At 42.1% G+C, this 576,716-nt stretch overlaps 4 protein-coding genes and 2 pseudogenes across 5 annotated transcripts; 3 read left to right on the top strand and 3 right to left on the bottom strand.

Annotated features, from left to right (window-relative positions):
* Positions 1-69,761: 69,761 nt before the first annotated feature.
* Psat1 (phosphoserine aminotransferase 1) lies at positions 69,762-90,884 on the bottom strand. The gene is made up of 9 exons (XM_052188799.1): positions 90,735-90,884; positions 86,833-86,893; positions 85,351-85,420; positions 84,290-84,495; positions 83,183-83,355; positions 80,948-81,117; positions 75,123-75,251; positions 71,584-71,721; positions 69,762-70,781 (listed from the first exon to the last, which is right to left on the bottom strand). The coding sequence occupies exons 1-9, from the start codon at positions 90,792-90,794 to the stop codon at positions 70,676-70,678; spliced, it is 1,113 nt and encodes a 370-aa protein (XP_052044759.1). The 5' UTR covers positions 90,795-90,884; the 3' UTR covers positions 69,762-70,675.
* Positions 90,885-94,662: 3,778 nt separating this feature from the next.
* Positions 94,663-98,968, top strand: LOC127688592 (stathmin-like; annotated as a pseudogene).
* A 12,024-nt stretch (positions 98,969-110,992) lies between these two features.
* LOC127687701 (60S ribosomal protein L15-like) lies at positions 110,993-111,665 on the top strand (annotated as a pseudogene).
* A 12,072-nt stretch (positions 111,666-123,737) lies between these two features.
* On the bottom strand, positions 123,738-151,316 carry Cep78 (centrosomal protein 78). Of its 2 annotated transcripts, XM_052188779.1 has the most exons (15): positions 150,929-151,316; positions 148,424-148,596; positions 148,264-148,336; positions 147,226-147,329; positions 145,072-145,246; positions 142,687-142,800; positions 141,374-141,438; positions 140,999-141,110; positions 135,752-135,887; positions 135,488-135,533; positions 134,346-134,474; positions 128,294-128,371; positions 126,852-127,018; positions 125,564-125,732; positions 123,738-124,368 (listed from the first exon to the last, which is right to left on the bottom strand). In XM_052188779.1, the coding sequence occupies exons 1-15, from the start codon at positions 151,194-151,196 to the stop codon at positions 123,805-123,807; spliced, it is 2,373 nt and encodes a 790-aa protein (XP_052044739.1). In that variant the 5' UTR covers positions 151,197-151,316; the 3' UTR covers positions 123,738-123,804. The 2 variants fall into 2 exon arrangements, with proteins under 2 accessions (XP_052044739.1, XP_052044748.1); XM_052188788.1 differs by lacking the exon at positions 128,294-128,371.
* An 80,450-nt stretch (positions 151,317-231,766) lies between these two features.
* LOC127677826 (60S ribosomal protein L31-like) lies at positions 231,767-232,356 on the bottom strand. The gene is made up of 2 exons (XM_052172817.1): positions 232,001-232,356; positions 231,767-231,800 (listed from the first exon to the last, which is right to left on the bottom strand). The coding sequence occupies exons 1-2, from the start codon at positions 232,345-232,347 to the stop codon at positions 231,767-231,769; spliced, it is 381 nt and encodes a 126-aa protein (XP_052028777.1). The 5' UTR covers positions 232,348-232,356.
* Positions 232,357-319,360: 87,004 nt separating this feature from the next.
* On the top strand, positions 319,361-573,563 carry LOC127689275 (guanine nucleotide-binding protein G(q) subunit alpha). The gene is made up of 7 exons (XM_052188768.1): positions 319,361-320,113; positions 406,016-406,200; positions 502,878-503,032; positions 521,462-521,590; positions 524,254-524,383; positions 563,872-564,025; positions 569,386-573,563. Exons 1-7 carry the CDS (start codon positions 319,978-319,980, stop codon positions 569,574-569,576), a joined length of 1,080 nt encoding a protein of 359 aa, XP_052044728.1. The 5' UTR covers positions 319,361-319,977; the 3' UTR covers positions 569,577-573,563.
* The last annotated feature ends 3,153 nt before the right edge of the window (positions 573,564-576,716 follow it).

Here is a 576,716-nt window from a genome sequence, read left to right as displayed (position 1 = left end):
TGCTATTACTGCCTGGCATAAGATTGAAATCTTATGTGGAGGCAAATCAATTGCTAAAGTGATGGCCACGGGATGCAAACAGGAGGACCTGAGTTTGATCCCCAGCACCCATGTAAAAGCCTGTTGTAACCGCAGTGCTGAGGATTCATAGACAGGAGGATCACAGTCACTATGACTTACTGACCTGCTACCCTAGCCTAATCCACAAAGCATATCATTGAGAAACTGTCTCAAAAAGCAAGGTGGATGGATCTTGGGAAATGATACCCAAGGATGATCTCTAGCCCCACACACATGCACACATGAACACATGGACACACAAAGACAGAAAGCAGTATACTTCTTGGGTCTCTGAGTTTTGTGGTTTTAATTTGCATTTTATACCTTACTGAAATGGGGGCTAGAGAAGTAGGTCAGTGATTAAGGCCTTTTGTTGCATAATCATGAGGACCAGAGACCCAGCTCTGAGAAGGTGGGACAGGAAGATGGCTGGGGCTTGCTGGCTTTCAACCTAGCCAAAAAAATATGAGGCCCAGGTTCAGGGAGGTACCCTACCTCAAAGAAATAGTCAGAGTGACAGAAGAGGGCACCTGATACCGGCTTCCTTGCTTTGTGCACAAGTCTGTGAACACATCTATGTAACAAATGCTATGCCTGCACCATACAAAGAAAAACACAGACACACAGAGAGATGCACAAATATATATATATATATATATATATATATATACAAATCCTTTTTTTTTTTAATTCTTTTTTTTTTTATTCGATATAATTTATTTACATTTCAAATGATTTCCCCTTTTCTAGCCCCCCCACTCCCCGAAAGTCCCGCAAGCCCCCTTCTCTTCCCCTGTCCTCCCACCCACCCCTTCCCACTTCCCCGTTCTGGTTTTGCTGAATACTGTTTCACTGAGTCTTTCCAGAACCAGGGGCCACTCCTCCTTTCTTCTTGTACCTCATTTGATGTGTGGATTATGTTTTGGGTATTCCAGTTTTCTAGGTTAATATCCACTTATTAGTGAGTGCATACCATGATTCACCTTTTGAGTCTGGGTTACCTCACTTAGTATGATATTCTCTAGCTCCATCCATTTGCCTAAGAATTTCATGAATTCATTGTTTCTAATGGCTGAATAGTACTCCATTGTGTAGATATACCACATTTTTTGCATCCACTCTTCTGTTGAGGGATACCTGGGTTCTTTCCAGCATCTGGCAATTACAAATAGGGCTGCTATGAACATAGTAGAACATGTATCCTTATTACATGGTGGGGAGTCTTCTGGGTATATGCCCAGGAGTGGTATAGCAGGATCTTCTGGAAGTAAGGTGCCCAGTTTTCGGAGGAACCGCCAGACTGATTTCCAGAGTGGTTGTACCAATTTGCAACCCCACCAGCAGTGGAGGAGTGTTCCTCTTTCTCCACACCCTCTCCAACACCTGCTGTCTCCTGAATTTTTAATCTTAGCCATTCTGACTGGTGTAAGATGAAATCTTAGGGTTGTTTTGATTTGCATTTCCCTAATGACTAATGAAGTTGAGCATTTTTTAAGATGCTTCTCCGCCATCCGAAGTTCTTCAGGTGAGAATTCTTTGTTTAACTCTGTACCCCATTTTTTAATAGGGTTGTTTGGTTTTCTGGAGTCTAACTTCTTGAGTTCTTTATATATATTGGATATTAGCCCTCTATCTGATGTAGGATTGGTGAAGATCTTTTCCCAATTTGTTGGTTGCCGATTTGTCCTCTTGATGGTGTCCTTTGCCTTACAGAAACTTTGTAATTTTATGAGGTCCCATTTGTCAATTCTTGCTCTTAGAGCATACGCTATTGGTGTTCTGTTCAGAAACTTTCTCCCTGTACCGATGTCCTCAAGGGTCTTCCCCAGTTTTTTTTCTATTAGCTTCAGAGTGTCTGGCTTTATGTGGAGGTCCTTGATCCATTTGGATTTGAGCTTAGTACAAGGAGACAAGGATGGATCAATTCGCATTCTTCTGCATGCTGACCTCCAGTTGAACCAGCACCATTTGTTGAAAAGGCTATCTTTTTTCCATTGGATGTTTTCAGCCTCTTTGTCGAGGATCAAGTGGCCATAGGTGTGTGGGTTCATTTCTGGATCTTCAATCCTGTTCCATTGATCCTCCTGTCTGTCACTGTACCAATACCATGCAGTTTTTAACACTATTGCTCTGTAGTATTGCTTGAGGTCAGGGATACTGATTCCCCCAGATTTCCTTTTGTTGCTGAGAATAGTTTTAGCTATCCTGGGTTTTTTGTTGTTCCAGATGAATTTGATAATTGCTCTTTCTAGCTCTGTGAAGAATTGAGTTGGGATTTTGATGGGTATTGCATTGAATCTGTATAGTGCTTTAGGCAAAATGGCCATTTTAACTATATTGATTCTGCCGATCCATGAGCATGGGAGGTTTTCCCATTTTTTGAGGTCTTCTTCCATTTCCTTCTTCAGAGTCTTGAAGTTCTTGTCATACAGATCTTTCACATGTTTGGTAAGAGTCACCCCAAGATACTTTATACTGTTTGTGGCTATTGTGAAGGGGGTCATTTCCCTAATTTCTTTCTCAGCCTGTTTATCCTTTGAGTATAGGAAGGCCACTGATTTGCTTGAGTTGACTTTATAACCTGCCACTTTGCTGAAGTTGTTTATCAGCTGTAGGAGCTCTCTAGTGGAGTTCTTTGGGTCACTTAGGTAGACGATCATGTCGTCTGCAAATAATGATAGTTTGACTTCTTCCTTTCCAATTTGTATCCCTTTGACCTCCTTATGTTGTCGAATTGCCCGAGCTAGTACCTCAAGTACAATATTGAAAAGATAAGGAGAAAGGGGGCAGCCTTGTCTGGTCCCTGATTTCAGTGGGATTGCTTCAAGTTTCTCTCCATTTAGTTTGATGCTGGCTACCGGTTTGCTGTATATTGCTTTTACTATGTTTAGGTATGGGCCTTGAATTCCTGTTCTCTCCAAGACTTTAAGCATGAAGGGATGCTGAATTTTGTCAAATGCTTTTTCAGCATCCAATGAAATGACCATGTGGTTTTGTTCTTTGAGTTTGTTTATGTAGTGGATTGTATTGATGGATTTCCGTATATTGAACCAACCCTGCATTCCTGGGATAAAGCCTACTTGATCATGGTGGATGATCGTTTTGATGTGCTCTTGGATTCGGTTGGCAAGAATTTTATTGAGTATTTTTGCATCGATGTTCATAAGGGAAATTGGTCTGAAGTTCTCTTTCTTTGTTGGATCTTTGTGTGGCTTTGGTATCAGCGTAATTGTGGCTTCGTAGAAGGAATTGGGTAGTGTTCCTTCTGTTTCTATTTTGTGGAATAGTTTGAAGAGTATTGGTGTTAACTCTTCTTTGAAGGTCTGGTAGAATTCTGCACTGAAGCCATCTGGTCCTGTGCTTTTTTTGGTTGGAAGACTTTCTATGACTCCTTCTATTTCTTTAGGCATTATGGGACTGTTTAGATGGTCTAGTTGGTCCTGATTTAATTTTGGTATTTGGTATCTGTCAAGGAAATTGTCCATTTCCTCCAGATTCTCCAGTTGTGTTGAGTATAGGCTCTTGTAGTAGGATCTGATGATTTTTTGGATTTCCTCAGTTTCCGTTGTTATATCTCCCTTTTCATTTCTAAGTTTGTTAATTTGGATACTTTCTCTGTGCCCTTTGGTCATTCTGGCTAAGGGTTTATCTATCTTGTTGATTTTCTCAAAGAACCAGCTCCTGGTATTGTTGATTTTTTGTATGGTTCTCTTTGTTTCTACTTGATTGATTTCGGCCCTGAGTTTGATGATTTCCTGCCTTCTACTCCTCCTGGGCGAAATAGCTTCTTTTTGTTCCAGGGCTTTCAGGTGTGTCATTAAGCTGGTAATGTATGCTCTCTCCATTTTCTTTTTGGAGGCACTCAGGGCTATGAGTTTTCCTCTTAGCACTGCTTTCATTGTGTCCCATAGATTTGGGTATGTTGTGTTTTCATTTTCATTGTGTTCTAAAAAGTCTTTAATTTCTTTCTTTATTTCTTCCTTGACCAAGGTATCATTGAGTAGAGTATTGTTCAGTTTCCACGTGTATGTGGGCTTTCTGTTGTTTCTGTTGCTATTGAAGACCACTTTTACTCCATAGTGATCAGATAGGAGGCATGGGATTAGTTCGATCTTCTTATATTTGTTGAGGTCTGTCTTGTGACCAATTATATGGTCGATTTTGGAGAAGGTACCATGAGGTGCTGAGAAAAAGGTATATTCTTTTGTTTTAGGATAGAATGTTCTATATATATCTGTTAAATCTAATTGGTCCAAAGCTTCAATTAGTTTCATTGTGTCCCTGTTTAGTTTCTGTTTTCCTGATCGGTCCATTGAGGAAAGTGCAGTGTTGAAGTCACCCACAATTATTGTGTTAGGTGCAATGTGTGCTTTTAGTTTTAATAAAGTTTCTTTTACAAAAGAGGGTGCCCTTACATTTGGGGCATAGATGTTCAGGATTGTCAGTTCTTCTTTTTGTATTTTTCCTTTGACCAGCAAGAAGTGTCCCTCAGGGTCTCTTTTGATGACTTTGGGTTGAAAGTCAATTTTATCTGATATTAAAATGGCTACTCCAGCTTGTTTCCTGAGACCATTTGCTTGTAAAATTGTCTTCCAGCCTTTTACTCTAAGGTAGTGTTTGTCTTTGACCCTGAGGTGTGTTTCCTGTAAGCAGCAAAATGTAGGGTCCTGTTTACGTATCCATTCAGTTAGTCTGTGTCTTTTTATTGGGGCATTAAGTCCATTGATGTTAAGAGATATTAAGGAATAGTGATTGTTACTTCCTATCATTTTTGACGTTATTTTTTAAATTTGAATGCTTAACTTCTTTTGGGTTTGATGAAAGGTTACTATCTTGCTTTTTCCAGGGTGAAGTTTCCCTCCTTGTATTGGTGTTGTCCTCCTATTATCCTTTTTAGGGCCGGGTTTGTGGATAGATATTGGGTAAACTTGGTTTTGTCATGAAATATCTTAGTTTCTCCATCTATGGTGATTGAGAGTTTTGCTGGATATAGTAGTTTTGGTTGGCATTTGTGTTCTCTTAGAGTCTGCATGAGATCTGCCCAGGACCTTCTAGCCTTCATAGTCTCAGGTGAAAAGTCTGCTGTGATTCTGATAGGTCTTCCTTTATATGTTACTTGGCCTTTTTCTCTTACTGCCTTTAGTATTCTTTCTTTGTTTAGAACATTTGGTGTTTTGATTATTATGTGACGGGAAGTATTTCTGTTCTGGTCCAGTCTGTTTGGAGTTCTGTAGGCTTCTTGTATATTCATGGGCATCTCTCTCTTTAGGTTAGGGAAGTTTTCTTCCATAATTTTATTGAAGATATTTGCTGGCCCTTTAAGTTGTAAATCTTCACTCTCCTCTATGCCTATAATCCTTAGGTTTGGTCTTCTCATTGTGTCCTGGATTTCCTGGATATTTTGGGTTACAAGCTTTTTGCATTTTGCATTTTCTTTAACTGTTGAGTCCATGGTTTCTATGGAATCTTCAGCATCTGAGATTCTTTCTTCTATCTCTTGTATTCTGTTGTTGATATTTGTATCTCTGTCCCCTGATTTCTTCCCAAGGCTTTCTATCTCCAAAGTTGTCTCCCTTTGAGTTTTCTTAGTTGTTTCTACTTCTGATTTTAGATCCTGGATGGTTTTGCTTAGCTCCTTCACTTGCATGTTTGTGTTTTCCTGTAATTCTTTAAGAGATTTTTGTGTTTTCTCTTTCATGAGCTCAGCCTGTTGACCAAAGTTCTCCTGTATTTCTTTAAGAGATTTTTGTGTTTCGTCTTTCATGACCTCAGCCTGTTGAGCAAAGTTCTCCTGTATTTCTTTAAGTGTTTTTTGCATTTCCTCCTTGTTGGCTTTTGTATTCTCCTGGATTTCTTTCAATGATTTTTGTGTTTCCCTTGCAAGGGCTTCTAACTTTTGATCCATTGTCTCCTGAATTTCTTTATGTATGACCTTCATGTGTTCCTGTACCAGCATCATGACCAGTGATTTTAAATCCAAATCTTGTTTTACTGGTGTGATGGGGTATCCAGGACATGTTGGTAGAGGAGAATTGGGTTCAGATGTTGCCATATTGCCTTGATTTCTGTTAGTGACGTTCCTGCGTTTGCCTTTTGCCATCTAGATCTCACTGGTGTTAGTTTATCTTGTCAGTGCTGGACTCACCAGTGCAAGCTGCCCCTTCCCAGTTGGCCTCTGGTGCACAGCTTACCTCCTGCACTGCTTGTAGGCAGTGTGCTGCTGCCCAGGCTGTTCAGATCCCAAAGCAGGGACCCGAAGGCTCCCGCTGGGGCCCGCTGGATTCACTGGAGCACACTGACTTCTCCCAGCTGGCCGCCCGGAAGCCCAGCTAGCCACTTGCAGGACTTGGAGGTGTAATGCTGCCGCCCAGACTGATCTGGATCCGGAAGCGGAGAGAGTAGAGCTAAGGGCTTCTGCCTGAGGCCTTGCCCCAGATTGTGTCTGTGGAGCAGATGGAGCCCGTGTGCACTCCCAGGGAGTGCTGACGGTGTATGCTACTGTGACCTCCCCTGAGTTCCGCTCACTCCGCTGGGCAGCCGATCTGCCAACCGGGCTATCGCACACAAGGTTAGCCTGGCCGCCCAGTCCCTGAGTCCAGGCAAAAGCCTGGGAGGCCAAGGTCCGAGCAAAGTTCCCCTACGGCTTTGACTGTTAATTGGGTTTGCCAGGTGACTAGGATGGCGGGCGTGTGCGCCCGCGCTCCCTGAAAGCGCCGGGAGAGTCTGCTTTGCTAACAATCACCTGGGCGGGTTGACTCACAGATGGCCCACCAAGCCGCCCAGTTCTTGGGGTCAGTCCTGTGCCTTTTGGGGCCTGGACCCCCGCTTTGTTAGCCTTAGGCTATGCCTGTTACAGGTCTGCCCGCCTGAGCTCTCTGTCGTCCTGCAGGCAAAATGGCAGCGGCGCGCTCGCAGGCCTGGGCAAAAAACCTCCTGGTTGGGTTGGCACCCCGATGGCCCCCCGACCCGCCCAGGGCCTGGGTGCAGGCCAACGCCCGTCGGGCTCAGACCACCGCGGTGTTGGCCTCGGATTATGTTTGTGTACCTCAGTCTGTCCGATTCCTGGAGTACGGAACCAAGATGGATCCTCCTCTCCTGACTGGTGGGAGGCCGAGTTCTGAAGTGGCCTCCGTGCAGGAAAGGCGCCGCACAACTGCAGCTGCTTGCTGTCCGGCTGGTCAGCGAAGGTCAGTGGTCGTGGGCGCAGGGCCTAACTGGTCCCTGTGACGCCTTGGTTCCACTGCTGATGGCCCTTCAGCTGGAGCAGCCACTGCTGCCGCTGCTGCCGCCGCCGCCGCCGATACAAATCCTTTTTAAAAGAAAATTGTTTCTAAGAATATTCATAGACCTTCTAGGGGCTTTGGGGGGGTTGAATGTTTTGGGGGATGGTTTGTTTATTTGTTTGTTTTGTTTTGTTGTTTATAGTTGTTGATAGTAGTGGTGGTTTTTCAAGACAGGGTTTCTCTATGTAGCCCTGTCTTCCCAGGAACTCACTCTGCCTGTATGCTGCCCTCTGAACTGTAAACCTGCCCCCAATTAAGTACTTTCCTTTATAAGCATTCTCATTGTCGTGGAGTTTCTTCACGGCAATAGAACACTGATGAAGACACACTTCTGCCTAGTGTGTGGAGCCTTCAAGCTCCCCTTTAGAGTTCTTCACAAATACACAACAGGTCATATTTGAGCTTGCACCACCCACTGGGTTGTGGACATTAAAACATGTTCCTTTTGCTTAAGAAAGCAACCGGTGTGACAGAGGTTGGGAGTATAGCTTTAGACCTCAATTTAAGGCCAGTACCAACTTGGACAATGACATTTCTATATGACCTTATAGTAGTTTCCAACACTCTAAATTTGTTTTCTTGGTAGAAAATGCACCATGTTGGGAGAAATATTGTGGCTCCCTGAGTACGTTTATCATAGCACCACTACAGAGCAGACAAATGCTAATCACTTTCTGAACTGACCCAAAAGCACTATGAACCCAGTGAGTTAAGTCACTCACCAAGGACCTGCCAGGATCTTATTATGTTTCCAGAAATATCTTAAGTTGAGGAGATAAAGCATGATGAAAAGAGAATCTATACTATAAACATATCAAGAGTTCTCAGATATACTAATCTATATCAGAGTTCACCTGAGCAATGAAGACAGTCAACTGGTAACTACTGGTCCATCCCCAACCAATATATGAACTATTGCACGTCACAGAGAACAGGAGAGAGTGACTTGGGAAAGGAAGTAACTCAGAGAATCATTGCTGAAATCATTTCAGAAGTGTGATGCTAAGTCCTCAAAACTCTGAACAAATCAAGGACGGAAAATAGGAAAACCTAAATTTAGACACACCCTTGCTACCTGTCATAAGGAAAGCAGCCAGGGCAATGCAGTAAAAGCATGTAGTAAAGTGGATTGTTGGGCAGGAAGTAGCCAACAAGAGAGCCCAGTAAGCTACAACAAACAGTTTCCATTTACTCTGCTATGTCCCTGAGGCCCTCAGAGCTCCCACTGATGCTGCTATTAGAATAATAGTAATGTTTAGTCTAAAACAGTGGTTCTCAGCCTCCCAAATGCTGTGACCCTTTAATACAGTTCCTCAGGTTGTGGTGACACCCAACCATAAAATTATTTCATTGTTACTTCATAAATATAATTTTGCTACTGTTATGAATAATAATATAAATATCTGATTTATAGGCCCCTGTGAAAGATTGTTTGATCCCCAAAAGGGTTGCAATCTACAGATCTAGATCCTAGAGATGCCTAAGTAATCATAATTGCTCCCAGAGCTGAGACCCATGGGAGCTTTGTTCTGAGCAACAGGAGTTTAGACTTGCGTTCTACCCTACTTCTGCATCTCCGGGGACATGGGAGTATTTCCTTCTGTCTTTCTATCTCATAAAGTCTTGCCAGTTCCTCCCATTTGCAGCACATATGTAGAGGCCATCTGACAAGAGAATTTTAAAGTGTTGTTTGTAGTCTTCTATACACCCCCTTCCCAAGGATATACAGAAGAGCATGGAAAGGACATGGATGAAGCCAAGAGTCAGCTACAACAACACTTTTCTCCTCAAATTTCTACTGTTATAAATCTTAGAAAACCAAGATAAAGAAAAGTTCCTTAGATGTGTTCTCAAAACTGTTTGGGACTGAAGGGGTGGATCAGGATTAAAACATCCCAGGAATGACAAGGAACAAACTCAGGAGACAGTCAACATGAGCACCTCCTTTGTGGCCCATCTCTCTTCAATACCGAGCACAAGAAAGCACCCACCCCCATTCACTCTCGATTGTAAATGACTGATAATAGTTGCATGAACAGCCAGTCTAACATGCAAGAGAAATTAAGGAGAACTATCAACTAAAGTTTTCAAGTAAATGATTTCAATATGCTGTATAGTCAGAGAAGAAAAGCCTGTTCCTCAATTTATACAATCGAAACAGATGAATACAGTCAAAATAAATGCCATACAGAAGATAGTAAAATAACTAAGCCAAAAAAACGTAGTGTACAGGCTAACGGACAGTGGAGTTTCTGAAGCTCATTATTTGGACACTCTTGCCTCGTAAGGAAGATGATGTCCTGTGCATTGTAGGACAGTCCATGGTTAACAACGTCCCCAACCAGTAGCTCTCCATCCTGCAAAACAATCAAAACCCTCCTCCAGGCATTGGCAACTCTCTCCCAGGAAGCTATCTTTAACTTGAGCTGAGTTGACATGAATAGAGGAGCTGCCTAATGGAAGCAGAGAGAGAGATTAATCTCAGCAGATAAATCATGTGCAAAGACATGAAGGCACAGGCCATCAGAGAACGTGACGGAGAAAATGGAAGGGTGTGAATCCAGGCAGCAGAAAGTATTTCACGTGCCGGACTAAAGGTTTGCGCCTAACTGGGAGGTGCCAGGCCACTGCAGGATATCGACTAGGAAGGGGGCTTATCTCTATTTGCGTTTTGGAAGCATTTCTCTGGTGACTGAGTGGATAACGGCATAAAAGGAGAGGAGATTAAAAGCAGGGAAAACAGGTTCCTGCCAAGTTGTCATGCTCTCTGCTCAGATAACAAAAAGCAAAAAGGTGAAATGAGACATTCGGAAGGAGTGGGACTCAACAGGGTGTTGAAGGTACCTGTAGGATGCAGGCTTGAAGCTAGAGATGTATAAAGAAGGTAAGAACCGGGTCCTTCTCAGACATCCAAAGGGTGAGTTGTACAAAGCTCGGTGATGCCAAGATACCTAGTGTGTGACCTTAAGTGTTTGTGCTGTGCTGTGCTGTGTGTGTGTGTGTGTGTGTGTGTGTGTGTGTGTGTGTGTGTGCATTCTATGTGCACAGGTATACTTACTAGTCAAGAACCATTTGTGCTGGATGTTTCCACAGCAGGCCACAACCATGATGGAAGGAGAATAGGGAAGACCTCCTGACAGACTTAGAAGATACTTAATTTGGGGGAAGAGAAGATCAATGAAGAAGAAAAGTCTTAACATGATTCCGGGAAGAGGCACAGGACATAAGCTGCCAGGATCTGAATGCTGTGTTCCCCGCAAAGTCACAAGCCGAGAGGCCCTTCTGCAAGGCCTCTCAAGAGCTTGTTTGCCCTTCCTGCTACACCTGGACAACCTGAGAGGTGCAATCTGTAAACCAGGAAACAGGTCCCACCACAGCTTGATTCTGGACTTCCCAGACTGCAGACTGTGAGAAATCTGCTATTAGCTGTCCTGTTTAGGGTACTTTTTATGTTACCTAAATGGTCTAAGACACATGTCACAGATAACAGCATCAGAATAAAGAAAGCAAGAGAAGACTGAACGGTGGCCGTATACGTGTGGGGATCAGGAACCCTGGCAATATCAACAGGTCCAAGAATCTGACAGCGACGGCTGGGAAGCAGATAGACAGGGGGACCACAAGTTCCTAAAATGCAGACAATGTTTGCAAATCCAAAGCAAAGTTGGGCATGATGGTACATGTATGTTTAATTCAAGGACTCGGGAGGCAGAGGCAGGTGGATTTCTGCGAGACTAGGGTCATCCTGATCTACATAGTGAGTTCTGGGGCCAGCAAGGGTTGCATAGTAAGGCCCTGTCTTGAAAAAAAAAATCTTATTTGAAAAAAATAATAATAATCTACTGCACTATTGTGTTTGTGTTGGGAACAAGCATGTGTATAGGTTGAGTGAATGGACCAGAGAGGGAACAATTGATAATGACTGCTACTTCTTGAGGGAAAGACAGGACATGAACAGTCCAGTTGAAAGGTGTGAAGGCGGGAAAAACCTCACTACAGACATGGTGGTTTGAGTAAGCGTGTACAGGTGATAAGGAGCATGCCAGCCCTGGAGAAGGAAAGCTACCTGCACAAAGATCAAATGAGATGCTCTGGAGGGAAGAGCTAGGTGGGTGGGGGAAGGGAGGTCTAGGTAGAGGGGAAAGGCTGGGCTGAGCATCTCAAGAGATGGAGTAGAGTAGTGCAAAATTTGAAGAAAAAAAAAAAACCAGAAGCAGAGCTTTGAGGACGCGCTCCAGAGCTAAACAGCCTTTTTCTGTTGGAGCCACTATTCAGAGACACACACTTTTGCTGGGCCACACCCAGCAGCAGCTCAGATAGATATGAGAACGGAGGCAGGGGTTGCTCTAGTTTGTGGATTTGTGTAATTCTAGTGCAAGATCCAGAAAGGTGAGAGCCAGACCACTGGTGAGATAACTACCAGCTTGGTTAGGAAGGAGGGCCACGGGAAATCTAAAGGACTGTGACAGAGGCAAGATCTGCTGGGCCTTGACAGATTCAAGAGAACCATAGACTGATGTCTTCCACCAAGAAATTTTTTTTTTTAGTTGCATGTCTGTGTGTGCATGAACTCCAGTCCTCTACAAGAGCAGTGCTCATCTCTGCTGAGCCACACTCCCATATGCACATCTCCAGCCACAGATATGCAGTCCCCCTACCCATCACCTCTTGAGTCTTTGTGACCAACAGCACTGTCTCAAAATGTAATAAAAAAATAAAATTTCCTGCATGTTTCCAAGGCCACAGGCAGTTGCCACTTCTGGTCTTCAGAATTCTTGGAACCCCTAAGTAAGTTCATCTATATCACTATCAAGGAGAGAGAGAGAGAGAGAGAGAGAGAGAGAGAGAGAGAGAGAGAGAGAGAGAGAGAGAGAGAGAGAGTCTAGGCAGCCTATCAAAGTAAAGTGCTGGTCATTTGAGCAGAATTGCTTTGAACCTTTGAGACCAGCCATCCTCCAAAAGCTGCTTAGTAAACATCACACCAGGCCACTGAGTTGACCAAAATCCAGACCCACAAGATTTGAAGGGGATTGATCTGAGATTCTCTCACACCAGCTGAGAATATAGAAACAAGGTTGACTCGGGTTTGAGGTGGGCCAGGTCAGTCCCCTGGGAAGGGGCTGCCAAGGAGGAGCCAGGGTGAGCTGCGAGCCTTGCTGTGCTAAGAATGTGTGGGAGAAAAATGCCTACCAAGGGCTGGGGTAGCCGACTACACAGGGTGAAATGATCGCTAATCACTTGCTGTTTTTACTCTGGAAAAAAAGAAGTGGGGGAGCTCTACACATTATTCACTAGTGAGTCACCTCAGCTGCCACCATGATGCCTGGTGACACATAATTAGAAAACAAATGACAGATTAGTTTAATAATATTCATTAGCAACTAATGAAACTGACAGTGTTTCCTATTGAAAGCAACTTGGGCTGTTAGTTGATTTTAAGCAAATTATGCTCCTCCCTGTCCATGCTCCCTTTCAGCCTCCCTCCTCCCCCAACACCTCCCTCCTTCTTCCTCGCTCTTCCCTTTTCCCTCAGCCCTCCTCCCTTTCCCCTCCTCCTTCCTCCCTCCTCCCCATATGCCTTTGAGCTAAATGAGAGGTGGAGGTAAAGGAGCAGGAGAGGAGGGAGAGGATCGTAAGTGGGTCATAAAATAGGGCATAAAGGGTGAGACTGTTGAGGGGAACAAAAGCAGGCATGATCAGAAGGCGAGGGAAGAGCCTAGGGGAGGGGGCATCCAGAGAGGAGGGGAAGAGGAGCTGACCGTGCTCCCCCTGTGGTCTTCAAACAAGCAACTGCTGTCAAAAAACAAGCTTCCACTTGTCACAGCAAGGAAATGGTTATAACAGGAAAAAAAAAAAGTCAATGCTTCCTTTCAGGCATTGTTGTTCTTTTTCCCTTAAAAAAAAAAATCTCCCCAGCAAGAATTTTTAACGATATGCAGAAATCATAGCTGTCTTGCTGAATTGGTGTAGGACTGACCCCCCTTGACAGTTCTTAAATTATTCAGCTATCAAGGGCCTGCTAAACATTAAATTAAGCATCCTCTCTCCCCTGTCCTAAACCATTAAGTTATGCAAATGCACAGATAATGGGGCATATGACAGCTGGAGGCATTAATCACGCAGCTCTGTCTCTGGGCTGTTGTTATGTGGAAACTGCATCTGCCAACAGACGGAACAGCCACAATTAGATCTCTTAATGGAACGGGGAGCTGCTACCTGGTCCTCCTCGCGGCTCAGGTTGTAGACCTGGGAGTGAATGAGGCCCTTGAGAGAGCTTGTGTGCACATCTTGTCTCTGCCCCTCCCCCCTCCTTAATACCTGCTCCTCCAATTGAAATGAAAAATTACCTGTAATTGTTATCATTTGCAAACAAAACCTGTCAGGAGATGAACCTGCTGTTTACAGCGGATGTTTTTGTTGCTCCCTGGGAAGGTTCTTTGGGGAATTTCCTTCATTTGTTTTTTGTTTTTGTTTTTGTTTTTTTTTTTTAAACTAAGTCTCTGTCTTTGAAGATGTAAAGATGTGGGCACTGCAGAGTGGGGAGTAACCACTCTCCCCTGAGAGCCTCCAAAGTGACCCCATCAAAGAGGGGACAGACTACCCTGAAAGACTGCCAGAAACATTCCCCTGCTTATCTGCAGATGCTTGTCAAAGAAAGCCCAACTGCTCTCCCCAGCTCCCCCACAGGAAGTCATGAATGAGAAGATAATGGAGACAACTCATTATCTGCCAAGGAACTTTCACCTCCTTTGAGATTTATGACTTAACACACTCAATTTACAGCTGGTGGGGGTGTTAAGTCCAAGTTGTTAAGCATGGCTGAGACAGCCAATTGTTTCCGTCTTCTCTTTTGCATATTACTCTATTATAAGAACCGGAGTTTGAGAGTTCCTGATCAGCTGACAGTTGTCCTGCACACAGGACTTCAGTTGGCCCAACGTCGCTTTCCTAATGGCTTCCTGGCAACAGGACCGTTTCTGCACAGTACTTACCCTGGAGGCTGAAGTTGGAGGCCATGCAGGACTACTACCTTCTCCACACCTCAAGCAGTATTGCAACAGTTTCACATCCTGACATTTTTTGATGTGGAAAGTTACATCTTTTTGAAACCATTTTGGTAACTATTGTTCTCAAATGAAGTCTTGGACTATTCCCACTGGGTCCCTAGCAACATTGCACATCTGCCCATCTTAAAATCAGGAGCAACTGGAGAGCTAACAATGAACAGGACCGTGGTGCTTGCTCCTTGCCTTGAAAGGGCTCCAGCGCTTTCAGAAAGTCTCCATATATTTATGAGGAAAAAACCAGGGCTGCCAAGGGGGTTGTGACAGTGGCCAGCAGCAGAAACCAGTCAGTGCTTAAGGTAGTCACTCTTTCAGACCCATTATCTCTAAGCAGGGCCAACACCCCTCCAGCACAGGTCTCATCCCTCACCTTGAAAATACCCGGCTTGTGCAAAGAAGAATGCAGGCCAGCTCTTGAGACTCCCTGATTACTACTGAGGGGGAAACTCACCCAAAGACGCAACTTGGAAAGACTCAGGATTGTCACCTCCAGCATCTATAACAGTGTTTGTCTGTTAAGCCTTCTGGCCCTGGCATGCTTCCTTTTCCCAAATTTCCAAGCAATTCTTCTTCCTAAGAACCTTCTAGAAATTGGAAAAATAATCCACAAGCTGGCCTGCATGTCAGATACTTCAGATCCCATGTGGAGTGTGGTCCAAATGGCTACAGGACTAACTCCAAGGTTCTGTGTTATTGTTTTTCTAAACCATCTCCCCCACAAAACAGAATGACCCAAATGTAAGCCTATCTGGCATTTCTGCATTTGACAGTTGTAGGGAGACATTGAGACCCACAGGTAAGTATTGCAAATGGACCTGAAAGGATAGAAAATAATACAGCCTAACTCTAATGACCCCAAGAAGTCAGAAGTTTAAAATGCTATCTCGCTCCAAAGAAGCTCTAACTCCAGCCTTCTAAGGAGCCCCAAACACCTCACATTCCAGAGTCTGCTCTTTGTGCTCTTTGTTAGAAGCTAGGTAAAAGGTCACAGTCCAGAGCCTGCCCTGTAAGAGCTAGGCAAAAAGGTGATCCTGGTCCCATAAGGTAACTGGAAATGAGCTAATTATTTGCTTATCTTGCTTCTATAAACTGCTTATGCCATTACCCACATCCAGGAGTTCACGCAGCTATAGACCTCCAAGAAAATAGGAAACTAATTGGTCCACGGAGCGCGGGCTCTGATAATTTAAACTGATTGGCCTAAAAACTATAGAGTGGTACAAATTGATTGGTTCGCACTACGCAGGCTCTCGATGCTAAGAAATGATTGGCTTATGATTCACGGGCTTTGTTTGTAAACTTACAAAAGCTGTCGCAATTCTGCACTTGGGGTCCACAGTCCTCTACCCATGTGCGGTGTACGACTGTGGAACCCAGAATTCTGGAATAAAACAAATCCTCTTGCTATTGCATCGAGACCATTTCTTGTGAATGATTTGGGTGTCGTCTTCTGAGGCGTGGGGTGTTGGGGCGCCCTCGGTTTTGGGGGGTCTTACAGACCCTACCATCGAAAGTTGAACCTGACAAGAACACACAGACAGAATGGGTAGTTCATAAAGAGGGAATTTTCGCCTGGAGGTGGTGGTGCGTGCCTTCAATCCCAGCACTAGGGAGACAGATGCAGATGATCTCTAAGTTCTAGGCCAGTCTGATCTATAGAGTAAGTTCCAGGACAGCCAAGGCCACACAGGTCTTTTCATGGAAGAGGTCAAAGGAGATACCTTTGCTCTTTCAAATCCTGCCTGCAAAAGCACAGAGAGAGAAGCATTCTCCCTGCAAAGATTCACAATTGCTTTTTGCTCCACAATCTTCCCATTTAAGAGAAGCATAGTCTAATGTCCTATATCTCACCCAATCATTTTGCCTTAACTCCCAGGGATCTTGGGTTGGTTTTGTTTGTTTATTATGACATACTAATGTAGATTGGGCTAGCCTCTATCCCAAACTCCTCACCCTCCTACTTCCTCTTCCTCAGTGTTAGGATTGAAGACATAGGCCCCCAAGCCTAGTTTTATGTAGTACTTGACATTCAGCCCAAGGCTTCATGTATGCTAGGCCAGGGCTCTGCCAGCTGGACTATAACCCCAGGTCTGAGAGGCCTTGTTTTTAAAGTATGATGCTTCAACCCTTGTAAAGTAGGGCTTGGGAGTCTATACTCCTAAGACTAGGTTGCCAGAGCTGGTTGCCAATAACCACACTTCAGGAGTCAGTCCCTGAACAACTCTGTGACTGTTGTTTTGAAGTTTGGAAGTAGGGTCTTGCTATCTAGCCCAGGCTGGCTCCCAACCTTCAATCTTCTTACCTCCACCTCCCAAGTGTTGGGATCACACTGTGGGAAAACTCTGCTAGTTAAAGTTGAAGTCCACAGTGACCTGATAGTTTCTGGGCTCAGAGCAAGATGGGACCCTTTGTTAACAGGGTTTCTCCTTCTCTGACCTCATCTGGGGAAATCTAAGCCCCCATACATACCCAAGGAATGTCATGTAGCCTCGATTATAGGACCAATTTCCTTTCTCCTGACAAAACCTGAGGTTCCTGAAATGCTTCCCCATGCTAACGAGGCATTCCAGGTACCCTCCCCCCAACCAAAGATCTTTGTCCATCCTGGATGTCCCTACCCTCAATTCTCCAAAATGTTATATGCCTTCAATCACCCTAAGTGAACTTGATCTGCCTCCTGATAGCAGTCCTGGTATGGTTGTCTACCATAAATACTCCCAGAGCTTCTGAATCCCCCACACATCTCCATGTGCAGTCTCTGCTCTCTTTGCCCTTGTGGATTGAACCAGCAATGATCCACAGAAGCAGGAAGACCCACCCTGCTGCTTCTGAACATGCTCAATACTTAGTCCCTGCAGAGGATTTGAATGATGGTTTTTCCTGTTGCCACCCTACTATTGACTGCCTGGCTGCTAAATCTGTTACAACTCCTATGTCCAAGAACCCAACAATGGGCCCTCTTGTCATGAAAAACATGAGGTACTCTCATGGAAAGGCTTTAGCCACCTTTGAGTTCTTCCTGCATCCAGTGTATTCTGCACACATTCCCCACCTGAAGTGTTCCATTCACACCTGACATTCCTCACCTGCATATCACACTCACTGTTTGTTCCTCTATCCACTGGAAACTGAAGTCCATGAGTGTGCTTCTGACTCAGAGTCCATTACCGCTTCACTGTGTAAGGATCCACGATTCACCAAAGAATAATACCCTGGACTCAAATAGTTTGCAAAAGCAAAGAGTGTTTTATTCTGCAGAAGTCCAGCATGCTGGGGGTCTATCATCTACAAAGATGGAGAGACCCCAAAGTTAGCTTGAAGGCTCAATTTAAAGCACATTAGGGGAATTCTGGGGGAGGGGAAGGTGACCTCTATCTTAATCTTGGCTCTATCTCTAGGGACATTCCAGAACCATTGCTGGGGTCTGGAAGACTGGAAACTGTTGCTGGGGAAGTCTGGAAACTGTTGTTAAGGAAGTCTAGAAATTGCAGCTGACCCTTTTTCCTTGCCTCAGGCCTGGTGGCAGGGCAGCTTCTGAGCCTGAACTTGCCCAGTTCTTGGAAACAGAGATTTAGGCCTAATCTCCTGAACTGCCAATTTGAAGCCTGTCATGGAGTCAGCCTAGCCTGTCTCAAGTACAGAATCAGAGCCTTGCACAGGGGTCAACAGGCCCTGGTGGCTTCCAATGGTCTTACCTTATGCAGAGTCCATCTGACCACTCTTACTCCTTTTCTGTCATAGTATTGAATGACTCAAAGAACCAAAATGATGGGAAATAGAAAGTTTCTGCACCAAAGCAGTCAAGATTGGTCAGGCAAACATGTCTGCCGATTTTAACCTCAGTGGCTCCTAAAATACTAGAGTCTTCTGGAAATACTGATTTAAGTGAAATTAAATACACTTTTGCAATCTTATTTATTTATTTATTTATTTATTTAGAATCTTAGTTCCTGTCAGACTGGTAGCATATGTTTGAGGCTAATATAAGCTTCCTACTTTTGTCTCCAGAGAGAATAGAAGTATATTATACTTCTATTATATGAAACTATTATACTCTATTATACTATATTATATGAAAATATTTTAAAATACAAGGAAAAAATAATTATGACTTGTGTAAAACTGTGTGCATTTTCTATGCTTTAGTATACTTCAAAGAGTATTCTCAGATTTTCTGATACATACCAAATCGTGATGGGAAACCTGTAACAGAAAAAAAATAGTACCCCACATGAAAGCTGGTACAGCTCTGTACTGAGGCAGGGGAACTTTAGAACAACACTTGCTGGTTCAGCCCATGTGATTTGTATTTCCTGGTGGGAAAGGCTAAGGCTAGATTAACAGATCAAAGGCGATCACACTATTTTCCTTAAAACATATGACATTATGCAAATATCACAGTAATTAAGCAAAGATAACTGAGAAATGGGAGCGGGTAGGAAGCTGGGACAACTAGGGGCCTGCTGGCCCTCCACTCTACATCCCAAGCTCCTTTTTGTTCAGAAATAACTTAGGAGTAACCAGCCATGTCCTTCAATGGAAGTGACAGGACCTGATTCATTCATAACTGATAGTTTAAAAACTGTCACCTCAGCCATAGGGTTGTTAGAAGTTATGCTCAGGGGCCACAAAGAAAAAGACCATTGCTCCAAGGAAGGCGTCTCAACAAGGTAGAACTTCACTCTTGATCAAGAGGGCCTGTTCCAAAGGACAGGCATTCAGAGGCAAGAAGTATACTTCATTTTTATTCTAACACAGGTGCTGTCTTTCCCTCACTAGGTCGGACCTTGCTACCTTTTGAGATTGTTTAGTATACAGGGCTGGAGATATGACTCAGCCATTAAAGGAAAAGCTCACAACGAAACTATGAGAGATTGGTTAGTATTAAAAGAATCAGCACAAAGGAAATGAAGGAGGAAGTTGGGGGAGGGGCTGGTCACTGCTTTGGGCCATCAGTGAAGCCTTTGTGCAAACTAAGGTTTTAGAAGGATGGGGTCATGCACCTTAAAACATTTGCATAAAGTATCACAAGGTGGGATATAAGAAGATTTTAGTTCCTTGTCATAAACACAAGTTTTAAAGTGTCTGATTGAGAAGATTCAGATTTAAAGCTTCTTACAGGGAACTCTGGATTCTCCATAGAGGCCAGACACTTCGAAATCTATAATTCTCAAATGTCCCACTGTAGACATTGTTATGCTCATACTGACAAATGTGACCTGATTCACATTCATGTTCCCTCCACTGTTACACATGTTTCCCTGCACTCTATATGAACTAGACACTCGGCAATTATTCCAGAGCATGATATGCTCCTCAGAAGTAACGCATATCTCACTTTTAAGGCACTGCAGGAACTTAAATCTATACAGAGCAGCATTTCTCAACCTGCACATCTAGATCCCTTTGGAGTCAAACAACCCGTTCTTAAGACCATCAGAAAACACATATTTAGGACATGACAAATACAGAGGGGGACACTCTCAGCCAGCCATTGAAATGAGCACAGGGTCCCCAATGAAGGAGCTAGAGAAAGGACCCAGGGAGCTGAAGGGGTTTGCAGTGCCATAGGATGAACAACAATATGAGCCACCCAGTACTCCCAGAGCTCCCAGGGACAAAACCATCAACCAGAGAGTACACATGGTATTACCCATGGCTTTGACGCGTGGGCAGCAGAGGATGGCCTTGTTGGACATCAAAGGGAAAAGAGGTCCTTGGTCCTGGAAAGGCTCTATGCTGCAGTGTAGGGGAATGCCAGGACAGGGAAATGGGAGAGGGCTGATTGGGGAACAGGAAGAGGGGAGATGGCTTATGTGATTTTTGGGGTGAGGGGGACCAGGAAAGGGGAAATCATTTGAAATGCAAATAAAGAATATATCTAATTTTTAAAAAGACAAAAAACACATATTTACATTATAATTCATAACAGTAGCATGAGGAACGTTGAGAACCATTGACTTAGAGTCTAGAAACAGGGAGAGATAGTGGGTCTTGAGAATTCACACTGTGCTGAAGGCCACCTCCCTCGGGGAAGCTAATAGCTTTGGAGTGGAAAAAAGAAAAAAAGGAAAAGAGGACATGACTGTTCCTAAGGAGTTGAGGTATTTATTCTAGATATAAGGGAGGACACAGGAAGAGGCATCTGGGAGGCCAGACAGAACTTGACTGGCAGACTAGACTGGACCATGTGAGGAGAGATGGGAAAAGAGAGGAGAGAACTAGGAGCCAGGAAGCCAAGGTGGCTGTGTCATATCGGGAGAAAAGCCAGTCTAGTCCCTGTGCTGGAGAGTTCAGGTTAGTGAGTAGGATATGCCAGGGACTGATGCTGAGAGACTGGCAGACAGTGTCTGCTTTGATATGTTAATAGGCGCCTCAGTTACCCATTTGTTTGAGACCTAACAGCTTTTCCAGGTAATAAAGTTGATCTCCCAAGGCAATTCCAAGGTGAGGAGTGGCTGCTTGGAAGAACACTGTCCAAGCTTCATCAATCTCTCCCTAGAACCCATCCCAATGGGATCCTATCACCTCCCAAACAGTAAGCATACTTTAACAGATACTGGGCTTCAAGTCTAGCATTTCTACATGTGTTGTTGGTCCATCACTCACAGGATGAGATCCTGTGTTGGACTTTCAGCAGCCTCAAGTGCTAAAGCTTTAGATAGATGCTCCATCAAAGTACACACGCTCTCAGAAAACTTGTATGTCACTGAGCTGGGGATTTGATTCTTGGGCATGTTATTTCCTTACAGCACTGTGTCTAGAATTGTAGGACTCACTGGCCAATGTGACCATATTCTTTCATTTTAAAAAGCTCAAAAACATCATGACAAAATTTCCTAGTAGCTTTCTGAGTAACAAGTTGTTTTAAGAATAGCCAGCACATTTTCTGCATGAATGTCTACACAACCCATGTCATAGACCACCAGTGTTCCAGCTGACTGGAAGTAACACTAAAGGTCAAGGGGTTTGACAAGATTGGAGTGTCTAGGGTGGAACTTCAAAGATCTCTGCTGGAGATTGTTTCTAATGATTTGATTCAATCTGGAATATGTGTATCCAAATGCTAAAGATCCTTGTCCCCAGCTGGGTTTTGGTCAATCAATAAAGATGCCAATGGCCAATGGCTAGGCACAAGGCAGGGGAAAGAGAGAGAAATCGCCAAGACTAGGGGGAAAAGGGTGGGATGCAGAAGCTGCAGAAGAGAAAGCCAACCAGCCATGTGAGAATTCAGGTAGGTGGTCACTTGCTACTTCCCTGTTTGAACATCGGGTAGCAGGAAAAGGTTTAGGAGTGTCCAGGAGTGTCCAGGAGCCTTTGAAGTAGCCAAGGCATTTAAAAGTTAACTGGTGTGTGTGTGTGTGTGTGTGTGTGTGTGTGTGTGTGTGTGTGTGTATTTGTGTGTGTGTCTGTGTGTGTGTACTTCCATTCTCAAATCCAGATAGCTCCTGGGAAAGTGTTTGCGTGCAACCCACAGGGAAGCCAATGTGGTGTGGATAAAACCTCTTGAGACAGGTCTCTTTGTTCCTTTGTGCCATGTCTATTATCTGGCAGGTTCTCTTGAAAGCAGACACTCCAGCACCCTAGCCAGGAAGTAGGATTTCCTCTAATAACACCAAATATTTTGGTCATATGTCTGAACTAGAACCAATTTTCTAAAGGGATGTACCAGACCCACCTACTCTACCTGAGAACCAAGTTTTACACACATGCATGCACACACACACACACAAGCATCCACTCATCCATGCATCCATGAACACACACACACACACATGAACACATACATACAGTCTCCATGCATCTAAGAGAGAAAAGGGCATGCACAGACAACAGTTGTTTGTATATCTTCCCCAAACCCTAAATGTGATGTGATATATCATACAATGGACCATTACTAAACCATGAAAAGTGAAGTAGTGATAAATAGTACACCACCAATAAACTGTCAATTCATTACATTAAATGGAGAATCAAAAGTAGACAAATCTAGAAAGAAACAAAAGGTATACTAATGGTTGCCAGCATGGCTTGGCAGTGGTGGTGCACGCCTTTAATCCCAGCACTTGGGAGGCAGAGGCAGGCAGATTTCTGAGTTTGAGGCCAGCCTGGTCTACAGAGTGAATTCCAGGACAGCCAGGACTAAACAGAAAAACCCTGTCTCGAAAAACAAAACAAAACAAAAATGCTCTAGAATAAATGTGAATGTACTAGTAGTCACTAGCATGTATTTAAAACAGTGAGATTATAGTCAGTGAACTAAAATTTATAGTAATTTTTTTCAAAGTAGCAAACATGATCTTCCATGGAAGCAGGCATCCAAGGAGTTGTCTGCCAACTGAGCCCATGGCCATTCTAGCTCCATAGGAAATGAATGTCTGTTAAATTGCAGATCACCCCCAATTCCTGAAGTTTTGCTCTTTAGCCAGTATTCCATTGCTCACCAGTCCTCAAGGAATTTGGAAACTTATGGCAGGATTAAGGGGAAAGCAGAAAACCTTTCTTCTGCAAAATTTAGAGTCTCATGCCAGAGTTGTGAGTCCCTAAGAGAAAATAGAATACGAATCTCGTGCATAATTCTACTACAGTTAATCAGTGTATCTAAGGGTTCAACCAATTGCCAATGGAAATCACTATCTGTACTAGATATATGCAGGTATTTTCCTGCAATTATTCCCTAAATAATATGACAACTATTTAAATGATATTTGCATTATATCAGGTATCATAAATATTCTGAAGCTGATTCAAAATATGCAGGAGGATTTTTTAGGTCATATAAAAATCCTATAAGACATTTGAGCAGTTTGAATATGGGAAGGATTCTAGAATGAATCCTATAAATATTGAAAGAACTTTGTATCCAACCTCACATCCCTTTAAGGAATGTCTTCTAGAACATGGAAAGTAGTTGAAAACTCATTAGCTTTTCATTTCTGTGGATTCTGAAGTCCATCACAATGAACAAATCTTGCTAAACTTGACTTTTGTCTTGGATGGACTCGGAGTTTGGTGGCTAACTCTGCCTTCTGCAGGCTGTGGAATCATTAGCAAGTTCCTCAAATCATTTGAAGTTCACTCTGTGTCCATCAAACAGAGGTAACAACAGCTTTCTCTAAAGAATCAGAAGACTCAAAGAAAAGCCTGTGTGAAATACAGAGCACGGTGCCTACAACATGGGCAGCACTTCACAGCAACACATACCTTCTCTCACAAATACATCATAAAACAATCACAAAGAGGTGGGATTCAACCTTCTGACTTTGCAGTGTTGGCATGGTACTACAGCAATCACAGACTCTCCATGTTTGAAAACTACATGACTAAGTCAATGTCCCTCTTAACTCACATCTCAGCAGCACACATCTATGGGGGGCAGTCCATGAAACACAGTGAGCAGACATGACCCCTAGTACAAGACTTTCCATAAAACCCCCATGAATTAAACATCAGTGTGGCTATAATATGACTTACTTCTCTTCTTCCTTTTCATTTTAAGACAGGCTCCCTCACACAGCCTGGGCTGACTCACTATGTATCCAAGGATAAACTTGAATTTATGACCCTCCTTCTTGTACCTCCAATATTTTGGGACTAGGGAATAAGCTAACCACATGCAGTTTATTTGGTCCAAGAGAACAAACTCAGGGCTTGGTGGATACGAGACAAGTATTCCACCAACCGAGCGCCATCCCAGCCTATGCCTTGCTTTTTAAAGAACTACATGTTCCAAATCTTTGCTTTGGGACACTGATGGCAAGATGTTTTTTTAATGCAGGCAGATGGATGATCATAACACAGAAAGCATTAAAGCAGAGAGAACAATCAGGCTAGAGGCCAGAAAATAGCCTGGAGTACAGAAAGACAATTCTTATGAGACATACTGGTTAGGAGCTGGGAGTGTGGGAGCAGATGCCCTGGATTTGATTCACACTCAGCCAAGTGTGATCTTAAGCAGATACTTAACCTCCTCGGGCCTCATGTTCCAGCCTGAGAACATATTCACAATGTGGTGAGGATTAGACTTAATAAATGAGAAATGTTCCAAGCAGTGCTTAGATCCCAAGTTCTAATAAATACTGACTGCCATTATATTTATAGTAATTATCATTAGTATTAATTCTTAAGATTTTTCACCCCTGCTTAATTAACCCTTCTCGTATTTAATAGTCCCCTAACCTGTCATGTGAAATAGGAGCCGAGGGGGAAAAGTATCAAAGAAACTCAAGCAATACAGGGAAGAATTACTGAAGATGCTTAATTCATAGAACAAGTATGAAACTCTCTTTTTTGTTGGTATAAAAGGGGAATTTGAAAGCTCTGAGGCCAGCTCCTTATTCCTCAAAGGAATCAGTTCCTGTAATGATGTACTCAGAGCCAGGTGGCTAGTTAGCAGTTTGCCTCACCACTGGAGCCATGAAATCTATTATGTTCCCTTCGGAGGGCAGTTTAAGAAGAAATTGATACATTTGTACAGAACACATTGGCCATGCTGGAGAGATTTTTTTTCCCACATCTACACAATGATGGCAAAATTGGACGTGCCTGAAAGGTTTGGGCAGCCCAGTTCTCAGCAAGAGAACCTAGCAACAGGTGTCAAGACACCCTTAAAGTGCCTGATGTGTGACCTGAATACATCAGGAAAAATAATTTCTGGGTCATACTATGTTTTAAAAACAAAAACAAACAAAGATGTTGATCCATCTACCTACAGTGGGCCCAACATGTTTCAAAGAAACCTGCCTACTCCATGAAGCCTCCCTCCACCCACAAGCTCAGGTATTAAGACATAAATCAGGAAAATCAGGATACTACAATGGAATATCCATGAGATTATTGCCTGTAAGACTGGTTTCTCTCTACAGTAGTGATTCTTAACCTTCCTAATGCTTCAACCCTTTAATACAGTTCCCCACATTGTGATGACTACCCAACCAACCATAAAATTATTTATGTCACTACTACACAACTATAATTTTGCTACTGTTATGTATCAGTGTAAATATCTGTGTTTTCCGATGGTCTTAGGTGACCCCTGTGAAAGGATTGTACGAACAATCCTTTGATTGAACCTTACGGGTTGAGAAACACTGATCTACAGGTACATTTTATAATTATTCCCACATACTATGCTCTAAGCTACACTAAACTAAGTATGTCAATATTTTATTGGCTGGTCAGTAAATGGGGGTCTCTTGTGGAGTATCAGCTAAACTCCGGGCACATTGATGGAACTGCATTCTCTCTCAACATTCCAGTTGTTGCTTAAGTAAGCTGCCAACCTCACATGGCCTTCCTCCTCATAATTTCCTGGGAGAAAGGAGGACTGTTCTATGGCCTCTAAATGGTAAGGCAACACCCCAAGTAACGATTCCCATGCTGTAACAGCTTGCATTGCCAAATATCCTTTGGTGAACAAAGCAATCAGTTGACAAGCATGTTCTATACTGGCCCCTTCCCATAAAGGGTGGAGAAATCTAAGCTACACATCTAACCAGAGGACTCCTAAGCTGAAGCACTCTACTCATTCATTCAGTCAGTCATGATAAGCATTTATAAGGAAGCATCTTCTGTGTGTGAGAACTTCCACAGGCTTCCCAGGGTTCCCATAATACAAGGCCTTGGTGACCAGACTCATGTCAGCACCTTGACCATGTGTGTCCTTTTACTCTCTATCTCATGTCAGGTTATTCATACCATTGGGACGCGGCCTTGCTCCTCTCTTTCTTCAATTCTGCTGACTTAAGAATGCTCCCTCTCGGTTGCAAATTGGTACAACCACTCTGGAAAGCAGTCTGGCGGTTCCTCCGAAAACTGGGCACCTCACTTCCAGAAGATCCTGCTATACCACTCCTGGGCATATACCCAGAGGATTCCCCACCATGTAATAAGGATACATGCTCTACTATGTTCATAGCAGCCCTATTTATAATTGCCAGATGCTGGAAAGAACCCAGGTATCCCTCAACAGAAGAGTGGATACAAAAAATGTGGTATATCTACACAATGGAGTACTATTCATCCATTAGAAACAATGAATTCATGAAATTCTTAGGCAAATGGATGGAGCTAGAGAACATCATACTAAGTGAGGTAACCCAGACTCAAAAGGTGAATCATGGTATGCACTCACTAATAAGTGGTTATTAACCTAGAAAACTGGAATACCCAAAACATAATCCACACATCAAATGAGATACAAGAAGAAAGCAGGAGTGGTCCCTGGTTCTGGAAAGACTCAGTGAAACAGTATTTGGCAAAGCCAGAACGGGGAACTGGGAAGGGGTGGGAGGGAGGACAGGGGAAGAGAAGGGGGCTTACGGGACTTTCGGGGAGTGGGGGGGGGGCTAGAAAAGGGGAAATCATTTGAAATGTAAATAAATTATATCAAATAAAAAAAAAAAAATAAAATAAAAAATAAAAAAAAAAAAAAAGAATGCTCCCTCTCTCTCTTCATCTCCATCTCCTCTCTCTGTTATCCGTGTGTCTGTCTGCCTGTAGGTCTGTGCACTATGTATGTATGTGTGAATGTTCATGTGTGTGTGCACACTAAGAACCTTTTATGAACTACCTTACCAAGCTCCATTCACATGCTAAGTTTTGACAACCAGTGTGTAGCTTTCTGTTGCTGTGTTGCTTTGAACTCATGACAGCACAGAACATCAAGTCAGAGGGCATATGTTTGCTTCCAAGTTAGGAATGCTCCAGTAACCTAACGCCTTCCCAATAAGCCATCCCAAAGAACCTCTCACTCTCAGACACATCGCAGGCTGGAAACCAAGTCCTTGCTACATTGGCCTTCTGGGAACACTCCAGATTAAAAACTACAGCACAATTAATAAGCGTGAACGACTTGCCTTGTCAAGTCAGCAGCCACAGTGTGTGAATAGACACCCTGCTACAATTATAGATTTACTCATCTGCTTCTCCCAAAAGATTCAAATACCTTCTGTGCCCATCATGTCTGTTAAATAATAAATTTAGTAGGCTAATATTTTCCTATACTTACTTGAATTCAAAATGCTGAGGGCTATAATGATAGCATTAAAAGCCACTAGGGAGATAATAGCAGAATCATAAGCCACAAAAAAATTGAACAGAGAAAACACTAAAATGTATATATTATACTTAGTAAAGACAGAAAAATGACAGTAGGTTGGATTGGAGAAATGAGTAATCAAATAATTTCAGCTCTTCTGGTTTTAGGATTGCTGGAAAAATATAAGCACGGTTGAAGCTCACTTGGAGCCATCTCTTCAACTTAGCACCAGCCAAAAGCTACATATTAGGCTAAGTCTCTCCTGGCTTCTCTAAATTTGTGTCCAGACAAATTGCAAACATCACACTATCCAGTGGTCACTGTGAGTCTGCTTTGAACAGGCTGATTGATTTTTATAATGTTTCAGGCAATTTCAAGTTGTCAGTAAGAACTAATTTTGTCTCGTTAGTGCCCTCACTCTTGGCAGCTCAGTGACCACTTATTGTTTTTTTTTTTCTTCATGTTCATTTTCTTTTGCTAATTCTAAAGCTTTTCCCCAATCTCAAGCCACATTCAAAGGTCTGAAGCTATAATCAGAGGTGCCCCACCTCCGACACAATTACAGGTAAAAATATCAGCTCTTTTCATGAGCTCCAAAGTTGAGCCCTTAAGTCCCATGCCCCGTCAAACCTTCCTCCCAACCAAACCCCATTAGGTCCTGTAATGCTGTATCACTTAATCAATCCAGCGACTCCACATCTGAAGTCTTCACTGGAGCTGATATTAAACCAACTTGTCAATCTGTAATTGCTGAGTGTCACACTCCACTCCTCATCTTGTGGAACTGCAAAGCTAAAGCTGGCACTGACTCGACCTTGCTAGATGTGTCTCCACACCATCCAAAGTAGAAAGAGCACGAACCTTCCCTCAGAAGCCATGGGGCAGGTGAGCCTTAGTTATGTGAGATGCCAACTTGTACCCTCTATTGTGGTGTGTGTCCATAGTAGGACTTACATGCTCAGAATTAAATTGTTGTCATTAAGCAGACATAGCTAATTACCCCATTTGTATATCACACATACTTCTCAGACAGGAGACATGACTGTGAAATGTATACTAAATATAAAGACTAATGCGTACCTTGCCAAGCTGTATAAATAAATGTTCTTTTTTTTCCACCCTCACTGTTTTGGGATCAGCTGAGTTACTCAGGTTGTATATGGGACCCATGCCCCATGTGAACACTGGAAGACTAGACAAGCTTTATTCTTCAGCTGGAAGGACCGCCAAGATGAGTAAGATATGTTTCTGCCCATGAGGAACTGAGAGATCAGCTGAGGTCTGTTGAACCCTGCTAATTTAAGGTCAAAGTCTACCATTGTCCAGATAACCTTCTGAGCTCAGCACAAAATGGGGGACTCTCTTTACCAGCAAGGCTTCTCTTTCTCTGACCTTGACTGTGGAGCCCTAAACTCCTATTCACTCTACCAACAGAATGTCATGTAGCCTTGGTGAAATTACAGGTCCAACTCCCACCCTACCCCCAAAGAAACTTGTTCAGCAAGCACCTGAGATTCCTGAAACACCTCCCCATGCTAATGAGGCATCTCAGTACCTCAGCTTTCAGCCAATGAAATATCCTACCCTGGATATTCCTAAAACTATATAGCCCTTGGTTCACCCCAATAAAGTATATGCATATAAGCCCACCCCGAATGAAGGGCTGTGCACAAGCTAAGATTGTCTCAGAGAGCTACTTGAAGATTGTCTGAAGGTCTTCGCCTAAAGAGCTGTAAGACCAAGACCCTTGGAGAAGGCCTTCTCTCTCCACCCTCTATCCTTTCCCAGGCAGACTGGGATCCTGCAGAACTCCGCCCATTCAGAATTCTGCTTTATCCTTCCAGTCCAACGCTTAGCGGTGCCTGGACACCCTGAGAGGAAAGAAGCAGAAGATCAAAAACCACAGCTGGACTACAGAGGTCCTAAAATCTGACATAGTGACATAAAAAAATAAAATAAAAACCTTGTCTCAAAGAGTTCACAGCATAGACATCTACTGATACTCCTGCAGGTTGTTCTTAGGGTAAGTCTCACAGAGGAGACAGGATGTACCCAGAGAAGAAAGGTGTGCCCAGTGGAAAAGGAGCCTGCAGAGAAAACTGGAAGAAGGGAACCTGGGAATGCAGGCCTGCAGCACCCTGGAAAGCAACATCACACAGCCAAAGGTGGGCCTCGGGGTGCAGGGGAGGAAGGCTGAGAAAGGAGTCTAGTTGTCATGTAGGCATCTGTGCTGGCTTTCTTATCTCAGGCAGGAAACAACTTAAAGGACTCATTTAGGCTCACAGTATGATAGGATACAGTCCATCAGGGCAGAAAATACACGGTTCCTGGCAACTCCACAGTGGGCGAGTATATGCAGCTTGCTTATGTCCAATCAGGCAGAGAAGCAAGACAGATCCAAGACTGGGCACATCCCCGATCCCCAATAAATTCACTTTCTGAAACCAGACACTACTTCCTAAATGTCCTACAAACCATACCACCAGCAGGGACCAAAGGTTCAAATACATGCGGATATGAAGTCAAGGTATAGCACCGCTGTATATCTTTAACAATGTAATCAAAATGGCCAGAGTATTCTACCCAGCTTGACTTGGCTCTGAACAAGTTCCTTCTTGCCCTACTTTCCTGATCTTGCCTCATACTTAAAAAATTTTCTCAATAAAACTTTTTTCCCTGTCCCATTAGTATGCCTATTACAGAGGCACTTGCTCAAACAAGTTCATTTCTGCCCTATTCATAATAGCCAGAAATTGGAAACAACCTAGATATCTGTCAGTGGGTGGATTGATAAAGAATATGTGTTGTGTTTATACAATGGAATATTACTCAGCCATTTGAAAAATGAAATCATGAGATTCACAGGTAAATAGACAGAACTAGAAAAAAATCCTGAGTGAAGTAAATCATACCCAGAAAGACAAACATGATGCATATCCACTTATATGTGGGTGTTTGCTAAGTCACTGATAAATAAGCTACAGTCCATATAACCACAGAGGCTAGGAAGAGAGTAAGGAACTAAGGGGTGGGGGTAAGGGCTGGAACAGGAAGGAGAGGATGAGGTGGTGTGAGGAAGAGAATATAGTAGGGACAGTTTAAATTAAGGGCCATTTGAAGGGTCATATGGAAACCTAATACAGTATAAGCTTCCTAACATATATACCTATATGAAGGCCATCTACATGAACTCACCAAATAACAGAGGAGACAGTCCCAACTGGACATCTCCCACCACTAAATGAAGCTTCCCATGCCAGGAATGGGTTACATCTAATTGAGTTCTTTAACAAAGAGGTCCCCTAAAAACCCCCAAAACAGCCCAGGATATTGCCAAGGCTATCGGTTCCTCTCCACAAACAACAGCAAGGCCCTATTGCTGAAGACAACACCTACACAAGGCATTAAAAATGAAGGCGTCAAGCTGATGCCTTCCTAGAACCTTCACCCCTAAGCAACAGAGTACATGGAACTGGAAAGTACTCCACATGACACCAATGGAGAAAGGCAAACACCAACCCAGCTACAAACCCTCCATTCTACAATGGTGACCTGCCCACAAAATATACCGGTACAATAGTGGCACAAAGTCGTGGGAGTAACCAACCAATATCTGACTTAAGGCCCACTCACTAAATGGAACCCATTTCTAATACCGCTTTTGGATCTAAGAGCCTGAGACAAGACAGGCCAGGGATCTAGGGGGAAAACAAATACTAAAGTGACTCCTAAGTGCTATACTCAAATATCAGTGCCTTGCTCAGGCATCATCAGAGAAGCTCCTCCCACAGCCGATGGAGACAGAGATCCACAGCAAGACACTGTGAGAGTCTGGAACACTCAACCCAAAAGGGATGTCTCTATCAAATCTCTCTCCTCATGGTTCTGCTGAAGAGGAGGCAGGAAGAAGATAAAAGCCCAAGGGGGTAGAGAACACCATCAAGAGATCAAGGCCTTCTAGACACAACAGGGCTGGCACACGTATGAACTCACAGAAACTAGGGCCTGCACAGGTCTGCACAAGATAAGAGTCCTAGAGAGGTGAACATATACACCCACCCCTAACCCAGAACCAATCTCCAACTGATTGCCACTTGCAAATTAATTTTCTCCAATGGAGTCTCACTGGGGGGAAAAAAACCAACTCCTAAGGGTAAGCCCCATGCCCAACAGTAGGTGGCCAACTTAATGGCATCTGTAAGACTCTTGATCTCATATCTTAAGTTAGGAGTTTTTTAACTTTACATATCCTTTGTGTAAGATATATACACACACACACACACACACACACACACACACACACACACATATATATATATATATATATATACACACATGCACATACACACACATATATAGTGTCTCTATATGTGTCTCTGCGTATATGTATTTATTAACCTTTTTCTTTGACTCCTTTTCTTGTTTGCTTTGTCCTAGTCTATTGTTTTTGTTTTATTTTCTCATGTTTTATTTTCATTTCTTACTTGATTTTTTGTTGATTTTCTAACAAAAGACAGAAAGGGTGTGAATCTGGGAGTGGAGGTGGGAGGAGGGGAATCATAATCAGAATATATTATATGAAAAAAATGCATTTTCAATTTAAAAAAAAAAAAGATGTGCCTAAATCTTTTTCAAAACCCATTGTCGGTTCCCCCAACTCAGGTGTATGTCTCGGGACCAGGGAACGCTCTCTTGAGATGAGATGAATAGAAACAACACCCTCATCTCCCAATTTATGTGAGAAGCCAGAAGCTTAACTTCAGGGCTACTTTGCTTCAAGTCATAAAGTTACTTGCCACCATGTTAAGAAGCATGGATGGGTAGCCTGGAGCCGCTCTCATTTCATCCTTTAAAAGCCCCCCCCCCTCCCCAGATGGACAGAATCATAGCCGACTTCATTCTCCCCTCTCCTCTATATAGCAACTGCCTGAGTAAAATCATCATTGCCTGTTTAACTTGGTTAGATTAGCTACTTTCTCTTCAGCGTGACAAAAGACCTTCGTGGGTTTGGGGTGGGGCACCAATTAAGAAAGGGATTGTTTTGGTTCATAGTTCAAGGTTTCATTCCTCAAGGTAGGGAAGTCATGGTACAGAAGTATGAGGCCTTTCGTCACACTGTATCAGGAATTCGTCACTGTATTCGTCACTGGTCAGGAAGCAGGGAGATGAACACTGGTATCCTGTGCCACTCCTTATTTTTCTGTCTGGTCCCCCTCCCGTGGAATGGTGCCACACACATTTAGAATGGGTCTTCCCTCCTCAGTTAAACCAACACAGAAGCTCTCACAAACTTGCCCCAAAGTCTGTCTCCTAGGTCATTCTAGACCCTGTCGAGTTGAAGTCGATAACCATCACACTGAACAACTTCTTGATTTGACAGAAATATTCCTCCTGGTTAGGCTCTGCATCCAGCTATCTCATTACTATCTCCCCTCCCAGCAAAAACTGCCTCCAAGTCTCACAAAGGATCCCCCAATGGCAAATTCAAAGGCTCTGTTTTGCTAGGCCTTCAGTCCTTAGCACAACTGATTTCATGCTTTTTGCATCGTTCTAACCTTACAACCCAGCACGGAGGCACCAACACCTACCAAAACATAGTTCCGGAAAAGTTCCTAAATGGTTAACTGTTACAGGCCTAACCTTATTTTTTGGCTTCTGTGGTTCTGTTTCATGCTCACTGAAGTATGGCAACCAGGATTTGGGGTTTGTGCATAAAAGACAAAGAACAGGCAAGATGGAGCATGCCGGAGATGACCCCTGCCTGCTGCCACCCAGCACAGGCAGTGGCAGCGGCCACTAAGATATGCAAGTGGGTGGTGGGGAGACAGGAGAGAAAGAGAACCAGAATGGTGTGTGCATAGTGAAGAGAGGCAGAACTGGAGACTGGGGGGTGGGGGAGGGAGGGAGGGGGAGGAACAGCCTAAGGTGAGCAGCCTGCACTGCCATCTGAGGCCACAGGGGAGGTTCTAGCCAATGCTGCCACCATTCGCCATGTCTGGGTCTGGGTTCATAGCTCTGCAGCAGTGGGGGTCCACGGCTCATGTGACCCCCCAAAGGCCAAGAAGATGTCCCTGGTCTGGTCTGCTGCCTGGGGCCATGTTGATGTCCAAGAGCTGGGCTAGCAGGCCTTGAGGGCCATATGAAATTATCATGCCATATTGAGCTGCAGGAGAGGCTTTCAAAAGCAGCAACAGGGTTGCTGCTACTAGGCAACTTCACTGAGGCCAGAGCCCATGAGTCTCTGCGATCAGGTGCTTTCTATACCTATCTGAATGAAGTAAGGGTCTCACTGCCAAAGAGGTGGGAATAATGGTAGGCCACATTAGCAACCATCCATTTGGCTACAGCTTCCCAGTGCCTTTAAAGGCCAGCAAAGTTCAAGATGGCATCAGAGGTACAGTTGATCTCACGCTATTGTATCTACAAGTGCCATGCCGGGGAATGTTGTCTATGAATAAAGAGCTTGTTGGATCCAATTAAAGAAATGTTATGCAAAACAGCAATGGCTACAGCACCCGTGGCACAAGAGCAGACAGTACCCGTGCCATCGCTCAGATTCTTTTCCTACTTTCAGAGTCACTGTGATGATTAATCTTGTTCATTTGGACTAGAATCACCGAGGTAGAGGGCTAGCAAAGTACAGCTCACAGCTATGAAGGCATTTTCTGCAAAGATAAACTGCAGGGATGGGGGAAGCCATTCTGATTGCAGTGGTACCATCCAGTAGGCTAGGGTCCCTGGGGAACAGAATCAGGAGGAAGAATCTAGGAGGGATGACCTTTTTCTCTGTCCTTCCTAGATGCCATGCAGGGAAATCTATGCCTGCTACACCCTCTATACCCTGATTATCAGAAACTAAAAACTAGCATCCATCCTTCTCCCTCCGCCCCTTGTTTTGCTCAGATCGATTGTCAAAACAATGAAAACCTAACCCCAACCTGTAACAGATGAGCATCAGTGTATCTGGACTTAATGTAGTGAGTCCCAACTTCTTCCCTAACAAAACGCATCTCCACTCCATTATAGCCACTTTCTTTGCATCCGGACGTTACCTGCTCACAGTGAACAGGAAAGGAAAGTCCAAGGTAAGTGGCAGCAGGTGAAATCCTACCTTTCTCTAGACGTCTGACTGAAGAATGGATAAACAAGTTTTGTGTCATCCTCAGCAAGTTCTAAACACATGTGCTAGACGCCAGGTCCTTGAATAGGAACTTGAGGTAATTTTTCAGATACCAAGTTTCAAGATATATTTATCGCTACTTGAGAGCACCGATCTTTCCACGCCATTTTTAGCAACTGTCTTTACAAGCCATTTGTCAAAGGTACTGCCAGCGGTAAGTCTAGAGTGTTCCATTCCCAAGCCTGAGCACTTTTAGGAAAACTTTGTATCATCCAGTGCTGTACCAAGTCTAATAAAAACGTTTCGTTCTTACGAGATTCGTGTGCAACGGTGCGGGTGGGGCCTGCCACAACCCAGGCTCCCTGACACCAGGTTCTCTGACTTGGCTCTCGGTCACCTTCTCCAGCACCCTCTCACAGAAACGGCTAGTCCCTGATGAATTAGCACCACAGGCGCTAATTCTTGTGAATGCATGCCCTGCATTCATTTCCCCTTAAGCATCAACATCTCCAGATCAGTGGAATGTCCCAGGTGAGGAAGAGCAGGAAGAAGAGAGCGAGGCACTTGAGTGAGATATTCTCAAGAATCCCACAGCAGGGCATTGGCTGCAAGGAAGACAGGAGAAATTTTCCTTCAGGGAGCTGCCTCCTGTGGGGAACTCAGCAGTAATGGTAGCAGGGGTTACGTAAGCAGCAATCCTGTCCAAGCTATGTTCAAGTCTACCCCACTTAGTCCTTCCTTACATGGTTGTAATACAGAAGATCTTAGTGCCAGGTCCTGCTCATGAATAAGGAAACTGAGGCACTGAATTAAGCCAGTATCCTGCACAGCCATCTTACTTTAGTGTGCGTGAGACATCTCTGCCGCATTTCTCCGCTTCCCAGCACCTCAGTCTCCTCCCTGTCACAGCAGCGATGGGGAGAGAAGGTGATAGATGAGAGGTTTTCCAAGTCATCTTGGTGGTAAGCCCCCAAAATAAACCTTTCTGAGTAGTCAAATCCAGAGAAACAGGAATTACAGCGGTGGCTGGGGGCTCACAGAAGGTTGAGAAGAAGTCATTGTGCGTAATGCTTAGATTGGTTCTGTGGGAAGAAAAGTCCTAGGAGCTGTTTCCCACATGGCGTGAAAGTGCTTCACTGAACTACACAATTAAAATGACTACGAAGGTAACGTTTACATCGTATGGATTCTACCAGAAAGAGGAAATCGTAGCTCTGTAAGTAACTCAAGCTGAAGCCACCTGGTTCAGCAGTAGGCAGCGAGATTCCAGACCCTCCCCTGCCTACTCTGTCCCCAGCAGCTGCCACCGGCTTTCATTAAGTACCTAACTTCTAGATGCTAGGATGACTCCAAAAGCTTCAGGCTGAGCCACACCCAAAATTTGCTCAGAAGTCTCTGTGGCCTGTTTACTGTCAAGTCAGATGCCTGGCCGTGGTCCACAAGAGCTCTCCTGGCATGGGCCCAGTTTAGGTGTTCCCCTGTGCCCTTACACTTCAATCACAACTAGGTGGGGTCACAGGCCAGACCCCGGCCCACAGCACCTTCTGATATCCCCAGCTGCTCTCTGGATTCTCCTCTTCCTGCTGCTGAGCCTCTCCATGTCCTTGTGTGAGAGATGCGGGTGGCAAGGGTTCCCTCCCTGAGAATAGATGAAGGTCTATCCTCATCCTTTTCTCCTCTAAGCTGCCCAGCTCCTGTAGCCTGTCTGTTCCGAGGGTGTCACAAGTGTCAGGGCCCTCCTAGAGAAGACTTGGTGGCACAGTTGGAAGAGCCTGTGGTGCTGAGGAACAGTGACGTCCCCTGCCATATTCCATCCTGAGGAGGAGGGAGAGAACAGACTCTGGTGGATACAGCCTTACACACACAGCAGCTTGAGTCTGTACACCAGACAGAAAGTGCAGAAAGTCACTGGTGCCATTCGCACCTTTACCCACCAATCCTCCACCAGGGCAGAGCAGTGAGTGTCTCTGTCTTCCTTGAGCCCTCGGGTGGCCCACTCCAGCACACAGATGTTTTGCTTACACTCTTCCTGTCCATCACTTACTTTGGTCCGCCCACCCCAGTTCACATGGGATTGATAGAAAGGAGGTAGAATAGGAAATAAGGCATCTGAAAGGGAAAGCCCTGCTTCCTAGCTTAGATCTGCATCAACTCCTCCACCGACAACAGGAAATTATTTGGCTACCCAAACAGAGAAGCCCGTTTCTCTTTGTTGGGAGCACGGTGATTATACACACGAGAGGGAGTAAATAAGATAAAAGACATAATGCTCGCTGGATTTTTCACTGGGTGAGCAGAATGAAAATCATTTGAACGTATCCCTGTGGAAAAAATAATCAATTTTTCATAGACTTGTTATAGGTTTCATAAAATATATTGCGCACATATTTTTAAAGTAAGAAAATGGCTTTTTAATGATACTTAAAATATATGGCATGGCAAAAATTATCTAAAATGTGTTTCTGAGGCCTGAAGTTTGGCACTGCTTGCTGAAATATAGATGATTTGGGTAAGCCTGTCTTCTTGGGATAAATGTGGAACCCAGTGCATCTTATTATAAAGCTAATATGAAGAACTTGGTACTCAGGCAGTTAAGTAATTGGCATAAATCCTCCCAAGATATTAAATCCCCTAAACTTCTACTATTTACCAGTTGCCCAGTGGCCTGTGTACATTAAATAACTGCTTTTAACCCAAAGGCCAGAAAAAGAAAAAAAAAAGTTTACATAGGAGAAGCCAACCCAACAAGAGAACAAATACAGGCATCATCAAGAGAAGTAAGGTAACCACTTAGCTAGCAGACATTCCAGACCAAGGCCCAGAGCCAAGAACACAGGGCTAAACCATCAGCAAGACCTGGGCTTCTACCACTGCTGCACACATACTAGGTCGCTTGTCTGAGCAACTGGCTTGATTTCCATATTGGTCAGGAAGTCTCTCCCAGGAATGCTGTGCATTACTTGTGAAATACTGCCCCCAATCCTCACCTGCCTCCTGCAAACACTGAGTGGTGGTGCACAGCGCACATGCAGGAACAGAGAGGGCAAACTCTGCAGACAAGAGCAAAGAGGACAAACAGAATCCAGAATCTTCAAAGCCATTGACTGCAAGCATGAGGGTCCTGTCTCCAGAGAAGGAGATAGAAAACTAAAGTTTTTCTCCACTTTGCCAAATAGCAGTGTGCCTGGCACATAGCCAGTACATCACACACAGCCATCCTTTGTACCCAAAGGATTGATTCTAGGACCCACAAGAGAGAGCAAAATCTGAGGGTGTTAACATCCTTTATTTAAACTTTGTAATGTCTGCATATAACCCACCGCCCCAACTCACACACACACACACACACATTCCCATCTACGAAAACCTTCTAGGTGATTTGCAATACCCAGTCCCACACAAATGTTATGCAAATAGACCCTGCCCTGCCTCATTTAAGAATAAAGACAAGATATATATGTATGTGTTTAATATAGCTATTTTTCAGAACATTTTAATTCATAGTTTGTGGATGAAAGTGGAAACCAAGCATATAGGGATAGTTTAGTTGATAGATAAGAGACTCTTTGAAATCATTTGTAGGATATCCAGTATGTGAAATTTTCTACCTTCCCTGCCCATGCATATCTAATTAAGCCCCTCCCCCTTTTTTTCATTTAATGCAGCCGGTTAAGTTCTGTGGTGTTGCAGTTTGTCTAGCACCTTGCTCTAAGGAGCTCTGAACATGACCAAGGTCAGAAAAGACCATACCAACCCCAGAACAAGGGATGAAATAGCCTCTCAGGAGGCAGAATATCAAAAGTCTACAGAACGAAAGGTCACCTCAGGGGCCCCAGCTGTCTACAAGGACTCTGGGAGCTTGAAGACGGGCATTGAGATAGGGGCAGAGGTTGAATTTCAGAGAGAGACAGAAAAGCAGACCAAGATTTAGAGGCAGAAATAAGCAGTGTTTGCTGATAGCGAAGAGAGTGCCGGTAGGAAACAGGGCTCATTACAGGGTGGGGCTTCCTGGGGGGAGAGGGTAATAAGTGACCTGAGCAGCCAATCTGTTACATAGAGGACTCATTCTGGCCCATGAGTAAGAATGGCAGAAGTGTCTTCGGTGTGGCGGGAATTCACCCCAGGATTCTTTTAAAGAGCATGTTCCCCCTGACATTGAGTTAATGACTTCATTTGCACTCAGCTTTCCAATATCCCATCTCAGTGGTTCCCAACTTATGGACCACAGAGTTATGGCAGAGGTCCCCAAAGTCATATAAGCACTGTCTAGAGAACAGCGAATGACTTGCTCCGGGTATATTGCCACTACTTTGTCCTAATATGTGGAGGTACTGTAAGACATAAAATGCAAATTCATTCAAAAGTAACAGTAACCCGAGCTGCCCCAGGCATCAGCCTGTGGCAACACACAGAGTCACTTTAACAATAACCGAAATGTCACTGGCTTGCATCTCCCCTGCTGTTCACACAGGACTTCTGCCTACAGTAAACTGCCCACTCCAGGATGCCTAGAGATTTCACATATGGTCCTAGAAACAAATCCATCCTCCCCAGAGAGCCACTGGGTGGCGCTACATCTGCCTTGTCCTGGCATTGCCACAGCTTGGTTGCTCAGGAAGGCCCAGGATTGTTACACGGCACAGCAGGGGGCAGACACCTCATTATTCCCAGCTAGTATTCCCCAAACAGTAATGCTTGTACCATTATGTTTTACTGAGGACTGTTTTCTAAATAGCTTTTCCAGTTTTTACTTAACAGCCCTTAAACTTTAAGTGGAAAAAGTAGTATTCAATAGCAGGGACATATTCCCTCCTGTCCAGTCCCCAAGACCCCTTCTCACGATCTTCTTTGGCCAGCATTTAAGCTTGTAAGTATGTGAGGAGATAATGCAAAGTGTAGAAAGATTAGCTCTGTAGATCATTTTCAAGAGTAAAAGAAGAAATACAGACGTTGACCAGTAAAGATCTCTGTAGACTCCAGGCAGGCATTAAAAGCAGTGAAGTTAGCATCCAAGTTCTGTTACTGGAGATCCCTGGGTTACACTGATAAGTCAAATTAGCCATTTAACATACATCGGCTATGTTGGGCTCCCACCTTAGAAGTAGGAGATGAGGAAGATGCCCACATGTATATGTGTGTGTATGCAAAGTGAAGCCCCCTGAGGTGTGGACACCCTCTCTCATTGCTAATGAGGACTGCTTTCTTAGCACTCAGATCCTTTTATGGAACTAACTAGAGATAAGCGCTTATGTTGGGAGTTTCCCCACCCCCATCCAGTGCCGGGGATGGAACCCAGAGTGTTATGCATACTGGACAAGCACCCTGGACTGGGAGATTGTAAAAGAGATTGTCCAAACTGCCTTACTAAATGAGACAAGAAATTATAAATAAAGATTGACAGGCAGACGAGAAACAGGGAATAAAACAAAACTCTGGTTTTAAAAAGAGACAGATCCTGGAACAAACACCTCCAGGCTTAGACCATGGAAGAGAAAGTTGGCAAGGCAGGGTCAGGGTGTGCTTGTCACATGACATTTTGTCTGCAGTTGAGCAAAAGAAGCATTCCAAATCCATGATGAAGAGCTAGCCCCCCCAGTGTGTTTGGGGAGTCAGATCTCTTTCTTTTACAAGTTCCTGTTAAATGGGAGCAAGAGGACTAGTTTAAGGTTGCAGACAAATGAAAAAGTACAAAGAAGTAAGCCCAAGAAATAGTCTCTGGGTGCTTGCCTCTGCAAAGGTAAGCTGGCTAAAGACGAACCTCTCTACAGTCAATACGACTGCATTCGGAATTTTAACAGGCATGAGTTTTACACATGCTTGGGGCCAATATTGCTATAGCTGAGACAAGCAGAGTGTCTAGAGCACAAAAGTTAAGGTAGCGTGAGTTTGCAGGGTCTCACTCACTCAGAGATGACATCAAAACATCCTGCAAGGGAATACTCCTCCTTGAATTTTGAGTCTCAGCCACCCTGCCTGCTTCACTCTAGTTCTGGCCTGCCTTGACTCTTCCTGGCCCAGTCAAATTTCATTTCACTTCAAACTCAGACACAATTTGCCACATACATGATTTAGAATTCTTGGTCATTTCAAAGATACATTTCACTGGGTTTTCATAGCAGCCTCCGTGGAACATCAGATTACACTCCCTATTCTACAGAGAACAGGGAAGGTCAGGAGTCTTGCCCAAGGTAGAATTTTGGGTCCATGGCAGGCAAGCTCCACCCACATCAGTCACCCAAAGACCGCTACCAAAAGCACTTGGCATTGTGTTCAATTGCCTTAGGAATCCATTTCTGGAGTGAAACTAACCCAAATTTTCATATGGCCTATCCAAAGGTTCTGTGTCTTTGTTTGTCCCTTTCAGATCCAGAGTCTAGACAGGTAGAGTCTAGTCAAGGCTGCTGGCTACTTAGAATAAATGCCTATGAAATCTCCACCACCTGCAGCCTGCCACAAAGGCCACAGGCTCCCAGCTGCAACCACGTGTGGATGGGCAGCCAGGAAAGACACTCGCCTACGAGACCTTCCTTAAAATCAGTCACAGCTGGGATCTGTGCTGCCAGAGCTTTCCGCAGCTCTGGCTTTTCCCTTACTGATGAGATAGATAGATAGATAGATAGATAGATAGATAGATAGATAGATAGATAGATAGATAGATAGATAGATAGATATAAGCTGGGAGGTGGTGGTGGTGCACGCCTTTAATCCCAGCACTTGGGAGACAGAGGCAGGCGGATTTCTGAGTTCGAGGCCAGCCTGGTCTACAGAGTGAGTTCCAGGACAGCCAGAGCTACACAAAGAAACCCTGTCTCGAAAAACAAAACAAAACAAACAAAACAGAAAAACAAAAAACAAAAAATATATAGATATAAATTATATATTATATATTATGTATGTATGCATAATATGTATACCATCAGTTGTGGGCTCACTGGCTGGAGCTCAGCCATGGGGTCTGATTAGAGTGCTAATTCACCTCGCCCATGAAGCACTCTGTGTATTATCCAGACATATTTCAGGGTACCACTACATTTCATCAAAGTGAAAACCCTTCCCCAAATCCTCTACGGATTTCTTGTTCTTGGTTCTCAAGTGACACATTTAAGAACTGAAAATAAAATTAACTCATTTTCAAGTTGTGCTTTTGTATTCCTGTGTGTGTGTGTGTGTGTGTGTGTGTGTGCAAATCTATAACAGCCTTGTCAGAATTCATTGTTATTTGAGTCGCTTCCTGAAGCTTGGGTCTTAGGCGCATTACATAAAGCTTTGCCTCCCTCTGCTGTTGAGAAGAAGAATCACGTGTGGCAAACCTAATCTCCGAATTGGAGTGAACATTCCAAGGAAACTGTGCCTAGGGCTGTTTGTATACGCTGTGGCTGTGGCTGTGGCTGTGAAGAGGGTCTAGTATCACAGCATTATCCATGTAATATTAAATTTACAGCTTCTCAGAAAAAGTCAACTTCAAACCAAACAAGATCAGATTGGGACAGACTGCATGTTCATCTACAATAGCAGAGCAGAGTCAATCAACTGATTCTTTGGTCACTGGACTAAAAGATTCAAGATTGATTTTTCCCCCTTTTAGTAAAATATGAAACTCCCTGGAAACTTTAAATATTACTGGAGTTCTGTATCTTATGAGGATTCAGGCCGCAAGAGCGTAGCAATTTGTCTAAAATCTTTCCTTCGACCACTGTATAGATGGCTGAATTTGCATGAGCTCATCAGGCAATGATTTTTAAAAGCATTAACCTCAGAAATAAGAGAGAGTAGAGGTTTCCTGGTAAGTGCCAGAGTTCTCAATCATAAAATTAAATATTCCCTCACAAACTTGGTTGAATGGTAATCAGCTATGACCTCTTGCAATAAGTCGGTGATCTGCGGGGAATTCTAAAGAGCTTGATTTTGTCCTCGAAGTGCCACGTAATGGAAAGCTGCTTCCCAGGAAGTCTCCCCTCCTGCGGAAGATGCCTGTGCACTGCAGATATCAGCAAAGCCCTGCCAGACCTGTCTCATTAGAGGCTGAGTCCCTTGCGTACAAGATGGCACTGCTTTAATGAGGGTTTCTACTCTAGAATATACAGTCAGCCTAGGCAAGCTCTTTGGGTATAAAGCCTCAGCCAAGGTCAAAGAAACAAACAGAGGTCCAGAGGTGTTTTAGGAGCAAGGCCCACACCTGACTGTCACAGCTGGCCCACACCTGACTGTCACAGCTGGCCCACACCTGACTGTCACAGCTGGCCCACACCTGACTGTCACAGCTGGCCCACACCTGACTATCACAGCTGGCCCACACCTGACTGTCACAGCTGGCCCACACCTGACTGTCACAGCTGGCTTAAAGCTCTTCCCTAGGTCTGTGGGAAGGCCCACCTGAGAGCAATGCTTCTGTGGAGCTAAGAATTGCCTATAAAGCTTCTCCACACAACTCTAACACCCTTCCCAGAATTTAGACCTATGCCAAGCCATAAGCAGTGTTCCTTTTAAATTTTCATTTTGTGTATTTGAATAAAGGGGCAGAGCCGTGAGTGTGCCACAGTACACACATGTGGGAGTCAGGAGACAGAAACGGGCCTTCTCCTTCCAGCCTGTGAGTGAAATGGATAGAAGTCAGATTATCAAGTTTAGCTGTAGACAGCTTCACCTGCTGAGCCATCTTGCTACCCCCAGCAGTGGTCTTTTCAACAAATGATCTTTTTCAGTACATAGGGCCACAAGCACATGAGGCAAGCTAATTTTGCCACTCAGCTACAACCCCAGCCCTCCAAGAAATGTTTCTCCCCTAAGAGGAAGAGCAATGCATTAGTAGCAAAGAGGCAACAGTGGTGGCACATGCCTTTAATCCTAGTGCTTGGGAGGCAGAGGCAGGCAGATTTCTGAGTTCAAGGCCAGCCTGGTCTACAGAGTGAGTTCCAGGACAGCCAGGGTTGAACAAGGGAGTTTGACTGTACTTATCCCACTCCACTGCTGCTGCAGGGGTGGATGTTGAGCTATAGGGAAGTGCTGAGACATTGCTCCAGGGGTAGGAAATCAGAGTCTGAGTCTGGAAAAACCAGAGCTGGTTCTGGGTCCCTAGGCCTGCAACAAGGCCAGGTCTGTGGGGTTCTCAGACTCTTGAACATCCAGGCTCCAAACGGGAGTTGGGGGCCCTCGGGCTGGGAACAGTGTCTAGCCTTGGGTGCAGGGGCTCCGGCTTGTCCCAGCGGGGGAGATTGTCCTTAGCTTGGCAGATGCAGGTTTGGTTGTGGCTAGGAGTGCAGAGAAGCCTGCTGTGGGAGATGAGGCTGCAGCTCGGTAGGCGAAGGCCTTCTTCGTGGCTCCCCACAGCAGATCTTGATGAAAAGACATGGTTCCAAACAGTTCGTTGTCATGATGGAAAATGGATGCATAAAACCATACCCACTTCTCAGGGTGTGCCTGAGATTAAATACCTTTTGCAAGAAGGGATGTCTGGGAAGGGAAACTTATTGGCTAAGCCCTCCAAGTTCTAGGTACCTCATTAGCATTGAGAACAGTTTTGAGCCTACATGACCTTAGAAAAGGTAGGACAGGTCTCTTTTATGTGAGAAGCATGGCACTTGATCCAACTCAGGAATCTGGCAGGGAACTGGGAGTCACCTAAGCCTCAGGTGTGTGCCCCGAGTCTCTGGGTCTAAACCTGCTCTACCTCACCAAATTTCCTGGCATGGATTTCTGTCCAACACTACACAGATCTTCACCCCAGGTACCAGAGATGGATGACTAAGAAGAGATGAGAAGATAAACAAGGAATTCACATCATGAGAGGCCAACTTTTGAAAATCTATTATGCAGCATGAACTGTAAGAAGACTGCACCAAGGTCTTCAGGAGCAAAGCAAGGATTCTGAGAAAGAAAAGATGAACTTGATATGAAGAACACAGTATAATCCAGGAAACGGGAGTGCAGTGTTTATAACTAGAAAGAGATTCCAAGTGGCAAGCAAGTGCTGCTACAGAGTGTGCAGGGCTTTGAACTGTGCTCTCTGTCCTACCACACCCCTAGGAGCCCTGCACATACTGTCACGGCTTTCTGTCTCCTGGGAACTAGCTCAGACCACCAAGCTCTCTGTTGGGAAAGCTGTGCTCATTCTCTGCACCCTACTTCCCACTTCTCATCAGTGTGCTGCTCAAGTTGTCTGCTGTCCCCAGCAGCACCGACGCCAACCGCATGCAGGCACCAGCCTCAAATACCCTTCAGTCACAGACTGGACAGCCACCACCATCCACCTCTTGGCACTTTATCCAGAGTCCCTTCAAGCCTTCCTCAGAGTGAGGTTTGAGCAAGAGGCGGGAGAGGGAGCACCAGCACATGGGTTGAACATACTGGAATTCCAGTTGGCCCCGCTCCCAAGCAGCCTTTTAACAGAGATGTCTAATTGATCTTTATTGAGCAGAACCTTCCCTTCTGCTTATAAACGAAATGATCGCTCTTCCCTCTGGTTCTATCTGGAGAAGTTAATAGCCTCGGTTTTCTCTTACAGCAGAGCAACTTAATGACCGGGAGACTATCATAAATAGAGTTTATTGTCCAAAATACAAGGCACAGTCGCATCAGCCTGCCCCATTGAGGATGCCTTGTTTGCAGATGTTGATTTTTTCACGGCTCTCCCAGCCAACACGTGTGTTGTTCTCACAGATGAATGTCTGCTGACTGATTAACAAACAAATGCTCCTGGCAAGGCAATCTATAGGGGGTTTTGTTGTTGTTGTTCTCCCAGAGTTGCCCCCACCGCAAAGGATGCTGTACCAAGCACTGGTGTGATCCTCTCTAGCAATAGCTTCCAATGAGGTCAGAGAACATCTAAGACCATTCACTCTGTGGGTCACACACCTATGGTACGTGTGCACATTGGATCGTTTCATGCTTCCAAGACCCAGGCTCACCAGGTTCTATCAGCAAGCCACTGCCTCACAATTAGTTTGAGCCTCTTGCCCATACCTCAGTCTGAGGAAGGTTTTGAGGGACTCTGGATAAAGTGCTGACCCAAAGAGAGGCTGAGCGGAAGAAGAGTCCCAAGCTCCAGGAGCACACTTGTGGAGGATTTTATTGATCTCAGCATTACTTCCTGCAATAGACTTCAAACACGACCAAGAGGAACAAATGTTTCATAGCACTGCTAGGAAAGGTGAGGTCAGGTGCTTCTGCTGACATCCTTTAGGGGGTGGGCTTTCCTGTCATCTAGAGGATGGTACTTGATGCTACAGAAAGTTCTGCCTCAGGATGTGTCCTAGTCAAGGATGAGCCTCTGTTTATTTACTTCCTCCAGTTTGCCATATTAAGAAATATAGATACCATAGCTATAATTAGTATAACCCAATACTGTTTTACATATAAAAAAGTCTAAGCATTCTTAGACAACAAGACAACATTTTTGAGAGTAGGGTTGTCCAGGACAAACAAAACAAAACTAACAACCTAGGATGCACACCATAAACGCATGTCTCTAACAAGTCCCCAAGTGACTAGCAGAAGACTGTGAGAGGGTCATACCCATTGCTGGCTGCAAAGTACAATTAAGCCAGGTGTAAGGTGTGGGCCTGAGGCCAGAGGATTTGCCTAAGGATATGGCTTTCCTTCTATTTCTTTCCACAGTTAAATCCTTAGGACTATGTTGTTAGCAGGTCCTTGCCGGGTATATGGACTGGACTGGATCCCCAAAACAATGTTTGTGGTAGCCATATCCACGAGGGCCTCCCTCCGAATGGAGCTGAATTTGGAAATGAGGCTTTTAAAGAAGTGGTGGGGAGGGAGGCAGGTGGAGCGCGTTAGGATGGGTTCTCCTCAGCCACTCTGACTAGTATCCTTAGAAGAGATGTCAGGGATTCCTGGCCAGAGTGAACAGACCATATGCAAATCTCCAAAGAGGGTGTCATCTGCCAGCATCAGAGGCCCTAGGTGAAGTCCCCAGCCACCTGAATCCTGACTTCCAGCTTCCAGAAGCCCAGAAAGTGTTCAGCAGTGGGTCTACTAGGAGGGGGTAAGAAGTGTCCCTTGTACAATGACAACGGGGCACTTCACAAGGGTATGCAATGCCATCCCCAAGTAGAACTCTCCATGGCCTTGAATACATTTTTGGCCTTTTCCACAGAGGTGTTGGAGGTTTTATACTCCAAAGCATCAGGTCTATCAGCCCAAATGCAAACTTTTAGCCTTTTACCTACTGGCCTCTTTTTAACTGTTATACCAGTTCATGGGAACCATATTGCATCTGACCTTTGACCTTTAGCACCTGGATCTGTTTGCCAAAGGATTTACCAAAAGAACACATATACACACATATATACATATAAATACACACACACACACACACACACACATACACACACTATTTTCCTGAGTATATGAAAAGGAAGGATTCGAGTTTGCAAGTCTGCTGGCAGGTAGCCTGAGTTGCTCTGGGCAGGCCAGCTCCGTGGGCGCCTGCAGTACAACTAGCAGACTCAAAAATCACTGTCAAGCATTGGTTTCTCGAGGACAAGCAGAGAAGATGGCAATGAGAAGACGTCCTTCCTCCTCTCGGAGGGCTTTCCAGCCTCTGCAGCAGCACCAGTCTGAGCTGGATTCTTCACAGGGCTGGCTGCCAGGTATACACTAGGTACAAAATGTCTCCAGACTTTGCCATATACTACTAGAATCAAGAGCTGCTTCTGTGAAAGGGACTTCTCTACCCTTCCCATGTGTAAAATAGTCATAACACTGGAAATTCTTCCACACCTTTGATAAGCAGCATCAGGGCAAAGCAAGCCCTTAAATGTGTTGCCCTGTAGAGGAGAGACATTGTTGGGGCAAGGCAAACAGTGACAGGACTTCCTGTGCTCTAAGTGGAACAGAGATGTCAGTCTCTATCTGTGTCTTGCGCAATAGGCAGAAAAGGGTGGGGAAAGTCACGCCACACTTGGGATCTCCAGCCAGCGATTTAAGGTGGATTGAAGGTGACTCAATATTGTCTCTCGGGCCTTTACTCTGTGTCCCATCCTCTGTGGGTAGATTCTTCCACAGGTTTTCTTTTTTAACCTGAGAAACACGAATCCAGTGTCAAAACCTCAGCCCTAGTGTCATACTCTTTTCAACCATGAAAAAGAAACCAGATTTCATGGGGGCACAAGCCCTGCCTTATACTCAGTGACTGAATCTTCACCAGAACCTGCAAATACAGCAGTCAGCATGGCCAAGCACCGAGTTCCCACAGCACAGCACCACAAGCTTCCATTCCAACTCCAGAGAATCCCTCAGGAAGGCCGTGAGCGCACAGCACTGCATCCTAGACTGTAGGCCCAGCGTGTGGAGCAGTCTCCAAATAGCTCATACTCTCAAGGACACACACAGGAGCCTTGATGACAAAAAGCCACCTCAGTGGAAAGCTTTCACTGTGGAAAGATGAAGAGCAAGGTTGGGACACCTGCTCTCCACAGTACCCAAAGCCCAGATCCGCTGGGCTTGACAAAGGCCTTAGAGGAGCCACACTGGAGAGGAAGAAGTAAAATAATCTCAGCCCCCAGGTGATAGGATCTCAGGAAAACCGCAAACTTCCTCCAAATAAATGTTGTTAGGACTAATACAAATTCAGTCACATTGCAGGATATAAAGTCAGCACCCACAAAGAATAGCAGCTGGGGGCTGTGGCACACCTGTAACCCAGCACTGGGCAGGCAGAGGAAGGGAAGGCGCTAGATCATGCAGGTGTGAGCTATATACAGAAACCTGTGTCAGAAAACAAAATGAGTCATATATACACACACTAACAACTAACATTCTGAATGGGGATATCAAGGAAAAATAAAATAACACAAAACACTTAGATAGAGACACAGAGACATACTGTTTTGTTGTGTTTTGCTTTGTTTTGTTTTGAGACAAGAGCCTACTAGATTGGGTTTGAAATTGCAGTCCTACTGCCTAGTCTCCCAAGTGCCAGAGATAGATATTCATAACCACCGCCACCTCCAAATACTAGAATTAATTGGACAAAGACTCAAATGACTTGCATGTTGCATTTATGCCATGTCATGAACTTAAGATTGTTAAGCCGGCTATACAAAGCAATTTGGGTTTTCTGAGTCAGAGTCTTCCATTTAGCCTCTGCTGGTCTGGAGCAGTCTCTGTTGTCCAGGTTGGCCTCAAACTCACAATTCCCCTCACTGCACTACGATTACAGGTGTACATACAATGCCTAGCCCTTGAGGAAAACAAACTGGAGCCTCATACTCTCTGACTTCAAAACATATGACAGAGCTAAATAGTCACCAGAGCTTAGACAGAACTTGAACAATACAAAGCTACAAATGTTAAAAACAGTTCAGAACTGGTCTGAAAACAGCTAGGCCAATTGGGGCAGAACCGAGATCCCAGACTGAAACTGACACATGCCACCACCAAATGGTCTCAGGCAAAGAGCAGAACCTCACGAAGGGGAAGGGCACCAGTAAACCCTGCTGTAGATGTTGGCAGAGGAAGGAGATCCAACCATTTCTAGCCCAAATACAAAGATTAAATCAATTACAGCCAGGTCTGCTGGCACACCTGTAGCAGTCCCAGGACTCATGTGTATCATGAGTTTGAGGCCAGTCTAGGCTATGCAATGAGACACTACCTCAAAAAAGAAGAGGCAAGAAGCTTCTAGATAGTTCTATTTACTGTGACAATAAAAATACAACAAAAGCAAAAAGCCAGCAAGTGAGATTACCACAACTCAGCTTTACCTGTTGAAGGAAACAATTGGCAGATAATGCCAACAATTAAAAGAATAAGCAAACCAATCTAGAGCTACGTCTGCTGGCACACCTGTAATCCCAGCACCCAGGACCCTAAGGAGGATGACTGTGCTGGAGGCTAGCCTGGGCTACACAGGGAGATCCTGTTTCCCCACCTCTAACTCCTGCAAACAACCAAATGTTCTGGATAGGACCAGTACTACAGTCTCAGCTCCCTAGAAAGCTGAGCAGGAAGGATTCCCCTGACCCCAAGAGTTCAACACTTAGCCCCAGCCTATGCAACATAATAAGAGCCCATCTGAGAAACATTGGCAAACAGCTCCAACAAACATTCCAGAGAAGACTTACTGATAACCAAAACAAAAAGAAAGAAGGAAAAAGAAAAAGAAAGCCCAGTGCAATCTGTAACTGGGGAAATTCAAGTCAATACCATGATTTAGAGAGAATAGGGAGAAATAGAACACTCATGAACAACCAGTGAAATATAAAACGTCACTGTGGTCACTGGAAAACAGCATGGTGAGCTCAAGAGAGCAAAACTGACTTGCCATCAAATCCTCTGTTCTAGTTCGCTTTGTGGTGCTCCAATATACACAAGCAAAAGCAACTCAGAGAGGAAAGGGTTTCTCTGACTGACACCTCCACATCACACTTCATCACGGAAGAAAGCCAATCAGAGAACCTGAGCACAGACCATAGAAAAACACCGCCTATTTTTTTTATTAGATATATTCTTAATTTACATGTCAAATGTTGTCCCCTTTCCTGGTTGCCACCCCTCCCCCGAAAATCCCATATATCGTCTCCCCTCCCCCTGTTCCCCACTCAACTCCCTCCCGCTTCCCTGTCCTGATATTCCTCTACACTGAGGCATCAAGCCTTTCCAGGACCAAGGGCCTCTCCTCCCTTTGAGGTCTTACAAGGCCATCCTCTGCTGTCTATGTGTCTGGAGCCATGGTTAACTAAAACACCACCTATTAATTTACTTCCAGAGAGAATTCTTATATACCCCAGGTCCACCTGCCTGGGCATGGTAACCGCCCACAGTGGGCTGGGCCTTCATGCACAAATTACCAATCAAGACAATGACCCACAGACATTCCCCATAGGCTGAACCAATGAATGCAATTCTTCAATTGAGACTCCCTCCCTCTTCCCAACTAAGTCAAGATGACCAACATGTGATTATCCACGATATCCAAATCTCACATCTGGCTCTATTAGAAGAATTGAAAGCAGAGTCTCAAAGAGACATGCTGATAGTGGCTCTGTTCCCAGGAATCAAGAGGTACTTTTGACCAGACATCTATGCATCCATAGATGAAAACAATAGAGAAAGAATAACAAAAAAAGTGGGGTACACCTACAGTGTAGTATTACTCACCCTTTAAAAGGAAGAGAATATGTCACGTGCTACAACACAGATGCATCTTAGGGACACCTTGGTAAATACTGAGCCGGTCACACACTAATCAAACCTGTATGACTCCCCTCATTCGAAACAGCTAAACTCAGAAACTCTACTGCAGAGTAGGCAGGGGTGTGGCAGTCGGGGAGACAGAAAGAGACTCAGAGGCTGGTAGTTGCCACATAGGTGCAGGCTGTCCGTTTAGCAACATGGGTAAGTACTAAGATCTCTACACAGTTGGGTGCACCCAGCCGGTCCTCTATCCTATATGGCTTAAAACAGCTAAATGATTAAAAAACAAAACCGCGAAAGAAGAACACCCGGCTAATGTAAGAAGTTAACTCATGTCACAAAGTCTCTGATTTTAGAGATTTAAAGGAAGAATTCTGTTTCTTCTGGGCTGGTTCAAATGCAGCACTCCCAGGAGAAGGGGGAGTGAAGAGAGGGCGTCTCAAGGTCCCTTCCGGACTCAGGATTTAATGCCTGTTTATTGAGAACCTCTCGGTGCGTGTTCTCTGTACTACATCGGAATGGAGTTTCCTGTGTGCCCTAAAAGCTTATGAGCTAAGGAGGCCAGAGAACAGGCAAGACATAAAAACCTGTCAGAACACCACAGCAGCCTTAATCAGACTGCCTTTGCTTTTCTCTGCTTATAAGTCACTGGCTTTAAATTTAATATAGTGTCATGTCTTTATTTTTCTTAAAGTTTTCTTAAAAGATCATATAAAGATTTTCTTCCATGGTAAGACTTTTATATTATATTTTTCTTAAAACGTAGTATGGTACATTTACCCTCCATCAGACAAGTGCTGATAACTCACCTTGCTTTATTAGCAACACTGCTCGAGGCTTCTATGCCCCTAGCAATAAAAATGTGTTTTCAGACCCATCAAACCAATGAAATCCAAGTCTTCAGAGCACAAGATAATGAAAATCTCTAGGCCGGTGTCTTTTACTACTTTTAATCTGTTAACAGACCCCGAGTGTCTCCGATGAAAGGCGTTCTGGCGTGAATCGCTATCGTTAATAGCATTCCATCCAGGTAAGTCTTGATTATTCCAATTTCTCACAAATTTGGACACTTTTACTGCCTGTAACATCTCTAGGGGAGAGAAAGGGAAGAGACCCATGCAATTGATTTCTCCAAACATACACCGTGAGTGTGCAGGCCAGCAAGCAGACCTTATGAATGCTAGGCTCAGAGCCAGGAATTTCCAGTCACAGCATTCTGCACCTAGAGAACAAGTCGTTATGGAAACCCCTCTGCAAATGGACTTAAGGTGGGCTATAGAGACATGTTTCAAAGAAGTAGTTGCAGGAAGAACATTCGAGGGCTGGAGGAGCTACAGCTGAGTCAGACCACTCACCCCACCACCCCACTCCCCCACCCCCAATCTTGAAGGCCTGGTCCATCCCTCACACAGAAAAGCACCAGACATAAAGAAACTAAAAAAACTCAATCTCCCCTCTGTTTCTTCAAAGTAGAAGGCTGAAATTCCTGTGTGGAAGACATCTGACCTGCAGCTGGGTAAAGAGACAGTCTCCCATAGCTGGGAGAATTCTACATAAACAGATCCTGGATCCCTGTCTTCCTTTACCCTCCCAAATAATTCATTAGTCTTCCTGCATCTCTCTGTTCAGCCTAACATGAACGCCTTTGGGCTTTGCCATTCCTTTGTTCTTCACACCCTTGTGAGCTGTCCTTATGTCACACACTGATTGTGGTGCTTTCCTCTTGCTAACCTGGCTCATGTCCGTTGAATTTTCAGGACCAGTCACAGCACATTTTGCCTCCCCTACATGAGTGACATCTTTCTTTTTTTATATATACTTATCTAATTTTATTTCATGTGCATTGGTGTTTTGCCTGTGTGCATGTCGACCTCAAATAAATTTTTAAAAAGTGGGGCAGGGAGCCGGGCAGTGGTGGTGCATGCCTTTAATCCCAGCACTTGGGAGGCAGAGACAGGCAGATTTCTGAGTTCAAGGCCAACCTGGGCTACAGAGTGAGTTCCAGGATAGCCAGGGCTACACAGAGAAACCCTATCTTGAAAAAAAAATTATTTAAGTAACATCTTTCTTAAGAACACACCAATCTTTGCTGCTTCTCAAGGAAACAGCAAGCCCTTTCATTGTTGGAGGAAACCTAGTCCTCTTTTGTCATGATATGCATGTGAGCTTTCTCCCACAGTTGAACCTAGGTCCCTAGGTGTTTGGGGAAGCTGTGGGAACTTTGAGACCTAGCTACGGTAAGTGGGCCACTGGGAATATCATAGTTTGTGTTGTCCACAATCTGATGAGATCATGGTGGTGGGGAGATCACACAGTAAGAGCATGAAGCAGCTGGTCACACATCGAATCCTCAATCAGGAAGCTCAGTTTCCCCTTCTTATTTGGTTCAGGACCCAAGCCCATGACTAGTGTTGCCCGAATTCGAGGTGAAGTCTTCCTTAGTTAGCTAATTAAAAACAACAACAACAACAACATACTCATAGACACCCAAGGTGTATTTCCACAGTGATTCTAAATGCAGACGAGTTACCATGAAGATTAATCATTACAGTAATGTCCTTAAAGAGTCTACCTGGGCCTCATCCCTGTCTCCTTTTTCTTCTTCCTTTCTTCCAGGAAGAGAACAAATTCCTCTATTCTGTGTCCCTGCCCTTGTTCAAACACCCAGGGAAGACCACACAACCATGAGCTAAAACATTTCATTCCTCCATTAGGGTCTTCTCTTGGGTTTGATGACAGTGATGGGAAAGCCACCTAACACACTGGCTTTTTGGGAAGCAGTATGTAGTTGTCCAAAAGGGTACTGGATGAGGGAATTGTTTGAGAAAACCAGTCATCATGAATGGGTTTTCCTGACCTGACCTTCACAATGTGTGGTTCGGGTTCATAAGAGGTCTGAGGGGGAAAAAGGCAAATGAGTCATGGAATCTTGTTCCACAGAGTCAGAGGGCAACCTCCAGGAGATCAGAGTGTACAGTCAGGGATATGAATTGAATAGCTGGAGGGGTTCTAGGGGACATAGGAGCCCAGGATGCCATGTCCCCTGCCTTCTCTTACAGGGGCTGCCTCTGTAAACCCCACCTCTAGGAGCTCATTACAAGCTTGGGATCAGCCAATCAGAAGCATTATCACAAGACTTGAGGTTGCAAGGAAAGAAGAAGCTAGAGTATTACTCCCTCAACTATCTGGGGAGCAGGTAAGTTACTCTGCTTCTAGAAACTCTCCTAACCAGGCAGGCACCTGCTGCGCTGGATCTGTTGTCTCCTCCAGCCAGTGGGTGGCAGTTGTAACTTTCTGGCTGCCTCACTATCCTGTGGCCTTCTAGCTTTTTCAACACCATATGAAACTGGCCTAGGAGTGCAGGTTGGGGGCATTTCCCATTCAAGCCATAACAGGTTGTTTCCCCATGGGGAGAAACTTTCATTATGTAAATGTGGTGGAAGACGCTGGTACAGAAGGGAATGGGGCAAAGGGAGAGACAGGGAGGGACACATGGGGTGGGAAACTGTGGTGAAAACCAATCAGCCAATCTCCTGCATTAGCCCCACAAAAGAGGAATTCTTCCATCTCCAAACAGAAGTTTGGTGTCTGCCAGCCAGAGTTGGATACAGCCTTGGGTCCCCAATCTGGGGAGTCTGTCTCTTTGCCCCTTGTTGGATGCACTTCTACTTTCACGAAAAGTTGGCTGAGTACCTAAATAATGCATTTCCTGCCTTATTAGTCTTTAAATCAACACAGAAGAAGGATCCATTCTTCAAAGGCTAGATGGCCTCACCATGTCAGCATCAATACCTCATGTGCTAATTAAAATTAAGAATAAAAAGAGAATATGCCTGGTCTGCCGAATATTGTTCATGTTTTGTGAGCATATAATTGTAACTCTGCAGCATTTTATATGAAGGTATTATTGTAAAACACAGTGACTGTTTCTAGGCAATGAATACGAATGTAAGCCAGGATGGACATTAGATATAATTTACGATATAATGAGGCTCTACAGACCCATGGTGAGAAGCGAGAGCATCAACCCATGGATTGGGCCTACACGTTTAATTTTTTATGTTGCTATTATTACATTTGCATATTTTTTATGTTGCTATTATTACATATGCAAGCAAGAGCACATGCTTTAGTGTGCATGTGGAAGTCAGAGAACAACTTATGGGTGGTGCCCTCCTTCCATCGATAAGGTCCTGGGTCATGACCATACACCATGCTTGACTGTAAGCACCCTGTACCTTTTACCCTCTAGGCCATCTCTCTGGTCCTCAACATATGTTTGACTTTAAGCCTTAAAATACTCTTGCTGTAGTATGTAGTCTTTAGTTTCTGTTGCTGTGATAAACACCATGGCCAAAAGCAACTTGAGGACGAAAGTTCAGTATATGGGTTACAAGGCATCATCCAGAGAAACCACGGCAGAAGCTTGAAGCAGAAACCATGAAGCATTGCTCTTTACTCAACTGCTTACAGGTTCTTGTTCAACTACCTTTCTTATACAGCCTGGGTCTACCTATCTAGGGATAGCACCACCCACAATAGGCTGGGCCATCCTACATCAATCAGCAGACAGACATATACGCTGGCCAATCTGCTGGAGGCAATTCCTCCATTGTTCTTTACTCTTCCCAGGTATGTCATGCTGACAACAAGAAGAGACATTACAAGTCTGTGGAGTGTGCTGACCTCTTTCACACAGAGGACTCTGGACGCTGAACTTCCAGCAGAGAAAAGATCTCCCCTGGAGCAGGATACTAGCACATGTGTCAGGGCGTGCTAGGCAGGCACTCAACCACCTTTGAGTCCCAATTATAGTCCCAGCCTTTGCCCCATTTTTTGTTGATTTTCATTTTTAGTACAGGATATCAGATTGCTCAGGCTATCCTGGAACTGCTACACAATTAAGAATGACCTTCAATTTCTGATATTTCTGTCTGAATATCCCAAGCACTAGGACTTACTACCAGTTTATTCAGTACTGGGGACATAACCCCAGGATCCTTGTGTTGTAGGCAGGCACTAACCAACAGCTGAATCCCCAGATGCCTTTGCTTCCTTTTTAAAGTAGAATCTGAATCCTTTGGTGTGAGTCTCTCAAAGTCTTCTAAGGTATACCTGTTTAGCCTTGGCAAAACATGCTGGAACTTGGTCTTGGCAACCACGTGCTGAAAGATACTTAAAGATTTCCCTCCAAAAGTAGCCAATTTCAAGAAGGTAGAAGACCTTTTTTAAAAGGTCTTCTGTCTTAGTCAGGGTTTCTATTCCTGCACAAACAGCATGACCAAGAAGCAAGTTGGGAAGGAAAGGGTTTATTCAGCTTACACTTCTGCATTGCTGTTCATCACAAAAAGAAGTCAGGACTGTAACTTAAGCAGATTAGGAAGCAGGAGCTGATGCAGAGGCCATGGAGGGATGTTCCTTACTGGCTTGCTTCCCCTGGCTTGCTCAGCCTGCTCTCTTATAGAACCCAAGAATCCCAGCCCAGACATGGAACCACCCACAAGCCCCCCCCCCCCCCCCGTCACTAATTAAGAAAATGCCCCACAGCTGGATCTCATGGAGGCACTTCCCCCAACTGAAGCTCCTTTCTCTGTGATAACTCTAGCCTGTGTCAAGTTGACATACAAAACCAGCCAGTACAGTCTTCTTTCTTGTACTACTGTCTCTGAAAAAGAAAGTTGTATTAAAAATTGTTTTTAGTTTAAAGGGATGCAATGGCCAAGTGTTTATGGTATTGATTGCACTTAAAATTGCTTTAGCTTAAATACAGAATAGCCTACCATGATCCCAAACTGGAAAAGCAGAAAATGGCAGACAGAGTTACCAGTTTCAGAACAAAGTAACAAGTGTTCTTAAAGTTAAATTGGGATAAACTGATGGAGAGTGTGGTTGTCCTTAAGCTAGCAGATAGGTGAACCAAATTACACTGCTGTACTGAACTGTTTCTATGGAAACACACCAATACCCACCCTTCTAGTCAATGCCACAGAATATTACTACTAAGTAACAGCTTTGAGAAATATATTTCTGGTAACTTAAATAGATTATATTCTGATGATATAGTTGTTACAAATGTATCTAGTTTCCCCATTGCAATAAGGTCTCCCTTGTTATTTTTCTCAAGTCATATCCCGTTTCAAATTCTTTGCATACTATAAAATTGTACATAAAATTATTAGTGGCAGGCATGAGAGCACACACCTTTGATCCCAGAACTTGAGATGCAGAAGCAGGTGAATCTCTGTAAGTCCCAGGCCAACCTGTTCTACACAGTGAGTTCCAAAATGACTAGGGAGACCCTACCCCCAAAAAATGAGCAACATGAAAGCATATATTTATGTCCTGTATTGCACTTGAGAGATGTGAGTGTGCAGGAGACACAGGGTGCATGGGGAGAGTGCATTGCTACTGTGCAGTTAACATCTGGGGTCTGGCTGGCTTCCCTTTTATCAATAGTCTCATCTGTTCAGTGATTACTGGTGCTGTCTCCACAACAGAAACAGAGTGGAGTGGCAAAACTTCAGGACTATTTAAAAAAAACAAAAAACAAAAAACAAATGAACAAAAACCCTGCCCCTAGACCTTTTACAAACCAGCTAAAGTTTTGTAAAGCATCTCTGATTCTTTCACAGTTTTTGTTTTAAGGAGCAGTGTAAACTGCTACAGTACCAATTCTTTTCCATTTAAGTTACACTGAATTTTTGTTTTCATTTAATGGTAACTGAAAGACCATTTTTTAAAGATTTATTTATTTATTTTATGTATTTTATTTATTTTATGCTGTTGCTCTCTTCAGACCCACCAGAAGAGGGCGTCAGATCTCATCGAAGATGGTTGTGAGGCACCATGTGGTTGCTGGGAACTGAACTCCCTGACCTCTGGAAGAGCAGTCAGTGTTCTTAACCGCTGAGCCATCTCTCCAGCCCCGAAAGGCCATTTTTAATTGGAGAATTGACATATGTGATAAACATTATTTTCAAGAGATGTTGCCCTAGTATCTTACCACAAATTGGGATTTAAAAAAAAAGGATGAGCATCATTTTAAAACTAACATATTTGAAATGAAGCACAGAGTTGGGAGCCGTTTGCCACTTCTCTGAAGCAGAGAAATGTCTGCCTGCCAGACAGAGTCAAGGCAGGTCAGGGTCTGTAGGCAGATTTCCCAGCCTGCTGAGGCATGGAACAGTAAAAGGAGGTGAGCCTGGGCCTCAAGGGAAGGGGCTGAAGATTCTATTGACCTAGGTAGAAGGAATGGGGAGGTTTTGGCATGGGAACAGATGTCTTACATGCATAATTCAGCAAACTGTTTCCGTTAGCTTGTAGCCTTGTGGTATTGTAATATAAGAAGGCTATGTGAAATACACTCAAGGCTGTTGTGGTAATGACCTGCAGCCCTCCCATATCTGTCTCTTGCATCTTTTTTCTATCTTTCCTATAATGCGCCTCACTCCCCTGTCAGAGGACTGTTTGACTTCGTTCTGGCTGGCCAGTACACAGAGGAATACATACATGAGGAACACATGTATATAAATATATCAGACTTTGTTTTGAATGGAATCTTTTCCCCCAGTCATGTCCGTTTCTTTCTTTTCTGTGAGACAGGGTCTCACAAGGTAGCACTAGCTGACCTTAGGTAAACCAGGCTGCCTCTGCCTCTTGAGTGTTAGGATTAAAGGTTAGCACTACTATCTACAGCCCCAATCCTTATAGTAAAAATTTGGGGCTATACACCTACCTCTCTGTTCCAGTTCCAGCAGACCCAACATCCTCACACAGACATCTTCACACACCCTCATGCAGGCACAATAGTAATGCACATAAAATAATTTTGTTTATTGCAAAAAAAACTCCACAATGCTATAGAATTAAAGCATTTGATTTGTTTTAGTGTTCTGTAACTCTTAAAGCAATACAAATAGAATGCTATATCCTTGCCCACAATTTTGGCAGGAACCCCTGCAATACCAAAGACCATGCTGGGTACCCAGAGCTCCAGGTAAGCCTCCCATCCTCCAGACTGCCCAAACTCCCTCAGAGCCTGCCCAGAACACCCTCAACAGACCTTCACCTCTTGCCACCACATCCTGGCCCACAACTCAGGTAGAAGCCCTTGACTTGACCAGAGGACACACAGGCGCCCAGAATTCCAGAGGTCACACAGGCTACCAGAACTCCAGTGGAGGTACCCTGCTAGACCAGAGGACACACCAGATACCAGAAACACAGTCCTCTCAGGGCAGAAGACCAGAAATGAAACAGAAACTAAGAGGAAAAAAAAAAAAAACAACTATAATCAGGCCCCACACAGATGCCTAAAAACCAGCTTAAGAACACAATCAACCATCCACCTACGGACAACCCCATTCCCACCGTTGGGAGTCCCACTGGAACAGCAAGCTACACAACCATAAGGTATATGCAGAGGACCTAGCTTAGACCCATGCAGGGCCATGTTTCCCTTCATTCTCTGCGAGTCCCTGTGAACCCTGCACTCGGGACTTTTTTCCTCCTACTGGGTTGCCTCGTTCTACCTTGATATGACAGTTTGTGCCCAGTCTCACTGTATCCTGTTAGGACATGTTCAGTGGATATCCCTGGAGGCTTGCTCTTTTTTTTTTTTTAAAGGAAATGGAGGCTGAGTGGATCTGCTAGAGAGAGAAAGCAGTGGGGGGTGGGGGACTGGGAGGAGCGGAGGAAGGGAGGAAACTGAGGTCAGAATGTAATATATGAGGTGAATGAAAGTAAAAAAAAAAAAAAATGGAGCTGGAGAGATGACTCAGCAGTTAATAGCACTGACTACTCTTTCAGGGGTCCTAAGTTCAATTCCCAGCAACCACATAGTGGCTCAAAGCCATCTGTAATGAGATCTGATGTCCTCTTCTGGTGTGTCTGAAGATAGCTACAGTATGCTCATATACATAAGATAAATAAATCTTCTTTAAAAAAAATAAAACATTAGTAAGAATGCTAAACTGTGAACTTAAAAAGGTAGGTGTGTAGGATGCTGGAGAGATGGTTGTGAGGTTAAAAGCACTGGCTGCTCTTCCAGGGGACCATGTTTTGATTCCCAGCACCCACATGGCAGCTCACAACTGTCTGGAACTCTGGTCCCAGGAGATCTGATGATCAATTCTGACCTCTTCGCATACCAGGCATGTACATGGTAAACAGATATTATGTTCAGACAACATTCATACACATAAAATGAATCTTTTAAAAAATAGGTATGTAAGTATTTTTAAATCAGTATATTTTATAAAATATAGTATCTACATTTTTATAAGTCAGAATTTGATGTTGTTGCTTAAGACAGGATCTCATGTAGTCCAGGATGGCATTAAACTTGAGATCCTCCTGCCTCAGCCTCTGGTGAATGCTAAGATTAATGGTATGCACCACCACATCTGACTCAAAAGAAGGATATTTTGACATATTTGACTGCCAAATTTCCATAAGGCTTAGATGGGATTGGCCTTGCTGCTCAGTTCCAACAGAAGTGAGACATGATTTAGCCAATTCAACTATTCCTTCCTCCAGCTAGCTCAGGGTCTCACCCCTGAGCTAAAACAGCCCAGTCACGAGGTGCCTCAGGAAAGGCCTAGGCGACATGTTATCACCTGAGCAGCCTCCGAGCAACAGCAATGCCTGAACTGCTGCTGCCACCTGGGAATCATAAAGCAAGCTGTGAACACAACCAGTCTCAGAGTCAGGGAGACGGGCTCTCAGGGAAGGCTGGCTGGCCATGCCTGAAGGCTTTGCCGTTTTATTAACTAATACACTTATTATTTGTTATTTATTGACAGTTTAATGTTTTATCCAGTCTATGTCAAATCTTCTATTGTAACCAAATGTAATCCTAAATGATCCAAAACCCTAGCCTTGAGCTCGTAACTAGGTTTAGCCACAGGAAACATGTTCATAGAAGACAGTGAATGACTTGAATGGATGCTACACAATGGGCCACTGGGGAAAGGAGAGGGAGCAGTGTTGGATGGGTAAGAGCCGGGGCTTTAATTTGAGTCTATTTTCGTAAAATTTGATTTGTTCTCAATTGAAATGCACCCCCAAATGTAAAGTATCTCCCCAGCACATTTGAGGGCTTGTTTGTTACCAACTTTCCTTAGGACACATGTCACTTCCCAATAACTCCTGGAGATTTTCTGTTTCAATCAAGAACTTTCACCCTCAGGAAGGTATGGCTTTCATTCAGAGAAGAAGCAGAAGGAAACAATTCCTCCTCTGGCTGCCTTTATACCCTGGACAACATAATTAGTCTTGATAACCTATAACTATTTTTTTAAGCGTGTGTCTTCATGTAGCACAGGCTGGATCAGAGGCACTCTATAGCTGAGGATGACCCAGAACTTTGGATTCTCCTGACTGTCTGACACAGGTTTATGTGGTGCTGAGGATTGAATCCTGAACTCCATGCACAGCACTGTACCCAGTGAGTTACACCTCAGCCTTACCTTTACATTTCTCTCTTTCTTTCTTTCCTTCCTTCTTTCTTTCTCTTCCTTTCTTTCTCTTCTTCTTTTTCTACAGTCCAGACTTATCCTTTTCCTGGTCTCCCTCCTACTATTACACATTCTAAACCTCCCCCCATGTTCCCCCTCCCCACCCCCACCTCCCAGCCCCACCAGACCCCACCCCCCATTCCCTGGGACCTCCAGTCTCTTGAGGGTTAGGTGCCTAGGTGCATCTTCTCTGACTGAACCCAAATCCGGCAGTCCTCTGCTGTGTATGTGTTGGGGGCCTCATATCAGCTAGTTATGATATAGGCTGCCTGGTTGGTGGCCCAGTGTTTGAGAGATCTCGGGGGTTCAGGTTGGTTGAGACTGCTGGTCCTCCTACAGGATCACCTTCCTCCTCAGCTTCTTCCATCTTTTCTCTAATTCAACCACAGGGGTCAGCAGCTTCTGTTCATTGGTTGGGTGTAAATATCTGCATCTAACTCTTTCAGCTGCTTGTTGGGCTTCTTAGAGGGCAGTCACAATTGGCCCCTTTTTGTGAGCACCCTATAGTCTCAATAATAGTGTCAGGCCTTGGGGGCCTCCCCTTGAGCTGTATCCCACTTTGGGCCTGTCGCTGGACCTCCTACCTTTCTATTTCTTACACTTCAACTAAGTCTCACTTCTCAGACATTTAAGATATCTTCAACTCTACCTGGCTCCACAGAGGCCAAGATTTTATCCTCCTCTGGGGGACAATTCTGCCAAGCAACAGTTATTGGCACTGACTTTAACTTTTGGTTATGACATCTTTCAAAGCACAACGAGGCTGTGAGACTCATGATCTGGCTATTAGATTAAAGCCTCATATTGCTAGAGGGCTGAACTCCTAAAAAGAGTTGAGATCCAATAAGCTCCACTAGACAGAGGGCAAGCAGAATCCTCAATCTTGAACAGAGAATTCTTTTCCTGGTTCAACAAACGACACTTGCCCCCCAGTAATTCATCACTGTGACAGCTTCTTAGAGGAAGGTCTTCTGGCTTCTGTCTTTTGGTTGCTGGGGCCCTCGGTTTCAGAGTCTGTGGTCTGTGCTCACTTGACTCCATTCTCCATTGTTCCTATGCCTGTGGTAAAGCAGATGCATCATGGAGAACAAACCTACTCATGTCACGTGGAAGCAGTGTGAGAGGCAGAGCAGGAAAGGGCCTGGAGACAGTGGCCAATGTGGTCAGTGCATACATGGGCCATCCATCCATTGATGGGATCACAGTCTTATGACAGTCAGCCCCTGAAGTCCCATCTCCCCACCACTGCACTGGGAGTGGGGGCACATTCCCAATCTAAGCCAGAACACACAGGCTTTCTTGCCTTTTCCAGTTTATTTTCAGGGCTTCTGCAATGTAAATCTAACTGCTGGCACAGGGCTCCCAAAAGGTACTTTTATATACCCCAACTTATATTCTTGAGTGTTGCAATGGGAGGGAGGTAAACTAATGGTGTATCGCTTCACCTTGTTAAAGTTTATTTTCTTTTTGTGGAAGGTATCACTTATTCAATAAAGAAAAGAAAATTTAGTCTTAAAATTTTCCTCTATAACTTACTTAGGCCCTTACAAAGGGCCAAGTGGTAAGCAAGCATCAGGGAAGCCCGAGACACCAGCATCCTGAGTCTCCTGTCAGGATGCATGGAGGACACATTATTGCCTCTGTGACACAATTATTATTTTAGATCTATTTGGTGTGGTGTGTGTGTGTGTGTGTGTGTGTGTGTGTGTGTAGAGTAGGACAAGCTCTTCTGGGCATGAAGAAGCTACAAGAAGGGACTAGAGATGGCAGCCCAGTGGTTAGCATTCCACTTCCTGTTCATATAGCATTCCCAGCACCCTCACAGTGGATCACAACTTAAGTCCAGTTCCAAGTGATCCAGCGCTCTCTTCTGGCTTCTGCATGCACCAGGCATGTTAGTGTAGTACACATACATCGATGTGGGCAAACACTTGTACACATATGACTAAATATATCTTAAAGAAGCCACAAGGAAACACGAATAAACCATATTCTACTCTACAGCCAGCCTTCAAAAGTTTCCCAGCCTCTCCATAACATAAACAAGAGGTTGAAGAACTAGTTCATATTTAGATGACAATTAAGTGGGACAGGGGCATATAAATACTGGATTTAAAAAATAGCCATAGGAATATTGTGGGATGAATGGTAAAACTTGAGTATGAACTATAGATCTCTTATATGTTAATGTCTGACTGATTCTACTGTGCTGCAGTATCCAAAGTAGACACCAACGCCCTCAGGTTGTCCCAATCTACACACACACACACACACCACACACCACACACCACACACACACAATATATACTCATACCAAATAGACATAAAAATAATAATTGTGCTATTAAGATAATGTTCTGTCTTACAAATAGACACAATATCACATAGTGTTCACATAATGTTCTCCAACTCACTGGTTCTGGCTAGGTTTGTTTTTGTTTGTTTGTTTGTTTGTGCATATATATATATATGCACAAGCTTGGGCCATCTAGGACGAAAAAGCATCAGATTGGACTATAGACAAGCTAGGGCCATCTAGGAAGAAGTATCAGCCTGGACTATAGACAAGCTTGTGAGGCATTTTCTTGATTAACAACTAATATGGGCTGTCATGGGGTACCACCCCTGGCCAGGTGGTCCTGGATGATTTGAGAAAGTCATGGAGAGCAAGCCAGTAAGAAGCACCCTCCCAGCTCCTGCCACCAGGCTCCTGCCTTGAGCTCCTGCCTTAACTTTCCTTCCTGATAGACTGTGGTCAGAATATGTAAGCTGAAGTAATACCCAGGTTGCTTATGGTCAAATGTTTTATCATAACAATAGAAAACAAACTAGCAAATCAGCCTTAAAGGTTCAGAAACACACATACATGGATATGCAAAAGCAGACTCCTAACTGCCTAAAGCTGCCAGCGATGTGTTTCTGAGAGAAGCCTATTCCAGTTCTTCACACACCCAAAGTAAAGATGTCTATATAACTATATATAGTGCAATTTCAGCATATAATTTACAATAGATACTACCTGTGATAATTTAAAAACTTAACCACATATATTTCAAAATAAATGTATATACCACTGTATCAATCTAAACCCGCCTATTCCTCAGCTGTCCATAGGCAAGTTAGAAATAAAAGCTAGGAGAGCAGTGGGGCCAGTGGATTCCCTAGACTGTAGCCTGGCAACTTATTTTCTCATTTAAATAAAATGTTTTACATTTCCTTAAAATGTGGGTGCAGAGTACTTTCTTAAAACCATAATCCTTAAATTCCAAACCATTTTTTATATTGACTGATTTGTTTGGGGAAAGGGACTGATATGTGGATGACTTTCAGACTCAGTCTCTTCCCCACACCAGTGTCCCCCCACAGTGTCAAACACAGGCTGTCAGCATGGTGACCAGCACCTTTACTCCCTGATCCACTTTGCCAGCCCAAGTCAGGCCCAAGACTAGTTAATGAATAGGGCTAATTTCTGTTAGCCTAGAGAACTTGATGTGTTAAGTTTTCTAATATGCTTAGCTCCCATTTTCTTAGGAAATCCAATTTGTATCTCCAGCATCTTAAAATACATAACCTCTTATTTCTGTCACATCAAATGAATTTGTCCTTTAGCTTTAAAATGTTTTCCACAAATCTTTGCCCACTGCCAGCCCTCCTCTCTTTTCAATATCTCTTTGATCAAGATTTTTCTATCCGCCAAGCTGTGGTGGTGCATGCCTTTAATCCCAGTACTTGGGAGGCAGAGGAAGGCAGATTTCTGAGTTCAAGGCCAGCCTGGTCTACAACGTGAGTTCCAGGACAGCCAGGGCTACACAGAGAAACCCTGTCTCACAAAAACAAACAAACAAACAAAGATTTTTCTATCCGCTAGTAATTAAGAATTTGCCTGTTCTACCCAAAAGGTGACAATTTACCACAAACTGTCAGGGATCCCAATTTTAAATTACCAAGAGTCCAATAAGAGAGATTAGGAATCTTCTTTCCAGTTAAAGTGATTTATTTCTTAACAACTGGGTAGTACAGCACTTTTAATTTTGTTCACTGCAATCAAAAGTGAGAAGCTGGGGCTGGAGAAATGGCTCAGCAGTTAAGAGCACTGACTGCTCTCCCGAAAGTCCTGAGTTCAAATCCCAGCAACCACATGGTGGCTCACAGCCATCCAGAATGAGATCTGATGCCCTCTTCTGGTGTCTGAAGACAGCTACAGTGTACTCAGTTAATAAATAAATAAATAAATAAATAAATAAATAAATAAATAAATAAATAAATAAAGTAAGAAGCTTCACTTTATTTTCCTTCCCAGGAACAAGGTACAACAAACATTAATCCTAGCGGTAGGAAGCCAGACCCTGCAACGCCTGTGGCGGAAGTGGCCGAGTCATCTGTCAATAGTAGTTGTCTTTTTTTTTTTTTTTTAAGTAAAAACAATTTTATTTCACATATTTTGATTACATCAGATACCTATATCTATATTCCAACCCTAACCCTCTTACCTAATTTTTTTTCTTTTAGTGGATATTTTCCTTATTTACATTTCAAGTGTTATCCCCTTTCCAGGTCTTCCCTCAGGAAACCCCCTATCCCATCCCCCCACCCCCTGCCTTTATGAGGGTGTTCCCCCACCCACCCACTCCAGTCCTCCTGGCCTGGCATTCCCCTACACTGGGGCATCAAACACCCTCAGGTCCAAGGACCTCTCCTCCCACTGATGTCCAACAAGGCTGTCCTCTGACACATGTGTGGCCTTTGGACATGTGGTCCAGTCCCCGAGAGCTCCAGGGAGTCTGGCCTGTTGACACTGTTGCACCCCCCATGGGGCTGCAAACCCCCTCAGCTCTTTCAGTCTCTTCTCCAACTCCTCCATCAGAGACCCCCCCTCCCCCAGCTCAGTCCAATGGTTGGCTGCGAGCTTCTGCCTCTGTGTTTGTCAGGCTCTGGCAGAGTCTCTCAGGAGACAGCCATGTCAGGCTTCCATCAACAAGCACTTCCCAGCATCCACAATAACATCCAAGTTTGGTGGCTGTGTATGGATGGATCCCCAGGTGGGGCAGTCTCTGGATGGCCTTACCTTCAGTCTCTGCTCCACACTTTGTCTCCAAATTTCCTCCCTTGGCATTTTGTTCACCCTTCTAAGAAGCTCTGAAACATCCACATTTTGGTCTTCCTTCTTCTTAGGCTTCATATATATGGTCTGTGAATTGAATCTTGGGTATTCCAAACTTTTGGGCTAATATTCACTTATTAGTGACTACAAACTGTCTTTGTGACTAAGTCATCTCACTCAGGATGATATTCTCAAGTCCTATCCATTTGCCTGTGAATTTCATTAAGTCATTGTTTCTAATAGCTGAGTAGTACTCCATTGTGTAAATGTACCACATTTTCTGTATCCATTCCTCTATTGAGGGTCATCTGGGTTGTTTCCAGCTTCTGGAAACATAAATATGGCTGCTAGGAACATAGTGGAGCATGTCCTTATTATATGTTGGAGCATCTTCTGGGTATATGCCCAGGAGTGGTATACCTGAGTCCTCAAGTAGTACTATGTCCAATTTTCTAAGAAACAACCAGACTGATTTCCAGAATGGATGTACCACTTTGCAATCCTACCAGCAATGGAGGAGTATTCCTCTTTCTCCACATCCTCTCCAGCATCTGCTGTCACCTGAGTTTTTAAATTTAGCCATTCTGACTGGTATGAGGTAGAATCTCAGGGTCATTTTAACTTACATTTCCCTGATGACTAAGGATGTTGAACATTTCTTTAGGTACTTCTCAGCCATTTGAGCTTCCTTGGTTGAGAATTCTCTGTTTAGCTCTGTTCCCTTTTTGGAGGGGGAAGGGGGGTTGAGACAGGGTTTCTCTGTATAGCCCTGGCTGTCCTGGAACTCACTCTGTAGACCAGGCTGGCATCCAAATCAGAAATCTGCCTGCCTCTGCCTCCCAAAGGCATGTGCCACCACTGCCTGGCTGTTTCCCATTTTTTAACAGGATTATTTGGTTCTCTGGAGTCTACCTTCTTGAGTTCTTTGTATATATTGGATATTAGCCCTCTATCAGATATAGGATTGTTATAGATTGTTTCCCAATCTGTTGGTTGCTATTTTGTCCTATTTAGGTATGGAAAGCTGTAACAGTAGTATTCCATTGTGTAAATGTACCACATTTTCTGTATCCATCCCTCTGTTGAAGGTCATCTGGGTTGTTTCCAGCTTCTGGCTATTATAAATATGGCTGCTATGAACATAGTGGAGCACGTGTTCCAGGCATCACTTGTCTGTCTTATTGGCTGTTTTAGCACTAAAGAGAAGAGGGGGGAAAATCACTCCCTCAGCTTACCCAAGTGCATGTCAAGCCTTCCAGCACCAGGACCACAGGGTGATGACAAGGCGCTGGGTATGTCTCCCAATAACAGGAATCTAATGGGGAAAGGAAGAGCTGAGGATGGATCTCAATCCCTTTTTGTGCAAGTACTTTTAAGCACAGTATTGGAATCAAAGCGGTGTGAAAAGTGAGTACACAGGTGTTAGAATGTTTGGGATCACAAAAAAAGAGACCAAGGAACCTGGCCAAGGAACGGACCAGGCATAACTTGCCACCTTCTGGGCGGATGTGCTCAGAAGGGTAAGCAATCAGAGGCAGTGCACTTGGTTTTTATTTTAACTTAGGTACTGACTGTCTCTTCCCTATTGGCTGAGGTTGAACCTTATTCACCCTTATTCAGTTGACCAGTCTGAAAAGAACTGGTGTGCAGGAAACAAAGGAGAGGAGGGACCAGTCACTATAAGCTGAGAATGCAGCAGGACTTTTGTATAAACCAAGGTTTTACCGGGTTGAGGTGGGGGATTTGCATAAAAATCTTATGAAGTGGGGCACATGAAAAGATTTAATTCTTTGTCATCATCGCAGGCCTTATAGTATCTGATAGAAAAGACTCATATTTAATGTAGCTTAAACAGAACACACACGAAGCTTTTTCCCCACTGAGATGATATCAGGACACATATGTGGGTAAAGAACTTTGAAAGAGAAAATTAAAACTTCAGTATCGTTTAGAAGATCCCACAGAACAAGAGGCAATCTTTCATGGCAATCCCCAGAGGCTCCTCTGATGCCCTGCTTCTACACCTTCAGGGACAGGCCTGCAGGGTCTCATCCCAAAGCCTACTCAGCTGCTGCAACCCTAGCACACACACACACACACCACCACCACCACCACCACCCCACCACCCCCGTGCCCAACAGACGCCTCAGCTGATCTCTTACAGCAAACAAAGGTCACATTTTATGCTCTGGTTGTTTTCTAAGATGTGTGCTCCAGAGTCTACCATGCGAGACAGACAACTGGCTACCTCCAAAAGCTTTCAAATGGTAAAGATGATTCTAGCAATCTCCCCTCTCGATCTGAGTATCAGTCAATCCTTCAGCCGACGAATTGCACTGTGCACTAAGCTTTCGATATTTGATCAAATCCATGTGCTGAGACTGCCTTTACTGCCCCAAGCTGTTCGCAATACTAAGAAACCATGCACTAAGCTTTATATCATTATATTTATGCATGATATTTATATCACTAGGCAGTCTGAACATCTAACTGCAAGACAGAAAACCAGCCACCCCAGCATCCCAAAGAAAAGGTCCTATGGATAAATTAAAAACAAAAACAAAAACAAACCTCTGTGAAACAATGAAAATAGCAAGAAAAAACAGAAAGCAGAGAGACTAGCAGATGTGCTGGTCTTACTGAGTTGGGCAGGACCCCTAGGCTTAGTGTGGCAAGGGCAAACAAGTGACAGAAACCCTCTAAGACCCATTAGCACAAGAGACCGGAAGCCAGGCAGATGTTGGGAAGCACCGACAGCCACCCTAAGAAACCTGGATCCCTCAGGCATCCACACACTCAGCAGAGAGGAAGTCAGTCCAAGCGGCTGTGGTGGGAGCAGTGGCCGGGGCAGAGATGAGGTGCTGAAATAATCCCAGGGTTTCCACGGCCAGGCTGGTTGTGACATGAAGGGTTGAAGTGGGGAAAATGGGGGTTCACAAGCACTCTGAGCACCAGTGCTGTTTGTGACCCTGAATGATCAAACTGGCTCTTGGCATTTAGAGACGAAGAGAGAGCCTGTTTTAAATACAAATGTCCTACAGTGCTGGGTGTTATTTCAATTCTTCACAAATGAGCTGGTGGAACCTGACCAGGGGAACCAACTAATCAGTGTTTTCTCCTTGTGCAATCAAATGAAACAAGATGAGCTCTAAACTGTTCTGCTGCCTTTTCCCCACCTGGGCTAACAGGGACAGAGGTCACAAAGTTGTCCCCTGGGAGTTGTACTGGAAGGGACTCTGCTGGCTGTGTTTGTTCCAAAGTAAAAGGCAAGCAACCACGCCGAGTTGCACAAGAACTAAGCCTGACACCTTTGTCTGGACTGCGTTACCCTAGCACAGGCTATTTTTAGACCCTGGGCTTCCCATCAGAATGTTTAAATGCAGCATCTGACTCAAAAAACAAGCAGAATAACTCACAGGCAATGGTTTAGATGACTTAGGACTTTAATATTCTTCAGTCAATTGAAAACACTAACACATGAACAACCAGAGAAGACCTCAGCAAAGATCTGGAATGAAAAGTGTCGCCCAGGTTAAACTATAAAAACGGCCATGTGATCAGCTTGGGGGCTGGGGGTGTAACTGAGTTTTGTTTAACGGCCTAACTGAAAAGCAAAGAATCAACCATTTCTTCTACTTGTGGCAAAGAGAGAAAAGTGAACCACGGAATGTCTAGATCCTTCTCATGAAGCAGCTTGAAAAGGCAGTAGGTGGAAGGTGTCCACAACGGACAACAGTCACGCACAAAGTCACGAGCTGAACAAACTCTAAATGCCTCTACAGAACTGTTTTGTTAGAAATATAAAGGCATAGATATAAACCATATGGTGTTTAAAAAAAAATACCCACTACATAAACACAGCACATCACGCCTATCTCTTTATGGGAATGGCAGTATGCAGATCCAAAATGCTCTTGAGTAGAGGTTGACTTTAACCAACAGCTGCAGAACCCAGCAAACTCACTGCTGTCGATTCAGCACAGAGGGCCTCTCGGGCTCCTTGTGATATACTCCTAATAATAACCAGTTGGAACCAGCAGGGAAAAGTCCCGGCAAGTCCTTCAGTCCACCAGAGAAGGGAGCGGCGGAGATGACCGACAGGCTGAGTTCGTTAGAAAAGTGACAGGAACGCTTTCGAAAGGCTTCCCGGTCTCGTAAGAATGGAGGTGGCCATTGGCTGGCAATTTCCTCGGCTCTGTAGTGCCCCATGATGTTTAGTTGTTATTCTTTAACAAAGGAATCTGTAATAAGCATGTATTTGGAAAAACCCACGTCTGTTAGGTTTCTGTAGCCAGTCCCAGGTTACTCGAAACGCTGCAGGCCGCTCACGGGCAGACGCTCACAGCTGATGCATCTCCAGAAAATTCTTCATGAAGGCGGCCAACTTCTCAACATCTTCAGTTGTGACAGCATTGTACAGAGAGGCGCGGATGCCTCCCACTGACCTAAAACAACCGAGACCCATCCAGTTAGACCAAGGAAATTGGGGTGAAAGCCCTTGACTACCACACATAAGGTTCCAGGTTTAAACCGCAACAACACAGAACACCGTGAACTGTAAAAGGCATCTGCTGGGCACAACTTTCACTAACCTGCCCTCCCGAGACGGGCAGCTCCAAGCCCGAACCAGGATCCTCAAGCTTGTACTCTAACGCATTCTGAGCAGGTAGTGACACCTCCAAGTCATTAGGAAATCCCTTGTGCGGTGAAGTCACCCATCTTGCTCCCACTTAACTACCTCAAACTAGTCACGTTTTTAGAGTGGTTATTGACTTGTTATTTGTACAAATTAATGGGTTCCACTGTGGCATTTTCCAGAGATGCATACACTGGACTTTGACCACACCCAACTATTTGACCAAACTATTCACCTTTGATAAAGAAGAAACTAAATGTGGGGGAGGGGGATCCAGATGAGGAGGGTGACTGGGTTTGGGGCCATGCCACTCACTAGGCCATGCAACAGTTCCAACCAGTCAGACAGACAGCACTCGGCTGCTGCAGGTCTCCTGTTCAGGGTATCTGATGTTCAGCTGAGCCCAGTGACAGTCTGTGGACACCAGAGTGGAGCAGGCAGCCCTACCAAAGGCACCTTCAGTGCTGAAGGAACCCCACTCAAGACGTACTGTGACCCAACCAGAAGCAGGCTTATTCCCCAGCACATCTGTAACCACTACCCCAGGCTGTATAAGGTTCTGAATTTGCTTCTTTCTGCCTCTGACAAGCCTGGGAACAAGACGTGCTTACCTGTGCCCCTTCAAGGAGATCATATTGAGTTCCTCTGCCTTATCGAGAAATCGCTTTTCCAAAGCTTCATCTCCCTTGGCATTGCCGATGCGAAATGGAACGTTCATCCTGCTTCTATTTTGGCGCTCCACGGGACATCTGAAAAGCATGTTTATTATCCCAGCTACGTCTCTAGGGGGTAGAGTGTCATAAACAAGCGTATAGGTTCTTAAACAGTACTGAGGGCAGGGGCTGGCATTCAGCTGACAGAGTGCTTAACATGTACAAGGTTCTGGTGGTAGAAGCCTGTAAACCCAGCATGGAGGCATGAGGACCAGTATTCAGGGTCATCCATAGCCACGTAGTGATTTCAAGGCCAGCCAGGGCCAAGCGGGACCCTGACTCAAAAATAAACAAATGGATGAATAAAAAGAAGGAAAAGAAATGAAAGCAAGGGCTGGAGAGATGGCTCAATGGCTAAGAGCACTGACTGCTCTGCCAGAGGTCCTGAGTTCAATTCCCAGCAACCACATGATGGCTTACAACCATCTGTAATGGGATCCGATGCACTCTTCTAGTGTGTGACTGAAGACAGCTGCAGTGTACTCATATAAATAAAAACTAAATAAAATCTTAAAACGAGATAGAAAGAAAGAAAAAAAGAAAAAAGAAAGAAAGGAAGGAAGGAAGGAAAAGAAAGAAAGAAAGAAAGAAAGAAAGAAAGAAAGAAAGAAAGAAAGAAAGAAAGAAAGAAAGAAAGAAAGAAAGATAGATAGATAGATGAAAGCAAACAGATTCTTCCCCAGAATGTTACAATTTACCCATGGGTAAAAGCCTCATTCACACAACAGTAGGCTAGCATTCACTTGTATAACTTGTATCTAATTTCTGTCAGACTCTGTCCCTTCACTTGAATATTAGAAGCAGCATAGTGTTTCACACTATCTGTGACAATTGAGTGGGTAATTTACATAGCTACGAGCACATGTCAGCCACACAGCACAAGTATAAAGCTCTTTCTGCAAGGCTGCAGACAAACAGGGCCTCTACGCGGCTGAAGACTTAGAATCAAAGATCTGGACTTGCGACTCATGCCCGTTAATGACCCACCCTGCCACGAAAGGGGAAAATAATAGGAAACAAACAATCACGTCATAAAAGCTCAGAACTGAAGACTGAATCACGAGCACATTACATGTCACCCACAGCCTCATGTCTCTCATGCAAGACTAAGAAGGGAATCAGTCGTTCTCCTCCCAGTGAAAGATGGAATTAGACTTCGAGGTGAGGAGGGTGGTTAGCTGGAGAAGACTACAGAATCCCAAAATGGCAACCCTGCTGAGCAGTGCTGACGAGGGGACCATGTGGAAGTAGGGAAGGGAGAGCAGAGGAGGCAGAGGGAATGGGAGGACTTGCGGAGGAGGAAGAGGCTGCCAAGCTCTGGCTCAGGTGGCATGTTGGGCTCCTGGCAGGGATGTCTGGAGGCATGTGGCCCTGGACCATGGAGAGCCTACAGGCACTCTTCTGGCATTTGACTGGATCCCTGAATGATGAGGGATAGTGAGCTTATACAGTAGTAGATCTGTGTTTTAGAAAAATAGCTATGGGGACTGGGGAGATGGCTCCGTCAGCCAACTGCTTGCTCTGCGAGCATGAAGACTTGAATTCAGGAACCAGGAACCTACGGGAAGCCAGCATGGTGGCACACCTCTGCAATCCCAGCCAGTGGCTAGAGAGCACTGTAAGCCAAGAGTTCCCACAGACAGACACGAGCATGTTAGTGGGAAGGTGATGGTGGCATGATTTATAGGCCTAGTTATCCAAGAATGCCCCCATACCCTTCACCTGCACAAACTCAGCGAGTCTTGGCTAAAATCTAGGACTGAAGCATCAGTCTTTTCTATTCCAGTGGCCCATGAAAATACTCAAAGCAAGTAAGTGCAAGTTACATCTATTACAACAGACTAAACCTCTCAAAGAATCATGACTATTAAAAAGAGAAGTCCTGGTTTGCTCATTGAATATAAATGCTTATGTATATATATGGAATTGGATATATAAACACAACATATCCACAACATACCATGTGATATATGGCCAACACACATCTGCACCCACCTGAGGGCTAGGGAAGATGGCATGCCATTACTATCCATGACGCTTCTAACGGCCAGGCGCTACCCTAGGTGCATCCTGTCTGCCATTACGGTGAGAAGCTTGGTGTGGCATGATGGATCGAGGACACATGTCCATCTCTCACCATCCAGAACTCATGAATCTGACCGCCTTCGAAAACTTGTCACTTGTGTTTTGCAGATCAAATAAATGATGGCAATGATCTTCAGGAGGCTACCATAGAAGGTGGGAGTGTTAGCCCACATCTATAATCTCAGCCCTTGGTAAAGGAAGGCAGAAGGACAAATCTAAAACCAGTCTGAGGGACATAGAAAGTTCAAGGCCAGCCTGGGATACATAGTGAAAACACGTCTCAGCAAAATCATCCTGAAGCTCTGGAGGACACATAAGTAAAACAGAAAACAAGAAAGGAAAAGGCCACAAAAGACAGAGACCAAGATGGCACAGCTTAAGTCAGGAACAAGCTCCGAGAGAAGAAAGACATTTTTCCCAAGAGTCTCTAGAGGGAACCAAACCAAGAATATCTTGAACTCTGGGCTTCTAAAACTGAGAAATTCTGTTGTTTTAGGCAGAACAAGTTCATGGATGCTTTATTACAGCAGCCCCAGGAAATGCCTACAATATCTATGTATTGTCTAGACCTCACAAATGCAGCCAGTGATCAATACACGATCACCCATCCCTGGCAGCAAAGTATTTAACCAGATAAAAGACAACCCTGCCGATCTCATTCAGACTGCGGCGATGGGGACATCTGTCGTAGGAGAAAGGAGGCTGTGAACTTTGATAGACGGGGAAGGTTCAGTGGGCAGCAGATTGTTTAGATGGGAGGAGAACCCTGGAAGCTCACAGGACAGTTAGCCTGGCAAATGTCTCTATAAAAAACAAAGAGACCCTGCTTCAAACAAGGTGAAAAGTGATGACTGGCAAGGAGTTGCCCTCTGACCTATACAAGCAGTACCCATGTGTGCCTGTGCACAAGCCCACACGGGGAGGTGGGTATCAGGAGCAGGGATTTACAATGAGGGACCAATAGGGAACCTTAGGCAAAACCAATCGCTTCCTGCAACAGTTTTCCACTGTCACAGGGAGGAAGAAGTGGGAGAGGAGTCCTATCCCAGATAGTGATGCACACTTCCGCAGGTCAGAGCATTTGGGGACATGACCCAAAAGATTGGGGTTTCCCAGCTGAGGTACAAGAGCAAAGAACTTCCCTACTTCCATCCCCCAGCAGCCTCAGGAAATGCCTACAATATCTATGTATTGTCTAGACCTCACAAATGCAGCCCGTGATCAATACATGATCATCCATCCCTGGCAGGGTTACCTGGGACCATCACTCACCAGGCATAAGTGTCCAGGGGAAAGGGAAGTTTCCAGAAAGAGAGTTTCCAATTCATAAGAGCTATAACGCATTGACTTACACATAAAATCCTTGAGAATTATCGATGATCTCATAAATCATTTGGGATTTGATGGAGCTGAGCTTCTCCATGGCTGCTGCTCCGCCATTGTTCTTGATCCATTCCAGGACCATGCCCATGACGTAGATGCTAAAGCAGGGATAAAACATAACACCAGTAAGTTCGCCTCTGCGAAAGCCAAGAGGACACGTAAGCAAACTGGCATTGGGAGTCACACCGACACTTTCAGCATCATAACAAATGGATAAAAGCAGACCACTCGAAGAGCAAGCCACAGTTAACCAAGCCAATGCAGCAGAAGCTCACGTGGTATTCTAAAGAGGCAACACAAAGAGCACCAGACCCTCAAGGAACCCTGCAAATGGGGACCACACATCCCCATCTCTTGAGACTTGTGAGTCACAACCCTGACTGAATGACTCTTTCACAGGGGTTGCCTAAGACTGTCAGAAAACACAGATATTTACATTACGATTCATAACAATAGCAAAATTACAGTTGTGAAGTAGCAATGAAAATAACTTCATGGCTGGGGATCTGCACAACATGAGGAACTGAATTAAAGGGTGGCATTGTCAGGGAGGTTGAGAACCGCTTCTCTAGATTGTCCCCCCCCAACCCACCCTAAGCCAGCTCTCCACCCCTCCTGAGTCCCCGGAGTCCTTTGCTCCTATGTCCCACACAGGGTTATATGGCCTGTCTTGCTTTTGTTTTACCACTCTGTTCCTTTATTTTAAAGGTCTGTGGCCTTGTTTAGACTCTAATGCTAGAAGGCTGGAAGCCCACACTGTGCTTTTGTTGTTGTTGTTGTTGTTGTTGTTATTTTTGGGTTTTTTTGGTTTGTTTGTTTTTTGGATTTATTTTTTTTTCGAGACAGGGTTTCTCTGTATAGCTCTGTATAGTTCCTGGAACTCACTCGGTAGACCAGGCTGGCCTCGAACTCAGAAATCTTCTGCCTCCCAGAGTGCTGGGATTACAGGCGTGTGCCACCCCCGCCCAGTCACACACTGTGCTTTTCTCTCCCAGAGTCCCAAGTCAGTGCCACCCACCTGGCAGAGGCGGGCAGTGATGGACACCGCAGGTTCACACACACAGGACTAGTCCAGACATACCACACAGGATGAGTCACCATGGAAGCATAAGCCTTGTCGTTACCTCTGAGGACACAGAGTCATCACTACCTGTGGTGGACGCCTGTTCTCCTGTTCTTCTCTGCTCTACCCCCACATCCAACATGCAGATTCAGCTGCAAGATTTGCTTCCCTGGTCCTAAGAGGTGGGCCTGAGACTTAACTACACCAATCAGCAACTTCCCTGGGATCTTCTAAGCGGGGAGTGGGGAGAGGCGGAAGTGGACTAGCACATCCCAGGTAGAAGATCTCATTTCTAGCTAAACAGAGAAGCCAACATTCTGGCTAGTGAAGCAAAGATCAGAAATGGGGAGCAACCTACTTGTTACCTTGGCAACTGGTAGACTGAAGCCGGATGGTTCAGCCTGAACTACATAGAGTTTTCTAGGCCAACCTGAACTACATAACAAGACTATTCAGACAACTATTCTCAAAATACACCAAAAAAAAAAAAAAGAAAGAAAGAAAGAAAGAAAAAAGAAAAGAAAAGAAAAGAAAAAAAAAAGAAGAAGAAAAAAAGAAAAAGAACTGGAAAACTGGAGAATAGGTGGTGTAAGATTTGTGTCACTGGTTCTGAGGCCCAGTCGCAACAGTTGTTTTTCTCTTTCTGAGCCAAGTGTTAAGACTTATCTCCCACAAAACCCATGCTTGGCCCAGGGCCTACCCAGAATAGCCTACACAATAGGTAGCTGTCAGGGACCCACAGTAAGCTGAAATTAAATGGAATTTGAGACTGCCAGGCAGGTAGTTTGCCAAAAATCTTCTGAGTGCCTTTAAAAAGATCCCACATGCCCCTCAGTGGAAGCCCAAGGAGAAGCAGGTCTCCCGTTCTCCTCGAGCGTGGACTCTGGAGGCATCAGCTCCCAGTTCCTTTCTCTCTAGCATGTAGCTGTGTCCAGGTGTGGGATAAAGGTGGTCTATGGAAGCTGCCGAGGTCTGATGGGAAGGAAGACTTAGCAAAAGTGGTGACAGGGATGCCCCACCCAGCTGCTTCCTGCTCACGGTACAGGTACAAGGTTTGCGTTCCTGGTCCTAAGAGGCCCAGCCACAACAAAGGACTATCAATTTTTGAGCCAAGTGTTCAGACTTCTTATCTCCCACAAACCTATGCTTAGTGCAGGGCCTGGGGAGAACAGCCAAAGCGCTGCAGAGCTGACAGCCAAAGGGCTATCCCTCAGAAACCTCTGACACAGACTGATTGATCATTCACTGTCTCAAGCAGGTAGGCCAAGAACCCTGGAGTTTCTTCCCAGAAGGCAACAGAAAGCAACACCAGACACACAGAACTTTACATAACCACAAACTGCAGCTACAGCTACACACCTATGAACCACGGAAACATCCCAGACTAACAGAGCCAAGTGCAATCATGACTTTTAGGAAACCACGATCACTTTTACCTGGTGTTTTGTTATTCCTATGTTTCAAAACTGTAGATTCTCTAAGAAAATCCAAAGCAGCAAGGGCCTCTGTCTCAGCCAGGCCTCAGGACCAACAACACTGGAGCCCCCGTGTTCAGGCTTGCTGCCCATACACTGTGGCTGCCTTCTTAGGATCTGAGCAGGCCAGAGCAGCAGAAAGCCAACACACTTCTGCAGACTGCCTGCAGCCAGGCCCCTTAGTCTGGGTCTCCAAGGCCTCAGCAAGCAGCAGCTGGATCTGAAGGAAGCAGGCTGCTCAGAAAGCAGAAAGGAGAGCCCCAGGGAGAGAAAGTTCCTGCCTGGGTTCCCACCCAGCTCCTGGCTAAGCACCGCAGCAAGGCCCCCGTGAATGCTTATCACAAGGTCTTTTGGGCTTCCATTTTATCAGTAACTCAGACCTCTCTCCTCTAAAGCCAAAACTCTTGAAACCATCAGAGCCTTACAATGCTGTGTGGATTCACAAGTTGGGCCCAATTTTTTCTACTACTGGTGCACACTTTCACCTGACTGATGCCTCTACTTCTAAACTGGCCACACCTACAAACACACCAAATAGGCGTACCACCTGAAATGACCTCTGCAATAGCATGCAGCTATGGAAAGAAGAGTAGAAAGGGCAGGCATTTAACCTAACACAGCAGAGTGCCCTCGGTACACTGCTGGGTTGAAAAAGGTAGTCACATGAGTCTAAAAGCAACATGGTTCACAGTTCACTGACACAATAAAATATATGACAGTATGCAGCTGACCTCCTCAAACTCCCGAATTTGGCAACCATGGGTTCAGCCAACCTTGTACAGAAAAAACAAAATTTCAAAATCGGCATCTCAAATGAATGCAAACAAATCTTTTCCTTGTCTTTACTGCTTTCCCAATATAGTATATAAATTATTTAGAGCATTTATATTATATTAGGTATTATAAATAATCTAGAGATGACTTAAAGCATGAAAAAGGATTGCATAGCTATCTACTAGGCCATTTAAAAAAAAAAAAAAGAGATTTGATCACCTAAGAATTTTAGACTCCTTGGGGGTCCTGGAAAGAGTCTTTGATAGATAATGAGGGGTAATTGGGTAGGCAGGCAGTGTTTCCCTGGTAACTTGGAAACTTTTGCTAAGAGTGGGTGTTATTAATATATATATATTTAAAAACAATATAAATTATACCCTGTGTGTCAGAGTTTAGAAAAGGTTACCAGAAGTCCCCAAGTCACGGACGAGCTTGGGATGGGATCTAGGTCTCATAACTCTTTCAGAAACTTGTGAAAGCCTTCACGCAGCTGCTCCCCTCCTCTCAAGAGCCTCTGCATAGGCCATACTCTGCCCCTGCACTTGCTAAATAGCTAAACATGACCTTACACTCCTGTTTCTTCTGTCTCCTAAGCCCTGGGAATACAGGCATGCCACCATATCTATATTTTTACCATCTGAAATAAGATAACTGGATAAAAGACATTTTTCCCCTCACATTGGAGTTAAAAACAATCTTTGCTTAACATCTCAATATGCATATGTAAGAGGTACTTTATGAAGTTTAAAGGGTTAATATCTTCTCCACCTTCTAGAAGGGCCAAGTGTGTTCTACCAACAGATTAAAAAGAAAGCCATCCCTTTATTCCAGCCCAGTTCCTGCATAACGCTACTGATCAACAATTCATGGCCCAGCTTATCCAGAAGAACCAAACAGTTCCCAAAGCCTACAATCTTTGGACTCTGACCAAACAAAGAGGATCATCCGGACATCCTTGCATCCTTATCTGCCTACGTGTGGAGTGGGGAGGGCTGAGGGTACCTCCCCCACATCCCACCCCACCCCCATCCCCATCCCCCACCCTCCCACCCCCACCCCCCACCCCCCTGCTCTGAACGCGCTGTCATCTTATCTCCATGGGAAGATGGTGAGCCATTTTCTATCCTTGAATCCTTAAAGCATTGTAGTGAACTTTGAGTACTTAAGTCACATAGAAATCATGTTGTCTTATCAACAAAGATAAATGATCAGGCAGGGGCTGAGGGGACAACCACCAAGTCCTACCTTTCACCTGTTCTGTATCTGCTCAGTTTCAGTCTACATACTCGACACCCTGATGTGCTGTGAGACACCCCTGCGATCTGAGGAAGAAGGTATGTGGACTGGCATATGGCCGTTCTAGGTGTCCAGCCTTTTCTACTTCCCACCAGACATCTAGCCTCTTCTCTCACTATTCACAAGTAAGTGTGGCATCAACAAACCACTTGTAAACATACCTATCACGTCTCTTTAAACCTCTCAGAAAAGGTGCCCAAGGGTGTACACGGCACACCTAGCTCTTCAGTTGGCCTCTGGACACATTTCCAGGGCAGTCTTCCTTCACTCTGGTCCTGCCTCCTCACATTATTTTGTTTTGGAGACAGCGTCTCCCTGTGTAGCCCAGTCTCAGTCTTCCTGACTCCACCCCTAGTCCTGGGATTGTAGGTGAGCACCATCACAAGGATCTCACCATTCTCTTCAGAAGGCTGGAAGACTATAAGGCAGGAATGTGGCCCCACCTTCTAACATCCTGCCCACACAGCCCGGTACCTCAACTGCTCTTCTAGGACTCCAACTGGTGGTCCCCAATGGAACCACCTTTGTCTTCAGCTGTCCCCTCCTGACTAATGTCTACTGGTATTTCCCCATTGCCTAGAATCCCAAAGGTAAGCTGGGGAGTACGAGATAGAAGCAAACTCCACCCACCCTTCGGACAACATTCATCTTAGAAACATCTTCGATCAAGGTCCAAGAGTAAGGAATGACCAGGAGAGTTAACCCCAGAACACTCAACTCAAAGGAAAGGGGGGTTGGCGGGGGGGGGGGGGGGGGGGGGGGGGGGGAAGGGACAGAAACAAGAGGGTAACGTCCAATTGGATTTTAACTCCAAACTCTTCCCTTTCTTGTGTATGGGGGAGTCATTTTCTACAGCAGGGACGGAAAGAACTCTGGCACGCTTGCCCTAGCCTGACCCTGTTCCTTCTGGAAAGTCACCTTGTTTGTCTGAGACACCGGCCATGGCACTTTATCTAGGGAGCTTGTGGGTTAATGGTCAACAGTTGGCGCCTAGATTATCGAGATCAAGCAAAGAGCAAGATTGTCATCTTTACCAAAAAGGGCAGCAAGAAAACCTGACCAGACAGTGCCTAGAGGAGAGCTGTGCAAAGGTCACTGAGTGTCTGGGGCTCTCAGGTCACCAGCTAAAGAAGCACGCTCCATTTTGCTTCTGCCTGGAGAGAAGACTACAGAGTCCCAGAGTTACCTGAAACACGGAGGTGTGTTATACAAAGAGTTGTTTCCAGCCTGCACTTTGTAGTCGAGAACTGATGGGCACTCTCTGAGGGCGAACCCCAGCAGGTCATCGCGGACAATCACCACCGTCACCCCAGCAGAGCCAACATTCTTCTGAGCACCAGCAAAAATCACACCAAACTTTAAAAAAAAAAAGAAAGAAACATTGGCTATTTCAGAAGCATCAGTAGTCATCCCTAAGCCATGCATGCCAAGATCTGGCTCTCCTCCCAACAGTTGTTTTAATGAAGGGACCAACTTCTGCCTAGGAGCATGTCGTACTATAGAGTCTCTACCCAAAACAGCGAGTCAGCACTTCTGAGACCCAAGGCCCGGCCTTTGCCCAGAGGAGGCCTCCCACACCCAGGACTGTCAAGTCCTGCGACATACTCATGTTCTCGCAATCCTTGTTCTGTTTCCAAACAGGCCCTCTCGGAGCTGGAGAGATGGCTCAGCAGTTAAGAGCACATGTTGCTCTTACAGAGGATCCAGGTTTGTTTCCCAGAACCCAGACAGTTACTCACAAACATCTGTAACTCTAGTTCCAGGGGTCCTAACATCCTCTCCTGACCTTTGAGGACTCAAAGAGCATACATGGCACCTGTATGTGTGTGTGTGTGTATGTATGTATGTATGTATGTATATATGTATTATGTATGTATTATGTATGAATGTATGTATATATAGCTAATATACATATAAGAAGTAAGTATGCTCTTTCTTTTCTTCCTTGATTTCTCCCCCCATTCAATAAAAAAAAAAATCTCATGGGAAAAAAAGAAGTAAATCTAAAAAAAAAATTTTTTTAACAAAGTAATATAGGCCTTCTGGTCTGGCTTAGTGATACACAACTGTAGTTCCAGCTCTTCGAAAATGCAAGCAGAAGACTCTGGAGTTCAAGGTCACCCTTGCCTTCATAGTGAGTTCAAAGCTAGCCTGGTATATAAGATTCTCTGTATTGAGGGATAATTCAGTAATAAAACATGCTTATGACTCATAAAGCCTGAGCTTCATACACAACATTGAAAACTAATATAATAAATAAATAAATAAGCCTCCAAATCTTTGGTAACCAAAATAAAACACTATCATTTAATCTAAAAAATTATTTTGTACAACTATTAATGTTTTCATAATTTGAAATGAAAAATATTTTAGTTATATATTTTCATTAAATACTGAAATGGTTAAAATATTATTTTTTTAAAATTTAAATCAGTGAGCTGCAGAACGGTCCAGTGGTTTAGAGAACTTATTGCTTCTCAGAGGACCTGGGTTCAGCTCCCAGGACTCGCACTGCCCTCCTCTCCTGACCACCGCCAGCATCAAACACACATCTGTACACACACAGGCAGGCAGGCCAAACATCCATATATAAAATAAATCAGTTTAAAAAACATTTAGGTCAAAATTAATTAATATGCTCTTCCACTTAGAGAGCCTCAGAAGTTGTTTTGAAGGGACTGCCGCAAACAACGTGAGTGGCGAGCCACTCACTGAAGGGGAATTTTCACATACCAAGGTCTAACCGTTCCTGAGAACATTTTGTTGTACAAAGATATAGTCCTGTTTCTTTATCCCCAATGAAATCCTCAGGAAACCAAGTAAGAGTGTATGGTTTACATGTGACACAGTTTGGTTTAGCCAAACATGTGTAATCCTGGCATAAAAGAAGACAGGGAGCTTCAAGTTCAAGGCCAGGCTGGGCTGAGCTATGTAGTGAGATCTTTTTTTAAAAACAGAATATGGCTATAAACCAAATGTTATAAACTTAAATAATGGAATATTAGTCTAAAACTGAAGTTTAACTATATCCCACATTGTAAACCGTGAAGGCACTAGTGAATTTAAGCCAAGCACTAAAGGACAAATATCACGATCCCATTTATGGGAGGTCCCTTGAGAACAAATTCATAATTGCTGGATGGTGGTTGGCAAAGGCTGGGGTGTGAAATCCTAATGGGACAAAGTTACAGAACAATCTGAAAGTTCTTGGGGTTGGACAGAGGTGAAGGCAGAGCAATGGTGATGTGCTTGACCTCACTGAGCTGGACGCCTAAAAGTAGTCAAAACGGGGCCAGTAAGATGGTCCGCAGGGCAAAGAACATGCCAACGCATGCACGCCCAGTCTTCCCCACAAGTCCATATATCAAAATAGCTCAAAGGAACATTCACTGGTTCCCCAAACCAGCCTTTCATACTCTACCTTGGAAACGTCCACTGGCCTGGATAGGAAGTTAGAGGACATGTCACAGACGAGCACTGCTCCCTTGACGTCCGGTATGAAGTCAAACTCCACCCCATGCACAGTCTCGTTTGCACAGAAGTACACATAGGAGGCGTCCGGGTTGAGGTTCCAGGTGCTTGGATCTGGAATTTCTGTCACAAAGGGCAAATTTGAGATTCTGCTTTTTCCATATGTAGATGATGTCACCCAGGAGACTGGTTAACTTCCTGAGGGGAAAACTAAGTCCGAAGCACTTGACAAGAAGAACCTGGGCCTACCCACTCACTCTTGCCATCACCACTAACAGCTGGGGATGACCCACATCATCCTTTTATTGGGCACAAATAACATTCCAATGTTATTTGCAGAGAGGGGCCAAGTGTACTGGTGCAAACATGTAACCCAGCACTTGAAAGGTTAAGGGGAAAAAGACTACTCTGAGTAGTCAAGGCCAGCCTGTGCTACATCAAAACTACCAGGTCAGACAGAGGTAGTAGCAAGACCCTGTCTCAAAAGACCAAACGAACCAACAAAAGGAGGAGGTTCTATGCAAGTTTTCTTGTCATCAAGCACCCATCCACTCTACACTCCCATTGGTGTCTACTAGTTTCTTCTTAGAACCTCAGAGTTACCCACTCTGGAGATATGTGGTTCCAACAGGGCCAATCAAATCTATACCCCTAGGGGTGAAAGGTAACTGAGTCAGTAACTGCTTCACAGCAGGGCACGTGATACTATTATTGGGATGTTCTAACAAGGGCACTAAAAGTTAAAATATAAGAAGCTGAAGAGCAACTTCAGCCATCTTCCTAGATAAGGGGCTAGGCTACAGTCTTCTAGAGAAGATAAGGAGCGACTAAGACATGGGCAGCACCCCTGGGACCCTTGCTCGCCCCATAAAACCACCAAACTGTTCCTGGGCTTTTAGGTAAGCAAGACTCTCATCCTTCTAAAGGAGTAGTCAGTGGACCACCATCACAGCACATCTAACGGAGATCACTACTGACAGGAGGAGAGTAACAATAGAGAAGAAAAGGCGATGGCCAGCCACCACCTCCCCATGCAGCTTCAGGTCCCAGAACTTACTCGTGTAACTTGCAAGTTTAGGGTGGACAATGTTCACTGTCCCAAACTTCTTGGCTTCTTCTGCGGCCTTAGCTGACCAAGCTCCTGTCACCACATAGTCGGCGCGCCTTCCAGTTTTCAGGCCAATCAGATTTAAGGGGACAGCACTGAACTGGCCACACCCACCTCCTTGTACAAAGATCACCTTGTAGTTGTTGGGAACGGCTCTGGACATAAAAACAAGTGTCCATAAATACATAAACTAACACGTCAAATATGGAGAATGGGGGCTGGCCCACTAAATGCATATTTTCAATCTTCCTCTACAGAGGCTGGGGAGGTGGTTCAGTGGTTAAATACACAGTCTGCTCTTGCTGAAAACTTGGGTTCGGTTCCCAGCACCCACATTCAAGCAGCTGACAAACGTCTATAACTCCAGCCCCAGAGTATCCAATGTCTGTTTCTGGCCTCTGTGAGTACACACACATATACAAACACACACATCCAAAATAAACATTAAAAGAAAAAGAAATGTGGTAAAGTCTCACTATCACTTTGCCCTAGCCAATTTTGTTATTTATTTACTGGGTTCTTTGCCATGGGTGATGGTAGAAATGGCGTGCTTTCTTTAGGGAATCCCACTTCTGCTGTGCAACCTTCAGAATTCAGTGATGGCCAACACCAACTCAGGGGATGATGGTGAAGAAAGCTAGCCAGTGGGATCTGGCCAAGACCTGTGCTCAGATCATGATGACTGTGTCCTCCTGTGGACATTCTAAACGAAGTGTGTAGTATAGAACATAATGTAGTAGACACCCAGGTTTATGACCTAGAGAACAATACTAACAAGTTGTTCTTTTAAGAAACATCACAACCGGATGCGAGCATTCACTGCTCATGCAGAGACCCCAGCTTCAGTTCCCCGCACCCCCATGGTAGCTCCCAACAGTCTGTGATTCCAGTTCTAGGGGTTCTGACCCTTTCTCTGCCCTCTGCATGCTCCCATGGGGCACACATACTTATACTCAGGCATGCGCACACATAAGATAAAATAATGTTTTAAATACTTGTTAAAAACTTACAGCAATTCCCTCACAAGATTCTCTGTGTTGCCAATAATCTTGGCGAAATCTGATGACCTGTGACTCATTTCTGTGGAAGCAAAAAAGAAAAACAAAAACAAAAAAGAAAGTCAAGTATAATACCAAATAAAAAATGGCTGTGAAGTTTATGGAGAAATGGTATGAGGAAAGCCCTGGGTTCAGATGGTAGACACGGACTCTCTCACTGTGTTGGACAACTGCTGAGCTCACGCTGATGTTGAAACTGTAACATTTCAGTCCTGTAGTCACCGCACAGTGATTTTAGTCAAGTGCCACATTAACTGGTCCTAAGGTTCTCTCTTATCAGACCCTGCTCTATCTCTTTTCCCAAACTGTAGACACAGAGATCTAAGCAGGAGTGACCATACACCCACGTCATTCCCTAATCCCAGCATTCAGGAGGCTGAGGATTTAAATTCAAGGCTAACCTGAGCTAATAGCATGATTTTTGTCTAAAAATAAAAGACTCAATCATGGTGGCTTACTCCTATAACCTTAGTATTCAGAGACTGAGGCAGGTGGATTGTCACTGTCAAGAGTCCAAGGCCAACCTAGACTACTGTATGAAATCCTATCTTAGAAACAAAAAAAGTCAGGCATGATGGTGCATGCCTTTAATCCCAGCACTTGGGAGGCACGGACAGAAGGTTCTCTGTGAGTCGAGGCCAACCTGGTCTACATAGTTAGAGGACAGTCAGGCCTACATAAAGAGACCCTGTATCAAAAAATAAAGAAAAAAAAGCAAAATGGAACAAACAAGCAACAAGAAAGACACTCAAGCAGAGCCCTACACCACACACATAGGAAGGAACATTAACACAGGAAGACAGCTAACCCTAAAGTCCCTTCCCACGGTGCAGCCTGTGGGACCTGCAAGAAAGTGACAGATATGATAGATGATCGACAGATAGATGATAGACAGATACACAGATGATAGATAGGTATAAATTCTAGAGCTTGGAGGTTCTCTTCCTAAACAAGAGCAAAAGTTTAACAAATAAATTATTAATGAGCAAGATCGCCACAGAGGCTTATGAACTTTTTAACTTACAAACTTTTATTTAAAGTTTAAAGCCACATTGAATGTGAAGCAATATGACTTGCACTTGGTGGCCCCCCCCTTATGCAAATCTGCTCACTTCACATCTTGTGCTCAGTAAAAACCAGTTATGAACCAATGGGCCACATCTAAAGTTCTCACGTGCACTTAGGTTTCGTTAGTTTTGACTCCAGTGAACACGAGATCCGAGACATTAAAGGCAACGGGACCTTTAACTGCGATTAAAGGCCTGTGCCAACGCGCCTGCCTTATTTTTCTTCTTCTAAGACAGGATCTCATACTATAGTCTATACTGCACCTATTACCTATTACTCTGTCTGGAAGACAGAGCAAAGCCTGGGCTTGAGAGATTTGTTCTTTTTTAAACTGGGATAGAAATAGAATCCAAAAGTGAACCTTACCAAGCACGCTGATGCCAAGTCCTTTGTAGTCTAGTAGCTGCTTCTGTATCTCTAACAATACCTGGGAGAAGAAAAGAGAGATGATTGCAACATGCTGTGCACAACTCTCCTCTTCACACACACCTGGGAGGTGGAGACAGCTGAGCAGAGGCCTGGAAGGAGCCAGGTGTCTGCTCCCAGCCACGCCCCTTCCCTCCCTCCCCAGAGCCTCACAGGTACAACTTACACAAGCTGAGACTGAAATTAGGCAACATGATTGAGCCAGGATACTGTTTCAAAGACATAAATTTACCAGTTTCCTAGAAAATGTGTCCCCTAGAAAACTCATTCACTCTCTCTTAAAAGCCTACTTATTAAATATATAAAGTTCTCAGTTTGGAGACCAAGAGGAACAAAATCTATGCTATGTCCAAATCATACAGGCAGGTCAGTTGGGGGGAGGGGGCATTAAAGATTCTGATAGGTAGCAATGGCAAAAACCTGCTGTGCATTAAAATAAACTCTAGGAGCCAATGAGAATCAATAGTAGTATTGATAAATATAGCTAGAGAGAGAGCAGTTGCTTAGCACATAGAAAGCCCCAAGTTTCATTTGCAGCAAAGTTGGGGGGAGGGGGAGGAAAGAGAAAATGTATTCAACCCAGACTGAAAGAAAGGTTTTCATTCAGTTGTGGGCTACATCTTGACTTTACATATAAGTATTCCATTCTGATAAGGCAGCCTTTGAAAGGCCATGGGGATTTATGGATGTGACATTAACTGGGAAACCAATCATTCACATAAATTTCTCTAAATCAAATAAAATAAGCAATATCAATTCCCCTATAATGCAATGGAAAACAGAAGCTAGGACTGTAGCTCACTGGTATAAAATGTGTTGGGCGCACTGGGGGCCCTTGGTTCAATGCCCAACACCAAAAGAAAGGAAATCAGAAGGAAGGAAACAAAGAAAGTAATCAGAAAAAGGAAGGGTGAAGAGAGAAATAGAAAATAGGATATATGTTCTTCTTATCTAAACCAGGAAATTGGGGGGGGAAAGGCAGTATTAAAACAGAGAGAGAGAGAGAGAGCTCAGTTTGCCTAAATAAGAATGTCAATATGCTAAATATTGCTGAGACAAGAAATGGATCCTGTTGGTAGGTAAACAAAAGATATCCATAATAAAGAAAGGCTCAGGCAGGCTGGGTGTGGTGGCACAGCACATGTCTTTAGGCCCACCACTCAGAGGACAGAAGCAGATGGTTCTCTGTGAGTTCAAGGCCAGCCTGTTCTACAAGTGTTCCAGGACAGCCAGGGTGCTGTAAAGAGACTGTCTCAAAAAAGGGCAGAAAAATAAATAAATACTCTAAAATTAAACACCAAGGGCAAAAGACTCCGTGAGAAAGAATCCAAATGGTAGATGGCATCAAGACACTAGTTAAGGCCCAGTGTGGTGGCACACGCCTTTAACCCCAGCACTTGGGAAGCAGAAGCAGGCAGATATCCGAGTTTGAAGGCAGCCTGGCCTAAATAATTAGTAACAAGTCAGCCAGGGCTATATGAGACCTTATCTCAGACAAACAAAAAGAGACACCATCTAAGAACTCGTGTAGATAGCAGTTCTGTAACCTTAACTAGTGGAAGACTGACAAGGGTCCAAATCCTGGCCCAAAGAACTAGCTTAAAAAAAAGAAAATGAGGTATCACTAAATTATATGTTGAAACTGCACTGGCCATCTATGTGTAATATATGTTTATATCAACTTGTATATATTGTGTATACATGAATAAAAAATTTGAGTAAATCTTAGTTTATACATTCATATACTAAAAGAAGCAACTGCAACACAAAAACAGAATCTTGGTTTTTATATATATGTATGTGTATGATACACACACATAAATCAAAAACATACAAGTAAATATTAGTGAAAGCATTTATATTAAAAGAAGCACCTGGAACAGATGCTTGGGTTTTGTGTGCTAAATACGATTAACCAGGACCTGCCTTTGCAAATAACAAGGAAGAGCTACTCTACCAGATCCCTTCACCAACCACCTGAAACCATCTTTGAACTTATTAAGTCATTTTTTAAAAATTTACGTTATTTATTATTCATTTATTTGTACGTATACCTTCAGAAGCCTGAAGACATCCAATACCTTGGAGATTTACAAGCAGTTGTGAACCAACCAAAGTGGGTCCTCCACTCGGTCATCACAGTCTCTAGCACTGTGTTTTTCTAAGTGCCTTCCTTTCAGTGATGGCCAGAGGGCTCATGGGAGAGATGGCTCAGCCGTGGAGTTTGAGCCCCAGAACCCACATCAGCTAGCTCACAACCACCTCTAACTCACTTCCTCAGGCACCTGAACTCATGTGCACACGCCCACACACAAACACACATGCATACACGTAATTTTTAACAAATGAAAAATTTTATTTTATAACCAAAACTACTATTAAAAAAAAAAAGACTTCTAGTCAAATGCTAGAGCCCCAAACCATCTCTCCAGTCTCACGTACAACATTTCATAAATATCATTTTTATGAACAGTCAAAAATTTTTGAAAACTTCTCTAATCTTTATAATTCAACTAAATCGAGAAGACTCCTCCTACATTGAAGTTAATCGCACATGCCTGTAAATCCTACATGCTGACTAGTTTCATGTTAACTTGACATTGTGGGTGGTGGCACCCCTGGGCTGGTGGTCCTGAGTGCTATAAAGACTGAAAAAGACGTGGAGTGCAAGCCAATAAGCAGGACCTCTCCACAGCCTCTGCATCAGTTCCTGCCTCCAAGTCCCCGTTCTCACTGCTTTTGGTAATGAACTGTTAGAGGAACTGTGAGTGAAATAAACCCTTTCTTCCATAAGATGCTTTTGGTCACAGTGTTTCATCACAGCAATAGCAACCCTAAGACACCCTCTCTTGGGAGGTGGAGGCAGGATTTGCTTTCGGTACAAAGTAAATTCTGGGCTAGCCTGTACTGTGATATTGCCTTACCCCACTGGCAAATTTTTAAAAAAAAATAAATAAAAGATAGATAAGATAGATAGATAGATAGATAGATAGATAGATAGATAGATAGATAGATCAGCTTTCCAAAAACAGGGAGGGATCGGGGTTGGGGGAGGCCTCCAGAAGTTCCCACAATTCTACCGAAGACCGTCGCGGAGGATGAACTGCAATGACTGCAGAATAAGCCCTGTTCTCGACTTGTGCGTCTTTCCCTCTCTCACATTATCCAGTTTCTACCCAACAGAGACCGTAGTGTCCCGGGGAGATCGCCAGGGTTCAACAAAAGATAATTGTACAATTCTTGGCCGTGCCTGCGCGCTGTGGCAACCGATCATCAGATAGCAGCTTGGGCAGCTGGTCCATGGGCTCCAGGCCATGAGAGGCATCTCATTCCGCACAGCTGGGGTGCGGGAGGAACCCGTGCAGGACGGGACGGGATGGCACACGGATCAAGTGAATGGATCTTGGCCAAACAGACCAATGCCTTTCAGAGTCTGAGGAGACAAGCAGATTTCCGGGAGAAAGGCTGGAGACGTGGATGGGTTCGGGGGAGGCGAAGAGGGAGAAGCCAGCAGCTTTCAACTTCCGAGTTCTGAGGACTGTGCTCCCAGCGCCCTGAGCTTAGCCTGAACTTCCCGGAAGGAGACGTGCTCGCCCAGACCACCCATTCATTCACACTCCCGCGCTCGCCGGTGTACGCTGAAGCCACCAAGACCACACCGCCGGGAAGCCAGGTGTGAGACTGCAAGTAAGCGCCGGCGTCTGTGCACAGGAGCGCATTTCAGCCTCAGCAACTATCTCTCCACGGTGGCACCCCGGCTCACCGATGTCTGTATCTCAACAGATGCATCCCTACACCCACATCCTGATGCCCGCACTCTGACCGAACCCCAGCCATCTTACCGAGTGTGGCAGCTTGGCAGGCCCGGGCCCAAAGTTAACCACTTGCTTGGCGGCGTCCATGGTGTTAAGGCGATAGCGGGGAAAGTGGCAGAAGCAGAGACCACGCGAACTGCCCGCGTCTCCGGATGCAAAGGCAAGGCAGCCTTCAGCTTGCAGAGTCGGCGCTCCATTGGTTCGCTGGCTCAGGCCGCTCACTGATTGGCTCGCATTCAGAAGCTCCCCTCCCATTGGCCACGCTCACTCTCGGAGCCTGAGATCAATTGCTCCTCCTGGAGTTTAGAATTTCAATCCGCCTTAGCGGTCAACGCAAGAGAGCAGGGGGATTGCACCAGCCACCCGCGTGGCGAGGAGCCTACTGCCTCCGTGCACCTCTGGGCGCAGAGTCCCCTGTCCTGACCTCTGAACAACTTCCGAGGTGGCGCGCAAACCCATTGCTCCTGGCCCACCCCCAGCTGGGCTGGGCTCTGCGACATTTGTTCCAGAGCCAGTCCCCATTAATTCACCAGACTTTCCTAAGACCCTCACAGACACTCTGATGTAGAGACAGGACACCCAAAGAAGGCTGTGCAGAGTAAAGAAAGGGCTGAAGAGTGAAGTCATAGGATTGTGACCCGATGCATCTGATAATCACAACACTCAGGAGGGTGAGGTAGGAGGATAGCTGCTTGGAGGCCAGCCAAGGCCCACACAGAGGGACCCTGTCTCAAAAATCACGAAAGAAGCCTTCGTATTTGCACTTGGGCTTTAACTCGCTGCGCCACAGGTGGCTAAGAACATTAGCGGCAGCCCCACCCCGCCCCACCCCACCCCTACAGCTACCACCACCCTCATCTGGGACAGCCTCTTTCAAGTCGCTGTTCTCTCACTATCTCTGTCGTGAATTGAGGAGCAGGAGCCCGAATTTTGGCTCTTCTGCAGGAGCTCCTCAAGCTGTGAGGAGGTATTAACGCGAGCATAATGAGCAAGCCGAATACAGTCAGGACCAGAGGAATGTGGCCCTGAGCCCAGCTGGGCCCAGGGCCAAATCTGTTCAAACTTTTCCACACAAGCTCCCTTTTCAAAAGAATTGTGCCGGAGGCTCACTTGAGATTCTGGAACAAGAAGGCCCCTTCTATGCTAGGGTAGTTCTTTTGAAGTCCAGAACATTTTAAAAGCATTTTCCCCCTGCTTTGCAGTTTAAGCCAGATTCCTTTACTTTGAAAACATTTTCCCAAGTTCTTTTGTGCAATGGATGGCAGGAACATAGGCACGGTGCCTACTGAGCGTTAATGCTGACCTCAGCATCTGTGGCCTCGGTTTGACAGGCTTGCAATCCACCCGGTTCGAATTTGGGCTCTTGGTTGTTTTCTATAGCTTGCAGAAGGGATGTGGCTGTGAACAGAAACACAGCTTTGAGTCTGGGAGTAGTAGAGCAAAATCTAATCTAGACCTATAATATTTTCAGTCTCTGAGATTCCAATAAGCTCACATTTACCAGCTTTCCGGATTCTTGTTGGCTGGTTCAATTCTACTGTTCTGGTTCAAAACTCCTCTCCAAGCTGACTGATTCTAGCTGGCTTCTCTCTCAACCTCTCCTGAATGTCTCTGCTTGGCCTCATACTAATTTGACAATCTATTCTGATCTGCTGACTCCTCATTCTCTGGCTTGTTCTGTCTTCACCTGTGTCTAGCTTGTTCTCTCTTCAACCTGTCTCTGTACAACTGTCCCAGTAAAACTGCCTCTTTTCTTTCTCCCATCCTTCCTTCCACTCTCTCTTTCCCGCCCTCTGTCAAATCTTTCTCTGATTCGTCACTTTGTCTGCCACTCAACAAAACAGCACTTTCAAACATGGCTGCTTCCTGGTTTTTAGTTTTTAGTTTACTTTACTTTTAGGTTTACCAACGTTTAGTTTTTATTTTACTACCTTCCCTGTTTGGGATTAAAAGTGTATGCTAAGGATGAGCCACACCACACTGGAAATAAGCTATTTCAGTAAATAACACAAACTCGGGGGGGGGGGGGGGGGCTCACAGTGTGGCAAAATATCCTGCAACAACTTGATCTTTAAAAACAAAGAAAAGATTTCTTTTTGAAAAAAGGAAAAGAAAATTGCATAAATAGTTTCATTCCTAGCCCTTAAAAAACCAGATAAATAGGATTCAACAATACCCACTGTTTTATGTAATAAAGTGGTTTTAACCAATAACACACACACACACACAGTTAATCTGCTAGAACAGTGTTTGCCTTCAGTCTTCTTTGAGCTTTAAACCCAAGTCCTGTCCCAGAGAGTAAATGGGGATGAGGCAGGATAGAAGGACAGGAAAAAAAAAATATCAAAAGCTTCCCACACTGTGGTTTGTTGAATGAAGATCAAGAAACTCAATATCAAGCTGGAGAGCTGAGTCAGTGGTTAGAGAACTGGAGAATTGTCTGCTCTTCCAAAGACCTGAATTTAATTCCCAGGACCCACTACATGGTAGCTCAGAACCACCTCTAATTCTAGCCCCAGGAGACTTGACACCCACCTCTAACTTCAGGGCAAACAAAACACCCATGTGCATAAAATAAAAATAATAAAAGTTGTAAAAAGAAAATTCATCACAGCTGACAAGGCCAACATTGCCAACAGAGATGATGTGTGTTTTCACAAACACTTCCCAAATAAGGATATTAGAAACAACCAAGTAGAGTTTAAAATATAGCTCAGTGATAGGGCTCTTGCTTAGCATTTATGAAGCCCTGGGTCCAGTTCTCAGCACCAGCTTCCTTAGAGGCAGCTGGCTTGTCTATAGGGCCAGCAAGATAACTCAGTGGGCAAAGGTGCTTGCCACCAGGCCTGATGACCTGATCCATATGCACATCCCTGCAAAATAAGTAAATAAATGTATAAAAGCAGCATGTCTGTGATAAGCATGTTAGCTTATCCCTAAATCTCAATGATAAACCTCATTGAGTTCCATTATCAAAGGAAATTCCTTTAAAAGAAGTAACTAAACTAGCCCATACATTTATTTAATTTTTACTAAAAGTTCTAAGCTTTGCTGAAAACTATTGGAATTTACAGCCTGTGAACAATGAAATTTAAAGCCATAGAATCCTATATTCAGCTATTGCAAAGACAGCTGTGTGACTATCTATTTGGAAGCCCACACTTCTGTTTTCAGTGAACATTATCATTCTCAAATGGTCTCTCTGTCTAGATATTTAATAAACTCACTAACTGCTTCACTCTGACTTGTCCTGAAATTGTTTTCTGTTGCACAGTCAGTGATCTGGCTTTATCTGAGCAGAGGTTACTAAGGGAGAAGGGATTCTTCAGGCTGCTGGCACAGTGCTCGTTCTTCTCCCTGTCCCCTGCAGGAGAAAAATGACTACACATTCATTTTGCCCTCTGTCCCAGGAACCTGACTGTTATCTCTACTGTCCAGTTTTATATGCCTATTCTCAGTTTCCTACTAGTCTTGGGTCCTGTGGTGGCCATTCCTGGTTGTCAACTTGACTATATCTGGAAAGAACTACAATACAGAATTGAAGGACTCACCTGTGATCCAGATCTTGAGGCTGAAAGACACAACTTTATGACCTGAATCTTGGCATGGAGATCTTGAGGTATAGTGGCCAGGAAAAGTTTAGGCCTGGGCAAGGTAGTACACGCTTTTAATCCCAAGAGATTGAAGCAAGGAGATCTCTAACTTCAAGGTCAGCCTGGGACAAAGCAAGTCCCAGATCTAGACATGCTGGTACACGCCGTAATCTGGGCCACACCTTCTGCTGGAAGCCTACATAGGGGCATTGGAAGAAGGAAGATTCACTCTTCTTCACCTGCTTGCACTTACTTGCCAGCACATCTACTGGAACCTGCTTCTACAGACGACCAGCCGAAACAGCTAGCCCCGTGGAACTGAGCAACTACTAGATTCTTGGACTTTCCATCCAAAGCTGCCCATGGTTGGATTAGTTGGACTCCAGAGTGTAAGTCATCACAATACATTCCCTTAATATATAGAGATACTCCATAAGTTCTGTAACTCTAGAGAACCCTGACTAAGACGGTTCCCATAAGGGTCACAGATAGTTAAGATTCTACATGCTAATACATAGCCATTCCTCCCTGAGGGCCTGCAGTTTCTAGAAACATATTTTATGGAATCCGATCACACAGTAATAAGAAAATCTCACTCAGTCCCTCAACAGGTATGCGTTTTAAAATTCAAACATTTTCCTGGTACATGTTTTAAAATTTAAACATTTTCCTGTACCATAGGAATTCTTTTTGTTGGAAATAAAATCTGCCTCCTTCTACGCTTCTTTAAGAGCTCTCCACCACCCTTAGGACAGAGGCACAGAGCCACAAATGCATGCCTCTAGGAACCACACAGGAATAAGAACGAGAGAGGAACTGTGATAAATAGTGCCCATCTGTGGCAGTGTTCATAATGACCAGCACGCATCTGTACTTTCCATGCATAGAAGAGAGACATCGTCAGCAAGGGGCTGTCCACAACTGTATGGAATGTTGCAACTCTCTCTGTATCCAGGTACCCATGTGGTGGGGAATCCATCCGTAAGTGTGAGAAGGATACGTTGGCATTTTAGAGGGATGCAATTAGGAAATAGCTTTCACATCCCATTACAGAACAGCAGACTAACAGGAGGCCCCACAGGAAGTTGGAAGGGAGCTCCTTGGCTACCAATGCTCTATCAGCCAAAGAATGGAACATAAGGGCTCAAATAGAATTGAAAAGCATCGAGAGCAAAGGGACAGTGTAGACCATGTAGAGACATGTCGTCAGGACTAACAGTGGGCCATAGGAGTTAGAGCACTCCGGGACGCTATTATTTGGGACTTCCTTAATAGGGTTCAAGAGAAGAGGGTCTGGTTATCAAGGGGAATAGTTTGTGTGGTGCTCTGCTTTGAGGATAGATTCGCTCTTATATTTGTTTTTCCTAATATTCTTATATTTGTCCTTTCCCATAATGGACCACCAAACACACGTGAGTGCCAGCTCCTTTCTAATGATGACTTTGATGATTAAAGTGGCACCAGCTATCCCAATTAACAGACTGTTAACTACCTGAGAGCTAGAGTTGTGATTCAGCCGGGTGTTACCAGGTGGGCAAAGGAGATTGTTCAAGCTACCTTCCAGAATAAAAGAAAAGCCAGAACCCCAGATTTTTATGTGAAGTCTCCTAATTTGCATTTTATTTTATTTTATTTTATTTTATTTTATTTTATTTTATTTTATTTTATTTTATTTTATTTTATTTTATTTTATTTTATTTTATTTTGAACAAATCTTTTCTATGTATCCCAGGGTGACCTCAAATTCATGTTCTGGGAGTACAAGTGGGCATGATTACATCCAAGTTCCCAATTTTTTAAACAATTAAAACATTAAGCTTCTGTTAAACTTTCCATTTTGTGAGGTGTAAAATCTATGTTACAATCAGCGCTGGGCCTACTGGTCATAACCTGTACACAGTTCTGCCTGCAGTTTTCCTTATAAACAAAGATTACGCCCAAGAGACTGGTTAAATCTGGGGCTGAGGAAAGAGGAAAATATGGAGAGAAATATTAATTTAATTTCCAACATTGTTATAATGCCTGTTTTGCAAAGCAGATCCCGAGAGGGTGCCCAGGGAGCACCTGCATTCTGTAGGACCCTCCCTTCCTTGTGGACAACCAGACAAAAGCTTCTTTATGAGGGGAGTGCTTTGTATGATGGTGGAGCTTTGGCTACACGCATATGGGGTATTATTCCTGAGCTGCTAGCACAGACAAAACATGCTAGGATCCACTGGCCAATATCCTTCCCACCTTGATGCAGATAGTAAAGGAGAAAGGGAGGGGGGGGCAGGCAGGCAGACAGACAGAGACAGAGAGAGGATAGGGTAAGTCTTTGGAAACCTTCAAGCTTGCCCCCCAGTGGCACAGCTCTTCCAACAAGACTCTCCCTCCTAATCCTTCCCAAGGCATTCCTCCATTTGGGGACTGAGTATTCAAATACATGAGTCTACGAGGACTGTCCTCATTCCGCCGCCACGGGGCGTAGCCACAGTGTACGTAGCAAAGAGAAATAAACCGTCAAATCTGTTATCTTCTCTTACCTTCTGAATCCCAGACCCCACAGGAAGTTGTTTGTCTGTCCCACCTACCCACTTCACATTCCTGGTTTCCCTACCCTGCTCTCTTCACTTTTCATCGCCATATAGTATTTACATTCTGACCGTTTGCAAGTGCAATCCAGTGGAGTACATTGGCATTATCATGGGAACAGCAGCACTGCCTTCTTCAGAACTCACATGCCACTCACTCATGCTGTCTCCTAGGAAGAAGCTCTGTGCAGGTCTGAGTTTCTTCTAGTCGGCGTATCAGGCACAGTGAGCAGCCCAGGGCAGGCCTGCAAATGGAAAGAAGGAAGGGATGGGCCTTGGATCTGTTGGAGAACCATCCTGCTGCAGAGAGCTCCATTCTGAAAACTTTCAGAGATTTTGTTTGGTTTTTTTTTGAGACAGTCTTATGTAGCCCAAACTGACCTTAAATTCACTAGGTAGCTGAAGATGACCTTAACCTCCAGTCTTCCTGGTTTCACCTCCAAAGTGTTAAAATTACAGACCAACAACATCAAGCCTGGCTCTCGGGGACGTATGCATCCTCGGTCTCACGGCCATTCCTCTCTGTGTCAGTTTCCTCCACTCCACTCTTCCCACTAAGCCTGCCCAGTCTGTGCTCCATCGTCTCTCCCAGATTTCTGGGCTTGGTCTTCTTACATTGATTTTGCCTTTAAATATCCAAACCAGCAACCATAGCCAACTTCCCCAGATTACAAGGGCCAGAGCCTCTAACTCTCTCTTTGTTTTTAATATTTATTTATTTATTTATTTATTTATTTATTTATTTATTTTATAAATATGACTACACTGTCATTGTCTTCAGACACACCAGAAGGGGGCATCGGATTCTATTACAAATGGTTGTGAGCTACCATGTGGTTGCTGGGAATTGAACTCAGGACCTCTGGAAGAGCAGTCAGTGCTCTTAACCACTGAACACTCTGGCCCAAGCTTCTAATTCTTAAAGTCACTCCAGTGGCTCCAAAGACTTGGAAGAGCAACCAAACTCTTCATGGTACTTGACCTGCACCCTTTAGCTTAACTGTTAACTACTTCTCTCAGAACTTCCTTGCTACTACCTTATCATTGGCATGCAAGTTGCTGAAAGGCCAACTATACCAAGCTTCTTCACAGCTGGCTTCACAGCAGTATACATCCTGGGAGCCTGTGGGTTCTCTGTGTCACCCTAGCTGTCCATCCTGAACTCATTCTATACAACAGGCTGGCCTCAAACTCATACATTCACCTGCCTCTGAAGGCATGGACCATCCCCACCTGTAGCCAGGCATTCTTGAGTGGGTGAAAGAAGGGCAGGAAGAAGAATATTTATTTATTTATTTATTTATTTATTGTGGTTCTGAGAATTAAACCCGGGTTTCATAAATACTAAATAAGCACTCACCACTAAATTACACCCCAATCCTTAATTTTTCTATAGAAATAAGTGAGAAAAATAATAGTCTTCATAACAATGAGAAGTTGTGGGTGTTGATTATTTCTTTTGAATTTGGAGAACATTCAAAACTTAATAATCTTTTCAGAACTTGGTTATTTAAAAGTTTGAGGTAACAACTGGTGTAAGACTAGCCAAGAAAGAGAGTGTGGCCAGGCGGCTCGGACGGAGCAGGCTTTCCTGGATTGTGTAGAGTGTACAGGCAGTCTCTTGTCTTCTGTAGGACTCTGCATCTTCTGATACTCAGGTGAAAGAGCTGGAGAAGCGCGCTTCAGGCCAGGCTTTGGAGCTGATTCTCAGCCCTCAGTCAGAAGAATCTGTCCCCGATCCTGCCCCCTCCCCCAAAGAAAAGGATCTTTCCCTGGAGGAAATCCAGAAGAAATTAGAAGCTGCAGAAGAAAGACTCATGGGCAGTCAAAGACAAGTCTCATGGGCAGAAGTCTTGAAGCAGCTTGCTGAGAAGCAGACTCATGAGAAAGAGGTGCTCCAGAAAGCCTTCGAGGACAACAACTTCAGCAAAATGGCTGAGGAGAAACTGACCCACAAAATGGAGGCTAACAAGGAGAACCAGGAGGCGCAGATGGCTGCTAAGCTGGAGCTCTTGTGATAGAAGGACCAGCAGGTTGAAGAGGTGTGGAAGAACAAAGAACTGGAGACCCTGCGGATGAGACTAAGGCTGACTAAGTTGTTCCGAGAACTGACTTTCTCCACGACCCCTTCCTAAATATCCAAAGACTGTACTGGCCAGTGTCATTTACTTTATCCTGCCTGACAGATATTCTAGAAACTGATGTAGGACAGTATAGGTAGATCCAGATTGTGAGATGTTTTAGGGGCTCAAGGGGAGAAACTGAAAGTGTTTTACTCCTTTTTAAAGTGTTGGTCTTTCTAACGTAGCTATTTTTCTCGTTGCACCTTTTCCACTTGGGCACACTCGGTGTGCTGGGTTAATGGCTAGTGCTGTATTGATTGTGGGAAGATGTTTGTGAAGAGTATGTAGTGGCTTCTTCCAACCCATTAGATGCTGAATATCTGTTCACTTTGTGATCCCAATTCTGTCCCAATCTCACCAGATGCTACTGTACTTGAATGGTAAATAAACTGCACAATGCTGTTTAAAAAAAATGACTAGCCAAGAAAACCCAAAGAGCTCAGGGTAGCCCTTTGCAGCCCCTGGCTGCCCAGGCACTTCCTCATTTCTGCTGAAGCTGAGCACTGCGTCCAGTCCTAGTATATTGCAAGGGTGGACCTCTAGGTTGATAAATTCACTGATGGCAACACTACATGCAGGACACTGCCAAAGAATTCACTTCAGTCAGCGTGCACGTGGTCCAGTCATGATCTCTGACTTTGCAGGAGCACTCAACGTTTACAGCAGACCTCTCTAAATGGTGCAGGTTAAAGAAGAGATGTGTGTTATGAGGAAAGAACAGGTAAACTATTGGTCTGCATTTACACCTCACCACTGGGGTGCTGGCCGCTGACCTGCTCAGCTCAGGAAAGGCTGGACGCAGTCTAAGTTATGGGGTCCCAGAAACAGAGAGATGTGGGATGGATGCTGTGGTTCTCAAACTCCTGTTACCCCCAGACACCGCTTGGGACCTCAAGGAATTGAGAGTGGGGATCTTCTGGCCTGAGCAGTGGAATCTGGCTTAGCTCCGAGTGAGTGACTAAAGAATGCAGGGGCCAGAAGAGAGGCCTTCTAGGAGAGACCTAGGTGCAGCTCTTTCTGACAAAGACCTCCCCCCATAACGATCCTTGATGGAGACAGGCCTTGCCTGCCCAAACTGTTTTATTCATGGTGGATGAAAATGCATGTGTCTTACTCAGGGTGAACCAGAGATTAAATACCTTTTGCAGGAAGGGATGCCCAGGAGGGAGGCTCACTGGCTAAACACTTGCAGCCTATCTAGATAGCTTGGAGAACTCTAGGTTTTGATGCTATGTGACTGGTTGTCATGGTTCTCTTAGTGGGGTGTCATGGTCTCATGTTCCAGGACAGGTAGTCTGGCCAGGAGTTGATTCTAACACCTAACGTTCTCAATTATGAGACTTATTTATCTTATGTATGTGAGTACATTGTAGTTATCTTCAGACACACCAGAAAAGGGCATCCAATCCTATTACAGATGGTTGTGAGCCACCAGGTGGTTGCTGGGAATTGAATTCAGAACCTCTGGAAGAGCAGTAGGTGCTCTTAATCACTGAGCCGTCTCTCCAGCCCCTCAATTATGTGATTTACCAGAGTTTTTGAAACTGCTTCGACCTTACCCGTTCTTCTGTCTAGCACGGTTCCACTCGCCCCACAGTGAGCTCTCTTGGATCTTGGAATGCCATTTAGAGACATCTGCCCGCGTGGTCTGACAGCTACCTTGAAGCAACGCCCTGAAGCATTGAGAAGGAGTGGGTCATTTTCTCCTGGGAATCTAAGCCATTCCCTGAAGACTGGCTGAGGATTTGGGAATTGGCTTCCAGATGTTAGAAATGGAAAAGGCAATTCTTAAAAAATAAATTAAACGCCAGCTCTCAATGGTCTAGCATCCTTTAGCTGTGTGACAACAGGGGACACTTAGGTGACAGGGAATGGTCCCTGCAGTTGCTGTTATGTGCTCCAATCTTCAAACAAACCTTCTTGTAAAATTGGATGAATAATGAATCTTAGCCTGATCTACCGACTCTAATTCAGGAGCATGTGTGGTCGCATGAATCCTATATCTTTCCTTTTCCTTCTCTCTCTCTCTCTCTCTCTCTCTCTCTCTCTCTCTCTCTCTCTCTCTCTCTCTCTCTCTCTCTTTATCCTGGGTATATTCAGAACTTCTGAAGAAGATGCTTATGAAAAATCAAGTCAAAAGCCCCAAGCAATACAGGACTATTTTCAGATGCCAACCAACCAATCTTTTCGTTTTAGTACATTTTATTCACTGTTCTTAAGGTAACAGGTGTGTGTCACCACACCTGTCTTGAGGACTGAGGACAGCTCTCCCTCCATCTTTATGTGGGATCTGGGGATTGAACTCAGATTGCCGGCGTGGTACAGTAAGTGCTTTATCCTCTGAGCCATCTAGCCAGCCTTGAAATATTTTCATTGCATGCTGTATATAAGTGTGAATGTACAGCATTTGATGTTGAACTATCTAATTCAAGACACAAATCTTAGGGGTTTAGGGCAACTCCTTCACTTTATAAAGTGTCCCAAGGGGATAACTTAGTGCTGCAGGGTACACAGGCCTTCCTTGTGACCTCTCTGGTGTATCTCTTACACATTAGTTGTAACTATTTTTTCATTTTGTAAAGAGAAAAGGTGAATTCAAATGAAGTGTATTTCGTTCTGTTTTGGTTCCTTCCCAGTGTTGAAGATTAAATGGGAACCCGTGCTTGTTTGAAAGCTCTGTCTCACTGAGCCACACCCCTAACTTGCCAGCCGAGGACACGCCCAGGGTCCACAAGCCTCTTGTCGCTGAAGCAAGGAGAGGCCATCAAAACACAGCATCTCTGTTACAGCAGCTATAGCTCTTCGTGATGCACACATGCCTTGTTTTCAAAAGTGATTTAAAGCTGTCAGAAAAGCCATTTCAATTCTCCGAGGAAGGAAACCGGTTCAGCGGCACATAAGCTAAACCTGCATGATCAGATAAGATCTAGAAACTGAAGGGCAGGAGCAGAGGACGCTGCTGAACCAGCGTGGGATGGTAGTACCCTGCCTCGCTCTGCTACCTGACCATGGCAAGTCCCTCGGTGCCTCCTTCCCAACAGGATCCAGGCTGCAGAAGAGAGTTCCTGAGGCCTTGCTCGGTCCCCAAGAAAGTCCTGCTCTGTCTACAGCCACAGATTTAATCTGCCGAGCCCTTCACAACCTTTGCTAAGGCTTCCTGTTTCTCTATAGGGCTGTGATATCTTTTTTATTCTAAACTGGTTTTCCCTTCTGTTCAGCTGGTTATCACTAACTTTAATGAAGTCACTGCCCTGGTCTCCAATCTTTCTGCAATTGCTGACAATGGCTAACTTCCCTCAGGGCATGACAGGTAAACTATTTTCTTGGGAAACCTGTTTTCAGAGTGCCTTCCTGCTGCAGGGAGCTGTGACTCTACTTCTCAATAAAATTCTGGTCCTTCAAAAGATGGGTGAGGAGGATGCTTTCTGGCACCTCTTTGCTTTCTTTATGTTATTATTATTATTTTCTATTTTGTTATTCATTGTGTATGCTAGCTAGCCTGTACCCAGTCCCTTGAGCTGCACTCCCAGACCCTTAATGGAAAGTAATAGAAATACAACTCCAACCAGTTTCGGCTAAAGTAAAGCAATATTCACAGAACCAAACCTCATTGTAGGTGGACTAAGGCACAGCTGCAGGTCAGTGACCAGACAAACAAAAACCCCAGGTGCAGTCCTTCAGCGTCTGGCTTCCCATCCTCTCCTTCAGTCCATCTGGAAGTTGCCCCAAGGGCCAACCAGTGCCAGTGATTGCACCATAATCATCACTGAGAAGAGACTCTTCTTCCTTGTTTCTAGATTGGAAAATCATCTTGGCAGGACTCCAGTGTCTTCAGGCCACACACCCAGCAGAGCATAGTGACTGGGTAGGCAGCACTCCCTACAACACCAGAGTCGTCAGAGAGGGGTGGGAGTGATTCAGCCTCCCCCAAAGGGGGTGCTGTCAGCAGGAGTGCCTGGGGGGCTGGAAGGTGTGTGCCTTGCTTTTCTTCTTTTACACAGATCTGCCCAGAACCTCATCTCCAAATCCCGAGGACTTTTCATGATTTTCCCCATCTCCTAGACACTTAAATTCATTACCCATGTGAAGAGGCTACCTAAACATGAGTTACGTGTCCCGACAGAAAACCAGCACTTAACATGTTTTACTGAACCAAGGTGTGAGGCGACGTTACAAATGCAAAAAGGCTTCACTTTAAATATTGATGGCTCTAAATTGCATATAACTCTACACAGCTGAATTCAGAGTACATTACTGGAAAACATAAATCACGAAGAACATTCTTATCTGTTCTATTGCTTTAAGAAATGCATCTTAGCCGAGAGGGCTGGTGCACACCTGCAATCCCAGCACTTAAGAGATGGAGGAAGGAAGATCAGAAATTCAAGGCCAGCCCTGTTAATACTACAGGAAGCCCTGTCTCAGATATAAATAAACAATAATCACTGCAGTGGTGAGGTAGCTCAACAGGTAAGGCATTTGCCTCATAGCCTGGCGGCCTAGGTGCCATCTCCAGACCTCACACATGGAAGGAGAGCACCATCTCTTGAAAGCTGCTCTCCAGCCTCTGCAAGAGCCCCGCAGCCTCCAGCTGTCCCATCTACACACACTAAGCTCATAAATGTTTAAAAAAATGATTTCTCAAAAGCATCTCTGCACTTTCCATCCCGTCACCTCAGATTGAACAACTGAGATTTATTGATTTTTATTTTTCTGGATTGAAAAAACTCAAAAAGCATAAACAGCTCACCTCCCCCTTTACAAGAAAACTACAGAAATGGTCTAGTTTGCCAGCACTCGAATGGCTAATGAGCCATCGGTAACTCCAGTGTCAAAGGATCCAATGCTGTCTTCTGGTCTCCACAGGCACTGCACGCATGTGGTGCACAGACACGTGTACATATAACACCCATATTCATAAAATAAAAATAAATAAATCTGTGAAAATACATATATTTCCAAAATACAGAAGCACGGAGTAACTTTGCTCTAAAGGGAAGCATCAGAGCAAAGCAGGAAAGGCAGCACCAAAAGGACTCAGCAGAACAAACACCAGACTACAGAATTCCAAGTCCAACACCTGAGTCTTTTGGTGGCATCATCCAGCCTTCACCAGATCTGGCGTCCCTACCCGTCCAGTTCTGTTGTGTGCAGCCCACAAAGTTCTCTCACTGGCCAGGGCCATTCAGTGCCTGCATCTTTTCTTGGAAGAGGCTCCCATGTTCCACATTGCTAGAGTCTCTGCTGCAACTCAAGACTTCGCCTTCACAGTTTCCTGCAATAATGACATCTCAGGGGCTCCTCTGGAGGAATGCATATCTGTGTTACATTTTCAGCCCTGCGTGGCTTTATGGAGGCTTGGTACATGCCTCTGGTAACTGCTACCCCTTGAATCCCTAAAACACTAGCACCTGGAGGATGATGTCATCAGTCTTTAGCTAGAGATGACTTGGAACCTCTGACCCTTTTGCTTCTGCCTCCCTAGTACTCAGATTACAGGCACACCTGTGCCACTGACCTAGTGACCTTGACAGCTTACGATGTAGAAAGGCACCCTCTGCTCAGCTACAGTGGCCTGGTCAGCTACCTGGTTTAAAGTCTATCCTGGTAAAGAAGGTCATGGCGGCAGGGGGAGAGGCAGCTTACTTCCACCTCCACAGGTCAGGACACAGAGAAAAGGGGGTATCAACACTCCAAGGCCTTGCTTTCAGTTCTTTGGGATATCCAGGAGTGGAGGATAGAGCATATGATAGTTTTGTTTTTAGCTTATTGAAGCAAGTGCCCTACTGCTGAAATACATGCCCAGCCCTCTGTTTACATTCTGTATTTTGAGACAAGGTCTCACTCAGTTACCAGGGTGGGATTTGAACTCATTCCGTAGCCAAGTTGTAAACCTGCCATCCTCGTACTCAACCTCCCGAGCAGCTGGGCTTGCTGGCCTGCACCACCAGACCCAGCTTGATTTGCTGTTTTTAATAGTAGCTCTCTTAACAGCTGTGAGGTTGTTTCCTATGGAAATCCACCTCTCTATGACAGAGCAACAGTGCGTGCGTAGGTGGAACCCTGGAGCTCACTGCTCTGCTCCTCGATTTGTGAAGGAAGACACGCTGGTTGAATTTTTACAATACCAATTAAGCCTACTCAGCTCCTGCCAAAGTTTTGAGCCAGAATAAAACTTATTATCAGAAATACTATAAGCTCCTATAGAAGTTGAATACTAAGTACTCTATGCTTGTTTTATCTTTATCTATTTTTTTTAATTTGAATTAATTTTAAATGGATTATGCAGTTATCTGGAATCACCATATATGTCAACAGGACTTCTGGATCCTGTTTGGTCTAATGATGCTTGTATTATGTTAATTTGGGTCCCCAAAATTGCACAAGAATCCACAGGTTTGCATGTAAGACACTGAGGGAACCCTGCCCCCAGTTGGTTTTGATTGGTAAACAAAGTTGCCAGTGACCAATGGCTGGGCAGAGAGACAGAGATGGGACCTTTAGGATTCCCTGGCAAGGGACAGAGGGAGGAAGGGGATCCACCACTCTGGGGAAGCAGACACTCAGCTCCCAGTTCATGGATTCGTGCTGACATCTGAAGAACAGGCTCTGCACAGCACGGTGCAACCATCCTGCCCAGAAACTCACTGGGAGAGAGAGTCCCCTAAGAGGCTGCTCCCGAGCCAATCCTGCAGGCTCCCTCCTGAGACCTGTGACTGGATTCTGAGGTCTCTGACCTGGGTCTGAAGAGAGCATGAGTTGAACTTACTGAAGGCTGTCCATGCTCTTTCCCCAAATCAGTGTTGCACCTTACATTTTCCTGAGTCGGACAGTCTATCAAGCTCCCCAGACACTATACCACCCACTCAGAAGGAAGATTTCATTTTTCCAGTTAATAAATGCCAGCAACATCACATTGCCGATTTGAGCAAATATATGTTACACACATTGTACATTCTCAGGGAATTATTAAAATCATTAAAATCCCCTTCAGCTTGGACATTTAGTTAAAGAAAGCAAAGTCTAGGAGCTGGAGAGATGGCTCAGCAGTTAAAAATACTGGCTGCTTTCGCAGAGGACTCAGGTTTGATTACTGGCACCCAACTGTCTATAACTCCACTTCCAGGGAAGCCAATGTTTTCTTTAGGATTCTAAAGCTAGGGCACACCCACACACGTGGTGCACAGACTTACATGAAAGCAAAATACCTATGCAAATAAAATAATAATAATAATACAGGAAATTAAAGTCTAAAGCAATTTCCTGGCCAGGCTTTTGGAGCACAGGATCTGTCAATGGGCCTCGTGCTGCAGTGCTGGGAGATTGTGACTGTCTGTCTGGAGTCCATGCCTAGGGAAGTATCTAGAAGCAACCCAGTGCTCTGAAGCAGTTAACAGTCTGTTGTCTCTTTCTGGTTGCAGCTTGTCTCACTGTTGGTTGACTGTCTTCTAAGCTGCTGGCCTCTCAAAACCATTCAAAGCAAACCTCTGTAGAGGTGTCTCTTTTCCTATTTCGAGGTAAGACTGTAACCTCGAGGTAAGACTGTAATCAGCTCTGGTAAGCACCCTTGTTCCTTCCTCATGAGATTCTGGAGTCCCTGAAGAAACCCACCAATTACTCAGTTGACAGAATGTCTCTCAAGAAGAGGCCTACGCTTGTCGAATTACTGCATAATTCAGAAGGCAAAGCACCAGCAAGGCTGATCCTCGCCAGCCTAGGCCAAAGGCACGGGATTCCCTTCTTAGAGAGACTGAGGAGATGGAATGGAGAGCTGGAGAAGAACCTTTTAGTTAGTTGATTACATTTATTTATTTATTCATTCATTTATTTATTGTATGTGTGAAATGTATGGTGTATGTGTATGATATGTACATATGGATATGAAAGGTAGATGTCCATGGTCTACTATGCATGACAAGGAGTTTCTTCTTCTTCTTGCGTTTCAGGATCTCTCTCTCTGAAACACAAGCTAGGTTGGCTGAGCAGAGAGCTCTCAGGAGTCACTGTTTCTGTCCCCCGGTGCTAGGGTTGCAAGCACACACTGCCACCCCCAACTTAAAATTGTGTTTTGTTTTCTGTTTGTCTGTTTGAGACAAGGGCTTAATATACAGCCCTGTCTATCCTGGAGCTCACTGTGTAGAGCAGGCAGGCCTCAAACTCTCAAGTCTTGGGACTGAAGAATTGTACCACCATGCCTAGCCGTGCCCAGATTTTATGTGACCCTGGGAACTAGAACTCAGGTCTTCCTGCTTGCACCACAAGCAGTCTTACCCACTGAGCCATTTCCCCAAGGTGAAAAGGAAGGTCTCTCTGGCATTGAATTACTGGGTCCTCCTGTTTCAGCTTCTCACAGAGCTGAGATTTTAGGTGGATGCTGCCACACAGAGCTTAGAGAAGAATGTTGTTACTGAACAGAAAAAAAAAATCATCGAAGTAAGAAGTCTGTAAATGATCATGATCTTTGCAATGTAGATGATTTATCTCAGGTTTATGGAAAGAACTCACTGGGTCCTTTAAAAAAAGAAGGTGGAAGAGGAGGAGGGGGAGGAAGAGGAGGAGGAGAAGGAAAAGAAGAACAAGAACAAGAACAAGAAGAACAAGAACAAGAAGAACAACAAGAAGAAGAACAAGAAGAACAAGAAGAAGAAGGAGGAAGAAGAGGAGGAAGAGGAGGAGGAGGAGGAGGAGAAGAAGAAGGGGAAGAAGAAGAAGAAGAAGAAGAAGAAGAAGAAGAAGAAGAAGAAGAAGAAGAAGAAGAAGAAGAAGAAGAAGAAGGAGAAGGAGAAGGAGAAGGAGAAGGAGAAGGAGAAGGAGAAGGAGAAGGAGAAGGAGAAGGAGAAGGAGAAGGAGAAGGAGAAGGAGAAGGAGAAGGAGAAGGAGAAGGAGAAGGAGAAGGAGAAGAAGAAGAAGAAGAAGAAGAAGAAGAAGAAGAAGAAGAAGAAGAAGAAGAAGAAGAAGAGGAAGAAGAAGAAGAAGAAGAAGCACTTGGGAGGCATAGAAAAATCAAGAGTAGATGAAGGTCTTAGACCTGAGGTTCTAGTTGAAGATAAAATAAAAGGTCTCTTAAAGGATTCTACTACTGTAGAGAGAAAGAGAGCCCAAGCATCCATCCACTGAACAGATGGCCCATTGCCCATCTCTCACAGCCTTGGCCTCTGATCACAGCCCCGCGGCGCATCACTGTTGGATAAGCAAGAGCACTAAGGGCCACACTGGGAAGACAGCAGGTTGGAAGCGGGTCCAGCTCCTGCCCTTGCTTCTCTGCAGCCTCCCAACGGCACTGCTATCCTTCCAAAGAAAGAGAACACTTGTGTCTTATAAGTTAGTGAGGCAGGACATAAAGAGAAGGTGCCTTCCGATCAACGACAAAGTCCACCTATGGGAGAGTGAGGTCCGAAAAGCGTTAGCAACGAAGTCAGAGCTGATTGGTAGGCAAATGAATTTTAATATTCTAGCGGCCCTACTCAAATTTTACCATTCAAAATCTTCAGCTAGGCCAGGCGGTGGTGGCCCACGCCTTTAATCCCAGCGCTCTGGGAGGCAGATTGGCAGGTGGATTTCTGAGTTCGAGGCCAACCTGGTGGTCTACAGAGCGAGTTCCAGGACAGCCAGGGCTGCAGAGAGAACCCCTGTCTCAAAAAAGAACAACAACAAAAAAGATCTTCTGCTAGGATGCCCTTTTGCTAAGATGTTCTGGGAGAAAGAGACAAACACCTCCCCGTCGATGTCAGCGGTCCTAGGGGTTATCTTTCTAAAGCATTGAATAAACAACCCACCTCCGAAGGTCCCCCTGAACAAGGTTAATGATTTATGTCAGTCAGGGGGAGGATGTTCTTATCTAGTTCTAAAGTACCTCTGTTTCTTTCTTTGTAAATTCACCTTGGTTTAAAATTTACATTCTGTACTGAGAAGAGAGCCCTTGTCGGACTGGTCCCTTAAAGGTGCATCCTGCATCTGTGGGGCCCTGTGGGTGTATCCAGTGAGTGCCTTTCATCTCTGCTTTCCCTCATTTTACCCAAACAGGATTTAAAAGCTCTCAAGTAGATAGATGCATCTGTCTCTTTGAAAATTCAAGCTTTTAGTCTATAAAAGAGTTTTTAAAGAGAATTTAATGAAAGCGACCTGCTGAGCACTGCCCAGCTCAAGAGAGCTAGGCTGGGGGCCGGGGGGAGCGGGTTAAGGCAGCAGTGCTCCGATGCCTTTCGCCCATAGAGTGGAATGGACTTGCGCCCGAGAAACAGCTTTGTCAGGGTCCATAGAGTAGTTGCGGGGAACGCTTTTCAAACAGCAGGACGTGACCTGTAGTGGATTGTGAAACAGTAAGCTGTGAAGGGATTTTCTCTAAAAACACGAACTAGAACAGTCCCTATCTGTGTGAGTCACTGGATGCACGGCCTTGCTTGATGGAATTTTCCATTTGTGCGCGCCCAGGCAGGTGGGGCAGGATCAAAGGCAGGGTTTATGCACAGGCAAGCAGCCCTAGCCCTCACTACCTTTCACTCTGCAGAAACCATTACTTTTTACTGCAAGCTACAGTTTTAAAAATAAATAAATAAATAAATAAATAAGTAAATAAATAAATAAATAAATCAACAAACACTATAGACCCAAAGTTCTTAAAGCTTTTTTGTTCTGTTTTTTTGTTTTCTTGGGTTTTTATTTTGTTTTGTTTTGTTTTGTTTTGTCTGAGACAGTTTTTCTGGTAGTCCTGGCTGTCCTGGGACTCGATTTGTAGACCAGGCTAGCCTGAAACTCAGAGCCGTGCCTGCCTCACTTCCAGTCACATAGATAAGGAACTAGGAGAAGCATAAAGATAGGATGGACCAGAGAGATGAAGAATAGCAGATTATACATTTTCATTTTGCAATTTTTCTGAGGGGAAATTACAAATTTACTTGTCAGGCATAAAATCATGCTTATTTAAAAACCAATCAAAAAACCTTAAGTAAGTAGAGTGAAATGTGACATCACTTCCCCCCCCCCCCCCTCGCAACACAGCTGCCTCTGGCCAGAGAAACCACTGGTACGTTTTATTGCTATTTTGCAGGCACACAGACTAAAGTATTCATTAGCTAGATGTGAGCCAGCTTGGGCCATATGAACACAACCAAAGGATATGACTGATTCTGGCACCGTCCGTTCAGAATGTTCAGGGGCATTTTTATGCTCACGCTGTATCTGCTGCAGAAGATTACTCGGCAGAGGTTGGTACTCTCCAGTTCGTCACTTCCTGCCGTCATGTGCAACTGTGTTTTCTAATTTTTAGAAAAATGCTTCTGTATACATTCTCACAGCTGGCTCTTTGGACAAATGCATGAGACCTTTCTATGCTGCATGACTACGGTTAAAACAAGGCGGACACGGTTTAAATATCACAGTAACTGTGGCTGCTGGAATTCTCTAATTACACCCCCCAAACTGCTCATTGGAGTGTCCACAAGTAAGACACTGAGAGACCCTGCCCCCAGTTGGTTCTGATTGGTAAATAAAGATGCTGACAGCCAATGATTGAGTAGGGCAGACAGAGGCGGGACTTTTAGGATTTCCCTAGGGACTGAGAGGAAGGAGGAGAAGGGGGAGATCAGCCACGCTGAGAGGTGGAGGAGAAGAACACCACACCCGAGGAGGTGCGGGACAGAGAGCAAAGCCATGGAGGAGCTTGGGGAGAGCTGCCCGATTGGGTCTAGGACAGACAAGATGGAATATAGCATTTAACAAGTAATAACTCGAGAATATCGGAGGGAGGAAGTAGAAGTTAGGTTAGGCCCAGCCATTGAGCTGTCTTAGGCATATTTTATAAAGGTTGTGTGTGTGTGTGTCTTTCATTCAGAAACCCAGAACATTGCGGTGGGTAGCGAGGAATTATTAAATTAATTACTACTTCATGTAACTGCCAAATGATCCACATTAAAAAAAAAAAAAAGATCGAGGAGCATCAAAGGGGGTTGTGGGAGGCTTCTTCCTTTCCTCTGGTAGCAACCATCAGGTGAGGCAAGATGTGTGCATACAAATACATCCAGGAGCTATGGAGGAAGAAGCAGTCCGACATGACGCCTTTCTTCTGAGGGTCCGCTCTGGGCAATACCGTCTGCTCTGCACTGCACAGGGCTTCTCGCCTCACCCGGTCTGATAAAGCTCGAAGGCTGGGATACAAGGCTAAGCAAGGTTATGCCATTTACAGGATGCATGTCCGCCATAGTGTTTGCAGATGCCGGGTTCCTAAGGGTATAACCTACAGCAAGCCTGCCCACCAAGGTGTTAACTAGCTAAAACTTGCCCGAAGCCTTCAGTCTGTTGCATAGGGTCGAGCTGGGCACTGTGGTGGGGCTTTGAGAGTCCTCAGTTCCTACTGGGTTGGTGAAGATTCCTTATGTACATGTTTTGAGGTTGTCCTCATTGATCCATTCCATAAAGCTATCAGAAGAAATCCTGACACCCAATGAATCACCAAATCAGTCCACAAACACAGAGAGAGATGCATGGGCTGATGTCTGCTGGTCACAAGAGCTGTGGCCTTGGAAAAGACCACAAGTTCCATCACACTATTGGTGGTTCTTGCCGCACAACCTGCAGAAGGTATAATATTTTCCAGCTCCACCATTACCACTAATATACGTAATATTTGTAAAATTCATATCCAATAAACAATTTAGGAATGTCAAAAAATAGACAACTTAAACCCCAACAATGATAGCAAGTGCTTACTTTCTTGAATTATCTCCAGAACTATCACTAATTCTTTAACATCTGTCATTTAAACATTTTAATAAACCTTCCTTATTACACAGTAGCCTTTTCTCTAGATATTTCTTGCAGCTTTTACAAATGAGGATCTATTATCTCCACATATTCTAATTGGTTACTGCAACTACCCCATGTTGGTGCACGGGCATGTGCGACTTCCTGGCTGAACTTTCTGAGTGGCTGAATATAACGCCAGCAGATCAGCTCGGGGTTCTGTCAATTCCTCCCCCCCCCCCCAAAGTCTTTATTTTTCACAAACTGAGTCTTGTCCCTACTTCCTTTCAAACTGATGGCCACTTTTACTTTGATTCCTGTTTCATGTGTGTGTGTCTCTCTCTGTGTGTATATACACATCTGCATATAAATGCATAAGTATGCAAACAACCCATTGAGTCCATTCAGTATGACTTGGGTCTGTATGATTTCAAGGCTGACCATGTTATATTGAATAACCAACTGGGGATGGTCATGGATCATTAATTACATGAGCATTACAGAAAATCCAGGAGCTGGAGAGATGGCTCAGCAGTGTACGAGCACTGACTGCTCTTCCAGAGGTCCTGAGTTCAAATCCCAGCAACAACATGGTGGCTCACAACCATCTCTAATAGGATTGGATGCCCTCTTCTGGTGTGTCTGAAGACAGCTACAGTGTACCTACATATAATAAATAAATAAATCTTTAAAAAGAAAAAAAGAAAAAGAAAACCCAGGAGAAGCTAATTCTTCCTCTCAGCCATCATTAGTTGCCTGCATTTCTCTGTCTAGGGAATTCTATGAATGGGACCCAGTGAGATCTCCTCATTCCCTGTTCAGTTCTGGTTTGGGCAACCACATAGTTGAAGTATCACAGGTCTAACTTTCCTGTCATTTCTAGGAGTTACAATATCATAACAGACTTCCTTGGTCTTCTAGCTCTTACAATCTTTTCAACTCTTCAGAGATGGTCCCTGAGCCTTAGGTACAGACACTGTGTTATAAACACACAATGGTATATGTGTGGTCTTTGGAGCTGGACTTCTTCCCATGACCCATGGATATCTGCATTATGACTAGTTGTGATTTTCTGTAATTGTTTCTATCTGATGCAAGGAGATGCTTCTTTGAGGAGTAGTGAGAGTTACACTTATCTGTGGCTATAAGAATAAGTTTTAGAATGTAGGGAACTCTGTTGGTCTAGTGAAGTTGATGTGGTAGGTTCTCTTCTAAGATCCATGACCTCACTAACCAGCCCCAGGTAATCGGCTAGATTTCTAGTACCAGGCTCAATATCCCTCCTGTTGAGTATGCTTTGAGTCCAATTAAACAGCCGTTGGTTACCCCCAAGTACCACCATTGCAACTTTAGGGTATCCTGCTATGCTGGTCATTGTTGTGATTCAGAAACTTCACAGCGGGATAGGACTATGGACTACTTCCATCCCTTGGCAGGTTACACAGTACTTTCTAGCACCGTGAAAGTTAGAATGTAGGAAGGAGGTTCTCAGGAGAGACCCAGATCAATCCTCTGAGTCCCATGTTTGAGGTGTGTGGTGTCTTCAGCAATAGTGATTACCTTCAGCCCTTCAGAAGCAACAATGAGCTACAGCATAAGCTCTACTGTTTTGTAGTCACATGGACTACCCTGACCAACAGCTTGAATGGAGATTTCTCATGTCTGTCGCTGGGTGTTTATGGTTCGTGGTAATACACTTAGCAAAACTATCTGCTGTAGTGGAAGGAGAAATAAACATTTCCCATGACACAAAAGGCCCCCAAATTTCATGTTCAGCAAAACAATCCTAAAGAGAATATTGGATACAATACTTTGAATTAAAGAGAACAAGAGACTCTACAAAGAAACCAAACAAAGCTGTAATTAAGAAAATATAAAGCACAAACAACATAAACAACAAAAAAATTAAAAAATAGACACAATCAACACAGCTTCAGTAATAACTTTAAATGTCAATGGCCTCATCTCTCTGAAAAAGCCATACGCTGGTTGAATGAATAAAGGGTCAAAACCCATTTTTCTTTTGTCTAAAAGAAACTCAGCATTAAAGAGAGGCAGCACCTTAAAGAAAAGGGTAGGAAGAAGTATTCTGAGAAAATGAAATCAGGAAGCAAGCAGGTGTTGCTATCCTAATGTTCAGCAAAAAAGACTTTAAACCAAAAGCAATCAGAAGAGAAGGAAGGGCACTTTGTTCCAATCAATGGGACATTTAATCAAGGAAACATTACTATCCTAAACTTGTATGCATGAATCTCTGGTGCACCCAATTTCATAAAAAGCATACTTCTGGAATTAAAGGCATAGATTAACACCAACCCACTAATAGTCGGTGATTTAAATACCCCACTTCATCAATGAGCAAGTCATCCACACACACAAACTGAGAAACATCAAAATTAGTTTATATCAGACATCAAATGAATGAAAAAGTTATCTACAGAATATTCCACCCCAACACTAAAGAATATGCACCCTATTCAGCAGCCCCTGGCAGCTTCTCTAAAATAGACTACATTCTGGGACACAAAAACTAACCATAACAAAAATTAAAAAAAGAAAGAAAGAATTCCATGAATTCTACTTGAGTATTATGTGATAAAACTCAAAACCAACACAAACTAGTCTCATAAACTCTTCACTGAATGATGACTAGATCAAAGAAGAAAACAAGAGAGAAGTTAAAATATACCTGGAACTAATGAAAATCAAACCATAACACAACAAAAACTCCAGGACAGAGGTTAGAGTGAATGATCAGGGATTAAAAATACTGTGTACTCTTCTAGAGGATCCAGGTTCAGTTCCCATCACACCAGGCAGTTTACAACCATCTGTTATCTCCAGTTGGAGGGCATCTGGTGCCCTCTTCTGGCCTCTGTGGGCATTGCATGCATGCTGTGCACAGACATATGTATGAAACTCTTATACACATAAAATAAAAATAAACAAAATCTAAAAATTGAAATTAAAACATACTAAAAGAGGCTCTAAGAAATCCATATCATTAAGTGCCTACATCAAACAATCAGAGCACAATGGGGATGGAGAGATGGCTCAGTGGTTAAGAGCACTGACTGCTCTTCCAGAGGTCCTGAGTTCAATTCTCAGCAACCACAATGGCTCACAACCATTTGTAATGGGATCCAATGCCCTTCTCTGGGGTGGCTAAAGACAGGGACAGTGTACTCACATATATAAAACAAATAAATCTTTTAAAAAAAAAGCAGAGCACAAATAAATAACTTAATGACATAACTCAAGAATTTAGAAAAAGAACCAACCAACCCCAAAGCAAATAATAATAATAATCAAAGCAGAATTAATGAAATAGAATCAAAGAAAACAGTACAAAGAATCAATGAGTCTAAGAACTGGTTCTTTGAGAAGATAAAAAACTGAGAAACCCTTGGATCAAGAAACCACAAGAAACAAAGGAGAAATCGAGTTAATAAACTCAGAAAACATCACAACTTTGCTAAAGAAATTCAGGCCATGGTGGCGCATGCCTTTAATCCCAGCACTTGGGAGGTAGGAGGCAGAGGCAGGCAGATTTCTGAGTTCGAGGCCAGCCTGGTCTACAGAGTGAGCTCCAGGACAGCCAGGGCTGCACAGAGAAACCCTGTCTTGGAAAACAAAACAAAAAGAAAAAGAAAAAGAAAAAGAAATTCAGAATAAGGGATTTAAAAAAGCTTCTCCTTGATTCTTTGTGAATTTCACATCATGAACTCCAAATCCCACTCATCTTCCCATCCCTTCATATCCACCCTCCACCCTTGCAACCTCCTCCTCAAAAGAAAATAAAAAGTAAAAGTAAAAATTAAAAAAACATCATCAACAAAACCCATCTTGTCGAGGAAGCTGCCCTGTGTCACAGTGTGTCCCACCATATAACCTTTTGTCCACACTTCTTTATTTGCAAACGTTCTTTGCAATGAGTCGTTGGTTTAGTTTGAACCAACCAGAGGCTTCTGCTACCCTGTCAGCACTGGATCCTCACCGGGACTCCTCTCGGACATCCTGTTGTTGCCCAGTGTCATGGAGAACCTGTACCTTGGATCTGCAGGACTGGCCCTTCGTGTGCTCTAGCAGTTCATAGATAGGGTAGATAGGGTAGATAGGGTAGATGTTGGACCCACTCTGCTGAGTGCTACAGCCAGCAAGGATGGGCCAGCTCTACACAGTCCTTAGACATCAGCACGGTCCCAGGCTGCAGTCCAGATCAGGGATGTCTGCATGGTCGCACTATCAGTCACGACATTGACCCAGACCCCTGCTGCTGCACGGACATGACTATGACAGACATCCAGACATGGCTGTCAGCAGCAGCATGGTCCAGGACTTGACTATGGCCTCTGTTGGCAAGGCAGGCTACTCACATCAGGCTGTTCCTCTCCACCTTCCAGTCTCCAGTTCTGCTTCTCTTCATAAGGCTCAAGGCACTCTGCTTCTCTTCCTCTCCTGCCTCTCCACCACATCCTTGCACATTGCAGCAGCTCTTGCTGTGGGCCACCCAACAAGAGGACCTCTGGGTATCTTCTCAAGGGCATATAGTCTTCCCAAAGACTATATTCCATTACGTTGGAATACTTGGATGGATTTCTAGAGTCATCCAAATCATGAAAGTTAAACCAAGAAGAGATAAACAACCTAAACAAACCCACAATATCTGAGGAGATTGAAACAGTTAAAAAATAAAAGTCTTCTGACTAAATAAACCCAGACCCAGAGAGATTCACAGCAAAACCCTTCAGGCTTTCAAAGCTCTAAAGCCAATCCTTCTTAAATTATTCAAAAATAAACAAGACAGAAGCACCTCCCAACTCATTCTATGAAGCCAGTTTTATTCCAATAAAAATCCAACAACAACAACCCAGCCTCAATAAAATACTAACAAACCAAATACAAGCACATGTTAAGATTATCACCATGATCGCATTAGGTTTATCCCAGAAATGCAGAGATGATTCAACACATTAAGTCAGTAAACTAACTAAATCATATAAATGGGCTTAAAGGGGAAAAAATCATACTATCATCTCAACAGACTCAGAAAACAAACCAACCAAATAAACTTTGACAAAATCCAATGTTCTTCATGATGAAAGCCCTAGAGAGAGAAAGACTGGAGGGAGAGAGAAGACCCTGACATAACAAAGGCTGTGTATGACAAACCCACAGCCAGAGTCTTGTTAAACTGGGAAAACCTCAATGCAATCCCATTAAAATCGGGGCTGAGACGAGGCTGGGCAGCGTGCCCGCTCTTCCTCAGTGTAATGCCGGAGGCACAACTGGAACAATAAGGAAAGAGAAGGAAACTAACGGGAAACAGAGATCGAAGTCAAAATATTCAAAAGTGCACATGTGATTCCTTTTAAATAAGTTTATATTACATAAACGTTTCCAGGTGGTTAGGCCTTTTGTTGGCTGATTTTATTAAATGGCACAGAAAGGTTATCTATAGGACTTTTGGATTCATCTTAATTTATTTTATATTAGTTTAAAAAGGATTAGATTTTTATTATGGGTTTTTTCTCCCAAACAATATTTGCTTTTTTTTTTAGGATCTTTGTATTTTACAAATATTTTTCTTTTCCTTCCACGAATCACTTTTACAAGGTTTCACAAGTTTTCCATAAGATTAAGCTTTGTGTTGTGATAGATATAAAATATCTAGGGTATATTTCGACACCTTGCCTTCTTGAATTTTCTAAGTGGTTTTTGCCCCTTCCTCCTCAGCTCCCAGCACTGGGGCTGCAGGCATCCGAGGCCCGCCCCAACACCTGTCTTCCTTATCTTAATCAAGTGACTGTATGTTTTGACATTGTTATAATAGTAAAACTAGTTTTGTGGTTTACAGTTCTGTCCATTTTAACAAACGCAGGTGGATTCATGCTGCCAGCAACCTCAGCTCACGGCCAGCCTCCCTCCCCAACCCAACCCAGGCTCTCCTTGGAGAGTCCTACACCCATGTTCTTAGGCGCCTTCCCTCCTTCCTGAATGACTTTCCCATAGTCCTGGTGCTTAAAGATCAGACATGTACCCATGCACACACAACAATATATAAATAAATGTAACAAAAGCATTTTCTTTTAAAGTAAGGGAGCAAGGTGGCTAAGAGAGTTAAGGCGCTTGCGACCAAGCTTGGTGACCTGAGTTCAATCCCTAGAACTCCCAAGGTGGCTCATTGTGCAGTTCAGTCTAGCCTCAAACTCTCCATCCTCCTGCCTCAGGCTCCCTGGTTTAGAGGTATGTATTGGATGAACATTTTGAGGCCCTGAAATACCTGGGTCCTAACAGCTTTCTGACACGTGCCTAGGATTTGACACAGCTTCCAGCAACAAAGCCAATGTACTGGATGGTTTTATTGAGGAGATGCCTCTGTAAGATCCAGCTGTAAGGCATTTTCTTAATTAGTGATTGATAGGAGAGGGCCCAGCCCATTATGGGTGGTGCCATCCCTGGGCTGGAGGTCCTGGGTTCTATACAAAAGCAGGGTGAACAAGCCATGAGGAGCAAGACAGTAAGTAGCACCCCTCCTCAGCCTCTGAACTCAGGTCTCCAGGTTCCTGCCCTGCCTTCCTGTCCTGACCTGTCCTGACTTCCTTTGGTGATGAACATCAATGCGGAAGTATAAGCTGAATAAACACTTTCTTCCCTACTTGCAGCAATAGAAACACTAAGACACAAAGGGTGGGCACTTTTAGGCAGGCAGCTTAAGTTTCATAAGTTGGGACTACTTGGTTTGGGTTGCGCACACAGCAGTCTATTAATAATGCATGTGGTACCCGGGAGCCTCACCTGAATGCACTATCCATCCACACCAAACCTGAGTAAGGAGCCTGGAAATCTGAGTAAGGAGTCTGCAAGGTAGTGTTGCTTTTGCAGTGAGCTACACACCCACCGGCTCCAAACAATGGAGAAAGCTTCTCCCTCCTTAATGGCCAACAAACCTGGAACATTTTTAAGTGTTATTTTACTTAAGATTGAGCGTTTTGCCTGCCAGTATCTATGTGCACCACATACATGGCATTGTCCCAAAGGCTGGAAGGTGTCAGAATCCTGGAACCGGGGTTATAGAAGGTTGTGAGCTGTTACGTGGGTGCTGGGAACTTAACCCAGGTCCTACAAGAGCAGCAAGTGGTCTGGGCCATCTGTTCAACCCCTAAAGTTAGCTAGTGAACCTGCTAGAGCACTGTGATCAGAGGACAATGTGCAGGTTTGTTTTTCTCCTATTGTGTGGGTTCTAGTGCTTGAATCAGGTCACCAGGCTTGGTGACAAGGGCCTCTATTCACTGAGCCATCTTACCAGCCCAGTCTTGGAGAATTGCAATTCAAACTTACTCCTAATACATCCTGGTCCAGGGTATGAAGGCCGACTCAGCTAGAATTGGGTATATGCAAAACTATGTCTCCAAGTGAACTTTCAGTGAATAAATCCCCTATTTGTCATCTTATGTCTGTGAATAGTTGAGGGGGGGTCTATATGGTTAAAAGGAGATGAATTATGGGAAGGGACATGTGAGTGAACAAAGGCTATCAAAGTAAGAGAATCATCCAAACTGCATTCCTTTTTGTTGTTGTTTTGTTTTTTGTTTTTTTGGATTTGGTTTTTTTGAGACAGGGTTTCTCTGTATAGCCCTGGCTGTCCTGGAACTCACTCTGTAGACCAGGCTGGTCTCGAACTCAGAAATCATCCTGCCTCTGCCTCCCAGAGTGCTGGGATTACAGGTGTGCGCCACCATTCCTAATAACCAAACTTGTCCCTTGTTTGGCCCAAACTGCATTCCTAATAACCAAACTTGTCCCTTGTTAAGCGCCATGAAAGAAATCTCCAAGCAGTAACTGGAGCCTGTGGCTATCTTCCCTTCTGTGAATGAATGTCCTGGGAGCACCTTCACTCCTGTGAGTGAGTGTCCTGGGAGCACCTTCACTCCTGTGAGGATCCTGGGAGTGCCTTCACTCCTGTGGCTTTCTTGTAATGTATTTGGATCTATTTGCAGACTGTATATGTTTTCATCCATTTTATTTCTTTTACTTTTGAAAAAGAGGCCAAGAACCTGCAAACACCTAGCCCAGGTTCTGACCACTGGTAACGAACACATCCGGCAGAGCTAGCCAGGAGGTAAGAAAATAACACTTTCCTGTCTTAAGGCCAGAAAACTTTCCCTCTCTACCTCATCCTTTCACTATGAGGTCTGTGGCTCACAGCAGGCTGAACTAGCAAGTTCGGTTGGAGACTGTTTAACCTGAGCTCCTTGTTCACAGAAAACAGCTGTTTTAAAGATAGGAGCAACCAAGTGTGTGGGTTGGCCGGGGGGGGGGGGGGGGGGGGAGAGGGGGGAAGGGAGGGGAGATAGTGGAGCAGGGTCCTCCTTCAGGGAGGGAGCTTATTTCCTGGAAATTTCCAAGAAAATGGCCCACATACTCAGGGGCTCACCGAATGGTGGCCTAAGTCCTCTCCACGTTCCGGCTGTATGGCTCGGGGTTCTTGTGGGACTCCTAACAGTAGAAACCAGAGCTGCTTCTTTTGCCTGCTTTTTGGACCCCTTTCCTCCTAATGGGTGGTCTTGATATGAGGACTTGTGCTTAGTCTTATTGTAACTTGATATGCCTTGTTTGGTTGATATCCTGGGAGTCGCATCCTTTCCTGAAAGGAGTGGATCTTGGGTAGATGGAGTGAAGAGGGAATGCAAGGAAACAGGAAAGAGGAACTGCAGTTGGAATGTAATATATGAAGAAAGAATAAAGAAAAGAAGAAAAGTCTGGCTTTCTTGAGACTCCCCCTCACCCCTCTTTAAATCACCTGCATCCCTCTCCACCACAGGCTTGGGAACCATTGCGGCAGCCTCTCACCCCGGGGCCTGTGCACAGCAGGGACCACACAGGGCAGCTGATAGAAGGGAGAACAGCCCGTGGCAGCTGCTTCACCCAAGGCAGGGCTGGAGGGAGGGGAAGATGAGCTGGTGCCTCCCATATGAGCTCCTCCAGGATCCCCAGTTTCTGCTCTTTAAAATGGAACCTAACTTGGGAGGTGGAAACTGGGGGACAGCCATGAGTTCTATTTCAGCCTGTACAAAGCAAGTTCAAGGTCATCCTGGGCCAACCCTCCTCCCCATTTAATAAAAATAGATTGAGCAGATGATAGAGACCAGAACCCTAAAGATTTTGAGGTCATTGTCAGAAATTCTTACATTACTATTAAGTCTGGGAAACAGATAACTTCAGAAAGGGACAGCTCTAAAAACATGTAAAAACAATTGTATGGCATTAGAGTGGGCAGACAGGATCAAAGTGGAGAGACCTGAGAATCTGTTCTCTATGATAACCATCTAAAAAAAAAAAAAAACAGTGGGCCGATGTTTGGCCTGCATGTATTTCTGTGCACCATATGGGTGTCTCACGACCTCAAAAGCCAGAAAGGGACATCAGTTACCCTGGAACTGGAGCTAGACAGCTATGAACGGCCACAAGGGTACTAAGTGCTCTTAACCACTGAGTCATCTCTTCAGCTCCTGACAATTTTTGTTTTAAAGCATTCATATATACACACAAGGTTTTACAATTATTTCAGAGCAGATGAGATGGGTCACCAGGCAAAAGCATTTACTGTGCAATTGTGACTTAGGCTCAATTCCTGGAACCCATGGAAAGATGGACATGAACAGACTCCAGAGTTGTTCTGACTGCCACACACATGCCATGGCCACACACACACACACACACACACACACGCACACGCACGCACGCACGCACTCACTCACTCACGCACGCACGCGCACACCCATGCATGCACATAACACCACCATCACACACAAAGTAAATTTTTTTTTTTTTTTTTTTTGGTTTTTTGGATTTGGTTTTTAAGACAGGGTTTCTCTGTATAGCACTGGCTGTCCTGGAACTCACTCTGTAGACCAGGCTGGCCTCGAACTCAGAAATCCACCTGCCTCTGCCTCCCAGAGTGCTGGGATTACAGGCGTGCGCCACCACTGCCTGGCCAAAGTAAATATTTTAAATTATTATGTTTTATCATTTGATACTACTCCATTAAAAACTGTTAATATTGGAAGCAAAAAACAAGGCTTGGCATCGTAGCTTGTGCCCAATTACCTAGCTCTCAAAAGGCAGGAGGAAATGTCCCAAAGTCAGGGACAGCCAGGGATATACATGGAGACAGTTTCAAAACACAACAAAGGAAGCTGAAGAGGTATCACAGAAGTTAGGGACACTTGCTCTTGCAGAGGACCTGGGTTCAGTTTCCGGCTCACACACGGTGGCTCACAGCTATCACAGCTCCTGCTCCAGTGGGGTCACTGGCTTCTTCTGACCTCTGTGGGCATCAGGCATGCACGGAGGCAAAACATTCAAACATATAATAAAAAATAAATACGTCTAAAGTTCCTTTTTTCAGCAAACAAAACTAAAAACAAAAACAAATTAAAGGTGTACTGGAAAATACTTATAATCCCAGCAGGGTGAGGGGTAGGAGAGGAACAGGTTCGGTAAGATACAGCTCAGTGATCTACTATGCATGGTTCCGGCTCCATTACATAGCACTCTTGTACACACACACACACACACACCCCAAACAAAAACCCCAAAATCAAAATTAAAAAGAAAAAACAATAAAACAACAGAAACTCAATAAAAATAAATCAAGACAAATCAGGATTGAAGAAAAGTAGGGAAAACTCACCACTGCTTCCACAAGGCTAAGGATCTGAAAGGTGAACCTTGGCACGCGAGGCCCCAATTCAATCCTGAGCTCCCAAGTGCCAAAAAGTTAAAAATGAAACCTCCACATGGAAATTCGGCTTTCCGCTCACTGTTTCTATCCCAACCCAGCACAGACTGTAAGGGCTTCCATGGTCTCCCTCCCTGGCCACGGCCTGCAGAGTCTAGCAGGCGAACACTGTGTCTGAAGTTTCCCAAACACAGCACTCAGGTTCTGCACGCCACTCCGTCTCAGGTCCGCCTTCTCTTCAGGTCCTTAGCCAGCAGAATCTAACCAGTTTAACTTTACTGAGGGTGTGAGGTAACTGCTTTTTAGATAGATACAACCTTTATTCTCTTTAGATGGCCTTCTTCCTTTAGGATTAAATTCTCAGCATCACCACTATAGAATACGGTAAAGACACTTGCTTGTATGTCTTCTCTTGTGTTACAGAGCGGAGACGAGGCTACGTCCTGTGCAGTCTTTCCCAGAATAATCTATGATTAATGAACTCATAGCCTCCTTTACCATCAGGCAGGGCTGTCTACAAGAGATCCTAACGCCGCCAGCCTTCCTCACACCTCAGCTCCATGCCAATCTGGTTGTGGTCCAGGGTGTATCTGTGTTTTGCCAGGCAGGGATAGTTAGTCTAGGGTTAGTACTCTGCCCAGCTGAGGTAAGGGACAGAAGTGACAGCCCTGCTCATGAACTGCCCATGTCCAATGGCTTTTCCTTGAGCTGTCCTGTTCCTAACAGGGAACGGGATATCTAAATGACTCAGCACACTGGATCTAGTCAGAACTTCAACAGTACCATCTATTTCTAAGAAGTTACAATTCTGGGCCATTCACATACTGTTTCCTCAGACTCATTTATAAATGAATGGCCTACTATAGCTTGACCAACATTGTTGCAAATTTAATGGAAGTTAAGGACCTAGAAGGACATCTGCTGCTCTGGGTAGTTACTAGGATATGCAGAGGGCTTTCTGGAGTGTGACTCCTCCTTCCACACTTGACCAATGGTGCAGCCTTTCAGGTGTTCAGCCCTGCCCCTGTTCCCACCCTCTGCTTTACTGTGTTGTTTCTTCCACACAGCAGCAGTTTCACGAGGGTAAAAGCTTTGCTTTCTTACATGCTGGAAGCCACCACACCACAAGTGTTTATAAATTAGACTTTCCACAAATATGTGCCCAATAAATTATGTGAGTGAAAAGATTTTAAAATAAGTATAGAAAATTTGTCCTATAATATTTCTAGCCCTGTATTTTAACATATCACTCAATATAATAAAAACATAAGAAAATTTATTAAAATTTGAAGGCAAAAATCATAATTTCAAAAAGTTAGTCCTACGTCAGGTCAGGTGTGCTGATGAATGAATGCGTTCCTGACATTCAAAATCAGACCCAAGAGTATCACTTTCAGAATGTTCTAGGGGATTGGGTTTACTTTTGATAGTCTTGGATGAGACAGTCACTGTTCTATTTTCTTTCTTGATAGAAATGCATTTTTTCAAAGATTCACTTTTAATTGGCTCAGTAAGCAAAGACCTTTTATCCCCAGGTCCTCTGCTTTTTGAGTTCACAGGAGAGTCAGAGTCGGAGAGCAGGTCCTTCCTGCAGTGTCTCTCAGCAGACGGCCTTCTGGAGGGCTCACTTGTCGCGCTCCCTTTCTCTGAAGAGGACCTGCTGTGCTTAGACAACACCACCTCTTCTCTTTGACTCCTGCCACCAGAAATGCCATCTGCTACAGGCAGGCCTGTTTGAGCAATGAATCCTGCTGCAGACCCCTCCTGCAGTTCCAGGCCTACAATTCCCAGGATGTCTCTAGAAGCTCCTGCTGCCTCTTGGGTGGAAGGCAGAACCTGGACGGTGTCGAGAGGTAACGGCACGGTGCCATCGCTTGTAATCTTCTGAAACTGCGGGGAAAGAACAAAGCTTGAGAACAAATTGAGCACTACAGAGGAGGAAACTCTGTACAACTCACTGTACAACTGTGGCTTAGGGAGGGGTGTGTGTGTGTGTGTGTGTGTGTGTGTGTGTGTGTGTGTGTGTGTGCATGACTGCAGTGGCTACAAGAGGCACAGGATCCCAGGGAGCCACGGTTACAGGTGGCTGTGAGGCATGAACATGGGAGCTCGGGACTGTACTCAAGTCCTCTAGAAGAGCCAGAGCGCTCTCTCTCAACAGTCGGGCCGTCTCTCCAGCCCTGTAACTGTGATCTTACTAAGCAGTCGGCTCACCACTCAGAAGATTCTATAGTCATTTGTTTAATTATACGATGCCATGTGATTGGCAACTCAAAAATATATATATATATATATATCCAGAGTTAGCTGTATATTTCTAGCAATTTTGTTCTCTATAATTAGCTTCAATTTTCCACATTAAAAGCAAAACAAAACAAACTACTTCTAAGAAACCTACTTCCTAGCCTCTCTGTGTATGTGAAGTATCCAAGGTGCAACCTGACTGAGCTCTCAGGCCAGCAGCTCCTCAGACACATCTTAGACCGGCTGCTGGGTCTTGGAGGGGGGGTTCCTGCGATGGCCACCCTCCTCCGCCTACTAACTGGGGCCGTAGGCACGCTGCTCTGTCTAGATCACTGGTCTGGACCTTCTCTGCATAGCACTTGGGCCCTCCTCAGTGTCCCTTCATTGTGAGCTGACTGCACACAGATAGAAACCTAGACGAGACATGAATACAATAGCCATTTACACAACTAAATTCTGACTATCTCTTGACTATCTCTTTACTCTTTCTTTCTTCACCAAAGGGTGCTTATTCCAAGTATAAATTATCAAAAAAACTTCCAGTTTTGTCTTTTTTTCTTTTTTTTTTGAGATAAGGTCTCACTATGTAGTCTTGACTGGTCTGGAATTCATTATGCAGACCAGGCCAGCTTCAACCTCACAGAGACCTGCCTGTCCCCGCCTACCAAGCACTGGGATCAAAGGTGTGCATCATGATGCCTAGCACCGTTTTCTTATTGATAATGGTGCAGCTTCTGGAAATAGGTACAAACTTAACTGCCAGAGAGAGACCGCCATTACTTTCTCTGACCTGGGAACTCCTTGCTAGTGGCTTGACTCACGGTCTGACAGGTCCACTTACTCGGATATCCTGCATTTGTCCTATGGCACTCTGTTTTGGGTCCAGATTGTCATCTTCAAGTGCTTTCTGTTCTTCTACAGGTGTATTAGCTGTAGAACTCATCTGGGGACGACCCAACAGGTGAAAATCTGACTGATCTATACCAGCCATAGTGGCCAGCTGCCCGAGCCTGCAGACAGGAAGGAGGAGGAAAAGACACTTGGGAACAACTTAAATTCACCCACAGCTACAAGCATGAAACAGGTATAAATGAACACCAAGATCCAAAAATGTTAGCAGCCGATGACGCCTACTTCAGACAACAGCCCCTTCCTAACTCCACCTTCCTACCCTGCTCTGTGACCTCTGGACCGCATCACCCCCTCCTCTTAGCACCCCAATTCCCTCAGGAATACATTGCATATCACCCATAGCAGCCATCACCGCTTCATTTTAAATACTATTCCAACAGCTTCAACCTCAACTATCTCCATCCACCTGACCCCTCTCCTCAGCTTCCCGTCTAGGATCCACCTGACCCCTCTCCTCAGCTTCCCGTCTAGGATCCACCTGACCCCTCTCCTCAGCTTCCCGTCTAGGCATTGCACGTTCCCCTCACACTGCTCCATCAGCCTCCTTCAGCTCTCTTTTTTAGCATCTTTTTTCTTTTTTGAGATTCATGCAGCCCAAGCTAGACTCAACATTTCTATGTAGTTAAGGGTGACTTTGAACTCCTGCTCTTCTTCTCCCACTCAGGCGCTGGACTACAGGTGTGTGCCACCATGCCTGACTGGCATCGTCTTCTGGCACTACAGTTCTTAGGTGAGAACCCTGACCTACTCCTGTGTCCACAGCACCTGTGGAGATCAACGACATCCTGAAGCCAGGAGAATTTAACTCAGAACTTATTTAATAGGCAAGATGGATAAAGGTAAGAAATCTTCTGTATATTCATAAATATTTTCAATAAAATGATCTTTAACTTAGTCTTTTTAAAAACATGTTAAGGCTACATTTATAGCAGACAAAACTGTATATAAGTCACATGCCCAATGGCATTAGCTTACCTTTACCAAGACCACTAGTCTTGGTACTAAGTACTCTTTATGCTACTTTTTAATGATGGGCTTTCTAACAAGGCAGGTTTACTATTCTGCATTTCTTTTAAAAGGAATTTTCCACTAAAAAGCAAATCAAGCAAACTATTGATAATGACATTAAATGCCCTGTAGAAGCTAAAAAATGTGGAGTTCCTCAGCAAGCTACAATTAAAGCCACTGAAGAACGAATGCCCACCCTCCAGGTATACCCAGCGTCTTTAAGGAGATCCAAGAAAGCGTGAAACTTCTGAAAAGAATTCTCGATGCTTCCCAAGATGCCTTCATCGTCCAGGATCATGCTTGTCAACGACTGTGCGTGAAGCGCTTCAGACAGGGAGACATTTATATTTCTTAGCTGGGCATTTTCATGTTCCAGCTACAAAAGAAGGTTGAGAATGTATGATATCATCTAAAGAAAAGTTTTTAATACGTAAACTAAAACATTAAAAAATGTAATTAATTTATTACATTTTTAAACCATTTAATTAACTAATCTAATTCTCAATCAATGAAGACATTAATCTTCATTGGAGATACTTGGTGAAATATAACAAGTAGATGAAAATACAGTTACTGTTTTACTGATGACTGTCCAAGAGTACATCTCTAACTGCTTAAATTCACACTGGACCATTATGCAGCCGATACTCAACCACCTAAGGTTCATTTGGTATTAGAAAACACAACAGTCCGATCTAAGCAAAATTATAATCCTGCTATACTTAATCTGGTAAGTACTGATTTCAATATGCTGACTTTTTCTTAACACACATGTATGTACATGCGTGGGCATGGGCCATAACACACATGTGGAAGCCAATTCTCCTTCCATGTAGGGCCTAGGGATCTGACCCAGGTGGGCGGGCTTGCCAGCAAGTGCCCATCTGCAGGCCCTGAGGCCTACTGTGCTCATGTTAAGGCCTTGCCACTCAGCCCCCGTCAACGCTGAGCGGTTCTCTGTAGCTTCTTGCTCTCTTCTCAGGCAACACAGGAACCCAACCCTGGCATTTCTCAGAAAGGCAAGGCTTACGTAACATACTTCGGGCTTGTGCCTTCCAGGGCTCGGCACTTGTTACAACACACACACTGTGAAGACTCTTCTTTACATGTAGTGTGCGGTTTCCCTACTGGAAAACTTGCCAGTGGTATGCAAAGTAGTCCAATAGTCTAGCTCATGCTCACAGTATAGACGTCGGTCTCCCATGGCATTCTTAGGAGCTTGTCCTTACCTTAGACTTCTAATTTTTAAAAAAACTGAGTCTGGCCAGGCATACCCCTGCACTGGCATGACAGCCATGCACCACAAGGCCCATCCTCTTAGGTTTCATAGAGTATTTGCTTTCCTAATTCACTGTGAGAAAATAGCCCCACCACCATTTATGTTACATACACAGAATAAGCCCAATAAATACATTTCATACATGGCAGTCAAAAGCCAGGGGGAGGGGCAAGCTATTTCTTACACTTTTTACAATACACTTTTTAGAACATGTCTAATGACACTAAATGAATGAATGCAAGGTTAAAATGCTCAACTCAGTGCACAATACACTATGCCTTATCATTTTCAAGTATTTTAAAGTTTGTAAGTACAGAACGTGAAACTTAAAACCAACAAATAACTCAAAATATGGGAGCACACCTTCCTTACCTCACTGACTCGCTTGTCAGCCTTGAGGCGGACCACCCTCTCCTCCTTTAGCTGCCTGAGGCACTCCTCCAGCTTCTCCTAGGGAGAAGGAACGGAGGAAAGGTAATCGCTGCACTGTGGTCCCTCCACTCTCCCAGCTACACAGACCAAGAACTGAGGGGCAGGCAGAGCCAGAAGTAAGCTCGGGAGTGGGATGCCATGTCACCCCTGCACACACACCGCCGAGTGCAGTAATTACCAAAATGTATCAAATCAGCGCATTCCGGACTCACTTAAGTCCCACTCTACTGAAGAGTTGCAGTGCTTACCATAAAAAATAGATACAACTATCAGTGAATCACCGATCAAAAAATTAAAAGTCATTGAAAGGAAATTTTCATTTTTACTTCTGGGTTCTTCATAATAGAAAACTCTGTACTACTCTTAACACACCAAAATCATGCAACTGCAACAAAAATGCATACTTAAAAATGTAACACTTTTAAAGCACTCTACTATGCGAAGCACTGTTCTTAGTTCTCTGGGCACTCACTAATGTAGCCATCAACCCCCTTTCCTCCCTAGGAGAAGGGCAGGCCTCCTGGCTCAGGCGGAGGAGCAGAGCAGCACCTCTGCTGGCTACGCAGCTGGCGCTGAGTTGGGAGCAGTCTTGGTCGCACAATCATTGACCCTGCTCTTTACCAACCTCAGGAAATAACTAACGGACCTGTGAGCAAACCTGCTCATCGTTTCCAGGAACCGAGTGAGATTTTATGGTCCTTGATGGTGGAGGTGTGACGATTATTTGTCATAGATAAAGCCCTGAAGTAGTCCCTAAGACTTCCCAGGGCTCATGCAGGGACCGCTGTGAGGGGATAATTAAGACCTTCACAGCACGTGACCTTAGGATGGCGTGGGTATGACACAACTAGGGAACCTATTCAAAGGTACCAGGCTCTTCATGAAAAAGATTTTTATTACAAAGGAGTTAAGACAACACAGAAGTTCTTCACTGCCAACTCTGAAGAGGAGGTGGCCCACAGAAGATGAGAGGGTCCCTGACTGACAAGTAGCAAGCCAATAGGCCCTAAGAGCCGATTTATGCCGCCAACGCCAGCATGCCTGGAAGGATTCCTTCCCAGCACTGGCATCAGCCTGGCCTACACCATGATCTCCGTTTTTGTGACACTCTGAGTCTGTCTGGACTTTTATGTTAAAACTGTAAACTCATAAAAAGGGACTGTATTAAGCCGTCAAACCTATAGCAACAAATTCAACTTTCAGGCTTAGGAAAAAAACAAGTATCTGCTAGTGTTATAAACCACCATTTTTTGAGTAGTTGACTATATAATAGTAAACAAAACATGTATTCACTAAAACCTCACAATGTATTTGTACTCATGCATCTTCCTACCCTGGCCTCACTGGGATGATAAGTATGTAACCAAAGCTTGGCTTTGCACTTGTGTGGTGTGAATGTGCACATGTGGTGGCCGGAGGTTGATGTCGGGGACTGTCCTTCACTGTTCTACCTTTCCTGTGGCAGGTCTCTTCCTCAAATGTAGAGGTCACAAACCCAGGTGGTCCTGCTAGTCTGAGGCGTCTGTCTCTGCATTCAGAGGCTGGCAGTACGGTGAGCCGTCACACATCCCTTGCATCTATGCCAGTTCTGATGCAAACTACAGACCTTGAGCTTTAATGACAAGCAGTTAAACACAGAGCCAATGCCCTAGCCCCTGGGTCTATATTTTAAAGGCTTCTGAACATTTACTTAAACACAGAATTTTAATTTAAAAGTTTAGTTTGGGACCACTGAGACAGCTCAGTAGCTAAATTTCCAGCACTCACATACATAGCAGCTCACACCTGTTTCCGGGGGACCACGTCCCTTTTCTGGTCTTGTTGGGTATTAGACACACATGTGGCACAAACATACATGACCTCAAAACATTCATACACATAAAATAAAGATCTTTTAAGAAGTAATGTTATATATTTAAGGAAAACAGCGATATAAAATATCTAAGTGAGTGGCAGCAAAGTTGTTTCCCTTTCAACAAACTGTTTTAAAATATTTCCCCAATGGAAAGTTGAGTACTTTTACACTCAAACTGTATGTCCGAATATTGTTAAATGCTTTGATGATATCAAATTACTTTTCTCCTTAAAGACTGATCTTTTAAAAAACGTCGACAGTGTAGATATGGGGATGGAGTTCTGTATGTGTATGCAGAGCTGGCCCTAGAGCCACAGGGAGTTGGGAACCACGTGCCAAGAGCAGTAGGAATGAACAAAGTCCTCTGTAAAAGCATCACATGCTCTTAGCTTCTGAGCCCCCTTTCCAGAGCCACGACTAATAGTTCCTAAAACTAAATGGTCAGTACATTTTATGTCATGCTGTCTGTGTGTGTGAGGCATACGTGTGCTGCAGTGCATATATGGAGATCAGATGACAGCTTCTCTTCCGCCATGGGGAGACGGGGATCCTGGCAATGGAACTCAGGTTACGGGGCTTGGCAGTAGGCACTCTCAACTGAGCCCTCACATAGAATTCATTATGGTAAGTCAGTGCGAACTCCTGTTTATGATTCACATGATGATTTAACGCAGCACAGCTTGAGAAAGGAGCCCACAGTGTGCAAGCCAAGGAGCTTCCTGGACTCACTTATATGGCACAAATGAGGGGTTGAAGGGGCATGGGTGACGCTGAAACAGTGTCATCTCTGCAAAGTCCCACCCAATCATGGACAATCTCATGATGCTCCATTTCAGACCAGCTCTCCACAGCACAGCCAAGTGCAATGACACGGAAAGGCTTCTCCCCCTAGTGGAGGGAGTCAGACATTGTCAGATTTGGACCAAGTTTCCCTCCTCTCAGCACTCTTCTTGAGATAGAGGCTTACTATGTAGCTCAGTCTGGACTAAACTCTCCATCCTCAGGCTCCTGGTTTAGAGGTATGTGTCGGATGAACATTTTGAGGCCCTGAAATACCTGTGTCCTAACAGCTTTCTGACATATGCCCAGGATTTGACACAGCTTCCAGCAACAAAGCCGATGTACTGGATGGTTTTATTGAGGAGATGCCTCTGTAAGATCCAGCAATAAGGCATTTTCTCAATTAATGATAAATGTGGGAGGGCCCAGCCCATTATGTGTGGTGCCATCCCTGGGCTGGTGGTCCTGGCTTCTATAAGAAGGCAGGCTGAGCAAGCCATGGGGCGTGAGCCAGTAGGCAGCACTCCTCCATGGCCTCTGCATCAGCTGCTGCCTCCAGGTTCCTGCCATGATTAAGTTCCTGTCCTGACTTCCTTTGGCGATGAACAGCAATATGGAAATGTAAACTGAATAAACCCTTTCCTCCCAACTTGCAATTTGGTCATGGTGTTTTGTGGCATCAACAGAAACCCAAACTAAGCCAGCCTGTCACTCTGATACGTCACATCTACTATGATTCACTTTCCTCATGGAAACTGTGAGATGTGTAAAGAAAAGAAGCAACTTTTATTAAACATTTATTCTCTCACCTCCTATGCCTAGAACAAAGAAAGCAGGCAATAAAGAATGAAGGAAGAAGTCCTGGCCATATAAGAATTAGCACATATACAAACTCAGAAGAGTGCATGAATTCACAACTGGTCAGTGCAAAATGAGTGAACACGTGAATCCAATTACTACAGACAGGCTTATGATCAGTCTGTTCCCACAGGCACGTCCAGCACTCTAGGGCAGTCACTGCCTGAAGCAAGCTTTTCGCCACAGAAACTGATTTGCCAAGATTTGTACAAACGAAGTCCTCAGCAAATGCTCACACCATAACCACCTAAGACCACAAATGCCCAGCACCACCCTCAGACCCGCAGGAAGCAACTCCTGGAGTGTCCCATTTCCAGTTGCACAGTGGAGCCCGGGTTAGGTTCCCTCAAAGCTGCAGGCTGCCCCAGCACTAACTCTAAATGGCGGTTTCCCATGTTGTACAGATCAGTTAGTTACACTTCTTTCCACTTGTCTTCACCTTTAGTTAGTGAGAATTCCTTCTACTGCCTACTGTGGGCTAGCACGTTTCAGTGATTCTCACAGGGAACGCACACTAAGAGGGTCCTCAATGCACCTTGAGTAAGAAACTCTCTCGTTGCGGTTCCTAGCCTTCATCTTCCTCAGCAACTACAGACACTTTTGATGTAGTGTTTCCTGGGCTCCATCACAGACCAGTAATAGAAAGCTTGCCCATCATGGACAAAGTGTGGTCTCTAGCATTTAAACAATCAGGAGGACGACAAACCAGAACAATCCCAGAAAACTGACCAAGCTCTGTCAGAGCCCAGGAGAAGGAGACCACCAAGCACCTGAAAACATGCTCAGCACTCCATGCTCCTCTGCAGCTTAGCAACAAAACACTCAGGTTCTGTACAGACAAGACGAAAAGTGTTCCCACACAGTCCACACACGGTCTCTCCTAAGAGTCTATCACTTTGTAAGTGATTACTTCGAGAATTCTCTATATAAGTATTATGAATTTTAATTAAAAGAAGCAGCTGTGGCATTTATCTTCCGGGATGTGTAATGTGTGGGACTGAACCTAAGGTCTTATATGCTGGCCAGGAAATTGGTTTGCCATTAAAGCTGTATCCGTAGCTGGCTTAAAATAAAATAAATAAAATAGGTAACTGCCCTTCGACTATTAATGACATTTTGAGAAGGCTGCTTCTGGGGACTAGCAAGCTGGGCCCTAACCACACACAAACCAGGGACGTCACTGTGGACTTGATTGTGTGCTCTCAGAACTGAGAAAATGGAATCTCTGCCGTCTTAAGCCAATAAACCAATAAACAAACAAAAATAAACAGGTGAATATCAATTTCTGGATTTGTAAGTTTCATACCAAGACTGACCTGGTTTTAAGCGGTCACTGTGGAGCTGGTGGTGTGGCTCAGTGATAGCATGCATGTTGAAAAGTATGAGGTTTTGAGTTCAAACCCAGGTCCTAGCACTTCCACTAACTCCATGTGAGTCATGTAACCCACAAGAAAAGGCAAGACTTTCTTAAAAGATAAGGTCTCCCAGAACTTATTACAAATCAGCTCTGATTTAAAGTCTAAATAAACCTTATGTTTAAGGTACAAAAACCTGCTAAATTAGCTAATTTTCTTTTTTGCTTACTTAAATAGAAAAATGGAATAACATTAGATGCCCAGTTTTAAAATAAAGTATAGTTTCTTAATTTTTTAATATTATGAAAGGGGAGTATCAGTAGCAAAAGATTTTTCAAAGCCAGTGGTGGTGGCTTATATGGGAGGCTAGGAGAAGACCAGGACCCCAAGGCCAGTTTGAGATACAATGACTTCAAGGACAACTTGAGCTACGTAAGACTCTATCTTAAACAAAAGAATCTTTTTCCAATTTTACTTTTACTAAAAACAAAGTTACATTTCAATCATGATATGAGAGTTCAGCTAGTATTATCATCAGTTTCCTGGCCTTTCAAATAACAGCGCTGGGCTGAGTAGCCCAGTCAAAGCCAGGCCACACATGCATAAGGACCTAACGTGATCCTCAGAGCATGAGAAGAGGCAGGGTGTGGTGGTAGACACTCACAATCTCAGCACCCCAGAAACAAGTGGGCAGAGCACTGGCCAGGCAGACAACCCTAACTGGCAAACTCTGAACCAATGAAAGACTTTATCTTAAAACCAAACAACTGCCTCAAATGACAAACCCAGTGTGGATGACAACGGAGGACTGAGAGACAGCAAAGGCTGTCCTCAGGCCTCCACATGTACACATAAGGAATATATGCACACACACACACAAACGCACACACAGCAGTGAATCAGCTGACTGTGTCAGTATGGTCATTAAAGTTCTCATTACAGCTAACGTTCTGATTCTAAGAAGAGGAAAAATTGATGTCCCATTTTATCTTGTAGAGTATGTATTCTCTCATCTCGCCTGTTCTGTACCATGGCGGAGAGTAAGAGTTAGAACAGAGGGGCAAACAAGTTTCACCAAGAAGCAATTATACTTTGACATGGTCTTGGCAATGGTCTCTGTACCTGGAAAGGAGGAGCTGTGTACCTGTAATGTTTCTTGTCTTATGCTGGTTTTCTGAGGCACTTCATGGACACTTTCTGAAGAATCCTCAGTCTCATCAGTTTCTGAGGATGAAGGACTTTCTACTGTCACAGTCACAGGGAAATTTGATTGCTTAAATAAAGAGAACATGACTTATTAATACTGTGAGCCAAATACTAAACACCAGAGGACACCTAATCAAATCGGTCTAAAATATCAAGTAATTTTCTGTAAATGTATCGCACTGTTCCTTAGCCTAAAGCAATGAGTAACAGAAATAGGCCATGAACTTATTCCTGCTGTTACTACAAAACCATGTAGTGCATGTGGCTGACTACTGTTTGGCACTGCACACATTTACTAAGCTCCTCCCAGACAATTCAAGTGGGAAGCCAAACTAAACACTTTTCAGGTCAACTTTTATACCACAGATAATAAATGTATTGTCTACGGTAAGACATGAAGAGTGCAGAAGTGTAAGTCTTAGGAGGAAAAGAATAAACGTCAGTAAGTCTAATTAATACTAGAATGGTTTTAAAAATTAAATCACATCCATATACACAACTGAAAGTAGCTCCTCTCCTCTTCACCCTGCGGCCTGAACTAGTGTAGGAACAGTCTGATTCTCCTGTCAAGCTTCAAGGTTTTCCCTCTAGTTAAAAACTGATGTGGTCATACATAACCCTACTGAAAACGTGCAGACTGAACCAGTGCAGGGACAACTCTGCAGGATAAGCAAGCCAGTGGGATAGGGACTGTTTGTGACCCTGACTTTAACGTGTAGAGTGTGTGTGTGTGTGTATAACATATACAGGTACCCAAAGCAACATTCCTTAAAAACTGGGACATGTTTTAGTGATGAGCTCTGGAATAGTAAAAAACAATGGTCAAACCTACTGTGAGCATAAGCTTATAAATTGCCTGGAGAAATGGGGTATCTATGGATAAAGCCACAGTGTGTCATATGCATAGAAGGTACAATGCCCTGCACCATGGCACTGGGACAGGAATCAGGAGACTTTAAATTTATTTATTGCAGGAGGGACAATCCATTTCACAAAGCTCCTATCAGTTAACTCTACTCTTTTCCTACTCTGGTCCCTTATAATATGTTAGAAATATGACAAATACCTTCAAATACATACCTTCAGGTGATTAGATAGATCACAAGTTTTGATTAATGGAGAACTCCTAAAAACATATCAACAAATTAAGTTATATTTTGATGTATGCACACTACAGGATCAAAGTTATTTCTACTATGTACACTGTTCATGTAGAAACACTATCTGGGCGGAGGCCGTGCGTGAGCCAGCCCCTTCCACTTCCAGAATCAATAGAACTATGTACGTAACAGAGGTTCCCAGATAACAGCGGTCAGGACTAAGGCACGGGAAAGAACACCTTACCTGTTTCTTTTTGCACGTTCCGCTGTTCGCCAGGGCAGGAAACCAGATGCACCCGGAGGCCGAGGATCCGGAGCATAGCAGTCTTTACTGAGCCCGTGTTTTCTCCCATTACTCACAGGTTTCTTTGTAGCTAAACCTATGTTCAAGGAAGGGATTAAAGAAAACCAGGATATACCAAAGGTCTGCAGAGTACCATTCACACGCTCCTAACAGCACAAAGGAACAACGGACTATGATACCAAAACCATTGCAGTACGAAAAATTTATAAACTGTTTTTGGAATAGGTTTTCCCTGGGTAGTTCAGGCTACACTTGAACTCACAACCCTCCAGCCTCTCCCTTATAAGTGTGTGGATTACAGAAATACCTCAAATAGGGGAAAGGTTGCTGAGTGGATGCTGTCCTCAATTTGATGGCTTTCAGTTCTCGCATGAGTTAACACACACACACACTCACACAGATCAAAGACAAAATTTATAAAAAAAAAAAAAAAAGGATAAATGAGGGTCTTAAACATGAAATGCATGTGGCAGCTAAATCCATATATTAACACATAATTAGAACAAATCAAGTCCACATTTACGTTTTTGTCTCTGCTATCATTGGAAACAAATCACAAAGGTTTACTACAACAGTTCTATTTCATCTCAGCCCACGAGTTTTGTCAGTCTTACAGTGAGATCCTATTTTTAAAAAACCCAAAATGTAATTAAAACAAAATGGCCATTGTGTTCGTCTTCTTTCTGGCCTCTTTTACATGTTATAACTTCTTCAGCAGTGGTGGACTGCTGTCTAAGATGCTGCATATGCAGTAATATAGGTAAATATAGTAAATATTTTTGTTTTATTTGCATTGGTGTTGTGCCTGCATGAATGTCTATGTGAGGGTGGTAGATCTCAGAATTACAGATAATTTTGAACTGCCACATAGGTGCTGGGAATTGAACTCAGGGGCTCTGGAAGTATAGTCAGTGAGTGCTCTTAACCACTAAGTCATCTCTCCAGTCCCCTAAAGTTAATTTTTATAAAATTACACTAATTTGTGTATGTGTGCTGTGGCACACAGTGGTGATAGGAAGACACTTGCAGGAGTCAGTAATTTCCTTCCACTACATGGGTCCTGAGAACTGATCTCAGGGCATTAGGCTTGGTGCTAACTGCCTTCATCACTGGCCATCTCAGTGACCCAAGACAGAGGTGCCACAGTGTAGCTCACTAACAACCACCACTCAGTCCTGTGCCATTTTCTGTATATATTAATGTAAATGTTACATTACAGGACTCGTTCATCCTCTTCTATTGCATTTTTCACTTTATTACTATCAGTTTTTAAGCCAGAGTCTCATGTAGCCCAGGCTAGCCTCAAACTTGCTATATAGCTAAAGATCTCCTCGTGCCTCTATCTTTCAGTTACTTCCCTTTTTAAGTTAATTATCTTCATAAAACAAACATTTCAGTCTATGGTAGTAGACCACATATGACTTCTTATAAGCATATATCATTTCTTTGATTTTCAGAAAATGTTAGGTTTTTTTGTTTTTGTGGGTTGTCTGTCTCTCTCTCTCTCTCTCTCTCTCTCTCTCTCTCTCTCTCTCTCTCTCTCTCTCTCTCTCTTTTGGTTTGTTCTGAGACAGGGTTTCTCTGTGTAGCCCTGGCTGTCCTGGAACTTACTCTGTAGACCAGGCTGACCTCGAACTCAGAAATCCACCTGCCTCTGCCTCCCAAGTGCTGGGATTAAAGGCATGCACCACCACCGCCCGGCGGGTTGTTTTTCAAGATAGAGTTTCTCTGTATATCTCTGGCTGTCCTAGAACTTAATCAATATATCATGCTGGCCTTAAACTCAGAAATCCACTGCCTCCCCAGTGCTGGGATTAAAGTGATGCACTACCACCACCTGGCTATGTTAAAATATTTTTAATTAAGACAGAAATAATTGGTATGTATCATGTCAAAAAATGTAATAAAGTTCTTATCATCTTCTTGAACACATACTCCCAACAAAACTTATACAATAACGTAAGTTCTGTCCTCACTAAACTCTACACAGCAACTGGTCAGCTGACCTGCATGTTTCCAAATAACTGAGACAAACAGTAAAAAAGCCAAGAAACAAAATTCCTCTTACTCAGTGCGCTGTGAACTGCAGCCACAGGTCCACTCCCTCACTAAGAAGCAAACACTTGTTCTAATTGTGTAATGCCTGGTCACTACTAAAGCCACACAAAGGTATACTGCACCGCCTTTTCTTCATTTTACAATATTGTATCAAGCATCAATTGAAATGCTTTGAATAATACTTACTTACAATATAAACTTTAGGTAACAGCACGAGACCCAAATCCCCAGTTACATACTCTATTTGCTGCTAAAATACTGTTCTGAACTTGAAGCTGGCGGACAGCTTCCTCTTGACACAGCAAGCAATCAGCTGCTCCTCAGGACACTCATTATTTACTACAAATAAACTGCTTCATGAAAATGTACCTCTTTTTTGAAAGAAGTTTATATGGCATAAAAAGTTACCACAAACATCTTTCCAGAAGTGAGTGATAATAAACATTCTGTTTCTTCTATTACAGTCTTTATGGTTTTTAATATATATTATATTTATATATGTGTATTTATATGTGTACACATACATGTATACATGTACATATATACATATACACACACACACCCCTTTCTTACTAGACATGGATTTGTTCCATTCTGTTATTCTTTCCTATTACAAAAAAGTTATGTGTGCTAAAAGTAATGTGTTGTAAGGCTGGCCTGTAGCTCAGCTGTTAAGAGTGCTTGCCTAAGCATTTATAAGAGCCTAAGTTACATCCTTGCTCATCGTCCTGTAATCCTGGACACTGTGGTACTTGTCCGTCACCTCAGCATTCAGGAACTAAAAGCAGGATGATCTGAAGTTTAAGGCTACCTGTGGCTACACAGTGGATTCAAAACTATCCTGGGCCAAGACTAAGACAGAGTGATTTAGAAAATAAGTTACTATAAGGTTTGTGCCTATAATCCCCGCACTTAGCAGGCAGAGGCAGGAAAGTCATAGCAAATTCAAAGCCAGCCAGAGGAAGACCCTATCTCAAAAAAAAAAAAAAAAGAAAGAAAGAAAAAAGAAAAAAAAGTTAAAAAAAAATTTAGAAACATAAAAATATCAGAGACAAATTATAAAAAAATTATACATTTAGAAGAATCTAAAATTTATGTTTATATAATAAACATTAATTTTCATCATGCTTTCTTTTATAGTATGAGCATTTGTACTGTGTGTGTGTGTTTATGTGTGTGCGCGCGCAGGTCCAGAACAACTTAGAGGTTCTAGCCTTCTACCATGGGTTCTGAGGGTGGAGCTCAGGTTGCCCTGCCTGGAGGCAGGTGCCTTTCCCTACTTGCTAGCTGTTATAAAAAGAACCTTTCCATTTGTACCTAGTCACAAAACTAATAGCCTAAATTTTAGGTTAACTAATACTTAGAAGTGTATTTATATACTGTAGCACACAATGGAGGATTGTGTTAGCTAGTTTTATTTCAGTTTAACACAGCCAGAGTCATTTGGGAAGAGGCAACTTCAACTGAGAAAATGTCCCCACGAGAATGGCCTGTGGGTCATTTTCTTAAATGATGACTGATGGACTGTGGGTGGTACCACCCTTGGACAAGTGGTCCTGGGGCATCTGGGAAAACAGGATGTATAAGGGGTTGGTCTGGTACTGCTTTGTATTAAAATGCTAAACACTGGCCCCCAAGATCTAGTGGCCCCTATGAGCAGATCTTCACGGACACCAAATAATGCTATGTAAACCTCGCTCCCCAAGTTATCCGATTGGTTAATAAAGATGCCTACAGTCTCGGCTGGGCAGAAGAAAGCGAACAGAGAAAAGGTTCCCTGGGCCTGGGGTCTCACGTAGGGTCCAGGAGGAGAGTGACAAAAGAAGGAAGAGGTTGCCGTGGGGTTGCATGGATCATGACCACATGCCCACGAGGCCTGGCCCGATGGAGCAGGAGCAGTGCAAACAGAACATTCAAGTGCTATCTCACGGATTCTGACAGGGTCACAGACAAGGCAGCATCAAGGGTTGGTACCTGGCCAGCTCCAGTGCTCTAAAGCTTATCAGAAATCTAAAGGTCGGGGCTGGACAGATGGCTCAATGGTTAAGAGCACTGACTGCTCTTCCAGAGGTCCTGAGTTCAATTGCCAGCAACCACATGGTGGCTCAAACCATCTGTAATGAAATCAGATGCCCTCTTCTGGGGTGTCTTAAGACAACGACAGTGTATTTATAGAAAATAAATAAATAGATCTTAAAAAAAAAAAAAAAAAGGAAAGGAAAGAAATCTAAAGGTCTCTGCATTCTTTATTTGGGAACTAAATGATCTGAAGTGGAGTAGAAACCCCTAAAAGATATTTAAAGGCAACAAGGAGCACAGCTAACCTCCAGGGCAACAGTGACCACTGCAGGGTGGAGCCAGCCAGTGCGCAGCCCTCCCCAGGGCCCCACAGTGGCTCCGCTTCCATGCTCCTGTCTGAATTCCTGCCCCTACTTCCCTAAAAGATGGACTGTGATGTGGATGCCCAAACTGAAATAAACCTCCTCCTCAAGCTGCGTTTGGTAGTGGTGTTTTGTCACACAACAGAAACCTTAACTAAGACAAAACTGTTTTTCCAACTGGGCATGGTGCTGTTTCTCAAACTACTCAGGAGTTTGAGATAAAACAATCACAAGTCTCAGGTCAATCTGGGCAACACAGCAAGAACAAATCTCAAAAAAAGCAAGGAACACTTTCCTAAAGTGCCCAGCTCTAGATCAAAATGTTTGTCTTCAGCACTGCTTTTTACATTAAGTGGGAGAGTAGTTGTCTCCCACGCGAGGGATCCTGGGTTCAACCCCAGCACTGTTTGCTAAGTAAGCCTGCATCAGAGAGCATTACACATATCAACTGTAAATTATGAAGAATAATCATTGTTCAGGAAACAGTCAACATGATGAATATTTTATACATAAAGAACAAACAACTGTTAATTTAAAAAACAGTAAAGCTTATAATCCTTCCAAATGATTCATTTACTATTTCTACCTGCCATGAATTTTCATAACCTAAATTAGAATAATTATAGTCTAGAACCAGAATATACTGTAATCAGCATTGGTTATTACCCAAGATATGAGACCTTAATATTAACATGCTAACACATGGTAGGTGCAAGTGTTGATAAAAAGCAAAGACAGAGTCAGTTACCAATTCTAATGGTAGCTTTTCCTTTCCGACTGCTTCCTAGTACAATTGTTTTTTTTTTCTGCTTAGTGGTTTTGGATGGTTCCTTCAATGACGGGGATGTTACCCACTGGTACTGGAAGAGAGAGACAGGTGACATCAGTTACAGGTAACAGGACTCAACTGTAGCTGGACATGACAAAGATATTCTACACTTAATAAAGCTTTGCAATTTTCAGTTCTCAGATCCCAAATTGAATGATACACAATATTTTAAAAAACAGAAAAGCCACCTGATTTTACTTCAGGTAGCAGAAAAAATATCAACAATTTTACTAAAAGCAGAAGAAAACAGTAACTAAATGAAAATTCTCCCCACAAGACTGACAGGAATCCTACCTCTGAGTTTGCACTCCTTCCATTCTGGAGAACCTTCTGGATAACTGCTTTCATCATAGAATGATCTGAAGTAGAAGAGAAGTGAGACTGCTCAAGGTCCACCCAGGGGCTGGCTGCCTGCTTACAACATAAGCCCGCTAACCGCCGCTTTCCCACACAACTGAGCAGCATACTCATTTCTGCTTCTGAATGTTCTTCCTCGGAAGCTCAGTTTACTGCAACACTTTGCCCATCAGCCACCAGCACTTTAGGTCTAAAGTGGCTCTGGAGCCTCCGCATAGAAAATCAAAGGTTGTGCCATCCCAATATCACCCCACACGCAACCTAAGTCAGGACAGAGCTTCAAGCATGCTCCGCCCCCAGCCCCCGTCTCAGTACTGCTACCACTTGGTCCTCTGTGCTATTCTCCTCATGAAATCATATGACTGAAAGACTGCTCAGATTATGCCTTTATCTCAGCTCACTTAGCTTTGTCCTTACCTGGCAATGACAAGTCCCTAGCTCCTGTTTGACCACACAGCACAAGATTATTTATTATTCATTAATTTATTTGCTCGTGTGTCTATTAGCTTGTCTGTCTGGGCAGGATGTGTATGCAGGTGCTTGTGGAGGTCAGAAGATGGCACTGGATCCCTTGTAACTGGAGTTACAGGTGGTTGTAAGTAGTTTGACGTGGCAGCTGGGAACCAAATCTGAGTCACTGCGGCTATTATGTGCAGCTCTAACCACTGAGTCGTCTCTCCAGCCCCTGCCTTGTTTTCCCCTCAAATCCTCTATCCCTCCTGCCATCTTGTATCTATACTTCCATACATGCCCTGCTCTCCAATCAGCTGTCCACTCAAGTGTCAGTTCTCCAGCGAGTGCCCCACCTGTCTTATTAAATTCTTTTGCACTCCCTACTATTTAAAATTCATTATCAACTTACACATTTGCATTTGAATTGCATCATTGATGAATAGCAAGACTCTGTCTAATATACTGTTAGATGCTTAGTATCTGAACCAGTGGTTAGGCTCATTCAAAATCTAAAATTCTTTTACAAATTAGCAAACAAATGAAATGTTCCTGCAGAGAGTCAGAGACCCGGATGGACCTGAGCGAGCGCTCTGAGGGAGCCAGTTTTTCTGTCTAGGTTCAGTGGCGGCAGCAGCCACCTGAACAATTACTAGGTTGATTCCTTGAAAACAATACAGTAGCTGCTAAAACCACAAAGTCAGAAAACAAGAAAATAAATACATTAAGTTTTTATAGATTCTAATACACAGATTCATTTTTATGCCATTTGTCAGTTAATTTTTAAACAGACGACATACCAATAAGTGGGTTTTTCCTTATATCCAGGACGACCAGGGTTCTGTTGGTTTCCAGGGCCTCCAGTAAAGCCTTGGCCCCTTCATTGGTGAGGCCGCACTGCTGCAGGTCAAGCGCTTTTGATGAAAGACAACAAGTCACTTCCTGACTCCACACAGTTTAACACAGACAATTCTCATTCATGCTTAGGACATTCCTGAACAAGACTAGTCAAGGCACTTTTAAATCTTGGGTATTAAAAAAAAAAGCCAGGAAAGCATATGCAAAGATAATAGTAATCATCATCATCATCCTCTTCTACAATGTACTACAGTGACCTCACCCCACCCCCATGCAGAAGAAGTAACTCCCCACAATATGAAAGAAAATAAAACACAACAAGTATCAGTTCATGATTCTGATGGCAATATAAACACTGCACTTAGTTCTTGGACTCACAATCCTGAACTCCAAAGGAAATCTCAGAAAACTTTTCTTTAAAAATGAGAGCGCTGGAGAGACGGTCTTCCAGAGGACCCGAGCTCCATTCCCAACACCTACGTAGCAGCTCACAACAGTAACTCAGGCCCAGGAGACTCAATGTTCTTTTCTGGCCTCTGTGGGCAGTAGGTATGACTGTGGTACACGGATATATGTACAGAGGAAACATCATATACATATACATAGAAGAGTGCCTACCCTGACTTCCCTTTATGAAGAACTGTAAGCTATATAAACAAACAAACAAAAACAACAACAACAAAAAACAACAAAAACCCCTGTCTTCTCCAAGTTGTATTGGTAAGTGTGGTGGTTTGAGTAAGAATGTCCCCACAGGCTCATATATTTGAATGCTTAGTTACCAGGGAGAGGTGTGGCCTTGAATAGGTATGGCCTTGTGTGTGTGTGTGTGTGTGTGTGTGTGTGTGTGTTTGTGTGTAGGGTGGAGGGCAGAGGGGGAGTGCATCGCTGGTGGTGGGCTTCAAGGTTTCAGAAGCCCATGCCAGGCCCAGCCTCTCTCCCCCTGCTGCCTGCAGATCAGGATGCAGAACTGCTCTAGCACCAAGTCTGCCTGCCTGCATCCGTGCTCCCCGCCATGCTGACAACGGACTAGACCTCTGAACCTGTAAGTAAGCTCCTAACTAAATGCCTTCTTTTGCCAGCGTGCCCTTAGTCTCTGTGTCTCTTCAGTGACTAGGACAGTATGTTTTCTATCACAGCAGCAGAGAGCAGACTAGGCTAAGAAAAGGGAACAAGGGCACCCTTGCTCAAGCAGGCAGAGAGCTGACTCTACACCTGAGCTGCCAGTGCCCAACCCTGGACTACCCAGGCCCCAGAAGCAGGAGAAATAAACGTCTGCTGTTTAAGCCACCAGGCTATTGCATTCTGTAACAGCTAAGACGCCTCTCGACACAAAAGACAGAACCAACTGACTGAGCTAGTCATAGCCATCACTTTCACTACAACATTGAATGACACCAACTATGGCAATGGAACCCAGGGCAGCAGGACGGCTCAGCAAGTAAAGGTTCTTGCTGCCAAGCGAGACTGCTCAAGCCTCACCCTCGGAACCTATGCAGTTGAAGGGGGTGGGGGGGGGGACCAATTTTAGTAAGCTGTCCTCTGCCCTCCACAGGTGTACTATGGCACACAAACTCGGAACCACATCCACACCCAAAGTAAACAAACAAATGCTTGTTGTTAAAATCTTAAAATTAAAGCAGCCATCAGGTACGCTAAGAGTATGCCTTTTATCCCAGCACTCAGAAGGCAGAGGCAAGCTCTGGGAGTACAAGGCTAGCCTGGTCTACACAGCGAGTTCCAAACTAACCAAGGTACCCAGTCAGACTCTGTCTAGAAAACAACAACAACATACAATTAACATATATATGTAACATATATATAATTATATATATTTTATAGCATATATTAAAATAGTAATAAATATGGTTGTTGATTTATTTAAGTCAAGATCATATATGAAAATGCTTTAAAATGTACATATAATAAAAAAAAAAATTGTGGTACTAAGAGTAGCACTCCAAAGTACCAGTACTCTAGATAAGGCCTATACTGCTGAGAGCTCAGGAAAACTAAGTACTAGATTTCTCTCTCTCTTTCTCTCTCTCTCTCTCTCTCTCTCTCTCTCTCTCTCTCACACACACACACACACACACACACACACACACACACCCCTACCTGTAAATAAAATCAGTGACTATAAGTTCTAAGTATACAGACAAATCTATTTTTTTTAAGGCTGAAACTATGCCAAAATGAACAGTAGAAACTTCTAGGTGTTTTGACTACAGGTAATTTGTTTTCTATGAAGAATATATGTGACTTCAGGATAAAGTACAATAAAAGCTACTAGAGGGTTTCCGGTTTCCAGAGCTCATTTAACTTACCTCGAAGCCATAAATCCTCACTAAGCGAGTCTGCAAAAGCACTCGCACCTTGATCACCAATGAGTGTGTTGCAATTCAGTGTGATGCGCCTTAAGCCAGCCATGCAGTCAAGATCGGGCCTCCTGTAGCGAAGACTCTCAGCCCAGGTTTCTTCATGCCTTCTCATGGTTTGATACTTCAAAAATAACAGCATGAAATCAGACACTGGAGAAGGAAACTAGGCCTAGCTGATTATATACCACACCCCCCAAGTACAAATAAGACAGTAATCTGCCCTCAGAACATCTCAACAAGAGCTTGAGGTGGGAGGACAGTCACAGGTGACAGCTGCTCAACAGTCAAAAGACAATTCACTGAAGTTTAAGAAAAATTATTTTCCTTTTCTGCCACATTAAAGAACTGGTTTAACATTACTACAGTTCTAAACTCTATCCTGTCCTCTAGTGGTCTTCTTATAATTTAAATATTTAGCATGTTACATGGTTATTAGTAAGCTATATAAAGCTGGATAAATATTTTATGTATGTTTTATGTATGCTGAAATAACAGAATCCCTGTATACATATGTGTGTGTGTGTGTGTGTGTGTGTGTGGTGTGTGTGTGTGTGTGTGTGTGTGTGTGTGGTGTGTGTGTGTGTGTGTGTGCTTACATAATACTGAGATTGGTCCTCAATATCCAGAGCCATGGGCATGCTAAGCAAAGCGCTCTACTCCTGAATAGTCAGGCCAACAAGTGCAACTTTTAGATGATAAAAAGATACATTCATTCAGAGGCTGTAACATCATCTTTTAACCCAATGGCTCACATATACTTCTTAGTCTTATATACCTGCCATGTTTAGCATCCTAGAATAAGCAAAGAGAATCTGACGTGCCTTAGGTAGAAATTATTTGTCTTGTAATCACAGTTGTACCTTTAAGACTGTAACCAATTCTCTGTATTCACCAGGTAAACTCTGCCCACCCGGGACACTGACACTACAAGGAACAAAGCCTTCCCGCTTGACCATGAAAAGAGCCAAGCAGCTGTGGAACGGCACCAGGAGTCATGTTGATGCCACTTTTCTAAGAGTGACCACATCAAAGCAACAAGCAACAGACACTGCACTAGGCTCAGGGAAGGTAGCGCACGAGATCCTCAGCTCAAACAGGGATTTTATAGAGGCGAGGTAACTTGCCTATGGCCACAAGACAGTGAATGGGTGAGGGCTAAATTAAAAGCCACATCCATACTCTTAGCCAGGCTAGTGGTAAGGCCTAGAATCCCAGCTACTCGGTAGTCTGAGGCAGGGGCATCTCAGGTCCAGTTTCTGTCAGGGCTTCAGAGTAAGTTCATGGCCAGCCTAGCAGTCTCAAAATAAAGAGCCAAGGTTTACTCTGTAAGGTCCAAAAGCTCCATGGGTCAGTTTCCTTTGCCAACTACTCAAGTCTCCTAATATGAAGCAAAAGTAGCCAGTTACCAAGCACACAGCTAGGCGGGCTGTGGTCTTCAGTCCCCTTAACTTGCAAAAAACACATAATGGGCTATATTTGGTCCACAGTCCTTAGCTCTATCTTTGATCTGTGCCATCAACTACAAAAATCAAGGCCGTTGAGGTGACACATACTTGTAATCTAGCACTTGGGAGGCTGGAGGAAAAGGACCAGAGCATGTCCCAGGCCAGCACAGGTGACACAATGAGTCTGAGCACAGACTGGACCACAAAGCCATATCCTGTCTCAACCCCACTAACCCCAAACAAACAACAAACAACAAAACCTACAAAAGCCTCATGTCAAATTGCTAAGTAACTTTACTCCTAATGTAGTAGTTATTACAACTATAAAGACTGTATGAACTGTTTTTGTTAGTTTATAAATTATGGTAGTTAAGAATGATGTCAATAATTGGAGAATGTAATAGTATAAAGTTTCTTCTGGTGCTGCAATGTTTTCAATAACTAAAATAACAAGTATTATTCATGAAGCATTATACTTTAAAATCTTAGTTTTAAGATTAAATGTGTATCTTTAAGGGTCAGAATCCCAAGCTAGACAATGGCTATAACATGCAAAAAAACAATTGCAGTCTCCATACTGGTTAAGACAAAAATTACTGCAACCTCACACCAAAGTATTAATGTGCTTCAATCACATCAGTCATCCAAAGGTTACCTTTAAGATCTTGGCCATATGACAGGCTCCTTGCCATGTCAGATTACATCCTGTGAAGTTGACAGTCTTGAGAGTGACAGAGTTCTTTATACCTTGACAAATAACTAAAAGAAAGTAAAAGATACACAGTAAGACCAAATGCTGCCAATGTGGTCAGTCTCAGTTTACCAGATGTCATCAGGCTATGCCAGTTTAGAAGTGTATTCCTAACGTCACTTTCTACCCCGTCCAGCCACTAACAGATTGGCTGCAGTAACAAAGTATTGGTTTAGATTACAGCAAAGGCTTAGTTCCACTAACTTGCCAAAACTGAATACTTTTCATATTGCCTATTGATATATGGGCATTGTAATTTCATTTTAAAGCTGGGCATAGTGGCACATGCCCTTAATCCCGGAATTTGGGAAACAGAACTCTGTGAGTTCAAGGCCAGCCTGATCTACATAGTGAGTTCTAGGAAAGCCAGAACTACACAGTAAAAACTTACCTCAAATAAATAAACAAACAACTGCAACACAGCTGTTTCACTTGGAGATGGAGATGACTTGTTCTCTTTACATCCTTACTATTGCCCTTTTCACAAAGACTTTTTTCTTTTGTTTTTGTTTTTCTGTTTGTTTGTTTTTTGAAACAAGGTTTCTCTATGTAGTCCTAGCTGTCCTGGGAACTTGTTCTATAGACCAGAATTGGCCTCAAACTCAAGAGACCCTCCTACCTCTGCCTCCTGGGTGCTGGGATTAAAGGCGTGTGCCACCATACCTGGCTCCCACCAATATTTCTTAAAGGGAAACCATAAACTATAAGCAAACACAAATAACAAAATACCAAATACTACAAACTGTTTTATGGCATATTACAAGCTTAAATAGAGTTCAGACAGTATTAACCATGCTAAGCTTTTCTAGTACGAAGTGACAGCATCCGAGCAGGCACAGGAAGGGGGCAGCTCAGGTGGAAGCAGCAGCCCAAAAAGACAGAGTTATCAGCACACAGATAAACATGAGATCATTCTCACAGGACAAGAGTTAAATGACTCACTTTCTAAACCTCCGTCTCCAATTGGACAATTTGCAAGAGACAGGTGCACCAAAGAGGCTGATTTACTCAATCCCTTAATAGAAAAAAGTAAAATATATATTGAGTATTTCCCCACCAAAGCCAGTTTCCAAATGTTACAGGTCACATGGCCAAGGCTTACCTTAGTTAGACAGGTCAAATCTCTCTCTCTCAGAAGCAGCCCATTGAGCTCCAGATTTCTTAGCACACCTGATATACTTAAGCAGCCTCTAAGAGCCTTACACAACTGGAAGCTCAAGTCTTTGGATCTCACTGCAGGAACTCGATTCCTACAAACTCTGTGTGTATCAGCACCTAAAACAAACTCAGTAAGTCAGTGATCAGTAAAATCAATAATGTCAATCATACAATTTTAGGATTAAAGCTCCTCAGTGCCAAGGCACGGAAATGAACCATATCCTTCAAGAAAAACCGCACAGCCACAGGAGACACAGAAACACAAACCTCACAGCCACAGGAGACACAGAAACAAAAACCGCACAGCCATGAGACACAGACACAGACACAGAAACACAGACCATGCATGGGATTCTTCTGGAAGCAAAGAAGGTGCACCTAAGGCATGGTTTCAAGAAAGCCCTTAATTTGCACAAAGGAAAGAGAGAGAGAGAGAGAGAGAGAGAGAGAGAGAGAGAGAGAGAGAGAGAGAGAGAAGACTATGTGCAAAGGGAGCCCAGCCTGACACCCGGTGGACAGTATAAATGCTGCAGGTATGAAAAGAAATTCAGAGTCTGAACCAAGTCCCACAAAAGTTGGCTTTTATAACACATGTGATGAGGACCAAAGCTACCATTGATACAATAAGGATGGTTAGAAAAACTTGCCTCAATGTTGGACCAATCAGACAAAGGGATGAACAGAGAGAGGCACCTCAATCACACAGGTTAGGAAAAGCACTCCTTCCAGGAGGCCTGGCCAGAGGGCAGCTCATTTTCCAGTGCCTTTGTAAAGGAGGCACAAACCGCAGCTAGTAAGTGCTGGTTCTGTGCTAAGTGAGACCATCTACACAGAGGGAAACTGAGTTCAGGAGCAGCAGAGCCAGCCAGGAGCTTCTTCAATAGAATAGTCAAAAGAGCTGAGAGAGAAATAAGTCGTGTCTAAGGGGCTAACACTCACAGCCTATACCCACTGGATATGAGACATGGAAATGCTGTCAAGAATGCCTGAAAGGGAATGGTCTCCTTGTACTTGAAGGAAGGAAGAAATAGAAAAAGAAATTAGGAACTGAGACAAACTGATAAAGGTGCTTGCAGGGAAAAATGTTGAGGACCCAAATCTGGATTGCCAGCAAAAGCCTGTATGCCACTTCTGTGAAGGATCAAGGGATGATCCCTGGGGTAAACTAGCTAGCCAGACAAAGGAATCAGCAAGTCCCCTGAGTTCAGGGGTGGGGTCGGGGTAGGGGGAGAACCTGCCTGAGTAAACAAATTGGAAAGCAATAGATGAAGACATTCAGGGCCAACCTCTAGACTCTATGCACACAACATGTGCATACATGCAAACATGCACATGTGTACACACACACACACACTACATACATATACACACAACTATTTGCAAATCTAAAAACAAAAAAGTGTGAAAAATCAGCTGGAAAGATGGCTCAGTAGCTAAGGGCATTTGCTGCACAATCTTGGGGTCTGAATTCCAGATCCCAGAACCCACATAACCTAAGCCTCAGGAGCAGAACTCCAGCATGGAAAGGGGTGGAGTCAAAAAGGCAGTTGGGGCTTTCTGCTTCCAGCCAAGCTGAGAAAACATATCCTGTCTCAAAAAAGTAGGTGGAGAGCCATCAAAGGACACCCAACACCCCTTTCTGGTTTCTGAGTGTGCACGAATGCCAATACTAAGATACACAAACGCACAAATACACAAATCAGTAAGGAACATACATATTGGATTATAATTTTTGTTTTTTTGGCTGCTGGGCAGGTGTTCATGAATGATCATAGAAGCACCACAAACACTTGGCTTAGGAGTTACAAACAATTTAAATGAAAAGAACTTGCAAACACATTATCTGCAAAGCAGAGCCAACTGCTTACAACATTTGTCAAAAATAATAGTCCCTTGGGCTGGAGATAGCTCGGCGGTTGGGCACACTTGCTGTTCTTGCAAAGAGTGAGAGTTCGGTTCCCAGCATCCATATGGTGGTTCACATATGGATTCCAGGGATTCCAACCTCTTAGACCCTTTTCTGGACTCCAGGCACTGCACACACATATTACACATACACTCACACGAAGGCAAAACACTCACACATATATTTCTAAAACTCATAAAAGACGTCCCTGAAGATTTTTGTTATACTTTTTTTTTCTAATTTTAACCTCCTCCTTTTCTGTATTAGACTTGCAATTATGAATGAGGGGAGATTGTACATTTAAACCCCTAAAGAGAGGACAGGGACCATTTGCCAAATTATCCTGCATATTCCCCTCGGGGCGTACAGTTGGTCATCCTCGCTGTAATAAGGGGCACTCTCGAGTTTTACTCCCTAGCTTGACCACTCCAGACAACCGCCCGAGGCGGCAACCTGCAAGGGAGGCGGCGGCAAGAACTCCTTTGTGGCTAGGAGGAGGCCGCAACGCAGCCTTACGCTGCACCGGGCTCCCTCCCCTCGCACCTCCGGACCGCAGAACTGTCTCCCCGAGCCACGGCTGGAAGGAGCTCTTGATGGCCACCAGCGGCAGGTCGCGGTTCACCCTGAGCGTGCTGAGCAGCGGCGCCCAGTCCACCGCGCGCAGCCGGTCGGCATTGAAGTCCAGCACGCCGTCCCGCAGGCAGGCGCGCACGGCGGGCAGCGGCACCGAGTCCTGCAGAGCGCACAGGTACTCATAGTGCGAGAAGAAGTCGGCCGCGGAGTCGCGCCGGAGCTTCACAGAGTCGATCATGACCGGCAACCCCGGGGACCTCCACCAGCCGCCCCGCGCCGCCTCCCGCCGCGCCTCGGGCGGTTGGCGCCTGCTCTGCGAGCCGCAGCCGTTCTAGCCACCGGCGAGCTCCCGCGGGCGGCGTGCGCATGCGTCGGCGCTCCCGCTGTGCGTCAGAGCGCAGGCCACGCCCACCAGGGCGCGCAGGGTCCAGCGCGCGGTCAGCTGGAGACGTGCAGTTGCTGTGCAGTGAGCGCACCTCTGGTGGGTACCGAAAGTGAGGTGCAATGGAGTGACAACCTGAGAACGGGGCTTGGCCTGAGAACTGAGAAAGGGGGCCTGGCATCGAGAAGATTTTAGAAGCACTCAACTGCTTATGCTTCCTCACCGAGAGAATTCACAAGAAGGATTTCTCAACTCGTTTGCAAACCAGGAAGCTTCCTTTCATTGTTTCCTCTCTACTTTGGGTTAGGCAAAGCTAGAATTTAGCTTAGCATTCTCCATTGATGATGGATCTCTCTCTCTCTCTCTCTCTCTCTCTCTCTCTCTCATTGTTTTGTTTGAGACAGGGTTTCTCTGTGTAACAGTCCTGGCTGTCCTGGAACTCACTTTGTAGACCAGGTTCACTTTTAATTCATACTAATTTTCAATGTTAGTTCTGTAAATATACTCGAGGACGACTCCTGTATCACAGAGAGACCATGATTTTATTACGGTTTTATTATTAATAGTTTTAGTAGAGTTAGTAACATAATAGCTATTGAAAGTGAACTCGGGAGTCACTCAGCCGTGGTTAGGTTCAGAGCTATATGCCCTATGTCAAATGTTATTTAGTTAGATATTAAAATGAATTACTTTGAACAGAAACAAAGTGAATTCTGGGCAATAAATACATCAGTCTGTTTCAGTCCATTTAAAGATGTATTTATGGGTACGTGCTTGTGTGCTATGTGTGTGCAAGTGGCCAGAGTGGCCAGAAGGCATCAGATCCTCTGGGACTGGTGTTAGAGCCGTAGTGAGCCAGCCAGTGTCGGTGCTGGGAACCAACTCGGAGCCTCTGAAAGAAAAGCTGTCTCTCCAGCCCCAGTTTCAGTTACATTTTTAAAAGATTTGCTTTTATTTTTATTCATGTTGTACATGGTGTGTGGGTGTGTGCGTGCGGGTACACAGTGCTTGGGGAGGCCAAAAGAGGGTGTCAGATGCCTCGGAGCTGGAGTAAGAGGCTATTGGGACCCACTCAACACAGGTGCTGGTGGAGCTGGAGTAACAGGCTATTGGGACCCACTCAACACAGGTGCTGGGAATGGAACCGTCCTCTCTCTGGAAGGGCAGTAACTGCTCTCAAGTGCTAAGCCATTTCTCTGAAATAGTTTTAAGCAAATTTATAAATTCCTGAGGTATGAGTTTGATTTGTTATTTATAGGGCACATTATATTCCAGAGACGTTACGAACAGCAGGCCAAATGTCCACAGCTATCTGTTAAGTCTTTAGTGTCCTCGACCACTTCTTTTAAAACATAAGTCTGTGGTTTTTAGTCTGCCATTGGCAGTTGCGAAGTATTCTGTACATGGAGGACTCTATTCTGGCTTTTGTTTCTTTTGGGTGTATGATGAGAATTGTGGCTAACACTGGTAACTTGTGCTTTTTTATTTCTGTAGCATTGTTTATTTTAATACAGTATCTTGTTATATAGCCTAGCCTAGTCTGGACTTCGTCATTTCCTTTTAGCTTCCTGAGTGCCAGGATTATGGGAAGGAACCACTACATTCAGCCAATCAGTTTAAATAGAGTTCCACCTTGCCCCATAAGGAATATACTGTTACATATCTGCTTTACAGATGTGCAAAGTGATAAATTGTGCACTTAGCATAAATCCTGAGAACTGGCCTGGTGTCCTGAATTTCTATCCAGTCTCTAGAACAATGACAGTCTCCACTCAAGCCTTAGACACTGTATTCATAACATTCCTCTCCCACTAACTGCGTTCTACAGCCTTTTACCAACACCACAAACACCACCCAGGTCCCCACTCCACTAAGATTTCCTAGCTATGGACAGTGACGTTTTTGTACAATATTTAAATTAAAATAGCAAGTTGGTTTACCCACCAACTAGCTTGAGAGGAAACGTCACTGTTTCTGTGGGGAGCCCCGTGGAGCCATTCTCTCCATCATGACTACAGTCTTCTTTCACACTGAGACAACTGTGTCTCCAAACTTGCTGCGTCTCTCTGCAGTGGGTGGCCTAATATTTCTGCCATTTGTACATGGCCCTTTAGCAACTTCTTCCTCGTTACTGTTCTTTTTGCTAGGTTCATTCACATTGACACATGGTACTCTACCTCATGTCCTGTACTATGAAGAATTTTGTGTAATTCATTTATTTTCTTGTTTTTGTTTGTTTTTGTTTTTGTTTTTTCAAGACAGGGTTTCTCTGTGTATCCCTCACTGTCCTGGAACTCACTCTGTAGACCAGACTGGCCTCGAACTCAGAAATCCACCTGCCTCTGCCTCCTAAGTGGTAGGATTACAGGCGTGCACCACTACTGCCCGGCCATTTATTTTCTTAATGTAGCTGTCCATCATTCTCTTAGGGTTTCCTCTCCCTGTTCTTCTTGAAGTTATTTTTTTGTGCTCTACCAGCCCCTTTTCAGTTCTCTCTTATCTTCTTGCTTGTCCATCCTAAGTAGAAAGCCAGAGATTTCTCAGCTCTGTGTCCTTTAGCTTAGCAGTTAGATGCTTTCATCATTGGAATACCTCTTGTCTTGTTTCTTGCTGCATTTCTCCCTGTCTTCTCTGTATGAAACGCATTCCTGAAAGTTTCCAATAGTCTTTCCTGCAACTTTAATTTTTTCAAATCCTATTTTTAATAATGGTTCTTAAATGATTTAACCTTCCTTGTAAACCACCACCCACCAGATACGGGGGGTGGAAAAGAAAGGATATGGGGGAAGTGGACCTGTTTAGAAAGGTTCTTGAAGCAATCCCTGTCTGTTTTGTCTGGAAACCAGCAGTTCGGTTCACAGGTTAGCAGACAGTGACAGCTTGATCCACTCACAAACACTTCACAGATACACCAGCAATCCAATTCAATAGAGTTGGGTTAGCAATAGTGGCGACTCAACCTAGCAGAGACAGCCAGGCCTCAGCTTTGGCTCAAGTCAGCAGGAATATGTCCTGTACCTGATGACAGATGATGCAAAGAGTAGCCAGTTCCTTCCCAGTTCTCCAATAAGCCAGAGACTTCTTCTTTGTGAGGGGACTGAGCTCTACATTGATGTAACTGAAGCTCCCCAGAGGAGCTTGAGGAACCTGGACACATTGAATCCTGCAGTCAGGAAATTCTCAGGCCTTCACAACAACTGTGTATCCCCTCAGATTGATAGAATGATGTCAACATTTCTAGAATTTTGAAAGTCCTATTGCCCGAAATGTTTTCTTTTGTTACAGTAGATATGATAGGGTGCAGGGGTATGTTATATGGGAGAAACCTGCTAATACTCTTAAAGTTGACATGTAAGACTTTCCAGGACTGAGTTTGATGTATTGTTGTTTTAATCCCATGACCTTAATGTCTACATCTTTGTTCTCTCCCAAATCTGTCTATCATGATACACATTGTTCTAATCACCATCTATACGCCTTTTTTTCTGGGAAAATTTTTCTGCAAATCCAGTAAAATATGTCTCCTCATCACTCACCTACCCAATAGGGCACACAAGAAATTTCCATGAGGTATCAATGAGTGCCTCTTTAGAGTCTGAACTGTCCAAGGCTGGTGCCTCTGTTCTGTGCAGTCCTCAGTATATTATGCACAGTCAACTTGATCAGTATCTGGTACACAATAAGTAACTGCCCATAAGAAAGTGTTCTCTGTCTCTTTTTTTCCATTTTCACGTTTCCTTAGTTAAACATATCTTTAAACAGTGTGGTGCTTCATAGCAACACAAGATCTAAACTCATAGAGAGTTGCAAATAGCCATGAAAGCATCCTTCTACCCATTAGATTAGCCTGTTCTCCGTCTTGATGGAGAGAACATGATACAGAATCCATTAAAGATCTCTGTTCCTTTGACTTTTCCAAGCATTGGGTGCATAGAGGCTGTCCACTTGGGGAAATGTCCGTCCATACTACAACTTCCCTGGGGAATCTCTGCCATTCACAACAGTGTGCCATTGTAGTTCCATCCTTTCAGAGTCACAAAAGTGTGTATTTTAAACACACACAAGGACAAAATGAATGGAGGTAACCTTTAATCACATTGCAAGTTTTAGAAGATATTTTGTGGTGTACAAAATATTTAGAGATGTTTCACCCTTGTGAAATATTTTGTGGGGAATGCCAAAAGTTTCAGAAGTCTCAAATTTCTTAAGTTGCTTTAAAACAGACCCAGTGGCAGCCACCTGTGTGGCAGTGACTTGAAGGATGTGGATTTGTTGCCTTTGTTGCAACAATGCTATGATCCAGGCCACCTACATATTCCAGTAACATAAAAAACAAAGGTGTGTTTTCCCAGGTCTCTAGGCTAGCTGTAGTGAATATTGGAGCTCTGGCTCCAATATTACTCCATGCTTTGGGTCATTTGGAGGTCTTTTCACATATCTGACTCTAGGGCCAAGTACAGGGCAAGCATTAGCTCCCATAATTGTGTGTTAGTGAAACTGTGTTCATGAAACACTGGTGAGTCCTGGGGTTGTGGTTATGGAAGCATGAGAAGTGGACAGCCATGCAAGCCTGAAAAGCCTCTGCTGCCACTATGTCTGCTTACACGCCAACGGCCCATCTACAGCACAGATTGTATTAGTTCCTTTCCTCATAGCTATAACAAAGAGACTTAAGGAAGAAAGGCTTTATTTTGGTTCTCAGTTCACTGATACAGTCATTCCTAGCAGGGAAGTCATGATGGTAGGAAACTGAAACTGCTGATAACACTGGGATCCAGTCAGGAGCAGAGAGTAACACACGTTACTTCTCAGATAGTTGTGTACTTTTTATTCTGTCCAGGGCCCCAGCCCATGGAACGGTGCAGCCCACAGTTAAGATGGTTCTTCCTACCCCAGTTAACGTAATCTACATAATCCCTCCCAGGCATGCCCAGAAGCTAACCTAATATAGATAACACCTCAAGCAGGCATATACAGAAACTTGTCTTCTTGTGATTCTAATGCCTGTCAAGTTGTCAGTCAATAATAAGCCTCACACAGATCTAAGCTGTATTTATACTATGGGCAGATCATGTTGGGTGAACTCAGAGAAGACTCTTGCATATTGAGTGTTTCCATGGTTTCAAAGACATTTGGAAATGTGATAAACCTCATAAAGGCTTCTTCACCCTTTGAGAACTTTGTGAACTTCTGAAATAGTTTCTTCAAGAAGAAAGCATTCTAGAAGTACTTTGTTACATCATTGGAAGGAGACTTGGTGATGACAACATCAGAAAATCACTATTATTTGGAAGATCCTTGAAAATCCATAATGGTAGGTTTATATAATTTCTATCATAAAACATGATTTTTCCAAAACCAGATAAGGAAAACTTTCCAAACTCAATCATCATATTTTCTTGTTACCTATCCTTTGGCAGCTTATCCATTACTGTTGTGTTAGAGCAGAGAGTGGTAAATAGAAACTGAATAGAGAAGTAAATAGGACCTCTGGAAGAGTAGTCAATGCTCTTAACCACTGAGCCATCTCTCCAGCCCCCATAGACACTTTCATAATCACTTCTAAAAATCAGATTGCATTTAGGACTTTGTGTCTGTCTCATTGAGTAAACACAGAAGACATGAGTTCCTGTAAGACTAGGATCAGTAGAGATGCCAGGTCTGGCATTTCAAAGCCATAACCCCAGTACCCAGGAGGCAGAGACAGGAGAGTCACAAGTTTGAGGTCATCTTAGTATACACTATGAATTCCAAGCCACCCAAGGTTACACAATAATACTGTCTCAATGCACCAAAAACCAAAGTAATGACAAGACTCACAGATATGCATTGACACCAAAGCCAAGGTGTCAGCAATGCTGGCTCCTTCTAGCAGTTCTGAATAGCCTTCTGCACAGTTCTTTCCTAGATTGGGCTGTGGCTGGCTATCTCTGGGATTCTTTGGCCTGTAGGACCAATCCACCTTTATTGTCCTATGACATTCTTCCCCACAGTGTCCCAAATTTCCTCATTGTATTAGGGCACTAAGTATTAGATTGAGGCCTGCCCTAATCACACCTGTCTGCTGTGATATTGCTGTGTCCTCCATCTCTAAACATGACCATCCTAATCTTTAGAATACTTGGCTCTGGAGTCATGGCAGTGGATTAAGAAGCCAACATCCCATTAGTTAGGTCTATGGTAATGAAAGTTGAACTGCTAATTTCCCTCCTAGGAGATGGTGGTCACCAGACCCCCACTGGAGATTCTACCTTTCCTTCAGTTGCCTGAGGTCTTAGGAGGACTTAGGTAGCTTGTGCTGTCATGTGGGGGAAGTGGTCGGAGACTTGAGTGTAGAACTCGAGTGAGGCCACTCTGACGAGATCATCACCTATGCTGGGGTGCAACTCTCCAGCAGTGTGGCTGTTTGGAAGTCATTCATGCTCCCAGGGGCCCAAATAAACGCACTGGTTCACCAAACTGACCTCGAAAATTGCTTCTTTGCTCTGTCTTTGGCCTATGTGGGGTGATTAGAAAAAAAAAAAACTTTCTGGGAAATATATTACAATGCATCTTACCTTGATGTCTTCAAAGACCTGATTTCTAAAGATTAGTTCACGAGTGCCAGCTGTTGGACTTGAACATATTTCTTTTTTAGATACTGTGCATCCCACAGCAGAAAAGTTGAATGATTTCCAAGGGTTGGGTCAGAAAAGTAATCCAGTTTCTGTCTACACCTCTTTCTTGGGGGATGCCCACCTCTAGAAACCACCATTTTTCAGGAAGCCCAGGGTACCCAAAGGGATCACATAAGTTTCAGCTGGGGTTGGGGTGTGACTCAGTGTTAGAGTATATGCCTAGCCCACCTACAGCAGCACAATACAACAACATCAACAACAACAACAACGAAACTAACAGGGAACAGCTGGTAGCTCCGGCCCAGGTGTCTGCCCCTAAGCAGCCATGCCAGTTTACAGCTTGTAGTCGATGCCAGGAGGGATGGGAGAACTTGAGGCAGGGTGAAAAAGGAAGAATTACAACACAAGGAGATGGGCTGAGCTCTGTCCTTGGAGCCTGAGCTGCTTTTACTGCTAAGAAAGGCAGGAGACTTCAGTCTCCACTGGTAAGTACCCAGGGGCCACAGAGACTGTTTTCTACAAGATATTTTGCCAAAGACGGTTGTCTCACCTACAGCCAAGTGAAAGTTTCCCAACGACACCTCAATTGTGATGTCAAAGGCAGTTATGAGACTATGCTTAGAATCAAATAATGTCTGATTGTTGGAGTGCACTAGGTCAGAAACATAGGTGAATATGCTTGTATCTTTCAATAATAGCAGAATTTATTGAATAGCTAAATGTACAAGGTATACATTGCAGCAATTTTCTAGAACCCCACTTTTTTTTGTAATCTAGTTGAGGTAAACACAGGTTCTTTTAATCTTTATCTCATATTACACATCACACTGTAAATCTGTGTGTGTGTGTGTGTGTGTGTGTGTGTGTATGTTGCAGAATGTACAACGGGTTAAGGAGGCTGTAGCACAGTATCAAGAAGTTTCGAAGTAAATAGGTAAAGATGTAAGCAGAGCCCAGATTGACAGAATGAGGAATCAAGCCAGCTACCCGGAAGAAGCTGCCGCTCTCCGGTCTCTGTGGACCACAAGTGTGAGAGCTAAGCTGACAAGTGGAGTCCAGCTGCAGAGGCAAAAAGGCAGGGCCAGGAGGGTGAACACAAGGACAGATGGACACAAGGATAGACCACAGTGAGATCAAGTTGAGCCAAAGCCCCGAGGACAGCTGGTAGTTAGTTGGTCATTTATACACACACTGATGTCATATGTCAGGCCATGGAGGGCATCGAAGTGTTAGATGTCTGTCTCTTTCTGGGGTCCAGGTGAGGAAGCTGCAGTTTCCCCAGCCTAGTGTGTCTAGTAAGTCCTTCGGTCTAGTTTCCCTGACATGATCTAAGTATGTCCGTGCTGGTTAGTTACCGTGCAAGGTAATGCGTTACCTTGACATAAACTGGAGTCACTTGGGAAGAGGGAACCCCTCCTGAGAAAAATGTCTCATCAGATTAGCCTGTAGGCAAGCCTGTGGGGTATTGATTAAGGATTGATGTGGGCAGCCCATGGTGGGCGGTGCCATGTCCGGGCAGGAAGCTCTGGTCTGTATTAAAACAATAACAACAAAACAACAATAACAAAAACCTGAGCAAGCCATGAAAATCAAGGCATAGCCAGTGCTCCTCCACAGTCTCTGCTTCAGTTCTTGCCCTGCCTGAGTTCCCATTCCAACTACCCTCGGTAAAGGGCTGTGTTTGCGACCTGTAAGTGCTTCTCCCCAAGTTGCTTTTATCATGGTCTTTATCACAGCAATAGCAAACTAGAACAATTCCCATGTATATTTATAGTCTTAATTTACCTAAGCAAAATTTTAGGGTGGCATCCTTTGTATGTCCAGGAATACATAATGTATCAGTTTTCTGCATGGGTGTTATGTCCTCAAAACGGTATCAAAAGCTGCTTGTAAAATGGAGTTTCTCAAGGCAAGGCACAGCCTGAAAATCCACTGCTTTGCCCATTACGGATTAACATAGAGCAGGAAAGGGCTGATGTCAGCATCACTATGCCCATTTTAGAGATAGAAAGGTTTGGAGAGTTTGAAGACTTTAACTCTGACCACACAGCTAATATTACCACTAAGTACACTTCTGGATCACTGGCTGCACTTGCAGAGGGTAGAAGAGGGCCAAAGGAAGGAAAGCAAAGGAAGTCACTAAGACTGTTTAGCACTTGGCTCCATCTTTACTCAAGCTGGGGTGAAGCAGATATCACACAGTCATCTAGCTGATCTGCTTCCTATGCTGTCCAGAGAGAAGATAGGGCAAGGCAGAGAAAACACTGAAAGATCCGGGGCTCTTATTATTGTGAAATAGAAGGCTACCACAAAAGGTTTCAGATGTCTCCAGTAAGGCCCTGGGGACTGAGTGGTGTTCCAGTAATACAATGCTGTAATATAACCCCCAGAAAGCTTGGGGGATTATGGAAAGTAATTACATTATTTTGCTCTCAAGTCTGTATCTGGGTAGAGAACAGCAGGGGCAGTCGTCACCAGCAACCAGGATACAGCTCCACACCTCAGCCTGAGGAGATCTATTCAGAAACCTCCACCAGGGCAGAACCGGGGTTCATGGCTTCAACAAAGAGATGAATTTCAGAGCTAACCAAATGTTAAGCAAAGCGAGGATTTAGAGGGGGGTGTGTGTGTGAACAAGCACCATTAGGAAAAGTGTGGTCTTCCCTATCTAAGAGTGTCTTCTGTCTTTCCATTGGGTGTATATATTGTGGCTTTCTGCCTTGAGGTCTCTAAAGGTTGCCAAGAAACCAGTTTCCCTCTTTCTGACGCTGCCCAAAGCATTTAATTCAAAACCAGGTTAAAGGCTCAGCAGACAGAGTTGTAGTAGATTTATGAGACTCAATCCTTGGGTTTAGGGGAGAGGAGAACGCCAGAGACCAGGCTGTATTCACTCTGCATTGTTGAAAGCGGTGATTTTTCAGACCATTCCTCACCTCAAGAGACTCCATTGTACAAGCAGCTTTGACTCCATTTTGAGGACAGAGGACGGCTGTGTGCCAGGGTAGAAACACAAACAATGCCATCTGTCAGGCCTCCTCCCAGGCAGCACAGGCTGACACACAGCTTATTTCTGGCTGTAGACACAGTGAGGGTAAGACCCATCAGCTTAACTGGGTAAACCAAGACTACAGGGATACATGAAGGTATTAAAATCGCTTCAGGGACACTAGACTGTTTATGTGTGTGAAGCCAAGTGTCTGGCCATTGTTAGAGTTCAGAAAGTATTAGGTGACTCCTTGATAGACAGAAAGTTCAAACCTATTTTCCCCCCCTAAAGAGAATAATCTCACTGGCAGAAGTGTAATTTGCAAAACATAGTCCTGCTTAGTAACCAACTGTACAACCACGTTGCTCTGGAATCTCCATTCCTTTGCATCTAGTAGGAGACAGCAAATATTTATAAAGGTAACAGAATCCTTGTTGCCACAGCCCACAAAAACATATGTAGTAAAACAAGTGGCACGTAGCCAAGAGTAACTCTCAAGTTGACAAGTTGTAATGAATATTTTTTAGTAAGCCACAACCCTCCCCCTAAGAAAACAAATCAAAACAAAGGGGAAAAATCAGTACCAAATGTTTAAATCTGTAATTAAATAGCTAAATAAGCATAGGCTTCTAGGGCAAGTGCCTTTACCTGTGGAGCCTGTCTCTCATCTCTGCTGCTGCCACACACCCACACCCACCTCAATGCCTATTGCTTTTATTTTAATTATTATTTAGGATATTTTTAATTGAAAAAGGAAGTAAAACATTTTATGATAAAATTGAAGATTTACATGGAAAATATTTCTGACAAAATTGAAAAAATATAAAGAAAAATATGTTAAAATTGACAATTTTCATGTAAAATTAAAGGCTAAGATGGTAGACATAAAGAATATTGCTAAATTAATTGAAAAAGTAGAAACATTTTATGATAGAATTGAAGATTTACATGGAAAATATTTCTGATAAAATTGTAGAAAAATATAGAATAACATGTTAAAATTGAAGATTATCATGGAAGTTACACAGATAAAATGGCAGGCATAAAATATTTCTAAGTTGAATTATAAACATTTTCTGATAAAATTGAAGATCTGCATGGAAAATATTTCTAATAAAATTCAAGAAATATATAGAAAAATACATTAAAATTGACTATTTCATGGAAAATTATACAGATAAAATGGTAGGCATAACAATATTTCTAAGTTGATTGAAAGTGGAATTATAAACATTTCCTGATAAAATTGAAGATTTACATGGAAAATAGTTCTGATAAAACTGAAAAAATATATAGAAAGTTGTTAAAATTGAAGATTATCACGGACGATAATACAGATAAAATGGTAGACATAAAAACACTACTAAATTATTTGGAAGAGGAATTACAAACTTTTTTTTATAAAATTGAAGATTTACATGAAAAATACTTTTGTTAGTCTATGCCTTTTTATTGGGGAATTGAGTCCATAGATGTTAAGAGATATTAAGGAATAGTGATTATTGTTTCCTGTTATTTTTATGTTTGTGTGGTTACTTTCTTTTGGGTGTTGGAAGAAGATTACTTTCTTGCTTTTTCTAGGGTGTAGTTTCCCCCCTTGTGTTGGCGTTTTCCATCTATTATCCTGGATTTGTAGAAAGATATTGTGTATATTTGGTTTTATCATGGAATATCTTGGTTTCTCCATCTATGGTGATTGAGAGTTTGATGGATGGCATTTGTGTTCTCTTAGGGTTTGTATGAGATCTGCCCAGGATCTTCTAGCTTTCATTGTCTCTGGTGAGAAGTCTGTTGTAATTCTGATAGGTCTGCCTTTATAAGTTACTTGCCCTTTTTCCCTTATTGCTTTTAATATTCTTTCTTTGTTTAGTACATTTGATGTTTTGATTATTATGTGACAGGACTTTCTGCTCTGGTCCAGTCTGTTTGGAGTTCTGAAGGCATCTTGTATGTTCATGGGCATCTCTTTCTTTAGGTTAGGGAAGTTTTCTTCTATAATTTTGTTGAAGATATTTACTGGCCCTTTAAGTTGTAAATCTTTACTCTCTTCTATATCTATAATCCTTAGGTTTGGTCTTCTCATTGTGTTCTGGATTTCCTGGATGTTTTGGGTTACAAGTCTTATGCATTTTGCATTTTCTTTGATGGTAGAGTCAATGTTTTCTATTATATCTTCAGCACCTGAGATTCTTTCTTCTATCTCTTGTATTCTATTGTTGATGTTTGCATCTATGACTCCTGATTTCTTTCCAAGGTTTTCTATCTCCAGAGTTGTCTCCCTTTCTGATTTCTTCTTTGTTTTTACTTCCATTTTCAGATCCTGGATGGTTTTGTTCCATTCTTTCAATTGTTTGTATTTTCCTGAAATTCTTTAAGGGATTTTTGTGTTTCCTCTTTAAGGGCTTCTACCTGTTGACCCATGTTCTCCTGTATTTCTTTAAGGGAGTTATTTTATGTCCTTCTTGAAGTCTTCTATCAGCATCATGAGATACAATTTTAAATCCAACTCTTGCTTTTCTGGTGTGTTGGGGTATCCGGGACATGCTGTGGTGGGAGAACTGGGTTCTGATGTTGCCAAGAACACTTGGTTTCTGTTAGTAGGGTTCTTGTGCTTGCCTTTCGCCATCTGGTTATCTCTGGTGTTAGTTGGTCTTGCTGTCTCTGGCTGGAGCTTGTCCTTCCTGTGGGCCTGTCAACCTGTGTCTGTACTCCTGAGAGACCAACTCTTCTGGCAGGGTCTGTGCACAGAAAGCTTTGGAGCTGCCTGGCTCCCTGGTGCAAATGGTGATCAGAAGACTCCTGACCCAGCAACTCCACTGATCTTAGGCCCTGTGTGCTCCTAGCTGTTCCCCTCTAGAGAGAAGGTGGAGATCTCACCTCTGCGCTGAGAAGTGAAAGCACTGCTGAGAGATCATTCTCTCCTGGCAGGTTGTGCACTGAAGGCTGTGGAGCTGCCTGGCTCCCTGGCACAAATGGTGGCCGGAAGACTCCTGTCCCAGCTGCTCCACGGATCATATGCCCTGTGCCCTCCATCCCTTTGCATCTAGTAGGAGACAGCAAATATTTATAAAGGTAACAGAATCCTTGTTGCCACAGCTCGCAAAAACATATGTAGTAAAACAGGTAGCACGTAGCTAAGAGTAACTCTGAAGTTGACAAGTTGAATATGTTTTAGCAAGCCACAGACCCCTTCCCCTTAGAAAACAAATCAAAACAAAAGGAAAAAAATCAGCACCAATGTTTGATTTTTTTTTTTTCCAAGACAGGGTTTCTCTGTATAGCCCTGGAACTCCCTCTGTAGACAAGGCTGGCCTCGAACTCAGAAATCCTCTAGTCTCTGCCTCCCAAGTGCTGGGATTAAAGACATGTGCCACCACTGCCCGGCTCCAAATGTTTAAATCTGTAATTAAATAACTAAATAAGCGCAGGCTTCTGTGGCGTCTGTGCCTTTACCTATGGCTCATCTCTCTGCTGCTGCCACACCCCACCCCCACCCCACCCCCACCCCACCCCCACCCCCACCCCAATGCCTATTGCTTTTTTTTTAAAAAAGAACTGTTAAGGCTGCTCCGGTTAGACAGCTTCTGGGACTTTCGGGAAGTGGGGGGGAAATCATTTGAAATGTAAATAAAAATATATCAAATAAAAAAAAAGGTTGTTCCTGTAAACAACTGTTCCTCGATTTATCTTGCTAGTTAACAGACTGAATGCTAAGTGGAAGCAACCAAAATCCATGCTTGCAGAGCTTCACACTTGATTTATCTGGATTTCCTCCTTTGCCTCTAAGCGTGGTGATGGGGAGTACTTGATTCTGCCGCTAGGTGGCAGTGTTTATAGACCCCAAAAAAGCTAACCTGATGTGCTAGTTCATGCCTGTCTTAAGCAAAACAAACCAAACCCTCCAAAGGTTATTGTAAAATGTGGTTTGAGATCCAGGAACCAGCCACCAGCTTATTCTCCATGTCCTTTCTGTATTCTTAATTGGCTGAACCATGAAGCATGGATTTTAGAACCCACTGGAAACCATTTGTTTTTGTTTTTGTTTTTAAGATTTATTGATTTATTGATTTATTTATTTATTTATTTATTTATTTATATGAAAGTACACTGTAGCTATCTTCAGACACCCCAGAAGAGAGCATCAGATCTCATTATGGATGGTTGTGAGCCACCAAGTGGTTGCTGGGATTTGAACTCAGGACCTCTGAAAGAGCAGTCAGTGCTCTTACATTGCTGAGACATCTCTCCAGCCCAACCATTTGTTGACAAGAGAGAGAATCTACATACTAGTTTGTACTGGAAGGATGTCTACAAACAGTACTCATGATGGATAGTCATTGATGGAGATAAATTGGAACATTATCCCCAGGAGAAGAGTGTCACCTTTCCCCTAGTTCACAACTCTCCTAAGGATGCTTTCTGTGTGGTAAGATTTAACCCCCTTGAGACCAGTGCAGGCACCAACACTAACTGTCACAGGTCACAAATGTAAAAAAAAAAAAATCTAATTCAGAAGCAACTTACAGGTGACATTGAACTTTGAGCAAGAAGTTAGGCAAGTTTTGATTTATTTCATGAGAAATCTCAAGGCACTTCTTATGAAGGGTTAATCCACAAAGAACTCTATAATCTCAGTCCCCATCAGATGTGTGGTCATTCTGGAAGGACAAAATAGTATCGTAGGGTCACTATTGCTGTGATAAAACACCATGACCAAAAGACATTCCAGCTTACACTTCCAGGTAACAGTCCTCCAGTGCAGGAACTCAAGGATGGAACACCGAGGCAGGAACTGAGGCAGGAACCATGGAGATGTGCTTTCTATTGGCTTGTTCCCTCATGGTGCTCAGACTGCTTTCTTGGAGTATGGGTGTAGAGAAGGCTTATGGGACATATGGGGAAGGGGGGACTGGGAAAGGGGAAAGTGTTTTGGAATGTAAACAAAGAATTTAGAAAATAAAAAAAATAAATAAAAAAAAAAGGAACTTTGAAACCAGACTTCCTGGTTTCTGCTCCCTAAGAGACAACCCTTTAGCAAGGCTAGAGAGGGTGTTCAGAACAAAAATTTCCTTTTCCTGGCCACTGTACATTGCAAAACTGGTAGATTTGTAGTGTAAAGTGGGGTTGCTCAAGAAACTGAAAACAAAACCAAAAACAAACTATCCCTTGCAAAGAAGTGACATGTTTGTACAGTGATTGGCAGTGGCCTAGCATTAATTTCACCCACAACAAAATGTCCCTAGCACTGTAGTTACCAAGCATCTATGCATAATGTGCCAAAGACTATCGATTAAAAAATTAAAGTGGAGTGTCTTTTTGGAACCCCAAGTTCCAAATAGAATGGACAAATATTGTAGATAAAAATACTGAGCACTCAGTTACATTTGGATTCAGATACACAATGATTAAATCATCTTAGTTCAATTATGACCTAAGCAATTCTTAGCCTTGTCCATGAACCTTGTACTGTAGAGTCAAACAACTGTAGATGAAAAGCATTCAAGGAAAGAATTATATCTGTACTGAGCCAATTCTTTCTGGGTGTTCTTTCAAAAGTGCCTCACGAGGATTGTGTGCACACTGTCTACATGGTACTAGGTATTAATGATTTAAAGTATGTGAAGGGATATGCCCAGGTATGTGCAAATCCTCTACCATTTACACGAGCTACCATTTTATCAAAGGTAATTTTATATAATTAGCAAAGATTTGGGTTAGTGGTGGATGGAATAGGTGAGGGGCAGTCTTGGAATCAAGACCATGCATATATGGATATAATGGGGACTGTACTGAAATCAGTTTATTCATCCAGTGTTTCTGTAGCATGGTTCTGGTCCCTGAATTTTAGTTTAGTTTTCTCACTATAGAGCTCACACTGACATCAAACTTAGCGATTCTTCTGCTTCAGCTGCCCAAGGGCTAGGATTGTATCTTTATCTGGTTTGGATGTGAGGGTAATACTGGCTTCATGAAAAATAATTTGGAACAGTCATTCTTTTTATATTTTATGGAATCACTTGAGTGGGATATGTGTAGCTGGCAGCTTCCAACTGTCTATACCTCTAGTTCCAGGATGATTCCGTACACTCTGCCAGCCTCTATCTGTGTGTGTGTGTACACGCTCTTGAGTGTGCATGCAAACACACACACACACACACACACACACACACACACACACTTGTGCTGTTGTGTGGTAAACTTTTCCTGGGGATATGTCACATACACCTCTATTCATTCAGATAAGGAGCTGACAACAGACAAATTGTACAGTCCAGATTGGTGAATTTTATTGACCAATGAGTTTTATTAAGTTCCTTACAGGAATATGGGTGACAGGAGCAGAAATAACTCAGACACTTGTGTCGCCAACCCCACCCCCAACCCCTAGCATGGGTGACACCTTGAAACTTGGTGTACACTGCACAGTCTATAGGCAGCTTAACAGGTTGGAACATGTCCTTTACAAGTGACTCTGGTCTACACCTTTTCCAGACAGCTGGTCTGGTCTCAGAGTCTTCTTTGCAACTTGGCTGAGAGTGACTCTCAGCTTTTATAGCTGGCAGGAAGAAATCTAGTGAGCCTGGTTAGTTTTAGGAACTTCCTGAAGCTATTTTGAGTTGTTTGCCTTCTTGTTTAAAGAGCTTCTAGGCAGGATGGAACACTTCGATATATTGGGAAACTGTTAGACCACACACACACACACACACACACACACTGCATACATGTGCATATGTAGCTACAAATAAATGCAAATAATAATAATGATAATAATAATTCATTTCCATTGTTGTGCATTTTTGCTGGAGGAGCAAGACCTGGAACTGGATTTGAGGTGTGGTGCACCTGGCCTCCTTCCAGATGAAGCTTCCTTTCCCCTGCCTGCCCTGAAGTCAGTAGCAGGATGCTATGCTGCTGATTCTCCTCATCCCAATGCCCTTTTCCTATTCTATATTTTTCCGACTAATCTTTTAACCTAATTGTTCCAGCTCTCTTTTTATGACTTTTTGAAGCTCCTTCATTCTCAATTTGGAACTGGATATTTTTTAATCCTGACTCCTCCCTCACTTCATTCACTGAAGCATCCTCTAATCTGCCTTCTTACTCAGAAGTCCCTGAGTTCCAGAGGGCTTCATCTTAAATTTCTGTCTAGCCATAAAAGGCTAGAGAAAAGATGCACATACACACATATAAAACAGGAGAAATATTATAGATAAGTATATGTATGTAAAACAAAAGAGTCAAACATTTAATGGTGGTTATTATGCTGGTCAGTTTTTTGTTTTTGTTTTGTCAATTTGATACAAGCTAAGGTCATCTGGGAGCAGATATAGACCCACAGCCAAACATTAGATGGACTCAGGGAGTCTTGTGAAAGATAGGGAGGAAGGATTGTAGGAGCCAAAGGGGTCAAGGACATCACAAGAAAACCCACAAGCCGGGTGGTGGTGATGCAACCCTGTAATCCCAACACTTGGGAGGCAGAGGCAAGTGGATTTCTGAGTTCAAGGCCAGCCTGGTCTACATAGTGAGTTCCAGGACAGCTAGGCCCACACAGAGAAACCCTGTCTCGAAAAAAACAAAAAAAAAAACAAAAAAAAGAAAGAAAGAAAGAAAGAAAAAAGAAAGAAAGAAAGAAAGAAAGAAAGAAAGAAAGAAAGAAAGAAAGAAAGAAAGAAAGAAAGAAAGAAAGAAAGAAAGAAAGAAAAGAAAGCCCACAGCGCCAACTAGCCATGGCCCATAGGGCTCACATAGACTGAGCTGACCACCAGGGAGCCTGCGTGGGTCTGAGCCAGGCCCTCTGCCTATACTTTATGACTGTGTAGCTTGGTCTCCAAAAACTAGACAGGAGCTGATCTGATGTAACTCATAGCAGGGTCTTTATTTTATTTGAGCTAGCTCAGCCCCCCCCCCCACGTCAATGCACCTCTGTCACACAGGATGGTTTTGGTGGAGAGAGGAGCCTGAATGTCTATAGGGGCAAGGCTTTATAGTAAGAAGCAAGCAGGGAATATGTGTGTAAGCATCTAATTGGAAAGCTACTGTGGCCTTTAACATAATTAGAGTCATATCATAAACTTAATTTCTGTTCTCCTCTGCATTGGTAGTTGTAGGCAGGGGGTGGGCTTGTGTAGGTTTGTTGGGGGAATAACCTGGAGCATTGGTATTGCTGGGGGTGTAACCTGGTCTTCTTGGGACTGTAACCTGGAGACATTGGTCTTGTTGGGGGTGTAACCTGATCTTCTTGGGACTGTAACCTGGAGACTTTGGTCTTGTTGGGAGTGTAACCTGGTCTTGTTGGGACTGTAACCTGGAGACATTGGTCTTGTTAGGGGTGTAACCTGGAGACATTGGTCTTGTTGGGGGAATAGCCTAGAGACATTGGCCTTGTTGGGGGACTAACCTGGAGACATTGGTTTGGTTGGAGGTGTAACCTGGAGATGATGGTCTTGTTGGGGGACTAACCTGGAGAAATTGGTTTTATTGGGGGTGTAACCGGGAGATGTTGGTCTGTTGGGGGTGTAACCTGGATACATTGGTCTTGTTGGGGGTGTACCCAGAGATGTTGGTCTTGTTGGGGGGCAACTTGGAAACTAGTGGTAGGTGTCAGTCTGTTAGTTTATCTGAGTTCAAATTTAGGTCAGGTTCTCTAAAATGAAGTCTGAACTTAAAAGATTCGACATCTCATCCCCTTCTCCCTTTCTCTTGTGACTAGAAGTCCCAATCATGGGACTTCCTGAATCTCATAGGCTTCATTATAGAGGGTCTGATAGTGCCTTTTTATTACTATAAGTTGAAGAGCCCCAAGTCTTTTTTCCCCCCTGTAAACTGGACTAGTTTGTTTAAAATGTAGGGGCCAAAGGTAAAGAGCAGAGGTAAAATGAGCAGAGGACCAACAAGGTGGATATTAGAGTGGTCAGCCAGGGGGAGCCCTTAATCCATGATTTGAACCAGCCTTGTGTCTATTTTCTTTTTCTTTTTTTCTTGGACAGGCCTTGGCCATTGATTCTTTTACCACTCTGGAGTGGCCAGCATAAAAACAAGATTTTTTCTTTGAGGGCTGTGCATAACCCTCCCTATTGTATGAACAGGGGATCCAGCCCTCTCTTACCTTAGAGTAACACCTCTGTCAGACAACCCAGAGAATCTTGGAGGAGAGAGTCTCTTTTGTCTACTCTATCTATATCAATGACTACGGCCTTTTTTTGTTTTTTTAGACTATCATGATATTGGTTTTGTAACACTAATAGGTAGTTTCCATTGTCTGAATTTATCTTGTAGGTGTGGTTACAAAGATGGCTATAGGCCCCAGGGACTGTCTTTATATAGGTGTCCTGACCTTCTATGGCCTGTAAAGTCAACCTAGCCTCACCTTGTTGTCATCTATATGGGTTCTCAGTTTTAGTAAAGTTTCTAATCAGGGCTATGCCTTCAAAGTATGATGATCTTATCTCATAGCACAACCAGCATGACACAGTCAACTCAGGTCTGGAGGCATTGGTGACCTGCAAAGACTGGATCATCATATTCTAGAGGGGGGCAGTACTGTTACTATTCAGTCTCTGTGGTGTTCCCAGGATTTGGGTTGGAGCCCCATTAGGGGAAGATGAGTGTGGACCTTGGGGTAGAATCTGGGCCTGTAGTGGTAGAGTAGGTAGGGAGGCCAGCAAGATGTTAGGCCTAAAGCCTGCCCCGAGGGTGCCTGAACATAACGTTGAACGGTAAACAGGACTCCAGGATCATTTCCAGTGACATAAAATCTTAGTCCCCGTGTCTTACTGGAAGCCCATTTAGCCTTCTTGTCATCATCTGTGGATCTAATAATAAGAGGATTGTATTTCTCCTCACAATTCCAGGTATTGAGCCTGGTCATGAAAATGAGGTCCTTATTAGGGGTTTTCAGGGCATCTATCTTGAAGATATATCTGGTCTGGTCCCCTGAATATGGGCCAGGATTTTTAAGCAGTCATGCAGTGGCCCTTTGAGATCTGGATATGGTAGTAGGGAAGCTGGGTTCTGGGTAGTTGGGGCCTGAAAGATTATCTTAGGAGGGTTTAAGAGGAGAGACTGATGAGTCATTCTGGTGGTGGTGAGCCATCTATCAGGGGGCTGTTTCAGTACCCCTTCAATAGCATGAGGCATGGTGATAGATCTAGGGGAGAGGGGAGGCATGGGGGATTCTAGGAGGAGAGGAAGGAAGGGAAACTGTGGTCAGGGAGTAATATATGAGAGAAGAATTAATAATAAGGAGGAAGGAGGAGGAAGAGGAGGAAGAAGAGGAAGAGGTGATTTGTCTCCATCAGATTGGTCATCAGATACGTTGGTGGGGGCTCTTTGATTAGTGATTGATGTGGGCGGGCCCAGCATACTGTGAGTGGTGCCACACCTGAGCACCCCTGGGTCATACAAGAAAGCAGGTTGAGCAAACCAGGAGAGCGAGGCAGTGAGCAGCACTCCTTCATAGTCGCACTCTAGTTTGGCCTCAGGTTCCTCCCTTCAATTACTGCCCTGACTTCCTCTCATGGACTGTGAGCTGTAAATGGGATAAGTCTTTGCTTCCCCAACTTTCTCTGATGCTCATCACAGAAAAAGCAAGCTCCCTAGGATAGTCATTACGTCAGAGCGACTCTGCTTACATCTATGATTCTTAACCGGGGATAGTTTTGCCATAGACATTGGTTGTCTGGAGACATTTTTATTTTGAAGTACTGTGGATTGAATCTAGGGCCTTACACACAGAAGGCAAGCACATCCTCAGCCCATGGAGACAAAACCTCACTGTGTACAGTGAGTGGTCATCTCTCCACAGTGAACCCAGACAGCCAAACCACCCCGAAGGCCAGCAGTGCCAGTGCCGAGTGACTTTGTCCGGGCAGTCAAAGCATGGAAGGAGCATCATGGCTCAGTCCTCTCAGTGTGCATGGGGAGCAAGTGCCCCAGATTTCTTCATGTAAATCCCCAGAGCCCACAACAACCAATGAGCAACAGCCATCTCCAGTTATCCAGGCCTTTTCTCAGGAATCCAGCCACATGAAAATATATCCGGAGAGGCCCAAGACTGGCTGAGTCTCTAAAACAAAAATGCCAATGTTGAAGTCAAGTGTTTCTCCATGACAGGCTGGGCCTCAGAAACAAAGGCAGTTGTTACACAGATAAGGTATCACTGAAGTGCTGGGGTAGAGCTTCCCATAACTCTCCCGTGTTTACAAGGGAGGGTGATTCCACTTGACTCTGCTCTTCTGGGTGGAAATAGGTCTATACTGGGACACTAGCATGTGGTGACAAGCACTTTGGATTTAGAGCCATAACTACTTTACAGCATGTGACACAGTTACTTGATGACTCATCAGCTGTCCTATTTCTGGAACCCAAGATACCTCAATGGACCTCTTTAATTCACAAGGGTAGGGTGGCAGGAGAGAACACAGAACTATTTTTTCCTCTGCAGATAAAAATTCTGGTCATAGGCCAGGCACACACCATTAACTCCAGCACTTGGGAAGCAGAGGCAGGTGAATCTCTGAGTCCATGTAGTGAGTTCTAGGACAACCAGGGCTATGTAGAGAGATCCTGTCTCAAAAACAAAACAAAATAAAAACTAAGACAAAACAAACCCACAAACAAACAAAAAGAATTTTAGTCATAGGACAATGGAGGCTTCCTTTTTCCTCAGATCCGCCTGAGAACGCCTAAGAGTGACAGAGCCAGAGTGAACCTGAGAAAGATTGAAAACTAAAACCAGCATTAGTTTCTCTATGGTGAAATAACCAGAGATGCCATCTTCTCTGCAGTGAAATGACTGAGTCCAGGGAGTAAAACTCTATTTTGTGTAGCCTATATGCTTAGTAAACATAAGACATGATCTAACTGAAAACTTTGTTTCCTGCTGTCTTAGGGTTTTACTTCCATGAATAGACACCATGACCAAGGCAACTTTTATAAGGACAACATTTAATTGGAATTGGCTTACAGGTTCAGAGGTTCAGTCCATTATCATCAAGGTGGGAACATGGTAGCAGGCATGGTGCAGGAGTTGCTGAGAGTTCTCTATCTTCATAGGAAGGCTGCTAGTGGAAGACTGGCTTCCAGGCTGCTAGGAGGAGGGTCTTAAAGCCCACACCCACAGTGATACACTTACTCCAACAAGGCCACACTGACTTGAACAGGGCCATACCTTCTAAAAGTGCCACTCCCTAGTCCTCCCAATCTCTCCCTTAATGTCCTTTAATCTGCTCTCCTCCCCCTAACCTGTCCTCATTGAAGGCTCCTTTAATCCCCTGAATCGTCTCAAGACATTGTCAGCTTCTCTCTCAAGCCACACAACACAAGTCTTCCTTCTTTATCTCACTCAAGATAATCTTCGTATGTGTCTTAGTCAGGGTTACTATTCCTGCGCAAACATCATGACCAAGAAGCAAGTTGGGGAGGAAAGGGTTTATTCAGCTTACATCTCCACATTGCTGTTCATCACTAAAGGAAGTCAGGACTGGAACTCAAGCAGGTCAGGAAGCAGGAGCTGATGCAGAGGCCATGGAAGGATGTTCCTTACTGGCTTGCTTCCCCTGGCTTGTTCAGCTTGCTCTCTTGTAGAACCCAAGACTACCAGCTCTGGGATGGCACCATCTACAAGGGGCCCTCCCCCTTGATCACTAATTGAGAAAATGCCTTATAGCTGGATCTCATGGAGGCATTTCCTCACCAGAAGCTCCTTTATCTGTGGTAAGTCCCAGCCTGTGTCAAGTTGATAAAGAAAACCAGCCAGTACAATGTGTTTCCCACTGAAACCCAAGAGACTGGGAAAGAAATGGAGAGAACATGAGAGGTCTTATTTGATTTTATCATCAATGAACGGTTTCCCTGGGTTACCCTTTTCTCAATGGATTCTCGTGAGAATTCCCACTGCCTGTGTATTCCTCTTTTCACTTTTCCACCCAGGCAAACCGATGATGTCTTTTTTAGCTGGCCGTTCACAGCTCCCTCTGCAATGCCTAAGCACCTCGCAATCCATCACTAGCTTCCTTCTGCCCACACTCCATTCCTCTTCCAGATGGCTCTCGGGAAGAGTCCTGATGCTTCCAGGCTAGCTGTCTCTCCTGGGTGATACAAATCTGGTCCTCAGGAAAGACACTTCGTTTGCCCACAGCCTTCTCATCAGTCAGCTTCTAAACATATCTGTCTCTCTGCATTTGAATCTTCTCGTACGAATCAGATACTAATTTAGTCCCTGAAGTTGAGGATGACGCATCTTAGACTCTCCACATGAATTCCCTCAGATCATCCCTTCTCTCTAGAGTCACTGTCTTCTCCCTCCCTGAGGCATGCAGCACTCCGATGGCTGTCTCCAGAATCGTTTCTCCTTCAAACTTAATGTACTTCATCTCCGTTATGTTTTCTGTTTGATGGATGAATGCTGCCATCCTTTTTTTTTTTAATTTCCTTTGAAATTGTGTGGTTTGTTTTGCACCTTCATTTCTCAGTCAAAGCTCTCTCAAGGAACTTCCCATCACATAAGTGGCATTTGTACCAGTCACATAGCCACGGCTGTACAGTAGGCTTAAGACTCAAGGACGTGAGTGTGACACCATTGCCATTCACTAGCTACCCAAATACTCATGCACTCTGTATGGTATTCATTGTGCTCCCTCAGAAACTACACTGCGCTGTGCTTGTCATTAGCACGTCCAAGGGGAGGGCCAGCTCTCCCTTTTCCCAGGGTTCCTGGGCTCAGCCATAGTGAGAAAAATACTGAGCACACTTGTCAATTTAGTCATTACTTTTGCTTATATTCTCAAAAACTAAGGCATATTTCTTTATCATGGGACGGTGCTTTGATGACTTTATAAACTGTAAAAGCCATACATAATTATAGCAAACATGAATGTTGCAAAGACATGCAGAAGCCAAAAAAAATAACACTTCCATAACCAGAGAGATGGGGTACCTTTATTTTTTCGTAGTGGTGATACAAATGAAATAATTCTTGGTTACCACTATAAATAGTTTGAGGGGTTTTTTTTTTTTGGTATGAACTGTGTTCTAAATTTGTCATGTTTAAAAATCTCTCTGGGGAGCTAGAAAAATGATTCAGTGGTTAAGAGCACTGACCACTCTTCAGAGAACCTGGATTTGATTCTCAGCACCTACATGGTGGTTCACAACTGTCTGAAACTCTCTTATAGAGTCTAGTGCCCTCTTCTGGACTCCAAGGATACAAGACAGGCTTGTGGTTCACATGCATGCACACACGCACAGACATGCATATAGATGAAACACCCATACACAGTTTCTTTAAAAAAAAAAAAAGCTAACCTGATGTGCTAGTTCATGCCTGTCTTAAGCAAAACAAACCAAACCCTCCAAAGGTTATTGTAAAATGTGTTTTGAGATCCAGGAACCAGCCACCAGCTTATTCTCCATGTCTTTCTGTATTCTTAATTGGCTGAACCATGAAGCATGGATTTAGAACCCATTGGAAACCGTTTGATTTTGTTTTTGTTTTTTTTTTTAAGATTTATTTATTTATTTATTTATTTATTTATTTATTTATTTATTATATGAAAGTACACTGTAGCTATCTGCAGACACCCCAGAAGAGAGCATCAGATCTCATTATGGATGGTTGTGAGCCACCATGTGGTTGCTGGGATTTGAACTCAGGATCTCTGGAAGAGCAGTCAGTGCTCTTATACTGCTGAGACATCTCTCCAGCCCAATCATTTGTTGACAAGAGAGAGAATCTACATACTAGTTTGTATTGCAAGGATGTCTACAAACAGTACTCATGATGGATAGTCATTGATGGAGATAAATTGGAACCTTATCCTCAGGAGAAGAGTGTCACCTTTCCCCTAGTTCACAACTCTCCTAAGGATGCTTTCTGTGTGGTAAGATTTAACCCCCTTGAGACCAGTGCAGGCACCAACACTAACTGTCACTGGTCACAAATGTAAAAAAAAAAATCTAATTCAGAAGCAACTTAGCAACTTATAGGTGACATTGAACTTTGAGCAAGAAGTTAGGCAAGTTTTGATTTATTTCATGAGAAATCTCAAGGCACTTCTTATGAAGGGTTAATCCACAAAGAACTCTATAATCACAGTCCCCATCAGATGTGTGGTCATTCTGGAAGGACAAAATAGTCAGTATCATAGGGTCACTATTGCTGTGATAAAACACCATGACCAAAAGACATTTCAGCTTACACTTCCAGGTAACAGTCCTCCAGTGCAGGAACTCAAGGATGGAACACCGAGGCAGGAACTGAGGCAGGAACCATGGAGATGTGCTTTCTATTGGCTTGTTCCCTCATGGTGCTCAGACTGCTTTCTTATACACCCCAGGACCAGCCTGCCCACGGACAGCACCACCCACAGTGAGTTGGGCATTCCCCAGAGAACACCCATCAAGAAAACGCCACAGTCGTGCCCCCAGTCCAATCCAGAGGGGCTTTTTTTTTTCTTCAGTAGAGGTTCCCTCTCCTCAGATGACTCTAGCTTGTGTCAGGTTGACAAAATGCTAGCTAGCACAGTCAGGAAATTTCTTAATGACTGCCTTTCTCAGGGATCCTACACCATAGCACACATGCTAAACGTCATAGTAGTGGTGGGAGAATTGTGTTAGAGATTGAGGTTGGAAAGTCACAAAGTCACATCATAGTCAGTGCTTAGATATCTTGAATATAATTTACTATGAAGTTGTGGCTAAGTAGAACAGCTGCAGCTCTTTCTTAATAAACCAGAATATACTATAAATATACTATTCTGGTAATTTTACAATGGAATTTCAAGATTATTGGTATTTTTATCATACTGGTTTTATTTACTTACAGAGGAGAACAGGGGTTCCTTCCCTATTATTTTGATTTGTGATGCTTGTCACTTCCACTTTGAGTTGAGAAGTGGCTGTTGGTATGGAAGTAGATAACTAAGGAACAGTGGGAAATTTTATATTACTATAGCTTGGTTGTTTATTCTCTATCTTATTTCTTATTTCTGCTGTTCTCGGAGTGGTTTTTAATCTAAAATTGTGGCTAACATATGCTAAAGCGCTTTCTATAGGAGCCACATTTGATTTCCCTTTCCAGGGAGTAATTATTTGCTTCCAGAGAGGGGCACAGAATGATTCATTCCTGCTGCTTCTATTTCAGAGCCAATGACAAGGTCTGTTAATGAATCTCAGAACTGTTCCCACAAGACTGCTCCTTCGTGTGCTCTGTCACACTGATATGGCCTCGCCTTTACATCAGGTCAGAGACAGTGATACAGGCACCACGCTCCTGCCTTATGCTCTGTGCTCCCAGCCCATACTGTTGACAGTGTTGGAGTTTGAACCTTACACACACTAAACAAGCATGGTGCCACTGGGATACATCCTCAGGTCTCAGAATGTGATTCTTAAAAGCATCTCCTGCTCAAAGCTCCAAATCAATAGGGAGAACAGCCCCAAGATGGCTGCTGGATTACCACCTCCAGATTGATATCCTAGGAACATATGTCAGCAGTAAAAATGGAAGTCATCTTTTCCTAATGGTAAACATTCTCATGCGATTTTACTGGAGAAAGTGCTGAGGCACTGCTCCTGGACCCTTTTCTCAGAAGAACACAAGCTAGAAAAGGCATCACTGAGCCCTCTACTAGACACAGCAGGAAAGAAAACACCTGTCAGCACTAGAGAGAATTAATATTCAAAACCAGTAGGAGGGAAAGTTTTCTCATGTAGTTCAACAAATCAGATGTTATCCCCACTTTTCATGGTCTGCTACGGAATCAGCTCATTTCATAGTCATATTGTCAATAAAATACCAAGAGGCAACAGAAAGGGTGTGAGAGCAGATTGTATGCACTTCTATGTAGCCAAATAGTTCTTTATATTAGCATCACCCTCTCCTTTATAGATATTGTATGTTATTTTGTATTGTAATCTTGTTTTAGGTTTATTTAAATTTAAATAACTCCTTTTTTTTTTTTCCCCCCGTCCTGGAACTCACTCTGTAGACCAGGCTGGCTTCAAACTCAGAAATCCGCCTGCCTCTGCCTCCCAGAGTGCTGGGATTACAGGCATGCGCCACCACTGCCCAGCAACTCCAATTTTTAAAAATTGTGTTTGGGTGGTGTCTGTGCATGGTGGATGCATGTGTACAAATGTGTCTTATTCACTCATCTGCAGGTACATGTGCACACATGTACAGGTGCCTATGGGGGCCAGAGGCTGACTTTGGGTCATCATCTTTCACTCCTCACGTGTTATTTTGAGTCAGGCTCTGTCATTGAACCCTGAGCTCTCCGGCTGGCTAGAGTCAAACTCTGGGATCTGCCTCCCTCCCTTCCCATCTCTATCCCCAGTGCTAGGGTTACAGGTGAGCAACATCACAGCTGGCTTCTGTGGGTGCTAAGTTCAGGTCCCTGTGCTTTCACGGCAGGCGCGCTAACCAATAAGCCATCTCCCCAACCTCAGCAATTCCAATTTTACCCAAGTATCATGGCAAAGGAGTGTTTCCATAAGTGGTTTTTGTTCTATGACAAAAAAAATTACATTGTTTTTCATTTTCAATACTGATTAAAATAGTTCTTTGCAGAGCTGGAGAGATGGCTCAGTGGTTAAGAGAACTTGCTTTTGTAGGAGACTTGGGTTTGATTCTTAGCATGCATAGGGTGGCTTGCAACCATTTGTAATTCCATTTCCAGCGGATCCAATGTCCTCTGAGCTCTGTGGGCATCAGGCATGCATGTGGTGCACAATATGTATGCAGGCAAAACACTCATATACATAAAATACATAAAAATTTAAAACGTAATTTTTTGAATCGGAGTCATTTGAACAAATTAGTTCCCTTTAGATATTTTTATATTAAAATGTGAGGAAACACAAACATGATTGCATATGTGAGTGTATATCTCTACATAAATCAACATGCTAAAAGAACCAGACTGTTGAAGGAGACTCAGCCTTCACAACCCTCACCACCTTTAACTCCTATGACAGGGAGGAGATACATTCTATGATGGTCTTTCTTTCTTTCTTTCTTTCTTTCTTTCTTTCTTTCTTTCTTTCTTTCTTTCTTTTCTTTTCTTTTCTTTCTTTCTTTTCTTTCTTTCTTTTTTTCTTCTTTCCTTCTTTCTTTCTTTCTTTCTTTCTTTCCTTCTTTCCTTCTTTCTTTCTTTCTTTCTTTCTTTCTTTCTTTCTTTCTTTCTTTCTTTCTTTCTTTCTCTCTTTCTTTCTTTCTGAGATAGGGTTTCTCTGTATAGCCCTGGCTGTCCTGGAACTAGTCTGTAGACCAGGCTGACCTCAAACTCAGAAATCCACCTGCCTCTGCCTCCCAAGTGCTGAGATTAAAGGCGTGTGCCACCATCTAGCCTATGATGGTTATTCTTAATTATAAGCTTGAGTAGCTTTGGAGTCACCATGGGAACACAGCTGTGGGTGTGTCAGTTAAGAGTGCTTCTCACAAAGGAAGACATGCACTAAATGTCCATAGCATCCTCCAATGGGTTGGGATAGTGGACTGAGTAAAATGGAGGAAATGATGTGAAGAATTGCATTTATTTCTTTCTGATGTCAGATTGTGGATATAATGTGCCAGATATTTTATGTTCCTGCATCCATGCTTCACTGTGGGGAAGGTCAAGACCCTCAAGCTCTGAGCCAAAGCCTTCCTTCTGAAGTTGCTGTGGTCACATATTTTATCAGAGCAACAAGAAAAAAAGTAATATCATAAAAAACTGACCCTGAGAATGGTACCATTGCTGTAATAAACATAGCCCTGTGGTCTGTAAGCCTTTGGGACTGGTGTGAAGGAAAAATGTGGAAGATTTTTCAAACAGAGGCTACAGCAACTATAGAATACTATAAGCAGAATTTAATAGAATGTTCTTGTTGCAATTGGGAGAATAGAATACTTAGAGAAATGCAGACAGTGGGGATCCACTATTCTATGACGAACTGGATTATAGTCAACATTACATTCTGTCAAACAATCTACATCCATTCTGCTTATGCCTTGAGAACTTGAATGGGGCTAAATTAAAAAGTAATGGACTAATTTGTTTGGCAAATGAATTTAAAGATAGCTTATCATTCAGTCCTAGCTACTGCTTGCTGCTTTTATTCAGGTTTACAGACATACAGAGAGAGAGACAGAGACAGAGAGAGACAGAGAGACAGACAGAGATATGAAAGCTGTGAAGTTTCACAAGAGAAGGAATATGGATATGTGTAAGCTTAAAGTTGTGGGGCCAGGAGCGTGCAGATAAAGAGTCTGTAATTGGTAAAGCTCTTGATGTCATTAAAGCGCTGTCACTGGAGCAATGAGAGAGGTGCTCACGTGGCAAGACCCGACTCACTGAAACTCCAGCCAGGATAAGATAGCGCTGTCTGTCCATCCATCCATCCGTCTGTCCATAATACTACTATGGCTGCCGGCCCCTGCCCACCTTCTGAGCTGCTCTTCAGCATGGTCAAAGTTCTATGTCTGGGAGCTGGCCAATGACAGTTGGGCTGTCCTTGGGCACCTCGGTTTTCATGTGGATTTGTCTCATTCGACAACACAATGAAGATGTTTTGGAGTATAAAAGAAAAAAATGGATTGGGATAAACTATGGAAATAATACAGTCTGCCTCATGTGATGATCTTAGTCCTCTGGGTTCTCTCAGAGTTGCAGATATGAGAAAAAAGTTACATGTGAATATGTATCAGTCAAGTCAACACATACATTTTGCCTTGCTTTATTTGCAAGAAATAAAAATACTTGTGATCTTCATATGTAAAGATAGGGTGGGGGAAGGAAAAAGAAAAAGAAAGCTCCAGCCTATAAGAATGGATATTTATTTGAAGGAAAAGAGCCTGACCTGAGAATAATGCTGAAAGGGTTTCCTGCTCAAAAAACAATGTTTCCACTAAGACAACACACAGTGGTCCCTGTAATTTTGGTCCAAAGGCAGGCATCTAAACATCTCATGCTGTTTAGAAAACATGGCAAGGTCATCCAGATGGTACGGGTTCTGTAGAAATGAAGGATGAAAAGCACAGAGGTCAGAGGTCAGAGAGGCTATGTCAAGTTTCCAGAAAGCCACCAAGACAGCAGAAGGGCCAAAAGCCATTGTCTGAAGCTAGGACAGTGAAACCTAGGGTATAATGGAGACCTCAGGATGATGGACAATGGGAGATGTTAGGACCTTTGTACATCCACTGAGGAAAGCTTTAGGCACAGAGTTGAACAAGCCCAAGGCAGAGAACAAATAGGCTGTCAGCAGGAGGGAAGAACTACGCAGAGCCTTGCAAGCACAGAGTATTCCACCATGACCTCAGATGCTAGGCATGGAGCTAAGCAGTTACGCAGCAGCCCTGGCTCCCTGCTGTCCTTCGCTCTTCTCAGAAGAACAAGAGCTTCCGCATACAAGCAGCTTAAGCCTGGGAACTGGAGTAATATTTCAAAAGTTCTCAGTGATCTTGTTTCTCCCTTTATTTTGTGACTCAGCCATAATTTTGGATAAATATTTTAAGAAGGAAAAGTCACTTTATTTCTGAAGACTAGAGCATACTCATTTGTGCAACATCCAGAATTTAAATTCTTAGTACGTGAGTCAGGCATTCTGGAATATTCTTTTAACCTCAGCACTTGGGAGGCAGAGGCAGGCAGATCTTTTTGAGTTTCAGGCTAGCCTGGTCTATGTATTGATTTTCAGAAAAGCCAAATGTACGAAGCGAGACCCTGTCTCAAAAACAAATACATAAGATAAATTCTTAGCGTATGGTGGCTCCAAATGTCATTTCTTCTTGTAATTTTGGAGTGAATGTAAGAAGATAAGACACTCAACCTTGGATCCATGTAACTTGTCCCTAGGTCTTCTAATTTATTGACACCCACCACCATGGAGCCTCGTGATTCTGGAAGAACTTGAGTCACAGATGTGAGCCTAGCTCATAACCTCATCTAGAGGGTCTAGGGTTAAAGATTTGGCATGGAGAGTGATCAGATTTCAAACAATGACCATGTAAATAGGCATGGAAACTCTTGGTAATTAGATTGCTGTAAAGAAAAATAAAATAACTCAAGGCCAAGAGCTGAAAGGAAGCTCAGAAGGCTATGCCACGCTTGTCTACAGGACTTGGATTTACTTAAAACCCTTAAAGAAGTTTTGAGCATCGCACAGAAAAGGTGATTTTCTTATCATCAGTATACCTAGAATGGGAAACAGGTTGTCTTGGTTGGTTTTTATCAATTTGATACAAAATAGAGTCACCCAGGAAGAAGGAACCTCCGTTACAGAAACTACCTTTGGCCGGGTGGCAGTGGAACACGCCTTTAATCCCAGCGCTTGGGAGGCAGAGGCAGTGGATTTCTGAGTTCGAGGCCAGCCTGGTCTACAGAGTGAGTTCGAGGACAACCAGGGCTACACAGTTTTTGTCTCAAAAAAAACAAAAACAAAAACAAAACAACAAAAAAAGAAACTACCTTCTTCAAATTGGCCTTTAGGCAAGTCTGTGGGTCATTTTCCTGATGGATGATTAATGTGGGAGGGCTCAGCCTACTGTGGACGATGTCATCCCTGGGCAAGTGGTCCTGGGCTGTATAAGAAAGCAAGGCGAGCAAACTGGTAAGCAGAATTCCTCTGTGGACTCTGCTTCAGTTCCTGCTTCCAAGTCCTTGCCTTGAGTTTCTGGCCTGAGATCCTGCCATGGCTTGCCTCAGGGATGGATTGAGACAAGGGAGTGGAAGATGAATAAACCCTCTCCTCCCAGAGTTGCTTTGGTTATGCGTTTTACCACAGCAATGGAAGCAAACTAAAACGTAAAGCACATCTTTGCCCCGGTTGCCTCGGCTACCTTCTGTTACCAAGAAGACTTTATGTTTCTCTTAGGCTCTTGCTTGGCAACAGCAAGGCAGTTTGGATTGTACCATCTGCAGAGATCCAGAGAAACAACTGCTCAGAAGCACCCTGATGTTGCCACAAAGCATTCACTCTGAAATGTTTGTGTCAATTTATGGGCCAATCCGTCAAAGTCCTGCCATGCTTTGCTGACCATTCGAAACTTCAGAGTGGTCAGATGAGTGGGTTTGGATGAGTCCAGTTTTAGAGGTGTTGGCACCCACTCTACCCATCCTAGCGGAAGATGTTCCAGACCACAGCTGCAGAAAACAGGAACTGAGAGTCCATGTGAGGGAAGCCAAGCTATCTGAAAGAGAGCAGAGGACGGCAGGGAGGACGGCACACTGGATAGGAATATTAATTTCTACTCGGTGAATTAGAGAAAAATTCATATTCATCAAGTTCAGGGAATCTTTTTTCTCCTCCTTTGACTTATGGTACAAACTCTGGAGAGACAGTCTGAATATTTATTGGGGGGGGTATCTACATAATGAAACCTTATCTTGTGCTCCATACATTTGTAAAATTTACATGTCAATAAAAGTAAAAGGATAGAAAGGAAAACAGAAGATGTATTTCCTGCTTGACAGAACCCATGACCCTTGAACTAATTTAATGTCTGCTGTGACTCACTTCAGAGACTTCTGGGAACAATCACTAAATGAAACAGATTCTAGGAGGTTCTGAAGGATACGTGATTAATACTGGGGGAATTTCTTCAAGTCCCGGAGGGAGGGGGAGCCCGACTGCATTAGAATATTGTTGGTCTCTGAAGGTACCGTCAGCTTGTCCTGACTCGCCTAGGACAGCCTTCATTTTGCTGTCCCAAGAGTCCAGTGAGAGTGGGAAAGAAGTCAACTGACTGCCAGGCATCCACAGTCTTCCTCTCAACCCTCGAGCAAGCAAAAATGGAAATGGCGGGAAGGACTGTGGTCTCTCTACTCATCCGAGAGGATAAGGTTGACAATCATGATGAGTGTCATCATGTGTGCTGGCAGGTGGGAGTTCCCGCCCTGCCCTGCGGGGTTTTGTTTGGTTTTACATGCGGGCAGGATGCTGCCTTTGAGAGTCTGCTTCTATGTAATGATGAGTCTCTGGCCTTTCTGCCTCAGAACAAAGTAGAGCCAAGGAGCCAAGGAGCCACTCCGTCTCCTCCCAGAGACAGTCCGGCTGTTCTGTTTCTAGTTGTCCTTACCCAAGGGTATTTTGCCCCCCAGGACAGAAACTTTTCTTGTCCCAGACAGGAGAGGTTGGTTCCCTAGTGCCGTCAAGCAGGTAGAGGCCAAGGACGGACGCCAATGAATATCTCATGCAGCACAGTTCAACAACTTACCCACCTTTCACAGGAACGGATTCTTACTCTGACGACAGTGAAAGACCATGTCTCATTTTCTTCTCTTCCATGTAGTTGTGTATGGAAGTTGACCAAGGTATAAGCCATTCTATTTTTTACATGTGTCCTGAGTATGTTGCTTACATGGAGAGGGGCAGGTAGATCTAGTTAGGTCTCCGGGGCTTAGCCATGTATTTACACATAGATTTTTCTGGGACTATCTAGCATTCCCCTATGCTGGGGTGCTGGGCCTTCACAGGACTAAGGGCCTCTTCCTCTCATTGATGCCTGACATCAATGATGCCATCATTGATGCCATCTACATATGCAGCTGGAGCCATGGGTCCCTCCATCTGTACTCTTTGGTTGGTAGTTTAGTCCCTGGAAGCTCTGGGGGATCTGGTTGGTTGATACTGTTGTTTTTCCTGTGGTGTTGCAAACCCCTTCAGTTCCTTCAGTCCTTCCTCTAACTCCTCCATTGGGGATCCCATGTTTAGTCTGATGGTTGAATCCCCAGGTGGGGCAGTTTCTGGATGGCCTTTCATTCAGTCTCTGTTCCACTCTGTCCTGCAGTTCCTTTAGACAGGAAAAATTCTGGGTTAATATTTTTTGAGATGGGTGGGTGACCCCACTTCTCAACAGGGTGCGGTGTCTTGCAAAAAGCTGGGAATACCCATGATACAACTCACAGACAATATGAAGCTCAAGAAGAAGGAAGGTCAAAGTGTGGATACTTCAGTCCTACTTAGAAGGGGAAAAATAATACCAGGAGGTAGAGGGAGAGAGGTGCCTTGGAGGGAGAGATGAGGAGGGAGAGATCCTTCCCCAAAGGGGGAAAGGATCAGGTGTGGGAGGGAACAGGGGAGATTACTGAGGGTCAGGAATTTGAAGTGGGTGTGCAGCAGTACAGGATGGGGAATGGGGGCAGCATCCTGGAAGTCCCAGATGCCAAGAAAGCAAGAGGCCCCCAGGACCCAACGGGGATGACATTAGCTGAAAAACTCGAGAGGGGAGAGACACGTTGAGACCATATCCAGAGCTCATTCTTTTCTAAGTGGGTTTTTTTCTTGTTGCCTGGATTTCATTTCTCTCTTCTACTTCGACCTCCGAGCCTTGCAGCAGCCCTGCTGAGGGCTGGAAGGGGTTTACTTCCAGATTGCTATTTCCTAAGATCAAAGACGCTCTTGTGAGGTGAGGCCACCAAGCACATCTGAAGTCCCTAAGGTAGAGTATGCAGCTACGCAGTTCCCGCCTACCACTTAGTTTCCTGAAAATATTTATCAAATCCCTCCTGTGTTGGCAGTCGGGGGAGACTCCAGGAGGATCTGCCTTCCTCCTCTGCTTTCTAGTAGAAATGAACACGAACAAGCCGCCCACCACAATGCTTGTGAACACAGAAAAGCACTCAACCACACCGAAGGATTTGCATCTGTATGTGGCAGCAGTATTTTTGTCAGTGGGTAAACATGACAGAAAGGCCAACCCTATATAGTCTTGATGAGCTATACTCTGTACTGCTTATCCGTCTGAAACGGAAGACACTGGGGCATCCGTTGATGTCTGTGCTACGGGTAAGTGAGGGACACTCAGAGCTCGCACCACAGCGATGTTTTCTATAAGAAACCATGTTCCTGCACCGCTTTCTATGGAAGCTTCTGGAACAGCTGTGGGAACTTGGCTGAACCTAACACACTGGTTTTATGGTAGTTGCTTTGTTCTGTCCAGCCTCTCTCAACTTAACCCTTCCCCTCACTCTGGGCTCTCCTCATGTTCCACAGATGAGCGGGTTTTGGTTTTGTTGTTGTTTTTTGTTGTTGTTTTTGTTTGTTTTTGGTTTTGAGCCTTCGCACTCTCTCTTCTGGCCCCAGAATTAGAGGAAGACTTCTCCGTCATCTGCTTTGGTGTGAGCACAGCTTTCAGGATGCTCTGATGACTGTAAAGGGCAAGAATTTTGCAGACTACTACTTGGACCCCATCTCCTTCAGGGATGTCTGCGCAGTAACACTAGCCCAAACCGGAGCAGCAGCTCTCTTGAAATACAAGTGGAGCCACTAGAGACTTTGTCATTTATCGTGGACAGACTCCCATCTATGACAATGCCTCCTGTCCCACCTTTATCTGAGCTCACTGACTTCTTAGGGCAGATGATAAGATCTAAGGAGGCTGCGACAGTCTTCCTCTCAGGAAGAGCAAATGCTTGCAATAAAGGGCACCACTTATTTATATTGCATTCGTGTGCGCACACACAGATGTGTATTTCCATGTTTCAAGTATGTATTGAGGGTGTGCTTGTGTGTTGGAAAAGGAGCTCAGTGTCTGGTGTGTTCCTGGATAGGCTCCAACTTACACACTGAGGCAGTCTCTGACGTGAATGCACCAGTCCCCTAGTCTAGGTAGAGGATCTGTCTTACCCTGAGTGCTGGCATCTCAGGTGTGATTTCATGGAGATGCGTGTGTTTGTGAGTGCTGGGCATCCAAGCTCTGGTCTTCACACGTGTGCAAGTAGAGCAAGTGCTGTCCTCACAGAGCCACTTTGCCAGCCCTAACCTACCTTTGGAAAAACATTATAGTATCTTATCTAAAACAAATAGTAGGCTTGGCTGTTGCAAAGTTGGTATTGTGCTTGTCTAGCATGCATGGGGCCCTGGGATCAATCACTATCACCACATAAACCAGACACAGTGCTGAGTGGATGCCTGCAGTCCCAGCACTGGAGAGGCAGAGGCAGCGGGATCAGGAGTGTAAGGTTATCCTCAGCTATGTGTTGAGTTTGAGGCCAGCCTCATGAGATCATGGTCTCTCCACACCCCGCAAAACAATAATAAATAAAAGTATCCAGGTATGTGATACACTCTTGTTGTCATGCTAACACTAAGACAGGCCGATTGTTAGTTAAGGGTCAGCCTGGACCATCCTGTCTCAAAATGGATAACTAAAATTAGTAATTATGCATTTACTTAAAGGATACTTGATTTGATGTGTGAATTAATTGTTGAAAGAGTAAGCAAAACTAATTAGCATACTTGTCACCTCACCTATACATTTTTGCATATGTGATAAGAAACATGTAAAATCTGCACAGCAGGTGGGAATGTTGCTCAGTTGGCAAGCGCTTGCCTACCATACATGTGGTCGTGGGATCAGTGCCCCAGCATCACAAAATAAAATAAGATCTATCCTTTTGACAAAGAAAAATATGTAATAGGTTTTTTCATGTATATAAACGTGTGCACATGCCGGGCAATGGTGGCTCATGCCTTTAATCCCAGCACTTGGGAGGCAGAGGCAGGCGGATTTCTGAGTTTGAGGCCAGCCTGGTCTACAGAGTGAGTTCCAGGACAGCCATGGGCTACACAGAGAAACCCTGTCTCAAAAAACTAAAATAGATAGATAGATAGATAGATAGATAGATAGATAGATAGATAGATATAAATAAATGTGTGTACATGTGTGTAGATTCATGTGGAAGCCAGAAACTGACTTTCTCTGTCTTCCTTGACTGGGGCAGACTCTTGTTGATCCTGGAGCTCACCAGTTCCAGCCAGTCTCACTAGACAGCTCGCCATGGGGAATTCCTTTTCTCTGCCTCCCGAGTGCTGGGAGAGCAGGTTACTGCTCCAGCCTGGCCTTTAGGTGGGTTCTGAGCATCAGAACTTGGATCCTCACACTTGGGGGACAAGCACTTTGTCTAATGAGTTCATCTCTCGACCCTCTCTTTTTGTTTCCTCATTTTTTGACACAGGGTCCACTATGTAACCAGGCTGCGCAGGTACTCACTACGTGGATTAGACCTGACCTCAGGGTTAGCAGCAATGCTCCTGCTTCTGCCTCCTGAGTGCTGACTGCTTCCTTGTGCACCACTACGCCCAACTATAATACATTCTTGTTAGCTGTAGCTGCCATACTTATTCATGGTCACCCAAACATATCTTCTATTAGTCTATTCTCTGGTTTGATGAGGCCACCAGTTTACAGTGCTATGGAAGGGGCCATGACTCACTTGCTGCCAAGCCTAATAACCTGAGTTCAATCCACAGAATCTGTTGCAGTAAATATTATTTGGGGGTTTCTACCCCCACCTTAGATCATTTAGTTCCCAAATAAAAGATATGAAACTTTTATGTTGTCTTATATTTTTTAAAATCTAGCTTAACGAAGGTACTTAAATGCTTTACACCCCCCTTCTAGCCCCCCACCCTCCAGAGGTAGTTCTTAGGGCAAAATGTAGACCTGTTTAGAAATGGTTGTTTAGAAATGGTTCTTTGAGGCAAATCCAATCTGCAACTGTCAGGACAGCAACAGTTCAGCTCACAAGAATCAGCAGCAGCAGTTCAATCCGCTTGGCAAACACCAATCACCAATTGGCAATCTAGTCCAATCTAGAAGAAACTGGGAGGCAGAAGGGGCAAGAAGAAGCTGCCGGAACAGCACCAGAAGTTCTTTGGTGCGTTTCTCTCTATGAAGTCATGACAAACAATGCTTAGTGAAGAAGGCATGACAAACCAATGCCACTGCATTAGCCAAGCCCAACGAAGAGCAGTACCACACAGCATTGTCCACTGCCTGTTAGGTTCTATTTTATAATCCTTCCCAAACATCACATGCACTCTCAAGCATCACCTCTAGCAAAAGATCACAGGCCAGGCAGCTTCCAAGAACCACCACGTGTCTGTTCTCAGAAAAACATCCTCCCATGTGTCTGCTTCAGCAAAAACATCCTCTCTCATTAGACAGTTTTCAGAAAAACATCACATGACACACTGAGGCTCCAAAGAAAACCAGAAATTTCCACTTCACTTTTATATTTACAATAAACCTTATAGCACTAGAGCTGGGCAGACATCAACCCTCTGTGCTAGCTTGTCTACTTCCTTGTCGGCAACCCCAAGATATCACTTGCCATGTTCTACTTGGGCCACTCCTACTCCAAAAGCCAGCACTCATGGCCAGCATTCACAACCACAATACGTCGTGGCAACTTCTTTTCCCTCTCTCCTAATGGTGCCTGTTGTGATTACAAAAAGATACAGAGGTATAAGAATATGTTCTATTGCCGGGCGGTGGTGGTGCATGCCTGTAGTCCCAGCACTCTGGGAGGCAGAGGCAGGCGGATTTCTGAGTTGGAGTCCAGTCTGGTCTACAGAGTGAGTTCCAGGACAGCCAGGGCTATACAGAGAAACCCTGTCTCGAAAAAACCAAATCCAAGAATATGTTCTATGGAGATGTGGTGAGGTATGGGGAAAAGGGTGCCTCAACAGGCCCATACCAAGGCATCCCTTCCCCCAGAGGGACCAGCCACACAACAGAATAGGAGAGAATAGAGTTTATTCAGGGCATGGGGAGGGGAGTTAAGAGGGCAGTAGAGGCAGAGAGAAGGAGAGAGTAGAGAAGTAGAGGCTGGCCATGACCATGTGGAGTATGGGGAGGGAATAGGGAGATGGGGGAGCAAGAGGCAAGAGAGAGAGGCAAGAGTAAGAGAGAAAGAGAGAGGGAGGAGGGAGCAAGCAGCCCCCTTTTTAGTGGGCCAGGTCTACCTGGCCACTGCTGTGGGGGTGGAGTCGAGACAGAATACCAAGAGTCCCTGCCTGAGACTCCAAGCCCCCAGGAACCTTTGCTCTGCCCCCCTCTTCTGCCCAGCCAGTGGATTCCTGGATGCCATCAAGATGGTGAGAAAAATACCAACACCTGAGAATTGCTCTCTGCCCCTCCCACACACATACTTTCACAGTGTGAACTGCACACTGTTACAGAATGAACAGATCATTGATGAAATCAAAGAAAGTTTAAAATTCCCAGAACTGAATAAAAATAGCAATACTATGTACTTAAAACCTATAGGATACAATAAAAACAGTATTAGGAAGAATGTTCATAGCTTCCGGTACCTTCCTTAAAAGAAGTGGATGAAGTTATAAATGCAAATGAGTTATTAAAATTAAACCATGAGTTAAATAAGGTAAAACTGTCTAGAAGAATCAACATGATTGTAGGCATAATTTTTTTGTGCTGTGTAAACTTTCCCCTGGGGTTATTCAAATGCTGGTTTCTCTGCCCTCATATCTTGCTTCAATCTGGACATGGTAGCATAATGCTTATAGCAAGAGTCTTCTGTCTCAAGTTTATGTAAACAATTCTTACTATTTAGTCTCTAGCTTGTCAATAAATGCTGATCACCAATGGCTGGGGCAGAAGAGAGACTATGGAGGGGCATCCACTAGCAAGAAGAAGGAGGAGGGAGAGTCAGATGCACAGGGAGGATGATGGAGAAATTGGAGCAATGAAGAAGGGTCTAAAGAGCTTGATTACTAATAATATGCAAGTAAGTATCATGGGATGGGACTGGGAGGTATCCAGATTAGCACAGAAGTTTAAAATACATCATTTAACTGCTCAGCTATTGAGCTGCAGTCTTAAATAAATCTTGGTTTCTTTGTGAATTTATTGGGGATTAGCATAAGGTAAATAAATACATCAGCAGGATTTATTCACTGTTTACAATTATATTAAGAATAATTAATTTTCATATAATCGAATAATAATAATTCTAAAATATTCCAGTTAAAAAGATGGCATGGTGTGCATCTTCACCCCCCAGGACTCAGGAGGCAGAGGATCTCTGTGAGTTAGAGGTCAATCTAGTCTACATGGCGAGTTCCAGGACAGCCAAGGCTACACGGATAGACTTTGCCTCAAATTAATTAATTAAGCTAATTAATTAATTAAAACATAAAAATATGTCCAGGCCCTGATGGATTCATTGCTGAATTTTACCAACCTTTAAAGAGCTAACATCAGTGCTTCCCAGACGTTTTGCATAAATAGAAAGGAAGGAACATTATCCAAACCAGATGAAGATACAACAGAAAGAGAAAATTATAGCCCTGTCTTCCTGGTGAACATAGATGTAAATATTTATAAACAGGATTAAAGAACACATCAAACAGACCACTCATTCCAGAGATGTTAAGATGTTCCAACATATGAAACTTAACTGTAATACAGCATATAAATGGACTCAAAAACAGAAATCACATGATCATCTCCACATGTGTATAAAGACCAGTATCCCTCATAATAAAAAAACCCCGAAGACACTAAAAAAAAGAAGAACATATCATAATAAAAGCTATATATGACAAAGCTATAGCCATCTTCATACTTAATGGTGAAAATCTCAAAACAGACAAAAGTATCTACTTTCCATTCCTATTCAATGTAAAGCTTGAAGTCTTATCCAGAACAAGACAAAAGAAGATAAAAGGGATATGAATAGGCAAGTAGGAAGTTGAAACATTTTTATTTGCAGACAGGTTCTATATATAATGTCTCCAAAAGAAAATTTATATCTGAGAAGCAACTTTAAGACAGTTGAGGATTATAAAATTAATTTAACCAAAGCAGTAACCTTCCTATACCTCTATAACAAACTTGTTGAAAAAGAAATCAAGGAAACAATTCCATTTTTGTTTGCTTCAAAAATTACCCCAGAATAAACCTAACCACAGAAGTGATAAGTCTTTACAATGAACTTTAAAGCAGTGAAGAAAAATATTACCAAAGACAAAAGAAGGCAGAAAGACCTTGAATGCTCTTAGATTGGAATTGAAACTCTGTAAATGATCTCCAACTAAAAATCAATCTACAGATTACTCGCAATGTTCATCACGATTCCAATGTCATTATTCAATGAAAAATATTCTTAAAATTCATATGGAAGCCCAAAAGATCTCAAGAAGTCTAAGCAATGTGATGCAAAAAGAATGATGGCAGAGAGTGTCTTCAACAAATGGTGATGGGAAAGTTGGGTACCTGCATGTAGAAGGAGGACCCCCAAATCCATATCGCTCACAAAACCAATGACCTTGTCATAAGACCCCTCACTCTGAAACTGCTAGAGGAAAAAACTAGGAAAACATTTCATGATTCAGGCACAGGCAAGTGTCCTCCTGGGTAGGACTCCAGTTGCTTCATGAGTATGGCTGACAATTGACAGATAGAAATCCATGGACTTAACAGTTTCTACAAAACAAGGAAAGAAGAGTAGAGAGACAACCTGTGAAATGGGAGACAGTCTTTGCCATGCATACATCTGATGGACAATTAACATCTCGAATATACAAGAAGAAATCAAACAACCCACCCAAGAAATGAACTTCAGAGATAGATAGTACTCAAAAGATGATGTACAGTTGGCTAATTAACAAGAAAAAAAAAAAAACAGCTCAACCTCATGGCTCACTAGAGAAAGACGGTTGATTAGAAAACAAATAACAGCAAATGATGGCAAGTATGGACTCAAATGGGAACACACAGGCATTGTTGGTGGGAATGACAGTAGTGCAGAATCTATAGAACTCACTATGGAAGTTTCTGAAAACTAGCTCTAGCTCCACAATATGTCCCAGTGTTGCATTGGATATTTTCTGTCCAATCACATTGGGGCAGCAAAAGGACTGAACAGAAAAGGAGAGGCAGAGCTAGGAGTTGGGAGACAGACAGAGGTCACAGGAGGAAGAAAGGAAGAATGGAGATGGCTTCAGACGTGGACGTGTATGGGATTTACTAGCCACAAATAGCCAAGTTTTTATAAGGTTAGAAATATTGGGATAAAGCTTTATCACTTTTAACTGGCTCTGGAATTCCTGTATTGGCATCTTGTAATTGTGTTTATAATATGCATAAATCTAATTGGCTAACTAATTAAGCCTCAAGAGTCGTGTTTCTACCAGGTAATTGAACCAGAGCTGGCAGACCATGTGGTGTGTGGGGCATTGCATGGTAGTGAGAGGAACTCAGGGTTCCCCACCAAGAGATGGGTAACAGCGGGAAGGCCAAGTGAGATGGCCCAGCGGAGGCCCTATGGCCCTGCAAGGTCAGAGAGTTTGTGGGCCTAGAAACCAGCAGCTCCAGAGAGTTGGTGGCAGCAGGAGCACGGGAGCGTGGTCAAAACCCGGGGAGAGTTGGAGGGTTGGTCTTTTTTGATATTTCCCACAGGCCAGCTCCACCACTCTGGTATTTACTATAGGGCTCCAAGTCAATACATCACAGATGTTTGCCCATCAATATTCACGCAGCTCTAGTCACAGTTGTGACATCATAGACCCCACCTAGGTCACAACACCGAAGGGTGGAAATATGGTACTGTCTATACACAAGTGAGTTGTTTTCAGCCCTGAAGAAGGATAAAATTGTGTGTTAAATTAAGCCAGTTTCCAGGGAACCAAATAACCCTATTAAAAATGGGGTACATATCTAAACAAAGAATTTTCACCTGAAGAAATTTGGATGGCCGAGAAGCACCTTAAGAAATGCTCAACATCATTAGTCATTAGGGAAATGCAAATCAAAAAAACCCTGAGATTTCACCTCACACCAGTCAGAATGGCTAAGGTTAAAAACTCAGGAGATAGCAGGTGTTGACGAGAATGTGGAGAAAGAGGAACACTCCTTCACTGCTGGTGGGATTGTAAGATGGTACAACCACTATGGAAATCAGTCTGGCGGTTCCTAAGAAAACTGGACATGACACTTCCGGAGGACTCTGCTATACTTCTCCTGGGCATATACCCAGAGAATTCCGCAGCATGCAATAAGGACACATGCTCCACTATGTTCATAGCAGCCTTATTTATAATAGCCAGAAGCTGGAAAGAAACCTAGATATCCCTCAGTGGAGGAATGGATACAGAAAATGTGGTATATATACACAATGAAGTACTATTAAGCAAATAAAAACAATGAAATTCATGAATATTTTAGGCAAATGGTTGGAACTGGAAAATATCATCCTAAGTGAGGTAACACAATCACAAAAGAATACATATGGAATGCAATCATTAAAAAGTGGATATTAATTAGCCCTGAAGCTCTGAATACTGAAGATACAATTAGCATATCAAATAATTCCCATGAAGAAGGAAGAAGAGGGCCGTGATCCTGGAAAGGCTTGATCCAGCATTGTAGGGGAGTACCAGGACAGAGAAAAGGGAGGGGGAAAGATAAGAGAATGGATGGAGAGAAGAGGACTTATGGGACATATGGGGAGGGGGGAACTGGGAAAGGGGAAAGCTTTTGGATTGTAAACAAAGAACATAGAAAATAAAAATATATATATAAAAAATTAAGCCAGTTTCGTAAGACAAATGTCATATGTGTTCTCTCATTGTAGATCCTAAATACTACATTTTATATAGACGATTCTATATAATGAAGTGTGTGTGTGTGTGTGTGTAAAATGAAAAAAGCCAAATTTACAGGAGGGAAGTGGATTTAGAGGATATGTTAGAAACAAGAGGGAAACTGTAGTGTAAAGTGCTCAACATGCAATGCATACTTATATAAAATATTATTGTGTATAAAACAGTACCAGCTACAAAGACTGCAAATTGACATCTTTAAAAATAAGTGAAAGGAAAAAAGCCAAGTCACTGATTAAAAAAAAACAAAACTAAAAATTCATTTATAAAAGATTGAAAATTTTGGCAGTTTCAAACTTTGAATTGACTATTTGATGAAAAAACTAAAAAAAAAAAAAAAAACATTTAAAAGGTAAGTACACAGTCTCAAACACAGGAATGATGCCCGCTCATCGGTAGGAGTCGCTGCCACAGTGGAAGTGTGCAAAGGTGCCAGCACAATCAATGTCTTCCCTACGCCCACCCTGCTAGCATGTCACCTTTGTTCAGCTCATGTTTAGGCAGCCCTGTTGGGGAAACTTTCTGGGTGTGGCTTCTGACATTCCTAGGAGACACATCTCAAAGCACTTAAGAATAAGAAGCACAGTAGGCTTCCATTAAAAAAAAAAAAACAAAAAAAAACTATCAAGCAGTTCTGTCCCTTTGTGTGGAAGCGAATGCATCCTTATTGGTGATGGTAAGGAGGATACCTTGTTTCCTTCTAAGTGCCCACTTACAAGGCGTGCCTCCATTGCAATGCAGCCTTTAGAGGTGTGCCCCACAGCCCTGCGCTCCTATCTATTTGTTTATCATAAAACCTAATGTACAGTACATTTTCAACTTTCACATTAGTGCCATTCAAAGGCCTTAACAGACAGATAAACAGGCTTGGATATTGCAATATTCCTACATAATCTCTATATAAGTTTCTGAGATCCCAACACTTAGGAGATAGGTGCAGGAAGACCAGTTAAAGGCCAGCTTGGGCTATTTCAGACCCTGCTACAAAACAAAGAAACAAGGTAGAGTGAACTGAGGTCTTTGCTGCATCTTTTCTTCCCCCTTTAGTTGCTGTTATAATTGCTGCTGTCCTGTTTTGATACAGGATCTCCCATAGCCCAGGCTGGCTTTGAACAATGTAGCTGAGAATGACCTTGAGTTCTTGACCTTCTGTTTCCCCCTCCCAAGGGCTGGGGTCACAGATGTCCATGTCCATGCCAAGTTTTCTCAGTCTTTTCTGAAGTTAAGACTGCTGTCTCCCTGCTTCTTGTTTTCTTTGCTATTTAGACTTACTAATTTTGTTTTATGTCTATGTGTATTTTACCTGCATGTATGTCTATGCACCGCTTGGGTACATTGTGCACTCAGAGGTCAGGAGAGTATGTCAGGACCCCTGGAGATGGAGTTATAGATGGTTGTGAGCTATGCATGGGTGCTGGAAACTGAACCTAGGTCCTCTGCAAGAGCAACACATGCTCTTACCAGATGAACCGTCTCACCAGCCCCATTCTTACTTTCTAGCTTTCCATAAAAGCTGTGTCTTTCCCCTGGTCATCTCCCAGGTGCCCAATAAGATGGAACTTTAACTCTTTACAATCAAGCATCACTTGTTTTCATGGTCGTAGAAGGGTATGATATGGTTGAATGGCACATCACAGTACCATTACATCTTACTTCTCTATTGCTTTGAAGAAATGTCATGACCAAGACCAAGACAATTTATAAAAGAAATAATTTAATTAGGGGCTTGATTACACTTTCAGAGGGTTAGTCCATGACCTTCATGGCAAGGAACGTAGCAGCAGGCAGGAAGGCATGGTGCTGGAGCAGTAGCTGAAAGTTTATGTAATATCCACATGCTGGAAGCAAAGGGAGAAAGAGACAGGAAGGGGATGAGGAAGAGGAGGAGGAGGAGGAAGAGAAGGAGGAGGAGGAGGAAAAGGAGGAGGAGGAAGAGGAGAGAGAGAGAGAGAGAGTCTGGCATAGGATTTTGAAAATTCAAAGCCCATCCCAATGACCCACCTCCTCCAACAAGGCCACACCTCCTAATCCTTCCCAAACAGTTCCACTAATTGGGACCCAAGCACTCAAATACATGAGGTTATGGGGGTCATTTTCATTCACACCACCATACATTATATACCTATAAAACTCTCTCCTACTTAGGGCAGTCATACTTAAGAGTCTGCTTATTCTAAAAAGTAGAACATAGCTTCAAAATCCTTTGCTTTTTAGGAGGGTTCTCAGCTTAACAGAGAATTCAAAAATATGTTTATATACTTTGAAAATAGACCTAGTTAAAATAAAAAGTAGAAATCTTTGAGGGAAAGGATTGGATATTTGAGGGTGTTGGGGACTTGGAGAAAAGAGACCAACAAAGTACCCAGTATGTACCATGGCTGGAGACATTTTATCAGCAGACACAAGCAGAGAAAGTTTCGAATGTTTGCCACGCTGTGCCAAGCTCTCAGTAAAAGTCCACAGTGTGGATGTAATTACATTAATATAATTGTACTGTGCGGAAATCAAGATGCACACAGGCTCCAAGTGCAAGCTGATTAGCACAAGGGACCATGGGAGGAGAGATGGGAAACAAGCAGCCTGGGGAGGGATTCTGGCCAGAGGCAAGGGATTGGGACTTTCAGACTTTTTATTTACGCCTTAAAGGGCATGTGCCCTTGAACAAATGGAAGTCTTAGATAACAGTAGATGCTAGATACAGTTGTGTCTTATCTTTATGAACTGTCCCTGAGAGGGTTAAATTAACGCTGCCCCTTGTACTTTTTAAGTTCCCTGAGTCTGACAAGGCACCTGTCTTAATTTTCCGACATGAAAAGCAATTGCATTGCGGGCCAGCACTGTGTGCAAGGGCGGAGCCAGAAAACATTGCTCGGATGCCCACCACACCCTTCCTGGCCACCAGTTCCCACTACATTCTCTTCAGAAAGCACTCAATTTCCGGTCCCTCCGTGTTCTCCCATGACCTCCTTGTCTAGCTTTCCTGAGTCCCTTTTCCATTTTATCCTCACTTCCATTTCTGCTGCTTAGGACCTCTAGATTTTTTTCCCTGAGCAACAACAACAACAACAACAAAAACACACACACAACAGAATGCCAACTACAGTTTTTTCAAAGAACACAAACCTATGGATTTCCATGTTTTACATTTTTTTCTAGATTTATTATCTTTTAAAAAATCTTTTAACAATATTTATTTTTCTTTTTCTTTTGTGGATGTATTTATGTGCATGTCAGGGGTGTGTGTGCACATGACCACAGGTAACAACGGAGATCAGAAGATGGTGCCAGGATCCCTGGAGTTGGAATTACAAGCAGTTGTGAATTGGCTGACGTGAGTTCTGGGAACTGAACTCAGTTCCTCTGCAAGAACACTACATGCTCGTAACCACGGAACCATTTGTATCAGACAAGTCAATCTGATTTGGAAAGCAGTCATCACAACCTAACTCTCTGCGGAGAAGCGGTAATATGCTGACTTAACTTACCCCAAAAGAAATGTTCTCTTATTAGCCAGAGAATAAAAACTAAACTAAAAAGCAAGTGCTATTTGACTGTTTACACTAGCATTGGTCATTAGGATGATGTGCTGTTCATTATGAGGCTACATGATACCGCCTTGACATGGATGTACTGGGGAAATGCGTACAGCTACATGGGACAGAGCAGGACTAAAAAGAGACCTTATGGACACTCCGGACTCTGCGTTGGTTTCGCTTTCTTTGGTAGTCTGTGGTTTCCACCATGACCACTAGGTGGCAGTTGTGGTTCCGAGCGGGGGAAAAAAAAAAGTCCAGAGTCAAAAGCTGGGAAGGAAGGTTTCTAACTTACTGTGACTTAGGAAGAAGCCCTTCCCGATCTTTCGGTTATGGCTTGGAAATGAAGTGTTCTTTCTAAACGGCTGTGGTTCCAAGCTTAAAAAATGTCCAGAGACAAAAGCTGGAACGGAAGGTTTCTACCGTACTGTGACTTAGGAAGAAGCCCTTCCCGATCTTTCAGTTATGGCTTGGATATGAAGTGTTCTTTCTAAACGGCTGTGTTGAAATCTTGGCTCCAGTCTGATTGTCTCACTGAGAGGTAACTGAATCACGAAGATACTAACTCCATCAATGGATGAGTCTGTTGATGAGTTCACCACGGAAAGGGCTTCCCAACTTGGCCACATTCCATAGTTAAATAAACCCGTGTCTCCACATCTTTGTGTCTGTGTCTCACATGTTTCAATAGAGCCCCAAACCTTCCCTGTCACGTGCCAGATTGCTCAAATAAGTCAAGAGAACTCCAGATTTAAGGAGAACTCTGCTGTAATTTTGGTATCTATGAAAATAATGGCTTTACTACCTTGGTACCCTGTAGGGAGAGTTGTAGGGTGGGTAGGGCCTTACATAGCAGTGGAGCAAGGCCCAGTGCTCTCTTCCTAGAGCTCAAAATACCCAAGTCGGGAACTTCTGGATACTTAATTTTTTTTTAAAGAAAAAATTGTTTTGGTTTGTTTTCTGAGGCAGAATTTCACTGTGTAGCCCTGGCTGTACTGGAACTTGATCTGTATGCAGTCCAGGTTGACCTCAAACTTAGAGATCTGCCTTTCTATGTATCCTAAGTGCTGAAATTAAAGGTGTGCACCACCCCCACCTCTCCTGTGCACTAAAAATTATGATTGGCATGCCTTTTTAAAAAATGTGTACGGCTGTTCTGGACTATTAAGAGCAATTGGTTCTGTCCTTGTAGTTTGAGCTAAATGCAAGGATTTAGATATAATTTGAGTTTGAGGCTGAAGGGACCTGGCTTTCTTGGACTTCATCTCAGACAGGCTTATAGGAGGTTGTCAGAGTACTGTGCCTTGGTGGAGTGTTTCATTATAAATACCTATTGTATTCTATTTAAACCATACCCCCATGTTAGCCAAGAAGACAGACTTGGGAGACTCACAGGATCTATCTGTCCATTTCCCCAGCATGGCCACATTGAGATTTACGTTAAGTAAATCTCCCCCTTCTACATCTCACTATTAATTTGGTTTCTTTAATTGGCTTCTTGAGGATGGGTGTTTGAACTTTGTTTGGGGCACAGGCTGTGACCCCCCTGGGTCTACATTTTTAAAGGAATACAACAATAGAGATTTCACAAAATTCAGCATCATATCAAAATTAATAGCTGTATAGAGATGTCCAGATGTGATGTCGTATACACCTAGGAGAATTTACAAATGAAGATGAAACCAACAGGTCAGAACTGTAAAGCACCCATTGCAAATAAAAACACCCAATTCAGGATAAAAAGGAGACACCCAGCATTTTTGGGAAGAAATGAAAATATAAGGGGGGGGGGGAATATTCCAGCTAAAGTAAACAACTAGAGACAAAATTAAAATGCTTGGGTGAAAAATTCACTAAATGGTATTAGCGACAGACTAGACATCATTAAAAACCACACAAAATATTTTTGAAGTACAAGGAAAACTACAAGGTGGTGATGGGGCGTCTCAGACAAAAGAACTGAGCACCAGTGACCTCAGAAAAGTGTCAAGAAGACAGATGTGCATATAATTAGATTATAAATGAGGAAAAGAGAGAAGACAGAAAAATAGTTCAAGACCGTTTAGACCAAACTTTCTTAACCTCTTATAAACCAAAAGGTACAATTCACAAGTCAATGACCAACACAACTAATAAATATAAAGAAAAGTAAAGGCATATCTGGATCAAACTTCCAGAGTCAAGGAAAAGTCTGTGGCCAGGGAGATGACTCGGGCACTAAGATTCTTGCTTGCCTTGCAAACATCACACCCAGAACACATGTATGTAAAAACCAAGCGTCGTTTCGCATGCTGTAAGCCTAGGGTTGGGGGTCAGGGTTCGGGGGTCAGAGACAGGCAGTTCCTCAGGGCTCTCTGGCTGCCCAGCATGCCTGCTGGGTGAGCTCCAGCCCAGGGGCAGGGAAGATGGCTGGTGCCAGAGGAATACCACCTGAGGCTGAACTCTAGCCTCCACATAACCCCTGTACACACATGCATGTCTACCCTCACACATGTGAGCTTACACATATATAAACACTCCACACACAGGAAGAAAAAGTAAACAACAACAACAACAACTCTAGAAGGTGACAAAGAATGGAATTGGGAATTGGTTTTGGTGTCATAGCTTATGTCTTGAATGCCCCCTGAAGACTTGTGTTGAAGGCATGGCTAGTTGCCTGTGGTGCTATTGGTAGACCTCTCTGGAGACAGGGTCTGCTGGAGGAGGATTTGGTCACTGAGTCTACTCTCTTGAAAGAAACCCCTTTTTCTTTTTGCTGCTGTTGGGGCTGCTGTGAAGTAAGCAGGGTTTTTTTTTTTTGTTTGTTTGTTTTTGTTTGTTTGTTTGTTTTGGTTTGGTTTGGTTTGGGGTCTTTTTGTTTTTTTCTTTGTCCACACGCTGTCACCATAGCATCCTCTACAGGCCAAGAGACTACTGACAGAAGTCCTTTCTCCTCAGGCTCAGGGATGGGATCCTAGTATACCAAACACTGAATGTCAGAAAGCGTAAAGCAACTAAAGAAAAATGCTGCCAACTGAAGCTAATGACAAAACGTTGTCAACATGAAGGCAGAAAAGGTTTTGGAGAGTGAAACAAAACAAAATAAAACAAAATGAATCACCACTATTAGAAACTCTTACTATATGTATATGTGAAGTACATACATATAATTTGGAGGTAGAGTGTGATAAACTAAATATCGTATACCCTAGACTGTCCACTAAAAGCTAAGGATAAGATAATAAGTGCAATAGATAAATAGAAGTAAAATTGGTCGATAAAATGCAAAACTAATGTATAGCAAAGGCAAAAAATGAAAGAAGGAAAAAATAAAATACAGGTGGGACAAGCAAAACACAAATAACAAAATGGTAGATTAAGCCACAGCATCTATAAGAAAATTGTTTAGCATAGAAAGATATAAATAAGTTAAAGCAAAAACAAGCAACAACCACAACCACAAACACACACAAACACACCAAAACAAAACACCCATAAAACAAAAATCACAAGAAATCTAGAATAACTACATTAATATCCAAGTACACCTCAGGGCAATAAATAACTCTAGAGATATGAAGGAACAATTCATCATGAAAATGGGGTCCAATCATTATAGACTCAATGTCTATAATGTCAATAGACTGTGTCATCTAAAATGGGATCCTTAAGATACATGAACCAGCTACCAGGAGAACCAGATGAGAATTAAATCTACACGCTATTGAACCCTTTAGTAGTTGGTGAATAAAATAAGTACACAAAGGATCAAAAAGGCTATGGAACTCTCTTTAGTTCCTAACTGGCATTTCTGGAACACTTCATCCAACTACAGACCATACATTGTTCAAATGTACACATAACAGCTACCAAGAGGTGACCCTACCAAGGCCACAACTCGGGCTTCAGGTTTGAAGTTTTGTTGTTGTTTGTTTTCTTCTGGTTTTTTTCCTTAGAATTGAAAACACAGTTCTTAAAGTAGAAGACAGTAACAGAATGAAGAAAGATGACAAATGATCTAGAAATTAGGACAACACCCTCTGAGTAATCCACAAGGCTGAAAAGAAATCAGAAAGAAAGTAGAAATAATTTTTAGTGGAATAAAACTAAAAACAACATATGAAAACACATCTAACACAATTAAAGCATTGTTGAAATTATTTCTACCATATGCAGGAGCCACCTCAGCCTTTTCTCTCTCCCTAGACCCAAACTCAGAAGTTTTGAGATCATAGGTCCCCAGCAGGAGGAGTCCAAGTCAATTCCTTGTTTTTAAAGCCAGCAAGGCCAGGCAGTGGTGGCGCACTCCTTTAATCCCAGCACTTGGGAGGCAGAGGCAGGCGATTTCTGAGTTCAAGGCCAGCCTGGTCTACAGAGTGAATTCCAGGATAGCCAGGGCTATACAGAGAAACCCTGTCTTCAAAAACCAAAAACCAAAAACCAAAAACAAAAAGCCCGCAAGATTTTAGGATTATTTAGTAACAATGTATACCTTTACTTTTCTAAAAGGATAACAAATTTTCAGAGAACAGGAGTCTCCTTCCGTCTCCATTTCTGTGGTTAAAACACCCCAACAGAAGCAACATAAGAAATCAGAGTTTATTGGGAGTATAGTTCAACGGGACAGTCCGTCATGGAGGGTAAGTCAGGACAGCAAGAACCTACAGCAGCTGATTTCAGTTAGGAGGGACAGAAGGCTGGGTACTCCTGCCCAGCTGGCTTCCTCCCCTTTATGCACATCAAGGTCCAAGCCCATGGAATAGCCTGATGCAGAGCCTGATGACCTGAGTTCCATCCCCAGAACTTACAAGGCAGAGAAGGTGGAGGAAGTGGTTTCCATATGCATGTTCTCTCTCTCTCTCTCTCTCTCTCTCTCTCTCTCTCTCTCTCTCTCACACACACACACACACACACACACACACACACACACACACATTTAATTAATTAATTAATTAATCAATCAAACAAACAACAAACGCAATTTAAAGGATAGAAAAAGCACAGCGGTTTGGGTCTGCCAGCAGTGGGCATCCCCAGGATGGGGCCCAGACAGAAGTCTGTAAGAGGACCTCTCGCTCTAGGTTCTGCTCCTGATACACTCATAAACAAACAAACAAGCAAACAAACAACTGGAAAGTCCTTTGGTGAGGTCAGATGCTTTTACATGAATAAGTGTGCCAGATGAGTCAGGGATACTTGCATAATTACTATAAATATGACTGCCTTGAGGTGGCAGAGACAAATAGAAAAGAGTTACAGAATTTGATAACTGTGTCAGGTAGCCAAAACCCAGGTTATTTTTTCCTTTTTTTCTTTTTAAGTACAAAAAAATAAATAAAAAGGTCAGACACCTGAGATTAATGGAATTTTCTGTCAATCTACTCTGAAATGACTAGCCAGGATGAAAAGCCACTCAATCAAAGAATGGGTGAGAGAGAGGCTTCACGGACAGAACATAGAGCTCAGGGCAGGCGGCTGAGCTGCTCCTACTCCACTCTACACGATCTCCTGCTTTCAAGGCTGATTTAAGTCTATTCTTGCGTCAATCAGGTCTGTGACAGAATGAGAACGAAAACTCTAGAAAGCCAACTTTGATGGCGCACCACAACTTAGTCCTAGCCAGTGACTCTGAAGCTAGTTAACAGCACACACATCTTGGTGGAGAAACAGATATGTGTCAGCAGGTGCATGTGCCCTGGCACATAGCTCTGTACGCCCTGATGCCCACCACACAGGTAAACAACCTAGAAAGGGTGGCGATTCCCTCTGCCACTGGTGCCAGTCCAGTCCAGAAGATTTCCCTTGACAGGTGAAATTTGAGCAGAAATGGCCTGCCATATTCCCACTCACTTTTAGACCCAGTTTGCAGTTTGATATCTCTCCTTTTTCTCAAGAGTAAGATAGTACTATACAGGTAGAAAAGTCGATCCCTCGGCCTGAGTCCCGGAATGGAAGGCACCCAAGCAGAGCTCTGATGACTTGGAGTGAGGACGAAGTATAATGAAAAGTGGGTCTTTGTGTTTAGCCTTTGTGATTTGGAAAGTTATAGCATAGATGTGTCATAATAACCCAGCCTAGCGATAACTCACCCCTTCCCGAGATGACAGCATTAACCTGCTTAGGAAGGTTATGGGTGTTTTTCCTACATGTATGTCTGTGTACCATATGCATGCCTGGAGCCTTCAGAGGCCAGAAGAGAACACAGGATCCCCTACAACTGGAGCTACAGATGGTTGTGAGCCACCACATGGATGCTGGGAATCAAACCCAGGTCTTCCTTTAAGAGAAGCCAGTGTTCTTAATGGCTAACCTACCTCTCTAGCTCAACGTTCTTACTCTCAACACTGTTGCTTTGAGGGATGTGTTTCCTACAGGAAAATTTGGGAGGCACCTTCAAGCTGTAGCAAGAGGGTTTTGTGTAGTGACTGACACTTAAAAAATCCCGGCACAGGGTTCCTTCCTGGCTTTGACCATTTATGTTCCTGGATAAAAGACACACACACAAACACACATACACACAGCAATTATATATATATATATATATATATATATATATATATATATATATATATATATATATAGGCAATTATATTTTTATCATGCATTTAGCAGCACAATAGCTGGGCAACTTCTTGTTAGAATCCACTTTCCTACCGATAAATCTAAGTTACTACTTACTAGTTTCTGTGTTCCATCTTGGCTGCTCTTGACCCAGTTGAGCAGCCTTCAGGGCCACGCTCTCCCTCTCCCTCCAAGGGCTCCAGATCTTGGGGGCCAGCACTTAGCTTTACGATAAACAGTCAACGGTTTTGTTAAGTGGGTTACAAATACATAAAACTAGGAGAAAACTGAATGGGTAAACCCTATCCAGTTACTTAACATTAATTTATATAAGAGATGAAGCGTGTGTGGAAATGAACTCTTTCATATTATGCTGATTCAGAATCTTTTGTTGTTTGGGGGGTGTTGTTTGTTCTGTTTTTCAGTGTGTGTGTGGTGGCTTGATTGGGTAACCACTTCCTTTAAAGCAGTGTTGGTTCAGTTTTTCTTTGTTCTGTTCTGTTAAGCCCTAGGGTCAGTGCTCAGTCAAAAATGATGGGCCTCTCATAATTTTTGTTTACCAGAGGCAGGGGCCCCACTACACCAGCTGCAAATGTTCCTCTGTCTGTCTGCCTCTTAGGTTCTGAAGACCCCATGTCAGGCTCTCGTCCAAGTTTATTACCCTCTTGCAAATATTTCAGAATCTTCTGTATTCATCCACCCGCTACCCTTTGCCTATAATAAAACAGAAACTGTTGAGACTCTAGGCCAACCTGAGACTCCTCTGTGCTGATCTTCTCTGAGAATAATCCCTATACCCAGGTCTTCTTCTCTGCTATAAACCAGGACTGAACTGTCTATGATGCAGTGCAAAGAAGACTCAGTTATCAAATGGTGTCAATTAGTTACCATGAGCACTACTATTATCAGAGAAACTACTAGAAGCTTTGTGGGCATGCTCAGAAATGGACGGGTATGAGTCAAGATGGCAAGATCTAGTTTTTTAGGTATTCCAGGCCTTTAAAATGTTTCTGCCTGTCTGTGTTTGGAGGAGGTTGTGGGTTCTGGCTTGTTAGCTGGGGGTTGTCAGAGTGGGACAATCTAAACCTTGACTTGAAAAGCAGGCGTGGCGGGCATTCCTGCAACCTCAGCGCTCTGGAAGCTGCAGCAGACGTGTGGCAAGTGTGAGGCCATCTTGAGCTGCAAAGGGGAGGCTCTGACTCGAGAAAAAGAAGAGGAACCCTTCATACAATGCTGGAGGAGCTCTTGTAGGTCAAGGGAAACTTCTAGGTGTGAAAACCAAATACAATATTCAGTGTCTTGGTTTTTAATACTAAATTAAAAAAAAACAAAAGCTACATACTTTTAATTCCAGAACTCTTGAGGCAAAGGCATGTTGTCTCTGTGAGTCTGAGGCCACCCTGGTGTGCATATTGAGTTCCAGAACAGCCAGGGTTAGAAAAAAGGACTCTATCTTTTTTTAAAAAATGGCAAAAGAAAGTCATTATTTGAATAATAAGAAAATTTTATATGATTTGCTGTCTTTTATGAAATGCATTAGCAACTTTTAACAGGAAAAGAACTATATGTTTTTGCTTGGTGGAAATAAATCTAGAGACAGGCTAGCAGGCAGGCACTCAGTAGACTAGTTCTTGAGCTTTCGGTAGGCTTGAGAACATTAAAGAGAGTAGTGGGGGGGGGGGGGGCGGTGGCGCACACCTGTAATCCCAGCACTTGGGAGGCAGAGGCAGGCAGATTACTGGGTTCAAGGCCAGCCTGGTCTACAGAGTGAGTTCCGGGACAACCAAACCTATACAGAGAAACCCTTTCTCAGGAAAAAAAAAAAGAAAGAAAAGAAAACTAGAGAGGAAGGGAGGGAGGGAGGGAGGAAGGGAGGGAGAGAGGGAGGGAGAGAGAGAGAGAGAGAGAGAGAGAGAGAGAGAGAGAGAGAGAGAGAGAGAGAGAGAGAGACAAAGAGAGAGTTTTATCTTGAGAAGCCACTTGAAGGAAAGGTGGTTTTAGCTTAAAGAATTGAGAGAAGGCAAGGTTGCTGCGCTCAATTACAGGAGAAACTATCTGAGAGTTCAGCAGAAAGAGGCTGTCCGCGGACTGCAGAGGTAGAAGCCAGGCTGGGGGAGTCTAGGAAGTAGCTTTTGCCTTCAAAGAAAGATAATGGTGTCATAAAATCTGCTCAGCCACAGCCAGCTCCAGTAGCCCAGGAAGATATCATTTTAAAGACTGAATGTGTTTTCCACTAAATATGGCCTTCGAGTTTTTATATTCTAACAATGGCCAGAAAAATCACAGAAGCTGATCGAGTTTAACCCTGGGAATGGTAAAAGACTTTTCCTAGTGGATAGAAGTTAAACTGAAAATTTGGAAGATGGTTTATTCCTCCCTCCTTCCCTCCCTCCCTCCCTCCTTCTCTCCTTCCCTCCCTCTTTTTTTTCCTTCCCTCCTTCCTTCCCTCCCTCCCTCCTTCCTTTTCAGGGTTAAAGATCAAAGGAGGGCCTTGCGTGTACTAGGCAAGCACACCGCCACCTAGAACACCCCCAGCCCTAAGAGATGTATTCTTGAAGTTGAGCGTGAGGCACAGGACTATAATCTCAGTACTCCAGACATGGAGGCAGAAGGCTTGACAGTTCAAGGCCAGCCTTGGCCACATAGCAAGATCCTATCTGAAGAAGACTGGGAGGGAAGGGGCTCTACTGAGTAGAGCTTGTCTAGCATACTGAAACAACCTACATAGCGTGCCCTGACTAGGTAGCACAACTAGTGATCTTAGGATAAGTTTGCACTCAGTGGCAAATCTATCGTGAAAAGCAAGCGCCTTTCAACTCTGCTTAGCTGGTGGGGTGTAAGGTGAATCTGTTTTCCATTTCACCTGCCCTGGAACCTTTGAATATTTATATTTAGAATTCTTACTACATTCATACTGCATTTAGTGTCTCTGTCTTCGTGTGCGCACTAGCACGCAGCACTTGACTAAAATATTCAGAAGACAACTTTCAGGAGTTGGTTCTTTTCTACTTTGAGAGTCTAGCTACTGAAGACTTCGGGTTTGCAGCCTTGGCAGAGAGCCCCTGTACCTGCTGAGCCATCTCACCGGCCAGATTGTTTACCTCTAGTTCAATGGTGTCCTTCTTTAGAGAAACTTTCCTGAAGTTCCATTTGCAGTGGTTATATTTATTTTTCTGTTTGAAATAAATACATGGAAGTTTGGGAACTGAATCAACTAAAAATGGCGTACTGATGCACGGATGTACAGAGGATATTTCCGTGCTTGTAGCTCGGGTAACCGGGAAATGTTTTCTTTGTGCCCCGTGCGACTGAAGAGCTGGAAGTCCTTCAGTTCCGTGTAAGACTCATCTCTCAGAACTGCCTCCTTCAAACTTCCGGCATGCTCCAGGGCTGCTGTGGAGAGGCAGCATTGGTTTCGCAGTTCTTCCAGTTTCCACACGTTTGACTCCGCTGCAACTTCCATTCATCTCAGTTCCTTGAGCGCTGTTCTTCAACCCCTGCTTGGCAAGTTGGGCCTGACAGCTTGTCCCTCTTGGGCTGGGAACAGAGAAGGCTTGGGACCTCTGCAGACTGAAGCCCTCAGTGTAAACTCCCCCAAGCCTCAGGCCACGGTTGCAACATCACAGATTACAGCAGGTGTACAGCAGCCCCAGTGGCCTTTGGGATATTTTCCTCAGTGATAAAATCATTTGCATTATTGAACTATAGTGTGTGACAGGGTTATGGTCTGCCTTGTCGTGACCTTTCCTGTCCCATACTTCAAGCGAGGCATCTTCCATTTTTATGACTTCGGGGAACACAGTTTTCCTCTGATGTAAACACCAGCAGTAGCAGCATTAATAAGAATTACAGCAGGCCTAGGAATGCTCTGGACCATTGTACTTGAGAATAAAGAACTTGGTCACAATACAGTCAAACGGTTTGGTCTGTACCAGAAAACCTTCCCACCCCACCCGGTCCCCACCCACCACATGGTCTCCACCACCTCATTCACCAACAGTACATGCAAGTCACCGATTGTTGGCTTCTTACGACGTCACAAAATAGCATAGCTTTGGGCTTTTTCCTTCTCTTTTTGCAAGTGTGTACAGTGTTACACTTCTGTATTTTCATACATAGGCCATGTGCACAGAGAGGCCAGAGGAGGACGTAGAATATTCCATCCTATCCTTTTCTCCTTATTGCCTTCAGAGAGCATCTCTGACTGAACCCGGAGCTAGGCTGACAGCAGAAGGTTGAGGGAACCTTCCTTCTCCCACCCTCTGTTCTCAGTGCTGGGGCAACAGGCAGATTGCAGCACCCCCAGCTATTTATGTGGGTTCTGGGATTTGAACTGAGGTTCTCACAAGCTGCCCCAGTGTGTGGGGTGCATGCGTGAGTAGAAGCACGCTTGTGGAAGTCAGTCCTTCCTTCCATCGTGGGACCCGGGGATCAGATTCAAGCCCTTGGCTTTGAGGCAAGCAAGTCTGCCCACAAGCAAGCAATCCAGCTGGCCTTCTTTAGAATAAGAGATGTTTGTAAGTGAAAAGAAATGTTAATGTCTGATTTTCTTAACTTGAACATTGTAAATTGAATATCTGTGCCTGCAAATGCAACAATATTCTCTAACATTTCGAAAGCTCGTCCAGCAAGTCACCAGATGTTAGTGTAATGATTGCTGAAGGGGGATGGTGACCTAACTCCTCTCCAGCACAGTGCCACCTGAGGTTACCATAGCATAAAAATGGCATTTCCCCTCAGTGCCAAACAGCCCAGGCAAAGGAAAAATAAAAATACTAATTTTGCTAAAATTTGGGTTGTTACAACATATAAACAACTATTGAAAACATTTTTCTGATAAAAATCAATTCCATTCATCCCCTCTAATGCTTCTGTGTGAAATGACACCCATGGTGTCTTATGAAAATCCATACTGGGGCTGAGAGAGGGGTCAGTGGGTAAGGCACCTGCCTCCAAGCAGAACACCCTGTGCTTCCAAGCTAACATCCTGAGCTTGATCTCTGGAGCACACATGACAGAGATCCACCTCCCACAAGTGACCAACTGATCTCACAGAGATCCTGTGACACTTGTGTGAGAACACATACACACACACCAAAGAAAGGTTAAAAAAACACATTTTAGGATCTGATGTGACAAATACCTATGACCTGTAAAGTCACAGTCCAGAGAGCTCCAATGATCCATCATTTGACAGTACGTCTCACTATTCTGTATTACATGTTTGCAGTGAAGTTGTCTGGAGAACATTGCTACCCACATGTGTCAATAAACCAGGAGGGTAAGGACAAAAGTCTTCTTACACTTTAAATTGTCTGCCACTACTTTCAAACCCAGCCTCTCAGGCCTGGGGTTTGGGGGCATCCCTGGTTATTCCCTCAGGGCTGTTCCCTTCCCTTGTCAGCTGGCCTGGCACTGCTGTGCACTCATTGTCCTGACAGACACTTTCCCGTACACCTCACCACACCTCAGAGGGAGGAAATGTGAGGTTCGCTGAATACAGTCCCTCTTGTTTTAAAATTGAGAACTGCAGCCTAGCAAATCCGCTGGAGACTGGCCCAGAGAGAGAAAGTTGGCCTCAGCATCCAGTAGGCTCCGTTGTCTACACAATGTTCACATTCTACTCCATGTATGAATCCCCCAAAGGTACCTCCTTCAATACACTAGCTGCCAACTTTTGGAATTCATTCTTCCTAGTGGGCGTAGGGCTCCCACTCTTCCTGACTTTAATTTGCATTCCCCTAATTTTCATTTCCTAATGAAATAGTTACTATCTCCTTAAGTTCTCATGTGCAAGTTGGATATCTTTGGTACAGTGTCTTTTCAAATATGTTGCCCATGACTAAACATGGCCGAGTCGAGAAGGTTTTACATGTGTGCTGGATTCAGGCCTCTTATCAGGTAACTGTCTTGCATGTAGTCTCCCAGTCTACGGCTTGTCAGTTCATCTTTGTAATGTTGTCCTTTGAAGACCAAAGAAAATCTCAGTTTGAAGGATGTCATCTGTCAACTTCTTATTTACACAGTGTGCTTTTGGTATCACATCTAAGAAATGTTTGCCTAGCCCAAGGTCACAGAGATTTTCATCTCTTTTTACTTCTGAAAAGTTTATAGCCTCGACCCTTGTATTGAGGTCTATAATTTGTCTTGAGTAGATTTTTGCTATGTTATGAGGAAGGGGGGTGCTGTGCTTCCTTTTCCACAGCGATGTGCAGTTTTCCCAGCTCCATTTACTAAAAAGGAAATTCTTATCTCACCATTTACCTTGGAACCTATTTTTGAAACACACTGACCTTAAATACACAGGATTGCTGCAGATTCTCTCCTCAGACTCACTGATCTCTTCCTGCCCTGTGCCAACACCGCAGCCTCCATTGCTGAAGCTTTATAGTGAGTCATAAGTCAAGCCATGGATGTCTGCAGACCGCGCCTTCCCACAGTGGTTTTGGCTCCTTGGGGTCCTTTGTGTTGTCTACAAATTTTAGGATCTGCTTGACATATATACAACATAGATACACACACACACACACACACATACACACACAAGCTTGTATGAAACATAGATACACACATAGATACACACACACATGCTATAAAAATTTATAAATTTTTATAAAGATTTGCTAAATTAGTAGGGGAACATGGAGGGAATTGGCAACTTGCTATTAAGCCTTCACAATACATAAACACAAGCATTTGTATTTATATATTCAAGCCTTGTCTAATTTCTCTCAATGGTCCTTCATGGCTTTCATTGTACCGTCAGTATACAGTTATTTGGTAAATAAAATTCCAAGTGTTTTGAACCTTTTGTTAGTATTTGGAAAGGAATTATTTCCTTAATTTTTCTTTTGATGCTCTAGTTTATAAAACTAAATGTGCGCCAGGCGGTGGTGGTGCATGCCTTTAATCCCAGCACTTGGGAGGCAGAGGCAGGCAGATTTCTGAGTTCGAGGCCAGCCTGGTCTACAGAGTGAGTTCCAGGACAATCAGGACTACAGAGAAACCCTGTCTTGAAAAACAAACAAAAACAAAAAAAGCCAAACAATCTAAATGTGCCACAGCATGATTTCACTTCATTCCAGTAGTAATATTCTCATGCTTGTGAGGGCTGGTGGGATGCTGAGAGAAGGGAGCCCTTGTTCATTGTCAGTGAGGATGTCCATTTGCATAGTCATTAGGAAAACCAGTCCAGAGGTTCCTCAACAACGAGTCAAAGAAGGACCGCCCTGGATTCCGCCCATGAGATCAGCGTGCCATGCCTCACTGCGGCTCTGTGCACGTTAGCGAAGAGTCAAAAGCCTATCCTAACCCTATCCGTGGTGAAAGAATAAAGAAAACGTGGCAGTTTTAACATAATGGAATAAAAGAATTAAACTCTTCCATTTGTGACAAGGTGTATAGAATCAGAGATTGTGGTGTTAAATGAAATAACCCAAGAAGAGAAAAACAAGTTCTGTGTAGTCTCCCTCAGATGTGGAATATTAAATGCTGGATTTATTGAAGTTGAAAGGAGAACGGTGCTTTCTGGAGGATAAGAGGAGTGGGGGGTGGGGATAGAGATGGGCTGGCCAGTGGATGCTGAGCTACAGTGAAGAACAGATCCCCCTGCTGTGCTGGTGTCCAGTAGGTAGGAGGGTGACAGTAGAAGATACCTGTGTGTGTGTGTGTGTGTGTGTGTGTGTGTGTGAGAGAGAGAGAGAGAGAGAGAGAGAGAGAGAGAGAGAGAAGAAAGAGAGAGACAGAGAGACAGAGACAGAGAGACAGAGAGAGACAGAGAGAGTGCTTAGGAGCTGGTGACAGTATTGTGCATGGCTCTCTTGAGGTCTGAAGCCCAACAAGAGATGATATAGAGATACTTCCTACTTCAAGAACATGACAATCTTGTTAGGAAAGTCAGGAATAGTAAAAGAAAACTAACGTGCTTTTACATGTATAATCCGTATGTTGATAAACTCTATAAAAACAACCAAGGCTACACAGAGAAATCCTGTCTTGAAAACAACAATGATGACAACAACAACAAGAGATATAAATGACTATGCAGTGTCAAACAGAGATAGAGCCAGGTTGAGCAGTGCAGGGAAACCTATTTAACGGACACGAGAAAACTCTCCAAAGTACGTCATTTCAGTCCCTAACTACAAAAAGGAGATGGACTATAGAGAAGGTGTGTCTTCCAGACAGCTAACAACAGGCGCAAAGGCCCAAGCCTAGAAGAAACTTCCCTGAACTGCAGAATGTACAAGAGATATGTTTAAAGCACTAAGTGGCCCTAGGAGGGAGAGAGGAAGGGAAGAGCCGTTGAGGAAGTGCTCCTTCAGGGCTGTTTCCCAGAACACTTCACCCTGAGTGCTGTGAGAGGCTACGGTGGCTCCGAACCACAGGGCAGACTGGATCGTGTTCATATCTTAAAGATGATGTTAAGAAGTCCGGGGGTGGCAATTCATTCCGTGTCACTCAATCAGTGGCGTGGCAGCAAAGATAATTCAAATCTTAATACAACACTCTTCGGACTTGAGGTTTGGATTGCTTGCCTCTGCGATGACCTCTACCAGACATTGAAAACTCAGTCTCAATCTGTTTGCTATAGTTGTTGCTTGGGATGCATTTTCCTGAAAGCCACACAGAAAGAGAACAGAGAGTGACATCTTGTTTTAGTGAGCACCATTATCTCTACCTTCATCTGTCTATTCTGCGCCAACCATAGAGAAGAACATAGAGTCTAACTCTACAATTTAGCTTTTCCTTTAGTGGCAAAATCAGTTTGGGGATGGTTATCTAATAGTTTCTCCAAACGGCAGACCAGTCTCAACACATGAAGGAAGAGTCTTGAGCAGCCTAGACATTGGCTAATGACTTTACAGGTTTGTTATGCTGTCGGGAGAGTGAGGTGAATGAGGGTGAGACTTTGGAAGCTGAGTAATTGTTTAGAAGGAAACATTAAAAAGCACAGCCAGAACACAAAGAGAGAGAGAATGGGGTTTTACAGCAAGGATATCTAGACTGCCAAGTCCACAGTGGTGGAGAGGTAAGCGCTGCTCAGGACTTTCTTGGGAACATGGCAACTCACTTTGAAGGAATGAAGCTTCTAGATCAAAGGTCAGAAAACTTGGGGTCAGAGGAGCCCTTCCACCAACCAGCTGTGTGAACTCGGGTAGGTCTGCTTTCTCATTTATAAAGCAGAGTCTCCCAAAGTTGCTCTCTCGGGTCCCTTCTGGGCCCAACACATTGACTATAGAACACCATGTTCCGGTTTGGGTACTCGGATCAGGATCACTCAGCCGGGTCTAATTCAACAAGCAAGAAAGGGATTCAAGCTATTTAGCTAGTGATTTGGGGTATGACTTGATAATTGAAGTAAATGGTAGCCTTATAATTTATCGATTGCATCAGATTGCTGCTAAGTGCCCCAGGTTCTGGCTTTATGTAGCTAAATATTGTTGGCTTGAAATGGGACCTCACACTTTTAATACAATGTTCTCCTCTTGCAGAGTCATTCTGGTTTCTGTAACTCGCTTTGCGTATAGAGCAGGAGGCCACCTTTTTAAAGGGTTTGGGGAACAAAAAGGTAGAAACGGCACCTCGGCTTCCTTTGCTTCCTCATTATATAAAATTTACACACACAAACACAAACACACGAACACCCATCACGGAGATCTCTGCATATTTAGTAAGACAGCCTAGACAGGGTCACCGCTGAGAGTTATTAAAGTTATTTAGTCTCTAGAGCCAAAACCATGAGTAGCTAAATGGCTTTGGGTGGGAAGTGGGGTTTCTCTGAAAGATAAAATGTTTACTGCATATTCTAAAGTATAATGTATTTAACAATAAAGATGGAAAGCACTCAAAGGGTTGCTTGTATGTGAACACGTATTTTGGAGATAGAGTCTCACTACATTGCGCAGGCTAACCTCAGACTCACCCTCTTCCTTTCTCACTTCCTGAGTGTTGATGTTTTTTGGGTTTTTTTTTTCCTTTTTTAACCCATATTATTACCTATGTGTTTTCCCTTTTTTAATAAAAAATTAGTTATATTCTTTATTTACATTTTAAATGTTGTCCCCTTTCCTGGTTTACCTCCCAAGAATCCCCTAACCCATTCTGCCTCCCCCTACTCACCAACCCACTCACTCCCACTTTCCTGTCCTGGCATTTCCCTATACTGGGATATTGAGCCTTCTCAGGACCAAGGGCCTCTCCTCCCTTTGATGTCCAACAAGACCATCTCTGCTACATATGCAGTTGGAGCCATGGGTTCCAACCCATGGCCAGGGTGGTTTAGTCCCTGGGAGCTCTGGGGATACTGGGTGGTTCATATAGTTGTTTCTCCTAAGGGATTGCACACCCCTTCAGCTCCTTGGGTCCTTTCTCTATCTCCTCCATTGGGGTCCCTGTGCTCAGTTCAATGGTTGGCTGAGAGCCACCCCCTCTGAATTTGCATGCACTGGCAGAACCTCTCAGGAGACAGCTATATTAGGCTAAATAGAGACAAACTTGAAGCAATCCCACAAAAATCAGGGACTAGACAAGGCTGTCCACTCTCTCTCTAACTGTTCAATATAGTACTCGAAGTTCTAGCCAGAGCAATTACACAACAAAAAGAGGTCAAAGGGATACAAATTGGAAAGGAAGAAGTCAAATATCACTATTTGCAGATAATATGATAAGATACTTAAGCGACCCCAAAAATTCCACTAGAGAACTCCTAAACCTGATAAACAACTTCAGCAAAGTGACTGGATATAAAATTAACTCAAACAAATCAGTGGCTTTCCTCTACTCAAAGGATAAAAAAGGCTGAGAAGAAAATCAGAGAAACAACTCCCTATTATTTGTAGTCACAAATAATATAAAATACCTTGGTGTGATTCTAACTAAACAAGTGAAAGATCTGTATGACAAGAACTGCAAGTCTCTGAAGAAATCAATCAAAGAAGATCTCAGAAGATGGAAAGATTTCCCATGCTCATGGACTGGCAGGATTAATATAGTAAAAATGGCCATCTTGCCTAAAGCAATCTACAGATTCAATGCAATCCCCATCAAAATTCCAACTCAATTCTTCATAGAGTTAGAAAGAGCAATTCTCAAATTCATTTGGAATAATAAAAAACCCAGAATAGTGAAAACTATTCTCAACAATAAAAGAACTTCTGGGGGAATCAGCATCTCAGACCTCATGCAACACTACAGAGCAATAATGATAAAAAAAAAAATGCATGGTGTTGGTACAGTGACGGGCAGGTAGATTAATGGAATGAACTGAAGACCCAGAAATGAATCCACAAACCTATGGTCACTTGATCTTTGACAAAGGAGCTAAAACCATCCAATAGAAAAAAAGATAGCCTTTCAACAAATGGTGCTGGTTCAATTGGAGATTAGCATGCAGAAGAATGCAAAGTGATCCATTGTTTTGTTTTTGTTTTCTTTTGTTTTTTCGATACAGGGTTTTTCTGTGTAGCCCTGGCTGTCCTGGAACTCACTCTATAGTCCAGCCTGGCCTCGAACTCAGAAATCCGCTTGCCTTTGCCTCCCAAGTACTGGAATTAAAGGTGTGTGCCACCACCGCCACCTGGCAAATGGATCCATTCTTATCCCTTTATACAAAGCTCAAGACCAAGTGGATCAAGAACTTCCACATAAAACCAGACACACTGAAACTAATAGAAAAGAAAGTGGGGAAGAGCCTCAAGCACATGGGCACAGGGGAAAAGTTCCTGAACAGAACACCAATAGCTTATGGTCTAAGATTAAGAACTGACAAATGGGACCTTATAAAATTACAAAGCTTCTGTACGGCAAAGGACACTGTCAGTAGGACAAAACAGAAACCAACAAATTGGGAAAAGATCTTTACCCACCCTACATCCGATAGAGTGTTGATGTTATTATAAGCATGTGCCACCACAGTGAGCAGGAATTTCTAAGTGTGACTTCTTAGAGGTTGAACGGGATGGTACCTTGCTTGACCTGATGATATGACAAAACTTCAGCTCAACCTGATCAACAGCTGACACACATAATCCCAAATGAGAGAAGGCTGCCCACTGCCATTACATACCCACCTACCTGTCAACATCCAAAGAACAAAGCTCCTCAAGGCAGAGTTCGAAGGCACGCATCTAGGTAAAGGCAGTAAAATGAGGCAACGGGAAATGCCTAAGTTGGAAACACACTGAGTGCTCTGGGAAATGCACATCCAATTTAAAAGCTAATTGCTTTTTAAAATTCTTTGAGTATCATATTCATGGATTTAAAAAATTACTGATTTACTTGATGAAGAGCTTAGCAAATGAAGAAATTGAAACTTAATTTCCAGATGCTTTGATTGCTCCTAAATGCTTTTAGGGTTTTTTTTTTAATTTTATTTATGTGTTTTAGTGTAATACATCAAAAGCTTTAGAATCATTCACTCTGGAAATATAAAACCACTATCTAATCGCACAATAAGTGGACCCCTGGCATCCAAGCTGGCCAGGGGCCTGACCTGGAAGTATCTTTCCGGGACTCTGTCTAGAGGGTCATCAGTCTTTTGCTGCACAAATCACTCTCCATCTTCATGGAAAATTCCAGAATGTTCTCTCAGCTATGAATCTCTAGCATGGTGTGTCATGTGTTAGCTTACTAGACTGCACGGTCCAGGGAGCAGAAGCTTTGGATTTGGTTCATTTCCTACGACTGAAGGCCTCCTGGGGCTAGCTGACCTCCTCTTCTCCATTACTCCAGCCCAAAACAATAATCGTACAGTGCAAACGTGCCCTGAAGATGACTCGAGACCAAAGGTTATGGTCGGTTCCTGGATTAAAAGTGCAATGTGAAGAATTAGATCCAGATTTTGATCCAGACTCCCCACTTGGGTTTGTGTGTTGTCTCTGTCTGAGCCTCAGTTCTTCCATCTATATAATGGAGAGAATCATCTCTGCTGCCAACAGTCATTATAAGACTCAAACAAGATACACACACACACACACACACACACACACACACACACATGCTCAAAGTTCTTGGTATACAGTAAGAACTCCTAGCACACTAACTAGTCATGATAACGTTCTCACTGCTATTTCTAATTTCTGTCTCTGAATTGTCCCCATTCCAGAAACTCAGCAGAAGTCTCTGACTCTTACCAGAGGAAGGGAAATGGAAATTCTTGTCAGCCGATTTACTTAATTTTGAGATGAAGAAATTCATGTCTTTGTGGATTAAGAGGCCAGTGCCCACCTGCAGAGCTGAGGTTAGGGGTCACTCTGTTGCAGGCTCAAGTCTGATCATTCTTCAGTGTGTGTGTGTAGAATTCTTTCTTTCGAACACATGACCTCTGGAAGAGCAGCCAATGCTGCTAAGTGCTGAGTGATCCAACCACATGGTGGCTTACAACTATCTGAAACTGGATCCAATGCCCTCTTCTGATGTGTCAGCAACAGCATGTTAATATACATAAATTAAATAAATCTTTTTTTTAATTCTTTCTTTTGCTTTACTTGTTTGTTTGTTCATTCTTTTTTCTTAAATCACTCTCACTTTTAATTTTAACTAGTTATGCTGTGAGCCTTAAGTAAATCAAAATGGCCATGATGGGGGTGGGGATCTGAAAATACTACAAAATAATTAGAAGGCAGAAACCAAACTAGAAGAGGAGTCTTGGGAAGTACAAAGAGGTCCAAAATAAGTTGACTTGAAATACGATAGAATAATGTTGTTACAAGTGCTGAGAGTGTCTTTAATTTTCTAAAGGTTTGGGATTTTTCTCCCCTCTCAAAAAAATGCTGTCAAGTGCAAAGTATAACATCTATGTGCACATGTGCTTGTTAAATGTCCTCACATACACTGGTTAAACATCTTCTATGCAACAGAAATGCTCGGGGTCAGGAGTGCTTCAGATTTCCAAAGTTTTCAGTTTGGAAACTTTGCATATGCATAACGATCTGTCTTCTGGATGAGACCCAAGTCCAAATACAAAATTCATTCGCATTTCATGTGCACATTATACACATAGGTTGAAGGGGATTGTCTAACAATACTATGTAGATGAAAGCAAGTTTCATTATGCAGAATTTACCACTTAAAGTGTCCTGTCTGTGCTCAAAACATTTAAGATTTGGAGCGTTTGGATTAGAGATTTTAAAATTAGGGTTTCCAGATCTATTTTACAAATATCTCCTGAGAAGTCCCCACATGCCCTTCTCCATGCAATGTTTCAGCTAACAAGAATTAAGGCTTTGGAGAAGGAGAGGAAGAAGGAACGACATATGCTCTCACTCCTGTGATAGACAGGGGTTTACAAAAAAATAGAAAAGGGATCCTTTGTAGATGGGTAACACCCTTCCTGCTTCAGGAAGCTGGTCCACTGAAGCCCAAGAGGAAATGTTGGACAGTCTTGCTTAAGCTGAACCAAGCATCCCACAAATAGCTGGGACGTGGAGCAAGAGCAGAAAGAAGCTATTGCTCCACCAGCTCCTCTCTGCTTCAGGTTCCCTTGGGCCTCCGCCCTCTACTCAGCGCCTGTGGCCTAGTCCCTTTTAGCCTCTGGATCCTGGGGACACTTACTGGACACACCATAACCATAAAAATACTGCCACGGTTACTTGAACCAATGTAAATTAGGATTCTTTTATTTGTGGTTTCATAATCAAAATATGCCTAGATAAATACCCCAAGCAATAGGACAGGTGTATGAAGAATAAAAGTTATCCTGGGCTGTTTGGAGAAGCACCTGCCAGACTGCTTTGCTTTTTCATTGAAGCAGTTTCTCATCTTCCCCGAGATAGTTTTATATTATGAGGCAGGATATCAAACTGTAGCCAGGCTATCCTGGAACTCATATCATTCAGGCTGACTTCAAATTCATGACAATCCTCCTGCCTCAGCCTCCTGAGAGATGACAGGAGACGACAGATGACAGGAATGGGCCACTACCATATACAAATATATATGTACATTTTTTGTAAAGTCTCTCCTGTAGTTTTGGTTTGGTTTGGGTTGGTTTGGGTTGTTGGGTTGGTTTGGGTTGGTTTGAGTTGGTTTGGGTTTTTTGAGACAGTTCCTCTGAGTAGCTTTGGCTGTCCTGGAATTCACTCTGTAGACCAGGCTGGCCCCAAACTCAGAGATCCCCTGTTTCCCCTTCCCAAGTGCTGAGATTAAAGATGTGCACCACCAAGGCCTGGCTCCTCTCCTATGATGATTTAGGAGCTGTCTCTATGTTTGCATAGCATATTTGGTTTTGTATATATTATGATTTTTATTACCACCTGTTGATTTGTTTATCAATTTCCTTTTGCTATAAAGCAGTGGCCACAGTGTGCTACTTATAAAGAAAAGAGGCTTATTTGTTTATTTTACATCCATGTATCTGTTTGCATGTGTATCTGTGTGCACACACATGCCACGGTGTGAGGCTGATGATCAGGGAACAGCCTTCAGTTGTTCCTCTTCCACCACGTGGGTCCTGAGGCCTGAACTCGGGTCATCAGGCTTGGAGGCAAGTACCTTGATCTGCTGACGTTACCACCCCATCAGACTGAAAAGCGGCTCATCCAGCTCATAGCTTTGGAGAATGAAAGTCCAGGATGCAAACCTCATTGGTTTGGCCTCTGATGAGGGCCTACCAGTAGGTAGCTTTGTGGTGGGAACATGGATGAGACAGAAGTTCTCCTGCCAGAAAGGAAGCCAGAGAGACTGGAGTTCCACAGTCCCTCTCAGGGGGAGGGGTCCATAAATGACCTTAAGATTTCCCAGTTTCTCTACTTCTAAAAGGCTCACCACCTCCCAGCATCCATGCACATGAATCCTTTGAGAGAAACCCCAACCATATTGGTAGCAAGGTCGTTTACGGTTTTTGAAGCAGGCACTGTTGGTCTTTTGTCAATGGCTCCCAGAATAAGTGACTTTCTTGGGCCACCTGTCATTAGCCCTCCGATTACAGTAAAACCCAAGGTGCCATCTTTCTTTTGCTCCAGTTTCTTTCTGAGTTGTTTTAAAATTTGGTGCTTAGAGTTTAACCCAACTGGATGTTGTGCTTATGATACACATGATCTATAAACCTTGAGTTTTCTGGAATTACAACCTTTCCAAATCATTTGGACAGTTTTTTGTTTCATTAAGATGTTGCTTTTCTAACCGTCCTGTCATTTAAGTCCTCACCTGAATTATCCTTTTAGGTTCCTTTGATTTTCCCTTTCCTTATCTATACAATATGGGTTATTTAAGGTTAACTTAGTCTATTTAGAGAATTGAAGTAAGGTCCTTTTCTTCATTGTGTGTGTGTTTTTTCTTGTTCTAGTATGGACTCTGAAACCAGTTTTTCAAGTACTGTGATCTCCTGTTACATTGTTAGAATTGCTTACTTGTAGGTTAATTTAGAAAGTTGACGTCTTTAGAATTCCGTCTTTCATTTAGAGACAAGAACAGCTTTCTATCTGTTCAAGGTCTTTGAAAAAAAATCTCATTCTTCTCAAGGACCTCACATTGTTCTTGGTTTATTCCTAGTTTGGGGGACTTTAAAAACAAAATCAGTGTTGCCATTGGGAATGGAAATCTGTTGATTTATTTTTCTACAGAGAAAATCAAAGATAAGTCTTAAATAAGAGGAAAAAATAGAGGGGGGAAGGGAGAGGAGGAAGGTGGGTAGCAAATAGTGGGGAGGGGAGCAAGCACTCCCAGTGTGCTTTTCCAGCCGGGCAGGCACTGGTGGCTGACTTCCGATGTGATGCACAAGGGATGATGAAATGGGGAGCAGGTTTGGGCTGAACCTAGTAGTCATGCACATTTCTTCTCACCAGCAGTGTGATCTTGCTCCAGTTACCCAATTACAGTTCTCCCTTGTAAAATGTGGAAAATAACTGTGCTGGTGACCCTAGTATCAACTAAAATAACCTAAGGTGGCTGCCTGATGGGCTGTCGCCACAAAAGCAAGTTCCCACTCTGGGTGTCTCCTCTGTCCCTGATGCTGTGGAAATCCCAAAGTCTCCCAGGACAAAACGGAACCTTTATCTTAACGAGTTATAAAAAGGCATCTTCCAAGACTTCAGAATATACAGGCAAGGCATACCAAAGGCTCTTTTAAAAAGACACTTAGTAGGAGTTTACAAGGAATCCGGACAAGACTTGTAGTCTTGGGGGGAAAAAATCACTCAGTACACAAGGCAGCATTGTTGAAATCGTCAGATTCTTATTTAGGACTAAATCCCCAGTGAGAAGCACCCTCTATTTCTAACTAACAAGGGCGCCTTGTTCAGGAGACAATGCTGGCCACATAGCCCTGGAAAGCATTGCATCCCCATGGCGATGGCAAGGACCCCTCCCCCTCCCTATGCCCCTCCCCCAGCAAGGCTGCAGCATCTGGTGCTGTGATACCCCAGAGCCCAAACCCTCCTGGAACATCAGATCTATGGGATATGGGAAAGAAAGCAAGAAAGAGAAAGTAAGAACTGACTGGAGTGTCCCAAAAGAACGCTCTCCTGGAGGCATGCACATTCGTCCCGTCTGTGTGTCTCTTGCACATGAAGAACACTTGCAAAACAGCCCGGGTTTAACATTTCCCCTCTCCTGCACTGGGAGTGAGCTTCATTTTCATCTTCGAAAAAAACGGAATTAATAGCTGGGACCTCGGAGAATTGCCACTAGAATTAAATCACTCAGATACAAAAACGTGCTCCATTAAAATCTGATTTTTTATTTTTTTTTTATTTTTTTGGGGGGGGGGTCACACTCGGAACTGCACTTGGACCTCTAGAAGTCTTTGGTGGTTTAGGATTCTACTTTTCAAAGGGAAATTTGATTTCTGCAATAGCTGAATGGAACATCATATGACTCTCAGTGAGTGAATAATATGTCTTATAAGGTGATTTTTGTTTTTTTAATTTTTTTTTTTTTTGAGGCAGGGAGTCTTAAGACAAGTCGATCCCCGCACACCAGTGAATGGCCCCAGAGCCTTGCTGTATGGGCAGCACAAATTGGACTCAGGGAGTAATAACTTTTTTAAAAGTGAAGATCCAAAGTTGGGATGAAGAATTTTGGGAGGGGGTGGATCTGGGAGGAGTTAAGAATTAAAAGAATAGGACATTAATATAATCAAATTTCATCATATACATCTATACAGTTCTCAAAGAACTAATACAAATATATTAACCCCTGAGCCGTCTTTCTATGTAACTTAAACACTGACATTCACCCACTGAGTCTATATGTAAGCTGCACCCAGAGTCCAGTCACATCCACCACATGTTCTGGTACCAGGTGGTCAAAGGCCTAAATTTAATCCCTGTAACCCATGTGCTGGATATGGTGACTCAGATCTGTAATCCTCTACTGGAAGCAGGAGGCTCAGAGATTTAAGACATCCTGGGCTACATAGTGAGTTCATAGCTAGCATGGGCTAGATGAAATCCTGTTTTAAGTAATAAACAAAAATTGCCGATAGTCTCTCTCTCTCTCTCTCTCTCTCTCTCTCTCTCTCTCTCTCTCTCTCTCTCTCACACACACACACACACACACACACACACCATTTTTTCAAGACAAGGTTTTCTTTATAGCCCTGACTCTTAAGCCATGAACTTAAGGTATCTGCCTGTCTCTTCTGGGATTAAAAGCATGCACCTCCACATCTGACCCCTTTTCAAGAGCTAAATCAAGCAAGAGTATTAGAAACAATCGCAAATGAACTGCATTTTCTTAGGGAAGCAAATTTGTACTACTTGAGTTTAACAATATCAACACTTCTCATCTCTAAATTGAACAATGTACCTTATTAAACTGCTTTACAAAAGTAGTTTACTTTACTTTCTTAAGGAAAAGGAAGTGTGTGTGTGTGTGTGTGTGTGTGTGTGTGTGTGTGTGTGAACATTTATTGTGAAGGGGTGTTGGATTTTCTCAAAAGCCTTCTCTGTATCAATGGAGATCATATTGTTTTCTGTCCTTTCTGTGTGCTGAACCTTCATCCTGTATTTCTGGAATTATGCCAACTTGAGCACAGTGAATGATATTTTTAAGTTATTGATTAATTGATTTATATTTAGTTTTATATATTGTGTATAGGAGGAATGTGCACGTGAGGAAGGGTGCCCACAGAAACCAGAGGTGTTGGATTCCCTGGACCTGGAGAAGCTGGTGGTTGTCAGCTGACAAACATGGGTACCAGGAATTGAACTTGGAGTCTCTGTCAAAGCAGACTCTGCTTGAATCATCTATTTGACCCCTAAGCTTTATTTATATTGTGAATAATCTCTTTGCTGTGTTTTTGAATCTGTTGATAATTTCCTGAAAATATTTACATCTATGTCCATCATGAAAATTGGTTTGAAGCACATCTGGTCCTGGACATTTTTAGTTGAGAATAAATGTTTTATTAATTATATATAGTAATAGTCTACATTATCATGTTTTTTATACCTGTATAGAATGTAATTTGATTGAATTCATCCTTTATTACCGTATCTTGGTCCCCTCCCACTCCCATTAATCCTATTCCTCTTCCCAAGTAGTCTCTCTCCTACATTCACACACACACACACACACACACACACACACGCACACACATACATGCTCACATACACACACATGTACTTGTAGACATGCTCACACACATGTATGCATACTCACAAATACACACACATATATATACATGTACACACATACATACACACATGCACACACATATACACACTCATATACAAACACATGTACACACTGGCATGCATATACATATACACATGTATATACACTCACATACATACACATATACACATACATACACATATACACATATACATATGCACACACATACATAAACACAGACACATATATATACTCACATATGTACACACTCACACATACACTCGTGTACATACATATACACATGTGTACACAATGACACACACTCATTGACATATACACATACAGACAGGCACACACACACATACACACACTCACATATACACACATATAAACATGCACACACACACACATACTTGTTCATAGGAGCATGGACACATTAGTTACACTACTGAGGAAAAATCTCTTCTCTCCCCTAATCACTATTTGCCTAGAAATCCTCAAATAGAGGTAGGATTCCATGAACTCCCCCTCCTCCTCCGGCAGGGTATTGATGGGCCAGATTGTGTGTAGAGCTTGTTCAGGTGGTCATGGTTGTGAGTTCAAGACTGTCACTGTCTTGTCTGCCCAGAGGTCAGCACTTTATACTGCTCCGCTCACTTTCCTTCAGCTCTCACCGTCTTCCCAAGTGAGGAGGGCTTCATTTTTGTTACTGCTCCAATGTTGTTGCTTGCCACACATCGGCTCACACTATTTATCTCACTTTGGTTTATTCTGATAGGTCATAAGCATCTGGAAATCATCCATTTCTTTTAGATTTTCCAATTTTGTAAATTATGTGTCTTTAAAGTGTACTATTACTTACTTTCATCATTTAATAATTTTATTTTTGTTATACATATTTGCTTCAGTCAATGAATTACTAAGCCAGGTTCAGATAACTGAAGGTCCTTTATGCTTGGTTTATATTGTCTAGACACAAAGTATGCTGCAAACCCAGTCTGAAGTAAAACAGAAATCCACCTGCCTCTGCCTCCCAAGTGCTGGGATTAAAGGTGTGCACCACCACTACCTGGCAAAAAGCATCTTTCTAAAGACAGGCTAAGAAGCTCTGATCCATTGATTTAGGATGCGTCCTTTCTGTGGCAGAGGCTTGATTCATATGAGCAGGTGTGTGTAGCCAACCAAAAGAGCAGGGAGCAGGCCACCAGAACAAAGCCGGCTACCTGTTACGAGTTCCTTAATTCCAGTGGTGTCCTGTGTAATGGTTTCCTTGTAATTTCTAACTTCATTCATTTGAGACTCCAATCCCTCCTCCCCTGCCCCCATCTCTGGCAGATTTGTTGATCTTCCTTATCTTTTCAAAGAGACAACTCTGTTTCCTGAAATCTTTGCATGTATTTTAAATTTTCCATTCCATTAATTCTGTCACTATCTTAATTATTTCTTTTCATTTATTAATTTTGAATTTGACTCAGTTTTTTTTCAAGAAACTAAGATGCATCATTATTGGAGATTATTTAACCTTTTAACATAGTTATTTATAGCTATAACATAGGTACTTATAGTTATTTTTTCTATTTTTTTTAATTTATTGATATATTTATTTACATTTCAAATGATTCCCCCTTTTCTGGACCCCTACTCCCCGAAAGTCCCATCAGTCCCCTTCCCTCCCCCTGTTTTCCCACCCAACCCTTCCCACTTCCCTGTTCTGATTTTGCTCTATACTGCTTCACTGAGTCTTTTCAGAACAAGGGGCCACTCCTCCGTTCTTCTTGTACCTCATTTGATGTGTGGATTATGTTTTGGGTATTCCAGTTTTCTAGGTTAATATCCACTTATTAGTGAGTGCATACCATGATTCATCTTTTGAGTCTGGGTTACCTCACTTAGTATGATATTCTCCAGCTCCATCCATTTGCCTAAGAATTTCATGAATTCATTGTTTCTAATGGCTGAATAGTACTCCATTGTGTAGATATACCACATTTTTTGCATCCACTCTTCTGTTGAGGGATACCTGGGTTCTTTCCAACTTCTGGCAATTATAAATAGGGCTGCTATGAACATAGTGGAACATGTATCCTTATTACATGCTGGGGAATCTTTTGAGTATATGCCCAGGAGTGGTATAGCAGGATCTTCTGGAAGTGAGGTGCCCAGTTTTCGGAGGAACCGCCAGACTGATTTCCAGAGTGGTTGTACCAATTTGCAACATAGGTACTTTTAGTTTATAACTAAACTAGGATTAGGATTATTTTCAGTGTATCCTCCTAGGATTATTTTCAATGCATCTTATAGTTTTTGGTATGCCGTGTTTTTCTTTTTTCATTTTATTTAGAGAATTTAATTTTTTTTCTTTCTTGGTCTCTTCAGTGACTCATTCAATGATGTTTTGTCCAACCTTCATGAGTTTTTAAACATTCTGCAGTTTATCTTTCTAACGATTTTGGTTATAGTCCATTGTGGTCAGATACCACACAAGGATTAGTTTTAGTCTTCCTGTGTTTGGTAAGATTGGCTTTGTGAACTGGGCATGCATGTGAAAAGCACACGCATGCCTTTAATCCCAGCATTGGGGAAGCAGAGGCAGGTGGATCTCAGAACTGGAGGACAGCCTGATCTACAAAGGGTGTTCAGGTCAGCTAGGGTTCTGTTACACAGAGAAACCCCATCTCCAACAAACAAACAAACAAACAGATTTGTTTTGTGTCCTATCACATGATATATTTTTCAGAAATTTCCATAAGCTACTGAGCAAAATGGGTATTCCGTTCTGTTCAGATGGAATGGTTTTTAGATGTCTGCTAGGGGTTTGACCTGTGATACCATTTAACCGATGTTTCTATTTTTTTGTTTTTTGTTTTGTTTTGTTTTGTTTTGGTCCAGGGGACATTTCTATTTGTGACTGTAGAGTATTGAAGTCACCCAATATTGTTGTGTTGGGACTAATTTGTGTTTCTACATCCAGTAGCACTTGTTATAAGAAACTGTGATCACCATGTGCACCAAGTTTGGTGGTCACATGTCTAAAATTGTAATGTATTTTTTATTTCCCCCCTTAAGCAGTATGAAATGGCCTTCTTTATCTCTTCCAATTAATTCTGCTTTGAAATTTTTTTTTGTCAGCAATTCAGACTTGCTTATTCCCTAGTTCCATTTCTTTTTCTGTTCTCTTACCCTAAGGTGGTGTCTATTGATTATAGTAACATTCATTTCTTAGAGCAACAGACTTGACTCCAAATTGATAGTCTGTGCCTTTATTTGAGCATCTTAGTTCATTAATATTCAGGGTTATTATTTGAAAATATGTATTAGTTTCTATTATTTATTTGGTTTGATAGTGGTTAGTGTTTTTCATTATTCATTTTCTTAAGTACTGTTCTAACATAGTCCACCAAGTTCATTCCTTCCTGTTGTCTCATGGATGAGTTTATCTCTGTCTTCCGTCCAAAGGATTCTTTGCAGATCTTCTGTAGAGCTAACTTTGTGACTGTGAATTCCTTTAGTATGTTTTTATTGTGGAAGTATTTTCTTTCTCCTTCAATTATGGTAGGTAGTTCTGTGTGTTTAATATTTGGGCTGACAGTTCTCTTTCAGAGCTTAAAATATATTGCTTCATTTATTTATCATCCGTGTCTGTGTGTGTGTGTGTGTGTGTGTGTGTGTGTGTGTCTGTGTGTCTGTGTGTGTGTGTGTGTGTACATACACATGCATGTGCAACCGTGTGAACATGACTGTCAGAGGATAACTTACAGAACTTGGTTCTCTCCTACCAGGGTGGCTTTCAGAGATCTAACTCAAGGCATACGGTGGGAAGCACCCTTCCTTGCTGAACCACCTTACCAGTCCAGAAAACATCTTCCTAAACATCCCCGCCTTTCAAAGTTAATGTTGAGAAATCTAAAGCTCCTTGATGTGCTTTTGTAAGTGACTTAGTGTTTCTCTCCTGAAACTTTCAATCTACTTTCTTTGCTCTGTAAACTGTTTCAACTCTAACATGACATGAGATATTCTTTTCTGGTCTTGTTTGGTGTTACAAAGGCCTCTTGCATCTAGATGGGCATTTCTTTCCTTAGATTTGAGGAGTTTTCATCTATGGTTTTATTGAAAATACTTTCCTATGGCTTTAATATTTTTATCTTTCATCTATACCCATAGTTCGTAGACTTAGTCTTTTCTGTGCCACACAGATCTTGGATGGCCTTTCATGCTTTCCTGATGGTGTATGCTCTGATTCTTCCAACTTGTCTTCTAATTTGGTAATCTGCCAGCCCCATGATCTGAAGCTTTCCACACAGCCTTTTCCTTTGGTTTATTTAGGCTTTTTTTTTTTCCTGCCAAATGTTTCAAGCTCTTAAATTTTTCTCTTTATTGAATTCTCCTTTCCTATTCTCTATTGGCTTCCTGATTTCATTCAGTTCTTTATCTTTTGAGACTTAGTCTTCTTTGGTTTCTTTGAACAGACTTATCATTTGTCAAAGGTATCATTGAATTTACTCTCATTGGAGAACTTATAAAATTAGTAATTTTTAAAAATCAATTTATGTATATGAGTGCTCTATCTGCATGTGCACTTGTGCACCAGAAGAGGGCATCAGACCCCATTACAGATGGTTGTGAACCAATCATGTGGTTGCTGGAAATTGAACTCAGAATCTCTGCAGGAGCAGTCCGTGCTCTTAACCACTGAGCCATCTCTTTAGCCCCCTAAAATTAGCAACCTTAGAGGAATTGTACTGCCTGGTTGTTTGGTTGTTTGTTTTTCATGCTTCCTATGGTTTTGTATTGGGACTTCCACATCAGTGGTCAGGCCTCAGGGATTTATTATTATTATTATTATTATTATTATTATTTTGCTTTGTTTTGATCACTCTTATTCTCTCAGTGGAAGTGGTTTCAGTGTTCACGAGGGACCAAGTGGCACTGAGTTCACTGTATTGTGTCCCTTCTTTGCTAGGCTGGTGACTGGGACTTCAGGTTCAGTTGTAGTATTCCACTGAAGATAGATTTCTGCCTAGAAAATCAATCACGTTCCAAGTGTGGACCCAGTATGAGCAAGCCCAACAATGCGATAACAAACTATAAACCTCTGAAGTCTCGCTGTTTGGGGGAAGTAAAGGGACACAGATAGCATGGTGTCCGCTAAGATATGAACTACTATAGGTATGAGTGGCATGGGGGAGAAAAGAGGAAAATGGTAGTTGGTTTCAGGCTGATGAGGAAAAGTAGAACAAGGGGAACAGTAGGGACAAGGAAGGGGTGAGGTGGTTTTGGCTAAAGTTCTCAGGGTGAAAAGAAAGAGGTAAAGGCAAGGAGATGCAGGTCTTGGGAAGCTGAGCCCCAGAGACTGTAAAGCATGTTAGCTTATGTACGTTTGGCAAGACCATTGAAGGAAACGGAGATCATGTAGTGAGAACCTAGGACAGAGTAGGACATAGCTGCCTGCAACAGTGGCCCTGGGTATAAATAAAGGAAGAATGTGGAGAGAGCACTGGGTGGGGCTAGAACATGAACATCACATTGCCTGATTGATGGCTATGGCCTTGTTCCTTCTCTCTGTGTTTCTTCAGAGGCCCCCTGATGCATGTCACACCCTTGGGTGGTCCATCCCAGATCAAGTTACAGATGTTAGCCCCAGCTCTGGACCGCCTTCTGGATGGGGTAAGTTCTTTGGAGTTCATGTTGAAAGTATCATTCTTGACTCTGAGCGGTCCTTTTTGAGGTTTAGGTCAGGTCAGTCACAGGCTGGCCCCATAGTGGTGGTCCTTCATAGGTCAGGCCGAGATGCTGGTCTGGGTGGTCCATCAGAAGTTCCACTGCAAATGCTGGTCCCTCTCCTGAACATTTCTTACCAACATCAGGCATGCTGCTTGGAACCCGTGTCTAAGTTCTCCTTGTAGCTAACTACAAAGCTCTAGTGCAAACATTCTTCCCTGCAGTATAAGGGAATTCTGTTGGCCTGGGACATTTGTTCTGGAGCTCCTGAGAGTGCAGTTCACTGGGTGTTTTGGGCTGTCAAACTGTGACTCAGCGGGAGACTTGTTAAAGGGCATCTTCCTATTGCTCAGGTTGGGCACTATGACTTCTGTCTTTTCCTTTGGAGTACAACACCTCAAATTTATGGCTCCCTCTTCCTCCTTGGATATTGGAAACACTTCCTCTGAGAGATTAAGAGTGATAACGACAAAACAAAATAATTTTTATTATTTTCCCTGTTTAAATGCCACTGGTAAGAGTTCGATGCTTATTGTCTGTGGTCTTTGTCTTGAGTGTGGCTCCAGTGGCTGTCTCCTGGGAGGAGGCTGTGTCCCAGAATGAACCAATCTCTCTGGGACAGATTTTGGTTTTATTCTTGTTTTGATTTTTAAAGTTTCCTATTTTACTTCATTATTAGACTTGAGATTTTTGGCTATCCCCACATCTTCTGGTAGCTATTATCCAGCTTTACCCAGTTTATATCCTGGAGACTCCAGCAGACCAGACCGTCAGTCTGTTTTCTTAGATCTCTCTCCTTTGCTCTTTTTTTTTTTTTTAACATACTTGCTTTATTTACAGTTCAAATGTTATCCCCTTTTCTTGTTTCCCCTCAGAAAACCCCCTATCCCATCCCCTCTCTCCCTGCTCACCAACCCGCCCACTCCCACTTTCCTGTCCTGGCATTCCCCTACAATGGGGCATTGAGCCTTCACAGGACCAATGGCCTCTCCTCTCATTGATGTCTGAAAAGGTCATCCTCTGCTCCATATGTAGCTGGAGCCATGGAGCCCAGGTGTACTCTTTGGTTAGTGGTTTAGTCCCTGGGAGCTCTGGGGGTACTGGTTGGCTCATATTGTTGTTCCTCCTATGGGGCTGCAAAACTCTTCAGCTCCTTGGGTCCTTTCTCTAGCTCCCCCATTGTGGATCCTGTGCTCAGTATCCACAGGATTGGTTTGCTGTGAGCATCAACTACTGTATTTGTCAGGCACTGGCAGAGTCTCTCAGGAGACAATTATATCAGGCTGCTGTCAGCAAGCACTTGTTGGCATCCACAATAGTGTCTGTGTTTGGTAACTGTATATGGGATGGATCCCCAGATCGGGCAGTCTCTAAATGGCCTTTCCTTCAGTCTCTGCCCACACTTTATCTCTGAATCTCCTCCCCTAGGTATTTTGTTCCCCCCTCTAAGAAGGACTGACGCATCCACACTTTGGTCTTCCTTCTTCTGGAGCTTCTTGTAGTCTGTGAATTGTATCTTTGGTATTCTGAACTTTTGGGCTAATATCCACTTATCAGTGAGTACATACCATGTGTGTTCTTTTGTAATTGAGGTTTTTTTTAACTGACTGTCATACCTACTTTTCTATTACTGTAATAAAACACCATAACCAAGTCACCTTTATAAGAAACATTTAATTTGAGGTTCATGGTTCTAGAGGGTTAGAACCTATTATCATTATGGTGAGAAGCGTAGCAGCAGGCAGGCAGGCAGGCAGGCAGGCAGTCAGGCATGGTGTTGGAGCAGCAGCTGAGAACTCATGTCTTGAACCACATGCAGGAGTCAGTGAGCTGAGTATGATATAGGCTTTTGAAACCTCAAAGTTAGCCCCCAGAGACACAACTCCTCCAACAAGGTCCTCTTAGTCCTTCTCAAACAGTTCTAGCAACAGGGACCAAGCACTCACATATATGAGCCTTTGGGGGATGCTCTCACTCAAACCACCACCCTAGCTAAACTTTTTTCTTTTTTTCTTTTCTTTTTTTTTTTTTTTTTTTATTTTGAGGCAAGTTCTGCAGCTTTATGTGACATTCTGCAGGTTAGTCCTCATCCACATTGAACATCTGTAGATTTCTTTTAATGAATTATTTATTTATTGCATATACATTTGTACACTGCAGCTGTCTTCAGACACACCAGAAGAGGGCATCAGATACCACTGCAGATGATTGTGGGCCACCACGTGGTTACTGGGAATTGAACTCAGGACTTCCGGAAGAACAGTCAGTGCTCTTAGCGGCTGAGCCATCTCTCCAGCCCCCATCTATAGATTTTTGAGTGTGGTAGCAGGCACATAAGTTACCAATGTGTAGAGCTTGTTTGGTGAATCCTCATCTTTATATTTTCTAGACAATCGTACTCGGATGTTGTATGGAACATCTCTTCGTCCCTTGGCCCAGATGGCTTTATTGAGCCTGGTGTCAATGCTCACATCTGGAATCCCCATCTCCTTCATGGCAAATTTCTGGATTTCTTTGAGTGCCCAAGGGGCACGCTTCTTGAGGTTCATTCCATGGATGATGCACTTGTGAATGTTGATGGCGTATTCTCGGGTCACCACCTCATTGATGGCAGAATGGCCCTTCTTCTTCTTCTTGCCACCCCTCTTTGTGGGAGCCATTCTGCCGAGCCCGAGTTGGCAAGGATGGGCATCAGGGGCCATCATAGGAGAAGCTAATAACTGGCAGGTGACCATCCTGAGACGAGCCTGCCTTGGATTAAAATTCACAATGGATTTGCTCTGATAGGCAAGGCCCAGGAGAAATTCATTGTAGGAAAGATTCCTGCTATTAATATGCTTTTCCTGTTATTATTAAATATATAACTATCACTAGATATATTAGCCCACCCTTTTGAGGAGATCTCTGCAAAACAACAAAAATGTACTTACTATCTTGTAGGATACTATATAGACAAACAGATAATAAATCTATGGAATTCCTGATTTGATTCAAATAATTTTAGGAAGAAGGTCTTTAGAGACGGTCTTAGTTGCTAGAAAGATGTAATAAAGTTAGAATCAAGAATAGAATGTGCCCACTCCTCAGAAGAGTAGATAAAGGCTGCATAATAAGAAACACAATGGGCTTTCATAATCACACTAAAAAAGAGTAATAGACTTGGGACAAATTTGTGTTCAAGGAAAAACATTTTGGTCCAATGATAAAGTTAGAGGTGTGCATTATGATGAGCCATGGCCATGAAAAAAATGTCACTTTGAACTTTTACTGAGTGTATAATAATGAAACACTGCTTTGAATTTGATATCAACATCCCATTCTGTAACTCCCATTCTATGTGACATTTTATCTCCGAGGTAATTTGCTAAAGAACTTTTTTGTTTAAGAAAGTATAAAAGACCAGAGAAAAGAAATAAAGTGGTTGGTTGAATGGTTGGGCTGGGGGAGATTTGCCCCACCCACCCATCCATCCACCCAAATGTATATGTCTGCTTGTCTATATGTTTGTGTGTAGGTATGTGTGTATGTATGTAAGCATGCATGAATACATTATGACAGATGGAGGACTGTTTACAGACAATAGTTTTGACTAGACCAGGTGGCGGCTAGAAATTTGAGAAGTGATCGGATTCTGGACAGGATTTGAAAAAACTATGATGGGGATTTTCAGAATAATACACCATTAGGCATTATGGGAGACAGAAGTGAGTACAGGATTATAGACAACGCAACAAGACCGAAGGACTTGATGGTAGTGAGGTGAGAATGACTTTCAGGTAAAGGGGAGAATTCAGAGGTTTGGTGCAGAACATTTTGAATTGCGATACCTTTAAAGACACAGAAATACAAGTGAGTCTGTTTTAGAGCAGCCTGGATCACGAGGGTGAGCTCAGATCTAAAGGGAAAGCGTGGTTCATTAGTGTATGAAGTGTCTGAGATTATCCCTGGCAAGAGTGGAGACCAAACGATGCTCCAGGTAGCGGTCCCTAGCTGTAAGTCAGGAGCCTGTGGTGAGACTGAGAAGTGGTGGCCAGGAAGGTGAGAACACAGCCTGGCAAGTGTGGAGTTCTGGGGATCCGGGGTAGAAAGGGGTTCCTCAGTTCCGTTTCACCTTGTGTTAGCAATTACAAAGCACCCTGCAGAGCAGGCGTTAAGCTAACACCATGGCATATAGCAAATTCGGAAGTGACTCCCATAGATAACTAATTCCGCCTTGGGTACACTGGCAACTGTGATGGGTATCTTATGCTGCTGCCCTGTTTTTATTTTTACGATTGAAACTCACGCTCTGCACAAGTTAATCACGGACACAGGCAGAGAAGTCTTCCTTGCACCCTCAGACAATCTGTCTAGTTAACTGTTTTTCTCAAAGCATGTAGTCCCATTTTTGCAAGATTAAGCTATAAATCTGAGGAGCTGTGTGTGTGGTCGGACTGCTGGGAACTTGTGTGGGCGTGCTTGATAGATTTTTCAGAGGGCAGGGCTTTTCCTGTCCTGTCCTTTCATTTTCTGGCAGTGCTTCTTGGGAGTCTCATGTTTTTAGAAGCAAAAACAAATTATGGGAAAGAAATGCTTCATTCATTAGGTTCTGAGCAATCCCTTGGGTTTGTTTTTATTTGCAGAGCCGGATGGCGGCAGCCGTGGTCACAGCACCGGAGGACCTGGGTCAGGCTGGCATTGGCCAGGATAGATTGTGGGATTAGTGAAGCAAGGACACAGCGATTGGGTTCTCTCCAAGGAAGCTCCAGGAAGCAATGCACTTTCGGGCTAAGAGACAAAATCTGCATTAGCAACTCGGGTTCATTCGGCCAAGAATGCTTAAGAAACACAAGGTCCCCCAGATGCCAGCCCGTGCAGACACGGCGGGCTTTATTCTCCAAACTCAGCCTCCAAGGTTCGCAGAGCAATTAGCAGGCAAACGTTTCCCTATTATAGATACAGCTGCTCAGGACACTGGCACTGTGGCTGCTTGCTGCCTCTCTTATGAAGATATATCTGCAGATGAGACAGTGTTGCACAGGAGAACCTTACAGAAAATCCACCGCATGCAACTTTACATAGCTTTGTGTGTGTGTGTGTGTGTGTGTGTATGTGTGTGTGTGTGTGTGTGTGAGAGAGAGAGAGAGAGAGAGAGAATTACAATTTCTTGGGACTCATATTTAAATAGGAAGCATACATGAAAATGCCACATATGACTCTTGGCTTGGAGGGAAAATTCTGTAAGTCACTCAGCATTATTGTTCTAGGTAAATCAGGTAAGGAGGACAGCCATGTGCTGAATTGCTGAATTCCATAATTCCATAATGAGGAATTATGGAATTATGAATTATGGAAGACCCAAGTGCTGAGGCCTCAGCTTCGCTCCAGGAACATAACCATTACACAGTATGTCAGAAAGCCATTCACATATTACAGACAGGGCACCGTGTGGGAAGGGGTTTGGGAGGCCGGGGCAAGTTGCAAATTTAAACAGAAATGCAGAGTAGACTCTGTGGACCCGGTGATGCTGGAATAGGCGTTTGCAGGAGCTGGGGGATGATGAGTGGATGGGAGGGGCGCTCCTACCTGGCTTGTACTAGGAAGAGCACCCGTGTGGCTGCAGAAGGTGGATGAAGAAGAATGGGAAGGAGCCAGAGTCGGAGAAGCATCGGGGTCCTTGCCTGGGCAGGGTCTTGCTGGCCATACCTAGGACATTTATCAGAGTGAAATCAGAGGCTTTAGGTATAGGTAGAGAAATTATAATAAGAGCTGAGGAGCATTCTAGGAAAGCCATTCTGGTTTCTGAGAATTGTCTCTTGGAAAGAAAGTTTAATAAAAAGACCAAGTAGGAGGCGTAGCAAGACTCCAGGCCAGGAAAGGGCTATGGGATGGAGCAGGTTTGTGAATGAGCTGGGTCAGTGCCACCATCGTGCAGTTGTTACTCAACTGCAGTGAGAGAGAATTTCCATCATCTGAGATGAGAGGAGTCTCAAGTGGAAGAGGTTTAAGAAAGAAAGGGAAGACTGTGTCTTTAGACACAGCCGTGGCGTCTCTGAGGCGTCTCAGCAGACATGTCCAGAAGGCAGCTGCCTGTGTGTCTCAAGAGGCACGCTGGTCACAAGACAGAAATGTGGGGTTTGTTGACATATGGATAAAAGAATTCATTAAGAAGCTGAGCACACAAGGAAAAGAAAGCCAAGGACTGATCCCTGGGGGAAGGATGAGCAGAGCTGGGAGATGGGCACTGAGACAAAGACGGAAGAGGAAGAGACAGAGGGACCCAAGGCAAATGAAAAAGGGTGTGGGTGCCCTGGATGGCAAGGAAAAGCATGTTGAAAGGAGGTGATCAAATTCCAGGGTTGCAGAATAGTAACACATGCGTGATAGTCTGAATGACATACTTTGTGTGAATTCCTAATCACAATGTTTGGTGCTAGTAAGGGCTCGAAATCACACTTGGTATTTTTACACCTAACTTGTCTCAAAGAAAACAAAACCTCACTATAAAGCTGCCCAGTTCCTATGATGACCTCCAGAGGGCGCGCGAGGACTTTCTTCCCTGACAGTTTTAGATGTAAGGTAAAATGGATTCCCAGCGCAAACAGTCCATCATCAGAAAGGCTCTAAGGTCTAACACAGTGGGTGTCAAACGTCTGTATGGACAAGAATTTCTTGATCCTGTAAAAATGTTGATCCGGGCCAGGGAGTTGGCTCAGTAGGTGGAAGCACTGGTTTGGCATCCCTTTTGACCTGTGATCTTAGTACTTCTGCGTTGAGATGGGGAGGAACATGCTGGAGGGTTAGGGCTGCTCCTGGAGCAGGCAGTGGGGGCAGAAACAAGAAAGATCATGCTGCGTAGTGGTGTTAGGTCTCAAAGAAGCCCAGGATAAGTCTCACTCAGTCCCCTTGGCTCCTTCCAGCACCTCTCACCCAATCCGCTACACTAAACCTCTGGGAGGGGGAGAGGGGAAGGGAGGGTGCCCTTCTGCTTCCCTTCCCCCGCCGGATCCCTATACAACTCAGCCATTTTGGATACCTCTCACGGTCATATGTTTCTCTCTTGCTCTTGCTCCCCGTCTCTCCTTAGTCTGCCAGCCGTGTTCAGCCTGGACTCTTCCCTCTGCCTACTTGGGTCCATTTGTGGGTTCACCTTGCAGAAGTTTAAACCCCACCAGGCCACTGTATCCAATCACGTCCAATCAGGGCCAAGCGTACATCCTGACATATTTCCTGTCCACATACCTTCTGCCCGTTCGTGATCAAACATGTCCAGTGCAATAGGTCAAACAAACATAAGACAAACAGGAACTTACTCCTGTCTAACTGCAAACAGAGCCCTTCACCTGCAAGGTATGTTCTTCCTGTTTTGGTCTCCCGGTAACAGGCAGGGTGTGCAGCTCTTGTTTCTGTTTTTGGTTTCACCCTCCTCCTTGCTTATTTCATTTTCATTTTCATTCAGGTAGAAGACTAGAATCAACACCTGAAAGTTGTTCTCAAATGCAAACATGTTTCCGTGCACGTAAAACGAACAAAGAAAAATATAAAAAATATCTTCAAACATGGATTCACAGGAGGCCCAATTGTTAGTGTCTAGGATCTTCTTTTTCCCTCCGCATCAGTTAAAGAATTAAAAAAGTCAGGGGGGAAAAATCTCTAGCGTGACAAGTAGCAGCAGAGAAATCTCGAAGACTATTTGTACTGGTCAATTTCATGTCAACTTGACACAAGCTAGCATTATCCGAAAGGAGGGAATTGTAATTGAGAAAACACCGCCATCAGATCCAGCCAGAGAGCATTTTATTAATCAGTGATCTGTGGGGGAGGGCACAGCCCATTGTGTGTGAGAGGGTGGAAGGGGTGGTATCCCTGAGTTGGCGGTCCTGGGTTCTATAAGAAAGCAAGCTGAGCAAACCATGGGGAGCAAGCCAGGAGGTGGCACCTCCATGCCTCTGCATCAGCTTCAGCTTCCAGGTTCCCGCCCTGTTTGAGTTCCTGTCCTGATTTCCATAATGATGGGCTACAATGTGGAAATGTAAGTCAAATGGACCTTTCTTCCCCACCTTGCTATTGTAATCACAGCAATCAGAATTCTTTTTTTATAAATTTATTTTGACTTGTATTGATTTATTTTATGAATATGAGTACATTGTAGCTATCTTCAGACACTACAGATGGTTGAAAGCCACCATGTGGTTGCTGGGATTTGAACTCAGGACCTCTGGAAGAGCAGTCAGTGCTCTTAAATGCTGAGCCATCTCACCAGCCCAGCAATCGGAATTCTAAGTCACTGTTGGTTTGTTTTAAGTTTCTGAAGGGTCTTCCTCCCCTATTACAGTGTTGGTGAGTTTGGAGAAAGACATGTCCTAATCTGGCCTCGAACTTGTTGAAACATTCCATCAGTGGAGGCCCTAGTGGCAGGCAAAAAAAAAAAAAAAAACCCACAAAGTCTTTCTTTGTTTTAAGTTTCTAGACTTTAGTCTCAGGTCATGAGGGAGAGAAAGAAGCCAGCCATCTTGGAAGTTCGCCATCTTTTATACTATCCGTGGCCCCTCTGTCTATCTATCTGTCTGCCTATTATGGACTCTATCTAACTCCTAGACTCTCAACTACCAGAGATTCTGAGTATATAAATCAGAAGGGGACTGAGGGACCTTTTTTTTTTTTTTCCATCTGGAGGAATTCTTTTTTGTTTTTTGTTCTGCTTTTCAAGACAGAGTTTCTCTGTATAGCCCTGGCTGTCCTGGAACTCTGTAGTCCAGGCTGGTCTTGAACTTAGAAATCCTCCTGCCTCTGCCTCCCAAGTGCTGGGATTAAAGGTGTGCACCACCACTGCCCCAGCTCCTGGAAAAATTCTTTTTTTGTTGTTTTTTTTTTTGTCTTTGAATTGCAATGATGTCACATTCTGGGGTGTACATTATATGCTCAGTCATGCCCACAAACTGGACATGTTTTTAAAATAAAGTATAAGCTCACCATCAAAAAGGATTTTGTTTATGCCTTACATTCCTGGAAGAATTCTAATGCATATGCTGCCACATTGCTGGAGAATGAGAGAGAGGGAAAAATTAGAAGTACAACTAGCCTATAACAAATACTCTATTCCGGTTATCTTCTTGGGACTTCAGAATAATTTGTACTTATCGTTTCTTTCCCACATGGAAGATAAGTCAGCCCTTACGCTTACTAGGAACTGGGAGGTCTCACTAGCACACACAGGTGGAATGGGTGGAAAAATGAGCTATTTTTCATCTGTTTACATCAGCGGGCAGAGTGGCGGCTGCCATTCCCCATCTGGCCTCCAAACCTGACGTGTTTAGCCCGAACAGAGTTGGCCTGCCCGGTGTATTAATATTTGAGTTTTACTCAACATTTAAAACTCACATTTCACATTCAGACCCTGGCTTTCTTTGTCTGTGGAATGATAGTGGATGAAACATGAGGCCCCTTGTCCTACATCACAAAACAACGTCTTTAGACGGCCATGACTGTAATTTGCCAAGACTCCTGTCTGTCTTTGTTATCAAATCAAAACCCCGAGTTTTGCTTGTCCATTTATCATAATCTTATATTTGTGGTTTCCTTAATGGCAAAGAAAATGAAATATTTATTTGGAAAGTAAGGTCATAAGAAGAGGGTCTAATGTTTCAATGTTTTTGTTTTTCTTTTCTCACAGCAGAGCTCTTCTGTCCTTGGCATTACCTGTCTGGGCTTCTCCAGTTTACTGGTTCTGATCTATTTCTTAATCCAGAGTGGGGGAAGGTTGATGCCCAGGGACAAAATAACATGAGGTAGAAGATGCAGATACAAAGAGACGAGTGTGTTGGTAAAGGATTATTTTTTTGCGGGGAGGGGTCTCCTGAGTGGGGTTATCCAGCTTGAGGAGCTGGCCCTGTGGAGAGAGTAGTCTGCGTCCCTCAGAAGTTTTATTAGTCACAGGCCTTGCTTTCTGCCTTCTTTCTTATTTTGTTCCCCTACCTTTCTTCCTCCTGTTTCCTTAGGCTCATTAAGGGAGGAAAAGCAGGTTAAAAATGCAAAACAATGACATTTGCTGTTGGACTGGCCTACTTATGAGTGGCCAGCATAATGTTTAGTGAATTCAAAACCAAAATACTTACACGGGAAGAGGGACAGGTCGGGTGCCCTCGCCCCCACCACTTCCACACTGGCTGCCTGGGCTCACCTGCAGATCAACATTCTCTGCTGAAGGTTTCTCCACAGCTGCCATGTCCTTGACAACATCTGAGAGCTCTGGGTGGCCCTCATCTTCCACGGCCCTGGATGTCATTGACTTCTTAGTTACCTGTAAGCTACTCTGACAGACACAGTATGGTCTCTTTACCTTCTGATGCGTTCCTGATGATTAAGGGCCTTGAACATCTTCCATTTGCTTATTGGCTGTCTGTGTATCTATTTGATCAGTTTAAAAGATTAGGTTGTTCAGAACAGAGAAAAATAAATAAATTAGGGTGGTAATTTCTGACTCACTTGTGATAGTTGTTCATACATCTGGCTGCAAATCCATGGTAGAATCAATAATTTACAAATGCATTATCCCAGTTCATAGCTTGGTTTGTCTTGCCTGTAGTAGTATATTTCACAGAGAGAGTGTTCTTCATCTTGATGCTGTCCAACATATCAATCTTTGGTCTTTAAGTGACTTCTTTTGCTTTGTAGGTAAATTTTCCTAATTTGTGACAAGCTAGAATCAACATTCAAATGTTTATGATTCATTTGGGTTGTCTTTGCATATGGAATGATAACTGACTAGAGATTGACTTATTTATAATAGGGCTTTGTTTTTTCTGGTGAGTCCTTGTGGGTTTTGTTGGTTTGGGATGAAGTTCTCATTATGTAGCCCAGACTGGCCTGGCATTTGTTGTCTGGAGGCTGGTCTTGAACTTGTGATAATGAGTCCCCGCCTCTGCTCCCTGATAGCCGGAACACCCCACCATCCCTGGCCTCTGTTTAGGTTTTGCTACATTATTAGTTCCAATATCAAGACTGGAGTTACACATATTCTCATGCTCTAGTTTCCATGTATTTGAAAGTGGCTGTGTTCATACACACACACACACACACACACACACACACACAGAGTTTATTTTCACATGTACTGAGTTCTGATAGCTAACCATCTTAGTATATTGTAGATCTAGTTTTCATCTTTTAAAATCCACGCTCTCTTTGTATTATATGAATTCACCATCTTTATTCATTTATTAATTGGTAGATATGGATCCATTTTATGAATATAAGAATTATTACAATAACTGCCATTGTACATGGTCCCTGTGTCTTTGTAAGATATGTCTAGGATAAAAACAGAAGTTCAGTTCCTAGGTACTTACTAAAAGGACTGAATTGACTGAGAATCCAATAGCACAAAGTGCTTTACACTCCACTCTTCACCAAAACACAAGACTCTGAAATGACTGTCAATATGATAGGAACGAAGTATTCGTATCTCTTCAAAAACTTGGACCACTTGATTGCTCATGAGGTCAGACATTGGTTATTTTTGAATTGGCCTTTCCTATAAGTCTTCTCTCCATTAAGTTGTTTATTTTAATGCAGAAATCTGTCATATTTTATGTATAGAAATTTGTCTATACTTCGGTCTTAGTTAGGGCTTTATCGCTATGCAGAGTCACTATGAACAAGGCAACTCTTATAAAAGAAAACATTTAACTGGGGCTGGCTTGCAGTTTCAGAGATTCAGTCCATTATCATCATGGAAGGAAGTATGGCAGTCTGCAGGCAGACATGGTGCTGGAGGAATCAAGAGTTCTACATCTTGATCTGAAGGCAGTCGGGAGACAGGATTCCACACACCAGGCAGTGACTACTCATAGGAGTCCTCAACACCCACCTACACAGTGAAGAACTTCTTCTAACAAAGCTGCACCTGCTCCAATAAGGCCATATCTCTTAATAGTGCCACTCCCTATGATCAAGCATTGAAATACATGAATCCTTGGGGGCAAAACCTACTTAAACCATCACATTCCACTCCCTGTCCCCAATAGGCTTGTAGCCATAACATAATGCAAAACGAATTTAGTCCAACTTCAAAAGTCCCCATAATTTATCAGTCTCAATGATGTTTAAAAGCCTCTTCTGAGATTCATGCAATCTCTTTTCTTTAATCCCCTATAAAATCAAACTAAAAAAACAGGACACATACTTCTAACATCATAGGATATATATTACCATTCCAAAATGTCATAGTAAGGAAATACTGGATCAAAGCAAGATCAAATCCAGATAGGTAAACTCCAAACTCTGCATCTCCAAGTCTGATGTCCAACTCCTTTCAGCTTTGTTGACTACAACACATTTTTTCCCTCTCAGGCTGGTTCCTTTCCCCGTTAGCATCTTCCCTAGGCAGGTGTTTCATGGCTTTAGCATCTCCTACATCTTGGGGTCTCCAAGGCAACTTCAACTTCAAAGTTTCTTTTTCCGTGTCTGGGATCCACACAAGCTCTTTTGGGTACCCCTAAAAGTCTTGGGTCACTTCTCTAACTCTGCCCTCTGTAGTACCTAAAGGCTCTGGTTGACTCCACTCCACTTGCTACTGCTGTTCTTGGTGGCCATCCCATGGAACTGGCATCTCCAATACACTGGGGTCTTCTACTGCAACTAGGCTGCACTTTCACCAATAGCCTCTCATAGGCTCTCTTCATGGTGCTCAACTCCTTTGCATGACCCCTTCAGTCTTGGACCATCGATTGCAACTGAGACTGAACCTGTACCAATGGCCTTCCCTGGCCTCACACAGTGCCAAGCCTCATTGGCTCTCCATGACCCCTTCATATTTTCAAAACTAGTACCATCTGGGTAATTCTTACCCATTACCAAGTCTAGCTGCCAGCACAATATACAACCTTGGCTATCTCTGGAACATAGCTTCTTTGTGTTCTCAGGAAACATGTCCCAGAAGATTTCACTTCAGTGATTCTGGTCTCTTCTTAATCACGACTAATTTCTTAGCTCCAGCTAACCTATTGTCCCAGTAACCCCTTCTATCCTTGATAATAAAAGCCAGAGCCACGGGGCTGAAGCTACTGAGTTCTGCTGCCTGCTGGGTCTGGAACATGGTCTCCCTTGTTCTATTACATCATCAACAACTCTGTTTTCCAACTCCTACTGCCTAAGCTTGGCTGTCCTGGAACTTGCTCTGTAGACTGATGTTGAGCTCAAAGATTTATTTATTTACTCTGTTTCCTGAGTGCTGTCATTAAGGGCATTCCCCACCACACCTGGACCTAAGCTTTTCTTTACCTGGAATGTGCTCTGTTCCAGGCTGGCCTCGAACTTAGAGATCTGCTTACCTCTGTCTCCTGGGATTAAAAGAGTAAACCACCATTCCTGAACCTAAGCTGTTTAAAAAATTTCTTTTCACAAAATCTTTGTAAGATTTGGATTGTAGTTCTTTCCAGATAGAGTCAAGATGATGGCTGAGAATCACCATGAGAACCCATCCCTTGTCAACTTGACACACAATCGTATTTCCTTATGTCCAAATGAAAGCAATAAACAGGTCATAATAAAGCCTGACATGATATAACTATCCCTTGTACAACTGCAAACATATAAACAGTTATTTAAATCTCTTTACTTTAGCAGACTCTGAACAAGGGGAAAAAAGCAGTCACATTTTTCTACAAACTATCACAACAATGATATATAGACAACATACTAACATTCTTCTCCTCTGAAACCTCTTGAGTTAGGCCCCCACAGTTCAAATCACCCTCCAATATAGCTGTCTTCCACTTTCTGACTACTATGGCTTATTAAACCCCACTTAAAGCATTCCACTGCTTTATTAATACAAAGTCCCAAATCCACCTTCCTCCAAACAAAATCACAGTCAGGCCTATCACAGTAACACCTGACTGCTGATACCAACTTCTGTCTTAGTTACGGTTTTGTTAATGTAAAGAGACGACATGACCAAGGCAACTCTTATAAAACAAAACATTTAGCTGGGGCTGGCTTAGAGTTTCAGAGGTTCAGTCCATTATCACCAGGGCAGGAAGTATGGTACCCTACAGGCAGACATGGTGCTAGAGAAGCTAAGAGTTCTACATCTTAATCTGAAGGCAGTCGGGAGACAGAATTCCAGACGCTATGCAGAGCCTGAACATAAGAGTCCTCAAAGCCTACATACACAGTGAAGAACTTCTTCCAACAAAGCCACACCTACAAGGCCATACCTACTCCATAAGGCCACACCTCCTAATAGTGCCACTCCCTATGGTCAAACATTGAAACACATGACTATACGGAGGGCCTGAACCTGTTTAAACCACCACCTCACCATCATCCTCACAATGATCTCCTAAGGACATTTCCCCACATCTTCTTATATATTTTCCCACATGTAATTTTTCAGTTGAGTATTTTCCCCAAGGTCTGTGATACAACATTTTATACAGTGAAATTCATAAATCATAAACACACAGTTTACTCTTGGCACTGACAAATGTGCTCATGCAATCTCTGCCTTAATCAAAATTCATAACTTCTCTCCCCAGGCAGTCTCTTGTGCCCCTACACAGTCAACCTGATTCCCTGAAGCAAGCATTGGTCTGATCTCCTATTTATCCTGTTGCAGTTTATTTACATTTGCCAACTTTAGAATTAACATTAACAGAATTAACAGAATCATACAGCATGTGCATGTTTGTGTCTGAGTTGGCTTATGTCATTTGACATGACAGGTTTTTTTAAATCAATTTTAATTCTTTATGTATTCTTACGTGGAACAGTGAAGGGACAGGGTTTGTCTGTGAGGCTCAGTGGAAACAAAGTAATCAAAACCCACAAACCACTCAAATTGGAGCTGGGCCTTTCAACAGTGTGGCATGTCCTGCATACCTGCCCTCCTCTTTTCCTCAGGCAGAAGTCTCTGGTGTCTCCTGTATTTTAACAGCATGCTCATTGGTAGTAGCCATTGGTCTGTTGTGCTTAACTTAGTTTAGTACCTCCTGGGCCCTTTGGCTGAAACTCATTTAGGCTTTCTCAACCCTTATGGCTCTGCTCCTTCCCAATAAAGATGGATCCGGGCTCCTCTACCTGTCAAGAACCACCACCTCCTGGAATTAGGCATAGCATGCAAAGCCGACACTGGAATGGGCAGATATACAGATGTGTGCACCCTGGGCCCTCTTGAAGATCATTATCCTGATCCCACTCACTGTGAGGTGGATTGCTAGACAATATCTCAGAGGCTCAGAGGCCCAAGAATATATTCTACTCCCTATTAAAGGTCATGCTGTTATTGTTAGCAATAAATATATTTTCAAGACTATACTTTGTATTTACACCGTGTTGTGGGATGGTTTCATCGATTTCCTTTGTTATCAGTCAGAAGCTCTGGTGGGCTCACAGTGCACATTCTTCTAGCCTGGGGCTGATATGAATTAATTTACTAAGGACATTCCTGTTTTGTTTTGTTTTTCTGCATGTATGTCTGTGCACCATATGTGTGCTACCTTTGGAAGCCAGGATATGTCTTATCCCCTGAGGCTGGAGTTACAGATGATTGTGAGCCACCATGGGGATGCTGGAAATCAAACCCAGGTCCTCTGGAAGAGCAGCCAGTGATCTTAACCACTGAGCCATCTCTCCAGCCTGTTTACCTTTTTTTTTTTCTTTTGAGACAGAGGAGACATAAGCAGTCCAGGCTAGCCTCAAACTGGTCACCCTTCTGTTTTGACTTCCTGCATATGGGGGTTACAGGTACACGCCATCACAACCAGACTATACAAAGCTTTCTATGAGCTTAGTTTCTCTTTTGCCTCAGAATAAATCTAATCATTGATTAGATTAGATTAGTGGATTAGCATTGTGGTACTATTTCTTCATGTAATTTTTGATATGTAATTCAAACTCACTAAAGTAGTTAAAACAGAGTTGTAGTTACACAGCAGAGAGGGCTGGGAATACCTTTCAGGAAGAGAAATTCCCAGGTCTAGATTTAAACCAGGGAAGATTGCATCGGTGCTCAGGCCCGGGACAGAGCATGCATTTGTATGTTCAGTCCCTAACGCAATGAGGATGATGCCATGAATAGCATTGTAGGATCATACACATTTTCTCATCTTTGTCTAGCCCTTAGACGAATCCTGGAATCTTTACAACAGAAATGGATGAATCACAAACAGCCCATCAACATCAGCCTTAAACAGGGTTCTTCGCCACAAGAAAATTAAAAGTTACCAAAGTGGCCTGTGATTATAATTTGCATAATTAGCTATAATCAGATGAGGAAAGACAGCCTTCAGAGCTGAGGGTGCGACTCAGTATTGGGACCCTTGCTTCACATGCACAAGGCCCTGAACCCAACCCAGCAGTTCAAACAGAACCAGAATTCTGTGTTCAAGAAAATTCACTAAATTTTACTGTTGCTGTTGTCACAATACTGGGAAATTAACTTAAGGTTTTGCACATACTGACCTACAGTCCCAGCCCACATTTATATTTTTTTTTTGAGACAATCTGGTCCTAAACTGTCCAGTTACCCTACCTTAGCCTCCCAAGTAGCTAATGTTACAGACCAGCATCATTACACTCAGCTGCTAATTATTTTTAAGATGTTCAAAAAGACTAAAACGCCCAGATTCTTCCATTTAATCTAAATGTACGAGCTTTCCGAAGGCTGAGTTGTTAAGACAGACTCTCTTGTATGAAGGCCCGGCTCCGTTCCTCCACAGGGCACACCTACTTGGGGAGGCTGAATGCAGGACGTTTGACTGTGTTTATCCCACACCACAGCCAGGGCAGGTGCTGGGCTGTAGGAGACACTGCTGGGGCAAGGGTGAGGGGGTGGGGATGGGGAGCTCAGTCCTACATGTAGGAAAGCTGGAGCTGGTTTGGGGATCCCTGGGCCTGTGACAAGGCCAGGGCCATGGGGATTGTGTGGTGAAGGGGAGCTCTGGTTTGTCCTGGGGGAGGGGGCGGTATCTTCAGCTTGGCTGATGCAGGCTTGGTGGCGGCTGTGGTTAGGAGCGCAGAGAGGCCTTCTACAGAAGATTAGGCTGCAACTCTGTAGGCAAAGGCCTTCTTCATGGCTCCCCACAGCAGATCTTGGTGAAAAGGGACAGTCCATAACTCTAAACAGTTTATTGTTGTGGCAGAAAATGGATGCGTCAAGCCATACCCCACTTTCTCAGGGTGGGTCTGAGATTAAATACCTTTTGCAGGGAGGAAGGTCTGGGAAGGGAAGCTTATTGGCTAAGCGCTCTGGGCCACTAGCTACGTCATTAGCATGGAGAATTCTGTTTTGAGCCTACATGACCACAGGATATGTTTCTTTTGTGTGAGAAGCATGGCGCGTGTTCCAAGTCAGAGTCTGGAAGGGAGCTGGGAGCCACCTAAGTCTCCAGGTCTTCACCTGTTCTACCTTACCAAACTTCCTGGCATGGGTTTGTTCCCACACTTGTATACCAGGCTGGTCTTGATTTCACTGTGTGGCTGGGGACAACCTTCTGATCTTCCTGCCTCCTCCTCCTGGATGCTGGGATGACAGGCAAGTGTCATGATGCTTGGATTCTATGTTGCTGGAGAGCAAACCGAGGGCTTTGTGTGCACGCGCACGTGTACATAATGACAACTAACTACAAGCGTGTTATTTAAGATTACCCCCACACACACTAGAACATCTAAATTGAATTAGTTTCCTTTAGCTTCTGAGGTATTTCAAGTCAGTAAAACTAGTAGCTCCATCAATGATGTTCCAACTGTTTTGTGTCAGATAAAATTGAAGGTGTGACCAAAAGTGGAGCTTCAATGGTCACAAGAGAGAAACTAACTGTGGGAAACTAGACAACCACAAGAGAGGAGTCCATGCTCCTGCCTGCCTCTCCCTGCCACGCACCTGCCCCTACAAGTGGCTTACTGCTCAGTCTCTCTATATGAATTATCAATTTTTATTATGGTTGGGAAAATACATCTAATCTTTTTAAATGTACAGTGTTACCCACTCTGGCTTTTCTGACAGTTTAAACAGAAAATAGTGAATGATACTACTGTGTGCCAGTTTCCTGATCTCCCCTCCTGGCCTCCTGTAATAACTGTCCATTCACAGTTAACTTGAAACATGATAATGCTTTTAGCTTTTCAGCATTTCAGTACAAACTGCATTTCCATAAACCTTTTCTGAAGAAAGTTACAAAGCAGCCATGGGATTATAAAGTCTTTGAGTAAAAACACGGCCTGACAAACAGGCCTGAGTCCAACATGCACATTTTATAATCACAAAAAATGATGGGCAGAAGCACAGATGACTAGTGTGAGGCTCTTCATGTGCTTCAAAGAGCCTGAAGTATCTCTAAAAAAATTAGACTAGCTTCTAAGACACCAAACAGACAAATCACTGGTTGAGATAGAGACCTGGCCTCAAGGGAATATATAAAACAGAGAGAGGAGCTAACATGACACACACATATGTAGGCCTCAGCACTAATGTGAGCATACACACACACACAGACACACACAGAGACCTCAGCATCCATGTGAACATATACACATATACACACATAAATACACAGTCCTCAGCACACATGTGAACACGTACAGAGACTTTAACATATATGTGAACACACACACAAGCCTCAGCACATATGTGCACACATACACACACAGGTCTCAGCACACATGTGAGCACACACACACCCACACATACACAGGCCTCAGCACATATGGGCACACACACACACACATACACATAGGCCTTAGCACACATGTGAGTACCCATACACACAGGTTTCAAAACATATGTGAACACACACATACATACACACAGTCTTCAGCATACATGTGACTACACATATACACACAGGGCCTCAGCACACATTTGAACACACACACACATGTCTCAGCACACATGTGAGCACATACATGCACATACATACATACACACAGGCCTTAGCACACATATGAGCACTCATACATAGGCCTCAGCATACATGTAAACATACATACACAGGTCTCAGCACATATGTGAACATACACATATACCCACAAAGGTCTCAGCACTCATGTGAGCACACATAATATACACACAGGCCTCAGCACATATGTGAACATACACATATCCTACACAGGTCTCAGCACACACGTGAGCACACACACACATGAATACATAAATAACATCTTTTCTAAAATGTGGACAGCCTTATTGGAGGAACCTGACATTGGCCAAGGACAAGGGCTTCAAGCAGGAATCTTACATTAGGGCATAATAGGGAAGTAGGTTATGCAGGGATTTTTATTTTAGGACTTAGAAGCAAGCCTCAGGCAAGAATCTGGGCTTGGACAAGGAAGTAGGCTCTGGTATTTTGGTCATCCTTACACACCCTTGGAAACAACTGTCACTGAAGTGATCATGCAACTTGGCTTATTGCCTTGACAATTTTGTGTTTACTGTCTTGCTTGTTCCTCATTGTACTACTATTGATCTTAATTCCTGCATGTAATTAAATTGGTATAAAAATGGATTGAAAATTATTAAACCCGCCTTCAGTCTCAGAATTGACTGGGGTCATGCTGCAGTTTTGTCTAATTGTCTCTTTCTTGTCCATCCTCACTCCTGCACTGGAGAACCTGTTGATTGACTGAGCGGGCTTGGTCACTCAAAGACTTCTTTCATCAATAACAAGTAAACATGAAGTTTTAAGTAAGTCTCACCACTTACTTAGCTGACACATGCAAAGTTTTGAGTGTGGTTCCAGTTACCCCACAGAAGAAAAGAATAATGTCTATGACGTTGATGGCAAATGCTATTCTACGTTAAATGGCAATGTGAATTCTGGAAGGTTCTGAATAAAGAAGGCTGAATAAATGATGTGAATACCAGGAAGGTGACAGACACATGGGAATCAGAAAGCTGGGGAAATAGGGAGAATTTGCAAGTGTCGTAGTGTGTCCCCACAGCAATGCTCCCACGGGGCAGCCAAATCGGTTTTTATTGCTTTATTCTTAACTCGGCCATATGCATATTTACAGAATTATTGCAGTCCACTGTCAGTTCTTCCTTCGTAGCACTGCTGTCTTCTTCATCTGTCTCCTGATTATTTCCATGTTGTTTCCAGGAAGCGATGTACTTGCTATTGAAGACATTTTTACAGTCAGCCAGATTGGTTATTTTCCCCGAGAACTTGAATTAACACACCATGGCAAGATCAAAGTGGTTCATTCGCATTGCTCCTAACAAGCATGAAAAATGATGTTATTTTTGCATCCCAACTGACTCACTGGGTATCTCTTTATATAAATCATCTTTAAATTTGAGATTGAATTTCAAATAATAATAATAATAACACAAATTTATCCAATATATCATCTTCAACTTAAGAAAGTCTTATGTCATAAGGGATCAAGTGGCTGGGCATGCAAAGAGGCACACACCTGCCATTGTCCCACAGACTTCTAACAAATTAATTCCCTTAAGTGAACTATTAGTCACAATTAGAATGATTCTTCCAGAGATTGTTTTCCCATGTGGCTGAGTAAAAAAGATAAGTAGATTGTATATGCATATATATATTCATATATACATACACACACATAATTTTGTTTCTTGTGTTTTTATGGTGAAAAAAAATATACAGTTAGCCAGCTGAAATCAGTCTAGATAACACCAATTTTATTGACAATGTCCAAAGCATCATTATCAGGAGCACATGGGGCAAATGTCTTCATCTCTCTGTCAGGCCTGAGCGGAGCATCAAACCCTGGCACATTCCCGGCTCAGCCCTTCCAGCGCTGAGAGCACAGTGGGTTGTTGTCTCCTGTCTTCAGTTCAGTTGTCAGGGAAGGGCCGGAATCCATAATGCTTGCCCTTCTCAGCACACTGCACTTCCTCCAGACGTTTACCTTACGTCTCCGGAAACGGGTAGTATGTGGATAATTCTGTGTCTCTCGGTGCTGTCTTCTTAGCTTAAACCTTGACCTTGGCTTTGCTTGTAGTACTCGGATCTGTAGGACGTCTTTCTCTTTGAGTACAACCCTGGTGAAAGGGTCCTTTAATTGTTTTGTTCCTGCAGTGATGGCGCCGGCTGGATGTTCCAAGGCTTCCCCTCTCCCTCTTGCCCCGCCCCACAGACACTTGATACTTGGTGACACACGTGCACTACTTAAGCTTCACTTGATTCAGAGTTGCTGATTTGCACAAGTATTTTTTAATGAAGCTTGTCTTCAACTATCTCCAAAAGCACAATCGTTCCAGAGCGGCGATGACTCTGCCTTTGCCTTGTACGGCACTACAATGGCAAGACTATGTGGCGCACCAAGAACTGGAAAGCATTTCTCTACCACAAGGGTATCCAGCTTAACTTTACCACTGCACATCTGCCGAAAGGACTGCCTGGGAAGAAGAAATGGCTTTAATGCAGCCAGAAATCTCAAAGGAGTCGGCAGATGCCAGCGTCACCTCCCTGCTCAAAAGCACAGCAGCGAGTCATTAGTGGGAATAGTCGGCCACTCCTCCTTTCTTTGCCTGCTCACTCGCAAAACTGTTTCATCTGTGCAAGCTCAGAAAGAGGAACTGCTAGGCAGGAATGGAAGGGACAGCCTTCAAAAGATAGAACCCTGCAGTCAACTCTGGAGTCAATGCATATCTTACTACTGAAGTGTACTAATCTACTCTAGCATCATGAAGTCATACCTTCATACCTTTTCCTACTCTACCAGCACAGTCACTGAAGCGTCACCCTGAGAGTCTCTGTGCTTCTGAATTTCTACAGCAACTGTTTTTGTTTCTGTGTATCTGAGTTCACATAGAACTCAGCATCTTGCCCAAACCCACCTATTTCAATTCCATGCCATCTCATTAAGACCTCTCTCTGAGCCAGGCAATGGTACAAGCCTTTCATGCTACTTTGGGAGCTAAGACAGGGGTTATGTCTGAATTTGAGTGTAGCCTCATCTAGTGAGCTTCAGGACAGCCAGGGCTACAAAGAGAAATCCTGTCTTCAAATAAACAACAAACAAACAAAAACTTCTATCTGCCAACCTTTTAAGTTACCTATAATAAGCATAGCCAAATATCTAACCAGTTATTAACATACACTTTCCTAGAACAAGGTTGAATTTTCATTTTCTTAATTCATTTTAAATGTCCTTTTAATTTTTGTACTATGGGTTGAACCTCATGCACACTCCTGAGCAAGCCATTGGGCTGTCCTGCCCCGCCTTAGACCCCACCCCCACCCTGATCCCACCCCACCTCAGCCTCCTAGGTGCTGAGGATAAAGGTAAAAAGCATCATGCCCATCCATTTTACTTTTTGATCCCAAGCTAGCATACGTATTTCCTGAGGCTTTGCACTGTGTTTGCAAAACTTCAGGCAGTTTTCAGCCAGGGGCGGGGGTTCCTCACATCAACTCAAAAAGTGTGTTTCCTATGTAAGTTTTCCCACATGGTGTTGTGAGCACCACTGCTTTTCAATGTCTCCAATAGGAGCTTGGATAGTCCCTCTGTGGCGTGAAATCAGTGCATTCTGCAGATACTTAACGGAATGTAAATTTGAGGTTGGCAAGCAGAATGATTCCCAGGCACAGTCTGAAGCTAACAGCTAACAAAAGCAATTTGTGAATGACATTCTAACTGATTGGGGAGCCAGCTAATGAAACACACAGATTCATAGTGTTGGAACCAGGGGATAAAGACAGAATGAATCTGCCCCATCAGCATACTGGCAGACTCTATTAAAAGAAGAGTCTGCTGTTGATGTCAGAGCCACGTTTCCACCATCAGCAAGACATTGACGATCAGCAATCGGATTTGGTCCAACTACCTCTCTGCTAATGTGCTGCGATTCCCCACAGCTTGATTCCCCTTTCTATTTCTTCATGGTCCATAAAATACACGAGCAAACACACATATGCACATTCTTTCTGAGTGACTATTCTGTGCCTTAATCAGATTGACATGGGGCATTCAGTATGTACCTCTGCTGGGCCTCACTCAAGTCTCATGATTCCACCTTCTAGGTGCTGAGATCACAGGGCTGGCCGTTCGGCCCCACTTGTATATATCTACATTGGATTATAACCCATAGGGTTTAGTAGACTATCCATACATATTTAAGGATTCATGTTTGTAAGAGACCCTGGAGGTGTGACCTATAACTATTTGCCATTTGACATAGTTGAGACCACCATACACAATCATACCATTTAGTTGGAAAGTGAGATGAAACAAGCTTTAGCATTAAGATTTCAATACAACCTCAAAGTTCCCCACTTTTTACAGTTGTCACGTGGTGAGTATAATAAATGTATGTGTGTGTGTGTGTGTGTGTGTGTGTGTGTGCATGTGTGTTGCTACTTTACTTCCAACCCAATTCCCTGGTAAAAGAAATCTCAACTCAATCAGTTAACAAACAAGCTATAAGCCTAGATTGGGCAGATCTCCCACTACACTACTCTATTTCCATCTATATTATCCCATACAACTTGCAGTTTCTCCAGGCCACAAGTTTCTCTCTCTGCAGCCTCTCCATCGATTCCGTGTCGCTCCTCTCCTTCCTGTTGATTCCCAGTGGCTCTTCCCCTAAACTCTCAGCTCCTTCCCCTTTCTCCTGCCCAATCATTGGCTCAAGCCTTTATTTGAAAAGTTAAGGTGGGGAGAAGGTTAACAAGGCAACTCCTCATCTACAGCCCCTCTAAGGAGTGGAATTAGTATCAAAATACAAGCCCAGGTCTATCCACAACACTTTCCCCTTTCTGTCCAATTAAAAGACTTTTATCTCAGACATCAATTGAGCACAATTATTACCATTTTGTAATTTATAATGTACAGGATAGACCTAACACTCAGTCAAACAATTTTTATCAATTAAGTAGGACCTCTGTCATCTATCTCAATTTAAAAGACTTATAATTTTACACTTGGCTTTAGATTTCAACCCACCTGAAAACCATCCTATCAAATCTGTGTCATCTTTCTAAATGCTAAACAGCTTGGTCTGGCTATGAGACTATTAGTCTTCAATCCCATCAGAAACCCAAAAATGGCTAATATTATCTGAAAGTATGAGAAGCACAAAATATAGCTTCTAAAACTTAGCCAATTTATAGAGACCGCTGATCACCTGGGCAGGCCCTATATGCCAAAATGTTGGAGCATCAGTCTTCAGCCTTCTGGCCCAGGATCATCTGACAGACCTTGGTAATGCATATTTTTGAAGGGCTGATTACTCTGTCTTGGCAGAGATTATCAGTTGACTATTCCATATAGTGTGTCCTTTTTTTGGACAGTATTTGTCTGAAGATTAAATGAGGCAATTATTGCCTGGTGACTGTCTTGCCACAACTGAAGCAACTCCATTGATGCTCAATTTCGTCTTTGAATTCAAGAAAGGGGTGCTGTCAGGAGTAGACAGGTCTCCAGTCAAATGATCTTTAATAAAGAAATGTCCATAAACATCATATTCTGTGAACTTCTGACACCTTTGAAGACCTTCTATCTACCTAAAGCATCTCTGAACTGCTAAGCCTTGACTACTCTCAGCCATTTCTAATCGAAATAACTCAGGAACACCCTTTTAATTAACTCACAACTATGGTTTTGTTATTTGGCCCTTAACTTGTATTACTTAATCATTTAAAAACAGTTTATAATAGCAGGTATAGAAGGACTGGGTCTAAGCGTTGTATTCTTAAATGTTATATAAGCACAATGCCTACATTGTGGGGAGTAACAATATTAATCCCAGTTTTATGTTAATAATAAATTTATACCAATGAAAACCCTAAATTTACATCTAATAAATTCAGAACCAAAATAAAAGATTATAACTTCAACTTTGTATCAATTATAAAGACTTCTACCAATGTAAGATCTGGCTATGTAATGTTTTGCGTAAAAGTACATTTGCTAACCTATCTCTAGTTGTTTATTTCTATAATTTCTATAATATTACTATATCCCCCTTTTTCTTTTCTGCCCCCTTCTCCTTTACCTAAGAAAGAAGGATAGAGAAGAGGAAAAAAAAAAGAAAGGTAGAAATCCCTGAGTTTAAGTTCTTTAGTTCCCTCCCTGTCTTAAGCTACATTTGTAGCTTATCCCTAAAATGACAACATATCTATAATTCCTAAAATTATCAGAAGCGTACACTCCAACATAAGGAACTGAGATGATGATTGTCTTCTGTCTGCTTCCAGCTGAATTGGGGCAAAGAATTTCCATCTGGGAGCCTAAAGGGTATTAGGAAAATTGACTTGTCAAAGGAGAACTAGCTGGCATTATTTGCCTTCCAATCATTATGTGCTGAGAAAGTCCATTGGTCAGCTGACATCTTGACTAGGACATTCTGAAAGCCTGGAGGGGCAAGTAAAGTTCTGGAAGCAAGTCTTTCAAAGAATCAGCTTTGATGTAGTTGAAGTAGAGTCAAGCAAGAAGCTGGAAGGGAAGGTCCCAGAATCTCAGCATCCTGGAGTGTGAATCTTTTCAGGGCTGTCTTTCTCTTCTTTCATCCTATAGTATACAAAACTTAAAAGGAACAAGTAAACAAGTAAAGAGGCTCACATGGAGCATGCAGGGTGCACAGATTGGTCAATGAAGATCAATAAAGAAAGATGACTGACTACCTTTCCTCAGGTTAGCTTGATCACCTAGTCAAACTACAGTGTAACTGTGTAAACATGTCCTCATAGAGGATGGTATGTAATACCCAGTAAGTGTTAATGGCTGTGTATAGACATTTTAGTCTCAGCCAGTTCCAGAGATGTCTTCATATACAGAGACATAAAAATACCACATATACATCATCTATTTTGTTGATTGTGTTAGTCTCCCTTTTCTTTTCTTTCTTTTTTTATTGATATATTTTTTATTTACATTTCAAATGATTTCCCCTTTTCTGGGTCCCCACTCCCCGCAAGTCACATAAGCCCTCTTCCCTCCCCCCTGTTCCTCCATCTACCCCTTCCTGCTTCCCTGTTCTGGAATTCCCCTATACTCTTGCAGTGAGTCTTTCCAGAACCAGGGGCCACTCCTCCATTTTTTCTGGACATCATTTAATATGTAGATTATGTCTTGGGTAGTCAAAGTTTCTAGGCTAATATCCACTTATCAGTGAGTGCATACCATGATTGATCTTTTGAGACTGGATTACCTCACTTAGTATGATGTTCTCCAGCTCCATCCATCTGCCTAAGAATTTCATGAATTCATTGTTTCTAATGGCTGAATAGTACTCCATTGTGTAAATATACCACATTTTTTGTATCCATTCCTCCGTTGAAGGACACCTGGGTTCTTTCCAGCTTCTGGCTACTACAAATAGGGCTGCTATGAACGGAACATGTGTCCTTATTGCATGCTGAAGAATCCTCTGGGTATATGCCCAGGATTGGTATAACAGGGTCCTCAGGAAATGACATGCCCAGTTTTCTGAGGAACCCCCAGACTGATTTCTAAAGTGGTTGCACCATCTTGCAATCCCACCAGCAGTGGAGGAGTGTTCCTCTTTCTCCACATCCTTGCCAACACCTGCTGTCTCCTGAGTTTTTGACCTTAGCCATTCTGACTGGTGTGAGGTGAAATCTCAGGGTTGTTTTGATTTGCATTTCCTAATGATTAATGAGGTTGAACATTTCTTAAGGTGTTTCTCAGCCCTCCGAAGTTCTTCATGTGAAAATTCTTTGTTTAGCTCCATACCCCACTTTTTAATGTGGTTATTTGGTTCTCTGGGTTCTACCTTCTTGAGTTCTTTGTATATATTAGATATTAGCCCTCTGTCGGATTTAGGGTTGGTGAAGATCCTTTCCCAATCTGTTGGTTGACATTTTGTCCTTTTGACAGTGTCCTTTGCCTTACAGAAACTTTGTAGTTTTATGAGGTCCCATTTGTCAATTCTTGATCTTAGAGAGTAAGCTATTGGTGTTCTATTCAGAAACTTTTCCCCTGTGCCCATGTCCTCAAGGGTCTTCCCCAGTTACTTTTCTATTAGTTTCAGTGTGTCAGGTTTTATGTGAAGGTCCTTGATCCATTTGGAGTTGAGCTTAGTACAAGGAGATAAGAATGGATCGATTCGCATTCTTCTGCATGCTGACCTCCAATTGAACCAGCACCATTTGTTGAAAAGACTATCTTTTTTCCACTGGATGCTTTCAGCTCCTCTGTCGAAGATCAAGTGGCCAAAGGTGTGTTGGTTCATTTCTGGGTCTTCAATCCTATTCCATTGATCCACATGCCTGACATTGTACCAATACCATGCAGTTTTTATCACTATTGCTCTGTAGTAAAGTTTGAAGTCTGGGATACTGAATACCCCTGAAGTTCTTTTACTGTTGAGAATAGCTATCCTGGGTTTTTTGTTATTCCAGATGAATTTAAGAATTGCTCTTTCTAGCTCTATGAAGAACTGGGTTGGGATTTTTATGGGGATAGCATTGAATCTGTAGATTGCCTTTGGCAAGATGACCATTTTAACTATATTAATCCTGCCGATCCACGAGCATGGAAGATTTTTCTATTTTCTGAGATCTTCTTCGATTTCCTTCTTCAGAGATCTGAAGTTCTTGTCATATAGGTCTTTCACTTGTTTGGTTAGAGTCACCCCAAGATACTTTATGCTGTTTGTAGCTATTGTGAAGGGAGCCATTTCCCTAATTTCTTTCTCAGTCTGCTTGTCCTTGGAGTATATAAAGGCTACTGATTTGCTTGCGTTGATTTTGCAGCCAGCCACTTTGGTGAAGTTGTTTATCAGCTGTAGGAGTTCTCTAGTAAAGATTTTAGGGTCACTTAAGTATACTATCATATCATCTGCAAATAGTGATAGTTTGACTTCTTCCTTTCCAATCTGTATCCCTTTGACTTCCTTATGTTGTCTAATTGCTCTAGCTAGGACTCAAGAACTATATTGAAAAGATATGGAGAGAGGGGGCAGCCTTGTCTAGTCCCTGATTTTAGTGGGATTGCTTCAAGTTTCTCTCCATTTAGTTTGATATTGGCTACTGGTTTGCTGTATATTGCTTTTACTATGTTTAGATATGGGCCTTGAGTTCCTGTCCTTTCCAAGACTTTTAGCATTAAAGGATGCTGAATTTTGTCAAATGCTTTTTCAGCATCTAATGAAATGATCATGTGGGTTTTTTTTCCTTTGAGTTTGTTTATGTAGTGGATAGCATTTATGGATTTCCTTATATTGAACCATCCCTGCATCCCTACTTGATCATGGTGGATGATCGTTTTGATGTGTTCTTGGATTCGGTGGGCAAGAATTTTATTTAGTATTTTTGCATCGATATTCATAAGGGAAATTGGCCTGAAACTCTCTTTCTTAGCTGGATCTTTGTGTGGTTTTGGTATCAGTGTAATAGTGGCTTCGAAGAAGGAGTTGGGTAGTGTTCCTTCTGTTTCTATTTGGTGGAAAAGTTTGAAGAGTATTGGTGTTAAGTCTTCTTTGAAGGTCTGATAGAATTTGCACTGAAACCATCTGGTCCTGTGCTTTTTTTGATCAGAAGGCTATCTATGACCGCTTCTATTTCTTTAGGGGTTATGGGTCTGTTTAGATGGTCTATTTCATCCTGGTTTAATTTTGGTAATTGGTATCTGTCTAAGAAAATGTCCATTTCCTCTAGATTCTCCAGTTGTGTTGAGTACAGGTTTTTGTAGTAGGAACTGATGATTTTTTGAATTTCCTTGGTTTCTGTTGTAATATCTCCATTTTCATTTCCAATTTTGTTAATTTGGATACTTTCTCTTTGCCCTTTGGTTAGTCTGGCTAAGGGTTTATCTATCTTGTTGATTTTTTCAAAGAACCAGCTTTTGGTTTTGTTGATTCTTTGTATGGTTCTCTTGGTTTCTACTTGATTGATTTCAGCCCTGAGTTTGATGATTTCCTGTCTTCTTCTCCTCCTGGGTGAATTAGCTTCTTTTTGTTCCAGGGCTTTCAGTTGTTCCGTTAATCTTCTAGCGTATGCTCTCTCGACTTTCTTTTTGGAGGCACTCAAAGCTATGAGTTTTCCTCTTAGCACTGCTTTCATTGTGTCCCATAGATTTGGGTATGTTGTGCCTTCATTTTCATTAAATTCTAAGAAATCTTTGATTTCTTCCTTGACCAAGGTATCATTGAGTAGAGTATTGTTCAGTTTCCATGTGTATGTGGACTTTCTGTTATTTTTATTGTTATTAAAGACCACTTTTACTCCATAGTGATCTGATAGGAGTCATGGGATTATTTCAATCTTCTTATATTTGTTGAGGTCTGTCTTGTGACCAACTATATGATTGATTTTGGAGAAGGTACCATGAGGTGCTGAGAAAAAGGTATATTCTTTTGCTTTGGGATGAAAAGTTCTATATATATATCTGTTAACTCCAATTGGTTTAAAGATTCAATTAGTTTCACTGTCTTCCTGTTTAGTTTCTGTTTTCCTGATTGGTCCATTGGTGAGAGTGGAGTGTTGTAGTCACCCACAATTATTGTGTTAGGTGCAATGTGTGCTTTGAGCTTTAGTAAAATTTCTTTTATGAATGAGGGCGCCCTTGTATTTGGGGCATAGATGTTCAGGATTGAGAGTTCTTCTTGTTGGATTTTTCCTTTGACCAGCACGAAGTGACCTTCCATGTCTCTTTTGATGACATTAGGTTGAAAGTCAATTTTATCTGATATTAGAATGGCAACTCCGGCTTGTTTCCTGGGACCATTTGCTTGTAGAATTATCTTCCAGCCTTTTACTCTAAGGTAGTTTTTGTCTTTGACACTGAGGTGTGTTTCCTGTATGCAGCAAAATGTAGGGTCCTGTTTACGTAGCCAGTCTGTTGATCTGTGTCTTTTTATTGGGGGAACTGAGTCCATTGATGTTAAGAGATATTAAGAAGTAGTGGTTATTGCTTCCTATCATTTTTGATTTTAATTTTATACGTGCATGGTTATCTTCTTTGGGTTTGATGAAAGAAGCTTAATATCCTGCTTTTTCCAGGGTATAGTTTCCCTCGTTGTAATGGTGTTTTCCCCCTATTATCCTTTGTAAGGCTGGGTTTGTGGAAAGATATTGTGTAAATTTGGTTTTGTCATGGAATATCTTGGTTTCTCCATCTATAGTAATTGAGAGTTTCGCTGGGTATAGTAGTCTCGGCTGGCATTTGTGTTCTCTTAGAGTCTGCATGAGCTCTGCCCAGGATCTTCTAGCTTTCATGGTCTCTGGTGAGAAATCTGGTGTAATTCTGATAGGTCTTCCTTTACATGTTACTTGTCATTTTTCTCTTACTGCCCTAAGTATTCTTTCTTTGTTTAGTACATTTGGGGTTTTGATTATTATATGACAGGAGGTATTTCTGTTCTGGTCCAGTCTGTTTGGAGTTCTGTAGGCTTCTTGTATATTCATGGACATCTCTCTCTTTAGGTTAGGGAAGTTTTCTTCCATAATTTGGTTGAAGATATTTGCTGGCCCTTTAAGTTGCAAATCTTCACTCTCATCAATGCCTATAATCCTTAGATTTGGCTTTCTCATTGTGTCCTGGATTTCCTGGATGTTTTGGGTTACAAGCTTTTTGCATTTTCTTTAACTGTTGAGTCCTTGGTTTCTATGGTCTCTTCAGCATCTTAGATTCTTTCTTCTATCTCTTGTATTCTGTTGTTGATATTTGCGTCTATGGTCCCTGATTTCTTCCCAAGGTTTTCTATCTCCAAAGTTGTCTCCCTTTGTGCTTTCTTAGTTGTTTCTACTTCTGTTTTTAGATCCTGGAAGTTTTTGCTCAGTTCTGTCATTTGCTTGTTTGTGTTTTCCTCTAATTCTTTAAGAGATTTTTGTGTTTCCTCTTTCATGACTTCTGCCTGTTGATCAAAGTTCTCCTGTATTTCTTTAAGTGATTTTTGCGTTTCCCCCTTATTGGCTTTTGTATTCTCCTGAATTTCTTTCAATGATTTTTGTGTTTCCCTTGTAAGGGCTTCTAATTTTTGATCCATTTTCTCCTGGATTTCTTTAAGTATGTCCTTCATGTGTTCCTGTACCAGCATTATGACCAGTGATTTTAAATCCAAATCTTGTTTTTCTGGTGCGTTGGGGTATCCAGGACTTGCTATTGTTGGAGAATTGGGTTCAGATGCTGCCATAATGCCTTGGTTTCTGTTAGTAACGTTTCTATGTTTGCCTTTAGCCATCTAGTTCTCCCAGGTGTTAGATAGTCTTATTGTCACTGGCTGGTGCTTCAACCTACTATGGATCTTTTAGGTTATTTCTGCAACACTGGATGACTGGGTTTCCTCTAGCACAGATTACTGATATGCTGCCTTCCTCTTTTGTGCCTCTGGAGCCCTGCTCAGTTTTGCCTCAAGCAATGTTATACTTAGGTTGTCAAGGTCAACCAGGTGTTCTCTGTCTGCTCTATTATGGAGCGAAGATGGTGTGGTGGGGGTCACTCCCTCTGTTGATTCTCACCTAGGACACAGGTCCCGAGATAGACTGGCTTGCAGATGAACCGCCTATGTGATCAGTTCCTGAGTGCAGGCAGACCCCTGGAGATTTGCAACCCCAGAGATCTAGAGCTCAGGGTGATCCAGTACCTAGTGATGCTTTTCTGTCCCGGCAGGTAGTGAATATGGCTACAGGGAATCTCTTCCTCTGCTGTTCTCTGGGCAGGACACATGCCCCACGCCCCGGTGGGCTGTCAGACAAACCACCTATGTGCTCAGTTCCTTGGTGCAGGCAGACCCCTGGAGGTTTGCACCACCATAGATCTAAAGCTCAGGGTGATACAGTACCTAGTGACCCTTTTCTGTCCCGTCAGGCAGCGAATATGGCCGCAGGGCTTCTCTCCTTCTGCAGCTCTCTGGGCAGGGCATAGGCCCCACTCCTGGCGGGCTGGCAGACAAACCACCTGCGTGCTCAGTTCCTGAGTGCAGGCAGACCCCTGGCAGTTTGCACCACCAGAGATCTAAAGCTCAGGGTGATACAGTACCTAGTGGTCTAGTCTCCCTTTTCTTCTCTGTCACCAAGGTCTTCAGATCTCCCTTTGTCATGTCTGATTTTTATCAACTTGGAAGGAATCCACAGCTTTTCTTTTCCTGTGGAAACATAGGCATAGCCCCTCCCCTAGCGTAACACTTTTCCCATTCTCCATTCTGATGTTAGAATAGCCTTAATGTAAACAGGCTGGTTTAGTTCAATAGTTCTTTCCACAGTCCAATGTCTTTCAGCTGCTGTGGTGTTTTGTTCATTGGCATTTAAAAAATTTAAGGTTAACATAGCACTGTGTAATCTATCCTTGGGGATTCTTTTTGATCCTTTTTGCCTATTAAGCATCTCCTTTAGAGTTCGATTGGCTCTCTGCACAATTGCTTGTCCTGTAGGATTATGTGGTATGCCTTTAGCATGTTTTATATTGTAATATTCAAAAAACCGTTTCATCTTATTAAAGATATATGCCAGCCCATTGTCCATTTTAATTTGTGTTGGTATTCCCATAATGGCCATAACTTCTACAAATGTGTAATTATAGAATCAGCCTTTTCTGACGGCAATGCAGTTATCCATTGAAATCCTGAATATATGTCTATAGTATGGTGCACATATTTCAGTTTGCCAAACTCTGTAAAATGGAAGACATCCATTTGCTAAATGTGATTTCTTTGGGTACCCTTAGAATTAGTTCCCATAGGCAATGGAGTCTGGTTATATAACAAACAAGTAGGGCATTGCTTCACAATTTCCTTGGCTTGTTGCTAAGTAATAGAGACTTCTTTCTTTAAACCTTTGCTGTTAACATGGTGTTTTTTATAGAATTCTGAAACCTCTAGTACACTTCCTATCAGCAGTTGGTCAATTTCATTATTACTTTATGCCAGAGGGCCTGGCAGACCTGTATGAGATCTTATATATAGTGGATAACTCCTATTTCTAATTATTTGTTGTAGCTGAATAAATAATGAAGTCAATTCAGAATCATCCTGCATAAGTCCAGTAGTCTCTATGTGTAAAACAACCCCTTCTGCATATTGAGAATCAGTTACTATATTGAGACTCTTGAAAATCTGACAACACTATGATTATTGCATATAATTCAGATTTTTGAATTGATTTATAGGGACTCTCAGCCACCTTACTTACATCTTCTGATTTATACCCTGCCTTTCCTGATTTACTGGCATCAGTGTAAAATGTAGGAGTTCCAGATATTGGAGTTTTCTTTATTATATGAGGGAGAATCCAATAAACTCTTTTTATGAACTGAAGCCACCTGCTTTTAGGCTATCTCTTGTTAATCTCGCCCAAGAAGTTACTGCATGCTCTTTGCCAGTGTTCATCTTGGGCCCATAGTGAGGCAATTTCTGTGTTAGTAAAAGGTACAACAATTTCAGCTGGATCCATTCCGACTAATTGTCGAAGAAGTCTCATTTTTCCCTAAGTATCAATTCTGAGACTTTCTCAATGTAGGTTTTTAATTTCTTACACTGTTTGTTTGCTAAAAATATCCATTAAAAGATATAATCTTCCCTCTGCATAAGAATTCCTGTAAGGGAATGAGTAGAAGGTAAGATAACTAAGATGCAGGCCCATCTTTGGATCAATACCATCTAAATGTGTATCCAGCAATTTCCTTTCTAGCAAAGTTAACTCCTTCTCAGCCTCAGCTGATAGTTTCCTTGGACTATTCAAATCCTTATTACCTTGTAAGGTTCGAAATAAATTGCTTAGCTTTTGAGTGACCAAGCCAATCAAAGGCCGCAACCAGTTGGTATCTCCCAGTAGCTTCTGAAAAATCATTAAGTGTCCTTAACTGGTTTCTTCTGATCTGCACCTTTTGTGGCCTAACCCTTTGCAGACTTATTTTATATCCTAGATAATTAATAGAATCCCCTCTTTGTATTTTTTCAGGGGCTATTTGCAATCACGAGGAAGGCAAGGGTTTTTTTGTTTTGTTTTGTTTTTTTGTTTGTTTGTTTTTACTTCAGCAAACATTCTTTCCACAAAATTTATATCTGGATCAGTCAATAGGATGTCATCCATATAATGATAAATAATGGATTAGGCAAATTATTTGCAAATCATCTCCAATGGCTGTTGTACAAAATACTGACACAAGGTAGGGTTATTTAACATTCCTTGTGGCAAGACTTTCCAATGATATCTTTTTGTTGTGTGACCTCTATTGAAAGTAGGTACTGAAAAAGCAAACCTTTTCTTATCACATTCATGTAGAAGAATGGTAAAAAACACAATCTTTCAGATCAATCACTATGATAGGCCATTCCTTAGGCAACAAGGAAGGCAATGGGATCCCAGGTTGCAAGGAACCCATTGGCTGAATAATCTTATTAATCACTCTGAGCTCTGTCAACATCCTCCATTTGCCAGATTTTTTTAAATGACAAATATTGGAGAATTCCAAGGGCTGGTAGACTCCTCTATATGCTGAGCCTTCAGCTGTTCTTGGACTAGCTGTTCTAATACCTGAAGTTTTTCTTTTGTCATAGACCATTGATCAACCCAAATGGGTTGGTCAGTCAACCACCTTAGTGGTAAGGCTGTTGGTGTTTTGGCAGCAGTGGCTCCTTGGGGTAAAGCTAAATTGTCAGCCTCTGCTGTATCTTGTTTATAGACACCTTGGACAGTCTATAACTGCCTTTGATAACATTCCTTAACTAATTTTAGATTTTTATTAGGAGCCTGATTAATTTCATGGCTAGATACTGAGACTGAGGGGATATTAATTTGGGTTTTAAACTGCTGTAATAGATCTCTTTCCTATAAGTTAATGGCTATATTAGGCACGTATGGCCTCAATTTTCCTACCTGACCTTCTGGTCCTATACATTTAAGCCATCTGGTATTTTGCTTTATTTGAGATAAGGTCTCAACTCCTTGAAATTGGATGTCTACTTCTTGAAGTGGCCAATTTATAGACCAAGATTTTGGAGAGATAATAGTGACATCTGCTCCAGTGTCAACCATTCCTTCAATCTCAATATTGTTTACTAATATTCTTAGTTTTGGCCTATGATCCTCTATAGAAGTTTGCCAAAATATTCATTTTTGGGTCCCCTTGAGGCTTCTGAATTGCCTATAGAACTTGCCTCTGCCATATCTGGTCTCAGAATATTTGTTATTTAAGCAGTGACACTTAATTGTCCTGAGGAAGAGAACGCTCCCTGCCTGGCATTGGGGCCTTCGAGAGCCCCCCCTCACTAGGAGTTTTTGGCAGGATGTTGCCCCATTTGTCTGTTGTTGCTCTACATTCCCTAGTCAAATGTCAGCCTTTGCCACACCTTTGACATCTTCCAAATGGCATAGGCCCCCTTTTGGTATTACTCTGTTTTTTTCTACAGTCATTTCTGAGATGATTCCACTCACCACAATTAAAACATTTGAAATCTCGGGTCATTTCTCGGTGTCTAGTACAGCTTCTCCTATTACAGTCATATCAGGTGAGCAAGATACAACATCAATTGTATATCTAATCCACTCATCTATTGACTAACCTTGCCCTCAGTGGTCTGATTACGTCTTTGCATTCAGTATGTGTATTCTCAAAAGCTAAAGACTCAATTATTGCCTTCCTTGCTACGGAATCTGATATACTCCTTTCCACAGCTGAGGTTAGTCTTTGTAAAGACTCAGGGAAGATTTCTTGTGGACCTTGTATGACTTGAATAAATGGTTCAAGTCTTTTCCATAATTCTGCAACTTTGTCCCAGGCCTTTAAAGCTGACAATCGACACAAGGCTAGAGTTTCTTCCTCATACATAGCCTGTACCTCTACCTCAGAAAAGCGGCCCTCACCAAGCAGTTGGTCTGTGGAAATCTTTCTACCCCTGGCTCTATTTTATCGTGCTATTCCCCTCGACCCATCTCTCCACCATGCGACCCATTGTAAATTTGCAGCAGGTTCTAGTATTGCTCTTGCCATATCCTAGTCTTGTAGGATTATTCTATTTTTTTTAATTTTTTTATTCGATATAATTTATTTACATTTCAAATGATTTCCCCTTTTCTAGCCCCCCCACTCCCCGAAAGTCCGGTAAGCCCCATTCTCTTCCCCTGTCCTCCCACCCACCCCTTCCCACTTTCCCGTTCTGGTTTTGCTGAATACTGTTTCACTGAGTCTTTCCAGAACCAGGGGCCACTCCTCCTTTCTTCTTGTACCTCATTTGATGTGTGGATTATGTTTTGGGTATTCCAGTTTTCTAGGTTAATATCCACTTATTAGTGAGTGCATACCATGATTCACCTTTTGAGTCTGGGTTACCTCACTGAGTATGATATTCTCTAGCTCCATCCATTTGCCTAAGAATTTCATGAATTCGTTGTTTCTAATGGCTGAATAGTACTCCATTGTGTAGATATACCACATTTTTTGCATCCACTCTTCTGTTGAGAGATACCTGGGTTCTTTCCAGCATCTGGCAATTATAAATAGGGCTGCTATGAACATAGTAGAACATGTATCCTTATTACATGGTGGGGAGTCTTCTGGGTATATGCCCAGGAGTGGTATAGCCCTGAGTGCCTCCAAAAAGAAAATGGACAGAGCATACATTACCAGCTTAATGACACACCTGAAAGCCCTAGAACAAAAAGAAGCTACTTCGCCCAGGAGGAGTAGAAGGCAGGAAATCATCAAACTCAGGGCCGAAATCAATCAAGTAGAAACAAAGAGAACCATACAAAAAATCAACAAAACCAGGAGCTGGTTCTTTGAGAAAATCAACAAGATAGATAAACCCTTAGCCAGACTGACCAAAGGGCACAGAGAAAGTATCCAAATTAACAAACTTAGAAATGAAAAGGGAGATATAACAACGGAAACTGAGGAAATCCAAAAAATCATCAGATCCTACTACAAGAGCCTGTACTCAACACAACTGGAGAATCTGGAGGAAAACTGAGGAAATCCAAAAAATCATCAGATCCTACTACAAGAGCCTGTACTCAACACAACTGGAGAATCTGGAGGAAATGGACAATTTCCTTGACAGATACCAGATAGCAAAATTAAATCAGGACCAACTAGACCATCTAAACAGTCCCATAATGCCTAAAGAAATAGAAGGAGTCATAGAAAGTCTTCCAACCAAAAAAAGCACAGGACCAGATGGCTTCAGTGCAGAATTCTACCAGACCTTCAAAGAAGAGTTAACACCAATACTCTTCAAACTATTCCACGAAATAGAAACAGAAGGAACACTACCCAATTCCTTCTATGAAGCCACAATTACGCTGATACCAAAGCCACAAAAAGATCCAACAAAGAAAGAGAACTTCAGACCAATTTCCCTTATGAACATCAATGCAAAAATACTCAATAAAATTCTTGCCAACCGAATCGAAGAACACATCAAAACGATCATCCACCATGATCAAGTAGGCTTTATCCCAGGAATGCAGGGTTGGTTCAATATACGGAAATCCATCAATACAATCCACTACATAAACAAACTCAAAGAACAAAGCCACATGGTCATTTCATTGGATGCTGAAAAAGCATTTGACAAAATTCAGCATCCCTTCATGCTTAAAGTCTTGGAGAGAACAGGAATTCAAGGCCCATACCTAAACATAGTAAAAGCAATATACAGCAAACCGGTAGCCAGCATCAAACTAAATGGAGAGAAACTTGAAGCAATCCCACTGAAATCAGGGACCAGACAAGGCTGTCCCCTTTCTCCTTATCTTTTCAATATTGTACTTGAGGTACTAGCTCGGGCAATTCGACAACATAAGGAGGTCAAAGGGATACAAATTGGAAAGGAAGAAGTCAAACTATCATTATTTGCAGACAACATGATCGTCTACCTAAGTGACCCAAAGAACTCCACTAGAGAGCTCCTACAGCTGATAAACAACTTCAGCAAAGTGGCAGGTTATAAAATCAACTCAAGCAAATCAGTGGCCTTCCTATACTCAAAGGATAAGCAGGATGAGAAAGAAATTAGGGAAATGACCCCCTTCACAATAGCCTCAAACAGTATAAAGTATCTTGGGGTGACTCTTACTAAACATGTGAAAGATCTGTATGACAAGAACTTCAAGACTCTGAAGAAGGAAATGGAAGAAGACCTCAAAAAATGGGAAAACCTCCCATGCTCATGGATCGGTAGAATCAATATAGTTAAAATGGCCATTTTGCCTAAAGCACTATACAGATTCAATGCAATACCCATCAAAATCCCAACTCAATTCTTCACAGAGTTAGAAAGAGCAATTATCAAATTCATCTGGAACAACAAAAAACCCAGGATAGCTAAAACTATTCTCAGCAACAAAAGAAAATCTGGGGGAATCAGTATCCCTGACCTCAAGCAATACTACAGAGCAATAGTGTTAAAAACTGCATGGTATTGGTACAGTGACAGACAGGAGGATCAATGGAACAGGATTGAAGATCCAGAAATGAACCCACACACCTATGGCCACTTGATCCTCGACAAAGAGGCTGAAAACATCCAATGGAAAAAAGATAGCCTTTTCAACAAATGGTGCTAGTTCAACTGGAGGTCAGCATGCAGAAGAATGCGAATTGATCCATCCTTGTCTCCTTGTACTAAGCTCAAATCCAAATGGATCAAGGACCTCCACATAAAGCCAGACACTCTGAAGCTAATAGAAAAGAAACTGGGGAAGACCCTTGAGGACATCGGTACAGGGAGAAAGTTTCTGAACAGAACACCAATAGAGTATGCTCTAAGAGCAAGAATTGACAAATGGGACCTCATAAAATTACAAAGTTTCTGTAAGGCAAAGGACACCATCAAGAGGACAAATCGGCAACCAACAAATTGGGAAAAGATCTTCACCAATCCTACATCAGATAGAGGGCTAATATCCAATATATATAAAGAACTCAAGAAGTTAGACTCCAGAAAACCAAACAACCCTATTAAAAAATGGGGTACAGAATTAAACAAAGAATTCTCACCTGAAGAACTTCGGATGGCGGAGAAGCATCTTAAAAAATGCTCAACTGCATTAGTCATTAGGGAAATGCAAATCAAAACAACCCTAAGATTTCATCTTACACCAGTCAGAATGGCTAAGATTAAAAATTCAGGAGACAGCAGGTGTTGGAGAGGGTGTGGAGAAAGAGGAACACTCCTCCACTGCTGGTGGGGTTGCAAATTGGTACAACCACTCTGGAAATCAGTCTGGCGGTTCCTCCGAAAACTGGGCACCTCACTTCCGAATTATTCTATTTTTAATAGCCCAAGAAGTCAGGATTTGCTTTACAAATAGCGAATGCATACTTCCTTAAATTTTCTCAGGTCTAACACATCCACAGGTTGCCATTCGAATTCCTGATAAGCCTGTGGATTATCATCATCTGGAGGTCTTTGTTATATATTGACCGGATAGACTAAAGTTTGTTTTTTAATAACCTTTGGTTGGCTTTCTCTACTTTTATCTTCTATCTCTACCTGAGTATTTTCCTTTTCCTTGAGTTCCTGTATTTTCTGTTCAAGGTTCTGCCTCCACATTTTGATCTTTTCTTTATATTGCAATTCTCTGGACCGCAGACAAAATAGTCTACTGTCCATTTTATTTTGATTGACTAATTTTAAAAGGTTATTCTCAAGGTCTAGCTTCCAATCCTCATTATTTTCTCTCTCTGCTCAATCTGATCTGTGAACTGCTGCATCCTTTGTTCTAGCATTACTTGTAACCTCATTTCTAAGGCAAGGAATTTTTTTGTCTAGGACTCTGTCTTTTGAGATGACATAGTAAATCAAGAGAATAAGTATTGCAATACCAATGACTTTTCCCTCTATATCCATCCCTGTCAAACCATTCAAAATAACCTCACATAAAGCCAAAAATACATTTATTGTTTTTCCCATCTTTTAAGTATCAGAGGAAGGAGCCTCTCAGACTAGTCAGCTTCCAATCCACACTGCTGCAGCCTATATCACTGCCCAAGTCATTCAGGGCTTCACCGGCTGTGAACTTTTTATCTCAGGTTTGTTAGAGTCTAAATAACACCTTGGGCGCCATTTTGTTGCTACTTTGTTTCCAACCCAATTCCCCGGTAAAAGAAATCCCAACTCAATCAGTTAACAAACAAGCTATAAACCTAGATTGGGCAGATCTCCCACTACACTACTCTATTTCCATCTATATTATCCCGTATAACTTGCAGTTTCTCCAGGCCAAGAGCTTCTCTCTCAGCAGCCTCTTCGTCAATCCCGTGTCACTCCTCTCCTTCCTGTTGATCCCCCGTGGCTCCTCCCTTAGACTCTCAGCTCCTCCCCCTTCCTCCTGCCCAATCATTGGCTCAAGCCTTTATTTGAAAAGTTAAGGTGGGGAGAAGGTTCACAAGGCAACTCCTCATCTACAGCCCCTCTGAGGAGTGGAATTAGCATCAGAATACAAGTCCAGGGCTATTCACAACAGTGTGTGTGTGTGAGTTGCGCGCGCAACTCACACTAAATAGAAGTACAAAGGAAAAATATAGTAGACTGGATGGTTTAAACACAACAGAAAGTTATCACAAAAGTTATTGAGGCCTGGAAGTTCAAGATCATGACCCGCCCCCCCTCCCCCCCCCCCCCCCCCCGCCCCCAGGGTGGTTTCTGAGGTATGTCTAGTGAAGTCTTGTTTCCTGGCAGATAGACAGTTGCATTTCCAGTGTCTCCTCACATGACACAAGGAAACACATGAGTTCTTCCAGATCTCTTTTATAAAGGCACTAAACCCATTCGTGAAGGCTCTGTTACCTTGACCTAATTGTTTCCCAAAGGCCTGGTCTTTTAATTCTGCCATACTCAAGATTAGGGTTCATCGTTGAATATAAGTGGGGATGGCACAGACATTCCACCTATGGGAATGGGATTGGGACAATCCCCCAGACCTTAGCATGACTAACCATTTTAGAGGGACACTTCATTCTGACCATAAAATGCAACACATAGGGAACAAACACCTAATCCACCAAAGATCTAGTCCATAGTCCCAGGAAAGTCCCTATACTAACCTTGCTTTTGGCCTCTGTAGTTTTTGCTAACCGAAGTGTGACAACCAGGATGTGGGGGTTTTTTTTTTTGGTTTTGGTTTTTATGTGTGTACATGTTTTTCCCTTGAAAGACAAAGAGCTATAGGACTCAGGGCTGCATGATTTGGGCAAATTCCTCATGCACCCACTGGCTGGAAATAAAGATTTTTCTTTTTGGCTTTAAGAGTGTCCATATGATGGTCTCTGGTGGGCTTAGCTCTCAGTGGGGTGGTACTACATCAAAGTGTAGAACATCTGTGATCCCCAAAATCTTCCTTTTTTTCTCTTGTCCCTAGGCAGTGAAGTCCCTTTATACACGGGTTAAATATCTTCTCCAAAATGTTTGAGGTCAGAAGTGTGGGGTTTACAGAGTATTTCCACATAAATAATAAGATACCTTGGAGATAGAAACAAGTCTAAGCACAAAGATTGTTTATGTTCCATACATACCTTGCAATGGAGCCTAGAGATAATTTTATACAATATTTTAAAATGTTTGTTCATGAAACAAATGTTTATTGTATGGAATTTCTCACTTGCAGTTCATATTTGTACTCAAAAACATTGCAAGATTATAATTGCTGGTGCCCTGAATATTCTAGAAAACTAACCTTACGCCAGAATAGTCAAACACATTCTTGTAAGGGTAGGCACAGTCTTGTGGAATCTACAGATTCCTTTGGATCTACAGATTGCCTTTGGCTACTTCATGGGCCTGCACTCCTTTAGGGTAGGTCACTGAGAATGGCTATGACAATCCCCAAGTGCAGTGCTTCCCAGTCCTCACAAGGGCAGTCATCTCAAATATGGCTGTCTTAGAAACACCTCAGACATTTTGTAGAAATTGCAATACTTAGGTTGTACTTCATACAGCATAATAATAACTCTAGTGAGAGAACCCAATCATGGAGGTTTTCCGTGTTCCCCAAGCTGCTGTAGTCTCCCATAATGAGTGGGAAGAAACATAAGTATCCCAGATAGAAGGGCAGCATCTGAAAGGGTACAAAGAATGCTAAAGTCTGACTTGGAAATTTTCTATCTAAAGTGCCCTGACACGGGGCAGAGTTCTAGCTTCCTGCTGCCTTGTAGAAATCACCCAAAAGTCAGTAAAGCTAAACAATAATCTTTTTGTGGTATCCAGAAATGGCGTGACTAGGAATTCAGACAAGAATGGGCATGTTCAGGCTGTTGACATGATTAGGAATTCAAACAGTACAGGGGTATGGCTTTCCCTGCTCTGTCTGCTCTGGAAGACTTAAGCAGCTGGGCCTCAGATCAACTGCAGGCTGTGTTAACAATCTGTTTGGGGTCTGGGTTAGGTGACTAGATTCAGTGGTGCTATAAGCTGAGGCTCTTTCAAGTTATATAGACTTTTTCACCAAGTGGTAATTGAGCTTTTTTCATACCTTTCAAAGCTTCAACAATGAGTGTTTCAATCAAGATGAAATACAGGGAGATGCTTCATGACCTTATACATGCTGTGATGGCTGTTCTTGGTTGTCAACTACATCTGGAATTAGCTAAAATACCAAATGGAGGGCACACCTATGAAGGATACTTTGCTTAATTTAAAGTAGAAAAATCCACTTCTAATTCAGACTGTTTTTTGGGTAGGAAAACACATGTTTAATCTGGGACACATCTTTTGCTGTAAGCCTACATAAGGACATGAAAAAAAGAAATGTTGCCTCTTTGCCTGCTTGCCCTCTCTTTGATAGCACATCCATTCCTTCACTGACATTATAGACTACTTCTTGGGATTCCAGTGTATACTGAAGACCACCCTCATGGACTGTGCACTACTAGATTCTTGAACTTTCCATTTCCTGCCATTGTTGGATTAGCTGGATTGATAGTTGGATTGTGTGTGTGTGTCTGTGTGTATGTGTGTGATATTGACAGAATCTCTAAAATATCTGTAGGCAGGGGAAATGCAGAGATCAGCTCAGAATGGCAGATACATCAAAGAATTCAGGACCATATTTTAGTATTCCCACAGACTGATTACAATCAGCCTCCATCTAAGTTGGTGTTAGTTATCTTTTGCTAAATAACAAATTGCCACCTAACTTAGCATTTAAATCAAGACCCAATTATCATCTCATAGTTTCAGTAGGCCAGGAACCTGTGCTTGGCCTGGATGAATTCTGTTCTTCAGGGTCTACAAGCTGTTGAGTTTGTCTGGGCTGTAGTTACCCCTGGGCCTCACTGAAGAAGGATTGGCTTCAAAGCTTACCCAGTTCTTGGTAGGATTCAGTTCTTTATCTTGACATACTCAATATGTTGGCCTGCTTCTTCCAAGCATGCAAGTTAAGGATCAATTGAACAAGCTGCCTAAAAGATATAAACCACAATCTTTTTGTTTATTTTGAGGTAGTCTGATGGCTTAAAAGTTGAGATCCTCTTACTTTACCTTCTGAGAGCTGGAAATATAGCAGAGTACCACCCTGTCAGCCTAAATAAATCTTTTAACACTCAGTCATAAGGTGAGACTCATCAGCCTTGCTATAATCTGTTGATGATAGTCTACACAGGAAAGGATCATAAAATGTCATGTGAAAAAGGAACACTCCTCCACTGCTGGTGGGGTTGCAAGTTGGTACAACCACTCTGGAAATCAGTTTGGCGGTTCCTCAGAAAACTGGGCACATCACTTCCGGAGGATCCTGCTGTACCACTCCTGGGCATATACCCAGAGGATTCCCCAGCATGTAATAAGGATACATGCGCCACTATGTTCATAGCAGCCCTATTTATAATAGCCAGAAGCTGGAAAGAACCCAGGTGTCCCTCAACAGAAGAATGGATACAAAAAATGTGGTATGTATACACAATGGAGTACTATTCAGCCATTAGAAACAATGAATTCATGAAATTCTTAGACAAATGGATGGAGCTGGAGAACATCATACTAAGTGAGGTAACCCAGTCTCAAAAGATCAATCATGGTATTCACTCACTAATAAGTGGATATTAGCCTAGAAAATTGGAATACCAAAACATAATCCACACATCAAATGATGTCCAAGAAGAACAGAGGAATGGCCCCTGGTTATGGAAAGACTCAGTGTAGCAGTATAGGGCAAAACCAGAACAGGGAAGTGGGAAGGGGTGGATGGGGGAACAGGGGGAGGGAAGAGGGCTTATGGGACTTTCGGGGAGTGGGAAGCCAGAAAAGGGGAAATCATTTGAAATGTAAATAAAAAATATATCAAATTAAAAAAAAGAAAGGGGGAAAAGCAGAGGCAGAAGTAATGTAGATGAAGTGCTTATTATGTAATTCTTAAAAATAGTATTAAATTAAAAAGAATAAAAAGGAAAAAAAATATCATGCATCCTAGATTGTAGGGGTCAACAGAGTCAACGTTAGAAGTTGGCATGCTAAACCACTCAATGAAATAGAACATTAACAGTTCTGCAAAACTCACAAGCTTTTAGTGAAAAGCCAATCATATATCCAATGCCAATGTCTATCTCAAGATGCATATCACAGTACATACAAAAGTGAATAACTCAGAGCAGAAAGATGGTTCTCTGGGTAAAGACACTTACTTGCAACTTAACTTGTATCCCCAGAAGCCACATAAAGGTGGAAAGAGAGAACCAACTCCTCAAAGTTATCCTCTAACCTCCACAGGTGTGTTGTAGCACGCATGTGCATATCACACATACATACACCAGCAGTAATAAACAACTAAATACATTGTTTTTTAAAAAGTGAACAGCTTTATATCTAAGATATTGCTCACTAGTAGTGTTTGACTAGCATGAAGCACCATAAAAACAAAGGAAGTAGACAGACAGACAGACAGATACAGAAAGGCAGAGAGCTAGTGTGGGTGCCCTAGAGTACTGAGAAGGGTGAAAGATAAGTCAGAAAAAGGTTTAATAGTTGTAAAGGTACAATAATTTTGAATCAGAAATTGCTCTGTGGTGTTCTTGTCTCTTACAGCTCTCTACTCCGTTAAACACAAAATATGACCTCTCATTCCTGGAAGAAATGGAATTTGTTTTATGAAAATCATTTGCTAATGCTTAGATCTATCACATCTTGGACATTTCTAAAGCAAACCAAGGAAAAGGTCAATGTGAATCCTCTTACGAATCAAATTCTGAGATGTTTACATCCTACAAAGGCCAATCTTTGGATACACTGCAGAGGAGTTCTTGTCTGTTAGAACAGTGCTTTCCAGTTCTCCTGCTAGAGAGACTCTTCTTGTCTTTTGGGAGGTGGGTGCAGCTTGAGACAGGAGCTGGCTATGTTACCCAGAATGACCTCAAATTGTGACCCTCCTGCTTTACATTGCTGAGGGCTGGGATTACAGACAAATGGGTGCACACATAGTAGGTGGATAACACTAACCTGGTGTTTATGACTTACCAAAATTTACAAAGTTAATGAGTATTTCACTTTTTTTTTTAACTAGATAGCTTTGCCAGTCACCATTAACATAATGTTATACAGCATATACAAATAAATCTTTATAAATTTATGCTTTAATGAAATTTTATACACAATGATATTTTAAAACTAAATTATATATGATATCTTTCATCCCTCTGCACATTATTATGGCTTCCATTGACTGATAGCTCCTAGACCCAAGTGGTGTGAGAACCCCTCTCTGGTTTAGCATGTGTCTTGGACAACTTTCTCATCAAGTGATAGAGGAATGTGGAGAGTAATTACGGGGTTTGTGTTGTGGATGACTCTATACTGCTTGTGCTGTCTGGAATGAGGAATAAGTCACGTACTCAGGTGACTTCTTGTGAACCAATCCCCTTATGAATAAAGGAGCCAATCACTGGGCAAGTAGGCAGGACTTTTGAGTTGGACCGAGGAAGAGAGGAAGCAGAGAGAGTTAGGTCCTTTTGGAATGGGGACAGCATATGGATAAGATGTAGATGCTAGAGTTTCCAGGTATCATGGCGGACCTGCAAGGATTCGACAAAAAAGGAATCAGATTTTAATAAGGCTTACAAGATTAGGTTTTAGTTGTTGCACCAAGAGATTGAGTTACCATTGTTTCTGAACTAAATTTGCGTTGTGTTTTCCTTCACATGGAGGCTCATCTGGGTTCAAGAAAGAAAGGTATGGTGGCAAATCATTGGTTTGCCAGATGTGCACCACAAAGAACTTGGGGGATTTGAAGCACAGGGTTGGTGTGGTTGCTACCCACCAATGGGGATCTATCAAGCTGGGCAGAGAGATTGTGGAGTTCTGAGTCAGAGTCTCCATGAGATAAAAACAGGTTGGCCATTGCCCGCCTGGCTGGCCAGGCCACCAGGGCAGAGGCACAAGGGCGGGGACATGCTTGTTCCTTTTTTATATGTCCTGCAACAGGTTTGTGAGCTCCTTAGTTTTATAAATCTTCCCAAGCCACCTCAGTTTAAAACCAAAAATCAAACAAAAAACCTTAAGCTCTGCCACAAAAGACACTTTGAAGATCTGACCATGTTAGCAAAAAACAAAAACAAAAACAAAAACAAAAACCTACAAATCCCAGCATCTGGACCAATATGAAAACCATATGTAAAACATCAATACCATGGGACCTTCCAAAGAGCTGCTGTCTGTACTGCCTGGATCTCTTTAACGATGAAGCCACTAACCACAGAGGATCCAAATGCCTGTGACTACAGAGGCGGCCACTGACTAAGAAGCAAAGGTTGATGGTGTGGGTGAAGGAGGCTGGGGCCACAAGGCAGAGGGGGATTGTGAGGAGGAAGAAGTTTTGAAGTCATATTATTTTATGGAGAAACTTCAACAGTAACCAACGTTATACAGTCTTGTTTTGTTTGCTTGCTTGCTTATTTAGTTTTAGGGTGTTTTGTTATTATTGTTTTGAAATAGAGTCTCCTATGTAACCTACGCTAGCCTCAGAATTGTGATCCTCCTGCCTCAGTTTCCCAAGTTTGGGGTTATGAGTGTACATTGCTGTACCAGTCTTTTACAATTAAGTTTTAAAAATGTTACATAGTAACACAAAATTAGAAGCTGAACTAAGAGCAAAACAAAATTGTAAAATGTACAAGCTAGCATGGTAGTGGCAGTGTAAGGAGAGCAGATGCAGAATCAGGTATCCAAGGGTCATCCTTGGCTACAATGTCAATTCAGGACTAAATGAGATAGTATCTCAAAACCAAAACCTACAAATAACCACTGGACACATGGTGATGTTTCCATATGTTCACTGGAAAGAAATGCCACACATCTGAAGACCAAATAATATTTCCTCAACCGCCCACCTTTCTCCATACATATTACTGCCTAGATAAACACAGAACATTTGTGTGTCTATTTTTCATGTCTTCATATCCTCTGGCAATTTGTTTAAATATTGGATGCTGTACTAGTTAGTTTTATGTCAACTCAATGCAAGCTAGAGTCCTTTGGGAAGGAGGACTCTCAATTGAGAAGGTGACTTCGTCAGAATGGCCTGAGGGCAAGACTGTAGGGCATTTTCTTAATGATATTTTAGCACAGCAGTAGAAACACTCAGGTAGGTGCCTTGTTGGTAAAGCCAAGCTTTTGTTCAGTCTCTAAACTCTACTTCTTGTGCAATCATTTGCATAATAGATCCATTCTGTTTCCCAAGATAATTACTATAGAGAGTTCTGGTGCTTTTAAATGCACCACTTTGAAAAAGTACTGCCAGCTACAAACACAGTATATTATACTGAATGGGCACTGAAAGACACCATCCAATAGGACAGGACAGAAAAGAAAATGAAATTTCCAAAATCTGTCCACAACAATGAAAATAGTAAGTGTATTAACTTGTACCATATGATATTGCTGATGTCCCAGCACTTTTACTTATGAAAATAGTAATATGTGGTTCAGCCTAAAAATGAAGTCATAATATCAAAAATTCCATTCCCACCTCCACAACATGGCTTTGCTGTTAAGATTCTCAGTCACAAAAATATACCAAGTGACCAGAACATACAGAAACAACAGATTCTACTGGCTTTCTCTGGTCTCAAGATGTTGTGTATGTTAATGATTATTGATTTGAAAGGAGAGGCACCCAAGCTCCCATAGCAGAAAGACAGCTGAATGTTATTGGCTTCTGAAGATCCTCATTGCAAGGTAGCCATGAATTGATATGGATATAGTTATTTTACTACTGTTGCAAGCTGTGTCCCATTCAAATACACTGCAGTTGTGTAAGAATGGTCATTGACGTGCTGAGATCTTACATCAGCAGCTGAACACATCTAATTGCAGTCATTAACGTGTACACCTTTGGCATACTAACCTTAGTCCTCAAGCTAGTGTCTGAGATGGACACTCTCATACATCTCCTCTAAGATGAGGAAATGGAGGCACACAACTGTCAAATGGCATTCTCAGCCACATATTGCAAAGAAGAAATGGAGCCAGGACTTGAGCCCAGTTGGGCTGCATTTTTCAAAGAGGGAGGGTGAAATTTGTGAAAAGGCGAAAACAACAGCCACAAAAGAGCTCCTTTGAGTGAGATTGCAAAAAATGATTGTAGAAGAATAAGGCGGTGAGTGGCAGAGGAAAGAAGATAAGAAGCAGTGGGTTATGTGAGAGGAAGAGGGTAAGAGAAATATCTTAGAAAAGCATATTCAAACAATGATTCCTATCTGCCCCGCCTGGTTAGAGCACCTTCCATTTAGTAACAACACAGCCGATGTTGCATGAGTTAGCAAAGGGATGGGGACACATATATTCCCAAATCAGTGAATTGTTCTGCCCAAGAACCTGATGGTTGCCTATTCCTGGAGATGGAGAAGAGAGCAAGGTGGCCTCCATAGTCAAAGAAGTTTAGGATGCCTGAAGATGTAACGAAGGCCAGGGTGGAGTCAAAGCTTTCATCATGATAAGGCCAGGGTAGACATTCACACAAACCAGCCAGGGTTCTCATGAGAAAGATCAATTTGTAACCTGAGAGCAAGTCAGAAGAAAACCTTGAGGTCAGTTTTTGTGGCCCTGAGCTGGGTACAAGTTCAGATGTGCTCAAGGGGATTGTTGGGCACTCATAAACTGTGAGGAACCACAGCTTGGGAAGCAATCTGCTTGATCCGATGACTCAACTGAGTTCACAGAAGCCTAAATTACATTTAAAACAGCCTTTTAAAAGGAGGAGTGGCCCCTGGTTCTGGAAAGACTCAGTGAAGTAGTATTCGGCAAAACCAGAACGGGGAAGTGGGAAGGGGTGGGTGGGAGGACAGGGGGAGAGAAGGGGGCTTGAGGGACTTTCAGGGAGTGGGGGGCTAGAAAAGGGGAAATCATTTGAAATGTAAATAAATTATATCGAATAAAAAAATTAAAAAAAAACAACCTTTTATTGTCCAACACAAACAACCTCCCCAGGTTCCTCCATTCCTTCTCCTCCTCTTCTAAATTTCCCTTTCTGCTTTCCTCCATTTCCCCTCCATCCCTCTCCTTCCCCTCATCTTTTCTTCTGTGTACAATTAATTCAATTATAGTTAATAAAAATAATAGTGCCTTAAGTGAGAAATTAAAAGAAACTGCTTTAGGAGGGGACAGTGAATGAGGAAAAGTTTTTAAAGAATGCGTGCAAGTGGATCATCAAAGGAAAGTTCTAGAAATCAGGGATGAGGAAAGGAATACAGACAGGAGCTACCAAACCTGTAAAAAAAAAAAATGGAGCTGTATCTAGAGCTGCTGGTACTGTGAGAGTAAATGGCATGCAGAAAATGACACTGGAAAGTTGACATGGCCAGCTGTGGTGGTTTCAAAGAAAATGGATCTATAGGCTCACAGTGAGTGGCACTGTTGGAAGCTGTGGCCTTTCTGGAGTAGGTGTGGCTTTGTTGGAGAAAGTGTGCCAGTGTGAGTGGACTTTGAGGTCTCAGATGCTCAAGTTAGGCTTGAGCAAGTCAAGAGACTGTGGGTCACACTCTCTTTCTGCGGCCTGAGACTCCAGATGCAGAACTGTCAGATCCTTCTCCAGCACCATATCTGTCTGCTTCCTATCACCCTTTCCACCATGATGATAACGCCTAATCCTCTGACACTGTAAGCCAGCCCCAATTAAATGTTGTCTTTTATAAGAGTTGCCATGATTATGGTGTCTCTTCACAACAATGGAACCTTAAGACACCAGCAAAATGCTTTTGCCTGATAGGACTAGTGACGGCACTCTAATGTGAACACCCTACTTCTCCTCTAAGTGTATATCTGGTCAGCCACACCCTTGTTCCATTGTGATTCAAATTCATTTACTTTTCTCATATTTGAGTGGCTGTGGTCCACACACATCTACAGAGATGAGGCTGTACTGTCTAGAGTGACTTAACAGAAGTAACGGTGGTCCAAAAAGATTTGATAAAATCCTGCTGGGTGCCCCTTCTGCAGAATTTAATACAGGGGAGGGATATAGTCAGATTTGCAGTCCAAAAAAGTAAATTAAGACAGAGCATAAGTAGCCATAGCTAAATTTATGGTCAGAATTTAGAACTGACCCCCTTGTAAAGTGTGACTCCTTAAATAATTTAAACAGGAAAGGAAGATACCTTATTATACCTATTGCTTGACATTAATGAAGTAAATAAGCACCTTAGGTTTCTCCAAGAGTAGGGGACATTTAATCCAGCAACATTATGGTCTGGTGAGGGATCACATTCAAAGACCTAGGTCTGTAATTTGGCTGAAATACAGACAAATCCTTCGAGCACACCTTTAATCCCCCCTCTCCCCCAAAAAATGATGTTTCATTGAGGGGCAGACAAAGTGATGAATCAGAGAAAGATTTAACAGAATAAGTCAGAGAGAGAACAGACAGATAAGAGAAGCCATTTAAAAGCCATGCAGGGAAAGAAGTTGAATTGAAAGCAGTTGAGTTCCTACAGGTCCACGTAGTTTCATACAGTTTCATTCAGTTACTGCGGTCAGTGCAGTGCAGTTCACTGCATTCAGAGGCAGTTTTTCCAAGGAGAACAATTCAGTCAGAAGCTGAGAGAAGTCAATTTCAATCAGTCAGCTTGGAGAGGAGTTTGAGCCAGAACAGCTGATTTGAACCAGGCAGCCAGAGTTCAAAAAGAGCTAGAAAGAATGAGTTTATTCAGCAGTTAAGCCTCAGAGGCTAAAACATTCTAGTCGTAGGTTAGTAGAAGGAGGCTGCAAGCTAAAGCCTTCAAGGTCCAGGCTTGGAGAAGATTAGACTGTACAGAGACTAGATGCTTCCAGGCCTAGGCCTATGGATAGTTAGATGCTCTCTGGGCTCAGCCCAAGCCATGCATTTGTAAAGCTTGGGTTTAGCTCTCATCATCTCATTCCTCAATCTGAGGAAATAAAAGCAACATTTACACACAAGAGATTTAATCATCATCTTTTTTTCTGGCAATGACTTAATTTATTATGATTGTCTCCAGATGCATCTTTTTTCTTTTTTCTTTTCTTTGAGAATCGAAGACAGAAAACTGAGCTGGGTAGGGGTATGGAAAAAGGAAGCTTCATTGATGGAATCAGCATATGATCACAGCTGAAACCCAGTCCAAATCAACAACCCAAGTATTTTAATATAAATAGTATAACAACAAAAATTAAATATCATCATTACATTTCAATGTACTTGTCAATTGGAGATGTTCTACTAGGTACCATTTAGGGATGTATGCAGAAGTCTGTAAAACCCTTACTGCTTAGGGAGCACTTTAGAATTCTTCAGTAAGATTAATTGATGAACAATGAATGAAAGACTGGAAAAACTGGGGCAGGAGATAACAGCAGGGAATACTGCAAAAAGTTTATCATTCTTGTCTACTGTTCTTGGTGTTTGAACATTTCCAAAGCAGAGTGTTTTTGGAAGTAAAAACAAGGATTCTGTACTTTAGACTTAAATAAATTCCCACTATAGAGCAATGCATAATTTATAGTTAATACCAGTTTTTCTTTTCCTCTTCCTAAGAAAGTTTCCCTGTGGACTATACATGTAAGGGAGAAAAGTCTCCCTCACTATGTAGCTTCTACAAAGATAGAAGCTTGTCTTCCATTCCCAAATGGAGTCTAAAGTATTTCACAGAGGTAAGATTAGATCTGAGATTCCACCTATAGACCAGGGCAGCATCAATAATCCATCTAACCAAAAACAACTCAGAGGGGAGAATAGACCACCCACTACCGAAGAACTTGGAAAACTGAGAAATCATTTCAGGATCTGGAGAAGGAATGTGAGGCAAGAGGTCAGTCCATTTTTCTATCCTTTATCTTAATCCAGCTCACTCTCCCTCTACATCTGTTCCATATTTTTTTAATATTCAATATCATCTTTGTAGATCAACATGCTCCCACTTTATTCTCATCCTGTATTTATATTTTCCTATTTTCTCTCCCTCTCTTTACTTTTCCTACTCCTGTTTTCCTCTCTCAAAGAATATACTCTAGCCAGACTGCAGGGTCTCTGTGCCTCCACTTACTAAAATATGAGACTCTTCTATCTTAATATGAGACTCTTATCTAATAGCTTATCTGTATTTCTTTCTTTTCAGTCTGTTTCATGAGAACTGTCTCATTCTCTCCACTGTTTTTGCCTATAGTTTCCCCGTGCTTATGGTCCTCTTGTCTACATTTTCTCTATTATCTCAATATTAATAATATTTTTTCTTCTTTTGCTTTCTACTTATACTCTCAATAACTAATACATCAGTGCACATAAATATTGTCAACTTCCTTTTACTTTCTAAAAGAATTAGTGTTTACAGCATTATTGTTTTTGCAATTGATTGTTACTCCATTTTCAAAGTGTTTCTACTCATGGATAATGACTATTCCCGTAGGCAATATTATACTCATGGGAGAAGAAAGGGGGATAGAGCTTTGTGCCTTGAACACCATTCAAACAGAGATATTTAATCCCCTATGTAATCTAGTCCCTCTCAAATACTGCAAGGGATATTACTGAAAGGAGAAAGGCCATCTAAATAAACAAAAAGAACTCAGCCAGTGATCTAACTCATCATGTAAAAGTCTCAACTAAAACAAAACAAAACAAAACAAAAATACAAACACAAGTAACATGAAAACCAAAACAGCATGTCTCTTGCTAAATCTACCAATTCTAGATGAATGTCCCCCAATATGAGTGACATAGAAGTTCCAGATGAAGAATTAAAAGATTATTGATGGATATGTTCAAAAGGAAAAAAAAAGGCACAAATGAACTCCAGAATGAATTCCAAAAATAAATAAATAAATAAATAAATAAATAAATAAATAAGCAGCTGATGAAATACAGTAGTTAGCACAGAATACAAAAATACAATTCAACAAAAGGAGGTAGTAAGGAAAAACAAATCTTAAATAATATTGCAAATGAAAAGCTCCATCGTCAAATCAAAAGCTTTACAGAGAATCTCACCATAGAATAATAGATTATATGGCTTGACAATGAGGAAGCAAAATTAGTATGTTCATCCAAGGACAATGACATTTTAAAAAATGCAATGTTTTACAACACAAATCAGCACAAACCCAGAAATTATGAACATCGAAGAAGAACTCTGTGTCAAATGTATAAAAAATGTTTTAAATATAATTGTAACAGAAAATTCCCAAGTTAGGTGAAGACAGACTCAAGCACACAAGGCACACAGAATACCACATAGAAATACCAGAAAAGAAACTTTCCCATTTCACATTATACCTTAAACAGTATACAGAATGAAGAAAGTGTATGGAGAACTGTAAGGGGAGGGTACCAAGTCACATGTAAATTAGGCCCATCAGAGTAACATATCTCAACAGAAGTTTGAAAAGCCAAAGACATAATAGATTGAAAATTCAGAAAGACTTCAGTTGCCAACCTAGACTATTATAACCAGCAACATTATCTCTTATAATTGATAGTCTACTCACTCAGCTCTACAGAAGACACTGAGGAATTCTTCAGACAGAAGACAATGATAAACTTTCCCAAGAATCTAGAAGGGAAAATAAAAGACACTAGAGAAGTAATTAAACAATGAGAATTGGGAAAACAACAAATACTATACAATCACAAAATGACAGAGATTTATACACACTTTAATAATAACTTTTGATAGTGATAATCTCAATTCCCCCAATTAAAAGACAAAAATTAACAGTTTGGATTTAAAGGCAAGGTCGATATATTTGCTTCCTCCAAGAAACACATTTGCCATCAAAGATAAACAATCTTAGGTTGAAAGGATAGAGAAAGGTATCTCAAGCAAGTGGAATGAGGGAACAAGCTAGTGTGAAATTCTAATAATTGAAAAAGTAGATGTTAAGCCAAAACTAGTCAAAGAGACAAAGTCACTACATACTGATTAAGAAATAGTCTACCAAGAAGACATTATGGTTGTAAGCATATACACACTATACACAGATGTTATATAATTTTATAAAAGAAACATAACTAGATGTAGAGTCACAGACTAATTCCAACACAATAATAGAAGTAAGTAGTAACCCATTCTCACCAATGAGCTAGTGATCTCAAATATATATATATATATATATATATATATATATATATATATAGAGAGAGAGAGAGAGAGAGAGAGAGAGAGAGAAGGAGGGAGAGGGAGAGGGAGAAGAGAGAGAGGGAGTGGGAGGGAAGAGAGAGAGACCACGGAGAGGGGGAGATGGGGAGAGAGAGAGGGAGAGAGCTCTGAGTTAAGTAACATCACAGAGCCAGTGTAGGTGTCCATAGAACATGCCATCCACACACTTGCAAAAGCAGCCCATAGACCTTCCTCTAAAACAGATCATATACTAAGAAACAAAGCATGTCTCATCTAGTGTAGGAAATTTAAAATAATTTCCTGTATTATATCTGATCACTTGTGATGTGACCACAAATTCAAGCAAGAGAAACTATACAACATACAGAAATGAATGGAGATTGGACAACACACTGTAGAGTAGAGGAAGAAAATTTAAAAATACCCAGAATTAAATGAATGTGGAAACATTCAAATCAAAACCTAGGGCATAAAATAAAACCAATTATAGGGAAGCTTATAAATGCTTACATTAAAAGAAAAAAATCAGAGACATCTCAAATAACTTGGTGCTACACCTCAGCACCTCAGGGCCTTGGAAAAACAAGAAAAAGCCAAATCTAAAATAGTAAACAGAAATGATTAAAATAGAAGCCAAGCAGAAGTGATTTAGAAATTAAAAAATTACACAAAGAATGAGTAAGCTGAATAGTTGGTTCTTTGAAAGAGATGGACAAACCCTAAGCCAAACTAACCAAAAAAAAAAAAAAAAAAAAAAAAAAGAACCCAAATTAATAAAATTAGAGATGAAAAGGGAGACAGTACAGCAGATACCAATAAATTTTAGAAACCCATTAGTAAGGACATAGCCTGAAGGCATGTGCCTCACTAACTTGGGAAATCTAAATGAAATGTATGCATTTCTAGATATATATAATCAGCAAAATTAAACCAAGCAGAGTTAAATAATTTAAATAGATTAATAACCAGCTATTGAGATGGGTTAGGCTGACTCCATGACAGGCTTCAAACTGGCAGTTCAGGAGAATCGGCCTAAATCTCTGGGCAAATCCAGGCAAGTCCAAGCCTCAGAAGTTGCTCCACCACCTAGCCTGAGGCAAGGACAATGGGTCAGCAGCTGTTTCCAGACTTCCCCAGCCTCAGTTTCGAGCCCACCCACCCCACCCCAGCAATGGTTCTGGAATGTCTCTAGAGATAGAGCCAACAGATAAAGATGGAGGTCACCTACCCCTCTGTGTAATTCCCCTAATGTGCTTCAAATCAGGCCTGTGAGCTCACTTTGTGGTCTCTCCATCTTTGTAGATGGTAGACCCCAGCATGATGGACTTCTGCAGAATAAAACACTCTTTGTGTCTACATACTATTTGAGTACAGGGTACCATTCTTCGGCGAATCATGGACCTTTACACTATGAGCTTTAAGCAATCATTTTATTTATTATTACTATTTTAATTATTTTATGTGTATGGGTGTTTTGGATGCATGTTTTTATAGGTACCATGCGTACGTGGCATTCTTGGAGAAGTGGAATTACAGGTGGTTCTAGGAGCTGAACCTGAGTCCGCTGGAGGAGCAGCAAGTACTCTCTCCTGCTACCTCTCCAGCCCCGTGAATAGAGCTTTAAAATAAAATTTCCAACTCAAGAAAAGTCCAGACCTAGATAGATCTACTACTGCATTCTACATTTAAACAGTTTTAAAGAATCTACCATTGGGATTAAATTGGAGTGGTGTCTTAGTCAGGGTTTCTATTCCTGCACAAACATCATGACCAAGAAGCAAGTTGAGGAGGAAAGGGTTTATTCAGCTTACAGTTCTGGTTTATTCAGCTTACACTTCCATGTTGCATTTCATCACAAAAGGAAGTCAGGCCTGGAACTCAAGCAGGTCAGGAAGCAGGAGCTGATGCAGAGGCCATGGATGGATGTTCCTTACTGGCTTGCTTCCCCTGGCTTGCTCAGCATGCTCTCTTATAGAACCCAAGAGCACCAGCCTAAAGGTGGTACCACCTACAAGGGGCCCTCCCCACTTGATCACTAATTGAGAAAATGCCCCACAGCTGGATCTCATGGAGGCAGTTCCCCAACTGAAGCTCCTTTCTCTGTGATAACTCCAGCCTGTGTCAAGTTGACACACAAAACTAGCCAGTACAAGTGGAAAGAGAAGGGATGGGTTAACTCAAACTAAGGAGTATAAAAAACTTTATGGAAACTCAGTACTATATAAGTTAATTAAAAATACAATTTATAAAAGAAAGAGTTGGAATGGAAGTATTCTATGTAGGAGGAAGAGGTTTACTCTAGAAGACGGAAAATCTCAGTGCTTAGTACCCCTCTATGAGTTGTTGCTCAGGAAGGCCCCAGAGTCTCACAAAACAACACAGACTATTGTTACTGCTCTTGTTCACTCTATCTAGCAAGATCCTGTTGGTAAAGACACAGCACATGTTCATTGTAGCACATGAAGAATCCAGCCAGAATTGATCTGGAAATACCTTCATGGCTGGCTAGCTTTCAAAGTGCTGAAATGGACTCTGCAGGCTGCTGGGGGAGAAAAGTCATCAGCAGACTTATTCAGCAGTGGGTCCTGCACACTGTAACACCGACCCGCTCGCTAGGCAAGATGTATCTACAGGTGCAATATGGTGTGACTGTTGTGGGGGTAACCAACCATCTTCTGCTTGGATTTGAGACCTGTCTGTGATAGTTTGTATATACACGTCCCAGGAGTGGCACTATTAGAAGGTGTGGCCTTGTTGGAGGAAGTGTGTCACTGTGGCGATGGGCTTGGAGATCTTCCTCCTAGATACCTGAGCATGCTCATTCTGTTCCTAGCTTCCTTTGATAAATATGTAGAACCCTTAGCTCCTCCTGCACCATGCCTTTCTGGATTCTTCCATGCTTCTGCCTTGATAACAATGGACTGAACCTCTGAACCTGTAAGCCAGCCTCAATTATATGTTGTCCTTTATAAGACTTGCATTGGTCATGGTGTCTCTTCACAGCAGTAAAACCCTAATTAAGACACTGTCCCATAAGAGGGAATTCTGTCTAACAGCGTAAACCTCCTCAAAAGCCCATATCTGGAAAGGTTATAGTTTCTAGAAGGTGAATATACTATTGCTTTCTTGCTAAACATATATTACCAAACTACCTTCTAAATATTTAATGTTTGTACCCATATATTAGTACTACTTTGAACCTTAGTTAGAGAAACTTTTTTTTTTTTTCTTCAGTCAGAAGTCAATGCAGAGGCCCACGACTGGTGGAAATACCTTCCGGATGAAGTGCTCATCTGTAAGTGACACAGCTGGAATAAGCCTCACAAGGCTCAGGGAACAAAGTGGAAGAGGGTGATAGAAAGAACCTAAGAGTCAGAGCATGGGGAGAGTGCTACAAAATGCTATCTTCAGTACACGACACAAATGTGGTACTGCCTTCTGCCTCTGAGGGGTGGGGAGGGGGGTGGGGGCTATCCAGACTCTGATGGCTTGCCGGCCTAGAAGGCCAGGCCATGTTTTTCTTCAGGGCATCAGACACCACTAAATTCGAGAACAGAGGGGTACCAAAGGGATGTGGGAGGAATGTTGAGGTTCCGGGACTTCTTTCGGGGTACCCAGACGCCACAGTTGCACCACCTGGAGAGGAAATCAGGAATGGAGGTCTGCTGTCTATATTTCCCCTTGGGGTATCTGCATGCCAGGCTGGAAAGGGGAGGCAGAGCCCAAGCTGAGCAGGGCCTGGTCCAAATGGGAGCAAGTGCCACGGGCTGGAGGGATGGGAGAAGAGAGAAGCTTTCTTTTCGAGTTCTAGCCTCAGCTTTTTTAGACGAAAGCCTTCCCTGTGGTGATCTTTAATGAAACAGCTCTCTGAAACTATCCTTGCTTGCTCATATTGCTTTGTTGGGGGTGAATGTTGGCACATACACTTTATTCAGGGTGAACCAGAGATTATATACCTGTAATGGTTTGTATATGCTTGGTTCAAGGAGTGGCACTCTTAGAAGGTGTGACCTGTTGGGGGTAGGTGTGTCCTTGTTGGAGTAGGTGTGTCACTATGAGTGTGGGCTTTAAGACCCTCATCCTAGCTACCTGGAAACCAGTATCTGCTAGCAGCTTTCAGATGAAGATGTAGAACTTTCAACTTCTCCACTGTGCTTGCCTGGACACTCCCATGCTCCTGCCTTGATAATTGACTGAGCCTCTGAATCTGTAAACCAGCCCCAATTAAATGTTGTTTTTTATAAGAGTTGCCTTGGTTATGGTGTCTGTTCACAGCAGTAAAACCCAAACTAAGGCAATACTTCTTGGAGAAAGGGTGTGAGAATACATAGGAAGGTCATTGGGTGAAGGCCCAAGGCTATCCTAGATACTTCATTAGCAGGGAGAGCACCTCTAGGTACTAAGCTACCTGACTGAGTGCCTGTGGTCTTCTCAGTTGGTGTGATTAAGTGTCCCACAGCAGGTACAAAAACAAGTAGGGAGCAGCTTATCTCCTGCCATTCTCAAATCTGTGAGATTCCTAGGGTTTGAGCTCACTCAACCTTAACAGCTCTTATGGCTGTCTGATATCTTGGTCCCACATGCCCCTACACATGATCATTGTAGCTATTATAAACTCACAGTAGCTATGTGTACCTGAACAAGAACAAGCCATTCAGGGAATCCAGAATGGATGGGGAGAGGCCCATGAAACCCCCACCCCAAGCTGAGTACCTCTTAGCAGTTGATGTCTGCTAAGTACTCATTTTTCTTCAGGAGTGTGAATGCTGGTAGATTGTTCTTGTTTGCACAGGCAGTATTAATTGGACTTAGTGGCTTACTATTTTTATAAAAGGATATGAAAGGTGGGAGGAACATATGCTATGGGGTTTCAAGTGTGCAGGAGGGGGAACTTGGGGCTAGATAGGGTCAGAAAACATCATATATTTGTATGAAATATAAATTAAAAAGTCGCACCAATGTTTCTCAAACTGTTTTTAAAAGCAGAAAATTGAGGAAGCTACAAAACTTCTATGAAACCATTGATCTGAAACTAAAGAACCAACATCAACAACAAAAGAAATTAAAGACTAATCCTCCTAATACATCAATCAAAATACCATTCACCATGACTATGTTTGTTCATTATTGAGATTCATGGGTGGTTCAACATGCAGAAATCAATAAATGTGTTAGATCACATAAATGGACTCAAGAATATAAATCAAAAATCCATCAATGACACAGACTTGTAATAAAATTCAACCTGACTTCATGACTAAAAAGTGAACTAAAGAAACAAGGAATAGGAAGAGTATATCTTAACATGATAAAGACTTTATACGATAGATCTATAGCCAAGATTATACTAAATAAAAAAAAAAAAACTAAGCATTTCACTACAGTTGGGAACTATCAAATAGAAGGGTGTCTATTATTTGATAGTGCTTAAAGTCTTAGCCAAAACCATAAGGAAAGAGAAGAAAATAAAAGATGTATAAAAAAGAAAATGAAGAAATGTAAAGCATCTTTATTTGCTGTTGGTATGATTCTACAAACAAAGAATGAAAAAGATGCAAGCAGAGACCTCATATATCTCTTAAAGATCTCCACCAGCACTGGGTAAGTTCTACCCAAAATCAGCATCCTTCATATCCAACAATGCCAAACACACACAAAGAGAAATCAGGGACATAATTGTATTTACAATTTCTTTAAAAAAATATCTTGGAGAGATAGATGGTGAGATGACTCAGTGATTATAAACAGTTCCACCTGACAACCTGAGTTTGGTCTTAGAACCCACATGGTGGAAGGAGAAAACTGTCTCCATAAAGTCATCTGATCTCCACACATGGTACACAGTATTCTCTGCCACCCCACTACAACACACACACACACACACACACACACACACACACACACAAACACACACACATACAAACACGCACGCGCGCACGCACACACACACACACACACACACACACACACATGCTCACACACAAAAACTTTTAATACCTTGGAATAAACCTAACTATGGAAGTGACTATCCTTTGAAATCAAAGTGTTAAAACACTAAAGAAAGAAAGAGAAAACACTGGAATATAGAAAGACATCCTAAATTCATGAATTAGAAGAATTAATATTGTGAAAATGCCATCGTTCTAAAAGCTATATAAATATTTAAAGAAATTCCATCAACGATTCAATGCTTTTTTTTTTTTTACAAAAATGGTGGGGGTGGGGGGAGGATCCCTTAAAATTCATACGGAAGCACAGAATACTCTGGGTAGTAAATGCAATCTTGAAAAATAGAATAGTGCTGCAGGCATCATTATTCATTATTTAAAATCATACTACTTTCCATCCAGAAGCAAAGCCATGCCATTGGTCTCACAAAAACAGACCTGCAGTTCAATGGAATAAAAAAAGAGGATCCAGATACAAATCCACATGGCTACAGCCATGTGACTTGTTAGAATGATTCTAAAATATATGCATTGGAGAAAGGACAGTCTCTTCAACAGTGGTGCCTGTATATAGAAGAATGAAATTAGGTCCTTATCTCTTATCAGCTCCCAATGCTGAATGAGAAACTCTGAAACTGTCAGAGGAAAACTAGGGAAAACACGCTGAGATTCGAAGGAAGTAAGGCCTTCTAATGGGGACTGCAGCTGTTTAGCAAAGATCAACAGCTGACAATGGGACCTCATGAAATTAAAAAGCTCTGAACAGCTAAGAGGGGAGCTGAGCAGAGACATCCTGTAAAATGGGAGGAAATCTTTGCCAGCTCTACATCTGATAATGACTAGCATTCACAATATACAAAAAAAACAAAAAACAAAAAACAAAAAAAACCCAAAAACCAAACAAACCTAAAAAAGAAACTAAAGAAGTTTTGAAAAATTACAATCAACAAACGGATTACCAAGATGAGCAAATAGATGTCTCTCAAAAGGTGAAAATCAAATAGCCAATATTCATGAAAAAAATGTTCCACCAGCTACCAGAGAAATATAAATGAAAAGTGAATTGAAATCCTTTATCAACTCAGTCAGAAGGACAGGCGTTAGGAGAACTATGCTGCTGAAGATGTAGACCAAAAGGAGCCTTTATATGCTTCTGGTAGGGATGTAAACTGTACTTTAGGCCATAAAGTGGGCATAGCAGTTTGGAGATTCCCTAAAAATCTAAGGTCTGCCACATGACCCGGCTGTACCACTCCTGGTTGTTTATTGAAAGATGCCAAGTCCATAGGTCGCAGAGATGTTTGCACATGCATGTTTATTGCTGTTCTTTACACAATAGTCTTGTTACGGAACCATCCTAGGTGTGCAGCAACAAGACAAAGACAGTGTCTTATACATACACAGTGGAAAGCTTTTAGAATTTTTTTTTTAGAAGAATGTAGTTTTGTCCCTTTGAACTGGAGATCATCACTGTAAGGAAATCCAGCCAGTCTCAGAGAAACAAATGACAGTGGCTAGGAGCATGGCTCAGTGGATATAACACTTGCTATGCAAGGGCTAGGACTGGAGCTTGGAACTAACGAGTCCTGGAATCCATGTAGTAGCTGTGGACTCTGTAATTCCAGGGCTTGGAAGGGAGAGACAAAGAATCCCAAGCACAAGCTGGCTGGTTAAACTGCTCCAATCGGTGACCTCTGGCCTCCGCCAAAGCACCTGCCTCAGTAAATAAAGTAAATAAAGAGCAATCAAAGGAGATGTCTCATTGTGTACCCATGTGTGCACTGCCTGATTTACTTGTGCATCCACACCCAAACGAACACGCACACATGCGTACACACCCACCTACCTACACAAAGACAAGTCTCACATGTTCTTTCTCCTGTATTGTCCTTATGTACCAATACATACAGTTATGTGTATATGTGGCATGAATGTAGATGGGAAGTGGTGTGGGGAAGTGATGTAAGCTGCAGGTAAAGGATGTTAAAGAGGAATCAAGCAGGAAGTGTGTCTGGAGTATGCTCATTCAGTGTATTCTCGTGTGAAAGGATCCGTACATAAAATGAATATATACCATGAAAATTTAAAAACTTGAAACACCAAACCATAATCACAGGCTCTTGGGTATCTCATTTCTCAGGATTCCAATAAATGTTTCAACAGAAGCCTGAAGCAATACAGTCATATATATGTATGAACCTTAAGAGTTCTGTCATTTCTGATATTTCAGCACTAGGATACTGGAGAACTAACTGATGGGATCTTCATTTTACATAACATAATTTTTAGAAATTTAGTAAAAAATGTATTTTTCCCAAGGTACAGTTGGCTGACCTGTTCCTGCGTCCTCATTGGCTGCTGAGGCATCTCCCCTCTTGGTGTTTTTGGTAAATTATTTAAACTCTGCTCTGAGGCAGGTCTGCCAAGCCCTAAGCTTAAGAAGCTCCTGAAGGGCTTCTGGCCTCCAAATCTTACACTGCCCATCCCTCAGAAGCTATCAGGGGTTCTAAGCTTATAAGTGGGAATTTTCTTTCAGGGCTCGAGGAAGCAGCTGCGTTAAATAAGACGTGGTTACTGAGGTTGGTCCAGATCATACATTCACTTGGGCCTTTCTCAGAGGTTTATTCACTGTGTGTATTTTCTCAGTTGCCTTTTTTCTGCTTGTCATCCTCAGGTGACAAAATGGAACTCAGAGAGCAGTGGCAGCAGCCGCAGCCCTGATGAAATGTTGGACAAAAAGGAGTCCTTGCGCAAGCAGCCAAAGATAAGACTTCATTATTTTATGGACACACGTGTATTGCTTTCTCAACTTTGGTAGGCAACCTTGGATGTGGGCTGGGCCTTGGTACTGGCTCTGGACTGAAAAGCACTCCTCTAATTCAACAAATAATAAAAGCAAGTCATACAAACCACAGTGTCAAGGGTAGTTAATTCAGTGTGGATTTATAGACACTTGCTGCAAGGGGAGAATGTGGCTTAAAAGGATTTCCTGATCGCTTCTGAGTCTCAACTGGCCGCTATTCATTGACTTGCAATGTGGAAGCTGAAGGAGAGAGAGAGGAGAGGAGAGGGAGTTGGAGAGAGCTGGGTCCGGGGGCGAAAAGGTACAGAACCAAGCCTAAAACTCTAGTGCCTGCCAGAACCTGGAGTGGTATCAGTCAAAGCAGGAAGCCGGTCCGATGGGCGGAGAAAACGGTAGCTTGTGAGTTCACTGACACTATGGGAGTTCACTATCCTGCTCTCAACTGATGTAGGTACTGCTCAGGGCTTTCCTGGCTCGGCCTTGACGACACCTAGATTAAAGCTGAGGACCCCACTAAGTTCTACTTTACTTTCATGCATCCTTGGTTGCCTAATGTTAAACTACTCATTTAGGTCATGAAGTAAAATGGTGACTCGCCTACTCTTGTGAGAGCACTGATTATTCTTAGCTGTCTGTCCTCCCGACTCTGCCTGGTTGGAAGTTCTACATTTTGAAGTTTCTGGTTCTTTCTTATTTAAGTTCGAAGGCCTTCGGCTTGCTGCTTGATAAGGCAGAAGGGTAGCATTATTGATGTTTTAGATCAATAGATACCCACATCTCGATCTTCTAGGGAGTTTGTTATGTCCAGTTCTTTGTCTCACACTGATTCTTCTGAGCAAGCATTGCACAAGGGGAAGACATATCCTACCTTAAAATCATAAAGCAGTGGAGGTGGCAGCATAACAAATAAACATTTAAAAAAACAAATAAACATTTTTTTAAAATATTTTCTCTAAAGATCAAACTTCTAAAGGGCAGGGACAACATCTTATTTATTTACACCTAACCAAGATCACTAACTTTGTGATAGTTGGCAAAATAACTTGGATTATAAACCTTCTGAAAAGGAAATTTCCTCATTGATTGCAACTTGCCCCCACCAATATGTACCTCACATTAATGCCAAGGATTCAAATGACCTGGTGCTTACTGTGGACTATGGGTCAACCCTGCTTATGAAGGTCAAAAGTATAAAGAGAACATGATTTGGAATCCCCATACTGTACTGTGTTACTATGAAAACATTCTGTGCAAGTCTCCCTATGACTGGCCTTGCTGGAATGCAATGTGGGCAAGTTCCGACTTAGTGAACTAGCCTTGCCCTCTCCTGGGATGCAGTATAGTCCTATACTCCTAATTTTCTAATTCTTTTATGTGAAGAAATTACCACTGACTCTAACAATATTTGAGAAGTATTATAATACTTCCTAATTTCATTTATTTCTGTTCTTAGGTTGATTTTCCTTCTTTTTCTTGATACAGGGAGGTGCTTTCCCTTGCACTTAACTTTTACTTGAATGTTTCCTGTTCATTCTTTTTTTTCCTGTTCATCCTAATAAAACTTTCCTAATTTAAAATTTTCCAAGAAGAGAACAAGCCAGGCTCCCATTCTCCCTTTTCCCAGAAGGCTCCTTGGCTTTAGAAAAAATCCACTCCTCTTTCAGGATGCTTGTAGTAGACAGAATTCTTTGCCCATGGGCCTTTGTTTGTTTTCCTTGTAGTTCATGGTCCATACCTCCCACTCCCCAAGGATGTAGAACTTGTTTTGGCCAGTGGAATAAGAGCAGTAGCAACAGGCTGAGCTTTGAGCTGAAATCTTATGACTCATTCCAGCCTTCCAGAACCTTCACCATTCACTCACATGAAGGCAGGACATGCCCTAAATAACTGTTGTCTTTTAGGCATTTTAGTGTGAGAGTCTTGGAGCTTGAAACAGAGTTGTGACTTTGTGCCTATCCCAGATGACGTCAATATAAGCCAACAACTTAGCTGAGGCTAATTGACCTCCAGATAGACAGACAAGAAAATAATGGGTAGAAAGCATGCCTATAATGCTAGCATGGGGGAGACTGAGGCAGGGGAATCATGAATTTAAAGTCAACCTGGGCTCTATAGTAAGACTCAGTCTTTTTGTTGTTGTTGTTGTTGTTTTGTTTTGTTTTGTTATTTTTTTGAGACAGTGTTTCTCTGTATAGTCTTGGCTGTCCTGGAACTCACTCTGTAGACCAGGCTGGCCTCGAACTCAGAAATCTGCCTGCCTCTGCCTCCCAAGTGCTGGGATTAAAGGCATGTGCTACCACTGCTCGGCAAGACTCAGTCTTAAAGGAAGGCAGGGAAACATATAGGAAGGAGGGGGTTTGTTGTTGTTGTTTGCTTGCTTTTACATGCCACTGAACATTTTGAGGTTGTTACTCTACAATAATGCAGCAACAGCTGTCCTGCATTATGCAGGACAATTATGTGCAGGACATTATGCAACAATGGTGTGACCTTATTGTGAAGTGACTCGTTCCTGAGAAAGAAATTAGGGACATGACACCCTTCACAATAGCTACAAACAATATAAAGTATCTTGGTGTGACTCTAACCAAACAAGTGAAAGATCTGTATGACAAGAACTTCAGGTCTCTGAAGAAGGAAATTGAAGAAGACCTCAGAAAATGGAAAAATCTTCCATGCTTGTGGATTGGCAGGATTAATATAGTTAAAATGGCCATCTTGCCAAAAGCAATATACAGATTCAATGCAATCCCCATCAAAATCCCAACTCAGTTCTTCACAGAGTTAGAAAAAGCAATTCTCAAATTCATCTGGAATAACAAAAAACCCAGGATAGCTAAAACTATTCTCAACAGTAAAAGAACTTCTGGGGGAATCAGTATCCTGGACCTCAAGCAGTACTACAGAGCAATAATGTTAAAAACTGCATGGCATTGGTACAGTGACAGGCAGTAGATTAATGGAATAGGATTGAAGACCCGGAAATGAACCCACACACCTATGGTCACGTGATCTTCGACAAAGGAGCTGAAACAATCCAGTGGAAAAAATATAGCCTTTTCAACAAATGGTGCTGGTTCAACTGGAGGTCAGCATGCAGAAGAATGAGAATTGATCCATTCTTATCTCCTTGTACTAAGCTCGACTCCAAGTGGATCAAGGACCTCCACATAAAACCAGACACACTGAAACTAATAGAAAAGAAACTGGAGAAGACCCTTGAGGATATGGGCACAGGGGAAAAGTTCCTGAACAGAACACCAATAGCTTATGCTCTAAGATCAAGAATTGACAAATGGGACCTCATAAAATTACGAAGTTTCTGTAAGGCAAAGGACACTTTCAAAAGGACAAATCGGCAACCAACAAATTGGGAAAAGATCTTCATCAACCCTACATCCGACAGAGGGCTAATATCAAATATATACAAAGAACTCAAGAAGTTAGACTCCAGAGAACCAAATAACCCTATTAAAAATGGGGCACAGAGCTAAACAAAGAATTTTCACCTGAAGAACTTTGAAAGGCTAAGAAGCACCTTAAGAAATGTTCAACATCATTAGTCATTAGAGAAATGCAAATCAAAACAACCCTGAGATTTCACCTCACACCCACCAGAATGGCTAAGATTAAAAATGCAGGAGACAGCAGGTGTTGGAGAGGATGTGGAGAAAGAGAAACACTCCTCCACTGCTGGTGGGAATGCAAGTTGGTACAACCACTCTGGAAATCAATCTGGTGATTCCTCAGAAAACTGGCCATGACACTTCTGGAGGACCCTGCTATACCACTCTTGGGTATATACCCAGAGGACTCCCTGGCATGCAATAAGGACACATGCTCCACTATGTTCATAGCAACCTTATTTATAATAGCCAGAAGCTGGAAAGAACCCAGATGTCCCTCAATGAAGGAATGTATACAGAAAATGTGGTATATTTACACAATGGAATGCTACTCAGCAGTTAAAAACAATGAATTCATGAAATTCTTAGGCAAATGATTGGAACTGAAAAATATCATCCTAAATGAGGTAACTCATTCACAAAAGAACACACATGGAATGCAGTCAATGATAAGTGGATATTAGCCCAGAAGCTCTGAATACCCAAGACACAACTCACATATTAAATCATTCCCAAGAAGGAAGGAAGGAGAGGGCCCTGGTCCTGGAAAGGCTTGATGCAGCATTGTAGGGGATTACCAGGACAGAGAAGTGGGAGGGGGTTGGTTGAGGAACGGGCTGAGGGAAGAGGGTTTATGGGACTTATGGGGAGGGGGGAACCGGGAAAGGGAAAATCATATGGAATGTAAACAAAGAATATAGAAAATAAAAAAAAATAAGAGTGTCACAGCTATGTCATCCCTGGGAGTCAACATTCCATACCATTTTCCTTCCCCTCCTCTGGTTCTCAGATTCTTCCATCTCTTCTTCCACAGTGTTTCCTGAGCCTTGGAAGAAGTGATATAGATGGTCTGTTATAGCTGGGTAGTTAGAACTCATTTTCAGTCTGTTAACTAGTTATGATGCCCCATACCTACAGCTGGGCAGAGCAAAAAGAAGTTTCTCTGATTAAAGCCGACAACAGTGTTAATCTTTGCATGTAAACATGGAAGACAACTCGATAGGCTATGCTTACTGCTCTTTTCTCTGCTTTTTTTTTTCTAAGTTCTGCTTCCTGTAGCATCTTTTACTTCATCTAGTCTACTTGAAAAAATTTCCCCTGAGTTTTCTCATTGGGTTCTAGAGCCCTTCATCTCAATGTTCAATGTTTCTCTGTTCATTAAATGTGGTTTTCCAGTCTTGCATCGTCTTTGTTGGGTGTCACTCAATCGTTTATTGCTGTCTTCTTTAAGTTCACTGAACTATTTGTGTCTTCTTTAAACTTCTTACATTCTTTGACAAAGCTTATGGTTGTTCCTTTAAGTTCTGTCTCCTAGGTTCCATCTAAATAATTGGAGAATCTTTCTACAGGAGTGGAAGATTTGGGTGGGGGAGGGAGAGATACACTGTCTTGGCCTTTCATATTGTGTGTCTGCAGGATGGATATATAGATCTCTTTCATTTGTTGTCTGCCTGAGGTAAGATTCTATGCTGCCTCAGGTGGTTTAAGGTGCTGTACAGTCTCTGCTACTAAAGCAAGTCTAAGAGTTCTGACTGGCATAAGCAGGCAAGGGTCCAATGACTATTCAGGCTGAGTCCATGCCCAGATTCCTGAGTTCCAGCTAGGCCTACCGGTTGGATATGGTGTCAGTGGGCCAAGGCCCAGAACTCACCAGACTGGACAGCATACAGAATGTGTCACTTGGGCTAAGCTTATGTGCTGGAATCAGCACAGTTGTGAGTGTTTGGACTAACCTAACTCACTGAATGAACAACTAAGATTCAGCCTGTAGAGGGCAAAAGGTGGGACTAATCAGACCTGGGGAGCACGGAGGATATTTCACCAAAGTCCAGCCTAGAGATTGAGAAAGGCATACATAGGGCTAACCAGCCATATGTATGGAATATGCAATCCAGATAAAACTGGGGATTGGAGAGTATGCGGGGTGGGTTAGAATTCACAGAACTCACCAGACTAGGCATTGGTACAGAATGAATGCTCTGGAGTAGACCCAGAAATTAGGCATGGTGGGGATGCACTTAATTCGGGTGAAATGAACAGACTGGATCAGAACAAAGGTTGTTGTTCCATATTTTCTGTGTTTTAGTTGTGATCTGTACATCTGCTGTCTGGATGCAACTCAGAGTTTTAATTTTTCTGTTTCCCCACTTTATTTATTTATTTATTTATTTATTTATTTATTTATTTATTTATTTGTTTGTTTGTTTGTTTGTTTTTTGGTTTATTTGCCATGGGTGTTGGTGTGTGGTGGACTTGTTTGAGTGTTGTTGGCAGATGGTGGTAGTAGGTGGTGGTAGGTGTTGTTGATGGGTGTTGTTGGGAGCTATTGAGTGTTAGTGGGTGTTGTTGGTGGGTGGTGATGGGTGGTAGTGGGAACATCAGTGGCCTTTACTAATTTGCCAGAAGGCTGAGCCTTACCTTGCTTCAAGAGATGCTTACATATGTCTCTGTATTTTCGTTGTGTCTCTGTATTTTCGTTGTGTCTCTGTTCAGGCTCAGGGGCAGCTGTGGTAATGAGTGTAGAATGTATGATTTATAGATTATTTAAAAGTATTGACATTAGGTAGTAAAGAGAAGACAGAGGGAAGAGAGGAGGACAGGATGGTAAAAAACTGACTAAAAAGGAAAGTGGAGAGGTAGTTGAGAGATGGCTGTGGATATAAAAGTAGATAAAAGACAATTTTGCAGATAGAAATAAATAAGAGACAGCCATAAATGTCTTTTTCAGTTAGGCACAATGAAAATACAGTAGCTTAACGATTACCCTATAAAGCTGTAAATGTAATTTGCTAAAGATAGCAAATTTAGGGGAAAGAAAATTATCAAAGACACTAGAATGAAAATTAAAAATTAAAAACGTAGGCGACATGGAACAGAAGCTATACTATGCATACAGGCAATCACTGAGAGCATGCAGCAGCTCCTGTCTGTGGGACTGTCATGGGTGACAGTCTCCAAGGTGGCAGTGAGGATTGGAAGTCCCAGCAACTCACACAAGTCAGAGCACCCTTCCCAACTAGAAGGAGGACTTCCTGCCAGAAACTCCTCACCTTAGAGTCTTGTCCCTTGCAGTTGAGGGTAGGAACTTTGTATAGGCGAGGCAAGGGGAAAGGAGGGCCCGCCCACCTGAGGAGGTCTATCAGCAGAGCCCTGGGTTCAAAGGCACCCCGCTCTTTTCTAGATCCAGCTGTGGCAGATGTGAGAGGGTGGGGCCGTTCCCTCTGGCTGGCAGCCTAGCTGGGCTTCCTTGGACACATGTTGTGCTCGCACACTCTCATGCTCCTGTACTCTGGTCTATCGTGTTTGTTTCCCCCAGTCTTGTTCTCCTCGGATGTTCATGAGTCTGCTTCTTCGTGGGTAGTGGAAACCAACCCATCCCGGTGTGCAGACTCACAGGATGGCTGAGATGCCTGGCTACAGGCCCAGCATCAACAGGAGTGGCAGCAGTGGGTCTTGTGCAGTAGCAGCCACAGCAGTTTGCGCCGGAATGAAGCTGTGATAGGTGGGTGAATTATAGGTGTAGGAGTGATAGTCAGGATGTCTGGAGTCCCTTTACAATAGAAGCTCGCTGGTGGCGCCTCTCCTGCAGCGAGTCCCTTGGCAGTAATAATTACAACAATGGATATGGCTACCTCGATCATGCCAAAGGGAATAATGGCGGTGGCAGCAGAGGGTAAGCACTAGATACTGTACCTGGAAGAAGTTCTCAAGTGTGCAAGGCAAAAGATGTTCAGCGCATCAGGCAACAGCTTAGCTCAGGCTCCAGGAGTCTTGGTCTTCCTCCCCGTAACCATCTTCAACCCATAGCTAAGCTGCAGCTTCTTAGCTTCCACGTGAAAGTTCATGTGTACAGTGTACCTGTAGGAGGACATGTGTATGGGGACAGTACAGAGACTTCTATCAGGTATCTTCTCAATCACTTTCCTCATTTTTTGGAGACACAGTTTCTCACTGATTCTGGGACTCAGTGATTGGCTCAGGCTGCAGGCCAGTGAGCTCCAGGGAGCACATGTATCTACTCCCTGAGAACTGGGTTTACAGATGTGTGCCACTCAGCCCAGCTACTGAGGGCTGGACATTTGAACTGAAGTCCTCACCCTTGCAGACAGTCACCACTGCCTGACCCATCATCCCAAGCCTGATGACCTGAGCTTGTTTCCCAGACCCCATGTGGAGCAGAGGGTCACCCAGCCCTGCGGGTTGTCCTCCAGCCTCCACACATGTGCTGCGGCACACGTGGGCCCTCCAACCCCATGCACGAAAAATAATAAAAAACAATTAATTTGATTAAAATGTTTTAATTATTGGCATCTTCTTAAATTTCACAAACAAAATAGTTTCATTTTGAACTGAAATACACATTGGCATCCAGGCACAGGGCACACATTTGTACTTTCAGCGCCACGGGTCTCAGAAGTGGAAGGTCACTTGACTCTAGAGAAGTTCCGGACCAGAGTGAGCAGTGCCGTGAGAACCCATTGCAAGGGCAATCATACAGCAGTGCCAACCAGAAGCAAAACCACCGCCAGCTCCCCACACTCCGGAGACACAGCTATTGAGGCTTTAGAGCATGATCATGCAACTCACATCTCTCTGTCTCTCTGTCTCTCTGTCTCTGCCTCTGTCTCTCTGTCTCTGCCTCTGTCTCTCTGTCTCTGCCTCTGTCTCTGTCCCTGTCTCTCTGTCTTTCTGTCTCTGTCCCTGTCTCTCTGTCTTTCTGTCTCTGTCTCTCTGTCTCTCTGTCTCTGTCTCTCTGTCTCTGCCTCTGTCTCTCTGTCTCTGCTTCTGTCTCTCTGTCTCTGCCTCTATTTCTCTGTCTCTCTCTCTCTCTCTGTCTTCCTCTCTCTCTCTCCCCTGCCCCTCCGTGCGCGTGCGCACACACACACACACACACACACACACACACAGAGCTGAATCTTCCCTAATGGTACATATTCTCCACATCTGAGTGGAGAGGTTCTCAAGTTCAAGGCCAACCTAGCTACATATGCACACACATGCATGTATACATGGATAAGTAATGTAAAAATAAATAGATAACATTTTATACTTATGGACTGAACTGTGTGTGATAAGAGACATGCACGGTCTCTGCTTTGGATGCAGCCTCACCGCCTGTCTCTCCTGCAGAGTGTGATAGCAATTTCACAGCAGGTTTTATTTCTCCTTTTCGTTTTTGCTTCACTTCGCAGAGGAAAATGTTTTTTAAAAAATGTATGTGTCTGAGTACTTTACCTTCATGTAATATGTGTACCATGTCTGTGTCTGCTGCCCTCAGAGGCCAGAGGAGGGAGTCAGATCCCCTGGAACTGGAGGTAAAGATGGTAGTGAGCTGCCATGTGGATTCTGGAAACCAAACCCAGGCCCTCTGCAAGAGCATCAAATGCTCTTTACCACGGAGCCATCTCTCCAACTGTTCAGAGGAAAATTTAAGAAATGGAGTGCATACTGTTTACTATACAAATCAAAATATTCAGAGTCTCAGAAATGTTTTCCTGAGAACAAGTGTAATCTAAGTCTGAGAGGATTATTAATGCTTTTGAGATTGCATTTTTAAACTTTATTATGCTTGTTTAGTTATGTTTGTATATATGTATGGTGTGTGTACCTGCGTGCAGACTAGAAGATGGCGTCAGAACCCATGGAACTGGAGTTAGAGGTGGTTGTGGGATGCCTGATGTGGGAGCTAGTCACCAGACTCAACACCTCTGCTAGAGCATGGAGAGATTTAACCCCTGAGCCATCTCTCCAGCCCCATGAGATTTCATCAAAAAACACTTTTAATTACATTTATTTACTTGTTTAGTGTGTATATTGTGAGTACACACATGTGCCAGTGTGTGTGTGGGGGGAGGGGGGATGAGGGGGTAGGGTGGTAAAGAACAATCTGTTGGACTTGGTTCTCTTCTGCTGCTAGGTGGGTTCCAGGAATTGAACTCAGGCCACCTGACTCACAGCAGGTTCCTTTACCCACTGAACCATCTTGCCAACCCAGACTTCCCTTTTTCTTTCTTTCTTTCTTTCTTTCTTTCTTTCTTTCTTTCTTTCTTTCTTTCTTTCTTTCTTTCTTTCTTCTTTCTTTCTTTCTTTCTTTTTTGGTTTTTCGTGTAGCTCTGGCTGTCCTGGAACTCACTCTGTAGACTAGGCTGGCCTCGAACTCAGAAATCCACCTGCCTCTGCCTCCCAGAGTGCTGAGATTACAGGCGTGTGCCACCACCACCCGGCCAAGAACTTTCATTTTTAAAAAGCTAAGTTGTGAAAAAACGCTTTAGTACTTATATACCCTGGACCTGTTACTTTTCCTTCTTCCTGCCTTTGCTTTTCTTTCCTCTTCCCTCCCTTTCTCCTTTCCCCTCCCACTCCCACCCTCCCTTCCTCCTTCCTTCTCTCTCCCTTCTCCCACTTCCCTCCCTCATCCCTAACCTCCCTAATACCTTCCTTCTTCCCAAGAACTATAGTTAAAGGTTTACACTCCCAGACTCTTTCTTACATTTGGGGGAGGGGAGCAGATCAACCCCTAGATATTCCTCAACATTGAGAAGAGAGAACCATCATGGATTCCCCTGCCACCTCCCCTTTTCTAGCCCAGTCCCTGCAGCTTGGAATCTGTAGTCCCAGGATCTCTGCTGTGACTGGAACTGGCAGCCTTGTGCTCATCCTATGGAAGGACAAGGATGTACCCTGAAGTAAATACCTTTGGTGCAGTGACATGGCTTAGATGGGATTTCAGAGCAAACAGTCATCTGAGCAATCTTCCATTCCATTCCACCACAAGTCTCAAAACTTCTTCAGGCAGGTCCTACTAAAAACCTCTGCAAGGCATGTGTTTGGGTTAATTCAAAGAGTGAGTGAGGTTCATTTGAGTGATTCCAGACTTTGAGATGCTAATCACTTGGCAGAACATAGAGTCCAAGAGAACTGGTGTGTGATGACTTTAGAAAGATTTAAGCAGGGAATGGGTTGAAAGGTCCCTGGAAAATTGCTTTTCTTTTGCTGAATACGGAGCTTAATTTTAAGGTCAATTCAACGGTACCATATTTTTCAATTTTCCCTAGGAGCACAAGTGAATAGGTAGCTTCTGGCACAGCAAGAGGGATAAAAAACAGGACTCTGCATCTTCCTGAGATGCACTTTTCTTTTTCTGACTAATTGGTGATATTGTTTCTCAGATCTCTGCAAAATATCAGTACTGAGGTCTAATCCTTTTGAAGCCAAATAAACCAATCCTTCCTTTGGATTTCTTAAGGATGAAAGAGAAGGCTTAACCAGGAGATCTTGTATTTGCTTTGGGAAAGTTTTATTTCTAGATGCATTGAGTTAAAAGGGTGTTTGGCACTGGCAAAAATAAAGTTTTGAAAATCTATACTGGGAAAGAAAAAATAAAAACCAAGGATATACTTCAACTCTGTGGTTTGGTGGATTTGTATAAAAAGGAAGCCTGGGATAGTCTGGAAGGCCTATGAGAAAGATTTGAGATTTCCTTAACATAAAATGGTTTGTGATTTCTTAATCTTTTTTTTAATTTTTTTATTCAGTATATTTTTATTTACATTTCAAATGATTTCCCCTTTCCTAGCCCCCCCACTCCCAAAAAGTCCTGTAAGCCCCCTTCTCTCCCTCTGTCCTCCCACCCACCCCTTCCCACTTCCCCGTTCTGGTTTTGCTGAATACTGCTTCATTGAGTCTTTCCAGAACAAGGGGCCATTCTTCCTTTCTTCTTGTACCTCATTTGATGTGTAGATTATGTTTTGGGTAATCCAGGTTTCTAGGTTAATATCCACTTATTAGTGAGTGCATACCATGATTCATCTTTTGAGTCTGGGTTACCTCATTTAGTATGATGTTCTCTAGGTCCATCCATTTGCCTAAGAATTTCATGAATTCATTGTTTCTAATGGCTGAATAGTACTCCATTGTGTAGATATACCACATTTTTTGCATCCACTCTTCTGTTGAGGGATACCTGGGTTCCTTCCAGCACCTGGCAATTATAAATAGAGCTGCTATGAACATAGTAGAGCATGTATCCTTATTACATGGTGGGGAATCCTCTGGGTATATGCCCAGGAGTGGTATAGCAGGATCTTCTGGAAGTGAGGTGCCCAGTTTTCGGAGGAACCGCCAGACTGATTTCCAGAGTGGTTGTACCAATTTGCAACCCCACCAGCAGTGGAGGAGTGTTCCTTTTTCTCCACACCCTCTCCAACACCTGCTGTCAGACTGGACCAGAACAGAAATACTTCCTGTCACATAATAATCAAAACAACAAATGTACTAAACAAACAAAGAATATTAAAGACAGTAAGAGAAAAAGGCCAAGTAACATATAAAGGAAGACCTATCAGAATCACAGCAGACTTTTCACCTGAGACTATGAAGGCTAGAAGATCCTGGGCTGATCTCATGCAGACTCTAAGAGAACACAAATGCCAGCCAAAACTACTATATCCAGCAAAACTCTCAATCACCGTAGATGGAGAAACTAAGATATTCCATGACAAAACCAAGTTTACCCAATATCTATCCACAAACCCAGCCCTACAAAGGATAATAGGAGGAAAACACCAATACAGGGAGGGAAACTTTACCCTGGAAAAAGCAAGATAATAACTTTTCATCAAACCCAAATGAAGTTAACCAATCAAATTTAAAAAATAACGTCAAAAATGACAGGAAGTAACAATCACTATTCCTTAATATCTCTTAACATCAATGGACTCAATGCCCCAATAAAAAGACATAGACTAACTGACTGGATACGTAAACAGGACCCTACATTTTGCTACTTACAGGAAACACACCTAAGGGTCAAAGACAAACACTACCTTAGAGTAAAAGGCTGGAAGACAATTTTACAAGCAAATGGTCTCAGGAAACAAGCTGGAGTAGCTATTTTAATATCAGATAAAATTGACTTTCAACCCAAAGTGATTTCTTAATCTTAATTTTGGGCATACCAGTTTTTACTCAGTAAAAAGAGCAGAGGCTATGATTTATGGATAGATGCACAGGTTTATAAAAAGCTCAGAATCCATTGAAATCTCCAAGTATCTTACAATGATGAAGAAAAACCTCAATATTGTAATTAGAAAAAAACCTTCATGATTTTGTTCCCAGGCTAACCCATTGTCTTTTTTTTCTATTGCTGTGAAGAAGCACCAAGACCAAGGCAACACACAAAAGAAAGCATTTAATTAGTAGTGTGGGGGGATTACCTACAGATTCAGAAGGTGAGTCCATGGCTATCATGGTGGAGAGCATGGGAGCATCCAGGCTGTCACAGCGCTGGAACAGAAACTGAGAGCTTGCATCTTATCCACAAGCTGGGGCCAAAGAGAGATGAGAGAGATAGAGATGGGGATAGGGATGGGGATGGGTCTGGGCATGGGGATGGAGAGGGATGGAGATAGATGGGAATGGAGATGGAGATGGATGGCAATAGATAGGGGATGGAGATGGATGGAGATGGATGAGGATGGGGATGGGGATGGGGATGGAGGTGGGGATGGAGATGGAGATGGAAATGGATGGAGATGGAGATGGATGGCAATAGATGGGGGATGGAGATGGATGGAGATGGAGGAGGATGGGGATGGGGATGGAGATGGGGATGGATGGCAATAGATGGGGGATGGAGATGGATGGAGATGGACAAGGATGGAGATGGGGATGGAGATGAATGGAGATGGAGGAGGATGGGGATGGGGATGGAGATGGAGATGGAAATGGATGGCAATAGATGGGGGATGCAGATGGATGGAGATGGAGGAGGATGGGGATGGGGATGGAGATGGGGACGGGGATGGAGATGGGGACGGAGATGGAGATGGGGATGGAGATGGAAATGGATGGCAATAGATGGGGGATGGAGATGGATGGAGATGGAGGAGGATGGGGTTGGGGATGGAGATGGGAACAGAGATGGAGATGGAAATGGATGGCAATAGATGGGGGATGGAGATGGATGGAGATGGAGGAGAATGGGGATGGAGATGGGGATGGAGATGGGGATGGATGGCAATAGATGGGGATGGAGATGGATGGAGATGGACAAGGATGGAGATGGAGATGGAGATGGATGGAGATGGAGATGGATGGAAATTGAGTGGATGGAGATGGAGAGGGAGATAGAGACACACAGAGATAGATAGATGGATGGATAGATCTAACTCAGAAGGTTGTGGGCTCTTGAAAACTCAAAGCCCATCTCTAGTAACACGCTTCCTCTAACCAGGCCTGACCTCCTAATCCTTCCCAACTACTCTCACCAACTAGACCAAGCAATCAAGTATGTGAGGCTATGGCGCCATTCTCCTTTAAAGCACCACACCCATTATCCTTAAAATCAGAGCCTGTGATTTAGCTAAGATGGTGAAGAAGATCTTTCATATGTTGCTACTGACTTTATCCTCTGTGGCGTTTGGCATTTGTTTTAGAACACGGTGTTGTATATGTAGAATTATATATAAGGAGGGTTTTTTTCCCAGCATTATTCACATTGGAAACAACATAAATGTCAAATACAGCACTGTTTAAACATATTATAAATTTAAACAGTGAAATACCAAGTAGGCACTGAGATTATTTTTAAAGCATCAATAACAAATTAAAAACTCATGAAAAGCAACAAACTAGGTACATGAATATTTATAACTAAAGCAGTGCAGTTCTAAAACCAAGTGTCCAGCCTAAAAGGGCTGGCTAAGAAAGAGGGAGACATCTCTAACAGAACACTATGTGATGTTGGAGAAGTAGTATTTGACAAAGCCAATCCTGATACATGGTGAGGAAGAAGAAAAAATGGCAGATCAAGTTTAATGTTATACAGCATTTAGTTAACTTATTCTTAATAATATATTTATAATATATATTTATAGTTATATATCATATAGTTATATATCATAAATAAGAGGAATATCATAAAAAAGAGGAACACTCCTCTACTGCTGGTGGGGTTGCAAATTGGTACAACCACTCTGGAAATCAGTCTGGCGGTTCCTCAGAAAACCGGGCACCTCACTTCCGGAAGATCCTGCTATATCACTCCTGGGCATATACCCAAAGGATTCCCCAGCATGTAATAAGGATACATGCTCCACTATGTTCATAGCAGCCCTATTTATAATAGCCAGAAGCTGGAAAGAACCCAGGTATCCCTCAACAGAAGAATGGATGCAAAAAAATGTGGTATATCTACACAATGGAGTACTATTCAGCCACTAGAAACAATGAATTCATTCTTAGGCAAATGGATGAGCTGGAGAACATCATTCTAAGTGAGGTAGCCCAGTCTCAAAAGATCAATCATGGTATGCACTCACTAATAAGTGGATATTAACCTAGAAAACTGGAATACCCAAAACATAATCCACACATCAAATGAGGTACAAGAAGAACGGAGGAGTGGCCCCTTGTTCTAGTTAACTTTTTCTTAATAATATATTTATAATATATATTTATAGTTATATATCATAAATGTTATATATAATAATATTACATAATTACACATAATACATATTAATATATACATAATCACACATAACAATATGGTAATAAGAAATATATTAAATTATATAATAATCCTCAGAATCTCAATAATAATAAAATATAATATATTTATTATTGTTGTTGTTGTTGTTGTTAAGTTTCTGAGGATAAACCCAGGCTAGGCAAGCACTCTACCACTGCTTTGAAAGAAGTACTTGCATCTAAAGATGCACACATTTCTGGAAGCCTGCCAAAGAAACTGGGAACACCAGTTCCCTAAGGGGAAAAAAGGAAGAAAGGAAAAGAAAGAAAGTAAGTAAAGAGGGAATGGGGGAAATACTAGAGCTAAAGGCCTGGAAGGAGGTCAGCGGGCCAGGGAGCTGCCTCAGGTCAGCTGAGTGGGGAGCAGTCAGTTCTCAACAGCACCGGCCTTGCTTCCCAGCTGGGCTGGGAATTCTGCCTTCATTACCAACCGGTTGTTTCTCGCTGTACTTGTGCTGTTGCTCTCATTTTTGTCTGCACTCTGGAATACCTGGAGGCAGAAAAATTACTAAATATACACGGAAGCTCACCCTGAGTCCACCCTCTAGTGCTTTTTAATGCTCCCCAGGTAACCATAATATGCAGTCAAGGGCCAGCCTGCTGTTGTAACCTTAGGCCTTGATTTGATGGGAGATACGCACGATGTTATTAGCATGAGCTTCCTCAGAACAGGTAAAGGATTAAGTAAACATTGATTTTTCCAAAAGAGATGACTATGTATCGGGCAGATTTCTCAGTAGTTAAGAGCCTTACCCGGCAGGCAGAAGACTCAGAGTTTTGTGTGGCAGCCAGCTTGTGACTCCCGTCTTGGAAGGCTAAGAGAAAATTTCCCAGAGTAAGCTGGCCAGCGGTGTGGGAAGCTTGAGGTTTTACTGAGAAACCCTAAAAAGAGTAAGATGGAGATCAATGAAAACAGATTCCCTACATCAACCCTGGGCCTCCACATGTGTGTATGCAAATGTGTAAGTATGTATGTGGGCCCACATACATGGGGATGCATACACACGCAGGTACACATACAAACACAAGAAAAAGAAGAAAAATTTCTAGTGCTACAGATGCAACCAGGGTCTCAGGCATGAAAGGCAAGAGTTCTACCACTGAGCTACATCACAGTCTGAGTGCAAGTTTGGAGACCAGGAAATATGGAGGTCAAGGGTAACTTCTCCTGGAAACTAGTTGATTTTAGAGGAAGGAACATCATGCTAGGATTTGATGATCAGATCCCATGGCTGACATCACTGTATGCATGTCACAAGATTTGGAGAAATAAAGTTGGCACTGAACAGGAAGCTTCTCCCCTGTTGATTCACAGTACTAGAAAGTGCTGGGTAGGCTGCTGAAGAGAAAAGCCAGCAGAAGCCTTACCCAACTGTGAGCCTTGGGAGCTCTAATAATGACACCTGAGAATACAATACAATAGAGGCATGAACGGCATCGCACTAACCAACTACTATCTGACTAGTCCAGGCCTACTCTACAGGAAAAAACACATGCTTGGTGCTGTAAATCCGACCACCCATGGTTAGAGAGCTCACAGAGCCAAAGGTTAACTTATTACCATTATTCTGCCAAATGGGAATAGTGTTAAACTGTTCCTAAAATTCATATCTCTCTACCCTTGAGACTTAGTTATTGCTCCATCCATGTGAGGGGACACCATGACCAAGTTCTTATAAAAGAAAACATTTAATTGAGAGTTTGCTCACAGTTTCAGAGGGTCAGTCCATGCTCAACATAATGGGAAGCAGACAGGCATGGTGCCGGAGCAGTAGCTGAGAGCTTTAAAGTATAATTTGAAGAGAGATGATATGAAGCCAGGGAGAGAGAGAGAGAGAGAGAGAGAGAGAGAGAGAGAGAGAGAGAGAGAGAGAGAGAGAGAGAGAGAGAGAGAACATACTGGGCTTGATGCTGGCTTTTGAAACCACCTCCAACAAGGCAAACTTTCAAATTCTTCTCCAACAGTTCCATTAACTGGGGGCTAAGTGTGTTCAGATCTGAGATATGAAGGAGATTCTCATCCAAACCACCACACCACAGATACCTGCAGCTTCAGACTTTATCAGAGAAATTTCATCGTGCAGTGAGTGGATTGTGTTCAATGCAGAACTGCACTGCTGATCGAAGCACAGAGAAGAGTCAGTGGAATGCTCAGCCAAAAATGGGGAATCCATATCACGTGACCCAAGGCTCAAGGACCACCAGCGGAGAGGGGGGTAGACAGACTGTAAGAGTCAGAGGTCAGGGCAGAATGGGGTGAGACAGTGTCCTCCAGAAACGACAGTACCACTGCTCTTGTGAGCTCATCACAGTAGCTGTGGTTTCCTGTGCAATGCACAAGATCAAGTCAGTGAAAATTCTAGCATGGAGTGAGAAGGAATTCCACAGGCCCCTAACTGAGGAGGTGTGGACAGATGATGGCTTCCTGGGGAGAGAGATTCCGTTTTCTTTAAGGGTGGGGCTCCTAACAGGTCAACCGAGCTCTAAATGAATGAACCCTCCACATAGAAACATATGGACTGCAAGATTGGAGTTGAAGAGGAGCTATTATTTTTAAAGGAGGATATAAAGCCAGGAGGAGGAGGAGGTTGGGGAGTGGAGCTAATGGGTCTAAAAGGAATTGGGGGTGGATATGATCAAAACACATTGCACTTTTTCTTACTTGTTTCTTTTATTGAAAAGAGTCATAGCCATGTGTGGACACCTTTAATCCCAGCAATTGGGAGGTAGAGGTGGGTGGATCTGAGTTTGAGGCTAGCCTGATCTACAGAGTGAATTCCAGGACAGCTGGGGCTACACAGAAAAAAAATGTGTGTCAAAAAACCAAGAAAGAGTGAGCAAAGATTCTTCTCTCTCTCTCTCTCTGTCTCTCTCTCTCTCTCTCTCTCTCTCTCTCTGTATATATATATATATATACTGATTACTGTTTCCCTCCCTCTATTCCTCTTCCTAACTCCTTTCCCATCCATATCCACTCCCCTTTTGTCTCTCATTAGAAAAGAACAGACTTCTAAGGGCTAATAATAAAATATAACAAAATAGAATATAATACAATAAAGCAAAACCATCACATGGAAGTTGGAAAAGACAAACCAACAGAGGGAAAAGAGCCCAAGAGAAGAATCAGAGACCCACTTGTTTGCACACACGGGAGCCCTCTGCGAACACTAAACTGGAGTCCATAATGTGAACAGAGAAAGCCTGGTGCAGACCCACGCAGGTCCTGTGCTCGCTGCGCCAGTGTCTGTGAGTTTACGTGAGTCTTGTGCATCTTGATTTGGAGAGCTTGTTTCCTTGTGTTCTCCATTTCCTCTGGCTTCCTCATCTGCAGGGTTCCCTGAGCTCTGAGGGCAGGGATTTGATGGAGGCATCCCATTTGGGGATGGATGAGTGTTCTAAGTTCTTTCCTTTTGTACAATGTACGGCTGTGGGTTTATTTGTTTCCATCACATTGCACAAATATTTTAAAGAATGAATAAAAATGTTTTTAAAAGAAAGGGGCAAATGTATGAGACATTTAAATAACCAATAAAACATTACATTAAAAAAAGGAAAGCAGCCCTAGAAAAATAAATTGTAAGAAAATTTAAATTTCAGCTGAGCTTCTGCCACTTCCTGGCAGTAAAACCCCAGTTAAATTAGCTACCATGCTGTAAAACAGGCAATTTGATTGGCTCAGAGGTTTTGAAGATGGCCTGAGGGTAGAGCAGTGAGGCTTCCCTGTTTTCCCACTCCCAATGTGAAGTAGGCGTTCCTTACCTTATCCTTGTAGAGACTGGCTAGTTTTCGATGAAGCTTTATTTTTAAGAAAAATTTCCAGAGTTAAAAGATTTTCCTGGATGCCACCACTGACCTTCATTCCCAGACCATAGTTCTTGATTTGGGTTTTTATTGTTGGTTTAGGGATTTTGTTTGTTTGTTCATTTGTTTGTTTTTGTTGGTGGTTAGTATGTATGTATGTATGTATGTATGTATGTATGTATGTATGTATGTATGTATTTTGACAGTATCTTATGTAGCATAGACTGGCTTTGAGCTCACTATGTAACTGAAGGTAACTTTGAGTTCCTGATTCTCTGATCTCTCCAGTGCTGGAATACAGTCATGCCCCACAATGTGCTTGTGCCCAGTCAGTGTTGATGCACTGCCATGTTCCACTACATGCTTCTACCCAGTCAGTGTTGATGCACAGCCATGTTACACTACATGCTTCTACCCAGTCAGTGTTAATGGAAGTCATGCTCCACTACATGCTTCTACCCAGTCAGTGTTAATGCACAGCCATGTTCCACTACATGCTTCTACCCAGTCAGTGTTAATGGAAGCCATGTTCCACTACATGCTTTTACCCAGTCAGTGTTAATGGAAGCCATGTTCCACTACATGCTTCTACCCAGGCAGTGTTAATGGAAGCCATGTTCCACTACATGCTTCCACCCAGTCAGTGTTAATGGAAGCCATGTTCCACTACATGCTTCCACCCAGTCAGTGTTAATGGAAGCCATGTTCCACTACATGCTTCCACCCAGTCAGTGTTAATGGAAGCCATGTTCCACTACATGCTCCTACCCAGTCAGTGTTAATGGAAGCCATGTTCCACTACATGCTTCCACCCAGTCAGGGTTAATGGAAGCCAAGTAGTGAGCCTAAAACCAATTATTTTCTACCATTATTCTCACCATTTGCTTTTATTTCCTTAATATCATGTATTTTTGCAGGGGATGCAGTAAGTTTTACTGTCTCTATTCGGACAGCCTCCTTAACCCACTTCTTTTGCTCTAGCTCCATAAGCAGTAATGACACACGTTTTTAAGTTGTGAGGAATGGATACCTGCTGCCCAGTGGCACATTTCTTTTTCTAAAATGATGACCATTCTCCACTTTTCCTTCAATTTACTGGTAACTTTAAGGATTTACTTTTAAAACTCGTGTATATATGTGTGCCCCGTGTGAGTTTATGTGCATAGGAGTGTGGATGGCCTTGGCAGTCAGTGAATTAGGTTCCCTGATCCTGGAGCTACAGGCAGTTGTTAGCTGCCTGTTGTGGATGATCAAACTTGGGTCCTCTGCAAGAACAGAAAGTGCTCTTAACTGCTGTGCCATCCCCCAGCCCTGACCAATAACTTTAAATCAAGATTAGGACAAGGTTAGGAATTTGCTCTCAATGCATAATTTCAAATACCAACGAACCCCTCAATGATCAGACAAATAATATTCTAATACACATCTTTAAAATAAAAATTAATGAAAAACACAATAAAATATTTAAAAGATGCAGAAATGTGTTAGAACTGAGCCATACTAGAGCCTGCCTTCAGAGCCCATTCTGCACTGCCCAATGGGTTCATCAGAAACTTGATTCTTAAAAATTGGCCTAAGGAGGAAAAGATGGAAATCATTTGAAAATCAGCTGTGATAAGAGGGTGAAAGTGGTCTTACAGAAATTTGGTGCCTTGAAGAGATTTTGATGATTTTGACAAATAGTAAAGAAAAAAATAAAACAAGAGAATATTTTCTGTCTAATTTTGTGGTTAGAGAAGACATTATATAATCCTCTAAAAGTGGCTGGGTAGTGGTAGTGGATGCCTTTATTCCTAGCAACTGGAAGACAGAGGCAGGTGGATCTTTGAGTTTGGTCTACAAGGCGAGCCAGGGCTACACAAAAAATCCCTAAAGTGGGTTGGCCCAATGCTGCTTGTATTCTAATGCTAATACTGGTTCCTCAAGAACTGGTTGTCCCAGGGATTAAAATTTTTCTACAACAAAACCCTATTTGAAAAACCAAAACCAAAATCAAAATTGAATAGCTATCACATCTCAACACTACTTACCATGGCAGGTTGAAACACAAGAATAATAAGTATCGAAAGATTAATATTAAGACTTTAAATCACAAAGAAGACAGAATAGCGGGTACTTCAATTTCTTATATGTTTTCTATCAACTATTCTGGGTCTCATGAATTTATCACACATTGAGCGATTACCAACTTGGACCATATATTGTATCTTGATCATGGAAGAAATAGCGACTTTCCTATAAGTTGACTTAGAAATAATACATTTCCATCTGGGTTTGAGCAACATCTGGGTTTGAGCTGGGTTTCTCAGCTTTTTTGGCTCCCGGATGATGGTTGATTTTCCTTGGTGAACCCACTTGAGGCTAGGTTTTGACACAGTGGACTGAGGGAAACAGTCAAGCTCTGATGGGTACCAAATGGCTAATGGGGTGGGGGAGGTTAGAGGCCATCGTCCATGTGGCTAATAGACAATTTCTTTGATTAAAATATCTACTCTTAATTCTTTTAATCAGACACCATGACCAAGGCAAGTCTTATAAAAGGACAACATTTAATTGGAGCTGGCTTACAGGTTCAGAGTTTCAACCCATTATTATCAAGGCAGGTACATGGTGTAGGAGGAGCTGAGAGTTCTACATCTTCATCTGAAGGCTGCTATCAGAATGTTGTCTTCCAGGCAGTTAGGATGAGGGTCTTAAAGCCCACACCCATAAGGCCACACCTACTCCAGAAAGGCCTCACCTCCTAATAGTGCCACTTCCTGGGCCAAGCATATACAAACCATCAAAAGCATCAATAAAATGTAGTGCTATTTCTAGGTTTCTTATTTCAGTAGGGAAAAACAGACAAAACCCCCCTCAGCCTTTTAGAGTTGTAAATGAAATTCGTGAAAGGAGATGAATATAATGAGGTGAGTGACTATTTGATTTAGAAATAGGGAAATAAGGAGAAATAAATGCATGCTGTGATCACTCTAGCACATTGACCCCAAATTTTCTGCTTTCTACTTAGTGTCCCATGTGCAATGCCCACAGGTAGGCAGGCATGTTCCTGCAGCAGCTATGGATAGGTCAGGATGCTGATGCACAGTGGGGCACAGTCTGGACTGGTCAGAACTGTTACTATAGGCCTGGAGTTTCTAGTTCTTGGTTAGAATCTGAAATCCAGATTTCTTTTCTCTTCTCCTAATTCCTTCTTCTCTCTCTACCTCTTCCTCCTCTCCTCTTTCCTCCTCCTCCTCCTCCTATACTTCCTCAACTCTCTCCCTGTATCCCTGACAGGGTCTTGGAAGCTCACACTGGCCTCAATCTATGTAGCCAAGGATGATATTGAACTCCTGTCTCTACCTCTTAGGTATTGTGCTGGGCTTACAGACATGTACTATTGTGTTTGCTTTATGGGGTGCTGAGGATTGACTCCAGGACTTTGTGTGAGCTAGGCACACTCACTAGCTTATCTACATGACCAGTCCCACATTATTCCCTTGATGCTCAAGTTCTGGACGCTAGCTGATTTTTTTTTTTTTTTTTTAAGTAAGCACCAGAGTCAACACTTCTCGGCACAGTGGTGACTTAGAGTACCAGATTCTCAAGAGGCTGAGGCAGGAGGCTTGCTTAAATCCAGGAGTTCCAGGACTGCATGAGCAACATAGTGAGACCCTGCCTACAGAAAAAAAAGTATACTTTGCCAGGCACAAACTATATTTGGATATAGTCGGTGGATTTTCTGCATGCTTTTTCAGGGTGTGGTAACACAAGGATCTAGAATATCTTTCAAATGTGCAATATATGTATTTCCTCTTGCTGGAGATACTGCTTTGTGAGGTTTTTCATCTTCAAGTTGATCCTGAAAGGCTTTCTTCCCATTAGATAATGTATGATCCTTTTTGTGGTTATGAACCTTCCTCTAGGTGGTGCTCTTGGCAGTTTTCTCATTCAACCTGGGCCAACTTCCTTCTTAAGGCACAAACCTATTTTATTTCTTGGCCAGATAGTGGTGCTGGCAATTCTGCACAGAGCAGCTCTTTCCCGGCTGACCTAGTGTCAGCACTATGACAGACTTATTTCCAATTGGCCTTTTATTCCCCATGCATTGCTTACCCATGCTCCCTGGTTGATTTTAAGGGTGCCTGGGACTACCACTCCAACCGAGTTGTGCTAACAATTCCTTCTTGATACATTTGGTTAGTATTGCATAGAACTTTTCATTTAGCATTGTTTATCTTCTTAGGCTTGTGGCCTGTTAATTTTGTGTTGTTTATTCTTTTGTTTGTGCAGATTGTTTACCCAAACCGATTAAAAAATCCTTAGGAGCTCTGCATGGCTCAAACGCCTGGCATAACAACTGCCTGAACAGCAGTGTGCAAGTGTGTTTGCCAGTGATGTAGGTGGTGGCATGCTTGTGCTCATTCAACGTCTAAAGAATATATGTCCTAGGGCTAGAGGGATGGCTCAGAGATTAAGAGCACCATCTGCTTTGGCAGAGGATATTCCTGGGCTCAATTCCCAGCACCCATATGATGGCTCACAACCATCTGTAAGTCATGAGTCCCGGGAAATCTGATGCCCCCTTCTGGCCTCTACAGACACTAGGCACACACATGGTACACAGACATAAAAGCAGGTAAAACTCCCATGTGCAGGAAATAAATAAGAATCAATTTAAAATGATATATGTTCTAGGCTGGGAATGGTGGTGAATTCTATTACTCTCAACACACTAGAGGTAGCTGGATCTCTGTGAGTTCAAAGCTAGCCTGGTCTACATAGCAAGTTCCAGGCCAAACAGGGCCCAATTCTAGTCTCAGCACTCTTTTGGGCCCTTCAGAGCAGAAAAGCCCTTGCTCTTAGGCAGACAGACAGAAACACACACACACACACACACACACACACACACAGACCACATATTATGAAGCCTTCATGCCAAGTGACTGGGAACAAAGGCACTGTACAAAGCCTGCTTTCTGGGTTTCCCCTCAGGATCTCCTTTTCCTTTTCTTCTTGGGCCCTGGAATCCCTCCATGAGACTTCAATATGCCTTTACTGTTTTTTTTCTTTGGTCTCTGAAGGCTGGGCAATAAATTGGGGTGTGTGGGGTGGGTAGGCTTCTGAACTGGGACACCGCAAGGGAGATAACAGTCGGTTTTCTCTGAAGTTCAGAGCTTGTAGGATTTTGTGGTTTTGCCTTTCAGCCTTACGGTAATTGGCCTCGAGTTCTCAGAATGGCTTATCAACCCACAGTCTGTCTCTAGTGATTTTGATTTGGAATTGTTATTTTAAAGTGGTGTAGGTACATATTTATGGTAGATATTTTCTTTGTTCCATTCTTCCTTCTTTCTTCCCTCCCTCTTTTCCTTCCTTCCCCACAGGGCATCTCCTTCAGTAGGTCAGACTATACCTGTACACTGAGCTAAGCCTATACTTTTTTAGGGTACATTGAACTGCTTCTTTCCTGTAATGTCTTCCAACTCTCCCCAACAGGACTATTAATTACCTTTATCCCAATTTTCATATAAACCAACTCCAGTTTTTTCTTCTGTATCGGTCCAGAGCTGCACCACGCCTCAAGACCACATGCCTGTAGAGTTTGAGGACGGACTGGAGGCCTCTGGGTTCTTCGCTCTGCATCTTAACTGTATGTAAGCAGTTAATCCATGTTTGTTGATTTAATGAACTGGAATTTTGTAACACGAGCCCTCTTTCGTTGCATAATTTAGAGTCTATTCTTCTAGAGCACACTCAACACCATCGTGAGTTTCTGTATGGACTCCATTTGTCTGATATAGGTTATAGGGGCACTTGCTCAGCAAATGCTTTCCAGATCCATCAAAGGCTCATGCTTGGAATTTTCTCTTCCTGGTTCCCTCTTGATGTCCTTATATAGCTTTATCCTGTGCATGGCTGCTGTTCCTTACTTCCTGATTTCTTTCCAATGAGTGAGACCTTCTCCTACTGATTTTTTTTTTTTTTTTTTTTTTTTTTACCAATTTAAATATCTGGTCCAGGGGCGCGTCCCTGAGGCTGAAAGAGAAGTGACAAATCAAGGAAGACAGTTAAGCAAAAATATATTACTGACACCATAAAGGCAGTTTGTCCTTAGGAAACCAGACATGAAATGATCGTTTTGTTTTCCAGATTGTTGTGTCCCTCTAGCGCGCAATCTTGAGTATCTAAGTGTTCATTTTCACAGCAAGTCTTCAGTTCTGATGGTATTCATATAAAAGGGGTGAGAGGTTCATCTTCTTTGCTGTCTTGGCAAGGCATCTTTTAATAGAGAAGGGTATAACATACAGGCTTTATGTCCACAACTCCATCTGAGTCCTGGCATAGAGGGTAAATGTATGTGGGCAGTGTATCAAGGGGGTAGAGAATACGGCGAGCCAGAGGAGAGACCTTGAAGTCCAAGACTTGTTCATTCTTAATATGTAGCAATGGTTATGACCTTACCTTGCAACTCACATCAACAGGAGCAGTTCTTGGAAAGCACAAAATGTGGACGCCTCTGCTTCTATCTATAAAGGCAGGAAAAATAGTATAATTCTCCTCTTGATGTTTGAGACATACTGAATTGAATGAACCATTTTTCCAAATACAACTTTCAATGTACAAGATTTTTTTTCTATTAGTAAACTGTCTCAAATTAGAAGTGTAAAAACCAAATAGGATTTTGCTCCAATGATACTAGTTTCTCCACTTTTTCCTATTTTATTCTCTCTCCTCCCCCTTTTCTTTGATACAAGGTCTCATACTGGTCAGGAAGCAATTCTCCTGCCTCAGCCGGTAGAGTGTGGAGTTTGTGGGTGTGAGCCACCATATCCGGTTCTTTCATTTCATTCTGTAGTACTTGGCGATCTCCCAGAAGTCATCCTTAACTGTCACGGTGTAGAAGGGTCAATCCCACATTACCGGACTGTTTAACATAGTGTGCTGGTAGGAAAACAGAAACCACCTTAGTGACCCGAAAAGTTGGAACGAATCAGGAGGCTCTTGGAAACTTGGGCAGCTTCGTTTTTTTTCTTTAGGATTCAGATTCCTATCTGGAGATACCGAGGACAGTTCCATCCACAGATCTTTCAGTAACCCCCATAGACTAGCCAGTGACAATCCTTTCCCTTCCCTAGTAAAGAGTATTCCATTTTCTAAGACGGATCTTGGGTCAGAGGCTACTGGAGGCAGCTTCTCTCCAATGGCGTTTAAGAAATAGGAAAGGGCAGCAGGGCTCTAGAGAGGCCCGGGGCGCCGCGCGTGGGCTCCCGGCAGGACTCCCGCAGCGCCAGTGGCCGAAGGGGCAGGCCGAGGCCGCCATATTCTCGCCGACCACGCCCCGGCGGCCAGCGGCAGCCGAAGGTCGCTGTTCCCCGGCCGGACCGGCTCGAGCGGCAGTGACCGCCGCGCCGGGGCTCGCACGGAGGGAGGCGGCCGGCGAGCGGGGCGGGCAGTCGGGGGCGGGGCGAGGAGAGCGCGAGCTGTCCAGAAGGGGCCGCGGCCCCGCCCCTTGCGCTGCGCCCGCCCCCTGCGCCCGCCCTTCTCCCGCCGCTGCCTCCCTCCCGGATCTGTGCTCCAGTTCAGAGAAAGGAGAAAATGTGTGTGTGTGGCGAGGGGGAGGGCGAGCACTGAGCAGCCGCGGCGCGCCTGGCAATCGGGCCGGGTGGGCGTCCGGCGCAGGCGGGGGCGGAGGCGGGGAGCGCGCGGCGGCCGGCTGCCCGGTTTGCGCGCGAGCCGAGTGGGCGCGGGCAGGCCGAGGGCGCCCGGAGCAGAGTCAGGCGGCGGCGGCGGCAGCGAGAAGCGGGCGCGCCGGGCGCGCGGAGCCGTCGGCGGTCGCTCGCTGCGGGGCCGCCTCGGTGGATGAGCTCGGGCTGCTGGGCGCACAGCCTAGGGCAGCGTCGGCGACGGCGCCTGGAGGGCCGCGCGCTCTCCGAGGAGGCGGCGTGTGAGTGCGGCCGGGCGCGGCGGCCTTTCCTCGCGCGTCCCAGGCCCCCGGCCCCGCTCGTCCCCGGCCCTCTTGGGCTGCGGGCCCGGCCGCTGTCTTCACCGCGGCTCCCCTGAGCTTGTCCCTGACGCGCGCCCGGGCGGCGGGGCTCCGCGGCCGCCGCTGCCTCGGGGGAGCGAGGGCGGAGGGCGTGTGTGCGCGCGTGTGAGCAGGGCTCCGGCGGGGCTGCAGCGAGGCACTTCGGAAGAATGACTCTGGAGTCCATCATGGCGTGCTGCCTGAGCGAGGAGGCCAAGGAAGCCCGGAGGATCAACGACGAGATCGAGCGGCAGCTGCGCAGGGACAAGCGCGACGCCCGCCGGGAGCTCAAGCTGCTGCTGCTGGGTGAGTGCTGCCCTTGGGCCCTGATGCCCCCGGCCCCGGCTCGCCGCTGCCCTCCCTGCGCGCGTCCCCGGCCGGCACCCGCACCCGCGCGCGCGCACACACACACAGGGGCCGAGGGCCGGGGCTCCCGGGCGCGGAGCCGCGGCGTGCGCCTTTGGTGTCAGCTAGGGCCCGGCTCTGTGCACCGCGTCTGCGGGACCGCTGAGCGTTCGCGGGAGCGGCGCGGGTGGGCGATGGCACCCAATGCGGTGGCCGGCCAGCGTCCATTGTGGAGCGTTGTGGGGTGGAGAGGGAAGGGTGGAAACGAGGGAGCAGACTTGGGTCTGGATTCTGATGGGAAAGGTGCAGAGGAAGGAAGCCTTGGCTGGCGCTCCAAAGAAACCCGGGTTAATGTACTGGGCAGGGGCGGGGCGGGAAGACTAGCCCAAATGTGCTCTACTGTAGCCACAAGGCCACTGACAGGAGTGACCCCAGAGAGTTGCCTGGCCAGTGGATGGTGACAGGCGTCTCTATGAACCATTCCTTCCGGATAAAGATGAAGGATCCGGGAGCCTTGTACTGTGTGGTTGTTGACAGCAGACGGGTATCTTTTGTTTAATGAGGCGACCCAGATGTATGCCTGAATTCACAGCAGTTTCTACTGGAAACCAGCACAGCCACTCAGTTACTCTCCTGGAAACAAACAGAAACCTTTTGTTTAAAACGGACATTTTAGTATCTTGCCATCTGGGCTCCAAGAAAAATGGGAAGAGCGCGAGAAAAATTTTCCTCTGATCTTGTGTTTCTTTTTTTAAAGACAACCCAACATTCTGCCTTAACACGAAATTAGCAAGAAAATGCTATTTTCAAATAGGAACTATATTGATTATTATCTCTTGAGAGAATGTTCAGAATCAAGCCATCAGGGTTCATGTACAAGCTAGCATGACATAACTATTGCTATTGTGGTAGGAAGCATGAACTGCTTTGCAGGAACAGGCCTGAAAAATGTCTGCACTTGTGTTTATTTGTATGAGTAAAAATAACGCTTTTCAGATATTTCTGTAAGAAAAGGATATGGTGTTGTTAGTTGGGATTTGAGACCTTCCTCCCTCGCCCCCCTTTTGCTATCTGGAGCATTCCATCTGCTGGTTTCAGGAACCCATTACCTTGGGGACTGAACTGCTTATGTACTGGACTGCTTATAGTCAGGGGCAAAATATTATAATCACAAGTGGTTACCAGTGTTGTTTCCTTACCTTAACTTAGGTCTGTAAATTGAAATCCAGTTAGGTAAATGTGTACATATAAAAATATAAAGTGTTCATAAAGAACAGAAGGCAAGAGGCTGAATAGAAAGGTGGGTTTCAGGGGAATAAGCCAGGGGCTGGGGAAACTGAATAGGCCTGCCCACCCTCATCATTTCTGTTTCTTCTCATGGCTGAAAATGGAATGTCTTATCTTTTTTTTTTTTTTAATTGAGAAGGGAAAAGCAAGGGCAAGTGGAATAAATATATGGTGTTCTAGTATACAATTAAGAGGAAAAACATGTGTTTTAGAGATTTTTCTCTTAGACCTGGCTTTTAATTTTCCTTTGTTTACAGTCTTCATATGTTTGTGTTTAGCTAGGAACAGGGCATTTGAGGTCTCGTTAAACCAAACTTATTTGCCTGAAATTTGACAGCTCGAGGTTCCCCAGCAGCTATGAGTTAGGTTTGTCAGAGGGCCTAGGTTTAAATGCCTGAGAGGGGAATACACTTACAGAGATACTTAATTACATGCTGTGCATTTTAATAATATACCATGCTTTAAAAAATGAACGTGGAAATGATTTCCCGAGGGGAAAACCCCCACAGTTCTATTGCTAAAAAAGTGGTAGGTATAAGTGTGTGGTGGCCCTCCCTCCCTCACTGATTATAGATTGGAGTAGGGCTTAACCTGGCCCCACCTCGTCCCACCTTGAAGACAGACCAATGGAGGTGGTAGAAAACTTGCCGTTTATTCAGCACCTACATTTATGAGCAACATTTAAAAAACATACAGTTTTCTGTCAGAGTGGGAGCCCTGGCCATCATTAGCAATCTCGGCTCTCCTCAGTCTGGATAGCCTTTTCCCAAGTGCAGTACCACATTATTTGTGTAGTCATGATAGACATTAAGTGTAAATTTCTCTCTGTTTGTCTGGGTATGACTTTAGCAGGGAAATGAGTGTTGAACAAGGGAGTGTTTGGGGGAGGGACTCCTTCCTGGTCTGCTGCCTTGTGAGTAGTCTTTATTTCCTCATTCTTTCGTTCATTTTATCAACATCCATCCAGAGGAGATTACAGAATGTATTTCATTACATTTTAACGTTCTTTTTACATGTTTGATCGCTTATTTACATGGAGGGATCACACTTGTATTGAAGTTCTTTGTAAAATTGTTTTCATAGTAAGTTTTAACTCAAGGTTGACACTCATGGTAAGAGTTGTTTCTCAGGGGTGCAATGTGTTGGTCACCTAGTTATCTACTTATTAAAATATAGCAGTATCACAAACTTGTTATCTGACTAGATAATCAAGTGTGCCAGTAAAATTTGGGTTCTTTTGAGTCATTATCCAGCACTTACGCTAGTCTGTTCTCCCATTTATTCCACAGAGCTTACACATTTTGATCTCCTCCTTGAAGAATGTTTTCTGACATTTCATCACAGCAAAGAGTTTCATTTTAACTTACTAACTTTTGTCTTATTCTCTTTAGTTCCTTCATATTAGTGTTTGTATTCTTTGACACCTCAAAGAAAATTTTGTATTCTATATAGGATATAGTAGAAGATATTTGATTCTTAACATTTTCCAAGGTAAAAGTATATTGTCATGCCTTTAAAGTTGAAATATCATGAATATTCATTAGATATTTTTGTTGGTGGTACGCAGATCACAGCATTTAATTACTGATCTGTCTTCAAGTTTCTGAGGAACAAATGGCTCTGAATGTCTGCTTTAGGCCATAGATATTTACTGGGAATTTTTATTTAGTTTCTTAAAGCTATCATGTCCCTCCCTATTGACCTGTTCTTTTTACATGTGTTTAAAATCTTTACTCTATAGACCTTAGTCATCAAATTAGCAATCCCTTTTTATTAATGGATCCTTCCTATTGAAAGCAGATGTGTTTAGGTCAGTCTTAAATGGAATATGTGTTTGGTTTTTGAAAGGAATAAATAAGATAGACATTTCAGCCTTTTTATGTGTTGCACTCTGCGAGCTCATGAGGGTAAGACCGTGTTCTTTTGTTCACTTCTACATCCCAGCTTCTAAGACAGATCCGCAAGAATGGTCTTAATCAGTACTTGCTGATAGTTGATTTTGTGAGCTTGGAAAAAAAAATTATACATGCTTCTTTGAGCCACGAGTCACATGTGCATCCGAGTATGTTGTGTTTTGTGCTGGGTGTGTTAGAATGGGAACGGCTTTTGATACTAGAAATCGAACCCAGAATCTTACACTCCCTAGGCAAGTGCTCCAATATGGAGTCTCTTTTTTACTTTGTGAGACAAGGTCTCACTAAGTTGTCAAGGGAAGTGTCAGACTTGTGTCCTCCTACTTCATCTTCTTGACCAGTTGAGAATGTAGGCTTGCGCCATTAGCCAGGAGTCATGCTTATAGAATGTCAGTCAGGTCAGTGTAAGGGAGACCAGTCCATTCTGTACTCTGATTTCTGTTTACTGTGTCAAGGCTACTTTACACCTTTCATTCTTTTATGTATGCTTTTCTCCCATTATGCATTTGTCATAGTGAATTTTTAATATTCCTTCTCTGATTATTAAAACTATTTTGGTGATTAATACATACATTGACATGAGGGGGCTTCAGTGGGTTAAGTACAGACTGTAGGGAACTGTTATATGTATTGAAAGATGCAGGTGTAAAGCAAGAAGGGACCTGGGAGGCTAGGAGTTGGCGCTGTGTCCAACCTGTTAGAGAGAATTGTTTTTGCACATTTAAGTACCCTTCCAGTTCTTCCTCAGTAGCTGTCAGGATCGGCTGCCCTGAACTGTCTAATGTAAACATACTGGAGATATCAAAATATGGTGTTATAAAGACTGACCATTCTTTTTCTTTTTAATGCTTTATCTTTAAAGTATTTAATACGTTTCTAATGCTTGTTGGGATGTATTTCCTCCTTAAAATAAACAAAAACAAACCAGAGAAAACAAAGTTTATGTCTGAATGCTGAAATGGAACGTTCCTCAGAAACCCAAGCTGTAGGGCAGATTGTGATGGAGCCGTCAAGAGCACGACTTTCATGGAGCTATGCAGTTGCATATCTGTCATATACCTGTTAGTCCTGGACTCAGTCATCTCCTCAGTTAAAACCCTGCTGATGGTTTTTCTGTGACGTTATTCTGTGTAAATCTGTTCAAACATATGTATGTAGTGGTAGAAAAGAGAACCAGAGCAATCTAGTAGCTGTTTTGTTCCCACGAATAAATTTGGAAGCTTCTTTTTTATTTAGAAAAACTGACTAAGTTCCTCCTTACTAGGTGTTCAGTTTTCAGGAGTGTTTAATAAAGATAGTGTTTGTATTTCAGATGAAATTTTAAGGACCTGAAACAGCTTTGGTAACTATGAGGCTATGTGTGCTCTGCTAAACTAGGCAGAAAAAGGGGAAATTTATTTCTTCATGATCCAGGCAAGCTTTGTAGTAGAGAAAAATGAACAGGGTTTTTCAGGATGATTTTGCTCCTGGCATCTGTATTAGTTTCCCTATGAAGGGAGCTGTTACTTTGTTGATATTAGTGGACTGATGATTGGTTGTTGAAGCAGGGAACAGAGGGAGCCAAGGAGATGTCTTGAAAGAGAGAAGTCATTTTCAGGTTGGGAATGTTCTCCTTGAGAAGGCTGTTGCCATTTGCAGACCTGCTGTGGAGGGGCTGTCTCCTGCAGACCTGGTGTATTGGGTTGAGGGGGATGCATAGATTTGTAGTAATAGATTTTAACTTCCATTTCCTGGCTGAAGAAGCAAGCAGTGACAATATTCAAAGGGAAGCTTCTACAATGGCTTTTAGGTAGTCATTAAGATTTGTGCAGAATTAATCCTAGGGAAGTGTGAAATAGCAATAGAAGGGAAGATGTACGATTGTTGGTAATTAAATCGGTGGCAGTAACCGGCTGCACAGTAAATGGAGCATTTTCTCTTGTTTTGCTGAATGGAGTAACATGAGGGAAAGCTATTCTCAGATCCCGACAACTGTTTTGTGTCAGCAGCTGTAGCTAATGTAATAGAGGACATTCCATGATCACATTTGATCGGTTACGTCACTGATATGTAGACGTCTGACTGATTTCTTACCTAATGAGTGGTAATAAGGCAAAAGGACCTACATGTGATGACAGGATGAATGAGAGTTTAAAGTGGTTGTGAATCTACATTATACAGAAAAATAAACAGATATTATGGTACTGTGAGCCCAAATGGAATTTGCCATGTTAGTTAGACCCGTGGTTAGCCTTCATACCTAGGTGTCATTTCTGAAGACAGCATTGAATTTTTACAAAAGGCCTTTACTTTTTGTTTTTTTCCGTGCAGGAGATTGAACCTAAGGTTCTAAGTGTGCTAATCCATGTGCTGTGCTGCTGAGCTACATGTTAAGCCTCTTTATAGCTCAATATTAAGACCAAAATCAGTACTGTCCATAAGTAAAATTATGAAGATCTCTCAATACCATTGACTAAACAAATACTTACCAGTTACTGGAAAATAAACTTTTCCTCCAGAATTTCTTCCTAGTCATATATTAAGAAATAATAGCCACCTATCAGATGTTGACCACATAAAGTACATAAAGAATTAAGCACTTCTGTGTGCAAAGTTATATGCTACATGAACCGCTGCTTAGTTATGAGCCAAATGGAAGGACAGAGAGAGTCTCCAGGCTTGCTTTTTCTTGGTTGTTGTCTGTGTTGCCTTGCTGGCTGGTTTTTCTGGTGCTTCTTCATACAAAAGAAAAGACGGAACTGTGTTATAGACCACTGTAGGAGCCCCTCTGGAATTCACTCAGGCATGGAAAGGAGATGGTCTGGAGAATGTGAATTCCTAAATGTATGTGTATTATTTCTTCCAAACAGGTCATTTTTTTGCTTGTCACTGAGAAGCTGTTGATGACCATTGTTCTGTTTCTTACTGGAATGGAAACTCTTGGATCTTTGTTTTAGCATCACACCAAGCATAGCTGATCTTACCTTGGCTTTAGTTTCAGTTATTAGGGGTATGGAGGCAGCTGGAGTCCCACAGGAAAATAGAGCAGTTGGAGGAAATAGATGTAAATTTCCTGCTTTTCTCTAATGGGTATCATCTGTATGTTCGCCATTTTCCACTCCTCTTTGTTGAGTAGTGCCACCTAGGGCACACAGCAAGAGGCCCTGTGTTTTCAGAGGTGGAATGCTTGTGGTTTCCCCACTTCTCCTTCATTTTCTGCTGAGAATATTTCCTTGTCATATTGTTTCAGGGTGAAAATCAGTAGATACAGCTGTTCTGCAGGAGTGCTGTTAGACACACAAGACCTTTGAAATTTCAGAATCCCAAGCTCATTTATTGCAGGGTTAATCTGGGATTGTGACCAGTTGGATTACTTTAGAAACAAAGTAGTTTCAAGTAAGTGTTTAATGGATTGTGGTGCGGTTGGGGTCTGAAGTGTTATTAATGTCATTATATTCCTGAAACCTCACAGAAGGGAAGAATAATTGATCCACAAATTAAGGAAAAGGAGGTAAAGTGAGGTGCTTTGGCTCTGCTACAGGAAGTGAGCAGTAGAACCCAGTATGTGTATTTATTTCTTGGAGATAACCTTGTGATTTTTTTTTCTCCTTTGGAGTATTGAAAACATGAATGAATTGCTTCATCTAAGAATTTGCTTTTTTTTTCTTCTGGTCATTACTTGTTAAAAGCTGGAATTAGAATTTCTTTCATGTTGTAAAACCATTGTTTTTAATCTTCCTTTCTGACACTGTCTTTGCTGTATGGGCAGTGGTGTTATCCTTGGCCTCTTTGCTGGCATTTAGCACTTGGTAGTTGCAGCCGTCTGGAGAGGTGCTTGAGATGTGCCCAGCTCTTCTTCAGGCTTACAGCCGTGGGGGCCATAGCCCATGTGGATATTACCCAGTCATTTATTCTCTCATATGCTAGTGAGGGTCCTTACACATCCCTGCACGAATGCTTTCTCAGACTTAGAGAACTTCCCAGTTTTGTCAGATGTCATGTGGCAGTGAGCTGGTGTGGGAAGTTGGTTGTTTTGACACATTAAAAGAAAAGGGTTTGTGATCAGTAAAGGAGAGGATTGGCTTATGGTCTGCAAAGCAAAATGAGTCATTACCAAACAGAATGTCAACTCCTTCTTCCTTCCTTTCCAGAGGGCAGGGACTTGAGATTGGTTCGTGATTACCAGCAGAGAGTTAGTGAGCCAGTGCAGGATAATCTAATGGGCTGCTGGGTTTGCAAATGGGATACCGTGTGTTTGCTGGAATGGGCACAGTCCTGTGGGCTGTCAGCGTGAGTGGTGTAACAACACATCTTCCTTCTGCAGTACTTTGAACACACTGGTCTCAGTTACTTGAGTGCCTTTATATCGTCTCTTTTTGATTGCATTTTTGTACAGATCATTAGGGAGGATGTGTTCTTGTTATATCCGGTCAGCCGGGGGTATACTCTTTTAGGGGTTCATGCATGTGTTTCAAGGTAAAGATGCTGTAGTATTTTTCGCCACTTGAATTAATGCTTTACCATGCTTCACAGAGCGCTTGCCTTGTAATGAGTGTGTATCCTTTCTGCACATGGTGGATGCAATTTTCCTCTTGTCCTAGAGAGATGACCCATTTCCTGCAACTTGTTCTAATAATACAGAATGACTTTAATTCTTGTTCATAGTTTGCCCTTAAAAGATTTGCAGGGTACTTAAGTACTTCACTCTTCACTCTGTAGCTCTTGTATATTTTTGAGCATTGACAAGTCACATAATGGTTTGAAACGCTATTGTGGTGTGTTTGGGCAGTGATGTATATCTTTCTCCAACTGTAAGAGGCAGTCAGTATTCCTGTCCTACTTGTCCTGTTTGGGTTTTTCCTCCCCTATAGAGTGATCTTAAGGAGTAATTCTGTTCATTTGTTTAATTTTCTTTTTCTGTAGAGACACAGAATTAGAGGAAATTAGAGGAAAAAGATTTCCAGGGACAATGTGAACTTAGAAACTCTTCTCTTTTGTAACCTTGGATCTCAGTTACTTTGCTCTGTGGATGAGGGGTCTGAGGGTGTGGGAGTGGGGAGGGCGCCTCCTCCGGTTTCAGGAGCGTTACAAGGAAGCATTGCCAGTCTGCTGGATCCTGCTGACTAGTTTGGACCTTCTCTCTCCTTGCTGCAGTAACTCCAGTATGATACAAGCAGCCCTGCTAATGGTGGTCATGGGATGGACCGGCTGCTCAGTAAGCAAGGCCCGAGAATGAGGCCTTAGCTGTCCAGCGCTCCCTCCGGCTGCCTGGCATGCTGCTGATAGTAGCGCTGTCTTCACAGGGAGTGGTATCAAAATCCTTCTGTCATATCAGCATGGGTCTCCTGCTTCCTGCAGGAAAGGCTGTATCCTGGGCGGCACAGGGGTGGAGCTGGAGAGGCCTTGCTGTGCTGTGCCCTCTCTGCTTAGGCATGGGTCTTTTTTTTTTTTTTTTAACCCATGCCAGCTTCCTCTGACTTGGTCCTTTTGCTGTTGTCTCACTGGGCTAGCTTACAAATAATCTCTGCTCCCCATTTTCTGTGAGTGATCACTGGCAGGACTCGTGAGGTAGGCATTGAGGGTTTTCATATTCCAAAGAGGTTCACAGTGCCGGGGTTGGGTTGGGGACAGACCTCTTTTACACTTGAAACTAGCAGGAAAGATGTATCCAGGAAAGGTGCATCAGTAAGCAGAGCATTTGTGCTCATCACCATTATATCATGGTACCCTATCCTCTTAGGCCTTATAATATACACAGGAGATATCTGTGACAGGGATCTCTGTATAGAGAGAAATTCATACTTTTTGTTTTATATGTATTTGATGCTCTGATTTCTGCACCATTCTAGTTGGCATGTGGACAGTTAAGAGGAACCTTAATACAACTTCCTGTGTCACTTGTCTGCATCTCTAGAAGGGCTGTGGTCAGAGAAGCAACTCTCACTGAGGTCTTAGGAAAGCTGAGAAGAGCCAGATTCTGCAGAGGTGCCAGGCCGGTGACTGACGATGCCAAGACCTGCTTTCCTTGGCTGCTGTCTTCTTGTTATCTTAGTATCAGGCTCTTGGCTTTGCTCTTGGGTTTGTGGTTGGACAGTTTTAGGGCCGGAACCGTCCCAGGGCAGAGGACAGACTGGGATCGAAGGTGTGGAAAGGCAGAGGGTGCTGCTGTGGTAGGGCCCATGACTGTGTCTTCACCAGTTTCCGGAAGGAGAGCACAGAACATAGGAGAAATGTAAATCGTTTACTCCGTGGCCTCTGTCAGGAAGAGCAGGCCAGTTCTGCATCTCCAGCTCTCTCCCTAGTGCATCCCTTGATCTTCCTTCTCTCCTCATGGTGCTGTTCCTCTCTCAGATGGTGAACTGGGAGATACACAGTCAAGGAAGGAGGCTGGGAGGATGCTGTGTGGTAGTCTCTTTCCTGCAGAGTAGAAATATTCAACCCAGAGCTCATACACAGAGGTCTTGGAAAGAGCCATCCATATTTTAAAAGAAAGTTTGCAGCCTGGCTGCATCATGGCTTTTCTTGTCTTTTGTTTCCTGTCAGCTCTTAGGGGTACTTAGAAATACGTTCTGAGAACCCTGCTCTCCTGTAATCAGTTGTGAGGCTGTGTCTGGAGCCACCCTTGTCCAGGAAATGCTTTTATTTGGCTTGCTTCTCCTATAGCAGAGCACATTTCAGTTGTCCAAAGCAACAAGAAGATCAGCAATATCATGATTTGTACAGATTTGTACTCAGGTGGAGGCATGTCTTGCAGAAAGAACTTAGACATTTTAGTCTAGGCACCTATCAAGGGAGTCATCTTCTTTAAAGCTCTTGAAGGCTTTTTTCTTTTTCAGGCTGGTCTTGAATTCATCATGTAGCAGAACTTACTGTGTAGCCAAAGATGACTTTGAATTCCTCTACCTCCTAAGTTAAGTGCTGGGTTTATAGGCCTGGGCCACCGTGTGCAATTCAGTGTGGTACTGGGGATGGGATCCAGGACTTCTGCATGCTCCTCTAATCGAACCATGTCCCCAGTCCTCTAAAATAGATGTTAAAAAAGACTTGAATATGGGCCTGCACACTGAGCACTGACCATACCAGGTGCTTGCTGAGCCCAATTTTCTATAAGTGAATTACACCTGAGCCCTCTTCCCTAATATTTTCCAAGAATGCCCATTGTCTGTTTCTAATTAAAATTTCCAGCATTGAAAATGGAGCTGCACAATAAAAACTGCATGGGATTTCTTGAGTCAAAATGTGGGAAAATATATTTTGAGAAAATGAATAATTTGAAAGAACTGGGTGCTAGAACAAAAAGATACTTGAAACCAGTCTCTAGTTTCATGACTCACTTTTTGATGGCACTAATGATTTTCCTTAACTCTGAGCCCTTGTAGCATGTTCCTGGCTTGCAGTGGTGAGTTTGTAGGGGGAGGACCTTGCTGTGTCCAACAATCAATGTTCTACAGCCATTCTTACCTTTTTGTAAGTTTTGAGACGGGCACTCACTCTTTAGCTCTGGCTGTCATGAACTCACTATGCAGGGCAGGCTTCTCATATTCACAGAGCTCCTCCTGCCTCTGCCTCTCGAGTGCTCATTCTTACATTTCTTATTATTGGGTCATTTAAGATGGTACCTTGGAAATGGTTATCAATGCTAGACACTACCTCTTATCACCAGTGATTGGTGCCATAGCTTTTCCGGGATTCTGATTAGCTTCTGCATTTTCTTGGTAGAGTTGTTTCATACTGGAAATGATAAAGCCAAAGACCTTTGAGAAACTTAATTTTTGTAGGACTTCTGTTCCAGACCATGCATATGTTGGGAACTGAGTCTTCTCTAGGGTTTTCCTAAATCCCTAGAGTCTATGAATTATTCCTCAAATTACAGTGTATCCTCTTAGTGCTAGTTAGTTAATGCCTTGTGCATCAGTAGACCCAAGTCACCTTTGTTACAGAATTAACTTTTTATATTTATATAAATATAGTAAGAATATTCTTCCTTGGTGGTATTGAATTTATATTGGTTTATTCTCTATTTAAAATTAGAGATGAGCACTTAATATTTTCTCAGGTGGCCTCTTTCTGATATAGTAAAACAGTGAGAAAAACATTTAAGTTTGAGACAAGAAAACATTTTTTCACTTGAGAATTTTCTTATACTCGTAAATATATTTTCATGTTAACCTTTGAGTATATAACACTCCATTCTGTTAATTATATTTTTGCCTCTTTTTTTTATTTATAGAAATGTAGTTTTTTTCACACACAATTGAAAAAATGGTTTTAAAATTAATTCATAATATATCCAGATTATTCCAATATAATCTAAGAACTGTAACCTTTTTCTGGGTACTATTTCTTTCTATTTTGTTGCACATTTTAGTGTTTCTTGCACAGGAGTGATCACACCATGCAGTTTAATACTGTTGTGAGCATGTTGTGTGTGCTGTGACAGAGTTCACGTTTACACCTGAGGTGGGTATACAATGATCTACGTAGAGAAATTATGTGAATTTGTTCAGTTCTTCTCTTTTAAAAAATATTTTATTCTTTGTGTATAAGTGCTTTGCCTTCAGTATGTGTGTACCATATGTGTGCTTGGTTTCCATGGAAGTCAGAAAAGAGCATTCAGTCCCCTGGAACTGGACTCACAGATGCTTGTGAACCACAATGTGGGTGCTGGGAACTGAGCCTGGGTCCTCTGCAAGGGCAACAAGTGCGTGTAATCACCAAGCCACTTCTTCTTCTTCTTCTTTTTTTTTTTTTTTGGATTTGTTCTTTTTCAAGACAGGGTTTCTCTGTATAGCCCTGGCTGTCCTGGAACTCACTCTGTAGATCAGGCTGGCCTCAAACTCAGAAATCCGCCTGCCTCTGCCTCCCAGAGTGCTGGGATTACAGGCGTGCGCTACCACTGCCCAGCGCCAAGCCACTTCTTGAGCCCACTTCTTTTCTGCTTTGACATGTAGGTCTTTCTGTTTCTTTTTTCTTCTTTCTTTTTGCTTATTTATTTGTTTGTTTTATTTTGTTTGTTCACCCCATAGCTCTGGTTGGCCTGGAACACTGTGTAGATCTTGCTGGCCTCAAACTCCTAAGAGTGAATTCAAAGAGCCCTGCTTCTTTGCCTTCTGAATGCTAGGGTTAAAGACATTTGCCACAATGCTTGATACTCATTGTTTCTTTTTCAAATAATACCTGATGAAGTTCTTGGTAGGTAGCTTTTTTTTAAAAAAGAAACACACACACACACACACACACACACACACACACACATACACATACACATATATTTCTGGGTCAGAAGATATGAAAAAATAATACAATTCTTAAACGATAGTACTTAATTCCCCCTGTGATCAGTATTATGGGGAACCATTGCATTTGAAATCTTAAGATTGTATTCAATCTCTAGTGACAGTCATCAGGGCCATATTTGTTTTTAGTTGAATTCCTATGTTTTTTTTTTTTTTACTCCATATTCTCATTTCTTTTGCTTATTTATGTGCTTCAAGCATAAAATGAGATTAGCTTTATGTCATATTTACTGAAATTGCTGTAACTAATGTTTGTTGGTTGTTTTTCCCTTGTTTTGTATTATTCAGTAGTTTTTTTAATTATCAAGCCAAATTTGTCCATCTTTTGGTATATTTTACCTTGCCCCCAGGGTATGTGAATTCTGTAGAAGGTGCTAGTCTGCATCAGCTTATAAAAGCCGCTTTTACAGATTCCATCTCAGCTTTACAAAGCCCAGTACCTTCACTTTGGCTGTTTGAAATTAGCCTCAGTAGGAGTAGTTACCACAGAAATTGGCAAAAGTGATACAAACCAGGGGCCTGGAGAGCCAGTTCTCTCACTATTTGTACTTGGTGAATTTTTACTTTAATTCCAACAAGACAGTTCTAGAAGCTGTGCAGTAGTGACTATTGTAGAGGACGCCTGTCTGTCTGTCCACTTGTGTGATACTGCCTTAAGGCTGAATCCTTGGCATGGGATTGTCAGCCTATGAGAAGTGTATTTAACACTTGATTCTGCTTTTTAGAAGAATGTACGTGGCCTTGTGTTAGTGCTTGTTGGCAGAGTTACTGCTTTGGTCCATTTTAGCCCCACTAGATTTCGACAGTCTGACAGCCATTAACATGATCTTGTATTTACTTGTGTTTTGTTGAATAGGCTTCTGTTGTGTAGTCTATGTATTCTTTCCTAAATTCCCTACCCAAAAAATGCCCTAAATTGTATCATAAAAAAAAGGAAAAGAAAAGAAAAAAGGAAAAAAAAAAACCTTAACAAATGCATTAGTTATTTAGAGTATTAAGAATCGCTTTATTTTATTTTTTATCGTTATATAAAATATATTTTTCATGCAGTATATTTTGATTATATTCCTTTCCCTCTTTCAACTCCTCAGACTCTCCCACCTCCACCCAACCCACTTTATGCTCATTCTCACTCTCCCCCCCAAAAACCCCACAGAACACAAGTATGAAAATCAAAGAAAACAAAATGAAAAAATAGTTCATACAGAAAAAACCATGGAGTCCATTTTATGTTTGCTAGCTCCTCCCGCAATGGGCCTGCCTGAGTGTGGTTCATGTGCCCGGTGGCACTCGTCACAGAGAACTGTCCTTCGCCAGCTGGCATCAGTGACAGACAGCTTCTTGGTTGGGGGTGGTCTGATGTCTACTTCTTTGACTCAGTGCTGGATCCCATCTGGCTAAAATTATACAAGTTTGGTTTTGCTGCCACAGTTTGTGTGAGTTCTTATGTGCATCATTTCTTTTGTGTCTAGAAGAAACTGTTTCCTTGAAGTCCTTCATCACTCCTGGTTCTTAGAATCTCCACTGCCTCCTGTATAGATCTCTGAGTTTTGAGGGAGCCATTGATGAAGGCATCCCATTTAGGACCGAGGGTTCCAAAGTCTCTCATTCTCTATTCATTGTTATGAATTCTCTTCTAGTGCAGGGAAAAGCTTCTTTGGTGAGGGCTGACCGAAACTCTGATTTGTGGGTACAGTAATAGGTCACTTTATTTCTGTGTTCCTTTGGCATAATAATAGTAGTAGGTTAGGCCCATGACCTATTGAGTGTCAGGATTTTGGCAGGTCCACACATAGTGGACCTTAAAATCACACTCTAACAAGTGCTTAGTTATTCCCATAACATTAGAGCCACTGTTGTACAAGTGTCTCTTGCAGCCAGGGCACTGTTGTAGGTTCAAGGCTGCACGAGAGTGATGATCGCTTTTCTTCTGTGGTAGTGTGTATCCTTCAGCACTGTGAACACTAGTCAGCAGGGTAAAGCTTCTGTATTTGATGACATAATTAAGTGCTGTCTTTAGCAATAGGGCCTTACTGCCAGGTTGTGGAGAACAACCAGTTGCCTGTGATATTTGTGTGGGAGGTGAGGTGGGGTCCATGGGACCACTTTGGTCATGATGTAATCATGGCACTGGAGGCTTTACTTGCTGGCATAAGATGTCCAGTTGGGGGCATTGTCTACCCCACTATATGGTGACTCATTTAGATTCCTTTCACAAATGTATATATTTTAGGAAGCTTTTATAAAGTAGGTTTCCATATGGCTTTTCAAATGGCCTTAGTGTTAAGCTGCCACCTATTCAGCATATCTTACTGTTGTGTGCTACTATAATTGACTTAAAAATCACTTTAAACTTAAACATTATTAATGTATTTATAGAACTTCAAAAGGATGCCTTAGGCCAAAAATCCCATGGGGTTGTGTGAGACCAGTCAGACCATCCGGCAGACTTTGCTGTGTGTAAAGTTGTACTGAGCAGAGAAGTTTCTAATTGTGATGAAGCCTCTACTTTTAGTGTCAGATGTTAAGAAACCATGGATAAAATCCTGGGTCATGAGCTGCTCCCATCCAGTCGTACTGGGAGTTTTCCAGCTTTACTTGGGTGGTGCATGCCATGTTTTGTACCAGTTTGGTCCAGTTTGACTTGATGTTTGCATCTGGTATCAGGTAGGGCTCTGGCTTTGTTTCTTGTTTTGTGTTTGAGACAGAGCCCTTCACTATGTTATCCTAAATTAGGCTCCAACCTGCTGTGTAGCTCAAGCTAGCCTCAAAATCATCTTCCTCTAGTCTCTTGTATTTTTAATTTTATCATGCAGACTTGGTTTTTTGGTTACGGCCATATATTAACTGGAATTCTTTTTTCCCTCCTCTCTCTATCCCCTTTATTCCCGTCCCATTTAGTTTTCTTGAGACAGGGTCTCAGGTAGCTCAGGATATCCTTGAACAGCCTGATCTTCCTGCCTCAGCCTTCCAAGGGCTGGAATTGCAGGCGGACCCTTTGCATCCTGCTCCACTTGTAACTTGGTTGTTTTTAGTGTGGCGTCTGTGTCAGAGCTCTTTACTGGAGGGAAGATGGCTCTGTGGACCTGATGCACTGGCGTGCTCCTGACTCAGTCCCTTCTGTTGTATCTGCTACATTTGCTGTGTTTGATTAAAATCCTTCAGTTCTTTAATATTTTCTTGACTTAAGTTAGAAATGATGAAGGCTTTGCATTTCCCTTCTCTTTGTTATCAAATAAAATTGTGATATTCTTTATTACTCCTTTCTTTTTTGGTTTTCTGGGATAGCCTCATGACAGATATATGGGCTCTCCTTGAATTCATGTCCCCCTGCCTTAGCCTCTTCAGTGTAGGGATTGTGGGAATGAGTTTCTGTTATTTATTCCTCGTTTTATGTCTTTTAGACAGAATATGGCCTTTACTGTTTCATATTAGAATTTGTAACAGCCTAATATACAGTTGATTTTTTTCCTATAGACACAAAAAATGTACATATGGATATATGATTATTAATGGGATTAAAGGATTGTGCCACCACACTGGACATTTTCTATTCTATTTACTATTGCTACTTTCCAAGTTTTAAAATGAATTAATTTTGTATGAGTTCATGTGTATGCTTGTGGGAATAGAGGTCAGATACAAATCTGCAGAATCAGTCTTCTTGTACCACGTATATTCTGGGTCTGAATTCAGGTCATCCATCAGCTTTGATAGCAAGTGCCTTAGTCCACTAAGCCGTGCTGCTGGTCCTGAACTAGGTTTTTGTTGTATTTTCTATGTTGATAATTTCAGAGTGATGTAATCTGTTTTTTGTTTCTTCCTCCTTTCTGTTTTGCATTGTAGCCAAGACTGGCCTGGGACTCAGAGATCTGTTTACCTGCTCTGTGTCAGAGTACTGGGGTTAAAGATGTGGCCTTAATCTTAATATTTTGTACCTTATATAGCTTTCAGTAGCATTACAGGTGTTATTTCTAAGCTTATCAGCTTTAGAGAAGATGTAGTGTTTATTAGGTTCCCACCCTGTGAGCAGGCGACTCGCTTACCTGGACCAGCAGTGGGCACACTGTTCTCCAGTGCAGGGTGCTGTTGGGGGCAGGGCATGCTGCCTCTCTCTGTTGGAACTGAGCAGCTCAGTTCACACAGAAATACTTTATTGATGGATTGCTATGGCTATATTAAGAGAAATCTCTTTTTCTGAAAGCAGACATTCTGACTGCTACTCACTCATCCCCGGATCTGTATAATTTCTGTTCTCTGCTTTCTCAAGTGGTTTATTTGTGTGTTGTGCATTTTATTCCTGTTGTTTATTATAAACATACAGGCAGTAAGAGGCTTAAAACTGTTCTTCGTATCTTACTAGTCAGTGGTAACAGTAACATTTTAATTTATGCATATTTTATTTCTGTAGCAGTCTTTTCAGAGACAGCAGTGAATGTTTGGAATGATGAATATCTAAGAACATTGTAAACTTGTGAATTATTAAGGGCATTTTTTCCTAGGTCTGTGTTTTATGGATGGCCTTTTAGTGGCTAAATGTAGAAAACACTGAATTCCCTTAGTTTGAATATAACAGGTGTTTGTCAGTAGGTTCTTCAGGACTGTTTCTGTGTTTACAGAGTTAACCTGTTTCCTCCTTGGGAGCAGAGGCCTGACCTTTCAGACATGTTGGTCTTTCTTTTCCTGGCTCGCCCTCCTGCTACAGGCTCCCCTCTCTTCAGTGCCTTCTGTCTGGACTCCGAAGGCTCCGAGGCCTGCTGCAGTCTGTGCCATCTTCAGTGTTTGGAATATGATTGAACAAAATTTCTTAAAATAGGGTAGGGTTCATATTTTCACAATGTTTTAAGAACTCCTTAACACTTTGACTTCATATTGAATATTGGGATCAGCAGGAGAAATTATTGCAAGTTAAGTCTAAAGAACTTTATGCAAGTAGTAGGACACATATTGCTTGTCATTTTGTTTCTTATGGACATTTTATTATATGTATCTTTTGTATGTATTAAAACATTTAGCATGAGTTCTGTGTTTAAATGAATATACTTTTGTTATCTCTACCTTCCAGTTCTAGGGATTTGACTCTAGTCTTGTGCTGCAATGCTAGGTGACACCCTCAGACTTCAGATAGGATTCTTTTTTTTAAATTAAAGTATTCATGGATGAAGTATTTTCCACTGCTTTGCCTGCGCATAAGAGACACACATGGTATCTCTTTTATAGCCACATTATTCACATGGTAGTTGTCCCTTTTGTGTCTGCTGACATCTAAATTTGGTAAGAAGTCAGTCTGAGTACTTTTTCTTCCTGATTGCCGTTTAAGATTTGTTTATATAACACAGGGGCCTAACAGCATCCGCAGGTTTGAATTCTGTTTTTTCCTTATTACTTGCCCTTAAATATGATTAAATAAAAATGTACATAATCCATATGTACATTATTTTGTAGTTCAAGGATTTCCCCCAATGTATGATCTCTTTTTACATTGCCATAGTAACTTTTTTCTTTATACACACTAGTCATTCATAACTGGGTTTCTGTGTCTTCTCTACCAGAACTGTCAACTTCTCTTTGATTGCTTCTAACTGTTCCTTCCTGTGAAATTTGCTCAGATTGTCTGTGTCACTGACTTGGCAGGGCTTGGTGTATAAAGAACAAGTGTCAGTATTTTGGGATTGAATGAATGTTGTATATTATCTCAAAACTCATTTTTAGTTTTTGCAAGTTTTCTTTCTCATTCCCTTTTGTAACTCTCTGGCAGTTTCTGTTTTACCGTCTCCTTTTAGTCTCTTATTTAAGTAGAGGACATTTTCTTAAATTTTCTTGATACAAGTCAAAGCTGAAAAATTGATTTGTCTTCAGTTTCTAAATTAAGTCCTCCAGAAAATTCTTTCCTTTATTGTGTTCTGTGCCTTGTCTTCATTTTCTTTTCTTTTCTTTTCTTTTCTTTCCCTTTTCCTTTTTCTTCTTCTTCTTCCTCTATTTTTTTTTGTTTTTTTGTTTTTTGTTTTGTTTTGTTTTTTGCTTTTTTTGAGACAGGGTTTCTCTATATAATCCTGGCTGTCCTGAAACTCACTCTGTAGACCAGGCTGGCCTCGAACTCAGAAATCCATCTGCCTTTGCCTCCCAAGTGCTGGGATTAAAGGCATGCGCCACTACCACTGCCTGGCTTGCCTTCATTTTCATTTAGGAATGTTATAGATTTTGTCCAGCTTATTCATCCAAGATCAGGTGTGTGTGTGTGTGTGTGTGTGTGTGTAGTGTGTGCGTGTATGTGTGGGGCATGTGGGTGTGTAATGTGTGTGTATGTGTACGTGTACTGAGTTCGTGTCTTTTCCCTATCACTGGTGGGAGATCCTGTTATATATTTTATTTTTAGCGCTTTTCTCAGTAGAGTGGAGTGAAGGCTGGCAGCAGCTCTCTCCAGGTCTCTGACGTTTGCTTCTCTGTGTTGTTAACTCTTCGCCTAATTCCATCTGTTTCCCTGACTTTGGGTGAGCCAAGATTCGATGAGAAGTGGTTTCAGACAGCCTTGCTGTTGGGAAGATCTTTGTTCTGTGATGGGGAGTAGTTGTTGGCATATCTAAACCACTTGGCCAAAGCAGAGTTGCTTCTTGCCTTCAGCTCCTGAGTTAGGTGAAGTCAGAGGGAAGACCAGCATGACTTGACTTTGTGGTTTGTCTTAAGAACCCCTCCCCCAGTCAGGATAGGTAGCAAAGTTCCATTTAGTGTTCCTGGCTTCTCCAAGGTGCAGATCCCAGGGATTTGAGATTTTTTTCCCCACAAGCTTCCCTTAGTATTTTAAGTCCTAAATCTTAAGGTTGACTATTGTTGACTTAAGTGAGAACTTCTACCTTTTTCCCTTTAATTTGTTTTGAGGTAGAGGAAAAAAAAATTCCTAGAAAGAAAGAAGGGGAGGAAGGAAGGAAGGAAAGAAGGAAAGAAGGGAAGGAAGGAAGAAAGGAAGGAAGGGAGAAAGACAGGGTTCTCATTACGTAGCTCTAGCTATCCCAGAACTCTAGATAAAGACCAGGCTGACCTCAACCTCACAGAGATCTGCCTGCCTCTCTGCATTCAGAGTACTGTGGTTAAAGGTGTGCACTATTATGCCTTGCCAAACTTTCAATTAACATAAATTTGTGCATATTTTTGTAGGGTTCAGTGTGGCAGTTTGTTATATGTGCACAACATGTAAAGATGAAGTCCAAGACTTGGATCTAAGAGCGCTGTACCATCCATCTTTCCAGGAAGTCTGTGCTGAGTCTTGCTGACTGTAATGAACACGTGATGTCTTTCCCAGAGAGCTCTAATTACAGAATCTCAGTTAAGAATGTGTTGTGAAGTCTAAGCTTGCACCCCACACTGGAGTTGCCTCTAATATCTTCAGTTTGTGTTAGTCTGTCTCTTGAACAGTCAGTGGGGTTAATTCTGTCCCTACCTGTTTGCTAGGAAGCTTTCATACATTCATCTTGAATTTGTTTGTAACCGGCTTCAGGCTCTATGCCTCAGAGTAAGTAGATTGCAACCTACTAGGGCATACCTAATTCTCTTAATTATTGACGTTGGCCTCATGGTGCTCCTTGGAGCCTCTTTATATAATATCATGAGTTTTGTTCATTATCTCATCAAATAGGAACCCAGCTTGTCTCTGATTATCTTTAGTTTTTCTTCAAATAAAAATTGCCTATATATGAAAATAATACAATATGATGTGTAATAAAGTCAAAGTCAATACTATTTTTATATCATTCTCTGAACTAAGATGCACATGACTCCAGAGAATTTTGTTTTTTGTCCAAATGAATTCTATTAGGAAGCTAATAGCAATGACGATTGCAAAGGGTGTTCTCTTCCTACCTTGCCCAGCTGGTGCCCTGGTTGTTGGTGTGGATTTCATGTATCTCATTGTAGTTCTGTGTGGCTAGTCCACTCTGTGATCTCTGAATGATTTCCTGAATGCAGTTTTCTGCATTTCCCCACATCCCATTATTGGTATTTAGGTGGATTTTCCCCCTTCACAATTCCTGAGAATACTTTTTTTTTCTAATGAATTTTATTCTTATTCTATGTGGATATTCTTCCAGGATCAAGTTCACTTAAGTGTTCTCTCCAGATTTCTAGTGTTTGTCAACCTATCCAGTTCATTATCAGCAGAAAGTAGATATACCTGTTATGATAGGTTTCATAGGAAATTTCATAAGAGGGGATCTCGTCCCCCAAACCTCTATTGTTTATGCCCCCATGAAAACTAGGAAAAGTGAAAGATTTTAGGACAGCCAGTGTAGTAGATCCTGTGATCTCAGTACTCAGGATCCTTAGGCAGGAGGATAATTAGTTCAAGGTCAGTCTTAGCTGTATATTGAAATATAATAAGCCAGTTAAGACAAGACTGGGGAGTTATGGCTTAATTGGTAGGGAGTGTGCCAACCACAAGGCCCCTGGGAGTCCATGTAAGAGGCTGGGCATGTGTTTGTGATTCTGATGCTAGAGAGGAGGAGATAAGCAGATCCCTGGAGGACTGACAAGCATGTCCACTCCCACATAGGTACACATGTACAGATTTCAGAATTGCGCTAGTCAGTATGACTTCAGATTTCAGACTTTGGATGTAACTTTGTAGAGCCACAAGTATATTAACAATTTGACCTAAGGGTTTATGCTATGTAGGTAGGAATAAAAGGGAATAGGATACCTGCTCACCCTTGACTGTGAGCTAGTCTCTATGTCACAGGAGGCAGTCATCTATGGTTGGTTTATAGACCAGCTAGCGGAGTACTTGCTGAGCATGCATTAGGTTCTGGGTGGGGTCCCTAGTACTGCATGAACAGGGTACACTGGCATAGACCTAGAACCCCAACATACCCATAATCTCAGCACTTAAGATCTGATCGGGCCTCTTGCACATTGTAGCTGTGGTAGTGGCAGTGGCAGTGGCAGTGAGCAATGGGCAGTAGCATGCGCTCTTGCTGGACGCAGCCTCCTCTCATATCCTGAAGTTCATAGTGCCAATAGTCCATAATGACAATTATTATCAACGGAAGGGAAGGGAAGGGAAGGAAGGACTTTTTTCTCCTTCCCTCTCTTCTTCTGAATTCTCATTTCCATGTTTTAGGAGAAGAAAATTGTATCCATTTGTTTTCTAGACAAATTGTTTTAATGTTTTCCCCCCTTGAGGAGTGATTGATTGATTGATTGATTGGCAGTTTTGTGTTCCTCAGTCTGGCCACATAACCAGGGCCAATTTTGAACTTGTAATCCTCCTGCCTCCATTTCCTTTTTTTTTTTTTTTTTTTTTGGTTTTTTGGATTTGGGTTTTTCGAGACAGGGTTTCTCTGTATAGCCCTGGCTGTCCTGGACTCACTCTGTAGACCAGGCTGGCCTTGCACTCAGAAATCCTCCTGCCTCTGCCTCCCAGAGTGCTGGGATTACAGGTGTGCACCACCATCGCCCGGCCTGCCTCCATTTTTTAAGTGTTGAGATTATGGGTATGTTGGGGTTCTAGGTCTATGCCACTGTACCCTGTTTTCGAAGTGCTAGGAGCCCCACCAGAACCTAATGCATGCTAAGCGAGCACTCTGTTAGTTGGTCTATATACCCAACCCCAGGCAAGTGCTTCTTAAAAGAGAGAAAGCCAGTTTGCGAATGTATACTTTACACATTTTCACAGTATGCTACATTTTTAACACTAACATTAGCTGGTGTCAATGTTTAAATTTCTCATCTAGGAAATTGGATAGTTGAGTGAAAGTTGTATTATTCAGTGTGTGTGTGTGTGTGTGTGTGTGTGTGTAGGAATAGATGATTAGTATAAAATAAATGTTTTTCTTGAGATGATAGGAGTAGTAACAGGGGAGGAGCTGATAGTAAATAACTCTGAGCTGAGCCTTTGACCTTCCCTGACCCCTGTGTCTTATTAGCTGCTGCAGAATCAGGGGCTTACCCAGCTCATTTAGCTGTGGGCCACACAGAAGACCCTTCCACAGTGGATACATACCGATTCCTGGATAGTGGTCGGCCTAGGGTGTTGCTTTTTTTCTAAAGTTTAACAGAAAAGGTGAGTGTGTGATGATTTGGTTGTGCCCCGTCTAGAGGGGCAGTCTCCAACATTTTATTATGTATCATGGCTGGTCTTGAACGGCTTCCCACGGTCCATTGTGTATCATGGTGGGTCTTCTTGAATGTCTTCTTTCTCACAGCCATGTACTAACCAGGGCCCCTCTGCTTCTGCTTAGCTTCTGAGATCAGATGGGCTTGGGCACGCTCAGGTGTGTGGCCATAGACAAAGGTTTTTCCTAACATGGATTTTTATAGATTAGTTGAAATGCCCAAACCCATTTTTTTTACATCCATGAGAATTATTCTAATATTTTAACTATCACACCAGTCTTTAAAAATTGATCTGTACATGTCTTTACAATGGGTCACTAGTATAATTTGTGTATGATTAACACAAATTTTTATACTTTTATGGAGGTTTCCTTAGAAACCTGAGTTTTAAAATGTGCTGTCTGTAGGCAGATAAGCCACAATCCCTGTGGGATAGTGGGTGGGATGGAGTCTACAGAGTGTCTCCAGTGATCAATAAAGCCCCTGGCTCTGCTGGGCAACTGAAAAAGTGCTCATGCTCATCTCTGTCAGCTGAAGATACAGATCATGGCTGTGTGAATTTCTATACTCTCTGTGTATTCTTGCATATAAATATCTAGAACCCATGGCAAAGTCAGATGCTATAGAAGCTGTTAGATTTTTTTTTTTTTTTTTTTTTTTTTTGGTCTTTTCTATTTTCCTGTGGGTGGGTTGCTTGAGTAGGCTAGTACAGTGAATAAATTTATCAGCATCAGATTCTGTATTTAAAAGACTTTTTTTTTAATTAAAAAATTTTAGCTTGGGCTGGAGAGATGGCTCAGTGGTTAAGAGCACTGACTGCCCTTCCAGAGGTCCTGAGTTCAATTCCCAGCAACCCACCACATGGTGCCTCTCAACTATCTGTAACGGGATCTGATGCCCTCTTCTGGTGTGTCTGAAGACAGTGTATTACACATATAAAACAAATACATCTTTAAAAAAATTGTAAAAACAAATTTTAGCTTGAAGGCATTTATTTTCCAAAATGTCTTTTGTTTGCAAAACAAACAAAATACTCTTGGGTTGTTCTTTTTCCTGTTTTCAAGTGTTCTTTTACTGCTGAAAATTAAAGGTGCAAATATTAGCCTTCTTGTGTTAGTCTGTTTGTACTCTTTAGAGCCTGTTGGAGATAAACTTTATTTATTCTGAAACCATAAAAACTTTTAGACCACTGGGGTTTTGGGAGATAGGCCCATGGCAATCTACACTAGACAGAAAGAGGAGAAATAAGTTTGCCCTGTGGTCTGGCAGACGGCTTTTTTGTTTTGCTTTCTGTACGTTGTCATAAAGGAAGATATTTGGTTCTATATCTTAGTTGGGGAAGACACTTCAAAGATGGGATCTTTTGAGGCAGAGGACAATATATTTTTATTGACGTAATTGCAGCCAGATAGTATGTAATTATTTAAATGATTAACTATAGTAGATATAGTTAAATGATAAAATACATAATACGTATTTTATGTTTTATAAACAGTGGATTTATGTTCTGTTTTATTACACTATGAAATTAACTGACACATTACAATAAATTTACTAAACAAAAGCACACCCACCTTCCCCAGATTTTCTGGAGTTCCTACCTAGCCTGACTGGTAGGGGCCCAGGTAGCTCAATCCAGAGCATGATGGGAACTCAAGGTCTATGATTACATTTGGATCCTGTGCCCAAGAGAGCTGGCCTAGTGAGTCTGCCCTGGGAGGAGAGCTTGCATTCCCGTGCCTCTCAGCCTCTACTGTCCATACAAATAATGCAGTTAGCACTGAGCCCCTGATTCCCCCTTGGGAATCTGGGGTTCTGCTAGATGCTGAGCAGATGGTTCTTTTGTGCCCAGTCTCCATTAGAAATCCTGGGCTCATAGTATGCTGAGGCGAGCATGAGTTATTACAAGTGATTGTGGGGGCATAGTGTCCATCTTGTATGGCTGTGCTTTGTGAGACTCTGCTAAGGTTGGTCTGCTTTCCATCAGACTTTGCTCAGGCTACTTTTACTTTGACTGATGGTGGTGAAATGTAACTGAACACCATTATAAACTGAGTTCCTATGAATCCACTGGTGTTCCTCTGGCCCTCAGCCCCCGCTCCTGAAGGTCTCCCTCTACCTGCTTTATCTGGAGTGCTCTGGGTCAGTGAGTGGATCACAGGAGTATTGGGAGGAGTGTATAAGGTATTGATAACACCAAGTACTATGTTCTGGTCAGTGCTCCCTGTACACAGAGAAGACTCAGCTCTCTCCCCTTCAGGTAATGTTGGGCCCCTCCATACGGAGCTGGTGATCATGGGCTGAGCTTACAAGAATGACAGATATGGGAGAAGGGCAACAGTGCCTGCATTTTCACATTGCTCTGAGGTTACACTGTATTCTGTTCTTGCACTGTATTGATTATGGATATCATCAGTTGAAAAATTTCATTACTTACTATTACTTGCAAAGTAAAGGCTTGAGATTCTCATCTGCTGATCAGGAACTGTCAGATCTGGCCTTCCCTTTTTATCTTGTTTCTGACAGTTACTAATCCCAGGTTTCCTCTTGATCCCATCCTCATAACTGGCTCTGCACTGCACTCTGGTTCCTGGAAAGCCTCCACTCCTCCTTCCCAAGCCCTACCCCCTCTTCAAACTCCATCACAAATGCTGTTTTTTCTCAGCTTCTCTTCTAATTGTAGTTCCTTGACCTCCTGCTCATTTGCCATTGTTTTCTTCTTTTGTAACTTAGTATTTTGTTAGCATACAGGATGGTGGGTATCATTACAGTGTTTTCATAGAACGTGCCCTGCATTATACTATCCACCCTACTGCCCTACTCACCATTCTCATTCTCACTAAGGCCAGTTGGCATGGTGGTGCATGCTTTGTAATCCCATCACTTGGAAGGCTGAGTCATGTCCTAGCAGGACTAAGAACTGGGAATAGTTCTTGGTATAGTCAGCAGTGCTTTCTGTTTCTCACCAAAACTCCAAGACCCACAAATTCTGTGTAACAGAAATGGTTTTCAATGCACAAATGGCTTTATTTAATTTCTTTTCTACATTCTGAAAGAGGTAGCCACTGGTCCGATGCCCTTAGTAGGTATGTGCTTACTACAGGGTTATTTCATTTTCTTTTGGGTTCTATCGATGGAACACAAGACCTTTCACATGAAGCTCCCACTTAACAAGGCCTTAGTCTCGGTGCGTTTTTGTTTGAGACAGGGTCTCATTGTAGTTGTGGCTGGCTTGAAATTCACTTTGTTAGACCAGTCAATTGAACTCACAGATCACCTGTGTCTTGTCCTGAATTTTGGGATTAAAGGTGTGAACTGCCATGCCCAACTTCAGTGTGTGTTTAAGCCTTTATTTGTTGTGACTGGAAGGTGTCTTTTGTTTGATATTAAATATTTTCAATCTCAGTGTTGATTTACATCTCTTGAAATATTTTTGTCCTGTGTTTTAGAATGTGCCTAAAAGGTTATTTTGGTTCTACCAAATTGAAAGATGAATATTAAAAAAAAAATTGCTGGTTTTCTGTTTACTGAGCTCTGAGCAAGCGCTTTAAAGTTACTTTCTAAAATAATCTTAAATTAGTGCTAATGGAACTTTGTATTGTCAGTCCCATGTTGGATGCTTAAGTGTTGATACATGATTTTAAAAGAATTGTTATGCCAGTGGTGTGATCTGTGTCAGCATGGTGAGCATTGTAACTATTCATACCTGTGTTTCTCATCTGCTGCCTGTCTCATCAGACAGGTTTTCTTCATTACAGCGGTGGTCGTGTTAATATAACTACTTTTACTTGGATTGACACAGAAAACCTTTCTTATGTCTGAATCACATGGCCTTCCCTGAGACTTGATATAGCACCTGCTGAAGCATCTCTCGTATCAACTTAGGGAAGACATGCAAAGCTTCCTTTGTTACTGTCTGAACTTGAAGCTTGATTTCCCAGTCTACTGTCATAATTTTTTTTTTAGAGTACTTTAGATTTCTCTTTAAATCATCCCATGGTTTTCAGTCCTTGGGGAAAATGAAGTGTGTGTGTGTGTGTGTGCGCGCGCGCGCGCGCACACATGCTAGTTAATGTCTACTGCCTCATCTAACTTAAGGGATTATCTTTGATTTTAATTATTCTTTATGTTCTGTAGTATTTGAAGGTATCTCAGATGATTTTTTTTTTTAAGGAGAAGTATCTCGTACAAGTGAGTTTCTGTGCTAATGTTTGCTTGTAGCCACCCCGCCTCCTATCTTGCTGTTTTTGAGACAAGAATCACTGTGGTAGCCCTGGCTGGCCTGGAACTTTGTCAGACTCAGGGATCCACTGTCTCTGCTTCCTGAGTGTTGGAAGTAAAGGCGGCACCACACATATTGACTAAGCAGGCTGCCTGTTTTCCTCAGCTAGACTCTAACCCTGGTACAGGGAAGCCAGGCCGTGATTTCTCTACCCATTGCTGAGTGCTATCCAGAACATGTTTACCCCATAAGGAAACTAATCCTTTCTTACAGGAAACTGTTCTTTCTCGTTTGTATTGGCTTCCAGGTTCCCATATTTGGTGGATTTCTGTAGGATCCTCATGAAATTTGAATTTTGAGTCGGCTTAGCCTTTCAGTAAAAAAAAGCCTTTCTTACTCCTTTTCATCTGTGTGTCCTAGCACAATGCCTGGTCACAGTGTAGATGGTCAGTACGTATTTGCTGAAATAAACACTTTCCCAATGACTTGGGGGAATTTCTGCTTTGACTTGTCACCTGGCAGAAGAGTGAGGTACTTAGGCCCGTTTTGCTGTGGAGGCCTGATCCCTTAGTTCTCACACAGATTGGCATTATGTAATCTTTCCACCATTGGAGAACATTTTCTGTGGCAGCTGACTCCTTGGTGTGAATGAATTTTTCTGTCAGCTGTTGAAGAACTGAGTTGGTGTTTAGAAAAAATGCAGAAAACATTTGTTCATTGAACTGAAGGAGATTGGTTAGCAAAAGAGAGAGGAAGTATTTCTAGAAAAGGAGTGTTCTGTTTCATATCCTTCATAGCTGTCCAGGCTGGTCCTCGCTTCAGGGATGGAGTGATTCTTTTGTTAGATGACTAGAATCAAGTGTTGTAAGCTGAAATTATTTTACTTGCTGGTTTTCTTTTCACGTTAGAAGAAGGAATGATTTGCATCTCAAGCTAGTCTGCACTTACACCAGACAGAGTGCCTTCCATCACAGGTAGATCTTATTCCTCAAGTCTTACTTCATTAGTTCATAAATACAGTTGATAAGCATCTTTGTCTTTGGCATCACACAATAAAAAATGCCATTATCAACACTGGTCTTATGAATATCCGTAGTACTAATTTGTTGTATCTTGTGTTTGTCATTTTGTTTGTGTGTTGATGCAGAAGGAAGTAACTTCTAAATAATTGAACTCATCAAATGATTTGAAGACATTTCTATATAGGAAATTGTGTATTTTCTGTACAGTTGTATTCAGAAATGACAGCTATTTGCACTAATAGTCTAGATTTTAAAAGTAACAGATCAAGTTAAAACAGGGATATGTCTTTGTCACCTTTTTCTTGTTTTAGAACTGTGTAGCATTAGGAAGAATCAGGGAGTGCTTTTCTTGTTTGACAGATGTTTTTGCGTCTGTGTTTGGTGTTTTTCATAGGACCACATACTTAATTCAAATATATCATGAAAGTAGGTAGGAAGGTGCAAGGGCAGATTTAAAAAATGCTGTAGACACAAAGGCAGAATGAGAAACGTCACTGTATTCTCTTCTTCATTTGGTGGCTGCTCTTACTGGTGAGCTACACATCATGGAAGCTGGCGGGAACGCCCAAGGCAGCCTTTAGCAGGAAGCGGCTGCTTGACCCTGCCCTTCCTGCTTTGTAAATGGTCACTAGCTGCTAAACATGCATTGGAGGCCTGGGCCTCTGCCTTTGTCCCTGGGAGCTGGGACTGCAGGAGAGGGCACAGAGACCCAGACAGATCCAGGGATGGGGCGATTCTGCTGACTATGGCTAGAGTTGGGGATTGTAGCACACACATTCTTCCTTTCAGTGGGTGCCTATGCCTAGGTTGCCTGATGCTTTATTAAGCAAGTGAAACCACACTTATTTACAGTATAATGATCATTCATGAGCCTCTGAATACTGGCCCCTTGAGATGGCCTTTGGGACAAGATACTGTGGTGCCAGGGGGACTGCTCTTGCTCATATGGTGCCTGTGATTAACAGTTTGGCATGATCACACTGAGAATCTGGGTCTCAAAGGAGGATGTAGGCCAGTTCAGCCTTCATCACAGACTCCTTCATCAGGCCTGTGTTTATTGATTTGGCAGAGATCCTCCTGCTTGAGGAATCAGGCTGGTAGAGCTTTTGACCATACAAAGGAAAGACAATATGCTGAGCACTTGTCTGTATCCACAGCTCCCCTTTGAGAGGCATAGGTGCCAAGCCCTGTTGCTGAAAGGGCACATCAGGTGTAAGGCAAGATGCAGTCTGGAGACAGAATTCTGTGGCAGCAGGAAGTTGCAGCAAGAGGTCACATAGCATCTAAACCCTGAATCCCTGGAGATTCAGGGAGTGGGCAAGCATTCAAGCTGCGTGTGGGAGGGGCACAGACTCTTTCTTACATTTATATAAATGATTATATAAGCTGGAGGCTGTGGTTAATATTCAGAGGCTAGCTGTCTCCATGTTACTGTTAACACTTGAGACATTCACAAACCGGGTTTGTTTGGATGGCTGAAGTATGCGCTCCTCCTGTGTCCTCTAGCCTTGGTGTAAATCTGACTCTAATGTTTATTGCCTACACAATAAAAGGTAGTCTTGAAGCACCATTTTTCTTTTGTTGAAAGATTTCAATGGAGGCTGGTGAGATGGCTCAGTGGGTAAGAGCACTGACTGCTCTCCTGAAGGTTCAAATCCCAGCAACCACATGGTGGCTCACAACCATCCCTAATGAGATCTGACACCCTCTTCTGGTGTGTCTGAAAACAACTACAGTGTACTTACATATAATAATAAAATAAATCTTTGGACCAGAGCAAGCAGGACTGAGGGAGCAAGGCCAACTGGAGCGAGCGGGGTTGACCAGGGCCAGCAGAGGTCCTAAATTCAATTTCCAGCAACTACACAAAGGCTCACAACCACCTGTACAGCTACAGTGTACTCAATATGCATAAAATAAATAAATAAATCCTTTTTAAAAAGAAAGATTTCAAGCAATGTAAGATAAATACCTGGATAATTACAAATTTACTTGTTGCTTTTTGTGCTGCCTTTTCATGAGATCAAGACACAATTAGCCCTGTTTATATTCAATTTGATCATTATTTTTTTCTGACAGCTAGTTTAAAAATGGAATATTTTTCCCTTAGAGCAAACACATATTGTATATTTTGTGGTCATAGCTTTAGAACAAATGTATAGAGTTAAACTGATTTGCATTGAAGTTAATAAGCATCCAATAAAAAAAGACATGGTTGTATATAAAGTTCTCTTTAAAGTAGCTTTGTAAAGTTTTGAAGTTAAAATAGAAAAAAATGAATCGTGCATAAAAGTTTGATTAAAATCTGATAACTTGTAAGCAGTTATTACCATAAGTTTTTATAGTTTTGTGTCTGGCTGTATCACTGTTCTTTAGCCATATAAATGTCAAAAAATATTAAAAACAAACAAACAAACAAACAAACGTCAGTGTTTCTTTTCTTCCTTTCCTACATACAAGGCAGTCCTGGCCTCAGGGACCTTGGGGACCTTTCCTTCCCTGCTCCGTAGATCAGATGTGAATGTAGAAGGCCCATGAAGAACTTCTCATTTTATCACAGAAATTAAAATAATCAACTGGGCAGTTTGAAGTGTTGTTTCTTGTGTGAACCTGTTTTTCAAAGATTAAAAAAAAAAGTTTGGGGGTTTGCCAGAGCCAGAGGGCAGAGTTGTGAAAGGAGCCAGAAGGTACTGAACAGGGCAGTGCAATGTGACATGTGTGGTGTGCGGAAGGGGGTAGATGTGTGCTGGCCCCATTTCCCCATGTGCAGTGCGCATAGGAGCTAATAAGGATTTATTATTAGAGTATGATTGACTTTAGGCTTTTTTGGGTATTTGTGCCAACAGACATTTTATAGCATTCTTCTACCTCTTAGTATCTTCTATATGCTGTGGCATAGCCCTCTGCTAGAGCTCTACCTGTAACCTTGGCACTTGGGGAAGTTGAGGCAGGATGATTGCTGTGAGCCAGCCTAGGCAAGTCTTAGGCTATCCTAGCTACAGAGTAACATCTTGTCTCAAATAAGAAGAAATAGGAAGAGAGGAAAAGATCGTTGAAAGACAATGTGGAAAACTGGTCAGCCTTTGTATTGGGCCACCTGAGAGCCATCTCTGACTGGAGGCCACACATTAAACCTTCTGGTGTTTCTTGACAGGACTAGTGATGTGGCAGTCATACAGGGCGAATATTCTTAGGTTCACACAGGTGCAACTTTGTCACCAGGATTTATAGTTTCATTCTGTTCAGCTTCTGAAGGCATTTCCTGTATATAAGCTAAGTATTTAGGTTGTCTTGAAATCTGAAATTGATGGAATTTCACATGGCATTGGAATGGGTGGTTTCAATGGGTTTTCTTTTATACACATAAGAAAGGTCAATGCACAGTTATGCAAGGAATGCATTTGTCGATCATGTGTGTCCAAGAGGCAGACAAATAACATCTCTGTGCAGTGCAAGGGAAGGAATGCTTGCATGCTGCTCTCAGTCACTCTGCTCAGCTTGGGTGCCTCCTGCAAGAAGGCCCTGGGCTTGGGCCACTTAGGCCAGCTTTGGCTCTGACACTGCTGTAGTCTGTTGTCAATAACAGAGCTTCTGCTAATGTTAGGTTCACATACATGTATGTTTTCACAAGAGCATGCATATTCTGTATATATACAGATATACATGCATCCCATGACACAGGGTTGATTCAGCTCTATTCTATCATAGAGTGAAATGTTAAAAGAGACTCTGTGTGTGTGTGTGTGTGTGTGGAGAGAGAGAGAGAGAGAGAGAGAGACAGAGACAGAGACAGAGACAGATAGAGACAGAGAGATTGATTTGCTGGGTTCTGAGTATTAAACCCAGGGTCTCATGCAGAAACCAAAACCACCCAAACATTATTATTATTATTTATTTTTGATTTTCATTCAGAATTGGACAGTTCTACGCAGGCAGAGCAGAAGCACAGTTCAAGCTGCACTCAGTCTTTCTGCCATCTTCTTTGCACAGTTCTGGGAGCCCAATTTGCCATGGGTTTTAATCAGACTTTGAGAGCACATAGAGTTGAATGATTATTGCTTCAAAATTTGTCTGTACAAAGTTTATTTGTGAAGTTAAAAATGATTTTCAAAAAGGAATGTACATTGTACTTAAGACTAAAGGATTAAATAAGAGGGGAAAGGCTGTCTGTTTATTCATTTGCATAAATGTTTTGCCATTCTTCAAAGTAAAATTTCAGCTGTAATATAGGATTGGAAAAAATTAGCAGTCATCTATCAGCCAGTGCTTTAGCAGACTGCTGGTAAAACATCCACTTTTACTTTGCTTTAGCAAGAAGAAAATTAATTTCACATCTAGAGCAGTCCAGAGTAGGGAAGGCTCTAATCTTGCCTGTTGGTTGCCACTCCCTCCTTGCAGGGCCCTTTTAGCACCTTAGCAAGCTTGCCCCAGGGGTTCCAGCTCCACAGCTAGATTAAGTAAAAGCAGAGACAGATGGTCTCTCTCTCTTCTGTTGTTTCTCTGCTAGGAGCAAGGAAAATTTCCTCCTAGGCTGCCCAGTGCTTGAGTCAAGCTAGAATCTGTATTGAGAGAGACCTTGCTTGAATCTCATGTCTAGAATTGTGTACAAAGGGGAGCTGCAATTTCAGTAATGCCTTTAGTATCTGAGGATCTCATCTAAGCTAAAGTGGGGCTGCTATTACCAAAGGTGTGGAAGGGTGGGTGGAGTGCCTTGAGCTGGTGGCTCCAATAGCAAATAGTAAGGAGTGTTGTATGTTTGGTAGGTGGCCAGAGGCACTTGCTACCTGTTTTTGTTAACAATAGCCAAGCGCCAGATATAACCATATGAAATGTGCCTATCAAAAGCAGGAGCTCTACCACTGACCCACCCACACCAAACCTTTAAGTTTACTTTTTAAAATCAACATATTCTAGTTTTATAAAGACAAAATATATTTTGCTAATAAGAACTTAAAATTTAAGCTCCCAAGCAGAGCAGTTGTCCAGGATAAACTCCACAGCCAGGAGTTGTTTTTGATGCTCTTTGAAAATTAATTTGCTGAGTCTCATGAAGTGATCGAAAAACAAAGTAGGACCATTCAGACTGGCACTGACTTTGAGCGTTTCATATACTTCGAGGAGTTCTCCTGTGGATGGTTAGGCAGTCGGAATGAGTAAATGAGAAAGACTTGTGTCTTCATTGTAGCATGTGAATTCCTTTTCAGTGTTGGGCATCGAACCCAGGGCCTCTTGAATGCTAAGCTCATGGTCTACCATTAAGTCATATCCTCAACCCTATCGCTTTTGATTTTTTTATACAGCCTTAGTTTCAGTAAGACCTGTCCCTATAATAATAGTCTGTCATCATTTGTACTCCAGGGGTAGAAGCTGGGTGCCTGCTTGCGTTCTCTGTTGTGCTTTCTGTTCTCTGACATCATCTCCATGTGATTTTCCTTCCTTGATTTTACTCTCTTGCCTTCTCATGAAGTTCCTCTAAGCCCCTCAGCCTGTCTGTAGCTCAGGGAGTTAGGAGACATGTCTGTCTTGGATTGCTTTCTCCACCATGAGTCAGTTTACTCTTTCATCTCTTTGATGAGTATCTCAGTGAGACTTCATTGCCTGCTCTAAAATTTTCTTTCTATTCTTTGTACAGTTATTTGCCTAATGCCTATGTCCTCCCTCCTAGAGGCTCCCTGAGAAGTTCTATTTGTTTTGGGGATTTCTAGATTCCAGGAACAATAGTTTATGTAAGGTTTTACTTTTGATGTTTATTTCTGTTATTCACAGTTAACAATAGTTTTAAAATATTATATGGAAAGTTCCAAAGCTGAGCAACTCATAAGTCTTAAGTAACTTTTAATCCAGTGTAAAATTATATTTGTTCTATTTTGTTACCAGTTACTGTTTATCCTGTATTGTGTTTTAACAAAAATTAGACTTTATTTTACATATTTTTTTAATTGGAAAACTCCCATCACATGTAGGGTGCCATGTACAGCTTCAGACATCTGCTGGGTGTCTTCAAATGTATCCCAGTGGGATCCACCACTCCACCTAGACATGGGCTTGGCCCAATATAGGGTCTTCGTAAATACTACTGGCTAGATTGATAAGTAAGTGTGATGTGCTTAGGACTCTGGCTGTAGTCAGCCAGGTACTCTGCTAAGACTCATAAGGACATGGTGCTACTTCCTTGTACGCTTTAGATGCTTCTGCAGATTACTGGTGTTTAGTCTTTTCCATTTCGTCAAGAGTGCATTGGAATTTCTAGTTTTATTTAGATCACATTACTCTGGTATTTCTCAAGACTTAAAATTATGCATAATTTTCAATTGTAGAAGTCTTTTCCAACCTAACTTTTAGCATTTCAAAGTCTTTGAAGGCCACACCGTGACACCACCATAGACAGTGAACACCCTTACCTACAGGGACACTAGGATCATAGTAATACATTGTAGTCTGCATGGTGCTGCATGCAGATGATAATTCCAATATTACAGAGACAAAGCTGCACATGGAGTTGTAGTAGTGTTCTTTGGTTGTTCCAACATCATAATTACAGGCAAAGAATAGAGATAGCAAGGAAGAATAGGTGGCCCTGAGATTTCAGTCCACACAAGAAGATGCACACTACAGTGGTGCTAGCTAGCTTTGAGAGAATTACATGTTTGCACATTCGATTGAGAACTATGGCCCAGCTTTTACCTGATACTATTTTAAGTGTTGATGACACAGTCCTGTCTTAATGGTGCCCTGTGGTAAAGAAAACAGACAGTATTAGTATGCACACTCATAAAAATTTAAAGTATAGTTGAAAGCTGAGGATGGTGAAGGCCAGAGGAAGAATTAGTTCAAGGCTAGCCTGAACTACATAGCAAAACACATAATTTGTTGCAAGTCTGTCTCAAAAGCCCTTTGTCTTATTTAGGGTTTTACTTCTGTGAATAGACACCATGACCAAGGCAATGCTTATAAGGACAACATTTAATTGGGGCTTACAGGTTCAGAGGTTCAGTCCACTATTATCAAGGCTGGAGCATGGCCGTGTCCAAACAGGCATAGTGCAAGAGGAGCTGAGAGTGCATCTTGTTCCAAAGGCAAACAGAAAACTGGCTTTCTCAGGCAACTAGGAGGAAGGTCTCAAAGTCCACCCCTAAGGTGACACACTTCCTCTAGCAAGGGCACACTTCTAATTATTGTCACTCCCTGGGCCAAGCATATTCAAATCACCACACCCATAAATAAACAACCCACAATCAAAACTCTTAAGAGAAATAGAATGAACTACTGGTAATGGGAGAAGGAACAATGGCAGGAGGGCCTGGGACCTCTTACACAGAGAGACCTGAGGGCTCCTCCTTTATCTTGTAGTTTCTTTAGCAGCTGTTATAGTAGGAACATGTACACTGTCTTGGATTTTAGTGGATGTAAAGGCTACTTAGATAGTGACCATTTCTATTCTACTAATCGTGGTGCTTAGCCTCACAGGATTCTGCTCATGACCAGGGACTCCAGCAGCCAATGCATCAGAAAGAAAGCATAGTGATAGTTGTAGTCTCTCTGTGTCTGAAGAATCCACAATCATGGCAGCTTTAAACTGTGGTGATACTAGGAATTCTGGGAAGGAATGGCAGCAGTATAGGTGAATTTTACCTTCTGGTTAAAGTATTTTTCTGATTGCTTCAGATTAGTAAGCCAGACAAACTGTCTGGGGAGAAATACCAGGGGAATAATCCTTTATATGTATCAAGAAGAGTAAATTCTTTTACATTGAGATTGAACACAGCTGTTTGGGTCTACTAGTGTAGCAACACGTGGTTGATGTCAGAGTAATACTTCATATATTGCTAATAGTTTGGAATAGTCAATGTCCTGTGGAATTTGAGCACAAACAACTGCTGAGAGTTTAAGTCTCTTCAATTGTAAATGTGGGCAGTTGTAATGCATGTCAAATGCGCCCCCCCACCCCCCAGGCCTCCTGATAAGCCTTTTTGGAGGAATCTGTCTGTGATAGGAGCCTCTGTTTCTCCACCCCCAGCGTCAGGATCGTCCTATGTGCTCTGATTACTTAAGCCTAGGAATCTGTCTGGGGATTTCTTCATTACTGAACACGGTTCCTGAGTTAGAGCAGCAAGTGGAAGGCGTATGGAGTGACTGGCTCTGTGCTGCCACCCTAGAGCTGTGGTTTATGCTTAAAGACGAGCACTGACAGGCGACCTAGAGAGGTTTTTGTTTTCATTTCTCCTTCACCTTTGATTCCCCGTTGAGAACAGAAGCCATACTTTACCCTTCTTTTCTCCATGGGACAAATGGCAGAGCTGTGGAGCTGAAGGAAAACAGAGGAAATGTCCTTCATGCTTTGAAAGACATTTTAATGGCTGGAAGGCCTGTTTGTCTAGCAAGCACAAGGCCTTGGGTTGGTCTCAGGTACTGCTGAGGGTGGGGAATTATTTTAATACAAAACTATCTTAGCTGTTTGTGAAGAATTCTAAAGAAATAAAATAGTGAGTTTATTCCTTTTGGACTCTCCTCTTTCTTAATAAGTTTGCTGATTCCATTGTTAGCTCTACTGGGCCTTCTTGATAGATCAGCTCAAGTGGTAGTTGAGACTCAGAAACTCTGTGTCCAGGACTGGCCAGTAACCAGCTTGATCAAGCCATCCCTGACCTTAAGTCTACCTGGCACCCTGAGATTCAGCATGGGCCTGGAGGGTGAGGGGTAGGCTTGGTGGTATATTTCATTTTGTGCAAAATGCTTATCACACAGCAAGATCTCAGAACATTATACTATAGCCCAGGATTTCTTGGAGTGGGCTTCCATAGCAGAGGATGGAGCAGATGTGGACTGTGCTTTCCCAGGAAGGGAGCAGGGCTACCCTCCTAGTCTTCTAAGAGTAGAAGAGAAGAATACACATTCGAGCTTTCAGTCTCCTATTGCTGCCACAACCCAGGCTATATGTACTGCTCATAAACCTACCAAAAAGGCCACAGACACACTAGACGGGTGCATAGAGCACCACGAGGAGGCCTGAGGCCACATCTGTCTTCTCAGTGCACGGGAGGACAAGCAGGGACCAGCCAGCTCCTTGAAGGGTGAGAACAAGAAGGTTGTACATGTGCTCAGGCCGTCTCCAGAGAAACAAGTGCAGCTGCGTCCCACACAGCCATTAGAACGTTTTCAGTAGCATGGACTGTCCTAATAGTTCTGTGGTGTTAGAACCTTGTGGAGCCAAGTATAGTGGCTCACACTTGGAGTCCTAGCACTCAAGAGACTGAGGTTAGATTGCATGAGTTTGAGGCCAGCCAGGGCTACATAGTGAATTCCAGGCCAGCTCAGCTAATGCAAGGCTCTGTTTCCAAAAAAGCAGAGGGAAAAAAAAAAGCCTTCAAGGAAGTAGTTATTTCCTATAATTTCCAGACTCCATGAAGCTCTCTCTATTCCTCAAATGAGTGCAGACTTCTGAATAGGACTAGCTGTGAAGGTAAAACACTCTCTCAAAGGTTGGTTTTTATTATAATATTTTAAATTATGTGTATATGTGTGTATGTGTGAATGTGTGTATGTGTACTTGAATGCATGTGCCCACTGGGGCCCAGAGCCATCAGACCCTTTGGCTGGAGTTATAGGTGGTTGTGAGCTGCCCCACATGGCTGGTGTTAACTGCCGAGCCAGCTCTCCAGACTTTAATTTTTAAAATTACACTTACTTTTATTAGTAAGTGTGCATGCCCACATGTTGCATGCCACAGCCAGGGCATGGCGAATAGAAGTCAAGATGGCAACTTTGAGGAGTTAGTTCTGTCTTTCTGCCCTGTGGGTCTTGGGACTAGGACTCAGGTGACTGGGCTCGGTGGCAAGTGTTTTAACCCACTGTGCCATCTCACCAGATTAGTTCCCTAAAGTTTTATTTTTTATTTATTTTTTTTTAAACACTGAAGAGCAGAATTATCCCTTAAAACCCTTCCTGAGAACAGTAATGATACTTTGCTGTAAAGAAACACCTCTGGAAGACAAATGTAATGGGTATGGAGTATCTACCACTTCTGACAGCCATTCTTAACTAGAAGCATGCTGGGAGTTAACTGCACGATAACTCGATTCAGTACCATTGAGTCCATTGTTAGAGTCACAGTTCAGAGTTGTGGACACTCTTAGGCACTGGCAGATGATTAGCAATATGGAAGTGACGTGAGATTGGAGCAGCAGAGTACTGCCCAGCACTTTAGTTCCTGGCGTAGGAAGAGGACTTCTGTAGCAAGGATGAACATCTGGTGGGTGAGAAGTGATTGACAGCCTTCAGTGTGGGGATATGAAAAATGACTGTGGAGTAGGAGAAAAATCCAATGGGTAAGATGAGGTCAGCAGTCGGTGCAGTGATTTAGTCACCCCAGCCTAGTGGGCTCCAGTTGCACACAGAACTGATTGCATTTGGGTGTGGCCAGTTCTCAGTAAGTGCTGCTTCTGGGCCTCTGCATTTCCACTCCCCACTCTGACTTTCCCTAGGGGCTGTGGCCATCTCCATCTCCTGTGTGACTGCTCTTGGATTTCCTAATTAGGTGGGGTTATCACCACCATAAACAAAAGGACTCATTTTCTTTTTCTTTCCCATTCTTTTGATGATGAACAGAGAGACCATTTATTATAAGCTTTGCTTCTGGAACTGAACGGAAGGCCTCATTTGTGCTACTTACGGACTGTACACTGAGTAATACCTCCAGCCAAGAGAGCATTGTAAAAAGCCCAGTAGTTTCCTTTGGCTTTACTGATTACAGGAAATACTACTGCATGACAGAATATTGGCACTGAATAGAATACAAAACCCATTTAATACCAACCTTATGGAGAAGCTGGGAAAGGCCTATGCAATAATGGGGGAAAAGGGATGCTTAATACTATTGTATACTAATAAAGTTAAATAAATATGGAAAATTGCATATATTTAAACATGGGCTAGATCTGAATACTTTACCAGTCTCTTTCAAACAGGAGCCAAGAATTTAGGAACTCAGTTACATCATTTTATTTAGAACTCATTATAAGTCTAAATCATTAGTGTAGGGTGAATTAAGCAAGTGGGAGCAGACCAAAGACAGGGATGCTTGGATTCTCGCTTATATAATAAGAGGTGGAGCTTGGAATACTGCTATGGTTTTAATGTCACCGTGTTTCTGTGCATGCTTCTTAAATATGTGTCAAGTGTGGGAGTGATCCTTTTCCGGAATGCTAGAATTGATTTTTGTGGATCTAAATTATAAATTGATTTATGTAAAGTTTTTCTTGTTTTTTTAAAATGATAAATTTAGACAAACTGAATTTTGGAATTTTTTAAACTAGTAAAGTAGTGTGTATAGAATTCTTAATTGCCTTTGGTCAGGTGTATACTGCCTGATGTTTTTGTGGTAACATTATCCTTGATAAAATTTTCGTGTTATATTATATCTTGTCTTCCCTGTCTACATTTTCTTTAGTTTTGTGATTAGATTCTAAATCAAGTCTTTTATGCCCATTCTGTGTTGTTATAACTAATTGTCAAGCTATTCCAGAAATACAAGCTGGTGGTAGTCAGCATTGGCTTATTGAGTGTATGTACATATGATCTCATTTTGCTTTATCGGACCCAACAAAGGAGGTGCAGTACCTGTTGTGTCGATTGTAAGAAAGAGGTCCAGAGCTGTCTAGTAACTGCTGGACCACGCTCACACCACAGACATAGCCATGGTTAAGTTTAGCATTGCTGTCTGCAGCCTCGCTCTTCAGCCTGTGCAGCTTCTCTTGTGAGGCTTGTGTTATCCAGCAGCTGATTCCCATGCACAACCAACTTTTCTCTCTGCTAGGTGTTGTGACCCATTCTGTACGTCATTGCTAAATCTGTGCTTTTACGATGAGTGTGTATGCGTGCATGCTTTGTTTGCCTATATGTGGATGTAGCTTTAAGCAGAAGATTAAAAGGCAGGTAGCTGAGGTGATAAAAAGACCATTCCAGCTGAGAGCTGTATCTTCACCAGATGTCTCTCTGTCAATCAGGCACATACCTTGAACTTATGAGCCTTAGAGGTTCTTTTTATTGGCATTATTGTTTACCTTATTAAGTGTTCTTTGTACCTGTGGAGTAATATGTACTACGTTACTGGAAAGAGAGGAATGCCAAATAGTACTGAGATACTGTGAGGTGAGTACAGTGGAGACAGGCAGGTACCTATCAGTACTGAGACAATGTGACTATTACAAGTGAAGATGGATATCAAATACTTGCTTCGTGTTCTGTTTCCCAAAATAAGGACAAAGAAAACCAAAGTGTGGTATACTTTTGAGCATTTAATGAAGTACAAGGAAAGAGACTCATTGACTTTGAGGTTAAACCAAGTTCACTGATGTAAAATTGTGTTTCTTTCTCTGGAAGTTGAACATTGCTGTTTGGCTGTGCAGGAAGCAATATTTACATAACGGTGATGTTGAAAATGAATCTGGATAGTTTGCTGGTTGTGTCAAAAGATAAAGAAGATAATTTTATGCCACCTCCATCCTCCACCCCACACCCATCTGAATATCTCAGGTTTTTTAAACCTGCTGACTTGGGAGAGGGTAGGAGAGTGAGCAGAGCCATAGAGATTCCAGGAGGATGAGAAGTGTCTGGGGCATTCGTGGGGGTCCTAATTTCCTCTTTTATGTTGAGGTGTCCAGAAGTACTAGGTAATGCTGTTGAAATGAGCAATAGCTAACCAATTGAAGAACTAAAAATAGTGCAGTCAAATAAAACTGAATCTGAATTGGAGGTGAAGTGAGAATGAGTTCATAGAGGGAGGCGGTGAGTCAGTAGGAGCTGTCAGGCATCAGTCAGGTGTAAGCCTCTTACTACGCTGATGAGCACAGAAAGACACCAAAGCCAGAAATGACGGAAGGAAGGAAGTGGAGAGAAGTGGAAATGAGAAGAAGGGCCAAGGACGCTGACTTTCCACACCTATTACGTTGGTTCTCTTTGGGAGAACTTAACTTTACATGCATTTCTTTAAAAATAGAGTATGAAAACAAGGTTTTGCCAGTTGCAAATTTACAGTATCAGGAATCATTTTCCAAAAAGTGGTGTTATATCATAGCTATTACTGGGCCACAGTTACCAGCAATGGAGGGTTTTAGTTCCCTAAATTGGCCTAGGGTTCCCATTTGGGTATTCAGCTGGTTTCATGATTGGAATCTGATCAAAGTGCTTCAGAAATCTTCAGATACAAGAAATTCAATGATGATGATGATGAAGATGATGATGATGAAGACGATGATGACGGACATGACGATGACAACAACAACAACATAACCCAGAACCTTTCCTTGGAGCCTGCAAAATAGAGGTCTTCCACTAGTGTTTGCCTAGTAGAATCACCAGGCTCCAGCTTCTGCCTCCTCAGGATCTTGCTTCCTGTTCTGATATGCAGATCCTTCTGGAGAGCTGGTGCCAAGGTGGCCTTTGTTTTCTCTGGTCTGAAGAGTGGCTGAGCCTTGGGGAACTATTTCCTCCAAGGAACTTCCTGAAACGGGAAATTTAGACTTTTCTGTATGAACATTCTAAATGCCTCTATGTTAAGCAATGCCTACAGCAACAGTTTTTCAAAAAGGATTTGTTTTGACCTTGGGAAGCCTGTTCATGGTGCTTCCAGGTAGGGGATGAAGAAGAGTAGCTGTGGTGTGGGATGAATGTTAGAGAATGACTAATGTGTCACTTGGTCTATGTAGTGTTGGATGTTCAGTGTCCTGATGGGATCAGGGTGGGAAAGCACTCTCTGGACCAGAAGCTTAGTGCCAGCAGCTCAAGAGTTTACAAATGTCTTATCTAGCTTCCATTTTGTCTTTCTAGTTTAAGTAAACAAACAGAGCACCCCCCCCCCCCACACACACACACCTGTCCACATGTTTTTTTCAGATAAAAGTTAAAGGATGCAGCTGAAAAATTCTTTCTTTTTTCTATTTTCTTTTTCCTATTTTCTATTTTCTTTTTTCCTTTTCTTTTTCTTTTTCTCTTTTTTTCTTTCTTTTCTTTCTTTCTTTCTCTTTCTCTTTCTCTCTCTTTCTCTCTTTCTTTCCTTCCTTCCTTCCTTCCTTCCTTCCTTCCTTCCTTCCTTCCTTCCTTCCTTCCTTCCTTCCTTCCTCTCTCTCTCTCTTTCTCTCTCTCTCTCTCTCTCTTTCTTTCTTTCTTTCTTTCCTTTCTTTCCTTTCTTTCCTTTCTTTCCTTTCTTTCTTCTTTGTGTTCTCTATCAGGAATGGATTTAGTCTAGTCCAGAGCTTGTAAAGTCAAATGCCTCTGAGATCCAGGTGGGTAATTTTAATCTAGTGACACTTGGTAGGGCCTCTGACCCACAGACATCTCTGACCCATGGCTCTTAGTCTGTTGAGCTGCCATGTGTAAAGAGCAGGTTTTCCTGAGAAACAAGCAATTTCCTTTAATGTAATATCTTGTATTTTAAATGTTACTCAGTAACTGAAAATTTAAAACTACTGTTCAGAACTTAAAAAAATTAAGTCTCCTGTGTGGGTAGACAAAATTCTCAGGTTGCCAGTTTTCATTTATGGTCAGAATTTTGGATTTCCTTTCATTGATAGTAACAGAAACTTAATTACCAAAGAAGGTAAATGTGATTGTCCAGAATATGTTTACAACACTTAAATGGTTTTTGTTTGGCTCAATACAAAATATCATTGCAGTAACATAATCTTTAGTTACTAGAAAATGTATTGAGTTACATATATATGTGTGTGTGTGTGTGTGATATATATATATATACATAAGATATTTTGCAAAATTTCTTGGGCAGACTCTGAAGAACCATTTGGGAAAGGCTGTGGTTCAGAGAGGAGCTGACACAGTGGGCTAATGAACAGTACTCACAGATAATGGTCTTTGTATTATATTGGGGCTATCCCTTTAGTGTGAATAACCCTCTACACTGTAGAAGAATGTTTTACTCTTTGCTGCAGAGGGCAGTGAAAATATGCCCTGAGTACTTTTGTATGAGTTACTATGAGAGACTAGAGCAATTACCCTGCAATTTGTATTAATTAACCTTACCATGAGTAATTTGGGTTGAGCCATCTTGTGTGTTTCATCATCACAGAGAATCCTCTGGCCTAGGGATAGACATAGATACAATCTGTAAACAGATGTGCTCTAGGCGGCCTCATCCCAATGAGAGTGTGAGTCCCGAGCGCTCTTCCTTACATCCCACTTGTCTTGAGGTTACAGGGCCTCTCTGTGCCTCGACTTTGCCGTCCATCACTTGGGCATGGTTGTCCTAGTGCTTTTTCGTACGGAGTCAAGATCATGGTTAGTGGGCTCTTTAGAACTCCTGGAACAATGTCTGGCATTGGTAAGCAGGAGGGGTTATTTTATTTTACTTGTTTCCTCTAGAGCTGTCAGGTCAGGTTTGGGTTAGTTGCCTGCAAGTTTACAACAGAATACAGCTGAATGTCCTCAAGGGGATAGAAGCTCATAACCCTCAGACACTCCAAATGAGCTCCATGACTGTGGAAATGTATGTAGAGGGGCCTTGGAGAGCCCTTGTTTCGGATTTTGAAACTGGAATTTCAGACCCAGTCTCACGTACAGCTCATCTGGTCTCTGACGGCGTAAGTTCTTGGTCTTTTAGATTCTTTGTCTGAGCCTATAGCTTCTTATTCTTGGTGTGTGCTAAGTTTTCAGCACTTGGGAAACATGGGAGAATATGGTTGGGTGCATTTAGACTACGAATGTAGTCTAAATGCTACTAAAATTAATTAAAGTGAAATGTAACTGCTATGTATTGATTAGATTTGCATGGGGATCCAAAACATTCATTACTGAGTACTGAGCATTCACCTAGTCAAAACATCTTCGCTGTGATGCCATCAAACAGTGACTGCATTCTTAGTCTAGTGCCTTTGAACCCTTCCCAACGGATTGTCATTCTTCACATTGGCAGCCACTGCTTTCACACAGCAGGCCGGGCTCCTTTTGGGGGAATAGTTGCTCTGAAGTGGGTGGTTAACAGATGAGGGCATGCCTTGGCCTCAGGGGCTGGTAGGAAGGCCAGGTTTCTGCCCACCTCTGTGTGCGTGGATGACAGCACTACTCCTTAGGAACAGTTCATCTCAGAGTTTCTTTGAAGAAAAATTCTTGTCCGTTCTTACACATGTAGTCTTCACATGAAATTTAGACTCTTTTGTCAACTTTAGAAAGTAATTCCTATCGAAAATTTGAATGTGACTGTGCTAAGTACATAAGCAAATTCTATTAATATAGAGTAATCCAAGTATATAGATTAATAGCACCTTGACAGTCTTGGAATGTGGGGTGTGTTCACATGTGGTGTGTGTGTGTGTGGTGTGCGGTGTTTTCTCTACTTTTTAAAACACTTTTTTTTAACCTCAGTAAGTGATGTTTTATAGTTTTATATATATACAAGTCCTGAACATTTCTTTTTAAAATTTGTCTCCATATATTGTAGATTTGCTTTTGATTGCTGTGGTGAATACACTATTCTGAAATTGATGCTTGTATTGCTTGCGTTTCTTGTGTTGTGGAAAAAAGAGGAAAAAGTATGAAGACGTTCTATATTTCTGTCATCCTCTATTAACTTATAAGGTGTGTTCTGGTCTTTAGTCAGCATTGTGTCCCTCCTGCCTTTAAAAAACATTAGTACAGTGGCTTTGACCTTTCTAACTCTAAAACTTTTTCAGTTCTTTCCTTTAAAAACAATAATGTAGTCTGTTATTTCCATTATATGCCTCTTTAACCTTAATTCTTGTATGATAGCATTTCTGTAGTCTCATATTGAAGTTAATTTTGACTAAAACTTGTAATGTTTGATGTTTGTTGCAGCACTAACACCATATCCCTATTTGGTTTAGAATTTGATGAGACTTCTTTGGCCTTCTACCTGGAAGTAGAACCTCATCTCTGTAGGGCATTCTGGACCTTACTAGCATCATGAAAAATGGGTGCGGGAGAGTGTTTGAGAAAGAATATATATCTGGGCAGAGGGTGTGGTCTCGTAGTAAAACATTGCCTAGCATTCTGGAGGCTCCAGCTCTGGCATTGCAAAGGAGAGGAAAGGCCTGACATTGTATTTGCTTTTGTGGTCCAGTTTGGCTTTTCCTCTTGACCCTGCTTCCACCCATCTGGTGAAGGGTCGCAGGCATACAGCACTTTATCTGGCTCCTCTGGTGCCTTTGTGCAATTGCAAATGTGGTTTTTTTGGATTTAAAGATAGCAAATATATTAAAAACACATTTTGTACAGTTACATTCCAAAAATATTTTAATATATATGATATAAGGATATTGTTTGCTCTGTTAACACTAATTTCTTAGGACAGTAACCCATTGACAGTTTAGCCGGCGAAGGATAAGGGAAACCTGATGGAGGGAGGGGCACTGACATTTGCTAGGTTCATCTAACTATGCTTTACTTAGATGGTTTGGGCAGTCAGGGCATCCAGGGTGCCGCTCAGGGCATGTCATAGGTCACAGCTTCCACACGTCTTTCTCCTTTGCCATCTGTGGTTATAAATAATATCAGGGATCAGAACAAATTTAGGAGTAATACCTTTAAACTTTAGTTTTTAAAATTCAAAATTAAATTATTCTATGTGTGAGAAAAAGTTTAATATACAGGTATCAAAAATGAAGATGAAAAATTTCAATTTCCTTTTCTAGGAAAAAACCCCTACCATTTTCAACTTGCTATTTACCTTTCCAGGTTTTGGTTAGCTGCTTATCATTTTATAGGTTGCTATTGACAACAAGGGAACTGACGTGGGAAGAAAGGGGATTTGTATATTTTGCCATATTTAGTTTCATAACTAATCATGTTACTTTGCACCTGGGAAGATGGAGTGAGCTTAACTGAAGGTCAGGGGGTTAATGGTAGTGAGCTGTGAACTGGAGTTTGTGATGCTTGTTCCTATTTCAGAACCTCACCATCTAAATCCAGTAATGTGGCTGTTCCAAGACACATAACACTCCACATCTTAATTAATTAAAATAATATAAAATTCCAGTTTCAATTGAACTATACTTTGGATGCTTGCTTGAGTAGGTACATGTTTCAGTGTGGGTAAAGATTGGGTACGTAAAGACTGTGTCTAGGACTGTAGATACTTTTCCATGAGCAAAACAGAGCCACTGGGATCTCAAAGTCCATGGTGTAGGCGGTTTTTAAAAGTGGTATGCTAGCACATCTAGCAGGTGGTGTCCTCTTGACTGAGATAGATAGCTGTGTCCATTGAGCATAGCAGACATGCTAAGTCACAGTTAAAAATGAGTGAGTTCTCTACTCCCCCACACCCCCCAGACAGGGTTTCTCAGTATGTACCTGGCTGTCCTGGAACTCACTTTGTAGATCTGGCTGGCCTCATTTGAGATTGCTGAGATTAAAGCTATGTGCTACCACTACCACCTGACCTCTTCTTAGCCTTTCAAAAAATATTGTTTAATTTTTATTGGTATCAGAGATTCCTGAATGTAGTATATCTGTGTAGCACATGTATATGTGCCTGGTTTCCAAAGAGGCTGCTTGATTCCCTGGAACTGGAGTTACCAGTTGTGAGCTACCATGTGGGTGCAGGGAACTGAACCCAGTTATCCACAAGAGCAGCCAGTGCTGTTCTCCACTGAGACATCTCTCTATCCCCTTGTCTTTCTTTCATCTGTTATGTGTGCCAAACCACATTCTGTACTTTTAGAGTTATATTTTAAGGGCATCAACTTAGAATAGAAAGAGCAGTAATAGCCATCACTCTGAGGTTTAATTGTGGCTAACACTTCTCTCTGGGTGCTTCTTCTAGTAGATGTGCTCTTGACTTGTGGTTTGTTTTTGGTTTTTGAGGCAGGCTGTCATTTTATAGCTCAGGCTAGCCTGGAACTCAGTACCCCCACCTCATCCTTCTATGTGCTGGGATCACAGTATGCACCTCCTCACCCAGCTTGTATTTGGCATTTGGTGTCAGTGTGGCTAAGAATAGTGTGTGCAGGGCAGAGGCAAGGAAGGTGGCCCTATGTAAACAAAAAGACAGGGTGGTGGAGACAGAAGGAGTCAGTTTAATAGTGAAATTAGACCTTGAGCTCGTGAAATTCATGACGAACTTGACAGTGATTTAGAGAAATGGACAGTATGTTTCTGCTCCTGTGGAACACCTGTCTGCGACCAAGAAGACACGCACTCCTTTTGCTCTTTGTTTGTAGGCCCATAGTGCTTGCCTACACTAATGAAGAGATGAATGTAAGAACTGCCTCTGATATCTGAAAGATCTGTAGCATCGGATTTGCTGTGTCCTAAATGTAAGATGGACTGTATTCCAGTCCCGCTGTATATACCATCAAAATCACACCTGCTGGGTTATTTCTCAAACTTTGTTAAATTACTAAAACCTGCAGTGAACTCAAAGTGTGTGTATATATATATATATATACACACACACACACACACTACCATATATATATGTATATATGGTAGTGTATTTGGGTTGTACATTTTAGTTATGGCCACATGGGCATCAACATTTTATGACTTCATGTTTACACATTGGTCTTTGGCTTTAGGTAGTGTTAGAAAATGGTAAATCTGTGAGTCCATCAGACTAGTTGTATAGGAAGACAGGTCCTGGGTGGTAAGCAGGCTGCTCCCTAAGTTTAAATTGGAAATTTTGATGGTTACATCAACTTCAGGTCCAGGAGAAATTCTTACGTTGTTGCTTCAGGGCCCCTGGTGGTGAGTTAGGAAATTACAGGAATTATAGGAGTCTGAAATCATAAAATCATAACATAGTTGTGTTTGCCACATACAGGAGCAAGGCCAGAGGGAGCATGGGGGAGGGGTAGAAGAGATGGAATCATCTGCGTGGCTGAGTGCTGAGGCCAACCTGGGTGCTGGCGCAGAATACCAGTGAGTTTCAAAGAGTAAATAGCATTATTTCTTCTGTGAGAAAGTAAAGTCCTCCTATGTTTTTTAGAAAATATTTTCACATGGAGTGCAGTAACATGTTGCCAGGGAGCAAGACACAGTCCATTAGAGCCTGTTGACTGCTGTAGCCATGTTTGTTGGTTGGTTACTTCCCCAGGCACCTTGGAAGCAGAATCAGCATGCCTGTAGAAGTGATTTCTTATAACCCCCATGCTTAGAGATTGCTCAGCCAGGGAACACAGGCTTGAGAGCTTGCCCGTGTTCTCTTTAAGAAGCCAGCCAGGCATATCAGTGCCTCTGCTTTAGCAATCAGCATTGCCTTTCATTTGTTTGGTACACTTATGAAGATTAATTTAGAATGAAATGTAATTGGAAGCCAATTACATCTGATGGCCAGAGCTATTAGATTGGAGCAGTGTTGTTGATTGAGAAATGGAAAGTATTGAGATAGTGTCTGGGAAACACATTACATACATTGAATGTCACTGTCTTTTTCAATGCCTAATTTAAATGACTTTTTTCTCTTTTTATATTAGTTTGTTCCAGACAGACTTTGTAGTCCAAGAGTAAAGAAAGCCTATGACAAAACAGTACTTACACATCATAACACATTTGTTATCATTTGCTTAAGAATTGGAAAACAATTAAAGAAAATCTTTAATTTTTGATTTCTTTAAGGATAAAAGAGGCGTATAGTTATCTTTTGAATTTAGTGGTTAATTTAGCTTGTGGGGACTTAATTTCATCAGAATTAGCTCTAAAATTTGTCATATGAAATAATAAACATCTTTGATATCTTTGCTTATGCTTTCCTGTTGTTTTAGTTTATTTTTTAGTTGAGATGCAACTTATATCACCATCTAAAAGTATAAAACTTTCCAGTTATACTAACTACAGAATTGCAAAATGTAATTGTAGTTCACGTTTCAGTGTTTGGTAAGCTCATTAAAATTGTGCAGCCATCAATCACTGTTGTCATTGTTCGGAATGTTCTTATCCTACAAAGACCTCACACTCGGCAGCCACACCCCTTTCTTCCTTCTTCACCCCTCCCTAAAATGGCCGATTGATTGGACTGCTCTGGACTTCTCCTGCTCTGGAATTGTACAGTTTATATTTTTTTCTATGCTGAGATCCACTGACTTACTGTAAAGTTTATAAGGCTTATCTATGTTGCGGCATGGATCAGCGCTTTTCTGCATGGTCTAAGAGTTGCCAGTAGTTCAGTGGGGTTTGTGCATGGTCCCATTAGCTCCTCCAAGATCCATGGTGACTGTTGGCTGAGCGTGCCTTATGTAGATGTAGTGCAGGCACTCACAGCTGCTGTGAGTTTGTTATGGGTGTGTACAGCATCTCATATCTCTCTATCCTTTCTCTTCTCTTTTCCACAGTGTTCTCTAGCCAAAAAGGGGTGGTGTAAATATCTTGTTTAAGGCTAAACACACGGGTCTCATTTACTTGTTTAACAGTCTTGTAACAGTTTACAAGTTTACATCTTGAACAGTCACAAACCTCTGCACCAGAACCTGGTGCAGACAGAAAGAAGTGTGCGGTGGGGAAAGAGTGTGGGGCACCTTACCTGTCTGCAGTGGGGGGGGGGGGGGGCTTACCTGTCCACAGTGGGGGCACCTTACCTGTCCACAGTGGGAATCCTTGCTGGCTGGCAGCAGAAGTTCACTGCTTCTTTTAGGGTAAATCTTGACTTCATGAAAATTTTCTGAAAGAAAGCTGATTGGCATAGAGTTAGATCTGTCAACATTTATGTGGTGACTCCTGACGTTTTAAAAATACTTGGCTTTGAATAATTTTGAAATAGTAAATGCTGTGCAGCAAGAGGGGTGAAAACCAATGAATATCAGTAATTTTAGAAATAAGAAAATAAGGAATCCATTAGTGGATGAAAGAGATAAAATTATTTAAAACCGACTCAAGGTTTTTCCTGAAAATCTTATTTTCATAGAGATTAAGATTTTCACATTAGAGTATAGAAAGCTTATCTGCAAAATTACTTCTGTAAATCTTTGAGTTGCTGTACAGTCTGTTTTCATCTGAAGATTTGTGTTTTGTGGAGATTCAGTGAAACACATACTTAGAACATTTATTTTATATTCTTTAAGTATGAAGAATTAACTAAAACATACAAATTGTAGATAAAAACTGAGGTTGAATCATGATGAAACCCTAATGATATTTTGTATTAGCTCATACTAGAAGGAAAGAAAAATTTTATTATAAAATGAAATGGGAAATTTAAGTTGGGCAAAAGACTTGAAGACAATAGAGCACCAAATATTTAGAGTAAAATTTATTATTAATAAGGAGGAGGTTGTTTCATTAATGTATGAATAATCATCTGGAGAACCTCTCAGCTGTTGGACTGTCTGAGATTCTGTCTCTGTATGTGTTAGGGTTACTATCGCTATGGTGAAACACCTTGACCAGAAAGAAGCAAGTTGGGAAGGAAAGGGTTTATTTTATTGGCTTACATTTTTGATAGCTTATTACATCACTGAAGGAAGTTAGGGCAAGAATCTGGAGGCACTTGCTGGTGCAGAGGCCACGGAGGCTTGCTCCTCCTAGCTTGCTCAGCCTGCTTTCTTAACCCAGGACCACCAGCCCAGGGGTGGTTCCCACCAACAATAGGATGGGCCTGCACATATCAATACCAATTAAGAAAATGCCCTACAGCCTTGTTAACAACCCATCTTATAGAGGCACGTTCTCAGCAAGGCTTCCTCTTCTCCAGTGATTCTAGCTTGTGTCAAGCTAGCACTGTATGATTCTAACGTAGGCACACCATACCTCTGAAGAACAGTGGCATATAGAGGCATTGAGGCTTGTATTACATGCACAATGAAGTCATTCTCTTTTTCATTAGGCACTGATTACTAAAAATCTTTGGAGTACTTCTGAGCTAGGCAAAGGGAGAAAAATAACAAAGGAGTCTAGAGGGGTTGCGGATAGTTTGTCTTTGTAATGAAGTTAGTCTGTGAGTGTCTTAATTAGGTTTTTGTTGCTGTGATAAAACACAATGAGCAAAGGCGACTCCAGTAGGAAAGGGATTGTTCTTACATTTCCAGATTACAGTCCATCCTTGAGAAAAGTCCAGGCAGTAACAAAAGCAGAGGTCATGGAGGAATGCTGCTTACTGGTTTGCTCCTACGTGGACGGCTTAGCCTGCGGTCTAATACCCCAGGGCCACCACCCAGACAGAGGTGGTACCACACAGCTGGCTGGGTCTTCTATCGATCATTACAAAAATGCACTATTTGCCTACAGTCAAATTTCATGGACATGCTTTCTCAGTTGAAAGTCCCTTTTCCTAAACAACTCTTAACTTGTGTCAAGTTGATAATAGGCTAGCTGGGACAGTATATATACTTTGTTTTTCATAGCTGGTTTTCTTTCCTCCTCCATACTGGATTTGACTGTTCACTGTCCTTACTGTTTCCTGCTGAACTGCGCTATATATATAGTTTATGATGTTAGATCGTGATTAACTTTAGAGGACCTTATACACACTGGCCAAGAAATGGTGACTCAGTTAAAACTTAAATTCCTAACCTTAGCAAATATTTTCACCTAGATTGCTTCCTTAAAAGTTTTTTTTCTTAATCTTATGTATTTTTTAAAGATTTATTTATTTATTTTTATGTATATGAGCATGTTGTTGCTGACACACCAGAAGAGGGCATTGGATCCAATTACAGATGGTTGTGAGCCATCATGTGGTTTCTGGGAATTGAACTCATGACCTCTGGAAGAACAGCCAGTGCTCATAACCACTGAGCCATCTCTCCAACCACATATATATGGTTATTTTTATATTACTCATTCTTGTATTTTGTCAGGTCCCTAACCTCCAAAGGAAGTCATAAAATTTCTACATTAGTGAGTGGGCCAAAGTAAATTTGTAATATTACCCAACCTGAAAGTCACTTTCAGCAGTGCGTTTGATAACTTGAAGCTATAGATGTATTCTTTATTTGTAGTTAGCCAGTTTTAAAGCTAATCTGTATTCTCTTTGTATTGACAGGAGGATACAGTGAAAATCAGATCTAGTCAGATCTAGACCAATTGATATTTTGCATATCCGATTTGCATATGATTCATAATAATAGCAAAATTACAGTTATGAAGTAACAACAAAATAATTTTATGGTTGAGGGTCACCACAGTATGAGGAACTGTATTAAAGGGTTGGAGCGTGAGGAAGGTTGAGAACCATTGACTAGATCATGAAGAGATCGTGACACTTAATAAAAAGAACTAGTAGTAACCATTATTGGCTGATAATTTACTGTGTTCTGGACATCATACTAATACTGAATTTGTGGATTTAACCTTCTTAACCAGTTAGTGGTTTTTTTTTTTTTTTATTTCTCTTACAAAGATGAGTGATACATGTTCAATGATGTTAATTTATCTAGACTGCCTTCGTAAAGGCAATTTGTTTTACAGATATTTAAGGTATTAAGGTATCACAGACTAGTGATATCTGCTCTCATAATAAAACATTCACCATGTAAAATGCCATTTCTCATTTTCATTGCTCTTTGCCATTTCTCATTCTCATTGCTCTCAAGAAGTCTTCTGTTTATAGTAGGTCCAGTTTAAATGGTTCCTACTTCATCTTAAAGATGCTACTGGCCAGCTGAGTGCCTCACTAAATGAGATTGGCCTTCTTAGTGCCTATAGTCAACTCTCTTCTTTACACAGCACACAGACATTAGACCCTTATTTCCCTCACAGTAGCCATGATATCCCACTGTTTATGAATCTGACCTAGTTGGAAAAGAACAAGTGACCTCCCTTCCCTGCTGCACTTCTCATTAATTGCTCCAGCACTTGAAAGTTGTTTGCCCTTCGGGACAGATCCAGTAGCCATATTGTTGTAGATATCATTATTATTACCAATTTGATTTTACTTTGCCAGCACTGATTGTTATCATGCTGTCTCCACTAGTACCCTCAAGTCGACACGTAGTTAGCTTTTGTGTCCATCTGCAGCCCTGTTTGCAGCTGTAATGGTGTAAGTGGTGCCCATGCAGTTGCTTTTGCTTATTTATCCAGGTCACTGGGTCAAAGTCAGCATAAATGATACCTTCCTCAGTGTGATTTTTTTTTTCTTTTTGCATGATTTTCTTTGGTGCTCCTGGGGCCCAGTTGTGCAGATGAGGGATAATTTTTTGTTGTGTGATACATTATGCAGAGATGGAGCCTTCTACCTCCATCCTTCTCCCAGGTGAGAGCTGAATGGGAACGTATATTTCCCTTCCAACCCTTCTTAAGGCTCTTGGTTCACCTTGAAGGGGGCCTGAAGTGACAAGTCTAGATTCTGAGAAAAGACTCAATAACTGCATAAGTCAGGGTCACTAGGGCCTCCTCAGATGTGTGGCATCAGAAGCTGTGGGCCCTTTGGGCAGATACTGATCTTCTAGGGTTTGAAGCTCTGTGCTCACTCTCATGACATGAAGGAGGAAACAACTGCACAGCATATGTGGGTGGGACAGACAAGTGGACAGCTGCAGGCCTGGGGCCTTAAATTCCCACCAGCAAATTTTGGACCTAATCATTCAAGCTTTCTATATAAAATGACAAAATGATTTTACAAACTATATGGGAAGGTAAATTTATCAATATATCAAACTTTAGAACAAAGACTGTCAAATGAATAATATACACATTGTTAGTGTTAAATAGTGAAGATAACATAATTTTTGTAAACTTTCATAAGAAATTATTATAATAATAAAAAAGCTTTACATGATTCCTTTTCTTTATTGTAGATGTTTTTTATTCCTGGACCCATTGAAAATGTGAGGAAACACCATGGTAGGGTTCATAGAAATACACGCCATCAGTGTATTAGGTTTTAGTCAAATCTAAAATTCAGAACTCCCCCTGAATGTTTTAGGCAAAACATTCTTTTACATCTCCTAACTTTAGTTTTTTGTTTAAAGAAGAATGACCTTGAACTCCTGATCTTCCTACATCCTTCTCCCGAGTCCTGGGATTGCATGTGTACCATCGCATCTGGTTGAGAAATCCACTTAATGTGCTAAAAACCTAAAAATTTATACTCTATAAAGTAGGTTAAATTAATCCATAACTTTATGGATTAAATACTTAATTAATTAATTAAATAAATACTTGTTTTAATTTTTTCATTTTTATACTAGTAAAACTTAAAGCGAATTCATCTTCTAAAATTACTGAGCAAAGTTCGTGGTCTGTCAAATTTTCTTTTGCTCCAAGTTTATTGCATATGAATAGAAACTATATATATATGTTCATATATATATGAACGCCTATTCATTCATAGCTTTCCCATTGTTTTTTTATACTTTAGTATGGAATGGAATGAATGTTCTAGAAAACTTCTCTACTCCCCAGTACCTTTGCACAGTTAGTGCAAACTACTCAAACGACTGAGATAGAACTCAGGCCAACCTCGGTAACAGTGAGTTCCAGGACAGCTTGGGTACAGACTAAGGACCTGGTCTCAGGAAAAGTCAAACTTCCAAAAGTCTATCTTAGGCTTGTCATCTGGCAAGCTGACATTTATTTAGGCCTTGCTGGAGGGATATATCTAGTTTATTAGAAATCATGCAGTAGAGAAGATTGCATGTAATGCGAATGAGCTATGTACCCAGAGTAATGTTGGGAGGTTTCTGTAGGTGCAATGAAACCTTCCTCAGAACCTTTTATTGTGTTGGTGTTCAAGGCAAGATGACAGGTGACATTTTGTCAGTTTGAAGTCTGGCCCACTTTGCCACTAGCCAGCTGTATTAATGTAGTAGTTCCATGCTTCAGCTCAGACTTGTGAAGACCCTTTCATCTCAGGGATCCTAGGTTGTGTCCTTCGGGTTCTGACTTCTTCCTTTTTTCGAAGGATTTATCACAATTTATTCAGATTTAATTCTAAATCACCATGATTTTCTGCAGCAAGGGGCAAATTGTGCTGCAGCATTGTCTCACCTGTCTTGGGGATCTTGAGTTTTATCCTGTGCTGTGAGCTTCTGAAACATGACACATGTCTAAAGCTGCTGTGTTCTTCCTTCTGCATCTCTAGGCCCCACTGTGATAAGTGGTAGGGTTAATAAAACTAACATCGAAAAGGGTGTGTGTGTGTGTGGGGGGGGGTGTGGTGTGGTGTGTGTGTGTCTGAATGTGTATGTTTTCTTTTTTGAGAGTAGGCCTTGCTACGTAGTCCAGGCTGGTCTTGAACTCAGAATTCTCCTGTCTCAGCCTCTGCTCCAAGGGCTGGGATTACAAACATACACCACTATACTATACCAGGCCCCCTTGTTGCTTTGATATTTACAGTGGAAAAGGAAGAAGTTGTTTTCTTCATTAGAACTTTCTAGACCATTTAGCATATGGCTTAACTAAATGCAGTTGAAAGAAAGAAGAAATTCTAAAGAAGATGGAAATGGAGCTTACTCTTATTTTGGTGAATATAAGAAGATATTACTGTATATAAGATTTCCAGAACACACATTCAACCCCAAATACTACAGTTTGGATTGTAAATGTTCTCCATGGACCCAGGTTGAAGGCTTGGTCTCTAGCCTAAGGTACTATTGAGGTGTGTTAGAATCGTTCAGCAGTGGGGGTGGGTGGGAGTAGGTTAGGTCACTGGGATTGTGCCCTGCATTGGGATCTGGTCATCACCTTTTTCTGCCTTCTGCTTCTTGGCCACTTAGACAGTTTTGCTCCCCTGTATATATCCCCTGCCACAATGCTTCATTGAGGCCCAAAGCAGTAGAGCTAAGTGAAACTTCCCAGAAGTTGAAGCAGTGTCAACCCTTTTTTCCCTTTAGAGTGATTTGCCTCAGGCATTTTAACAGTGACAGAAAGCTGACTGTTAACAAGGTGGTAAGGATGTTCTAAACATCTTTAAACTTTTTTCTAGAAGAAAGCATGCTTTATGACATTGAGGCACATGGGGCATGAGATATTTGTAATACACATTTCTAATTTAATAGGAATAGGGAAGATAAATTTATGACAGTACAGGAACAGAACAGTTTAATAAATTGCTTCTTTAAACGTTAAGTATGTATTCAGGACAGTAATTCCAAGAAGCCAGCTGGGTGTCCGTCCATTCATGTGGAGGTGCAGCAGCTGGGCTATCTTGTGCCAAGGTTGCTATTGTCACTTGGTTCAGTCTTGCTGCCAGCCAGCTGTATTCGATTTACTTCCTTAGTTTTCATAGCCACAACATTTATTATCCGTTCAAACATTGGCAGATTAAATACCATGAGAGAATTACTTAACAAAGGAACCACAGAGAGAGTTACCTGTTCCTTTATTTCTGTTTTAGGAAGGAAAGAAAGGCCTGTGCTGCAACTGGGTCGGGGACTTATTGCATAGGATGTTTTGGGGAGACCCTCGCCAGCCTCAACAAGTTCAGTTGCATACTTTGCAGGGATACCTTACATTAGAATTTATACAGAGAAAGGGCAAAGGGCAAACCAGCCCAACTCCATGTAGTGGCTTGCTAATCTAATTTACATCGACTTTGGACTATTCACAGGTGATTGTCTTTAGATGATAAACACCCATGATGACTTTGCTGAGAGACAGCAAGTTTCAGTCAAGTCAGAATTATCTCAAGAACCTGTAGAAATATGCCAGAGCCTACAGTTACAGGGCCTTGCCACCCTGGCGAGCTGGTTGGAGGCTGGGGAGCCGGAGGCCAGCAGCTCAGACATGCTAGCTCTTGTCCAGCCTCCCATGGACTGACAGCTTCACAATTTAGCAGTGGCTCCCCATCTGGTCGGCTTCTTTGTCGCAGTGTCTTTGGGAATGTAACATGGTCAGACCCTGAAACAGGGTATTATGTTTATAAGAAAAGCTCTGGCAAGTTAAAGGCAACTAGCCAGTTGGATAAGATTCTAAAAAATGCATTCAGTATCTCTCTACTCCCCCAAGATTCCCAGGGTAATTTTATCATAGATTTTATTTTGTTATACTTTAAAAAATTTTTGTTTACAAGTGTGTACATACACATGTGTGTGCAGTCAATGCAACACATAATGTGGAGCTCAGAGAATAGCTTCTGAGAATTCTCTTCTTCCACTGTGTGAGTCTTAAGGATCAAAGCCAGGTAATTAGGATTGGTGGCATGCACCTTAACCCGATGAGCCAGTTCCCTGTCCTCATTCTTGTCTTTTGATATTAGTCACTCACATGAAATCTGTTATTTATGATTTATAAATGGGCTTCTTAGACATACATTATTAAGCAGTATACATAATAAAACTAATGTTGAGGTGAGTAGGCAAGTCATGCATTTCTGATTTAGTAGTGTAAAAGGAATCTGTAGCTCACTAGATCAATAACATTAAATAACTAATGACCGTTTTATATTGAAGTCTGAAAGTTTAAGGAATGATTTTTTTCCCCTCCCTGAGACAGGGCTTCTTTGTTCAGCCCTGGCTGTCCTGAAACTTATTCTGTAGACCAGGCTGACCTCAAACTCAAAGATCTGCCTGCCTCTGCCTCCCTGAGCTAGGATTAAAGGCATGCACCACCAACACTCAGCTTAAGGAATGATTTTTATAAGAGCTAAACCTAATTTAATAACATTTTTCTGTATTTTTTCATTGTAGAACTGCTGAGACAGGTATTTAAAAATAAAGTATTTTAAAGTTCTCTATAAAGACACATTTGGATATTGCTTATAATGCTCTTGTTTTGAGATAGGGTCTCACTATATGTGTGAGACTCATAGATATCTGCTTGCCTCGATTTCTGAGTGCTGAGACTGAAGGCATGAGCCATTTGCAGGACCCAGAATATGAATTTTGCTTTGTTTCTCGTTCAGGAACACAGCTACGATGACGATTCCTTATTCATCCTGCTCTTGGGACTGAAACCCTATTCTTTTTTTTTTTTTTTTTTGGTTTTTGGTTTTTGGTTTTTGATTTTTGGTATTTTTCGAGACAGGGTTTCTCTATGTAGCCCTGGTTGTCCTGGAACTCACTTTGTAGACCAGGCTGACCTCAAACTCAGAAATCTGCCTGCCTCTGCCTCCCAAGTGCTGGGATTAAAGGCATGCGCTACCACTGCCCGGCTTGAAACCCTGTTCTTGACCATGACTTCCATGCCTAGGCAGAGGTGTCCTAGCTTCTAGCTTTAAGGCGGTGGCTCTATAGTTTGGTGGTACACACATCTGGGTCTTAGGGTTTCGTAGTTCTGCTAGTTAAGAGATGACTAGCTTTGCTGTGGATTTTATCTACCGGCTTAGGTAAGTTATTTAACCCTTCAGCATCTGCAGTCATTTTCTATTTTAACAATGATATATAAAATTACCACAAGATTGTTGCTATTTTGTTTCCAACCCAATTCCCCGGTAAAAGAAATCTCAACTCAAATCAGTAACAAAACAAGCTGTCAAAATACAAGCCCAGGGCTATCCACAACATAAGACGACTGCTTCAATAAATCTAGAGATTCATTTAAAACGTAGACTTTGAGTTGGATGCGGTGGTGCATGTCTTTCATCTCAGCCTTTAATCCCAGGCAGAGGCAGGCAGATCTTTTTTGAATTCCAAGCCTTGTTTGGTCTACATTGAGAGTTTGAGCCCAACGAAGGCTACATAGTGAGATCCTGTCTCAACAGCAAACAAACAACAAATGAAAAACATAACAAATCCTCCCTACCCCCAAACTATGAGGTTTGGAAATTTTTTGATGAGATTCTGGGTACTTCCAAGAGGCTGTAGTCATCTGGGAGAAGTGTGTCAACTACATTAACATTCTGGTGGGGGAGTAAACTCCATTTCCAGTACGAATTCCACACTGAAAATTCCAGGGCAGAGCCTCAGATGGAGTTACAGGTTGTATCGGATGCAGTTCATTTGAGCCACTCTGTCTCTTGAGATTCTAGGGCCTGGAATCTCATCTTTAATTTTTTTTTTTAAGTGAAGCAGTGAACAGCTGGGAGAAAGTTATCTAGAGACTAGTAAATTGCTCAAGGTCACACAGCTACCAGAGCTGCCTGTGAATTGAGAGTGCTAAGGCTCTGGTGCCCGTGCTGAGCCCTTGCTGTTCTCATGATGCACAGGCTAGCTGGTCAGGAGTGCAGAATCCCGGGCTCTGCCCAAGAGCTGTGGAGTCAGAAAGAGCCTTTTAGTAGTATCCCAGGGCTTTGAGAGGCAGTGCTCTGAAACACCCTCTCTTACCATTTATGTGCTGCTGGTCTGAAGTCTTCCTACTGTGTATGTGAGCAGTGGTGGCGTGAATATGGCCATTCAAAGAGCTGCAACCTCATCAGTGTGCATTTAAAAATTATTACTACTTTTAAAATATCTCCTGTGAGCTCATCCCCACCTCTCTACCACTCCCGGTCCCCCAAACACAACACACAGGTATTTCTCTCGCTATTCTTTTGGCAGGAGGAGAAGCAGATTATCAGGTGAGACATTTATTCCTGGACTTCGTATATACCCTTTGTCTCTTGTTTCTAGCATGCATACACATTATGTGTGTGCATACATACATACAGTAACTTTTGGCTTTGTGAGGCTTACACACTTTAAAAAAGACAGAGGACATTGTTGGCACTGTTCCCATCATGGCTTTTTGCGCATTTTGTCTTCTTTCAGGTTGCTCCCTACTTTCTAATCGTGTGCCCTGGGGAGTGCAGGCTAATCAGTGCTCATTGCCTGCCTTCTGGTGGAAAAGCACTGACAGGATTGGTCCTGGTCCCTTGTTCCCTTCCAGTAAACAAATGTCTTTCTTGTTATGTAAGTAACTATAATCTAAATGTAATCATATAGTAGACATAGAAGGAACAGCCAATTGGCCTTAAGTGACTTGGCCAACGTAAAGGACAAGAATGAGGGAGGCGATGCTGGACAGAGAGGGAGGGATATGTGGGTAAAGGAACTAGGAGGCAGAACAGGCTGCAGACCTGAAAGGGCCAGGCTTGTTTATGGGGAGGGGGTGGGTATTGCCAAAAGAGCAAATGAGACTACACTGTGCGAAACTCTATTTGCCATAATAGTGACAGAGTTTCACTGTGTGGTAGCACTCTTGGCTAAGGCCTTATTTCTGTCTCATCTGTAAACAAAGGGTTTGAGGTGGGCATCCTTAGGGACTGGTGCTGCAGAGAGAAGTTAGCTGGTTTGCTCTGAAGCACAGGGCACTGCTTCCCAGCTGCTTCCAGTTCTTCTGTGAAGCTACACTGTCACCACAAAATGAAGAAGCACCTCGCTGCAGGAAAGGGTAACTTAGTGTTCATCTTTGCTCTACTCTGAAAGTCTATTTTCTCAGCAGTCCAGTGGCAGAGCATGGACTTGCTTGCTTGTTTGTTCTTGTCTGTGATCCTTGGCAATTATGATCTGTCCCTGATGCGAATTTCATTGCCTGTTGTCCTTCCTTCCTTCCTTCCTTCCTTCCTTCCTTCCTTCCTTCCTTCCTTCCTTCCTTCCTTCCTTCCTTCCTTCCTTCCTTTCTTTCTTTCTTTCTTTCTTTCTTTCTTTCTTTCTTTCTTTCTTTCTTTCTTTCTTTCTTGTGAAGTGGAGCTTATTAAAGTTTGTACTCATAAGAAAGTTTGTACTCGTAAGAAAAGATTCCTAGGGACACTTGGACAAGATGTTGGTTCTGTTTATTCTCCATTTTGTAATGACATAATGGTTACTGTGCTGTTTTGGTTGATGGTACAATGCTATCTTAGTTCAGCCAAAAAGCTTCTTTTGTCTTCAGGTAGATTACTAATAAGGATATTTTGTTCACCTTGAAGTTCTCAGAACTTCCTTTTCTACACACTTCAGACACAAAGGTACTCTGTTGTCTTGATTTCTGCTGCCCCTGCCCAGGCCGTGGCAGCAGTCAATGATGTCATCTCCTCAGAGTTTGGTCTTTTCTCTGCACCAGTTGGCTTGCCCCTGCTCCCCCTATTACTTTGTTCTATGAATTGTTATAGAATAATTCTGAAGTTCTTTTCCTCTCCAGATAGCAGTGAAACCTGCTAGCATATTCTGTTTGGTCTTATAACTTAGTGCATGTAGTTCAGGATATGTGGTAATTGGTTGAGTAGTGGGAAATTAGTTAGAGGATACAAACTTAGGCAATTGTCTCACATCGGTAGACCTCAGTTTCCTCATTTACAAACGAAGAAAAGCTGGCTTCTAGCTTTTAGATGAGGCCTTTAGAGACACCCCCCCCCCCCAGATGAAGCCTTAAGTTCACATTTTTAAAGTGCCAATTCTTGGCTATCTTTATGTTTAGTAGCTCTATAAGTTCATATTATCCATTTCCCAGGTTCCAGTTTATTAATAGCTTTAGTGAATTGTGAATGGCAGTTTAATTAGATCATCCATGAAGAATTAGGGCAACTACTTTTTTTCCCCAAGAGGATATTTTCATTCTGGAATATGCATCTTTCTTTTAACCTAGGTAATTAAACACTTTACGAAGTAGGGAAGTAAGCCTTTTTACCTGCCTTTCAAACATGTTATGCCTTTTGTATTTTTTTTTTAAGCTGCACGCACTTTGAATAAAGCAGCTTTACAGTTTCTGTCCATTTTAAGTGCTGAGTTGGCAAAACTGATAAGTAAATTTTCAATAAAACATTCCTGTCTCAGTCCAGGATTGGTGGTCCGTGCTTGTAATCCTAGCACTTAGGGACTGAGCAAGGAGGCTTGCCATCAGTCTAGCATCTTTCTAGGTTAGGTGACTATCAGACTTGCTGGAGCTATATGGTAAGAATGCCTCAGAAATCAATCAATCAATCAATCAATCAATCAAATGCTTTTCTTCCTTTAAGGAGGAAATGATAACATGCAATAGAAAACAAGCCTTGTTTGATGGCTAGTTTCCAGTGAATACCTCATGAAACAATTTATATTTGGCTTTGAGGTATTTTTTGTGCTTACATTGGAATATGTGTATGCCTCATATTCTGGGAATTACAATACTTCAAGTAAATAAATAAGGAAGTTGCACTGTAAAAATCGATTTAGAAGGAACCAGAAAACTGTCAAACAAATAGATCTTGTTCTTCTCCAAATTCCTTTCTGAGTTCTTCTTGTGGAAGGCTGAAACCCTCTATAGTCTGGGCTACCAAATTTCACCTCTGCGGAATGGATGTCTCTTTTCTTTTGCCAGCTCCTTAGGTGTCCCTGAAAGGAACTGGATAACTGAACCCTTAGTAAAAATTTCAGTACTCCCTCAGGATTGAACCCAGGACCTGCAGCATGTCAATTAAGTACCACTGAGCTACAGTCTAACCTTCTAACCCTTGTTTTAATCTTTATTTTGAGGCTCAGATAGGCCTTGAACTAACTGTCTTGCCTCAGTCCCCTGAGCTCTGGATTCATCTTCAGACTTGTGCCACGAAGCCTTTTTTGTTAGACTTCGGATACTGGAATTATTGAAGTGTTCTTGTCACACCTGGCACTAGAACAAAGCCACGGATTTGTAGAGGCCTTAAAGAGACAAATGTTCTCTTCATTGCTAATTTGCTATGAAGATTAGTTCCACTTCCATGTAGCTATTCCCATATGGAGCAAATGAAGTTGGTGTCATAATAGCAGATTTCTTTTTGTACCACATCGAGTGAAGTGAGGTTGGAACAGTATCTTAGCAGAAGAGGTGGTCGAAAGGCTTATATGAAAGGCCCATGGAGCTCCAGGGGCGAGTTATGAGCCTTGTATCTAGCAGGGGTGGGGGAGCTGAATATAGGATGAGTTACCCAGATGGCGCAGGGATGATGGGATACCTTCAAGCCCGGATTCAATGACAGTCTGCCTCTTATGAAGCTTTAATCGTGGGTGGCTTTGTGTATAGTAGACATTTATATTACTGTAGAAAGACAGATGTTTGAATTTATCAGCTCAGCTTATTGAATATGCGAAGAAATTGTGGCTTTCAACTTGAGGCTGCTCAAAGTTGAATTTTTTTATTTTTTTTTTATTTTTATTTTTTTTTTTTTTTTGAGACAAGACTTTCACTGTGTAGCAGTTTCACAAGAAACATAATGGGCCTAGAACTTGCTATGTAGCTCAAACACGTAGTCTCCTGCCTCAGCTGCCTTAGTACTGGGGTTACAGTTTTGAAAACCACATGTATTAGTGTTAGAAAAAGTTCTTTGCTCATGCTGTCACATCTTTTGACCAGGATGATTTCTCCTTTGTCAAGACATAATGAGCTCATGACAAGGGACACTAGTAAACCTCTCTGCTTTATTTTGTGACTTGTAGTTTGGCTTGAAAATGATCATGAGGTTTAGGTTTGGTCTAAGGACCAAACCCCCTGAAGAGAGCCCTCTCCTTAGTTCCCTGGGGGAGAATAACCTTCAGGGTTGTGTTCACTGGAGAGCTCTTGAGGAGAAATGGGCTCTACAGTTTCAGATACCTGCCGTCGAGGTTACCTGCTCACTGTACCTGTTGCCTGCAGCACACAGGCCTCCTGCAAGTCAGGCTCCAGGAGTGTAGCTGCTACCCTGCTAAGTCTGCAGTCAAGGTGCCTGAGAAGAAACTGGCACTCTGGTGATCACACAATACGCAGTGCAAAACCAGAGGGATAGTAATTGATGTAAATATCTAGACTTGTAAAGACTGTTTAAAATTTAATAAGTACCCATTCAAATCTTGTAAGATATTTAAAAACTTTTATTACTTGTATTCTCACAATTTATGCAGTTAAACACAGTTTAGTAAATTTCATTTCAAGTGTGTTTTACTTTTTTTTTTTTTTTTAAGTTTTTTTGGCAGCCGGGCGATGGTGGTGCACGCCTGTAATCCCAGCACTCTGGGAGGCAGAGGCAGGTGGATTTCTGAGTTCAAGGCTAGCCTGGTCTACAGAGTGAGTTCCAGGACAGCCAGGGCTACACAGAGAAACCCTGTCTCGAAAAAGCCACAAAAAAAAAAAAAAAAGTTTTTTGGCATGGATTAGGAGGTAGACAAGCCTAATAATTATGATCAACCTCTTTTCTTTGAATCTTACCTATAATTAAGGTATTATATTTACTGAAGATTTACTCAATTCCTGCTTTCGGGTGAATTTCACAAGAAACAACGGGAATGTGTTGCTTTGTGTTTTCTTTTTTTTTTTTTTTCTGTCATCCACATGATTCTTTTTTTTTTATTGTTATTTTTTTTATTCGATATAATTTATTTACATTTCAAATGATTTCCCCTTTTCTAGCCCCCCCACTCCCCGAAAGTCCCGTAAGCCCCCTTCTCTTCCCCTGTCCTCCCTCCCACCCCTTCCCAGTTCCCCGTTCTGGTTTTGCCAAATACTGTTTCACTGAGTCTTTCCAGAACCAGGGACCACTCCTGCTTTCTTCTTGTATCTCATTTGATGTGTGGATTATGTTTTGGGTATTCCAGTTTTCTAGGTTAATAACCACTTATTAGTGAGTGCATACCATGATTCACCTTTTGAGTCTGGGTTACCTCACTTAGTATGATGTTCTCTAGCTCCATCCATTTGCTTAAGAATTTCATGAATTCATTGCTTCTAATGGCTGAATAGTACTCCATTGTGTAGATATACCACATTTTTTGCATCCACTCTTCTGTTGAGGGATACCTGGGTTCTTTCCAGCATCTGGCAATTATAAATAGGGCTGCTATGAACATAGTAGAGCATGTATCCTTATTACATGGTGGGGAATCCTCTGGGTATATGCCCAGGAGTGGTATAGCAGGATCTTCTGGAAGTGAGGTGCCCAGTTTTCGGAGGAACCGCCAGACTGCTTTCCAGAGTGGTTGTACCAATTTGCAACCCCACCATCAGTGGAGGAGTGTTCCTCTTTCTCCGCACCCTCTCCAACACCTGCTGTCTCCTGAATTTTTAATCTTAGCCATTCTGACTGGTGTAAGATGAAATCTTAGGGTTGTTTTGATTTGCATTTCCCTAAGGACTAATGAAGTTGAGCATTTTTTAAGATGCTTCTCCGCCATCCGATGTTCTTCAGGTGAGAATTCTTTGTTTAACTCTGTACCCCATTTTTTAATAGGGTTGTTCGGTTTTCTGGAGTCTAACTTCTTGAGTTCTTTATATATATTGGATATTAGCCCTCTATCTGATGTAGGATTGGTGAAGATCTTTTCCCAATTTGTTGGTTGCCGATCTGTCCTCTTGATGGTGTCCTTTGCCTTACAGAAACTCTGTAACCTTATGAGGTCCCATTTGTCAATTCTTGCTCTTAGAGCATACGCTATTGGTGTTCTGTTCAGAAACTTTCTCCCTGTACCGATGTCCTCAAGGGTCTTCCCCAGTTTCTTTTCTATTAGCTTCAGAGTGTCTGGCTTTATGTGGAGGTCCTTGATCCATTTGGATTTGAGCTTAGTACAAGGAGACAAGGATGGATCAATTCGCATTCTTCTGCATGCTGACCTCCAGTTGAACCAGCACCATTTGTTGAAAAGGCTATCTTTTTTCCATTGGATGTTTTCAGCCTCTTTGTCGAGGATCAAGTGGCCATAGGTGTGTGGGTTCATTTCTGGATCTTCAATCCTGTTCCATTGATCCTCCTGCCTGTCACTGTACCAATACCATGCAGTTTTTAACACTATTGCTCTGTAGTATTGCCTGAGGTCAGGGATACTGATTCCCCCAGATTTTCTTTTGTTGCTGAGAATAGTTTTAGCTATCCTGGGTTTTTTGTTGTTCCAGATGAATTTGATAATTGCTCTTTCTAACTCTGTGAAGAATTGAGTTGGGATTTTGATGGGTATTGCATTGAATCTGTATAGTGCTTTAGGCAAAATGGCCATTAATGAAAACACAACATACCCAAATCTATGGGACACAATGAAAGCAGTGCTAAGAGGAAAACTCATAGCCCTGAGTGCCTCCAAAAAGAAAATGGAGAGAGCATACATTACCAACTTAATGACACACCTGAAAGCCCTAGAACAAAAAGAAGCTATTTCACCCAGGAGGAGTAGAAGGCAGGAAATCATCAAACTCAGGGCCGAAATCAATCAAGTAGAAACAAAGAGAACCATACAAAAAATCAACAAAACCAGGAGCTGGTTCTTTGAGAAAATCAACAAGATAGATAAACCCTTAGCCAGACTGACCAAAGGGCACAGAGAAAGTATCCAAATTAACAAACTTAGAAATGAAAAGGGAGACATAACAACGGAAACTGAGGAAATCCAAAAAATCATCAGATCCTACTACAAGAGCCTGTACTCAACACAACTGGAGAATCTGGAGGAAATGGACAATTTCCTTGACAGATACCAAATACCAAAATTAAATCAGGACCAACTAGACCATCTGAACAGTCCCATAAAGCCTAAAGAAATAGAAGGAGTCATAGAAAGTCTTCCAACCAAAAAAAGCACAGGACCAGATGGTTTCAGTGCAGAATTCTACCAGACCTTCAAAGAAGAGTTAACACCAATACTCTTCAAACTATTCCACAAAATAGAAACAGAAGGAACACTACCCAATTCCTTCTACGAAGCCACAATTACGCTGATACCAAAGCCACACAAAGATCCAACAAAGAAAGAGAACTTCAGACCAATTTCCCTTATGAACATCGATGCAAAAATACTCAATAAAATTCTTGCCAACCGAATCCAAGAACACATCAAAACGATCATCCACCATGATCAAGTAGGCTTTATCCCGGGAATGCAGGGTTGGTTCAATATATGGAAATCCATCAATACAATCCACTACATAAACAAACTCAAAGAACAAAACCACATAGTCATTTCATTGGATGCTGAAAAAGCATTTGACAAAATTCAGCATCCTTTCATGCTTAAAGTCTTGTGTTTTCTTTGATCAGAATGGGGGCTAGTAACATGAGGACTGTGGTTTTAACTTATGTGCATGTCTATTCATTTATGCTCCATCTATACAGCCATTTTGCAATGGCAGCATGGTGCTTATAGAGTCAGGTGACAATCATGTAAATTTATAATAAATAACCAGGAATATATTCTGCTGTCTTACATATGATGTGCTAAAATGATCATATTTTAGAATACTTGACCATTTTTGAGGCTTTCTTGTATGTTTTCTTTCATTTTTATTTTCACAAGACTGGGTCTTTGGAAGTCATCAATACTCTAAACCATATCATCTTTCAGTCTTCTGACATACAAGTCACATTCTTTAGGTCTGTTACTGTGTCTGCCACACTGCAATGTAAAGTGTCCTGAATGAGGCAGAATATAGTCTTCTTAATTTTTAATATCAATTTTATTTTACAAAGTCATACCTTTGAAATTTGTTAAAGTGGGAAAACAAGTTAGCCAAAGGAAAGAAGAAACTTCCCATTCTACCACATACATATACTTAATTTGAAGATTTGATTATATGTTTTTTTCTCCTTACCCATTTTTGTGTAATGTTACATATGTGTCTGTGTGTGATACATATTTATCATGTTTACATAAGGACCTTGAGCCACCACTTTCTTCTTTAGTGAAGTACAGTAGGTACTGTTTTCCATGGCTACAAAGCATACAGGCATAGCATTTAATGTTCTCAGTTGTTAAATGTTAAGATTTTAATTTAGTTAATTGTATGATAGATATCTTGTAGCCAACATTTTCTAGGTATATATTTCCGTGTGTAAAATATCTTAGAAGAGTGTAACTACGGATGCAGAAGTGTGCAGTAGTATTTTAATGCACCATAACTCTGTGACTGGGGTTCTTCGAAGAGCACTGTTGATACCTGCGCTTCCCTCTGGTGTGTGGAATGCCATTTTGCACTCAGATTTCAGAATCCTGTATGTCATCATTTCAGAACAATTCCCATCCTGACAGCTCATCCAGACAGCATTGCTGCACACCTGTAATCCCAGCCTTAGGCAATGTATAGTGAGATCCTGGCTCTGCAAAGTAAAGGCCATTGCCAGCTTAACGCATGAAAAGCACATCACTGCTGTGTTACTTGTAATTATCTTACTCTTTAGTGAGGACCACATTTTTGAATTAGTCATTAAAATAGTTCTGATTGTATTTTTCCTTGTTGGCTTTAAAAAAAAATGTAGACAAGTTTTCATATAATCCCTTCTGGCCCTGTATAGATAAGATAACCTTGAACTTCTCACTCTCCTGCCTCTAATTTGTCAGTGATGGAATTATACGCATACACGTACCTAGTTCCTGCAGTTCTGGGGATCACACCCCAAACTTTTCCATACTAGGCAAACTCTCCTACTGATGGCGTTCCATCCCAGCCCCTTTCTCCTTTTAACAAAGGGACTTTTCAAATGCTTTACATATCTATTCCCCTCCTCCTTCCCTCTATTCCTCTATTGCTATCAGATCTTTTCATTCTTCTGTAAATATGGTTATGGGGATTCACATGCTTCTCAGATTTCCACCCTGACAAGAGCTGACCCAGTGGTAAATTTGTGGCATCTCATTTCTGTGGACTCTGTTCCACAGAATTTACAGATTACTTAATTGGTCATTGCTGTGGTATCAGTGGGAAATGTCCTCCACAGGTCCATCATGGGCCTTACTTCTTGGTCTCCAGCTGGCGCTGATGAACTTTTAGGAGGTAGAGCCTTGCTCGAAGAAGGGAGTCCTTGGGTTGGCCTTAAGGTCTACAACCTGGCACTACTTCCCATCTGCTTTCTGCTTCCTAACTACATGCGCAGTGTGACAGTGTGATGACCTGAACCTATTCCATCTGCAAACCAAAATAAACCATTTCTCCCTGAAGTTGTTTCCTGTGAAGTACTTTTTGTTACAGCAATGAGAAAACAATAGTCTTAATTTCTAATTAAGAGTTTTCAATACATTCTTGTAATTTCCAATTAAATTTCCTTTCTAAATTTTCAGTTAGTTTTACTGAATTTTGTTTTATAGTCACATAATAAGGTATTCCTAAAAGTAGACAAAGACCTTATGAAGTGATCTCTTATTCCCAGCGCTAAGGTGCCAGCCCAGGGTCAGTAAGGCAGACATTACTTGGGGCTGGGCTGCCCTCCAGCTCTTTTTCGTGTTGCCTTGAGTGATCTTATTTGTTCACATCCTATAACCTGGATGAAAGAAGCTTTATGCTTTTGTTCCGTACACTCCTCAGATGTCCAGGATATTCTGCCAGTAGGGAACTCACATGTGTCTTTGAGCTTGGCAGTGTTGCTGTGCTTTCTATAGTGTTCTGACATGGCTTAGTAATGGGTTTACTTTCCAAAGGCATCTCTTAGGGACAGTGAATTATATGGCCAGCCTGGTCTTTTGAGTAGAAGGGCATCCTAAATGGGAAGTAATACAATCAGAGTTAATTTATTTGATTTGCTTGAAAAAAATAAGTAGGGCTTAAATTTACCACATTATCTTGTAATTCTTAATGTGGATAAGAATTCAAAAACAGTATCTCAAAGTACCCAACACAGCTAAAAGTGTTCTCTTTATGAAGCATATTTGAAGACTTACAATTTTTGTAGGGCAGTCTAATTAGTTTAAAATTAGGTTGAAATTAAATTTCTGTAATGATGTCACCCAAGTGATTTGTAGTTTGGGTTATGGGTTTACAGGGATAAATTGGGAGAGGAAAGAGGGTGGATTTTATTTAGTGTTTTGAATCATTTATGGTTTATTCTGTTCCAAAGTAGTAAAATTGCAGGAGTTTACATTCAGCAGTAGTTTGGGATATCAGTTGTGCCCTTCCAAAGTTTTAGTTAACTTTAGTTACTTGAAAGTCAGTTATTTTGACTTTCAAGTAAGATGACTAAGATGGCTTGGGAGGTGTGAAGAAACATGTTTTGTTCTTTGTGATTCAGGGACATACTTTCTGCTCAAACTGAAGGCATATGACTCATTCCTAGCCACTGCCCTTATTAACAGAATTTAGAAATTTACTTCTTGCCCAGTGGAGCTTCTGAGGTGAAATCAATGTTCATTGCCATAAAGGATGCATATGATATGTCAGTATTGGGGTGTCTCAGACCATCCTCAGCAGTCCTTTACTGCATTAGGAGTGCATAGGAACACTTGATACAAGCGAACAGCAGGTTCTGTTGTGTGTGACCCAGGAGTCAGGATCCTTTCATCTGTTCCTGGGCAGGCCCCCACATTCTCCTTTGCACAGACAGACAGTGGGGCTTCTCCGTCCTATCTTAAACCTGCGTCAGCAGGTGTCAAAGGTGGTTTTGGCTCCTGGCTGGATGTTTAGCTGCTACTCTTCCACAGGCCCAAGAGGCAGGTTTTTAGAGCTATGTTAAAATTTCTCTTTCCTAGAGTTTCTGTGTCCTGTAGGTGAATGCACTTACCAAAAGCAACACATTTTCCAGTAAGCCAGGTATTTCCTTTGGCATTCCCTTGTGGGGTGGGCTAAGGGTTCTTCTTCTGTTTTCCCAAACTCCTGCCTTGGAGCTGTGATGGTCTCTTGCACTAAACCTTGCTGTACCACGGAGAACAGCCTGTCCTTTCAGGGTTAAATCCTAAATTCTTGCCCATTTCACTCTACAGTTCAGATCTACACGTTCTGTTGGACCATAACAGGAACTTTTTTTTCCAGGAGGGGAGGGGCATGGCATTTCATTATTCTGGGACTTTCTTGGATAATTGACCTGCCTATTCATGTCACTGATGTTAATTACATTCACTTTAATGTATTAAAGCAGAAAAAATGGTAGAGGGCAAGGAAGTTTATTTAGTAGCAAGCTTATATAGCTAATGAATCTGATATTTCTAGTAGTTAGTGTTTTTTTTTTAATTATTATTATTACCCAGAAGAGAGCATTCTTCCAGGTCATCACCCAGGTTATACATACCTGTGAATCTGTTAGCATCAAGTTGTATACTTTAAATAGATATGTGGTATGTGCATTATCTCAGTTGCTGTTTTTTAAAAGTTTATTTTTGTTACAATGCAATAAGACAGCAGTTTTTAAATTACTTTAAGCGCGCGTGTACACACACACACACACACACACACTCTTGAGACAGTGTCTGTTACTGACCTCCTTGATTTCTCAGTGCTCTGATGAGCAGGAGGTTTTAAGGACTCACATGATCAGTGGATGGCTTCCCATCCCCACACTCTCCACACTCAGCACATTCTTGTGGGATAGCTAGAATATTTTATCAGTTATTCCATTCAGTATGTACTGTATTCCCAGGCAGATAGCAGTAGTTGGTGAATGGAATTGGGAAGCCACAGGCAGACAACAGGACAAGCAAGTCAGTATCCTAAGGTCAGTGCAAGGCAACAGCTTGGATCTGAAGCTCTTCTCCAGCTCCGTCATGCAGTGTCTCTGAGGAGAGTGTGGGCAGAGAATGAGAGTTTACAAGTGCTGGGAAGTATGCATCTTAGCAAGGCCTAGTGATTTGCTGTTTTCTGGTTTTTGTTTGTTTGTTTTTCAAGTATTTTTTATTCAGTTAACTTCTGTCAGTTTTATTGTAGGTTCAGATTGGCATAGTTTGTGTGATACGATACACTGCGTTCTTAGATGTCTTACACCTTTTTACTCCCTTCTCTGTGCTGAAACAGGTCAATGAAGGCGAAGATATAAGTGGCTTATCTTCTTGCTTGTTTGCTTGGTTTTTAAAATTTAACTCTTACCTCCTTATCTAAGGAAAATGTTAATTCATATGTGATTAGGTCAGTTTGTAAAAACATCATACCTGAGTATTCTAAAATTCATTCAGTATATGTGCTTCCTATGGTCTTAATCAAGAGCCATATGTTATCTTGGTTTATGATATCTATTTAATTCTGAATTTGATTAAGGATGATTCTGTTGGCTCTGAAGATAGAGGAGCTCAGCTGAAGACATTGGCCTCATTTCCTCTTTCACCAGTCAGATGGTAGGAAGTCAGGTACATGAAAAACTTACCCAAAACATTAATAAAATGCACCAAGGTACTTTTTTTTCTATTTTTTCAAGTAACAGATCTGGCTGTAAGAGAGTCAATTCTTAAGTTTTGCCTGCTGGTTATACATTTCTAGGTATGATCATCCTGAGTAACAAATATTATCTTTGTAGTAAGAAGGCGGATTTTCTTGTGCAGTTTCTTCAGGAATAAGGGAAGGGCACTCACTTCCTGAGGCTTAGGTTGAGCAAGGTATTTCTGAAGACACTGAATGGAGGAAAGCCCTGGTTCATTATCATTCTGTTGTCTCTTACTGACACTGGCTTGGATGCCCAAGAGTCAGGGGAAAAGTGGGGGACAGAATTTAAATTAATGAAAGAAGTCAGAATAATTTGAAAAATTCTTTTATTTTTTGAGATTATCATCTATTTACATCATTTTCCCCTTTCTCTTGTATCAGACCCTTCCATACACCTGTCCTTACTCTTTGTCAGATTCATAACCTCTGTTTTTCATTAATTGTTGTCATGTACATGCACATATGTGTATATGCACATTCTTAAATATATATCTACAACCTTCTCAGTCTATATAATGTTACTTGTATGTATGCTTTCAGGGCCATTTGGTATTAGGTGACCAGCTGCTTCTCCTGCTCTCAGCATTCCTTAGTTGTCTGTAGCTCTTTGTGTAGACTGAAGGCCTCTCAAGCCTTTACCACTGTTGGTGCCCTCATTCCGCTTCTGTTTGGGCAGTTATATTGGTATGTCTTTGTGGGTGTAGCTTCTAATATTACTTAAGAGATACAATCTCACAGCCAACTCCCCTATCTTCATGCTCTTACAATTGTTCTGTCCCCTCTTCTGCAGTGCTCCCTGAGCCTTAGGATACAGGGAATCCTGTTTTAGGTGTATCTGTTAGGACTGGGCTCTACAACTCCACATTTTAATTGGTTATATTTTTCTGTAGTAATCTGTCTTTTGCAAAGAGAAATTTCCTTGGCAAGAGGTAAGGACTATATTTATTTGTGGGTATAAGAACAAATTTTTAGAACATAGTTAGGGTTTATGCTGCTTTAGTAAAGTGGTTATAGTAGTTTCTCCGTCAAGATCAACAGCTTCATTAGCTTTCAGTAGCTAGCTTAAGTTCCAGTATCAGGCATGGTTTTCCTCTTGTTGAGAAGGTTTTAGGTCTCTAGAGAATTGTTGGTTATTGTCGAGGTCTGTGCCCACTACTGTACGCTTTGGATTATCCTGCCATGCCAGTTACTGTTGAGGCTCATGGGTGTCATAGCTGGATATGACTCTTGGTTGCTTCCTCTCCTTTGGGTGCTTCCATGGCACCTTCTGGTACCATGAAAGCTATAGGGCAATCCTAACTGGCCGGGGAGATTGTCTGACATCAGCTGATGGCAGATGTTGCCCCATCTCTGGATAGCACATACAAATGTACAAGAGGCTTGATTGGAGGAATTTAAATTTAGCCACAGAAGCACTTCAGGTGCTTATCTCCAGAGTTGAGCATTGAATACAAAAGGCTCAGTCTAAACATTATTTTAGTTGTATCTTTCTAGTGTAATAGTTCTCAACCTTCCTAATGCTGCAGCCCTTTAATATATTTCCTCATGTTGTGGTGACTCCAACTATAAAATTATTTTCATTGCTACTTCATAGCAATAATTTTGCTCCTGTTATGAATTGTAGCGTATATATCTGATATACAGATATCTGATATGTGACCCCCTAAAAGGGTTGTTTGCTCTTTAAAGGCATCACAGTCCACAGGTTGAGAACCACTGTTCTAGAGGAAGTGAGAACCCATTGATTCCTAGTGAGTCTTTTCACACCATAGATAGTAGATTTTTCTGAAACTAACTTTTGGATATCTTTGTGTTCCAAATAATGTTTAGTATTAGCAAAGAATCCGTGCTGGACAGTATTAATGCTACTAATACTATTATCTCAGTAGGTACTCATATTTTTGGTCAATATTAAGAGGGAATGTAAAAACTGGGAGCAAGGCAATGCTAGTTTCAAGCATGGGTCCTGCTTCCTCCCCCTGCAGTCTCCTGCAAAGGGAGCAGTCTTCTGTAGTTTCTGTCTTTGCTTGCTTTGCGTCGTTGTTTTCTCTATTGTTTGTTCATGTGTGCCTGCGCATGTGTGTGAGGGGAGGATACAGACACACTGCGGCTGGGCAGAGGGAGATGTTGGTGTCTTTCTCAGTTGCTCTCCACCTTATTTTTGATGCAGTGCTTCTCACTGAACCTGGCTCTCATTGATATTCTGCTGGGTGAGCAAGCCCTGTGTATCATTCTGTCCGCCTTCCCCATTGGGACTGCAGGTGCGCACTGGTGTGCCAGCTTTTGTCGCGTGTGTGCTGGAGACTCAGCAGACCCTCCTGCTTGTGCAGCAGTCACCTTGCTGAGAGTCATCGTCTCAGCCGCCTGGCTTGGATTGCGAGACAGTCTCCACAGTTTTCCAGGTTGGCCTTGGACTCAAGTCTTCTTGCTTCTTCTTCCCAAGTATTGGGATTATAGGTCTGTGTCACCAGGTTCTGTTTAAGATTAATTTTCACTTTAACTAATCTCAAATGGTGTGTGGACAATTACTGCTTCGTAGGAGTGGAGTTAGCAATTCTGTTTTCCATAACATATTCTATTTTTCAAATTATTCTGTAACATCCCTACTAGGCAGTCCTTCCTAGCATTCTTAGTGCTGTTTAATCATTGGGGTTCACAAAAAAATGCCCTATTCTATAATCTGAGCTCCTGCCTATTTATTGGGACATTCTCATTGCCTTTCTTAATTGGATTGGCTTTTCCCTCTTGTACTTTAATAATTCCCCTACCTCAAAAGATAATTATTTTTACAGGTTCAACATGACTCATATTTCTATTGGACATGGTAACCTTGAAAGAAGACTACTATAGTTTTCAGTTCCTTTGAGTTGTTATTTGAGCATATATTAAATAATAGGTTGAAATTTCCTTATGAGAAAGTCATAACTAGTGTTTTGTAAGGTTGTAAAAGAAACAAAGAAGGGAAGTAGTAAATTCTGAAGCTAGAGAGAACCCAAGAGTTCCTCAGGTCCATTTGCTCGCTGTCAGCATCCGGAAGCCATGCCGGTTGTTGTTAGGGGTCAGGGCTAGGAGGTCCCCGCTGAGGTGGAAGCTGTCTATGTTACATGCTTGTTGGTGACTGATCTGAAGAATGTGAAAATGGAAATTGGTGGTTATGTCTGCCTTGAACCTTGTTCTCTGCTGCAGACAGGTTGCTTCCTTCAGAAAGGACCACATGAACCTTCTGTCCTAAGGGAGTGCTCACTGAGGGCTGAACGTAGTCTTCTATATCACATCTTGTCATTTTTACCCACTTCAGTTTTAAAAGTGTATATTTATGTGTGACCTAAAAATCTGGATAGAACAAATACATGTTGTTTATTTTATGTAAAAAAAAAGAATGCTAAATTCTGTGGGTGAATATTTAGTCTGAAGAGTTATCTTTTCTTAAGATGTAGTTATTTTGACTTGATATTTTCATGATCTCTTCATGCATTCCAAATAACATTAGTGAAGTGCTTATTTTCTCCAAAGAAGTGGGTATGTAGCAATGGTGTCACATTATAAATAAATGTGTGTGTGTAACTTAGAGATCAAAATAAATTCTTTAGCTAAGGATATTTATCTCCTAGGAAATGAAATTGTAACCCTGGGTTTGCAGTCACTCTGACTCATCCACTAACAGAAGGAGCTCAGTCACAGCTATGCCCTTGCCTTTGTCTAAGAATATAGGACATAAACCACATCTTCTGGGCCATGGTGGCCTCTGCATCAGGGCTGCAGACCTTACAGGTATAGATAAGGTTTTTCCTTGGAATGAGTTCAGAGTTCAGGCTGAGTTCACTCTGTCTCCACAATCCCCATCTCAGGCTTCTCTAGAGTGTATTGTGTTATTCAGCTAGAATTGCAGGTTTCTCCTAGTGTGAACCCTCACCACCCACATCTCATCCATCTCTAATCTAGAGTATTACACATCTGTCTTACTGCCATCTTGGCCTAAATTTCCATTGTTGTACTGGCTTAGATCACTGGAATACCCTATTAACTACAGAAGCCATGCCCTTTACCCTTTAAGACTTTCAATGCCGTGTAGTGTACTTAAAGCTTCTTTTGAACTCATTTCCTGAGCTGTAATAATCTTTGTACCTTGAATCCTGTCTCTACATCCCAGGTCTCTCCCTTTGCCTCCCTTCTCCGTCTCAACATATGTGTCTTAGCCGTACTGGCCTCCCTTTAACCTGACAGCTAAGCCTCTCCCACACTGATCTCACATAAGCCACTCCACAGCCTGGAATGGTGTTTCTTAGTAATGTTGTGGTGGGATCTTAAATATTCAGATATTAGTATCATTGTGCCTTTTAAGGAAGTTGTTTGTTGGTCTCTAAAAGCAGCAATTCTTTTGTTTGGTAAAGACAGAATTTCACTATGTAGCCCCGTTTGAACCAGGTTGGCCTTGAACTCACAGACATCTGTCTGCCTCTGTCCCCTGAGTGCTAGGATTAAAGGAGTGTGCTACTGTGCCGAACCAGTTTCATCACTTTTAATTGTTAAATGCATAATACCCATCTCTAGCTGATATTTTATTCTTCATCTGTCAACATATACCGTGTACATACTTAAATGTATAGATGCTGTACTCTGGACATAGCATGATTATTTTCCCTCTTAAACACTTAGTAGCTGTGGTTACCCACAGGTGACCTGCTCAGGAGTGGGGGTCATTAGCTTTCTGCTATGGAAGTAGGAAGGGACCTGCCCTTCCTAGGGATATAGTCAGTATCTTTAGTGATGCAATGCCTCAGAAGTGACCCATGCTTTCTTCTTCATGCTTTGATAAGTAACCACAAATAGCTCTACTTGAGTAGAATGGTTACTTTGGTCTGTTTCAGGTACCCTGTCTCCCAAGGAAAAGTTCTCACACCAAGATACCTTTCTGTAGGCACGTTGCCTTTGAACTCACAGCATCTTTTCTTAAACTTCTAGAGTATTGGAATTTCAAGAGTGAATTGCTACACCCAACTCTAATGTTCTCTTTGTGAAGACAGCAAGAATCTTGTATCCTAGAAGTCTGAAAGAAAACCTTGTACAACTGGCAAATTTCCCCATTTATCTAGGATTTTTCTTTGTAGTTTATTGTACTCAAGGTTAACTGGGGCCTAAAAGTACTAAGTGGGAATTCCAGAAATGAATAACTTATCTCTTAAGTTGCATACTGTTCATATCTGTGCCTTGTGATGCTAATCATACCTTTGGCCCATGTATCCACACTGTATATGCTATTAGTTTGTTACTTAGTAGTATTCTAGTTATCTAACTGACTATAGTAAAATCAGTGTTTGTGTTCAGATGACCTTACTTAATTTAATAATGCCTCTAAAGCAAAGCAGTAGTGATAGTAGGAGTTCATATATGTAAAATGGAAGTTGAAAAGTGCATGATTTAAGTAAGAATTCTCATAAGGAAAAATATTGTATGTTGAAGTTGCTAAGATTTATATAGTAAGAATGTATCTCTCATGGTTTTACTATTATACTTCAGAGTGCTGCTAGTTAATGGCACAGTCTGTAATAGATACTAAACAAGGAGGGAAAAGGCATATACTCGTGTATATAGCAAGAAGACAATATAGATATTGGCAACTAACTATATGTCATATATATGACTATATAGAGTTTGAAAACTGCAGTTACAGAGATCATGGTAGGCCTGTGGAGCATGAACTTACCCTTAGCCATAAAGCTGTCAATAGGAGAAACCAGAGTAGTTAACAGATACATAGGATATACCATGCCCTAGGGTGGTTAACAAATACATAGTATATACCATGTTCCAGTAGTTAATAAATATTAGTATACACCATATCCCAGAGTAGTTAACAGATTATAGTATATATCATGTGGATAGATTCATGAAACTGAGAAGAGATTAGGATCTTTAACATTATGGAGTATTTTCTCTGTAGTCATTTCTTTAGAACCCATTATTATATAAATGTGCGGCCAGCAAAAGTCAGTGATACAAGTGTCATTTCTCCGTTTCCCAGGGAGGAAATAAAGGAACAGAATGGATTTCCTAGTGATAGTATTAGAAGACTCAATATAGTTCATATATTCAGCTAATTTAGTTTTGAGACATGGTCTCATATATCCCAGGGTAACTTCAAGCTTAAGTAGTTGAGGATAAACTTGTTTTTCTGATCCTCTGGCTTTCAGGTTCTGGGATTATAGCATGGGTTATGATGCTTGTTTTAAGTGGTGCTGAGATTCCAACCTAGGTCGTCTTATGTGTTGATGAGCACTTTCCTGATCTCTGTCTGGCCCTGTATTTATCACTCAACACTTACAGGCAGATAAGGGATGTGTGCAGTAATGCTGAACTCTTCTTGAATACTTCTTTATGGTGGGAAGGACTTCTGTGCCAATGTGACTTTAGATGTAGGTTGAATTTTGGAGAAATTTGTTGAGGTAGTAAATACACCACCCATCATACATTAATATAAAGTGAAATAAGTATAAAGTACAACCCTTTAAGAAAAGCTAGAATAACACCCTCACGTTTGGGTGTTAATAACAAAGGAGGGAACTCAGAGGAAAGTAGGCGAGTCAACAATACAAATGATACATTTATACAGCAGCTTTAAATCAGTCACTAAGAAGAAAGTGTGAGATCAGGAAGTGCGTGAACCTAAGCACTGGTTTCACCTTCAAAACAAAACTGTTCAATGAAACAAAACAAGCAGCTTCTTCAATAAAATTTCAAGTAAAGATACATTCAGAGAATCAATACAGATGAGAAAAATGTGGAACATTTCATATTGAGTATAAAAATTATATATATATAAAACTATATATATATATAAAATTATATATATATATAGTTTCTTAAATTTGGGGGATTTAGAAATGTAGTCCTGGAAGCAGCCCACTGACAGCAGGGGTTGGTCCGGCTGTAGGAGCCCAGAGCTGCCCAGAGGCTGTATTGCGCACATGCGCACACAGCCCTCTCAGGAAGGAGAGTTAGCCATAGTTCTCAGGAAGGAGAGTTAGCCATAGTTCTCTTCAGGAAGGCTATCAGATCATTCTTTTTTTTTTTTTTTTTTTTTAAGATTTATTTATTATATGTAAGTACACTGTTGCTGTCTTCAGACACACCAGAAGAGGGCGTCAGATCTCTTTATAGATGGTTGTGAGCTACCATGTGGTTGAACTCAGACCTTCGGAAGAGCAGTCAATAAGTGCTCTTACCCACTGAGCCATCTCTCCAGCCTCAGCATCATTCTTTATACAAGTCAAAAAGTTGGAAGTGCTCAGAATGCCTTATGCCAGAGGAATTGTTAAGTATTGCACATCCTTATGACAGTCTTTGTTATGGATAATTTCCAAAAAGCACAATTAGCATCCTGGAATAATTATCATAGATGGCAAGTAGAAATGATACACCATTGTTCAAGAAGAAGAAGAAGAACAACAACAACAACAACAAAAATACCTAGAAAAAGAAACTGCAATGAAATATTTAAAATGTTCTATTTTCTCTAACTTCTTGGCACTCTTACCTCTCACTCCTCTGGCCCCTCTTGGGCTCTCCTCCCCTCCCCCTCTCTCCACATGGTCATGGCTGGCCACCACTTTTCTACTCTCTCCCTCTCTCTGCCTTTCTGTGCCTCTACTACCCCATTAACTCCCATCCTCTGCCCTGAATAAACTCTACTACTCTATTAAAAAAAAGTTTTATTTTTAGAAGCATTTTCTAGGGTGAGTATTTATAACTTTGATAAGAAGGAGGAGAGTTCAGAAGATAAGGTATATGAAAGGGAGTCTTTTATAGAGAGGAAACCATGGTAGGCTCTAGTCTGTCTTCTTCCTAACTGTCAAATAGCATTTCTTGAATGTCACTCTCCTCTTTGGTAAAACCAGTTAGCTCTAGGCTTGAAACTTTTCTCTGAAATACTACTTGTAGGCTTGTAGGGAGGCGGGGTGGGAAGGTGAGCGGATGGGCGTGAAGAGAACTCCCCAGAAAGCTTTACCCTGAAGAATCACATATATTTTCTGTTCTCCAAACTATAGCTAGTTTTTTAATTAAAAAAAATTAGATGCAGCTCATCTGCTATTTAAAAGTTTATCCATTCAGATTTTTTTAGTATATTTAGAAGGTCATGTAACAACTGATACTAGTTTTATTGTTCTTTGCTTGGTTTTTCTTTGAGACAGTCTTGCTGTGTAGCCCAGCTAACTTAGAACTCATTTTGTAGAATAGGCCTTTTTGTAGAATAGGTCATTCTTGAAGTTCTTCTAGCTTTTGCTTCCCTAAGGGCATCGATAGCCATGCCTAGCTTTTGATGTTCTTTTTTTTTTTTTTTTTTTTAAATGCTAAGAGGCTCCCCATGGGCACAGCTCAGAAAGAGTGTTAGGGCTGGAAGATAGGACAGTTAGTAGTGTTTCTTGCAGACATGAGGACCTGAGTCTGATTTCCATGTTGGAGCCAGCCAGTTGTGGTCCTGTGTGCTTTTCGTCCCAGCAGTGGTTCTTTGAACATGCAGATCCCTGGGGCATTCAAATCTGTCTTCTTAACTGTCCTAAGACAGGAAGAATGCCAGCCACATTCACCTACTTGGCAAATTCCAGCCTAAGAGACATAGTCTTAAAAAATGACTATGTCTGAGGAACACTGCCTGATGTTGTCCATTGGCTTATACATATATGTACATGTAGACATGCCAGAGGAGCCTCACTGTCTGTCTGTCTGTCTGCCTGCCTGCCTGCCTGTCTCTTGTTTCACCCTCTGTCTCTTTCTCTGTCCTCTTCCTCTCTCGCTCACTCCTGAGGACATATATGCACTTTGATGAGTCTTACAATGCCTATTAGACAACTTTCTGTGAGGCTTTAACTTCTTTGGGAAACCTAAGGCCACACAATTTCCAAAGTACTTCCAGTAATTAGCTGAATTTCCAGTGTACTTTGTCTGCCTTTTTGTTGAAAACAAATTAACCGAATTAGCTATTACTACACTTCCTGGTCCAGTTAGTTTTTACTTATAATTGGTAATACCAAATTTAGTTTTTTTTTTTTTTGGCTATATTTAAAAAAATTGACTAGTATCTTCTACAAGACTACACTGGGGATAAATGATTAAATATACCCAGCTGTTACCTAGAAGGACAGTTTTGTGAAGAAGAGAAAGTTGGAGTGGCTGTTGTCAGAGATGGCCAGCTTCCTGTGTGAGAGAAAGAAAACACAAAGGCAGAATGTGCACTTAAAAGCAGTCAGCCTGAAGGACAGACAGCATGTGGATTGCAGTTGGCTTAGGGTTTGGCCACATTCTTACCATTAATTCTTTGCAGGTTGTAGGTGACTGATGTGCTCCTTGCTAGGAATTCATCCTTGAAGTATCTGGTTCTACCTTATACAAGGTGATACAGAAGCCCATGTTCAGCTTGCTGGGCCTGAGATTTCATGCTATTCCTGCCTTAACCCAGTGGATCTGAAACAAGTTGCCAGACTTGTAATGCAGCCTCACAAGCCTTGTTTTTCTCCCTTTATCTGGGAGCTGGCCAAGCAGGAGGGTGGGGTCGGAGCATTTGGCTTCAGCATTTATATTCATCAAGAACTTCAGAATCTCCAAATACAGTCATGAAAGGCCAGGGCAGGATGAAATAAGTATATTCATTGTATAATCTTCAATACAACAGTTTTCCTGACTGTATTTTGGAATTTCTCTTTTATCTATATAATCTAAAGAAGTGGTGTGGTCCTCCTAGGTCTATTTTCTGCTTTTCTCTCAGGTAAATAGAATGAATAAGTGAACTGTTAGAATTCCTAGTAATGTTAGTGCTTGTTCTGCTGGATCTTTGTATGTAGATGGGCCACCAGAGTCCTTCTAAGCAGGCACAGTAGCAGTAGCTACATTATAGAAGTTGTATAGTAGTAGAGCATTGAGGGCTGCTTGTGCATGTGCGACTGACTGTTCATTGGCAGATCTTTTGATAGGATAGTAGTCCAAGAAGGTAGTTTGAGTGTGAGATAGAATCAATGAGTCTATGATTACTTCAACAAAAATGCTAATTAAAGAGCAAAGTACTAAATCTGTGATTGCTTTCTGTAATAAATGCTAATTCATGACCCTTAGGATAATGTATGATTAAATTTGAAAGTCATTTTTGACAGAACCATTTGCAGATCACATCATGCAAATTGGCAGAATAATTACCATAAGTGTGGATGCTTCCTGTGAATTGGATTAAAAATATGAATTTGTAGCAGGCTCTATATGTAGGTTTTGGTTGTGTTGAAAAGATCTTGACAAAGAAAACCTGAACTGTGAACATTGTGTGTGTGTGTGTGTGTGTGTGTGTGTGTGCGTGTGTGTATGAGATGGTGCAAGCCAACCAGCCTACCAAGCCATGTCCTCTATTGTAGGGTATTAAATGTATGTTTAATGTTTGTTCTGATGGATTGTGATGCCAAGTGAAGTAGGGATTGTTCTTTGTCCTTTACCCAGATTCAGGGGCAGGGAAGGAAAAGCATAGGTTCTCTGCAGCCAAACACAAGTGCTGGATGAAAGAGCCTTTAACAGATAGCATGGCTCTAGTCTCATGCTTCTGGGAGCTGTCCTAAGAAATGCAGTGGATGTTTCTAAAGACACAAGCAACTTGTCTAGAGACAGTTTGTAGAGACATGCTGAGAGGGAATTGCTGAAGGAGAAAACAGACTTCCCATGGGCCTCACATTCTACCATAGGCTGACTTGCTTGTTAAATGTTATTAAATGATTTGAGGAGACATGTGTTCAGTGTAGCAGAAAATAGGAGGCCAGTCATATGATGACACAGGTATACATATCACTGACTTTTCACGGACAGGTAGTGTATCCAAAGTACGTGGTGAAGTGTAAAGGATGTGTACAAGTTTCTTTGTTTTGCTTACAAAAGAGGTGACAGAAAGCACAAATCACTATGTTCTTTATATTAGGGAGGGGGAGGAGAGAGGGGACCTGTGCACAGATACACACAACCTCTCTAATTTATTTATTATATAGGTTTAATTACTGTATTTCTGAGTACTGAGGGGAGACTCACAGCCCAGAGTTCCTGTTTGAGCTTTCTCACATTTTGTTTGTTTAGCTTCATTACAGTAGTCTCTAGAAGACCGACTTGTGAGTGAGGTACTGAAAATGATGTACTTGACAAAACAGAGAGTCAGTCGTAGAAAAGCTTATGGACACAGGGCAGAGGAGGAAGAGAGGGTAGCCTCCATCTGCTTTCTTCTCCTGCATATCACCTAACACTCCTCAGTTTTTATTTAGGTTTTGTAGTTGTCTGTTCATGCCAGAAACATTTCCCCTGGATGACTGAGGAACAATTTATGAAAGTGTGAACTAGACATAGGTAGTAAGGTCTAATAAGAGCCAAGAATCCAGAGAGGAAAGCCGTATAGATGGACTGCTCTGCAGTTGCCCGTGGTCCCTGGAAGGGGACACTGCACATCTGAGTAGCTGGTGTTAGAACATAGTTCTGGCTTTCTTGCTGCTGCCGCTGTCTTGCTGTCTTAGCTGAGAGGATCTTGGTAAAGGCCAAGATGTTCATGGAACCTGTACCTTTCGGCCTCCAGGGCAGCACCCAGCAAGATGGGGGTGGGGTGAAAGGAGCCCTGGCTCCTTTTCTGGGAGTAGTTGGTTTTATTATTATTGTTGTTGTCTGGGAGTAGTTGCTTTATTGTTGTTATTGTTACTACTACTGCTGCTGCTGCTGCTGCTGCTACTACTACTACTATTAATTTATTTTAAGGACTCCAGGAATATATCCAAGGAGATAATAAGTGCTGACCGTTCTTGTTAAAGAGATCTAAAGAAATGCAAGTCAGTGTAGCTCATACTCCATGTACTATTTATCTTTTTATTTAAGGGGTAATTATGTAAAGATTGTCTTTCAGATAATCAGGAGGAAAGGGACCCTACTTTCTGACTCACTTTACTTTTTACTTTCATTAATTTTACAATTAAGATCTCTTGGGGCTGGAAAGATGGTTCAGTGGCTAAGAACCCAAGTTCGGTTTCCAGCACCCATGTTAGGTGGCTCACAGCAGCCTGTAATTACAGGTCCACAGGCTCTAGCTCCCTTATCCGGTCTCCTTGGACATCTGCACTCATCGGCATATGCCATACATAGACATCCCCTCACCAATGCACATAACACATCTTTAAAAACTAAAATTTTGACAAGATCAGGAAAGGGGAGATCTTATACCTTTGATCTCCTTGGGCACCAAATTTGCATGTACATAACCACACTCACACACATACGTATACATTTATTTATTTATTTATTTATTTATTTATTTATTTATTTATTTTAAGGAAAAATCTCTGCTGCTTTTGTAGTGTAAAGAACTGGCAGAGATGTGATAGTCATTCCTACAGTCTGCCTTTCCTTGTTCTTTTTTCTTTCTAAGCTTTTTTCTTACATCTTTTTGATTGCTTAAAAAAGTAAAAGTAGCCGGATGGTGGTGGCGCACGCCTGTAATCCCAGCACTATGGGAGGCAGAGGCAGGCGGGTTTCTGAGTTCAAGGCCAGCCTGGTCTACAGAGTGAGTTCCAGGACAGCCAGGGCTACACAGAGAAACCCTGTCTCGGAAAAACCAAATCCAAAAAAAAAAAAGTAAAAGTATTAGTTTCTATAAGTTATTGATAGATATGATTACTAATTAGTGGCTGCTTTTCTATTGGAGAAAGGCTTTTTTTAGTTATCTGGTATTTGTGGTGAGGATTATAGAATATTCATTATAACTTTCAAATTAAGCTCACTAAAATGTGAATTAGCTTTTACATTTCAATGTTACATTTATATGTCAAGGTGTTCTTTATCACCTAATTAAAATTTATAGAGCAGGCTGGGGAGATGGCTCAGAGTATTATGCCTGAACCACACAAGTGTGAGGCCTGGGGTTTAGAGCCTCATCCCTTGTACATGTGGGCGCATAATTACAAGGCTCCAAAGGTGAAAAGGGTCTCTTCAGAATTGGCTGGCTAGTTGTTTTAATGAAATCAGTGAGCTCTGGATTCAGTTGGAAGAGCTTGCCTCAATGAAATATGATGGAGAATGACTGAAGACAATTCCTGACACCTACCATGGGCTTCCATCTGTATGTCTGTGCTCGAGAGAAAGAGTGTGTGTGTGTATGTGTGTGTGTGTGTGTGTGTATGCATATACCCACATAAATGCAAGCAATAAATAAACAAACCACCTGCAGTAGAGCATTAGGTTCAGAATGTCTGAGAGCTTGTATTGTCTGAATGTTATTTAAGATGCTTTGGTTAAAAAAAAATAGTTCTTATTTGAATGGTCATGATTTTTTTATGAAAAGAGCAATAAATCAAAACATCAGAAAAGCAGCATGGTGTGAGGGTGGATTTGCAGTTTATGTCTTAGTCTCTCCCTCTCATCTCCCCTTCCTCCCCCCCCCCCCCCCCCCCCCCCCCCCCCCCCCCCCCCCCCCGTCCTCAGTGGACTTGCTGGGAGGAGGGCCATCATTCTCACTCATTTTGTTTTTTCATATTTAAATATCTGGAATGTGTGTGTGTGTGTGTGTTTTAATGTTCTTTACATTGTTGGGGAGTGGAAAAGGACTTGAGAAAAGGCACTTTCATTTCAAAATGTGACATTTTTAGATTTAGAAATGTATATTGAAGATGGTAAAGATAAGAAAAACTGGAAGACAAACATCTAACAACAACAAAACCTCATAACAACAACTAAGTTTCTGAGTTGTGTTATTCTCATGAATGAGACAGAGACATAACTCAACCAACCAGGCCCTATAAATAAACATTGTGGCTGCTACGGTCCAGAATGTAACCTGTGTTCTGGTCTCGCAGGAATTTGTTGTCTACTTTTGCCCCATTTCTTAACTGGAGAAAAACGTCTTCTGCTTGTTTATTTCTGAAATGCGTCAGTATAAGGATGTTGCCATTTCCAGAGTGCAAGCATTTCAGATATGCCTCAGGGGGAGGGCTTTGTCAAGTGTCAATGATTTTTCCCCCCATATGATGCCCTTGCACTTGTTTCTCAGAGCAGCAGGATTACAAATTCCCGTTTGATACATCTGGGCTCAGTGGCTTCCTAAGATGTGAATAGTATTTGAGCTCGTTTGCCTGCCTTTAAAATGGGTGTGCCTCATGCTCTAAGTGTTCTCTAAAGGCAGCATTTTAGAGAACCTTGTATGGCGCTTCTCTCAGCAGGACTTTTGAGGTCTAGTTTTGTTATCTGCAAGACCAGAAAGGCAGTTGTGATCTAACATGCTGCTGCCATTTCTATTCCAGGGACAGGGGAGAGTGGCAAGAGCACCTTCATCAAGCAGATGAGGATCATCCATGGGTCGGGGTACTCGGATGAAGACAAGAGGGGCTTTACCAAACTGGTGTATCAGAACATCTTCACAGCCATGCAGGCCATGATCAGAGCTATGGACACTCTCAAGATCCCATACAAGTATGAACACAATAAGGTAAGTGGAACAGTTGGCATTGGAACAGTTGACAGAATGGGGTCTAAACCCTTCTAAAGTGGCAGTGGGTATTTGAAATGTACTGCTTGATACTAGAAAATTGTTCACAGTTACAAAACTGGTTCTAGCTTATGGACTGCTACAGCAACATTGGAATTTCCTTTGATATTGCCTAAGCGTTGCTTCGTTGAATGGGAAGATTCACTGGCTGTGGAGGGAGCTGTGGACCAGATGGCATGGCACTGCATGTCTTTATAAGCCTCACTCTTTTCTAAGGATCTAAACTTAGGGAGCAGCTTGTAATACATTTCAGTAAGTTGCACACTTTTACCAAACTACGATGAATTTTTCCTTGAGTGTAGGTATCCATGATTTTGTCCACGGGAGTTCTTTATTTAAAAAAAAAAAAAAAAAACTTGTTTCTATAATGGTGAGCTGCTTCAAGTCACCCCACATTGAGGAAACATATGTTTTAAGATGTCTTTTGAACATACAGTGATATAGAGTTTGTTTATTTATAAATACCATCTTGTCTTTTCTCTGAATACAAGTGTTTGTAGCTAATGATAAAAGACTGTCATTTAGTAAATCCAGCTTATGTAAAGTGTATGGCCATGAGATGACTTCACTATTTAGTTCTTTCTAAAAGGTTGAATTTCAGTGTTCTTACACAGATATGTTCTCTTTATATTCTCTGTCTTGGTCTAGAATTTTGATTATTAATAAAAAGGAAGTGATCTAGTGCCCCTCTGTGTTAGCATGGCTAAAGACCTGTCTGGAATTGCAGGGTGGTGAAGAAGGTCTGAATTTAGCAGCTGGTATTCTTCCTGTATTCCTGTTGTAGGGTTTCATATGTGAACGCATTACCTCCTCAGATTGCAGGGTGCCTTTCAGGAAGCAAGCATGCTCTTTGGGAATCTTTCCCCCACAACAAAATGGGCAAAGCAGAAGCTTTTGCTCATTATGTAGAGCATTCCCAATAGAGGCTCCTGGAAACCCTTTGCAGCTGATTTGTGATTTCTGTAAATCTGTGAAATAAGGGATTGAGGCAGTGTAGACGTGTCTATAGTCTGTCCATTGCCAGTCTCTGCAAGAGAAACAAACCTGATATGGAGCTGTTACATGAAAAGAAATGATAGCAGGGATTCTGCCTATACTACCTTCAAGCTATCAATCTCACCTTTCTTTTTAGTCAATAGTTTTTGAGCATCCTTGGTCTGAAAGTCTGAGATCTCAAATGCTGTGGTGCTTATGTAGAGGACAAAGGATAGCTTGCAGGGTTCAGTCTTCCCCTCTACCTGTGTAAATCCAGTAAATGATTACAAATTTTGTGTAGAGTTACTGCCAAGCTATGTGCATTCCCTGGTTATGAAAAACAAGGGGCTTTTTGTTTAGATTTAAGCCTCACCTCACAGATACTTGTGTATATGCATGTGTTACCATATGTAAAAGCTCTGCATTCTAGGATGTTTCTGGTGCCAGCATTTCCTACACGGATACTCACCCTTACCTAGTTTCTAAGTTTAGTCTTTGAAGTTCTAATGACCAGGCTCATTTAGCAGCTAGTCTTTAGCTCCCTTTGCCTAAGTAACTGAGGGCTGTTACTATGATAGCTGGTTTTCCTTTTCATTTGGAGTGGAGGGGAACTGAGTGAATCAGTAAGTGCTATGCTACCTAAGAATAAAAAAGGATATGTCACAGGAAAGTACCTCATTAGGGTTGGGGGCATGATTCGGTCAGTAAAGCACTTATTGCAAGACTGAAGATCTGGGATCTTTCCTCAGAATTGAGCTAAAATTACTAAGGCATTATTACATAGGCATGTAATCCCAGCATTGGAGATGCAGAGACAGAAGGATTCCCAAGGCTCTTTAGCTAGCTAGCTAGCCTAACTGGTTAGCATCAGGCAAATGAGAATGGTCCCAGGGACACCTAGCAGCCCATGCTCTATTGCTCGTGTGCACACATACCCACTCCTAAGATGTAAGTAAGCGTCTGTTAAAAAGGTTTAAATTATTCTGATTTTTTTGTATTTCCTTAAAAAAAAAAAAAAAAAAACCCTCAAGTTCTTCTGTGCTATTTTCCAAGAAAAAGTGGCCAAAATTCTGAAGGCTGTACTATTCCTGTCTTTGATCAACTTAATAAGAAATTGCTACATAAAAATAAAACAAAACAAAAACCACAAGGGAATTTTCTTAGTTCACAGAAAGACCGCGTGCTGATTGCACTGAGGAATTTCCACCTGTGTCATACACAGAACTAACTGTCTCATGTTTTGCTCTGTCTGTCAAAAAATCAGGGAAGCCAAAGATTTGTAGGCTGCAGAAACCAAGCACTGGATGAGGAAGTAAGAGGCAAACTTTTGAGGGTGTGAGCTCACGGAGGCCTGAGAAGCTGAAGGACTGTGCTTGGGAGAGGTGAACATCAGCCAGTTTCAGTCTCTCAGCACTCAGTTCTGATTCAGATTCCTGGGAAAAAGTGTTGTGCTGGCCCGGCCTGGACTCTTTGCTCGTTTTTTAGACAGGGGAAGGAAGTCTGGCCAATGTGATTGACAGTCCCTGGGGGAAATCTGGGTACTGCTTGTGGAAAAAGGAGAACAATTCTGGCCCAGCTCACAAATGTCTTCTACAAAAGTGCACAGTCGATTTATAACACGGAATGACATGTGAACTCTCTGTAGATGCAAGTCCTCTGAGTTTACTTAGCATTTAACCTAGAATAAAATTTCTTATTCTGGACTTTCTCTGGGTTACAGGGTGGGAAGGGACTCAAAGAGGTTAGTGACACAGTGACTGCTATCTGGTGTGCACTGTGCTAAGTGTATACCAGCATTTGAGCCCTAGCACGGACAAGCCAAAGAATCTTGCATTCTTTACATTTGTTAAGAAATCTTCATTTCTTCATAGTTTAGGCCTGAATTTTCTCATGTGTGGGAGTAGGACAAACAATGATAAGATGTTTTCAAAGTTCAAAAGATCGTGCATGTGAAATACCTTTAAAATTTTTGGCAGTGTCAAATTGAGGAAAAGCCATCCTCAGAGACATGCTCATTGGGATGGGATGCCAAGGGAGACACAGAGCATTCCTTACCTGGATGTGTTTAAAGCAGAATGGACTGTTAATATGTGGCTTTTCTTAAAGCCGTCTTTCCTAACCAAAGCACACAATGACCTGGACAGCCTGGGATCCCTTCTGACAGCCGCCTTGGGCAGATCCTTGTCTTAGAACAGATAGGAGAGGACTGCATGAAGGAAAGCTCAGCAGTAGGCTGGCGCTGCTCTTCAGCACAGCTCATGGAGAGCATGTGTTCTCAGTAGTGGGTCGCGAGGGTCACCACCGTGAGCATGTCTGTACCTAAACTCTTGGTCTGAGCCCACACCACTAGTGCCTTAGACTCACTACCCCTCATTCTAGATAAGCCTACCAGCCACAGGGGATCACCTCTTTGATGTTTAAGGACATATAGTTTTGCCACTATTTCAACCTGTATGCATGAAGGCATATTTTGTATGAACTTTGGTATCTGTATTTCACTTAAATCATATTTGAGGGGTACCATAGAATTTTGCCTGGTGGTGAAAGTATTTTTTTTAAAGTTTTGTCAAATAATCATATTTGTTTAACATCTAGTTTTCTAGCTATTCTACAGGGTTTTTTGTTTGTTTTTATTTGTTTTCTTTAAAAAAGTGTTTCTGACTGTTAAAATAATATACAAATGTAAGCACTCTTGAATGTGGCTTTGGTAAACATGATTATGTTTACCAAAGGAAACCACATATACTTTTACCCTGTCTCTATTGAATTGATTTATAATTGCTTTGTAGGTGCTCTTCATATATTAATGCTACAACTTGGCTTAGTAAATGCAGTTGTGAATATCTTCTTTACTTTGGGATGTACTTTCCATATTCTTACTGGTTCCTTCAGTGCATGTTCTTAAATATGAAAGTTTTAAAAATTAGCACGGCCTAAGGCCTGACACTATTTCTTAGGTTATGAAACGTGCACAAAAAGGGATCTATCATGATTGACCTCTGAAAGACCCAACAAGCACTGAAAGAATCAGATACAGAATTTGCAGCCAACAATGGACAGAAGCTGCTGACCTGCGTGGTTGAATTAGGGAAAAGCTGAAAGAAGCTGAGGAGGAGGGTGACCCTGAAGGAGGACCAGCAGTCTCACTTAACCTGGATCCTGGAGATCTCTCAGACACTGGACCACCAAACAGGCAGCATACCCCAGCTAATACACCCCCAACACACATACAGCAGAGCATTGCAAGGTCTGGGTTCATTCAGAGAAGATGCACCTAACCCTCAAGAGACTGGAGACCCCAGGGAGTTTAGTGAGGTGGGGGATGGGGACATCCTTGTGAAAACAGGGGGTTGGGGAAGAGGTATGGGATGTGGATCAGGAGGGGAATAAAATCTGGAGAATAAATAAATAATTAAATAAATGGTTAAAATTTTAAAAAAAGATAAAAGAAGAAAATTTGCTCTACCTGGAAAAAAAAAATTAACATGACCAGAAGAATAACAACACTAGAGGATGGAGATTGAGCTTTTGTTATTTAAACTTAGCATGGTATTTAGCACAAAAATTGACTGTGTTGAATGAGTAAAATGAATGAATGAATCAGTGAATGAACATTTGTTTACCTTGATAAGCTTCGATGCACTACTGTTGGTATATTGTTTAAGAATACAGTTAATAGAGTCAAACACAACTTCATTTGAATCTGATTATAACTGAATTGCCTTTTGATATTGAATTCCAATTTCCTTATCGACAAATAGTGGTTTAATTCCTACTTCCTGCATATTATGAGAATCTTGACCATGAAGAATCTACTTTTTGCCTTATTTTCAGTTTCTCATACTTCCAGATACTTCTCTTCCTTATCTTCTCCCTTTCAGTAAGCGGAGGCATTAGCATCCTCACCTTAGCTCAGGCTCCAGGGAGATGCTGCCAATATGGGGCCCAGGTTGCCTATGTGGGCAGTCATAGCCGCAGCCACAGGCCCACCACAGCACACTATTCAGAAGCACAATTCTCAGGCAGAGGATCTTGTCAGGAGTCAAGCCATCCTGCTAAGGTCAATCAGGGTTGAGAGAAATGGCTAAAAGCAGCATTTTCTCATTTGTTTAGATATTTCAGTACTCTTCATTAAGGAACTCTCTGTTTCCTTTTTAAAATTAGTCTGATGGGTTTCTGTTGCTGAGCAGATGGAAAGTCCTTGGCATATAGTAACTGAATGGCTAAGTGAAAGATCACCCTGCTTAACAGTAGGCAGTATGTTCAGCTTTGAAAGAGAATGGGTGTACCTGGAGAGATTGGCAATGTTTCCCTAGCCACCTTTTTATTTTGGATGACCCCAGGGGAATGTGGCCTCCCCTTCCTGTTTTTGATAGGTAGAGGACATGGGACTTTGTTGGCTACAACCTGCCAAGCTGTTATGCATCTGTAATCTAGGAACCACTATGCACTGAAGATGAGGTTTGTGAACCATGTATTTGATGAATGAGTGGTCGATTCTCAGACTGAAGATAATATATGGGTGGACAAGACCATCCAGATGCACAATTTCTATGACGCCAGCTACTCTTCAGTTGAGCTACACTGAACCTACCTGGGCATCTCTGGGTGCTATGCAATTGTGGCCCACAAGAAAAATGTGGCTGAGCAGTACATCCAGGTCAGTGACACCCTGGTCACTATGATGTGTGCGTGGAGTTTCCTTCCACATCTTGTTCTATTGTTATTTGTGTCCAACTGGACTTCATTGCTAGAAAGTTCATCCATGGAAGTTAGGATGAGGTGGCTTGCATTAATAAGAATGTCTGGGAATGAAGTACAGGCAGAAACTTGGTTTTTAGAAGAAGGAGCTAGGATCTAGTCAGAGCAGCTGTCCTCATGTGGAACACGTGGAACAAAAGCCTCCTCTCAGGAGTGCTGTGGGAGCTGGCCAGCAAGACCCGCAGCATCTGGGACACTCTTCTCCCCACGCTGAGCTCAGAATGTCTACCTTTCCAGACGCAGTGGATGAGCTTGACTAGTCAGGCTAGTAGTAGCTTTTAGAAAACAACCTCAGTAGGAGAAGCCAAGGCCCTGCTCAGGGTAGTACAAGGAGCATGCTACTGAACATCTCATAAAAGACCAGACATGTTTGTGTTTAGAACAAAAGCCTTTTCAGCTACTGAGTGTTGTTTTTCCCTTTTGATACCTGGAGTATTTTTTTTCCTTCCATCTTGTTTGCCCTGTTTTATGTCTTCCTAATTCCTAACATTTGGCTATTTTGTGATTGTATTCCTATTTGCTGGGTTGTTTGTTTTAAGAACATTAATGACTAAATGAAAATATGGGAGGGAATATGGAAAAACAGCATGCTTTTAATATCCGTGTGGGTTTTGTAGGTGTGCATTTATATAAGTGTGGATACCAGCAAGGGAGCATACTGGGGAAATGATGTCACTTTACGCTGGAGAATGATGGGTGCTTAGTTCCTTTTGCTCCTTCTCATCTTATTCTGCTTTTTTCCTCCTTTAAAAAAATTTCCTAACAAAGCCTCACTATATAGATAACCCTTGAACTTGAAACCTCTTGCTTTGTTGTTAGTGTTGGGAGTTTAGGCCTTACCACATGGAGTATGCTTTTTTCCTCTGGAAAAATAAAGAGGATTTGCTGTTCTTGCAAAGGACCTGGGTTCCATCACCAGTACCTACACAATGGCTTAACTGTCTGTCACTCTAGTCCTAGGGAATCTGGTGTCTTCCTCAAGTACCAGGCATTCATGTGGCGCACACATATACATGTAGGCAAAATGTTCACATACACACAGAGCAATACATTCTAAAAGGAAAGCTTGTAGTCATTGCCAGTATTGGTGGATACAGCATAAACTTGTTCTTTGAACAGACACTATAATTTTATGCTTTTTAAAGTTGGAAGGAGACATTTGTGAAGTTGTTACCTCTGCTCCCTGTGGTGATTGAGCCATTTTCTTTTATGATCTTTTCTCACTTGTATGGAGAGAAATTTAGAGGATTGGTGTTACTGCTGAGGAACTGCCACACTGACATGCATTACTAGGTTCCCTACTTCTTACAATGTATACATTTCCTCTGTGCTTGCTATATGGTATACCCGTCTTATGTGGTATATAGTGTAATGGTTTTGAGCTAAAGCGATGTACTGAGCATGTCAGATGCTGCTGGTTATGATGTAGTGACATGACCTAGGTAATAATCTACTTAACAGTACTTGTTCATGTGTTGTTGTTGATGGCATTGGCCTAAAGTATGGTCTTAGGACCTGTTTAGTATTGGATACTTGGCTTCCCAGGGTAATGGGATAAGAGCCACTGTTTTATGTTTCCTAGACCCTCACCGAAGTTGGGTGTCCAGTTAACATCTGCATGTTGTTACAAATTTTAGGAATTCTGACTGTAGCACGTTTTTGGCCCAAGGCAATGGCAGCTTCCAAATGGAGATACTATTTGCCATTTAAGGATGTAGAATTAGTACCTAGCAGGCACTTCCATGTGCTCTATCTATGGTCTCTGAAACATGTATACGGCTTGCACCCAGCCATGGGGAAAGCTTTTCTTTTTATTTGCACAGCAGTCTCTTTTGGTCAACCTATTTCTACAGATGGAGTTAACCTTTCCTCGTAGGCACAGAAAGTACTGTCCAGTCATCAGAGTGTGGGGTTGGGAGCATGATTTTGTGTTCTAAGGCAGCATGTCTGAAACATAACATTAAAGTAAGCATAAATCCCATAGGTAGTTTTTTAAACTGCTTGATTATATTTCAGTGCATGTGTGGTAGTGCTAGAATGGGTCTGTGGCTTTGCTTTCTTGACAAGCTTCTAGGTAATGCTAATGTTGCTTGAGTCATTTTGGGCATAGCACACTGGCTCTGGCATTTGGGGCAGTGTGAAAACACTAGCAGCCAACATTAGAGAAAACTCCCCATTGTGTATCCATCAGTAGGACTTCAGCCGTGGAACATTAAACTAGTAACTTAAACTTTGAACAGTATGCTCCCCTTCTGGAAAGTGGGATGATGATGAAGGTGGTGGTGGTGGTGGTGGTGGTGGAGGAGGAGGAGGAGGAGGAGGAGGAGGAGGACTCACTTTGTAGTTGATATGAACATTAATGAGAAAATATAGCTACACAGTTATAGTGATAGTGCATAGTAAGTGGATACTAAATAAGTAGTTGTTAAATTCTTTCTAGAAGGGTCAGGCTTATGAGAGGGAGGCCTTTGAGGAAAGTCCAGAGGTTTTCAGGAAAACAATGTTGATTGCTTAAAGGTACAGGGTAGTCTTTGACCTGAGGACTAGATGTAGACTCCATTATTTGTCATCAGCAACAATGATTTTTTGTAAGCAGCCATCTGGCCTCTGGTTGGACCCAGCATGTAGCATATAGATGAAAGAACCCCAAAGGGCCAGAGGATATAGATGCTGCTGAAATCACGTATACTGACACTCCCTAGTAGTCGGTGCATCTTGTCATCTTGACAATTGGGTGTTTTCAAGGAAGGAAGAACAGCTAGACCAGTCCAGAAGACGGGAGGAAGTGAGACAACCTTTCAAGCACTTCTGGACCTAATCTCGTTACAGGCTTTTAGCCCAATTCACTCAAAAGTGCAGCATAGCTAGTATTCTAATTTTGCCCATGAAAAATGCCCTAATACTGAATGTGTAAGTTACAAAGTATGATTTGGCAATTAGAGCTAGAGTTAAGTTTTATAATGCTTAAAATGTACCTCCTGTCTTGACTTTATAAATGCCTTTGGCTCCTGGATACTCACTCATGATTTCCCGCTCTTTTTTCTTTATTCTCCTTCCTGCCACTCAGGGTCTGTCAGTGGATGGCTAGACCTGGACATGTTGGATGTTCTGTGTTCTGACAGTTTCTCATGAATAGATCTGGTGATATTTATAAAAAAAAAAAAAAAAAAAAAACTTTTTTTTTTTGTTTTGGAAAAAGAAAAATACCTAGCTTTGATAAAAATAATTGGGTGTCTTAAATTTCATATAGTAAAGTGTGTATCTTATAACTCATACTGAGGAGTTTTTCTGCCATATAAGCTTTTCAGTGACTGCTGGCTTGTGACTAAGTTACCCAAAGTATGTCATTTATAGTTAAGATCAAGCCCTGCAGTGACCCAAAACTATAACAATAGCTCAGGACTTTCCCTGGATCCTTACCAGATCTATATTATCTTAACAGTTGTACTTTCCTATGAAAACCAAACATTTTACTGTAGAAGTTAGATCTGATTCTTCCTCTCAGCTGTGTAACTAGACTCTTCTCTGACAAGATCATAACTGAAAATAACCCGTTTACTCATCTACTTTTTGCCATGTGGCTGGTTGTCTGTGCTTAGGTACCATGCCTCGTCACATCTTCCTGGGTGAAATCTCCTGCCTGGCATTCTCTCAGAATCCTTTCTGCCTCTTGGATGTCCTACCTTCTAGTCTTCCCTTTCCTATAGGCCAGAGTTTTGTTTTGTTTTTTTAATTTTAATTTTAATTTTTATTGACAGGTGGTATATCCATTACAATACACAAGATATTCTCTCAACATTTTACTTGATATGTCAGAATAAATATCTTTTTAATGCCAGGGCCTATTAAAGAATTGTTCTCAATTTTAGACAGCAAAGTTGTTATCATGAAAGTCAGCAGTAAGATTCGTTCATGTAAAGAGAATCTCTGTTAATACAGCATTGAACAGCACACTGCTGAACTTAAAAGCTCAAGCTTTTAAGTGGGTCCTAGGGACTGGACTCAGGTTCTCATGCCTACACAGCAAGACATAACTGTCAGAACTATCTCTAGCTCTGAAACAGTTTTTTCTGGGAAGTTGGTGGCTTTTTACTTCCCATTATCACAAACTGCCAAATGATAAAAGCTTGAGCCAGGTGAGGTGATGTTGTAATCCCAGCGATAGGAAGGTGGGGGACAATGAATCTCTGGAGCTCACTGGCCAAAGTTTAGCCTGCTTGGCAACCTTCATGCCAAGTAGGAGACTCTCAGAAAACAGGATAGCTGGCTCCAGAGAAACACATATGGCTGACCTGGACTCTGTGCACATATACCCACAAAATATACACCCACTTGCGTACATATTACTACATCTACACTGCAAATAAATAAGTGACAAATAATGTCTTTTCAATATTTCTAGTAGCCAAGGCTTAAACCCAGGGCCTCGAGCAAACTACAGAGGGCATCTGCTCCCAAGCAGCGTCCCTGCTCCAGAGATAGATGTTCTGGATGCTTACATTTTGTTTAAATGTGAAGTCTTTAGGGCTTTTTGCCCCATTCATTGAATTTGCAATACACTTAATGCTAAAAGGTACATTATCATCCCCACTTATTATTAGTAAAATTTGGGAAAGCCTATGTTACTTACTGTAGTCTGTGTTGCCCTCCGTTCCCTGATGCATGTGTTGAAGTCTTGACTCCCAGGACAATTATCTTAGGAGGCGGGGTCTTTGAGAAGTGATTACACCATGAAGGTGGTGTAATCGTTATGAATGGTATTAGTGCTCTAGTAAAATAGGCCCAAGGGAGATTGTTCACCTTTTCAACCATGTGAGAACACAGTCTTGAGAAGTTGCTGACTACAAACCAGAGAGCAGGCCCACACCATGCAGAGAATCTGCTGGCTCTTGGATTTCGCACTTCACAGGCTCTGGAATTAAAAGTGTTAGTTGTTTATACGTTCTCAGTTTATGGTGTTTTATTATAGCAGCAGACTGAGAGTAGCTACACTGAAATTGAAGATTGGATGCATGGTTTAAATCTGAATTTTACAGGTAGCCACAGCAGGTCATGAGCTTGTCCATTCTAAAGTTCCAGTGGAAGGAAGGGCAGTCTTGTCATACATTTGCTTGGTTTAGAGGAAGCCAGAGCAGTCCTGATGGAGGGCGAGGCAAGACCGTCTCTGCTGTATTGTGTACACTGGTCCTGTGGGGTGAGTGTTCTCTGTGGCCGGGGAGTCAGAAGAGCTGTAAAGTACAGGCAGTTCTCTGGAAGTTGAAAAATATGGGGGATGGATCCAACAAAGTGGGACAGATTTATGGAGGGAGTTAAAGACTGTAAAAGTATAGTATAGGAAAACCAGGAGAGCGGCTTCGGAGTCCATCCTTAATGGTGGGCTGCAGTTCTCTCTCTCTCTCTCTCTCTCTCTCTCTCTCTCTCTCTCTCTCTCTCTCTCTCTCTCTCTCTCTGTGTGTGTGTGTGTGTGTGTGTGTGTCTGTCTGTCTGTCTGTGTGTCTGTCTATCTTTACTTACTTTATATCCCAGTATCTCTGAGAAGGGAGAGTCTGTCTGTCTGTCTGTCTGTCTCTACTTACTTTATATCCCAGTATCTCTGAGAAGGGAGAGTCTGTCTGTCTGTCTGTCTGTCTGTCTGTCTCTACTTACTTTATATCCTAGTATCTCTGAGAAGGGAGAGCCTCTCCCTTCTGTATCACTCCATCCTGGCATGTCTTGCCATTTCAGGACTAGGTATCTTCTCCGACTGAGGCCAGACAAGGTGGCCCAGTTAGGGGAAACAGGATCTATAGACAGGTAACAGGTTCAGGAACAGTCTCCACTACAGTTGTTTGGGGGGCCCGTATGAAGATCAGGCTGTACCTCTGCTACATATGTTATATGAAGGGTGGCCTAGGTCCAGCCCATGCTTGTTCTTTGGTTGGTGGTTCAGTCTCTGGTAGCCCTTAAGGATCTAGGTTTCTTGACTCTATTAGTCTTCCTGTGAAGTCCCCATCCTCTTCAGGTCCCTCAATCCTTCCCTCAACTCTTCCACAAGACTCCCTGGGCTTCATCTGATGTTTGCCTGTGGGTCTCTATATTTGTTTCCATTAGTTGCTGTCTCAGAGGACAGTTATGCTAAGCTCCTATCTGCAAGCATAACAGGGTTTCATTAATAGTGTCAGGGATTGGCTACTTGCCCATAGCTTGGGCCAGTCATTGGTTGGTCATCCCTTCTGTTTCTGCTCCATCTTTGTCCCTGAACATCTTATAGACAGGACACATTTTGGGTCAAAGGTTTTGTGGGTGGAATAGTGTCCTTATCTTTCCACTGGGGTGAGTTGCATTTCCATGAACCTACCTGAAGCCTTTGGTCAGGAACAGGAAATGGTGCAGGGGTGGAGGCACAAGAAGGTGCCTTGTCAGCCCAGCATTTCCAATACTCCAGAAGTAGAAGCTGAGGTTCAAGACCATTCTCAGCCTTGGCTTCATGGTGAATTTGAGGCAAAAATGGTTTAGGTAGAGAAGGCAGTTTTCAATAGGTAGCCCTACTCTTACTGAAGTGGTATGTAGGATCTGCCAAGACAGAGAGGCGTGAGCAGTAAAGGTCAGAATGGTGGGAAAATGGAAGTTCAACTTAGTGGGAGACAGATATTGGGAGTTAGAGACAGGGTATGAAACTGAGATCAAGGCAAGTTGTTGAGCAGGGTTGCACTACTTGGATCTGGACAGGGTAAATCTAATTAGCTGTTTTCCAGGGTAGCCAGACTCCAGATCCCAGTTTCCCACAATAACAGGAAGCAGGTATAACATGCATAATTAAAAATCCAGATAGGCCTAACTCTCATTCTAACAATATGCTTCTGTTGCAGTCAGATATCTTTCTGTCTCATGATGTACTATCAGATCATTTTGACCTTGATGGTTGTACATACAGTTTAATCTCAGGGTAGAGTAAACTGCAAACCCCCACAGCCCACTAACCACATGCACACAGATCCTAGGATCACAGTCAGAGTTAGTAAAGAACTGTGCTTGGCCAAAGAACCCTGACTCATTGAGACAGTAGCTCCAAGGGGTCTGTCAGCCTGCTGAAAGAGTGGACCCTGGCGGGTCAGAACACACCTGAAGAGGGCAGCAGGGTGGAACAGCTGGAATCCCTAGCAAGTCTCCCCCACAGAGCCTGCTCCAGGAAAATGGGACATGTGAGAGTGCAGCAGTCGCAGGCATCCTCTGTTCTTCCCCAAGCCAGCAACACTGTGCAGCCTGTGCATGTAATCCACGCCCAGTGTGTACTTATTTACTAAATGTGTGGCAGAAGAGCTTGCCACAGTGCAGATGTGTCATCCATCACAGTGTACTTAGTTAGCTCCAGCCCGATGGGCTCCCAGCGCTCCGCTTCTACCAGAGACCTTCATGTACCACCACCTCTTTGTTCGTTCATTCGTTCTTAAATTGTTTCTGTAGGATCTTTTCTTTCTAATTATCCCATTATATGATTGTACAGGGTAGTGTTATTCTTTAAATAATACTTCATACAGAGAAAGAGGAAGGAAAGATAGAGGGGAGAGGGAGAGAGAGAGGGGGAGAGGGAGAGACTAGTAGTGTATAGTTTCATTTAGCATTGTTATAATATTGAAAACGTGTATTAACCAGATCAATAAGAAAATAGTTAAAATATAATCTAGGTACTCAGGATTTCTGTGCTGCTGAAATAAACAGTGAAGTGGGATTTATACTAATACAGTGTCTGAACATTGTAGTATAATGCAGATTATAACCTTTGTCTTTAAAGAATAAAAGGAATCCATGATGCTCACTTGTAATATTAGTAAACAGAAAACGATACAGACTCAGCAGCAAATGTCAGCTTGCTTCTGAGATATGGAGCCAACAACTTTTCTTTTGTGTATTTATTGTGGTTTGAATGAGAATAGCCCCAAAGGCTCATAGGTCTTGTTTGTAGTTGGTGGAATGTTTGAGTAGGATTAGGAGGTGTGGCCTTGCTGGAGGTGTGTCATTGGACGTGGGCTTTGAGGCCTGGCATCTCTGCCTGCCTGCAGGCTGATGTAAAGCTTGCAGGTACTTCTCCTGCCCGAGTAGTGTATCCTGCCAGGCTCCTGGCATAATGGTGATAATGGGACAGTCTCTGAAACTGTAGGCAAGCCCCCAGTTTCAGAGTTGCCTTGGTCCTGGTATCTCTCACAGAATAGAGCAGTGACTAAGACGCTGTCCCTTGTTTGATGTGGTTTCTTTGTGTTGTAAGCTTTATTGTCTGTGCAGTTTGCTCACCTGTCTGTCCGTTCCATTACTGCATACCTATGTTCTAAGCACTGGACTTACGGAACCAAGAACTCAGCTGTTATTCAGTTGCTAAGCTGCTAGAAGGTGATCCAATTAAGTAGATGGCAATTTATAATACAGTGTGGTGAATGATACCAGAGAAAAGTAGAGCATGTCCAGGCAGGTGGCAGCATGGAAGGGCAGAAATAAGGAGGCTCTCTAGAACTTGCTTTTGCTAAAGATATTTTTTATTAAGTGATTCCTGTTTGCAAAGTTCTGTGCTAGGCAAAGAATGGTCCCTGCCCCCAGGAACATGTAAGCCACGTTAGGAATAATAGCAAGTTGGCCATGCACTTATTTTATGCCCTCTATATTAGTAATATACAGTGTGAAATTAGGACTACAGGTCGACAGAACAGTTCGTGGCCTGGATTATTTTGTGAGGGAGCTGTCGGTTTCAAGAGTGGCTGTGTCTTATAAGGTTGCCACAGCACATAGATGAAGGACATATGATAATGAGAATTAATTTCCTCCCTTTACATTCTTGGCCATTTTTGTGGTGCATTTATTTTCTTTATCTAAATGGTCTTTTGCATTGCTTTTTTTTTTTTCTTCAGAGAAAGTCTTTTAAACTGTTTGCTTTAGTATTTTTAGTGTTGGGTTTGAATAAATGAGCAGACTCCTGGGGCATGGGCAGGGGAGGTCTGGTGCCTGCAGTGGCAGAGTGGTCAGCATGCTGGGCTTTGCTGCTTGGACTCCCAGAGGCTTCACTGCACTCACTGTGCAGTGTTTGCTCATCAGGACAAGCCAGGGGGTAAACAGGACAGGCTCCCAGGGAGAATCTCAGGGTGTCCTGCAGGGGTCTGTGCCTAGGCCATTTCTAGGTTCTTCAACCCTTGGCAAAAGCCCAGCACCTGCTACCTGGTGGAATGAGAGCAGAGTAGGCACTGTGTTCCATGAACAGATGTCCAACGCAGGATCTTATTGTTGCCATGGTTTTAACATTTGGAGATCACATTCTTAACATTCATATCTACAGATGTGACAGCCCCTGCCGTCACCTCTCCTCCTTTCCCCCATAACCTCTCCAAGATATGCCCAGGTGCAGTGAGGTTTCATGTTGCTTAGACTTCATTATTACAAAACATGCAATGGAGCTTCATCATAAATAATTAAAAATCCTCGACAAAGAAAATGAGCTGAGCACATTCTGGGATCCAGTAAACTGATTTTTCCCTGCCTCACAGTGTTCTGTTTTCCTGTTAATTCCCCAAACTCCCTAATTAACCATGGGCAGCTGTGTTCTGGAAAGAATTATCCAGGTTTGGCTTGGGTGCCTCTGCTGAGATGGGATCTAAGTGAGGGGTTAACTAGGTTCCTAGCAGTGTCTCAAAGAGGACTTCAGTCACTTTCCCTTATAATTGTCACTGTAAACAGATGTGTTTAGCCCCTGGTAACATAGATGACTTGTGGAAGGTAGAGTCTAGCCACCATAGAGTAGAGTCTAACACACCCTGCATTGTATGTTTCATCTTTGAAGACAAAACAGTAAGGGAACCAAAGTCTTGCTCCAAGGGTGGACAGTATCAGTCAAGCCCACTGCCTTCTGGTGCATGCAGTAATGGGTGTGATATTAGTGAATACGGCATGTGTAGACTGAGCTCATTTCTTTATTCAGTTGATGGTTTGGAGTTAGAGAAGGACTGTTTGAGCTTAAAACCCAGAAGAGATGTATGTGCTTGCTTTGTTTGCATCCTGATTTGAATAAAAGCCAAGTTAAAAAAATAGATATTCTTTAGATAACCAGTGAATTTGAAAAATAATCCAGATAGTTTTATTAGTCATGATAATGTCATTTTGGGTTGTATAGGCCATAAACTTAGAGGTGCGTATTGAAGCTTTTAGGGCAAAAGACAGACAAACAGCATTTTAGTCAAAAGAAAAAACCAGGAGAGCAGAAGACTGGGGAAGGCAAGTAGAGCAGTCTGGTAGAATAGTTTTTAGATAAAGACCATCGTATTTATTCTTTTACAACTTCCCATGAGCCCTCACTATTTCCCCTCAGCATCCATGTCCTCTCCTTTTTTGGTTAGTAACCTTCTGAGTCTGATTACTGCTGCCTGTTAGAGTGCTCAGTCTGGGAAGAGCTTTATGACTGCCAGAATTTGCTGGGGGGGGGGGGTTGTTTGACCATTCTCCAAATTTTATGTGTGTTGAAGATTTTGCATAGCAAATGGTTTGAGGCAACAGACTTCTCTAGAAAGAAATTTGTTAAGTAATTTGCAAGTATTCTAACTGAGGGTCTTTGGTTATAAGTTTCTGCTTTTTAAAATGGGGATGTTAGATTAGCTACATAAGCTCCATACCCCTGCCAGACAGTTTATCTGCAGAAATTCTGAGCAGTGCCTCCTGCGGTCCTTTACTATGCACACACTCCTGAGCACTACACTTCAGCACTTTCCTCCTCCTGCTCCTTCCCCGGTCCCCTTAGCCCTCGTCATTGGTGCTGCAGGCCTAGGAGCAAGCTTCTGAACATGCTTGTAGTGTGAGGCCACTTTCCAGCCCAGCTCTCTATGGTCAGTATAATGTTCCCTGAGTGTTGGGCCCAGGTGCTAAGCCCCATCACTGACGTGTGCTTCAGCAAGTCTACTTGATTTTCTGCTTAACTTTTCTGTTTTGGTAAAGGGGATGATAAAGATAAATTGCCAACTCATAGAGTGAGGATTTAATGAAAGAATATTACAAAAAAGTTATGAGTGCTTTTGTGCAAAGTTCTAAGTGTTTGCTGTTCCCCCTCCAGTTATATGTTATTTTACTTAAAAGACAAAAACCAAAACTCATTGGGCTTGGGGCTTAGCACAGTGGTACAGTGTAATTCTGTAGAATGTGGGGAGCCTTAGCTTTGATTCCAGAGAAACAAACATCACACTGCACTCAGGTATGGGCACCATTCTTAATTTCATTATATACACTAATGTACTTGGAGGAGAATAGAGGTGCTGCCTCATTTGCCTATCTTCACATACTCAGATTTATTCCCAGTTATCCTGTAAGATTACTGCTGAGAGTGCTGCCTCTTACCTGTTTTTAAATTATCTAAGCTTTACAATATGTGTCTGTGTCTGTGTACACCCTTCTGTGTGGCATAGTTAGTATGAGAAATGGTATCAGATTCTGGAAAGACTAAGAGCTTAGAAACTAGACAAGCTTGGGCGGGACTTGGTGTTCATTTCACTCATTTACATCGTCTCTCTAAGCTGCTCTTTCCCTAAGTGTAGTAGGCCGCGATGTCACCACTGAAGGGCTGTTGTGAAGATCAGGATGTGAAAGAAACTGACACAGTCCTTGGTGTGTGTCTGATGTGCCTAGACAATACCCTGAGGAGGGAGGAGAAGGGAAGGTTTTAGATTTATATTTAAATCTAAATATTTAGCAGTTTAGTTAAAAGAAAAAAACTGAAAAGAAGACGGCAACTGAGGAAGGCAGTTGAGCAGTCTGGAAAAATATCCTTTAGAAAACAGCTGTGTTAGCAGTGCTTTTGGATCACTTGCACCCCAGCTCCTCCCAGCTCCCCCAGGAGCCCTCAGTGTCCCCTACCACTCACATCCTCCCCTACCCCGTCCCTGAGGTAGGACAGTGCAGCCGTCCTGCTTTCCTTGAATTCAGAAAGGGAAGAGCTCATATATTGCCTGATGCCTGTACTTCAGGTACTTTTCGGAGCCAACTGTTTGTTTCTAATCCTCGTAATGTACTTTCTCTGTGTCCTGTCTGGATAAAACTGAGATCTCTAAGCCTTGTAGATGTTTTGCCAAGTGGGATTTTACCTTCAAATAATTAGGAGTTTGGCAGAACAGTAAAAACTCTGATATTTCAATGGTGTGTGCTTAATATACACCAATGAGACATGCAAACATTCTATACACTACTCCTTAATTTTAGTATTCCTGAAGAAGTGTAGTTCCTTAACAAAACAGAATAAAAACTCCCTCCCCTCCCCACTTACCCCATATAATTAGCTGGTTTCTAAAAGGGAACATTTAGGGCTTTTAATCTAAGAGTCTGCACCTTGTGAGTGAAGCATTACACTTCTAAAAATGACTAACATATGTTTGATTTCTCTCCATCAGTAAATGCCACAGAGTGTAACCCAGGTCATGTTGGCTTCAGAAATGTTCTTCCGCTGCTCATGGCTCTTGTTCAGAAAAAAATTCGTTTCCACCGACATAGTAGTTTACATCTCTGAAATCTACTATTGTAAGCTAGAATATCATACTACTCTGAGCACCAGGTGCAGACACTGACACTGACTTAGACAGCACTGTCGTGAGTGGAGTATAAGCCGGCACTGAGTCTGAGAAGGATAGCCTTCTCCCTGTGTGTTGTACATAGGCAGAGCTGTGGGCTTATGGTAGTGTGTATCTATGCCTCTGTGGATGGTGGAAATACATGGTGAGGTGCCAAAGAAGGGCAGGCAAGAGGGTTATTTTAGAAAGTCTGTCTGGGAAACTGGGGTTTGGACAGAGGCCTTGAATGGGAAAGATAACACTCTAGAGAGCCCAGTGAAGTTAATCCCCCAGATGCCAAACTAGCAAGGTGGCTCAGTGGATAGAGACACTTCATGTAAGCCTCGCAATGTGAATTCAATCTATAGAACCTATATAACAGTGGAAGGAGAAAATGACTACAAAGTTGTTTTCTGACCTTCATACATATACTGTAACTTACACACACACACACACACACACACACACACACACATCACTAATCATGGCAATAACGATAAATACACAATAACTCCCAGTTGCTTCACAATAAGCAATACTAGAATATATTACACATTTCAATAATATGATAATTTGCCGCACAAGACACATTAGCCAGCAAAACCAGGAGATTTCTGGGACAGAATCTTAGCTTCTGAAAACAGGCAGGATTTAGTGAATTTGTTAAGTGGAGCCTTATTTCTGATGGAGATTTATGCCCAGAGCAATGGACTCATTTCAGAGCTCTTGTCCAGAAGTGTTATTCATTATGCAGAGTTTAAAATGTGCTTCAAAGTGGGCAGGGTATGTGCTGAGCGCTGAAGGAAAGACATTTGGAAATGTTTTATCCTCAGAGACGCGGGCTGACATAGCACAGAGTGCTGTCACAGCTTCACCTCAGTGTCCAGTGACGCAGCACAGAGGATGGAAGAGGTCTGCCTGGCCCCTGAGGCCGGGCATTGATAAAAGCACACGGGTGGCTTTCATAAAGATATTCATAGTCACATCAAGATGAGCAATATGCTGTCTCATGAGAGTTTTCAAAATAAACAATGAATTTTCTCCCAAATGTGTATGTTGGATCTAAGAGAATAAATTGTTACATTATAAAATTTAATTCAGAATAACCATTTCCCAGTCTTCTGTGCCTCCCTCCCCAGCCTGTACAGGGTGGGAAAGAATCCAACATGTATGGAAACTCACCTCACTAAGAAAAGGTAAAAGCTGCTGCTACCAAGCCTTCCAGATAGGCAGGGCTAGCGGCCTGAGAGCGACTGCACGACTGTGTGTGTAAGACAAACAAGTAGCGAAAGATTTTTTGATGAGCAGACTCATCAGGATAGAGAAAACTGAAGTTATTGGCATGCTGACTCAAATCCACATTTTTACCTCTGGATATTTTGTATTGATGTATTAGAAAGTTAAGCTTTGAAACAAGGACAGATAAGTAAACAGATGTAGAAGTAAATGCTCCGAACCTTATTTTTTTATGAGTTTATTTTCTTAATAATTCTTAGCATATATAATAATGAATTTATAATATTTCATGAATGTATATCTTGTACTTAGTTTTTCCTTCTGTTGCCTTTTCCTCCTGCCTTTTTGCTGGTCCTTCTATACCACTCACGTCGTCACCCTTCCTTATGCTGTGTGATGTGATATGATGTGTGTGTGTGCGCGTGCTAGTGTGTGCACACTTACTTGCTGCATTTTCCTTATCTACTCCCTCTAATGGCTTCCAGCTGATTCCATAGTGTAGCTACAGTGAGTAGTGCAGCAGTAAAGACGGAGGATGTTCAAGTGTCTGATTTAAAGACCTTCATGGATATACCCAGAAGGGATGTAGCTTGGTCATATGCTAGTCCGAATTTCAGACTTTTGAGAACCTTCCATGCTCATTTTCTCTAGTAGCTGAACCAGATTACTGATTCATCAGCATTAAGGGCTCCCTGTCTTTCTCCACGTCCTAGCCAGCATTTGCTGTGTTTGATAAAAGACACTCTGGTTAGTGTGAGATGTAATCTCAGTGTAACCTTAATTTGCATTTCTTTGATGGCTAAGGATGTTGAATATTTTTTTGAAATATTTACCGACTTTTTCATTTGAGAATTTTGTTTAGTTTGTTCACCTATTTATTTATTGGATGATTCCATTTTTTTTTTTTTTTGGTATTTAACTTTGGAGTTTTAAAAAATAAATTCTAGATATTAATTCCCTGTCAGATGTGTAACTGGCAAAGCATTTCTTCAATTCTATAGAGTATCTCCCCACTCTGCTGATAGTTTTGTTTTGTTTTGTTTTTAGCTGTGCAGAAGCATTTTAAGTTAATTCAATTCCATTTGTCAATCCCTGAAATGATTTCCTGTGCTTTTAGAGTCTTTTCCAGAGTCTTTGCTTCCGTCTCTGTATTTTGTAGCATCTCCTCCTGTTTTCCTCTAGCAGTTTGGAGAGTTACGTTATTGTATATAATCCGTTTTGATTTGTCTTTTGTTCAGCATGAGGGATATGGTCTGTTTTGTTTCACTTGTGGATGGATATTCAGTTTTGTAGAGTATTTGTTTTAGCTCAGTGGGTTTCTTTTTTGACACTCTATTTCATCCTGTGGACCTACTGGTCTGCCTGGCTGTCAGTAGCATGCTGGCTTTGCCCTGGATCTCTGGAGACTGTTGACATCAGGTATTCTGATGCTTCTAGCGAGGCTCTTGCTATTAAGGGTTGCTTTGGTTTGGGGGGAGTCTTTTGTGCTTCTATGTGAATTTTAATACTATTTTTCTGCTTCTGTGAAGATTGTCATGGAAAGTTCGGTACAGATTATGTTGACTGCAGTTTATAGAAACATAGCTGTTTTCAACATATAAATTCTATCAGTCTATGAGCATGCTCCATCTTCTTGGGTCTTCTTCAACTTCTTTTTATGTAAAAAATGTCTTTGTAGAATCTTTCGTATTTTTGGTAAGGTTTATTCTTAGGTATTTTATTATTTTCAAACTATTGTGAATGGATTTTTATCCCCCACCCCAACCAAGTTTCTTATTGCTGTTTAGGAATACTGTTAAGTTTGCATCCTGTTAACTTTGCTGAAAGTGTTCATCAGATTTAAAAATTTTCTGGTGTATCCCTGACCTCAAGCAGTACTACAGAGCAATAGTGATAAAAACTGCATGGTATTGGTACAGTGACAGGCAGGTAGATCAATGGAATAGAATTGAAGACCCAGAAATGAACCCTCATACACCTATGGTCACTTGATCTTTGACAAAGGAGCTAAAGCCATCCAGTGGAAAAAAGACAGCATTTTCAACAAATAGTGTTGGTTCAACTGGCAGTCAACACGTGGAAGGATGCATATTGATCCATTCTTATCTCCCTGTACAAGTGGATCAAGGACTTCCACATAAAACCAGATACACTGAATCTAATAGAAGAGAAAGTGGGGAAGAGCTTCGAACACATGGGCAGGGGAAAATTTCCTGAACAGAATACCAATGGCTTATGCTCTGAGATCAAGAATTGACAAGTGGGACCTCATAAAATTTCAAAGCTTCTGTAAGGCAAATGACACTGTCAATAGGCCAAAATGGCAACCAATAGATTGGGAAAAGATTTGTACCAATCCTACATCCGATGGAGAGCTAATAACCAATATATAAAAAGAACTCAAGAAGTTAGACTCCAGAGAATCAAATAACCCTATTAAAAATGAAGTACAGAGCCAAACAAAGAATTCTCAACTGAGGAATATCAAATGGCTGAGAAGCACCCGAAGAAATGTTCAACATCCTTAGTCATCAGGAAAGTGCAAATCAAAACAACCCTGAGATTCTACCTCACACCAATCAGAATGGCTAAGATCAAAAACTCAGGTGACAGTAGGTGCTGGCAAGGATGTGGAGAAAGAGGAATACTCCTCCATTGCTGGTGGGATTGCAAGTTGGTATAACCACTCTGGAAATCAGTTTGGCAGTTCCTCAAAAAATAGGACATAGCACTACCTGAGGACCCAGCTATACTACTCCTGGGCATATACCTAGAAAATGCTCCAACATGTAATAAGGACACATGCACCACTATGTTCATAGCAGCCTTATTTATAATAGCCAGAAGCTGGAAAGAACCCAGATGTCCCTCAACAGAGAAATGGATACAGAAAATGTGGTACAATTACACAATGGCGTACTACTCACTATTAAAAACAATGAATTTATGAAATTCTTAGGGAAATGGATGGAGCTAGAAAATGAGTGAGGTAACTCAATCACAAAAGAACACAATAGTATGCACTCGCTGATAAGTGGATATTAGCTCAAAAGCTCGGAATACCCAAGATACAACTCACAGACCACATGAAGCTCAAAATGAAGGAAGACCAAAGTGTGGATACTTTGATTCTTATTGGAAAGTGGATCAAAACACCCATGGCTCACAGCCAACCAATAGAATGAACATAGGCTCCTCAGTGGAGCAGCTAGAGAAAGCTCCCCAAGGAGCTGAAGAGGTTTGCAGCCCTGCAGGAAGAACAATAATATGTACCAACAAGTACCCCCAGAGCTCCCAGGGGCTAAACCACTAGCCAAAGAGTACACATGGAAGGACCCACGGCTCCAGCTACATATATAGCAGAAGATGACCATTTCAGACATCACTGAGAGGAGAGACCATGGATGCTGTGAAGGCTCGATTCCCCAGAATAGGGAAATGCAAGTCAGGAAATTGGGGGGGGGGATAAGCAAGGAGAGAGGGGGATGGGATAGGGGGTTTTCAGAGGGGTAACATGGAAAGGGGATACTATTTGAAATGTGAATAAAGAAAATATCTAATAATAATAAAAAATGAAATGTAAAAACAAAAGAACTTTCTGGTGCTGTCTTTAGAAAACATTTATTTGCTTTTCTTTTATTGTGTGTGTATTTGCCTATATGGGCAAATGTATACCACATGCGTGCTTAGTGTCTGTGGAAGCAAGAAGAAAGGGCGTCAGCTCTCCTAGAGCTGGAGTTATGAATGATTTTGAGTCTCTGTGTTGAAGCTGGGAATGGAACCCTTGTCCTTTGCAAGAGCAGTGCATGCTCTTAATTGCTGATACTTGCACTTCGAGATCTTTGAGTCCTTCTCGGTATAGCTCTAGCTAGGACGCTGTTCACCTCTGTGTGACTCAGATGGAGAGGGTAGACACGCTGTCCTTTTTCATAAAGGTTGTGCTTCCATTCATTGTACATGTAGTGCTTAGTGCAGTACTGACTGTAGATGTGATGACCATGGCCTCTGTTTGTGCATTCCTTCCCTTCTTGTTTCTTCAGCACTTTTGTCAGGAAGGAATGCTGAACTTTGTCAAAGGCCTTTTATTTTCTTCTCATAATGATATGGAGATTTCTGTTAAGTCTGTTTATATGCTGAATTACATTTACTTACTTGTGTTCCTTTTCCTATGGTGGCATCCTTATCTGGTTTTGGTATAGTGTAATTGATGTTGGCCCCATAGGATGTGTTTGGTTGAGTTCCTTTTGTGGAACAGTTTGAGGAACATTTTAACCACTTTCTTTTAAGGGTCTTGTAGAATTCTCCATGGATCTGTTTGGTCCTGGGCTTTCTTTGTCATAGGACTCTTTACTGCTGTCCCAGTCTCACTGCACACTGCAGGTCTGTGTGAGCTGTGCATGTCTTCTTGATTTAGCTGTGGTGTGTCCTGTGTGTCAAGGGTTTGATTAATTTTCTTCTGGATTTTTCACCTTTTTTGGAATGTGCATTCCCTGCTGATCCTATGAATTACATTAGTGCCTCCTGAACTCTTTCCCGTTCATCTCTAATTAGATTCTGGCTTAAGAATTTATCGATCTTGATTATTTCATAATGATATCAGTTCTTCGTTTCATTGATTTTTATAATGTTTTTCAAGTCTTTACTTTGTCAGTTATTGCCCTGTTTTTTTTAAAAAAAATTTTCTCTACTGATTTGGGGTTTGTTTTTGTTTTTCTTAGACCTTAAGCACATCATCAATAGAAATCTGAGGTTCTTTTTTTTTAATGTATGCACTTATAGCTATGACCTTTTTCTCTTAGAAGTGCCTTTTCCTGTGGGTCTAAATGGTTCTGATAAACTGTACTATCATTTTCATTTGATTCTAGGAATTTTGTAATGGCTTCCTATAATTTTGATCTGTAGTCTACTCTATCATTTATCTGAAAGCCCAGGACCATGCTTCCTGGAGAATTCTACAAAACTAAATATACTTGGTTATTTTCAGCTTCTTTTGCTTGCTAATTTGGGTTTTAGCTTTTCATTACTAGTATTAATGTCTTTACCATTGAGATATGTTTTTGGAGACAATAGATAGTTTAAAATTTGTGTTTTAATGAAACCACCAAATATGCATCTTTTAGTTAAACTTAAGATCATTTACAGTTATGAGGAGAGGTTTCTAATACCTGTAGTTCAGTTGGTTGTTTTTCTGATGAGTTTTTTCCTTTTCCTTTTTCTTTTTTGTTTCCTTTTTTTTCCCTCCTCTAATCTTATTAGGTGTTTCCTGATTTTCATTCTTGGACATTGTATCTTTATCCATTTTCTACATGATCTCTTACTTCTTCTTCCTCCGTATGCAGGATTTAAGCATCTTTCTCAGTGCTGCTGGTGTGATTTAGTTTAGTTTGTGCTTGTCTTTAATGTGCCCATCAAATTTAAACAGGCACTTTGCCAGGACAGAGAAAACTTGGTTGGTAACTTACGGAGTGGAAATAAATCCTTGTGTGCTTTGTTGTCTTTAGGGTTTCTGCCGAGTGCTGGCTTGTTATGTTGCTTTTGTATGGGAGCTTGTAATTTTGCTTTTATACCTTAATATTGTTCCTTTGTTTTGTACTTTTGACATCTTCAGTATTGTGGGAAAGGTCTTCCCTAGTGATACCTTCTGAATTCAAATGCTTCTATGCCTAGGTGTCGATTTCCTAGATTTCACAAGTTTTCTGCTGTAGTTGCGTTGAATAAATTTAGTTTTTGGGTGTGTATGTGTGTGTTTTAATTTCAGGTATTTCTTGGGTTTGGTTTCTTTCATTTCTTTTCATTTCCCAGGGTTCTTGAATGCTGTTTATTTATTTTTTCTTCACTTCATCTGGACTTACGATCCCTGCAGGAAGCTGTAGCTCTTGAAAAGGAATGACTGTCCTGCCCTCTCTTGCCTGGGAAATTGTTATTAGGTCTCAGTCACACTGCAATGTTTTTTGATGTACTTATTTCCAACTCCCGTATTTCTTAGATCTCTGTAGTTTCACAGTTAAATACAGTCATTTTGAGAAAGGCTGGGTAAAAGCTATCCTAGACACCACTTATTAATTTGGGGGAGGGGGTCCAGGTAAATCAGTGAGAGTCTTCATTAAGAACCTCTTTTCTTAGCAATTGGACAGGAACTGTGGAGAATTGTGTGAATCATGCAAAGATGTATGGAAATAGGCAGGTACATTGGAAACAAAATGAAGATACATTATTTTAGCAGAATTAAGAAACATCATGATTGATATAAATGCATTAGTATTTTATATACAAATTTAAATTGAATATTGCAATAAAGTATAATATATATATATATAAACCAACACATGTCTGGAGGGCTGGATTTTATGTTTTATACATGTAAATAATCAAAAGGAATAACCAATTAGATTTGCTTGTTCTTTTTTGTTGTTTTGTTTTGTTTTGGTATAGAACAGAGTTTATTCAGGGCATGGGGAGGGGAGTTAAGAGGGTAGTATATGCTGAGAATGGCAGAGAGAAGGAGAGAGTAGAGGGAGGGGGAAGGGAACAGCCTGAGAGGGAGGGGGAGGGGAGAGAGAGACGATAAAAGAGACTTGTTTTTGTTTAATGTGCATGATTTAGTGTGTTAAGGATTTCTGCACATAAAATTAGTATAAGTTGACTTTGAAAGAACCATTCTTCTGTAAATGGAAAATTATTCCAACGATCAAGGCAAATTATTTAAATGGGGTAAAATGACAATTTATTAAAGTTTCTAGCCTATGAAATAAGCCTTGGAAAAAGCAATTAACTTATAGAGAGATGGTAGTACATTGGGCTTAGAGATAAGCAATAATTTCTTTTGGCAGAGACACTAGCTATGATGGGTTTATCAGAGATTTTGGTAATAAAGAGAAAATACCACGTATTTCAGTCATGTTACCAAGGGCCTAGCAGCACTGTACACAGAAAGGTCGGCATCATGTGAGCACTGGACCGTGGCTGTTCTAGAAATACCCCCAGGTTGTCCCACTTACAAAGGCAAGCTGCTAGCAGAAGCTCAGAACTGAAAGCAGCCTTACTTGTAAGTTCAAGCAGGATTGAGAAATGTTCTTGAAGTATTTTATGTAGTACCTATGGTTTGAGTAAGAAAAGTGGAAACAGTTAGATGTGTTTAAAAGCTCATATGTGGTCCTCCAGAAGGAAGAAAGCATAGGAATGTAAAGAAGACAGAAGGGCCCAGGTTTGGAAAGTAGAATTGTCTTCACTTTCCAGTGAATTGGACTGTCTTCTGCTCTTCACCTATTTTCTGCTCTGCAAGAGAACCACCATCAGTAAGCTGCCCTGGGCTTGCCTGGTGTGAGCAGACGCTTTCTCTGCTGCCCGGCCTTCAGGACAGGACCCTATCTTCTTCTCATCATCCTTGCAAACCCACCCTGCTTCTTCCCAGAGCTTACATTCTTCCCAGCACTTGTGTCATTGTGCAGAACAGACTCAGCAATACTTACTCTAGATGTAGAATACTCTTTTTTTTTTTTTCAAGGTAGTCAAGGCTCCAAATATGGGATAATTTTAAATAAGTCTTTGTTTTAATTACAGATTCATTTTGTGCTGGAGGATGAAGGGGTGACATGAGAGTACACTTGAGTGCTTTCTCACTTTAGCAGTTAACTACTCTCTTCCGTGATGTCACCTCTACCCCTACTCCAAGGACACCTAGTAGTTGAGGAGAGCTTTTCTTGGCATACTTTTTGATTGGTTGTTTCTTTGAGAATACCAAGTTTTGAAGGCTGAGTTCTAGACGCTACCTGGTAATCCTCTGAAATCCATGCAGAAGATGCAAGAATCTAGAATTGGGGTGCTTTTTAATCCTAGCGCCTCTTGAAACTTTTAATTGTTGTGACTGTAAGTACTTGCTTTTATTGATACAGATCATGTCTATTGACAGTTATTATATTAGAAATTAAAGTTGCAATTTTACCAAAACAGTCATATACAAGTATGTATTCCATAATCCTGCAGAACCATGGCATCTTCACACATGAAGTCTGTGGAAAGCTCCTGCATCACCATAATGCTGTAACTGTGGCACAGTACATTTTAGTGTGAAAGTAAACTCTCACTCTGCTGATGGTCTTACAGTCACAGGGGTACCCCATCTCACCTTCAAAACTACTAGTGGAAAGTAATAGCTAGGACAGATGATTATTACATGAACAGTATTTTTTGTAAGTTCTTTTAAAAGGGTGTGGCAAAACGATAATTCCTTGGCAATAATATTAAATAAATGTATATGTTTTATATATATATACATACACACATAGGATATGTATATAAGGTACATTTATATATGCTTATAGAAGTATATTACTAAATTATATATTATATATTTATAGAAATTGTGCTAAAATGTAGATAAAATATCATCTATATTATATAATAAGATTATAAAGATGTAATCATAGTGACTTGTGAAAATATTGTAATAAGTTTTTTATATTAATGTTATTAAGAATATACAAAACAAGAATAAGAGTGTTTTTCTTCATCTGGTAGGATTTCATGATTATTATTCGATCTCTAGGTTTGGCTTCTAGAAGCAGACTAGCCATATACTTCATCAAAATGCTTTCCCTGCCCCCTTAGTTGATGTTCCTTATTAATGTCTATGGGCAGTGTAGAGATGAAGACTTTTCTATTTCCTTTGTGAATACATTAGGCAATTTAACAGTCTGACAACTTGTATGAAGCCCAGTAGTCTAGAGCTGAGCCCTAAAATCCTAGACCGTTGTAGATTGAGTGACAAACTCAGTTTGCCTGTGGTCTTCTCAGCTTTCTGTAACATCCCTGGTCTGCTGCTGGGATAGGATCCTGAGTCCTGGACTAGTCAGGGAAACAGGTTTGGGGAGTTTCTCTGGAATGTGTGAGACCTCTTCACTCAGCTCTCCTAGAACCTGCCTCTTTTTGTGTTCTGAAAATTACCTGGTTCCCCAAGCTTTATCTGTAGGTGAAGTCAGGCCTTAAGCTTTTTTGTTGATTGCTAAGCTACAGATAGAATTCTGGTTGTGATTATTAGATGGTAAGAATGTGAATGTTTCACTGGTCAGTTTTAGGTTTTTTGTTTGTTTGTTAGTTTTTGCTCTTGTTCATAGACCTCTTTGTTTTCAGCCAGTGGATTCCAGTTTTGAAAAGAATGCAAGAGCCTCTGGGGCATTTTTCTGAGCTGCAGTGATTCATGCTTCCACTTTCTAAAGGCAATGGCTAGAATGTAGATGAGCTAGTTAAATGCAGTTTGCCTTTTTCTGAAAAGCATAGTCACTGCTAAAATGTCCAACTTTTAGTAAAATTATGTAAAAAGTATTTTTTGAATCTTCAGCTTTATTTTACAAATAAGAAATTGGTGTTGCCATTCATTTTAAATCTTGAAAATATTATTTAGATTACTTTGATAAACTACTAAACTCTATCAAAAATAAACTTTAGAAGGAAGACCAAAGTGTAGATAATTTGATCCTTCTTAGAAGGTGGATCAAAATACCCATGGCTCACAGCCAACCAATAGACTGAGCGTAGGGTCCCCGATTGGAGGGCTAGAGAAAGGACCCAAGGAGCTGAAGAGGTTTGCAACTCCATAGGGGGAACAATAATATGTACCAACCAGTACCTCCAGAGCTCCCAAGGACTAAACCACCAACCAAAGAGTACACAGGGGCAGACCCATGGATCCAGCTTCATATGGGGCAGAGAATGACCTTTTCAGACATCATTGAGAGGAGAGGTCATTGGTCCTGTGAAGGCTCGATGCCCAGGGAATGCCAGGTCAGGAAAGTGGGAGGTGGGGCTGGTGAGCAGGGGGAGGGAGGATGGAATAGGGGGTTTTCAGAGGGGTAAAGAGGAAAGGGGATACCATTTGAAATGTAAATAAAGCAAATATCTAATAAAATAAAAAATAAACATCTTACTCGGTGGAAAAAATAAAAAATTAAAATAATAAAGAAAGAAAACAACATGTTAGATACACCAGGACACAGCCAGCAGAGCTTCCAGCTTAAGATGAAGCTTTCCGATTGCCAACTTAGGATCTTATTCCTAAGTACAGTGTTAGAGGACAGAGTTTCCCATTCCCTCCAAGAACAAGGAAAAGTCAGATGGCCAGCATCTTTATTTAGGGCTTGTCATATGCTAAGTAGTGAGCCAGCTATTTTACTTGCAAACAGTTCTATTATGAAATAGAACTCTATCCATTTTGTAAATACAGAAGATAAGCCTCACAGGTCAATAAGCTTGTTTCCTAGAAGCTGCACTGCTGAATGGTGGCGAGAGAGTCTAATCAAAATCTTCCTGTTTTAAAGCTTTCATTCTGTGTGCCACTGAGCTCCCAGAATTTGAAAGTTTAGTTGGGGAAAATGAAGGAGTGGAGCATGGAAGTGAGCAGGACAGTACCTCTGCTACAGCTGCTCTGAGCAGACAGTACCTCTGCTACAGCTGCTCAGAGTGGACAGTACCTCTGCTACAGCTGCTCAGAGCGGACAGTACCTCTGCTACAGCTGCTCAGAGCGGACAGTACCTCTGCTACAGCTGCTCTGAGCAGACAGTACCTCTGCTACAGCTGCTCAGAGTGGACAGTACCTCTGCTACAGCTGCTCTGAGCAGACAGTGCCTCTGCTACAGCTGCTCTGAGCAGACAGTACCTCTGCTACAGCTGCTCAGAGCGGACAGTACCTCTGCTACAGCTGCTCTGAGCGGACAGTACCTCTGCTACAGCTGCTCTGAGCAGACAGTACCTCTGCTACAGCTGCTCAGAGCGGACAGTACCTCTGCTACAGCTGCTCAGAGCGGACAGTACCTCTGCTACAGCTGCTCAGAGCGGACAGTACCTCTGCTACAGCTGCTCAGAGCGGACAGTATCTCTCCTACAGCTGCTCTGAGCGGACAGTACCTCTGCTACAGCTGCTCAGAGCGGACAGTACCTCTCCTACAGCTGCTCTGAGCGGACAGTACCTCTGCTACAGCTGTTCTGAGCGGATAGTACCTCTGCTACAGCTGCTCTGAGGGGACAGTACCTCTGCTACAGTTGCTCTGAGAGGACAATACCTCTGCTACAGCTGTTCTGAGCGGACAGTACCTCTGTTACAGATGTTCTGAGCGGACAGTACCTCTGCTACAGCTGTTCTGAGCGGACAGTACCTCTGCTACAGCTGCTCTGAGTGGACAGTACCTCTGCTACAGCTGTTCTGAGCGGACAGTACCTCTGCTACAGCTGTTCTGAGCAGACAGTACCTCTGCTACAGCTGCTCTGAGGGGACAGTACCTCTGCCACAGCTGCTCTGAGGGGACAGTACCTCTGCTACAGCTGCTCTGAGGGGACAATACCTCTGCTACAGCTGTTCTGAGCGGACAGTAAGTACCTCTGCCACAGCTGTTCTGAGCGGACAGTACTTCTCCTACAGCTGCTCTGAGGGGACAGTACCTCTGCTACAGCTGTTCTGAGCGGACAGTACCTCTGCTACAGCTGTTCTGAGGGGATAGTACCTCTGCTACAGCTGCTCTAAGCAGACAGTACCTCTGCTACAACTGCTCTGAGTGGACAGTACCTCTGCCACAGCTGTTCTGAAGGGACAGTATCTCTGCCACAGCTGTTCTGAGGGGACATTACCTCTGCTACAGCTGTTGTGATTCTGCGTATTTCTGGATCAGAGATTACTTGCAAGGTGTCAAGGATACACAGAAACTTTTCCTTCTTAGAGCCTGAGAGTTTTCTAGCTGTGTTTCTGGATCCTTAGCATGTCTCCTGCCGGTTCTGCTTTGAAAGCATGTGGGTATGTCTCTCAGGCAGAGAGATGGGTCCAGTGTTTGAAACTGCACTGAAGCAGGGGTTTTCGAATTATCCTTTCAGGACTAGCCAGCTGAGCATCCCATAGGAGCTTGTTATAAATTTTGTATATCCACCCAGAATATTGAATAGATCACTGGGAAATGAATGTGCTCTGAAGTCCTTCAGGAAGTGATCTAAGTGATACAGACTCAGTTGGAGAGTTCCTGTCCTATGGAATGGGAACTCTTTCCTCTAGTGTTGTGGCAAGGTGTAGGTAAAGACCTTGGTAATTAAAAGCTAAATCTTAAAGTTTGAGGCTTTGAAATCTCCGCTTTCATCACTAGTGGGTGTAGCATCTTGTTTTTATAAATGAACACCCTGATTATCCATCTGCCTCTCCTGAATATCCTTTGCTTTAGTGTAACATCAGAGTATAGATCCTTCAGAAGATTCAAGTGTAAGAAAGAAAAGTTAATTGAATTCCTTGAATTTAGAAAACTTCTTCCTGGAAAGAGCTGATGTGATTCTTTTTCTCTAAGCAGCATAGGGAACAGATATCAACTGTAATCTTTTACCCTCAAAGAAACTGGAACTGAAGATCGAGAGTAAACTGCAGCAGTGTTATGAGGCAGTGGGCTTGTCTAGCTTTAGTTTTGAGGGGGTCTTCATAGTCATCAAACTAAATTTCGGCACCAGTTATAAACAGCAGAGCAACCTTCCTCTTCAAAAGCAATCCTGAACCAGAGTCTCTGCTAGGAATTTCTGACCTATTTAACTTCATTGCCCTTGAGGTCTCGAAGTGGCATATTCCTAACAAACAAGGTGTCCTGGAGATGCTGATGGAAATCATGGCTACTTAGGGTGAGGGGCAGAAAAATCAGAATCTCAAGGACAGCTCCTTCTCCTTGGGAAAGGATGTGATTCTGTAGATTACCCTGCATTGATGGCTGTAGCTCTAGGCTAGAATTGCAGCCTCGGGTTAGGGAGAAGGTGTGGGGATGCTCATTCTTTGCATTTAGGAAGAAAGCACTCATATTCTTAGTGACTTACCATAAGGACAACACCAATCATTGTTTTCTCCCATTCTTGTTCCCTACTTGAAGTAAAGCCACCTCCCTACCCCCAACCCCCAACCTCTGGGGCTTCCTAATCACTCATCATTTCTCTTCCTCTGAAAACAGCAGAATAGAGAAGTTGGGCAAAATGGCCAGCTGACTGGGGAGAGGAGCTGGCACAGAGCAGCCCACAGGCAGCTAGCTCCAAGGAGGATGGGCTGTGAGAAAAGGCCTCACACCCCACAGGACTTTCCAGAAAAAAATGCTAGAGGAATGCTCACCAACATGCTGAGGAGAATCAAAGAACCCCCCAGAATTCACAAGGAACTAGCTAGAGGAGAATCCAAGAACTCCTGACAGTTTCAGAGAACGTCATAATTTTCAAAGATTATCACTCAGGTACTGTTCAGATTCTACTTTGAGCCTATGCTCTTTGAACCTAATCGAGTTCCCTTTCTGTTCAGAACTGTGGCATCTTCCTTTATTTTGCTAATCACCTCTGAAGCTATTTTGATGTAATTATTTTGGATGGGGGCAAATGGAAACAAAACTAGACAAGTTGGGGCAAGAGTTAATGGAAGAAGCAGAGTCAGTGTTTTAGTAAACTCTTCTTTTCTTGGTCCACAAGTTATTCAGTGACTCAGAGTAGAAACAGAAATAATAAAACGGAAATCACAACCAGAAGTAGTGTGGTAGTTCTAGCTATTCAGAAGCCTCAAACAGGGGAATTACTTGAGTTCAGGAAGTTTGAGGTCAGTTAGGACATGATACCCCAAGGTCTACCTCTTGAAATAAGTATTGCATATGAATCTGAGAGGCAGTTACTCTTCTGCTGCCTACCTAGTAAAACACTTTGCCCAGTCCTTTGTTTCTCCGTACTAGGAAGTGAGGGTGCCCAGGAAGTGCCTATGTCTTTGGAGTATGGCTGAAATTTACCCTGCGACCTCTGATGATATCAAAATGTTCCATTGTATCATGGTGGTCCATAATGGACCAGTGGCAGAGGCTTGGCTAGCTGGGACTGTAATTGTGGTGATAATAGGTAAAGACTATGTGGTTTATAGCAGGAGATGGATGGGGATAGTAATTGTATTTTATCTAACAGAATTCTGATAGGAAAGATATCTCCATCCTTATATTCTGGGTACTTTGTCTTTTTAGGGGATTACCGGGACAGAGAAGTAGGAGGGGTTGATTGGAGAACGGGCAGAGGGAAGAGGGCTTATGGGACTTATGGGGAGGGGGGAACCGGGAAAGGGAAAATCATTTGGAATATAAACAAAGAATATAGGAAATGAAAAAAAAAGTTTTCTTCAAAAATTAATTTATTTTACTTATTATTCCTGTTCTCTTGTAAAATAGTTTCTTGGGTTTTTGTATGGTGTGAACTGAAATGTTTGCCTCCTTAATTCAAGGACTGGTGTGTTTGCTTTTATTCAGGCACTCACCATATGTCTGTTACATGTACATGCTAAGAACAATAGTGGACTTATTGGTATGGAAGTTATTAATAAGTTAAGCCCTTGGGTAATTTCACCCTGAGTCTGTATCATATTCCTGGCATTTCTCTGCAAAGGCACTTTAAAAGTTGCTTTGTTTTTTGTATTATCAAAGTTAGTTTTAAAATACAGACAGGCAAAAAGGAAGGAAAATTTCCACCAAGTGTCACACACTGATAAGCTCATCCCAGTGTCTAGTACCACCCTTGCTCTGTCTGTCTCACCCCATGTTGAGTCTCAACACATCATTTTCATGAGCGTCCGTGTGGAGCCTTGTCATGCCATCTGGCTGCATCCACTAGCACTGTGGGCCTCACTGTGGCCCGACAGCTTGTCTAGGCAGCCTAGCCTGTTGGCATTTGGATGTCTTTTGGTGTCAGCAGTGTAAGCAGTGCTTCAGTGACATGCTTGGAAACTTGTGTCCTTGCTTGAATGCTGCCTTTCTATATTTTAAATAAGTTCCTTTGGAGTTTCATTTGCTGGGTCAAACTTTTGATCAGACTGTCTCTAGCCTGGGCTCTTCCACCAGGTTTCTGGGTCAGTTTAGATCTGGTGATCTCAACAGCACTTCTCTTCTGTGTTTGTTTACCCTCCTCACTTTAAGAGAAAAGAAACTCAGATTGATTCACAGCTCACCAGGTTCTTTTAAAATGTGTGGTATGAAGTGTAAAAACACGACAATAAACCCACAGTACCTCCTTAGAGAAATACAGGTTTCTGCTTCAGTCAGCAGCAGTTCTGACAGCATGAGTCTGCTCTACACCTTTGATTACTGTCCAGAAACTCAGTGAAAACAATAAGTAGGCAATACCCAGGCTGTGACCAAGAGGGTCAGCCAGGAGTTTAAACAAAACTATCAGTTACACAGATGCTATTCATGCATTCACCCAGAAGCCTTTGAGCCCCCACTACATGTTGGTGAGCAGGCTGTCTGTTGTATGTACATCCGTGTAGTATGTTGTATGAAATAAATGAAGGGAAGGCTCAGTAATAACAATTTGCATAGTATATGAAAGAAGATACATGTTGTGGGAGCCTAACAGAAGTACAAAAGAAATAGGATGTTTTAGATATGAAGAGAAAGAATATTTTGGTCTCTCCAACATGCTAATGGTTGGGTCAAAACTTCCAAGAGAATATAGTAAAGCCAGATGTCACCTGTGACAAGCTTGGCAGGGTGCACTGGGGAAAGGGCCCTGAAGCAGAGGTACGCCACAGTTCAGGACTTAAGGATGATGTTCCTGACCTCAGACTACTGTCTGCTCGTAGGCACAGACCTAAATTGTGCTTAGCTCCATTTTTTACTATATTTACCTTTTCTAAAATAGTCCGAATCCTAGAAAATACATCATTTTCCTACAATGAAAAATGCACCGCATACCCTGTATATCCTTACATTTGAGAATAAATGAACAGAGTGCATTAGTCCCAGCCGGAGCAGAATGCTTTGATAAATGCCAGGCCCACATTTAATCTTATTAGTGGTACTCAACTGTATGTGAGAAGACCCCAATCCAGTAGAAGGCCAGTGAAACTCTAAAACTCATTCCTAGCTGCAGAGGTTTTGTCAGGATATCTCTGAACTCTCACCTGTTAAGAGTGGAGGACAGGCCCAGGCAATTCAGGAACTTGGTATCCACCTAGCTGCTGTGGCATCGCCTAGATTGTGTTAGGCCTTTTCTGCAGGTTTCCCTCATGGCCACAGTGTTGCTTGATGTTCAAGGCTTACATGATGAGTACATTCCAAATTATCCTCAATTGTGAGATAATTTACTATCTTTCATTGAATTACTCATTGGTTTTTCTACTTCTTAATGTGAGATGTGCAATTGGACACTGGATGACTTACTGAACTTAGCTTCCTGGAAGGAAAAGGTTCCTATGATGTGCACATCATAAGAATCAGATGGGGCCTGCGAAAGTGCACCTGGCTTGGAATTCCAATATCAACCACAAAGTAGGGCCCATACGAGTCAGGTGGGGCTTTCGGATCTGCTCCAGTGTGCTGACTCAGCCCAGCTTCATACCGAGGCTCATTCTCTCATACCTTTCCATTGTTTTAAATTAACAAAAGCATGTATAATTTGTAAAATATTTTAGTCCTCTGAAAATACGTGTTCGGACATACGACAGAGAGCATTTACTGAAGCTGGACTTTGCCTATTTAGAAGGTTAGAAGGTCTGAGCAGATGTTGCTGACATGTCCAGTAATGCACCAAGAACAATTTCAGGCTGCAGAAGAAAGGTACATGAATTGCGATGGAAGCTGTCATTTTCCCAGGCTTGTCCACGACTTTCCATCCGTTTGTTTTGGTTTCCCATCCGTTTTCCCACTCATTATTCCTTTCTTATTAATGAAAATCTATCTCAAATTTGTTATTACCTTTAAAATTAAAATATCTGTGTCTCAAATTTTAAGCTTAGTAGTCCTGAGAAGTTTGTTTTCTAAAAATGTTGTGTGTTGAGTGTGTATGATGACTGTGGTATCAGTGCCACCACATTCATGTGGGAATCAGGACAGCTCTGGAGGCAGGGTTGGTAGCAAGCTCCTCTGCCTGCCATGTTCTCACACCAGCCCGGTTACTTTAAAACCCAACACTTCTAAAAGAGCGCTGAAGTAAGCTGCAGAATTAGCATCAGCCTGCTTCTGTCCTCTGACTACACAGGCTGCTGGCGAGAAGGACAGGAAATAGAGGTCTGACGGAAGGAGCTTGGCAGAGAATACTCTAGAGATGCTTTGGGTGTGCACTGCAGGTTGCAGCCATTAGCTTCAGGGTGGTGACCAAGGATAGCAACAAAGAAAATGGACATTGCATATGAGGTTGGCTTTTTTGTTGTTTGTTGGCACAGGTTTCCCTATTCAGCTCTGGCTAGTCCAGAACTCACTTATATAGACCAGTCTAGACTCAAATTTGTGGTGGTCTACCTGCCTCTGACTTTCAGGAACTGGGATTATAAGTATATAACACCACACCCTACTGAGACAATGTTGTTTGTAGTTTGTAGATTTAATTAAGCCCGTTTTTTACCTTCCTCTCAGTAAAAGTGGATTATGTCTATTAACTAAGAAGTTAATAAGAGTACAATAAGAGATCAGAGTAACCAATCATATTCTCAGCATGTTGCTGTTTTAAGTACGGAACAGGATCATAATAGTTTTTAATGTGAAAATTATTAAAGTATTTCAATTTCCATCACCTCTCCTAAAATGCTAGTTTGGGAAAAGGCAGACTACTCATTTATCTTTTTTCTTCCTTGGCCAGTCCCCTAACCAGGACATAATGCAGCAGCCCCAGTAAACGTGTCTGCATTAACTTGCCAGCTGACAGTTCTACTCCAGTGTCCAGTGCCCTGTGAAAAGGAACTGACTGTCTTTCCCTGCTCTTCCCACCATGTCGGATGCTGACCTGGCTATTTCTGAAACCACGGTGAAATTCATGAGAACCCACTCATAATAACAAGCATCAAAGTGTCAGGCTCTGCAGTATGCAGCAAGGAATACGTGATACTTGTACAAGAGCACAGGCTATGCCACACTCTTTAGAGAGCCCGTCAGTGCCATAAGCCCCAAGTCTGGGCGCTGTGCAAAGGTGCCGAGGGAGGAATCGCAGCTGCCTGCTGCACACGGGGCTCGCCCATTGTTTGGAATGTCAGTTTTGGTCCCTGGCGATCTCATCTGCTTCCGAGTATGAGCTTTTTGGCTCACATGTAAAAAAGTTAATCTAGCTGAAAGGATTTATTCCATTTAATATATTGTGAAAAAGTTCTATTTTAATGGACCCCCCCAGTTACTCTGTATGGAGAATTTTGACCTTTTAAGGTTCTATTTTGTGATTAAGAAGGAGTGAAAGTCAGGTAGAGAATACAGCTGTTACAGCTCAATGCTCACTGCTTCCCATACTTTTTAATTGCTTTTTTAGAGACAGAAGTTAAAGCCAGCTCACTAATTTATGACCAGATGACCTAGGGCAAACCCCATTTTTTTCAGTGCACTAGAAATACTAGTAATATTTACCTTATAGGGTTATTGGGGAACTCTTAAGAGATAAGGATCAAGCAAGAGTTAATAGCTAGCCCTTAGCATACAGGCACACACCCAGGTAGCAAAGCTTTTCAGAAACATCGACTATAAACTACCTTAGAGGGGTGGGTTTGAGGCAGTCTTAGAGAGGAGGTGTGGTGTTTACCTATCGTTTTAGATTTATAACAGCAGCTACACCATTAGGATAAACCCCTTTTATTGGCTTAGGTGGAGTTCTCTGACTTCATTTCTTTGGTCTTTAACATTGTAAAAAGGGAACTGAGTTGTCATTCTGTAAGAGGGGTTCAGCACCATGCCTAAAGTTCCTAGTATGAGGGTGTGCCTAGTTGGAGGAAGCTGGCTGAGGCTTTGCCGTCAGTCCCACCCCTCCCTGTAGGAAAAGGAGCTCTGAACACCACCTGCTGTCCTGCTCCTGGGAGATCAGATATTTCTTCCTAAGGAACCTAAAGACCCCAACCTACCTGCCAAGTTCTCATGCCAGTTTCCTTAATGTTTCAGGGCAGTAAAACAAAAAGCAGTAGTTTACTGTTTTATGTTTATTGGTAGGCATACAGTGCAAGTATTTGGTTTATATATCTAGCCATACCACCTGAAGTTTTAAAACTGTATGTGAAACAGTGATCCTGGGTGGTCAGAGGTGGCAGAAGATTGCATAGCTGGCATGTAAGTTAACTGAGTTTTCAGAAATACTGCTGCATATCGTGAACTGCTCAGGTGTGGGCCTCTGTGCTTCCCCTCTGATCTCCTGCTGAAGAATAGCAGTAGTGAGCTAACGAGCAGACAGGCCCAGACTATGCTGTTTGATTCCTGTCAGCCAGTACATTCAGTAAGGCCCTCTGTTAAACCACACCCCTTTTGAGAGATTTTATCATGTGAAAGATTGGGGGGTGCCATTCAGCATGACTCCTGATTCTGAGTACGGTCTCTAAAGCTCTCTCTGCATCATACTTGGCTCTGATAAAAGTGGATATTTCCCGAGGTGTTTGTCCGTTCCCCAGCTTCTTGAGGGAAGCAAATCCAGGAAGCAATCAGCAGATGAGTGACAACCTTGCTTGTGGTACCCACCCAGGCTCTCAGCCTAGTAGTCTTGTCTGCAGAGATGGTGGCTTCTGCCAAAGGTCTGTAGGATCAGTGGACCTAGTGCACTACGGCTGTGCCTAATAAAGAGGCCATATTTATGTGTATCTTTTTTCCATACTCAGAATGTGTGGGTTAGCGTAGCTGACTGGTTTTTGACTGAAGAGGCTGCGCTATACAGAAGATGTCATTTCTGGTAACATCTAATTGGGTGCAGATCATTTGTATATCTAAGAATGAGAAGAAGTTACTTAAGGAGCAACAGTAAAGCCATTTTCTCTCTCCTCTGCAGCATCAAACAATGTGCTCCAGCTCGAGCAGAGAATTCAGTTTCTAGCCTCCTCACTGGTTCAGATAATCACATGAACCAACTGTCTCACCCTTCCTGCTTCTCTCACGGTAGCTCTCATGTTCTAATAAGGTTATTTTAAAGTTTAGATATATTGTGTTCAAGGGCATTCTAAGGCTAAAGGGATGAATCTCCCAGAGGTCTCTCAACACCAGTTGGAATGGACAGTCCTGTTCCTCGCCTCAAAACATTATTTATGTTATTGTACAGACATGCTGCCTTGCACCTATGTACTTCAAATGTATGCAGTACCCAAGGAGGCCAGAAGAGGGCATCTCCTGGATCCGATCCCGTGGAACTGAAGTTACAGAGTATCTTTTTTTTTATTCGATATAATTTATTTACATTTCAAATGATTTCCCCTTTTCTAGCCCCCCCACTCCCCGATAGTCCCGTAAGCCCCCTTCTCTTCCCCGTCCTCCCTCCCACCCCTTCCCACTTCCCCGTTCTGGTTTTGCCGAATACTGTTTCACTGAGTCTTTCCAGAACCAGGGGCCACTCCTCCTTTCTTCTTGTATCTCATTTGATGTGCGGATTATGTTTTGGGTATTCCTCTTGAAGCCCCTATGTGCATGCTGGGAATTAAGCTTGTATCTTTTGGAAGAGAAGCCAGTGCTCTTAACCACTGAGATATCTCTCCTGCTCAGTCTCTTTATTTTACACACTTGGCATCTAATTTTACCCTCATACTTCTAGACTAGTGGGATAAAGAGGAGTATGTAGAGACAGGGTAGGAGCTAGGAGAAGCTGGGAGTGAGAATGTCACCATACCCAAGCCATTCTCTCACAGAACAGCAGCAGGTGGGAGATTCCAGAAAAGGGAGTAGACCTAGGAACAGAGACTCATTTTTTACTGTGTTTGTCAACTTACCTGAGGCCAGTCAGAGACTAACAGCTGTATGAACTGTTCCTTGTAGGACAGATACTTGATTTTTAAAAAAAAAAAAAGGCCTGGTAGATGGCATTAGTAATATTCATGATAACCACTGTGATCATGAGCTACAGGTATAAATGCAACAGATATTGGCTTGTGCCCTTGGTTTATTTAGTGCCTAGCCGCAGCTCTGCTTTTAGCTATCTGTCTCTTTCTTGGCTTCAGGCCCAGAAGCAGCCTTGTGGCTGATATCCACTGTCATTCTGCGCAGATCATTTCTTCTTACCCTGCTCTCTCTCCCAGCCTCCACATATCCTTACTCCAAGGATCCTAAAATGCTCAGCTCTAAACTCTCATTTGCAGTAAGCAACTTAACAATTATATTCCATCATCGCTTTCATATGGATGAAGTTTTTAACTCCTAGGAGCGCTACAAATAAATAGAAAATAAATATATATTTCTGTTATTAGCCCTAATAGAGAATTTATAATATTATTTCCTTTAGGGTTAAAGCCAATCTTCAGAAAGGATAATAAATATAATGAGGTTTCTTTTCTTCAGGATCTCATCTACCCTGGAGCTATAAGCTGCTATTCCTTGTCTATGAAAACAAGAAGATAGTTCATACTGAAATTGTTCCTGTCCTTTAGCTGGCTGGCCGAAGTGGCGCTTGCAACATGCTCAGGATTAAACTGGCGGGAAGAGCACAAACACTGTTCTGTTGAACTTTCACATCCTTGTCTCCCTGGGGGCAGAGTCTGCTAGCTGGCCCCTCTCTCCAGTGTCTATATGAGAATGTGCTCATGATCTTCCTTCTGCACACTCCACCTTTCACTTCCTGTTCTTTCACTGTTGGTGCTTGCGCTGGGAGACTCACTGTCAGTTTGCCAAGCTTTCCTGTAGAGTGTCAGTTTTTCTTATTCCTAAAGTCTCATTCACAGGAATCTGAGTATTGTATCTCTACCGAGGTGGGTTGCTGCTTAAAATAATCTAAAACCATAACAGTCTTTTAAAAATGTTTTTCCACTTTTTAAGGCTTATTTTAAATACATACTTGTTTTGGCAGCATGTATTTATGTGCACCACATGAGTGCCTAATGCAGTAGAGGTCAGAAGGAGGTGTTAGATCCCCTAGAGCTGAGTAACAGACAGATGTAAGCCACCTTGTGGGTGTTGGGAATCAAACCTGGCTCCTCTGCAAGAGTAACAAGTGCTCTAAACTCCTGAGCTGTCCTTCCAGCACCCTTAACAATCTTTTTGAGTGTGATCTTGGCCTTTTTCTTTCTCTGTGCTTTGGTGTGGTGTTCCCTGTTTGTGGAACAGTGGATAATTAGATAATCTCACTTTCAATCAAATACATGTGTGATCAAGAACTAAATATGTCAAAATATATTAAAATGTGCTTTTATTCCATACCTCATAATAAATTGTGTGTTTGCATATGAGTTTCCTAAAATTAAGAACAATGTTCTATGGGAGAGCTGTGTCATATGCACATTTAGCATATGGTAGATTCCATTTATAAACATGATGTTCCCTCTAGAGCGAAGCCTTGGCTTGTATTCCTCCAGTGAAGGAAGCTACAGCTGAAATACTGACGTGAAACAAACGCAACTCTTACTTTTGACTCTTAAGCTTCACAGAACTTAGATCCTGGTAGTTCAGTGGTAATTTGACAATGATTTTAGGAATTTTTATAGATAATGTTGACCATATGTAATTTCTGAATTTAAAGACATACCATGGTCTGCTTGCTTTCTGTGTTCTGAATCTAGAGTTACTCAGGTTGGTGCTGAGTGGGTGCTTTAGAAGTAGTAATCCGAACTAGAGTAGGAAATTAACCCGTGACAAAGAGGCAAACGCTACTCAGGAATTCTTCATGGACACTCGTGTTACCTATTCTTAGTCTATTTGAATAAATTACTAAAATATGTTCCGTATTAGTCCTGGAATAAAATTAAGTATTAAACTCAAATGCATGAGATCATTTGGGGGCATAGGCAATGTTTTGTCCAAGGTTCCAGTTGCTCTCCTGCATATGGCCATTTATGGCAGTGTACATACACCCCGGGAAAGCTCAGCACTGCTTAGGTTGAAAACAAACAAGAAAAAGAGCACCAACCTAAGTCTCAAGTTATCTCATAGAGGAATCATTTTCTCTATAGCAGTTGATCTCAGAGCTTAAAGAACCATTAGGTTTATATTTGGCCATGGTAGTATAGTTGTAAAGTTGTCCCTGCATCAGGACAAGTAAATTTATAACAAACTGAACCACTGACATGCTCTCCTGGATAGATACTGGAGTTAAACTTCTGAGTGCAGCATCCTGTGTTTACAGAGAATGGATGAGAAGCATGACCTGAATATTTTGCCTAAGAAGTTATAAAAAATCTATTGAAGACCCCTTTGAGATGTCATCAAAAATATTATAACCCCACCCCTAACAAAACAAAACAAATCTCATTTGTAATCTTTAGAATCAGAGAAAGAAAAACTTTTAAAAATGGCTTTTTAAAAGAATGGCATTTATGTTTAATTTGTGTGTGTGTGTGCAGGTTATAGTACACATGCAGAATACAACTGGTTCTCTCCTCCCACTGTCTGGGTTCTGGGGCTGGAGGCTGAAGGCAAATGTCTTTACCTACGGAGCCATCTCTCTCTCTCTCTCTCTCTCTCTCTCTCTCTCTCTCTCTCTCTCTCTCTCTCTCACACACACACACACACACACACACACACACACACACACACACCACCCTCCAAATGGCATTTCCGAACTCTATATTTATAACCTTTCTTATCATATAGAGATGGTTATGTTCATCCCTCATACAAAAATAGAATCCATGTATATCCTGTATCTGAATTGCTGCTTGAGGACCAGAAGTATTTTGGATTTCTTCCCCCAGATTCTGAAATGTTTGCATATGCATAAGTTATATTGGGGATGAGGCCCAATCTAAATAGAAATTCATTTATGTTTGTGTATATCTTACACACACACACACACACACACACACACACACACACACACACACTGAACACTCTTAATTTTTAAGATAATTTTTTTGCTCATGAAATGAAGTTTCATGTTGTGGTATTTCCCACTGTGAAGTACATGCTGGAAGTTTTCATATTTTGAACATTTCAGATGTAAAGGTTTTGGATTTTGAATGCACAACTTGTATTGATAATGAATAATGTTTCTGAGTTCTGAAGAGTTCAGAGCTTGGTAAAGAACATTTAGGACTGCCTTAAGAAAACAATATTAGGAAAAGCAACAATTCTTTGTTAACTAGTATTTGCTTCTTTTGGTGTTTCCTAAGCTTACAGCATATATTGCAGGCAGAGCCACAATTAAAAATGAGACTGGCTTTAACATAAGTTATTGAAGAAATAACATGCTGCCAATAAATGTGCTCATATGCCCTGTGCACATGGGGTGTTAGAACAAGTGACTCTGCTGCATGCCCACCTATGCCAGCCAGGAGTGAGCATTTCTACACAGTGTCCATGTCCGTCGCTGGTGTTAGTCCCCAGCACACCATCCCCGTCTGTGGCATTAGTCTCCTGTCCATTGTCATCTGCCTTTGGTTTCTGTGGCCAGATTCATTTTATCTATTCTTGGATTCCATGGGAATGGAATTTTACTCTATGGATCATTAATATTAATATACTACATTGACATCATTCTCAGGGTTTATACGCATGCTCATATGTATCAGTGGGATCCCTCCACCCCAACACACATTTTTTGGTTGTCTCTTAGTTTCCTGTTTAGGGCAGCCCACTGCTTACTAGCTCAGCTTTTGGTGGGCTTTTGAATTCATCTTTATTGGCAGATATTAATTCAATAAAAAAATGTTTCATTATGACATTTTATTGTAGTTTTTGACAGTGTTTCACTTCAGATGCACATCCCCAGGGTATAAGTCTGATATACCTAGAAAAGACATAGAACTCACCTCTGACCTCAAATATATGAAGCAAATATGTTTGTCAGTATCATACAATTTGATTATCCACAAAGGGAAGTATTCAAATAAACTCCAGTAACTGGCTAAACTCAACTGAGCTGTCTGGCCTCAAAGTTGAGATTTTAATTCTGCCCTTAAAAACTCTCATAATAGCAAGATACTTTGACTTGTTGAAAAGAACTACATTAAAGAAATATAGTATCTTGTTCTTCTACTTAATTTTTAATTACAGGTGATTCAAAGTCCTCAAAGACAAAGTAGGAAGTGGCCAAATTAAGGAGTATTCGGTAGGTCAGGAGTATTTTGTAAGTGACATTCTGAAGTTTGGATTTTTTCTAGAATCACTTGAACATGATTACAAATGTTTTACCAGGGCAGTGGCGTTCTTGAATAGTATTTAAAGGAGCTAGAGAAGTGACTCAGTCAGTGAGGGGCCTGTGGACAAGCATGGTAATAGCTGAGCCCGGTGACAGACACACTTGTAACCCTAGCAGTAAGCTAGAGACGAGCAGGAGCCTGGATCTCACTGGCTAGCCAATTTAGCTAATAACTGACTGCCTCTTTCTTTCTCCTGCCTCAGAGGAAAACATAATGATGGAGAGCAACAGAGGAAGATACCTGGTATTAACCTTTGGCTTCTGCACATATGCATACACATGTACACACATGCACAGTGTACATGTATAAACAAACATGTATAAGCAAACAAACAGTTTGCATGCACACACATGGAAAATAGAGTGGTATCTAGGCCTTAATTCTCGCCTTCATTTTTGCATTTATATTTAGCAAATATGGTGGTTTACCAGTTAACTAAATTATCTAAAGAGAGAGTAATATAAAATTCTCCATAAGCTGACCCCACTTTGTGGGAATTTTATCTATCTCTGACATGTTGAAATAAATCCAGGAAACTATGGCTTATTAATTCTGTCCTTTGTCCTTCGATGTTATCTTCTTAAAGGCTCAGGGCTTGGGACTGGCTTTTCCTACTGTGAACAAAAATGGCTTCACAGTGAAGAGTAGGAACCATTCTTTTCTGAATTCATTTAATCAGGTTTGTCTTACAAAGTATGTAACTAAATTTCCTCTCCAGAATAATGTCAGTTGTCTTTATTTTTCCATTTGAAAGGATGAGTGAATAATTGTTCATACATTAATTTATTTACAAACAGAATTTATTTACATTAAGAGCTACTAACAGTAACAATAAGAAGATGGTGGAAATTATTGTTCAGATTCGAAATGCGTGGGCCAGGTCTGTAAATGCAATCTTGTCCTAACCTTATACCCATTTTCACTTCAAGATAATGTTTTAATTTGTATTGTAAGAACTACTCAGCCTCTATGTTTATATTCTTTAAATGTATTCCTGTATACAAGTATGAAATTCCTGCTGGTTGCATGTTTTTGTTTATTAATTATTATTGGAAAATACAACTTATAGTTTTGTTTATTTACTGACCCATAATTATTAGTACAAAATGTTGGCATATAATAAGCAGCCATTTCCACTTTGGCTAAAATTACCTGACTTTACTTGTATTTTTATTTACATCACTGACTGATTTTATCACCTTAAGAGTAAATAATTAGTATGAGGCAGAATTCATCAAATATGATTTCTACCTGATTGCCTGAAATAAAAGAATCAAATGTAATTGTGTCTGTATGGAACCTCATGAGATTGCAAGTTTTACAGGTTGGATCAGTTCTTTATACCTTTGTATTCTTCATCTTCCAACTTGACCATACCAAATATGTATAGCTCCTTGTATGTTTTGGTGTGTCTGTGTATTTATATGTTCTTATTCTTTCAACAATTTATGTAGCATTTAAATATTATTTTGTTGTCAACAGTTCATAAAAAGATGATTTAAAGCCCACAAGAGGATGAATACAGGTTTTATGAAAAAAACATTTAAAGAGTTAGACATTTATGAAGTTTGGTAATTAAGGAGGGAGTGGTCCTAGAATCAATGCCTCCTAATATGGAGGGAAGATTGCACATTTGTCTCAAATCAGTAGGTTCTCCAGGTTAGAACTGTGCAGATTAATCACTGTTTTATTCTTAGCATCTGAAATGCTATCTGGCACAGAGTAAGCTTTATCAAATCACCTTGCCCAACCCTGTGTTAATATTTTGAGGCACTCTGATTCCTTATTATTATAGATTTATAGACATGGGATGATCGCTGAAGATGATCTGATTCCCCTTTAATAGATGAGAAGGAGCCGGGAGCAGAGAGGGGAATGGCATGTTAAAGGACTCAGAGAACGACTCTCCTTAGATGTGCCAGGAGCCCATTCGCTCAGCCATCTCTAGCAATCCGTGTGTTAGGTGTTGGGTCATGCTTCTTTCAGCATGTCTTGCTTTGGCTCCTTGGTACCTAGAACATCTTACGCAGTGGGCTGTCCCGGAATGAATGACAGGGCTGACCTCTAATATGAATAGAAAGTTCTTGAAAGTTCACACCGTAGGCCAAATGCTGAAAATCTTTCTAAGTTCAATAATTTTACACAAACCATGTCGGTAAGGATGAGAGAAATGATCTTTTTATATCATGGATTGTGAACAGCTTCTTGGAAGGACATTTTGACAAGTTATATATTGAATGTTGTTCTTCTTACCTGTCATCCCAACCTGACTGTATGAGGGTCCTCTCTGCTCTTAGTCCCCTCTTAGTCCCATTGTTGTAACTCTTGAGTAGCAGCCCTAGTGGCTTTTGAGGTAGGGAAGGATGGAATAGCAGTTAAGAGAAGTGCATTACCAGATTGCTGAGAAATGTGAAGGTGTTTGCATAAATTTAGCTCCGTTTGCAGCTTTGAGTAAAAAGGAGTTTTCTCTTACTAGGGGAAGAAAGCTGAGTAGTAAGGTGGTGGTGTGTCTGAGTGTGGGGTCGGGGATATGTGTGCTTTTGAGCTCCAGCTAGGGAACTCAGCACTCACAATGCCTCCTAGTAGTGGAGTGTATATGCAAAAGGCCTGTTTATAAAGGTTGCCCAGGGGAACCAGCAAGATGATTTGGTCAGTTGGTAGCAACAGATTCTGTTGTCTCCGCTCTCCTTCCGAGGGGACCAGCAGTAAGGCTGGAAAAGATGGGAATCTCTCTTGCTGTGAATGGAGTAACCGCACACACGGGCCCTCTGGGGTCACAGGTCTGAGTGGAGTCAGGCTGGCCAGGCTGCAGGTTCAGCAGGACCACTTCCTCTGCCGCCTGTGCAGGAAGATCAGGTTCATACCCCAATTTTTGGTCCCTTCCTTCATGTTCACATAGGGGTCAAGGGTCAGGTCCTCAAGTCACACCCCTCTAATCTTGTCTGCCTCCCTTTTCAGCTAACAACCTCCATGGTGCCTTAGGGCTGCCCAGCTGACCCAGAATCATCTCCCAGTTTTAAAACTTAATTTCCCTCGCCATATAAAGTAACAGTTTCACAGGCACTGTGGACTTGGATATCTTTGAGGAGCCATTCTTTGCCTACCATAATAAGAAGTGACTCTTCTTTTGCCTTAAGCAAAGACACAGCTGAAGCTGTAGGAACATAGCAGCCTGAAGTGATGTCATATGAAAGGAGTCAGAGAAATACAGTCATCTTTCTATATTCACAGGCTGTATATTCTAAGAATTCTAGTGGATTCTAAAAACAGAGGCACTACTGCATGCTGCGTAGACTGTGCTTTTCTCTGTGCCTGGTGAATGTCGTGCCAGAGTTAATGTGGGCAGGTAGTGTTTATAGAATGGACACAAAAGATGGCGAGATAGTGCTCATTCCAGGTGGCATGGGTCTGTGTTCCATTATGATGCAGAGAACAGAGCACAGGCAAAACTTTGGCATTGTTTATTTCTATAATGGTTTAACATGCTGAACTATGGTTATTAACTGTAACTGACACCACAGAACGTGAAACTGCATGAAAAGGCAGTGTGCTAAGTGTCCGTCTCAGTCTGCTGGCTAAACACGGTGGGCAGTGTCTATGCCTCTTACGTACAGGAATCGGAGTGAGCAGAGGGAGAAGAAGGGACCAGCAGGGCTGCTGAAGTTCTCACACACAGGAAGAGACTGTAGCCAGCCTGAGTGCCAGGATTATAGACATATCAGCACACCTACCTCCATTCTGAATCTTGACTCCCCAAAGACCACAGAGCTCAGTAAGTTTCTGAGTGTCAGTATGGGTGCGGTGTGTATAACTGAGTCCAAAGGTGGGACAAGAGAATCCATATTTTCGTTTTATATTTCAACCTGCATCCATTCTTGTATTGTATTTAATAAAGCATTTCTCACATCTTTGTTAGTTCCATACTGCTCCTGAGGAAACTGTTAGTGTTTGTTCATGTAGACCCTGGTGTTTCCTGAGATCTTCTGCTGTCTCCACATGTCTGCAGACTACCTGGTGGAGCTGCTTGACAAGACCGCCAAAGGCTTCTCCAGACAGAAATGGTCCAGGACAGTACCTTGATGGCGCCCTTAGTGGGGCTGCTTTGGCTATGACACGCTCACCTGCAGTCAGCCCTGCACTATGCTACTGAGAAACACTGTCTAAGTGCTAGGGGAGCCTTGGCAGAAAGATCTGATCTTCTGTTGACTAGGCAAGACTGAAAATCTCACTTCCTTTGTGTATACTTTTCTGTAAGTTATAGATGGTTTTATATTTGTTTAGTTTTTCTTTGCTCAGAAAGTTGAATGTTTCTAATAATATATTTCTTTAGTAAATCCAGAACAGAAAGTTTAATTTCGTTTGCTTGCAAATGGTATGCTGAAGCCAGTACAAGCTTTCTTCTTTAAAAGCCTCAATTAGTTACAAAGCAGGTTCCTAGGATTATTCTTCCTCACTGCTTTTTCTATGGCTGGTGTTTGCTGAAAGGAATGTTTAAAACTACGGCTTCCTTTGAATAAGGCACAGATTATCTACATACAAATGGACACTGAGTGGAGCTGAGGTTTGTGGAGCTGGGGGTCTTCCACATTTGCATCTGTGCTTAGCAGGTCTTACAATCTGCATCCTCATATTTAAAGGTCACCACTGATTCTTTATTCGAAGCAAAGATTCACATAAATGGGGTGAATTATTTAAGTGATATTTGTGGGTTTTTGTCTTAGTAAGCTTGATAGGCGTCTGCTGTGGCCAAACAGATAAATGTGTCAAAGTATGGTTCTGGTTTAAAGAGGTTAATCAATATGTCTGTATATCATTCTACCTTCTATGAGGAAACCAAAATGAAGACATATTATGGAGAAGTACTTTTAAATGTGTTGTAGGCATGCATATTCACTACCTTTTAACTTTTAAGTTTTAGTGTATTATTTATCAGCAATGTGTATGATCATGCTGTAATGGCAAGGAAGGGACACTTGTGCTCAATGGACTTTTGAATACTTTCAGGAAGGTATTAGTATCTCACTGCTCATGTCATTTTTGAGCAGAAACTCCCATATAGCTAACTGCTGGCACCAAATTACAGAGAAGGAAAGACGGTGGCAGAAATAGAGAAACCAGGAGAAGACCAAGGGGAGAGTTGGTTGCAGTGAGATGCCTACAGGGTCACACAGAAGAGGCTCAGAAGCTGTGAGGAAGGAGGATATAGAGGATCAGGAAACTCTGTTATGTGTATTCAATATCAGCTGCACCTCAGAGCAGCCAGGGTGTTAAAGAGACACAGTCTTGAGAGATGATTGCAGAAAGGGCTTGACAAAAGGAAAGAGAGCAACCTAGGAGAGGGAGAAGTACAGCCAGAGGGGCTGGGGGAGGACCAGGCAGGACTGAAGGAAGTGACTCATGTATCAGGTATGACAGGAGGTGAAGACTCAGAAAAGTGCCCCGGAGGGCCTGTGGCCACCCAAGAGCGGTTTCAGCGGTATACTCAGAGAAGGTTGGCTGAGAAAGCCTGATAAGGTTAAGTAAAGTCGCCAGCCTTCAGCATTAGGAAGGAGAGGGTAGTGATTGTCATCCAGATGCATTAGGAACCGTTACATGTTTTACTCTGTATATAGAGTAAGGGTCCCTAGCAGCGTCGTGCCATGTGTGCATGTTATCTCTGGGTTATATGGCCCTAAGGTTGTCTCTGGGTTGAGAATCCCAGTGTTGAAAGGTAAAACCACCCACACCTCTGCTTGGGCAGAAGGTTCAGCAACTCTTCCTACCCACAATGATTGAGCCAGAGCTGAAAACTGTCCTCCCAGCTGTACTGAGTCTCTGCACAAAGCTCCCAGCTGTGAGGTCAGCACCCTTACCTCCCAGCCCCTGCAGGGGCTCATATGAATAGAGAGCTCTTTTGGCCACTAAGCTCCCAGAAGGGTGAATTGAAAACAGGGTGAATTATAATGAAAATGCAATAACTTTCCTACTCATACTTTCTCCTATTCATGAACTTTTTGTAAATCAGGGCCTAGGACAAACAGAGCTGACAGCTCTGTTTAAAAGCTTTGGGGTAATTTTTAAGGAAATAAAAAGAAACCTGGCTTTATGAGAAAAATGTAACTTCATTTCAAAACTTGGATTAAAACCTTTATTGTCATTTCATCATGCTTGATCTGTAAGTTGTTTTTTCATTAAATTAAACAGGAGGCAAGAAAGTAGCTTTTTACGAGTATAATGGACTTCTCATTATTATCATTCAGGGCAGAGATTTAGGTAGCAGCCCTATAAGCTCTTCCTCAGGTTTCTCCCATCTTCTCCCCTCTCTGCCTGTTCTTTTAGACTGGTCGACGACATTCTAGCTGGTGTGTGTAATCTGGATCCATGCAGGTTACAGAGATCTAGGTGAGAATTGCAACATTTTAGGTTTTAACTATATACTACCAACCTTACAGGGCTAGGAAGTGAGAGGCCAAACTGCAGATGCCTGTTGAAAGTGACTGAATTTCTCAACAGAACATCCCATGTTTGGTTGATGCCATTGTCATGAAAACTGTCCAGTGAATTCCATGCTTGGGTTTTTGAATGCCTTGAACTCTAATGAGCCTGAATAGCCCTTCCCTGTCTTGCCCAGTGTACCCTGCTAGACCTAACACCTTCCCTGCAGTGTTAGAGATGGCAGTGGGCGTAACTAAGCAGCTCAGCTCTGAGTTTTCATCAGGAGGCATCAAGGATACAGCTTGGGGGATTTGGAAGCCATAAGGGGTCAGTCAGTGCTAACACCTCCAATTCTGCAGACTATTTCCACCCTTCACAAAGAAAACTACCTTTGAACTTCAAAAAAAATATTTAAAAGAATTGCTGAAATGAGGTCGTGTTTAAATACTTGTGTGTGTGTGTCCTATTATTGATCTTGCAAGGTTAAACAAGGAGCAGGGACTCAGTGCTCCATGGATGCTCAGTGGACTAGTTCTTAGTTAGGAAAGGCCTATGCTCTGTCTCACAAAGGCAGCTTCAAACTAGTTCCATTAAAATCTATCCTTACATTTGGAAACTATTTCCTATCTTTTCTCTGGTCATATCCAAAGAGATTTGTGTTTCTAAAGTCTGGGTAAAAATAAAATGAAATCTAGAATGAGGCCTGACATCTTTAAGTCCTCTTTATTAGAAAGTATTCTTAGTTGCTACATATTGCCAGATGTGAATCATTATTTATTAAATACTGATAGTATTTGCTTGCCCCAGGAAACAAATCCAAGCTTTTCCAACTTGTTAAGATGTTAATAAGCTGATAATATATTTATTTGTTAGTAGTATAGTTATATATAACCTATATTCTTCCTATACACACATATGCCCACATGTGAATTTAGGAAACATACTTTTAAGTCCCATTATTCTTTGTATATGTAACACACCAATATCTGCATATAAGATACCTATCTCCCTTGGCCAAGAACTATGTTTGGCTTTCACAGGGACAAGTTTAAGAATGAGAAATTAGATGTTTCTTTAAGTTCAGTGTTGGAGATCACTGTGGGGCAAAATAAACTCTGAGGTATGGCTCATAGCCTTACCCATATCAGGCAGAGTGAAAGGGCTTGTGCTAACCTAGAGTGCAAAAATAAAAAGACACTTAGATTATGTGTTTATTCAACAAATATTTGGTAAATAAAGTCCAAGATTGTGCTAGGAATTTGGCTGTAGTGTATATTATTTTCCCTCATTCTTTCATTATGCGTACTGACCATAGTGAGCATAAAATACATGCACTGAGTTAAAATGTTTCTCTATATCACATGTAAATGTAAAATACCCATAGATGTTTCTGATTGATTCACTTGTATTTTTGTTCTCATGTAATGCCAGTGAAGACATTTATAGCAAACAGCAGAGGGCTTTGCTTTAGTTCTCTTTGCTGCACTTTTATGGGAAACTGTGAACTGACTTTCATTAAGAAATGAAGACTTAGAACCTGTGCCTTATTTCGAGACCTTCCAGCACTGCTCTCCAGACCAGTTTAGAGTCTAGCCCTCTCCAGCCCCTCGTTCTGGGCTCCCTGCGCTATTTTAGGAGTTCACATCACCCATAAGGGCATCGTCTTTCTTCATGTGACTAATCATGTTCATGTCCACCATAATCATGTTACCATAATCATGGTAAATATGCTCAGTGTTTTTCTGAAAGCAGCATCCTGCAGAGAGCTCAAAGAGATCAAAAAAGTGTGCTAACAATCTAATCAAATAGGTTTACTCCTAGGGTAAGCCTGGAAAATTACTCTTTGAGTGGGTTGTGATATAAAAATACATGCTATGTCCTACCAAGAAGCTATGCCTCTCTCTTCGTTTTTATTGATGGTTATTTGTTTGTTCAGTATAAAAGTCAGTGGGTTTTTTTTGTTGTTGTTGTTGTTTTTGTTTTTTTTTTTTTTGCAAACCATTCACTGACCTCAAGGGTCTGTTTCTGTTGGTTGGTTGTGTCTTCTGTTGGTTGTGTCTTCTGTTGGTTGTGACTTCTGTTGGTTGTGTCTTCTGTAGTTGCTTCCATTTTACGCTCATCTAGCTTTTCTCCATTTTTATCCATTACACCAATTTTCCTGTTTTGGTTCTTTTTAATATTCCAATATGGTTTTTGGTAAACTTGTTGTTGGAATGATACCACACCATTCTATGGCAAAACTGTCATTTCTTTACACTGAAACAGGGCACTGATATTTTCACATGCCCCTGAAGTAATTTCTGAGACACAGAAATTATCCACTAACCAGAAAAGCTGTAAATCATTATCAAACATTTTCTTCCTGTTTTTTTTTAAGTGCTATTTCCCAAAAAGACTTGGAAGAAAAATGTTCTGTGAAAAGGTGCAGTTTCTATTCAACCAGATACTTCTGTATACCACAAAAGAAATTCTAGATGTGAAATTATATCTCTTACTAGCAAAGCATGGTCTCACTTATCACACTAAGCTGTGACTTAAACTGTCTGTACCTAGTCCCTGTAGATCCCTAGTTCTTAGCTTTCCTAATGCTGTGACACTTTGATAGTGTTCCTCATGTTATTGTGATCCCAACCATAAAATTATTTTTGTTGCTACTTAATAACTGTAATTTTGTTACTGTTATGAATCATAATGTAAATATCTGATACACAGGAGGATATCTAATATGCAACTCCTGTATAAAGGTCTTTCAACCCCCACTATGGGGTCGCAACCCACAGTTTGAGAAACACAGTTGTAGATGTGTGCACTACTACTAGGTACACTACTCCCAGAGAGTTTCAGTTTTGTGACTGATAGTACTGGTTATAGAGTTTATATAGAGGTTATATGCGCCTTAGCTTCACCTCCTGAGTGGGCCATATTAGGGTTGAGAAGATGGACATTTTCACAGTATGCTGGTTTGTTTCATCTACAGGGGCCATTTAAGAGTAAAAAGTAAGCATGAGAAGATGGAACCTGAATTACTTAATGAGCAGATAACTGCTACTTAGCCTGTGTTTTGTTGAGAGTGGCCTAGTTTTGCATTCATTTCATTTCTTTTTATTTTTTTTAAAGATTTTTTTATTGATATATTTTTTATTTACATTTCAAATGATTTCCCCTTTTCTGGGTCCCCACTCCCCGCAAGTCCCATAAGCCCTCTTCCCTCCCTCTGTTCCTCCATCTACCCCTTCCCGCTTCCCTGTTCTGGAATTCCCCTATACTCTTGCACTGAGTCTTTCCAGAACCAGGGGCCACTCCTCCATTCTTTTTGGACATCATGTAATTTGTGGATTATGTCTTGGGTATTCAAAGTTTCTAGGCTAATATCCACTTATCAGTGAGTGCATACCATGATTAATCTTTTGAGACTGGGTTACCTCACTTAGTATGATGTTCTCTAGCTCCATCCATATGGCTAAGAATTTCATGAATTCATTGTTTCTAATGGCTGAATAGTACTCCATTGTGTAAATATACCACATTTTTTTATCCATTCCTCCGTTGAAGGACACCTGGGTTCTTTCCAGCTTCTGGCTACTACAAATAGGGCTGCTATGAACATAGTGGGGCATGTGTCCTTATTGCATGCTGAAGAATCCTCTGGATATATGCCCAGGAGTGGTATAACAGGGTCCTCAGGAAATGTCATGCCCAGTTTTCTGAGGAACCACCAGACTGATTTCCAAAGTGGTTGCACCATCTTGCAATCCCACCAGCAGTGGAGGAGTGTTCCTCTTTCTCCACATCCTCGCCAACACCTGCTGTCTCCTGAGTTTTTGACCTTAGCCATTCTGACTGGTGTGAGGTGAAATCTCAGGGTTGTTTTGATTTGCATTTCCCTAATGGTTAATGATGTTGAACATTTCTTGAGGTGTTTCTCAGCCCTCCGAAGTTCTTCATGTGAAAATTCTTTGTTTAGCTCCGTACCCCACTTTTTAATGGGGTTATTTGGTTCTGTGGGTTCTACCTTCTTGAGTTCTTTGTATATATTAGATATTAGCCCTCTGTCGGATTTAGGGTTGGTGAAGATCCTTTTCCAATCTGTTGGTTGACATTTTGTCCTTTTGACAGTGTCCTTTGCCTTACAGAAACTTTGCAGTTTTATGTTGTCAATTCTTGATCTTAGAGCATAAGCTATTGGTGTTTTCTATTCAGGAACTTTTCCCCTGTGCCCATGTCCTCAAGGGTCTTCCCCAGTTTCTTTTCTATTAGTTTCAGTGCGTCAGGTTTTATGTGGAGGTCCTTGATCCATTTGGAGTTGAGCTTAGTACAAGGAGATAAGAATGGATCGATTCGCATTCTTCGGCATGCTGACCTCCAGTTGAACCAGCACCATTTGTTGAAAAGACTATCTTTTTTCCACTGGATGCTTTCAGCTCCTTTGTCAAAGACCAAGTGACCATAGGTGTGTTGGTTCATTTCTGGGTCTTCAATCCTATTCCATTGATCTGATTGCCTGACATTGTACCAATACTGTGCAGTTTTTATCACTATTGCTCTGTAGTAAAGTTTAAAGTCTGGGATACTGAATCCCCCTGAAGTTCTTTTACTGTTGAGAATAGTTTTAGCTATCCTGGTTTTTTGTTATTCCAGATGAATTTGACAATTGCTCTTTCTAGCTCTATGAAGAACTGGGTTGGGATTTTTATGGGGATAGCATTGAATCTGTAGATTGCCTTTGGCAAGATGGCCATTTTAACTATATTAATCCTGCCAATCCACGAGCATGGAAAATTTTTCCATTTTCTAAGATCTTCTTCGATTTCCTTCTTCAGAGATCTGAAGTTCTTGTCATATAGGTCTTTCACTTGTTTGGTTAGAGTCACCCCAAGATACTTTATGCTGTTTGTAGCTATTGTGAATGGAGGTATTTCTGTTCTGGTCCAGTCTGTTTGGAGTTCTGTAGGCTTCTTGTATATTCATGGGCATCTCTCTCTTTAGGTTAGGTTGGCCAAAGAAGAAACAAAGAAATCAGAGACTTTTTAGAATTTAATGAAAATGAAGGTACAACATACCCAAATCTTTGGGACACAATGAAAGCAGTGCTAAGAGGAAAACTCATAGCCCTGAGTGCCTCCAAAAAGAAAATGGAGAGAGCATACACTAGCAGCTTAACGACACACCTGAAAGCCCTGGAACAAGAAGAAGCTAATTCACCCAGGAGGAGAAGAAGACAGGAAATCATCAAACTCAGGGCTGAAATCAATCAAGTAGAAACCAAGAGAACCATACAAAGAATCAACAAGACCAAAAGCTGGTTCTTTGAAAAAATCAACAAGATAGATAAACCCTTAGCCAGACTAACCAAAGGGCACAGAGAAAGTATCCAAATTAACAAAATTAGAAATGAAAACGGAGATATTACAACAGAAACCGAGGGAATTCAAAATATCATCAGATCCTACTACAAAAACCTGTACTCAACACAACTGGAGAATCTGGAGGAAATGGACATTTTCTTAGACAGATACCAATTACCAAAATTAAACCAGGATCAAATAGACCATCTAAACAGACCCATAACCTCTAAAGAAATAGAAGGGGTCATAGATAGGCTTCCGACCAAAAAAAGCACAGGACCAGATGGTTTCAGTGCAGAATTCTATCAGACCTTCAAAGAAGACTTAACACCAATACTCTTCAAACTTTTCCACCAAATAGAAACAGAAGGAACACTACCCAACTCCTTCTTTGAAGCCACTATTACGCTGATACCAAAACCACACAAAGATCCAACTAAGAAAGAGAATTTCAGGCCAATTTCCCTTATGAATATCGATGCAAAAATACTCAATAAAATTCTTGCCCACCGAATCCAAGAACACATCAAAACGATCATCCACCATGATCAAGTAGGCTTCATTCCAGGGATGCAGGCATGGTTCAATATACGGAAATCCATCAATGCAATCCACTACATAAACAAACTCAAAGAAAAAAACCACATGATCATTTCATTAGATGCTGAAAAAACATTTGACAAAATTCAGCATCCTTTCATGCTAAAAGTCTTGGAAAGGACAGGAACTCAAGGCCCATATCTAAACATAGTAAAAGCAATATACAGCAAACTGGTAGCCAACATCAAACTAAATGGAGAGAAACTTGAAGCAATCCCACTAAAATCAGGGACTAGACAAGGCTGCCCCCCTTTCTCCATATCTTTTCAATATAGTTCTTGAAGTCCTAGCTAGAGCAATTAGACAACATAAGGAAGTCAAAGGGATACAAATTGGAAAGGAAGAAGTCAAACTATCACTATTTTCAGATGATATGATAGTATACTTAAGTGACCCTAAAAACTCTACTTGAGAACTCCTACAGCTGATAAACAACTTCAACAAAGTGGCTGGCTACAAAATCAACGCAAGCAAATCAGTAGCCTTTATATATTCATTTCTTTTTAAAACACACACACACACACACCAGTTTTTGAGACAAGGTTTCTCCATGTAGCCCAGGCTGTCCTAAAACTCAGTCTATAGGTCATGCTGGTTTCACCCCCCCTCCTTATCCTCATAAAAGCAGGGATTAATAGCACGTGCCTCTATACTCAGCTTATTTCTGATAATGTTATTACCATGTTTCAAAAAAGGATGTAATTGACCTTCAGTTTTTAAGAAGTAAGTGAACACTTAGGAGATATCTCAGTAAAGTGCTGGCTACAGTTTATCCCCAATGCCCACATAAAAGCTGGTGGTTGTGGTATGCGCTTGTAACCCCAGGGCTGGGGTTGTAGATAGAGACAGGCAGAGTGCTGGGGTTTGCTGCCAGCCAGTTCTGCCTAGTCCCTGAGCTCTAGGCAAGTGAGGGAGCCTGTCTCTACAGACAAAGTGTGCGCTTCCTGAGAAACAACTTAAGGCCGACCTCTGGCTTCTACATGCTCGCACACCCCCCTGTGCTTGGATGTCAGATGCATCAGGTCTCCCCTGGAAATTGATCAGTTCTTATTCCTCATGAGGCAGTATTCATTAACCATTATATTAAAGGGTTCAAGTCAGCCTTCATTAGCTTGTGTATTTTCTCTCTCTCTCTCTCTCTCTCTCTCTCTCTCTCTCTCTCTCTCTCTCTCTCTCTCTCTCTCTCTCTCTCCTCTTCCTGGTCTGATTGTTCTACATCCCATATCTCCTCCCCTGTCTTCAGGAGGATGTCCCCCCTTCCACCCCTTCCACCCCACCCATCCCCACTCTCTAGAACCTCAAGTCTCTCAAGGGTTAGGTGCATCTTCTCTGACTGAGTCCAGACCTGGAAGTGCTCAGCTGTATATGTGTTGGGGGCCTTATATTGGCTGGTGTATGCTGCCTGGTTGGTGGCTCAGTGTCTGAGAGATCTCAGGGGTCCAAGTTAGTTGAAATTGCTGGTCTTCCTATAGGGTTGCCCTCCTCCTCAACTTCTTCCAGCTTTTCCCTGATTCAGTCACAGGGGTCAGCAGCTCTGTCCATTGGTTGGGTGTAAATATCTGCATCTGACTCTTTCAGCTCCTTGTTGGGTCTTTCAGAGGGCAGCCATGCTAGGTCCCTGTTTGTAAGCACACTGTAGCATCAGTAATAGTGTCAGGCCTTAGGGCCTTCCCTTGAGTTAGATCCCAATTTGATCATCACTGGACCTCCTTTTCTTCAGGTCCAGTGACAGGCTCAAATTAGCCTGTGTATTAAGGGCATAAGACCATGGTTTATTAGCCTTTGTATTTAGCTTATCAATTTCTGTACTAAAAACAACTGGAAAAACATGAAACTTAGAACTTTTAAACAAAACTAATTCCACGATCCTCTACTTTGCACTATGAATACATTTTAAAGTTGTAGAAATGCACAAGATCTAAGGGAGACATGACATCTATAGGAAATAATAGTTGTGGATTTGAGTTTTCAAGAAAGAAGTTAAAAGCACCTTTGAATCCATAAACTAAGTTTCCCTGTAATAACGATGTAGGAAACTGTGCTCACCTTTATGTATCAATGACTTCTTATTACCATGCCAACAGGCGTAGCACTCTCTGTCCTCTCGCCTGAAGGCATTCCAGAGTTCATTTAGGTGGTTTATATAATAACGGAAAGATTCTTAGAAATAGGACAGAGTGGATATAAGGTAATTGCTTTTTTCTTTTTCTTTTGAAGTAATTTTGAAAAGTCCTAAATTAAAATTTAATGGACTAATTAACACACAGGACTCACCGTTGCCATATCACACCTGGCATGTCTGTCGCTCTGACCAGTAGTTGTGCATAATTTATTTTTCTGCCTCTTTTTTTTTTTAAATGAAAAGATTGTTCAAGTCTTGCACAAAATGAAGAATTACTATGATGCTGTGATTTGTTGGTCTTCTTAGGAAGGCTGTATTGCTCTTGATGAAGAGAATAGCATTCTTGGTTTGCTCTCATCGTGAATGGCTTGAATCTGAACATTAAGACGTGTGGTGTGGTCATAGCAGTACAGCATATCATCAGATGTGGCTGTTATTTGCCTTTTCCTAGGTCCTGTCAGTACTAAATGCAGTCTCTTGAGATAAGAACTATTAATTCTCATTTTCAGATAAGGAATTAGAATCTGATATTTCCTAAGAGCCACATGATATAAGACCAGCTCAGATCTGACCCTTGATTGTTGCTGACAATTTTTTCCTTACTCTTTGGGGTCGAAAAACTTGGAAACAGGAAATTGATATGTAGTGTACTTTTTCTGAACTTTTTTCCTATTTCACAAAGCTTGTTTTTAAGTGTATGCACACGTACTCGAATGTGTTTGTGTGTGTATGTGCACATGTGTGTCATATATGCCGTCAGTCAGTCATGCTATCATGTGCATGTGTGGGTCAGAAGGGAATTCAGGATTTTGGGCTTAAACTCAGACTGCTGGGCTTGGCGACAAGTATCACTGGGCTCTCTGACCAACACCACCAGACATAGTGTTGTTGAAAACAGTTTTCAACCCGCATTTGTTTTATTTTCAAAACTATCATTTTACTTTTATAGAAATAATAAAGAAATGAATCTTCAATTCATCGTCCAAGCTTAACCGTGCGTCATGAGAGCGACCCTGGGCAGTGTGTCTTGCCCCAGATGGTCCCTGGACCTCATTAGTTTGCTGGAGTGTCAGGACAGTGAGCTTCAGGATTGTCCTGTCTCTGCATACCCGAGGGTTGGGGTTAAAGGCATGCTCCCACCCACAGGCTTTTATGTGGGTGCTGAGGGCCAAGCTCAGGTCCCCATGCTCACATCACTCTGCTCACAGCACTACCCCCTCACCCTGAAAGCTCAAGTGTAAGACGAGGAGTGATGTGGTAACTGTAAAATGGTGCTGAGTTTCCAGTGCAGAGTCAGAGTGCTTTTCAAGCCACAAAAGTGGAGAGCAGGAGAAGGAGCACCGTTCTGGGAATCATTGTACCACCCCTAGTCAGGCAGCACCATCTGGATATGCATGGTGGGCAGGAACTCCGTTTAACTCTGGCTATGGCAGCATTAGTCGGTCGGCTATGAAAGCAAGCGCCCCTGTGCTGTAGATTCGGTGCTCTGGAGTTGGGGAGGCAAGGCAAATGGTGTAAGCCCTGTCCTGGTGGTTCTCCATGACAGCTGTGCTCAGTCCCCTCTCTCCATTCCTTTCTGAAGCACTGTACCTGACAACTCTTGAGTTCAGGCAGAGAAAAAGCTGTGGGAGCACTGGTTGGGAGCAGGGTGGAGTAGCAGTAGCAGCCCAGCATGGCTGCCTGCATGACCTCACTACGTGCATACAGGCATGCCAGCCCTCTCCCAGATTTCAGCATTCTAACACCTTCTTTCATATTCTCTTTCAAAATGTGAGCTCCTGCTTCTATGTCAGCAGTCACTCCTCATTTCAAATACTTAAAACAAAGTTTGTCTGTAATTCATTGACTTTGGCACTTGCTCTGTTTCCTTAAGTACTCAATTGATAAGAACAGGAATCTGCTTTTTCTTTTTTTTCTTTTTTTTTTTTTTGTTTTTTATTGTTTGTTTTTGTTTTAAAACTGAACTGGGAGAGAAAATCAAGAGAGGAGGGAGAAAGAAAGAGAGAAAGAAAGAAAGAAAGAAAGAAAGAAAGAAAGAAAGAAAGAAAGAAAGAAAGAAAGAAAGAAAGAAAGAAAGAGAAAGAAAAGAAAGAGAGAGAAAGAAAAGAAAGAGAGAGAAAGAAAAGAAAAGAAAGCAGCTTCCTCTGAAGCAGTCCTTGGAGTGCACATTACACAGTTATGCTCAGTGAGGGAGCTGGGAGACAGGCACGCCTTAGAGCATGTAGAAGCACACAGTGCACGCTGCCAGAATGGGACAGGTGACCAAGCAAGGACGTAATTACTAGAGTACAGATGTGTGATAAAGTAGAATAGAAAGGTAGCAATAAAATACTCCTTACATCATTCACCTGGAATACTGAATTTGAATCCAGCCCCTTCCTCCTTCCTTTTCCCATTCTGTTCCTGCTTTCTTGAGTAGCCCAGGCTGGCCTTGAATTAAATCATGTGTCATCTCACCTGATTCTACCTGTTTTCTAGAGAAATGCAGGCTGTGTCTTCCTTCACAATTATCAGAATGCTGAGAACTGATACTTATCAGACTTAAGCTCTAACATTCTCAGTTCCATGGTGGGAAGGAGGCATACCCTTCATGATAAGCATCCTGAACCCAGCACTCTCAGTCTTCTCTTATGGTTTTAGGCCAGTGGTATACACTGACTGCTTCTCTTTCCACATGGTGGAAATGGCCTTCGTCAATAAAATAGATATGTAAGTATAGATTGATAAACACATTTAAAAGAGAATGTGAAGTTGTATACACGGTACACTTTAGGCCAACATGACATCTTCTGTTCTCTCCTGTTTAAATATTTATTATTTATGAGGTTCTAAGCTCTTGAGTCGGGAGGAGAAAGAGAAGAAAAGTAGTGGTCCCTGTCCCAGTGAAGTCATGGACTCTGTAATGAAGTGGGTGTGGGACTAGAGGTGCCCAGGGTGCTGTGGAAGGGAAGAGACATGAGTGACTGCCATGGGGTGACTCAGTACTTCAGAGGAAAAGGAAGCCATTCAGTTGGGTCTTGAATAACATGTGTCTAGTCTTAAAGGCTTGCTAGATGAAGAGAACCCCAGATTTGAATAGGCTTGCCCAGTTTGGAGAACTGAAAAGAAGATTAAACCCAAGAAGTGAGGAGTAAGTTGTAAGCAGGCCAGGAAATTTCTGTCAGAAACATTATCTTGTGGGTCAGGAGCTATGGGATAGCTTTCACAGACAACAGTTAATTTATGTTCAGTGGAAATGATCCTGTGGCAGCATGGAGAACAGATTTGAAGGATTTTCTTACTGCAGGATAATGATTGTAGGACCTCTTGCTGCCATCCACATAGAAAGAGTTCTAGGTCAAAAGCAGTGGCCGAGAACACAGGAGAGAAATGGAGGCAAAGACAAGAAGGCGGTGCGTGAATGGCTCCTCCTTAGAGTACTGAGTAGAACTAAGACAGGCTAGTTGGCAAGAGGAACATCAGGATCTTGACACAGTAGGCCCTGCCACACGAAACATTGGAGAATAGGGAGTCACGTGTGAAACCAGTAGGGACCGTTGAGATAGAAGATACCCATGTTGATCAGAAAGAGTAACAGATTTCAGGGGTACCAGCTGGAGCTTACATAAAAGCCTCCTAGGAAAGCCAGTACTTCAAAGTCTGAGAACAAGGAGGAAAGTGTATCATAAAACCACCAAAGAACAGTTTAGATACAGTCAGTACCAAGTGCTATAAAAAAAAGGCAGAAAAAACAGCAAATCTAGCTTATTGATTGGGTCACTTCTGGCAGCCCCATTCTTGTGGAGTTGTGGTAGAGAGAAAGGATAAATTTGAACAGGCAGGCAACTAGCTACGGGCCATGATGTAGGTTGACAAGACAGTGCACATGACGGTTGGTTGGGAAAGAATTTAGACAACTTATATCAGGTGAGTTTCCTTGGGCCAGGGTTACACCAGGCTTTTACAGTGACTTCAGCCTCACTGACGTATGCATAGGCTGTATGCATAGTCTCTGATAGAAATATTCTTAAAGCAGTTCTAGGATGTTTGTTTTGAGCATCATGCTTCAATTCACCCATTCCTGAGTAAGATATTCTTTTTCTTTCTGTTAAAACCTTGGGAGCCATCAGTCATCCTCTCCTGCAGTTAGGTGGCGTCCTTTGCTGTCAGCTAGTGGGAAGAGGTGCTGTCCTGTGACTCATGTGTTCTCATTCACACTCTTGAGATGTGCACTTGATACTTGTGCCCAATAAAGTACACTGGACATGTCACTAAGCTGGAATTTTCATCAACAGGGCGGGCACACATTTTTCTCCATGCCTCGCTTGGCAACACTTCTCAGTGAAATGTCCGTGTTTCCTTCTTATAGTCTGCTAGAACTACCTTTTCTCCATCACACTGTGTTTTACATGTCATGCTGGCTTGTTAATCTTGTTGAATTCTTTTCCCCATTAAAGATCTTGGAAGGTCTTCCTACTCTCTGACCAAACTGTGCTAAGGGAGACCAGAAGCCATTCCCAGTGCATTTTGTGATGCAGGCATTGGCTCTGCTAAGAGTCTAGGGCCACAACCTCAGAAGGGCAAAAAATTGGCTCACTATCACATAGACTGTTCCTTGTTCCCCCCACTAATTAATTGTCACCCTAGAAGGAAATGAGACCAGTTGTTCTGGCATTGCCCTGGCCACACTGACTCTGGAAGAGGTAAAAAGCTGCCAGCTTTTCTGCAGTTGGCTAGGAATCTATATCCCTGCAGTCTGTCAGGGGAAACAGCCAATTTGGGGTTGAAATGCTGTCTCAGGGATGCTAGCACTCAGCAGCTTGCTAAGCTAGTTGCACTGTAATCCAGAAGTTAAATGGTTCAGGGATCCATGAGAGTGATTTAGGTTTTGACACAGGAAAGTGTGTACACTTGCTTGGGACGTGCTTGACCTCTTAGCTTGTCCTCGACATTCATAATCTTCACCCTTCACCTTCAGCTTACACAGGCAAGAAGAATGTTGTTAATATACTAGAAAGCATTGCAGACAACACTGAAACCACATCAGAGAAAGAATTGTGATCAGGCTTTCTGCCAGTGGCATCATAACAGCTATATGGAGACGGACAGGCAGATAGCCTATTCTCATTGTTAAAGATTGAGAGTAAACTAGGAAATCCATTGATTTGCCTGAGTCCTAATGGCTGCTTCTCAAATCCTGGGCATCAAACACAGCCATGTTTATATCCATACAGTGGCTTGGCTTGAAGGGATATACACCATAAACCTCTTAGTTCAGGACTGCTATTGGTAGCACATAGAGTACCTTTGTGCAGGTGATGTCTTGGGCAGGCAAGTTAGACAAAAAGCTTCTTCCTTGTCTGATCACATTACAGGGCTTGTGAGCTGAATGTGGACACTATTCCAAGTCCCAGCGTGAATGAACTCCAGCATATAGTACAAGGCACAAAATACATAGCCACACATGGAGGATCAAACCCATAAGCTTTTGTCTTGAGAGTGGACTAGTTAGCTTACAGGTACCAACAGCCCCCTCATGCCCCCCACTTACCCCCACATAACACCATTTAAAAAATCTTGGCATTTTCCAATATTTTTTTAAGTTGATGATTAAAGTGCCCTGCCTTAACAGTGTTCTTTAAGGAACTCCATTTTCCCCTAATCACTTGTTTCTCCCTGCAAATGTCATTGCCCACCCTTCCTTTTAGATATCTGTTGCAGCAGATCCTAGGGCCACACTCTGCCCACAGGACACAGTCTGTACAGGAGTCATTTCCTCCTGTCTCCTCCAGGCCAGTCCCATCTTGTTTTTCATGGCACTGGCAGCAGGAAGGCACATTGAATAGCTGCGCTGAAAAGGCACTTTGTTGTTTATTTTATTACTGTGGCTTTGTCTCTGCCTAATAATTAGTGTTTCCGGCTTTCTGCATTTATTTGCCAAAATATTTGCAGGGCTTTCGTGAACAAATAAGGGAGTTTCTACACAAAACTGACCACTGCCTTGCAGGCTGAGCAAGTGGCTGGCTGCCTGAGGCTGTTAGGATAAATTTGCTCAGGGAAATACTATCCAAGTAAGGCAGAAAAGCTTCTAAGTCACTAGCTTGGTGCTGTTGGTATCAAGAAGGCTGAAGCAATACAGCATCGTTGCAAGGCAAAACAGGTCATTGCTGAGGGGTAGAGAGGCCACAGATATTACACGGGCAAGAGTCAAGTCCAATCCTGTCGGAATTCCATTCCTGAAGTGTTCCTTGGCCTTAGCTTCTGAACCTAAAAGAAGATAGAGTTGCATGATTACCCTGCTTACAGATGGTTAGGGTTAGATGAAAGAACATATGTGTAAGTCCAAAACGTCATGAAAATGTTCTTTATATTAATTAGGCTGTAAGGATGCCGTTCCCCATGTGAGGCTTAACCCAGGAAGAAAACATGTTCACTTAGGTTAAAAGGCACATGCACCTTTTTTTCCTTCCTTCCTTTTTCTTTTCTTTTTCCTTTTTCCTTCCCCTTTCTTCCTAAAGGGAAAACAAGGTGATAAACATTCTGACTCCTTTTCTGCCCTCTCCTTGCTCTTCACATCACTGTGGGCTACTTCCAAGGTTTCTTTCCCTGCCTGTGCAGGGTTGCTAGGCCTCTGTGGACTCTTTGTACACCCACAGCTCCTCACCCATCAGGGTGCAAATTTGCTCCCACATGCGCATGCTCCCCTCTCAACTCTCTCTAGGAGGAAGTTTGTTCTGCCTGGGGAAAAACAGTCAAACCAGGCACAGAACAGTGATGGACTTGAGCAGACTAGAAGATGTGTCCCAGACAAAGGGTAGCAGTCATCAGTCCTGCCAGCTTTTACCTGTGAGTGGGGATTTGCCCTGTGCCTCCTGATTTTTTTTTTCTTTTCAGGAGAAATCACAATAGAAATTTTAATAGGAAATATTCCCTATTCAGTGTTGTAAGCTATTTCATTATTTTTGAAATTATATTCAGGATATAAAGTATTGCCAAAATGTGTTTGGTGACAGACAGCTGCTCCTTAGGTGGTGGTTTAGTTCCGAGTGTCATCATTTCCTGAAGGAGGGTGCACACCCATGTAGTGCTCCACTGATCATCAGTGCTCCACCAATGTATGAATGCTCATCTTCTACTCTGCTCTGTAGTATGACTAAACAATGCCTCCCTTTATCTGCTCTAACAGAGACCTTCCTCCTCGCACACAGCTCATGCCTTCAGCTGACAGTGACCATTTAGGACAATGAATCTAAACTAGACCTTTATTCTCTTCAGGCTCCATGTGACTCCTCACTCTCCATTCCAAGTCACTTGCACCTTGGAAAATCATACCAGTGTCTTGGTTTCTGCTAGTGTTTCTGGTCAAGTAATTTATCCTTCTTAGCATTAATAGATGGCCATGAGGCTTGTGCGGGAGGAAGGGATCCAGTTAGGCAATGAACTTGAAATTATGCCCTTTCTCATCACATTGAGGGTTCATGCGAGGACATAACCCAACTCAGAGGACAGCAGGTTTTAAAGACACAGGAATTCACAGGCTTTTAAACATCTTCATGTATATTTGTCACCTTAGTTTGCATTTCTTCCTGATATCAGATGGATGTGAGGAAATTTTGCTCATCTATCTCGTTTATAATGAAACAGTACACTGAAGGAATTCACCTGAGACTTTTGTTTTAAAACAGGAAGTCCTAACTGGAGCATAGGTTCAGCAGTCGCTCTGACACATGCCAGTCAGTCAGTTCCAGTACAAGGGGAAATGCAACACCATTCCAGACCTTTTGATAAGTTGTGAAACCAAGAACTCTTGCAAAAAAAAATAATAATAATAACAGCAATAACAATTAATAATAATGTCTGTGAGTTCTTTGACTCATATTTTAAATCAGTCTCAGTCTTGAAACACTCAAAATAATTTTGTTAGAAAAATACCTTACTGTTCAGAAATCCTTTCTTACATAGCAATTTGCTTAATACTTATTAATAATATTAAAAATAAATATAGACAAATTTTACCTGAAAACAAATATTCAGACAAATTATCTGCTCAAGATATTCAAGACCACACAAATAATGTGGTATATTAACATTTTAATTCACATCTTTCTGTTCTAATTTCTTCGCACAGTTTGTAGTTTTCACATACCATCTGTAATCCTCTTTTCTGATGTTAACACACATGCTACTAAACATGATAAGGAGATCCATTCTTTTAAGCTCTATATTAGGTTTTAATGCTCCAGTGTGGTTGGGGTAGTATAGTAGGACCAGAAGTCCCTTCGTTGTGTCTTCCATTGAGTCCTCTTGCCCAGCAGTGAGGTCATTGTTTTAGAGGGGCAGCTTTTGCTACTTGGCATTATTCTCTGCCAAGTATAACCCCAAGCGAGCTGTCAGTACACATGATGCTGTTAGGGACAGGTCACTACAGAAGCCTGCAGTTGGTGTATTTTGGGGACGGATTTCAAGAGTAACTTAGTAACAAGTTGTATTTGGCAAAATTATAAGGTATGGTCAGTGCAGGGATTTTATTTTATTTTTTTAAAGTTACAGGATAGCCCTGTTATGATAATGTTATCTAAGATCAATATAGCCTTATCCTTAAACATCAGTGTGACACTGAAATGAAACATGGAATCACTCTCCTCCTGGAAGCAAAAGTGGGAAGAAGGGTTGCAGTTATCTGAGGGAATGGTGCTTCAAGGAAAACAGACATCAGAAGGCACAGAGAACGCTGTGGAGACTGAGCCTGGTGTGACACACCATACCCAAGGAGCCCATCACACAGAGTCATTTAGACCCTTAGGGAACAGGTCTGAGGTGACTCTGAGTATGAAACACTCTGGGTTTTAGGTGGCCTAAGTCTGGTGACTCAGCCATTTCACAACCCTATCATAAAGGATGTCCATAAATGGCTGCTCAGTTTATGCAGAAAAGAATCTACACTGTGCCCTGGAAGTTCATCTGTACATTATGTGTTCATTATATACCCAGTGTACTGTGAGGCCCTTATAGATGGCCTCAATTTGTTCTTGGAAAAGCCAACGTCAAGATAAATGGCTTTGACATCTCAGAGCAGATGCACTAGATGATCACAGGCCAGAGACCTGTCTCTGTCCCTCTCTGCTCAGCCCAGCATCCCTCTGCTGCATTTTCTTCAGCGGGATTTAAAGCTGTTTTCTGTCAACAACTATCCCACCACTCAGGTACTTGGGAATCGCTTGGGTGGACCTCCATGTAGAGAATAAATACCATTTAAATGACCTTCAAATCACAGGGAAAGTAAACTAGCTGTGTTAGAGCCTTCAGTTCTCAACTTAAACACTCACAGTATTTGGCTCCAGTCTCCACAGCCTCCTCTGTGTCCCTGGGACAGTTTAGTGGCCTTCTTTCCTGATGTTCTTTCTGTCTTCCTTAGAACATCATTCTCCCAGATACCTGCCACTCTCACCCCTCCTGCCTTGAAGGGAAAAAGGATCATATGTGTAGTTTCAATGCCATGCTGGTATTTAAGGATAAGGTTATATTGATCTTGGGTAGTGGATCAAATACTAAGAAAATCCAGTTTTTAACTGGTTCAAGTTGTGTTATTAAAATTCTAATAATATTTAATATATATAATACCACACATTCTTTAAATGTTTTTTCTTTCGCATATTTCTTTCAGCAGATATCCATAGTAAAAGCTTTGCACTCAGATACGTCAAAGTCTGCTAATTGACCTCATTCAATAGGAGTAGAGAGCTAGGATTGGATGGAGTAGGGACAGAGGTCAGTACGAAGCCACTTCCACCTGGAATTTTCGGAACTTACTGAAGGGTCCAGAGACTCAGGTTAGCATTACAAAGATGCATACAGTGATCAGAGCATCCCAGGATTCCAAAAGGCAGCTTTCCTTGGGGCTGTGTGTCCTGAGGTCTCCAGTGCAGGAGGAGGGTTGTCCTGCCAGAACATACCGAAATTCAGAGCCTTAGAAAGCACACTGTTACACGTGGTGGCTTCTGTTTCTTAAATCTTTGGTTTCTCCAGGAAGTTCTCAGCAGAGCATCTCCCAGATACAGCCATCAGAAATCAAAATTAACACATAACCTTTCTTTAGAAGAAGGTTCATTTCAGTCCACAAATATTAGTTGGGTTACTTCTCCACTCTACCCAGAAGCTCATCTAAACTGACTTGATGAAAACGGGATTCATTTTCTTAGCCAAGGAATGTTATTTTTTGGTCCTGTTCCTTATGCTTGCACCAGTCTGGACATTGGTCCAGTTATGGAAAAGGAGCTCACTGATGTTTCCAGTTCAGCTTCTCTCACTGTTGTGTGGCTTCAAGGCCTGTCCCTCAACAAATATGGTAGAAGATATGTGCTATCTCCCCAAAACAGCTGTGGTGGAAACTGAGGAGAACTGGGGTGCTGGGGATGTGGCCTCTCTCAGTGAGGGGGAAGACAACAGAAACAATTAGCTCATTATAATGTCTTACGACAGAGAGCGCCCCTTAAGAGAGCAGGATTTATTGGAAATTAAATGTTCCAGTTCTCACAGTTGCTAAATGATTGCTGAACTATATACACCTGCAGAGAGCAGAGAGAGACATTCTCTTGTTAGCAACTTGGCATTTCAGACATTGCTGTTAGGTTTTGGGCAAACCATGGTTTTGGCAGTAGAGGGCACCACCAACTTGAAAACGCACTGAGTGACTTCTGCCTCACCAAGAAAACACTGTTTATTCCTGACAGAAATTTACTAATGACTCAGTTTCCCTTTGTGTGGTAGGATAGTGCAGATCAGAGAGTTTCACATAATAGAAGTTGTGAAATGTGCCAGAAGAAATGTCAAACTCTTAAAAAGATAGCAGCACTACTTACGTATTATTTATTTCACATATTTTGTTTATATGCTTCATATCTTAAAATACTAATTTATCAATGATACAACTTTCATATACCTATAGCAAAGAAGTGTAATGACTATTGTAGACACCAGAGTTTGGGATGCAATTAAGTTGGAGGCACAGAGGGGAAAAGACATTAGAATAAAACATAATGCCTTTTCCAGGAAATATACCTGAAAGAAACATTTCTGACAGATTGCAGTGATTTTGACAGTTTTTGTGTGTGTGAAAATTGCAGAATGATGGTTGCTCTGTTGCCATTCACTTTAGTATGACCATGCTGTTTTAAATAAATGCTGAGAGTCTCGGGCTTTCTTCCCATTGCCCCTAGCAGCGCATGTCAGTATAGAATCTGACCCCACAGTGAGATGCTGGGTAATTTTTTACTTCAAAGCTCCCAGCATCTTTTTTAACACCAGCTCTTACCACAGAGCAGTCAAGGTTCTCTAAGCTGTGTGCTGTGTGTAAAATGGTGGTTTATCCCTCCCCCAAATTATTTTTCTTTTATAAGCCAGCATATCAACTCCCAGAGGCGCTAAAATATTACTGAACACACGCGCGCGTGTGCGTGTGTGTGTGTGTGTGTGTGTGTGTGTGTGTGTGTGTTGCGGCATGAATGCAGAATGTGTGTTGCCTGAGCTTGTGTGCTGTGATGTGAGCCAAGCCACAGGCAGGATTCCTGTCCTCCTCCCATCCCAGAGAGGTTCATGCAGTTCATGCAGTTCATGGGCTTGGTGTCCAGTCTGCTCCTTCCCTGCTTTCCTTAGGTGTTCTCCCTTGCTGTCCATAGAGGAAGAATGGGAGTGAGGACCTAGAGCTGACAAAGAAAATGTGCCTGCCAACTGTAAGGTCAGCTGAACTAACATCTGCCCTAAAGCCTAAGACGTCTCCTGACCTCGCCTGTACATCGCCTAGTAGAAAGCTGGTAATTTACCCTTTCAGTCTTTTAAGTTCAGGCAGCTTGGAGTATACTAGCCCAGGCTGCCCTGACTCACAACAGTTCCCCTCCCTCAGCCTTCCAAGTGCACCAAGCTACCATGCCAGCTTCAGATTTTTGTTTTACAATATGTCATTCATACATAAGACCATCTTACTATCAATACATTATCTGCACCAAATGTACATTCAAGAACAGAAGCAAAGTCAGTAGCTTGCATCTACCTACTTACATGCTGACTTTTTTTTAAAGAAAGGAATTCTGTATTTAGAAGTATTAAGAATTCTTTTGTATTACTACAGTCTGTCTTTTAAAATCATTTTTCACTCAACCAATTTCTGAGTGCATTGTACATCTAGAATGGCTTAGGGATAAATGTAGCCTTTTTTTTTTTAAATGCAATGTGGATCATTTGAGCATTTGCAGAGAAAAATGTCCACATTCCCAGACAGGAAAAAATGAATTAAAGATGAGTCGCTGAGTCATTTGGAAAGGTTATACTCTAGTTGCTGGTGAAGAAAATAAAAGGCAAAGTTGAATGTAGTCTTCTCAGAGATCTGCAGTGTTGGAACACGGACTGCCACTGCAGCTTGGCAGAACATACTCTGGGGTCTCGGAGGCACTGGGGTCCCCACTGAGCTTGGGTCTTTCTCAGTGGTCTCACCAGAAAGTTAAAAGCATAACTAGATAGTCTAGGCTGGCCCACATCTCACTCTATAACTGAGGCTGGCCCCACATTGTCATATCTCTACATCTGTCTCCAATTAGGTGGAATTATAGTCAGTTACCACTATATCCAGCAGTAGTTCTTTTTAAATGGTAAAGGGCTATGCCCAAACCTAAGCAGACCTTTCACAGAAGCAGCTCCAGCCTAGCCTTCAGCAGTGTGTCTCACCTGTGGGGTTCCCTAGTCAAGGTAGAGCAGTATAGAGAGGCTTCGGGCTGGGCACACGGAGTCTGCTGTGCTGCCCAGCTGGGCAGCGTCACAGGCAGCAGGTGGCAGCAGGTGGCAGCAGGCGGGACCTCTGGGAAAATTGATAATCCAGAAATCTAAAAGTCTAAAATATTCTAAAATGTGAAATTATATGGGTATTAACATAGTGCTCCAAGTGGAAATTTTCATGTCATAAAGCCTTTTTATTAAGTGTATTTTGTTTTACTAGTTCTTTGTTTACTTAAGAATAATGGGTTTCCTGGTGAATGGCATTTTCCTTTGCTCACACCCTTTTACTCCCTGTCCCTTCCCCTCTAGTCTCCCACCTCACCAGCCTCCTCCTGTTCTCGCCCCTTACATAATATTTAAATTTAGATTCTGCAATATTTTCTATTTTTTTCTTGATATTACCTTCTGGTTTCTGCTTTAGACCTTTTCCCATACTAGTCCCCTTTCTGCTTCCATGTTTCCACATAAATATGTCTTTAAATGTAACATGACAATATTAGAAAGCACAGGAAGTTAGACTTTCTCAGTCTGGTTTGTGCTGTGTAATATGATGATCTCTAGTTCTGTCGATTTTCCTCATGCTATAAGACTAAAGTTTTGTGTAAATTTGCTTTCTGCCCATGTGTATTTCCATGTAGCTTATGACTACATATGAAAAATGAATGAATTCTGTTGTGGGGAGGCAGGTTCTCACTATGTTGATCTGGCTGGCCTTTGGATTCTCTATGTAGACCACACTGGCCTTGAACTCACAGAGCTCCTCCTACCTCAGGCTCAGTGCTGGGATTAAAGGTGCACATCACCTCACCAAGCTGAAGAATCTTGAACCAGAGTAGCTTGGGAATCAACACTATAGTTCAACTATCAAATTATTTGTTCTTCTCTCTCTTGCATGTGTGCCCAAGATTTTGTCCACCTTGTAGCCTATGCCTTCTGGATGAAGTTGAGCAGTGTCATTTATTTGCAAAGAACAGGAATTGTTACATTAGCTACTGTCATTAGGAGCTTCAGTGTGTCCCAACTCGTGTGTGAAAGGCTGAGCCTCCAAGGTAGCAGTGGGAGACAGGGCACCTCTAGGAGGTGGAACTAAGGGGACTGTGGGATTTCTGATCCTTCCTGTTCTTTCTTAGACTGTCCAGTAATGGTTTTTGGGATTTCATCTGCCATCTACTTGTGCCAAGATATCTTGTCCTGTCATGAACTCCATAGTAAGGGGGGCAGTCTACCATGGGCTCTCTCAAACCCTGTGAAGCAAAATTAAAAATTATTGGTTTTCTCAAGAAATTTGTTGTAGTGAAAAGAATCTTACTAACACAGCAGCCCTTCTGTGTTAATGAAGGATTATGTGAATTAAAGCACTATATTACTATAAAAATGATCAGTCAAGCCTGACTTCTACTTATGATTAACACATGGCTCAAAAAGAGCTGTTATTATTCGTGAGCTGACCTAGAAGCTAGTGAAATACTGCTGATCACCAGAGGTCCTGTGAGGAAAAAGAGGATAGCCCTAGAACTAGAAATGAAGGCTTTGGAGAAGGAATAGGAAAGAGCAGGCTGCAACCCCTGTGCATCGTGGGAAAGGAAGGGAGCAGTGTGGAGCTGTGTGAGCTTGGAAGAGGGTACACTGTGATTTCAGTAAGGTCTTTTACTTTCATATTACAAAATTTAGATGAGCATACACAGTAATGATTTTTGCTCTCCATTTTCATACATGAATCTGCCCCCTCCAACAGCCCTCCCAACTGTGCCTGTTCCCCTTTGCCTGTTTCCCATCGTTCCTCAGCATATCTCTGCTTTTGCTGTCTTAGCACAAGTATTATTTTACCCTTTTGTTTACTTTTATATTAAGGTTGTTTCCACCTTTCCTGTGACCCCTTTTCTGATTTCATGATTATATATACATATTTTAATGTGTGCATTTAAATGTATTTATACATATATTGTTATATAGTTATGGATTTTAAAGCTATATTCTTCACATGGGAGGAAGTAGGGCTTTGTCTTTCTGCATGTGGCTTGTTTTGCTTAACATGGTGATATCCAGTTCTATCCATTTTCCTAAAAAATACCATATTTCACTTTTCTTGATGACTGTATATAATTGTATCATGTACACATGCCATATATTCTTTATTCATTTGTCCACTGACAGATTTCTTGGCTGGTTTCATTTCTTGGCTGCTGTGAATAGGCCAGCAGTAAACATGGACATTCAATTGTCTCTGTAGTATGCAGATTTACAAGATGCTGTTCTTGGCTCATATATGAGTTCTCTTTCCAGATCTTAGAGGAACCTGTGTACTGACTGCAGTATGCTCTCTCAAGATTATATTCACTGAGAATTTCCATTAAATCTCAGCTTTACCCCAGTAAAATAATGGGGTTCTATTTTTAAGATGGACTTTTATTTATTGATTTTTAAATTATAGAAGTAATACAGCTCTATGTAGATCAGGGAGCTACTTACAATCTTTTAACAGAAGTATAGCTAGGAAGTAGTATTTTTTTTTTTTTTTTAAGTCAGAAAGGGCTAGAAAAGATCAGTTTAGAAAACTTTGGTATGGTGGTGCATAATTGTCACCCCATTACTCCAAAGGCCAAAGCAAGGGGATTTTTGAGTTCTATGTCAGCCTGGGCTCCAAAACAAAAATCATTTTAAAAATTAGACATTACTAATATTTCACTAGGCATAGCATTTATATAATGATACTGGTAATAAAGTGTCTCCAGTTTTGTTTTAGTATTTCAGTCCCTCCCCCCTTTTGATTAAGATGGTTTTAGCTATTTGGAATCTCAGTATTTTTAGGAGTTAAGGGATTTAGCATATGCATATGGATTTCAAAATTAAAAACAGTATTGTATTTTGGTTTCAGTGTTTGACTTATACCATCTTTTTCTGTCACTAATTAAGTGGAAACAAATGAGGTACAAGAAGAAAGGAAGAGTGGCCCCTTGTTCTGGAAAGACTCAATGAAGCAGTATTCAGCAAAACCAGAACGGGGAAGTGGGAAGGGGTGGGTGGGAGGACAGGGGGAGAGAAGGGGGCTTACCGGACTTTTTGGGAGTGGGGGGCTAGGAAAGGGGAAATCATTTGAAATGTAAATAAAAAATATACCGAATTAAAAAAAAGGATAATGATACTATACTCTTTTGGGGGCATTGTACAGTAAATAAACATCAGTCATAAACAAAATTTGAAAGCTCTTTGGAATCTGGACCCCGAGAAACAGCTGTCATCACCATGTAGTGAAAAATCACCTCAGATGAACAGAGAGGGAAGTAATGACACTTGTCTTTGCTGAATGTAAGTATCATATTATGCTGCTTCAAGAGTAGTCGGAAATAGCTAAGGAGTTATGAAAAAAGGCCCTGTGTCCGAGTTGTCTACCTTGTCACAAAAGACATTAGTTCTTAAACTGTTCCACAACTAAAAGTAAGTCATCATAGAAAACATTGCTTTGAGATTCTAATTCCTTAAGCTCATGCATTTTAATTTGTAGCTCATCTATTTACTAGCATGAAAAGTAGAACAGAATATTTTTATGAGTTTTCTGGCTTTTATCTGCTTCCCATGTGATGGTGGTATTGTTTTTTATCTAGCCAGAATAAACAGCAGTGTAGTCTAGGAACATAATTTCTGCAACTTTTTTCTATAGATAAAGAATTTACAACTAGGATCTGGAGAGATAGCTTAGCAGTTAAGAGCAGTAGCTGCTCTTGGAGAAGACCTAGGTTCAGTTCCCAGCAACCACATGGCAGCTCATAACATTCTGTAACTCCAGTTCCAAGTGATCCAACACCCTCACCCGTACATACATGCAGGCAAAATACCAATGTACATAAAATGAATAAATTATGTAAAGAATTTACAATGAGTTCAAATGGACAAATTTTAAAATAGTAGCTTATGTAAACTATGTATGTGAATCTAAATGCTTTCCAATATTTGTTATTGGATATTTTATTTATTTACATTTCAAATGTTATCCCCTTTCCTGGTTTCCCCTCCAGAAATCTCCTATCCCATCTCCCCTCCCTCTGTTTCTATGAGGGTGTTCCCCTACCCACCCACACACTCCCACCTCCCTGACCTAGTATTCCCCTACACTGGGTCATTGAGCCTTCTCAGGACCAAGGGCCTCTCCTCCCATTGATGTCTGACAAGGCCATCCTCTGCTACATCTGTTGGCTGATGATTGGGTAAAAGTCTTTACCCAATCTATTGGTTGCCATTTTGCCTTATAGAAGCTTTTCAGTTTTATGAGGTCCCATTTGTTGATTATTGATCTCAGAGCATAAGCCATTGGTATTCTGTTCAGGAAAATTTCCCCTGTGGCTCTGTATTTGAGGCTCTTCCCCACTTTTTCTTCTATTAGATTCAGTGTATCTTGTTTTATGTTGAGATCCTTGATCCACTTGGACTTGAGCTTAGTACAAGGAGATAAGAGTGGATCAATTTCCATTCTTCTACATGCTGACCTCCAGTTGACCCAGCACCATTTGTTGAAAATGCTGTATTTTTTCCACTGGATAATTTTAGCTCCTTTATCAATGATCAAGTGACCATAGCTGTGGGAGTTCATTTCTGGGTCTTCAATTCTATTTCATTGATATACCTGCCTGTCTCTATACCAGTACCATGCAGTTTTTATCACTGAGAAAGAAATTAGGGAAAAGACACCCTTCACAATGGTCACAAATAATATAAAATTTATTCCTCTGTAGTACAGCTTGAGGTCAGGGATGGTAATTCCCTCGGAAGTTCTTTTGTTGAGAATAGTTTTTGTTATCCTGGGTTTTTGTTATCCTGGGTTTTTGTTATTCCAAATGAATTTGCAAATCGCTCTTTCTAACCCTATGAAGAATTGAGTTGGAGTTTTGATAGGGATTGCATTGAATCTGTTTATTGCTTTTGGCAAGATGGCCATTTTTACTATATTAATCCTGCCAATCCATGAGCATTGAAATTCCATCTTCTGAGGTCTTCTTCAATTTCTTTCTTCAGACACTTCACTTCAGTTCTTGTTATACAGATCTTTCACTTGTTTAGTTAGAGTCACACCAAGGTATTTTATATTATTTGTGACTATTGTAAAGGGTGTCATTTGCCTAATTTCTTTCTCAGCCTCTATCGTTTGAGTATAGGAAGGCTACTGATTTGTTTGAGTTAATTTTATATCCAGCCACTTTGCTGAAGCTATTTATTAGGTTTAGGAGTTCTCTGGTGAAATTTTTGGGATTACTTAAGTATACTATCATCTGCAAATAGTGATATTTTGACTTCTTTTTCAATTTGTATCCCTTTGACCTTCTTTTTTTGTCTAATTGCTCTGGCTAGAACTTCAAGTACTATATTGACTGGATAGGGAGAGAGTGGGCAGTCTTGTCTAGTTCCTGATTTTAATGGAATTGCTTCAAGTTTCTCTCCAGTTAGTTTGATGTTGGCTACTGCTTTGTTGTATATTGCTCTTACTATGTTTAGGTGTGGTCCTTGAATTCCTGATCTTTCCAATACCTTGGGGTTGGATTTTGTCAAATGATTTTTTAGCATCCAATGAGATTATCATGTGTTTTATCAGTAGCTCTTTCCTGAATCTGACTGAAGGTTGAACACCTTACAACTTCGTTTTTTATTGTTGTGTTATGGTAGCCAGGTATTACTCCTCTAGTTACTAGCTTTGTACTTCTGAGCAAAAAAGAAACACAGGAATTGAGAACGAACTAAGGGAGTCCTATTGGGAATGGAAGTACCCCCCAAGGAGGGGGGGCTGCTTACCATTGTTTAGCAGAAGTATAGCTAGAAAATAGTACTTTTTAAAGTAAAGTAAGAGCAGCAAGCATCAACCAAAAAAATCACTAACCTTATAATATAGAACATTCTGTTTCTACTCAGAAATGATGCTTCTGACTTAGCTGCTGAGCTCTGAGATTGCAAGGATGAACCATCATGCCCTGCTCCTCCCCTGTATTTTAACTTTTTACATGAATATCTCCTAATCTGCCTGTCTCAGTGCAGTGTTTACGTAGATATGGAATAGGATCAAATGATTTACACATGGCATTCAATAGATGATAGTAGAAACAACAGAAGGAAAGTAGTTTCTACACAGTCAATATTAACATAAAAGGGATCTGGTGACCATTCAACTGTTGTCCTTTCAAGAGTGTGCTGTTATGGTTCCTTTCAGTGCTTTTTGGAATACACATTTTAAAGATAACTGTTTCTGGAATCACCCTTTAGAGCTAATTTTATCAGCCTGTTTCTCACCCATTGTAGTTTATTCCATGACTACATCCACTGACTTGGGCTTCTCCTGCTAATTCTTCTTTTGGGTGTGCCATGTCAACTTCTCCCCACCCATTAGAGACACGCCCTAGGATGGTAAATACAGCCCTTCAGGGCTAGACAGCTAGTCTGTGCTATGACTTCAAAGCATTTGTTAGCAATTGAAGCAAGAGTTTTGCTCCTGGATATCTGGACCTAAAGAAAAATAAAATATTCTGGTCTGCAAGGTTTAGTCTGGGTCTACGCTGTTCATTTTTTAAAACCTCTTTTCATTAGACTCAGCAAGCAGGAAACAAAAGACAGCAGTGAAACGAGCACAGCATGGCCTAGAGAATCTTAGGAGCCTTTGGGATTTGGCCTTTTAAATTTTTGAATTTTAATTCTAGATTTTGTGCCCCATATTTAAAACGTAGCAAAGCATTAGAGGAGATCTTCCCCCGCCCCCAGGATAAGGAGTAAAAGAACTCTTAATGTTGCTCAGAGTCTGGGGTGAGTTTAAGTGTCTCCAGAGAACGGCCCTGACCTACATGTCCTCTCTTCTCAGTTACCCTGAGCAGAGGCACCGCAGGTTGGAGAGCACATGATCTGAAGCCAGTGGAGAATTCTTATGCTGGGTAATGCATTCAGAGAGATGAGCTGGCAAGAGCAATTACTTACAACTAGTTTAAGTCACATGAGACCCTGATAATCTTTGGAAGCCAGATCAGAAGTGTAGGTATAGATGTTGTGGCTATACATCACCTACAACCCATCCATTTCCTTGAAGGTTTGCCTTTAGGAGCTGTCAAATGTCATTCCTATACCAATTCCCACTTTACATGAGCATCTCCACAGGCCTGTGAAAATCAAGGTATCAGTGAGATTCCAGCAACAAAACCATATAGTAATCATGGACTGAGAGCTGGTAATTTTTACATATTTTGAGTGGGTGTCTTCCGGTACCTGAAACATTGGCTAGTAGTTTTCCACCATGCTGTTTTTAACTGAGGCTTTTTATAATACAGTGACACCAATTAATAGTTTTCCACTTCCGAGATCATATTGAGAAACAGTATCAGAGACACAAATGGGATTCTATGTTTCATTGATGGAAATAGATCCTGCTAATATATGCTAATGATAGAGTAAGGAGCTTGTGTTAACAGTATCTGAGGAACTTCTGTATTAAGAAAAAGAAGAGAAAAAAATTGAGGTGATCAGGGTCAAAGACAAACACTACCTTAGAGTAAAAGGCTGGAAGACAATTTCACAAGCAAATGGTCTCAGGAAACAAGCTGGAGTAGCCATTTTAATATCAGATAAAATTGACTTTCAACCCAAAGTCATCAAAAGAGACCCTGAGGGACACTTCTTGCTGGTCAAAGGAAAAATACAAAAAGAAGAACTGTCAATCCTGAACATCTATGCACCAAATGCAAGGGCACCCTCTTTCGTAAAAGAAACTTTATTAAAACTAAAAGCACACATTGCACCTAACACAATAATTGTGGGTGACTTCAACACTGCACTTTCCTCAATGGACCGATCAGGAAAACAGAAACTAAACAGGGACACAATGAAACTAATTGAAGCTTTGGACCAATTAGATTTAACAGATATATATAGAACATTCTATCCTAAAACAAAAGAATATACCTTTTTCTCAGCACCTCATGGTACCTTCTCCAAAATCGACCATATAATTGGTCACAAGACAGACCTCAACAAATATAAGAAGATCGAACTAATCCCATGCCTCCTATCTGATCACTATGGAGTAAAAGTGGTCTTCAATAGCAACAGAAACAACAGAAAGCCCACATACACGTGGAAACTGAACAATACTCTACTCAATGATACCTTGGTCAAGGAAGAAATAAAGAAAGAAATTAAAGACTTTTTAGAACACAATGAAAATGAAAACACAACATACCCAAACCTATGGGACACAATGAAAGCAGTGCTAAGAGGAAAACTCATAGCCCTGAGTGCCTCCAAAAAGAAAATGGAGAGAGCATACATTACCAGCTTAATGACACACCTGAAAGCCTTAGAACAAAAAGAAGCTATTTCGCCCAGGAGGAGTAGAAGGCAGGAAATCATCAAACTCAGGGCCGAAATCAATCAAGTAGAAACAAAGAGAACCATACAAAAAATCAACAATACCAGGAGCTGGTTCTTTGAGAAAATCAACAAGATAGATAAACCCTTAGCCAGAATGACCAAAGGGCACAGAGAAAGTATCCAAATTAACAAACTTAGAAATGAAAAGGGAGATATAACAACGGAAACTGAGGAAATCCAAAAAATCATCAGATCCTACTACAAGAGCCTATACTCAACACAACTGGAGAATCTGGAGGAAATGGACAATTTCCTTGACAGATACCAAATACCAAAATTAAATCAGGACCAACTAGACCATCTAAACAGTCCCATAATGCCTAAAGAAATAGAAGGAGTCATAGAAAGTCTTCCAACCAAAAAAAGCACAGGACCAGATGGCTTCAGTGCAGAATTCTACCAGACCTTCAAAGAAGAGTTAACACCAATACTCTTCAAACTCTTCCACAAAATAGAAACAGAAGGAACACTACCCAATTCCTTCTACGAAGCCACAATTACGCTGATACCAAAGCCACACAAAGATCCAACAAAGAAAGAGAACTTCAGACCAATTTCCCTTATGAACATCGATGCAAAAATACTCAATAAAATTCTTGCCAACCGAATCCAAGAACACATCAAAACGATCATCCACCATGATCAAGTAGGCTTTATCCCGGGAATGCAGGGTTGGTTCAATATACGGAAATCCATCAATACAATCCACTACATAAACAAACTCAAAGAACAAAACCACATGGTCATTTCATTGGATGCTGAAAAAGCATTTGACAAAATTCAGCATCCCTTCATGCTTAAAGTCTTGGAGAGAACAGGAATTCAAGGCCCATACCTAAACATAGTAAAAGCAATATACAGCAAACCGGTAGCCAGCATCAAACTAAATGGAGAGAAACTTGAAGCAATCCCACTGAAATCAGGGACCAGACAAGGCTGCCCCCTTTCTCCTTACCTTTTCAATATTGTACTTGAGGTACTAGCTCGGGCAATTCGACAACATAAGGAGATCAAAGGGATACAAATTGGAAAGGAAGAAGTCAAACTATCATTATTTGCAGACGACATGATCGTCTACCTAAGTGACCCAAAGAACTCCACTAGAGAGCTCCTACAGCTGATAAACAACTTCAGCAAAGTGGCAGGTTATAAAATCAACTCAAGCAAATCAGTGGCCTTCCTATACTCAAAGGATAAGCAGGCTGAGAAAGAAATTAGGGAAATGACCCCCTTCACAATAGCCACAAACAGTATAAAGTATCTTGGGGTGACTCTTACCAAACATGTGAAAGATCTGTATGACAAGAACTTCAAGACTCTGAAGAAGGAAATGGAAGAAGACCTCAAAAAATGGGAAAACCTCCCATGCTCCTGGATCGGTAGAATCAATATAGTTAAAATGGCCATTTTGCCTAAAGCACTATACAGATTCAATGCAATACCCATCAAAATCCCAACTCAATTCTTCACAGAGTTAGAAAGAGCAATTATCAAATTCATCTGGAACAACAAAAAACCCAGGATAGCTAAAACTATTCTCAGCAACAAAAGAAAATCTGGGGAAATCAGTATCCCTGACCTCAAGCAATACTACAGAGCAATAGTGTTAAAAACTGCATGGTATTGGTACAGTGACAGGCAGGAGGATCAATGGAACAGGATTGAAGATCCAGAAATGAACCCACACACCTATGGCCACTTGATCCTCGACAAAGAGGCTGAAAACATCCAATGGAAAAAAGATAGCCTTTTCAACAAATGGTGCTGGTTCAACTGGAGGTCAGCATGCAGAAGAATGCGAATTGATCCATCCTTGTCTCCTTGTACTAAGCTCAAATCCAAATGGATCAAGGACCTCCACATAAAGCCAGACACTCTGAAGCTAATAGAAAAGAAACTGGGGAAGACCCTTGAGGACATCGGTACAGGGAGAAAGTTTCTGAACAGAACACCAATAGCGTATGCTCTAAGAGCAAGAATTGACAAATGGGACCTCATAAAATTACAAAGTTTCTGTAAGGCAAAGGACACCATCAAGAGGACAAATCGGCAACCAACAAATTGGGAAAAGATCTTCACCAATCCTACATCAGATAGAGGGCTAATATCCAATATATATAAAGAAATCAAGAAGTTAGACTCCAGAAAACCAAACAACCCTATTAAAAAATGGGGTACAGAGTTAAACAAAGAATTCTCACCTGAAGAACTTCGGATGGCGGAGAAACATCTTAAAAAATGCTCAACTTCATTAGTCATTAGGGAAATGCAAATCAAAACAACCCTAAGATTTCATCTTACACCAGTCAGAATGGCTAAGATTAAAAATTCAGGAGACAGCAGGTGTTGGAGAGGGTGTGGAGAAAGAGGAACACTCCTCCACTGCTGGTGGGGTTGCAAATTGGTACAACCACTCTGGAAATCAGTCTGGCGGTTCCTCCAAAAACTGGGTACCTTGCTTCCAGAAGATCCTGCTATACCACTCCTGGGCATATACCCAGAAGACTCCCCACCATGTAATAAGGATACATGTTCTACTATGTTCATAGCAGCCCTATTTGTAATTGCCAGATGCTGGAAAGAACCCAGGTATCCCTCAACAGAAGAGTGGATGCAAAAAATGTGGTATATCTACACAATGGAGTACTATTCAGCCATTAGAAACAATGAATTTATGAAATTCTTAGGCAAATGGATGGAGCTAGAGAATATCATACTAAGTGAGATAACCCAGACTCAAAAGGTGAATCATGGTATGCACTCACTAATAAGTGGATATTAACCTAGAAAACTGGAATACCCAAAACATAATCCACACATCAAATGAGGTACAAGAAGAAAGGAGGAGTGGCCCCTGGTTCTGGAAAGACTCAGTGAAACAGTATTCAGCAAAACCAGAACGGGGAAGTGGGAAGGGGTGGGTGGGAGGACAGGGGATGAGAAGGGGGTTTGCGGGACTTTCGGGGAGTGGGGGGGGGCTAGAAAAGGGGAAATCATTTGAAATGTAAATAAATTATATCGAATAAAAAAAAGTGATCAATAAAAAAAAATTGAGGTGAAATATCTCTCTTTAGTCTTTGAATTATTGAAATATCTACTTGACTACTAAGACAATTAAACCTTTATGTCTTGATTTCCATAAGGATTCCATTAGGATTCCAGAATACTCTTCATAACTCTCTAACAACATAATTCTCAATTTTTCTTTACCTGCCCCTTACCACTACCTCATCTCTTACCTGTGATACGTAGAACAATTGCTTCTCCGTTCAATTGAGTTGGCTCTCATGTAGCATGTTGCCAAGTCTCCAGGCTGCCTGGGCAGACTGTTAACTAGGAATAGTCCACATTTTCTTTAAGCATTCATAAACATAGACATTCATAAACATTTTTGCCTTTTTGTTAAAAGTATCTTTGATAAAAATGTTCAGTCTTTGTATATGAACTGTTTTAATTATAAATGTCTTTCCAAGCTGGGCAGTGGTGGTGCACGCCTGTAATCCCAGCACTCTGGGAGGCAGAGGCAGGCAAATTTCTGAGTTCAAGGCCAGTCTGGTCTACAAGAGTGAGTTCCAGGACAGCCAGGACTATACAGAGAAACCCTGTCTCGGAAAAATAACCAAATCCAAAAAACCAAAAAAAAAAAAAAAAAAAGTCTTTCCATATATGGATGGATGTGGCAGCATGCATATACATGTATGCAGATTTGTTCGCCTGTGCCTGAGGAGGCGAGAGTCTCCATGAGTTGACCTCCACTTTATTTCTGAGGCAGGACTCTGGCTGAAGCACAAAGATTCACCTAGTCTAGCTATCCAGCTTACCCTGTTTCTACTGCCCAGACAAGCCAGTAGCCTTCTTAAAATGTGTGTGTGTGTGGAGGTGGTGGGGGTGGGGGGCAGTGCCTGACTTCATCTTTTCAGACCAGTTGACACCACTACTCCAAACTTTTTTTTTTCCTTAAAATGTCTTCTGGGGATTGACTAGGTCTTCTGTTAGCAAGGTAAGCACTCTACTGACTATTTCTCTAGCTTAGAGTTTAAACAATTTTATAATTTTTATGACAATAATTGTGTAGTCTGGATTGAAGTTCACTGTAAGAGAATACTTTAGCATAAATAAAAGGACATTGCAGGAGATTCTCAGCTGAGGAGGAGGAGGAAAATAACCATGGTGATTTGCTGTGCTTACTAAATACCATTATTCATTATTTACTATCACCAGTTGACTTTTGCAAATAGTATATAAAATGTTTTTTTTAATTTATTGATATATTTATTTACATTTCAAATGATTTCCCCTTTTCTGGACCCCCACTCCCCAAAAGTCCCATATAAAATGTTTTAAATTTGTAGTTTATATGTATGGGTGTCTTGTCCAGGTATATCTGTTCATTGTGTGTGTGTTTGTGTTGATTGAGGAGTCCAGAAGAAGGTACCAGATCCCCTAGAATTAAAATAACAGATGGTTGTGAGCTGCCCAGATCCTCTGGAAGAATGGACAGTGTTCTTAACCAGTGATCCGGCTCTCCAGCCCCTCCATGGACTTTAGTTGAAACTTGTAATCTGTCTTTGCTGCTCATGTTGGTCAGCCATTCCTTCAGTTCATTGAAAGGGGCTGCATTGTTTATGTTACACACATGGGTTAAAGCTTTGCCAAAGATTTACAGTCTACATTTTTGTAGTTGGTACCTCCCTTACTATGCCTTCTTTGAGTTTTGACACCAAAATCACATCACTATGAAAAAGAAACATTTAAGTACTCTTCAGACTTCAAGCTTGTCCTTGAAGAGATCTACCTTTACAAAGCTTGCCCACATAGACGGCTGCTCAGCACCTTGTCTCAGAACATGCATACGTAGTGGGAGTGGTTTTAGAACACATGCCCGCATTGGAAGGTAGTGTCTACCATCTTTAAGTTATTCCTTTCTGAAATGGTTTGCAGTACTTTCCCTCCTCATTCTATCTGATAGAAGAGTTGTGTTCAAATCCAAATGGATCAAGGACCTCCACATAAAGTCAGACACTCTGAAGCTAATAGAAAAGAAACTGGGGAAGACCCTTGAGGACATCAGTACAGGGAGAAAGTTTCTGAACAGAACACCAATAGCGTATGCTCTAAGAGCAAGAATTGACAAATGGGACCTCATAAAATTACAAAGTTTCTGTAAGGCAAAGGACACCATCAAGAGGACAAATTGGCAACCAACAAATTGGGAAAAGATCTTCACCAATCCTACATCAGATAGAGGGCTAATATCCAATATATATATAAAGAACTCAAGAAGTTAGACTCCAGAAAACCAAACAACCCTATTAAAAAATGGGGTACAGAGTTAAACAAAGAATTCTCACCTGAAGAACTTCTGATGGCGGAGAAGCATCTTAAAAAATGCTCAACTTCATTAGTCATTAGGGAAATGCAAATCAAAACAACCCTGAGATTTCATCCTACACCAGTCAGAATGGCTAAGATTAAAAATTCAGGAGACAGCAGGTGTTGGAGAGGGTGTGGAGAAAGAGGAACACTCCTCCACTGCTGGTGGGGTTGCAAATTGGTACAACCACTCTGGAAATCAGTCTGGCGGTTCCTCCGAAAACTGGGCACCTCACTTCCAGAAGATCCTGCTATACCACTCCTGGGCATATATCCAGAGGATTCCCCACCATGTAATAAGGATACATGCTCTACTATGTTCATAGCAGCCCTATTTATAATTGCCAGATGCTGGAAAGAACCCAGGTATCCCTCAACAGAAGAGTAGATGCAAAAAATGTGGTATATCTACACAATGGAGTACTATTCAGCCATTAGAAACAATGAATTCATGAAATTCTTAGGCAAATGGATGGACCTACAGAACATCATACTAAGTGAGGTAACCCAGACCCAAAAGATGAATCATGGTATGCACTCACTAATAAGTGGATATTAACCTAGAAAACTGGAATACCCAAAGCATAATCCACACATCAAATGAGGTACAAGAAGAAAGGAGAAGTGGCCCCTGGTTCTGGAAAGACTCAGTGAAGCAGTATTCGGCAAAACCAGAACGGGGAAGTGGGAAGGGGTGGGTGGGAGGACAGGGGAAGAGAAGGGGGCTTACAGGACTTTCAGGGAGTGGGGGGCTAGAAAAGGGGAAATCATTTGAAATGTAAATAAATTATATCGAATAAAAAAAATTTAAAAAAAAAAGAGTTGTGTTAGATAGTAGACCCTGTACAGCACCTAACGGGGGAGGCTACCTTTACTTTTCCACTGGATGCTGGCTAGCATTGTGGCTCTCAAACTGGTAATAGTCCCATAGTTGTCCCACACACTGTGTAAGATAACACAGTATTTTTCTCATTTGAAGATGAAATGCTTGTCTTGTTGAGGGTATAACCTGGAGACACTGGTCTTCTGGGTGATTAACCTGGAGACTGGAGCTAGGCGGTTTGGAGCTTTTTGCTAACTTAATGATGCTCTGACTTTCCTCTTTCCTCTTACTAGTTTTTTTCTTTATTTTGAGTCTTTTGCCTTAGGTTGGAAGAGATTGCATTTCTTCCATTCTCTACTTTTTTTCTAAAAGAGACCAGACACTGATGGTACAGGAAGTTTGTTATTTCCTTCTGCCAATCCAAAGAATTTAAAATATTTAAATGTATGTAGATTGTACCGTAAGAACTGCAGAAGGGAAAGAAGCAGTGCCTATGAACTATCCATTACACTCAGGTCACAAGCTCAGAGAGGGCTCAGGGAAAGGGATCAAACACTGCTCAGGAATGTTTCTGTCTCTACTCATTGGAGAGAGGGTGAAAATGCTATCAGTGACCCAAGGTCTGCAGACAGCACAACAGCCCTTGGGCTGCAGACAGCACAGCAACCCATGGTAGACAGCAGAGCAACCCATGGTCAGCAGACAGTACATCAACCCATGGTCAGCAGACAGCACAGCAACCCATGGTTGGCGTTCAACATAGTAGGCAGGAAGCATCAGCTAAAGAAACATAGCCAGGTGCACACAAAGCAGTCCTTACGTCAGTTTGAGTCTCATGAAGACAGAGCTAGTTGTACTTCATATCCAGGGCTGTATCACCAGTCACTTTAGCTCTCCATGGAAGCTCATGGAATTGAAGGCAAAGAACACATGTGTGCAATACCTGCAAGACTTCATGAGCATCTATCTGGGGTCTTAAATACAAAGGTTGGAGGCTTTGTATGTCTTTGAAAACACAAATGCTCCCAACTGGGCTTTGGGCTTTTCTGTAGAGAAAAAAAAGCCTTTTTTTTTTTTTTTGTCTTGAAGTTTCAGTTAAAAAAAAAAAAAACCCAAAGTAATAACCTGTGGCACTATAATTATGTAACTTACAAATGAGAATTGGACATACAATAATAGCCACACATATACACACCATAAAAACAGAAAATACCTCCTAGCAGGAGTCAGGCCCAAGATTCTGGAGACTACAAATGTTTCCTTATTATGCAGAGAAAGCAACAATTATGCCAGCTCTGTAGGGAGTTTGGGCACTTGCATGGTGGGTAGGGGGGCTTAGCAAGTAACCTGAAACTGATCAGCTTGTATTCAACATAGTTAAAGTTTTTTAATTATGTCTTCTCCCATTGTTCTTAATTTAGCATACCATACAAATAGCCCCTTACCTTCTTGGAATCCAAAGTGTCATTGGGTTTTAGAGCTTATTAAGAGAAGCAATACATCTTGGATGTTTGTTTGTTTGTTCATTTGTTTGTAGGTGGGAGATGTTCATGTAAAATCTCTGAATTTTAGATGTTGGTGATTTTAAAAATGTAGCCCGAGTATTTGTGCAGGTTATGGTCTCCCTTCTGGGTTTCACTCCATGTCTCCATACATAGGTTGCCAAGTCCCAGCTCCTACCTATTGTTCAGTACCCCATGAGTTTAGTTCTAGCCTAGTTTTTCATTTTCAATAAAGCATTCCTTCAACTTGCTCATAGGTTTTCTTGGCAAACATTTGACTGTCCTATGATTTCTCATATCCTAGGGTCTCCACTGAGCTTTTATATCCACAGCCTTGTGCGGGGCCCTCTTGGAGTCTCCTTACCTAGGACTCCGGTTCTGCCTTACATTGCCTTGCCTCAGCAGTTTTCTGGAACCTTAGAACAAGCATCTATAACTCTCTCGCTCCTGCAACTTACTTGTCTGTAAAATAAGAGCCAAATGGTTAACAGTGCCAAATTCTGATACTGACTTATAGTCTGGGCTCCTGAAACCACAGCTCCACTGTATTGTGTCTGAGATTGGGAAAACTTTTCCTAGAGACTGGCTTCCAGCAGGCTCTATCATCTTAGACATTCTCCTTTACAAATGGATTTGCCTTGTGAAACCCTGGATAAAGGGATGTCATCCTTGGAGGACCTTGACCATAACATAACCGTATTTAAAGTCCTTTATCCACAAACTGCACATTTCCTCCTTATTTTAGCTCTTTCTCACTGTAAATCTGTCTAAATGCAGAAACTGCTTACCGTGGCCTATAGTCTAGTTCGTGGTATAGACCTTGTTTCCTTCTGGAACCTAACTGGGCCTTAAAGTCTGCATCTCTGTTGTCATTCAGGTCTTCCACTGTACCAGCAAAATAACCCATTAAGCTCTGTTTGGAGCCTTCTACTGCTTCTCTAGCATACTTAACTCTAAATTTTTGAAAATTCCCCTACAAACAAGTCAAACAAGACCTAAGAACCATTCGATTGAGTAGTTAAAGAAATGCAGGATTTTGCTTTGGCTCCATTGTGTCTCCAAATGAGATAGGGAACAGTGTGTCAGAGTCTCTTTCGGAATGATGTGTGAGTCACTCTTAACTGTGAAAGTGGACAATGACCAGAGGTGCCATTGCAGAGGAAAGCTCTCTCACACAGTGGAGACAGTGAGAGACCAGAGAGACCAGTGTGCTATTCCATTAAGGCAGACTTGATGTATCTTTTTCTACTTGCTGCAACAGACAGCTTTCCTGGGAGGCATTTTCCTGTGCAAGCCAGTGGATAGGCTTGTTTGGATTAACTCCTAAGGTAAGGTGTAATAGTGTGTTCTGTTCTTTGCCAGGAAACCTCTAGTGAGGTAGTAATTGATCACTGTTTTGAACAGTTTTGGATGCTATTATTTACCGAGGTTAAGTATTCTTTCCTTCTTATATCTTAACACAGCCTTCCTGCCTCCTCTTCCTTCAAGTGATATTCATCAGTCCAGTCAAGCTGACTGTGAAAATTAACCATCACAGATAAAAAGAGAACATTTACTTGTTTTTTTAAAGATTTATTTATTTATTATATGTAAGTACACCGTAGCTGTCTTCAGACACTCCAGAAGAGGGCATCAGATCTCATTACAGATGGTTGTGAGACACCATGTGGTTGCTGGGATTTGAACTTGGGACCTTTGGAAGAACAGTCAGTGCTCTTAACCACCGAGCCATCTCTCCAGCCCAAACATTTTGAAATATTTCTTCAAGTGTACATATTTCCTTAAATCATATTTGTATAATAAAAAGTACTTTCTGATCCATCAGTAAATAAATTTTTAAGATATACACCACCCAAATGTTACAGACCATGGCTATCACCATGTTCTCTGTAGAAGTATATAGTAACTTTTAACAGCTGACTCTTAACTCATGTTTTGAAATTTCAATTCTTAAGAATGACAGTTCTTTAACTCACTTGTTTTAAAATCATGCTTGGGTAAAGCGAGAATTCTCTCATTCGCTTTTTGCTGATCAGATCCATTGCTCTTTGAAGGGCAGAGATGGGTGGCCGCCTTGTTTCTCTCCATGTGTCTACTGATGAACATTTCTTCCTCTTCCAGCTAATGGGTGGCAGGACTGCAGGAGCGGTGCATTCCAAAACGACTTTTCTTTGCCCAGGTCTGAGAGAGTGAGCCATTCACTCTCATTTCTCCCAAAGAGTTTTAACTGACATTTCACTGGCCGTTATTTCATGTGGAAATATAGAAATAATCTCGCCCCTCTGCGGGGCCTTGTGGGTGAGGGGAAGGTGAGGTAGCATTTTTATTGTTTGTTTCTGTTGGTGGTTTGTTTGTTAGTTAATGGGGGAAGCTTTGTTCAGGGCAATATGCTTTGTCTGTTTTGTCGTTCTGTTGTCAAGCAAAATAATATCCCTAGCCAATAACAATATACTTGGCTGGCTAATAAGATTTTAGGAGTACAGACATTACAGTGACTAAAATGATTAGATTTTTTTTAACCTAGTATTAGGAAATGAGCCACATGTCATGTGTAATCTTGGAAATGACAAAGGTGCATATCCTGAAGCAGAATTGACCTCTCTGCTGAAACAGGGAGTTGTTCATTTGTGCTCCCACTTCATTGTTGGGGTTGCAGGGGGCCTCACTAGTCCCTGCCTTCCAAGCCTGAACCACTAGTGCTGCAGCCCTGTCAGCAAACAGCAAGGAGAAGACAAGACAGGACTGCAGAACTTGTATGGGGAAGCCGGCCCTATCTCTAAGTCTTGAGTCCTGAGTTTGCAAAGGTGTTGTTCCAATTCAGTTTTAAGTTTTGTGTCACAGATACCTGCTTGGCTTCCAGTGACCACAACCCGCACTCTTCTCATTTCAGAACAGGTGTCAGATAGTTATTAAAGTTCTTTGAAAGCAACTGTGTAGCCAATGCCTAATCATTTTGAATCTTCATGAATATTATATATCTTCAGAAGTCTCCCTTTCCATTGTCTTTATTGTTGCAACTTTGTATAAACTGCAGATACTGTTCATAATGCATGAACCATAATGTGAGATTTCCATCATAACCAGAAAAATAATAAAGTCATCATCACAGTCAACATCTTCCACCCAAAGAGGTTGAATTTTTCTCTCCTGGAATCCTATAATTGCATCCAACATTATGCTCTTGGAAGCCACCTGTTTGTCCTTCTGGCCTTCTGTGTCTTCAGTACTGATAAGATAATGATACAGCCAAACCGGGAACACACAAAGGATAAGCAAAGAACTGAAACATGGGAAATTATACTGGTATGGTGAAAAAAGCAAAAGGCTATTGTAAATGGTAAGAAGCAGTCTAATACATGTTAGATAAACAGGCACAGGTGACAGCATCAAAGTCAAAAGGAAGGCCTTCTGAGTGGCAGCATGCCTTATAGTGAAGTACCAAAATGAATGTTAAACATGAAAATCTGATAATGTTAGAGGTGGACATTTAACAATGTTAATTGGTAAAGTCTTAATGCAATAGAGTAGAATATGCCTTTTAAAACTTTATTTGATAGTTTCTTATCACAACATTTTGTATAACATATACCATAAATTTTCTACTTTATCAGTCCTTAGTGGATTGACTGACATGCAAGAGACAAATATCTATTGAAAAAAGTAAATTATTAAATAAAACAGTAATTGTTTTTTCTAAATTCCCCAAGAGTTCATAGCCATTCTAATACTTGTAGCCGAAATCTTATTTCTTGACACCTCTTTCTGATAGCCCATGCCAATTGTCTGCATTATAGATGAGCACACACTAGACTTGAACAAGGGGCATGACCCTTGGCATGACCCTAAGGCAGAAGGCTGTATTTGAACAAGTTAAGGTTGAATCCCAGGTTCATCTCAGGTTGTTACTCATGTTCTTTCTTTTTGCTACTGCTGTTGATCCCAGCATTGCTTGAAGAGACACTCCATAGTCTGCTTCTAATATCAAGATTAAGAAGGACATGGTAGCTGGGCTCAGAAAAGTAGGTATCCTGCCTGAGAGGGATTTGACACTGGGTCTGAATCTTCACTGGGTGTTTCAAGGGCCTTGTCATATAATAACTTGTAATTTAGCTGAGCTGACGGTTGAATCAAAAGCATGGAGAGATGGTTCTATGTGAATGAGTCATTCATTCATGACACTAGCCAACAGTGGCTCAGTGTGACTTTGTCTTCTCTGTTACTGACCTGGTAATAACCATAAAGAGATGCAGTGGGACTGTGTATGCAGAGTGCCGTAAAGAGGGTCAGCTGTCTAGCTGTGAGGTCAGGAGGCAAAGCCTCTTAATAATGAGTTTATATCCATGTTTTCTTCAGGGTTTTTGCAAATGATCCAGTATCTAGTGAGCTTCCAGAATGGTTTGCATTTGAACCAAAAGAGACTTAAATGGCTTGACTGAGGCCACAGGGGCTCATATGCATGCTTGTACATGGCTTGGTTACCTTTTCTTTTCCTTTAGCCTTTGAGTTTACTAATAGTTTTAGGTGTGAGCCCTGCCTGGATGAAGGCCTCTGGAGCAGCAGGTGCTCTCATTATTCCAGGCTAGCATCATGGGAGACTTGGGATCTGGAAACAAGTTTAGATGTTGAACAGCTTAGTACAAGACCGTCCTCAGCTGGCACCACGTGGAGGTGGGGTTGTAGCATAAGTTGTAATGGTATTCGCTTCCTTTGAGCAAAAAAACCAAACCAACCAAGAAGTCACCAGGATACTTTTTGTTTGCAGGTTTATTGTATATTATTATTATTATTATTAAGATTCAAATATGAAAGTGAATAAGCAACAAGGGGACAAAATAAAGGATTATATGAACCTCAGTTGAGAATTAAAATAGACTGGTTGATTGAGGTTCCTGCTATTTGTGATTCAAAGCACCTGTTTATAGTGGGTTTCCCTTCAAATGGAGCTCAGTTTTTGTCTCTGAAAGCTCTCTGTAAATGTGGAAGTTGCCTTTTGATTTTCTACTTCTGGAGTATAGGAACTAGAATAGCCTGAAGCTCTCTTGAACGCATAATGACTTTTTGAAAATCCTTCCAGCATTGACGATGAGCATTTTTATTTCATCTGAAGACTCGCCTTCGGTGAGTAGATCAAGACCTGCTGTAGTAGGTCCTCTCTTCCACTTACTTCCCTCTGCAGATACAACCAGAGGAATATCAACACATAAGATTCACCAGCACTACATTGGTGAATTGTGTGGTTCACCTGTGCTCTTCCCCAAAACTCTGCCTGAAGTCCTGAAAGAAGCTAACTGCTTCTCACGGTGTACTCACTCTTGCCACCAGACTGCACACTAGCATCTGAACACTTCCATCCATTCTTAAAGATTTCCCCTCAGTATGCTCAACTGTATCTTTAAAGAGATTGGATTTTGTGTTTTGTTTACATAGTGAACTCATTTTACTTTTCTATGCAGTATTCAAAATAAAAAAGACAACTCTAACTTATTTATTATATTATTAGAAGTGACTTCTCTTTCCTTTTTATAGTAGCCTTTTAAAATTAGTAATTGTTTAATTCAACATCATTACTTACAACTTTTACTATTTCAGAATAGACATTGGGCAAATAGAATAAAGGTTCTAACTTAACTTCCTACTCTAACATATTTCTATGTTGAGAATGTTTTACAAAAAATGAGGATTACATTTACAATGGGACATTTATATCAACAGTTTTTAATTCTATGTATATTTTGTAAAACACTATCAAACTTAGAGAATTTTCATTGCAAACTTTTATATAAATGCAAATTATACTTGATTATATTTGAATCTGGCTTGGGAGGTAATAAAAGTAACTTGGAAATTCTCTTCTGCATGAAGGCAGCATGGGATTGGCATGTGTTTAGAGATGATACTCTTTGGTAGATGTTGCAGAGTGACTTCTGAGTTGCAGGTTCATGGCAGTGATACAAATCTTGGGGCTTTCCAGATAGAGATTTGCTTGGCTAGGTCTGTTTTGAATGTTTTTATCTGTTGAGCGTCTGTTCACATTTTCCCTCAGACACCATGTGCTTCATCTCCTGCCAGCAGACCCCTCTCTTCTTCTCTTTGATCCTCATTTGGCCTCTCAGTCCACACTGCATCTCCTTGTACATGTACAGGATTCATTCTGTTCTTAGTTAAAACAGTGAATCCTGTCTCTGGAGGCTGTGCTTAAAAGGGTACAGTGTTGGGATTGGAGAGATGATGGCTCAGCAGTTACAAGTTCTTGATACTGTTCTTACAGAGGACCCACAGCGTGGCTCATAGCTGTCTGTAGCTCCAGGGGATTCAACACCATTTTATAGTCTATGTGAACAACAGGCATGCATGTGAAGGAACCGACATGTGGGCAAAATACCCATATACATAAAATAAACATGTATTTTTTAAAAGAGGGACAGTGTCATAATCCTTTCATGTTTAAAGATTGAGGTATATTTACAGTCATGGTGTTCATGCCTAGAGGAGGTCTCTGTTGACTTGGTCCATTGTCTTGCCTTATAGACAAAGAAATTAGTTTTTGAACAGTAAACAGAGTTTCTGCTGCAGATTGTCCTGTGGCTAAAATCAGAACCACAAGCTATCTGTTTTGATTGGCAGCACTGTTTCCATTCTTCTGTGCATCCTTGTGTAGGCAAGTGCTTATTGAGCTTCTACTAAAAATTAGCACCCTGGCGAACTGAGCCTGTCTCTGAACATTTACGTTATAGCAAAGTGATGCTAACACTCTTATACAAACTATACTATGCTGTAATTCTGAGAAACTGGATAGGAAGAGTGCCTTGGAACTATGGCTATACTACTTACCAAATCTATATGGGGAGAGAGAGAGAGAGATGATGATGATGATGGAACTATGGCTATACTACTTACCAAATCTATATGGGGAGAGAGAGAGAGAGATGATGATGATGATGATGATGATGATGATGATGATGATGATGATGGATGGATGGATGGATGGATGGATGGATGGATGGATGGAGGGAGGGGGAAGTAAAGGAGCCCTGAAAAAAATGTGATTTTTTTTCACTATGTGGTCTAGAACTGAGGTTAGCTAAGACATAATAATCAGCATAGAGCAAAACAGTGATAGTCTGTGGTTCAAAGTACATAAAAATCACTTTTTTGTGGGGGGAGGAAAATAATAATGCCCAACTTATAAGTAAATGCTTCTCAACCTATAGGTTGTGACCTCTTTAGGGTTTATACATCCATTTCATGGGGGTCACCTAAGACCATTGGAAAACACAGATATTTACATTGTGGTTCATAACAATAGCAATAGTGCAGTTATGAAGTGGCAGCAAAAATAATGTTATGATTGGTGTCACCACACCATGAGGAACTGCATTAAAGGGTCACAGCATTAGGAAGGTGGAGAACCACTGCTCTAAGTGATGACATATGACATAGCCCCTGAGCAGAAACTCTTTTTAAAATATTTAAAGATGAATAGAAAGACGAGCCTCCTAAAGAGCTATAGGGAGACAGGCTCCACCTCGGATAGAATGCAGGATTCCAGGCTGCTGAAGATGCTGGCCGATTGCCTAAACTGGGACTAAATGAATGTGAAATGAAACTGCAGGGATCTAATTCCACAGTTTAGAGACAGAACCAAGCCAGGACTTTTCAGTGGCTGCATCCAATTGTTTGGTCAAAGCACAACTGACAAGAAAGGGGATTTAAGTCTCAAATATGTTGAACTGCCTAAAGTCAAAATCAAAATTAGTTATTATTGAAAAAAGGCTTGAAAACTGAGATCTAGCCAGGACAGCATGGATTGCATTTATTAACATTGTGTATACTTAATACTAGATGGAAGGAATTGGCCAGGCTACAATCATGGTGACCATTAACTAACCTTGTGGAGAATTTTTATACAAATCACAGTTACTTCAGTAATTATCAGCCATCTGCCTCTAATTTCCAAATTAATTAGTTATTATATTTGTGTTTGTTTGCATACTTGTTATGTATGTCTAATTTGCACATATCACATTTAGTGAAGTCTATTTTGATTAGTGTTATTAAACAATAGTGTTCTTGCTACTTTAAAGATACATGAAATTTGTTAATAAAATACTGCCTATTTTAATGTTGTTGAAAATTTTAAATACCTTTGTTTTTTTCGTGCTAAGTCTACTATACTGGAAATAGCACAGCTCTACTTGATAACTAGAAAAATGGAATGGGTTCCTCAACTTGATAATGTAGAGATGGCAGATATAAATATTTTAAAATGCAGGGTATGCTGGGCTGGAGAATTACTGCAGTTAAATCATTAAATGGTTCTTCTGGTGGTTTTATATCCCATCTGAAAGTGAATTGTAGGGAACATTGTTACTTGAAGACTCTGAGCTGCTACTGGTAACAATCCTCAGAGGCTGAGGACAACACACATGCTGTCACAGTGGAGGAGATAGTGGCTGTCAACTATTTTCAGGGTTATGACAATCAGTTAAAGCACAGGCCTCTATAGCAGGTACCCCTGCTGTTTTGGTGAAAGAGCGTCGCTGCTGTTCCTTCTGATAAGCTTTAGGTTCAGATTTCCTTTAGAGAGGATGGCTTAAGGCTGGGATCTCTCTAAGAAAAAAAAATATGAAAACATTATTAAACCAGTTTGAAAACCAGTCTATGAAAATATATCTTGAATTGCATACAATATAAAGTAAGAGTTAAAGACTCAGTAAAGCAAGGCAGAGTATTCAAACTGCTGCTGGTTTTGTTTCTTAAACAGGCTCATGCACAATTGGTTCGAGAGGTTGATGTGGAGAAGGTGTCTGCTTTTGAGAATCCATATGTAGATGCAATAAAGAGCTTGTGGAATGACCCTGGAATCCAGGAGTGCTACGATAGACGACGGGAATATCAGTTATCTGACTCTACCAAATAGTGAGTATCTGCACAGCAGTCCTGAGAAGCTGCTGCTTTACTTCATGGGCTGCTCTGTGCTGTCTGTGACAGTGTAGTCTGTTGTGCGAATGGCAATCAAACTTAGTGTGTAGGCGTGAAACTCATGTTTGTCTGTCAAAACTCCTCTAAGTGTATGTGTAATCATAAGGTACTGAGGTCATATTGGGGACAGTATTCTCTCTCTCTCTCTCTCTCTCTCTCTCTCTCTCTCTCTCTCTCTCTCTGTGTGTGTGTGTGTGTGTGTGTGTGTGTGTGTGTGTGTGTGTGTTGTTTGGTTTGGTTTTGGTTTTTTCTGTTTTGAAGACAAGTCTCAAGTATCACCGGCTGACTTTGAACTCCCTGTACTCCTTCCTGTCTTCAATGCTGGAGTAATCTAAGACATGTCTTTATGCCAATTAGGAATTCTAAGGCTCAGACTTCATGCAGTAGGCAAGTATTCTACCAGTTGAGCTATACCCTCAGTATTTCTTTCACTGAGTTTTACTTAATAAAAAAAAAAAAAAGGATGATCCTAGTGATTTGATTTTCATCACCCTGTTTTCAACCTCAAATTTCAAGACAGTGACCCACAAACCTACACACCATTGTGTCTTGGGTAGATTTTTTTTTTGGTTGTTTTGTTGTTGTTGTTGTTGTTGTCTTGTTTTGTTTTGTTATGTTTTTGTAAATTGACATAAACCCTGGAATCTGAATTGAGAAAATACCTCCATTATAAATCAGCCTATTGGCAAGCCGGTAAGGCATTTTCTTAATTACTTACTGGTGTGGGAGGGCCCGTCCCACTGTGGACAGTTCCACCCCTAGTGATCCTGGGTGCTATAAGAAAGCAGGGCGAGTAAGGAGAATTCCTCTGTGGCTTTGCTGCAGCTCCTGCCCTGCTTGAGTTTCCACCATTCAGTAAGGGACTGTTACCTGGAAATGTAAGATGAAATAAACCCTTTCCCTCCCAAGTTGCATTTAGCCATGATCTTTATCACAGGAGGGCGACACTATAGGAAGACCAGCAGTCTCAAGTAACCTGGACCCCCAAGATCTCTCAGACACTGAGCCACCAACCAGGCAGCATACACCAGCCGATATGAGGCCCCCAACACATATACAGCAGAGGACTGCCAGGTCTGGACTCAGTCAGAGAAGATGCACCTAACCCTCAAGAGACTTGAGGCCCCAGGGAGTAGGGAGGTCTGGTGGGGTAAGGTTGGAGGGGTGGGGAAATCCTCTTGGAGTGGGGGGAAGTTTGTTGGGGGGGGAGGTATGCAATGTGGACCAGGAGGGGGGTAAAGTCTGGACTGTGTTTAAAAAAAAAAAAGTAAAAATTCTGATCTTAGTATTGGATGACAGAATACTTAAGTAAATTAGAAATTACAGAGAAAAGTATATTTGATCATGACTTCTGAAAACATTAAGACTTCCTAGTTTCCAATTCTTAGACCCTTGTCAACTTTCAAAGGACAATTATTGATAGATGGGTTTTCTTTTGCAGGAAAACAGTGAGTTTTAATTTTGCATGCATTTCAGAATTGTTGTGTGAGCTGCCAGTTAATCTCATGTTTCTGTGAAAGATTTCCATCCAAGAGAGATCTGGTAATTCTCTCTTCAAATGTCTGTAACAGAAATGAAGTTCACCATGGGATTAATATAATTGGAATCTACATAGCTAAGATCTGAAACAAAACGTGGGTTGTGTTTGTTTGGGATTTTTAGTTATCTTGCCAGATTTCCAGCCACATTAATTATGTTACTATGCCATTCCTCTCTTACTTTGGTTCTGGTCAGACACAAGAAAGGGTGGGAAATATCTCACAGCCTTGAGCTTGTCCCTATTATAGAATAGCCTAGTAGACGGGAGGAAGGCTTTAGAGTAAATGAGGGCCCTGGGTGGCTGATAGATGCCCATCAGCAATGCCTGGAAGGTCCAGGGATTATACATTCTTTTTACAGTTAATTTCTATCTTTCTAGACATCTGCATAAGACACTTGGTTATGGTTCAGCCATAGAAATGTTGCCTGAATAAAGTACTTTGATATTATATGCTGAGTTGAGTCATGTAATTCCAGACTGACAGCAGGATCTGTCTGTCCTGTTTAACATGCGCTCCAGTTTGCACAGTCATCTGACTTGTGCTGTTACTGTCTGTCCTTCCCGCCCCTCCTTCCACAGCTCCCTTCAGGCTTGGGATCCTTTACTTTCTGCTGACCTTCCCCACCCTTCCTCCTGCCCCGCCCACGCCCTTGCCCTCTCCTCATTCCCTAATTGTAAGTCTCTGTAAGCCAAGTGCATAGATAGCAAATGTGCTTTCATTTCTTGTCTATTGGAAATCCTGCCTCCTCTACCTTTGACCAGCTGTCTGTCGTTTACTTCCTGCCTCCTCTTTCCTTCTGTTTCCTTTGCCATTTCAGATTTCATCAGTGCCCCACGTTGTGCTGTCTTTATCCACCTCCCCTCTTCCTGTCCATTATGTCTCACCCTCCTGTTGTTTACTCCTCCACCCTCACTGACTCCTCTCTGCTGCTCTAACTCCCTTCTACCATGCACTTTGCTGGCAGGATCCTGCTTTCTTTCTTTTTAATTTTATTTGTTGAATATAATCTTCATTTACATATCCAATGGTAACCTTACCCGATTTCCTCGCTTTCCAGAGATCCCCAACCCCTCCTCCCACCCCCTGCCTCCAGGTATATGCCCTTCCACCTGTTCCACTCCCACCTCCCCCAACTCGATTTCCCTTTGTTGGGGCATCTATTGAGCCTTCACAAGACCAAGGACCACTCCTCCCACTGATGCCCCAGAAGGCATTCCTCTGCCACACTTTTGGCTGGAACCATGTGTACTGCTTGGTTGATGGTTTAGTCCCTGGGAGTCCTGGGGCGTCTCAGTGGCCGACATTGTTGTTCTTCCCATGGGGCTGTAAACCCCTTCAGCTCCTCCAATCCACCCTCCAGCTCCTCCATTGGGGACCCCACACTCAGTCCAATGGTTGGTTGCTAGCATCTGCCTCTGTATGTGTAAAGCTCTGGAGGACTCCTCCGGAGACAACCATGGCATGCTCCTTTTGGTATACACTTCTTGTCGTCCATAGTAGTGTCGAGGTTTGGTGACTGTTTATAGGATGAATCCCCAGGTAGGGCAGTCTCTGGGTGGCCTTTACTTCAGCCTCTGCTCCACACTTTGTCTCCTTTATTGCTCCTGTGAATATTTTGTTTCCTTTCTCAGAGGAACCAAAGCACCCTCACTGAAGTCCTCCTTCTTGAGCTTCCTGTGCTGGGTGAATTGTAACTTGTTTATTTTGAGCTTTTGGGATATCATCCATTATCAGTGAGTGCATACCATGTGTGTTCTTTTGTGATTGGGTTACCTCAGTCAGGATGACACTTTCTAGTTCCATCCATTTGCCTAAGAATTTCATGGTTTCATTATTTTTTAATAGTTGAATATTAAACTATTAAACTCCATTGTGTATATATACCAGTTTCTATATCCATTCCTCTGTTGAAGGGCATCTGGGTTCTTTCCAGCTTCTGGCTATTATAAATAAGGCAGCTATGAACATAGTGGAGCATGTGTCCTTATTACATGTAGGAGCACCTTCTGGGTATATGCCCGGGAGTGGTATAGCTGGGTCTGCTAGTAGTGCTATGTCTAATTTTATGAGGAATTGCCAAAGTGATTCCAGAGTGGTTTTACCAGCTTGCAATCTCACCAACAGTGGAGAAGTGTTCCTTTTTCCCCACATCCTCTCCAGCATCTGCTGTCCCCTGAGTTTTTCATCTTAGCCATTCTGACTGGTGTGAGGTGGAATCTCCGTGTTGTTTTGATTTGCATTTCCCTGATAACTAAGGATATTGAACATTTCTTTAGGTGCTTTAGAGCCATTGAGTTTCCTGAGTTGAGAATTCCCTGTTTACCTTTGTAACCCCATTTTTTAATAGGGTTATTTGACTCTCTGGAGACTAACTTTCTAAGTTCTTTGTATACATTATTAGCCCTCTCTCCGATGTAGGGTTAGTAAAGATCTTTTCCCAATTTGTTGGTTGTCATTTTGTCCTATTTACCATGTCCATTGCTTTACAGAAGCTTTGCAGTTTTATGAGATCCCATTTGTCTATTCTTGTTCTTAGAGCAATAAGCCATTGCTGTTCTATTCAAGAACTTTTCCCCTGTGCCCATATGTTCAAGATTCTTCCTCACTTTCTCCTCTGTAAGCTTCAGTGCATCTGGTTTTATGTGTAGATCCTTGATCCACTTGGACTTGAGCTTTATACAAGGAGATAAGAATAGGTCGATATGCATTCTTCTGCATGCTGACCTCCAGTTGATCCAGCACCATTTGTTAGAAATGCTGTCTTTTTTTTCACTGGATGTTTTTAGCTCCTTTGTCAAATATCAAGTGACTGTACATGTGTGGGTTCTTTTCTGGGTCTTCAATTCTATTCCATTGATCTTCTTGCCTGTCTCCATACCAATACCAAACAGTTTTTGTCACTATTGCTCTGTAGTAGAGCTTGAGGTCAGGTGATTCCCTCAGGAGATCTTTTGTTGTGCAGAATAGTTTTTGCTATCCTGGGTTTTTTCTTATTCCAGATGAATTTGAGAATTGCTCTTTCTAGATCTATGAAGAGTTGATTTGTGATTTTGATGGGGATTGCACTGAATCTGTAGATTGCTTTTGGCAAGATGGCCATGTTCACTATATTGATCCCACCAATCCATGAACATGGGAGATCTTTCCGTCTTCTGAGATTTTCTTCGATTTCTTTCTTCAGAAGCTTAAAGTTCTTATCATATATATCTTTCACTTGCTTTTTTAGGATCACACCTAGGTATGAAATATTATTTGTGACTATTGTGAAGGGTGTCATTTCCCTAATGTCTTTCTCATCTTGTTTATTCTTTGAGTAAAGGAAGGCTACTGATTTGCTTGAGTTAATTTTCTATCCAGCCACTTTGCTGAAGGATCCTGTTTCAAAGTAATGCTCCATGGCTCCTCTGCTTCCTCGTCTCCCTCTCTCCCTCCTCCTTTCCTCCCTCTTCCTTCTTTCCTTTGCTAGTACTGGAGTTTGAACCTAGAACCTTCTACATATGCAACAGGTGCTCTACCACTGGGCCAAAGCCAATCTCTATTTATACTTATTTTATATATCTCTTCCCCTTTCTACTTCTCTTTTTTTCTTTACCCACCAGCTGTAATTATTCTGCCTATAGAGAGACCTTAATAGCAGGGAGTCACAACTCCAATATCTTATGTGTCCGCCACATAGTTAAGCATCTACCAAGACATGACTGTCCAAGAAGAACCTAATTTGTCCCCCTCTCCCTATCCCCAAGGTAAACTAACGAAATGTTCCTTTTGCACACAACTTAATCTTCCATAGATATGTTCTTGAGATAGCCTCTGTCATCTCTCGTAACACTATTTCAGGAAGATTTGTAAATTTTGAGACTGGGTACTCAAAACCCATTACTTAATAGGGAATTTGTGTTATTACTTTACTGTTTGTTTAGGCCAAGAACTGTCTTGGGCAGTCTCTCTACCTTAGAATGCCATCACCTTAGAATTCTACTAGCATAAGCTGAGTTCAGCATAGAATCTGACCTGCTGGTCAGACACAGATGATACTGATATAGGGCCCTGGCACTAGCTGACTGAAGTCTCCTGATTGTTCTTTACATGCTCTCACTTTTCTATAGTTCAAGGATAAGCTGACTTTCTAAGTTGCATTTATGTGAATGTATATACTTAGTTCTTTTAGACGATGTTTTTGTGGAAATAATAAGTTCTAACATCTTGTATCTTTTCATTATGTCTGTCTTCGTTTAAAAAATTATATTTTCCTACATAGTTGATAATGCTACATAAATTATGCTGAAAGCCAATAAGTTCATGTTCAGATTCCCTGGGTTCTTCTAAAATGACATTCAGATGTGGTTAATTTTAGGACTACATATTTCATCTGGCAACTGTGTCTCTTAAGGCCTAGTAAAGAGATCTGTTTTATATTTCATTGGCATGCTAAAGAGTGCCCTGGATTTCCTGATTTATTCTTTGTACAGTTTAGCTTGCTTCTCTCTCACAGGATGTATTATATACCAGAAGGTAAGACTCAGACTCAAGGTGAGCAGTGCAATGGAATGCGTTGTAAGTGATGTCACATTCTCACCCTGTCAGCGTTCACTTGTCCTTTCGTGTCAGTTCATATCCCTTGCTGATAAATAGCCCTAGAAGGATTTGTAATACAGCAGTGGTACTAATAGAAATAATAATAGTTATTGTTACTGTAGAGGCAGGTCTGACTGGCCCGGAACTTTCTGTGTAGATCAGACTGTCCTCCAACTCCTAGAGATCTACCCACCTCTGCCTCTTGGGATTACAGACACATGTTACTATGCCCAGTCTATTTAGTGCATGTGTCCCTTGCTCTTCACAGGTCTTCTCTGGAATAGCTTTTCTATTCAACTGTTGCTTTTGATTACCCTGAAATACATCCTTCCTTCCAGAAAGCTGTGTGTTTCTAATCTTTTATGAAAAACCAGTACTTTTCTACATGTACTAAATAAGATAGTAACTGTGTCACTTATTATCCAAATCAGGAGACCTTTAGAAGGAATAGCTAGCTGCTGTGCTGAAAAAGCAAATGTAAACTGCTCTCTGTTGGGTAGGCAGGCATGTGGCTTCTAGTAACTAGATGAAACCTAATGGGTTAGTTGGTGTCCTTCCTTCTACTTCCATGGAAATCTTTTTTTTTTTTCTTGTTTAAGGAGAGCATAAGCAAGTGATTCCTGGTAGCTGTTTAAGGTAGGCCCGTAGATCCTGTATATCCCTGGCTTATTTTCACCCATTTTTGGGTGTTCCAGGATTATTGTTACACCAGTGTCTGGGTAGCCTGGTGACCTGCCACATCTTGCCTAGGGAATGAGTGGTGTGAGAATTCATGCCATCTTCTTCCTCATCTGTGTTCTGGATACTCTAACTTTTTTTTTAAGTCAGGTATCCTTTCCAACAGAAATGCGCTGTTACATATCACATCCTGGTGTTGTCATAGCAACTGCAAGGATACCACAAAGATACAGGTTCCATAAGCCCTGTTCTGATGTTTTTCATAGAATGTAAGGAGCCCTCCTTCCTCTGTGTTTGACATCACTGTTCTCTTGTTTTCTTTCTTGGCGCATGTTCCTGCTACATGTCTCCTTTTCCTTCAATGGGTCCTTGCTTTTGCCTTCATATTGGCTGTTCTCCTGTTAGAAAATATGTAAACCTGAGATTTCTAGCTATGTGAGAATCAGGATCTACTAGAAACATTTGCTTAGAGGTTGAGGTGGAACCACTTTCTCTAGAATTCTTCTGGATACGAGACTCCATGCAAGTGACATGCCAACCATCCTGCAGTAGTCACGCTTGGTCTCTCTGATGAGCTCATGAGCCCTTGAAGACCCAACTAGGAGCCACCCTTTCTGACTGATACCAAAGATAGCCACCCTGTCACCTGTCCATACGCCTGTGTGTTCTCAGAACACCCACCTCTATTTTCAGTTCCTAACAATGACTGCTAATATTTGGCCATCACATCGATAACTTTTGTTTTCAACCACTTTCATACATACTTTTCTGGCAGCTGCTGATGGACTTGGAAGCTTGGAGGGGCTGGAGACATATAAGCCCATTTTTCCTTGTTTTTAAAGGTCTGAGCTCTCAAAGGTACTAATAAAAACAACAATAGCTACTATTTACTAAATACTTGGTCTGTTACAGTCTGTGCTTAGTCATTTCATGTATTATTCTGTCTAATTCTCAAAGCTGCAAACAGTGCAATTATAAAAATTTATTATCATCTCCTTATAAAAGAAAAACTGAGGTCTCAGGAAGATCAAGAAACCTGCTTAGGGTCACATTGTAATAAATGGTAGAAACCTGAGTTGAAATCAGACTTTCTTGTTCTAGAGCCCATAGCCACTATGAAATACAGCTTCACAGGGGGTGGGCAGAAGGTGACTGGAAGACAGTGTAGAGGTAAGTATTTGACAGTTGTTAGACACATGCATTGTTCATATGCTACTAGATGAGTATCACTGACTGGGTGTTTTATTGATGTTTACTGGTGATGACTCAAGTAGTTTTACAATATAAGGTGAAGAAGGAAGAAATGCATTAAGCTAACTAGAAAATGAACCTGGAGAATTTTGGTCATTCTCATTAAAACATAGTCATGTTTCAGTAAGCACCTGTTGTTTGTGCTAAGTGGACCAAGTCAGAAATACTATGTAAGCTTTAGTCTGTACTCTGGTAGATGTTTCAGGGAGGTTGCTTGTTTCTATTTTTTTGAGATAGGATTTTGTAGCTGGTCTTTGGCTACTTTTCGGGGGTCTTTCTTCCACCCTTTCAACCCCTTAACACTAAGTAACAGAGTGAGAAAAGAAGGAAAGAAAAGAAAGGAAAGAGGTCCCTGAATAAAGTCAGGGGGCAGGAAGTCAGTGCTGTGACCTGCTATCATCAGGCTGCTTGCTGCTGACTGGGGCATCCAGTTCCTTGGGACAGGTTTGATCTTGGCCATCAGGATATCTCATTTCTTCTTGTTTCTTCTTTGCACATGACTTCTTAACAAGCCACAACCAACAACAACCAACCAACAACTCACCTTACTTCTCCCTGGGCCTTAGCATTTATATACCCTCTGAAAAGTCCCCAGAAACCCAAAATGGCACACAGTCACAGAAACTGTCTGCAGCTGGCAAAATCCTGCCAAGGCGGACCATAACCAGCTACTGTGGACAATCTGAAGCAGCCCATGCCCCACACCTGGGACTAAAATGAAAAGATGTTCGTACAATATTTCTGTGTTTTAAAACCCAAACCTCCAAAATTGTCACAACAGGGTTTCTCTGTGTAGCCCTGGTTGTCCTTGAACTCAGAGATCTGCCTGACTCTGCCTTCTGAGGGATGGTTTAATCTACACCCTCACCCCTTCCCCTTTCACCTTCCCTTCCACGCAGTCACTTTACAAGAGCTGACTAACACAGTATAGCCGTTACAGTAATAGAATAATACAATTACGGTACAAGGGCAAGTAGGAGAAATGAGGAGATGAGGAATTTCAGAAAATAGTAAACACTTCAGATAGGTTTGAAAATGGTCTTAATTTGGTGCATTCTTCAGTTACAAAATAAGCTGATTAAAACACTATAAAATTCTGAAGAAATTTGTAGATATTTTACTGACATTTTCATTATTGATAAAAACCCTGAAGACTGAGTATCTTTAGAAAAAGAACACAATAAACAGATGGCTGTAGGTTTTCTTTTCTTTCTTTTTTTTTTTTTTTTGTGGGGTTCACCACCTGCTTTAATATTCTGAGGCATCAGGTCAAATGAGCCCACTCTCGGCAGCACCAAAAGTTCCCTGACAGCAGCCACAGGACACAAATCTCCAACACATTGAAGCACAGGGGAAAATCCTCACACTGCAGCTTTAGGCTAAACACTCCTTCATCTTGCTTTGCAGAGTTCCCTCTAGGGAAGTCAAACAACTTTGAAAGTTTCCATATAGACTGTCGTCATAGTACATGAGCAAACTTGCTCTTTGGCACATATCAGCACTGTGGTTTGATTTTAAAATGTAAAAGGAATTTCAGAAATAAGACAGTCCATCAGCTGGCTTAGAGCCAACATCTTTAGAGGTCCCTTTCTAAGAAGTCACTGAGTAATTTTTTGAATTTTGTACCCCTAGGGTGTGATGTGGCTCTTCTGGCCACCCTGATTTACCCCCTTTTGGAGAAAGGAAACAACATGGTATGATGAGACTTGTGCAAACATCAAGCAGTAGGTGCAGTCCCCCCTGTTACTCTTCAGAGCAGTCTGATATTGTTCATTCTGGCTTGAAGTAATGTTAGGCCTCAGTCTCCTCATGGTGGGTGATATTTAATGCTTAAATTCATTTCTAATATTTGAGTATCTTTGATTCCATTATACTGCAGACTATCTGCTGTCACATAACTGCCTCTTAAATAGTTTTGGTTCCTCACTGTCTCCTCCACAGAGTCTACCCAGAAAGATGATATTCTTAGCTAAAATCTTTAGTTTTATCACTGCACAGTGGGGATGAACAGCCTGCAGGAAAACTCAGCCTCCCAGGTATTTTTATAAAGTTTGATTGGAGCGTAGCTGCACACATTCGTATGTGCATATCTGTAACTGCTTTGGTACCTAATTGACAAAGTCTGACCATTAAAACAGTGACCCTATGGATCTCCCAGCCTGAAATGCTCACACATCCATACATAGTTTGAAGTTCTTCCTATAGAACAATGATGTTGATAGGCAGCTTGCACACTGCTTCTATGACTGGATGGAATTCTGTGAAAAATTAACACAGAAGTAAGTTTTAGAGCATTGAGAAAATAGTTGGCTTTCGTTCCTTCAGCTTTGTGGAGAAACATGCGTGCCCCCTGAGGCCTGAGGAGGAGTGAGTCACAGAGCTCTGGACTGAATGCCGCGCCTCCACCCCCAGCAGTGCCTGTACTAGCAGCACACAGTTGTCTAGTACTAAAGATGAGGTAAATGACCAGAAATGTTGAGTAGTTTCTTTGGCCTCTGAGAATGAGAACTGTTTTCTGCCCCATCTTTATATCTAGTGCTTGGCTGAAGGTAGCTAAGAAGACTGTAATTGGGTTAATGTTCAGTAGGAAAGATTGGATTTTGTAAGATAAAACATGCTCCCAACTAGTGACAGTCCCAGCCCCCAGCCATCGATCAGCAATCCAGGAGCCTTGTTTTCTTCAAGGGCTCCTCAGACTTTGAGCTTCCTTCCTTTTTGGTTCACTGCCTATTTAGCAGTCTTTGGACCTGACTGGCTGAACCTGATTCTCTTGGTCATTATTACTGTATCTTTTCAATTTAAACTGAAAGTAAACTGAAAGACTAGTGGGACTGTTTGATCTTTAAAAGCACTTACAGCTTTTGCGGAGGACCCAGGTTAGGTTTCCCATATGGTGACTCAAACAGTATATAACTCAGGCTCCTGGGGATCCACTGCCCTCCTCTGGTGTCCGCAGATGTGATGTGCATTTATATGTGCAGGCAAAAGACTTATGCACATGCAATGAATAAATCAGTAGGTTGAATGTTGTCTTGTTATATGTTAAGTCAAATTAGGTTGGCCCATCAATCACCGGACTTGATCATCATGTTTGAATGCAGGGCCTGGTGCTACAGAATAAATGGCTTAGTTAAAATAATATGGCCTTAGGAAATTGGTTTATGTTCAGAGATAAAACTCTGAGCTGTGGTCAGTGGGACTTGTCCATTGTTTACATCACCAGTGGGTATGTGCAGTACAACTGTACTCATTGCTGCAGTGCCAACTCCTTCAGGAGGGGATTTAGAGGTCTTTTATCATTTGGTTCATTCCCATGTTGAAGTTATTCTCTGGTTTCCCATGGACTTTCATTGAAAGGTACTAGTTGAAAAACTAAGAAAATTCTGTGCCTTTTCTGATTTCTTTTTTACTCTTATTTCTTCTTTTTTCTGCCTCTAGCATCCTCCACCCTTTTGTGCACATAATTCCCTAGTGACTGCAGTTCATAATCATCTATCCTTTCTTATTGCATTCTTAGTTAGCAGCTTACAATTGGGTACTTAATTGTTTCTTAATTGATTCATCTGTACTATCTTTGCTTCCCAGGTAGTCTGACATCCCTAAGGCAAAGAAATATATTTTAATGTATTTTCATAGCAGTTCCTGTGCCAGCCTCCAACCCCTGTCAAAGACATGCTGAATTAGAATTTAATATAATAGATTCCTATTAAACAGGTATATGTTAGCTGAATTAAGTATGGTCACTGTACAGCAAGACAGATAAGCAGCATTCCAATGGTTCTCAATGTTTCAGAATTGTGTCAAAATTAATCAGTACCCTTGAAAGCTGTCTTATAAGAAAATAAATTAGAAAAATTCAGTAGGGGAACTGAGGGTCTCTTTTGCCTTCCTCTTTCTTTGGATTTTGTTGTTTCCCCTTGTTTCATATTTAAGAGACAGCCTATTTGTATTGCACAGGTGCCCCCCTTCCCCCCCCCCACCCAGTAGTAAGGCTATAGGTGTGCACCATTGCACCTGGCCGTGTGTATTTCTAATACAGACTTTATCTGTTTCTTTGTGCAATAGAGTTGTGAATCTGTTGCTGTTGGCCTTGTCCTGGCTGTGACACTGGGGATCTACCTGACACACACACAGTTGCTCAGTCTCACTGGTCTCTTTTTGAGAGACTGACTAACTCATTTTGAACAGTAGTCTGTATATAAAATTAAGGTGTTGAATCTCTTTCCTAAATGCAGTAATAAGTTCTTTTCAGGATATTTGTTAAGGGAGAAATACTTTGTGAATTGTTGTAGTTCTTTGGTCAAAGAAAGTCGGGGTTCATTGTCCCTTCAGTTTCTCTTTACTGTAGAGATTACTCTCCCTTGAGATAAGTTCTGAAGAACCTAGATCATAACACTACTCTGTGGTCTTTGCTTTGCACTTGGGATTTTGTGTGAAAAGCAACAACTTTATGAACAAAACTACCTGTAATAAATGCTGCCGCTCACTGAACACTCGCCATGAGGAATGCTTGTTTTCGTGGTACCCAGTGAGTTCACTTGAGATGGGAGTGCTTGTGTAATGAGTAACTGCATGCAGCTAACAAGCTGAACCTGATTCCTGGCCAATCAGATCAGAAGAAGGAGGGCTCGCTCCGTCCAAGCCTTCAGACCTGGCTTTGAGCCTTGTCTTAGGGTAGTGGTTTTCTGAACTGGTCATTAAGCCATTTTTAAAGGTCTCTCTAATAATGTTTCAGTGGTTTGTTTTGCTTTATTTTGTTTTTTTATCTCTTTTTCTCTGTAATTTTGTGTTCTTCTAGCTCTAAATAGAGCTGTGTGTCTGGGCTTCTTCCTCGCCTTCGCTGCCTTCTGATAGTTATTAGGATCTCATGGCACGATCTAGCTTTCTACTCCCAAGGGACTGGTCCTCTCACAATGAGGTCTTGTTAATTTTTATTGAAGACGACCTAGTTTTTGTGACCTTCTTTTTAATAATTAAAAATATGAAACCTACCCAGAACCGTTTTTCTGTGCCACAATTTCAACTTCATATCGAACTTGAACTGCAAATCTGTAACATGGCAGCCTTGCCATAGAGACACTTAATAGGGGTTAAAATTCCCGATTCCAAACATCCACCCAATGAGCATGCTGGTAATGCCACAGACACTGTTTTATCTTGTCGGGTTTGGCTGGGTTTGCACTACAGGCCCACAGGTCATTTTTCTTAATGGTGTAATTGCTAGGGTCTGTATGCCTCTTAATTTTTTCTTTAAAACTTTTTTTTGTAAAAAGAAGTTAGTTAACTTATATGTTGCCAAATCTTATTCTGGGTTTCTTTCATTTAAAATGGGGAGGGGAACTTGAGTTGTTCAAAGTTACTTGTCTGGTCTCAGTAGCTTAAATTTTCAGTGGACAGACTCATTAAAATCAAAACTGAGTTAGAATCATATCCCAAGCAAAAAAATAAAAGTCAAATTTAATTTAATATGGTCATACTATTTGAGTGAAGTCTCAGCTTTATTCATTACTTTTAATAATTCAAAGTATGGTCATTATATCTCCTTTTTCTAAACTTTATTGTTTGCAGCCAGAGATGATCCTGAAGTTAATTGTGAAAAACATGCAGTGCTCACTAAGCAAGCTAATGGGCAGGATTACCTTCATCCAGTCATCTACTTAAGCATGCTGCAGGAAGATGTCTGTGATGATGTAATCCAAATAAAATCTTGGGGCAAGCTCCTTGCATAGCCCATGAATTTTATCTAAGAACTTTCATATCCTTAGCGTCTACCATAATGCTACAAGTCCAGTATGCCGTTAAACTTCAGGTGACTCTGTGGTAGAGGAACTGTTGGATTACTAAAGATCTCTCTTTGCCTTCCCTCCTTTTTACTGAAAACCAACAAAACCCTCAATAATTTAGCTCCATTTAGGAGAGTCTCTCAGAAATGTCTGTTGACAGGTTTAGCCTCCTCAGTTGTCAGTGGACTGGATAGAATGCCAAGGCCTGGAAGCCATGCACTGATGGATGTGCTTGTGCCAACTGTGCCGTCCCGTGGCCAGGACTCAAGTGCAGGAAGCACATCTCTAAATGAAGTTAAACCAGTGCTGCCCTTCCTTCCTCTGTTGTATTGAAATTTGTCAGTCATTTTAATTCAGAATTTAGTTTTTACATAATGCAGGCAAGCTATATCCCAGAAATATAATTACATAAAGATTGGTAGCTGACGGCCCCTGGGCTCATATGCCTGTTCCCAAGGAGGATTACTTGCCCAACCATTGCAGCATTTCCCATGAAATAGTTTTAATTTGAGCAACACATTGAGCGTCTGTTATATGGCTCTCTGCCAAGTGTTGGTAATACAGTCTCAGAAAAAGCTAGTCATGGACCCTGACCACTGATTTTGAAAGCATGTGGAAGAAGGCTAAATATTTTTAATTAACAAGTATCAAATTATTCGTTATATCAATATAGCAAAAAATCATCAAAGGCCTTATAAGATAGGAGTAAAGAAAGCTTAAACAGGCAAACCTACTTTTTCTAAGGCACTCTTAGAAGTGGCTTATCTCCCAGATAATTAAGTCCCATGTATACCATGACTTCTTCCTGTCCCTGACATCAAGGAAAGATCTTCTGCCAGCTACCTTTTACACATGCATTGCCTTGGCAATGTGCCTATGCCATCACCATAGCAACACTCTCAGAATGACCTCAGCAGCCACTCAGAGTCAGTCTTACAAAACAAATTATGTCTATAATTAACTCTCTGAATTTACTCTGTAATATAAATTTACTCAGGCCCCGGTGTTTCTTTTTAAAAGGTTAAATGAATGAAATAATACAACAGGAACCCACCCACTCCCCATTTTCCATCAGTTTTGCTGAGAATATGAAGTATTTCAATGGGAAATATAAAGATTAGAGATTATTTTATTCCATCATCTCAAAATGTGACAGATATAAATGAAGATACATGTCCTACACTAGAACCCCGATTCTGGGCCTACAAAGTACCTTCCCCCCCTCCCCCAAGATAATATGAAGTGCAAAGCTGCTGCGAGTTCTCTTTCTGAGTTCTGCTTGCTGAGCCTTGATGGGACAGCTGAGCTGGGGCATTCAGGCACAAGCTGCCCACCGTGGCCTTTCCTGGGCAGCGAGAAATGGCAGTTCTCAGTTGTCTTTTCTGCTTCACAAATTGTGTCTTCAGTGTTGTACCTTCTGAGCCATTCCGTAGAAAATTACATAGACTGCCTCTTTTGTTTGATGGGTGAGTTTGCTTTGTTTTTGTGTTGCTTTTGTTTGGAGTGGGTGTTGGGAATGGTTGGCTTTGGATGTAGACATTATATTGCTGCAACTAGTAGAGATGGATACTATTTAGCCTTTTCCTTTTGCTAAACTACAGTAATTTAGCTTTCTACTCCAAATTAAGTGAGCCTTTCCCTTCACCATCCAACAGAGGCAAAGCCAGATTATCCAGCAAGATTATCCTTACTTTTAACTTAATCAGAAATATATGGAACATTTTTAATCTATATATTTTGTATGTATGTTTTGCCTGCATGTATGTCTGTGCACCACATACATGCCTAGTACTGACAAAGGCCAGAAGAGGGCATCAAGGTCCCCTGGAACTGGAGTTAGAGATAGTTGTGAGCCGCTATGTGGATGCTGTAACTTGAACCTAGTCCTGTACTTAATCAATGAGTCATGTCTGTAGTCTGCGTGGAACATTTCAAATGACTATTTCCCTGTCATGATGGTGACAGTATTGAGATAGAACAAAACTGGCAAGCAGCAAATGTTCAATGTAAGTAGAAGTTGCTCTACATGAACTGTACAATGGATGAAGAGGAAAGAGGGTAGTACCCTATATGCACAGAGATATGCCACTGACAATTTTGTAGAGTGACTGCTGAGCCTTTGCAAGTGACTTTCTAGTTGCAGATATGTACATGTATGCAGATGTGTACATACACAGTTTTAGGGAGTTCAGTGTACTTTTCCTGATTGGAGAGATGCTGTCAGCCCAGTTGAATAGATAATTTCCCACTTCCTGTACTGATTTTTAATATCATCCCTGGAAAACTTACATTTATGCTTGAAAATGGTGCTAGTGTTGGGTACTCTTGGTTCATCTTTAAGAAACAACGAGAATTAACAGCCCTCTTTTGTGACCTGTGTGTGTGTGTGTGTGTGTGTGTGCGCGCGCGCGCACATGCATGCATGTGATCATAACTAAAATGGAAACATATTTCTTAGTTTCATTTTTTATCTTGCCACTGAAAATGCAAACGTAATTGATTTCTCTAAAATTTCTGAGTTCTTGTATATAAATGATGGTCACATACATTTTAGAATATAAAACTATTTAGAATATTTAGAATCCATAAATTTTTCAAATCAAGGATTTGATAAATTAGAAAGTTGTATTTGTCCAGAATAGCTTTTGCTTTTGTATCTGATATGGGCTACTTTATCTGTAGAAGAGATATAGTTAATTCCCAGGATGTTGATACATTAGGTGGCTCCAGGATTCACTAAAATATAGCTTTACATTTGTATTCTCCCAGCACCCCCTGCCTTTGGTTCTGAGCCAGTTTTATAGTAATTGAAGGTAAGAAGTGAGCTCTTACTAGTCAGCAGAGAGCTAATTGCTGGCTACAGAAATGTTGCTGTGTCTGGAATATGGCCCTGGAGTATGAACTAGCTGCTCTGCTGTAGGAATTCTAGGCTATTCTTGCCTTGAAGGACTGATATGCTCCCAATGGGGCAGTGAGTCTACTTCTTCATTAATGTCAGACTTTACTGCTGTGAGTTCATGAATCACATAGGTGTAATACACTCTTTCCTTGTAGCATTTCATTTCACATTTGAGTCTCACTCATCAAGAATCTCTAGTAGTAAGAATAACGTGCTAAAAGCTTTAATGCTCAAACTGAGTCTCTGTATGGGAATCTGAATCATCAGCTGAGAGTTTTTGTCATTACTGAGTTGTAACTACCATGAACACCAAACATCCAAACTCACTGAATCTTGTTTGTGGTCATTACCAGCTTAAGATTTGGTTCCTTCCAGTTCTGTTAAAGGCCCCACCTTTTTTCTGCCTCTCCCTCACAGGTTAGTCTGTGCGTACACTTTGTAGCCATGCCCTTTGAAGCCATCCTCCAGAGCCCAGGAGAGTATAGTTTCTCTTTAAATCATAGCAGTACTTCTCAGAACAATTGTCTCTACCTGGCTGTCATTGGTTCTGTCAAACTGTGCCCTTTGTGACATTACAACTTATGTCCTACACTTCAAAATCATGGGATAAGCTTTGGAAATGACAGTCATACTGATGGTAAACTGTAATTGCCAGGAGTCAGGATTGGCAGTGATAACACAAGTCAGTTTCTTTGTACCAAGTAGAAAATTCTGTGCCCTGATGATGGTGGTGATTACCCAGATATCTATATGTGGCAAAACCTCATAGACTGTGTACCACAAACACACACACACTCGTGTGTGATATATATATATATGAATACATGTAAGTAAGGTCTGTGGTTTTATGAATAATGAGTATTCTGATTTTGATAAGATCAGATCCCTGGTTTTGTTAATATAATATAGATACATAAGATGCTATCCTTCAGGGGGAGCCAATTGAAAGATTTATACAAGGAATTCTCTGTGATAAATTGAAGTTTCTTGTACATCTAAAATTATTCAACAAAAATTACAATGTTTGATTCTCCCCACCCTATGGAAATGCGTAAGTATCCTACATAAACGTTAGGGTAGGTGACTCTGAAGAGGAGTATCTGACCTTAGACATTACTGTTATCAGAACTTTAAATCTCATGGCTTGTCATGAATAACAAATGACTTGGGCTTTGGACATAATTAAAGAGGTGGTATGATGCTGTCTGTCCTCTCTCAGGGGAATGAGGAACCTTCATTCCAGGAAAAGACTGATGTTCTGCAAACAACAGAGAAGATAAATCCTGGCCTCACACTCAGCTTTATTATATGGTTGTTTATGCAAATTTACTTTGTAAAAATAGTTTAAAACTTTAACGCTTGATTCACCAGCCAAGCCTACTAAACAAATAGATGTTAGGAGACACTTTGCGGGTTCTTATCAGCTCTCCCTTGTTTTGCATGAGCTCAGCTGCTGAGGAAATGGGAATGTGGTAAGTAGGTGACTGGGTGGCAAGCCTTCCTCTGAGCAGCGCAAGCCTGGCCTAGCCTGCTTCCTAGCCTGTCACCTTAGGACTTTCTTTTTCTCTGTGACTCACTTTGATCCTTTCCATGGGGTTGGAGAGATGGTAACTGACATTCTCTTGTCTTCCTCTTCTAGCTATCTGAATGACTTGGACCGTGTAGCCGACCCTTCCTATCTGCCTACACAACAAGATGTGCTCAGAGTTCGAGTCCCCACCACAGGGATCATCGAATACCCCTTTGACTTACAAAGTGTCATTTTCAGGTAGTAACTGAATTCATTAACACCTACATATAGGCTTTAACCCAGGGACTGCCATCCTTGGTACAACTGAAATAAAGTATCAATGAAATAAGCAAAAAAAAAGGATATTCTGGTTTTACTTCTGTTTAAATCCACACTTTGTTGCTGGTAGTGTAACACATTTACTCAAACTGTATATTAGACAGGAACCACCATTCGTGCCTGCCATTGAAAACTTCCATATGGATATTTTCTCCATGTTATCTGGTACCAATGCAGAATTTCTCAGTAGCAATACAAAGGTGTGCTGGTATTTTTTTATACAACAAAATGCTTAAGAGTTTTCAAAATTCATGGTTTTAAAAGTAGGATAATTAACTTAATATAAATTGATATAGCAAAATAGAATGGAAATGTATTATTTCCCTGTTCACTGCTACTATTTGTATTAATACTTAAACTGAAACACTTTTTAAGAGGAGAAAAACAAGAGTACATTTTCACTTTGCTATTTCATAGTCACTTAATTATACGTTTAGTCAGAGTACAAACCACTTGGAGCTCTGAGGAAAGCAACCACGATTGTATGTCTTTGACTGGAGTGTTGAATTAACTCTCGAGCCTACTCACTGAGTGTAGGCCTGTGCATGAGGCTATGACGCACCTTTTGTGTGGCTTCCCTGCCTCATGCCTCTGCCATGGGGCTCAGTTTGACATATGCTGTTTCTTGCCAAAGCCCCTTTTTTCTTTTAAATCTATAAACTCTATTCATTCTTTGTACCTGTGGTGTGATCTTACCACCACATACTACTAAAAAGCACATAGCTGTGAAATAGGTAGCTCTTTAGAAATGCTCGTGAGTCTCTGATCTTTAAGTCTGTAATGAGTGTGTATAGATGACCACCAAGGTTCCTGAGGCCAGCATTCTGCATTACATATTTTGAGCTTATAACATCTGGATAACCAGATTAACTTACTCTTACAGAAAATTTTCAAAAACACATAGATTCCTTGCAGATTTTCACACCTTGGTTGATTTGCAATTTCAGAAACTGATTGTTTTACTCTTGACACATTTTGTTGTTGTTCAACACACTAGTGTTGAAGGATACTTTTTTTGCCACTTCAATGAAAGTAATGATTTCATTGTCTAGTTTCTGGTCATCCTCAGATGCATAGCACTGGGTCTCTGAAACAGACTTCTTCGAATAGGACTTCCTTGTAAAATAAGTAGCCCATTTCCACTCAGTGTGCCTGGGGCAGATCCAGCATCTTCATATCTTTAACACCTAAAAGCTCTGCCTTTGATGTCCAGCACTCACAGATTTGGTGGACCCACCCACTGATTGGCCCCTTAGATCTTACTTCCGTATCTCTGCAGCCTTTTAGAAAGAGTGGTGAGAATGATCCTTGATTTCTGGTCTGGAGAGATGGCTGAGTCAATGAAGTACTTTGCTTGTGGATCCCATGATGCACATAAAAATCCAGGTGTGGTGGCCTAGCCCCATAGTCCAAGGTCTGGAGAGTAGAAGGTGCAAAGACAGAAAGGTCCCTGGGGCTCTTCGGGTATCTAGGGTAGCCAATTGATGAACTCCAGGTTCAGTAAGAGACCCTCTCTCAAAACAAGGTGAACAGGACAAGAGGAAGACACGTGATGGTCATCCTCTGTCCTCCACACAAACATTGCACACTTGTGCCACATACACATAACCATATGTACGCAAACGCTCACCCGTGAATGCACACACAGAAATGTTCAAAATGGAAAAGCAGTCCTTTGAGTTCTTCCTATAGCCTTAATATGGAGAATCAGGAAAACACCCAGAGCAGGCATGCTGTTCAGTGGATTGGTAAAGAGCTTTGCTCTTGCACTTGCATACTAATTTTTTTATTTTCTGATACTCCTTTCCTCTGAATGTTGGATGCATTTTGTTCAGCAATTTGGAGAAGCTGATTTGTTGTCAGTGCTGGTATCTGTGGATAACCGAATATGGTGTGGATGCATTAAAAGCAGACCAGGGGAATAGTCCAGATGATGCCCCTGTGTGGCACTGTGTAACATTTTGATGTCATATACCACACTTAATTTCCAGCAAGGTAACAAATTGGTTTAGGCACAAGGCTAATTGTTCCATTGCTGCCTAATACCTTTGGATATGTCAAATTATTGCCAATATTTAAAGAAGAAAAAGCCCCAAATTCTTATTCTATAGGCAGAACATAAGCAGGTTCACATTTACATTTAGTAGCCTCTGTGTATGGAAATGAATGGCATCTAGTATCTTTAAATGTATCCATGATCATGCCTGGCTTCCTCTAGTAGCATGCGAGGGTCTTCACTCTGACATCTAGGAAAGGAAAGGGAAGCTTATTATTTGTCATTTGGACTGAACATAAAAAAAAAAAAACAACTCAGTGTTTACCTTTGCCATGAATAATTTAGTAAAATATTATTACATAGTTACAATTTTCATACATATCTAAGTAACATATCAATAACCACAGCGATTTCTGTGTCTACCATGTCTTATTTCTGTCGGGTAACATAATTAATATATAGTCAATATTAATTAATTGATTTAGATGCCATTGTCTTGAAAGTAGTGAGTTTTCCCTGGTTTGTAAGTGGTATTTCTATTTATATTCTTGATTTGTTATTAATATGAATATTGTTAACCTTGCAGAATGGTCGATGTAGGGGGCCAAAGGTCAGAGAGAAGAAAATGGATACACTGCTTTGAAAATGTCACCTCGATCATGTTTCTAGTAGCGCTTAGCGAATATGATCAAGTTCTTGTGGAGTCAGACAATGAGGTAAGTACTCTTTGGATAGATGGTGATTGATCATTTTATTACTGGATAGAAATAAATGGCAAGGTATGAGGTGTGGGAGAAGAAGGAAAGTGAAGCCATGTCTGCATGATGGGTGGGTATGCAGAAGTATAGGAAACAACCTTTTAGCTTGAGTTCAGAGGATGTGTTGTGAATGGACGTGTGATTAATAATCATGCCAAAAAGCTTGCAGATGGATAAACTAATGACTATTAAGTAAAGGTGGAAACAAATTGGTTGACTAAGATCTGCCATGTCAGAATTTACTTTCTGCACACCTTTCTTTAAGGTATATAAGAATTTCTGCCTTCTTGATCTTTTTAAGATAGCGGGGTTTTGTTTGTTTGTTTGTCTTGTTGTGGTTTTGTTTTTTGTGTTTTTTTGTTTTTTGTTTTTTTGTTTTTTACTGGTCTTACTAGTCTTATTACAGGATGCAGAGTTTTGCATCAGCTAACAAGCTGAGATCTATTAATCAACCATTGGCCCCTGAGCTGAAATGCAGAATGCCTACAAGCACAGTAAATTATATAACTATCAGCTATCAAAATGTGAGCTGGGCAGTTGTGTGTGGAAATTTTACTGTTACATCTCTCTGTTTCTCTTTTTAAAATCTGTACTTGTGCCTACTTGTTGTTCCATAATTCCTGCAGACTGTACTTTACTATATTGTACACTTTAGACATTGTAAAGAGCTGCTTGGTTCACAACTGTGGTGTGCGGGCCAGGATAACAAAACAAACACAAGGTTGGAAAAATTCACATCAAGAAGCTTAAAAAATACACCTGCTCTTTTCTGTGAATAGGGCACATGGACCAAAGACAATAAAACTTACTGCATAGATCTTCATTTCTTATGATCAATTTGCTATCCACTAAAATAAAATCCACAAATGTCATCTGTACAGAAGATGAAAGAAACACACACCACTTCACTCTTAGGCTTTCATACTGGCAAGGGTAAGATCAACGTCCACCAGTACACATTTCATACTCGGTAAATATGCTCAATCTACAGAGAACTGCATGCTGTGATTTAATGGTAAGCAATTTGCCACTTTAAAACTAGCATAATATCAAAGCAGTCAATTCTCTGAATAACCTGTCAGCTAAGTCTAGCAAAACATTCAAGGTCTTTGTTTATGTGATCATTTCACCTGATCTTACATCTTCAACTTTCTATCAGTAAATCGTCATTCAGTATGTAGGTGGGGTTTTTCTTATTTTTTCTTTTTCTTTTCTTCTTCTTCTTTTTTTTTTTTTTTTTTTTTTTTTTTTTTTTTTTTTTGGTAAAAGCATGGCCCAGTTCCTTTGGTTCATGATATACTGTGCCACAGATTAAAATGATAAAGCTGGGTCCCTGTTTGCTATGACAAACACCATGACCACCAACACCTTGAGGAGGAAAGGGGTTTTTTATATTCGATCATGAAAGGCAGTCGGAGCAGGAGCACGGAAGCAGGAACGTGGAGGCAAGAGACTGGCAGTGTGGCGCTTACTGACTTGTTCTCCATGGCTTGCTCAGCGTGCTTGCCTGTGCCACCGAGGACCTCCTGCCCAGGGCGGTGCCACCTAAAATGAGGCTAGGCCATGTCTACACATCAATCATTAATCAACAAAATGCCTACAGGCCAATCTGATGAAAGCGTTTCCTCAGATGACCAGAGCTTGTGTGACCTGTACACACTGTCATCTTCACCATTCAGTCTCTTAATTCTGTGAGGTGAGCCATACCCACTTTAGAGCTTTTTCTCGGGCCTTGTCAAGCACTAGAGCTGATGCTTACGTATCCCAGGACAGTACTACCCACAGCCAGCACCTCTGCGTAGGGCACAGCTCAGAAGCACACGTTCATATTTTCAGTTGTAGTAAAACATGCAAATGTCATTACTTCCAACTTCTTAAACCACTAAAGTAATTCAGAACTACAGAATTCTGGTTTCTGAAACTTCCTGGTTTGGGTTCGGACAAAACAAGAATAAATTCTTGGCAGTTTGTTCTTGGTCTGAAAGTGTACTGCTCACAACTTTGAGTCAAAGCAGACTTGACTGTACCTACCTTGGTATATATTTGTGAGAAAACCCTGGGAATGAATGCTGATAGCCTTTCTATCCTGCAGAACTGGGGGAAATGCACTCTAGACCACAAGCAGCATAGCTAAGACATACTGTAGAGGCCAGAGAGCTGATTTGTTTGGTAAAGTACAGGAAGACATCAGTTCAGTCCCCAGAATACACCTAAAACTGGGCATGGTGGTACATACTTGTAATCCCAGCTCTGAGAAGGCGGTAGATACTGCAGATCCCTGGGGCTTCCTAGCCAGCGAGGCCAACACTGTCTGGCAAGCTCCAGGCCTGTGAGACAATCCTACTTCCCTCTCCCTCCCCTCCAAAAGGTAGCTGATTAGAGTGCAAGTACACATGGACACGGGGGTGGGGTACACAGCGAGAATGTTCCAGATCATTTCCTTTTACTTGTGTTTTAGTTATTGGTAAATGCTGCGTATTAATCTCTGCAGTTTTGCACAGATCTACTTTTGTCTGTGCAGAGTCTCAGCCTTGCTATTGTTTGGGGAATGAATGTCTTTCTCCTTTGTCTTCTCCAAATAAGGAAATAAGCATGAACCAGTGAATTAGACAAAGCAAGGTTGTAGTGCTGAGCTGTGTTCTGACTTCTCTTCCTCTCGTATTTCCCAGTTAACATACCAGCATGCAGCCAACTATTCTGCTGTAATCCTTTCATGGACACATTATTTCAGAGCCTCTGAAAGCTTAGAACAAGAACATAGCCAGCATGCATCACTGCATGTTCAAACTAAGCTTTCAGTCTTTAACTGTGTTTAAAGACTTTCTGCTCTATTACTGAACATGGCACCTTCTCCATGATTCTTGTTAATGCACACATCTAACTGATAGTCCTTTTGGCTTGGTCATGATGACTTATAGTTTTTTCTGTTTTGGGTTTGTTTTGTTTTGCTTTGCTGTTAGTATCAAGGTACTCACCCCACACCTAACCCAGGCCTTCCTAATATCAAGATGGATTTCCCAGAATTAGTTCTCATAGACGTCTGTCTTTCAAGCTAAGCCTGGAGTTGTCAGTTGACAAAGTAGACATTTTTAATACAATTGCATTTATACCTCTTTAAAACCTGCCTAGCTGTTTCCTGTACATTATGACAAGGATTATAGCTCTGACCAAGACACTTTCTGGGTTCGCAACCCAAAGAAAGAGCAAATGGGCTGTCACTGCTAAGAAGATGTAGACAGAGTAAGAATTCTCCTTTCATGATGTTGCAATACCTGCCCTGGAACTCTGAATCCTTATCACATTTATAGACAGTACTGGGCAAATACAGGACATTTCCCCAACAGCTCAGAATGTCTCTGTTAATTGGATCTAGTCTAGGATATGAGTTTGGTTGGCTATACTTCAATACTGTGTGTGTGTGTGTGTGTGTGTGTGTGTGTGTGTGTGTGTGTGTGTGTGTGTATGTGTGAGAGAGAGAGAGAGAGAGAGAGAGAGAGAGAGAGAGAGAATTCTGAGTAGGTTTTTGGGAATTATTTTTTAACCTCTTTATGGTTCCTAATCAGATGTTATGCTTGCTTGACTTAGCTTGGCACATGATGTGATGAGCAAGGCCTTCACTTCTGGTGTCACACCCGCCCCCCCCCCCCCAGGTTTCACTCCTCTCTTCCTTTTTAGCAGCTTGTCTCTTGTTTATTCTTGTTCTCCACCCTTGAACTTCTCAGCTCTTCCGTTTCCTCAGTGTTCTCCTTCTTAGTCTCTTCTCCTTATTCCTCTTTAGTAGTCAGAACCCAGAGCCTTGTGCAAGCTAGCCTTCTACCAGTGAGCAGCATCCCAGCCATGAGAAAGGCATTTCTGATCGCCGTATATGACCTTTGAGCCAGAGGCCTATAGTTATGCCAATAAGAGCATTAACCATAAACCTACCTATCAGTTCTCCACTAATTTATTTCTGTTTATTTAATTGTAAAATATACAATTATGATTGTATGATCCTCCTGCCTCTGACTCCTGAATGTTTGAGGTCCAGGTACATACCACCAAGCCTAGCTAAGAATATGTTTTTTCTTTTCTTTTTTTTTTAAAAAATAAAGGAAGGGAGAAAAGAACATCCTAATATTTCTTCTGGAGCTAGAGATTTACCCAGTGGTTGAGCATATGTCTGTTACAGGTATGCCCATGGTTTCAAGCTCTACCACCAGGAGAAAACTGAACATACAATTGCATGCCAATACTCTTGTTAATGGCACTGAACATTTCTTGTCACTTGGTATTTTTCTGTGTTTATATGTACAAATAGTTGCCACAGTGTTACAGCTGCCCATGGTCTACAGTCACATGCTGATCGTATCGTCAGTATGGGTATGTGGACTACACCACCTAAGTTCATACAACACAGAAATTACCTAGCAAGACAATTCTCATACTGCATTCCCTCCATTAAATAACCCAGAACTATTTCTCTTTGTCCACATGGAAGACTAGAGCCAGTTGAAATTGGCTTTTCATCCTCCATTCCAGACTGATTAGCCTCTGACAAAGCCCCAATGGTTTAAGTTATGATTTATTTCTCAAGGACACCTGACATTTTTAATGTTTTCCCTGTCATCTCCTAAGTGGGGAGATTTGCAAGCCTGATTACAGGTGTTTATTATATAGAATTGAAACACATGATTTGTATTATAGATGTGACTGAAGATTAAATTGCAGGGATTATGTCTGAGTTGCTGGAGTTTGATTAAATATATGTGTGTTTGTATGTGTGTGTGTAAATTTTATATTTTATTCATTTACATTTATAATTTCCCCATGAAAAAATATATTACATATTGTACAGATTAACCATATGATTGAAATTTTTAAATGAAATTATTTTTTAGTGTTATCTATTAAAATGATTAAAAAAAAATAATCCCTTAAGGCTACTTTGAGTTTTTCTTATTGATTTCAACAAGAAAACATGGAGATACACATGAATGCAGAAATTAATACAGATGTCTAGTCCAAGATTAGTGTGCTGACATGTCTTCAAAACAGACACCTTAAAAATAATGGGGCTGGAGAGATGGCTCAGTAGTTAAGATCACTGAGCGTTCTAGAGGACCCAGGTTCAATTCTAAGCACTCATAGAGTGCTTGTCTGTAACTATAATCTCAGCAAATCCAGTGCCTTCCTCTGGCCTTTGAGAGCACTGCACAAATGTGGTACACACACATAAGCTGGCAGAACAGCTATAGACATAAATAAATGAATAAACAAATAAAATCATGCAAATAAAGGAGTGTGTGGAGTAAGGGAGACACTGGTGCTGGCAGGATTTGTCCTGGCCCTCCTTTGTGCAGCCCAGGTGAACAGTTCAGAGCTGCAGCCCAGCATTACAGATTTCCCAATGAAATGTGTGGGTCCAGCTCACTGGAGTCTAGACAGTTTTCACCAGCTAGGGTCTTCACTACCATCTACTCCCTTTTGTTTGAAAACAGGAAATCCACATTCTATAAAACTTAAAGCTATTGCTTATTCTCTTCTCCATAGTAATAATAGCATGTGTGTATGCCTGGGGGTGCTGTCTAATAGTCCAGGTTGCCTGAAGCCCCCTGGTTGACACAAGGCTGGGTGATACAACTGCCCCTTTCAAGCTTTCTTCAATTGCTTTGATTGAATATGTTACAGTGACACTATCTATAAAGGAAAGTATTGGGATTTTAGGCTTTGTTTTATTATTATTATTATTATTATTATACTATTATTTCTAACTAAAACAATCTTGAGATGTCACTTAAAAACAAAAACAAAACAAAACAAAACAAACAAAATCCCTAGGAATAGTCTAGGGAGATGGCTCAGAAGCTGAGAACAAGCATGAGGACCTAAGTTGAGATGTCCAGCATTTACATAAAACGCCAGGTGTGGTTGTGTATGCCTGTAATGTCAGTGTTACGGGGCAGAGACATGAGTCTCTACAGAATGCTTGCTGTCAGATTAGTCTAAACAATGAACTTCCAGTTCAGTGAGAGACACTGTCTCTGGGCAATAGGGAGAAAATGATGGAGACCCCCGACATCCTGCTCTAACTTGCACATGGCCATTGGGCCCTCATATCTGTACAATTACATGTATGCAGCACACACATACATACACACAGCAGTAAGACAGAAATTTATTTCCTGGGATATTGGACACTTAGGATACTATATTTCTGAACTGTCCCTGACTAAGGAACAGGGAAGTAAAAAGAATCCAACTGCCTGGGTTGAGTCAAAGCTCCACACTCAAGCAGAGTGATCTTGAACAGTTACTTTCTCTGTGTTAATAATTCTAATGTAAACACCTAAGATATAGGATAGTTTTCCCATTGCTGGGAGACAATGCATTCAGAAACAACTGAAGTATGGAGGTTTACCTGGGCTTCAGAGGGCAGAAGGTGTGATGGGGTTCATGGTAAGGAGAACATGTGGCAGAATCCCCATTGTACCAGACCAGAGGAACACAGGAAAAGAATTGTTCTTCATCACCCAGACCCACTTCTTAAGGGGCCCACTCTCTTCAAAATAGGACCACAAGCTGGCAACTGGGGATTCAAAATGGCATCCCAGATTCAAACTGTAACAATGATGTTATTTGTCTTTTGTTGTGGGGAATATTAAAATAGGTAATATATAAACTACCTAGAACACATAAGTATCAAGTAAATGATAGCTCATATCATCAATAATTTTAGTGGTGAAATTGATGTAACTTCCATGTGTAAACATCACCTGCTAATTTAGTCTTAAAAGAGTTTTATCATTCAATAGATTTTATCACTTATTAAATAAGATTCCGGTATGAAAAAACACTGTATGAAGGCCAAAAACATGAAAGCTTTTGTCTTAGAAATTTCCTTTCAAGCTAACAGAACAGAAGGTAGAAACATACACCAAAATGGAAAATACTGAAAACACAGCTTTTAAAATGCAATTACTCAATAATAAAATGTTTGCTACTTCTTTTTTAATTTCAATTTTTGTGATTTTATTTATCTTTATGTGTATGGTGGTTTGCCTGCATGTGTGTCTTTGCACCATGTGCATGCATTGCTCGTGGAGACCAGAAGAGGAGATCTGAGATGACTGTGAGCTGCTCTGTAGGTTTCTAGAATTGTTTGTGCCTCTGTTTCTCTCCCCTCCAACTCCTCCTATGTCGTCACACACACACACACACACACTCACTCACGCACGCACACCTACTCCCTCTCAAATTCATGATCCCTTTTATTATTGTTACATATATGTATATATAAATACAGCCTGCTGAGTTCATCAGTGTTGCTCGACGCGCTTGTGTTTAGTGCTGAGCACTTGATTAGATAAATCATAGTGGCTCATCGCTGGAAAAGACTAAATGTTATCCTCTCAGTAGCCATAATTGCCTGTAGCTTCTCATCTAGGGTTGGGACCTTGTGAGACTTCTCCCCTCTTTGTTGGCATGTCATTTTCCGGTCTTGTTTAGGTGAGCATTCGGAGGTTTTATGGGTTCAGATTCCCTATTATATCTGGAAGACATTATCTCACAGAAGGCATCCTGGGTCTCTAGCTGTTAAATCCTTCTGTTTGTTACCCCTGCATATGTTTGAATGATCACTGTGTTTATGTTAGTCATAACTTTGTAGCTGGAGCTCATAGGAGCCCATGTAACCAGAAAGAACCAGGGGCTGCTGCTCTCACCAAATCCTGAACTAGGAGTTGAGTTGGACTCTTGCTTCTTTATTGTCTAGTTCCTAAATCAGTTCTTCTTAGTCTAACAACCCAGAACAAAGGAAGTGTTCACTCTGTCTTCATTTGGATATGGCTTAAGTTACCACAGGGGTATATGTGGTTCCCTGTGTAAGAATAATAATAATAATAATAATAATAATAATAATAATAATAATAACAGCAATAACAATAATAATAAGTGGTAGAATGTTTTAGAGGAGGAATCTTCTCAATGGTGATTAGGCTACTGGGGACTTCGCTTAGAGAAAAGTCAGTATTGGTCTCACAGAATAAAGTCTTAATGAACAAGACTGACCGGTGGCACAAAGATAGAGCTACATCATGTTAAAATTCCAGCCTCCAAACTAGACTGAGAAACGCTCTCTTATGAAATATTTAGCTTGTGATATTTTCTTATAGCAAAGGAAAAATGGACTAACGTACACTCCAGTTTGAAAATACAAAGTCTAGTGAAAAGGGGGTAGAGTGTAATACTAGGATTATCTTTGTGAAAGTGAACATTGACCCAAGTAGCCAGAGACAAAACATATTCTTCAGAGACTAGATGATGCAATGGATAGTACACCTGGAAAGGAACAATAGTCTGTGTCCTAGTCACTGTTCTGTTGTTGTGACGAGACTCCATGACCAAAGCAACTCTTAAAAAGGAAAGCATTTAATTCAAGGCTTGTCTCCAGTTTCAGACACTTAGTCCATAACCATCATGGCAGAGAGTATGGTGGTAGGCAGGCAGCCCTGGTGCTGGATGAGAGCTACATCCTGATCTGCAAGCATAGACAGACAGACAGACAGACAGACACACACACACACTCACACACACATACACACACACACACACACACACACACACACACGCACGCATCCTAGTTTGGCCTTTTGAAACCTCAGAGCCCACCCCCAGTGACACTTCCTCAAACAAGGCCATATCTAATAATCTTTCCAAACAGTACCATTCCTTGGTGATTAAGTATATGAGGCTGTGGAGGGTCATTCTTATCCAAACCACTACAGCATGCAAATATTTTTGCAAAATGTAAGTCTTAACACATTGAGTGAGTTGGAAACCCTTTTGGGGTTATAGGTTCTAAGTATTGAATCATGAGCACCATCTTAAAGATAGAGAAATAGAATAGATTTAAATGCAACCAAGTAGCAAGTACCAAAGAGTATTATACTCAGAAGGATCACTTTCTTATGGAACTTTTGATTCTACTCTGGGGTGGTGGGTATGTTGGTTGGTTGGTTGGTTGGTTGGTTGGTTGGTTGGTTGGTTGGTTGGTTAAGACAGGATCTCATGCAGCCTAGGCTAAACCCAAATCCGTGTATAGCCAATTCTGCTTGACCTCCCAAGGCCAAGCGTATAGGCATATACCACCATGCAAGTTCCATTCTAAAGTGTGTGTGCATGGGATGGGTCCCAAGTCAGGCAGGTCTCTGGATGGCCTTTCCTTCAGTCTCTGCTTCATTGTGTCCCTGTATTTCCTTTAGACAGGAACATGTAATGTGCCTGTATTTTGCTTTCTCTTTAAAATAGCATTAAATGTGTTCCTCCTGACTAATAATACACTTTATTAATACACGTTGTAGTTTACAGCTGATCTGTGCCTTGATTGCCATATGTTACTGGACTGGTATGCCTAGTGAAGTCATTCAGAAATCGTTTTTGAGCCATAGTCGTCCTGACTGGTAGCTTAATATAAACCCCATTGCCCCTCCTCACTCCCGCCACATCCCTTAAATAGCTTGCCGACAAAAGGCAGCTATTTTGCTTCAGCTCTCAGCTCAGCTTCCAGCGTGATTCCCATCTGTGCTTCCTTTGTCTCACATAGAGTTGCCCATTGAGCTGGGATGCCACAACTCGTAAGCTAAGAAGGACTGGACTTGAAATGGCCTGTTTTATGATTAAACTGTCAGTGCTCAATAAGAGTCATGTTACAGAGACACAAAACATGGATAACCTTTCACTTTGTTCAGTTTTGACTCATTTTTCAGGAAAGTCGCCAATTATTAGACCAAGAGGAAAATCTAAGATGTTTAGAGCCTCTCTGGCTAAAAGACACAGGGTCTGGAATTTTAGAAGCCAGGTCACACCTAAGTAGAGCTGATGCCCGAGGGAGAGAAGGAAATGCGACACTGCTTAGGGAGGAGCTTCTGTGCTGAGGCTTATGGACCAGGACAAGCTTCCGGTTTCTGTGCCTCACTGATACCTGCTTACTTTTGCTTGGGATTTTGTTTGGGGCAGCTTGCAGTAGGAAGTAGTTTCTTTGCCTGTCCTTCCACAAACCCTCCTGGTTTGGGGCACATAATGAGTGTACCATCCCATGCATTCCATTCCCACCCAGCATAGGTCCTGGGTACACATCACTGGCATGGACGAGTCACTGGTAGCTGAATAAAAATCATTCTTTTTGTTATTAGACAATAAATGAATTCCTGTCATTAGATGCTGTCTCTCCATTCAACCAATGAATGCTTTCTTATAAAGCTAAAGCTGGCCCAGCGGAAGTGGTGCATGCATTTAATCCCAGCTCAGGAGGTGGGAGCTCAGGAGGAGCAGGTGGATATATGTGAGTTTGAGGCCAGACTGGTCTGCAGAGCAATTTCCAAGATAGCTAGGACTGTTACAGAGAGAAACCCTTATCTCTTAAAAAGATAAAGCTAAGTTATAAAGCTAATCATTGTTTATAAATTTATACAGAAAATTTAAGCCCTCAGGTTAATTTTAAATTCTTAATATTCAGACCATATGCCAGATTCTAAAACTAACATGAAATGTGGACTTGTCAGTCTCCTTCAGTGATGTGCATCTCTGTGAGCAAAAGCTAATGCGCATTATTACCCAGATACACTGTCTCCATTATGTCTTCATCTGTCTGTCCTTTATTCTGCCAAGATTCTTCCTGGAGTCACTGTAGCCTGTGTTCTCTCAGTGACTTTTTCATCAGGTCGGGATCAAGCACCTCTTCTGAGCTTCCGGCCTGGAAGATGCAGACTCTGAGTTTGGAGTGGAGTTAGCTGTCCACGTGTTCTCTTCCCATCCCCTGCTTCCATTCCACCCTTTCTAGCATGCTTGGCAGGTACATTGCTGAACTGTTCAGTCCTGTTGCTGGTCCAGCAGAACTTAGAGCAGAAGGTTGGTTGCTTCTTGCAGCGTTGGTCCTGAGTACACGTCACTGGCAGGGACGAGGCACTGGTGGCTCAGTCTATGGCCTACAACTGTTCCTTTGGAATTTGAGGTACTTCTGCATTGTTTTCAGAACCCCCATTTGGCGTGGGGCTGCTCAGAGTGTTTAAAACAACACTGAAGCAGGGCCTGGAGAACAAGTTCCTACCTGAACATCTATAGGTAAGCTTCTTCAGAAAACATTCTCAGTATAAAGGTGTGCCTCACAGAAACTGTCCTGCTGCTGTAAAGGCCATTGGCTTTGGTGGCTATGCCACAGAGAAACTAGAGGTACGAAGCAGCGAGTAGCAGGAGGTGGCTGCAGGTCCCAAGCCCAGTGTTGGGTCCACAGTTTATTGCCGGTTGATAGGCTAAGAGGAAGACTTGTCTGCATTGGTGAGCATGGCATAAGAAGGCTCCGGAGCTTCTTGTTGAGCATCTGCCATGGTCTAGGGAGCATCTATATATCTATATGACCTTCTGACGTGGCGCCACGTCACAGTAAAGGAGCTTCAGGCTTGAAGACCATAGGACTTTCTTGAGTTATTCAGTGTTCATTTTCTGTTAGCAATGCAGAAGTACCTCAAATACCAAAGGAGCAGTTGTAGGCCATAGTTATTACATGTATCCAAACCCCAGATCAGCTATGGTCAATGTTTGAGACTCTAGGGCTGGCTGTATTTGGGTTACAATAAAGGTTCACTCTGTAACTAAACACATGAAACAGGACAGTCAGTGGCGCATTGTTGGTGTTACATAAGTGATTATTATAATGTGATGGTGATAATTCCAAATCCAGAAAGATAAAAATCTAGTATCCTTCGCAATGTTTCTGTTTATCCAGAGCCAAAGCATAAAATCTGCAGCTTCAGAGTATTAAAATGCAATGGATTCCTCACATTCAGGGTCCCATGCAGGAGGGACAGATGGTAGTAGGTGGGCTGTATGACTTCAAGATTTAACAGTCTTGATTAAGTCTCAGGCTAGGCTAAAATAGAAATAAAACCCTATGAAAACAGATCTCTTTGACATAGAAATTGTTCCTTCACTTTTAGGCAACTTTGTTGTCTTGAGACACATATATATATACATATATGTGCATACAGACACACACACACATATATGTATATGTAAGAGAAAAATGCTTCTCCTGAGATGTCAGTATTCTCAACCCATTTTACCAGGCTGTACTACAGGCCTCATAGAGAAATCTTAAGAATAAATTTTGAGTATTTAACTTTATATAAGATTCAGGAGAACAGAGAGCATTTGGGAAAGAAAGGCCCAGGGAAGGGCCTGCTATAACACAGTAGCTATGTCATTCTTGGCTGATGAGCCATGCCTTCTGTAGACCCTCAAAGGGACATCAGGAGTAGTTTGTTGCACTTATTGGAAGCAGTAATTCCTTGGAAGAGTATCCTGTCCCCCTGTGTATGAAATCTCCAGGTGTTACTTTGTAGATGTACTTGGGCTGCTGTTGGTAGCCACAGAGCAATCGGTAATCACCCTAGGATCTGAACACCTTGGAACTTATACCTGTGGTCCACCAACCTGGATGTTTGCATAAAATAAGCACATTTTTCTCATCTGGGTCAGACTTAAAGGAAAGCAGACTGCCCCCCCACACCCCACTGTGATAGTTTGTATATGCTCAGCCCAAGGAGTGGCACTGCTGGGAGGAGTGGCACTGCTGGAGTAGATGCATCACTGTGGGCATATATTTTAAGACCCTCATCCTAGCTGCCTGGAAGCCAGTGTTCTGTTAGCAGCTTTCAAATGAAGATGTAGAACGCTCAGCTCCTCCTGCACCAGGCCTGCCTGGATGCTGCCTTCATGATAATGGACTGAACCTCTGAACCTGTAAGGCAGTCCCAGTTAAATCTTGTCTTTATAAGACTTACATTGGGGTCCACAGTCCTCTATCCCTGCGCGGTGTACGGCTGTGGAACCCAGAGTTCTGGAATAAAGAATCCCTCATGTTATTGCATCGAGAAAAAAAAAAAAAGACTTGCATTGGTCATGGTGTCTATTCACAGCAGAAAACCCTAACCAAGACACCCACCCCATGTCCATTGTTAGTTAAAAAACCACAAAGGACCACAGTGTTACTTATTTTCTCCAGGCTTCTTACAAGTAGACATTTCCCCTTTGAGGGCATCTCAGTATTTACCAATAGTAACCTACTCTTTGGGCTGTGAGTCTTATAAACTACTGATACAGGTGAGCTAGAAAAAGCTGAGAGCAGGGAAGAGTTAAATGAAAGAGCTATAACTATGTCTTTGTTTTCTTATTATTATTTTATTTCTCAGCAGCAGCTTAACATAGAAGAAGACACCCAACCTCTGGCCTCTATACACATGTTCACATATCTCACACGAACACATACACAAATTTAGGAAAAGGTTTTATTTCATATTTCACACTGATAATTATTTTAAAGTTCACACATGAAATTTACTCTTTTGTCCACTTTGAAGTAGTGGATAGCTCAGAAGTACTATGAATATTTGCATTGCCGTGTGGCTGTTACCACCATGTCTAGAACTTCTTCATCTTCCCAAACCGAATCTCCACTTGTATTCACAGTAAATTCCCCTTTCATTTATATCTGTTCATGTAACTATCTCACTCCGTGTGGGAATACATCAGTTTTACTCACCCTTCAGAAGCTGTTGCTGTGGCTTCCTTCTTCAGCCTCCTACTGTGCGCTCAGACTGACTTTTTTGAGTTCCCACTATTTAGTTCTTTTAAATATGTGCCCAGAAATAGAACTACTGGATTGTATAGTAATTCTGTTTTTTTTTTAATTCCATAAGAAGCTACTATAATGTCTCCATAGCAACCATATCATTTTTATGTTCCCACCAGCATGAGTCTTCGTCTTCCTCTATATCCTTGCCAACAAGTAATAGTTACCAGTTTTGTTTATTTTTGTAATAATAGCCATCATTAACGAGTTGAGAAGTTGTATCATTTGTGATTTTTCTCTCGGGTTTCCCTGATTGGTCATGGTGAGCATTTTTTTCATGTGCTGTTTGTTAATCATTTGTACAACGTCTATGCAAGTCCTTTGCCCATTTTTAATCAGCTATGGTGTTTTCATTTTTATTGAGTTGTAGAAAGTTTCTGTGAGTTCCAGTTTTTAATCTTTAACAGATATTTAATTTACAAGTATTTCTCTCATCTCAAATATGGTATCAGTGTTTAAGTCACTATTTCTTCAGGACAGTAGTTAATAGACTTAATAGCCCTCAGACCCAGTAAAAATATTTTCATTTGAAGTAAGAGTTTTGGGGGGTGGGTTATTTCTTTGGGTTTTGTTTTTTTTTTTTTTTTTAGTAAATGGTCACTTCTGTAAAGCTAACTTTTTATTACTCTGCCATTATTTAGGTTGTACAAATCTCCACTAGGTGGTGCTCTAACTGCAGCATCAAATGTTTTCATATAGCTGAAGATAAATTTCCAAGTTGCTCCAACAACAACAAAGATTCAAACAAATGAACCATTTATGTTAATTTGGGCAGAGTAGTCACATGTGTAGACTATTTGACATAGAAATTGTCTCCAAGGTCCTGAGCTGTAGTCCATTTCCATCTGGTTCAGGGCTTTTGTTCCCGTTCTGGCAGGGGACCCCGTTACCCATGGTGCCATGGTTCACTCTTAACATTGTTAGCGTCCCAGAGAGTCTAGAGTGCACTAGAGGGCCCCGTTGGTGTAGCATTGTCTCTTGAGAAAGGAAGCTGCAGATACATGCAGGTATGTATGGCTATTTTGAAGAACCCTTAAATATAGATTAGGAAATCAAATTTCCACTAATTTCTCCATTCATCTTGGGAAATCACTTAATGAAAGTGGACACATTAAATATAAACTCTTACCTGAAAGCTTGGAACCTGAGTCACTCAGACTTTCTTATTTCAGGAAGTCCCCTTTCCTCCCTTTTTATCATAAAATCGATAGAAAGTTCTGGCATGAGATGAAATTGACTTACCAAATCACTTTTTTAGAAACCTTGCAAGTTTCACTGAGGGCATCAGCATTCCTAATTGCCTATAAGCCTTTAACAAAAACCGAAACCAAAAAATGCAATTGTTTTGTGGTGACATTTGCAGACAGTTCATTGTGGAATATTTGTATAGGTGTCCCAAAGCAGCTTGCCCTGCCTGTTGTTTACTGACATCTACACAGTTCTCATCTGTCTCCCCTAAGTCAACTGCCCTGGTGTTTCCAGCATTCTCTGTGTCATCCACCACATCTCTCTGTCTGTTGGGTCGTAACTGAGTCTTGTTCAGTTTATTTGCCTTGTAATGTATATAATTGGTCTTACTATAGAAATTGCTCTTGAAATGTAGAGCTGCCTTTCTAGTAAGTGTATCAGCACTGTCACAGATGGTAAGGTGTAGCCAAGCTTTTGGCTACTTGGTGTTTTTTTTTTTTCCTCCATCCTTATAACCCCCTAACACTAGATAGGAGGGGGGTAAGGATAGAGGTGAAAGGGACAGTATTTTATTAGGAGTTCTTTGGGGCAAGTTTGATCTTTTGCTCTCAGGATATCTAATTTCTTCTTGTTGTTTCTTCTTTGCACACAACTGCTTAACAAACTGCCACCAATATCAACCTATAACCTATATACCTATTGGGACTCTAATATTTATATAGTCTCTTAAAAGCCCCCAGAATCTCAAACATCAGTATTCAGTGTTTCAAATTTTGAATCATTTAGATAATTTCAAATTTCATATATTCAAATTAGAAATCATACCATTTCTATGAGGTATGGGTATCTATGGGGTTTGTACTATGTGAGGATTCATCCAAGCAACTTCTTAGAACAGGTAAAGAGTGATTGCTGTGTTATATACTGAGGGGTTAGCATGTTTAGACATGGAATAACCTTCCATGGAGGTTGATGAGATCTACTCAGGTTACTTTCTACAATCGTAGTTTCTCATAAATTTATACTATTGTGTTTTCCACAACTTTCTTGTAAAGAACTTTTTGCCCTCTAAGTTCTATTCATTTGGCTGGTCACACCAAGGATCACATTGTATCTGCCACCAAAATCCTGGTAATGTATTTCATGGCTAGCAGCACGGTTTTAAAAGAGCACGGGAGCAGATCAACAGATCAGCCTTTTTGCTCTGTTTCCTGGGGTCATTGAAGCTGAAGTTAAAGTTGAGATGAGCAATTTGTGTGAAGTTCCTCTTGTTTCCTCAGGAACTATGGAAGGAGCATCCTAGGAACTAGTGACTGCGTGTGGAACTCCAGTGCGCAAGACACCATCCCCATCCCTAAGGAACTCTGGCTCCCTCAGAGAGATACTAGACAGTAAAGCATTTCCGGAGCAGTAAGGTCAATGCCGGGAAGCAGCCAGCTGTCCAGGCTGACCCAGGCAGTGCACGCGGTGTGCCAGCGGGAAGCTGCCAGCGGGCCCTCCTACATGACTGTCACTTGCCCTTCACTTGCTCTTCACTGAAGAGCCAGGCAGGATTCAAGAAAAGATTAATATTTTGCTTTCAAGGGAAAAACCCCCATTCACTCTGACATAAAAATCCCAATAGCTAAGAAGAAAATGGTTTTAAAGATAAACTCACGACAAGAGTTTTTACATTTTTTTAAATTCAGTTGCTTCAAATTAGGAAATTATAGCTCCATTCAATAAGTCTGCAAGACTACTTACTACCATTAGATATTCCACTGTCTGGGGGCTTTCTAATCATGCAGATACATGGATGTATGAGACTGTGGTGCCTTTTGTTGTTGATATTATGTAGCATATAAATGAGTATCTGTGTGAGTGTCGTTTGTAGTGCTCCCCAGTGTTGTGAGGAGGAAGGGTAGCAACCCCAACTACACAGACAAGCAAGATTGGACCTGAGCAGTGTGACTTCAAGATCAGTCTCTAGTACTCCCTCATTTGCAAAAGTCCTCAAGAAAAGCAACTACAGCTTCCCCTAAGAGGATGCAAAGAGAGTAATTTGCCAAAATTTAAAAACACTTAATTTAAAAGGCAAAATTCAGTGAATTTTCAGAAGTATTTCAGAACTACAAGGTCTAACAAGAGACAACAGCTCTAATAAGCCAAGGAAACTAAAAGCCTTGGAGCTAGGGCAAGAAATTGAGTTTCAGTCTTGGCTTTGCCAAAACCACGAGTGGGTTTAGGGGCTTTGGCGTCCACAGGCTGCAGGTGGGTATCTAGACATATTAGATCTAGACACACCTAGCCTTCTAGCCACCTCCAGCCCTCAGTGCTTGGGTGCAAACAGTGTCAACCCCTCCCAACCTGGCAGCTACATTTATTGCTTAGCAAATGTTTATGGGGTGTCTGTGCTTCCTGTTCTTACAGGAATGAGCTGCTCCTTAGTGGTCAGAGTCCCTGAAACAGGCTCTCAGCTGAGGCTCCTCGGACCACCAAGCTTTCCTTCACACTCTTGCTGCCTTTATTTGGGACCTGAGCTGTAGTCTCACCCAGAGACCTCTCTGTGTCAGCTTTGTTAAAGGTTTCACAGTTCAGCTCACACAGAAATACTGTAGGTCAGACTGACTGACCGTCAAGTGAACAGAGGGTTGGATTTAATTTTTATTAGTGAGGTTTGCCTTCCTCTTTGGTCCTGCAGTTTCCAGGGAGTGATTCCCAAGCTCTCTGGAGTGGATGCGTGTATCTCAGCCTGAGCACATCTGCAGCCAGCTTTTAAAAGACAGGTTATTCTTTTCAGATTAATTTGCGCACTTCCCTTGGCAAGCCAGTTTCTGGTAACTTTAGTTGGGTAATCTGGCTTTGTTGTTGTTGTTGTTGTTGTTGTTGTTGTTGTTGTTGTCTGATAGGAGAGTTTCTTGTGAAGCTCCTGTTCTTTGCTGCTCTGCCTAGTTGTCCTGGAAACAGCCATCCACTTGAAATTACAGGAAGTAAAAGGTCAATTTTTTATTATTATTACCATGAAAGAAAGGCTCTTGTCTCCTACGAGGTCTCTTGCTTGTGGCCACAGAGGGGCAGCACAGCTTTGCAGGCTGCCTCTGCTCATCCACCCCTCATGCCCTCTACTCTTGTTAGGAATGTCTGCCTGTCCTGGGCAACCAGTCACTCAGGACTTTTCTTCACTGTGTTTTCTGGAACAAACTCAGCTGTCTTAAAAGATTGCATGTATGTTACTTACATGGGGATCCTAGGACCTACCTACCTGTTCATTTTACTGGTTATGTAACAGGCACATTTTGAGTTTTCATATAGGATTACTTGAGTCCTTACCTCTTCAATTAGGAAAGCCACACAGCCATCTACTTTTGTATTGAAAATAGATTTTTTTTCTACAATATATTGTTGTGATTATGGTTTTCCCCTCCCATAACTCCTCCCAGATCCTTCCCCCTTGCTATCCGCCCAATTCCACACCATTTCTTTCTCTCTTTAGAAAATAGGCATCTCTCTCTCCCCACCTCTCTCTCTCTCTCTCTCTCTCTCTCTCTCTCTCTCTCTCTCACACACACACACACACACACACACACACACACACACACACACGCGCGCGCGCAAATAAAATAAAAACAAAGCAGTATAGGACAAAGCAAATAGAAAAAAAAGTGCCAAAGGAAAAAAGCACATGAAACATAGATGCAAAGACACACACATTTGAACACACAGAAATGCCATTACACAAACCCCAAAACCGTAATATATAAGCAAAAGACTCATGAGGTTTAAAGAAAGGAAGGAAGGAAGGAAGCTAGCAAGCAAGCAAGCAAGCCCAGACAAAGCATTATGAGACAGAAAACCTCTAAAATACCACTGAGTTCATTTTGTGTTGGCCATCTACTACTGGGCATGGGGTCTACCCTTAACTGTGGTTTGTATACCCAATAAGATTCCGTTGGAGAAAACAGTTTTTCCCTTTGCTAATTGTTATTAGTTGGAGATAGCCTCTAGGTTAGAATGGGCTTGTATTCCCTTCCCCATCTCAGCATTAGGACCCCATCTGGCTTTGACCTATGCATGTTCCTACAGTCTCCATGAATTCTTAGATACCTCAGTCATGCTGTGTTTAGAAGGCTTTGTGTCCTGGGTGTCCTCCATCTCCCTGGCTCTTGCAATCTTTCTACCTCCTCTTCTACACAGGTCCCTGACCCCTGAGGGATTTGGTGGTAGCATCCCTTTAGGACTGAGTATTGGAAGGTTTTTCACTCTGTACTTTGTCTAGTTGTGGGTTTCTGTATTTGTTTCCAGCTACTACAGGGGGAAGCTTCTCTGATGATGGCTGAGTACTGAGTCTGTCAGTGTAGCACTGGCCCAGCCCAGCCGCTGGGTTCAGTGAAGGGAAGGGCGCTGCAGGGAGGGAAGTGTGCCCACTGCTTTTGCTCCCTGGCTGCGCTGACCTGAGCAGCTGAGCTGAGCCAGTCGAGCTGAGCTTGGGTGGGGGTGGGATCCTCTGGGCAGGATCTTGTATACACTATTGGCGTGGGGTGGGGTCAGACAGCAGGAGCTTCCTGTTGGCCTGAGACCCCTCATCTACATGAGGGGGGACTTGTGGGCAGTGCCCCTATGTGACTGACTGGTGGCCACAGTTATCTCTATGGGGGGTTTGAGCCACTGGCTCTGCCATGAGAGCCGCACCCCCTCTGGGTATTTAGATATGAGTCCATTCCCCCTTCTGAAAATGCTCAACAATTAAATACTGTTCACTCCACCACATGGGTGATGCTTGGATGTTGGAAGATGTAAGTAAAAGAACTGTTTCATTCCAAGAAACTGCATGGAGGTTAATGTTATGAGGGCTGTCACAGCCATGATTTCAGAGGAGGGATGAGTTGTTTTTCCACCTTGATGACTGGGAAGACTTCAGGAAACGTAGATGAAGACAATAAAAGAAAAATACAGACATAACAGCTATTTTAGAGAAATGTTAATATGTGTATATATAGTACAATTACCCCCAACCGCTGTTGACCTGGAAGACATGTCCCAGTAACAAGAGAAAAATATTATCATTTGTCATAACTTTATGGAAGTACGTTCAGCCCTCTGTACCCAAGGCTTCTTACCCACATTCACCCAGCACCGATGGAAAATATTTACTAGTGAAGGGGGTCTTGATGCTATTACTTCAGTAACTCTTCACAGAGCATTTATATTATATTAACTGATACAGTTGCTCTAGTGATGATTTAAAATATGTGGATGCTCAGGCTACCTGAAAACTACTATAGACCCTAAGCCGTGAAAAAAGAGAATCCTGAGGATCTACTAAATGTTTAGAGTCTGTTTACTTCAAAGGTGTTCCATTACCCAGAAAGGGGGTTTGTAGCCTGGGGTGAAATGCCCCATCCTTTAAGGCCTACTCCTATCCTCCTCTATAGATGTTCTAATGGGAAGCAATTTATGCCTCACATCTATGCAGAGCTCTCCAAAGCTTTCATCTCTCCCTCAAAAGCTACCTGGTGGAGTGAGCATTAAAATGGCTGTCCGTTTCTCAGAACAGTGGTGAATCTATCAACACATCCAGGGTCATTTTAGGAAAGCCTAAGCCATTGAATGAAATGGTGTTTTCATTGCCTAGGATTTAGATTGCCAGTACCTAGAAACAACAGCTTTAGAAATTGATGCTACTTCAATTGCTGTAGATGCAGGTTTAAGTGGAAAAATGAGTACTGAAATATTCTGTTTTAAAAAAATAGCTGAAGATACTGACTCTTACTAGTATTTCTGTCACAAGATTGTCTTTCATCTTATAGTAAGGTGGAATGGGACTCTTAGTCAGGAAGCCGGGACTAACAGACAAGACTTGTCTGATTAACAGACATGCTCTCCTAAGTGCCTTTCACTATACCATGAGGTCCTGTTCCACCTAAGCTTGAGTCTTGCTCACTAACATTAAATAGTTTGTGCCTTGCTCTTGCATAGCCTCAGGGTTGATGGTGATGGCAAGGAAATAAAGACACACAGGCATACAGAACATAGTGAATCCGATGATCTGGGCTCTGGGCTGGAAGTCACAGCCCCTGAAACTCAGCATGTTTAGTATGTGCAGTTGAGAAGAAGGCAAGGTTATTCTATAACCTGAACAAGGAGGCAGGTTAGTTAATCTAGGTAGGAGCAGGTACTGGAGGGGAGCAGCCTTAACTAGGGAAGGAAGCTACAGTGGTCATTTTCTGAATGCAGTATCAACACACCCACTTGGACCAGAGGAAGGCTTTGCTATCCTCTGAGCCTCAACACAGGTTCACTCAAGAACATTGCTCCCTTGTTTCTTGACTGTTCTTGCTCCCTACATTTGGAATGATGACATTTTCTTAGTCCCTTAAGGGTTGATATTGTCACCATGGCTAAGTAGGGCAAAGAAAATAACACTGACTTTGGGGGCTCCACCCCACAAGCCCTCATTTCATCAGCAGCCTTAAAATTGATTCGACACCTTCCTGAATTGAGCTCACAGTTCCTGGATCTTATGTTATCTTCTTTCTTATTTAATGTTTTATTTGAAACTTGTATTTGCCTGTAGTTTTCTGAGTAAAGAAAGGTCCAGAAATTTGCAAGCTTGGAAATTCCATCCATGTGTAATTATGTACATATTCTGCCCTCATACTTACTGATAGTTTGGTTGGATATAGCATTTTCAGATATAAAACATTATGAAAGCATTATTCTCCTCTTGGTCAATGTTCCCCTTCAGCATCCACAGTTCCTCTCAGCTCATTTTCTATGAAAGGTTCTATAGTATTATTTAACCTGACAATTCTGGCACTTAGAGGGTAACCTTTTGTGGCACAGACTTTCTCCCACCACTACCACTTCCCCAAACATACACACACACACAGACACACACACATACACACATCACTCCCTCCAACCTTACCTTCAGGCCAACTTCAACATAAAGATTTAATTATAAAGAATTTTCACTTAACATTTTTTAGAACGTTCTTTATATGTTTTCTTTATAATTTTGCCCTATTATCGAAATCCTATGGTTTCTAGCACATCTGTACTTACAAGTTCAGATATTTCTCCACCAATTTATATTATCTGGATATCTTAACAATTACTTCATTTTTAGGGCTTGGGAAATCTGGTATCCAGAGAAGCAAGAAGAGAGTATTGAGTCCTCTGGAGCTAGAGTTACAGGTCATACATGAGTTATGAAAACCAAAATTCCAGACCTCTGGAAAACCAGCAAGTACTCTTAAATACTGAGCCATTTCCTAGCCCTACCATTCAAATTTATCTGATAGGCTCTTTGTGTCTATAAACCATGTAATTATTGGGTACCTGTAAAGGTACTTTATATAGTCATATTGTACATCTGATTTTGATTTGGTTTGGTTTTAGTGTCAAGGAGTCTCAGTCTCTCTCTCTCTCTCTCTCTCTCTCTCTCTCTCTCTCTCTCTCTCTCTCTGTGTGTGTGTGTGTGTGTGTGTGTGTGTGTGTGTGTGTGTGTGTGTACTGGTATTGATTATAACCAAGAAGCTATCCCTGAGCTATCTGTCCCCCATCCCCTCTCTGTTCTTTTGCCCAAGTATTTCCCAGGTAAATCATTGGTGTTTGCTTATATACTGATGTTTTCCTTCAAGTCTTATTTTATGATGCCTGATCCTCCATTCCAGGACTAGAGGAACTTGTTTTGTGCTGTTTTTCTGTTTCTGTTGGCTGTGTGTACAGGTGCTATCTCAGATCTCTTAGCTTCACAAAGGTCTCCACTCATTTGATCATCCAGAGCTCAGGTGTTTATGCCAGGTAGAGCATCACTATTCTAGATTTGGTGTTGTTTTGTTTTGTCTGACTGCCCAATTTAATAATAAGGCTCCCTTGCACATGTTTTAGAAAAAAAACCTTTTATTTAAAATCTTGAAAAAGTCAGTGAGTGAATTTTTCTCACGATAATAAAATCAACTCTGGAAAAAATATTTGAATTTCTAAAACTAACACGTTATAATTTGTGGGCATACTTGATAATGTTCTTTTGATCCAAAGGTAGTTTCTCATAAAGTTTGTGATTTGTTTTCCACCTTTCATATTAATTTCTGTCATGTGGACATTACATATTATGCTGGGGTTAAAAGAAACTTTTTAAACAAGTGGTAAGTGTGATGACTAATGATGCTGGGCTTTGTGTGCTGTCAGAATAACAGTGCTGATGGAGGGTGGATAGAGAAAATCACTGGAGCCTGCAGGCTGGCCCCAGTCACAGTCCCCCAGCACCACCGACGCACTGTTGAGTGGTTGCAGGGCTGAGCAGCTTAGGTCGTACTGCTCTTTCCCTGGGCCCCTTCATTCTGTTGGCAGGTGGTACAGAAACATGGGGGAATTGAATGGGGACAGTGAGTCCACACATGCGTTCTTAGCAGTCATGAGCTCATTAACTAAGAAGGCTGTAGAGTTGGTGTGCATAAGTGTGCACATGTCATACGTGGATGGTATGCATGCTCAGGAATAGTAGGATGCTGCCATTACGGATGCATACACCCGCACCAGGCTTTCCCTGGTCTCTGAGAACTTGAATTCAGTCTTCACGTGCACATGGTGGGCACTTTCCCCACCCCCATCACCTGCACAGCCCATGGAGAGCCTTTTAAAAGTAGCTTCAGACAGCATGAAAAGTATGGCGTCATCTTTATATAAGAACTAGTTCACAACAATTTTATTGATTTTAATGCCAACTGTGTGGTTATAACAACTGGACAGGCCTTTTTTTTACATGCATACAATGCCTTAATCTCAGGGTACAGGTAAATACAGTACCCTGAGATTAAGGATTGAACAAATGATTTAAAACTCTTATCCTTAAGAAAACAGTTACCTTTTTCCTTCAAAGGAAAAAATATAGAATCCTATGGAAGACTTATAAAGTAGAAGCTTTATAACATTAAAGTTAACTTTATAACAGTAAAATTAAAGCTTAAAGATTTTGTGACATGTATACACAAGCTTTTTCTATCTGCCTGTGCTTCTCTATACATTATAAATCTCCTCAGTATGACTTGTTTGTAAATAATCCCAAATTAATGTTACCGGGAATTGAGACTACTTCCCCACTAAAGGCATTTCTCTCTTTTTTTTTATTATTTGATATATTTTTTATTTACATTTCAAATGATTTCTCCTTTTCTGGTCCCCCACTCCCATAAGCCCTCTTCCCTCCCCCTGTTCCCCCATCCACCCCTTCCCACTTCCCTGTTCTGGTATTGCCCTATACTGCTGCACTGAGTCTTTCTAGAACCGGGGGGCACTCCTCCGTTCTTGGACATCATTTGATATGTGATTATGACTTGGGTATTCCAAGTTTCTAGGCTAATATCCGCTTATCAGTGACGGCATACCATGATTGATCTTTTGAGACTGGGTTACCTCACTTAGTATGATGTTCTCCAGCTCCATCCATTTGTCTAAGAATTTCATAAATTCATTGTTTCTAATGGGTGAATAGTACTCCATTATGTATATATACCACATTTTTGTATTCATTCCTCCATTGAGGAACACCTGAGTTCTTTCCAGCTTCTGGCTATGATAAATAGGGCTGCTATGAACATAGTGGAGCACGTATCCTTATTACATGCTGGGGAATCCTCTAGGTATATGCCTCGGAGTGGTTAAGCAGGGTCTTCTGGAAGTGACAAGCCCAGTTTTCTGAGGAACCACCAGACTGATTTCCAGAGTAGTTGTAATTTGCAACCCCACCAGCAGTGGAGGAGTGTTCCTCTTTCTCTACAACCTCGCCAACACCTGTTTTCTCCTGAATTTTTGATCTTAGCCATTCTGACTGGTGTGAGGAGAAATCTCGGGGTTGTTTTGATTTGCATTTCCCTAATGACTAATGATGTTGAACATTTTTTAAGATGCTTCTGAGCCATCTGAAGTTCTTCAGGTGAAAATTCCTTGTTTAGCTCTGTACCCCATTTTTAATAGGGTTATTTGGTTTTCTGGGCTCTAACATCTTGAGTTCTTTGTATATATTGGTTAATAATAGCCCTCTGTCACATGAAGGGTTGGTGAGGATCTTTTCCCAATTTGTTGGTTTCCGATTTGTCCTTTTGATGGTGTCCTTCGCCTTACAGAAACTGTAATTTTATGAGATCCCATTTGTCAATTCTTGATCTTAGAGCATAAGCTATTGGTGTTCTGTTCAGGAACTTTTCCCCTGTGCTCATGTCCTCAAGGGTCTTTCCCAGTTTCTTTTCTATTAGTTTCAGTGTGTCTGGTTTTATGTGGAGGTCCTTGATCCACTTGAAGTTGAGCTTAGAACAAGGAGATAAGGATGGATCAATTCACATTCTTCTGCATGCTGACCTCCAGTTGAACCAGCACCATTTGTTGAAAAGGCTATCTTTTTTTCCACTGGATGTTTTCAGCTCCTTTGTCAAGGATCAAGTGGCCGTAGGTGTGTGGGTTCATTTCTGGATCTTCAATCCTGTTCCATTGATTCACCTGCCTGTCACTGTACCAATACCATGCAGTTTTTAACACCATTGCTCTGTAGTATTGCTTGAGGTCCTGGATACTGATTCCCCCAGAATTTCTTTTGTTGTTGAGAATAGTTTTAGCTATCCTGGGTTTTTTGTTATTCCAGATGAATTTGAGAATTGCTCTTTCTAACTCTATGAAGAACTGAGTTGGGATTTTGATGAGTATTGCGTTGAATCTGTATATTGCTTTTGGCAAAATGGCCATTTTAACTATATTAATCCTGCCAAACCACGAGCATGGCAGATTTTTCCATTTTCTGAGGTCTTCTTCCATTTCCTTCTTCAGAGACTTTAAGTTCTTGTCATACAGATCTTTCACTTGTTTGGTCAGAGTCACACCAAGGTACTTTATATTATTTGTGGCTATTGTGAAGGGTGTCATTTCCCTAATTTCTTTCTCAGCCTGCTTATCCTTTGAGTATAGGAAGGCTTCTGATTTGCTTGAATTGATTTTATAACCTGCTACTTTACTGAAGTTGTTTATCAGCTGTAGGAGTTTTCTGGTGGAGTTTTTTGTATCACTTAAGTATACTATCATATCATGCAAATAGTGATAGTTTGACTTCTTCCTTTCCAATTTGTATCCCTTTGACCTCCTTATGTTGTCTAATTGCTCTAGCTAGGACTTCAAAAACTATATTGAAAAGATATGGAGAGGGGGGACAGCTTTGACTAGTCCCAGATTTTAATGGGATTGCTTCAAGTTCCTCTCCATTTAGTTTGATGTTGGCTACTGGCTTGCTATATATTGCTTTTACTATGTTTAGGTATGGGCCTTGAATTCCTGTTCTTTCCAAGACTTTAAGCATGAAAGGATGCTGAATTTTGTCAAATGCTGTTTCAGCATCCAATAAAATGACCACATGGTTTTTTTCTTTGAGTTTGTTTGTGTAGTGGATTGCATTGATGCATTTCCTTATATTGAACCATCCCTGCATTCCTGAGATGAAGCCTACTTGATCATGGTGAATGATTGTTTTGATGTATTCTTGAATTCGGTTGACAAGAATTTTATTGAGTATTTTTGCATCGATGTTCATAAGGGAAATTGGTCTGAAGTTCTCTTTCTTTGTTGGATCTTTGTGTGGTTTTGGTATCAGCGTAATTGTGGCTTCGTAGAAGGAGTTGGGTAGTGTTCCTTCTGTTTCTATTTTGTGGAATAGTTTGCTGCATACAGGAAACACACCTCAGTATCAAAGACAAAAACTACCTTAGAGTAAAAGGCTGGAAGACAATTTTACAAGCAAATGGTCTCAGGAAACGAGCCGGAGTAGCCATTCTAATATCAGATAAAATTGACTTTCAACCTAAAGTCATCATAAGAGACACAGAAGGACACTTCTTGCTGGTCAAAAGAAAAATCCAGCAAGAAGAACTCTAAATTCTGAACATCTATGCTCCAAATGCAAGGGTACCCTCATTTGTAAAAGAAACTTTACTAAAGCTCAAAGCACGCATTGCACCTAACACAATTGTGGGTGACTTCAACACTCCACTCTCCTCAATGGACCGATCAGGAAAACAGAAACTAAACAGGGACACAGTAAAACTAATTGAAGCTTTGGACCAATTGGATTTAACAGATATTTATAGAACATTTCATCCTAAAGCAAAAGAATATACCTTTTTCTCAGCGCCTCATGGTACCTTCTCCAAAATCACCATATAATTGTCACAAGACAGACCTCAACAAATATAAGATCAAACTAATCCCATGCCTCCTATCAGATCCCTATGGAGTAAGAGTGGTCTTCAATAGCAACAAAAACAACAGAAAGCCCACATATACAAGGAGGCTGAACAATACTCTACTCAGTGATACCTTGGCCAAAGAAGAAATAAAGAAAGAAATCAAAGACTTTTTAGAATTTAATGAAAATGGAGGCACAACATACCCAAATCTATGGGATACAATGAAAGCAGTGCTAAGAGAAAAACTCATAGCCCTGAGTGCCTTCAAAAAGAAACGGGAGAGAGCATACACCAGCAGCTTAATGGCACACCTGAAAGCTCTGGAACAAAAAGAAGCCAATTCACCCAGGAGGAGTAGAAGACAGGAAATCATCAAACTCAGGGCTAAAATCAATCAAGTGGAAACAAAGAGAACCATACAAAGAATCAACAAAACCAGCAGCTGGTTCTTTGAGAAAATCAACAAGATAGATAAACCCTTAGCCAGACTAACCAAAGGGCACAGAGACGTATCCAAATTAACAAAATTAGAAATGTAAAGGGGAATATAACAACAGAAACTGAGGAAATTCAAAAAATCATCAGATCCTACTACAAAAGCCTATACTCAACACAACTGGAGAATCTGGAGGAAATGGACAATTTCCTAGACAGATACCAAATACCAAAATTAAATCAGGATCAAATAGATCATCTAAACAGTCCCATAACCCCTAAAGAAATAGATGGGGTCATAGAAAGTCTTCGAACCAAAAAAAGCACGGGACCAGATGGTTTCAGTGCAGAATTCTATCAGACCTACAGAGAAGGCATTTCTCTCTTGACATGTGCTTATTGGTCGTGTTTATGTAGGTCACGGCTGTGTAGAGGTCAGAGGACAGCTCAGAGGAGTCTCTTGTGTCCTTCCAGCATGTGGATTCTTGGGCTCCACATAAGAATGTCAGACTTAGCAGCAAGCTCACTGCCACTAAGTCTTTTCTCTGGCCCCAGATATAGTTCTTAACTTGTTATCAGTCTCTTCACCTAGGAAAATTAGCATGAGCATTTATTGCTGAGTTCAGGCTGGAGAGATTGCTCCACAGTTCACAGTACTGCTTGCTCTAGCAGAGGACCTAGGTTCAGCTCCCAGTGCCTGCATAGTGTTTTACAGCTCTCCATAACCTCAGTTCCAGAGGATCTAACCCCCTCTTCTGACTCTCCCAGTCAGTGCATGCACATGGTACACAGACATTCACTCAGGCAAAATAGCTATATATGCAATAAAGATAAATCTTTAAAAAGGAAATTTCATGCTGTTGTGCATATAACAAGGGATAGTGGTTTATGACCTCCCCCAGGACAAATCCAGCCCCACCCATAATAGTGTAGGTCCTGTTGTATCAAGTCATTATTGTAAAGAAGTATAACCCCTGGAATATAACATGCCAGACACAGTTAAGGGTTTATATTCCACATATGTTATATGTTCTTTTGAAAACCCTTGTAAGCCAACAGGTTATACCACCTTCCTTCCTGGTGTTCTTGTTTGATCTATTCATCTGCACCCCTGAATTTTGCCAAACACCAAACTTACTCTCACTCCTTTCCTTATTTATCATTTTTTTACTTACCGTCTGGTTTAGTGGAAATTATAGTCATATGCCTGCTGTCTGTGGAGGGTAGAGGGAACGGCAAGAGATACAGAGTGAATAAAAAGAACCTCAAGATTATGGAGGAAGAGGTCCAGTGTACCCTGTGAGCAGGGTGCAGGACGGTTACTCATGGCGTCAGAATACTCAGTAGATAGAGCTGCTCCATCGGCATGTGGAAGAGCTCAGATCCTGGAACCTGCACAAAGCCACCCGCCTGCGGCAGGCAGCTCCTGTCTGGGAGGTGGGAGGCAGAGACAGAACCCTCCAGGCAATGACTCCCCCGAGGTTGGCCTCTGACCTCCACTTGTCCACCCGCATTCATTCACACACAGAAATGTGCAAACACATGAAGCTGTCATCCATATGAATTCTTAAGACTTATCTCTTTGGACACAAGGCAAGTCAAATTCTCACCCCACTGATATCACCCCATCCTGTTAGCCAAAGACCCAGCCAGTCACATTTCTGAATCATGACCTCCCTATAAAAGCATTTTGAGACAATAAAACACACTGTACTAAATTACTTCCAGCCATTTCATCCTACTTAGACTGCCCCATGCCAGTAAGCCAGGAATGTAAAAAATGTGTCAGGTTCTGTCTGAAGTTCTAATATTTATATGATTGGTTTTCTATGTCCTTTTCAGGGAACCCAATTTTCTGGCTGAAGCCTGTTCTCTGTAATCCTTTGTCTACATATTCCCAAAGCCTGTTTCTGTCTCCCTGTATGCAAAGTCTCAGCTTGGTTCAGTTATTGTTCATCACACATAGAATGAGGAAGAAAGGCAAAGCAGTGAACCTCGGACACGCTCTGCTCCTGGCTGGCAGCACCTGTGCAGGGTCTCACCGTGTGGACTCTATCGCAGTCTGTGCTGGCTAAACCCAAGCTAGCTATGAGAGGAAGTCAGCAAACAAGCTTACAATAAAGTGGGGCTGCTTTCTAGTTAGAGACACATAGCAGTGCTGAGATGAGGTGCTTCAATATTATTTTGTCTTCTCTAAGTAATTTAATATGTAATGTGCAAAGTGGCAAAGTAGTAAGAAAATTAAGATGACTCCAGCATACTAGGAATACAATCAGATCCATACAAAAAGAGCAAACCCCACAGAAGTCAGCAGACAGTTCACGAAAAGAGAGGACCGTGGGAGAGCCAGTCTGTTAGAGCCATAAACCCAGCTGCTGCTGAGAAAAATTGAGAAATACACAGTGCATTGTTGCTTTTTCACTGCGCATGTCATCTGCTCTGGCGGTGCACACTGGGTGTACTTTCACAGGAAGAGGATTTGGAAGGCTGGATGGGTGTCCTGGGGGAGCAGTATGAAGAGCACATCTGCACTGCCTGGGGCGCAGGACCTTGCTGTGCCTCCTGCAGAAAGGCACTTGGTAGTCCAATCAGGAGCTCGGGGAGCTGCTCTGGGGTTCAGTAATCATCGATTTCAATTTCAGTTTACCACTCTATCATTTCCTGCTTCTTGTTCAGCACAATTCCAGTGGGGTCTGCTGTCGTCAGCGTATGTCACTGGCGAGGACCCTGGTGCCAGCATGGAGAATTCATTTTGTCTGCCTCATGATCAAGGAAAAAAAATTACTGAGCTCTCTGGAAACCCATATTTTCTTCCTTGTCTGTTTTGAATTGTTTCAGTGTGATTCTACCTAAATGTAACAAAGAGGTACAGAGGTGGACTTTAGCAAGTGAGATGTTTTTCAGGCAGATCACCTAAGACAGTGATTCTCAACCTTCCTAATGCTGCAGTCCTGTTTAATGCAGTTCCTCATGTTGTGGCAACCCCCAACCGTAAGGTTATTTTTGTTCCTATAATTTTCTAGTGTTATGACTCATATAATAAACCAAGATATCTGATATGCAAACACCCAAAGGGGTTGCAATCCACAGATTAAGAACCACTGCTCTAGGATGAAATGGCCACAAATTCTTTTCAGCCAAATCAGCCTGTGGTCTCTTGGCACAGTCAGTACTAATGGGTCCACTGCCCTTCAAGATTGGAGCCCACCCCTTCAGGTGGCCATATTGGGTAGGTGCAGAGTTGTTCCTTTGGTTCTTTAATGACTGGCTAGAGCAGCCTCTGTGGACACTTGTTGAAGTATCTTTTATATGAATAGAGACCCAAAGAAGTTCAGATAGGTTGGAGTGCTGAATAAAATTTTATTCTGACTAAACTCTAGGGGTCTATCTTCATGGTGCGAAATGTATGGCGGTCCCCATTAGTGCTGCTGGAAGCAGCCTGTAGCTCTCAGCTCTGAGGCTTGACACTTTGGTCGTCACTAAATGTAGAGCAAGAGAAGCACCCAGTACTTGCTGGTCAGGAGACTAACAGGTTCCTGATGTGTAGTGGAAGGAAAGACAGTACACTGGTGAGCTAATACACAGGGTTTAACTTAGAAGCATGACAGAAGATTATTTTAAAGGAAGGAGTGGTCTCTGGAATTGACAACAACTTCCCCAGATGGTGGCACAGAATAACAGGTGTGGATGGGAAACAGGATGAGTAGGAGGGAAGATCAGCTACTTGAAAATCAGTAGCATGTGTGCATGGGCTGTTAGAGAGCTGAAGCTGCTCCACACCAGTAAAGAGTGCTATCAGAAGAGAAGCTTCGGGAGAAATTAAAGAGACTGTAGCTCACTGACATGTCACCTTAAAAGGCTAGATATGTGCCTCTTAAATTGAAAGACCAATGTGTTGTAAGATAGAATTTGAAAAGAGGCTGTGGTTTGGTCATATGACTGAACTAGAATGCCAGAAAATAGTAAAGGGAGTGATCTCAGTCTCCGCGCTCCAGTACTGTCCATCTACACCAGGGAAAGTCACGTGTGTATCCAGTTTCTTCTGTGGTGTCCTTTGCTCTCCTGTCTCTCCTTGACCCTCCTGACACTCCCAACCCCTTCCTTTCTCCCTCCTCCCCCTGATTTTCTTCTGCTATATACAGGCCCCAGCTGTGACCTCATCTCTGCTTAAAACTTTACCTTGGTTGGGTTAATAGGCAAATGTGTACTGTGCCTTTGCCTCTCTACACATCCTGGGTGGCAGAATGTGCTATCATATGAAAGCTTTCTGGAGCTGTCTTCAGGCCTGGAGAGCACACCTTATTTGATCTCAAATATTGCTTGCAAAGATTTGCAAAGACTAGGAAAATCATTGAGGAAACCATGTGTGTCCGGCTGGATTTGGTGTCCCTGTCCTCTCTACCTGTCTTTTCTGATTTGGGTAGGTAGCAGCAGAGCGTGGCTAAGGAAGTAGTTATTTCTTGTCCTTACTTCTTTACTAATGTCATATGTCCGTCATCTTCTTGGCTTTGTCTGAGTTGGGCGTGGGGCATTATCTGAGATTTTGAAGATAGCCACTTTAACATGTGGAGAATCTCAGAAGCATCCTTTCTCTGCTTGGCCAAAATGGTAAGAGGTCTAGGTAACATTCCAGCTCTTTGCACTCAGGTGTGCCTGGATTTTGGTCATGGGGAGATAAGCATGTGTGTGTCTAGGAAGAGTTCCCTGGCTCCTTCTGAGCCAGATATTTAAAGTAAGTAAATGGCCTCACGAAGAGGTACATATGGTAGTTTTTACCCCAGTATTATGGCTGCCTGTGTGACTGGATCACAGGTAGGTACTATGTCTTGTTCTGTATTCACAGACTCTAGGAGATTTGTGAAAACTGAGGCTCAACCCCTTGCCCAAGGTCATGCAGAGAATTTACAGCAGAGTCACTCTCAAAGCAAAGTACCAGCTCCCAGTCCTGGCCTTTCAGCACTGCCACAGCAACACCACAGATTCTTAGGAATTCCTGGACATCTTCCCCTCCCACCCCACTCCCAGCAGTGTAGCTCTGCTGGAGATGCGGTGACAAGCATAGCCAAGCTTTATCCTTAATAATCAAGGAGGAAAGAGACTCACACAAGGTTTCTCATGCATGTTGCATTTATGGCTTTTAAACTGTCTTTTGTGTTGTTGCCTTATTTGATCTAGTAGACAGTAGATTGAAACAAAGCAAACACCTAAGCAATGGCCTCATGTTCCTTGTTTGAGAATTGAGTTTTTAAATGATTCACTGTTTGATGTGCTGCAAACAATAATGATCTTGCTTCAGATTTTACATTATCTTGAGTTATTACATTCAGTAATGAAGTGGAAATAAAAATTTGATTTTACTCTTTTAAATTAGTAAACCTTGATGGTTTTCCTGAAGACTTTGGTTCCATCCACTGGAAGAGATGGCCACACCCATGAGTGCATGAGCAGCCCAAAGTGGACTTTCTGGATTACTAAAAAAACCAAACACACACACAGTTGTAGGGAATCGCAAAGAGAAATGCAGGGGAATCTGAAAGGAACTAGAGAAGGAATAGAGAGTGAATATAATCAAAATACATTGTATAAAATTCTCAAAGAATTAATATAAGTATTTTAAAATAGTATTTTAAAAATTTTACCATGATTCACCTTTTGAGTCTGGGTTACCTCACTTAGTATGATGTTCTCTAGCTCCATCCATTTGCCTAAGAATTTCATGAATTCATTGTTTCTAATGGCTGAATAGTAGTACTCCATTGTGTAGATATACCACATTTTTTGCATCCACTCTTCTGTTGAGGGATACCTGGGTTCTTTCCAGCATCTAGCAATTATAAATAGGGCTGCTATGAACTTAGTAGAGCATGTATCCTTATTACATGGTGGGGAATCCTCTGGGTATATGCCCAGGAGTGGTATAGCAGGATCTTCCGGAAGTGAGGTGCCCAGTTTTCGGAGGAACCGCCAGACTGATTTCCAGAGTGGTTGTACCAATTTGCAGCCCCACCAGCAGTGGAGGAGTGTTCCTCTTTCTCCACACCCTCTTCAACACCTGCTGTCTCCTGAATTTTTAATCTTAGCCATTCTGACTGGTGTAAGGTGAAATCTCAGGGTTGTTTTGATTTGCATTTCCCTAATGACTAATGAAGTTGAGCATTTTTTAAGATGTTTCTCCGCCATCCGAAGTTCTTCAGGTGAGAATTCTTTGTTTAACTCTGTACCCCATTTCTTAATAGGGTTGTTTGGTTTTCTGGAGTCTAACTTCTTGAGTTCTTTATATATATTGGATATTAGCCCTCTATCTGATGTAGGATTGGTGAAGATCTTTTCCCAATTTGTTGGTTGCCGATCTGTCCTCTTGATGGTGTCCTTTGCCTTACAGAAACTCTGTAACTTTATGAGGTCCCATTTGTCAATTCTTGCTCTTAGAGCATACACTATTGGTGTTCTGTTCAGAAACTTTCTCCCAGTACCGATGTCCTCAAGGGTCTTCCCCAGTTTCTTTTCTATTAGCTTCAGAGTGTCTGGCTTTATGTGGAGGTCCTTGATCCATTTGGATTTGAGCTTAGTACAAGGAGACAAGGATGGATCAATTCGCATTCTTCTGCATGCTGACCTCCAGTTGAACCAGCACCATTTGTTGAAAAGGCTATCTTTTTTCCATTGGATGTTTTCAGCCTCTTTGTCGAGGATCAAGTGGCCATAGGTGTGTGGGTTCATTTCTGGATCTTCAATCCTGTTCCATTGATTCACCTGCCTGTCACTGTACGAATACCATGCAGTTTTTAACACTGTTGCTCTGTAGTATTGCTTGAGGTCAGGGATACTGATTCCCCCAGACTTTCTTTTGTTGCTGAGAATAGTTTTAGCTATCCTGGGTTTTTTGTTATTCCAGATGAATTTGATAATTGCTCTTTCTAACTCTGTGAAGAATTGAGTTGGGATTTTGATGGGTATTGCATTGAATCTGTAGATTGCTTTTGGCAAAATGGCCATTTTAACTATATTGATTCTACCGATCCATGAGCATGGGAGGTTTTCCCATTTTTTGAGGTCTTCTTCCATTTCCTTCTTCAGAGTCTTGAAGTTCATGGTATGCACTCACTAATAAGTGGATATTAACCTAGAAAACTGGAATACCCAAAACATAATCTACACATCAAATGAGGTACAAGAAGAAAGGAAGAGTGGCCCCTTGTTCTGGAAAGACTCAGTGAAGCAGTATTCGGCAAAACCAGAACGGGGAAGTGGGAAGGGGTGGGTGGGAGGACAGGGGGAGAGAAGGGGGCTTACGGGACTTTCGGGGAGTAGGGGGCTAGAAAAGGGGAAATCATTTGAAATGTAAATAAAAAATATATCGAATAAAAAACATTTTAAACAAAAAAAAAATTTTACCAGATGTTCTTCGGTATATATGAAAAGAAATAACGAAGTCTGTGATAGCAATTAGAAGTTGAGGCTGATGCTTAAGATGTTGGATTTCCAAAGCATAAAATCCTAATATTTTGATGACCTTTTTTTTCCAGTTTCCTAAATAGAATGGTACAGATTAAAAACAGTGCCTTGTGTGCTTATTTCTGTCGTGTGCAATTTATGTAGGACACCCGTGACCACACAGACAATGAGTGCAAGTGTGGCTGGCGAATGTCCTGGCCTCTGAAGGTCAGGGTTAACGAATCTGTAGAGCGTTGTAAACGGTTTTAGCCTTCCACTGCGCAGTCCGCCTCACGACCAACCTCATGTGCAGCCTGTCTGTGCATCTGCTGTCTGTCTGACCTCCTTTAGAGTGTCATTTTCTAATGGAAAGGACAAGAAACCTCATATCCATGTGTTTCTGGCATCAGGAGGTGACACTGTGGACCACTTACCCTCCATGGTTTCCAGATAGTGGGGCTTCAGTATAGCCTAGAAGTTTCCTGTAGGTTTCTCTTGCTTCCAACAGTAGAGGCCAGCTGTAAACAATTCACAGATGACCGTCAGCCTTCAGGCATGAAGAGATCTGATTTTCTACTCTCTCCTCTCTCTCTCTCTCTCTCTCTCTCTCTCTCTCTCTCTCTCTCTCTCTCTCTCTCTCTCTCTCTCTCCTCTCTCCTCTCTCCTCTCTCTCTCAGGATTGAGTGCTTTCCAGGAGAAGAGTCAGTCGGGCTGGCAGGAGGGAAAACCTTTATACAAGCAAATATGAATAAACTCACATACATTCATATATATGCATTCATACTTATTTGTTGGACCCAAAAGTCTGTCTAATCAAGTTACACACTTACACACACCTGTACTTACATATGAAGCAGAGGCCCAGGCCCCAGTGTGGGAAGCACTCAACCCTGAGCAAGAGAAAGAACAACATCTACCTCTTACTGCTAAATAAACTGAACCCACGTCTGTAAGCTTTAGTAAGACTAAGGCTCCATATACCCAGAGGATTCCCCAGCATGTAATAAGGATACGTGCTCCACTATGTTCATAGCAGCCCTATTTATAATAGCCAGAAGCTGGAAAGAACCCGGGTATCCCTCAACAGAAGAATGGTTGCAAAAAATGTGGTATATCTACACAATGGAGTACTATTCAGCCATTAGAAACAATGAATTCATGAAATTCTTAGGCAAATGGATGGAGCTGGAGAACATCATACTAAGTGAGGTAGCCCAGTCTCAAAAGATCAATCATGATATGCACTCACTAATAAGTGGATATTAGCCTGGAAAACTGGAATACCCAAAACATAATCCACACATCAAATGAGGTACAAGAAGAATGGAGGAGTGGCCCCTGGTTCTGAAAAGATTAAGTGTAGCAGTATAAGACAAAACCAGAACAGCAAAGTAGGAAGGAGTGGGTGGGAGAACAGGGGGAGGGAAGGGGGTTTATGTGACTTTCAGGGAGTGGGGGACCAGAAAAGGGGAAATCATTTGAAAGGTAAATAATATATCAAATGAAATAAAAAAAAAAAAAGACTAAGCCACACCCCCACCCCCACCCCCCCCACACACACACACACTGTTAGGAAAGGGCCTCCACAGTCCGTGGTCAGGGAAGCCGGCCTGCTCTTCCTGCTCTCGGCAGCTCCTCTATCTCTCATTCTGCGTCTTGCTGTCGTCCTCCGTTCCTGCCCCAGTGTCCCCTTTATTTTCTAAGGGAAAATAAAAGGGGAAAAATCTGTCAAACTCTATGCTCTCTAAATTTCTTTAAAAAAAAAAAAAAGATGTATTTATTTTATGTATATGAGTACACTGTTGCTGTCTTCAGCCACACCAGAAGAGGGCATCAGATCCCATTACAGATGATTGTGAGCCATCACGTGGTTGCTGGGAATTGAACTCAGAACCTCTGGAAGAACAGTCACTGAGCTCTTAACCACTGAGCCGTCTCTCCAGCCCTCTAAATTTCTAAATTGCTTTCTTGATTTCTAAGTTACTCTACTCTGCTGCCCTTCTTCTAATCCTGCTCTCTCCTGCTGCGATGCTGTAATGCCATGCAATGGACTCATCCCTAGTTTTTTGTACATTTTCTAGGGGAATGGATCACATGGTTTTTCCAAGTATCTTTTTTTAAGCAAAAGTCCACTAAAAATTCAAACATAAATTAAAATCATAAATTGAATGAGAAGTTTACAACAGAGATGTTTACATTTGTTCCCATTAAGACTAGACATTCATTATCTGCCACTAGCTTCATAGGTTCATGGAGAGTAAAAAAAAAAAATCATAATTTTTGTGGCTAAGTTATCATTGAAGTGTTGTGTAGATAAATCCAGTCAATATTTTGTCTTCTGTCCTTGCACCTACAATAAATCATTAACTCCCTTTAAGAGCTTTGGTTAATTGTTTTACAGCCTCTTGGAATGTGTTCTAAGTTGTAAATGCCTGCTTTCTATCTCATAAACAGTTAACTCATGACACATGGAGACTGGCAGAGTTCTAACTGCAGTGTTTGTATCAGAGAGAAGTCTAATAGCAGTCTGATTGTAAAGGGCTTAATAATTACTAGTACAATTTTAGGAATTTTTATAGGATCATCACTAGAAATTAAGAAATCATTTATTTGTCTCTGTAGCATCACTATAAAACAGTACACCTTCATGGATCTGCAGAAATCTTCCCAAAAATGTGGGCTAACACCTAGTGATTGTTATATATATTTAATAATAAAGCAGATCTCTTTCCTCAAATGTTGTCCCTTCAGCTTTGCCTAGCAGGGCTCCCCCATTGTAGTTTACAGTCCATGTGGGATCCTCTCAGGAAGGTCATCTGCTACATTTTAGCCTCTCCTAGATGGCTCCTGTCATCTCTAGTCTTGACATTTTCCATCTATAAAACCCTAAGTTTCAGTAAAGTCCTGTGTCTCAGAGAATATAAACTCCAGGTATTAAATTTAAGCTGGGCACGGTGACGTGTGCTTGTAATCCCAGCACTCAGGAAGCTGTAGCAGGGTGATTCTGAGTTGGAAGCTAACCTGTTCTTCACAGTAGCAACACATCAAAAAAGTGACGAAATTTACCACTGTTTGTGTTAATCTGTAAAAGACATGTAGACAATGAAATGCATTCAGGGGCATGCATGTCATTTATGTGAAAGATAAGTGTGTGTGCTGAAATGAACACTGTTACTTGAGCATGAAGTAATGGTTCACCAATGTTTATCTAAAATTGTGTGATTTGGCTGGGTATGGTGGTGCAGTCCTTTAATCCCAGCAACAGGGAGGTAGAGGTGGATAGATCTCTGAGAGTTCCAGGCCAGCCTGGTGTACTTATGTTTCAGGCCAACATAATAGAGAGGCCCTTTCTCCAAAACAAAAACAAAAAGGGGGAAATCCTTAATTAAATAATTAATTAATTTTATCATTTATGGTGAGGGGTGGCCGGATGGCTCAGAAGATAAAAGGTCCACCAAGCCTTTCCACACACAGTGTAAAGAGAGTTGTGCTGACGTGTATACATGTACTGTGCTGTAGCATGTCAGCACACACACACACACGCACACACACTTGTCAAAGCAGTAGCTGGCTAAGGAAGAAGCTGCAAGGCTCTGTGCTCTTGCTGATGGACTGAGGGGTGACTTCCCTCACGCATGCCCTCCCTTAGCATCTTCATGTATGGAAACATGCTCACTGGACTTCTCCAGAAACCACCAGGGCTTCTGTCGCCAGACTAAGCTTAAGTCTTGCTCCAGGGAGGCACACTTACAAGGGCTGAGGAAGAAATACTATATTGTTTGCCAGGCAGGGTGATGCACACCTTTAAATCCAACACTAGGAACAGAGGCAGATAGAGGTCTGAGAATTCAAGGCCAGGAGAGTCTACTTAATAACTTCCTGACTAGCCATGGCTACAGGGAGACCACATCTTTAAAACAAACTAACAAAACTAGGTTTTTATCCCCAGGTTGTTAGCTGTGCAGAAGTGCACACAGTGAAATGTGGAGAAGGAATGCACAGAGAACAGTGGTGGCCCAGTACCGGCTGAATGGGGATGTGTATGTAGACCTGTGCATCCCTGTCATCATCGTCGTGGCCTAGACATGCTTAGGAGCCATTCCGTGACTTTGATGTGAATGCTTAAGGCATAGTGAAGCACTAGATGTAGTTAGAAAATACAAAGTGCGGCCTGGCTTTGTGCTTAACTCACAGCTTAAGTTTTTGGTTATGAATGAATATTTTTGGTGGGAATGTATGTCAGATACAGCCTCGTCATGTAGGCCCCGACTACTTTCTTTTCAAACATAAGAAGTTATTTCAGCAGGTATTCTTATTACTGCTCTCTTCTGCTGGCCGACCTGGGTGGGCATAATGAAAATAGGTGTTGAGTGTTGTGGAGCATCTGCATATAAACCCTGACAACTCGGCTTTAAAACTCAGAAGCACATGGAAGATGGACTGGGCTGAGAAAGCAGCCAGGTCACAAACTGTATCATCAGTAACTCACTCCTGAATTTCTGATTTTTTTTTTTCCCCAGAACCGAATGGAGGAGAGCAAAGCACTCTTTAGAACAATTATCACATACCCCTGGTTCCAGAACTCCTCTGTGATTCTCTTCTTAAACAAGAAAGATCTTCTAGAAGAAAAAATCATGTATTCCCACCTAGTCGACTACTTCCCAGAATATGATGGTAAGTGGCCACCTTCTCTCTGCCAGCCTCACCGCTGTCCACAGTAGGACAGGAGGCAGCATGGTACAGTCCCCAAAGCCGTGAGCCTGGTGGGGGCAGGAGGGAGGTCAGCAGCACAGTGCAGTGCCTGGGGTCACAGGGTCCATGAGGACAGTACCCTAGAATAGAAACTACTGTTCCTGACTTGTAATGACATAAAACATTTTACCTCATTAACATTGACTGATGTTACCAGTTATGGGGAAGCAACAAGTTTTATGATGTTTCAGAATAACCAGCTCAGAGAAGGAATAATTCACTAGATTTTTCTATCAGCAATTGTAATTTCCAGTTTCCCTCCCTCTCATTTTATTACCTACCTCTGCCTCTCCCTGATTAGAAGCTCACCTCTGAAGTACGTATAAAGAATCCATTACTTTCTGTTGTTGACCATGACCAAGGAACTTGAGAAGGTAGAATTGGCTTGGGCTTACAGTTTTAGAAGAGAAAGGAGCCCATCAGGATGGGGAAGCACTGCAGTAAGCTTCAGGTGTGGTGACCAGATAGGGGAGGCTGAAAGATCACATGTGTAAAACATATGCCAAAGCAGGAAGACCCAGGTGTGGGGGAGACAGTGAAGTTCAAAGCCCACTCCTAGTGACTTACTTCCCATAGCAAGCCATGCCTCTCCAACTTCCCTAGATAACATGACCACCCAGGGTCCAGGTGTGGAACTATCCCAGCCTATGAAGGATGTTCTCATTCAGACCACCACATATCCTGAGGGTCAAATTCTAGTTTAGACCCTTTCTACCTATAGCAAATTTAGAGTCACTTGATTTTCCTGGCCCTTTAAGCTATAACTATGAGATCTGCTATAGGGTGATAGAAAACAGTTGTGATTTTAGTGTGGTACTTTGAATATCCTGGAAGCATTTACTTTAGGGGAACCTCACTAGCAAAAGGCCTAGGATTGATGGCCTAGCTAGGTGTTTGCCTAGATGGAGAGGGAAGTCCCATCCTCAGTGATGGCAGCGCTCTTTAAGTATTGTGCTGTGGCACTGAGGTCCACAGCGCTCTTGATCTTGGCCTTGCACTGTTGACCACTGGAAAGTAGCTCTCCTAGCTGTGCTGTATGGTTCTGTACAGAGGGCATCACCATGCTGAGGAAAGCTGATGAGTAACTGTATCCACATCCAGCCTCCCAGCAGTCCCAGAGGCTCCTGTGCTCCATAAAGCTTAAACCAGCCACTGGCAGACCATACCAGAGGGTGCCTCCTGTTGTTGAAATTCTGTTGAAGAAATCATTGCAACCACGCATTTTCTTAGGCCTGTGTTGTCCCCACCACATCAGAAGTGAGTGGCGTTGACAGACATTAAATGACCTGAAAAGCTGAAGGTGCTGAGTCTCTGGCCCTCCACAGCACTGACCAAGCCTTAGTCCAGAGAATGAACTGGGGGTCTCCGTGTGCTGTTCTTACTAATGGTATTGCCTCAAACAAATTTACCTCTGCCTAATTTCTTCCTGTATTCTTAAGGACTGATCAAGTTGTGGGTAAATGATTTAGCATAACACCTATCACAGAGTAGGGCCACATCCCAAAGTTTTTACAGGGTGACTATAACAGCAGAAATGACTACCACTACTACAAAGTGACCTAAACAGCAAAGGAGATCTAGATATCTGTGGCATCGCCATTTTATCTTTAGAGATTAAGGGTCACTTGGCTTCATACCTTCCCATGAAAATTTAAGTGGCCCTTTGCTCTGTATGCAATGCTGGCTCAAGCAAGGGAATGTGGTGTGCTTAACAGCTGTACATATGTCAAATGCATATGTACAATTGAGCGTGTAGCAGCATGTTCCATCTCTCTAGCCATTTTACGGTTTGCCTGGCTGTTATAAGAGAACAAATATTGTGGGTGGAAATGACTATATACGGTGTACCTACTCCCCCTCAGTAGCAGACCTGTCCTGCCCTGTAAGCGCATGCTCTGAGGACAGGAGCAAGGACCGCTGCCTTACACGTGTGCACTTGCTCCCACACCCAGAAGGCCGACTTCATTTCTCCCCAGCGTTGGTGAGAGCCAGCAGATAGACAGTGACCATACCATACACCGCAGTAGCGCTGTGGGCCCCGTTTTCCTTCTTTGATACAGAGAGTTAGCACTGTGCAGCCGCAGAGTTTCCCCTGAGCCTAGCTGCTCACCTGCAGCCACGTCTTAGCTGGCTGCACAGCATTTCATGTTTTCTGGGGAGGTCTTTGCAGGACTGCCACTTTCTGTACTATCGTCCAGAACCCATAAAACATACAAGTGGTTTCCTTCCAAAGGGAGCTTATTGTAAATGTTTTGGAATTTGGAGATGATTTTAACTGTTGACTTTCTACAATAGACATCATAATGTCCAAAGGAGATATGGCCACAGCTAAGTTAACAAAGGCGGTGATTTTGTTGTTCTTGAGAGAACAAAGCTGTTATTTTATGAGATCCAAAGGTCTTGGAAGACAAACTAGGACTGCGAAGGCTCTTCAGTACACTATAGTGAGAACCTGATAATAAGCTTATTAGATAGAGTATTACCAGTTCACAGATGTACATGTCTTCCTTTTGAGGTCGTAATCAGATGAATGCCGTCTCTGTCTTCAGGAAGAGAAATTACTATTTCCACATAGATTTGAACTGCAAAACTGTTCCTAGAGAACTTAGAATTCTGGGCCTGCTGTGATGTGTTCAAATAGCACAATATATGCTTAAGACAGCACACTGTGAGTGCACTTCAGTGAACCTGAATCTATTTCTAATATTCTACAGACTAAACACGAAAAAATGTTGGTATCTTTTCCTTCCCAAACAGAATAAGAATAATAGATAAGAAAATGGCAAGCTTCTCACATTCTCTGTTGGTCTCATTTTAAGTGCTTTATGCTGCTGTAGACCCCATCAGTTAAAGTAGTACATTACTAAGGACCGCTTCGTGTATGTCACATCTTAATCATGACACATTTTCATTTCTCATGTTAACAGCCTTATTCACTGACTCAAAGCGCCCTTGTTGATACAAATGAGAAGACTCTGGGCTTCATAGCTCTTTCTGGCAACTTCCAACAGTGCAAGATGTAGGTGTGAGCCCAAATCTGTATAGGGTTCATTTGAACGTTCTGGACTGTCTGCCTAAGACTAAGGTCCTTAGCATTGGTTGTTAGGCCTCACGTTCAAACAACCCCACACACGATGAATCCCGGGAGGCCCTGCGCCAGTGGGAGGGAGTAACACACCCTTCCTCTGTATGGAGCTAGCTTGCAGCCTCGGAGAGAAGCACAGTGTCAGCACCTGAAAGTTGATGGTGTTTTGACATTAGTGATTTAGAAGTCTTAAACCCACACTTGCCAGAATCTGTTTAAGTATAAACTGATTGAGATGTGACTGTGATTGACCCTGCACACAATTAGTAATGGCTCAGGGCATGTCATACTAAAATATCATACAGAGCATTTAGATTATAATTTAAGTATGTGATCTCATGACACTAATTACAGTTGTGACACTCTGCGGCTACTGCCAGTGTTTCCACCACTCTAGCTAAGCGGCAGCACCCCACTGCCTCCCCCTTCGCACATTGTCCCTTTCTGTCTCTATAGAAGATACAGCCTAGAAGTCAGTCCCACAGTATCTGGCATGTTGATTTATTTTCAAGGTTCATACTTGGCATACCTTTGATTATTTCTTCCATTTCTTATGTTGTCTTTGGCTTATCCAATCCAGTTGAGTCACTTCTACTTTTAGTACTTATGAGGAATGGTACTGTCCATTCACCTATGAAAGGCCCTCCTTTAACGCATTTGAATAAATTGCTAGGTTGTATAGGAATGCTATCTTAGCTTCTTGGGGAGCCACTGAGCTGTTTTCCATAGAGTGTATACCATTGTACTCGTACCCGTGGCAGATAGGTATACACTTGACCTGTTGCCAAGATAATGATAGCCAGGCTAGCTAGCAGATGGGAAGACTACCTCATGATTTTACTTGGCATTTCCCTAAATGAATATCAGAATTAAACATCTTGTATGCTCACTGGTTGTGTATACCTTCCTTTGTAAAACTGTCTGGTCACGCCTTGTGTCTAGTTTCTATAATCTTTATTCTAGGTGCTAAATTCTTACTACACATATGAATTGTATGTATTTTCACTTGATAATGTACTTTGATAACATAGGGATTTTTTTAATAAGGTTCAGATTATTTTTTCTTTTACTGCTTCTGTGTTGGGGCTATGTCTAAGAATCAACTACGGAATTATTATACAAGCATTGGTTAGATTTTTGTCAGCTTAACTCATGCTAGCATCATCTTTTTTAAAAAGCCTCTCAATTGAGAAAATACCTCAATCAGAACGGACTATAGGCAAGTTGGAGGACATTTTCTTGATCAGTGATTGATCAGGGCATGTCACACAAAAGTATCATACAGAACATTTAAATTATAATTTAAGTATGTAATCTCATGACACACTGCCCAGCACACTGTGGACAGTGACGCCCCCAGGCAGGTGCCCCTGAGCTCTTCAGGAAAGCAGGCTGAGTGAGGAGTAGGCAACAAACAGCAGTCTTCCACAGCTCCGCTCCTGTGCCTGCCTTGGATGCCTGTCCTCAGGCCTGCCTCCTGTGAAGGCCTGTAAGCTAAAATAAATCCTGGCACCCTCCCCCCGCCCCCGCCAGGCCACTGTGGTCTTGATGCTTATCAGCATGACAGAAAGTGTTTTCGCTTCATCTCTGTCACTGTGAAGAATACCCCAACAAAAAGCAACTTCAGGATAAAGATGGTTTTTTGGCTTACAAGTCCCAGGTTACAGTTCATACTTGGGGGAAAATCAAGGCAGGAGCTCAAGTCACATGGCATCCATGGGCAAAAGCAAAGAGGATAAATGCATCCTTGCTTGCTGCATCTAGCTTTCTCTGGTTGTGTGTGTCTAGTTCAGAACCCCTGCCTAGGGAATGGCGCCTCTAACAATAGACTGGGTCTCCTTCCATCAGTTAACCAATCCTCCATAGACATACCCACAGAACAACCTGATTTAGATAATCCTTCAACTGAGACTCCTTTCTCAGGAGATTACAGATTGTGGCAACTTGACATTTAAAACCAACCATGATAAACTTATTCAAATAAAACTATCATGGGACAGTGTATGAGGCTTGAGAAACTATGCAAACATTAAAACAATGCAAACTAGTGAATTTAGCATAATCGCACAGTGAATTTAGCATAGTTCTGGAATACAGAGTAGTCTTCAGAGGACGTGTCACAATACATGCTGATTGAGCAGATAAGCAAATGTGGATCACATGACACACTTTGCATCTCCCCTCTTTTGGCAAACAGGACCCCAGAGAGATGCCCAGGCAGCTCGAGAATTCATCCTGAAGATGTTCGTGGACCTGAACCCCGACAGTGACAAGATCATCTACTCCCACTTCACGTGCGCCACAGATACCGAGAACATCCGCTTCGTCTTTGCTGCCGTCAAGGACACCATCCTGCAGCTGAACCTGAAGGAGTACAATCTGGTCTAACCGTGCCTCCCAGAAACCATTCTTCCCTTCCCTGTGGGCTGCTGAAGAAAAACAAGAGGGACTGTATTTCTGTGGAAAACAATTTGCATAATACTAATTTATTGCCGTCCTGGACTCTGTGAGCGTGTCCACAGAGCTGTAGTAAATATTATGATTTTATTTAAACTATTCAGAGGAAACAGGATGCTGAAGTACAGCCCCAGCACATTTCCTCTTTTTTTTAGGCAAACCTTGACTCTCGATGTATTTTAAATTTTCAGTCATTCACTCACAGTATAAAAGCACTCCTGTCATTCGTTCTTCCCCTTCTCTCTCTCCCCCCTTGCCTCTCCCCCATTCCTTTCCTTCTTCCTTCTCCCCTTTCCTGTTGACCAAAAGGAAGCTGATTTTTCTTCTTCCTGCTCCTTACCTCCCTGCTGTTTTACTTTTCCTCACTACCATGGCCTTTACCCTAATTCCATTCTTGGGCAGTTTCTCTCTCAAGTGACGCGGTCAGGACGGCGTCATTCGACTGAAGCCGCCGTCCGTCGGCTTCCCTTCCCAGTGGTCCTGCTGAAGGCAGGAGCGTATGTATTACTGCTATGGTTTTAACTGTATCTCTGGATGCACATCACATCTAGTATTTCTTTTTCAATACATACATACATACATATATATGTATAATATATATATTGTCTTGTCTCACTTGGACTAGGACCGCGGGTGCCCGTTGATGGTTTAGTGTCATATCTTCTGGGTGCAGACCTTCAGCCACAGTTGGATTGTTCAGAGAAATGTATGGAAGTCAGGGTGTGCGGGCACAGGCTGTGAAGAAGTCCTTGCTTCTCCAGTCCGTGTGCCACGTCCTTCTGCTCCTCCTTGCTTCTGTTTATTTCTCTTTAGGTTTTTCACCCTCTTTAAACCACAGATGCCAAATGATATGCCAACAGACACTACATTCCCCAGCAGCTGCTGCCAGAGCCCTCTCGTAGCGTCTTCATTTTCTGTTTGTCTCCAGCTCTCCTTCACTCCTATCCCCCCTTGTGTTTGGGCCATAATTTTGAAATAATTTTTATTATGGGTATGTTTTGCCAAAGCCAGATTTTTATAAGGCAAAATAAATTAAGGATTTAACAGTTAAAGCCAGCGTCTCGAAATGTCAGCATTAAGGCAGTGAGGGAGACGACAGCTGGGTGTGGACCAGAAACACCATTGCCAAACAGTTGCTCACTGAACTGCTGCTTTCTCGTGGTCCGTTCTTTTCTTTGCCCCTGAGGTCAGCGCCGGTGTCCAGATGCAGAGAAGCACCCTGTGTGGTTTGTCATGAGATCTGCTTAAATCTCTTTACTGGCGCCAGTTTTTTTTAGCTCTTTATGTTCTTTAAGTTTGAGTGAATCTGCCAAGAACACTGGTTGATAGTATTATCCTGAAACCTTTGATTTGGGGGTGGAGGCGGGGGGAATAGTGAGCTGGCTTTACCACCTTCAGGGTCTTGAATTGGTCACTTGAACCTAAGGAAGATTTGTGGACTTATTCAGTGTTCTGTCAAGCATGTATTTATGTGACGATCACACTAGGAGAGATGTTTGGAATTCTCGTGTGCAGTTTGTCAGCAGATGCAAACCATGCCGATCACGTGTGAGTGAGCCTGTCCGGCAGCCCGCGTCAGGGTGAGACTCAGTAGATGGCGAGCGCTCTAAGGCTGCTGCAGGGAAGTTAGGCCCCGATGCTGGTCTCACTAACGCGTGCGCTCACTCGCTCGTCACTAATCTCAACTCCATATAAATCACTTTCCTTGAATAGCAGAGCTGGGAGAGTGAACAGCTCACCGTGTGAGCACTGAAGTTGCTGGCTCGTAATGAAGTGTTCTATGTTACTCTCCTGGCTTTTTATCCCTTGCTCTAGAAAGCCCCTGTAATTTAATTAACAGACTGCCTGTAGGTATAGTGCAATTATGAATGCTCTGATCATTGTACATACATCTCTCTTGATATTGCAACATCCATACTGGCTTTGTAATCAATTTTTTGGCAGATTGAATGTGCTGTATTGATATGTATCTATGTAATTGTATGTCTTAGAGCTAATTCACATTTTGAATAATGTTATTTTATTTACTTTTTTAAGAGAGGAGAATGTAAATTTGTCAGTTTATTTCTGACTAGGGATATTTTTTTCCATTTAGAAAAGAAGGAAAAAACCCCTTACTATCATACAGAGCGGTACTAGCATCGTGCTGTGGAAAATCATTTGCACATTCCCGAGTAGAGGTGTGCTGACCTAAGGCCCAAAGGAGATTTCATAGCAAACACACAACATCCGTCAGAGCTTTTATACAAACACGGAGACCAACTTTGTAGACCTTTTGCCATTTGATCTGGGGTTGGAATATGAGCTTTTATACGATTCATATTCTTATTTGGCAAATGCACAGTTTAGCATTACCTCTCTGGTGGCCTTTATTAGAAAGGCAGTTTTAGAAGCTATTTGTGATCCACTAAGGAAATGTTTTATCAGCTAGAGACCACTGCTTGCCTGAAAGGGCAACCTTAAATTTGGTGCAGCAAATAAATAAATAAACAAAAATAAACAAAACAAAAAACAAAAAAAAAAACAAAAAAACCACAAAAAGACAAAAAAGAAGAAAAAAGTAACATTAGATGGCCTGCAGTGTATAGAGCAAACCTCATCCCAGGATCGTAAGTGTTACCGGTCCTAAGGAACCGAGCTGCTCTGTCTCCTAGAGCTGTAGTGGGTATAGCTGAGCCATGCTGAGTCGAGCTCAGAGCTGCTGAGCAAGCAGGGGAGGCAGCCACGTTGTCCTTGTGAATTGAGGATACAGCTTGCTGTGCAGAGTTGAAGTCTGTGGCCTCACTGCGTATCCTGGGGTGCATGACAGGATCCCTTCTTTTGAGAAAGGAAAACATTGATCACCCTAGCTGCAGTGGTACCCGGACACCTCATTGTATCCACATTAGTCAATGAAGCTAAAAATAATTTTGTTGTTGTTTCTCGTTTGGGGTTTTATCGAAGGGGTGAGGGGCGGGAAGGGCTTCTCAGTTTTGTACAAAAACAAAGTTGACTCATGCTTTCTCTTCTATTGTGACTGCAAGCAAGCATTCCTTTGTCGATGCTCTGGGTAATGGAGGCTTGTGATGAGCGTTATGGTGACTTGGGCATGTCTTACTCAGAAGCAAAACACAGACTACAGAAACCTTTCCTCGGCATACCAAGGCAAGCAGCCGTCCCATGAGTCACCCAGCATGAGTGTGCGGTTTACAGATGATGTCCCCTTCTGTGTGCGATGCGGCCCTTCCCACCCACAGAGAATTCCTGTTTGTAAATTGGAGGTTTATCCTATGCCTTACAGAGCTTAAATTCAGAAGTCTGTGCCTCATGTCTGAAACAAAGGGAAAACACACGCCCATGCAAAAGTCAATCTGTCGGGCATTCCTTATCATTTCCTTAGGAAGAGCTCTGTTGAGTGTCCTGAATAGCTGGGAAATCCTTCTTAGGAACCTGCAATGTTGTTTACTGGCGGGTGGCATCCACAGCGATATTTAAAGAACACCTGGAACTTGGGGGCTTGGGGGCCTTGTTTTGTTTTGTTTTGTTTAGATTACATTAGCAGGCCTAATCGTTGTAAAAGGTAATTCAGCCAAAGGGCACTTTACTTTTTGTACTTCAGACTTATATTGATTGTCAAGTTGTACGAATTGTAATTTAAAAATTTATACTGCCACATGATTGTAAATTTTAGTTGTCTTAAGTAGGAATTGGTGAAAAGCTGTTTATGCTGGATTTGGGTCAAAATGACTTGATTATTTGCAAAAAAATAAAAATAATAATGGGAAGAAAGGGCTGCATAACAAGACACCGCAAGACTCAGATCCCTCAGATGACCCCCAGCGCCCCTTTGTTTTCAGTTTCTTAAAAGAACGAATGAAGTGAAATATAGCAGAATGTTAACCCATATAAAAATAAAGTGTACCCAAATATTGTAATGTATATTGCTGCTCTTCTTAAAATTAAGTAAGGGTTTCAAGCCACTCACATGGTAATTGACAGCATCTCAATTGATATAAATAAGGTGTACTTGGGCATACATTTTATTCCAAAGAGAAATCTTTGGTTAGAAACACAAACAAAAATGGAAGCTAATAATGTGAGTTTATCTGTCTCCGCACTCCTCCAGCGTATGCAGCGTCACTAGATGTCCTGGCATGTGTGTCTTTGAGATTCCATTTTAGTTCTCGACCATTATGAGAAACAGATGGCTTACCTCTGTGTGATTAGGCCAAGGTTTGGGGAGCTAGACACCTGCCATTGCACAGGTCACTTGCTGGACATCTGCATGGTCTCTCTTGCAGTAGTACTGTTTCCTTCCATCTACCCGCTTCTGCCACCCTGCAGTAGCACTCTTGCCTCTAGCGTCATCTGCCCAGAGTGTGCATGCTCCCCTGATGCACAGCAGGTGCTCAGATATGTCCTCCCAATACGTCCTCCCACCTCCCACAGCTACCGCGGAGACTCCAACACTCCATAAAATTTGAACCCATTGGTGAATAACATTTACATGTTACAAAAACAGACACTAGGTAAAAATCAGATCTTACTTAGATAAAGGAATTCTGGCTTTCATAGAAGTTTGGTAATCAGGAAGAAAACACAGGGGGAGATCATTCAGCAAGCCACTTGTAGGTTAGAAAAGAAAGTGGAAAAAACACTAAGTGTGTCCGGGTCGCTTTCACTGAAACACGTTTCTGGCAGATTTCCTCAAAGGACTCTAACCGAAGCCTCTTGCCAGACTGCATCCACCCTCTTGTTGGACTAGATCTGTGTACTTAGGGAGTTTTGTCAAAAACATTTTTAACTTGCAGTATTTAAAAAAGAAATCATATTTACTGTTCTTAAAATGTCATTCAAATGCATGTATTGTCTATTGTTTGGGGATGGGAACTAGTTTTTCAAAAAAAAAAAAAAAAACACCTAATGTTGTATAATAATGCCCCGATGATCTTACTGGTTAAAAATACAGTATTTTCGGCCATAATCTTGTACTACAGTATTCTTCATTCTGAGTTTTGCTTCCCTTGAAATTGCCTAAGCTCCTCGGAGAATGCTCTGATCACAACGTGCCTTGGAACACATCTTCCCTCCTTCTTGCTCCATAGGTCACATGCACTTTTCCAAAGTAGGCAGATGTAATGGTTTCTAAAGCGCACACACACACAGCCTTTGCCAATTTGTGTACAGTCGGAAATGTCAGTCCCTATTGTGCAAATATGCATTGGTAGTACTCTCTCAATCTGGTCTTCCCTGTTCTGGCCCTGGATTAATTGTGGTCTGTTTAAGACTCTAAGTAGCTGCTCAGGGTAGACCTCTGAGGAGCTGCCTAACTTCAGCCTGTCAGGCAAGCTTCTGAGGAATAAGACCAGCCCTTCCCCTTAGGTTGTAAGGCAGCACAGAGGGTCAGCGGCACGGAGCCCCGCCCTAACCGTTCTTCTGTATCTAAGTGCTAGCAGTAAGCAGCCACTCCAGGTCTGGAAAAAAGACCTAGCACAGATAACCTCTGTGTCTGTAACTGTATACATCTTTGAGATCTGCTAAGAGCTAGCCTTTTCTTCCTCTAGGAGTTTTTTTAAAAGTGTAGGAAGTGATGTTAGAGTGTATGTCTAGAAAACATATGCTTAGATGTGGGCTGCAGAGCACAGTAGAAGCAAAACCCACTGCTCCTGTGACCGGGTCTCACAGATGGCCCTGGACTCACTAGAAAATGCCCTCTCAGCTACTTCACCCTGCAGACTCCGTGTGAAAGAACAACTGTGGTGTGTTCAATAGGTATGCTGAGCAGTTTCTCATAGTAAATTGCCCAACTTCTTCCTATTCGGTTTAATTCTAAATTGCTGCCTTAGCAATTGGTTTGCTAGTAGCAGAGGGTGAGTTTCGAGTTGTTTTTAATCATTGAAGAAGTGATCTAGATACTTGAACCTTGTTTTCCTTCACGTTGAGCTACTCCTTTCTACCATCCCCCAGCCCTACGTCAGTAACTAGTTACCTGTATATTGGAATCCCTTTGTTTCATGATGGTGGCTAATTGTCTCCAACTACTAAAAGGAACTGAACCCAATCTATTGTAGCAGACCCTGCGCCCAAGAGGTTTCTGCAAAACTCATTATAAACTATGGGTTTCTTTAAGTCCATGGTACCTAGGAAAAACTGAAAAGATGTTTTCTGTTCAGTTTTCATGCCTTAAGACTGGTGAAATTTGATCAGTGTCCATATCCTCTCTACCTGTTTTCAAAAGTGCAATTTAAAGGCCAGAACAGTTTTTTGCCCCATAAGCCTGGGGATAAAAAGCAAGAAAATCATCTTTAATTGAGAAGGTGGCTGCACTGAACATTTTAACAGAAGTGAGTAGCCTGACCTGTTCCTGCTATGATGTCCTCTGCAGCTCTGCAGTTCTGCAGGTGTTTTGGTAACTTAGTGGACTAACCAACAGATAGACTGATGACTGTTTCCAATTAGCCCAAATATGTGGATGGCAGATCATTGAAGAATCTTTGGGAAAGAAAGGACCAGAGCAAGACACGTAGACAAGCGAAACTTGGCAACTCTTGCTATCTGCAACACTGTGTCCCAGTGGCCACGCAGATATAAGAAGATACTGTTCCCATGAGGTCAGTCAAGGGCACACCAGAGGCGAGGGTCTCTTTTTCAGGGCTGGAATATCAAGGTTATATTCTAAGACAGACCCACCCTGGCAAAGCCGGGCTGCTTTCTTTTTGTAAGTTATAGGAGGCCCATTCCTGGGATATTGTGCTAAAGAGTTAACAATGGAGACAGAGCTAGTGGATTGTACTGGTTTTGTTGTATATTCAACCACACCCAACTTTACCTTCCAGTGTGACAGAGATACTCGCTATTGGATCTCTGGGTGCTGCTGTCAAGGCCTTGAGCCAAAACCTTTTTGAGCACGTGGAGAGGCCCCTAGGCCAGGCCATCTGGCATCCTCTTTCCATTCCTTCCTGGGCATTCATAACAAAAAACAATGGCATCATATTCAGAATGGGCAACAACTCTAGAAAGATTAAATATTTAGACTAAAAAATGGATAAGCAGGTGCTTGAAGCTGGGGAAGAAGAATGCAAAATGTGTGTG

This window comes from Apodemus sylvaticus, chromosome 1 (genome assembly GCF_947179515.1).
Source record: "Apodemus sylvaticus chromosome 1, mApoSyl1.1, whole genome shotgun sequence".
Lineage (NCBI taxonomy): Eukaryota > Metazoa > Chordata > Mammalia > Rodentia > Muridae > Apodemus > Apodemus sylvaticus.
The sequence above is the reverse complement of the archived record's forward strand: the minus strand, read 5'-3'. Positions and strand labels throughout refer to the sequence as shown.

Excerpts from the sequence above, each read along its gene's own strand:
- Cep78 (XM_052188779.1), bottom strand. The coding sequence starts at position 151,196 with ATGATCGACTCTGTGAAGCTCCGGCGCGACTCCGCGGCCGACTTCTTC. Across the intron at positions 145,247-147,225 it reads ATATGGCCAAGATCTTAAAG|TATCAAACCATGAGAAGGCA; the intron begins GTAACCTTTGGA and ends TTATTTTTGAAG. Across the intron at positions 141,111-141,373 it reads GAAGGAGTGCAAACTCAGAG|TACCAGTGGGTAACATCCCC; the intron begins GTAGGATTCCTG and ends TCTCTCTTCCAG.
- LOC127689275 (XM_052188768.1), top strand. The coding sequence starts at position 319,978 with ATGACTCTGGAGTCCATCATGGCGTGCTGCCTGAGCGAGGAGGCCAAG. Across the intron at positions 406,201-502,877 it reads ACAAGTATGAACACAATAAG|GCTCATGCACAATTGGTTCG; the intron begins GTAAGTGGAACA and ends TTTCTTAAACAG. Across the intron at positions 524,384-563,871 it reads TTGTGGAGTCAGACAATGAG|AACCGAATGGAGGAGAGCAA; the intron begins GTAAGTACTCTT and ends TTTTTTCCCCAG.
- Psat1 (XM_052188799.1), bottom strand. The coding sequence starts at position 90,794 with ATGGACGCCGCCAAGCAAGTGGTTAACTTTGGGCCCGGGCCTGCCAAG. Across the intron at positions 85,421-86,832 it reads ACTTGGCATCAGCGTGCTTG|AAATGAGTCACAGGTCATCA; the intron begins GTAAGGTTCACT and ends TTGCTTCCACAG. Across the intron at positions 84,496-85,350 it reads AATCTTGTGAGGGAATTGCT|AGCCGTTCCCAACAACTACA; the intron begins GTAAGTTTTTAA and ends TTTTATGTCCAG.
- LOC127677826 (XM_052172817.1), bottom strand. The coding sequence starts at position 232,347 with ATGGCTCCCACAAAGAGGGGTGGCAAGAAGAAGAAGAAGGGCCATTCT. Across the intron at positions 231,801-232,000 it reads GTGCCTGCTACCACACTCAA|AAATCTACAGATGTTCAATG; the intron begins AAATCTATAGAT and ends ATTCATTAAAAG.